At 40.1% G+C, this 540058-nt stretch overlaps 5 protein-coding genes and 4 pseudogenes across 15 annotated transcripts; 5 read left to right on the top strand and 4 right to left on the bottom strand.

Moving 5' to 3' along the window:
* The first annotated feature begins 18277 nt into the window (after positions 1–18277).
* Positions 18278–97110, top strand: TBCE (tubulin folding cofactor E). Of its 5 annotated transcripts, none has more exons than XM_077894433.1 (18): positions 18297–18425; positions 28636–28826; positions 35649–35778; positions 61803–61887; positions 80086–80271; positions 83193–83281; positions 85225–85324; positions 85765–85867; positions 87028–87104; positions 88389–88484; positions 89355–89419; positions 89518–89582; positions 91018–91170; positions 91857–92010; positions 93557–93625; positions 94156–94215; positions 96600–96691; positions 96858–97110. In XM_077894433.1, exons 3-18 carry the CDS (start codon positions 35679–35681, stop codon positions 96948–96950), a joined length of 1587 nt encoding a protein of 528 aa, XP_077750559.1. In that variant the 5' UTR covers positions 18297–18425; positions 28636–28826; positions 35649–35678; the 3' UTR covers positions 96951–97110. The 5 variants fall into 5 exon arrangements, with proteins under 5 accessions (XP_077750558.1, XP_077750560.1, XP_077750559.1 ...); XM_077894430.1 differs by having other exon boundaries at positions 18323–18472; positions 28636–28828; XM_077894432.1 differs by lacking the exon at positions 28636–28826 and having other exon boundaries at positions 18278–18425.
* Positions 45593–46248, top strand: LOC144312091 (non-POU domain-containing octamer-binding protein pseudogene; annotated as a pseudogene).
* LOC144312090 (non-POU domain-containing octamer-binding protein pseudogene) lies at positions 46413–47388 on the top strand (annotated as a pseudogene).
* B3GALNT2 (beta-1,3-N-acetylgalactosaminyltransferase 2) lies at positions 95837–153004 on the bottom strand. Of its 2 annotated transcripts, XM_077894435.1 has the most exons (12): positions 152728–153000; positions 142565–142712; positions 134674–134774; positions 131012–131205; positions 122138–122233; positions 110402–110512; positions 107639–107717; positions 104319–104502; positions 101890–102015; positions 101123–101282; positions 100490–100546; positions 95837–98559 (listed from the first exon to the last, which is right to left on the bottom strand). In XM_077894435.1, the coding sequence occupies exons 1-12, from the start codon at positions 152837–152839 to the stop codon at positions 98413–98415; spliced, it is 1515 nt and encodes a 504-aa protein (XP_077750561.1). In that variant the 5' UTR covers positions 152840–153000; the 3' UTR covers positions 95837–98412. The 2 variants fall into 2 exon arrangements, with proteins under 2 accessions (XP_077750561.1, XP_077750562.1); XM_077894436.1 differs by lacking the exon at positions 110402–110512 and having other exon boundaries at positions 152728–153004.
* Positions 153005–163398: 10394 nt separating this feature from the next.
* On the bottom strand, positions 163399–164134 carry LOC144312089 (cell division control protein 42 homolog pseudogene; annotated as a pseudogene).
* A 35973-nt stretch (positions 164135–200107) lies between these two features.
* Positions 200108–281119, bottom strand: GNG4 (G protein subunit gamma 4). Of its 6 annotated transcripts, none has more exons than XM_077894422.1 (5): positions 281009–281119; positions 238109–238222; positions 236000–236246; positions 233147–233255; positions 200108–203679 (listed from the first exon to the last, which is right to left on the bottom strand). In XM_077894422.1, exons 4-5 carry the CDS (start codon positions 233243–233245, stop codon positions 203551–203553), a joined length of 228 nt encoding a protein of 75 aa, XP_077750548.1. In that variant the 5' UTR covers positions 233246–233255; positions 236000–236246; positions 238109–238222; positions 281009–281119; the 3' UTR covers positions 200108–203550. The 6 variants fall into 6 exon arrangements, with proteins under 6 accessions (XP_077750548.1, XP_077750549.1, XP_077750547.1 ...); XM_077894423.1 differs by having other exon boundaries at positions 236000–236205; XM_077894421.1 differs by having other exon boundaries at positions 236000–236177.
* Positions 281120–293961: 12842 nt separating this feature from the next.
* On the bottom strand, positions 293962–477857 carry LYST (lysosomal trafficking regulator). Its single transcript, XM_077894418.1, has 53 exons — positions 477722–477857; positions 454060–454147; positions 449826–450024; positions 437127–437217; positions 432707–434786; positions 430282–431311; positions 428438–428599; positions 426400–426553; positions 423993–424219; positions 423433–423499; positions 419226–419335; positions 417412–417838; positions 414489–414633; positions 413145–413318; positions 409895–410055; positions 408476–408666; positions 405868–406113; positions 402468–402641; positions 401380–401529; positions 396824–396961; positions 392006–392204; positions 389514–389645; positions 386668–387295; positions 385577–385754; positions 383426–383595; positions 378146–378376; positions 376431–376597; positions 375636–375788; positions 370152–370343; positions 368908–369086; positions 367130–367336; positions 359766–359942; positions 359166–359242; positions 358842–359030; positions 356384–356529; positions 356199–356295; positions 355177–355238; positions 353703–353758; positions 348601–348753; positions 345247–345491; positions 341151–341217; positions 339476–339632; positions 336703–336843; positions 333825–334042; positions 320613–320843; positions 318174–318363; positions 314355–314491; positions 311127–311225; positions 304772–304911; positions 304402–304499; positions 297996–298152; positions 297280–297351; positions 293962–296180 (listed from the first exon to the last, which is right to left on the bottom strand). The coding sequence occupies exons 3-53, from the start codon at positions 450015–450017 to the stop codon at positions 296042–296044; spliced, it is 11403 nt and encodes a 3800-aa protein (XP_077750544.1). The 5' UTR covers positions 450018–450024; positions 454060–454147; positions 477722–477857; the 3' UTR covers positions 293962–296041.
* On the top strand, positions 381220–381706 carry LOC144311771 (ATP synthase F(0) complex subunit f, mitochondrial pseudogene; annotated as a pseudogene).
* Positions 476506–482126, top strand: LOC144312017 (uncharacterized). The gene is made up of 3 exons (XM_077894335.1): positions 476506–476551; positions 477038–477801; positions 478432–482126. Exons 1-3 carry the CDS (start codon positions 476506–476508, stop codon positions 478615–478617), a joined length of 996 nt encoding a protein of 331 aa, XP_077750461.1. The 3' UTR covers positions 478618–482126.
* Positions 482127–540058: the final 57932 nt, after the last annotated feature.

The following is a 540058-nucleotide window of genomic DNA, read 5'->3' as shown; positions in this document are numbered from 1 at the left end:
CAAGCTTTGTTGGGATGCCTGGATGGATCAGTTGGTTAGATGTCTGCCTCCAGCTCAGGTGGTAATCCCAGGGTCCTGGGATTGAGCCCCACATCGACTTCCCTGCTGGGTGGGAGGCCTGCTTCTCTCTCTGCTTCTGCATGCACTCCCCCCTGCTTGTGTGCTCAGTCAAATAAATAGATAAAATCTGGGGATCCGTGGGTGGCTCAGCGGTTTGGTGCGAGTACCACATCAGGCTACCTGCTGATGTGAAGGAGCCTGCTTCTCCATCTGCCTGTGTCTCTGCCTCTCTCTGTCTCTGTGTCTCTCATGAATAAATAAAATCTTTTAAAAAATAAATAAAAATAATAAATAGATTAAATCTTTAAAAAACAAAAAACTGTTGCTGATATTTGGTGGTTACAATACAGAAAATGAATCATCATAATGGACCCCACAATAATGTGAATTCAGATATAATGCAGTTGGCATTCGGCTTCTCGACCATCATCCCCCCCCCCCCCGCCCGTGCACGTGCACACACAGACATACACACACACACCTCCAGCTGGCTATTACAGACTTCTGGTTATTTCATTAATCTTACAGTAAGGCAACTTCACATTTTATGTGATTGAATATATTGGACCTTAACAAGTAGTACAGCTTATTTTTACTATATACTAGCTAGTAAAATATATAGTAGTGTAATAAGCAATAGTGTTAGTAATATAAGTTATGTTAATGTTAGTAAGTATAAGTAATGTAAGTTTCAATATTAACCCATGAGTTCAACTTAATTGTGTAGAATGTTTTATGACCATTGATTAATGAGCATCTTTTCATGGAGATGTCTGGGAAACCTTTGTAGCACTAGTTGCTGTATTATGTGCATTCTTTTTTTTTTTTTTTAAGATTTTATTGTTTTTTTAATTTTAGTTGGGGAGAGAGGATGGAGAGAGAATCTCAGGTGGACTCCATGCTGAGCGCAGAGACCAACAAGGGCCTCGATCCCCTGATCTTGAGATCATGACCTGAGCCTAAACCAAGAGTCAGACGTTCAACTGACTGAGCCACCCAGGTGCCCCTATGTGCATTCTTTATAAAGCACTGTATGCTCTAGGAGAATGACCCATTAATTACCCTTGAATTATATTTATTACTGTACATAGAGAAAGAAAATAGTATCTGAAGATCTGAGAATTGGTTAAATGAATAACGGAAGATTTATTAGTGAGCTGCAAAAGTGATTTGTATATCTTACCAAAACTTTGTAAAGTCACTTAACAGAAATTATAAAATATGATGACTAAACACCAGGAAAGTAAAACCTTTAAAGAGAGTTAATTGTAATAAGTTATTTTTTTAACAGATGTCAATGTTTTACAAGAAAGAAATGATTTATTAAAGCTGACAGATTGACTCTTGATCTTGGGGTCATGAGTTTGAGCCCCATGTTGAATGTAGAGATTACTTTAGAAACAAATTTTAAAAATTATTAAAAAAAAAAAAAAAGCTGACAGATTAAGTCAACCATAAAGAATTGGACATATAAAACTAATAAGGAGGGATCCCTGGGTGGCGCAGCGGTTTGGCGCCTGCCTTTGGCCCAGGGCGCGATCCTGGAGATCCGGGATCGAATCCCACGTCAGGCTCCCGGTGCATGGAGCCTGCTTCTCCCTCTGCTTGTGTCTCTGCCTCTTTCTCTCTCTCACTGTGTGCCTATCATGAATAAATAAAAATTTAAAAAAATAAAAAATAAAAAAAATAAAACTAATAAGGAAACTGAAAATGAAGCAGTTTGTTTAAACCAATAATAATATGTCCCTTGAAACAAATAAGCAATTCCAAGAGACAAACTAAAAGATTTTCTTAAAGACTTTATTTAAGAGAGGGAGCATGAGAGAGAGTACATGCAAGCACCAGCAGAGGGAGAGGGAGAAGCAGACTCCCCGATGATCAGGGAGCCCATTGCAGGGCTCCATCCCAGGACCCTGAGATAGTGATCTGAGTCAAAGGCAGATGCTCAGCAGACTGAGCCACCCAGGTGCCCCAAGACAAACCAAAAGATTTTCTAATAAGTTTTATGAAAATGCATTTGTGGTTTGATAACAGAAGTGAACATATGGGTTTTTTTTTTAAGATTTATTTATTTTAGAGACAGAAAGTAGGAGCTGAGGGAGGGGTAAATGGAGAGGGAGAGAAACAGACTCTCTACTGAGTGGGGAGCTGACACAGGGCTCTAGCTCATAACCCTGAGATCATGACCTGAGCTGAAATCAAGAGTTAGATGCTTAATTGACTGAGCCACCCAGGCTCCCCATGAACACATGATTTTTAAAAGTTTCTTGAGTTTATTGAATCCTAAACTTGGCCAATTAAAGTTTGTAAAGCTCTGGATTGAAAATGAATAAAAAAGGAAAGCATTCACTAAATGACTTAGCACTAAAGATATTAAATATATACCATTTAAGCAGTATTATAAGGCTTAGAAAGAATATAACTGTGGATAGTAAAGAGGAAACCAAGATAGGATTTCAGCACCACAAAGAATGTCATTAATATCAAGAAATCCTCAATTTGTTGGGACCACAGGTCCCATATAGCTATCAATTTAATGAGTAAGTTGTTGGAAGAATTTATTGCAATTCACTGGGCTTTATCATGCCTCCAACTGGAGTATCATTTAGCAAAGTGACTACTACAACAAACAATCAAACCAATAATTTCTTCCCAGCTTAGAATACCATCATAGTATATATGGACAATTCATGTCACCTAACTTGTTTTCTTGGAATCCCGTCTCTTCTTAAAGCCCATGCTGCACACAACTGCCAAATCTAATCATTTGCTTTCATTTTATGTCTGCTCAAAAATTATATCCTTACAGGACACTTTATTTTTTCAAAAAGATTTTTATTTGAGAGAGCACAAGAGAGAGCAGAAAGCACAAGCAGGGAAGTGGGGGAAGAGGGGCAAAGGGAGAGAGAGAGAAGCAGACTCCCCACTGAGCAGGGAGCCTGACCCCCAAGATCATGACCTAAGCCAAAGGCAGATGCTTAACCACCTAAGCCACGCAACGCCCCTTAGGACAAACACTTTAGCTTCACAAAGCTCCCTATAATCAGCTTCCAGGCTTGTCTCCTACCACCATACCTTTTTTTTTTTTTTTTTTTAAGATTTTATTTATTTATTCATGAGAGACACAGAGAGAGAGGCAGAGACACAGGCTGAGGGAGAAGCAGGCTCCATGCAGGGAGCTCGATGAGGGACTCAATCCTGGGATTGCAGGATCATGACCTGAGCCAAAGGCAGACGTTTAACCGCTGAGCCACCTGGGCGTCCCCCACCACCATACCTTTACTTAACCTAAGTCCACCTATTTCATTCTCCTCTACCTATAGACATTATGCACATTTCTACTTTAAAGCCTGTACTCAGGGCTTTAACCAAGGAGAACAACAAACAGGTGTTTGTCAGCTATAACCTTCAGAGCACAGACAGTAACCTCTGTTACTTGTAGGAAACAGGATCACGGAAATGGAGGTTTTTCTGGAAAAGTGCTAGCAGAGGGCACACGGCATGGTGACACTTTCACCCTATTCTGCCTAATCCTGTCTCTGCTCCACAGCTGTATATAGCCTCTGTGTCCTGCCTTCCCAAACAGAAGCCAAAGGGTCCCAGAGGTTGCTGTGTCCTCCTGCTACAGCCAAGGATAATGTGTGCCCTCATTTTGGCCAGTTGGATTCTGCTTGCAGGGAGATTCTTCTTTTTTCTTTTCCTTTCTTTTCTTTTCAAGTAGACTGGACACCCAGCATGGAGCCCACTGCAGGGCTTGAACTCTTGACTGTGAATTCCAGATCTGAACTGAGATCAAAAGTCAGATGCTTAACCGACTAAGGCACCCCAGGTGCCCCTCCAGGGAGATTCTTCAGTGGAAATAAACTTTTGGGAGTCCACTCATCTAGCAGCCGACTCTGACCAAATGACTAAATAGTACTTGCTGTTATTTTCTGGTTCTTGTTATTAGGTATGTGTCCTGAACCTGAACCTGGTGGTCCCTTCAGTGAATTCCCTTTGTTCTTAAGGTAGGCTGATCTCCATGCCGTAAGAAGAGAAAAGCAGGGGATCCCTGGGTGGCGCAGCGGTTTGGCGCCTGCCTTTGGCTCAGGGCGCGATCCTGGAGACCCGGGATCAAATCCCACGTCGGGCTCCCGGTGCATGGAGCCTGCTTCTCTCTCTGCCTGTGTCTCTGCCTCTCTCTCTCTCTCTCTGAGTGTGACTATCGTAAATAAATAAATTAAAAAAAAAAAGAAAAGAAAAGCAAGAAGGCACAAGATGGCTTAAGAGATTGTTATAGTAAATTGCCATTGTGTGAAAAAGAATTAAATAAAATAATTTACATAAATTATTCCTAGTATGGAACCGATGGACAGAAACTGTGAAATAGAAGCAAGAGAGACTTTTCGCATTAAACCATTTATTACTTTTGACTTTTAATGTGTGAATGTATTATCTATTCAAATATTGAAAATCTTACAAATAATGAAAGCACCAATAAACAAGAAATATTATCAATAAGATAATTTTTTTAAGTTGGCTACTTATTGGGGTGTCTAGGTGGCTCAGTCGGTTAATCTGACTCTTGATTTTGGCTCAGATCATGATCTCAGGGTCCTGAGATCAAGCCCCAACCACCCCGCTCCCCCAGTCAGGCTCCTGCTGGGCATGGAGTCTGCTTAAAATTCTCTCTCCCTGGGGCACCTGGGTGGCTTAGTGGTTGAGCAACTGCCTCTGGCTCAGGTCATGATCCCAGGGTCCTGGGATAGAGTCTTGCATCAATCTCCCTGTGGAGAACCTGCTTCTCCCTTTGCCTGTATCTCTGCCTCTCTCTGTGTGTCTCTCATGAATAATAAAATCTTTAAAAAAAAAAATTCTCCCTCTCCTTTTATGCTTCCTCCCCACTTGTACTCTTCCTTGTGTGTGTGCATGCTCTCCAAAGAGAAAAAAAGAAAAAGTTGGCTACTTACATTAGGTATTCAGGTAAGACTTCTCTGAGGAAGTAGCAGTTAAGCTGAACTCTGAATGGCAAGAAATTACACATACATTGATCCTGGTGAAGAGCAATCAAAGCAGAAGATCTTCAGGTGAGAAAGAGCTTTGTTGATACATACAAGATAATGAGTTTAGGGGCCAGATTATGTAGGGCTTTGTAAATCACAAGGATTTTAGCTTTTTTCTTAAGATTTTATGTTTTAAAGGTTTTATTTATTTATTTGAGAGAGAGAGAGCAGGGATACAAATAGGGAGAGAAACAGAGGGAGAGAGGGACAAGTAGACACTGTGCTGAGTGCAGAGCCTGACATGGGCCTCAATCTCACAGCCCATGGCCCTGATCATGACTTGAGCTGAAATCAAGAGTCAGTCACTGAATCGACTGACCCACTCAGGTGCCCCTTTAAGATTTTATTTTTCAGTGATCTTTTACACACAACATGGGACTTGAACTTCCAACCCTGAAGTTAAGAGTCGCATGCTCTACTGATGGAGCCAGCTAGATGCCTCAGGATTTAAGCTTTTAACGAAAATGCAAGTGGGAAGCCAATGGAGTGTTTCAAGAAGAAGGGTAACTACATTTAATTTTTATTTATAGAAGATTATCCTGGCATCTGAGTAGAAGATGAATTTATAGAGGGCTAGGAGAGGATATAAGGAGACCCACGAAGGCAGTGTTAGAGTGTTCCATGAGAGATGATGGTACTTAAAATGAGGGTGGGAGTGGGGGACACAGTATAAAGAGATTGAATTAGGATTATTTTGAAAGTGGAGTTGATAGGAGTTACTGATGCATGGCATGTTGAGTTAATGAAAAGAGGAATCAAGGTTGACCTCTAGATTCTAGATAAATTGAGTAGATAGTGTGGTATCATAAACTGGATTTAGGAAAACGGAAGGAACATTTAGAGATGCCTATGAGCTATCCTAGAAGAGATGTCAAGAAGACATTTGCATGCACAAGGTAAGATAGAGTTTCCAGGAAAGATTAAGCAAGGCTGGAAGTTGAACTTTGAGTTTCTGACGTGTAGATGATGTATAAAACCATTGGATTGAGTGACCTCACCTAGTGATAGTGTGTAAATAAAGAAGGGGTTCAGCACTGATCCCTGGACATTCCACTTTCAGGAATATATATATTTTTTGAAACTGCTTTATTGATTCACATGCCATACAATTCTTTTGAACTATACAATTTAGTGGATTTTATTATATTCATGGAGTTATGTAACCATCACCACAATCTAATGTTGGAACATTTTTGCTTCCTCTAAAAGAAACCCTATTGACATCCCCATACCCCCTACTTCACCTCCCAGCCCTCACCCTAGGCAGCTACTAATCTACCTTCTATCTCTATAGATTCACCTATCCTGGACATTTCATATAAGTGGAATCATACAACATGTGGTGTTTTGTGTCTGGCTTCTTTCACTTAGCATGGTGTTTTGAAGGTTAATCCATGTTGTATCACAACTTCATTTCTTTTCAGGTCTTAGTAATGGTCCATTGCATGGATAGACCACATTTTGTTTATCCATGTGTCAGCTGATGGGCATTTTGGTTGCTCGTACTTTTTAACTATTATGAATAATGTCGCTATGGACATTTGCATATAAGTTTTTGTGTAGACATATTTTTTCATTTCCTTTGGGTAATGTTATGGATTAAGTGGTCATGTTCCACCCAAAACTCATATTTTGAAGCCTCAACCTCCAATATTTCTGTATTTGGAGATAGGGCATCTGTGGAAGTAATTATGTTTAAAAGAGGTCATAAAGGTGGGGACCTGATCCAACAGGATTAGTGTCCTTATAAGAAGCTTAGACAAGAGACAGCTATTTTCTCTCTCTTTCTGTCATGTGAGGACACAATGAGAAGACAGCCATCTGCAAGTCAGGAAAGAAGTGCTCATCAGGAATCAAATTTGCTGGAAACTTAACCTTGGACTTGAGCCTCCAGAACTGAGAAAATAAACTTATTTCCCTAAGCCGCTTGATTTAGGGTATTTTGTTGGCAGCTCAAGCCAACAGTAACAAGTAAATCCTAGAAGTGGAATTGCTGAGTCATATGGTGACCTTGTTTTACATTTTGAGTAGGGAATATATACTTAAGATATAACCCCTTAGGTGTACAAAATCTATATAAAAATATATTTACTACAGCATTACATATAATAGACAAAAGTAACAAATGTCCATCAACATAAATTGATTAAATCACAGTCTATGAATGTGGCAAAACTATCTATATACTATAAGGATATATGAATATAGATGTAGATACTTATAAGTATTAGCAAAATACTTTTTTTCTTTTTTATTTTATTGATTTATTTTTTTTTTTTTTAAGATTTTACTCATTCATGACAGATACAGAGAGAGAAAGAGAGAGAGAGAGAGAGGCAGAGACATAGGCAGAGGGAGAAGCAGGCTCTATGCAGGGAATCCGACGTGGAACTCAATCCCGGGTCTCCAGGATCACACCCCAGGCCGAAGGCAGCGCTAAACCACTGAGCCACTGGGGCTGCCCTGATTTATTTCTTTTACAGATTTTATTTATTTATTCATGAGAGACACAGAGAGAGAGAGAGAGAGGCCGAGACACAGGCAGAGGGAGAAGCAGGCTCCATGCAGGGAGCCCAATGCAGGACTCGATTCCAGGACTCCAGGATCACACCCCAGGCTGAAGGCAGACACTTAACCGCTGAGCCACCCAGGCGTCCCAGCAAAAAACTTTTTTTACCAATAGAGAAATGTTATTGATCCATATCACGTCGTACTATTAATAGCAAATAGAGTTATAATGAAATATTATAAATAATTATGTATTACCATAACAGCAATAAAATTATTGGAATTAGCAAAATGCTGAAATACATAATGAGACTTAATACTATATTTAAGAATTAGGCCATAACTTACAGCTTATATTCAAGAGTTCTAAATTTTTTTAAAGACTTTAATGTCTGTATAACACACAATGAAGAAAAAAGACCAGTTGGTTTCATTAATCAAATGGAGAAATAAATAAGCTGATGAAACGTCAATAGTACCTGCCAACAAATTTCATACTAAATCATTTGCTTTGGGACACCTGAGTGGCTCAGCAGTTGGGCGCCTGCCTTCGGCTCAGGTCATGATCCCGGGATCCAGGATGGAGTCCCGCATTGGGCTCCTGGAATCCCGCATCTGGCTCCCTGTGAGCCTGCTTCTCCCTCTGCCTGTGTCTCTGCCTCTCTCTCTCTCTCTCTCTCTCTCTCTCTCTCTCATGAATAAATAAAATAAAATAAAATTTGCTTTACTTTCTGGTAATTGAATTTGATAATATCCAACTATTTTTACTAAGCAAAATACTTTTTTTGAGATATTTGTGTTGTTCTGTCTCTCTTTTTCCCATCCTTAATTCCAGAAAGGTAGCCAGGCCATTTTGTGCTTTCTTGGCTCAGGGAAGTATTATGATTATCAAACTAAAAGAAACTTCTTGCAAGATACCTCCTTTTCTGAATTAATTTTCCTGAAGCCTGAGTCTGTGGAAGGAGTCAGGCTAGGTATCCTGGAAGAGGGCCACAGAAAAATGGAACAGTGACTTTAAGGACAAAGAGAAAAGAAAGGAGAGGAGAGATTCTGGAAGGGGAACAAAAGCCAGGAGTTCCCATAATTGTTGCTAGTGTTCCGGGGGATGAGCAAGATTTTAGAGGATGGACTGGACATCCCCTCTCCCTTCCATATGAAGTTTTCAAGGATGCAAACATTCAGTCCATAAACCCAAGAGAAATGAAAAACATATCCAGGGATACCTGGATTGCTTAGTCAGTTAAGTGTCTGACTCTTGATTTTGACTTAAGTTATGAACCCAGGGTTGTGAGATTCAGCTCCCTGTCAGGCTATGTGCTCAGCACAGTCTGCTTGTCCCTCTCCCTCTGCTCTCCCCTCCTCATCTCTCTTCTCTAAAATAAATAAATAAAATCTTAAAAAATATATCCATGCAAAACCTTGTGCACAAATAAATGTTCATAGCAGCATCCCCATGACAAGGAAGCAGAAAGGTGCTAGACTTTGAAGCTATTGTTATTAGCTTTAACAATAACTTGTCCATGGTGTTACAAAGCCTAGAAATGAGATGACCTCAGGTACCTCCTAAATCTAAAAGCTGGTAAAGTGGCCCCAAGTCTGACTAAGATCAAACTTTTTGCTAGCCCTGTGAGAATAAGGTAGAGGAAGAATATTCATCCTCTTCATGGGTGGCTCAGTTAAGTATCCGACTCTTGATTTTGGCAGAGGTCATTATCTCAGGGTCCTGGGATTGAGCCCTGCATCAGGCTCCCTGCTCAGTAGGAAATGTGCTTGTCTCCCTCTCTCCCTCTCTCTCTCTCTCTGCCCCTCCCCCACTTGCATTCTCTGTTTCTCTAAAATAAATCTTTTAGAAAAAAAAGAATATTCATCCTTTTCAAAATGCTAGACTGAGTATAAGTGTTGATTCTTTTTCCCCTTTGGGAGAATACTAAAAGGAAAGTGAGAGAATAAAAAGGCTAAAATATCAAAATAACATTGAGAATGGAAGGGCTCTGCTAGTGGATGAGAAATTTCAAAAAAAAAATTCTGGAATACAGAAAGCAGATGACTGATTAATGAAAGCAGTGTGGATAGCCATAGTTAAAAACATGTAGAGAAAAGATTAGGGCTGACATAGGATCCAATAGGCTCAGCAGAATAAGATGTATAGGCAGAATAATGCCCCCACCAAAGATGTCCGTGTCTTCATCCTCAGAACTGTAAACATGATATGTTATATGGCAAAGGGGAGTGGAGGTTGCGGATGAAATTAAGATTGCTAATCAGATGACCTTAAAATAGAAAGATGATCCTGAATTGCCCAGGTGGACAAATGTAATTACAAGGACTTTTTCAAGTGCAAGAGGGAAGCAGATGGAGAGTCAGAGAAGATGTGAAGATGGAAATGAGGTCAGAGTTATGTGATATGGAAAGGACTCAATGCACCATTTCTTTTCTTTTCTTTTTTAAGATTTCATTTATTTATTCGAGAGAGAGAGAGTGAGAGTGAGAGGCAGAGACACAGGCAGAGGGAGAAGCAGGCTCCATGCAGGGAGCCCCACATGGGACGCGATCCTGGGTCTCTAGGATCAGGCCCCAAGTGAAAGGTGGCGCTAAACCGCTGAGCCACCTGGGCTGCCCCTTAATGCACCATTTCTGACCATGAAGATGGAGGAAGGGGACCATGAGCCATGGAATACAGGTGGCCTCTAGAAACAGGAGATGGCAAGGAATGTATTTTTGGCTGGAGCCTCCAGATAGGAACACAGCCTCGCTAACACCTTGATATAGCCCAGGGAGAAGTGTTGGACTTCTTTAGAACTATGAGAATAAATTTGTTGTTTTAAGCCACTAAAATTGTGGTAATCTGTTAGATCAGCGATAGGAAACTAACTGGAACAGTGCTATGCTTGTCAACATAGAGGTTTGAAGGGATAAATATGGATGAAAACAGGAATTAATTGATGGTCTGTAAATAAAAGAACGCATTCCCCTCACTACTTCTTTCTTGTACCCCAGTGGGGAAACTAAATCATCGTTGCCAGGTATATATCCCTAAACAAAAAAGTAAGACATCTTCTTTGGAGAGCTAGAAGTCAGTTTCTTTCTTTTTTCTTTTTTAAAAGATTTTATTTATTTATTCATGAGAGAGACACACAGAGAAAGAGAGAGGCAGAAACACAGGCAGAGGGAGAAGCAGGCTCCACACAGACAGCCTGACGTGGGACTCAATCCAGGGTCTCCAGGATCACGCCCTGGGCTGCAGGCGGCGCCAAACCGCTGCGCCACCAGGGCTGCCCTAGACGTCAGTTTCTTTGAAGAATTTGGGCAACTGGCAAAGATGTTGGTGTCAAAGAGCTACACTCTTCTATTTGGTATTTAGGAGCCTCCCTGGAGCATGACGGTTGTTCCTTTCCTGCTCACATGACAGTGAGACTTACCATCAGGCAGTCTTGCCCACAGAAGCCAAGCTCCTGCTAGCTCCAATTTAGAATTTCTACTGCGTCATTTTGTGGTATAATTGGACTACCAGAAACTTTCACATTTATAGAGCATCTGCAGTATAACACAGAAAGACCAGGGTTAAAAGAAAAAAGGAAACAAAAACAAAAAAATTTCATTTAAAGGAAACAAATAATTAAGGAACTGAGAAAATCTTAAAATAAGACAAATCATAGTCTTAAATAGTATAATTGGAGAAATTTAAAAGATATTGAATTGACTCTATGACAGATGTTATTTACCTACCCAGAAATCATTACTTGCTTTTTCCTATGGAAAGAACTCTAATGTTTTCTCCGTGTTTCATGGTCAGATGCTTTGGGGGGGAGGGGCAGAATTCTTTTTCTGAGGAGGTCAATCTTTTTCTCTTAAGATCTTCAACTAATTGGATGAAGCCCACCTATACTAAGGAGGGCAATCTGCTTTATTGAACACTACTGATTTAACTGTTATTCTCATCTAAAACATGCCTTCATAGCAACATCTATACTAGTGTTTGACCAAATATCTGGGTGTTATGACCTAGTCTAAGTCAATACATATAATTAATCTTCACAACCAGTATGCTAAGGGGAAAAGTTGCCACATCAGAAGGTCCCAAAAGTTCTTAAGAAGAATACCTACCACTGTGGAACATCTCCATGGAAGACTGACTCTTCCTTGCAGTGGGGCTAGGAGGAAGACCAACCCTGAAGAAGATTGTAAAATTACAATGAGACAATTTTCTTTTGCTTTCGTTTTCTACTTAATTTATTTTTAATTTATTTTTAAATTAAAATTCAATTAATTAACATACAGTGTATGTTTCAGAGTAGAGGTCAGTGATTCATGAGTCTTATATAATACCCAGTATTCATTACATCACATGCCCTCCTTAATACCTATCACCCAGTTACCCCATCTCCCCACCCACCTCCCCTCCTGTGATCCTTAGTTTGTTTCCTATAATTAAGAGCTTCTTATGGTTTGTCTCCCTCTTTGATTTCATCTTGTTTTATTTTTTCCTCTCTCTCCATGATCCTCTGTTTTGTTCCTTAATTTCCACATATGAGTGAGATCATATAATCGTCTTCCTCTGATTAACTTAGTTCACTTAGCATAATACCCTCTAGTTCCATCCACATCATTGCAAATGGCAAGATTTTGGTTTTTTTCTGATGGCTGAGTAGTATTGCATTGCATATATAAACAACACCTTCTTTATCCATTCATCTGTCAGTGGTCATCTGGGCTCTTGCCATAGTTTGGCTGTTGTGGACATTGCTGCTCTAAACATTGGGGTGCAGGTGGCCCTTCAGATCACTACATTTGTATCCTAGGGGTAAATACCCACTAGTGCAATTGTTGTGTCATAGGGTAGCTCTATTTTCAACTTTTTGAGGAACATCCATACTATTTTCCAGAGTGGCTGCACCAGCTTGTGTTCCCACCAAAAATGTACAAGGGTTCCCTTTCTTTGCATTCTCACCAACATCTGTCATTTACTGACTTATTAATTTTAGCCATTCTAACTGGTGTGAGGTGGTATCTCATTGTGGTTTTGATTTGTATTTCCCTGATGCCAAATGATGTGGAGCATTTTTTCATGTGTCTGTTGGCCATTTGTATGTCTTCTTTGGAGAAATGTCTGTTCATGTCTTCTGCCCATTTCTTTTTTTTTAAGGTTTTATTTATTTATTCATGAGATATATATATAGAGAGAGAGAGAGGCAGAGACAGAGGGAGAAGCAGACTCCATGCAGGGACTCGATCCTGGAACGGTGGGGCCACGACCTGAGCCAAAGGCAGATGCTCAATTGCTGAGCCACCCAGGCATCCTTTCTTCCCATTTCATGATTGGATTATTTGCTCTTTGGGTGTTGGGTTTGAAAGTTCTTTATAGATTTTGGATACTAGCCCGTTACCTGATATGTCATTTGCAAGTATCTTGAAGATATTTGCAAAAAATATCTATTTTTTTAAAGATTTCATTTTTAAGTAATATCTACACCCAACATGGGGCTCAAACTCATGATCCCAAGATCAAAATTTACACACTTCACTGACTGAGCCAGTCAGGCTGATTTTGTTTTGTTTTGTTTTAGATTTTATTTATTTTTATTTATTTGCGAGAAAGAGAGCATGACTGAGGGGAGGAGCAGAGGGAGAAGGAGAAGTAGACACCCCACTGGCAAGGAGTGGGATGCAGGGTTCATTCCTAGGACTCTGGGATTATGACCTTAGCAGAAGGCAGACACTTAACCAACTGAGACACCCAGGTGCCCCTGATTTTGTTTTCTTTAATAAATATTTCTCAGAATGTGCCTATGAACAATTATTCATAGACTGAACTTTCATAGTGTCTGATTAGACACTAATAAAATCAAATAAATCTCCTGAAATTAAGTGGACTTACCTGACCTTGATCTTCTTTCAAGTTACCCCGCAACTCCAAATGGCTTCTGTACTAACATAGTTGTCATGGTCCCAATAACAAAAACCAAGAAATTGTATGCAGACACTGAGAAAGTATGCAGCAGCAGAAGAACAGGCCAAGACAGATAACCAGGAAGGGAGCAATCAAAGGAGTAAGGAACTCAGGAAGGAAGAAGAGACCAGGTAATTAAAAAGAATGGTGTTCTTAATCTGGGATCCATGGACTCCTTTGGGGCCTATTAATAGGCCTGAAGGGATTGATTAATGCCTGGAAATTATGGGGAAAATTTTTAAATTTTTATTTATTCATGAGAGACACACAGAGAGAGGCAGAGACATAGGCATAGGGAAAAGCAGGCTCCCTGCATGGAGCCTGATGTGGAACTCGACCCTAGGGCCCCGGAATGATGACCTGAGCCAAAGGCAGACACTCAACCACTGAGCCACTCCGGTGCCCCAAAAAAGAGGAATAAGAAGGGGAAGGGGGAGGGGAAGAAGGAAGAGAGGAAGGAGTAGAAGGAGGGGAAGGAAGAGAGGAAGAAGAGGAAGAAAGAACCACTAGAATTGGGATATCTGGTTTCCAGGAGTGAACTGTTATAGTGTAATGCAGGAGAGACATCCAATAAGATAGTGACTAAAAAAAAAAAAAAAAGTTCATAAAATATGGCAGATCTGTTCTTTGAAGAGTCATTTAGCTTTGTTCCTTCAACTTCTTTTCCACTTCAACTCATGCCAGTCTGTCTTCTGATTCCAAGACTATCAAAACTGCTCTTGTCAAGGGGACACTGACGTTTATCTTGCAAAATCTAGTGAGTAGTTCTCTCTCTTCATCTTACTTGACTTCTCAGCAGGCAAACCCCCAGTCTTCAAGTTTTGCACCTACCTTTCTGGCTTAACCACCATTTTCTTTAAAAAAAAAAATTCCATCTTGTGCCTTGAACTCATGATCCTTTTTTTTTTTTTTTTTAAGATCTTATTTATTTATTCACAAGAGACACACAGATAGAGAGGCAGAGACATAGACAGAGGGAGAAGCAGGCTCCATGTAGGGAGCCCGACATGGGACTCGGTCCCGGGACTCCAGGATCATGCCCTGGGCCAAAGACAGGCTCTAAACCGCTGAGCCACCCGGGATCCCCCCTTTTTAAATTTTTTTAATTTTTTTAATTTTAATTTTTATTTATTTTTTTTTAATTTTTTTAATTTTTAATTTTTAATTTTTTTTTGAACTCATGATCCTAAGATTGAGAGTCACATGCTCTACATACTGAGCCATCCAAGCATCCCTAAGCCATTATTTTTGTGTGTGTGCTCTAGATGAAATGACTGTAATAGTTCATAAGTGACCTGTCTGTTCACTGTCTTCCCTCTTAACTCTCCCTCTGCCCTGCGTCCCATCCGTGATAACTTGCAACTAGAAAGATCTTTAAAAACTGTTAAGTCAGTATTTCCTACTTAGGAATCTTCATATTTGCTCTTCCTTCATATTTTCCTTAGGCCTGTAATGCTCTTCTTCTATTTTTTAAAAAGATTTATTTATTTATTTATTTGAGAGAGAGAGAGAGAGGGAACCTGAGTGCACACGCTCCAGTGGGGAGGGGGGCAGAGGGAGAGAATCTTTAAGCAGCATCGCTGTTCAGCGAGAAAGCCAATGCAAGTCTCAGTCCCTGCAAGTCTCAGTCCCACAGCCCATGAGATCATGACCTGAGTGGAAATTGAGTCTGGAGTTCAACTGACTGAGGCACCCAGGGGCCCCTCAGTTGTTGTTTTAACATTGCTGGATCCTTCTTATCTTGCAGCTATCAGTTCAAGTACCATCATGAAAGTTGTCTTCCTCACGTTTTTTGTTTTTGTTTTTTTTTAAGATTTTATTTATTTATTTGAGAGAGATATTATAGAGGGGGTAGGAGAAGCAGACTTCTCACTGAGCAGGGAGCCCAATGCAGGACTCAATCCCAGGACCCTGAGATCATGACCCCAGCCGAAGGCAGACACTCAACCAACTGAGCCACCCAGGCACCCAAGTTATCTTCCCCTTACCTTTCTACTCTAAGTTGGTTACATCTTATTATAGTACCCTCTATTTCCTTTATTGCACTTATCACAATCTGAAATTATTTATTTCATTTATGTATCATCTGTCTCACACCATTAGAATGTAAGTGTCCCAGGACTGGAACACTGCATCTCTTTTTCACTGCTAGATCTCCAATGCCTAAAAAATGGTATTTGGTGCAGAGCTGGCACTCACTAAATATTTAGCAAATGCACCAATGGTGAGATTCAAAAGAGATTCCATTGAAAATATTCAGTACTTTAAGTTTGAGGTTTTTCTATAATATTTTAAATATGGCTTCAATTTTTATTTATTTTTAAAGATTTTATTTGTCTATTTATTAGAGAAAGAGAGAGAGCAGGGGGAGGAGCAGAGGGCAAGAGACAAGCAGACTCTGCACTCAGCACAAAGCCTGACTCAGGGCTTGATCTCATGATCCTGAGACCATGACCCTAGCCAAAATCAAGAATTGGAAGCTCCATTGACTGAGAACCCAGGTGCCCCTTAAATATGACTTTTACAACAAAGGTTGAGAATCAGTCCTATCAACATTTGCTGTAGAGAAATCAAGGGATAAGGGGACTGAGAAATCACCTTGGTGATTTGAAGTCAATGGTGAAGCCAGAAGGCCAGGCTGAAAGGGATAAAAGTGAAAAGGAGGTAAAGAATGAGAAATAGAATGTACATTCCTCTTACAGGGAGAGATTCAGCAGAGAAAGCAGTTCAAGTAGATAACATAGTTGAGGTAGGATAAATGTGACAAGAAAAGGATTGAAGGCAGAGGCATCATTATTTCACTATAGACCAAACTGGGCAAATATTGTCACAATTTGGTGGAGAGAAGAAAGTATTTTACAAAGAAAAAGAAGATTTATGCTTTTTGTATCTGTTGTGGGGTGGTCTGAATTTGGCAGATGCCAAATAATTTTCAAGAACTGTCTTTTCTCAGGCAAAAGACAACTTAAAAACCTTCATGTTGGGGTACTTGGGTGGTTTAGTCAGTTAAGCATCTGCTTTCCTCTCAGTTCAGGATCCCTGGGTCCTGAGATGGAGCTCCCTTTTCCTCTGCCTGTCCCCCTGCTTGTGCTTGCTCACCCGCTTTCTCTCTCTGTGTCAAATCAATCAATCAACCACTCAATCTTAAAAAATTTTTAAAAACCCTTCTGATTAAAAAGTCTATAGCTCTCTTTCGGACATATATGAATGTCAGTAAATAATTTACCTTGCGCGGCCCCCCGGGTGGTTCAGCGGTTTAGCGCCGACTTCCGCCCAGGGCCTGATCTTGGAGACCCGGGATTGGGTCCCACGTCGGGCTCCCTGCATGGAGCCTGCTTCTCCCTCTGCCTGTGTCTCTGCCTCTCTCTCTCTCTCTCTCTCTTGCCTTTTATTAATAAATAAATAAAATCTTTTTAATTAATTTTTTTAATTTTTATTTATTTATTTTTATTTATTTATGATAGTCACAGAGAGAGAGAGGCAGAGACACAGGCAGAGGGAGAAGCAGGCTCCATGCACCGGGAGCCCGACGTGGGATTCGATCCCGGGTCTCCAGGATCACGCCCTGGGCCAAAGGCAGGCGCCAAACCGCTGCGCCACCCAGGGATCCCTAAATAAAATCTTTTTAAAAAATTACCTTTATTCTACTACAGTTTTTATCTAAATTAGGGTTAAAAGTACCCTCCAACGTTCATGAGTGCAAGAAGCTTGGTCAAAATAAAGTGATAAACCCATCAAAGTCAAGCTTATGGTCTAACAAAATCAGGTTTATTAACTTGCTGAAACAAGTAAGACCACACATCAGAATAACTGGGAGAGTCTAACTGAAAAAAAAGGGATGGGGAAGAGACAGGGATAGCATAGGATTGGGTGGAGTATAGGTAAGAATTGAGCAGGCTCTGGTTTGGGCTATGAAGCCAACTTTAAGGTCTAGAATCCTTGAGAACTACAAAGTCAAATTAAATATGGAATGGTATATCTAAAAACCCCTTATCTGAAGTTCTATACCTGGATTGGAAAAGTATCAAAATGACCTACCTGACTCAGCTCAGTCAGGCAGAACAGGGATAGTCCATTCTTACTGATAGAATTTCAAACAACAAAGCTTTTCAGAAGGTTTTTCATCCTACATCCTTTTATTAATCAACAAAAGCAGTTTTTACAGATTCACAATGGGTATCTATCCCTATGTACTGAAATTCTTCTCAACTTTAAGATTTGAGTTATTATTCAATTTCCCTTGGGTGGGTGAAAGGCCTCTTATTTTCAACCAGTGGTAACAACATCACAGGTATTATGTACTTTAATCATGCACCAGACCCCATTAAATGTCTGTGTCATCTCATTTGATCCTCGCAACAAACCATTTGATCCACTGAGCTGGCTACACAGAAAACTGAGGCTTAGAAATTAACATGCCTATGGAATTTGCTCTATTATCGGATGCATTTTCATTTTGCCTTCTTATCATCATCAGTATTATTATTTTTAGTTTTTGAAGCATCAGCACTCTTTCTGAGACCACATGCTTTCTATGTGGTAGACTCTCAATACACAGGGTACTGAACAACAAGTAAACTGGAACATGCACTTTCATTGAGTTGTTCTGCCACCCTGGGTTTGGGGGAATCTTCTGGGCAGCGCAGGGGTAGAGAGCTTGCCTAGGTCTGGGTGGGTGGACCAAACCTCCAGTTCTCCAAACCCTCGCCTATGATCTTCACGCCTGAGCTCCAGCAGCTCAGCTCATCCCGCGGAGGCGGGACTTCCCGTCTTCCTAAAGAAGTACTTCCGGCCAGAGCCGGAAGCCTCGCTACGGGCCGGCGCGTGTGAGGGGCGCGCCTCCGACCACCTGGGCTAGCCGCGGGCAGGTGAGCTTCGGAGGGGCTGCGGGGCTGCCGGAGCTGCAGGAGCCAAGGTTCGTGGCTGGCCTGTGGCCGGTGCGTCACGCTGCGGGGCTTCGGTGCTCCTGTCCTCTCCTGGAAACTCCTCGGGTTGTGGGAGTCGGGCGTTGCCTGCGGCCTGCCGCCCCGCCCCGACCCGGGCCCGCGGGCGGGGAGGGAGGGAGTCCGGCCGGGGGCCGCAGCTGGGCGGCGGGCGTGGGAGCGGAAAGGCCGGTGCCGCCCAGCGGCGCGGAAGAGGTGGAATTGCTCAGGTTAGAGAAGCAGCCCTCAGGTTCCAAATCCTTGATCAGGCGAAGGAGAGGTCACGGGAAGTGGGTGGAGAACTAGTGCTGACCACCAGCCGGGGGCGGGTCCGTCCCCAGAGGAACGGCAGCTCGTCGGGAAGACAGGGTTCACAGATGCCAGACTGTTCAGGGGAAGGCAGAAGAGATCAAGATCAAGAGAGCTGACTTCTTGTGTGTCTGAGGCCTCTGTCATTTGATATTTGTCTCAAGGTTCCCCACCGGTTTGCTTTTCCCCTTTCTCTCTGCTTTTATGAATAGCGTACCACTGGGTGTTTTTTGAAAACCCGAGTTGGCAGTCTCTGCCTTTTGACAGGCGACGTTTTTTACTTATTCTTTGTCATTACAGAGATACTTGTTCAGGCCCAAACTTTTGGAGTCACCCATGACTCATCTCTTTCATGCCACACATGTAATCTATCAGCAGATCCTGTGCGCTTCGCCTTCAAAATCTGTCCAGACTCCCGACCCTTTCTCACCACTTCACTTGTCCAATTTACAAGCTGTCTCTCACCTGGATTACTTCAGTGGCCACCTAACTTGTCTGCTTTTTCTTCCTTCTTTTAGTCTTTTCTCCTCACAGCATCTAGAGTGATCCTCCTACCAAAAAAATCTTCTTAAAAAAACCCTGCAGGAAGCAAAGGTTGGTAGAGTGGCCCCGAGGTCCTTAAGATCCCCTCCTGCTTTACCTCTAATCTCTCTTGCTACTCCTCTTTGCTCTACTGTATGGCCTCAAGCACATCCCAGCCTCAGGATATTTGCGCTTGTGGTTCCTTTGCCCGGAATGCTCTCCCCTCATCTGTCACATGGTTCAATCTTCCTTCATATTTTTTTGGAATATTACCTTCTCAGTGAGGTCCTCTCCAACATATGCTTCCCTTACAGCTCCATTGCACTCATTGTCCTTGTGCTTACCATCATACTTATGGCATGCCACGTGGTTTATTTATTTATCTGGGTTACTGTGTTTCCCCCACTGGGGTAGAAGCTTCATGAGGTCAGATATTTTTATATGTTTAGTTTCCTGCTGTATTCCTTTTTTTTTTTAATGCTTTTTAAAATTTTTATTTATTTATGATAGTCACACAGAGAGAGAGAGAGAGAGAGTCAGAGACACAGGCAGAGGGAGAAGCAGGCTCCAGGCACCGGGAGCCCAACGTGGGATTTGATCCCAGGTCTCCAGGATCGCTCCCTGGGCTAAAGGCAGGTGCTAAACCACTGCGCCACCCAGGGATCCCTCCTGCTGTATTCCTAGTGCTTAAAACAGTATCTGGGTTTTAGTAGACTTTCCATAATAGTTGAGTGAATGGCTTTGGACTTGTTCTGCAATCTACATTATGTACTTTCTGGGTTTTTTTTTTTTTCTCCTTGCCTTTTTTTTTAATTGAAGTTTGATTTTGTTTTGTCTTTTCATTTTTTTTTCTGTTTGTCTTTCAAACATATATTACTCTGCTCTATTTCTGTACTTATAGGGCTAATCTTTTAATTTTAATTTTTAATTTCACTATGCATACTTAAATTGAATCTAATTCAATCTTAAGCAAACCTTAACCCTGTAGAACAATATTGTTTTTACCTTTAAGTTATGGATTTTATTTATCTATTTGAGAGAGAGAAAGTGAGAGAGAGAGAGTGTGTGAGTGAGCATGAGCAGGGTGAGGGGCAGAGGGAAAAGCAAACTCCCCACTGAACAGGGATCCCAATATGGGCCTCATTCTGGGACTCCGGGATCATGACCTGAGCTGAAGGCAGGTGCCTAACCTGCTGAGCCACCCAGGCATCCCTAAGTTATGGATTTTAAACGGGCTTCTTGGATCATCTCAATACTTATTTTGTAAGATGTAAATGTTCAACAATAAAACTAGAGTTGTTACTATTTTCTGGTGGTTTTGATTTTTTTTTTCTTTTCGATTTATTAAATTCAGTTTATCCTACAGTTTATTTTTTCAAAGATTTATTTATTTGGGAGAGAGAGAGACAGAGATAGAGACAGTGCCTGGGGCCAGGAGAAGAGGCAGAGAGAGTCCCAAGCAGATTTCACGCTGAGCCTGGATACCCATGGAGGGCTTGAAGTGGGCTCAATCTCACAATGCTGAGATCCCGACCTGAGCGGAAATCAAGAGTCAGATGCTCAACCAACTGTGCCACCCAGGCCCCGTTCACACACTTTAATAGACTATTTGTTGCACACTTAGCACTTCAGAGTTTATTTTTAAAAAATATATGCTACTTTCCCTACTTTAGCATTTTACTGGGAAATATGCAAGAGAGTCCACTAGAAAACAATATGGTAGTAAGTGTGAAATAAATATGAATCAGAATGAAACTAAAAATACACTATACGTTAACTGACTTGAATTTAAATTAAGAAAAAAAAAAAAAAAGGAGTATGACCCAGAGTAAATAGGGTCTACTGGAAAGGAGAAACTTCATAGTTTGCCAGTTATGAGGAGTGGCTGGGATGGATTTGTGGAGGAGTTATTTGAGGAGATTTGCTGATATTTGAAAGTGTTTAGAGAAGGGGCACAAAGTTATTGATTAATTTTCTCTTTCATATAAGTTTGTCATAAAAATTGTGGGTTTGGTGTAGATTTAAGTCATTGGTGTTGTAGAGAGAAGGCATGCCTATGCCTCTTAGGAAGTGCTTAAAGCTTTTTGGAGGGCCTACTAAAAATTACATGAGATGATTCAGTATGTGGAGGCAAAGAAACTACTGTGAGGATGCAGTAAACTTGGAGACAGGCTTTGACATTAGGCATAAAAGGACAGCAAGACATTATGGTAAGTGAAATAAGCCAGTCACAAAGACAAATGCTGTTTGATTCTACTTATGTGAGATACCTAGTGTCAAGTTCATAGAAAGTAGAGGCAGGGTAGAGAGAGGGATATGGGAGTTATTTTACTGAGTATAGAGTTTCAGTTGGGCCAGATGAGAAAATTTTGGTGATTGGTTGCACAACAATGTGAATATATCTAATGCCACTGAACTATACCCTTAAAAATGGTTAAGATGATATATTTTATGTGTATTTTACTACAAATAAAAAAAACCTTTTTTAAAAAGGACAGCAGACAAGTTTGTTAAAAATTGGGCTGAATAGCAGGTCCCTCACTGGCTCAGTTGGTAGAGCATGCGACTCCATCTTGGGGTTGTGAGTTTGAGCCCTGCATGGAGTGTAGAGCTTACTTAAAAAAAAAAAAAAAAAATTGGGTTAAATATTTGGAAATTGTTACGTTTGGGGTGGTAATTTAAAAGCAGATGACATTTTGCCCTTAAATGTTTAAAGATACCCATGTTCTCTAGTTTCTCCAGTGAGACTGCAATCAATGAAACCTTTGTACATTTCCCTACCTAGAAATTTTTTTTCTTACTCTTTGCTCTCCATTCCTAACAGCTTAATCAGGGCATAGTTTCCACATGGAGGCCTCTCTCACTCTTAACCCACATTGTTTCTTCTCAATCACTGTATTTGGTCCTTGCATTTTTAATTGTAGGTCTTAGTGTTTTGCTGTTGGTTCTCTCTCCCAACTAGACTGTAAGTTCCTTATAAGAACATGTCTTCTACTTCCTTGTATTCTTTGTGACAGAAAGGCTAATAAATGTAAGGATTCATAGCTTGTTAGTGTCTGAGCCAAGATCACTATCTGGAGCTCCTAAATCTCAGTTAAGTGTGGTTCCCACTGATAACTGAGTTTTCTGTTCGATAGGTGTCAGTGTGTGAACGATCTTCGGACTTCACACCAATTATTTTGGTACAATTTTGAATGAACATCAGAGGAAGACTTAGAGGCATATATTTGGAAAGATAATGAAAGTCGTATTAAAAACTTTTTTCTAATTATTAATTCACAAAGTGCTAGTATTTTTATCTTTTCTGTTGTGCATCAGATGTCTTTTTGGATCTCTTGGTGGTTAAAGAAAGTGGGAAATGTGATAACTGATTTTGGAATCCAAACCTGTGAGCAGTAGCTTACTGTGATTAAACTATGTCAGCTACTGCTATTCTGAACTTGTAATATATTTCTTTGAATTTATGAAATATTTCCCCTGTATCTAAATATAGAATCTAATTTATGGTGTTAATGATCTTAATCTTAATCATTAGATCTTAGTGACTAATGTTGATTGTTTACATTGAGCACTTCTACACATAAAATCTCATTTAATTTTCACAACAGCCTTATGAAGTAGTTCCTAATACCATCTACATTTTACAGATGAGGAAACAGAGACAAAGAGAGATTAAATTATCCAGTGTCCCATAGCTAGCATGTAGTGGACAAGATTGAATTTCTCTCCAGCAGACTGGCTGCATATAATGTAAATAGGAACAAATATGATCCCAATCCCTTTGTGGTTTTCAGAATTCTTTCAGTTGTGGGAGAAAGAAACTCTGTTCAAACTGATGTAAACAAAAGAACTTTGCTATTTCATTTACTGGGTTAATGAAAGGCATAGTTGGATCAACTCTACTTTCCTTTTTGGCCTTATATTCAGACAAATTTCTTCCACATAGTGGCAGTGTTACCTCTCAGCAAGGCCAGTTTTAAGTGGTCCTTTTGTTTTAGGGTCTTGGGAAAGAGAAAGATGGATCCTCTCTTTAAAAGCCCATGTCATTTTCTAAAACACTGACTCTTCTTGGGTTAGGATCTTTACATATGGACCGGTGGCTACATGCAAGGAAGCAGAGGTGAGGAGTCATCATATTGGCCAGCCTGGACCATGTGTGGTGAGTGAGTAATGACTCACCAGGCAGAGGGAGTGTACTTCCCACAAGGGGAAGCTGCAGGCCTGAAATGGCAGAAAAGAAGTGAGAACTGCTTCAATAATGTAGATAGAGCTTTTGCTCTTTGTTAGGTGCCCTTGCCAGGTTAAGATTCTTCCACTCTTAAAACAGTAACAGTTATTTTTATTTATGTTTTTAAAATATTTATTTATTCATGAGAGACACACACACACACAGAGAGGCAGAGACGTAGGCAGAGAGAGAAGCAGGCTCCATGCAAAGAGCCTGGTGCTGGACAATCCAGGGTCTCCAGGATCACGCCCTGGCCCAAAGGCAGGCGCCAAACCAGGCATCCCAGTATCAGTTATTTTTAGAAGAATTGAAGAAATTGTTAATATTTTGAATGAATATTTGCAGGCAAGATAAGGAAAATGAAAGCACTGTGTAAAGAGCTATATAATTTAGTTTAAATAATTTACTTTGTTGATGTTGGAGACTTACCACGAAACTCCTCTCATGTCCTCAAATTTTCTTTGATTATTTATGTTGGATAAAGACCCCGTTAGCAGTCTGATAAAGCCTGTGAGCTCTTTAGATTTTTTTGTTGTTGTTGTTGGTTTGGTTTGTTTGTTTTTTTTTTTTTTAAGTTTATTTGAGTGAGTGAGAAGAGCAAGAGAGCTAGAAAGAGCGAGAGAAAGCACAAGTGGGGGCGGGGAGGGGGACAAGCAGACTCATCGCTGAGCAGGGAGCCCAATGTGTAGCTCCATCCCAGGACCCCGGAATCATTACCTGACCTGAAGGCTGACTGAACCACCCAGGCACCCCAGAAATTTTTTTTAAGATATTTATTTTATTCATAGAGACAGACACAGAGAGAGAGAGAGAGAGAGAGAGAGAGAGAGAGAGAGAGGCAGAGACACAGGCAGAGGGAGAAGCAGGCTCCACGCAGGGAGCCTGACATGGGACTCCATCCCTCCTCTCCAGGATCACACCCTGAGCTGCAGGTGGCGCTAAACCGCTGCGCCACCGGGGCTGCCCGAATTTTTGTTTTAAGATTTTATTTTTAAGTAATTTCTTTTTTTTTTTTTAATTTTTTTTTATTTATTTATGATAGTCTCACAGAGAAAGAGAGAGAGAGAGAGGCAGAGACACAGGCAGAGGGAGAAGCAGGCTCCATGCACCGGGAGCCCGACGTGGGATTCCATCCCAGGTCTCCAGGATCGCGCCCTGGGCCAAAGGCAGGCGCCAAACCGCTGCGCCACCCAGGGATCCCTATTTTTAAGTAATTTCTACATCCAATGTGAGACTCGAATCAGAACCCTGAGATCAAGAGTCACACACTCTACTGGCTGAGCCCATTGGGTGCCCCTAAAATGTTTTTTAAATGTTTTTAAATACAGAAAACACATAGGATTTCATTTAAAAAACTTAAAAAAACTCAGCACCCCAAACCCAAATAATCCAGCTAAGAAATGGGCAGATTATACAAATAGATATTTTTCCAAAGAAGACCTACAGATGCCTAACAGACACATGAAAAGATGATCAGCCTCAGTCACCATCAGGGAAATAAAAATCAAAACCGCAATGAAATACCACCTCAGACTTGTCAGAATGGCTAAAATTCACAACACAGGAAACAAGGTGTTGGTAAGGATGCAATCCAGCAATTGCACTACTAGGTATTTATCCAAAGGATGCAAAAATACAGATTTGAAGAGAGTACATGCATCCCGATGTTTATATCAGCATTATCAACAAAAGCCAAATTATGGAAAGAGCCCAAATGTCCATCCACGGATGAATAGATAAAGAAGATGTGGAATGAATATATATATTCATACATACATATACACCATGAATATTACTCAGCCATCAGAAAGAATGAAATCTTGCCATTTGCAACAATGTGGTTGGAGCTAAAGAGTATAATGCTAAGCAAAATAAGTCAGAGAAGAACAAATACCATATGATTATACTCCTGTGTGACTTAAGAAAGAAACATAGAGGGGGGAAACAAGACTCTAATTATACGGAACCAACTGATGGTTCCCAGAGGGCAGGTGGGTGAGGGATGGGTGAAATAGGTGATGGGGATTAAGGAGGGCACTTTGATGAGCACGATGTTGTATGGAAGTTCTGTATCACTAAATTCTACCCCTGAAACTAATACTACACTGTATGTTAACTAACTGAGATTTAAATAAATAAAAACTTAGGGGAGAAAAAAAGAAAATACATAAGACTTCAAGTGAAATTCAGTTATGTGAAATAGTTATCAAAATACTTAAAAACTACTATTGTAATTTTGAAATAGTGATGCGTGCCAAGTATATCTGGAGATATCTGTAATAGCTGTAATGTGATATAAAATATGTATGATCACAGGTGCTGCTAATCCAATTGATTTTTTTTTGACCTATGTGCACAATTTTGGAAAATGCTAAATTTCAGTTAGAAATTAGTGAAAATCTTCAGTTAGAAGATACCTTGAGAACCTATGTACTTACAGTAAAAAAAAAATACCTCACTTAGTCTCTGTCCAGGTAATCAGCCCAGTACTCCAACTACCTGATGAAAATGAAGTTTCACTGTTCTTGTTAGTTGCCCCTGATCCCCAGTTGCATGACTTGTACTATATGTTTCTTTGACCAGGCTTCCTAGATGCAATCTTTGGGTTTCTGAGAAACATCCACTTGGACTGCCCACTGTTTTTGCTATTCCCACTTATTGGGAGAGCCATCTATATTTTCTTGAATCCATTAATGCCAGGTATTAACCATGACGTCCGTTCTTCAGTCTGAATTCCTGGTGGTCATGACTTAACCATGTAGATATATTTCCTCACATCTTTTTTTCCCCCAGTTTTTATTTATTAATTAATTTATTTATTTTAGAGAGAGTGAGGAGTGGTGGAGAGGAGGGGGAGAGAAAGAGGCAGAGAATTCCAAGTAGACTCCATGCTGAGTGCCGAGCCAAACATTGGGCTTGATCTCATGACCCGTGTGATCATGATCTGAGCTGAAACCAAGAATCCAATGCTTAACCAACTGAGCCACCCAGGTGTCCCCCCATCTTTTATTCCTAATAAGTGTAGATAATAACTCAGATCTGAGCCCACCTCCTTTCTTGTCTTCCCAGATAATGATCAGCCCTATCCTAAAGTAGTTTGCTTCTCAGAATGAAGAAAAATAGTTACCAATAGGAATCAAGAAAACATTATTGAAAGGAATGGATACTAAAATGTTATAAAGAGGGAAACATTGCTCATAACACTATTGAAATTGGATGCTGTTGAGAAGAAAGAGTGTTATATAGAACCATAAAGATCCATAAAGGGACTCCTGGGTGACTCAGCAGTTGAGCATCTGCCTTTGGCTCAGGGCATGATCCCAGTCCAGGGATCGAGTCCTACGTCAGGCTCACTGTGAGGAGCCTGCTTCTCTCTCTGTGTATGTCTCTGCCTCTCTCTGTGTGTCTCTCGTGAATAAATAAATAAAATCATTTTTTAAAAAAAGCTATACACACACACACACACACACACACACACACATATGGAAATAGCCAAAAGATTTTAGGAGGAAGTTGTGCAAAAGCACCATGCCTGAATGTATGGTCTCACATTTCCTTTCCAGGAAGATAAATGCGATACTGTGAATATCAATCACTACAATTTGCTGGGATAAATTCATTATTGGAATGGAGATCTTTGTCTTTGTTCACAAAAATCCAGTATATAATTTGAGAGCTAAAGAGTGTGTATCAGGAAGATTATATATATGTGTGTGTATATATATGTACACAGATACATACTTGTTTGGGGCCAAGAGTCATGTCATTAGAGTAAAAAGCATGAGAGACAGTAAAAGGACTAAGGAGTAGAAGAGATCTATAGATTTTGCTATACATCACTTGGTAAGGAGAATAAGGTTGTTGCTTTTATAGAGTATAAAAGAAGCACAAAATTATAAAAGGCACAAAAATAAGATAAATGATGGAAGATTTCAGCTGTCTTAAATTGTGCTAGAAGCTTATCTTTTCTCTGGAAAGGACCTAATTTGTGTGAGTGTGGGGCAAGGTGGAGGTAGGGAGAGGGGACCATGTAAGTTTCTTAGAAGAAACAAAATGAGAGGAAAGATTTCTTTGTTTTGAATTCTCATCAACAAGGAGGAAGAAACAGGTGAAGTGGAAGAGCCTGAAATATTGTGGAAAAAGAAACTGCTATTTTTGAGAGTCTTCCCAAATGACTAAGATGTTGGATATAATCAAACTCCTTCCCAGGGCATTAGGAAGGTATATTTTGAAAAATGGAGAAGAAATACCATAGTCTTAATGATTCAGTGTCCCAATTAAAGATTTTATTTACTTTAGAAAGAGAGAAAGAGTGCATGTGCATGACCAAATATGAGCAAGGGGCGGAGGGAGAGAATCTCAGGCTGATTCCCCACTGAGTGTAGAGCCCAGTGTGGGGCTCGACCTCACAACACTGAGATCTTGACCTGACCCAAAATCAAGAGTTGGATGCTTAACTGGCTGAGCCACCCAGGCACCCTCAGTGTCCCAATTAAAGCTGAAGCAAATCAAAACTCTACAAAACTTAAAATATTGGGAATTAAATTTCCCATTATTTTTTTAATTGAGCTAAAATACAGATAATATTGACCATCTTTTATTTTTTTTTTTTAAGATTTTAAGTAATCTTTACACCCAGCATGGGCTTGAATTCACAACCCTGAGTTCAAGAGCGGCATGCTCCACTGACTGAGCCAGACAGACCCCCCAGACCATTTGAACAATTTTTAAGTGTACTACAGTTTAGTAGTGTTAAGTATATTCGTATTACTGTGCAACCATCCCCACCATCTGTCTCCAGAACTTTCATTTTTCAAAACTGAAACTTAGGCTTAATTAACACTTTCCCTCTCCCCACAGCCCTTGGCAACCACAATTCTACTTTCTCTCTCTATGAATTTGACTACTTTAGATGCTTCTTTTAAGTAGAATCATACAGTATTTGTCTTTACTGGCTTATTTCACTTAGTGTCCTCAGGGTTCATCTATGTTGTAGCATGTAGCAGAAATCCCTTCTTAAGGCTGAATAACATTCCATCATATGCTTATACCACATTGATATTTGGATTGATATTTGTTTTTTTTTTTTTTTTTAAGATTGTATTTATTTATTCATGAAAGACACAGAGAGAGAGGCAGAGGCACCGGCAGAGGGAGAAGCAGGCTCCACACAGGAAGCCTGATGTTGGACTTGATCCTGGGACTCTGGAATCACACCCTGAGCCAAAGGCAGACGCTCAACCACTGAGCCACCTAGGCGTCCCTGGATTGATATTTGGATTAGCTCTTTGTGAGTAATAGCACTGTGGACATGGTTATAAAATAGCTGCTTGTGTCCTTCCTTTCAGTTCTTTTTAAAGTATTTTATTTGAGGGATTATGTAGTCATTTCATGGTGAAGAGCATATACGAAACAGTTTAGATTTTAAAAACAGATTGAGAAAAAGACCAATAAACCAACAGGAAAATAGGTAAAGGATGCGAACCAGGTAGTTTAGAGAAAAGGGAATCAAAGTGAATAGATGCCCAGTTTCCCTCATAAAAGGAATTGTAAATAAAATGCATGTTTCACTTATCAGACTGACAGGTTACCAAAAATTTGTTAATCTGGAAGGGCAATGTGATGATACAGGGGCTCATATAGTGCTAATGGGATGTAAATTGGTATAGCCACTAAAAAGGGACATTTGTTATTACTTATCAACACTAAAAGTGCTCATACCCTTTGACTTAGCAATACCCATTTTGAGAATGTTTTCTGCAGATGTTTTTGCATGGGTATAAAAACATAAATGAGTAGGTTTAATCTTTACAGTATTATTTGTAATAGCAAAAACTTGGGAGTAACCTAAGTCTATCAGTTTGAAGACTGGTTAAATCATGGTGTATTTATACAAATACTATGCAGCCACATAAGATTTTAAAAAAACTTAACTTTTGAGGTTATATTATTGAATGAAAATGTAAGGAACAGGACCACATATATAGTATGGTGTCATTTGTGTAAAGAACAAAATGGCTTGTATAAGCATAAAATGTGTATGTTTATGTCATAAAGCTGTTGCCAGTGGGAAAAGATAATGACAAGCGGGAGTGGAAGGGAAGCTTTCACTATATTCCCTTTTATACTTTTGAGTATCATCTATTTAAAAAATTAAGTGAGAAAGATAGGCCTAGAAAAATATGAGGATGACTAAAATGGAAAAAGAGACCGTCTAACTAGTGGCTTTCAGACACTTGATTAGACTTAAGAAAAATATCAGTAAGGTTGTGCCTTGAAATCAACTTGTGAAAAAATGTGAAGATGGGAAAAGAAGCTTTTAGAATTGATTTAGACTAAAAAGTAGTACAAGAAAGTCTACTCCTTGGGTCTAATAGTATATGTCTTTTAACTTAAATCCTGAATATTTTGGAACATAGGAAACACCCAGATACTCACTGCCTTTGTTTAATGATTGTTAATATCTTGCCACCTTTGCTTCATCTTTTAAAAATATTTTTTTAAATTTGTTATTTAAATTCAGTTTGCCAACATGTAGTATGATGCCCGGTGCTCATCCCATCAAGTGCCCGTCTTAAAAATATATTTAATGTAGCATAAGAGATGACAGAAAAGTGGCAGATTGATTCAGTTTCTTATCTTTTGTCGTTTCTATGGAGAATGATTTCCTGTCTTGTCAAAAAAAAAAAAAAAGTCTGGTTAAAAGCATGTTGAAGATAAAAAGACATAAGATAGTATTTGGCCATTTTGAATTAGTCTATTCTAGGGGCGCCTGTGTGACTCAGTTTGTTAAGCATCTGCCTTCCGTTTGGGTCATGATTTTGGGGTCCTGGGATGGAGCCCTGGATCCATGACAGGCTACCATTTCAGCAAGGAGTCTGGTTGGCCCTCTCTCTGTGTCCCCTCCCCCACTTATGTGTGTGCTTGCACCCTCTCTCAAATACATATGTAAATCTTTAAATTAGTCTGTATTCCAGGAGAAATTACATCTAGAAATTTATGAAACAACTGGCAAATATGATTGTAAAAATTCCTGTTCACAACCTTTACAGAATAATGAACAAGGGGAACTAGAACTTCTAGGAAAGATGTTTTGTGAACATTTAGAAGTGATCCTAAGGAGCTAGGAAGAGTTTAGTGAGTCTTGGCTAAATTTACTTTTTTGTTGGTTTGGATTGTAATTCCCTGGCAGGCCAGGGAAACTTGCAGAGAACAGTGCATTATTTCCTTTCTCTTTTCATCATCTTTCCTTTCTGCCCCTCCTCATTATTATTAGTAGAACAAATAACTATTCCTTTCAAATATATTCCTACAACTCAGGTGTATAAGTAAAAGAGGATATGTCTTCCCTTATCCCATGCCTCTGACTGACAGTATATTCTGGGACTGATGGTGGGGTTGGATTTCAGGAGAGCATTTCACAAAGTTCATGATGTTCTTGCATGTGAACTGGTTAATAGGAGGACTTTTAACTAAAATAATATTTTACCCACAATTTGTATGGGTTCTGTCTTTGGTCAGGGGTTATATATATACATATATACATATATATATATATGTATATTTGTATGTAACACAGACATATATTGTCTTTGATCTTAGAAAAATTGGATAGGACAGAACTGGGAGAAGTAACTAATGTTGGATTGTTCAATGTGTAATATATATAAATGTAGAGTCCTACATTTACACATCATGTTATGATGTGTTAAGTCCTACCTCAATAGTTAGTTATGCAGGGGGCACCTGGCTCAATAGTAGAGTGTACAACTCTTGATCTTGGGGTTGTGAGTTCAAACCCCAACTGGGTATAGAGATTGCTTTAAAAATAAGTTAGCTGTACAAGAATAGGATAGAGAAGACCTGATTTGAAAGTTCTTCATGAGAATTTATGACTATAGAAACAAGTAAACAAGTAGATTTTCTCTTAGTGTCAGTGTCAGTATGTAACCTTTTTTTGATGAATGGATGGTTTGGCCATGGCTTTCTCAAATCTTAAATATATTAATTCACTTGGAATGTCTCAATTTTTCCCAAGGAGATACTTCAAAGGACAAGAATAACTTAAAAATGAAAGGTGTTTTTAACTGTTTTCTTTGGGATAGTAAACAATGGAAACATATAGCAATAGAGAAATCATTAGGTAAGTTGTGGTATCCATAGGTCAACATTGAAGAGATTAATGTGGTGATTCTGTGGCTATACAGAAAATGTTAATAAAAGAAGTAGGGCAGCCTGGGTAGCTCAGCGGTTTAGTGTCACCTTCAGCCCAGGGCGTGATCCTGGAGACCCAGGATAGAGTCCCAGGTCAGGTTCCCTGCATGGAGCCTGCTTCTCCCTCTGCCTGTGTCTCTGCCTCTCTCTCTCTCTCTCTCTCTCTCTCTCTGTGTGTGTGTGTGTCTCTCTCTCGCTGTGTCTCTCATGAATAAATAAATAAAATCTTTTAAAATAAATAAAGTAGAACAGACATTACGTATCTATTTCAATTGTAAGAAAATTCTATTTACATCTTAATGAAAATTGAAAAAGGCATTTAAAACTAGTGAAAACTTTAAGCAAAATTATAATTAAATTTAAACGTTTAAATTTTTTTACATTTGAATCTTTATTATTTTTTAAAATTGTTTTTATTTTTCGGTATATTAGCTTCAGGTATATAACATAGTGATTCAGTTTCTCTATATGTTATGCTGTGCTCACCGCAAGTGAAGCTACTGTCTGTCACCACTAAATGCTATTATGATATCATTGACTATATTCCCTGTGTGCCTTATATCTTATACCCCTGTGACTCTTAATTCCATAACTGGAAGCCTATATCTCACATTTTGCCCATACCCCCAACCCCCTCAGCCCTGGCAAACATCAGTTCTCTGTATTTAAGGTATGCTTCTGCTTTTTGTTTGTTTATTCATTTGTTCTTTTTTTTTTGTAGATTCCACATATGAGTAAAATTGTATGGCATTGGTCTTTTCTAGCCAATGGTTCAAAGCTAATGGCCAAGAATGAATTCTTGAGATGTCTTTGGTGCAAGCATGGTTTTATTAAAGCACGGAGACAGGACCGCTGGGCAGAAAGAGCTGTGCTGGGATCATGGGGGGTGGCTGATTATATACTTCCAGATTGGGAGGAAGTTAGGATGGCATAAGTCTTTAAGGTTTCCAGGACCTTGAGGGGGCTAGCTACTGTTAGAAAAAGCTCATTTATTACTGTTTAGTAAAACCTTAGTCATGAGGCCCTTCAGATGTATATTGGTGTGTCATATTCTTGGGGGATGATAGCCAATATGGGAGGGTAGAGATAAAGAAAGTTTCCAAAGGAATTTTTATATGTTAAAGTAGACTTACCTGGGGGTCAGGCTAAGATTGCCTTTTGCCTTTAAGTGTCAACATTGAGGCAGCTGAGTCCCTAGAGGAATGCCACTCTATTTCAAGGACCTATTTCAAGGACCTGTCAATGGGCTATATAAGTAGTAAGGAAATTTAATTTTTCTGTTGCCTTTGTTTCCCACACACAAACATCCTTTCAAATTATTAGTATTTTCATTTTCTTTGGGTAAATACCCAGTACTGGAATTGCTGAATCATACAGTATTTAGTTTTAATATTTTGAGGAACCTCCATACTGTTTTCTACAGTGGCTGCACCAGTTTACATTACACCAGCAGTGCATGAGAGTTCCTTTTTCTTCACGTCCTTACCGACACTTGTTATTTCTTATCTTTGTGATACTAGTCATTCTAACAGGTATAAGGTGATATCTCATGGTGGTTTTGGTTTATATTTCCTGGATGATGAGTGATGTTGAGCATCCTTTCATGTGTCTATTGATCATTTGTATATCTTCTTTGGAAAAATATTTATTCAGGTCCTTTGCCCATTTTAATTGATTATTTGTATTTTTGGTGTTGGGTTATGTAAATTCTCTATTATTTATCTTATCAGATATGTCATTTGCAAATATCTTCTATTCAGTAGGTTGCCTTTGGTTTGTTGATTGTTTCCTTCACTGTGCAGAAACTTTTTATTTTGATAAAGTCCCAATAGTTTATTTTTGTATTTGTTTCCCTAGGCTCAGGAGACATATCTAGAAAAATGTTGCTAAGGCCAATGTCTAAGAAATGACTGCCCATGTTTTCTTCTAGGAGTTTTTGGTTTCAGGACTCAATTAAGTCTAATCTATTTTGAGTTTATTTTTGTGTATGGTATAAAAAAGTAGCTCAGTTTCATTCATGCATGTAGCTGTCCAGTTTTCCCAACACCATTTGTTGAAGAGACATTATATACTCTTGCATCTTTTGTCATAAATTAATTGACCATAGAAGGGTGGGTTTATTTCTGAGCTCTTGATTCCGCTCTATTGAACTTTTTTTGTGCCAGTACCACATTGTTTTGATTAGTACAGCTTTGTAATATAACTCAAAATCTGGGATTGTGATACCTCCAGGCTTGTCTTTCTCAAGATTGGTTTGGGTATTTGGGGTCTTTTGTGGTTCCATACAAATTTTAGGATTATTTGTTCTAGATCTATGAAAAATATGATTTGTATTTTGAAAAGGATTTCATTGAATCTTTTTAAAATTGATTTTTATTTATTTATTCATGAAAGACACAGAGAGAGAGGCAGAGACATAGGGAGAGAAGCAGGCTCCTCGCAGGGATCGATAAGGGCCTTGATCCCAGAACTCCTGGATCATGCCCTGAGCTGAAGGCAGACACCCAACTACTAAGCTACCCAGGTGCCCCAACAGTTATTCTTTATTTTTTTTAAGATTTTATTTATTTATTCATGAGAGACACAGAGAGAGAGAGGCAGAGACACAGGGAGAGGGAGAAGCAGGCTCCATGCAGGGAGCCTGACGTGGGACTTGATCCCAGGTCTCCAGGATCAGGCCCTGGGCTGAGGGTGGCGCTAAACCGCTGAGCCACCCAGGCTGCCCTCAACAGTTATTCTTTAATATAAAATCTAGTCAGTGTTCAAATTTTAAATATTCTCATAATTTCTTTTACTTTAAAGTCATTTACAGTTTTTTAAAATTGGAATCCACATAAAGTCCATATATTGCAATTAATTGACGTATTTCTTAAGTTTCTTTTAATCTGTTTGTTCTCCCTCGATGTGTTTTGTTTGTTGAAGAAACAGACTTATTTGACAGTAGGGTTCCCCACTGTCTAGATTTGGGGAGCCACACCCTTGGAATGTCATTTGGCATGTTCCTGAGTCTTCTGCTTTCCTATGAATTAGGGGTTGGACGTAGTTATCATCCCTAGATTGGGGATACTTTTCACTCAGTCTCCCTTTAAGACCTCCTCTTTCTCTTTGATTTTAGGATTCTATATTTTTATTAGAGTTTAATTTTTTTTGTAGGCTTTATGCCCAACGTGGAGCTTGAGCTCACAACCCCAAGATCAAGAACTGCATGCTCCACCAACTGAGCTAGCCAGGTGCCTCTAGAGTTTAATTTATTATTTATTGTTCATTATATGTGTTGTTTCCTTATCTATGAGTTTGAGTTTTTCTCCCTTTCTGAAAAAATAACAATGCCAATATGCCTGTTTTCTTTCCCTATTCTCTATCATTTTTATCTCCCTCTTTTCTATTCTCTCCTTCCCAGACCCTTCAGTAAATGGCAGAATAGACAAATTATGTGATGTGAGCTAACTGGAGTTAAGCAATATTTTTAAAATATGTTATCAAAATACAATTAGTGAAGTAAAATCAAATTATGTGAATATTTGATGCCTATAGGCACCTATACCTATAGGCCCTTCTCTTCACCAAAATATGAAGGCTAAGTTGGCCAGGAGTGTTGACCTCAAAGATGTCTCAGTGAAGTGAAAAAAAAAAAAAAAAAACATTTTTTAAAAAAGATTTTATTTATTTATTCATGAGCGACACAGATTGAGAGGGAGAGAGGCAGAGACACAGGCAGAGGGAGAAGAAGGCTCCACGCGGGGAGCCTGACATGGGACTTGATCCCGGCTCTCCAGGATTACACCCTGGGCTGAAGGCGGCGCTAAACCGCTGAGCCACCTGGGCTGCCTGAAAAAAAAATCTTTTTTTTAAAAGGACTTTATTAATCCTTGTCAATTTTTAAATTTTCTTCATAGATCTCATATTTGGATTCTGGCTACGTGATAATGAATGACACTTTGACATCTGATGTCATTGGTCGACGAGTTGAAGTTAATGGAGAACATGCAACAGTGCGATTTTCTGGTATTGTCCCTCCTGTGGCAGGTAATTTATAATTGTGTGTGTGTGTGCGTGTATGTATTTATTTATTTTAGAGTTTCTTTGTAGTGCTTTGTAACAATGATTTTGAAGAAACTAACAACCAATTTATAGATGCTTCCTGTATGCAATTATTGTGTTTGGGTAATAATATCCTGTGGTATTCTATGGTTTTATTGAATTTTACACTTATCTAATTATTTAGTGTTCCTATTTTATATTTAACCTTAAAATATCTTGTGAGTAAACTTTAAACAGTAACTAATAATCTTGAATTCTCATATCCTAACCTCAAAAACTAAGAATTTTTGGAAATTTCTTTTGTCACTAATCCCTGTGTATATGTAAGTAAAGCAGTTTAAATTGATATGCATATGATTTTGTGATATCTTTTTTCATGTATTATTTGGTACACATTTATGGGTTTTTTTATTTATTTTTTTAACATTTTATTTATTTGAGAGAGAGAGAAAGAGAGAGAGCAGGTACATGAATGGGGGGAGGGGCTGAGGGAGAGAGAGAAGCAGGTTCTCCATTGAGCAGGGAGCCTGATGCAGGGCTCTACTCCAGGACCCTAGGATCATGACCTGAGCCAAAGGCAGATGCTTAACTGACTGAGCCACCCAGGCACCCCCCTGTAGCATCATTTTGTTTACATTTTTTAATTGAGATATAATTGACATATGACAGTATATTAGTTTCAGGTGTACAAAATAATAACTTGATATTTGTATATATTGCAAAATGATCCCAAGATAGATCTAATTAACATCCATCACCATACATAGTTACAGAAGGTTTTTTTTTCTTTTAGACGGTATCATTGTGTTGTTTTTTAATTTATTATTTTAATTTCAGTATAGTGTACATACATTGTTATGTTGGTTTCAAGCATATCATATAGTGATTCAACAATCCTATGCATTACTCAGTGCTTGTCAAGATAAGTGTATTCTTAATCTCCTTCATGTAGTTTACCCATCCCCCCCACCCATCTCCCTTCTGGTAACCATCAGATTGTTCTCCTCGGTTAAGAGTCTGTTTCTTGGTTTATCTCTCTTTTTCCTCCCTTTTACTCCTTTGTTTTGTTTCTTAAATTCCACATAGTAGCAAAATCATATGGTATTTGTCTTTCTCTGACTTACTTCACTTAGCAATTTACTCACTAGCCATCCATGTTGTTGTAAATGGCAAGATTTCATTCTTTTTTATGGCTGAGTAATATTCCATTGTGTGTGTGTGTGTGTACTACCACCTCTTTTTTATTCATTTGTCAACTGATGGACACTTGGGCTGCTTCCATAATTTGGCTATTGTAAATAATGCTGCAGTAAACATAAGGATGCTCATATCTTTTTGAATTAATGTTTTCATATTCTTTGGATATATACCCAGTAGTGGAATTACTGGATCATAGGGTAGGTCTATTTTTAACTTTTTGAGGAACCTCCCATACTATTTTCCACAGTGGCTGCACCATTTGGCATTCCCACCAACAGTACATGAGGGTTCCTTTTTCTCCACATCCTCACCAACACTTGTTTCTTATGTTTTGATGTTAGTCATTCCAACAGGTGTGAGGTGATTTTGCAATGTGGTTGTGATTTGTATTTCCCTGATGTCAAGGGGTGTTGAGAATCTTTTCATGGGTCTGTTGGTCATTGGAATGTCTTCTTTGAAGAAATGTCTATTTGTGTCTTCCCATTTTTAAACTTCCCATTTTAAATATATAAGTTCTCTATATATATTGTGGATACTAACCCTTTATCAGATATGTCATTTGCAAATATCTTTTCCAGTTCCATAGATTACCTTTGTTTCCTTCTCTCTGCAGAAACTTTTTATTTTTTATTTTTTTAAGTTTTTACTTTTAAGTAATCTTTACACCCAACATGGAGCTTGAAATTACAACCCTGAGATCAAGAGTTGCATGCTCATATAGAGGTTCCTCAAAAAGTTAAAACTAGAACTACCCTACATCCAGCAATTGCACTACTAGGTATTTATCCAAAGGGAACAAAGATAGTGATTTGAAGGGGTATACATACCCCAGTGTTTATAGCAGCAATGTCCTCAATAGCCTAACTATGGAAAGAGCCCAAATGTCCATTCATGCAGGAATGGATAAAGAAGGGCACACACATACACACACTGGAATATTACTCAGCCATCAAAAAGAATGAAATCTTGCCATTTGCAATAATGTGGATGGAATTAGAGTGTATTAAGCTAAGCAAAATTAGAGAAAGATGAATACCATATGACTTCATTCATGTGAAATTTAATAAAACAGATGAATGTAGCATAAGGGAAGGAAAAACAGATAATAAAGTAAGATAAAAACAGAGAGGGAGGGAAACCATAAAAGACTCTTAACTATAGGGAACAAACTGAGGGTTGCTGGAGGAGAGATGGTTGGTGGGATGGGGTAATTGGGAGATGGGCATTAAAGAGGGCACTTGATGAAATGGTGGTATATGCAACTGATGAATCACTAAATTCTACGCCTGGAACAAGTAATACTATATGTTAACTAACTTGAATTAAAAAGAAAAAAAGAAAAGTTGCATGCTTCATTGACTGAGCCAGCCAGGTGCCCCTGTGATATAGTCTGAACAAAAGTTTCAACTGACCTGTGGGCAATTCTGAAGATAGGGTGGCCCTTCAGAGATTTTCCTGAGAAGAGGGGCTGGGCATTTATACCTGTGATGATCTATCGTGGAAAAGGGATGCCAGGCACTTTTTTTAGTGGAAAGGGGATGCCAGGCACTTTTTTTAGTGGAGACAATTCTTAGAAGTGGGCTCATAGTTGAGGGCTAATTGCCAGAAGCTAGTATTCTCAGCAGATGGTGGGCATAAATCCCACTTTCTAAAGGCAGATTGGAGTAGCACATCACAAATTCAGTAATACAGATGGAAGCTATTTCATGGTAATTTAGGGAATATGAAGTGGTACATATTATTTTCACTTATTAAATTGCCTGTTAGTTTGACATTTCCTACATATATTTATTATCAGGCAAGTTTTCCCCCTCAAATTATAATTCTGCAAAGAAAGAGCTTCTGTGTATTTACTCTATTAATTATCTCATCATATGGGACATTCTCTATTACTTTACCTCAATTGGTGCTACTTTGAATTTCTTTTAGAAGTCAACAGATGAAATTGGTACAAAGATGCAAAGAAATTGAACACAGATTTAGTAATTACTCCTGGGGCTGTTTCACTGGATGTTGTAGGGCTGTTGTGATAAATAAATAAATGAAGGTGTTTGAAGCATTTAGACTAGTTATCGGCACATAGTGTTAGCTATTGTTGTAGATAAACAGTTTTAAAATTTACTTAAAAAAGAAGGAAAGCAATTGTAATGTTTTGCAAATGGCTTGGGTTGGAAATTTAATTTCCTGAGATCATGTTCAGGTTTCTTGATATGCATAGTATCATATCCAGGTTTTTTTCAGTTTTTAATTTTAATTTAAAAAATACTTATTTCAGGGATCCCTGGGTGGTGCACTGGTTTAGCGCCTGACTTTGGCCCAGGGCACGATCCTGGAGACCTGGGATCGAATCCCACGTCGGGCTCCCTGCATGGAGCCTGCTTCTCCCTCTGCCTATGTCTCTGCCTCTCTCTCTCTCTCTCTCTCTCTCTCTCTCTCTCTGTGTGACTATCATAAATAAATAAAATTTAAAAAAATATTTATTTCAGAGAGAGAGCGCAAGTATGTGTGAGCATGTGCTTGGTGGGGAGGGGCAGAGGGAAAGGGAGATAAAATCAAAGTCTCAAGCAGACTGTACTGAATACTGTGCTGACGTGGGGCTCGGTCCCACAACCCTGAGACTATGATCTGAGCTGAAAGCAAGAGTTGGATGCTTAACCAACTGTGCCACCCAGGAGCCGCCATATGCAGATTTTAAAAAGAGTTTAAGTGAAGAGGATATGCTGTAGTGGGCATATGTTTTTATCTTATTTTATTTTTCCTTCCCTGTCCCTATGTTCATCTGTTTTATTTCCTCCCCTTAGAACAAAGATGTCCCAAGACTTGAAAGCATTATGTTCAGGTACATGGCAAAGAAGAATTAGGGTTGCTAATCACCTGACTTTAAGATAGGGAGATTATCCAGGTGGGCTCAGTGTAATCCCGAGGATCCTTGGAAGTAGAAGCAGAAGAGGGCAGTGCTGGAATGGAGTGTTCTAAGAAAGTTTCGACTGGCCAGTGTGGGCTTTGAAGATGAATGAGGGTCGAGAAGCCAAAGAATGTGTGCAGCCTCTAGAAGCTGGAGAAGGCAAGGCAACAAATTCTCCTCTGTAATCTCTGAAAGGGAACACAGCTCTGCAACACCTTGATTTTAGTTCAGTGAGACTGTCCTCAGGCTTCTTTTTCTTTTCTTTTAAAGATTTTATTTATTCATTTGAGAGAGAGAGAAACACCCAGAGAGCATGAACGGGGGTGGGGGGGAATAGTGGAAGAAAGAAAAGCAGACTCCCCACTGAGCAGGGAGCTTGACATGGGGCTAGCTCCCAGGACCCTGAGATCATGACCTGAGCTGAAGGCAGATGCTCAATCAACTGAGCCACCTAGGCACCCTGTCTTCAGTTCTGACCTCCAAAACTGTAAGACAATAAATTTGTGGGGGCGCCTGGGCAGCTCAGTCAGTTAAGCATCTTTTCTTTGGCTCAGGTCATGATTTCAGGGTCCTGGGATTAAGTTCTGTCCAGCTCCCTGCTCAGCAGGGAGCCTACTTCTCCCTCTCCCTCTGCCACTCCCCCTTCCCGCTACTTGAGTTCCCTTGCTCACTCTGCTATCTCTCCTAGATAAATAAAAAATCTTAAAAAAAATTTGTATGGTTGTATAGCAGCAATAGGAAATAGCCTAGATAATTGTGTGAGGTATTCTAAAATCATCCTTAGTGAATATAGTCAGATGCTAACTTCAAACATGTTATAACTGTATTTGAAGAGTCTGATTAGAATTGTTTTATTAATGTAGGAGTGAGGAAGCACTTTTTCTAAATTAATTTGTATCATGTGATGGTTAACTGATTTAATTAATGAAATAGTATCAGTAGATCTTTGATTAATATACATTTATATGCTTAAAATTATATATTCATTACTGGATATTCTTGTATCCATATACTTGGAGTTGCTGCAGATCAATCAATAATACATTATATTTTTATTTCTTCTTGGGTGATTGTCTTCATGGTTCTTTGCCCTTAGTTATTGTTTTGTAATATTTTTATGGTAACAAATCTGGTATTACTGTCTACCTATATACAGTGACTAAAGTAAATGGCCCTACAGTATTTTGGTTTCCATTTATTCTGTAGTAACAATGTTAATTTTAAATATAATAGTTGAAACATATTTCTTCTAAGTTCTTATGGAGATATTATTTATTTATTTATTTTTAAGAATTTATTTATTTATTCATGAGAGACAGAGGGGCAGAGACATAGGCAGAAGGAGAAGCAGGCTCCCTGCAGGGAGACCTATGTGGGACTCAATCCCAGAACCCTGAGATCATGACCTGAGCTGAAGGCAGATGCTTAGCTGACTAAGCCACCCAGGCACCACTTTTCTTGTGTTTTAGAGGACCATTATAATTCCCATGATGAAAGAAAAAAAAAAAAAAAGGGTGTCTGGATGGCTCAGTCGGTTGAGCACTTGCCTTCAACTCAGGTCATGATCCTGGTCCCTGCTCAGTGGGAGTCTGCTTCTCTCTCTACTCTCACCCTACTCATGCTTACACATTCTCTATCTCTCCCTCTGTCTGTGTCTCTCAAATAAATAACATCTTTAGGAAAAAAAACAGATTTTTTTTTTTTAGGTCTTGGATGATGTTTTTAATATACTTATATAACAATATTTTCTTATAGTTTCATTTAGTAACAGCACTCACTAATCTTCTGGGCCAACTTTGAAGCCTTGCTGCTGTTTCCTTTTTTTTGTTTGTTTGTTTAGTATCAAAATAATATATGAGTGTGGTAAAATATAGTGCCTAAGGACTTACGATGGAAAGCAGTAGTGTCCAGCTGGTGGGTGTTCTTTTTACTGATTGGTTGTAGGTGTTTTCTTGGTTAAGCCTATTTAATTGAGGTCACATGTATATTTTCAGTTATGAGATGTTTTCTTCCAAGATTATCTTGGATAATTTTTACCCTTCCATTTTTCCTGCTTTTTCTTTCTGGCACTCCTGTTGGCTGCATATGGGATTTCCTAGATTGATCTTCTACATTCCTTTTTTTCTTCCTTACATTTGGTTTGAAAAAATTGTGTTTGTCTTCTAAAATTTCCCATGTTTTGGATTCTTCTGATTACATCCACATGATGTCATTAACATGTGCTTCTGTCTGTACATTTCCTATAAATTCGTAGTTTTATATATGGTTTATTAGATTTAGGCTTGATATCTCTTTTTTTGTATGAATATTCTTTAGTTGATGTGTACTTCAGTCAGGAGGCACATAATGTTTGGCAGTATCACTTTTTGTGATGTTAGCAGCTCTTGATGAACATTTTTATATGGATTATTAGGGGTTGTCAAGATGGTAGAATTCTAATAATTTTCTTTTATCATTCTTCTGATGGACAGCTTATATCGTGGAAAATTTGTGTTAATTCCGTTCTTTCCAAAATAATTGGGTGCTTGAAAGGCAGGAGATAAATGTTAGATTTTTTTCCCTTTTATTTATTAGTCTTCATTAAGATGAATTGATTGACTTAGAAAACCCAATGAATTTTTAAAAATCTTTATAAAGTCATGGGTTTAAGCATATTTGATCTGTTTGAGTCCATTGCTGTTATCCTTATTGATGCTCAAATTGTCCCTTATTAGGGAGAAAGAGGCAGGAGAGGGAGAAGTGGACTCCCCACTGAGCAGGGAGCCGGATGGTGGACTCGATCCAAGGACCCTGAGATCATGGTCTGAGCTGAAGGAGACGCTTAACCAGTTGAGCCACCCAGGTGCCCACATCTCGCATGGCAATTTCTCCAAAGGCCTGCTTTTTTTTTTTTTTAAAGTGGCCAATAGTATTTGGAGGCCATAACCTGACCTCTAGGGGTGTTAATTCCTGATGGGTTAGTTGTTGTTTCTAGGCTATGTTTGGTCGACACAGCTATATTTGTTTATATATATTAATTCCTAGAATTAGAATAGGCTTAAGGAGGACGTGTATTTTTTTAGTACTTGTTATAAAAGTTTCAAACATAGAGCAGAGAATAGTATAAGGAATACTTGTATATACTTGTATGTCAATTTAACATTGCTAACATTCTGCCTTCTTTGCTTCATCACTTTTAATTTTTTGCCTAAGCATTTTAAACAAAATGATATGCACAGTAGCATTTCATCTCTAAATACTTCACCATGTATCTCGAAAAAGTAACATTTTCTTACAGAATAGTATGCACACTTCAAACTCAAATTTTGATTCATATTATGTTAGCGAATAGAGTTCTTTTATGGTTTATGTAAGCCAATCAATAAACCAGATTATTGAAAAACTTTGTCCTAATTAACTTCGTGGTTTATAGTCTTTGAAGATTACTCCTAAGGTGGCATGCATCTATTCTTTAAAATGGGTAATCATATAGTCCTTCAAAATGATAGGTCTTCCTTTTTTAGTGTGGTTGACATGCACAGGTGTACAACATAGCGATTGGACAACTCTGTAGTTATGCTATGCTCACTGCAAGTGTAGCTACCATTTGTCACTGTACAGTGCTACTACAATACCATTGACTGTATTCCCTACCCTGACCTTTCATTTCCATGACTCGCTCATTCCATAACTGGAAGCCTGTACCTCCCACTCCCCTTCAGCCATCTTTCCCATCCCCCCAAATGCCCCTTCCTTCAAGGAAACCATCAGTTCTCTATGGGTCTGTTTCTGCTTGGTTTATTTCGATTTTTAGATTCCTTGTGAAGTCGTGATATTTTTCTCTGTCTGACTTATTTCAGCAAAATTTTAGGTGTTTTAACCTGTTTATACCATTAAAATTCTGCACTATCCTTTGTCTTGATTAATTTTATGTATTTTATTTTTATATTTAATTTTTTTTTAAGAGAGCACATGCATGTGAGTGAGGGTGATATGGGATGGGGGGTGGCGGGGGAGGGGCGGGGGCAGAGGGAGAGTAGGCTCCATGCCAGTGGCCTTGATCTCATGACCCTGAGAACATAACCTGAGCTGAAACCAAGAGTCAGATGCTTATCCAACTGAGCCACTTAAGTGCCCCTTTTTTATTAATTTTAGTTGTGAGTTTCTTATTCCCTCATATAAAGAAAATCTGAGTCTAATTGTTACTGTTATACTTTTTTTTTTGCCAAAGAAGAAAGTTGTTTATTTAACATTTTAAGGCTTTTGTAGCATTTATTTATCCACTTTAGGTTTTTGACATTATTAATGAGTTGAGTTATATTGCCCAAGGTATTTCTTTTTTTTTAAGTGATCTCTGTGCCCAACGTGGGGCCTGAACTCACTTCCCTGAGATCAAGAGTCACATGCTCTATGGACTGAGCCAGCCAGGTGCCTCTAAAGTATTTCACAGCTTTTATTGAACTAATACATATATTGAGAATCAGAGTCAACACAAATTATTTGGTAGCAAATTTCTACATGAAATATGTATAATAGTGCTGTTCTTTAAGAAATTTTCAGATGAATCATGCTTTTGTCCTCCTACCACAGCAAATAGAAATGTATATGTGTGTTTAAATGTGGTGATGACAGGATATGTTTTCATGTTCTGGGAGTTGATGGAAGAAATGGCTAAATTTACTACTTGTTGTCTAGAAGAACATTTAAACATTGTGTTAAAGCCAAAGTTGTTGGGGTGCCTGGGTGGTTCAGTTGGTTAAGCATCTGCCTTCGGCTTAGATCGTGATCCCAGGGTCCTGGGATGGAGCCCCATGTAGGGCTCTTTGCTCAGTGGGGAGCCTGCTTCTCTCCCTCTGCCTGCTGCTCCCCCTGCTTGTGGTCTCTCTCTCTCTCTCTCTAATAAATGAATAAAATCTTAAAAAAACAAAAACCACCCAAAGTTGTTGTCTTTGACAGACACATGATAGAATTCAGATGAAAAATCATAAATAGTGTAACTTAAATAAGTAATGCATTTAATTATTTCAGGATGCTTTTTATAGCTTATTTATTACTGGTGTGTAGCCCTGCTTAAAATTGGTGGCAGATTTTATTATAGGAGTGATAGGCACTTGGTAATTTGTAACTTCAAGTGTTTTAGGCCCCTGGTCATTCCATATTTATAGATGCAAAAAATTTGGTACTCAAGTGTGTACTTGTTTGAGGCTTTGGACAGATGTGGGATTGCTTCCTGAGAGAGAATGATTGCTCCTGAGTGGTATTTCTGTAGCTCACATTTGCACTAAAGTGGATGGCCCTCTACTTTGAAGGGTCGTTATGAGGATTCAGTGAATTAATATATATATAAAGCATTTAGACCTATGCCTGGTAGGAAGTAAGAGCTTTTTAAATGTTAGATATTATTGGTTTTGCTGTTCTTATTGTTGTGAATCAGAAAAAAAAAAAAAGAAAACCTCTTTTCTCAGCACAACTTCATTTCCATCTATAGGAAAATCATCATAGAATATTGATTTTTGTTAGAGTGTGGTGCTCATTGCCATCTGTCAGGAAATTTATGTATAAATTTAAAAATCTATTAATTTACAACCCTCAGGGCCAGAAAGTGTGGTTGTTAATAAATTAAACTTTATCCTTCTCAATCCTGTGCCTTATATTTGGATTAGCAATATATGATACATTCTCTTAGTTTGAAATTGTTGTCATTTCACTGTAATTAGAAACCTAGCCAAGATAACATCTGTTGAAGAAGGGAAGTCTAATGCAGTGTGCCTGGGGTACTTGTTAAAAATATAAATTCTCGGGGATGGTAGAGGCTGTGTAGCGTCGCTGTTACTCTGAGGAGAGAACAGTCGGTAGCGGGGTGCAAAAATGCAGAGCAATAAAACCTTTAACTTGGAGAAGCAAAACCATACTCCAAGGAAGCATCATCAGCATCACCACCAGCAGCACCATCAGCAGCAACAGCAGCAGCCACCACTGCCACCAATACCTGCAAATGGGCAACAAGCCAGCAGCCAAAATGAAGGCTTGACTATTGACCTGAAGAATTTTAGGAAGCCAGGAGAGAAGACCTTCACCCAACGTAGCTGGCTCTTGGTGGGCAATCTTCCTCCTGATATCATTGAAGAGGAGATGAGGAAACTATTTGAGAAATATGGGAAAGCAGGAGAAGTCTTCATTCATAAGGATAAGGGCTTTGGTTTTATCTGCTTGGAAACACGAACCTTAGCGGAGATTGCCAAAGTAGAATTGGACAACATGTCACTTTGTGGGAAGCAGCTGCGTGTGCGCTTTGCCTGCCGTAGTGCATCCCTTACAGTCTGAAACCTTCCTCAGTATGTTTCCAATGAACTGCTGGAGGAAGCCTTTTCCGTGTTTGGCCAGGTGGAGAGGGCTGTAGTCATCATGGATGATCGAGGAAGGCCCTCAGGAAAAGGCATTGTTCAATTCTCAGGGAAGCCCGCTGCTCGGAAAGCTCTGGACAGATGCAGTGAAGACTCCTTCCTGCTAATCGCATTTCCTCGGCCTGTGACTGTGGAGCCCATGGACCAGTTGGATGATGAAGAGGGACTTCCAGAGAAACTGGTTATAAAGAATCAGCAATTTCACAAGGAGCAAGAGCAGCCACCCAGATTTGCATAGCCTGGCTCCTCTGAGTACGAGGATGCCATGCGCTGGGAGGCACTGATTGAGATGGAGAAGCAGCAGCAGGACCAAGTGGACTGCAACATCAAGGAAGCTCGTGAGAAGCTGGAGATGGAGATGGAGGCTGCTCGCCATGAGCACCAGGTCATGCTAATGAGACAGGATTTGATGAGGCATCAAGAAGAACTTAGGAGGATGGAAGAGCTGCACAACCAAGAAGTGCAAAAACGAAAGCAACTGGAGCTCAGGCAAGAGGAGGAGTGCAGGCGCCGAGAGGAAGAGATGCAGCGGCAACGGGAAGAAATGATGCAGCGACAGCAGGAAGGATTCAAGGGAACATTCCCTGATGTGAGAGAACAGGAGATACGGATGGGGCAGATGGCTATGGGAGGTGCTATGGGCATAAACAATAGAGGTGCCATGCCCCCTGCTCCAGTGCCAGCTGGTACCCCAGCTCCTCCAGGACCTGCCACTATGATGCCAGATGGAACCTTGGGATTGACCCCACCAATAACTGAACGCTTTGGCCAGGCTGCTACAATGGAAGGAATTGGGGCAATTGGTGGAACCCCTCCTGCATTCAACCGTGCAGCTCCTGGAGCTGAATTTGCTCCAAACAAACGTCGCCAATACTAATAAAAATTTCAATGTCTAGTTTCCCAAAAACCCTTAAAAGCAGGACCCTTTTTGGACTAGCCAGAATTCTGCCCTGGAAAAGTGTTAGGGATTCCTCCCAATAGTTAGGTCTTCCTTGCCTGTACTACTTTGAGGGAGTTTACTGGAGGCTGAAGGCAAGGGAGGGGCGATATTTAACAAATCAGTTCTGTGTGGTATATCGTTTAACTAATTGATTCTGTGTGGTGCATTCCTGAAGTCTCATGTGATTGTTGAGGGTCTTGGGGGGGGGTGGGCGGTGTGGAACCATGGCAAAATGGATCCAGTTAGAGCCCCCATTAATCTTGATCATTCCATTCTTGTCCATCCTGTTCTTTTTGCTTTCTCATTCTTATATCCTCCAACCCCATAGACACTGCCACATATACCACAAAAACAAGCATCCCCCTATGACCTTAGCCCCATTTCATTCACTCACAGGTGGGAATTCAGGCAAATGTCCACAGAGGTCACAGACAACATACATATGATTCTGTTATATCCAGTATATTACCCCTTCATGTTCTAAGGAAGACCTTTCTCTTAGAGATTTTCATTTTAGTGTATCTTTAAAAAATCTTGTGTTAAGTTGCCTCCATCTTTTTTCTGGGTAAGGACAACCCAGGAAGGGCCCTTTTATGTCTATGATGCTGTTCACAGCTTTTGATAGTCCTAGTACAATCTTGGGAACAGGGTTGCTGTATGCTGAAGGTCAGACAGTAGCTCTTAGCCTTGCCTATCTTAGGTAGTTATGCTGTGCATTTTTTTTATTGGTGTACCATGTTTGATTTGTCCCTGATACCTTTGGAGTTTTTCTGAGAAATGGAGCAGTAATGCAGCATCAACTTATTAAAATACGTTTTAAGCCTTTAAAAAAAATAAATAAAATAAAAATATAAATTCTCAGACTCTATATCCAGAGATTCTTTTTTTTTTTTTTTAAGATTTTTTCATGAGAGACAGAGACATAGGTAGAGGGAGAAGCAGGCTCCCCTCAGGGAGCCTGATGCGGAACTTGATCCCAGGATCCCGGGATCATGACCTGAGCCAAAGGCAGATATTCAACCACTGAGCCACCCAGGTGCCCTATATCCAGAGATTCTAATTGAGTAGGCTGGAGTTATGGCTTAGGACTCATTTTTTTAGCATGCTCTCTCGAAGATTCTGATTCCACACTTTTGAGAATGGTTGAGTGTTTATTCCTTAGGAATAGCCACTTGTGCAACACCAGTGAATATGTGGTAAAGCTGTTACCAGGTAGGATGTGTTCATCATTAGCTAATTTGATGCTTCTTATCCAAGCACTCTTGGGACAATTGACTATCAGCTTAGGAAACGTTTTCTTCTAATGAACTAAGAAGTTTCTTCTTTTATAAAATCTATTTATTTGAGAGAGAGAGATAGTGAGAGACAGGACAAGTGGGGGGCGGGGCGAGGGGCAGAGAAAGAGCCCTGATATGGGGCTTGACCCCAGGACCCTGGGATCGTGACCTGAGCCGAAGGCCGACGCTTCACCGACTGAGCCACCCAGGCACCCCAAACAAAAGTTTCTACTACTGGTCAAGAGAATTGCATCTTTTTCTTGTTACAAGGAAGGCCAGAGCTAGATTTTGTACGACATTGCTATTTTTTTAGTAATTCTCTGCTTTTTAAGTGCTTCTTATCCCTCCTCCCCATCACCCCCTTTTTGTTAATGGGTTTTAATCTCCCTGCACCTAGTTTTCTTTTCCCTGATTTTTTTTAAATTATAAATTATTGCAAATGTTTTTTTAGACATACAGAATACAAAAGCAAAAGACTGCTTCCAGGTGACAATGACATGTTCCTAGAGCACAACTGCCTTAGGATAGCGCTGAAGACAAACCTACTTCTAATTTCAGAGAACCTGAGGCAGTTTAGACAAATCTTATAATTGTGTGATTTCAGCCACTGAGATATCGAAACTTTGACTTTGTTTCAGCTATGAGCTGTTGTCAGTAGTTGAAGCCTCTAAACATGTGCCCTCTCTGAGGAGAGTAATTTTGTAAAGACCAACACCGAATGAATCAGATTAGTAACATTGCTTAATAGAGATGGAAGATTCTGTATTTCTCATAATCACCCTAAGTCCGTTATTTACATTAGACTTCCACTCTGGGTGGTGTACATTTTATGGGTTATGACAAATGTACAATGACTTCATCCACCATTATAATATTGCATAAGATAGTTTCAGTGGGCTAACAATTCTCTGTGCTTTGCCTGTTCATCTCTTCCTCCTCCCTAAACCCGGTAACCCCTGATAATTGTCTCTATAGTTTTGCCTTTTTTTCCTGCCACTTAGTAATGTGCATTTAAATTTCCTCCTTATCTTTTTATGGCTTGATAGCTCATTTCTTTTTAATGCTAAATAATATTCCATTGTCTGGAGGTATCACAGTTTGTCCATGCTTCCAGTTGTGGCAATTATGAAGAAAGCTGCTATAAATATCTGTGTGGGGACGCCTGGGTGGCTCAGCAGTTGAGTATCTGCCTTTGGCTCGGGGCGTGATCTCGGAGTCTCGGGATTGAGTTCTGCATCAGGCTTCTTGCATGGAGCCTGCTTCTCCCTCTGCTGTATCTCTGCCTCTCTCTCTGTCTTTCATGAATAAATAAATAAAATCTATTTAAAAAAGTCTGTGTGCCGGGTCTTGTGTGGACATAACTCATTGGGTAGATACCAAGAAATATGATTGCTGGTTCATTGAATTCATCATTTTTAATTCTTGTTTTAGTGAAGTACCTGATCACAATTGTTTTTTCATGTGTCTTGATGTCCAGGGACAGAATGAATCACCCTTCCTGGCCAGACTGTTTAGGCTTGGGTTTTATTTATCATTGTAGATAAATAAGCCTATATTCTAGTGTCCGTTTCAGTCTTTTGCATTTTTGAATTGAGTAGATTAGGCTAATCAGGGCCTTACCACCTGTGGTATAGAGAAGGCAGGAGCCTGGATCTTACAGTGTTGGGATCCAACTGATGAGGTTGGTCCCGCCTAGCTGCCACTTCTGTCTACTTTCTCATCTCTACTGGCTCTGTACTTGCTACGCTGTCTTCAGTGGATGGAGTAATAGCTTGCTAAGCAAGAGGTATGCTTCATCAGAGTTACAGCTGATGACAGTTGCATGCTGGCCTTGTTCTTTCTACCTGTATTTGAGAAGTGACTTGTTCCTTGCAGTATGAAAGCATGGCCTTCTTAGTAATGTCCATCAACTCAATTCTTTCTGATGCTTTTATGATGAATAACCTTACTTATATTTATTTCTTATATAAAGGCCTTTGAGAAAAAGTGGATTAAGCACAGAAGGATTGTGCGTATGTGCTAAGAATTTGGTCTTTTTTTTTTTTTTTTTTTTTTTTTTTTTTTGCTATGTTATTTTAGCAAGCATGACATAATAAAATATACTTGGTCTCTGCCTCAGGTTCCTGACACAAAGCTCCTCAAACCCATGTAACTTTGTATGTGATAGGGTGCGAGGATCATATTTTGTTTTTTAATCTTGAAAATAAAAACTGCCAGGGTGCCTGGGTGGCTCAGTTGCTTAAGCATCTGCTTTCGGCTTAGGTTGTGATCCCACAGTCCTGGGATTGAGCCCTGCATTGGGCCCCCTGCTCAGTGGGGAGTCTGCTTCTCCCTTTTCTGCTACCTCTTCCCTTGCTTGTGCTCACTCTCTGTCTCTCAAATGAATAAATAAAATCTTTTTAAAAACCCCACAAAATTGCCAGGGGGTGCCTGGATTGTGCTCAGTCCTTTGAGCCTCTGATTCTTGATTTTGGCTCAGGTCATGATTTCAGGGTCCTGGGATTAAGCCCTAACTCTGACGGGCTTCTGACCAGTCTCTCCCTCTCTCTCTGTCCTTCCCCCTGCTCGCACTCTCTATCTAAAATAGATCTTAAAAAAATAATAATAAAAATAAAAATTTCCAGTTATTTTACCAGCAAAAGATGGGCTTATTTAGGGGTGCCTGGCTGGCTTAGTTGGTAGAGCATGTGACTCTTGATCTTGGGATCATGAGTTTAAGCCCTATGTTGGGTATGGAGATTACCTAAAAACATGACTATTAAAAAAAAAAAAAAAAGGCTTTTTAGGAATAAAAGAATTGCAATCCAGGGCAAATAAACTGGCAAGGGACACCTGGGTGGCTCAGCAGTTGAGTGTCTGCCTTAGGCTTAGGGCGTGATCCCGGGGTCCTGGGATCAAGTCCCACATGGGGCTCCCCCCAGGGAGCCTGCTTCTCCCTCTGCCTGTGTCTCTGCCTTTCTCTCTCTGCGTCTTTCATGAATAAATAAACAAAATCTTTAAAAAATAAAAACCAATAAACTGGCAAAACCCAGGCAAATTAGAGGGAATAAAAGGAGAGGCATGCTTTTTTAAGGAGGAAAGGGGTAAGTTGGGAAGGCTGTTATAAATTACAAGTCCATTAGAATGAACTGGGAGTTTATAGTATGGTGGCTTTTCATTGGCTGAGCTACTGCCCAAAGTATAAAGAAAGCCTCTCTTCTTCTGGAATTGTAGAGTAGTATCTGGGTGCAAGGTCAAGTTCGGCTCTTCCTGTTGAGTCTGCAGCTGACTACCAGTGATGGTGGGGCATGAGAGCTCCCTCTGTGAAATCACCTGGACTACATTTTAGTGAAATTTTCTATTACTGATTTTCATGTTCTAATATTCAGTCTTAAGCCCCCCCCCCCCCCCGCCCCGTTCCTGACGCCAAGAGCTTCTAAAGAAGGCCCTTGGAATCTCCAGAGATGGGTGTCTTTTTGTAGGCTAATGATGACTGGTGGTCAGGGTCCCCTAGAGAGCTTCAGGATGGGGGGCTTATCACCAGAAAGAATACACCTTAATTAGGAGGTTGGAACTTTCTGCCTCACCGCTACCCTCAGGTGGGGCAGCGGGGAGTTGGGTGGTGGTGGGGAAAAGGGGCTGGAGATCAGTAGTCACTCATGCCTACCCAAGGAAGTCTCCATGAAAATCCCTAAACTGTGGGTTTGGGAGGGCTTCTGGGTTGGTGAACACACCCACATGCTGAGAGGGTGGTATACCTCAAACCATAGGGACAGACCCCTGTGCTTAAGACCCTTCTGGACTTCTGCCTGGGTACCTCTTCATGTAGCTGTTCATCTGTTCTTTGTTATGTCTTTTATAATTAACTGGTAAATGTAAGAGTTTTCTTGATTTCTGTGAGCAGTTCTAGCAAATTATCAAACCTGAGTATGGAATGTGGAACCCCCGATTTATAGCCGGTTGCTGGATGTGGAAACTCCTGATTTATAGCTGATTTATGGTACAGGTGACAGCCTGGGGCTTGTGACTGGCATCTGAAATGGGGGCATTCTTCTAGGACTGAGCCCTTAATCTGTGGGGTCTGCACTCATCTGGCCAGTGAGTATCAGTTTAGAGTTAAACTGTAGGACACCCAGTTCATGTCTGCCAAGAATTGAAGAATTACTTGGTGTGGAAAAACCAACACATCTGATAACAGAAGTGCTGTGAGATTGGAGGAAGAAAGTTTTTCCTTTAGGAAGTAACATATTTCCCTGAGCTTCTGTTACTTATCTTTAAAATCCAGATCCTATCTCTCCATGCTGATTAAATAGGGTTCTCAGGAGGAACAGGATAAAGTTCAAGCTCTTTACTGTGTCTGCAAGAGATTTACATTAGGAAGCAGCCTCTATTCACCCCTGCTAGTCTTTTTCTCCTGCCCCCAGCTCCTGCCCCTACCCCTGCGCTACACCTCTAGCTCTAGCTGTGCATGATTTTTTGAGGTTCCCTAAACAGATCCTGAGCTGTATTATGCCTTGGCCTCTGCTCTTCTCCCTTCTGTTACTACTGCATGTCTTTTCTACACTCACACCCCCAACAGTATGAAAGGTCTTATCTGTGCTTCCATAATGCCTGCACTCACTTTTATTCCAAGATTTATTCTTTGTACGATGGTTGCCATGTATCCTTGTTAGAAATCTTTGAGATGTTTTGCAGCAAGAAACGGTCTTATTTATTTTCTATACTATTCATTTTTCTTTATTATTTACTTCCTTTTACTTTCTGTTGGTTTAATTTGCCGTAACATTTTGAGATAGATGATTTTGTTTTAAAGATTTTATTCGTTTATTTGACAGAGCATAAGCAGGGGGAGTGGCTGGCAGAGGGAGAGGGAGAAGCAGGCTTCCTACTCAATGCAGGGATGTGGGCTTCAATCCCAGGACCCTGGGATCATGACCTGAGCCAAAGGCAGATGCTTAACCAACTGAGCCACATAGGCATCCCCCCTAGATGATTATTTTTAATCTGCTATCTAGCCTATACATTTAAATCTATAAGTTTCTCTCAAAGTGTAACTTGTGCCTACATTCCCCAAATTTTGATGTATAGTATTTTTTTCATTCTGTTCAAAGTATTTTCTAATTTACATTGGGCTTTTTTTTTTTTTTTAAAGACTTATTTGAGGGGAAAAAAAAAAAAAGATTTATTTGAGGGATGCCTGGGTGGCTCAGCAGTTGAGTGTCTGCCTTTGGCTCAGGGCACGATCCTGGTCCTGGGATCGAATCCCACGTCTGGCTTCCTGCGAGGAGCCTGCTTCTCTCTGCCTGTGTCTTTGCCTCTCTCTCTGTATCTCTCATGAATAGATAAATAAAATCTTTAAAAAAAAAAAAAAGATTTATTTGAGAGAGAGAAAGCATGCATGTGGCGGGGATGGGGGTGGGGTGGGGAGAAGGAGAGGGAGATAGAATCTCCACCAGACTCTCTGCTGAGCACAGGAGCCTGACGTGGGGCTCCATCCCAGGACCCTGAGAATATAATCTGAGCAGAAATCAAATTTGGATGCTCAACTGACTGCGCCACCCAGGTGTCCCCATGCTTCCGTTTTTTGATGCAAGGTAATTTTGAATGATATGGCTTGATTTCTATACATATGAGGATTTTCTAATAAACCTTTCATTATTGACTTCTAGCTGAATTCCACTGTGTACAGAGAAGCTACTCTGTGATTTCAGTCTTTTATATTATATTTTTATCTGGTAAAATGCTCAGAAATTGTTATCAATTGTAAATTGTTATCAATTTACATTTTTTTTACATTTTTTAAGTGTGTAGTTCAGTGGCATTGGGTGCATTCATATTGTTGTGCAAGCATCACCACCATCCATCTCCAGAACATTATTATCTTTCCAAAGTGAAATTTCATACTCATTAAACAGTAGTTTCTCATTCTCCCCTCTCTTGCCAGTCCCTAGCAACCACCATTCTACTTCTGTCTCTTAGGAATTTGACTGTGGTATTTTTTTTTCATTTTATTTTATTTTATTTTTTTAGTTTTTAATATATTTTAGAGAGCACACACATGCGAGCAGGGAAGTGGAGTGGAGGGGGAGATGGAGGGAAAGAATCTCAGGCAGACTCTGTGCCACCGTAGGGCTTGATCTCATGACCCTGAGATCATGATCCGAGCCGAAATCAAGAGTGGGATGTTTAACCTACAGAGACCCCCAGGCGCCCCTGTGGTATTTATCTTTTATGACTGGCATAGCTCACTGAGATATCTCACTGGCATATCTCAGGGTTCATCTATGCTGCAGCATGTGTCAGAACTTCCTTCCTTTTAAAGGCTGAAAAATACTCTGTTGTATACATGTACCACATCAAAAAGAATAAAATACTTAGGAATTAACCAGGGAGGTGAAATGAAATGAAAACTATAAAACGTTGCTGAAAGAAATTAAGCACAAATTAAAGGAAAGACATCCCGTGCTCCTTGATTGGAAGAGTTACTATTATTAAAGTGTCAGTACTACCCAAAGCAATCTACAGATTCTGTTTGATCCCTATAAAAATCCCAGTGACAGTTTCTGCTGACTCTTAATCAGGACATTTAGTTGTTTCTTGTTTCACTTTTTTGTTGATAATTTGGGTTTATATCTACCATCTTACTATTTGCTTTCTATTTGTCTTGCCTGTGCTCTTTTTTCTCTTTTTTGTTCCTATTCTCACCCCCCCTTTTATTGGGTTATTTTTTAACACTATTTTTCCTCTCTATTAATCATACATTTTTTTGTTATTAAGTAATTATCATGGAGGCCAAAACACGCATCTTTGACCTACAAAGTCTAATTAGTAATTTTACTTCTTCCTGGACTCATGCAAAGACTTTAGAATACTTGAATAGTAATTTTTGCTTACACGCTTCCTAACTCTGGTTGGGCATTTTAATCTTTGTGCATATAAAGCACCAAGGACTGATATTAGTTTGTATAGTTTTTATTCATTTAGATTTATCCATGTATTTACCCTTTTCTGGCCTTTTATTCCCCTTTGTATCCTAGGATTTCATTGGGGATAGTTTTCTTTTTTAAAAAAAGATTGTATTTATTTATTCATGAGAGACACAGAGAGAGAGAGAGAGAAAGACAGAGAGAGAGAGGGGCAGAGACACAGGCAGAGGGAGAAACAGGCTTCATGCAGGGAACCCGACTTGGGACTCGATCCTGGGTCTCCAGGATCATGCTCTGGGCTGAAGATGGCGCTAAACCGCTGAGCCACCCAGGCTGCCCTTATAATTTTCTTTTTACTTGAAGATCACTCCTATTAATTTTTTTTACTGAAATTGTGTTTTTAAAATTTTTAAATTGTGGTTACATGCACATGAAATATAAAATTTGCCATTTCAACCATTTTTTATTAAAAATTCTTAGTTGTAAAAAAAATTCTTGGTTATAAAATATATAACAAAACTTACCATTTTAATCTTTTTTGAATAGACTTTATTTTTTAGACTAGATTTAAGTTCAAAGCAAAATTGAATAGCAGGTAGAGAGATTTCCTCCTGCCCCCACACATACATAGTGTCCCCCATTACCAATGTCCCTCACTGGGGTGCACATTTTTTGCAGTTGATTAACCTGTATCGATAAACCATTATTGCTCAAAGTCCATTGAACTCTTGGTGTTGTATATTCTGTTGGTTTGGAAAAATTTATATTGACCTGTATCATACAGGATTGGTTCACCACCTTAAAAATTCTCTGTGCCCCACCTATTCATCTCTTCCTTCCCCCTAAAGATTTTAACATGTTAAAATATTTAGTTATAAAATATACATAACATAAAATTTATCATCTTAACCTTTTGGTTTTTTTAATCTTAACCATTTTTAAGTGTTTAGGAAAATAGTGACTACTCTAGGTACCACATATAAGTAGAATCATTCAGCATTTGTCCTTTCAGGGTGGCTTATTTCATTTAGCAAAATGTTTTCAAGGTTTATCCATGTAGCATGTGTGAGAACTTCATTCCTTTAATGGCTGAATATTCCATTGTGTGTATATTACATTTTATCTCTACATCTGTTGATGGATATTTGGGTTATTTCTGCTTTTTGGCTATTGTGGGTAATGACACAATGAACATTGGCGTACAAGCATGAGTCTTTTTTAATGCTTTTGGTTATATGCCTATAAGTAGAACTGATAAGTTGTATGGTAATTCTACATTTAGCCTTTTCAGGAACCACCAAAATGTTTTCCACAGTGGCAACATCATTTTATGTTCTCACCAGCAGTGTATGAGCATTCCAGTTTTTCCACATCCTTGCCAGCATTTGTGACTCTCCATTATTTTGATTATAGGTGTATTATTAAGTGTGAAGTGATATCTCATTGTGGTTTTGATTTGGATTTCTGTAATGCTTAATGATGAGCATCTTTTCATGTGTTTATTGGCTATTTGTGTATCTTTGGAGAAATGTCTATCCAAGTCCTTTGTCCATTTTTCAGTAGAGTTGTCTTTTTTTTTTAAGTTTGTAAAACTCCAGTTAACTAACATACAGTGTTGTATTAGTTTCAGGTGTGCAATATAGTGATTCAAATTTCCATACATCACTCTGTGCCTATCATGACAAGTACCCTCCTTAATCCCCATCACCTATTTCACCGATCCCCCACCCATCTCCCCTCTGGTGACCATCAGTTCTCTATAATTAATTAAGCATCTACTTCTTCATTTGTCTCTTTTTTTTCCCCATTTGCTTATTTGTTTTGTTTCTTAAATTCCACGTGAATGAAATCATATAGTATTTGTCTTTCTCTGATTTATTTTTCTTAGCATTATATTCTCTGGCCCAATCCATGTCATTGCAAATGGCAAGATTTCATTCTTTTTTATGGCTGAGTAATATTCCATTGTATATATAGGCTACATCTTCTTTATCCATTCATCAATTGATGGACACTTGGCTGCCTCCATATTTTGGCTATTCAGAATAATGTTGCCATAAACATAATGATACATGTATCCCTTTGGATTAGTGTTTTCATATTTTCGGGGTAAATGCCCAATAGTGTGATTGCTAGATCTTACAGTAGTTCTATTTTTAACATTTTGAGGAACCTCCGTACTGTTTTCCCTAGTAGCTGCACCAGTTTGAATTCCCATCAACAGTGCAAGAGGGTTCCTTTTTTTCCACATCCTTACCAACACCTGTTGTTTCTTGTGTTGCTGATTTTAGCCATTCTGACAAGTGTGAGACATGCAGGTGGCCAACAGACACATGAAAAGATGTTCAGCATCACTTACCACTAGGGAAATGCAAATCAGAACTATAGTTGGGTTGTCTTTTTGTTGTTGAGTTTTAGTTGTTTTTAATATTCTAGATATTAAGCACTTATCATAGTAGTGATTTGTAAGTATTTTCTCCCATTCTATAGGTTGTCTTTTCACATTCTTGATAATGTCCTTTGCACATAAATGTTTCATTTTTATGAAGTCCAGTTTATTTTTTCTTTTGTTGCTTGTGCTTTTGGTATTATAATCCAAGAATCCGTTGCCAAATCCATGGTCCTGAAGATTTATCTCTAGTTTTCTCTAAGTGTTTTATGATTTAGCTCCTATATTTAGGTTAATGATCTATGTTGGGTTGTGAGGTAGGGGTCCTATGATATGAGGTATCCAATTTTTTTTTGCATGAGCATATCTAGTTGTCCTAGCACCATTTTTTGAAGAGTCTGTCCTTTCCCCATTGGGTGTTTTTGTAAAAAATCAATTGACCGCTTTTGGGTTCACTTTTGGTCTCTAAATTCTATTCCATTTGTCTAGATGTCATCTATCCTTTTGCCTGTTTTGATTACAGTAGCTTTTGGTAAGTTTGAAACTGGACACTGTGAGTCCTTTGATTTTTTTTTTTTGGGGGGGGGGACTTTGATTTTGTATATCAAAATTGTTTTGGCTATTCAGGGTCACTTGTTCACTTTCACTTTTTTTTTTTTTTTTAAGATTTTATTCATTTATTCATGACAGACAGAGAGAGACAGAGGCAGAGACACAGGCAGAGGGAGAAGCAGGCTCCATGCTGGAAGCCCGACATGGGACCTGATCCTGGGACGCCAGGATCACGCCCCGGGCCAAAGGCAGGTGCCAAACCACTGAGCTACCCAGGGATCCCCTCACTTTCACTTTTTGAGGGATATTTTCACCAATTACAGTGTTCCAGAACCCCAGTTATTTTCTTTCAGTATTTTGAAGATATCATTCATCTTCTGGCTTTTACTGTTTTAATGGAGAAGTCAGCTGTTGGTCTGGTTGTTCTTCTTTAAAGGTAGTCTGTTTCCTCTTCCCCACCCTCAGCTGAATTAGGGTTTTTCTTGTTGTCTTTCTTTGGTAGATGTCGGTTTTACCCTCATGTGTTTGGACGTAGTTTTCTTTGCATTTTTAGTTTGGTGTTTTTTGAGGTTTTTGAAACTATGGTTTGATGACTTTCTTTAGTTTTATAATATTATCAGGCACTATTTCTTCAAAGGTTGCTTCTTCCACAATCTCTCCTCTCTTTTTGGGCCTCCAGTTATATATAAAGTAGAGCTTTTCGGGGTACCCTCTGTGTCTCTTCACTCTGTTCTGTGTATTTCACCCCTTTGTCACTGTACATCATTTTCAATTTTTTTCTGACCTATTTTTAAATAAGGCACAATATAATATATTTTAAAATTCTTATCATTGGAATATAATTTGAGTTGTGTTTTTGAGTTCCAGAATTTTTATTTAGGGTTCAAAAATACAGTTTTAAAATTTCTTGCTGAGGGCAGCCCGGGTGGCTCAGCGGTTTAGTGCTGCCTTCAGCCCAGGGTGTGATCCTGGAGACCCAGGATCGAGTCCCACGTCAGGCTCCCGCGTGGAGCCTGCTTCTCCCTCTGCTTCTCTCTCTCCTCTCTGTTTCTCATGAATAAATAAATAAAATCTTTAAAAAAATAATAAAATAAAATAAAATTTCTTGCTGAAATTACAAACTCATCTTTTATTTTCCTGAAAATATTAAACTAGTTAAAACTCCATTATGCAGATGCCTGATGAGTGTGTTGGCTGTTGTTTTCCTTGGTTCTCAGTCACAGAGTCTTTGTCTTTTTCCATATTTGGATATTTTTGTTAGAGTGCCAGATGTGATGATGAAAAATTATAATTTGAGCTTTGCAATAGTGTTATTTTTCTCCAGAGCAGACTGAAATTTATTCTGGCAGATAGCTAGGGTGAGTAGCAATCCCAGATCACTTTAAACTTATCTGAGAATGAGATTACTTGAAGTTGGCCTTGAATCCCTACAAGGGCTAGTTTATTTAGTGCTGGTTCCTCCTTACTCTCAGAATGAAGACATTTTGAGCCCCATACAAATCCTAGAGAGTTTCTCAGCAATTTTCACCTTCTCTGGGAGGCTGTGATTTTCTGTATTGATTTCTTAACCCCTGAAATCTGTCCAAAGCTCTCTTCAGCTTTTTAGCTTCTTATATCAAAATTATCAGATGCCTCAAGGGGAAAAGATTGCTCTAAATGCTTATTAGCTCAACTCTTTTGTTTCCCTCTTTTCCCACATGTTGGCCATGTAATTCTTCACTACCTTGGTAGCTCTCTAGGATGTACACATATTTTAAAAATTGTAGTAAATAGACATAACTAAATTGACCATTTTACCATTTTTAAGTTCAATGGTATTAAGCACATTAACATTGTCATGCAGTCCTAAGCACCGTGTATCTGGAACCCTTTATTTTATGTAACTAGAACTCTGTACCCATTAAATAATGATTCCCCATTCTCTTCTCCCCTTAGCCCCCGACAACCTCCATTTTACTTTTGGTCTCTCTAAATTTGACTGCTCTAAGTGTCTCATATATGTAGAATCCTATATTGTCTTTTTGTGTCTGGCCCATGTCATTTTAGCATAGTATCTTCAAAGCTCAACCATGCTGTAGCATATCTGAGAATTTCATTCGTTTTCAAGGCTGAATAATATTCTGTTGTATGGATATAACACATTTTGTGTGTCCATTCATCATTACTGGACACTTGGGTTCCTTCCACCTTTTGGCTATTGTGTATAATGCTGCTGTGAATATAGATATATACATGTCTGAGTCCCTGCTTTCAGTCCTTTTAGGCATATGCCCAGAAGTGGAATTGCTAGATCATACAGTAATTCTTTGTTTAGCTTTTTGAGGAAGTATTCTATTGTTTCCCATAGTGGCTGCAGCATTTTACATTGCCATCAGCAATGCACAAGGGTTCTTATTTTTTCCACACCCTCACCAGCCATCATAATTGATGTCAAATGATTTTCAAAAGTAGTTTATCTAACTATGCTGGTTTTCACCAGGAGTGCTGATCCAGAAGTGAAACTTTCTACCTTTCTTTTGCACCTAGCACGGTGCTGTATACATAGTGGAAGGAAGGAGGGAAGGTAAAAGGAAATGCTCTGGAAGCACCTGGGTGGTACAGTCGGTTAAGCCTCTGCTTTTGGCTCAGGTCATGATCCTAGGGTCCTGGGATGGAGCCCTGTGTCAGGCTTCCTGCTCACTGGGGAGCCTGCTTCTCCCTCAGCTCCTCCCCTGCTGTGTTCTCTCTCGCTTAGTTTCTCCCCGCCCCAAACTCCCTCCCTCCCTTCCTCCTTCCCTCCTTCTCCCCGTCAAATAAATAAATAAATAAAATATTTAAAGAAAAAGAAAGAAAACGCTCTGGAGACTGTGAGGTGGCATACCAAATATGAGGTATGAGTCATAGACAGTGAAGTGTGATGGATAAGCCTTAGCTTCTGGAGTTAGAATGACCTGGGTTTGAAGTTGTGTGACTTTCAGCAAGTTATTTTATCTATGTTGAATAAGGATGCTATTTACATATAGATTTTTATTTTATGTAAAGCAGTTTAGTAGACTAGGAATCTAAAAACTTGTATTTGGGAATTGGTAAAAAGAAGGTAACAATATCTGCTTTGCAAAAATGAAATGTCTCTTGTGAGGATAACATGAGTTAATGTGAAGAAAAGTTTCTGGCATTTAGTAAGTGCTCAGTAAATTTTAGCTATTGTTTCCTACAGTTGTAGTTTTCATTGGTTTTTGAACCAAATGTCTTATCATATTTGCTCATTGCAGTCTTGAGTCCAATGTTAACTTGCCCCTTTTCAAAAGATCTTTTTCTCCCCCAGTGGTGTCTGTGTGATAGAGTTTCCATTGCCTACTGTATTTGCTTGCAGAAAAAAGGAACATTAATTATTTCTGTCATCACTTAATCCTCATTTGGTTTTTCTTTTTTCTGTCTCCCCCCACCCCACCCCCATTTGGTTTTTCTTATTCTGCTAGGACTCTGGTTAGGAGTAGAATGGGATAATCCTGAGAGAGGAAAGCATGACGGAAGCCACGACGGGACTGTGTATTTTAAATGCAGGTAAGTTCTCATTATGAATTTGCATGGTTATTGGGATAATTTTTAATAGTCGAACAAAGGGGGATGGGGATGAAGAAATGTTTGGCTTTGGGCATAGTTATAATGTGCAGAGTTTTTTTCCTTAGTTTTTAAAATTTTGGCTCTTCACAAGTAAAGTTTATTGCTTTTTCCTTCTTTGCATTTTGTTTTTTGACAGATTTTTTTAAATTGGGTAAATGGAAACCTTTCTGATTGATTCATTAACAATATGCAATCCACTAAGTGAATAATAAAAAAGAGAAATAGCCTACATACCCAATAAGAAGCAGATTAAACAAAATACAGAACATTCATATAGTGGAATGCTAGGTCACCATTAAAAAAAACTCTTAACATGGAAAGAGTTACACTTTATATTGCATATCTACTAATATTTTTAACTGCTTGATTTCAGAGAAACCACCTGAAGCTTTGAGAAGGGTGGTTGGGTACTTTCAGACAGAATCTGCCTTTTAAATTTTTGTTGTTTGTTTTCTTATAGGTTTCAGTTTCTCAAAAAGATCTTTTAACATCAAAGTTATTTTTCCTTAAGTGTGGTACAGTGAATGCAGTCCTGGCCTGGAAGTCAAGAGGCTTCTAACACAGCTCTTAACAATCCTTATGACCCTGAATGAGACTAAATTTACTAACCTCTAAAATGAGGGATCAAATTAGATAATAGCAGAATATATTTCCCAGCCTACCATTCTGTAATTTTAGAGAATCAGGATAGAAGAAGAATTAACATGTTGGTAGAGGCCAGTTGTGATGGTAGAAGGCAGACGTTGAATGAGGCCCTCAAAAGTGTCAAGAGTTCATGGAAGATGTATTTAGGGAGGTGTGGAAATAGAAACTTCTAATCGGGACCTGTTGATCCCTCACTCACCTGAACCATGCATGACCTCATAAACCTTCCAGTGAAGAAACTTTTCCTAAAGAGCCTACCCAACACAGTTCCCTTTTCTAGAAGCTTGTCCGCATCATCTCTGATTGCATCAACCTTAATGAGCTCTAGATAGATTTCCCCTGAAGTGCTTGCTGATGAGAGACCTTAGTTCAGGGATCAGGGATTCAGTTGTTTGGATTCTTACCTGTGCAACGAAATAAGGAAATGCTATTCCATCTTCCAGTGTAGTCATGCATGAACATTTACAGACTGAAATATGTATTCTCTTGTTATAAACTACTTTTTCTTCATTTCATCGAATTGAGTCTTTTGTTGATTTTAAGCCCTATATGGGCAGGTAATGTTAAGTATGAATTCCATTTCAGGATATTTATGGGGCAGTACAGAAGGGAGCATTTGGGGTTTGATGTGGTAGAAAACCACTGTAAAAAATGACCTTTATAGTTGTTAGTGCTTATATTGGTATTATTAGAACATGACTAATAGAGATTATATCAGTATCTTGGAATCTCGACATCAGACAAACCAGATTACATTATCTGTATTTGTTATTAATTCAGATCTCTTCTTAATATGTCATACACACTTCTTCCCTGTCAAGAAATTCACTGGAGCCTTTTTTCAAATTTTACTTGAAAAGTCCTAATGAGATAATTTTACCACAGTAAATGTTTTCTTTATGTTTAAGTGTTATTTTCATGAAGCCAAAGCAATTTTAAGTTGCCAGATCATAAATTTTCTCATCATATACTTGTGAAAGAGGTAAATAGTGAAATGATGGTGTACCTGTTTAAGAAAAATGAGTCAAAAGTCATAGTATTAGAGCAGGACTAGGATCCTCTTTTCTTCAGAAGCTTGTATTAGGGGATCCCTGGGTGGCGCAGCGGTTTAGCGCCTGCCTTTGGCCCAGGGCGCGATCCTGGAGACCCGGGATCGAGTCCCACGTCGGGCTCCCGGTGCATGGAGCCTGCTTCTCCCTCTGCCTATGTCTCTGTCTCTCTCTCTCTCTCTCTCTGTGTGACTATCATAAATAAGTAAAAATTAAAAAAAAAAAAAAGCTTGTATTAGTATCAGATGGCTGATGGTGTTACATATATAACAAGGTAGTTAAGTGCTTTGGCATATAAATCTTACAAAAGTTAGTCTGCTGTCCTTTCTATTTTAAGCAAGATGTCAGAATATATTAGGTGGATGTTTGGTGAGCTCACTTGAGTCTCTCCAGTATCCAGTTGGTAGGATGACTGATACTGTGCTTTTCAGGGTTAGGTCCTGTCTCTCCAGGACAGACCTTTAGAAGAGACAATGTAGTTTACAAGGTCTGGCTTATGGCATGTGTTCTTCTCAGAGTATTTTACCTCAACCAGTCCAGCTCACCAGCTCACCTTGATCTCATCAGACTCCAGTTCAGAGTAGACTAACATTTGCAAGGGTCTACCAGAACAGTATGGGGTGTGCTTTAACCCAGGGGATAAACATTTGTACAGTTAGCTTACAGTGTTGCCCTATTTTATCACATTTGTTCCTTATTCTGACTCTTTGAGGTTGTTATAAGGGGTATTATTACTTTTCACTGATGACCAAATATGGTAATGGCTTATGAAGTAGAGCATTTTAATTGAGCTGAAATTCTGGCTAGGGATTCCTCTTTGTTACAGGCCTCTAAAAATAAGGTAAGTTCCCCCTGCCCCCACTGCCCAAGTAGTTGATGTGACCCTATCAGAAGAGGACAACTGATCACCTCCTAAGGCCACCTCTAAACATGGGTTTTGATCATTTCATATCAGCCTTAAGTCTCAATCCCATCTCTTATATAACTTGGGGTAAGTGTGGCAATCTCCTGAGCCATTACCTATAATTAATATTTTTGTCCCTGTCAATTAATAGTAGTTTATATGTTTATCCCGGAATTTATGACTCTGAACCACTCATCAGTGCTCTTCCAGATGCTTCTGTTTTCTATCCTTGGGTTTTTGGGGAGTGGAGAGGTTTAGTTAAGGTGATTAACCTTGAAGTTCTTTGCAGCTTGTCCCTAGATAGCAGAGTGATTTCCAGTTTTTCTTTCTTTTAACCTAAACTGGAGAGTATACTCTAAATAGAAGTGTGTGGGTCAGTATTCCATTGCTCAGGTTTTATTTAAAATGTTCTCTTTCTGGGATGCCTGGGTGGCTCAGCAGTTGGGCGCCTGTCTTCAGTACAGGTTGTGACCCCGGGATCCGGGATCGAGTCCCACATCAGGCTCACTGCATGGAGCCTGCTTCTCCCTCTGCCTGTGTCTCTGCTTCTCTCTCTCACTCTGTGTCTTTCATGAATAAATAAATGAATCTTTAAAAAAAATAAAATGGGGATCCCTGGGTGGCGCAGCGGTTTAGCGCCTGTCTTTGGCCCAGGGCACGATCCTGGAGACCCGGGATCGAATCCCACATCGGGCTCCCGGTGCATGGAGCCTGCTTCTCCCTCTGCCTGTGTCTCTGCCTCTCTCTCTCTCTCTCTCTCTGTGACTATCATAAATAAATTTAAAAAATTAAAAAAAAAATAAATAAAAAATAAAATGTCCTCTTTCCAAGCAGTTATCTTATTTTTCTGGTGAGCAAGAAATCTTTTTTTTTTTTCTTTTTTAAGATTTTATTTTATTTATTTGAAAGAGAGAGTGAGCGGATGTGTGCACACACATGAGCAGGTTAGAGGGTGGGGATTGGGGAGCAGGAGGAGAGTGAAAAGCAGACTCCCGCTGAACAGGGGCCTGACACGGGGCTCAATTCCAGGACCCTCAGATCATGACCTGAACCTCAGGCAGATGCTTAACTGAGCCACCCAGGCATACTACCCCCTTTTTTTAAGCAAATCTTAATATGTGATTCTTTGAGGTGCCTGGCTGGCTCAGTTGGTAGGGGATGTGACTCTTGATCTTGGAGTTGTAAGTTTGAGTCCCATAGGTGTAGAGAGTACTTAAAAATACATATCCTTAAATGGGTGCCTTGGTGGCCCAGTCAACTAAGCATCCAACTGTTGATCTCTGCTCAGGTCTTTTTTTTTTTTTTTTTTTTTTAGATTTTATTTATTTATTCATGGGAGACGCAGAGAGAGGCAGAGACATAGGCAGAGGGAGAAGCAGGGTTCTTGTGGGGAACTTGATGAGGGACTCAATCCCAGGACCCTGGGATCACAACCTGAGCCAAAGACAGACATCAACCACTGAGCCACCCAGGTGCCCCTCTGCTCAGGTCTTGATCCTAGGGTTGTGAGTTCAAGCTGTGTTGGGCTCCATGCTGGGTATGGAGCCTACTTAAAATAAAGGAATGAATGGGGATCCCTGGGTGGCGCAGCGGTTTGGCGCCTGCCTTTGGCCCGGGGCGCGATCCTGGAGACCTGGGATCGAATCCCACGTCGGGCTCCCTGCATGGAGCCTGCTTCTCCCTCTGCCTGTGTCTCTGCCTCTCTGTCTCTCTCTGTGTAACTATCAAATAAAATCTTTAAAAAAATAATAATAATTAAAAAATAAAAAATAAAGGAATGAATGAATACATATATACAAAAAAAATTTTAAATGACTTTTCTTCAGATCAGGCAATGGAATCTAATACTTGACATCGGAGGAAACTCACTCTAGACTGTGTGTATCATACTGGATAACTTACAAAATAGAATCTTGATTTGCTCATTTTGTGTGTGTCATAAGATTGTTGTAAAGTATTTTGAAGTTCCTGAATGAGCATTAATGGATTAATATAAATTTTTTTCCTGTTATGGTGTAAAGTGTTATAAGAATTTTTTTTTTAAGTCACTAAATGTACTGTTAGTTTGCAGACAGGGCACATTTCTGCAAAAGATGAAAAAGAGAGGTATTTTATTCTTGGAAGACTCCCATAAATCAGGGCAAAATAAAAATTGCATCACTCAGGGTCAGTCTGCAAAAAAAAAAAAAAAAAAAAGAGCTGTTTTTCCTTTGGGAAAACAGTTTACCAGGTCATTTCTCACATAAGCAATGTACATCATCGAGTGATATTGAAGTTAGTTATGCAGGCTTGCCTAAAAGTCTTTAAACATGTCTGTGGCAACATAGGGTAAAGATCAACAAGATTTACTGGAATCTCCCCAGAGACCCACCCTTTCCCAGGATGTAGCATCTAAAACCCCAACAAGAAAAATGCTTACTATGTGGAGTTTTGGGTCTGTTGAGGACCCTTTAGCTTTGAGTAATACTGCTAGATTTAGGAAATAAAAATACAAAATGCCCAGCTAAATCTGAATTTTAGACCAACAGCCAATCATTTTTTAGTATAAGTATGGGACATGTATAGGGCATTATCAATTTTATCTGACAATTCTGTTGGGGAGATAATAGTGCAGATTGAATCTCTATGACAGAACTTCATGACAGTCTTCCATTCCTCCAAGGGCCGTGGTCAGGTTGTTGATTTCATTAACTATATCTGTAATTGGTCGGCAGAAGGAGGACAGAACTGGAGCAAGCTGAATGCTTACAAGAGAAAAATGTTTGGACTCTCCTTCCACTCTATCCCTTCCCCCATTTTTGTCTTTCTGGACAGGGTTCAGAATTTCAGTGTTTGGATGCAACATCTCGATATTAATCTAGAATCTCAGTGGAATCTATAGAAATTACTAGTTTATTTTTGGAGATTTATTGTTATTAGTGGGCACTCATTCACTTGCATTTTTCATTATTTGCTGGGCTGTTTTGTTTTCTGAGAAACCCTTCAGGAATGTTCTGAACGAGGCTGATCTTTGATGTTATCCTTTGATCTGTAAAGGGCACAGCATCTACTTTACAGCTACCTGATGCATACCATTCTAACTCCTTTGATCTGCCTACAGTCAAACTAAAAGTAATAAAGGTCTTTTCTTGTATGGTTCATTACCACTGTTTAAAAAGTGTAAATTTCGAACAAAAATTGAAAACCATGGGGATCCCTGGATGGTGCAGCGGTTTGGCGCCTTCCTTTGGCCCAGGGCGCGATCCTGGAGACCCGGGATCGAATCCCACATTGGGCTCCCTGCATGGAGCCTGCTTCTCCCTCTGCCTGTGTCTCTGCCTCTCTCTCTCTGTGTGACTAACATAAATAATTAAAAATTAAAAAAAAAAAAAAAAAGAAAACCATGGCATTGGTTTTGCATTGTTTTCTCATTTCTTAGAACTGTGCTAGTTTTTAAACTTATGTGCTCATACTTTTTATTTCTTGTCAATGTGTAGTTGACAGAATGCTATGTTAGTTTCACGTGTACAACATTGTGATTTGACAATTCTATGCATTGTACAATGCTCACTACAATAAATGTAGTCCCCATCTGTCAGCATACAATGTTATGACAGTAGTGTTGACTATATTCCCTGTACTGTAGTTTTCATCCCCAAAACCCTTTTTTAAAAAAGATTTATTTATTTGATGGGAACAAAGGGAGAAAAAATCCTAAAGCAGACTCCCTGCTGAATGAGGAGCCCAACATGGGGCTCAGTTCCAGGACCCCAAGATCATGACCTGAGCTGAAATCAAGAATTGCCACCTAACTGACTGAGCCACCTAGGTGCCACTGCACACCCATGGCCTATTTTTTTTTTAAAGGTTTTATTTATTTATTCATGAGAGAGAGAGAGAGGCAGAGACACAGGCAGAGGGAGAAGCAGGCTCCATGCAGGGAGCCCGACGTGGGACTCCATCCCAGATCTCCAGGATCAGGCCTGGGCTGAAGGCAGGCGCTAAACCACTGAGCTATCCGGGGTGCCCCTCCATGGCCTATTTCTAACTGGAAGTTTGTATCTCTTAATCCCCTTCACCTGTTATGCTTATACCCACCTACCTCCCCACTCTGCTAACCACCAGTTCTCTGAATTTAGGAGTCTGTTTCTGTTTTTGTTTGCTTGTGTATTCATTTGTTTTTTAGATTCTTCATATAAGTGAAATCATCTGGTATTTTTCTCTGTCTGACATACTTCGTTTAGCATAATACCCTCTAGGATATTGTTTACGTGAACATGTATATTCCTGTTGTTGTGAATGGCAAGATTTCATTCTTTTTTTTTTTTTTAAGATTTTATTTATTTATTCATGAGAGACACAGAGAGAGAAGCAGAGACACAGGCAGAGGGAGAAGCAGGCTCCATACAAGGAGCCTGATGTGGGACTCGATCCCGGGACTCCAGGATTACGCCCTGGGCCGAAGGCAGGCGCTAAACCGCTGAGCCACCCAGGGATCCCTGATTTCATTCTGTTTTAATGACTAAGTAAATATTCCGTTTTATATTTGTATGTCTATACCACGTCTTCATCCATTCATCTGTGGATGCACACTTAGGTTGCATCTGTATCTTGGGTATTTTAAATAATGCTACAATAAAGCATAGGGATGCATATATGTTTTTTAATTAGTGTGTTTGTTTTCTTTGGGTAAATACCCATCAGTGCAGTTGCTGGATTGTATGCTATTTCTATTTTTAATTTTTTAAGAACCCTCCATACTGTTTCCCATAGTAGCTGCACCAATTTACATTCCGGCCAACAGTGCATAACCATTCCCTTTTTCCTCATATCCTTGCCAACACTTATCTATTGTGTTTTGGATGGTAGCTCTTCTGACTGGTATCTCATTGTTTTTATTTTTTATTTTTTAAAGATTTTATTTATTTATTCATGAGAGACACAGAGAGGGGCAGAGACATAGACAGTGGGAGAACAGGCTCCTCGTAGGGAGCCCGATGTGGGACTCAATCCCCGGACTGGGATCACGACCTGAGCCAAAGGCAGGCGCTAAACCACTGAGCCACCAGCTGCCCCTAAGTTTATGTATTTAAGTAATCTCTACACTCGATGTGGGACTCAAACTCCTCTAACTGGGTCAGCGTCTCTCTTCCCATGGCCCTTCACCATAGTCTAGCATGAGGTTCTTTATATAGTGTCTGTTTTCTGAGAGGGTGGAAATGGGGACTATAAGGCCTCTTAAGGCCCAGGCTTCACTCTGTTGGTAAAAGCAGGTCACTAGGTGAGTCTAGGTTCAAGAGGAGAGGAATTAGGTTTTACCTGTTGATGAGACAAGTTGCAAAATCACATTTCCAAAGGGCATGTGGGCTGGGAGTCATCTGTGGAAGTAGTTCAGCAGCTTTCATGATTGTTCACATCTCTTCCCCATGCAAAATTCGCTCCTTTCACCACGAAACATCTTATCCCTTTTGGCACTGGCTCCAAGTCCAGGATGTTGCCATCTAAATTAGTTCTAGGTATCAATGAGGCTTCTTGGATACATTTTCTGGTGCAGGAGGGGCTCAGGAGGGGTCCTGGATCTGAGATCTGTGAAGTAAAAAGTTATTGGCTCTCCTTATAGCCAACATACAGGAATGAGAGAGACGGAATAACCGTAGTAGACATTCTGGTTCAAAACAGAGAAGGTAGGCAGCCCGGGTGGCTCAGTAGTTTACTGCTGCCTTCAGCCCAGGGCGTGATCCTGGAGACCCAGGATCAAGTCCCACGTCGGGCTCCCTGCATGGAGCCTGCTTCTCCCTCTGCCTGTGTCTCTGCCTCTCTCTCTCTCTGTATGTCTCTCATGAATAAATAAATAAAATCTTTTAAAAAAATAAAAATTAAAAAATTAAAAAAAAACAAAACAAAACGAAGGAGAAGTGCACGTGGCAGTCATTCTGTAGGGTTCTGAAATCTGGCCTGGTGCACGTTGTCAGTTCCTGCCTCTGAAGCATGAACTGCCCTTGTTGAGGGCCCGTTTCTGCCTCCGTGGAAGCACAGCTTGCCAGTAAACCCAAGAGTCCTAGATGATCCTATTCTGTAATACGAAAGCACCTTGTATCATTCTTGACACCTACTAGGCTCTCAAAAATGTCAAGTTGTGCAATATTACTTTCTGAGTAGATGCTGCTCTTATGGAACATTCAAAGCATTGGTGTTTAAACTTTTATACACAAGTAAAATATATTAAAGATGAAAAGTTCACTAATGATACCATATTTCTTAAAGTTTTTGCTTTTTTTGTAATAACCTTTAATCTTTTATAATAACTTTCTGTTTTGCCCCTCCCGATTTCTTTTTTTTTTTTTTTAAGATTTTATTTATTCATGAGAGACACAGAGAGAGAGAGAGAGGCAGAGACACAGGCAGAGGGAGAAGCAGGCTCCATGCAGGGAGCCTGACGTGGGACTTGATCCCAGGACTCCAGGATCATGCCCTGGGCTGAAGGCGGCGCTAAACCATTGAGCCACCCAGGCTGCCCCCCATCCCGATTTCTTGATTTGTGATTTGAAGCAGTTAAAATTTGGCTGTCTCTACATACAAATGGCCAAACAGACACATGAAAAAAAGTGCTCAACATCATTCAGCATGAAACAATGAGATACCACTTCATACCAGTCAGAATGGCTAAAATTAACAAGTCAGGAAACAACAGATGTTGGTGAGGATAAGGAGAAAGGGGAACCCTCTTACACTGTTGGTGGGAACACAAGCTGGTACAGCCATTCTGGAAAACAGGAGGTTCCTCAAAAAGTTGAAAATGGAGCTACCCTACCACCCAGCATTGCACTAGATATTTACCCCAAAGATACAAATGTAGTGATCCAAAGGGGCCCCTGCACCCCAGTGTTTATAGCAGCAGTGTCCACAATAGCCAAACTATGGAAAGAGCCCAGATGTCCATCGACAGATAAATGGATAAAGAAGGTGTGGTTTATATATGCAATGAAATACTACTCAGCCATCCAAAAAAAAAGAAATCTTGTGATTTGCAACAATATGGATAGAACTAGAGGGTATTATGCTAAGCGAAATAAGTCAATCAAAGAAAGACAGTTATATGACCTCACTCGTGCAATTTGAGAAACAAAACAGGATCATAGGGGAAGAGAGGAAAAAACAAGACTAAATCAGAGAGGGAGACAAACCATAAGAGTCTCTTACTGTAGGAAACAAACTGAGGGTCGGTGTAGGGGCAGGGGATGGGAGGATTGGGTAACTGGTGATGAGCATTAAGGAGGACACATAATGTAATGAGGACTGGATATTATATAAGATTGATGAATCACTGAATTCTGCTTCCGAAACTAATAATACACTATATGTTAATTTAAAAAGGGGGAAAAAAAGATTTGGCTGTCTTTTCTATGTAGATTTGTTCTACATGAATCCAGATGGCAAATTCCATGGTAGAGTGCTAAGATCTTGTCTTTTTTTAAAATACTGAATATGGTTATTAGGTATTGAATATGATTCGATTGAACACATAATATGTATTATATTGCATATATGCTTATTTAAAAAGTTGACTTTTTAAAAGTTTTTAAATTCCAGTTAACATACAATATTAGTTTCAGATGTATAATATAGTGAGTGATTCAGCACTTTTCATACAGCACCGGGTGCTCATCACAAGTGCCCTCCTTAATCCCCATCACCTGTTTCACCCATCCCCCCAACAGCAATCACACAACAAAAAGAAATAAAAGGCATCCAGATTGTCAAGGAAGAAGTAAAACATTGACCATTTGCAGATGACATGATACTCGATATAAAAAAACTCAAAAGAATCCACCATAAAATTGCTAGAACTGATGCACTAATTTAGAAAAGCCACAGGATACAAAATCGACGTACGGAAATCTGTTGCAATTCTAAGGCACCTGGGTGGCTCAGTTGGTTGAGCATCTAACTCTGGGTTTCAGTTTAGGTTGTGATTGCATGGATCATGGGATTGAGCCCTGTATTGGGCTCTGTGCTCAGTGGGGAGTCTTATGGGGATTCTCTCCCTTCCCCATTTGTGCACATGAATCTCTTTCTTGCTCTCAAAATCTTAAAAAAAAAAAATCTGTTACGTTCTATACACTAATAATGAAGCAGCAGAAGGAGAAATTAAGGAATCGATCCTATTTACTATTGCACCCAAACCAAAATAATCTGGGAATAAACCTGTCCAGAGATGAAAGACCTGTACACTGAAAACTATGAAACACTGATGAAAAAAACTAAAGATGACCAAAAGAAATGCAAGGCATTCTATGCTAATGGATTGGAAGAACAAATATTTTTAAAATGTGTCTACTCCCCAAAGCCATCTACACATTTAATGCAATCCCTATCAAAATGCCAACTACATTTTTTACAGAGCTAGGACAAATAATCCTAAAATTTGTATAGGACCACAAAAGACCTCAAGTAGCCAAAGCAACCTTGAAAAAGACAAGCTGGGGATCCCTGGGTAGTTTAGCGTCTGCCTTCAGCCCAGGGCCTGGTCCTGGAGACCCGGGATCAAGTCCCACATTGGGCTTCTGGCATAGAGCCTGCTTCTCCCTCTGCCTGTGTCTCTGCCTCTCTCTCTCTCTCTCTCTCTCTCTCTCTGTGTGTGTCTCTCATGAATAAATAAATAAAATGTTTAAAAAAAGAAGAAAGAAAAGCTAAGCTAGTGACATCATAGTTCCAAACTTCAAGTTATATTATACAGCTGTAGTGATCAAAACAGTATGATATTGGCACAAAAATAGATACATAGGTCAATGAAGCAAAATAGAGAACCCAGAAATGAACCCACAACTATATGGTCAATCTTCAACAAAGCAGAAAGAATATCCAATGGAAAAAAAAGTCTTTTCCACAAATAGTTTTGGGAAAACGGGAGAGCAACATGCAAAAGAATGAAACTGGACCACTTTCTTATAGCATACACAAAAATAAACTCAAAATGGATGAAAGACCTAAATGTGAGATAGGAAACCATACAAATCCTAGAAGAGAACACAGGCAGCATCCCCTTTGATCTTGGCCATACCAACTTCTTAATAGAGATGTCTCCTGAGGAAAGGGAAACAAACTACTGGGACTTCATCAAAATAAAAAGCTTCTGCACAATGAAGGAAACAATCATAACTAAAAGGCAGCTTACTGAATGGGAGAAGATATTTGAAAATGATGTATCTGATAAAGGGGTACTATCCAAAATATAGAACGTATAAAACACAACAGCTGGGCAGCCCGGGTGGTTCAGCGGTTTAGCGCTGCCTTTGGCCCAGGGCATGATCCTGGAGACCCAGGATTGAGTCCCACATCAGGCTTCCTGCGTGGAGCCTGCTTCTCCCTCTGCCTGTGTCTCTGCCTCTCTCTCTCTCTCTCTTTCTCTCTCTCTGTCTCTCAGTAATCAATCAATCTTAAAAAAAAAAAAAACCCTCAACAGCTAGAAATCAAATAATCCAATTAAATAATGAACAGAAGATGGGGTGCCTTGGGCGGCTCAGTTGGTTAAGCATCCAACTCTTTTTTTTTTTTTAATATTTTATTTATTTATTCACAAGAGACACACAGAGAGAAAGGCAGAGACACAGGCAGAGGGAGAAGCAGGCTCCATGCAGGGAGCCTGATGTGGGACTCGATCCCAAGACTCCAGGATCACACCCTGAGTCTAAGGCAGGCTCTAAACCACTGAGCCACCCAGGGATCCCCTAAGCATCTAACTCTTATTATTTTTTTATTTATTTATGATAGTGAGAGAGAGAGAGAGAGAGAGACATAGGCAGAGGGATAAGCAGGCTCCATGCACTGGGAGCCCGACGTGGGATTCGATCCCGGGTCTCCAGGATCACGCCCTGGGCCAAAGGCAGGCGCCAAACCGCTGTGCCACCCAGGGATCCTGCATCTAACTCTTAATTTTGGTTCAGGTCACGATCTCAGGGCTGTGGGATTGAGCTCAGTGTGGAGTCTCCTTCCCTCTCCCTCTGCCTCTCTCTCCCTGCTCTTTCCTTCTGTCTCAAATAAATCTTTTTAAAAATGGGCAGAAGAATAAACAGTTTTCCAAAGAAGACATCCAGATCGCCAACAGACACATGGAAAGATACTCAACATCACTCATCATGGGGAAAATGCAAATCAAAACTACAATGAGATATCCCCTCACACCTGTCAGAATGACTAAACTCATAAACAGAAGAAACAACAGGTGTTGGTGAGGATGTGGAGAAAAAGGAACCCTTGTACACTGTTGGTGGGAATGTGAACTGGTGCAGCCACTGTGGAAAACAGGGTGGAGTCTCCTCAAACAGTTAAGATCTTGCTCTTTATTTCACCCAGGCTGGGCCACCTTACATTCTTTGAGCTGATAATTAGCCTGTGGGAGCAGGCGTCCTTTGCCTTCCTCCAAACTGACTGCTAATCCAGATGGTTAGATAGACACATCCAGCCTCACTTAACATGACAGCTTTGTTGGGCTGGAGGGATAAGCATATTAGATTCTCATCAAAGATGGCTGCCAATCATTCTTCCCATTCTTATTCGAGCTTGTGACTTCTCCCATCAAGAGGCGGAGGTTATTTCCCCTTTGCTTGAATCTAGACTGGCTTGTACCTAAGCTTTGGTAAGTGGCAGAAGTGGTGTGTCCGTCCTGGGACAGGCTTTAAGAGGTGGTGCAGTTTCTGCTCTTACAGAAGCCATTGGCCCAGTCAGCTCCCAGCCACCCTAGCCCAAGTGCCAATAATTCAAGTGGAGCCATCTCGGATTGTTCGAACCTCAGCCAACTCCCAGCTGACTATAGTCACCTGGATCACTCTACATGACACCATGAGAAACAAGAACAACTCAGTTGAAGCAAAGCTAACCCACAGAATCTTAAGAAAGAGCAGATCATTTTAAGCCACTATACTTTGGAGGATGTTTAGGTGGCAATAGAGAATAACTTTATGTCTGAATTTGCATGCGAATTTTATCTTGCGTACGTTAATAACTGTATTTTTCCCCTTTTAAAAAAAGATTTTATTTAGCAGGGGAAGAGAGAGCACAAGCAGGGGGAGAGGGAGATGCAGGCTCCCCACTGAGCAGGGAGCCAGACGTGGGGCTCGATCCTAGGACCTTGAAATCATGACTTGAGCCAAAGGCAGGTACTTAACCAACTGAGTTACCTAGGAGCCCCATTAACTGTATTTTTTCCTGGCAAAACTGTATATAGTTCTATGGAGAAATTTTTATGTCACGATGTCATTGACATTATATATACCTTAGGAGCCTAACTGAACAAGTTTGGCGGCCACTGCTTGAGTTTAGAGATTGTAGCTTTGGGATATCCCAGTATATCAGAATATGTGGGTTTATGCTTAACAGCATATTAGATATAATGCTGTATAGAATAGAAAGGACTGCTGTATTGATCTGCGTGTCTGTAGAGAAAGGCTATGCTAGGCAATATAGTGATGGCTTATATATTATGGCTTATATAATCCTATAAATAACCTCATTTGGTGGGGCTTTATAGATGAGGAGACTCAGGCTGAGAAGGTAAGATTGGCTGCCTGAGGTCGTATAGCCAGTAAGTTTTGTGGGGCCCAGAAGGATCCCAGATTTGTTCTACTCAGATTCCTGAGCTGCACCGACCTTGTCCTGCTCCTGCCTTCCATCTTAGGAATTTATCTGTCAGGACACCTGGCCGACTCAGCTGGAAGAGTATGTGACTCTTGACCTTGGGTCATAAGTTTGAGCCCCACATTGGGTGTAGAGATTACTTTAAAAAAAAAAAAACTTTAAAAAAAGGTATATGTTGATTAGGAATTAAATTTAGGGAATGTGTTTAATTTACCAAAATAAAGCATTGATTTGTATCTGTAAGGCCAGACAGAAATGTAGGAAAGAACAAGTAGTCAGAAATCCTGAGTTCTTGGTCGTGGCTGTGATACTTCTAACAGTGGACTCCAGGACCCCCAACTGAAACAGGGTTAGATATGAGGCCCAGTGAAGTCAGAATGCCCTGGAGCATTGTTCTAAACAAGCAGATTCCTGGGATCCAATAAGATTTTCAGATGACGTTCTGTTTTTTAGGTTATGAAGTCCTAGCCTAGATAATCTCTGAAGTAGATCCCTTCGAATTCTTAAAAAATGATGCTAGCTATATTTCATTACTTTAGCTGAGTAGCATAACTGTGCTTCTTAGAACTGTGTTGTTTTGTTTTGTTTTGCTTTACAGATTTTATTTATTTGAGAGGGAGTAAAATGTGTGAGCAGGGGAGGCGGGGCAGAGAGGGAGGAGGAGCAAAGGGGAGAGGGAAAGCAAATTCCCCACTGAGCAGGGAGCCCACCCAGCGTGGGGCTCCATTCCATGACCCTGAAATCATGACCTGAGCTGAACTTAGATGCTTAAGGACTGAGCCACCCAGGCATCCCCAGAACTGTGGGTTTTATTAACAACATGAACTTCCCCAGGGGCCAAAATGTAACATTTTCTAGGAAGCTTCTGGTAGTCAGTGATCTTCTGATATTACAACATACTGTACAGACTCAGAACTTGATTTTACTGCAGCAGAGAATTTAATTTCCTGCATCATCAGTTCTCTCCTCATCGCTGGATTATTTTCAGCAGCATATAGATCTGATACACGCCCCCCCCCCATCATAAGAAATTCCTTCTTCTGATCCCCTGTGTCCCTATAGCTGCCACCCTAATGCTCTTCTTCCCTTTGGGGCGAAAGCAGCCAGGGCTCCCTGGCTCCTTACTGTTTGGAACTCCCCCACCCAGCTACTGCCCCACTGCTCCTACCAGGGTTACTTACTGGTCACTAGATTTGGTGGCCAGCCTTAGCCATCACCTTGCATCCTTTTGTAGTGCTGGACATGGTTGTCCACTTTCTTCATTGGCTTCCAGGACCCCACATTCTGGGGTTCTCATGACCTCTGGGCCATTTCTTATCCATGGCATCACTTCTAACTTTTAGGGATCACAGACCCCTTTCACACTCTGGTCATCTCTGTGGACCCATTTTTAAAAAGTGTATGTTTAGGGGCACCTGGGTAGCTCAGGCGGTTAAGCGACTGCCTCAGCTCAGGTCATGATCTCAGGGTCCTGGAATAGAGCCCCATGTCCTGGGATCGATCCCTGCTCAGCGGGGAGTCTGCGTCTCCCTTTGCTGCTCCTCCTGCTTGTGCTCTCTGTCAAATAAGTAAATAAAATCTTTAAAAAGTGTATGTTTATATGGATGAAATTTATCCATACGAGTTTTCATCCTTTTTAATTATGGTGATTTCTAGGAAGCTTTGATTTCTTTAAGAATCAAAGGTTATGAGATCCCTGGGGTGGTGCAGTGGTTTAGCGCCTGCCTTTGGCCCAGGGCGCAATCCTGGAGACCCGGGATCGAATCCCACGTCGGGCTCCCGGTGCATGGAGCCTGCTTCTCCCTCTGCCTGTGTCTCTGCCTCTCTCTCTCTCTGTGTGACTATCATAAATAAATAAAAAATTTTTAAAAAAAAGAATCAAAGGTTATAAGCTGAAATAGTGTTTATAATACAATTTTTGGCAATTTAGGTATATCATCATTCTCTCAAGTGATCAAATGATAGTATTAACATTTACGACTATTGTATAGTGGATATTTAGATCATTCAGAAAATAAGATCTCATTGCCATGATGTCATGCTGAAAGCTGAAATTTAAGAGGTCCTGAGACCCATATTGAATCTCTTGAAAAGCCTGATGGAGTGGTAATTACATCCAGTAATATGATTAGTCTTAATGTTAAATCTAAAAATTGCTCTAAAACCTGGATAGAAATTGTGGTGAAATATCCTATTTCATGTAGCATTCTTCCCACATTCTCTGTTTTTAGCCCCATATTTAATCTTTGACAATATATTTAGTTCAAGTTTGTTATTGGAAAGATTTTGTATGTAAGCCTGTTACCCACAAATGTTTTCATCTGTGTCCTTATTCCATCTCTGTTTGTAGCTGTGATTCATCTATAGTCATTTCATGTACAGTTTGGTTTGGTTTTTAGAAATCTCAACATTATTTTGTGAGTAATTTTATTCAGTGTTACAGCTAGAATTTTTAATGACTACATCTGTCTGGTTTACTTAACAATTCCTATCCAGCTGGGCTTTCTGACGTTTTCCAGAGTTCCGCAGTTATAAATAAATGCTGTTATACAGAATCTTTGGAAATGCAATTTTGTTTGTATTTTTAAGTTATTGCCTGCTCACAGGTTCCCAGGAGTATGATCTTACAATCAGAACTGAACCCAGCCTTGCAGTCTCTGAGGTGTTAGGATTTTTCTTTATTTTTGGCCAGTTTTTTTGAAACTGGTTTTGTGATGTGAATTTGCATTTCTTAATCATAAGCAAGGTAAAACTTTCACCTGTGGAATTAATACCTCTTTTTCCTATTATGTGAATGGTCTGTTTCATATTTCTTGCCTGTTTATCTGTTGGAGCTTACTATGCTTGCATAAGCTCACAACGCTTTTTAATCAGTCATATCGATTATACATTTGCATGTTACTTTTCCCTTTTATGCTGATGTTAATTTTTCAGCATAGAGAATATTTTACAGACCTTCAGAACATTGCATTTATGGCCATTCTGGTGGGTGACATTTTCTTTTTTTTTATTTTTTTAATTGTATAATTCCTGGGTTGCTGGCTGGCTCAGTCAATAGAGTGTGCAACTCCTGAGCTCAGGGTTGTAGGTTCAAGCCCCACATTGGGTGTAGAGATTAATTACAAATAAAATCTTTAAAAATAATTGTGTAAAAAAATAAATAAATAAAAATAAAAATAATTGTATAGGGCACATAGGTGGCTCAGTGGTTGAGTGTCTACCTTTGGCTCAAGGCATGATCCCAGGGTCCTGGGATTGAGTCCCGCATCCAGCTCCCCACAGGGTGCCTGCTTCTCCCTCTGCCTATATCTCTACCTCTCTCTGTGTTTCTCACCAATAAATAAAATCTTTTTAAAAATACTGTGGAATTGGGCAGCCCTGGTGGCCCAGTGGTTTAGCGCCACGTTTGGCCCAGGGTGTGATCCCAGAGACCTGGGATTGAGTCCCATGTCAGGCTCCCTGCATGGAGCCTGCTTCTCCCTCTGCCTGTGTCTCTGCCTCTCTCTCTCTGTGTCTGTCATGAATAAATAAATAAAATCTTTTTTAAAAAACTGTGGAATTGCTTTTATTTGTATTTATATTTATATACTATATTTATGAACACATTTATAAATGTAGATGTTTTACATTTGTGGCAGACTGACAATTTATAAAGGATTTTCAAATGAGTTATTTAAAAAATTTTTTTTAAGACTTATGTATTTTAGAGAGACTATGCGAGCAGAGGGAGGGGCAGAGGAAGAGGGGGAGAGAGAATCCTCAAGCAGGTTCTCTGAAACAGGGCTTGATCTCATGATTCTGAGACCATGACCTGAGCCAAAATTGAACCAGACGCTGAACTAAGCCACCCAGGTGCCCCTCACACATGTCATCTGTAAATGTCCTCATTGATGATATTTTATTTGTTCCATTTCTCTTTTTTCACAGGCACCCAACAGGAGGATCCTTTATTCGTCCAAACAAAGTAAATTTTGGAGTGGACTTTCTCACTGCAGTTAAGAATCGCTATGTGTTAGAAGATGCGCCTGAGGAAGATGGGAAAGGGCAAATTATTATAATTGGAAATAAACCCGTGGAAACAATTGGTTTTGACTCTATTATAAAACAGCAAAGGTATGTAGGATTGATAATGGCAGAGATGACTTTCATCACTGTTCAGAATTGAAGTTCACTGGATTGTATATTGACACCCAGAACTTTGCTTCCAACTTGGTCTGTCCTTCCTGCACAAACCGCAGATTGAAATCAGAGGAACCTGAGGATTGAGTCTTTGGGGAAATAAATGTTCTTAATTTAGCATAGGATTGTTGGGCTTTTCTATATTGGGATTAAAACATTAGTTTGCTCATTATTAATATTTATACCAGCTGTCTTGTGGAATAAGTAACTAAGGTTGACACTTTGGTCCTTTTCTGTTTCATGGTGACATTTCTAGCTGGGTGACAAATCAGAAACAGAAACAGAGCTCTGAGTTGTTACCTGCCATGTGGCATGCTGGTCCCACCTAGAACTGAGTCATTTTCCATCTCTGGGTGCACACCCTTCTCACGTAGGATGCTTGTGAGATTGCAGAATCTTGGGTCCCTTCCTAGCCATTAATCAGAATGTCATGGACTCTTGCTTTTAAGAAGTACCCCAAATTATTATGTAGTAGTTTGAGGGGCACTGCATAATGCATTGTAAAACTGCTGAGGGCAAACATTCTGTTCTCTGAAACTCTGTACACTGTGGTTCTATGAAAAGAGGCCTTCCGCTCTCTCCGATGCACTGTCTGAATCACAGTGAGTAGAAGCTGATGTTCCCACAATAACCCAAGAACCTTCCAGGTTATGCAGATTCATCGGTGGTCAGTGCTGTGGTGTTTGACCCTGACCCAGATGGTGGCTTAGTAGTGCCCTGGGTGGCCACCCTGGAGAGTACATTTGTACTCTTGGTGTAGGACTGCAATCTTTTCCTTTCTCTAAATGTCTCTTAAGTCAAATAATTAACTGTAGTTTTGTTCAAAGTCTATTGATGTGCTCTCTTATTTTGCTGTTCCTGTTAAGATTTAACACAATACAACCATTAAAGTGCCCCTGGGGACAGTGTTGAAGAGTAAATTCATTTCTTGATACCTCTGTTCTTTAGCGGAGGTGACCAGCATCAGCAAGAACATCAAAAATTCAGAGGTACAATCCAAATATCTATAATCATAAAATGGACGAATAAAGTGTGTTGTATTCATTCAGTGGAGAAATGTTCAGCAGTGAACGTGAGCAAACTACTGCTTGATGCAACAGTATGGGCAAGAGCTCATTAACACAGTGTCCTGCAGAAATAGTCCCACAGGGAAGCACAGCTTGTCTGACTCCGTCTGTGTGAAGGTCAGAGTCAGGCACAACTGCTCACTAATGTTAGAAGTCATGATAGACAGTTTCGCGGGGAGGAAGCAACTGTCAGGGACACAGAGAGGACTTCCCAAGTTCCGAGAATGGTGTTCTTGATCTGGGTTGGTTACCTGTGCATATTTATTTAAAATCGCTGAGCTGTGTATTCACGTATAAGGGAGGCTAAAGCATATACTTTATGTGATTTTTTTTCAATAAAAAATATGTGAAGGAGAAAAACTTAGAATAAATCAAGATTTTTTTAAGGTTTTATTTATTTATTAGAGAGAGAGCACAAGCAGGTAGAGCAGCAGGTAAGGGCAGAGAGAGAAGCAGACTGCCTACTGAACAAGGAGGCCGATGTGGGATTCAATCCCAGGACCCCAGGATCATGACCTGAGCTAAAGGCAGATGCTCAACACTGAGCCACCCAGGTGCCCCGGTATTGTCCTTTTATGATTGGCTTCTTTTGCTTGGCCTAATGTCCTCAAGTTTACCCTTATGTCAGAATTTCCTTCCTTTTCAAGGCTGAGTAATATTCCGTTGTATGGGTATATCACACTTTGTTTATCCATTCATGTATTGATGGACATTTGGGTTGTTTTCACCCTTTGGCTACAGTGGTAATGCTGCCATGAACATGTGTGCAAACCATAGCGTTTTATTTATTTTTTAAAAAAATATTTTATTTATTTATGTGAGAGAGAGTGAGAGAGAAAGCACAAACAGGGGCAGAGGGAGAAGCAGACTCCTCACTGGGCAGGGAGCCTGATGTGGGACTGGATCGCAGGACCCTGGGATCATCACCTGAGCCTAAGGCAGATGCTTAACTGGCTAAGCCACCCAGGCGACCCTAAACCATATAGCATTTTAAAGCTGTGGAATCTGATTCACCTAAAGCTCAAAGAAGCGGTGGAATTGGGATTTGAACCCAGGTGATAGGGCTCTTAGATCCCATAGTCTAGATACCACATAGCTTCTTTCAATGAGTAGAAAATGCAGATCCTCCACACTTAAAGTGGTTTCTGAGATTATCTAGTAAAGCTGAAGATATGCACACTGTCCAGGATGTAACCCTAGAGGGACCTTCACATGTAAATATGAGAAGTATATGATATGTTTACTTCAGCCCTGTTGGAATAATCTAAATGTCAACAGTGTAGTAAATAAATTAATTGTGGTCTCTAAGATGTGAAAATGAATGCTCTAATGTATGTGGGTTGATGTAGCTAAGTTTCACTGCTGAGCGATACACTGTTGAGGGGAAAGTAGCTTGGAGGAGGATATATGCAGTAGGATACCCTTTATATCAAGTTTCATTATGGATGAAATGCTATTATTGTTTAGGGATGTGGAAGTGTGTTATAAAACTGTGAAATGCTTAGGTGTAAACAAAAACCCAGTACCTGATACCGGTTATCTACGGGGAGCAGAGGAGAAGCATTCTGTCCTGGATGGGACCTGAAGAGCTTCAGTGCTATTGGTAGTGTGTATAATGCTTACTTTCTCTTTCTTCTTTTTAGTAAAGCTGCATTGCTTAAATTGGCTGCTGGGTACTGGTATTTGTTATTTTTGGTAACTTCTCATATGAAGTGCTTTTTAACGTTTAAAAGGGCCAGTGGATGTTTACATGTTTATGCATATGTGTGAACTCTGTTTTTCATGCAGTCAGCTCAGCAAGTTGCAAGATATTTCTCTGAGGAACTGTGCAGTGAATTGTGCTGGCGACAAAGGAGCAATTGCCAAAGCATGTCCTAGTATCCTTTCACTGCAAATCTGACTTTGCACCTGACACTTGTGCCGGACACGGCCAGGAGCCCACCAGTGTCTGTTCTCCCTGACTTTCTTCCTAAGGGCATCTTGTCTCACCTGGGCCAGTTGCTGCCCAGGTAAATTATTTACTTTCCCAGACCCCTCGGCCTTCAGGGGAGACAGTGGGACTCACCCCAAGCAAAAGAAATGGAAAGCAGAAGTGTCTGGCCAGGGCTCCTTTTTTTTTTTTTTTTTTAAGATTTTATTTATTTACTCATGAGAGCCAGAGAAAGAGAGAGAATGAAGCAGAGACACAGGCAGAGGGAGAAGCAGGTTCCATGCAGGGAGCCCGATGGGTCTCCAGGATCACGCCCTGGGCTGAAGGCGGTGTTAAACTGCTGAGCCACCAGGGCTGCCCTGGACGGGGCTCCTTATGCGAGGACAGGCTTGGCTGGTGTCTGCCTTTTGCCCCCTGCCCAGGGCTTGGCAGCCATCTGGTGTGAAGACCGTCCAGTAGGGGCAGGGAGAGCAGAGGAGGAGCCAGAGGCCCTGACTGAGGCCCAGGGCCCCTGCCCTCCTGGACTGCCTTCTTGTGGGTGCGCAGAATCCTCTCTCATGTCATGCGGCCGCCTGCGGTTTTGTCACCACACCCCAAAGCAGGCTTTCCCAAAGATTATAATCTCTTTTCTCTGCCTTCTCCTAAGAGTGGTTTTTGTTTTTGCCCTATATTGCTTTTATGCCCACAACTAAAAATATTGCAGAGGAGTTTGAAAAAACAAAATCCCACTGGCAAATGAAATGGACTTTCTTGAACTTTAAAAGGTTTTCTCATAATTCTTTAAGTTGGCCTAACCTCTATGTAATAATTTATTATGCCACAGATCGTTTATAACCCATGTTCTCTGGGGGAAGAGATGGCAGATGAGCAGCAATCTTTAGCCAGCTATTTCTCGCTTTCCCTGTAGCGCATCCTTTGTGGTGATAGAAATTAGAGCAGAGCTCCTCAGCAGAGTGTCTGGGGTGTTGACCCCCTCAGTCCTGGACCAAAGGCAGGCGCCAGATCGCTGAGCCACCCAGGGATCCCCATACCCGGGGCTTCTTGATGCTGTGCTCCCTCTTGATGGCACTGCATTCCCCCTGAAGCATTCAGCTCAGGTGCCGTTTTCTTTCTCTCTGGCTGGTTAATCCTTCTCTAAATCCTGGAATCATTCTTAGCACTTTAGAACCTTTGTCCCCGGTCACCCCTTGTTGTCTGTCTTGGGAGATGCCACTGATGACTTGGGGGTTCCCACAATGCAGAGCAGAATATTGCACCACAGAAGGTAGTGCGTAGCCTTGAGGCAGCAGCCAGAAACTGTGCCCAGGACGAGACCCGTGGGTGCACTTTAGGATTTATCAACCAAACTCTGTCATTCCTTTTCTCTCTTTTTGTGGGATATTGTTAGAATGGTTGAGCATTTGTTAGGACATTTGGTTCTTATTTACTATTGTAGATACTTGTCTCAAGTTCGCAGTATAGGACAATGAACGTTTTCTTTTTGCTTTTCTTTCTTTCTTTCTTTCTTTCTTTCTTTCTTTCTTTCTTTCTTTCTTTCTTTCTTTTTTTAAGTATTAGAGAGTGAGCAAGAGAGAACATGAGCAGGGCAGAGGGAGAAGCGATTCCCCGCTGAGCAGGGCTCAATCCCAGGACCCCGAGATCATGACCTGAGCCAAAGGCAGACACTTAACCAACTGAGCCACCCAGGTGCCCTGAAAATGAACATTTTCATTTCTAAATGAAGACTTGGGTGACTTAAAAAGGTAAAAGTAGTGTGTGCTCATGAAAAAAATCTCAAGCAGAGTAGAGGGTGTAAAGTGAGAGGCTAAAGATTGGTGCTCTAGAATTAAGGGGTGCCTACTGTTCTGTGTGAATCTTTCTGTATTACTCTTCCTTAACATGTACTTTGAGATATCAGAAAGGTAGATTTGTCACGAAACCTGTTGTCCTCGTGGGATGAAGTCCTAGATATTGCTGATCAGCTCAAACACCTGGAAGTTCTTAACCTCAGGTATGAACTCTTAGGCATCCATTCTGTCACCTGGTATTAAAACCTCTGACCTCTCCTCATTCCCTCTCAGCATTTCTGTGGCAATGAGGGGGGACACAGCTTAGTGGAATTTAAGCTTCATTTCTTCTTCTTCTTTTTTTTAAGATTTTATTTATTCATGAGAGACAGAGAGGCAGAGACATAGGCAGAGGGAGAAGCAGGCTCATGCAGGGAGCCTGATGTGAGACTCGATCCCTGGGACCATGGGATCATGACCTGAGCCCAAGGCAGATGCTCAACCCAACCGCTGAGTTCCCCAGGTGCCCCTGGACTCCCTTGGTTTTTAATCAATTTCACTTTATGGCTCATATTAAATCCCCAAATTGTTGCTTTTGATGACTTTCACTCGGGCCCCCTGGGGAGCAGGCAGTCTGCACATCGTGACTTTTTTCTCTACACAGTGAGAATAAACTCAGCTTTCCTTTGGCTTCGCTGACTCTGACCCGGGCATTTCCTGCACTGAAGATTTTAGCCCTTAACCGGACAGGAATAACGTGGGCGGAGGTAATCCTGTTTCTTTGCAAAGTTTATTACCTAGAAATAGGAAATTTCAAAATCTTGGCTTAATAGGGAATGAAAACACAATGGTGGCTTCATTTCATCATCCTATTATCGAAATAAGAGGACTCTTTAAACCACCTCACAGAAAGTTACAGAATCTTTCTAGTGAAGTAGAATTTTGTATCTTGGGATCCATATTCTCTCTCTCTCAGGTCCTTCTGGTTTGTTCTGGTGTCTTTCTGGACAGTGGCACTCCATAGTGGTTAACATATGCTGAACTTCAAAAGCCCTCGAGTTAGCTGTTGATGGAGCTCAACCAGTTTCCCCAAGTGCTCCAGGGCAGAGGCAGGGCTGCCACAGGGTTCTCGTCTCCTTTTCTCATTTGAGATTTGGCTCCTGGAATCCACTGTTCATTGTAAACAGCTGGGTTCAGAAAGTGGACCAATGAGTCCTTTGCCCGGCAGCGTTTGGAACTTATGTCTGCCACTACTTTTTTATATCAGAGGTGAACTGACCTCAACTGCCCAGAATATTCTAACTTCGAACCAAGTACACCCCCAGCAAAGTTACTTGTCTGTGAAATGCCACTGTGGCGCCCATTGCCTTTAGCTGGCGCTCCCTCCTTTTGCAGGGGGTTTAGACCTAGCATGTGAACAGGAAGGGCATGTAGAAAATTCAGGTGCTAGAGACGGTGATGAAGTTCAAGTGAGAGAATGTCGAAATATTTGGGAAACACTGTCTATTATTGTCTTCTTTACAAACTCAGGTTGGTATTGAGAACTGAGGAATGGTGTTTGACATTGATTTCTTAACTTTGGTGAAGCAAACTGTGTCAAATAATAAGAGTGGGCGAAGTGCACGTCTGCAAGTCCACTGTGCAGGTGTCTGGTAGAGTTCAAGAGCTCCCGGAGGACGTATTCCCGGCTCCCGGAATGCCGGCTGCATTCGCTCCCGTGTCACTGAAACACAGCTCTTGACATTTTAATTTTGTCACCTGTCCACTGGCACTCCTAGCCTGCACTAGAGTCCGTGCTGAAACGTCCACCGGGCATTTTATTTCTAAAACAGTAACTGCACTGAGTTAATGTAGAGGTTATAGTAATAAACACGCGGGAAGAAACAGCCAAGAGAGGCTGCTTCAGCCTGAATTGTTTCCCTCCTAGGTGCTCCGGTGTGCCTCTGGATGGCCAGTTCTTGAGGAGTTGTACCTTGCCTCTAACGACCTTTTCATTTCAGAAAGGTAACGAGGGTTTACTTACGTGCACGTATCACTGTCTAGGCTGAATAAATAAATGGTCTCAATTATGCCTCACACTAATTTTTTTAAAGGATTTGTAAATAAGAATTAGAAACAGGCTTATTCTTCACAAAGTAGGATGTCAACTGATTATTGCATCTAATTAAGGAAAGGCCCATCACAGTGAAAGCCTTGGCTTAACTATATTTGAAGACAAGAATTTTATTAGTTTGACAGAAATATATTTAATTTGTTTCAAAATGGACGTTATGTGGGAAATCCTTTATAAAGATCAAATAATGCATTTTAGTTAGCATTATTCTTCAGTAGCATTATTCTACTTCAGGTTGATGTACCAAAGTATATATAAAAGCTTGTTCTCTTTAAGTAAATTATATATGTTGTCTTTCTCTTTGGTTGATTGTTACTAAATTATTATGTGAAATTAAACATGGGCAAATTTACACAAATTCTCAATGAACAGATTCATTTTATTATACAGAATGATTTATTATACAGGCAGATGGAGGTGTTTTTATTTTTATTTATTTTTAATGATTTTATTTATTTATTAGAGAAAGGGAGAGAGAGGGAGAACAAGTGAGCAGGGGGAGGAACAGAGGGATGAGAAGACTCTGCACTGAGCATGGAGCTTGACGTAGGGCTTGATCTCATGACCCTAAGATCATGTCCTGAGCCAAAACCAAGGGTTGGACGCTCAATAGACTGAGCCACACCCAGGACACCCTGTAGGTGTTTTTTTTTTTTTTTAATATTTTATTTATTTATTCATGATAGACATAGAGAGAGAGAGAGGCAGAGACACAGGCAGAGGGAGAAGCAGGCTCCATGCAGGGAGCCCGACATGGGACTCGATCCCGGGACTCCAGGATCGCACCCTGGGCCAAAGGCAGGCGCTAAATCACTAAGCCACCCAGGGATCCCCCTCTGTAGGTGTTTTTAAATTATACTTTTTATTTTGAGATAATTTAAGATTCACATGCAATTATTAGAAATAATCCTCTGTACCCATCATCCAGATTTCCCCCTTGGGAACATCTTGCAGAGCTGCAGTGTGATATCACAACCAGGATCCTGATGTTGGTCCAGTCCAGCTGCAGAATATTTCCATCACCACCAGGGCCCCTCATGTTTCCCTCATGTGGTGCTCTCCACCTGCCTCCCGCCCCTAACCTCTCCACTACACTAAATGCAGATATTTTAAGGTTATATCTTTTGAAAACAAGAGATTAAATTCATGGTGAAACGCTTCTATTTTCCATACAGGCCGGCTGATGTTCTGCAGACACTCAAATTATTAGACCTTTCCTCTAATCAGTCAATTGATGAAAATCAGCTGTTTCTAATAGCATATCTGCCCAGGTAATTTGCTCCTAAAATACCAGTTACAATAGTGCTTAGGAAATTTTTAGTGAGTGGATCATATGTTATATACACTGTCTCAGTGGAAACGTGATGCTGGTGATGGAACTCACAAACTGTAATTCCTGTTGGGAGACTTTATTTGAATTTAGGTGGAGAATGTCCTTGTGAAGCACATACACTGTAGTCTACATCTGTACTAGGTAACTGAGCAATGAAGGATTTGGGCCTTGGTGCTAACGTCAAAAAACTTCATTCATTAAACTTTGGGAAATTAGACCATGTCTTTTTCTCTTTGAGACCCATAAGCACACAGCACAGCAGCAGGCCCCAGGAGTGGGTAGGCAACTGTAGCATCCTCAGAACATGAGGCCACTCTGAGTGCTCTAAACTGGACTTCGTGGTTTCTTTCTTTTCTTTTCTTTCTTTCTTTCTTTCTTTCTTTCTTTCTTTCTTTCTTTCTTTCTTTCTTTCTTTCTTTTCTTTCTTTCTTCTTTTCTCTTTCTTTTCTTTCTTTTCTTTCTTTCTTTCTTTCTTTCTTTCTTTCTTTCTTTCTTTCTTTCTCTAAGATTTTATTTATTAGAGAGAGACAGCATGAGCAGGAATAGAGGGAGAGGGAGAAGCAGGCTCCCTGTTGAGCAGGGAGCCCAAAGTGGGACTTAACCCCAAGACCCTGGTATCATGACCTGAGTTGAAAGCAGACGCTCAATCTACTGAGCCACCCAGGTGCCCTGACTGTATGGTTTCTAAGCATTTCACATGGCCTGAAAGCCTAGGGTGTGGGGAAAAAAATTACAAATGTAGTCTGGTTGATAGCCCGTAGCATTTTATAATGTGCTTTGTAATCAAATTTAACGTTTTAAATTTCAGATTAGAACAACTCATCCTTTCTGATGTTGGAATTTCTTCTATACATTTTCCGGATGCTGTAGCTGGTATATGAGATCATTAACTCCACTCTCCTGCCCAGCCCCTCATACTTGAGCTGTCTCTTCCACTTCTGCTGTATAATTTTATTCTCCTTTTTTTTTAGGGCAGAAAACATTAATGTTTCCTTCTTTGCAGTACCTCATAGTAAATGACAATCAGATATCACAAGTAAGAACATCTTCAGAATGTGCATATGGCATGGTCACTATTTTCCACTCTCATGATGAAATTCATAGGTTCCTTCTATTAAAAAATATTTATTTTTAAAATATTCTTAAGTTAATTTTAACTCCTCTATAGTTAATGTGCAGTGTTTTGTTAGTTTCAGGTATATAATATAGTGATTGAGCAATTCCATACGTTACTCAGGGCTCATCAAGATAAATGTACCCTCAATGTCCATCTTCTATTTCCTCCATCCCCTAGCCCATCTCCCTTCTAGTGAGTTGCTGTTTGTTCTCTGGAGTTAAGAGTCTATTTTTTCAGTTTGTTTCTCTTGTTTTCTTTTGTTAGTTTATTTTGCTTTTTAAATTCCACATGAATGAGATCATATAGTATTTGTCCTTCTCTGACTAACTGCTTAGCATAACACTCTCTAGCTCCATCCATGTTGTCACAAGTGGCAAGATTTCATTCTTTTTTATGGCTGATTCATATTCCATTACACACACACACACACACACACACACACACACAAAGCACGTCTTCATTCGTTAATTAGTGGACACTTGGGCTGCTTCCATGGTTTGGCTATTGTAAATAAGCTGCTATAAACATAGGGGTGCATGTATCCCAAAGTTTGTGTTTTCTGTTTCTTCGGTAAATACACAGTAATGCAATTGCTGGATCGTAGAGTAGCTCTATTTTTAACTTTTTGAGGTATCTCCCTACTGTCTTCCACAGTGGCTGCACCAGTTTTGCATCCCCACCAACAGTTGCACAGGGTTCCTTTTTCTCCACATCCTCTGTGGCACCTGTTGTTTCTTGTGTTGTTAATTTTAACCATTCTGACAGGTGTGAGGTGATATGCCATAGTGATTTTGATTTAATTTTCCTGATGATGAATGAAGTTGCACATCTTTTCATGTGTCTGTTGGCAGATGTCTTCTTTGGAAAAACGTCTGTTCGTATCTTCTGCCCATTTTTAATCAAGTTATTTGTTTTTTGGATGTTGAGTTTTATAAGTTCTTTATATATTTTGGATAGTAGCCCTTTCTCTGGTGTGTCATTTTCAAATATTCCCTCCCATTCTGTAGGTTGCCTTCTAGTTTTGCTCGCGGTTTCCTTTGCTATGCAGAAGTGTTTTATTTTGATGTAGTAAAAAATATTTCACATTGAAAGAGAAATGCTTCCTCCAGGTGAAACCCCAAAAATATTAGGAAAGAAATTAGTTCAATTGGCCCATAAGCACACTGTCATTTTACATGGCAGAGCTCTAGAGTGAGAGTACGTGTTCCTCCTGGTGGGTGCTCGGCACAGGAGGACGATCCCGTGCCTTGGACTGAAACTAGGGGCTTTTGCTTTTCTCTTGCCAGTTCAAATAATCTAAGAAATTAGCCTGAAACATGTTTCTTTTCACGTGTCATCTTTTGTTGGGTTTCAGTGGTCATTTATCAATGAGCTGGATAAGCTGCAGAGTCTGCATGCTCTGTCCTGCACACGAAACCCCCTGATGCAAGAGGGCAAAGCAGCACAGACCACGCATCAGTTCATCATTGCCAAAATTGGGCAACTGAAGACTCTGAACAAATGTGAGGTGAGTGCTGGTATCGTGACCAGGTGTTATTCAGATGAGGAAACAGATTGTCCCCCTAAAATGTAAAGAGTCGGAATGTAGGAAATGGGCAAAAAACCGTAAAAACCTGGAATATTGTGAAGGGTATTGGTATAGTTTTCCTCCAAATGGTAAAATATTATCCTGGTGCATTGCTCAGTGATGGTTGGGCCAGGTCCTCGGGAGGCAACATCACTTAGGCCATTATGGAGAAGCCTGACGCTCAGCTGCCCCCTTGAGGAGGGGCCAGGAGTACTGGGTGCTTGCTCCTTCGTCTCCGGGGGGGACCACAGGCAGAAAAAAGACCAAACCACAGAGCATATCCTCTCCTTCTCAGCCACTCTTCTCATCCAGCGGCCCAGGCAGTGCCTTGCTGGCATCCACGCAGCTTGCGTGGAATCATCCGCTTCCCGCTGGGGGCGGGGGCACCTGTCAGATGCCGGCTCATAGACACATAGACTCTCATGAAGAAAATCCAAGACCAAAGTTCCTTTTTTCTTCTCCAGTAAACTCCTGAATTCTGTCAGGGTTAGGAAGGAAAGGGAAAACCCAAGTATTGTCCCTCTCAAGCTGATTCTTCTCCACAGGTGGGCAGCGGAAGGACAGGGTACAAAACACAAACCTGTGTCAGAAGAATAACAGGTCTGTTTTTATTCATGTGACCACAGATCCTCCCGGAGGAAAGGCGCGGAGCTGAGTTGGATTACAGAAAGGCCTTTGGAAATGAATGGAAGGCGGCTGGCGGACACCAGGATCCAGACAGAAACAGACCAAATGAGGAGTTCGTTGCAGCACATCCCAGATACCAGCTGCTCTGCCTCAGTACGTGCATGGCCCGTGACCTTCCCTGCGGTGACTGTCCAGCTGGCATGGTTGGGGATCCGGGGGGACCCCCGGGGCCTCTGCTCTCCTCCTTTGGGGCTTTTTGTTCTCTGGTGGACTGTCGGTGTGATCCTGGGGCTGCATCAGCAGGTTGGGAGCAAGAACCAAACCACTGTCTTTAGAGAAGAGAAGTCAGCAGCCTCCCTCTGTTGAAGGAAACTTGGGAAGTTGTGGGTTCCTGGCATTCAGGGTGGGGGAGCAGCTCTGAAGTGGAAGCTCTCCTCATGGGTGCGTGCCCTCACCAGGCTTCCCACTTGCGGAGGTAGGACAAGGAGGGAAGGAAGCCCTCAAGTTCTCCTGGCGTAACCTAGGGGATTTTAAAAATGAAGAGCGTGTTTAAGTAGAACCAGGGCACCGGTGTTTTTTACAGTCCCCAGGCAATCCTACTGTCCGTGAAAGTCCAGATGAGCGCATCACTTCTCCCGCAAGGGCTGCTCCGAGCACTTGTGCTCGGAGCACTTGTTCTGCAAGGTGCTTCCTTCCCTTCTCCGGCCTGGACCCTCAGGCATTGAAGCTACCATTTCCGATTCTTAGTCCCTGATGTACTTTCCATTTTGTTTTGACTTCATTATTATTCCAAATTTCACTTTTATTTGATTTTTAAAAAAATATATTTCCTACACTGGGTGTTATTCTGTATGTTAGTAAATTGAACACCAATAAAAAAAAAAATATATATATATATATATATATATATATATTTCCTAATGCAAGCAGCTCACTACAGATATGCTTCTTTATCTTTGACGAACATTATCTTTGACGAAGAAAAGCTGCTTGTGGGAATGGCTTTCAGATCTATTAGCTGGTCCCATTTCCTGCCTCTTTAGGTGAATTCTGAATCAGCTGTGGGAGGGGAAGGTTCTTAAGCATCCCTGCAGAAGTGGCTCCATGCTTCCTTGTGAGGAACACCAGGAGACAAAAGCACAGCTACTGGGGGGTATTTATAGAAATGCAGTCACTGGTTGGCCTAGCAAAAGTCAGAGCAGGAGAGGCCTGCTTTCCCGGCAGCCTTCTTTTGAGGCTGCTTTTCCAAGCAGGGGAGGACCCAGCCTGGCCTTACTCCCTCCATTGGACACCTGAGGGTGTCCTGTGAGTCATGTCTCAGATAGCTCCAGGGGTTCTCCCTCAGGACTCCAAAAGCAAGGGAACTGTTAGCAGAGGCAAAACTCTGAATAAATGTCTTAAGCATGTGAAGGCACAGCCTCGTTATTAGCTGGGGTCAGGACACGGTCCTTGAGGAGCAGCCACATGAGACAGTGGATGGAGGAGTCTGGAAGCAGTTGTTGTCCATCCCTCCTAAAAATAGATAAGTAAATGAGTAACTGAATAAAAAGGAACAGATCCCAGATTAGCATAGCAGCTGCTGCTGGGTGGGTCCTGGGGAGGGAGGAGGCTATGCTGACCCTCGCGTGCACGACTTCTTCCTTCTGGTTTCTGGTAGCCCTGGGGTTATCACGCTCCCTGTTTATGTCTTCTTACACAGAATACGGTGCTCCTGAAGATGGGGAACTCAAAACACAACAGCCGTTTGTGCTCAAAAACCAGCTTCTAAGTAAGAACCCCACGCTCAAAGACCACTTATTCGCATTTGTGACCTTAGGTGCTGAAGCAGGTTGTGAAGAGCTCGTAGGGATTGTTGCTTTCTCTTAAGTGAGTACGTGGAGTACTTGGATTTGGAATGAAATGATGAATTATCATTTAATTCTCATACTGAACATTTTAGTGATTCCTATGGTTTCAACTCACTCGAGTGTGTTATGAATGGGGAACATGTGAGAAGTGAGCTGACTTGTGATTTGTAAATTTGTGACTTTTTTTACACCAGGACACCCAGCTGAATTGTCAGGAGAGGAGCAGGAGGGGAGAAGGGAAGGCGGGAAGGCACTAGGATGTTGGTCCAGCCCTTTTGTTGTTGTTAATTCCGTAGAGAATTAATAGAAGGAATCTTCAACATCAGTAAGACCTGTTCCTTTATTGGGATCCGAGCCAGGCACTGACTAGCTGGATCATTTGGTTAACGTGTGTGTGGAACATAAATCCTTATTACAGTAGTTCTCAGGCTTTTTCCTTTCTTCCTTCAAGCACTGAAGATAAAATATCCTAATCAAGTTGATCAGAAAGTCCTAGAGAAACAACTGCCAGGTAAGAGAAGTAGGCCTTTTGCCTCCTGACACTTAGGAATCGCTGGTCTAGAGATGAGATGGCGGGAAGGAAAATAATCTAGAGTGTGAACTTCTAGAGCTTATAGGTTTTCACTAATCATTTATGGTCTAAAATATAATCCATCATCATTCCCCACCAAAAGCTCAAGTCTCCCATAACCATATCAGCTTATCTAGAAAAGTCTAGTTAAAACTGGAAGCCCTTGTATATGATGATATCTTTTAGGCAAGGCATGAGCGCTGGAGTGTCATGGCTTTGCCTGAGCCACTGCTGTTTAGTTCCCAAATTGTGGCTCTGGTACAGAGAGACGGTGTCACTGGGCTTGAGGTCTTACTATCCCTTCATAAGACAAAAAATGTGTCCTGGTGAGTTGAAGGGTGAGTATTATGGACATTTGTGACTTCTCATACACTCTACTCCTTACCAGTCAGGAGTCCCTGCAGAAAGTTTTCGGACATGGTCTTTTAAAGGACACACTGAAACGGTTTTCTTTGGAAAAAGGACTTCAGAACTCTGTCTTACTGGAACTGAATTAGTTTCGTTCCACAAATACTTTAGTGTCAACAAAACTAGATTGATCTAACGTACCTTGCACTTAGCAAAAATTACAGTCTCCCTTTTGAGTGTACTGTGAATTGTTCAGATTAAGCTTGATTCCTGGGTAGAGAGTGATAAGGACAGCTTGCATGTGGAGCAGCTAGGATCTGGAGACGAAACCTGTATCCCCTCAGTGACTCTTGTAAAATGCTTTCCTCTGCTTGTCAGTGCAGTAAATCACATTTTAAAATTTCTACCTTGTAGCACTTGTAATGGCAAATGTAACACAACTGAAACGTTGACTAGAGGGGAAAGAAAGGGTCAAATAAACCCTGGCAGGACCACGCACTGCAGTGTCTGCGGGATCAGGTATCGGAGCGAGAATGGAGGGAGCCTGGGGCCGCGCCCTCCAGTACGGCTGCCACTGGCCACAGATGGTAACTTCTGTTTACCTTCATTAAGTGGAAATCACACTAGTCCCTTCCCGAGTCCCTGCGACTCGCACCACAGGCGGTTCTGTTGGCCTACGCGGCTCTGGAGGAGCCACATGAGCTGTGGCACCATCTGTACGTATGAGAAACAGCAGTACATCAATACATTCTGAAACCTGTGCGTCCTTATGGAAACGGAGAAAAGCCTAGAAGTGGACGCCCCCACTAGACTTCTAGTGCTGGTCACAGGGAGGCACACGGGCGACCAACTGTATGTTTTCTGAGTGTTAAAACAATCGTGTGTTACTTGTACATTAGAAATGGTAATGTCATTTAGAATGTTATGTGCAAACTGCCACTTTTTTTCTGTGGACACAGTGTAAGTCGGCAGATTTCTTACTGTTTGTTACATGAACGAACTTTTGGTTTCTGACATGACTTGGGAAACGCGTCCTTTCCTGTTGCTTTGTAGGCGTTAATCCACCATTAAGCACCCTCTGGACAGTGAAAGGCAGACCACCTAAATCTTTTTAATAGGACAAGATTATCTAAACATAGTCACACATAAAAGAACAAGTTATGTTAATTAAAATGATGTCAATTGTTTATATTTAACACATAAACAAGGCCAGTTTTTATTCTAAAATAAAGATAACATTTATTATCACAAGTTGCATAAAAACACAGACAGCTTTTACAAAAATCATTTTTGATAGAAAAATATTTGAATACATGTGATTTGTAGGAACACCATACTATTGCTGTACCTCCAGCTAAAGCTTCAAAGAAACTCTATTTCTCACCTTCAAAATATCCAGTATTTACCACAACCCATCTTTGGAAAGAAGTTCATAGCATTTTGTGAACAAACCAAAGCATTTGCTCCTGAAGCAGTTGCGTGCACATGTGGAACACAGTTACGGGTTATAATCTTCACAGACTAGGCGTGCTCGCAAGGAGCCTGTGGGCCACACTCAGTGCGCAGAGGGAGGGGGAGAGGTGCCCTCTGGATGCCTGAGCCCCCATTTTCTCAGCCATCGTGAGTGATCACAGAAGTTTAGAAAGTTAATTTTACTCATATTTACCCCTTGGTGCAGAGAATGTGATTTCTGGTTTATTCATATCAAGGAGGGAATATTAAACACCAGTGCAAAGGAATGAAAACCCATTGTCAAAGGGCACTTGGGTCAAACATTGGCTGTTTCCCACAGCTTCCCACATGCCAGGTAGGGGTGTGGAGCCAGCTCTCGGTCCGAAGGGCAGGCAAGCCTCCCCCTAATGGTCTGCCTGGGTAAACTGATACTGTGAAGCACTGCGACTGGGGGCTTGTCAGGTGAGCTAGTTTTATAGGTAACTGTCATTTGAGAGAGCTGAGGGTGTTTTATTCTTTGACAGCCTCCATGACAATTCAAAAGGTGAAGGGATTGCTGGCACGTCTTCTCAGAGTTCCTGTGTCAGAACTCCTGCTGTCCTACGAAAGTCCCAAAGTAAGTGGCCCAGCAGAACACAAAGTCCAGCTCAGGTCCCCCTGGTGTGACCCGCTGTTAGGATAGGGTGCCCTGGGACACGAATTGCTTCTAAATGGGGATGAGGGAGACACAGGTATTAGGATGGACCTGTCTTTATCACTGCAACCCTTTGTTCTGTTTTTAGATGCCCGGCAGAGAGATCGGACTAGAAAATGACCAGCAGTCATTACAGTTTTATTCTGTGGAAAGTGGAGACTGTCTATTGGTGCGATGGTAACTGGGAGTCACTGGACGTAAAAGACTTATTGGAACAATTCTGGCAGAAAAAGAGGTTTTACAGCTTGCCCTAAGTACAGAAGAGGTGATATTTTTCATTGGAAACAGACCATTTCTAGGCTTGTATATAACAGCAGTAATAAAGGCTTTGCACCTACTAATGAGTCTCTGATTTTATTTCATATTTATAGTTCGTGACTACACATTTCAATAAAATATTAAATAGAACCTAGCTAGTCTAATGAAGTCTGAACACAGTTACGTTGGTCATAAGACCAGTTTGAATGGAATTCTATTGATATTACTCGTTTAAAAGGTTACCAAAATGATTTGGACAGATTTTGGGAAATGTCCAGTAAACTTAGGGAGGCACCTCTTTGTGTAACATGTGTGCTGTGATCTTGCCCCTCTGTTACACTGTTTTTAGAGTACTTTCCTACAGTAGTACCTGAACTGAGCATATTTTCTATAGAAGATTTCCAGCTCTGATTGGAATTCGCGTCTATTAGGTAAACATTAGGCAATGACAGAAGGAAAAAAATTCTTTCAGAGTGTCCATTACTTAGCAGGATCCTTCCCTACGTCACTAAAACCCTGAGAGGTATCTGATTTATAGCCACAGAATTTTAACTTTTTTTTTTTAAATAGTACTAGACTGTGACCTTCAAGATTTATGTTAAATGGTAAAAGAAAAGTGGAATTAGCTCACTTAATAAGTGAACTTTAAAACCAAGGTCCATGGGATCCCTGGGTGGCGCAGCGGTTTGGCGCCTGCCTTTGGCCCAGGGCACGATCCTGGAGACCTGGGATTGAATCCCACGTCGGGCTCCCGGTGCATGGAGCCTGCTTCTCCCTCTGCCTGTGTCTCTGCCTCTCTCTCTCTCTCTCTCTCTGTGTGTGACTATCATAAGAAAAACAACAACAACAACAAAAAAACACCAAGGTCCAGAACTGGGAATTATATGGGTTTCCTTTCAGGTTGCCCACTTCATTTGGACATTTCCAGAAACCCCAAACTTTGGTATATGTGACAACACAGCATTCTGGGAGTTGCTTTTATCCTAATTCTGCCTCACAGAGCTCTTCTGTGATCCAGGATGGATTCACATACTTGGTTACTTAAGATTTCTGAATGAGGCCAATTTTAACCAAAAGTGACAGGTAGTGAATTACAAACAGAAATGATACATCCGGTTTTAGAAATGTTTTTTGTTTTATAACAATTTGGTGTTTTTCAAATGGTCTTCCAATATAGAAATAAAATTTTTCCTACACTACAGTATCAGTTGATTTTTAACAAGGAAGTTCTGTGCAAACATTTGGAAAGAGGACATTGGCGACAGGTGAAAAGTGCCAACCTAGAGCCAGCCTGAAAGCCCACATCATCTGTTGCCCCCTGTGCGCTCTGCTCAAAAGTTACACTCACATCCTCCCTCATGTCCCCACATCCTCCAGCAAGCAGACTACACTCCTCCTCCTGGGGCTTCGCACTGACAGGGGTCCCCACACAGTTCCTTCAGTTTCCACAGCTGCTGCAGTTCCTGTGGCGAGTACTGTGGGGAGGACAGCATTCCCGTCTCACACGTCTTCTCGCACAGCCACAAGCCGTCCTGGCGAAAAACAAAGAGTAAACTCAGGAGCCATGGAATTGAGCTCGTGGATCCTGGGGAGGCGGGAAGGCTTCCAGACACAGGTGTGTATGGTGGGGAGATGGCAGGTGGCGGAGGGAGATGCATGGCCAGAAAGCCCAAGAAGCCCCACCAGAAAGTTTCCTGCGGGCTGGACGAGAGAAGGCTGATGGAGCCTTCCGGTATTCTGGGGGCTGTACCAAGTATCAGCTGATCCTCCTACAACCCTGCGAGGTAAGATTCCTTTCCCATTCACAGATGGGAAGCTGAGTGGGAAGTGCCTTGCCCAAGGAAGCCGATGCCGGTGAACACGAGGGACTAACGTGGGCTCAGCCTGAATCCTGAGTGCCAGCCTACTTCTGGCAATACAGCAGAGGACAGAGCCAGGGAAGCTCGTTTAGTCTGAGGACGTTAAGATGCTGGGTACGATGAGAAGCATCTTAAAGCATGGCTGAATTGGTGACAAAGGGGAAGAAACAAGAAAAGGAGCCAGAGTCAGCAGGTGCCCTGAAGGCTCTGCTGGCTTTGAAAAGGCCACACGTGCAGGGATGAGAGACTCACAGAGCCAGGGCCCCTGGGGGACGAGACCTGAGAGAGAGACTGTGTGTGTGTGTAATTGAGAACCTTCATCTCAGCCTTGACCTCTGGGTGGGGTGGAAAGGGGTTGGCCCAGGTGGGTAAATAGCAGGCGTCACGTTCATCAGCAATGTAGAATCGGTGGTAACGCTCTTTGGTGTAGGCGGAAACAATATACATCCTCTTCTAAGGATGCATTTTAAACACAGATCTCCGCTCCCAAGGTCATGAGGTCACACTCACACACACCCCCACTAGACCCATCAGGAAACGAGCTCCATGAGCCACAGTCTGCAGATACAGCAGCCACCGCAGACTGACCATGGCTACGGCCACAGCAGCGAGCTCCAGCGTTCAGTGAGTCAAAGCAGGGACTTCGATACAACGTGGGACTGTCACAGCTGACCCGGTAGAGGCAGATTTATTTCCATCCACCCCGGAGCAGGGGGCCCTGCTCTGGGCCCCAGCAGGCCCCACGCATTCCTTGGCCCCCTGCACCTTCTGTGGCCAAAGCAGAAGCCGCGAGAGTCCAAATCAACAGGAAGCTTTGCAGCAAAGCCCAGGTTCATGCCTACTCTCTTCTCAGGGCTCCTACTTCCCATTTCTGGTCTCTGCAGATTCATTTCTTTCTTTTCCTGGCTCAGCAATCAGTGTATTTTCAAAAACACCTTCCAGTATTTTATCCACTGTTTTATTTGCATCATTCGGAAAGGCTGAAGGGTCCTTGGACCACATGCTCCTGGGAACTTTAGCTAGCTGATTTCTTAAGGTCTTTTTTTTTTTAAGTAGACTCTATGCCCAACATGGGGCTCGAACTCATGACCTCCAGATCAGAGTTGCATGCCCTGATGAAACCAGCCGGCAGGTTTCCTTACATTTTAAAGCTACACAGAATTTGTAATCAAACATATAAAAACCTAATTCTTCTCTGTGGGTAGGAAAACTTCCATCCAAAACATTTCTTTTTGGTTTATTTAAAGATTTTATTTATTTATTCATGAGAGACACAGAGGAGAGAGAGACGCAGAGACACAGGCTGAAGGAGAAGCAGGCTGCCTGCAAGGAGCCCGATGCAGAACTCGGTCCCAGGAATCCGGGATCACGCCCTGGGTCAAAGGCAGACACTCAACCACGGAGCCACCCAGGTGTCCCTCTTTTTGGTTTAAACTCAGAAAAGTATGAGAACTGAGGTGAATTATTGTGAATTACATCAAGAGCATCAAGAGCACAGCTCTGATGCCAGACCTTCAGTTCTGTTTCTGCCAAATATCTGACCCAGAAACCTCACTTCCTCAACTCTTCAGACCCCAGGGCTGCCACCCTCCAGGCTGCTTACCTGGTACCGCGTAGGTCCAATGGCTGCCATCCAGATGCCCATGCTTACGTCTTCACCCTGTATGCACCCCGTAAAGTTTAAATACGGAGGTTTAAATGCTGTATCATCTCTAAACACGATGTCACACATTCCCATGATCAATCATCTTTTCACTTCTTCATTTCGTAATTACTCCACCAGGAAATGCCAAGCATGCATTAACACTTGTGCGCAGAGTAAAAAAGCTAGTGGCCATTAACACCACACCACAGTGAAACGACCTGACACAGCACAGCGACTGGTCAGTCAACCCTTCTCGTGGGCCTTAAACCTCCAGCACTGACCGTACGAACAGTACAGTGGATCCAGCAACTAGGCAGGTTGTTTACTGACATGATCACCAGAATCAACGAAAACAAAGCACTTGCTTTATGGTCTTCCTTCTTGTGAATGTCAAGCTTTACATTCCTCCGGGGACTACACTTGTAAATACAGTCTGAAATCATAATAAGTAGGCTCAAAAGAACATTTAGGAATAGAAATTAGAGCCAGGATTTGGAGGATAGGAGTGTGTCCCTGACCTCTAAGGGTGAATCCTATACAGAAAGAAATAGCCTGCTTTCCCTCGGCACACTGGCAGAAATCCTGAATTACCTGATAGGTCTTTAGCCTGCCCGCATTGCTGGCGAGCCAGTGGACGATATCCCTGGAGATCACATACCCCGAACCACAGGCAAAGGCTGGGTAGGCAGGACTGGGATACTCCAGCTCCTGCCACTTACCGGTCCGGTCAACTGCCCAATTCAGCCTGAAACTGAGATTCAAAACAGGTTGGCTTCTTCGTGTCTGACAACTGTCCTACTACCAATCTTAAGCTGGGCCCCCTTATGTCACTAAAAAGAACTAGGCTGTAAAAGCAAGGGAAGAACAATTTTTTTTAGTCTAAGGAAAGGAATTATTTATCTAGCGGGTGTGTTACATGAAAGACTTGTGTCAAATTCCCTCAAAGTCACATTTGTGGAGCTTCTGAAAGCACCAGAGCATTGTGTGTACACATGCTCAAAAGGATCATTAATCCATATTGTATTCCTGAAGAAACAGCAAAGTTTCAGAAATGTGTCAGAAATTTATTCTATCATAATGTACAGCAGCTTTTCATGTGAGTACCACTTATTTCTGGGTCTTGACCCTAAAAGCTACATCACCTTCTGCTCCTTCATCACCCTAGCCTGATGTTTTCCATTCGACAGATCATCCCTCTAACTATAGATTAATAACATACAGTAACCCAGGAGCCAAGGGGAGAGCTTTCCTATCTCAAGCACATTTTGCTTGTGAAAAACAGCCTATGTGTTTCATTCTAAATGAATTCCATTTGACCAGGTACATGAAGGCCAAAGGGCTAACAAGGTTGAACTTACTTTCCCCACCAAAAATTAGGCCCATCCAGATTCTTGTGGTCAATCCTATTAAACACAGCTTCCAAGTCTATATAACAGTCGTCATCTGTCTTCAGCAATAAATCAAAGCTGGCTGTTTCCACAGTCCTGTTGGCAAAAGGGAATATGAGAGTGTGTCCACACCAGGAAATGAAGTGAGGCCAAGGCCGTGACGCTGCTACTATTTTAATGAACCGTCCCTGTATGACCTGCATACTTCTTCAGTTTCTTCTTCCTTCAATGTTGAGAACATTTGCTCAGAATGCTACTGCTACCACCTGCAGTCCTCACTTGATTTTCATCAAGTGGCCTAACACAGAGAAGTACCAAGCTGATTTTAAAAGGTGCAAAAGAAAAAGGACACAACGAAAAAAAGATTGGGCTTAAGTGGAATATATGACCAAAGGCACGCTTCTCTGACACTGTTCCAGTCAGGCTGCCAAATCTATTAAACATGTGAGTGAACCTTGGAACTTGTGTTAACGGGGGGAGGGGGATGACGACACAATGGGTGTCACACCTGGCTCTTGCACAGAAGACTGTTGTGCCACCAGTAATACTGTACTCAGATATTTTATGGGCTTTCAAACACTGAAAAATATTTCCCCTTAGAAACAATTCCCAGCAATTAAGCTCTCAAAAGTGACCTTTAGGAAGACCCAGGAGGGTGACTTCATTTACCTAGACCTATAAGGGCAAGTTGTTTCCCATTGTCAAGCCCTGTCCATCTCTGATAAAAAAAAAAAAAAAAAAAAGCAAACTCAGAGTCTTGCTAGGAAACCAAATGACAGAAATCTGAATAAAAGAAATCTGGAGAAAGTGTTATCGGGTCAAAGAACAGTGAATTTAACAACAGGTCTACACCAAAGTGCACAGCCCCATGCTTGTAAAGTTTCTAACAGCACAGGTGTACATGACACTTATTTGTTGGAGGAATCTGTGATAAAGGACGCTGTGGTCACTAAGGAATCACCTGAAGAAGGATGAACGCAGCTTTTGTTGCAGAATGGAGGGCAGATGGTAGTGGAGGCCGAGGCTGGGGGGCAGGGGGTGCCAAAGCCTGGGTCTGTTAGCTCGTCACTAGTATTCAGGTGGAGGTGACGGCCTGAGACACAGTAGCAGTGATGACTGAGATCTCAGAGATGTACAAGGAGCACAGGAGATAACCTTCAACTCAAGGTAACAGCTAAACTAAACTAAACTTCCACAACTGGGAATCAACTCCCTATAGAAAGTTCCAGAACTGCACAATCCAGATTTCCCATTTCTTGGACCTCCATTTCCACCCTTCATCTGTTTATATTCTTGCCTTGGCCCCCTTACAACATGCACCACTCCTAGAGGCCCTGAGCTAAAGAAGGTTCTTATCCTCACTACAGCTGTCCAAACACGACCCTGGTATTCCAGACACGCCCCAACTTCCAACTCTTATTTCTCTCTGCCCTCTACCCACAAGGTGACTTATGTTAACCTGTCCTAGCTATGAAACATTCCCCACCCCTCAGGACCAGGGGACTGTATCCATAAAGTGCTTATAATCTCCCACTCTGTCCAGGGCATCAGAGAAGAGAGAAGGACAGGCTCAGTAGGCCCACCAAGAAACAAGCTCACCGATAATATGAGAGTCAGTGAAAGGACACAGATATAAAAACACTATAGGTTTAGGCTAGACTCTCAAAGGTAGTTCGGTTTTAGTTCTAGGGTCAGGGTGGACAGGGCAAGTAAGCAGACCGTGGAGGAACTAATAATGTCAACTACATACATAATAGTATTATTATTGTTGCTGCCAGTGATATTATAAAGGTAGGAATTACAACCCAGATCGAAGAGAAGCAATACTGAAGGGTTGGGGAAGTTATGGGAAACTCCAAGGGCTGTTGGATTTCATCCTACAGAAAAGTTTTGGAATAAGGCCAAGCCATTCTTCAAGGCATGAAGAAGAGGATGGAAACAATGCGGATGTTCAGCTGAACAGAATTCAGATCAGTGACCTGGGTTCGAGGGAACCATATGCAGGGCACTTTGGTCGGTGGGTATGATCACAACTGAAAATGGACCATTTTCAAACTCACTGATTTTCATCTGGCGTTGGTCTGAGGCAACCAAGACACTGACTCATAGAACTGATGCTGTCTCAGAACAGAACAACTCAAAATGAAATCAACTTTTGCCCTGTTTTTGATCAAGATCATTTGCATCATGGATCCGCTCATCTGAATGAGAAAGTAGCAGAATTTTAAAAGGTCAGTCCTCACAAAGAACCAGGATACCACAGATCATATCCCAAGTGGTCAGGGCTCCTGGGGTGGGTTAAAAAAAAAAAAAAAGCAGTGGTCTAATGTCGATAAATTGTTTCCACATCCAAAGAACAGTAAGACAAATGCTACCTACCCAGCATTCTTACCACCTACCATCTATAGAAGTTCAATAATTTCGCAGGAACATTTCGGTAAGTGTCGACGACATCCACAAAAACAATGTCGTCATACAAACGGCTTTCCTCCCGCAGTAAGGCGTCTTCCCTGTGGAGATTACTCATATGGTCAAGAAGTCTTCGAGGGCGAGAATGAAGGTTTTGTAAGAGTGCATCACCTTCTACAAAGGAAAAGTTGAGATGGAGAAAACTGCTGTTGCAAACGCTTAAGACCCAGCATGTGGAACATTCTGCACACTCACCCTCTCCCCGAGGGTCCTAAGGGAAAGCAGCTATGAGGCCCCCCCGGGGGGTTGAGAGGACCCATGGTCCCCTCCCCAAATGCCATATAATATCTGCTCACAAGGACACTCCCTAAAGCACCGTTTGTAATGGAAGAAATGGAAGCAACCTTATTTCCATCCCTGACAGGAGAATGGCCAGACCATGGAGCAGTCACATAATGAATAGAGCAGATTTAAAAAAAAACAAACCTTATCTTGCATGTTCAGAGGAACAGCACCGAAAAATAATGCCAAGGAAAAAGTATCTTTATTGCTGATATATACACTACAATGCTGTAGACCTCAATTACAAAATACATCGAAACTGTATGTTATTGAGATACTACATGTGTAGTGGAAAGCAGGAAAGTAAGAATGGGAAGGGTGCACACAAATTTCAGGACAGTAGGACCCTCTCCGAGGGGAGGGAGGAATAGCTGGAAGGGAAGGGGCTTCACCTGTTTCTGTGATTTTTTTTTTTTAAAGGAAGCAGATGTGACAAAATGTAAGTGCAGATGTGACAATATGTCATTCTGAGTAATAAGGACATGGCTATTTCTTACAGCACTATTTTTGGTGTGTTTGTGATATTTCACAATAAAAATACACGTACAAGGCATGTTTACTACCTCACACATTAATGAATCACTGGTCACATTTATGCAGGGACTGTCTTCAGAGCCTATCGATTTAAGGCAGCAATTTTTTCACCAGGGCAGGATTTTCTCAAATGTCTCACTTCAAATTAGAGAAAACTTCTGAAAAATAAATTGAGTGGCTGAGGGGTGAGGAAACAACAGAGTCGTTTGGCGCCCCACCTTCTGGAACCACAAAGGGAAAGCTGGGGGCGGGGGGTGCAGCGTGGGCAGCTGAAGGCTGAGATTGGACTTCTCTCTCTGCTGCTCTATGAGCACTGCGCAAGCTGCACATTTCCAGGCCTGTCCTCTCATTAGGAGGAGGAGGTAGACTGCATCAGTGGCTTTGGGGACTGCTTACTGACAAAGTCCTGCACCCCAAATCTAAATGTTCAGCAGGTCTGGGATGTGGCCCAAGGCTGTATTTAATATGTGTCTTCCTACAAGTCTGACGCCAGTGGACCACAGACTATTGCCCTTCGAGAAACCCAGGCCTTAATGACCTTGTGTCCCAGCTCTTACATTCTACTGTAATATCCTTTTATTTTAAAGACAGAGATAAGTATATACAATTTAACACTTGAAGGAAAGTAAAAGTTAGAAAATTGGAGTAACAGGAGAATAACTGTAGTAAGATGAGAGCAGAGGGACACTTGGGTGGCTCATGGCTCAGTCAGTTAAGTATCTGCCTTCGGCTCAGATCATGATCCGGGCGTCTAGCAATTGAGCCCCACATGGGGCTCCCTGTTCACTGGGGAGTCTGCTCCTCCCTCTCCCTAGATCCCTCTCCTAGAGCCTATGTTTAAATATTCACATTATGAGGGGAAAGCAGGAGGAGAAGCTGAGTCCACGGCACCGTCTCCAACAGAAGCACAGACACGCCATGATTGTGGGGTCAGGGAAGCAAAGGTTCTTCCCTCCTGACTGATGAGCAGCACTAAGCCCATTACAGCCATCTGGCCATGGTCCAGTGGTTCTGTAGAAGTCCCTACCTGGCTGGAGGATAAACCAAAGACAGCCACCCAGGGTCAATGAAGCCCAAGGTCACTGATTTGTCAAGATCACCCTTATGGTGAAAGACTGGATGCTCTCTCTCTCTCTAAGAGCGGGAACAAGACAAGGGCGTCTGCCTGGCCACTTCTACTCAACAGTGTAGTAGACATTCAAGCCATGACAGACAAGAAAAAGCAATTAAAGGCATCCAGATTGGAGGAAAAGAAGTGCAACCACCTCCATTTGCAGATGACATGATCTTATACATGGAAAACCCTAAGGTACACACAAAACTAGTAACTTAATAAATGAATTCAGCAAAATTACAGTATACAAGATTGATATATAAAAATCAATTGTATTTCTATATATTAGCAATGAACAACCTAGAAATGAAGTGTAGAAAACAATTCCACTTATGATAACATCAAAAAGCAGAAATACCAAAGAATAAATTTAGCAAAAGAAATATAAGACTTATACTCTGAAAATCACAAAACATCGCTAAAAGAAACTAGTAAGACCTAAGTCAATGGAAGGACATCCACATTCATGGATCAGACTTAATGTCTGAACAGCAACGCTCCCTGATGATCTACGTGTTCAATGCAACCCCTTTCAAAATCCCAGCTGGATCACTTGCAGAAACTGAAAAGCTAATCCTAAAATTCATTTGGAAATGCAGGGGACCCAGAATAGCCAAAACAATCTTGAAAGAGAACAGAGTTGAAGGATTCATACTTCCTGATGTCAGATCCTACGACAAAGTCACATAATCAAGAACAGCGTAGTGTTGGTAGATCAAAAGAACAAAACTGATCAAAAGAACAAAACTGAGAACTCAGGGGCGCCTGGGTGGCTCAGTCGGTTAAGCATCCGACTCTTGGTTTCTGCTCAGGTCCTGATCTCAGGGTCTTGAGATTGAGCCACACTTTGGGCTCCACACTCAGCAGGGAGTCTGCTTGAGATTCTCTCCCTCTGCTCCTCGGGCTTGTGCACTCGCTCTCTCAAATAAATAAATCTTAAAAAAAAAAAAAAAAAAAAAGAAGGAAGAAAAGAAAAGAACTGTGAGCCCAGAAATAAATCCTTACATTTAAGGTCGGAAAGTACAGTGAGAAGATTAATGGTTGGTAGGGGATTGGGGAGGGGAGAATGAAGAGTGCTTGCCAGTGGGCAAAGGGTTTCTTTTTGAAGTGATGGAAATGCTCTGAAATTAATAGAGATGCTTGCAGAACTTTCATATACTGCAAACCAGTGACTTAATTACTTTAAAAGGGTTAAGTGTATGTGAATTATATATCAATAATGTTTTTCTTTAATGACAAAAAAAATCACCTTTTATGTCAAAGTATAGAGTTAGATTAGGTGCATGAGATTCAGGGCACTCTTTCAAGCAGCCGACTTACCCTGAATGGTGTAAATAAAACCACCTGCAACTCCCTCCACACCTTCCATGAATTCATGAGGCAAGGCGCCCTCCCCAGCCTGAAAGCAACAAGAACAGAAGTACTCAATGTTTCATTACTAAAAATACATTTCTTCTATTTTAAAACTGATTTGGCAAAATTCATAATGTGACTCTACAGCAGATAAATCCATCTGAGACTTACACAATCAGGATGACATCAGTATTCTCCTATTTTTATCTGATTACAATATTAAAGATGAGGTATACATGGCGGTCCACAGTGTTCAGAATTCCAACTTACACAGAATCATATATTCTTAAACTTGCTACCATAATAGTACAAAAACCAACTATTTTATACCATAATCCTACCACTTAAAATTACCACCTTTGATTTCTTGGAGAGTAAAAACTGCCACTCTCAAATACACCTAGGCACATTTTTAAAGTTTGCTCTACTGCACACAGAATAGCCCTTTGAAATAAACCATACTGTACAGAGCAGTGTTTTAGGGCTGTCGAGAGACACGGTTCTGATGTGATTGTGGGAATTTGTCATTTAGTTGAAAATACAGTTTTCAATATGGAGGAAACTACCAAAACTTTGCTGAGCCAGGAAAGGTTGTATACCGTATTTTTTCATCATGTATTCTACACTGTTTTGGCATGTTTAGAATTTGATGGTACTTTTTATTAACTTCTTTCTAAAAGGTCACCGTTTGGCTTTTAAGTTTTTGACATTATCGCTTGCTGGCAAGCCAGCAAGACTCAGGGAAACTTCCAGCTTTATGCATTTATGATGGAAACCTTTATTTGTACGTGGGGTTTCCTAGAAGAGGCTACCAAGTCACCAGACTTCAAGGTTAGCTGAGTGTGTAAGCTATGTTTAGCCCTCTACAACCATATTTATCCCAAGTAGATCATTTGAGTTTTTCCATTTGAACCTAGTCTTCAACTCAGAAGTCATCTGGTTTCCTTTTGTGCAACCAACTTAATTAACTAAAGGATTCTGGCACATTTTGGATATTTTTAAGTTTCATAAATAGAAAAGGAGGTGACATGTTAAAGGCACTTGCCTTGGAAATAAGAAAAGAATAAAACTATAATTAAATATCCTAAGACATTTGATTGTAAATAAAGGACTATTCGTAATAAAGGCTGAGATCCTAACCACAACCCACAAGGCTAAGTCTGCAATTATATATGAATCTGTGATCTAATGTCTTTCTTCCTCACTGGAGTGTGATTCCACTGTGGGCCAGGAGTGGTTTTCGAAACAAGTAACAGCAGACCACCTAACGTTCATTTCAAATTCAAGAATTAATTCACATGAAGATTAATAGTTAACAAAAATAGACTAAGCTGGGAAGCCTGAGTGGCTCAGCAGTTAAGCACTTGCCTGCCTGCCTTTGGCTCAGGGCATGATCCCAGAGTCCTGAGATCGAGTCCCATGTCGGGCTCCCTGTCCCTCTCATGAATAAATAAAATCTTAAAAAAAAAAAAATTGACTAAGCTTTTGATCTGAGATGCCAAGAACTTTCTGAATGATCACACCAGAGCTTCAAGGAGGACGAGACTGTGTTTGTAACACCACAAATGCCACTTGTTTAAGGCTCATCATTTTAAGTCTGCCTTATCATCCCCACATTTACTTGGAGATATTTACTCATCAAACTGTTTTAAATTTGAAGCAAATATGAATAAATGAAAAATAAGAGGTAGAAATCTCTGCAATAGGGATGCCTGGAGGGCTCAGCAGTTGAATGTCTGCCTTCGGCTCAGGGTGTGATCTGGAGTCCTGAGATTGAGTCCCACATTGGGATCCCTGCATGGAGCCTACTTCCCCTGTGCCTGTGTCTCTGCCTCTTTCTCTCTGTCTCTCATTAACAAATATATAAATAGAATCTTAAAAAAAAAAAAAAAAAAAAAAAACTCAGCAATATAAATGAAAGTAAAAACTCCATCTTATTTTCAAGTACTGTGGTCTATGCTATTTTAACAAATATCCTGCTTTAAGGATGAGTGAATATTTTGAAAACTGTTGAGCAAGTGTCCTTCAAGAATGTTAGCTTAAGGGATCCCTGGGTGGCGCAGCGGTTTAGCGCCTGCCTTTGGCCCAGGGCGCGATCCTGGAGACCTGGGATCGAATCCCACGTCGGGCTCCAGTGCATGGAGCCTGCTTCTCCCTCTGCCTATGTCTCTGCCTCTCTCTCTCTCTCTCTCTGTGACTACCATAAATAAATAAAAATTAAAAAAAAAAACTTTAAAAAGAATGTTAGCTTAAAAATTATTGAGAAATAAAATATCACACTTTTTAAAATGCACCAATCTTTTTTTTTTTTTAAGATTTTATTTATTCATGAGAGAGAGAGAGAGAGAGAGAGAGGCAGAGACACAGGCAGAGGAAGAAGTAGGCTCCATGCAGGGAGCCTGACGTGGGACTCAACCCTGGGTCTCCCGGATCATGCCCTGGGCTGAAGGCAGTGCTAAACTGCTGAGCCACCCCGGCTGCCCTAAAATGCACCAATCTTAAGGCAAAACTGTGTGTTTATTAACACTAGAGTGAGAAAATCATAGAACATTTGAGTTCTTTGTCTTTACTATGATGATTCAACATTTTCTGCTGTACTTGCTCTCAAATACCCAAGATCCATTGCTTCACATTCCCTGGGGTGATGTAAAAGTAAAGTTAAAAACACTTTTTATATATTAAAAAATGCTGAAGTATGCTCAACAGCCTTAGGAAGAGAGGATGACTTACTGTAATGACTCGGAGAACTCCCCCACCATCGTTTACAGTCACTTTGTGGAGATTTCTTGACACAAGGCCTTGGAGGTCTTGGCTCTCCCACACAATGGTACCTTCGAAGCTCTTTTTGTGGAAAGATGAGGTGAGTTGAATTCTTTATTGTTGTCATTTAGGGTTTAAGTTTTTAAAGAAAATTTAATTTTTTTTCTAAGACCTATTGATTAAAAATTTTATCCCCCACTCTAACACACAACACTGTTAAATGTTGGTGTATATTCATGAGTTTTTTTTTCCATGCACATCTTAAAGATACAAGTACAAAGTGCAGAGACAATTGTGCACACTGCTGCTTGCATTTTCCACTACACCTGACGCCACCACAGCTGGTACAACCATTCTTTACCATGCACACCTAACTCACATGCCCTCGAGTACATGCATTCTGAGTCCCACAAACAGTTCCCCACCCGCAGACATTGAGACTCTACAAATATCTAAGGAAGCTGTGTTTTGGTGTAAATGTTTATTTTTCCCTAATAACTTGTTTTGTTTCAAAATACATTCAGAGGTGAAATTATGGGGAAAAGAAAGAAATAGAGATATTTTATACAGATTTTGGGACACAATGCCAAACTGTCTTTTCAAAAGTTAATTATACTAATTTCCCAATTCAAAAAATACTACCTCCATTGTATTCTTCCAAGTATGGGATATTGATGAAAGCAAATAAGTTTCAATTTAGTACATTAAAAAATGATTCCTCATTTAATTGCGTTTCTTTTGATTTCTAATGTTTATAAATTATATAGTCTCTCCTGGGAATTACGGACCCATGCTTCTTCTCCATTTAGCTACTGAGTTTTCTAATTTTATTAGTCTTGTTATCTTGTAATAAATAATCCTGTGTGTATATTATATGCTAAAATGCTTTTTTCAGAATTGTTTGCCACTTAACTTTTTTTTTTAAATTAAAAGGTCCATAAGTTTTATCTTGTCAAATTTGTCAAGCTTTTCGTTTGTGATTATTACTATTAAATTTTGAACTTAGAAAGTTATATTCCTCTGCCCCAAGGTTTGATACACACTTAAATTCTAGTGGCTTCTAATTTCTCCATGGGTGCTCAGCTGCTCCTCTGCATCGCTCAGGCCATACCCAACTGTCAGCTCCTCTGGCTTGCTCCAGGGATCCAACAGAAGGCAGCCAGCTCCCAATTCTTCTCTACCACATCAGCTTGTCTTCTTTTCCTAATAAGACTTATCACTCTGATATTTCCTATTTATGTTCCTATTGTCCAACGAACTGTTCCCACTAGAATGCAAGCACCATGAGAGCAGGGATCTCGTCGGTCTTATTAACTACTATATCCCTGGCACCTAGAATGGCCTGACATACAGAACAGGCACTCGAAAAATAGTTACTTAATAAATAATGTTAAACTCAAAATGAATTGGAATGAATTTTGGTCTAGAGCATGAGACAAAAGATACAGTTTTAATATTCTTTAAATTTTTTCACATATTAAAATTAAGAGATAAAGTGTTTTACAGTAATGTCTCAGTTAGCCAGCATTATAAGGATACCATATAAAACTGAATTTGTCCAATAAGCTAGGCCAGTGGTTTGAAAGCTTTTTGTAAAGTATTACAACTCATCTACAAAACAGATAAAAACACTAAGAGTTGGGATTCCTCAGGCAGTCTGTCACTTTATATTCAGCTACCAGATTCTTCATTTATGTTGCTGGTAAGGCTCCTATGCACCTTGAGAAGCCCCAGGGTTCCTGAGAGCAGGCATCACAGACACGCTGCGGGTGGTCACTGCCTGACCTCCACCATGGGGAAAATGATGCCCACCTCACAGGGCTGTGCCGAGGGTTAACGATGACTTAAGTGCAGGGTCTCTGCTTAGCAAAGCAGAGCTTTATGATCATTGGCTGGAATGCAGAAAGCGGAGGCCCCTTTAAAAGATCTCATTGTCTTATCTTGGTAACAGGAGCAGATTATTTCTATTTTCTCCCTGGGAGGCCTTAACTTACTATTCAACTTGACCTTGAATCTCAATTCCCTAAAAACAGTGTTCTTAGAGGTATATGCACAGAAGAAAAAAAAAAACAAGTCTAGGGAGAAATATACCATATATGCTGGGAAACAGATGGATATCATCATATTCCTCTAAACTTTCTATACTTTGTCAAGTTCTCAACAGTGAATATGTATTCCTCTCATACATTTTTCATCTTTTATGATTGGGAAAAAATTTTTTAAACTAAACATGTGTACAACAAAATAAATTTGGAGTCCATATTCTTCCAGATGCAAGCCATTATTTAAACTTTTAAATGTCTACAACGTAGCAAGCTGTGGGCAACTCAAAGATTTAGAAGAGTGAAATGAAATAGCTCCTATCTTCAAATCCTTGTAATATGCCCTGAAAGGGTCTGCAACAAAGGAAAGTCATTCGGCCTGAGGAGGTCAGCCAGGATTTCAAATGACTGTGAGAACAGAGCAGAATCTTAAAGGCATTGGAATCAGGAAAGGGAGAGGCGGATGAAAGAACTCACCAAAAGGCAGACCCTAAGAGCACTGCATGTTCAGAAAAGTGTGAAGCATTTAGTACTACCCAAGTCCCAGGCTGATGAAAGGAGATGTAAAAAAGAGTAGCCCCAGTCTGCACTGCCTGTGGCATAGAGTCTGTCCTTCATCTTGAAGGCAGGGGGAAAGCATTTAAGTTTACAAGCGCAAGAGTGACACAATCCTAACTGCAATTTTAGAAAGTCCACTCCAGGGGCACCTGAGTGGTTCAGTGGTTCAGTTGGTTAGGTGTCTGCCTGAGGTCATGATCCCAGGGGTTCCCCTACGCCCGCCCCCTACACTGTCGGGGCTCCCTGCTCAGCGGGGACCTGCTTCTCCCTCTCCCTCTCCCCTTCCCCTTGCTTCTGCTCTTTCAAATAAATAAAATCAAAAAAAATTTTTTTTTAAAAAGGTCACTCCAGTAGTAGAACAGCATCAGGGTAGGCTGGTGGGGGAATGGTAAGTGCACTTTTATAGAAGTCTAAGTGAGAAGTAAGCACTTATTTAGAAATTAAAATCACCTTCTGAGAAACTGAAGGAGACACCAATATATGGAAAGATATTCAAGCTCATAGATTGGAAGTATTAATATTATTAAAATGTCCATACTACCCAAAGCAGTCTATAAATTCAATGCAATCTCTATCAAATTCCAATGATGTTTTCACAGAAATACATTAAGGACTACTAAAATCTGGATGAAACCACAAAAGACAGCAAATAGCCTAAGCAATCTTAAGCACAAAAAAACTAGAAGCGTTGTACCTCCTGATTTCAAACTATGTTACAAAACTAATAGGATCAAAAACAGTATGATACTGGCATAAAAACTGACATGTAGATCAATGAACAGAAGAGAGAGCCCAGAAATAAACCCACACATATACGGTCAACTAATTTACAACAGAGGAGGCAAGCATATGCACTCGGGAAAGAACAGTCTTTTCAATAAATGGTGTTGGACAAACTGGACAGCCACATGCAAGGAATAAACCTGGGCCACTACCCTAAACCACACACAAAAATCAACTCAACATAGATCAAAGACCTGAACATATGACCTGACACACAGAACTCCTAGCATAAAACCTAGGCGAACATATGACCTGACACCATAGAACTCCTAGCATAAAACCTAGGTGGGAAGTTCCCTGACACTGGTCTTGGCGATGATTTTTTGAATTCAACACCAAATGCAAAGGCAACAAATGCAAAAATAAACAACTGGGACTACCTCACACCAAAAAGCTGCTGCAAAACAAAGGAAACCATCAACACAACAAAAAGAAAGCCTAAGAATGGGAGAAGATATTTGCAAATCGGGTACTTGACAAAGAGCTACTATCAAAAAGATATAAAGAACTCCCACAACTCAACAGCAAAAGCCCAACCAATCAATTAAAAGGTGGGGAAAGGATCCGAATAGTTCCGAAAGAACATATACAGATGGCCAACAGGTACATGAAAAGATGCTCAACATCGCTCATCATCAAGGAAATGCAAATCAAAACTACCATGAGATATCACCTCACACCTGTCAGAGTGGTGACCACTATCAGAAGGATAAGAAATAACAAGTGTGCTGGAGAGAATGTACTGAAAAGAGGATCCCTGCAGCCACCGTGGAAAACAGGACAGAGGGTCCTCAAAAAAATTAAAAACAACAACTCTATGATCCAGTAATTCCACTTCTGGGTATTTATCTGAAGGAAATGGAAACACTCACTTGAAAAGACATCTGAGCCCCATGTTCACTGCAGGACATTTACAACAGCCACAATATGGACACAACCTGAATGCCCACAGACAGATGAAGGAATAAAGAAAATGTGACACAAACATAGAAACATGCACACACATACACAGAAGAATATTATTCAGCCATAAAAAGAAAGGAAATCTTGCCATTTCCAACATGGAGCTCGAGGGCATTATGCTAAGTGAGGACAGTCCAACAGAGAAAGACAAATACCATTTGATTTCACTTATATGTGGAATCTAAAAGTTTTTCAAAAAGCAAAAAACAAAACAATGAACTCTGATACAGAGAACAGATAGGTGATTGCCAGAGGCGGGGGCTGGGTGAAATGGGTGAAGGGGGTGAAAAGGTACAAATTTCCAGTTGTAAAATAGTAAGTCCTGGGGAAACAGCATGGTGACTACAGTTAATAATACTGTATAGTATATATGAAAGTTGCTAAGAGAGATCTTAAAAGTTCTCATCACAAGAAAAGAAATGTAACTGTGCGGTGATGGATGTTAACCAGACTTAGTGTGATCATTTTGCAATATTGAATCATTATGTTGTATACCTGAAACTAATATATGTCAATTATATCTCAATAAAAGAAAAAAAGACTGTCTTCTGAGTTGAACTAATTTAATGCTTACATGAAAAGGAACAATGTCTCTAATAACTGAGAAGAGCTCTGAGATTGAAGCTTAATTAGTAAAATCACTACCTTAAAACAATGTATCAAGTGGCCACTATAAAAAAGCTGGGTTAAGAGAGAAATTTTGGCAATGTAGCAATGTCCAATGGAAGAAATGCAGGAATTGGAAGATATAAAGCATTCTAGTCACACCCTACCTGAATGAGCCAGATCTCTAAAACAAACACATCCCACTATTCTAGTCAAATTCAATGATCAAACCAAGCACTGTTCTGATTTGGGTTTTTGATGCCTGATCTCTCAGTACAGAGGTTCCCAGATAGGGGTCATTACTTTCAAATCTAATAAGCTATCACTCATTAAAGATGAATGAACAGACATTCTGGTTTACAAACTGATCTTCGGAGAATTTATTCAGTGTCATTCAATGACACTCTGATCTTCTCTAAGTGAACTACTTTAAAGGTCAGTGCTAGAACCCAAAAGCTAATTCCTAGACCTTTGACAACGTGAGCTGCTTTGGGTTAATCATATGTCTTTCTCCTGACAAAACAGCTTCCTGCCCTTGGTATACTTTCCTTTAAAACTTTAATAGTGATAAAATTTTTTAAAAAATTTTAACATACAGTGCAATTTTGGTTTCGGAAGAATTCAATGATTCATCACTTATATACATGCAGTGCTCAGTGCTCATCACAACTAGTGCCCTCCCTTAATACCCATCCCTCATCGAGCCCATCCCCCACCCACCTCCCTCCAGCAACTCTCCATTTGTCTCTATTGTTATGAGTCTGTTATGGTTTCCCTCCACCCTCCCACAGGTTCATTTCTTTTGTTTCTTAAATTTCACATATGAGTGAAATCATATGGTATGTCTTTATCTGACTGACTTATTTCACTTAGCATACTATGCTCTAGCTCCATCTACATTGTCGCAAATGACAAGATTTCATTCTTTTGGATGGCTAATATTCTATTACATACATGTACCACATCTTCTTTATCCATTCATCTGTGGATGGACATTCGGGCTTTTTCCATAGTATGGTTCTTGTTGAGCCCTGCTATATATAAACATTGGGATGCATTTACCCCTTCAAATCTGTATTTTTGTATCCTTTGGGATACCTAGTAGTGCAACTGCTGGATCATAGGGTGGTTCTATTTTTAACTTTTTGAGGAATCTCCATACTATTTTCCAGAGTGGCTGCACCAGTCTGCATTCCCACTAAGAGTGCAGGAGGATTCCTGTTTCTTCACATCTTCACTAAAACCTATTGTTTCTCGTGTTAATTTTAGCCATTCTGACAGGTGTGAGGTAGTATCTCTCTCTCTTTTTTTTTTAAGATTTATTTTTCTGAGAGAGAGTGTTCAAGAGCGTGCGTGAGTTGGGGAGGAGCATAGAGAGTGGGAGAGAAGCAGACTCCCTGCTGAGTGTGGAGCTTGATCCCAGGACTCCAAGATCACATTCTGAGCTGAAATCAGGAGCTGGCCACTTATCTGACTGAGCCACCCAGGCACCCCTAATCCTGGTTTTAATTTGTATTTTCCTGATGATGTGTGATGCTGAGCATCTTTTCACATGTCTGTTAACCATCTGGATGTTTTTTCTAAAAAAGTGTCTATTTGCATCTTCTATTCCATAGACTACCTTTTAGTTTTGTTTCCTTCACTGTGCAGAAGCTTTTTATCTTGATGAAGTCCGAAGAGTTCATTTTGCTTTTGTTTCCTTTGCCTCCAGCAATGTGTCTAGTGCTATGGCCGAAGTCAAAGAGGTTGTTGCCAGAATAGTGATAAAGTTTGGAAGAAATGATACCAGATATGTTTAAGAGAAAGAAATGATAGGATTTAGTAAGTGCCTGGATATGAGAGTTGAGGGTAAATCCCATGATTCTGGTTTGGGTGCCTGAGAAAAGGGAGATACCCAAGACTGAAATACAGGGAGAGAGAACGATAGGATGGAAATGATGTTACCAACAGCATGCCCCTGGGATACTCATGTGGAGAAGCTCCACTGGCAGAAGTACATATGGAGTACCTAAGAGAAATGTGGGCTATAGCTGGATTTAAGAGCCATTAGCAAATAGGAGGTGATGGATAAAACTGCCAGGGAAGAATGAGTAAAACAAACAGAAAGTTGGGTAGCAAATCCTAATGATGAAGAGGAAAGCAAGAGAGGAGATAATGAAGTATAGAGAGAAAGACTGAGCTAGATGTGGCAAAACCGAAAGAATATAGATTATATAAGCTAAAAGAAAAATGCAATCAACTAAGTGAAGGACAAAAAGTGTCCCTTGGAGCTGGCAGCAGGGTCACTGGAATCTTAGTGACTACAGTTTCAGGTGAATGATACCAAAAGTAAAAGCTACCATGACCAAATAAAAATTCTTCACCTTGAAACTACAAATCTAGAAAATATGATGAAACAAGTAATTCTCTGTCCTGTCCATTCACTGACACTTGGCATCTTGCCTCACGTATTTCATGGTGGCTCCTGCTGGCACCCAACCGCAGTTAACTTGTGACTGGGATATGATACAACATCAACAATGTGGACTACACTGAGTAACTCCCAGAAAAACTCATTGGCTCCCCAAATGGTCCTGGTTCATTTATTGCACTTCTAGAAGCCAGCGGTTATTACAGAAGGGAGGAGCTGTAACTACTCCCCCTTTCCTGTACCTATTCCTGTTCCGTGTCACAGCTGATCTCTATTCTGAGATTCTCAGATGCCTGCTTTCTACTCTCTGATGCAAACTAACCCTAAAGCTAGGATCTCTTCGGAGGAGAAACAGCTTGTTTGTGGCAATTTCTTGCTAAGATCATTAAACCAAAACAGAAGCTAGGAAAAACAGCACGGTATGGGCTGGAAAAAGGAGATCTCATCCATAGCATAAGCATGCTCTCTGCAACTCCTTCCACATATTGTCATTTCTTTTGTGTCATATTTCTAACTTCTCATCTAGCTACTCATCCAGAGTAGCTTAAATCTATAGTATTTCTGCACTTAATTTTTGGTGGACTGGGTAAGAGTTTCAACTGTTATAAACACTGAGTATGTAAATACCCAAACAGCTCACAGTGATGGCTCTAGTGACTCAGGTGAACAAAAATAGTCTTTTTACTGAAATCAGTTTCAGGTTTCAACTGCACTAATAAGGAAAATACAAAATTAGAGAAATAAATATTTTAAGACAGGCACAGAGAGATCTGCACTTAAATCTGTGGCTCCCACTGAGATTTATGCTCTCATGAGTCACACGATGAAAACACTACAAGAGCTCTGCTTACTTGACAAGCTTACGGCTGACATGTTACTCCAGTAGGCTGTGAGATGCAGGGGGAATAAGATGATGAAGAAATCATTTACTACTCTCTTGAAAATGCACAAATGATGTCTGTCTTTTGTCATTCTTTGTTGATGATATGCATTCATCACTATCATTTTTTCTGTGTTAATAAACCCAATTAGGCTTGAAGCAGCAAAAATGAATATCTATGTACAATTAAACATGGTTTCAACAAAAGTAGGATTTTGTGTAAAAGGACAATTTTTTAAAGAGTTTTTTGTTTTTATAATGCAAATATGTATTTATCACAGAATATTTAGAAAATGCACAAAGAAGAAAATACAAATCATCTATAATCCTACCTCCTCACCCCGAGGTATAGCCACTGTTAAATAATGCACGTTTTTAAAAGAAAAAATATTACTCAGAAGTAATGAAAGAAAGTCAATTTAGCTTAAAGCTTAAAGTGAAATAAAGCTCACAAGGCTGTAGGCATGAAAAATCTTAACTGAAATGAACACTCACTGTCCCATCATTAGCACCTCCTGTTAGATACACCATCCTTGCCTCAACTCTAGTGTTATTTTGAAAAATTTCCAATCTATAGAAAAGTTGAAATTAACGCCCAAATCACCTAGACTCAGCAACTGTTAACATTTGGTCACATCTGCTTTATCTCTGTCTGTATACACACACACATATTTTCTTTCTTGTTGGTTGTTAAGCACTTGAAAGCAAATGCAGGTATCATGACATGTCACCTCTGAATTACTTCAACATGTACTTCCTAAGAACAAGGATATTCTAAGGGAAAGTAATAATTTTTGTGGGTAAATCAAAATTCATAATTCTATCTAGAAGACTGACCCAGATAGTGGGCCAGACTCTGTAACACTGTGATTAGCCTGAAGTATTAAGCTTATTTTCTTCCTCTTTGCCCCACATTGTGACTCCTACCTCTTAAATAGTTTCTCAAGCTCACCACCATCGACATTTTGAGCCAGATAATTGTTGTGGGGGCTTCTGTGTGTTGTAGGGTGTTCAGTAGCATCACTGGCCTCTAGATGCCAGTACCACTCCACACCCAGCTGTAACAACTGAATGTGTTTCTGGACATTGCTAAACACCCCTTACAGGCACATGGACCCAACTGCAGAAACTCTACTCTCCAAGAACGGATTCCGCAAATCCACATGAGTAGCAGCAGGAATAAGGACAGTATGCATTTATTTACTGAATGCTTACCATGAATGTGGCAGCATGTTCTAAGCATTCTGCATGTACGAAAATCATTTAGTCCCTAAAATAAGCCTCTCAACTGGGTCACACAGCTCCACCACCTTACAGATGAGAGAATGGGCGTGGTGAGACTGAATGGTTCGCACAAGGGCCACCCAGACTCCGAGGGGCAGCACAGGGTTTCCAAATCTCCTGTACTGCAGGCACAGCTGTCCGCTCAGGCACTTGGCCACAGGTGTGCCCTCATATACCTGCTCCCTGGTGCATCATTTTTCTCTTTCCTACTCATGCCAATCCTCCTAAGTCTTTTCAACTCCACGTCAGGCTTCAGACCTCTCTGGATACCACCTCACACAATGCTAGTGTTCCTGGACTCCTCAGAGTAACATGACTCTCCCTTTGGGAAGAGTTCTAGGAACCACAGAGAGCCTGAGGTTCTGCCCATGCTCGTTCTGAGTAGAAAGTCTCATTGATGACTTGCTTCAATCCTCAAGGAGCTTAGTTAACATAGGAAAATCACTTATAACCATGCCTGGCACACAGGAAGTTAGGTCAAGTATCAGTGTTAGCTCCTCTCATCTCTCTAGGATATAAGCTGCTTTAAGGGCAGGGATCCTCATACTGTGTCCTCACACAGCCCCAGTGCTTGACACATACTAATTTCTCAAATATTTCCTGAATAAATGAATAAATAAACCAAAGAATGGCTTCCTTCAAAAGCTGAGATCCAATACTTAGCCAATACTACTACTTAATTAAAAATAAAAGATACTTTTGATGATGCATATTTCATTTAACAAAGAAAAAAGTTCATTTATGAGATTAAAAGGAATACAAGGACACAGGAAAATTGGCATTCCCATATAATGCTGATGATAACTCAAATTATACAAGCTGCTAAACCATCTTCCGGAAAGAAATCACATGCCTTAGAAATGTGTATAAAGTTCAAACTAACAACTCATCCTAAGAAAATAACCAGTTACGTATACCAAGGAGGAGTATAAGGATATTCAGTAGTGTTTTTTTATGGTAACACTGAGAAATTGGAAATTTGTTCCAGAATGTTTTAGTTTTCCTTTTATTTAAAATATTTTTAAGCAAGGGTGCCTGGGTGGCTCAGTGGGTCAAGTGGCTGCCTTCGGGTCAGGTCATGATCTCAGGGTCCTGGGATCAGCCCTACATCAGGCTCCCTCCCCAACGGGCAGTCTGCTTCTCCCTTTCCCTCCACCCCTCCCCCTGCTCCTGTGCTCTCTCTCTCAAATAAATAAAATCTTCAAAAAATGTTTTCAAGCAGAAGTTCGTGTACAGGTGAAATAAAGGAGATCTCTTTCACATCTACAGAATCAACATATATCATTTCAACCACTTGTACTCAACACTAAAGATCCATAGCATATTATAAGATGTGTTATATAATGCAAACAGAACCACAAAACCAATGGTAGGAAAATGTTTCTTGGTTTGTCAGCAGAGCTGGTCAATGATCTAGCTTCCATGTTTTAGCTCAGCTTTGACAGTGCAGAATGAACTCTACAGCTGACCTAAAGTGACTCCCAAAGATGCTTGGGAAACTGACCCCTATTGTGGCTCCAAAGCCCTGACATGAGGAATATACTCAGACTAGACTGAACCAGCCTAGCAAGGCCAAGATAGATGAATGAGTAATCTATTTATGTCCAATTGTGCAATCCTCTGCAACCATGCTGAGGCTTAACTGCAGGCTGATGCGGGCACTTGGCAGGTATATGAGGGGATCTCTAGGACACATGCACTTAAGACTAGACCTAGATGGACCTAGAAGCTGACAGTTGTGTTTTCAGACAGGTTCTACAACCTTGAGAGGTTGTATTCATCTTGGAAATGTGGCCAATCTCTTTGTAATTATCCTGCCTAGCCTCTACCTGCCCCCACCATCTTTCAGTAATTAAACGACTTGATTTATTCAAATGGTATGTGTGTCTCATGTTTCCATCAATCCATACCTATCTATTATCCTTTGTCCCTAAAACAGCCATGCAGTTCTCTTCTCCACTAACTAAACCACACAATGTCTGCAGAGTGTGGTTCATACTGGGCTCTGTGAAGGTACGGTGCAAAGTGGCTACATTTCAGTGCACAGAGAGTTGGTAGCCCCATCCACTGCTCTAAAGAGCTGTCCTGGAACAAAATATCAAGCACCTGCCCCTGCGAGCACATACCCAGGCCTGTGAAGGACCACACTGGTAAGATAGCCTTCCCATTACACCCCATACCTCAGGCAGGATGAACTGTTCCACAGGCTTGTACCACAGCTTGTTCACCTGCACACCACAGCTCGGAGGACTAAAGCGAGCCACAAAGAGGGCCTCCTACAAATGGGAGGGAGGGGACAAGAAATAGGGGGAAAAAAAAAAAGAGAAAGAGAAAGATTTTACGTCAGACACTGAGTATGCAGCAAGTTTTCAAATATTTTCTATCTTGGTCAGCTTAATCCTCAATGGCCCCAACCATGGTTAATATGGGTATACTGATGTTTAGACATCATTTGTGTTTTCCAGTGCAATCATGGTTATTAAATAGATATTTAAGATAACAGAAGCTGTCCTGAAGTTCTAGAACACAAAATAAAATCTGCATAACCTTAAAAAAAGCCCACTTTGAAATGAGGAGCATTAGGGGAGGTGTGAGGTGTTATATCAAGCCGACTTACTAGGTTTAACCCCAAGGGTTAAGAATAAACTGAAAGATCACGTATTTCTATACAGAACAAAGGTACTCCAGGAGCCCCCCCGTTTCCAAAGTAACCTTTAGGAAAAAAAAAGACAGAAACAAAAAAGGGAAACATAAAAGAGGGCTGATTCCTATTATGTCTAGAGGCACACCTCATTAACTGCACTTGGCTTTACTGTGCTTGGCAGAGTATTGTGTTTTTACAAATGGAGGGTTTGTGGCAATCCCGCAATGAACAAGTCCAGAGGCACCATTCTTCCAACAGTATTGTTTCACACTTCATGTTTCTATGTCACATTTTGGTAATCCTTGTAATATTTCACATTTTTTCATCATTTTTTGTTGTGGTGATCTGTGATGCTAATCTAATTGTGGGGGTACCACAAACTGCTCTCAAATAAGATGGCAAACTTAATTGATAAACCCACTGATCCAGGCTTCCTCATCCCTCTCCCTGTCCCCTCCCATTGAATTGAAATTGAAATTCAACCACTTAATACCCCTACAATGGATTCTGTGTGTTCAAGTGAAGGGAAGAGTCGCCTGTCTCTTACTCTAAATCAAAAGCTAGCATGATAAAGCTTAGTGAGGCAAGTAAGGCAAGTTAAAAGCAGAGACAGGCTGAAAGCTGGGCCTCTCATGCCTTTTTGTGAATGCAAAGGAACAGTTCTCGTGAGAAACTCAAAGCGCCTCTCCAGTGAACACATGAATAATAAGAAAGTGGCACTGTTGGTGGGAATGTGAACTGGTGCAGCCACTCTAGAAAACTGTGTGGAGGTTCCTCAAAGAGTTAAAAATAGATCTGCCCTACGACCCAGCAATTGTACTGCTGGGGATTTACCCCAAAGATACAGATGCAGTGAAACACTGGAACACCTGCACCCCTATGTTTATAGCAGCAATGTCCACAATAGCCGAACTGTGGAAGAAGCCTCCATGTCCATTGACAGATTATGGATAAAGAAAATGTGGTCTAGGGATCCCTGAGTGGTGCAGCGGTTTGGCGCCTGCCTTTGGCCCAGGGCGCGATCCTGGAGACCCGGGATCGAATCCCACGTCGGGCTCCCGGTGCATGGAGCCTGCTTCTCCCTCTGCCTGTGTCTCTGTGTCTCTGCCTCTCTCTCTCTCTCTCTCTCTGTGACTATCATAAAAAAAAAAAAAATGTGGTCTATGTATACAATGGAGTATTACTCAGCCATTAGAAACGACGAATACCCACCATTTGCTCCAATGTGGATAGAACTGGAGGGTATTATGCTGAGTGAAGTCAGTCAGTTGGAGAAGGACAAACATTATATGGTCTCATTCATTTGGGGAATATTAAGAATAGGCAAAGGGAATAAAGGGGAAAGGAGAGAAAATGAGTGAAAATATCAGTGAGGGTGACAGAACATGAGACTCCTAACTCTGGGAAATGAACAAGGGGTAGTGGAAAAGGGAGGTGGGCAGGGGGTTGGGGTGACTGGGTGATGGGCAGTGAAGGGGGCACTTGGCGGGATGAGCACTGGGTATTTTGCTATATGTCGGCAAACTGAACACCAATTAAAAAAAAAAAAAAAAAAGAAAGAAAGTGAAACAGCCTTCTTGAATATGGAGGAAGTCTTAGTGGTCTGGATGGAAAATCAAACCAGCCACAACATTCCCCTAAGTCAAAGCCTAATCCACAGCAAGGCTCTCTCACTTCAATTCTGTGGAGGCTGAGAGAAGGGAGGAAGCTGCAGAAGAAAAGTTGGAACCTAGCAGAGGTGGGTTCACAAGGGGTAAGGAAAAAGGCCATCTCCGTAACATCAAAGTGCCAGGTAAAGCAGCAGATGCTTATGCAAAGCAGCAGCAAGTTCTCCAGGGTACCCTCCTAAGCTAATTCAGGAAGGTAGCTACACTGAACAACAGATTTCAGTGTAGATAAAGTAGCCTTATGTCAGAAGAAGATGCCATCTAGGACTTCCCTAGCTAGAGAAAAGTCAATACCTGGCTTCAAAGCTTCAAAGGACCAGACTGGCTCTCTTGTTAGGGGTTAATGCAGCTGATGATTTTAGGTTGAAGCCAATGCTCATTTACCATTCTGCAAATCCTAGGGCCCCCAAGAATTATGATAAATCTACTCTGCCTATGCTCTATACATAGAACTACAAAGTCTGGATGACAGCACATCTGTTTATATATGGTTTACTGAGTAATTTAAACCCAGTGTTGAGACTACTACTCAAAAAAAAAAAATTTCTTTAAAAATATTACTGCTCATTGAAATGCACCCGGTCACACAAGAGCCTGACAGAGATGTACCAGACTAACGTTTTCATGCCTGCTAACATAGCAACCATTCTGTAGCCCACAGATCAAGGAGTAATTTTGACTTTCAAGTCTTATTTAAGAAATACATTTTATAAGACTGTCATAGACTCCTCTGATGGATCTGGGCAAAGTAAAATAAAAACCTTCTGGAAAGGATTCACCATTCTAGGTGCTGTTAAGAACATTTGTGATTCATGGAAAGAGTTAAAATATCAACGTTAATAGGAATTTGAAAGAAGTTGATTCCAACCCTCATGGCAGGTTCTGACAGGTTTAAGTCACTGTAGATGTGGTGGAAATGGCAAAAAAAAAAAAAAAAAAAAAAAAAAAAAAAACTAGAATTAGAATCTGAGGATGAGACTGAATGGCTGCAATCTCATGATCAAACTTTAATGGATGAGGAGTTGCTTCTTATGGATGAGTAAGCAAAATGGTTTCTGGAGATGGAATCTACTCCAGGTGAAGATGCTGTGAAATTGCTGAAATAAAAAAGGATTTAGAATATTACATAAATGTAGTTGATAAAGCAGTGGCAGGGTTTGAGAAGACGGACTCTAATTCTGAAAGAAGTTCTACTTTGGTTAAAATGCAATCAAATAGCATCATATGCTACAGAGAAATTGTTTGTGAAAGGAAGAGTCAGTCAGTGAGGCAAACTTCACTGTTGTCTTATTTTAAGAAATGGCTCCAGCTACCCCAGCTTTCAGCAGCTGCCACCCTGGTCAGTCAGTAGCCATTGACATCTAGGCAAGGCTCTCCACCAGCAAAAAAAAACAAAAACAAAAATGACTCACTGAAAGCTCAGATGATAGTTAGCATTTTTTAGTAATAAAGTATTTTTAAATTAAGGTATGTACATTGTTTTTTCGACAATTGCATGCTTAATACTATTAATACTATGGCATGTATAATAGACGACAGTGTAAGTATAAACGTAACTGTCAGATGCACTGAGAAACCAGAAAGTTCACTTGACTTGCTTTCCTGTGACATTTGCTTTATTGCAGTGGTCTGAAAGTAAACCCACGGTATCTCCAAGGTACACCTACACTGTTTTCTTGGAGTCCTTCCCAGTTTGTTTTGGCAAGAACATTTCCTACTTCTCATGCCTATTCTTATATGCCAACTTACTACAGGAGAAACTTCTGTTAAAGCGATGAAGATAACATAGAGGTTTAGGATCAAGGGGGTTTTAGTGGATTATGTGTATTTCTTTCATTAACAGCAGTTCTTGGCCATATAGTAGTAATACCTTTTGCATTGTGAACCTAATGGCATTGACCTTAGACTGGCCTTCCTTGCAGACAAAGATTAACTTCTCACTAAAAATATGGCAACTAAAAGATAAATTAACATGATCAAAATATTGTCTGTGCCAAACTTCTTCATTGATAACTCAAACATTACGCATAGTTGAAAAAAAAAAAGACTACATATACTATAACAGTTAAATGGATCAAAAAGATTCAAGAGTAATCCTAATTTCTAGATGAGAACGGTGGAACTCAGAGTACTGCTATTTTAGTTACCTATTTGAGCTTCGGTGTCAAAACCTTTAACCATAATACATAAACTCCAATACTTGAGTCTTGATAAACTCTCTCAAATGTAATCATAATAGCTGGAATCACTACTAGAATCTGTCCTTCCTGCTTAATTTATGTCATTAAGCACAGTCACAGACTTTTTTTTTTTTTTTTAAGATATATCCATTTCTTCATGAGAGACACAGAGAGAGAGGCAGAGACACAGGCAGAAGGAAAAGCAGGCTCCCCGAGGGAGCCCAATGCAGGACTCGATCCCAGATTCTGGGATCATGCCCTGAGCTGAAGGCAGATACTCAACCATAGTCTTAAATTGGTTTGCTTATTTACTAGTTACTCTCTAACACTGTTACTAACAGCATTCACAATGATATAAAAATATTTTTCATGATGTCTAAAAAAACTGACTTCTTTTATAGACAACAATTATTCTGTAGGTAGCAATTATGAACTTTGAACAAAACAGAAAAAAATGATTTGAAGACACCGGAATGTGAATAAACAGGCCAAAACTGGAGGAAAAACCAATACCAGGAAGAAGAAAAAGTTGCTGTGCTCCCCCCACCCCCACCCCCCGTTTTTTAAATTGAAAGAACACCCTGAGCGGGCAACTAGAAATTTTAATTAACAACTGTCATCATTCTGGTTGAAAAAAATAAAAATCAAAAGACAGAGTTGGGGCAAACACATCCACTAAACAGTGAAGAAAATCCCCAAAAAAGACAGGGTCAGAGAGAGGAGATCCTACATTCTTTACATCAATTCTGCCCAAATCAGGCTGACAAAATCTACATCCAAAGCAGAATTCGAGTAGCCCATCAAAATTCCAAAGAGCTGAACAGAGATTTCAGCTGCTGCCCACTGTGACAGCGGCGTCTAAAGTCTCTGTCAGCCAGGGGCACTGGGGGGGGGGGGGGGGGCTCAGTCAGTTAAGTGTTAACTCTTGACTTTGGCTTGGGTCATGATCTCAGGGTGGTGAGATTGAGCCCTGAGTCAGGCTCCACACTTAGCGGGGGAGTCTGCCTGCAATTCCTTCTCCCCGCCTTCCCCCACCCCCTGCTCATGGGTATGCTTCCTCGCGCTCTCTCTCTCTCTCTCTGTTAGCCAATTTAACTGCCTGCTAAAACAAAACAAAACAAAAAAATCAAAACTCTTCAAGGAATATAATAGGATCCAGAGATCCTGCAATGAATTATTCACAATATCTAGGATACAATCCAAAATTACTTGATATAAGACAAACCAGGAAAATGTAATCCATACTCAAGAGAAAAGATGATAATCAATTAAGACAGACCATAACGTGATTCAAATATCAGAATAACAGAGAGGATTTTAAAGCCATTATTGTACCTAAGGTTAAAGCTGTAAAGAAAATATGTTCAAAATAAATGAACACAGGAAATTTTAGAGAAATAAAACTACAAAAGAGAATGAAAGGGACATTCTATAATTAGTACGATACCTAAAGTAGGTATTAGTACAATACCTAAAATGCATTCAGGGAGCCTGGGTGGCTCAGATGGTTAACCATCTGCCTTCAGCTTAGGTCATGATCTCTGGATCCTGGGATTGAGCCCCATGTTGGGCTCCCAGCTTACTAGCAAGGTGTCTGCTTCTCCCTCTGCCCCTGCTCATGCTCTCTCTCTTTCTGTCTCAAGTGAGTAAATAAAATCTTTTTTAAAAATAGTAAAAAATAAATAAATAAAATGCATTCACTGGTGAGGTTTAATAGCAGATTTGTAGTAGAAGAGTCAGTGAATGTGCATATAGATTGACAGAAATTATTGAATCTGAAAAACAAAACATTTAAAAAAATAGATACAGTCTCATGATCTGTGGAACAATGGCAAAAGGTCTAACATGCATATAATTGGAATCCCAGAATGAGTGCAGAAAATGGGGCTGAGCAAAATTTTTTGAAGAAATAATAGCTGAAAGTTTCCCAAATTTGGTGAAAGACAAATTTACAGATCGAAAAAAGTTGGCAAATCTGAGTAGCACAGACACAAAGAAAAAAACCACAGCAAGGTACAACACAATTAAACTACTTAAAACCAAATATAAAAAGAAATTCTTAAAAGCAGCCAGGAGAAACAGACAAAAAACCAATTACATATATCATATATGGGAACAATAATACAAAAGATAGTTGGCTTCTCACCACAAACAATGGAGGCCAGAAAATATTGAAATACTGAAAAGAAGTCAACTCAGAATTTCTATATCCAGAAAATATTCCACAAGAAAATGGGGGAGGGGACAAATAAAGGCAAAACATAAATATTTTCAGAAACATGAAATCTAATCAAATGAATTACCAATAAACTTGCACAGTCACAATATTCAGGAAGGAATGAAGAGCACCAAAAATAGTAAATATGTGGGCAAATATAAAGGATGATTTTTTTTCTCTAATTTACTTAAATATACATTTAGCTGTTTTAAAGCAGAAGTTGTAACATTGTACTGTTCTTATATTCTACATGAAAGGGTACAACATTAGTTTTAGGAAAAATGACAAGTTTAGGATGTCTACTGTAATCTTTCTGTCAATCATACACAAAAAGAGTAATGCAAAGAGCTGTGGATGAAAGGACAACAGAAAAATTAAAATGAAATTCTAAAAAATACTCAAACCCAAAGAAGGCAGGAAAAGAGGAACAGAAACAGAAAATGGTAGAATAGAAAACAAATAGCAAAATGAAAAATCCAACCACTTCAATAATTGCATTAAATGTAAATGGATAGGGGATCCCTGGGTGGCTCAGCGGTTTAGCACCTGCCTTTGGGCCAGCGTGTGGTCCTGGAGTCCTGGGATCGAATCCCGCTTCGGGCTCCTGGCATGGAGCCTGCTTCTCCCAACGCCTGTATCTCTGCCTCTCTCTCTCTCTCTCTCCCTTTCTCTATCATGAATATATAAATTAAAAAATCTTTAAAAAAAAATGTAAATGGATAAACCCTCTCTATAAAAGGTAGAAATTCTCAGACTGAATCAAAAGGAAGACCCAACTATATGCTTGTCCTCAGGAAGCACAACTTCCAGATATACATATATATATATATATACACACACACACACACATATATATAATTTTATATATATGTATTATTATATATATTTTTTATATATATATATAAAATAATACACCATGACCAAGAGGAATAGGAGACTGGTTTAACATTTCAAAATCAACAAATGTTATTCATCCCACTAACAGAGTAAGAGCAACCCTGAAAACATTCTATATGCCCAGCAATAGAACAAATAAACATAGTGCTGAATATGACTTAGCAACTAAAAAAAAAAGAAAAGTGATGGGGCACCTGGCTGGCTCCATTGGCAGAATTGTGAGGTCAAGCCCCATATATGGCACAGAATTTACATTAAAAAAAAAAAAAAGAGTTAACAGAAAAGGGAAAATTCATGAATACATACAAGAAGATGGATGCTTTATAAAAACACAGAAATCTTACACAGGAGAGTACTTTATGATTCTATTTACATATGAAATCCCACAACAAGCAAAACTAGTCTACGGTAACAGGAAAAAATGGTTAAAAAAAAAAAAAAGGTGGCTATCTCTAGGAAGTGTGACAGGGGGATAGGAGCTTGGGTTATGCAGATTAAACTGACTAAGAGGCAGCTAGCTGGCTTAGTTGGAAGAACAGGTGAATCATGGAGTTTAAGCCCCATGTTGGGTATAGAGATTACTTAAATAAATAAAAACTTAGAAAATAAATACAAAACTGTACATTTTACTGTGCATGAAATTTTTAAAAACAACAAATATTAAAGTCTAATTAATGAAAAAAAAATCTAGCTAATGATATGAATGCTGAAGTGTTTAGGGTCAAAGTGTACTGATACCTGAAACTGACTCTGAAATACAGCCAGGAAAAATAAAAGATCACTAACAACTACATATATGATAAAGCAAATATAACAAAATGTTAATTAACTACTATAGAAGTTAGGTGGATATATGGGTGTTCACTGTATAATTCCTTTAAGATTTCTACAAAAAGGATTTGAAAGGATCTTTTCAAATACAATTCCTTCCTAATACACTTCTTCAGATGTATCCTGTGAAGAAATCAGATTTCTGTACATACCAGGAACAGAGTAACCCCAGTTGTTTTGAATGTTCATTCCCTCTACATCCTTATTAGAAAAGAGATTTGAAGCAGCTGTTAGCCTTATATTATAGTGATAGACTTTCAGGGTTGGAACAAAGAGACAATAAAACTCACTTACACCTTAGAGTCCCAAAGCTCTTAAATTCATTATCAACTTTTGTAATTCCTTAGGCTTTAGGGGATGTTAGGTTGGAAATTTCTAATCTGGTCCAATTTCTTCTTTTCTAGATACAACACGTTTACCATTCATTGGTATTCTCTTCCCAGACCAGCATATTAATATATTATGTTATAGTGTATCCAATCAGTAAGGGAAGAAAAAGGGAATTCTTCCAACTAGATATAATTATATAGACTTCCAACCTACTATATGCCATGAGGACAAAGCTAGTATTTTTTAAGAAGAAAAATGGGGAAAACCTTATACAAAACAGTGCATACCTCCTGTTCTGCCTGATAAAGTTTGACTGTGATGTTTCTCTGGAAACCCACATCGTTGGCATCATAAAACACCCCAAGACTGGTGATGACAATTGGGTAGAGAACTCGGAAGCTCACGCTGACAACTTGGTCCTCAGAAATCCCTGATGAAGTGTCTTCAGAAAGACTGAATGCCTCAATCTCCTGGTTCAAAACTAAGGAAATAATGAGAAAAGGAGTTTTACATAACAAATATAATCTTCTAATTATTTCACAAATGGCAGGAATTAAAAACAATTCAGGAATGTGGCTGCTTCTAGGAAAAAAAATTATTTTGAAATTTAAGAATGAAGTTTTTAGCCACATATAGGTAAAATATTTAATTATCAGAACTACTTTATAAGTTTTTGTATATATACATGTGTGGATATACATATCTAAATGCCATAGAGGAATATTACCAAAGGCATCTATTAGGAAAGGTTCAATTAACAGGGATATTAAAAAGTAACTAATAAATAAAATCATTTAAAAAAAAAAGCAAACAGTACCTAATGCAGTCAAAAATAATGAGAAAATTTAGTCTTGGCTCTGCAAATTCCAAAATTCTACTTCTTGTTGGGCAATCTAAAATACTTGTGATGAAAAATAAATAAATAAAAAATAAAAATAAAAAAATAAAATAAATAAAATACTTGTGATGTCACATCACAAAAGTCCTTGAAATCATTTCCAATAACACTGAAAAACTATATAATACTGATAAAAGAAGCACATCAAACACAGTAGCATTTCTGACCACATACTGTGTGCCATGCCCCATCACATTTACATCTTCACAACTACACTGTGTGGTCGTGGCATTATCTGGCATTATGGATTATGATACTGAGGCCTGGAGATGTTAAGTAACTCGCCCAAGGTCATAGAAAGTGGCAGAGCCAGGAATCAACCCCAGGTTTATGCACTTCAAACTGCATGCTTTTTCCCCTTCCCCTCAGCCGTTTAAATCAAACCCAAAAATAGTCTTTTGCAAATAATGTTTTCAATTACCAGAAACGAATCAGGACTGATTACATGAAGCAGTGCACATGGCTGAGAGTATCAGAGCCACTTTATGAAATAATATAAAAACCTATTCTAAAAGATTTTAATGTTCTTTATATCTTTTCAAGCTGTGGTTTTCTAATTTTGCTGCTCACACAACCCCATCAAGCACATTTCTACACACTCTAGTATAGAGTATTTACAAAATATACACATACATTATTGTTACCAAGATATTCAGTCTTTATAAAGATAACATTGTTTTATTTTCAGATAAACAGAAATTCTGTTTTCTTCCCTCACCCACTGGATCCTTTGGATCCCTACCTGAAAATTCCTAAAGTGCTATTTTACATTCAGTAGATAGATGCTCAATAAAATGTGCCTAACTGGAACTGATGAGCCTACCCAGTTACCTACATTAGCAGGAGTGGAAAGGAGAATGATAAACATTTTGTGATGGGCTGGGCAAGCACTGCTAGACTCCAAATAAACTGGGTGACATCAAAAGATTTTTTTAATATACTCAGTAAATGTAAAATATTCAAGGTATATACATGGGTTAAAGGCTAACAGGTTAAGCACACTATAGCCTAACTACGTATCTGTTTAAAACAAATGTACCTTGAACATCAATAGGTTCAAAATAAATTTAGTTACACCTATTTTAAAAATGTTATAACCTAGGTGTTACATATATGAAAATTTTCTATTAATTAACAACTCCACTCCTTTAGTATTAATGAACAGTAATGCTTAAAATAATAAAAGTCTGGTTAATTTAAGGTGAGGTTTTTAAAAATTTGATCTGGGTTTCTTTTTTTTTTTTATTTTTTTTTTTATTTTTTTTGTTTTTTAATTTTTTTTTTTTTTTGATCTGGGTTTCAAATGTAATTTGTTTTTTGTTTTTTTTTAAAGATTTATTTATTTATGATAGACAGAGAGAGAGAGAAAGAGGCAGAGACACAGGAGGAGGGAGAAGCAGGCTCCATGCTGGGAGCCCGACGTGGGACTCGATCCCGGGACTCCAGGATCACACCCTGGGCCAAAGGCAGGCGCCAAACCACTGAGCCACCCAGGGATCCCTTCAAATGTAATTTGTTCAAGCTTATTATTCTTATATCATCAGTAATACAACATTTTATTAGGTTCATGGTCCCTCTGGGACTCCAGTGCAAGCTAACGGACGTTCTCCTCAGAGAAACAGTAATACATGAAATTTTACTTATAATGTTAGAAGATCATAAGAAACCTCTGCTTTACACAATACAGACCTGAAAATATTGTGCAATTTATTTAAAAAGCTGATTGAATAGGGATCCCTGCGTGGCTCAGCGGTTTGGCACCTGTCTTCGGACTGGAGTGTGATCCTGGGGTCCCGGGATTGGGTCCCATATTGGGCTCCCCGTGTGGAGCCTGCTTCTCCCTCTGCCTGTGTCTCTGACTCTCTCTCTCTCATGAATAAATAAATAAGATATTTTTAAAAAATAAAAATTTTTTTAAAAAGCTGATTGAAACTGCACTTTATAAGAGGCGGATTCTTTAAAATAACATTAAGTACCTACACCATGTCCCAGGAACTATTCTAAGTTGTTTACATGTATCAACTTTTTTTCATCCTGTCAACCCCTATGGGGTACTTTTTATCCTCAGTTTATAGATGATGAAACAGAAGCATAAAGGAGGTAAATAACCGATCAAAGTTCACACAGCTGGGAAAGTCAGAGCCTAGATTTAAAGCCATGGAAGGCTGACTCCAAGGCCCACACTCTCAATGACAACACTAATGCTGCCTGTAAGAGTGAGGTGTATACAATTAAAAGGGTCTGACAAATCTTAACATACCAGAAGTCATAATCAGCACATTTACGACTTTGAAAAGTTTAGTCTTCCTTAGAACCATAGCCGGAGGGTGGGGGATGGGGGTGAATGGGTGACGGGCACTGAGGGGGGCACTTGATGGGATGAGCACTGGGTGTTATTCTGTATGTTGGCAAATTGAACACCAATAAAAAATAAATTTATTGAAAAAAAAAAAAAAAGAACCATAGCTGAACACAAAAGGAAATGCTGGTAAAGGAAGATATTTGCTTATACAGTCAGCAATGTCCTAAAACTGGTTCCCAGGTAACAGAGGGAACTTGATTAGGACCATCTTTCTTTATCATCAGAACTCCCACAAATCTTTAAGGAATACAAAATATTACCCATATTTAAAATCTTTTACTATTTGTTTCCTTCGCAGAAGCTTACAGGCAATAATTCTAAGAGAAAGATGCCTCACAGTATTCATACCAGGTTTACAATAAATTGACAAGATGGTGAAATCAGTAGTTATCTCAAAGTTCAAAACTCAGTTATTTAGGATTTATCTATATGTAAGGAATCTCCAGATGAATCTGAATCATACTGAAAAGGCAAACTCTCCTAGATCCTGAAATTATATCTATCTATTAAAGACTCCTCACAGATAGCTAGTGATCACTCGATCTGTCAAAAAGGATGAAAGATACATTTTGATAAAAGCTCAATCTGAGTCCGCTAAAAACAGATCACCAGACTAGTCAGTTTAGCAACTTCTCCTCAACATCAAATTTGTATGTAGAGTCACAGGGCTGGTGAAAGAGACGACTCACCTGGATTTGTGATGTTGAGCAATCTGCAGGAATAAGGATCTTCCCTGTCTTCCACAGGCACTTCACAGCCATGAGCACCTATTATGAACTTCACAAGCACACTGAGAGATGTGTTGGCATTAACATCAGATATTGATTTTCACTTTGCACATGAATGCTTCCTCATGCCCATTTCAAAGCTTTGGAGACTCGAGTGTTCATGAGGATTAATTCTAACTTTATTTTTCTAGTCTGGCAAAAGAGGAACAAGCGAACCAAAAGTTGCCAATCACCAAGTGACTTATGTGTAAGCCCTCTACCGTATATACGTTAAAGTGAGTATGGGGGCACCTGGGTGGCTCAGTGGTCAAGCATCCTGCCTTTGGCTCAGGGTGTGATCCCACAGTCCTGGGACTGAGTCCTGCATCAGACTCCCCATGAGGAGCCTGCTTCTTCCTGGGCCTATGTCTCTGCCTCTCTCCCTCTCTCTGTTATGAATAAATAAATAAAATCTTTTTTTTTTAAATAAAATCTTGAAAAAAAATAAAGTGAGTATGAATATGTTTGGCCTGGCTACCAGCAAATGCTTTTTGTTAAAAGCAAATTACAGTAAAGTCAGTTTCTCATGCCCTGACCTAAAAACATATCTGTATCTGCAATCTTCTTTATTTGCTTTCTTCTATTTTATTTCATTTTTTTAAAGATTTTATTTATTTATTCATAGACACAGAGAGAGAGAGGCAGAGACACAGGCAGAGGGAGAAGCAGGCTCCACACAGGGAGCCCAATGTGGGACTCAATCCCGGGTCTCCAGGATCACACCCCACGCTGCAGGGGGTTCCAAACCACTGCACCACCGAGGCTGCCCTGCTTTCTTCTATTTTAGAAGGTATTCCTTTTACTCCAGATTAGTCTTCCCAAGCAAGAGGAGATGGTCTCCTCTCCTATATCTTACCTGCAACCTGTGGCTCCTTTCCTACCCTTTATAAATACGATGAGTCCTGATCCTAATTTTTTTCTTTTTAAAGATTTTATTTATTTATTCATGAGAAACACAGAAAAGAGACAGAGACACACACAGGGAGAAGGAGAAGCAGGCTCCATGCAGGGAGCCCGATGTGGGACTTGATCCCGGGTCTCTAGTATCACAGCCTGGGCTGAAGGCAGCGCTAAACTGCTGAGCCACCCGGGCTACCCCCTGATCCTAATTTCTATTTACCTACCATCCTTTCCTTTACAGTGAAGTCCTACAAAGGAATTAACTAAAATTGCAGGCTGTAGATTCTCATCTCCCACTCATTTTATAAAACAGAGACTTCAGCTTAATACCCACCACTTATACTGAAATGTTTACCACCAATGTAGCTACTGATTTGCTGCTAAATCAATGGACAACTTTTCAAGCCTTCAATCTGTGGTTCGATAGTAGTCTCTTTATGGTGTTCTTTTCCCTCCATTATGTGGGCTGCTCAGTCACCTACCAAGTCTGTCCATTAGGATAGATTTTAAAGCAGGGCTTTGCCCTTGGGCCTCTTCTCAATCTTTTTGCCTGCTCTCCCTGGACAATATTTATTCTCAAGGCTTCACCTAGCTTGGGAAGGATTCCTGAATTAGCATCTCTAGTTTGGACCCATCTTCTAAGTACAAGATCCATATATTCATTGAACATCTTTTCCTAGACAGCCCACAGATGACAGTCATGTGCTGGACCCGGCTCCTACTGGCCTGTGAGAGCCAACTGCTAAATTTTCAAGAATTCTGGAGGCTGGTTATTAAGAATAGCCTTTATTAAATTACATAAACATTAAAAACAAAGAAAATATTCAAATTAATCATTTCTCATTTCTCTATTATCTATGCTCTTGAGGTTATGTTTACCTATTACATCTGTGTGGTGGAAATAAAATGGTGTGCTACTGCATATTTTTCCTGAGTCTGTATTCAGAGATGTGGTATTCATTGGTTGAAGTTGGTCATGGAGGGAATACTTCCACCATGGAAACTGGCAAACAATAAAAATAAGGGTTTTATTTATTGTTTTGTTAACCTTAAGTGATGGAGGGAAAAAAAGCAAATGTTGGAGGAAAACTTAATGCAAATTAAACTTAAAAATGTGATGTGTATGCATAAATCAATGGAACAGAATAGAGAGCCCAGAGATAAACCCACAATTATATAGTCAATTAATCTATGACAATGGAGGCAAGGATATCCAATGGGAAAAAGACAGTCTCTTCAACAAGGAATGTTGGGAAACTGGACAGCTACCTGCAAAACAATGAAATGGGACCATGCTCTTACACCATACACAAAAATAAACTCAAAATAGACTAAAGACCTAAATGTGAGACCTAAATCCATAAAATTCCTAGAAGAGAACATAAGCAATAATTTCTCTGACATCAGCTATAGAAACATTTTTCTAGATATGTCTCCTCAGGCAAGGGAAACAAAAGCAAAGTTAAACTACTGGGACTACATCAAAATAAAGACCTTCCACACAGCAAAAGAAACTATCAATAAAACTAAAAAGCAACCTACAGAATGGGAGAAGATATTTCCAAAGACATCTGATAAGGATATAATACCCAAAATATATAAAGAACTCAACACCAAAAAAATCAAATAATCCAACTAAAAAAATGGGCAGAATACATGAATAGACATTTTTCCAAAGAAGACATCCAGATGGCTGACAGACGAAATAGTGTTCAACATCACTCATCATCAGGAAAAAACAAATCAAAACCATAATGAGATAATATCTGTTAGAATGGCTAATATCAAAAAGACAAGAAATAACAAGCCTTGGTAAGTATGTGTAGAAAAGGGTACTCTTGTCCACTGTTGGTGGGAATCAAACTGTTGTAACCACTGTGGAAAACAGTATGAAGGGTCCTCAAAAAATTAAAAATAGAATTAGCATATGATCCAGTAATTCCACTATTGGGTATTTAGCCCCCAAAAATGAAAACACTAATTTAGATATATAAGATAGATAAATACCTATCTATCTATCTATCTATATATTTATCACAGCATTGTTTATAGTAGCATTCCATACAGTAGATATGGAAGCAACCCAAGTGTCCATCAATAGATGAATGAAGATGTAGTATGTGTATACAATGGAATTTTTTTTTAATTTTTATTTATTTATGATAGTCACACAGAGAGAGAGAGAGAGGCAGAGACACAGGCAGAGGGAGAAGCAGGCTCCATGCACCGGGAGCCCGACGTGGGATTCGATCCCGGGTCTCCAGGATCGCGCCCTGGGCCAAAGGCAGGCGCCAAACAGCTGCGCCACCCAGGGATCCCCAATGGAATATTATTCATCCATAAACAATGAACTCTTGCCATTTGCAACAACATGGATGGATCTAGAAAATATAATGCTAAGGAAAATAAGTCAGAGAAAGACAAATACCACAAGATTTCACTTATATGTGGAATTTAAGAAACAAAACAATAAACAAAGAAAAAAAATGAGATAAACCAAAAAACAGACTCTTAGATGTAAAGAAACGGTGGTTGCCAGAGGTGAGGTTGGGGGGTGGGGGGGGCCAAGTGAAACAGGTGAAGGGGATTAAGAATACACTTATCTTGATGAGCACTGAGTAATATATACAATTGTTGGATCACTATATTGTACACCTGAAACTAACATAACACTGAATGCTAATTATACTTGAATTAAAAATGAATAAATAAAAATTAAAAGAAAAAAGTGATGCGTCTATAGCCATTCCATTGTGAATAGTAGAAAACCTATTACCTAATTCAACAAAGAAGTCACTGACTTTATTGACTAAGAGTAAAGTTCTGGCACATATCTCAGTAGTCACTTTATTTTTTGAAAGGTTTTATTTATTTGACAGAGAGAAAGAGAGAGAGAGAGAGAGAACACTGGGGAGTGGCAGGCAGAGGAAGAGGGAGAGCAGGCTCCCTCCTGAGCAGGGAGCCCAATGGGGACTCAATCCCAGGACCCTGGGATCATGATCTGAGCTTGAAGGCAGCCACTCAACCGGCTGAGCCACCCAGGCACCAGGCATCCTCCAGGCATCCTCACCCAGGCATCCACTTTAGTTTTACTCTTTAACTTAAAGGAAACATTTATGTCCCAACTGTAATCTTTTGTCAATTGTATCTATCTATTTAATAGATACTTGTGAAATTGATATCTCATTTCTTTTACTACAAAGGCTTTTAATTAAAAATGGTCCTAGAAATATATATGGATACAATGGAATATAAGATTTGAAAGTAAATCACAGCCACAGAAATGCAAACACTTTACTAATGGCCAATTAAGGCAGAATACCATTCATAAGCAACTAGCATTTAGAATAAAAGTATAAACAGAAATGAATAAGTCTGCTAATTAAATTATTGCAGATATTTACCAAATTAGTTTTTTTTTAATTCTTCTTAAATACTCTTACTAGATCCATAAAATTACTCTGACCCAGGAAGAAGTTTTTGAGTAATATCTATTGCTATACAAATACACCATCATTTTTACAAAATAAATCACCAAGCTTACTAAATTTAAAGCAGGAATACTATGATGGCAAATAAATTACTGGTGACTATCTGAATGTTAATTTTCCTCATTACATTTAGTTCTGAGTCATTCCCTCAATAGTCACTGAGTGCCTTACCCTGGGTGGCTCAGTCAGTTAAGCATCCAACTCTTGATTTTGGTTCAGGTCATGATCTCAGGGTCATGGGATCAAGCCTGGTGTTGGGCTCCACACTGGGCTTGGAGCCTGCTTAAGATTCTCTTTTCCTCAGCCCCTCTCCCCAGCTCATGCACGCTCTCTCAAAATAAAATCTTTAAAAAAAGTTAAAGTCCCTATGCTCATGAAATTATACTCTAGTGGGAAAAGAAAACAACTTATAAATATGAAGCCAAATATAAAAAACATGCTAATTGGTGGTAAGTAGTATAAAGAAAAATAAAGTCAAACAGGGAAGATAGAGAGGGAAAAGGGGTTATGTGCTATTTAATATGGGGCTGCCTCCTGCTAAGGTGACATCTAAACAGAGACCGGAAAAATGTGAGACTGTGAACCATGAGGATATCCAGTGGAAGAGTGATAAAGACAGGGGAGACAGTAAGTGCAAAGGCCCTGAGGCAGAAGCACATTTAGTGTAGCACAGTGATGGTTGCCCATGAAGGGGAAACAGATGTAGCTAAGGTCTAAGACCATAGTAAAGACTTGGTATTTCACTCTGAGCAAAAGAGAGGTCAATGGAGAGGTATGAGCAGAAAATTGACAAAATTTGAGTAATTTTATTTTCAAAAAATTATTTATTTATTTATTCACGAGAGACACACAGAGAGAGGCAGAGACATAGGCAGAGGGAGAAGCAGGCTTCCCGCAGGGAGCCCGATATGGTACTTGATCCCGGAACTCCGGGATCAAACTCTGAGCTAAAGGCAGACATTCAACCACTGAGCCACCCAGGCGCCCCAAATTAGAGTGATTTTTAAAAGAAGCACTCTGGCTGCTGTATGGAAAATAGAATACAGAGAAACAAAGGTAGAAGCAGGAAATCCAGAGAGAGGCTTCTGCAAGAATCAAGGTGAGAGGTAATGTGGCCTAGAGGGTGGTGGTTTTGATAGTAGTGGTAAAGGTGGTGAGTGGCTAGATTCTGGATATAATACAAAGGTAGCACCAAGAAAATATGCTGATTGGTTGGATGTGGCATGTGGGAGAAAGAAGAAATCAAGATAAAATGTATTATAATTCTTTAAAACTTCCTATTTTACTGATGCCTTAACATCCTCACAAACAGCCTATGAGCGTCCTCTCCAGGTGACCTGATGTGCCAGTGATAAGGCTGGTCCCTGCCACAATTCCCCCTCTTGCCTTCTCCTGACTGACCTAGTGATATTCTAACACAACAATGAAATCTTCACACATCTTTTGCTTATATAGTCCACCATGACCCCCAGTAAAGGCACATGCCAATGGCGCCCCACCTGCTTGGTTGGGCCTGCTTCCTGGCCGCTCCTCCTGTCTGGCTGCTCCCTGTGTGGCATACCATTCCTCCCTTTCTAGGACTTGTGAGTATAATCAATCTAATTTCATAGGCCTCTCCCAGTGTAACTTCTGTGGCCATGCTGGAGTGACCCTTAGGGACCCAAAAGGGGGATTACTCCCTCATAACATAGCCACCAGGGTTTTCTGTTTGAGCAACTGGTAGAAAGGGGTCATTGTTATCTGAGACAGGAAAGACTACCTAGGAAGTGCAGGTTTTGGAGGAGGTTCTAATAGTAGTGATGAGTCTGAGGCCTTTCATTTGCTGGTAATAGGTACTATTATCGAGATCATGAACTAAAGAAATCTTGAAAAGGAAAGAAAGCCGCTATGAATAAGATAGGAAATCTATCACTACTGATGACAAGAAAATTCTGCAACTGTATAGCTACTCACTTCCAAATGTGCCAGTTAATGTAATCCTGAGAAGGCCTTCTAGAATTGCTCATCATCTGAGTATCTATCTTCACATAACTAAAAGTTCAACCTCCCATGCTTTTCTTCCACTAGCCCCTCACTATATAATCTTTAGAGGCTGGTCTCACTGAGAAGACTAAGGCCTTGGGCTCCTAACCAATCAACATGAGATATGCTACCAAGCTCAACCTGGAAGAGCATGGCATATTATATACACTGCAGATTGCACAATTAAAAACTACTACAGAACAGAAAAAAAGGGCAGCCCCGGTGGCACAGCGGTTTAGCGCCACCTGCAGCCTGGGGTGTGATCCTGGAGACCCAGGATAGAGTCCCACATCGGGCTCCCTGCATGGAGCCTGCTTCTCCCTCTGCCTGCGTCTCTGCCTCTCTCTCTGTGTCTCTCATGAATAAATAAATAAAATCTTTAAAAAAAAAAAAAGAACAGAAAAAAATAATTCAGTGTCTCTGTAAAGTCAGTGAAAAGCTTATTTTGACACAAACCTCTCTAAGCAGACAACTATTCTGGAATAGAACCTTTTAAGAATTTGTATTCTAGGGATCCCTGGGTGGCACAGCGGTTTAGCGCCTGCCTTTGGCCCAGGGCGCGATCCTGGAAACCCGGGATCGAATCCCACGTCAGGCTCCCGGTGCATGGAGCCTGCTTCTCCCTCTGCCTATGTCTCTGCCTCTCTCTCTCTCTCTCTGTGACTATCATAAATAAATAAAAATTAAAAAAAAAAAGAATTCGTATTCTAGGGGCGCCTAGGTGGCTCAGTTGGTTAAGCATCCCACTCTTGATTTTGGCTCAGGTCATGATCTCAGGGTCATAGGACTGAGCCTTGTGCCAGGCTCTGTACTAGGCGTAGAGCCTGCTTAAGATTCTCTCTCCTGGGAGGCCTGGGTGGCTTAGTGGTTGAGTGTCTGCCTTCGGCTCAGGGCATAGCCCCAGGATCGAGTCCCACATCAGGCTCCCTGCATGGAAGCCTGCTTCTCCTTCTGCCTATGTCTCTGCCTCTCTCACTCTCTCTCTCTCTCTCTCTCTCTCTCTCTCGATATCTCTCTCTGTGTGTCTCTCATAAATAAATAAAATTTTTAAAACCTTAAAAAAAAAATTCTCCCTCTCCCTTTGCCCCTCCCCCTGCTCACTCTTGCTCTCTATCTCAAAAAAATTACTATTCTAAATCAAAACAAAAACAAAACAAACCAGGTATCTATAAATACTAATATATTAACCAATGAATATATTCACCTCTAACTATCTTTTGGCTAAGAACCTTGGTTAAATTTACTTTTGTGACTCAACTACATGGAAGGGAAGAAAAATGAGATAGCCATTTCTCCCAGTAAGAAAGGCCACTTACCTAAATTAACATCTCTGTCCCCAAAAAGGTTTTTCAGAACTCTTATTCAATAAATCAGGCAAGGTGCCAACTAAGAAAACCTACCGTTGACTTAATGATGGATGTTGTATTAAATGCTTCAGCCAGGTGCTTCTTATCACATTTCGAAGTTCATGGTTATTGCGAGCTGACAACACACCAACTACCACATCATAGTGACTAGATTTCCAATGAGGAAATAAGGCCAATTGATCTAGAAATAAGCAACAACAAATTAGAAATGTCATGTCTCAATTACTGTTCTATATGTAACATAAAAATGTTTATTAGTAAATAATACATGTTCATGTGTGTAGAAAATACAAAGAAATACAAAGGAAAAAATATTTAAAAAATCACCCATAGACGTACCACCTAGATACCTACTACCAACATTTTTGACATAAAGTCTTTTTTTTTTTTTTTTTTTTTTTTTTTTAAAGATTTTATTTATTTATTCATGATAGTCACAGAGAGAGAGAGAGGCTCAGAGACACAGGCAGAGGGAGAAGCAGGCTCCGTGCACCGGGAGCCCGACGTGGGATTCGATCCCGGGTCTCCAGGATCGCGCCCTGGGCCAAAGGCAGGCGCCAAACCGCTGCGCCACCCAGGGATCCCAATTTTGACATAAAGTCTTTTTGTCTTCCCCACATGTGTATATATTTCTGCTCTACATAAGTACGTGAATTCTTCAAAACTAACAAGATGTTTATGAAGCAAATCAGTTTGAAAAGGCAGTGTGGCATAAATCATGCAATAGTAGGCAGTATAAGTCCATTAGGCCATGAGCAGAATCCTGTTTCTTTTTAAGATAAAAGTTATTTAACTCCTTTTTTTTTTATTAAAGATTTTTTTTTTTAATTTAAGTACTCTCTACCCCCAACATGGGGCTTGAACTCACCACACTGAGATCAAGAATCTCAAGCTCAGGGGCCTGGGTGGCTCAGCTGGTTGGGCATCTGACTTTGGCTCAGGTCCTGATTCTGGGGTTCTGGGATTGAGCTCTGCATCAGGCTCCCTGCTCAGCGGGGAGTCTGTTTTTCCCTCTAATCCCTGTTTGAGCATGCTCTATCAAATAAATAAATGAAATCTTAAAAAAAAAAAGTCTCATGGTTCTACTGACTGAGCCAGTCAGCCACTCTGAAAAGTTAGGTAACTTCTTGAGCCTCAGTTTCCTTAACTACAAATGGGTATAGTAACACTTCTCATACAGTTGTTGTAAAAACTAAAAGAGATAATGTTTATAAAGGTCCTGGTTTGGTAACCAAAATAACAGGCACTCACTGGCAACCAAGAGCAACTATAACAACCACAACGAACATGTGCTTTCAAAGGTGAAGGCCTAAGTTAACGATAGTTAAGGGGCACCTGGGTGGCTCAGTGGGTTGAGCATCTGACTCTTGATTTTGACTCAGGTCATGAGATCAAGCCCCATATCGGGCTCTGTGCTAGGCATGGAGCCTGCTTGGGATTCTCTTCCTCCCTCTCCTTCTGCCCTGCCTCACTGTGGCTCTTGCTCTCTCAAAAAAAAAAAAAAAAAAAAAATTAGTAAGTTTGGGAAATAAAGCTGAAAGACTACTATGCTGGAATCTACCAGAACCCTCATTAACACCAATAAATTCTACAGCCAGCAAACCCTGTGTCATTTACTAAATATTCTAAAGAATGAAAGAGGGAGACAACATTTCCAGGGAGGCCAAACAAAAACAAAACAAAAACAAAAACCCACCAAAAATCAAGTGACAAATCACGTGAATGGCTCATTTTTTACTGCCATAAGGGCTAATGGGCAGGACTACATTTAAATAAAAATTGTCCTTAGAAGACAGAAGGGAAAGATACTTTGTTTTTTACCACCAGTTTCAAAGCTGGAGAGCTACAAGCTTATATATAGTTCTGAAGAGGGGCCCATTTCACCTCTTTCTCCAATGATGGGAATGGATCCAAAATGTTTCCAAAAATAACTTAAGGTCAGAGATCTTTACTACATTAAGTGCAATGTTTTTTATATGCCATAGGATCCACATATTCAGCCAAAAGACAACAAAAACATGTTGACATTTTTTCAAAGGGCCAATTAAAATAATAAAATCTGGGAGACAGATTCTTCTAATAGGATACCTGAAGAATATTACACTGTAACAATTCTAGGACTATAGAAATTTTTGTATAGATACCTTATTTTCCAAAACAGACACATTTCTTAAAAAAAAAATATAAACAAGGTAGAGATACTTGTTATTTTAGCCTACCATGAATCCTGTACTAAAATGGATTCTTCTTTAAAGGTAGGAATTTATCTTTTATCTTTCTTTTTTTTTTTTTTAAGATTTATTTTAAAGAGAGAGTGAGCACAAGTAAGACGGGTAGGGAGAGGGAGAGAGAAGGGCAAGCAGACTCTCCACTGAGCACAGGCTTGATCCCAGAACCAAGAGATCATGACCTGAGCCAAAACCAAGAGGCGACTGCACCACACAGGGGCCCTAGGCAGGAATTTATCTTTAATGTAAACCCAAACTTTCCTTGACTAAGCTTGCTTGTAATAGACCATTTATTGCACACCTGTAAAGTACTAAATACTATATACAGAGTATCATTTTAAGGTTTTGCATGTAGAGTATCATTTAATGCTCACAACCCTGAAATGTAGGTGGTGTCAGGCTCCTTGTTAAACAAATAAGGAAAGAGGCACAGAGAATTCAGTAATTTCTGAATTTCTGCCTTTTCCTAAGGCAAACAGCTAGTAAATGGTGCAGCTAAAATTTAATCCTGGGCGATTTAACTCCATTCTTCATCACTGTTCTATTAGGGGCACAGTTTGATATAGCTCATCTGAGACTAAATTCTCTAAATCTTTTATTCGTAACACCAGATCAGGTGGTGAATTAGTGATAAGTAGATCACTAGAAATGCTGGTTAGCATGTTATTTTTTTTTTATAAATTCATGGCGCAGGAACATTTTTTCTCAGATACACAGAACTGTACAATGAAAGTTGTAGCTACTGATGGAACTAACTCTAAATGAGCCTGAATCTGGAGAATAATTTAAATGCTTATGTAAAATTGGCAATGATATATCCCATTTCACCCTCTACTTTTTCACAGAGAAATATTAAGTACTTTTAGCAACAAGAATGAGGCAAATGTAGTAACCAGATATATCTGACATTGATTCCATAGCCAAAGTGCTGCATGATACCAGTAATAAGCTATTTAAATCTCTGTACCTCAGTTTCCTAATGGAAAAAAAAGTGATACCAAAAAGTCTTCAGATGGTCTATTTCATTCATTTCAAAATGTCTTCTGGAATGATTAAAAGCCAGAGAAGGGCAAAATCACATTTAACCTTAATTAATTCCTCATTTACCTGACATCATCAGGAAACAAAGTTGATGCACAAAAGTAAAATCATAAAATAACTAAAATAATCTGTTAAATGCCAAATATCACTGCCTCATTTTTGGTAGATAATCAAAATGAACCTTTGAGAAATGGATTACATGAAATAATTTAACTTGTTCTTGATGACAAAGTCTTCATGAAAAATTTCTCAAATCCCTTTCTCATGATTAATTCTACCCGTTGCTTCAATTTGGACGCTTATCTCTCCCTGGACCATGACAAAGGCATCCTAATGATGAGCACTGAGTAATACATGGAAGTGCTGAATCATTGTATTGTGCACCTGAAACTAATACAACAGTGTATGTTAACTACGCTGGAATAAAAAAAAAAAAAAGAGAGAGAGAGACAATTGGGAAATTTTGAACTAAGTATTGCAAAGAATCATTAATTTTTCTAATCATGATGATGGTTTTTGTGGTTATGGTTTTTTAAAGTCTATCTTTAGAGGTAATGTACTAAGATATTTATGGAAATAATAACTTATCTGTGATTTGCTTCCAAATAATCCAGTGGGAAGAAGTGGGTTGGTGTGTTTGTGAAAAATATGAGCTGAAGGTGTATGATGAATACATAATATTTGTTATAATCTTCTGCTTTTGGGTATGTTTAAAAATTTTCATAATAAAAACTTAAAATACGGAAAAAAAAAAAACCACCCAAGGCTATCCTAACAGTTTATTCCTAGTTTCTTCATATCACTACCAAACAAGATTTTTCTAAAAATTATTAAGTATATAATAAAGATGACCATGTGGCATGTGAAAATCCCATGGCTTATGGTTGCAAACTACTTTTTGATCTCATTCCACTTCTCTCTGCCACTGCCAATCCTCTCTGCTTCTAATCCATGTCTAAGCTGCTTCTATTGAACTGCTTTAGTTTACATGCATTTCTACTTTTCTTGCAGAGGAGAAGTGCATGGCAGATTCTGGCCTTTAAAAAACTTCTCCCTCCAGATATACTGAAAAACAGGTTTCTAAAGACTCAACCAAAAAACTATTAGAAATAATAAATTCAGTAAAGTTGGGGGGAAAATCAGCGGCACTTCAATACACTAAGAATGAACTATCAAAAAAAAAAAAGAAGAAAAAAGAAATTCAGTAATCAATCCTATTTACAATTGAATCAAAATGATTAAGACATCTAGAAATAAATTTAACCAAGGAGGCAAAAGATCTGTACACTGGAAGCTGTAAGACATTGAAGAGAGAAACTGAAGAAGACAAAAATAAATGGAATGATATATTCTGTGCTTGTGGGCTGGAAGAATATTTTTTTAAATGTCCATAGTACCCAAAGCAATCTATAGATTCAATGCAATGCCTATCAAAATTCTAGTGGCATCTTTCACAGAAATACAGCAAACAACCCTAACATTTGTATGAAACTACAGAAGACCTTAAATAGGCACAGCAATCTCGGGAAAGAACAAAAGAGGAGGGCACCACGCAGCATAAGCTCTTCTATCATCATCGAAGAGGGGATGATTACAGCAATACAGGCCTACCTCAAGAAACAAGAAAAATCTCAAATAATCTAACCTTATACCTAAAGAAGCTAGAGGAAGAACAAAACCCAAAGCCACCAAAAGAAAATGATAAATATGAAAGCAGAAATAAATGATAACAATAAATGAAAGACTATGATAACAATAGAATGGATCAATGAAACCAAGAGCTAGTTCTCTCAAAACATCAACAAAATTGATAAATCTTAGCCAGACTCATCAAAAAAATCATTATTCACCATGATCAAGTAAGATTTACTCCAGGGTTGCAAGAGTGGTTCAGTATTTGCAAATCAACATGACTGAAAAGACACATGCATTCCTATGTTTGTTGCAGTTATTATTTACAGTAGCCAAGATATGGAAGTAGCCCATGTGTCCATCAACAGATAAATGGATAAACATGTGATATATACACAATGGAATATCACAACCATAAAAAAGAATGAGATCTTATCATCTGCAACAGCATAGAGGGACCAAGAGAGTATGATGCCAAGTGAAATAAGTCAGTCAGAGAAAGACAAATACAGTATGATCTTACTTTTACATAGAATCTAAACCAAACAGAACACCAAACTCAAAGAACAGACAGGTGGTTTGCAAAGATGAGGGGTGGCATGTGAAGGGAGTCAAAAGATTCTATCTATGTAAAAGTAAGATCATACTGTATTTGTCTTTCAAGGAAATGTGGAGAATTATTTCAAGGAAATGGCTCCTCTCCTCCATTACTGCTGGAGTGGAATTTGGTAGTCTTCTGTGGGACAATTTGCCAATATACATGAAATACCTCAAACTGTGTAACTTCTTTTTTTGAAGTAGGTGCCATGCCCAGCACGGAGCCCAACATGGGGCTTGAACTCATGACCCAGAGATCAAGACCTGAACGGAGATCAAGGGTTGGCTGCTTAACCGACTAAGCCACCGAGACGCACCAGAACTGCAGAACCTTTATCTAGCAATTCCACGTCTAAGAACTTATTCTAGAGAAATAAATAGTGATGTACTAAAACATCTCTATTCATCAGAGTGTCACTTATTAATAGTGGAAAACTGCAAAATCTATAAATGCAGAAATAAGGAATTAAATTATGGTTTATCTATATGCTAGAATATTAAGCAGCCATTAAAATGATGTTGTAGAATTACATTATATTGTAATTCACCATATTAAGACCAGCAGACTATAAGAACTATGTACATACTGCATGGCTCCATTTATATAAAGTACAAACAGGCAAATCTCTACCATTTAAGATCAGGATAGTGGTTACCACTCCTGGCAGTGACAGAAGAGAATATGAAGGAGCTTCTGGGGTGCTGGATTAGTTGAGTTCATTCAGTTTGTGAAAATGTACCAAGCTACACATTTACATGCCCTTTTCTGAATATATATTATACATCAACACAGTTTTTTTAAAACATTTATTTATTCATGAGAGACAGAGAGGCAGAGACATAGGCAAAGGGAGAAACAGATTCCTCACAGGGAGCCCGATGGGGGATTTGATCCCGGAGCCCTGGGATCACACCCTGAGCCAAAGACAGATGCTCAACTGCTGAGCCACCCAGGCGTCCCCATCAATACAGTTTTTAAAAAATACTAAGTAATTTCCCTCAAATAGGCACTTTATGTGCATTCAAAAACCATAATATAGATTTTTCCTGTTTTTAAAAATAATTTCACATTTTTCTACAAAGACTTTATTAGATAAAAATTTAAATTATAAGGTCATCACAGAATGTGAATAGATGATCTGTAGGTGACAAATTCATACTTAGTTTTATTCTTTTGGTTCATTTTTTCAAATTATTAAGCACCTCCTATGTTCACTGTTCTAGATGGTAGATATACAGTAATAAACAAAAAACAAATCTTCATGTCAGGAATAATTAAAACCCCACACAAGCTCCCTGAGAACAATGGCATTCTCTTCTCAAATACGTATTATATCCTGAGGGTCTGGCAACTTGCTAAGCTCTATACTTAGAGTGGACATCCAAAATTTTTTCAAGACCCAGGGAAGCTGACTTCAAAACTGTTCAAAATAGACCCAAGGATTCTTAAAAATCAGGCCAAAAATTCCATGTTCTCACATGCATACTCTCTAATGACATCAATCACAGATAAGAAGAAATCTTGGAAATGAGGGAAATATACAAATTCATCACAGATCTACTGATAAGGACAATCATCACATGTACTACTAGCATGCTCTCACCAATCTCAAAAACTTTCCCAAACACCTCACTAGCCTATGCACCAGCCACCACTATCCTACTCCTCCTCTCGAAAATTCATGGAGTGTTTACTATGAATCAGGCACTTTTCTAGGTGTTGAATTAATTGAATCTTCACAACAACCCTAAGAGAACATCATTTTATAAATAAGGAAACTGAAGCATAGAGACAAGATTAACATATAGGGATAATTTTGCATGAATGGCCCGAGGCAAAATTGCAAAGGAAGCTCCATTTGTCTTTGGCCTTCTCCTTGCTCCATGTTTGTTTCAATTTGACAAGTTTTAAGGACCTCAGAGCAAGGATTCTGCATCTAGTTGGATACCTAGGACTCTAAGCATTTATTGAATATCGGATATGTTTCATCCCTTTCTCTTTGGTTTCTTTTTCTCCAAATATCCTAGAATGACAGGACTTCTTTGGTCTCATCATTTTGCTAAATTTACTGTTACATAATTCCAAAGGCATTACCCAAAATGAGTATAATATACAAACTATATCCTCTATCTATATTCTCCAGTTCAATGTCCGTCTCCACTCTCCTCATCCACCCCTAGGTGTGCTGGATTTCACAAGAGATCTGCTTCCCCTTCACCAGTTGCTCTCCTGGACCATATTTGGCTGTTTCAAGTGAGCCACTAATTAGAGAAGTATCAGGTGCTGATAGGACTCCCACGCGTCATTCAGGTCCCTGCTCATCAGCACTTCTTTAGAGGGGCCTCCTCTGAACCTCTCTATTTAGAACAGCAGCGCACCATTTTCAATCCTCTTACACTACTTTTTGTCATCCCACCTATCACTGTCCCCTTTGATATTTAATAATTATTTTTTCTCTTGACTTCCTTTCTAAATTGTAAACTGCAGGTGCTTGGGTGGCTCAGTTGAGTAAGCATCTGCCTTTGGCTCAGGTCATGATTCCAGGGTCCTGGGATTGAGTCCTGCGTCCAGCTTCTTGCTCAGAAGGGAGCCTGCTTCTCCCTCTGTCCCTCCCCCTGCTCTCTCTCTCTCTCTTAAATGAATAAATAAAATCTTTAAAACAATAAACTGCAAACCGCATGACAGCAGGGACTTGATCTGGATTACTGCTGTAATTCCATGCCTATAGCAGAAGTGGGCAGAGTAGACTCTCAAAGATTTGCTGAATTCATTACAAGTCAGAGGGTCATTCTTAATATTAAGGAAGGTAAATTTCCCTTAAAAAAAAAATACTGCTACCACTTAATGAGCCTGAAGACAAAGAAACAGAGAAGAGAACAAACACAAATCTTAAAACATTAATTCAAGAGAAGAATATTCAACCAAATCTTTGGTTTTCTCTCTCACTTTAGGCTGAAGGTATAAGGGTAGAAATGTAAAAGCGCCCAAATGTTTTAGTTTGGACATTGTGGTGACACAACGGGAAAAGGAGCTGCAGGAAATTTTAGCGATCAATATGCTTCTGCTGTTTTTAGTTTTGAAAAGTGAAAGGAGTCTGTTAGGTTTCATTTAGATTAAAATACCTCATTTATCATCCAACCAGATGCACGATATCCATCTGAAGTCAATTTAAGTAACAGAGTACTGATTTCTCCACCCATAGCTGGATCCTCTCCGTGGCCTACTTCCCAGTCCCCTTAATCTAGCTCAGGCCAACCTGAGGGCAGATACGGGCATTGTCTAAACACTACGAGGACAGGAAAAACTTCACTGAAACTAAGAAATTGCCTATTCAGTTTTAAGCTTCAAGGCAAAGAGGTGTTGCTTGTTTATGGAACCCTAAAAGACTATTAAGGTCATAAATATCCTAAGAATGCTCTGCAAGTAAATTCTAGCAGCACTCTCTCACACAAAAGGCAAGAAAGCTGTAAAACACAAACCTAACAGATGTTACAAAGCATTTTATATCTATGGCACTATTTCCTCCGCTCGGTTTACAAAAACCAAAAAAAAAAAAAAAAAAAAGCCTCAAATCCTAACCTGTTAACAGGTTAAATGCTCTGTAACCACTGTTTTTTTTTTTTTTTTTTCATTAAGTAATTTAAACTTTAAATTCTATTCAGGTAACACAAATAGCCTTTTCAAAGAGCTTGTGGTTTGTCTAATAGGAAAAGATTCTAAGACATTGTTACCAGTATAAAGGATCCCATTGCAACAATGAGATTGCTTTGAGAACTGCCCAATTAGTGTCTATGCTTCCTACTTAAAAAGTAAGGCACAGACTCATCTCAGAATCACAAATATTGCAGTCTAATTTTTAAAACTTTTGGTTAAGAAAACAGCTGTTCTGGGGAGTAGTAGTTGGGAAAAAACTCCCTGAGTAGTTGGAACACAAAATAACTATTACCTCATTTTAAAAATGTCCTAGGGCAACCATTAAAAAAGAAGACAAGAAAAAAGGGGGAACTCCATTAACAAAAACAAACAAACAAACAAACAAACAAAAATGCACCGGGTACCTACTACGGACAAAGCCTTCTATCCATCAGGCCGGGAAAGGAACGAGAAAGAACAAAGGTCTCTTTCCCACGAGAGGGTAAGTTTTCGAACAAGTGGATATGACCGTTCGGAGAATTTCGTGTCTCCACGTCGACTTCACTAACAGGCTTCGCAAGCCAACTCCCAGGAACAGGTCCGCCCGAGGCCAGGCCCTACCTAGTTCGTGTCCCGATTTGTTGGACCGACTGACATCACAGTTTTCAAAGAAAACAAAGTGCAGTAAATTCTCACGGCAAAGTGATCCTCAAAAGCAAAACCCAGCCTTGGCAAGCACGCTCGGGCACGGCCCACGGCGCTAAGGCCCCCGAGTCCGGGCGCCTGGAGCGAGGAAGGCCGACCGCCGGGGGAGCGGCCCGGGGACAGACGACTCGCGGGGCGGGCGGGGCTCGCGTGGCCGCGCAGGAAAGCGGGAGGTGAGCAGCGGCGCCCACGCGAAGCGAGAAGAGCGCCCCGAGGCTGCCCGGTTACCGCCCCGAGGATGAAAAGGGCCGTTTGTCTCGCCTGCGGCGGGTCGCACTCGGCCCGCTGCCCCCTCCGGGGCTCGGCGGCGGCCTCCCTCCCCTCACGGCCTCCTGGCCCGCGCGGCCCCAGGACCTCACCTGCGGGGCCGGCCCCGGAGGCGCGGGCGGGCGGCGGGGAGCGCAGCCGCAGCCAGAGGTGCAGCGCGGCCCCGAGCACACACGGGCACAGCAGCACCAGCCAGTTTCGCATTGGCCGCCCCCGCCGGCTCCACCTCGCGCCCCCGCCACGCGCCGGGCTCTCCCGCGTCCCGGCGGAGAGGGAGGGGACCCGCGAAGAGCGAGGCCGAGGGGCGGCGGCCGACGCACGCGCGACCCCTCTGGGCACGCCTGCCCTCGCTCCCGCCGCCGGCCAGGCTCCTCGCGGTTGCCGGCCCCGCGCCTCAGGCTCCTCCAACCGCGGGCGGCGGCGACTCAGCCGGCCAGGCCCCGCCCCCTCCGCTTGGCCTTCCCCCGGCCCCACCCACCTCCCCCGCCCCGCCCCGCCCCCTCCCCTCGCGGCCCCTCCCGCGCCCGCGGGCCAGCTGGGAGCTGAAGTCCTGCTCTGGGCCTACGCAGGGAGCGCACCCCGGTGGTCCCGAGGCGCGAAAACCACATTTCCCATAATCGCATGCACTTGCTTTGCGTCCCTCGGCGGTCGCGGAGGGGAAGCGCGAAGCGCCACTTGGAGCATGCGCGTCCCCTCCTGACGCCTACATCCTCCCGAGAGCCGAGGGGGGGTGGTGCGCGGCGCCAAGTTGTCGGTGGCCGGCACTACTGCGGGGGGGAACCGCGGAGGCGAAGGTTGCCCGGGGCCTCGGATTTAAAGGAGACCTGAGTGACGCCTGTTTTAAGTCACGCAGAGCTCGGTTGTGCGAACGCCCGCCTTCTCTGGGAGGCGGGACCCTGCTGAGGTCTCCTTGGCCCGAAGAGCGGGCCGAGGCCGTGGGAGGCGTGTGTCTCCGGCGGTGAATCGCCCCGCGAGCCTTAGTGCGGGTGCGCTGCGTGCGCGGCTCCAGCCCGGGGCCCCGCGCCGGCCCCTGGGAGCTCAGGACACGGTCTCACCAGGGGTCTCACCAGAGGTCCAGCTGGGCGGTACGAGCCATGGTCCAGGCGAGGGTAAAATTGCACCTGCCCCGGATCCAGACTGGGGAGAGCAAAACGACACCTCCTCTAGGACGGAGCCGTGACAGCCCAAGACGCGGGCTGCGAGCGGCCCGTGGGAAGGATCTGAGCACCCCAGCTCGGAGACCAGGCCCTGCCTGGTGCAGCCGGGCCCCAGGACCAGAGCCGGGTCGAGGCCGAGGTCAAGGGTGCCCCCGCTAAGGAGGAGGAGGGAGGGATGAAAACAAACGCCTGGCGGATGATGGTTTTTCGTTTTTCTTTTTTCTTTTCTTTTCTTTTTTTTTTTTTTTTTTTTTTTAATTTGCACAAGTTGTGGCAACAGAAAGTAACTATATTGTTGAGTAAAGTCTTGATTGAAGGACACAGAAAATCCATTTAAAAGAAACTTAAGGGAAAAAATTGAATTTATTCAAGTAACTGAACGATGCAGGAGGAGATGTCTCAGGCACTGTCAGTACCATAGTCTCACTGAGTGACAATTTAATCTCACCAAAACAACTATTAAAGTTACTTTTTTTTTTTTTTTTTAAATAAACTCCATGCCCAACTTGGGGCTTGAACTCATATCGTGGAGACTGAGTTGCATACTCTACCAACTGAGCCAGCCAGGCATCCCTGAAGTTCCTTCTTATTTGAATATTTTATAATGCTGCCGGTACTCTAACTTTATTTTTTTTTTAAGATTTTATTTATTTATTCATGAGAGACAGAGAGAGGCAGACATAGGCAGAGGGTGAAGCAGGCTCCATGCAGGGAACCTGATGTGGGACTCGATCCCAGGACTCCAGGATCACGCCCTGGGCCAAAGGCAGGTGCTCAACCGCTGAGCCACCCAGGCGCCCCTCTATTTAACTTTAAAATCTGTTTACTAGTTATAAAAAAGCTGTAAGCCTAAGATGTTCATACTATACATTTGTACTTAAAATAATAAAAACAATTTAATTACCAAGTAGGGTCAGAAAGATTTTTTTTACCTTTAAAGGGATTTGTAGTTACTTATTGCTACTTAACAAGTTATTCCAAAACTTTTAAAAAATATTTTTTTATTCATGAGGAACAGAGACAGAGAGGCAGAGGGAGAGAAGCAGGCTCCCTGCATGGAACCAGATGTGGGATTTGATCCCAGGACTCTGGGATCACGACCTGAGCTGAAGGCAGATATTCAACCACTGAGCCACCCAGGCGTCCCCAAAACATTTTTTTAAGATTGTACTTATTTTTTTGCAAGAGAGAGAGAGTGAGAGCACACAAGTGGGAGGGGAGGGGAACAGAGGGAGAGGGAGAAGCAGAGTCCCTGCTGAGCAAGTAGCCCAAAGTAGAGCTAGATCCCAGAAGATCATGATCTGAGCCAAAGGCAGATGCTCAACTGACTGAGCCACCCAGGTGCCCCTTACTCTAAAACTTTTAAAACAACAATATTTATTATCTTTCACAATTTCTGTGGGTCAGGAATTTGGGAGGTAAGTTCTGGTTCAGGGTCTCCCATAAAGTTGCAGGCAGATGTCAGCTGGGGCTGTGCTCATCTGAAGGCTTGACTGGTGCTGGGGAATCAGCTTCCTAGTGGCTCACTCCTGTGGCTGGCAAGTTGGTTCTGCCTTTTGGCCTAAATTCCTCTTTAAATGGTTTTCTCTCGCAAGATGCTTTGATGTCCCAATACCATAGTGGCTTCCTTCCCCAAGAGCTGTAGATCCAAGAAACCAGTGCAGATGGCTGTGATGCCTTTTATGATGAAGCTTTGCATGACACACATTGTTCCTTCCAATCACCACCACTTCATTCTACCAAAAGAAGTCGGTAAAGAAGTCGACCGCCGAGTGACGCATTACACAGAATGAATAGAACGCTGGCCCCAATTCACTGTAGGAGGGAGGGATCACACAAAGGTGTGAGTACCAGGAACTGAGGATCATTGTGGGTCATGATATAGGCTGGCTACCACAATATGTTTCTAAACAGTTTGGGGAGTCTAGGGTCCCCTACATATTTGCTATGGCCCCTGAATACCCCCAAGACAAGAATGAACAATATTTTCTTGTGGGAAACAGAATTAGTGGGCTGTGATCATTATGATTCTTGGCCAAATGTCACCAAGATCTGTGTGTTCCCTTTCCAGAATGTCATTTAGATATAGCAAAAAGGAAGGAGGCTGTGCAATGTGTACAAATTTCTTGTTTGAAATTCTTTGTTTAGGAACTATGCCTATCTTCTCTCTACATTTTAATGAAGGAAATTGTGAAAGTAATAATTGGTTATTACTAAAGGTATCATATTTTTCATCTTTAAGAAGGATAGTAAAAGGGGCACACTCATTCACATAAGATGTACTGCTGGTGGTAATCCCCAACTTCTGGGATGGTAAGTGCCCAGGCCAGGTGTGGAGCACGTGGGTGAGGCCACTCCAGTGCTGGGCATAGCCCCGTGGATTGCCTTCTTGTGCCTGACCGGCAGATGCTCTGCCTCTGGGCACCCATGGGTGGGCTGCACAGGGCCCCTGGGCAGCAAATTTACAAAAAGAAAGGTAGAAAAAGGCCTCTGTTGATGTCCTAAAACATTCATTTTGTGGTTTACAAATTATACTGAGTTAACTCAAAAAGAGAAATAATTTCTATTTTAGGCAGATCTATTTATTCAACAAATCCTTAATTGAGCATCTATTATATGCCAGGCACTTTGGTCATAGGTACTTGGGATAAATTGATGAACAGAACAGAGATCCCTGTCCTGGAGTGGTGGGGGTGGGGCAGACTGTAGACTATAGCAAGTAGAGAAATTCATTTTAAAAGCATGTAGATGATGGTAAATGTGACAGAAAATACTAAAAGCAGAGCAGGATGGGGGACTTGGGAATACAGGAGTGAAATGGGGCTACTGCAGTATTAAATAGTATTTATATAACTGTTCAAAGTTATAATGAGCACTGAAAGGGGAATAAACAAAACCATCCTAATGTTTGACATTAGCTAATTAAGATGTCGTTCCTTCCAATCACCAAAATGCTTTAACCTACAGGGGGATCTTCAGTGGTGTTCTGACAAGCCTATAACAGACAGAGCTTTGAATAACTTTATAGTTCTGCAGATCTCACCACAGTGGGAGCTGCTGTCACTTGTTGATAGGAGCAGTGACCTTCCATTTACTTGTCATCTATAACCCTCTAATAAACTCAAGACTAAGAGGGGTAAAGATTGTAAGAGAGACAATGTGTGTAATGGAAAGAATAAAATTACAAAAAAAAAAAAAAAAACAAACAAAAACAGAGATGATGTGAACAGCCTGTGTAGTCAAAAGGTACTCATAGTTTAAGATGTGAACAAGTTAACAGAGAATTAGGATGAGGAATAAGCAAACCAGGATGGTTGATCACCATGGTTGCAATTCAGTGTAATATGAAAAAGGAATCACATGTTGTGGCCACATAGAGCAGGAGGTACCTGACCAACCCCAGAAGAGGTTCTCCCTTGAAAACACAGGGCTGGGGCTTAAAATCAAAGAGGCCAGTTAAGAAGACCAGAGGGTAATAGAGGCATTTAAGAGCACCTTAGGTGGGTCACCTGGCTGGCTCAGTCAGTGGTGCATGTGACTCTTGATCTTGGGATTGTGAGTTTGAGCCCCACACTGCTGCTGGATGTAGAGCCTACTTTAAAAAAAAAAAAAAAAAAAAGGCACCTTAGACAAAAATAAATAAATAATAATAAGAATAAAAAGACAACTAACTAACCAGGGTCACCTAGGTGGAGCTGTTGGTTGAGAGATTGACTCTTAGTCTTGGCTTAGGTCATGATCTCAGGGTTGTGGGATCAAGCCCTGATTTGGGCTCCACACTCATTGGGGAGTCTGTTTGGGACTGTCTCTCCCTCTCTCTCTGCCCCATCCCCCTCTCAAATAAATAAATAAATAAATCTTTAAAAGACAAACAAACAAAAACCCAAATAACCCCTAGATAGTGATGACATTGCAATTAGGGAAATGCAAACAATTTGGCATGACCGTAAAGTTAGGACTGGAGAATGGTGAGCAGTGGCCAGAAAACAGAGGCCAGGTCATCCTCACATGCTATGCTAAGGAATTTGAATTTTATCTGGAAGGCTCTGGAGAAGAATTTTTTTTTTTTCTGACTACAAAAGTAATACATGATTATAAAAAGGAATTTGGAAGATACAGAAAAATATAAAAAACATACTGGGTTTTCTTTGGCATTTTGTTTATTTTTTATTTTAATTTTTAAAAAGATTTATTTATTTATTTGAGGAGGGTGGGGGAGGAGCAGAGGCAAAGAATATTAAGCAAACTCCCTGCCAAGCACAGAGTCCCAATGCGAGGCTCAATCTCATGACCCTGAGTTCATGACCTGAGCTGAAACCAAGAGTCATATGCTTTAACCAACTGAGCCACCTAGGCTCATTTTCATTAAAAAAAAAATTGCAAGCATACTGTAAATATGAAGTCATAGCCATTTATTTCACCTAACAAATAAGCATTACACATTTAAATAATAGTCTTAGGAAATATAACTTTGAATCATGTATTCACTTGTAAGGTGAACAAGTGAATTACCTGGTTCCCTATTATTGGACCTATGGGTTGTTTCCATTTTCCCAATATAATCAATAATATTAGCACTTCTGTGCATAAAACTTTATCCATGTTTAGATGACTTCCATTTTATTTATTTTTATTTTTAGTATATTTTTTATTGGAGTTTGATTTGCCAGCATATAGCATAATACTCAATGCTCATCCTGTCAAATGCCCCCCTCAGTGCCCATCACCCAGTCCCCCTGTCCCCACTCCCACCTCCCTTTCCACAACCCCTTGTTCGTTTCCCAGAGTTAGGAGTCTCTCATGTTCTGTCATCCTCACTGATATTTCCCACTCATTTTCTCTCTTTTCCCCCTTATTCCCTTTCCCTATTTTTAATATTCCCCAAATGAATGAGACCATATAATGTTTGTCCTTCTCCGGTTGACTTACTTCACTCAGCATAATACCCTCCAGTTCCATCCACGTCGAAGCAAATGGTGGGTATTTGTCGTTTCTAATGGCTGAGGAATATTCCATTGTATATACCACTTCTTTATCCATTTATCTTTTGATGGACACCGAGGCTCCTTCCACAGTTTGGCCACTGTGGACATTGCTGCTATAAACATTGGGGTGCAGGTGTCCTGCTGCTTCACTGCATCTGTATCTTTGGGGTAAATCCTCAGCAGTGCAATAGCTGGGTCGTAGGGCAGGTCTATTTTTAACTTTTTGAGGAACCTCCACACAGTTTTCCAGAGTGGCTGCACCAGTTCACATTCCCACCAACAGTGCAGGAGGGTTCCCCTTTCTCCACATCCTCCCAACATTTGTGGTTTCCTGTCAGGTTAATTTTCAATATTCTCACTGGTGTGAGGTGGTATCTCATTGTGGTTTTGATTTGTATTTCCCTGATGGCAAATGATGCGGAGCATTTTCTCATGTGCTTGTTGGCCATGTCTATGTCTTCCTCTGTGAGATTTCTGTTCATGTCTTTTGCCCATTTCATGATTGGATTGTTTGTTTCTTTGCTGTTGAGTTTAATAAGTTCTTTATAGATCTTGGATACTAGCCCTTTATTTATTTTTTAAAGACTTTTTTATTTATTCATGACAGACACAGAAAGAGAGAGAGAGGCAGAGACACAGGCAGAGGGAGAAGCAGGCTACATGAAGGGAGCCGGACATGGGACTCGATTCTGGGTTTCCAGGATCACACCCTGGGCCGAAGATGACGCCAAACCGCTGAGCCCCCTGGGCTGCCTGGATACTAGCCCTTTATCTGATATATCATTTGCAAATAGCTTCTCACATTCTGTAGGCTTTTAGTTTTGCTGACTGTTTCTTTTGCTGTGCAGAAGCTTTTTATCTTGATTAAGTCTCAATAGTTCATTTTTGCTTTTGTTTCTTTTGCCTTCATAGATGTATCTTGCAAGAAGTTGCTGTGGCCATGATCAAAAAACATGTTGCCTGTGTTCTCCTCTAGGATTTTGATGGACTCTTGTCTCACATTTAGATCTTTCATCCATTTTGAGTTTATCTGTGTGTCTTGTGTAAAAGATGGTCTAGTTTCATTCTTCTGCACGTGGCTGTCCAATTTACCCAGCACCATTTATTGAAGAGACTGTCTTTTTTTCCAGTGGATAGTCTTTCCTGCTTTGTCGAATATTAGTTGACCATAGAGTTGAGGGCCCATTTCTGGGTTCTCTATTCTGTTCCATTGATCTATGTGTCTGTTTTTGTGCCAGTACCACACTGTCCTGATGATCACAGCTTTGTAATACAACTTAAAATCCGACATTGTGATATGCCCGGCTCTCACTTTCTTTTTCAATATTCCCCTGGCTATTCGGGGTCTTTTCTGATTCCACACAAATCTTAAGATACTTTGTTCCAACTCTGAGGAGAGTCCATGGTATTTTGATAGGGATTGCATTGAATGTGTAAAGTGCCCTGGGCAGCATTGACATTTTCACAATATTAATTCTTCCAATCCATGAGCATGGAATATTTTTCCATCTCTGTGTTTTCCTCAATGTCTTTCAGAAGTGTTCTGTAGTTTTTAGGGTATGGATCCTTTACCTCTTTGGTTAGGTTTATTCCTAGGTATCTTATGCTTTTGGGTGCAATTGTAAATGGGATTAACTCCTTAATTTCTCTTTCTTCAGTCTTACTGTTAGTGTATAGAAATGCCACTGATTTCTGGACATTGATTTTGTATCCTGCCACACTGCCGAATTGCTGTACGAGTTCTAGCAATCTTGGGGTGGAGTCTTTTGGGTTTTCTATGTATAGTATCATGTCATCTGCAAAGAGGGAGAGTTTGACTTCTTCTTTGCCAGTTTGAATGCATTTTATTTCCTTTTGTTGCCTGATTGCTGAGGCTAGGACTTCTGGTACTATGTTGAATAGCAGTGGTGAGAGTGAACATCCCTGACGTGTTCCTGATCTTAGGGGAAAGGCTCCCAGTTTTTCCCCATTGAAAAGGATGTTTTCTGTGGGCTTTTCGTAGACAGCTTTTAAGATGCTGAGGAATGTTCCCTCTATCCCTACACTCTGAAGAGTTTTGATCAGGAATGGATGCTGTATTTTGTCAAATGCTTTCTCGGCATCTAATGAGAGGATCATATGGTTCTTGTTTTTTCTCTTGTTTATATGATCTACCACGTTGATTGCTTTATGACTGTTGAAAGAGCCTTGCATCCCGGGGATAAATCCCACCTGGTCATGGTGAATAATCTTATTAATGTACTGTTGGATCCTATTGGCTAGTATCTTGTTGAGAATTTTTGCATCTGCGTTCATCAGGGATATTGGTCTATAATTCTCCTTTTTGGTGGAGTCTTTGTCTGGTTTTAGAATTAAGGTGATGCTGGCCTCATAGAAGTGAGTTTGGAAGTTTTCCATCCCTTTCTATCTTTCGGAACGGCTTTAGTAGAAAAGGTATTGTTTCTTCTTTAAATGCTTGATAGAATTCCCCTGAGAAACCATCTGGCCCTGGACTTTTGTGTCTTGGGAGGTTTTTGATGACTGCTTCAATTTCCTCCTGGTTATTGGCCTGTTCAGGTTTTCTATTTCTTCCTGTTCCAGTTTTAGTAGTTTGTGGTTTTCCAGAAATGCATCCATTTCTTCTAGATTGCCTAATTTATTAGCGTATAGATGCTCATAATATATTTTTTAAATCGTTTGTATTTCCTTGGTATTTGTTGTGATCTCTCCTTTTTAATTCGTGATTTTATTAATTAGAGTTTTTCTCTTTTGTTTTTAATAAGGCTGGCTAATGGTTTATCTATCTTATTAATTCTTTCAAAGAACCAACTCCTGGTTTTGTTGATCTGTTCCACAGTTCTTCTGGTCTCTATTTCATTGAGTTCTGCTTGGATCTTTATTAACTCTCTTCTTCTGCTGGGTGTAGGTTTTATTTGCTGTTTTTTCTCCAGTTCCTTTAGGTGCAAGGTTAGCTTGTGTATTTGAGTTTTTTCCAATTTTTTGAGGGATGCTTGTATTGCGATGTATTTCCCTCTCAGGACTGCTTTTGCTGTATCCCAAAGATTCTGAACGGTTGTATCTTCATTCTCATTAGTTTCCATGAATCTTTTTAATTCTTCCCTAATTTCCTGGTTGACCCTTTCATCTTTTAGCAGGATGCTCTTTAACCTCCACGTGTTTAGTTTCTTACAAATTTCTTCTTATGATTGAGTTCTAGTTTCAAAGCATTTTGTTCTGAAAATATGCAGGGGACAATCCCAATCTTTTGGTATCAGTTGAGACCTGATTTGTGACCCAGTATGTGGTCTAATCTGGAGAAAGTTCCATGTGCGCTTGAGAAGAATGTGTATTCAGTTGCATTTGGATGTAAAGTTCTGTAGATATCTGTGAAATCCACCTGGTCCAGTGTATCATTTAAAGCTCTTGTTTCTTTGGAGATGTTGTGCTTAGAAGATCTGTCATTTGCAGAAAGCGCCGTGTTGAAGTCTCCGTGTAAGTGTATTATTATCTAAGTATATCTTTACTTTAGTTATTAATTGATTGATATACTTGGCGGCTCCCACATTCGGGGCATAAATATTCATGTTGTTAGGTCCTTTTGTTGGATAGATCCTTTATGTATGATATAGTGTCCCACTTTGTCTCTTACTAGTCTTTGTGATAAACTTTATCTGATATGAGGGTTGCTACCTCTGCTTTCTTTTGAGGACCATTTGAATGGTAAATGGTTCTCCAACCTTTCATTTTCAGGCTGTAGGTGTCCTTAGGTCTAAAATGAGTCTCTTGTAGACAGCAAATAGATGGGTCTTAATATTTTGATGGGGTCATTAAGCCCATTCATGTTCAGAGATACTATTAAAAGATATGAATTTAGTGTCATCTTGATACCTATTCAGTCCCTGTTTTTGTGGATTGTTTCCTTGGACTTCCTCTTTCTTTTACAGAGTCCCCCTTAATATTTCTTGTAGTGCTGATTTGGTGGTCACATATTCTTTCAGTTTCTGCCTATCTTGGATGCTCTTTATCTCTACTTCTATTCTGAATGAGAGCCTTGCTGGATAGAATATTCTTGGCTTCATGTTCTTCTCATTTAGGACCCTGAATATATCCTGCCAGCCCTTTCTGGCCTGCCAGGTCTCCATGGAGAGGTCTGCTGTTAACCTAATACTTCTCCCCATAAAGGTTAGGGATCTCTTGTCTCTTGCTGCTTTAAGGATCTTCTCTTTATCTTTGGAATTTGCAGGTTTCACTATTAAATGTCGAGGTGTTGAGTGGTCTTTATTGATTTTAGGGGGGGACCTCTCTATCTCCTGGATCTGAATGCCTGTTTCCCTCCCCAAGTTAGGGAAGTTCTCGGCTATGATTTGTTCAAATACACTTTCTGGTGCTCTGTCACATTTGGTCCCCTCTGGAACCCCCATTAAATGTAGATTTTTCCTTCTGAGGCTGTCATTTATTTCCCTTAACCTTTCCTCATGGTCTTTTAATTGTTTTTCTCTTTTTTTTCCTCAGCTTCCTTCCTTGCCATCAACTTGTCTTCTATGTCACTCACTCATTCTTCAACCTAATTAACCCTCGTTGTTAGGACCTCCAGTTTGGATTGCATCTCGTATAATTGATTTTTTTTTTTTTATTGCAAAAACGAATTTTAATCTTTAATCTTTAGTTTGATTTAACATTGCTTTTAGTACGATGCTGACACCAGTTGTGCAGAAAGGGCTCTGGAGAGATGTTCATAGCAGCACACACCTGCGGCTCTTCTTCGGTTCTGGAGGCTCCAGGGCAGCCAATATTGCTTCGTCAAATACATTCTTTAGGCCTTTCTGTGTGAGTGCAGAACACTCCACATACTTGACCGCCTTCAGGTCACGGGCCAGCTTTTCAGCAGTCTCTGGAGTGATAGGCTTCTGTTTGTTCTTGGCAAGTTTCTCGATAGTAGAGGGGTCATCTCGGAGATCAATTTGGGTCCCAACAAGCAAGAAAGGAGTCTTTGGACAGTGGTGAGTTATCTCAGGCACCCACTTTTCCTTCACATTTTCAAATGAGGATGGAGAGACCACTGAAAAACAGACTAGAAATACATCTGTTTGTGGATAACTCAGCGGTCGTAATCTGTCATAATCCTCTTGCCCTGCAGTATCAAAAAGTCCAAGGGTATATGGCTCTCCACCGATCATAACCGTGACTGCATAGTTGTCAAAAACAGTCGGTACATACTCAGATGGAAATTTGTTTGTTGTGTAGGATATCAGGAGACATGTTTTACCAACGGCACCATTGCCCACAACAACGCACTTAATTGTCTGCATTGCTGAAACAGTTTTGTATCCACTTTAAATATATCAAATTCGATGATGACCTCAGCTCCTCCGCTGGGGCCGTATAATTGATTTTTAATTTTGGCCTGATTAGATTTAAATTCTGCAGTCACAAAGTCTCTTGAATCCTTTATGCTTTTTTTCCAGAGCCACCAGTAGCTTTATAACTCTTCTTCTGAAGTGGCTTTCTGACATCAAATCGTAATCCAAATTCTCCAACTCTGTAGCAGAGAGTACTGTTTCTGATTCTTTCTTTTGTGGTGAGTTCTTCTTTCTAGTCATTTTGCTCAGTGTAGAGTGGTGAAAAAGGAGTTGTACTGGAAAAAGGAAGGAAAAAAAAAAGAAAAAACAAAAACAAAACCAAGGAGGGATATCCTTTGGTTCTATATACTGTAAATCCCTCAACGTCCCCTGGAGCTTCCCAGCGCTGCTGGGCCAAGAACTTGCTCTTCCCCTGTCCTTGCAGCTGGTCTTCTGGGGGAGGGGCCTGCTGGGCGGATTCTCAGGTGCGCGCATCTGCGGGCGCTGCCCCGCCCCCTGCCAGGTGCACGGCTCAGTGGGAGCTGTTTACCCCGTGAGGCCCCTGTCCCCTGGCGGCCCTGCTCCGTCCCAGGCACAGGGTGACACCAGGAGGGACACCCCCGCTGGCGGCAGCCAGCTCCCCAACCCTGGAGTCAGCTCCCGCAGTAACCCCCGCAGCTCCCAGTCCGCACGGGCCTGGATGCTCCCGGGTTTGGGGGGCGCTGAGCTGCACCGCTCGGGCCGCCCGGCGGCAGGCGCGTCCTCGCTGTCCTGGGCCCTCCCGCCTCGGCCTGTCCCGGGGGGAGCGCAGGGTCCTGGGCTGTGTCCCCCGCGCCCTGGGCTCCGGGGCCTGCGCTGCTGGGATCGCGCTCCCGCCCCGCAGCCCCCTCCGCGGAGCCGCCCCCGAGCTGCTCCCGGGCCGCCGGGCGCTCCAGCCCTTTACCGCTCGGCCCGGCGTGGGCGCTCTCCCCGGGGCGCCCCTCCTCTGCTGGTGACCCCGGGCCTGGGGGCCCCACTGCCCCTCCTGCGGTCCCGCCGGTCTCCCTGCTGAGCGCCTTTCTGTCCGGGAGAATCCGGTGCGGATTTTTCAAGCTCCTGCTTCTCCGGGGCTGGGCTCTCCTGTCGGGGGCTCTCGCCGCCGCCTTAGCCCGGCTCCTGGGGCCCCTCCCCCACCTGATTCTTTTTTCTTTTATTTTTTTTTTTTCCTGTCTTCCTACTTGTTAGAAATGCAAACTCTTCTCTCTGTAGCTTTCCAGGTGTTCTCTCTTTAAATCTCATTTCGAATTAATAGGTTTTCAGGATGGTTTGGAAGTTATCTAGGTAAGTTGGTGGTGACAGGTGACTTGGGGACCCTACTCCTCCACCATCTTGCCCCCCCCCACTTCCTTTTTAAATATTATTTTAAGACTCTTTTTTCATACTGGCATTGTGCCAACGTGTATGTTTGCCTTTAACAGGTAAGTTTCTATCCATCCCACCTAACCTAGCATTGTTAAAATTTTTACACATAGTAGTATTTGGTTTTGAGCCATATTTTTGCATTAATCTGTCTTTATATCAGCACCGTGATATTTTAATGATTGTAGTTTTATAATATAATCCAGAGGGCAATTCTCTCCCCCAATACCCTTATTTTTTCTCACAGATATATAATTTCTGATGAAATTTATAATCATTTTTCATAGTTACTGCCCTTCTCCCTGAACATTATGTTTAATTACAAAACAAATGCATGCTTATCATAATAAATGCAAGTAATACAAATGTAAACAAGAGAATATTAGAATCCTTCTTTGGCCCACCCAATCATTCTGTCCTACAAAAATGTTGTGTGTTGAGTGTTGACTGCTGATGACTACTTGCATTGCTTTCTGGGAATTGCTCTTAGCTGAAGGGTACTACTGCCTTGCCCAATGGTCCCCTAGGGACACCTGCAAGCAATGATTAGTTAAATAGGGGTAAAAAGATTTGGGATAACTCTGAGGAGCCATCCCATGGCCTCTGTCATAGCTGTGTCACAGTTCAACTTCATCTTCTGTCCGATTCTGCTTCCCTGGCTCCCTTATAATTGTCCCCAGGAGCAGTCCTCAATAAAACTCCTGCATACAAGGTGACCTCCAGAGTCTATTTCCCTGGAAACCTAACCTGAGACAGTGATTCTGTTAAGATTTAAACAAGACCATGCCATTTCTCAACCTGAAAGAGCCACCTGTGATGGCTCACCGGTTCATTAACAGGGAAACCAAAGTCCTTGGCCTACAGGCCCTGTGTAATCTAAGGTCCTGTATACCTCTCACCTCATATCCTATCACCCTCCCCCTCATTTGCTTTGTTCTAGAGCCATACTGGTCTCTTTGCCACCCCTCGGATATGACAGGTACACACCTGCCCCAGGATCTTTGACTGGTCCTTCAGCTATTCCTCCAGATAGCTTCATGACTCATTCCTCCTCCTTCAAGTCAGCTAAAATGTTACTTCCTCCATGAAGTCTTCCTTGTTCATTCCATTGAAAACTCAATCTCCATCCCACCAGTCTTCATTACTCTGTTCTATGACACTTCTTACTCTCTAACATACTGTTCAGTTTGCTTATTATTTTGTCTACAGTTTATTGTCTTATTGTCCATATAGAGCAGGAAGATTTCCTCCTCCTTTTTGTTCACTGATATATCCCAGAACCTGAAGCAGTGACTGGCACTACATTTTTTTAAAAGATTGGTTTGATTTATTTATTTATTTATTTATTTATTTATTTATTTATTTATTTCAGGGGAGGGGCGAGAGAGAAGGAGAGAGAGAATCTCAAGCAGATATCTGACTGAGTACAGAGGCTCGCTCTCAGGTCCCTGAGATCATAACCTGAGCTGAAATCAAGAGTTGGATGCTTAACCAACTGAACCACCCAGGCTCCCCATGATCCATACACTATTTGAATGAATGAATGAATGAATGAATGAATGAATGAATGAATGATTTTGGGAATCTTATCAAGGTGATTGTAGTAGAATTCACGGGGTGGGCCTACCCAGGGAGAGTGTGCAGAACAAAGACAAACAGAGACATGAGTATTTAGGTGTGAGCAGAAGAAAAGGAAATTACAAAGGACATTGAGAAGAAGCTGAAACACAAGAGAAAAAGAGATTGTGTCACAGAAGACAAGAAGTGAGATGGGGAGGGAGAACAAGCAACTGTGTTCAGGGTTGTCAAGATATGAAGCCAGGTAAAGTCTTGTGGAATGAATGTCTTCCCCTTAAATTCATCTAATCCCACATGTGATAGATTTTCAGGTAGGGCCTTTGAGTGGGAATTAGGTCCTGAGAGTGGAGCCCTCATGGTAGGATTAGTGTCCTCATAAGAGGAGGCCAGGGAGCTAGTCACTCTCTTTTACTGTCTTCGGCAACAAGAAGTTGGCTGTCTACACCCTGGGAGAGGACTCACTAGAACCCAACTGCGCTGGCACCCTGATCTCAGACTGTGAGAAATACATTTCTGTTGTTTATAGCCACCCAGTCTCTGGTACTTGTTACAGTAGCCCAAACTGACCAAGACAAAGAAAAGCATTTATTCATTTGGTGGTTGGAAGCTAACTAGTAGTTTGAAAGGGTAGTTAGGGCTACTGTGAGGTGAGGAAAAGAAGGGTAGGGTACTGTGGGTACTGTGGAAGGAAGGGTACTGTGAGGTGAGGAAAGAATATGGCACAATGAAATGCAAATGGTGTATGGATCACTTTTTCAAGAAGCGTGGTTGTAAAGATAGGAAAGAGAAAGATTGGAGCTGGAAGGAGGTCAGACAGAAGGAGTGAGTGTGTGCATTCAGGTAGGAGAGATGAGAGTAATTTGGGTATTGTAAATGATGCATGGAAAGAACCAGTAATAACCGTATAATTAATTATCCAAATCAGAGTTTTGAGGAAAAATAGGGGACAGGACAAATGCTATGTTGGATGAATGACACCATGATGACAGGAACTTTCCGTAAATCAGGGCATATGATCAACCTATCCAAAGCTCCAGTTCTTCATGCAAGTCATTCCTGTGCACTTAGAAAGCTATTACATTTTCTAACTGTAGGTGGCAGCAAAAAGCTGGGCTCTTTTTGACTTTATTTTTTTTATTGGAGGTGGGGGATGGCAACCAAATATTGGTAAAAGTTAGTCATGGGTTGTATGTTCAAAATAGATTTTGGGCAGCCTGGGTGCCTCAACGGTTTAGTGCTGCCTGAAGGTGGGCCAGAACACCCAGGGTGTGGTCCTGGAGACCCGCATTGGGCTCTCTGCTTGGAGCCTGCTTATCCTTCTCCTGTCTGTGCCTCTCTCTCTCTCTCTGTCTCTCATGAATAAATAAATAAAATCTTTTTAAAAAACCCAAAAAACAAAATAGGATATTTCAATTTAAATTTTGCTTTAGGAAAATTCATTTTACAAGATGAATTTATGAAAATAACCATCTCTTGGCTCTCAAAGAGGAAACAATATTTGAGCAATTATAAAAAAAATGTTAGCTGTGTTGTGGTGTCATTTTATCTTTTTTTTTTTTTTACCATTTTTAAAATACATTTTTCTGGTTTTATTGGGAAATAACTGGCATCTATCACTGTATAAGTTTAAGGCATACAGCATGATGGCTTCTTTACATATATTATGAAATGATTACTGCAATAAGTTCAGTTAACATCCATCATCTTATGTAGATACAATAAAAAGAAAGGAAAAAAAGAAAAAAATTTTCTCCTTTTGATGAGAACTCTTAGGATTTACTCTCTTAATAACTTTCCTATATACATACAACATACAACAGTGTTAGCTATAGTCTCCACATTGTATATTACATCCCTTGTATTTTTTTTTAATTTTTATTTATTTATGATAGTCACAGAGAGAGAGAGAGGCAGAGACATAGGCAGAGGGAGAAGCAGGCTCCATGCAGGGAGCCCGACGTGGGATTCGATCCCGGGTCTCCAGGATCGCGCCCTGGGCCAAAGGCAGGTGCCAAACCGCTGCGCCACCCAGGGATCCCCATCCCTTGTATTTATAACTAGAAATTCATTCTTTTTTTTTTTTTTTTTTTTTTTTTTTTTTTTTTAATTTTTTTTTTATTTATTTATGATAGAGAGAGAGAGAGGCAGAGACACAGGCAGAGGGAGAAGCAGGCTCCATGCACTGGGAGCCCGATGTGGGATTCGATCCCGGGTCTCCAGGATCGCGCCCTGGGCCAAAGGCAGGCGCCAAACCGCTGCGCCACCCAGGGATCCCAGAAATTCATTCTTTTTAAACGCCTATGTCCAGTGTCTTACTATGCTAAAAAGTAAGACATTTTAATATAATGTCTTCAAGATCCATCCATGTTGTTGCAAACAGATTTCCTCACTTTTTTATGGCTGAATAACATTCCATTGTGTATGTCTACTTATATCCGATTATATATATACAATGTTGTACACATATTACATTATATATTACAATATATGTATATAATACACTATATATATTGTATACTCACACACACACATATATATACACACACATATACACACCTATTGTGTTTGAATGTGTATGTATACAACTTCTTCATCCATTCATCCATTGATTGACACTTGGATTGTTTCCATGCCTTGGCTATTGTAAATAATGCTGCTATGAGTATAGGGGTGTAGATATCTTTTTGACTTTGTGTTTTTGGTTCCTTTAGACATAGTTATGGAAATGGAATTGTTGAATCACAGTAGTTCATGGTAGTTCTATTTTGAATTTTGAATTTTTTTTATGGATTTTATTTATTTATTCATGAGAGACACAGAGAGAGAGAGAGGCCGAGACACAGGCAGAGGGAGAAGCAGGATCCATGCAGCAGGGAGCCCGATATGGGACTCGATCCCGGGACTCTAGGATCACACCCTGAGCTGAAGGCAGATGCTCAACCACTGAGCCACCCAGGCAACCCCTGAATCTTGAATTTGAATGGAAGTTCTATTATGAATCCTCCATACTGTTTTCCATAGTGGCTGTACCAGTTCATAATCCCACCAACAGTGTACAAGGGTCCCTTTTCCCTCCATCCTCACCAGCATTTGTTACCTCTTTTTTGTTTGTGTGTGTGTGTGTGTGTGTGTGTGTGTGTGTGTGAGAGAGAGAGAGAGAGAGAGAGAGAGAGAGAGAATGCGTGTGAGAACAAGCGTGGGGTGTAGAGTGAGAGGGAGAGAGAGAATCTTAAGCAGACTGTGCTGAGCAGAGCCAGACATGGGGCTCAATCTAATAACCCTGAGATCATGACCCAAGCTGAAATTAAGAGTTGGAGGCTTAACTGACTGAGCCACCCAAGTGCCCCTACCTCTTGTCTTTTTGATGACAGGCATTCTAACCAGTGTGAGGTGATAGCTCCCTGTGGTTTTGATTTGCATTTCCTTGATGATGAGTGATGTTGAGCACCTTTTCATGGGCCTCTTGGCCTTTCATATGTCTTCTTTGAAAAAATGTCCTTTGCCCATTTTTAAAAGTAGGGTTATTATTATTATTATTATTATTAGTTATTGAGTTGTATGAGTTCTTTATATATTTTATATATTTATATATTTTATATATATAAAATATATATTTATATATATTATATATTAAAATATATATATTTATATATTTTAGATATTAGCCCCTTATCAGATATATGCTTTGCAAAAAATATTTTCCCATTCCATTGGTTGTCTTTTCACTTTGTTGATGGTTTCTTTTTTGTACAAAAGTTTGATGTGGGCACACTTATTTTTATTTTGTTGCTTGTGCTTTATGTTCATATCTAATAAATAATTACCAAGGCCCATGTGAAGGAGCATTATTCCTATGTTTTTTCTAGGAGTTTAATGGTTTCATGTTTTATATTTAAGTCTTTAATCCATTTTGAGGTAATTTTTGTGAATGGTATAAGATAGGGGCCCAGTTTCATTTTTTACATGTGAAGATTTTTTACATTTTTTACATTTTTTATCCCAGCACCATTTATTGAAGACCATCTTTTCTCCATTGAGTACTCTTGGCTCCCTTGACAAATATTAGTTGACCATATATGCTTGGGTTTTTTTTTTTTCTGGGCTTTTAATTCTGTTCCGTTGGTCTATTTGTCTGTTTAGATGCTAGTATTATACAGTTTTGATTACTACAGTTCTACAGTATAGCTTGAAACCAGGGAGTGTGATGCCTCCTGCCTTGTTCTTCTTTCTCAGGATTTCTTTGGCTACTTAGGGTTTTCTGCAGTTCCATATAAATTTTAGGATTGTTTTTTTCTGCTTCTGCAAAAATGCCACTGGGATCTTGATAGGACTGCATTGAATCTATGAATGACTTTTGGTAATATCAAGGCTTTATTTTTTAAAGTAGGCTTGATGCTGGGCATGGATCCCAACATGGGACTTGAACCCATGGCCCCAAGATCAAGACCTGAGGTGAGGTCAAGAGTCAAATGCTTAACCACCTGAGCCACCCAGGCACCTAGGTAGTATTGACATTTTAACAATATTAATTCTTCCAATTCATGAACACAAAATACCTTTCTACTTATTTGTGTCTTCTTTGATTTCTTTCAACAATTTCTCATGTTTTTTATATGTTTCTCATATTTTTATATGTTTTTATATTTTCTCATGTTTTTTCTCATGTTTTCACCTCCTTGGTTAAATTTATCCCTAAGTATTTTATTATTTTCGATGCTACTATAAAAGAGATCAATTTTTTAATTTCTTTTTCAGAAAATTCATTGTTAGTGTACAAAATGCTACTGACTTTTGTAGATACATGTTGTAGCCTGCAACTTTACCGAATTTAATGAGATCTAAGAATTTTTTAGTTGAGTCTTTAGGATCTCCTGTATATAAAATTATGTCATCTGCAAATAGAGACAATTTTACTGCTTCCTTTCCAGTTCTGATACATTTTATTTCTTTTTATTGTCCGATCTAGAAAGGACTTCAGTACTGGGTGGAATAGGAGTGATGAGAGTGGGCTTCCTTGTCTTGTTCCTGATCTTAGAGGAAAAGCTTTCAACCTTTCTCCACTGAGATGATGTTAGCTGTAAGTGTGTCATATATGGCCCTTTTTTGTTGTTGAGATATGTTCCTTTTATGCCTAATTTGTTTGGAAGTCTTACCATAAATGAATTTTGTCAAGTGCTTTTTCTGCTCTCTTCAGATGATCATATGATTGTTTTCTTTCATTCCATTAATATGGTATATCACACTGATTGATTTGCATATGTTGAACCATCCTTGCATCCCAGGGATAAATTTCACTTGATCATGGTGAATCATCTCTTTAATATACTGCTGAATTCAGTTTGCTAGTATTTTATTGAGAGTGTTTGCATCCTTATTCGTGAGGATTGGCTCTAGTTCTCTAATAATGTCATTTTCTGGTTTTAGTTTCAGTATGATCCTGGCCTTATAAAATGAATCGGGTAATGTTTCCTCCTCTTCAGTTTTTTGGAAGAGTTTGAGAAGGACTGGAGTAAATTTTTCAAGTGTTTGGTAAAATTCACCAGGGAAACCATCTGGGCTTTTCTTTGTTGGCAGATTTCTTATTACTGATCCAATCTCCTTATTAATAATTGATCTATTCAGACTTTCTATTTCTTTCTGAGTCAGTCTTGGTCAGTCATATGTTTCTAAGAATTTTTCCATTTCTTCTGGGCTGTTTAGTTTGTTGGTATACAACTGTTCACAGTAGCCTCTATGATCCTTTGTATTTCTGTGGTATCCATGTAATGTGTCCTTCTTCATTTGTAATTTTGATTTGGGTCTTCTCCCTTTTTTCCTTAGTCCAGCTAATTGGTTAGTTTGTCAACTTTATCTTTCCAGAGAACCAACCCTTAGTTTGGTTAATCTTTTTTATTGTATTTCTGTTCTCTATTTATTTCTGCTCCAATCTTTATTATTTCCTATCTTCTGCTAACTTTGGGTCAAAAGGAACTTCTTTTTCTAGTTCCCTAACGTATAGGGTTAGGTTGTTTATTTGGCTTGCTTTCTTTCTTCTTTCTTTCTTCTTTCTTTCTTTCTTTCTTTCTTTCTTTCTTTCTTTCTTTCTTTCCTTCTTTCTTTCTCTTTCTTTCCTTCTCTTTCTTTCTTCCTTTTTAAGTTTTATTTATTTAAGTAATCTCTACATCCAACATGGGGATCAAACTCATGCCCTCAAGATCAGGAGTTGCCTACTCTTCTGACTGAGCCAGCCAGGCACCCCGGGCTCTTTCTTGCTTCTTAATGTTGGTGTTTATTTGTATCAACTTCCCTCAGAACTGCTTTAACCGAACCCCACAAGTTATGTATGTGTGTTTTTGTTTTCATTTTCTCAAGAAACTTTTTAATTTTCCCGTTCATTTCTCCTTGGATCCATTGGTTGTTCAGGAGAATATTGCTTAATTTCTATGTGTTTGTGATTTTTCCAGTTTTCTTCTTGTTATTGATTTCTAGTTTTATGCTGGTGTAGTTAGATATGATTTCAGTCTTTTTTAATTTACTGAGACTTGTGGCCCAACAAATGGTCTGTCTTAGAACATATTTTATGGGCACATGAGAAGAATATGTATTCTCCTGCTGTTGGATAGAATGTTCTGTATATGTCTGTTAGGTCCATTTGGTTTATAGCGTTCAAACCTGCTGTTTCCCTATTGAATCTCTATCTGGATTATCTATCCATTGTTGAGAGTGGGGTATGGAATTCTCATAATGTGAATATTGCTTCATTTTATTGTGTCCCATTAATCTTGTAGCTTTCTTTACTTTCACTGTTTTTCCTTTTTGTTCCTCTGACTAGATAATTTCTAATGTCCCATTTTCCTGTCTGCTGATTCTTTCTTCTGAATGGTCAAGTCTTCTTTTGAAATTCTATTGAATTCTTCAGTTCACTTACTGTATTTTTCAGCTATAGGATTTGTCCTTTTTTTAAATTTTTTTTTATTTATGATAGTCACAGAGAGAGAGAGAGAGAGAGAGACATAGGCAGAGGGAGAAGCAGGCCCCATGCACCGGGAGCCGGACGTGGGATTCGATCCCGGGTCTCCAGGATCGCGCCCTGGGCCAAAGGCAGGCGCCAAACCGCTGTGCCACCCAGGGATCCCTGTCCTTTTTTTTAATAGTGTCTATTGCTTTTTTGATCTTCTTGTTTTGTTCATACATTGTTTTCCCAATTTTGTTGTCTGTGTAGTTCGCTGAACTTTTTCAAGAGGGTTATTCTGAAATTCCTTGTCTGATGGTTCATAGATCTTCATTTCAAGACCAGTTATTAGAGTTTAATTAGTTTCCTTCGGTGGTGTCCTATTTACTTGGTTTTTCATGATTCTTGATTCCTTACATTGCTGCCTATACATTTGAGTAATCAGGTTCCTCTTCCAGACTTCACAGGTTTGCTCTGGCAGAGACATAGTTCTCCATCAGTCAACTCAGCTTGGGTTTCTGGGTATGTATGCTGGTAATGTCCTTGTGCAACTGGGGCCTGCTATTATGGTCTACTTTCGGGCAAGGCAAGCTCTGAGGTTAGGGATGGGAGGGTGGGCAGTGCCACTGGCTGAGAATCATTGGATAGGACTGCTGTCTTGCTTCCCTAAGTGAGGCTGTAGGCTAGGCTCTGCTGTTGCCTAGAATTGGGTACTCTATTCTGTGGTAGAAGGGATGATGCATTAGCAGGATGAGACCCAGGGCCTTTGTGACCAGCACTACATTGGCATATGCACACATTTCTTATTTGTATGTAAAATTTTGTAGTCAAGTCCAATTTTGATAGATCAAAATTGCTATTGAACATTATACATATTTAAAAATTATTACAACTGATGCCAAATTTCTTGTTATCAAAGATCAGACCAGAGAAATCCAAAGATGAAAAATTTTAGAAGTTCAGGGGTGCCTGGGTAGCTCAGTTGGTTAAGCATCTGTCTTCAGCTCAGGTCATGATCTCAGGGTCCTGGGATTGAGCCCTGCATTGGGCTCCCTGCTCAAAGGGGAGTCTGCTTCTCCCTTTCCCCCTGATCCTGCCCTTGTGCTCTCTCTTTCTCAAATAAATAAATAAATAAATCTGGAAAAAAATTTTTTTAGAGGTTTAGAATGGTAAAGTGAAAGAGCACACAATATTCAGGCAATCTTGGCAGAATCTAATGTCATAAAACTTAAAATTCAGAAAACTTTGTAAGAGAAAAAACAAAATTAGAATATTCTCCTCAGGTCCATTAGACAAATCTGTATTCAAAACCCAGATCTGCCTTGATTAGTTATATGATCTTAAGGAAGGAAAGTAAACATCTTTAGATCTCATATTCCTGATCTATGAAATGAGACTCACAGGACATACTTCAGAGAGTTGTTTTACATATTAAAGAAGAAAACAAATGGACAAAGTCTATACATGTTCATTTCCTGTTCTCTAAACATGAATGTGAAAGTGTCTAAACTAAAATTAGCCATATGTAAACTTAACCCTTGGAAAACACATCACAAAAATTAAGAAAATGGAATAATTCTACCAATAGCTTTCAAATAAACAAACACAAACAAAAGGATTGGATATACCCTGGTTTGGTAGTTTTCGACTTTACATCTCAGATTCCAATTGTCCAAGTACATCTTGATGCAGGGAGACGTTTCACTACAAGGGAATTTGGGGATGAAAGTTTGTACTGTTTGGATTAGGGCCAGAATTCAAACTCCTTTTGCTGAGTCTTCTGCTTTTTTTCATTTAATGAACTCTATTACTGTGTTACTTCCTCCATTTCCTCTTAGCTTAATGGAAATGCTGAAAGCAATGCACGATATCAACCTTATCAAATATCATGGATCATAATCTCAGTCCTGGGGGAGGCTACCTACCCCATATGGGTACCCTGCTACACTACAGAGGTCATGCTTGCTGGGATGCACCCTTTGGTCAGTTAGGAACTGGCAAAACTAGAATCACTAATGGCTTTGACAGCAAATAGGAAGAGTCCATTGCCTCTGTGAGACTCCCTAAAATGCCAGTAATACTAGGAATTTGTGGCTTTCTGCAGATATCATAGACTAATTTGGGAGTTTTTCCCCTGGCTTTTTAAGTTTTTAGTTTAATTCCAGCTAGTTAAGATATGGTGTAGTATTAGTTTTAGGTGCACAATATAGTGATTTAACACTTCCATACAACACCCGGTGCTCATCATGGCAAGTACACTCCTTAATCCCAATCACCCATTTCACCCATCCCCCTCCCACCTTGCCTCTGGTAACCACACGTTTGTTCTCTATAATTAAGAGTCTGTTTCATAGTTTGTCTCTCCCTCTTTTCCCTCATTGTTTTGTTAAATTCCACATATGACTAAAATCATACAGTACTTGTCTTCCTCTGACTGACTTATTTCGCTTAGCGTTATACTCTCTAGCTTCATCCATGTTGTTGCAAATGGCAAGAGTTCATTATTTTTTTCATGGTTGAATAATATCCCATTGTGTATCTATATCACATCTTCTTTATCCATTTTCATTAGTTGATGAACACTTGGGCTGCTTCCATATCTTGGCTGTTGTAAATAATGCTGCTAAAAACATTGGGATGCATGTATCCCTTCAAGTTAGTGTTTTTGTATTATTTGGGTAAAGACCCAGTAGTGTGACAGCTAGATTGTAGGATAGTTCTATTTTTAACTTTTTGAGGGAACTTTCATAATGTTTTTCACAGTGGCTGCACCAGTTTGCATCCCCACCAATTGTGAACGAGTGTTTTTTCTCCACATCCTGGCCAACACCTGTTGTTTCTTGTGTTGTTGACTTAAGCCCTTCGGACAGGTGTGAAGTCATAGCTCATTGTGGTTTTGATTTGTGTTTCCCTAATGGTTAAGTGATAATGAACATCTTTTCATGTGTCTATTGGCCATCTGTATTTCTTCTTTGGAGAAATATCTGTTCATGTCTTCTGTCCATTTTTAATTGGATTGTTTGGGTTTTGGGTGTCAAGTTTTATAATTTTTCAAATATATTTTAGATACTAACCTTTTATTGGATATGTCATTTGCAAATATCTTCTCCCATTCTGTAGATTGCCTTTTAGTTTTGTAGATTATTTCTTTCACTTTGCATAAGTTTTTTTTATTTTGATATAGTCCTAATAGTTTATTTTTGTTTTTGTTTCCCTTGTCTCAGGGGACATCTAGTAAGAAGTTGCTAACCTAGTGTCAAAGATGTTACTGTGTTCTCCTCTAGAATTTTGATGGTTTCCTGTCTCTCATTTAGGTCTTTCATCCATTTTGAGTTTATATTTGTGTATGGTGAAAGAAAGTGGTTCAATTTCTTTCTCTCACATGTTACTTTCCAGTTTTCCCAACATCATTTGTTGAAAAGACTATTATTTCCTATGGATATTCTTTCCTGCTTTGTCAAAGATTAATTGACCGTATAATTGTGGGCTCATTTTTGGGTTTTCTATTCTGTTCCATTGATCTAAGTGTCTATTTTGGTGCTAGTACCATACTGTTTTGATCACTGCAGCCTTGTAAAATAACTCAAAGCCCAGAATTGTGATGTTTCTAGTTTGGTTTTCTTTTTCAAGATTGTTTTGGCTATTCAGGGTCTTTTGTGGTTCCACACAAATTTTAGAATTCTTTATTCTAGTTCTGTGAAAAATGCTGTTGGCATTTTGATAGGAATTGTATTAAATGTGTAGATTGCAAAAAAAAAATGTGTAGATTGCTTCGGGTAGTATGGACATTTTAACAATATTTATCTTCCAATCTATGAGCATGGAATGCCATAGCCTAATTTGTTGATCAGTTGGTTGACTCTTCAGTCCTTGCACATTCAATGGCTAGAGTTTGTATTGAGTTTGATGAATATAATAAAGGGAGGAATATGGTGAGGAAGGGTGGTGGGAGATGGGTACTGGGAAGGATTAAGACAACTGGATGTGTGAAAAACATGGGCTATGGACTGCACCATGGAAGCAAAGCTCATCTTTCATAAACATCTGCCTTTCTTCCTCACTCTCGCTGAATTCCTCTCTCCCTCCTTCCTTTTTTTCCTCTCCTTCAACAAATATTATGTTTATGTATACTGAGCAGCACTAAAGTTATAAATGAGAACAAAACCAACTGGCTCTTGTCTTCATTGGACCTTCAACTCTAGTGAGGGAGACACACACAGAAGAAGCAAACACAATCAACACAGAAAAAGACTGAATTTTCTCCAAACTTAATCACACTCAGGATATACTGTTGCTGCCATGTGAACAGTTACCCTTTCATGACTTCCTGGCTTTTCTGTGGTCTGCACAACTAAGTTTCCCACTGAAATGAATAACTGGCAGCATTGCCACCTAATGTGTCTTAAAACTAAACCTTTATAATTGTAGGAAATAAAATATTAATAATGATCTAGCTTCCCACAGTTGCTCAGGAGACCTCACACCTGTTGCTAAATCAACAATTGCTATCACTGCCTTATCATCAACTTGTCCTGTCTGTGATATCTTTTTTTTTTTTAAGATTTTATTTTTCATTTGAGAAAGAGTGGGAGCGCATAAGAGAGAGAGAGCAAGTGTGCATGTGCATTAGCAGGGGAACGTGGGTGGGCAAACGGAGAGGGAAAAGCAGACTCCCCGCTGAGCAGGGAGCTTGATGTGGGGCTCCATCGCAGGACCCGGAGATCATGACCTGAGCCAAAGGCAGACACTTAACCAACTGAGCCACCCAGATGCCCCCGCCTATGGTGTCTTAATGCATCTGACCAGCAGCCTGGCCTTTCCCGCAGGCTGTGTCAATGGTCGTGTGGCATGAATGCCTACTTCCTTGAGTTGTGCCCCAGAGGCTGATTAAAGTAAAGGCTGTCACATAGAGTCCTGGCACACCTAACAACAGATGTAGACAAATACAAAAACCAAGGATGATCAGTGGCTGGTATAAAATGAAGTATGGTGAAGTTTTCTGAAAGCAAAGTGGGTGATTGGAAGGAACAGCCATAGCCTGGACAGTAAGCAAGGAAGAATGCAGTCACGACTCTGGGAAGTAACAGTGAATGCCTGAAATAGTGTGCTCTGTGATGTAGATGAAAGAAGCCTTCCGTGTTGTAACTGACAGCAGGGTTCCATAAAGTCAATTTTAAAAACACATTTTTTTTTAAAATTTGAGTGAGAGAGAGAGAGAGACAGAGAGCACACATAGGAGAGGGGCGGAGGGAGAGGAAGAAGCAGACTGACTGCTGAGCAGGGAGCCCAATGCAGGGCTCAATCCCAGGACCCTGAGATCATGAACTGAGCCAAATACTTCACAATTGAGCCACCCAGACACCCCTAAAAACACTTTTTAAAAATGAAATAGATTGTCCTAATGAGCAAGTTTAAAACAAATCTAAGTAAAATTTGGTCCCTTTCTCATTAGGGGTCATTTGCCTTCAGTCCACACAATCCGGTGTTAAATACATACTCAACCCCTTTTAATAAAAATTCCAGGCCTTTCCACTTTCGTTGATCTGAAAACTTACATTAACATCTGTTCTTAATATTCCTTTATATATATATTTCTTTTAATATATATATTCCTTTTAATTATATTATATAAAATATGTTGAATTTCTCTTAATCGTTCCTCACAACTACACATTTCCCAAGTTGCAAAATTCCATAAATTAACACTGAGCGATCTGGGTTTATGCACAGAGGAAAGGACTCCTTTGTATCCTTGTCTCCACTGATTTTTCAGCTGGTTTCTCCTTGCTCATTCTGTTAGGAATCTTGCTTTTTGGAGATCAAAGAAAAAGAACCCCCCCCCCCCCAAGTTTCCCCCATACTTTTATCTTTTGTTTAGGTTAAAAATCAACATTGTTTTTATATTTGCCCAAGATACACTCTTAAAATTACTTCAGAGCTTTTTAACCAGAATGTGTACAGAGAAGCCTTGTGGCAAATTGCAGAACCGTTTTATAAGAAATTAATTTGAAATGTTAGCAGAGACTATGGCATTCAGTCTCCAAAGTGACATTACATTAATTCAGCAAAAATATCTTAAAGCCATTCTGAATCAGAGGACAGGATGGTATTTTGATCTTGAAGATAAAAAGGTAATTCCAAATAGCTAATTATGCATAGGGTTCATTATCCATAGTGGTAGAAACATTAGGATGAGTTTCCTTCATGAGATTGGTGTCTGATCCCACCCCACTCTTCCGTACTATTAAATAGTTTTTCCTTCCGGTTTATACACAGCGAAGTGAATATCTCTTTCCCCTGCTGAACCAGTGTTGGAGTATAAATCCTATTACCAAAAAAAATAAAAAATAAAAAAGAAATAAAACCTATTACCTTCCATGGAGATGGCAGTCATATACTCCAGCAACCTCATCTGATCTCTATAAAGTATTTGGCAGTGGAAGTTGTGTTCCTCATAAAGTCAGAGGACCTGGTTTGGAATCCTAACTCTGTCACTTACTAAAATTATGACTTCAGATAAGATACTTAATTTCTATGGGCCTCAGTTTCCCTGTCTTGTAGAGTGTGAAAAATAATGACTACCTCATTGAATAGAATACTGCATGTGAAAGTACTTGATACTAGCAGGTGCTTAGAAAATGTTATCTTTCTTCTACAAGCCAGGGGGACAAAGAGGTAGAGAGCTGTATGGGTCAGCTGTTGCTGTGTAATAAACCACACCAGAACAGGGTTCATTCTTGCTCATGCATCCGCAAGTTGGCTGTAGTCTGTGAGTTGCCAGCGTGGCTCTACCTCGGTTGTCTTGTTTTGAGGCCCATGCTGATGGGACAGTCACTATCTGTTCTTGTTACAGTGAGGCAGAAGTGCAGAAGCGTGGATCAGAAACCCATGAGGCCTCTTCTGGTTGAGGCTCAAAACTGGTGGCCAAGCCCAATGTCCACAGTGCAGTGAAATATATATACCCCTGGCAAGAGGAACTGCAAACCCATGTGCAGAGGGCATGGACTTAAGAATTAGGGAAAACATGGGATCCCTGGGTGGCGCAGCGGTTTGGCGCCTGTCTTTGGCCTAGGGCGCGATCCTGGAGACCCAGGATCGATTCCCACATCGGGCTCCCGGTGCATGGAGCCTGCTTCTCCCTCTGCCTGTGTCTCTGCCTCTCCTTCTCTCTCTGTGACTATCATAAATAAATAAAAATTTAAAAAAAAAAAAAAAAAAAAAAAAAAAAAAAAAAAAAAAAAAAAAAAGAATTAGGGAAAACATGCAATCTCTCGGAAAAGCAAGAACAGCCTCCAGATCTCATAACCTGCCTTTGGACAGTCAAAGCCAGGTGAATAAGCCCTGCAGCCTATGAGCGGAGGAAGCAGGAGGGAGGCTTGTGTGCTCCAAAGGGACAGCATGGTGTCAAAATGCTAGCTCCTTCCCATTTACAGAGTAGAAAACAAAATGAACTGGGACAGTGAGGTTGACACAGTATGGGATCCCCGGCAAAGTCATATGAGCTTCTTGGTGGTCTAAAACCACACACAAATGCGGATGATGAAAATAACTTCTCTGCTATAACACCCATTTATCAAATGACATTTACAAGGAGGACTGGTGGTGAATATCTGTTTCCGGGGAACTACAAATTAACGGACACACACAGATTTGCTTCTGCTCAGTTCATCATCCACAAATGTTGACTGCAACATCTGCTATGCAGCAGGCACTATGTGGAAAAATTAGCGAGGCAAAGACTGGTGGAGAGATGGGCTAATGAACCATCACAAAATAACGTGATCAGCACTATGGGAAAGGGCTGGAACACACAGGAGGGGTTCCTAATCAAGCCTTGGGAAGGGGAGGTGAGACCCCTGAGGTAGGTATGAATGTTCAATAAAAGTCCTAGGTCCTAAGAAAAAAGGTGAACTGCCTTATGGTGGTTTCAGAACCACTCACACATACACAGGAAATGAGAAGGTGATACAGCCAGAAGCTCTGACAGGTGGAAAGAAGAGGGACTCACTCGTACTATTCCCTGTTTATGTGCCTCTTGGGAAGGAAACTCAGCAGTGGTAGACGACAGCAAAGGGACTCTGCTTCTTGGCCACTTCTCATAGATTTAGCTCCTTTTGATCGTTCAACAAATATTGTGTGCCTAGATCCAGTGCTGCAGAGACAGACGTGGCTCCTGCCCTTGTGGAGCATTGTCGCTGCAAGAAAGCACGCTGTGCTATACCACGGAGGAAGAGCAGGGTGCTTGTGAGCCTCTAGCAGGGGGACGTGACCTGTCTACAGCACAAGGGAAGACTGGCAGAGGGAGTAGACACCGGCCAGGGGAAGCAAGGGCAGACATCCCATGCATGTGGGTGAAGCGTCACAGAAGGAAATGCAGTCCTGCCACACAGGCAGGACAGAGATCATAAGATGTTTTAAGTAAATAACCCATGAGACATGTGAAACAATGAGTGAAGCACATGTGTGTTAAACATAGATAAAAAGCATGGAGCAAATGAGAGTGTTTGTTACACATGAACTAAAGGGATGGGAGCACCCGGATCGGCCTTAGATATTACTGAGACACGAGTTGCTGCCTCCAGCTGGATGCAGTGCTGTATCTGGTGTCACCTATTCTGACCCACGTAGGCTCTGTGCCCCAAATCCAGGTAAAAGGCCCGGTGGCTGCACAGGTCATGGGCGAGCTCAGCTGGCTGGGTGCACTGCCCCTCAATCTCTCTGAGTGGGAAGTGTGTTGGATCCAAGCACCTTTCTTCTGCTGACCAACCCAGTCCAACCCTAAGCCTGCTCCTCGTTTCTACATCATCTGTAAGAAGGCTGGTGGGAAAACAAGAGGAAGCAAGACAGACAAACACTGCAGAAGGCAGGGTTCGGGGCTGTGATCCTGCCTGTATCCCATCCAAAGTGTGCTAACCTGCCCGCACGCTCTCCCCCTGCTGCTTCTTGTGTCTTTTAAATTGCTCTGATAGGGATCCCTGGGTGGCGCAGCGGTTTAGTGCTTGCCTTTGGCCCAGGGTGCGATCCTGGAGACCCGGAATCGAATCCCACGTCGGGCTCCCGGTGCGTGGAGCCTGCTTCTCCCTCTGCCTGTGTCTCTGCCTCTCTCTCTCTCTCTCTCTCTCTCTGTGACTATCATAAATAAATAAAAAAAAATTAAATTGCTCTGATAACCCACGTGATTCAAGCTTCTTCAGATGGCCTTCTGTTCTGTGACCTCTGGGATAGTCTGCCCGGTGGGGAGCTGGAGGCTACCACCATCAGAATTTCCATACCAGGTTGTGTTTCCTGTCTTCAGCAAAGCTCAGCAGAGTCAGAATTAAGGGTACCAGAAAGATTGATGGTTGGGTTTATCTGGGGTGGGGGTTTTGCCAGGGGGCGCAAAGAAAGTAGGGTAGGGAATCTAGGGAGTTGGCAAGAGGGAGTCTGAAGTGATGCACATGGATGGACCTCAGCTTGATTAGGGAGTAAATGGGGGAAAAGAAAGGAAATAAGGGATATGTGTGGGGGTGGGGGTTGCAGGAGCAGGAAGATGAGCAAGAGGGGTGAGTTGGGCTGGAGTGAGCCATGAGCTAGAAGAGTGGGAGGCAGATATTTGAATGTGTGACTTCGGGAGGGATCCAGGTCCCCTCTGCATCAACTTTGTCATATGACCTTGAACAGATCATGCCTTTGGGTTCAGAATTGACTTAACTGTACCTACCTTGTCTTTGCACTTGGGGACTTAGCACTCATTCCCCATAACAGCTCAGAATCCATTCTGCTGAGACACCCTTCCATGTCCTCCACTCCGTGGTGACTAACCCATGGCACACAGCTGACTCGTAGTTTTTCTCACCTGTCGGACTGTTGGATGTCAGATCATTCTATTTCATTACAGGACTATCCATGTCTTGACATTCAAACTGTTTAAACACGTTACTACAACAATCCCGATCTTTTTTTTTTTTTTTTTTGCCTCCAAATTGCCTTTTTATTTTATTTTTTATTTTATTTTTTTTATTTTATTGGTGTTCAATTTACTAACATACAGAATAACACCCAGTGCCCGTCACCCATTCACTCCCACCCCCCGCCCTCCTCCCCTTCTACCACCCCTAGTTCGTTTCCCAGAGTTAGCAGTCTTTACGTTCTGTCTCCCTTTCTGATATTTCCCACACATTTCTTCTCCCTTCCCTTATTTTCCCTTTCACTACTATTTATATTCCCCAAATGAATGAGAACATATAATGTTTGTCCTTCTCCGACTGACTTACTTCACTCAGCATAATACCCTCCAGGTCCATCCACGTTGAAGCAAATGGTGGGTATTTGTCATTTCTAATAGCTGAGTAATATTCCATTGTATACATAAACCACATCTTCTTTATCCATTCATCTTTCGTTGGACACCGAGGCTCCTTCCACAGTTTGGCTATAGTGGCCATTGCTGCTAGAAACATCGGGGTGCAGGTGTCCCGGCGTTTCATTGCATTTGTATCTTTGGGGTAAATCCCCAACAGTGCAATTGCTGGGTCGTAGGGCAGGTATATTTTTAACTGTTTGAGGAACCTCCACACAGTTTTCCAGAGTGGCTGCACCAGTTCACATTCCCACCAACAGTGTATGAGGGTTCCCTTTTCTCCGCATCCTCTCCAACATTTGTTGTTTCCTGCCTTGTTAATTTTCCCCATTCTCACTGGTGTGAGGTGGTATCTCATTGTAGTTTTGATTTGTATTTCCCTGATGGCAAGTGATGCAGAGCATTTTCTCATATGCATGTTGGCCATGTCTATGTCTTCCTCTGTGAGATTTCTGTTCATGTCTTTTGCCCATTTCATGATTGGATTGTTTGTTTCTTTGGTGTTGAGTTTAATAAGTTCTTTATAGATCTTGGAAACTAGCCCTTTATCTGATATGTCATTTGCAAATATCTTCTCCCATTCTGTAGGTTGTCTTTGAGTTTTGTTGACTGTATCCTTTGCTGTGCAGAAGCTTCTTATCTTGATGAAGTCCCAATAGTTCATTTTTGCTTTTGTTTCTTTTGCCTTTGTGGATGTATCTTGCAAGAAGTTACTATGGCTGAGTTCAAAAAGGGTGTTGCCTGTGTTCTTCTCTAGGATTTTGATGGAATCTTAAATTTAATTCAACAAAAGATCGTTAAGGCTCTGCTCAAGGCCAGGCCTGGAGGCAGGTCCTGGGTGTAATGGCGAAGGAGACACCGGCCCTCCATACTAGGGCAGCAGTGTGGGGGATGGGGACTTCAAGTGGTGTGCAAACCTGTACAACAGGGAGAGGCAGAGCCATTCCTCCAAGGTGGCTCTGGGATCCCACGGGAGAAGTCTGAAAGTCTCTGCTCCAGGAGATGCTGACTTTGTGCCAGAAAGTCTTCTTCATTCCCATTCCAATTCTCCTCTTCCATCCTCAGAATTCTTCAACACGGTGATGTGGGGCATCTCCTCTGTCCAATGCTTGTGTCATTGAACTATGTCTGTGTGTGTATGTCTGTGTGTTCATCAAAGCATGCACTATTGTCTTGTTTTTTAAATTTACCTAAATAGCATATTTTGCATATTGTTCTACAACCTGTCCCTCCCACTCAACATATATTTTGGTATGAGACCACACCACTGGATGACTGTGCCACACTTTATTTAAAATCCTCCACTGACACAACATGTAGATAATATTGCTTATCAGCCTGACACAGTTCTGCATGCCTTCCACATTCTCATTCATGTATCCTCAAAACAGCAGTGTTATGCCAGCCATTTTATACACGAGGAAACAGACACAGGCTAAGAAACACATTCAAGGTCACAAAGCTACTAAAAGTGGTGGAACAAGGATTCAAACCCATATTATTTGTCACATCAGGTCTTTATCCTGACCCCTGGGCCTCCTTATGGTGTTTATATCTTTCCCTATTACAGTCTTACAACACTTATCCTTACACCTACTGCCAGCTACACATGAGTGGTTTCTTTCTGGTTTTTACTGGGAACTGGGATTGCTGAGTCCAGATGATGTCTCTCATTGTGATGAGTTTTTATAATGTTAAGTAGACTCAGGGCTAAAATGTCATAGGAACAATTCTGAGGCTTTGAAGGAATTCAGAACATGAAATGGTTACTTCAATGTTTCATTCGGCTCTTAATGACAGCCGTTTTTTCTGTCACTGTGATCATCCAAGAGGAGGTTAATAGAACATGAAAATACTTGGAGAGAAGAGAGAAGACAGGATGGGCCTGTGCCAAATAAGCAACTCTTCTGAATTGCTCATCTCATTCATCACAAATGTACTTTTTAATCCAGCCATATGATGCCATGTGATCTTCCCAGGAACTGGACATTTACTCCGTATAATTTCATTCATTAGTCTGCTAAACCACTTAGGAGATTCTGTATGTTGGCCTAGGTCAATAATTTTGAACATATTTTTGCAATATTATTATAGTAAGAACAGAATAACTTTTGGTTTATAAACTTCCAGTGTAACCAGTGTGTGAGCATGTTTGTGTAAGTACTATCTTCCCACTGCCTCATTCTTATTGGGGTCTGAACTACAACACCTTCATTTGAAAAGGACCAGTGTATATGTTGCTGTAATAACCAAGGGTGCTCACTAAATTCAACAAATACAGTTACCTTACAGATGAGATGTCCCTGGTGACTTTATTATTTTTTTAAAGGATTTTATTTATTTATTCATGAAAGACACAGAGAGAGAGAGGCAGAGACACAGGCAGAGGGAGAAGCAGGCTCCCTGCAGGGAGCCCAATGCGGGACTTGATCCCAGGGCTCCAGGATCACGCCCTGGGCCCAAGGCAGGAGCTAAACCGCTGAGCCACCCAGGGATCCCCTCCCTGGTGACTTTAACAGCAAAATGGAAATAGAATCAAGGGGCTCTTTAACTATCTCTGAAGATCTTTTTTGCCCTGGCCGAGTTTGAAATAGGAAACACACAAACCATTATGTGCATCTCAGAAATGGCGAGGTCCATGCTTGCTCTTTCTCCCTCTGGGCCACTTTAGGGGAAATAGTATGTGTAATGCTATGGAGAAAATCCTATTTTTCAGTAGGTCACAAGAGGTACCATTTTACTGGGTGAATACTTGGATATTCCCTTTCTGAAGGGAGGACTCCTGGACTTGTAAGTGATTTGGCACATTGATCAATAGTGCTACCCTGTGTGAAACATGGAAAAGAATGCATCCGCTCCTGGAAGGACAGAAGGGACCCTGCTCTGCACAGGGGAGAAGTGAGGAAGAAGCATCCTTAGTTGGTGGGACAGATCTATCCAAGGGGACTTATAAAATTACGGGTGATGTAAAACCCTCCTCCATCACCCTTACAAAGTCTCTAGCAAAGGGACATTAGCCACTAGTGCTTTCAGTGGGAATGGAATTCTTTCTGGAGAGTTCAAAGTCATCACTATTACACATGACACAAAAGTGGTTTCTGAGCTGCAGGCCAGGGGTTGCTGGTACGTGTGAAAGCAATTTAGTGTTTCATGCCCAGCTTTTAACAAATGAAATAGAATAGAATAGAAAAGATCAGGGCACCTTGCACAGAATAAAGGTAAGGAGGCTTCTGGAAAATTGTGTACATATTTTAGTCCATCTGGACAGCTATGACAAAATACCACAGATTGAGTGGTTTATCATCTATGGAAATTTTCTCAGAGTTCTGGAGACTAGGGAGTCCTAGATCAGGGTGCCAGCACGGCTGGGTGAGGGCCCTCTTCCTGGTTCATAGCTGGTGACTTTTGTTGTGTCTTCATGTGGTGGAAGGGGCAAGGGATCCCTCTGGAGCCCCTTTTCTAAGGGTACTAATCCCATTCATGATGGCTCCACATGATTTAAGCACCTCCCAAAAGCTCCACCTCCTAATAATCACCTTTGGGGGTTATGATGTCAGCATATGAATTATGAATACAAATACAAAAGTTTTAGACCATGGCAATATATGTGTCCCAAGCTATGACATAAAAGGTGATTCTTTTTGTGGATCACGGTAAAAAATCAGTGTGAAACTCTGCGCTACAGTATAATATGCCAATTACAACAGTCATCTGGACAGCTCACTCAGCTCTGACAGGTGCCCAGCGTCCTTATGAAAGCAGTCTTGATGCCTGTTGGTTGCAGCACTACTTACACCTGCCAAGAGGTGGAAGCAACCTAATGTCGTGGAGGGATGAGGGGATAAACAGCCTCTAGTATATGCAGACAATGGAACACTATTCTATCTGAAAACAGAAGAATCCTGTCAAAGGCCACAATATACAGGAGCCTGGAAAATACTATGCTGAGTGAAATCAGCCAGTCACAAAAGGACAAATACCGTATGATTCCACTTACATGAGCCATCTAAAGTCCACAAGGTCCTAGAAACAGAAAGAAAAATGGTGGTTGAGGGGCTGGAGGGTGGGGGAGAGGGGGGTGTAGAATGTTAGTCAGGCAGGATAAGAAAGTTCTAGAGATGTGTTGGACAACAATGTGCATGTAATTAACAATACTGTATTGTACACTTAAAGATTGTTAGGAGCGTATGTTTATGTCATGTGTTCTACCACACACAGACACACACACACTGACACACACACACGACACACACAGACACACACAGACACAGACACATACAAACACACACAGACACACACACACAGGCACACTGACACACACAGACATACACAGACACACATAGACACAAACACACACAGACATACACACAGACACACACACAAGGAATCTCGGCTCAAAGGTTCCTCAGGTTGGGATCAAGCTCCCACCTCCCGTTCCTCTGGCTCCTTTTCTTTCAACGCCTGGAGGATCTTGGTTTGGCAGCTCTGCTGAGCCCCTTGCCACCCATCACACTGCGCCTCCGCCACCTCCCTGCACCTGTCCCAAAGGGGAAACACTGGGAGGAGCCCTTGGGCGCTTTGCTTCTCTCTCTCTCCACTTTTCACTCACCAGCTACTTCTTGGGAAGAGGCTCCACTGGCCACCTGCACTGCCGCGTGTGCCAGCCAGGGTCCTTCTGTGCTCAGAGGTTGCCCAGGTTTTGCACTGACAAAGATGCTCTCAATGATCAAACTCTCTCTGGCTATTTTTCAACTATGCCTGACTTTTGGCTTTCTTGTTGTCTCTCCATTATCCAGTTTTAGCAGAATCCTCCTAAATCAATTTATCCAGGATGCCCCACCCTCGGTATCCGATCACCCTCTGTAACTGATCCTCCTCCCCACCCTGGATGAGGTCTGATCATCCTGGCTGGCCCTCTACAAGAACCCCGCACTCCCCAAGCCCTGTGATTCCTCTCAGTGATTTTCATTCACTGCCCCGACCCTGCTCCTTGGCTGTGAATTCCCACTTGCCCATGCTGTACTGGGAGTAGAGCCCAGTGCAGTGGTCCCTATGAGGCCCCTTCCCTTGAATAAAATCCACCTTACCTATTCAACAAATGTCATGACTGTTTTCTTTCCTTAACAGTACTCACTGGGTTTCAAAGCTCAACAGATGACTGACTCTGCAATCAACCTCCTCAGTGTTTGGTGGGGGAGCTGTCTTTGGTACCGATGGGAGTGAGGAGACAGACAGCAGGGCTGCTGTGGACTGAATGCAAATCAGACCACATCACCTCCTTTCCCCAAACCTTCTATAGCTCCCTATTGCCCTTGGCAAAAAGTTCAAACTCCCTACTTCAGTTTACCAGGACCTACTTGCCCTTTGCCCTTCTGCACTTCCCATGCCTTGTCTAGGCCTCCAGAACAGCCTGCAGCTCCTAGACCTTCTCTCCCAAGCTTTTTCCTGCTTTTGCTAAATCCTGCTCTCTATCTCTATCGTTCTTTGGGCTAGCTGATTCCTCCTTACTTTTCAAGCCTTAGCAGAAATGGAGCATTTACCAGGAAGCTAACAGTTAAGCTTCAGAGTCTGTGCCAAGCCTTTATACCTAATTTTATAACCTGAGATTCCTTATCTCAAATAGGGCCTCAAATTGTATAAGCCTTAGACATCACAAAATCTGAATCTTCTGTGTTTCAGTGTAGACAATCCTGTTTTCCAAACTCCTTAAGATGAGAATCTTTTTTATTTTTCTTTTCTTTTTTCAAAGATTTTATTTATTTATTCATGAGAGACAGAGACATAGGCAGAGGGAGAGGCAGGCTCCCTGCAGGGAGTCTGATGAGGGACTCAATCCGAGGACCCTGGGATCACAACCTGAGCTGAAGGTAGATGTTCAACTGCTGAGCCACCCAGGTGCCCCTAAGGTGGAGGATCCTGATCTCCTCCTATATGTGCTGCCCACCAATGACTCACCCCTGGGACAGCCCTGACTGTGTTCCCCTGTGGACCTATGGACTCAAGAGTGTTTACCCTAAAACTCATAGAGAAAAGGTATTTTCTTTGTCCTTCGAGTGCCAAGATTCAAAGTGCATAGTTGGTAGTAAATAAAAATGTGAACATATGATGCACTGCATAAACTGATTTGGGAAGACTATGTTTTTTCTTTTTTATGTTTCTCAAGATATTCTATAAAACTTCTGACAGGAGTGAAAAAGGGTAAGCACAATCCAAGAAAGATGTTCCAAACCCTGCCCCAACCATGTGTCTGCAGAGTGCCACTGTTCCTGATTCTGTCCATTTCCCAGAGCTTGAAGGAATTTGTGGCAACTTCACCAAATAAATGCAGCTTTATTGTCTGCTGTACCACCTAAGGGTGTCTCTGAAACAGGACATTTTTATTTAAAAACAAACAAACGAAACAGAAACAAAAGACATAGCATCTCTTCAAACTTAAGACCTGTCAAATTTGCCAATTTCTCTTCCTCTGGGAGTTCATTATATTATACAATTTACTTTTTCTTCCCTTCTCTTACTGAAATCTGAAATTAGAGCAGTTGGACACTTGTCTACTCCCGACTGTGACTCTTGCTCAGGTGCAGCCCTGGGAGGGTAGATCTTCTTTCTGTGCCCTTTCTACCCTCTTGGATTCTTGGATGACATAGTGATTGAGAACATAGGCTCTGATGTTGGGCTTCCTGGGTTCAAATTACTGTTCCTCTCTTTACTGATTGTGTTTTATGAACTTGAGCTGGGGACTTAATTGGCTGTTAACAACGATCGTTGAACTTTCAGGAACTTTGCAAACCTGTTGATGAACTTGAAATTGGCCTTGAGAGGACTATCTGCACCATGGAACCTGGTAAATGCTGCAGATGGGTACTCGTTCCCCTCCCTGACCTAGTTGTTTCCATGTACTAGCACATCACTGCTCAGTTTCCTTATCTATAAAATAGGAGTAATAATAGTGTATATCTCATGGAGAATTTAGAGGGAGTTATGTAAAATGTGTTTATTTGTGCATACTAAGTACTTAGTAATTGTGAGCTACTTTTGGTGTTTCTCCCATTTTACATGGTCCAAAGTCTTTCTGCTTCATGTGCCCCTTTCTGCCATAACCTCAAACATTGGATCAGCCAGATCCAGCACATACATTGATAATAACATTTTAAAAAATCACTTTGACTACTTAGGGCTTTAAAACAACTAGCTCATAACTGATAGGAAATGTGTGGTCTGATGTTTATGAGGTAGACAGTGATGTGATGACACATATATTATAAAATTAAAATTCTTCAATTTAGAAGAATTTAGCTCTGATTACTTTTGCTATATACATTTCATTTGGCTAGATGTCAGAAAGAATTTCTTTTCTGCAACATCTATTCTTTTTTCTCCCATTTTTAGGCAAAGACTATAAAGATAATTTATTATGGCATTTGGTAATTCAGTAAACAAACATGTTCTAAAAAATTTAAATAGCTGTGTTGAAGTAAAATGTGCTGAAAATTCACATGAAAGATTTGCAAGTTAATAAAGATTTTGGTGAGGAGCACCTGGTTGGCTCAATCAGTGGAGCAAGTTACTCTTGATCTTGGGGTTGTGAGTTTGAATCCCATGTTGGGTGTTGAGATTACTTAAAAATAAAATCTGAAAAAAAAATAGACTTTGGTGAGCAAGTAGACTCTTGGCAATATATCGCTGTTATCTGAGTGCTAAAAATATAATGTAGAGAGACTTCTGAGGAAGATCCTAAACCCACTTTGTCTCACCGATACAGCTAGATAACACCCACATCAATGTATGTGAGTATGATCCCCATATGCTAAAACATGTGGGGAGAGGAGTAAAGAATGGGTTAAAACTTAAGTGACCATCAACCTAACATAGACCACTATATGCAGATGTTGCATATAAACCTAATGGTAAACACAAATCAAAAGCCAGTAACAGATACGTGAAGAATAAAGAGAAAGGAATCCAAGTACATCACTAAAGAAAGCCAGCAAACCAGGAGAAAGAAAGCTAGAGCAGGAGAGAGCAGAAAAGAACTGCAAAGCAACCATAAAACAACCAAGATGGCAATAAATACATACCTATTAATAATTATTTGGAATGTACATGGACTAAATGCTCCAATCAAAAGACATAGGGTGACAGAATGGATAAAAACTCAAGATCCAACTAACCACAAGAGACTCATTTCAGATCTAAAGTTGCATGCAGATTGAAAGGGAAGGAATGGAAAAGCATTTATTACACAAATGGGGTAGCAATGCTTATATCAAACAAAATGGACTTTAGAACAAAGACCATAACAAGAGACAAAGAAGAACATTATATAATCATAAAGGGAACAATCCAATAGGAAGATATAACAATTGTAAATATTTATGCACCCAATGTGGGAGCACTCAAATACATAAAGCAGCGAATAACAAACATAAAGAAACTAATCAATACTGATACAATAACAATGGGAGAATTTAACATCCCACTTACATCAATGGACAGATGAGTTAAACAGAAAATCAAGGAAACCATGGCTTTGAATGACACATTGGACCAGATGGGTCTGACAGATATATTCAGAACATTCCATCCTAAAACAGCAGAATACACATTCTTTTCAAGTGCACATGAAACATCCTCCAGAATAGATTACATATTAGGCCCCACTACCGGTATTTACCCAAAGAACACAAGGTTTGAAAATATATATGCACCCCTATGTTTACTGCAGCATTATGTACACTAGCCAAACTCTGGAAACAGCACAAGTGTCCACCGATAGATGAATGGATAAAGAAGATGTGGTATTCATATATGAATGTTAGCCATACAGAGAATAAAATCTTGTCATTTGTAACGACATGGATGAAACCAGAGGTATTATGCTAAGTAAAATAAGTCAGAGAAAGACAAATACCATATTATTTCACTCATATGTGGAATTTAATAAATAAAACAAACAAGCAACAATAACAAGAGACAAACCAAAAAACAGTCTGTAAACTACAGAGAACAGATGGTTCCAGAGGGAGGTGGGTGGAGGATGGGTGAAATAGGTGATGAGATTTAAGAGTCCACTTATCATGATGAGCACTGAGTAATGTATAGAATTGTTGAACTGCGATATTGTACACCTGAAACCAATATAACAATGTATGTTAACTATATTGGAATTAGAAAAAAATACTTAAGTAGAAAATTGTACTCAAACACTCACCAGTTAAGATACAAATGTCATATTGAACAATCACTCATACTTTTATATTAATTACTTTTAAAAAACCTACATTGTAGAAAATGGATTTTAACTATACAGTACAATTAAGTGGAATAATGTGACAAACATATTCTAGGCATAAATAATAATATTTAATGGAGAGGTTTTATTTTTCATTTAAAGATATATCAATTATCAAAAAGCTTGCTGCATAATTTAAAAATATCATGTATACATATCTGACTCACTTTGATCATTAATGAATTAACCACTTATGTGTATTTAAATATAAATATTATGCCAGTAAAGCTTAAACTTAATGTTTCCTTAAATGAGTCCCTCATTCATCCCCAGTAGGTTTGGAGGAACTTATTTTCTCCTAGTCTGCATAATTAATGGAATATGTGTATGTACATCTTAATCTAACTTTATCAGCATTTACAACTCTTGGAAGAAAAGTGTTATTAATGCATAGTTGGTCATAACAAAATCAGGACAGATTTCACAGCCAGGATACTTTGTACAGGAGAACTCTTCAAAATGCTTAGAAGTTCATTCCAGGGCACCTGGGTGGCTCAGTTGGTTAAGTGTCAGACTCCTGGTTTTGGCTCAGGTTGTGATCTTAGGGTCGTGAGATGGGGCCCTGTGTCAGACTCCATGCTCAGCACGGAGTCCGCTTGAGATTCTCTCTCTCTCTCTGCCCCTCCCACTCATGCTGCCTCTCCCTCTCTTTCTCTCTCTAAGATAAATAAGTAAATAAAATATTTTTTAAAAATGGCAGATGTCAACGTGTAAGAAGACAATGAGGAACATGGGAACCGTTCCCCTGGATTGAGGTTGAATTCTGTGCCATCGACGCTCCTTCTCCTTCAAGACATTCTGATGTCAATGAATATTTTGCTTCTGGGGATTCCCCCCTTGCAGCAATAAACTTTTTCCAAGCCTTTCTGCATTAGTGGTGTTGAGTCCAGTCTCAGCAACAAATGTCAGGAAATTTAATATCAACAGGTGCCACCCCCTCATCAGGCAGGAAAGGATGTTCCCAGAGGATACTGGGGCTGCCTCAAGGAATTTTCTCCCAGCCTCACCCAAGTCAGTTTCCTGAGTCCCATACCATCAGCTGCAATCTGTGTTCAAATAGTTTTGGCCCTATCTGAGGAGTTCTGTCCCTGTTCTTCCTGATGAGGCTGACTTGGAAAGTGATACCCATATCGGGCTCAAACTCTGTGATGTTCTGACCTCCACCCACTACTTGTTCTGCTCATGGGCTTCTGCCTTGGAGTCTCCAGGCCTGAGTTCTACTGCCCATTGTGTGTCCTAGTTTGCAAGGTTAGGATTCTGTTCTTATTTCCACCCCAAGTGCTTTGCTGACAAATTCTAGTTCTCCAGACATTCCATGAATTCAGATTTTGCTCTAGCCAGGCCCATCAGTCTAGGGCTTGGCTCTATGACCCTTCCCTGTGGCTCTGTTCCAGAGACAAAGGTTTGCAGGTTCTCCATCCCCAGTGCCACCTGTCCCCCACGATGACTGACCACCTGCTGGGATTCTTCAGCACCATCTGCAAAACGTCCCAACATGTCTCTGGTCCCCTGTTCATGTGCCCACTGTTGCTCACTTGAACCCTGAGTACCGATGATTTCCCACCTACTCCAAGGGGCAGCATAGCAAAGTGGTTAAGATCATGCCCTCTGTCCGGGTCCCAGCCTTCCTGTTCCTACTCAGGGGACTTTGGCAAGTCACTTGATATCTTTGTGCCTCTTTCTGCTATCATTTAAATGGGTCTAATCCAATTTACACGTTAAGAGGGTCTGTAAAAGTGATGCTTACAAAGTGCCTAGGAGGTGGATTGCTTAACAGAGCACCACAGACTTTGAGGCTTAACAGACATTTTCTCATTCTTCTGTATGATAGACATCTGAGATCAAGGGGTCTGCAGGGCTGTTTTCTTGCAAGGCTGCTCATTGTTGGCTTGCAGATAGCCACCTTCTCTCTGTGTCTCTCTGAGGTCTTCCCTCTGCGTGTTGGTGTCTATGTCCTAATCTCTTCTATAAAAATACCAATCCTATTGGATTAGGTCCCTTTCTGCAGACCTCATTTTAACTTGATTGTCTCTATAAAGACCCTATCTCCAGATACAGTCACATTCTGAGGTCCTAGGGGTTAGAACTTCAGCATATGATTTTCAGGGGGACACAATTCAGCCTATGCCAGCAATTAAATAAGTTGTGCCTGGACACTGACAAGCTCCGTAACAGCCTAATGGTGGGAACAGCTGGTAGATACTTCGGAGTAACCTAGCCTGAGCTACAACAGCCATTCTTCAGTTCCCTGATGACCTGGAATCATAAAGGATGGGTCCAGCCTTTGGTATCTTGTTCTAGCATGCATTCATTCAAAACTGTCCGACGAAGATAACAGATGGAGAAAAATTAGCCCACCACAAAAAGATAGCACTACTTAGTAGCAGTTGGAAAGTCATGTCCAGTGAGAGAGCCCTTAATGGTTTACTTCCTTGGGTGGATACTGTGATCCCTTCAGAGACTCTGAATGTTTTACCAGACAGATACTTTGACCTCCTTCCAATGAATGTTATCATCACCTCTTCAAAGAGCAATTTGGAAGTAGCAAACTTACAACAACAGACTTGACCGCCTGTCCCATTGCTGATTATTGGGAGGGGCTTCTTCCCTGCATAGAGTGAGGTCCCCTGCTCCATAAGGCAGTTCCTGGAATGTGCAGGTCCTTGGTTGTCTTCATGTATAAAATAGTCTGTAATTTTGATGTTAAGGTTTTGGAATGTAGTGGACACCTAGTTATTGGCTGATTAGTTTAACTTCTCTTTCAGTGCTTTTTCTTTTTTTTGGCAAATGACTGTCTTACTCTAAATTCTGAGTCTCTGGTTTGTCTAAGTGTGGAAACAATTCCACACTAATTGTGAACAGGGTAAATATGGTTTAGTCCCTATTTATCAAGCACGTGTGACACCCCATGCAATGTTAAATAGCTACGCTACTTTATTGAATGTTCTAGAGCACTCTGTGAAACAGGTGCTGTTACCCCCTTTTTATTAGAAGGAATGAGAGCTCAGGGCCGCAGCAGAGCTAGTAAGTGACAGAGCCAGGATTTGAACCTGAGTCACTTTGACTCCAAAGTCAGGTCCTTAGCACTCTGTTTTTGTTTTGTTTTGTTTTGTTTCAAATCTCCTAAGAACTCCTGGTTTGATCCTTATTTGTCTACCAAGTGTGGCCCCTCCTTTTCTCTTGCATTGTCTTGCTTTATGTCATTTTAGCTAAAGCAAGATATGGTGATATAGATCTGTATTTCCAGTGTCAGAGACCAGCAAGGGCTAAACTGAATCAAGTTCCTTGATCAGGAAGCAGGTATTATAAGAGCAGCATTGGCTACAAAGCACTGACTTTATTGGGGATAATGGTTTCCTTTATTCTGCCCTAGGGATTGGCTTATTCCTAAATTGAGTTGGATGAAGTCAATTTAACTTAAAGGTGAAAGATAGAATAAAGTATAGTAAAAAAAATGCACAAGTAAATGATAAGAATTTTGCCAAATAATTTGCAGAGAAAAGTCAGACAATGAGTACTTATGCACACACCTGGGAATGGTAATAATAGGTTGGTTTTCTCACAGAAACAATCGAGAGTACCTCCTACTCCAAACAATGGGCATGGGGAGTGGGCTAAGCTGACTAATGTGACTTTCATGGTTCCTGGGACAGTGTTTCCTTCTTCTTCAAGCTGTTCTTCCCTTGCTTACCCAGCAGCAGCCCTACTCTCCCCTTAATTATCACAATGAAACCAGTGTTCAGATACGCAGAGTGAAGATGCTTTTATAGCGCACAGAGGTTGCATGGTTTTTAAACAGCCACAAAGTGTGACCATGCCATAAAGTCAATAGCACGCTTCATCATTTCCTAGGAGCTTTCATTTTTTAAATGTGGGGTAGAGGAGATGAGTGACTTGTCTCTGAGGCTCTTGGTTGGACTCTGGGCAGTAGTATGATGGCATTGTTAGGAGCACTGATTGGGATCAAATTCAGTCACTTTGAACTTGTCTGACTTTGGGCAAGTTCCTTAACTTGATTTAGCTTCCTCATGGACGTATGAGGAGTACACATCTACAGAATGAGGGTAATACATCTTATAACACCATTGTGAGGATTAAAAGGTGAGGTCCTTTGTTTGGCGCCTGGCAGATGTAAACAATCAACAAATAATCGTTTCCTTCCCTCCTTTTCACAGGGTCATTTGAGGGCTCATTCAGGGATTAAAAGCTTATGGAGAACCCCCAAAAAGAAGTACTTGGTGCTGAGAAATGACCAGGAGGGCTTTTGAGCATTTATTTGGATAATACTTATTGACTGCCTCTCATGTGCCAGCTGATATGTTAGGTGCTGGGGCTACAGGGATGAGTAAATGCCTTGTCTTCATGGTGTTCACAGTGTAGTTGGGGGAACAGATGGGGCACTGAATGATCACATATACAAATGTAAAATTGCAACAATGACAAGTGTTGTAAGGAGAGCCTCACAGTGTGGTAAGAATCTATAAACACATTTGACTTGGTCAGAGAGGTCAGGGAAGGCTTGAACTGTCAGTGATATTTGAGCTGAGATCTAAAAAGTAAGTAGACCTGCAAAGGGAGGAGGGAAGATGTGCTAGGCAGAGGAAGCAGCAAATGCAAAGACCCTGTGGCAGCAGGGAACAGGGCTAGTGAGGTAGGCTTGAATAATAGCCAGTGTGGATAAGCACAGGGTTTTGAGAGGGAGTGAGATATGAAGGCAACTCTGGGAAATAAGTGGGGGCCAGAGCAGGCAGGGCCTGGGAGGCCACCCTGTCACTGGTGAATCTTTGAAGGTAAGAGGTTAGAAGAACACTGGTGAATGGTTAATTACCATACGTGGCCTTCAAAATTTTACAAGTTAGTGAGTGACTTATAGCTAACAGAGTCAAGTGTTAGGGTTTTATCAGAAACCAGATGGGTGGGAAATATCAGAAAGGGAGACAGAACGTAAAGACTGCTAACTCTGGGAAACGAACTAGGGGTGGTAGAAGGGGAGGAGGGTGGGGGATGGGAGTGAATGGGTGACGGGCACTGGGGGTTATTCTGTATGTTAGTAAATTGAACACCAATAAAAAATAAATTAAAAGGGATCCCTGGGTGGCGCAGTGGTTTGGCGCCTGCCTTTGGCCCGGGGCGCGATCCTGGAGACCCGGGATCGAATCCCACGTCGGGCTCCCGGTGCATGGAGCCTGCTTCTCCCTCTGCCTGTGTCTCTGCCTCTCTCTCTCTCTGTAACTATCATAAATAAATAAAAATTTAAAAAAAAAAAATAAATTAAAAAAAATAAAAAAAATAAAAAAAATAAAAAAATAAAATGGAAAAAAAGAAATACATGTAATGATATATACTTACATATCATAAAATAAAATAATTTGTTTGAATTAAAAAAAAAAAAAAAAAGAAACCAGATGGGGAGGGCAGAGCAGTATGCCAATGCCATCCAGGAGATGAAGCTCCCGGGGCAGGGTAGGGAGCATCATTCTGGTCCTCTATAAAGGCCGCTCATGATCTGGTATCTTCTCATCATCCTGAAGAGCTGAAGGAGATGGAAGTGTAAATAAATATTCTAAATTATTTCCACAGTCATATTCTTTCCAGGTCAAAATGTTAAGTGTTGCTGTTATCAATATTATTGTTCTAATTATTATGATGATTATAATTATTTTCATTTCAAATTTGAACAGTCACCAGAACAAAATTCCTTTGACCTTTGGCTTGCTCCCCTTCTCTGGCTCCCTTGGAGGAAGGCTGCTGACAATTCATAGACTCATTGTGCTGTTCCATGGGGGGCTGGAAACCAGAATCAAAGGTAAGACTTTTTGACTCATGTAGTGGGAGTCCCAGCGTGAGGCTACTCTGTGATCACCCGGAATTCAATATTCACTCTCTGCAAGGAGGTGGCCACATGGTAGCTGAGAGCAAAAAGACAGCACTGCAGGTCCCTCAGAATCGATCAGAGGCTTGGAAGGGCGTCTACAGCCTGCAGTGGGTGGGAGCGCAGTTGAAGCCATGTCTGCCTCAGGGTGTCTGTGGCCTGGGCAGCGGAGGCCAGGGCTGCTTTCAGAAAACCACCATCGTGGAGCCAGCTGGTGCCTTTGCTATGGTTTCTTCCTTTAAAGATGGCATGTGATAATAGGGTTTTGTGGCAGGCCAGCCCCTCCTGTTCATTCCTGATGGCCAGGAGGTAGGAGAGGCTGAGAGGGGGTCACCGGCTTATTCACAAACAGATTGATCCAAGTGGGAAATCCCAGCAGGGTTCCTAACTGTTTTCCCAAAAGACAGAGATCCCACAGCACAGCATTTGCATTGTGTATCCTGTTCCCAGGGAACCACCTGCATTCTGCTCAAAGCTGTGGATTATAAGTATTGCAAATTTCAAAATGTTGTCAAATACACTCTGAACTGCTCCACTAATGATGTTCTACCTAAAGAGGAGTAAAAAATTAAGCTAAGTGCAAAAAAAACCCCCACCTAGTAGGATTCTTGATTGCTAACCACACAAACCTTTATTGATGTACAACATACATACAGAAAAGTACATAATCAAAAGTATACAGCTTGAAGAATTTTCACAAACTGGACACACTCAGGTTACTAGCAGCCGGATCCACACACAGAACATTCTAGAAGCTCCCCTTGTCCCCCCTCTGGTTCCTATCCTCTGAAGAGTAACTAATACTCCCTACTTGCAACAGCACAGATTAGCTTTGCTGGGTTTTGCGCTTGACATAAATGGAATCACGTAGTGTGAACTTGCTGTATGTCGTGAGACTCCCACTGTGCTGAGATCATTTGTTCCCACTGCTGCACAGGATTTCACTGTGTGAATATACCAGAATCTGTTTATCCATTCAATGTGTGCATGGGAGTGCTTTCTGGCTTCGGGTTTTTCCGAATAGTGCTTCTATGAACATTCTAGTACTTTTCTTTTGGTGAACACATAGACACGTTTCTGTAGCGTACACACCCAGGGATCGAGTTTTTAGGTCATACGATATGTACATCCAGCCCAGCCTATTTCATGGAAGAATAAGAAATTTACTGGATGGAGCTTACGGGCTCAAAGAATTGACAGAACATTAGAAGGGAGACCTAGGTGGACGTAGGGAGCGGGGGCCACCAAGACAGCCCAGTGGGGCCGGGAACAGAGCAGGAATGGTCTACTCAGGACTGTCATTCCTGGACATTGTTAGCAGTGGGCACAGAACCCCGGCAGCCTGCCAGTCTCAGATGCCTCCCCTGCTGGGCCACTGCTGCCCCAGGGCCACCGCAGCTCCCATAAAACAAACCTCAGCATCTTTTCATTTCTGTGCCTATTGCTTGGGGCTCAAGGTCCAGGCAAAGGAGTCCAGACAGTTCACATGAAGTCATTGGCCCCTCCCTGGCCGGCCTGGGGCTGGGAGGGGGGTACCTGAGAGGCAGGGAAGATCTTCCCCCTTCAGCATCCACAGTGAAAGAGAGCACTATCGCAGCCCACTAAATTTCTACGTAAGGGGTGATATCCCCCTGTAGGGAGGGGGCTCAGATGCTGGAAAGCCAAACTGCCAACAAGATGTGACAACTGTCCACGACAGGCATGCTCCCTTTCGTTCACTTCCCGATGAGCGGCTAGCAGGGCGAGGGCTCATGCACCTGCTTTTGTATCTCATAGCCCAAGTGCATGACCTTGCTTTTGGGAAGAGGGCAGTGAGTTCAGGGACGCTTGGGAAGGGGATAAGCCACAAAGACAGAAAAGCATCTCATGGAGGAATATAAGGTCGAACAAGAGGAAAAGGAGAAAGAGACAGACAAAGGAAAGGGACAGGAAAAGTGAAAACAAAGAAGAGAAAGTCTGAAGGAAACTGAGAAGCACACTTTCTTCCTGACCCGATTTAGCCAGCTTCCGTGCTGTCCTACTTTTTCAGCTTCTCTGATGTGCTTTTATGAATTGTGCTTTGCTTTATCAGGTTAATGATGTTGACATGGACCACGGAATAAAGAGCTCCTGGTCATAAACTGAGATAGAGAAGGGTTTGAAGTCTTATTATCACACACAGCATACAATTCTGCTGTCGTCAGAGCACACAGCTTCCTAACCTCCCTGGTAATATCAGTGAGCTTTAATGAAACAGAGAATCGCTTTCAACAAAAGAAGCAAAGAATAAAAATGTAATAAAACCATTTGCAAAGTGGCAAGTTATTAATTGATCTGAATTATATTTGGCTCTTTGCAGGCAATTTTACATTATTCCTCCAACCGAACCATGTTTGTCTTTGAAGTCATGCACTCCTGCCAATGTTATATGATATTGGAGCATTTAGTAATTTGTTTTAAATGATAATCAGAGCTTTCATCTATGTAGCACCTCTCTGTGGCCTCCCAGATAGAAAGGCAGGAGGAGTAATTATCATTATCCCCAATTAGCAGGTTAGAACATGCCAGGCACACAGTGGCTTGCCCTGTATCGCACAGCGGGCTGCTGTGAGAGCCAGGGAGTGGCAGTTTCTACACCAACAGAAAAGCACTAACTTGGTCAAGGAGCTCTCTGCCCCCCGGTGTTTCTTCTCTTTCATCTTTTTTGTTTTCTAGATGGATTCTGCAAGTTGGTCTCAGAAAAACCAAGAGCTGTCCAGTCGACCGCAGGGCATCCATGTATCTATGTATCATTGTCCGTAAGCTATTTGGGCCCAACATGCAAAGATGAGGAAAGAAGTGTGCTGCACTTATTTATATTAGAGAGAGAGAATGAGCAAGTGGGGGGAGGGACAGAGGGAAGAGAAAGAGAGAGAGAGAGAATCAGAGAGAATCTTAAGCAGACTCCCTGCTGAGCGCAGAGCCTGACACGGGCCTTGATGCCAGGATCCTGAGATCATGATCTGAGCTGAAACCAAGAGTTGGCACTTAGCTAGACCTAGCCATCCACATGCTTCTCAGTTTTCCTCTCTTTAAAATAGACCTACTTTCCTGGCATTTATTAATTGCTGGAGGATTAAGTGAATACAGCCAATGCTCAGATAAGTGGATGACACAGAGGAAGCTGCTGCCCCTATGGTTCACTGCTCTGGGGCAGGAGCCATCCTGGTGACACCCCACAGGGCTGTGCCCAGAACAGGATCTTATTCTTTTAAAGGTTCTTTTCTTTTTATTTTTGCAATATTGAACAGGATCTTATTAATGCAGCCCATGTCAGGACTATGGAGGAGGAGCCAGAACAGGAGGAGCAAGAAGATGTGGCATATGTGGGGTGGGGTGAGACGGTGCCCTTGGCTGGCCCAGCTGGAGCCCACAAACAGATGGCTATCATGGTGTGCATTTACATTGAAGCTTGCTACAATATTCATCCAGCATCGACACTTGTAGAAGGACCACCTCCAAAGTGGTCGATGGTAATCAGACCCTCATTGGGGTCTGGGCCACATGGCTCCAGGTAGACACATATTAGGAAAGCCGTCTGACACTGTGGGTTCCTTCCTTCCTAATAGGATGATGGAAAAGCAGGAGATACAGAACATCCAGATGAAAACTTTATCCATCTATCTCAGTTGGTCAAAATGCTCTAATTTGCTACCAGATTCTTGTGAATGGGGGGAGGGGACTATATTGTTTTTCTTTCCCGCAAATTAGTCCCTGAAATGTATGAACTTGATATTGAAAATGGGAACTGATTTACAAAACGAAACCCTTACACCCATACTTGTTTTGAGTTGGCACACTTGTTACTTGGCTATGAAAATGTCTATTTTCTTTGCTGGTAAAGAATGTAACATGAGAAGGAAAAGCAAAACTGAACTCAGCTAAGAAACCCAGTGAAGAGAGGCAGGCCCCAGCCATCCTGGTGGGGTAGGCCCGGTGCTGGCTGGAGGTCCCTAAGGCTGAGAGCATGCAGTCTCTAACCAGGGAATGGGTTGATGGAAGAGGAGCCCCGGCGGCATAACAAACACAGTCAGAGAATGGTACAAAAGAACTTCTTCTCTCGGAAGGGATTTTCTGACGCAGGTACTGGGATGATGAGAGGGTCTTCACGCACGTGAGCTTCACAGTAGGCCAGGAGATCCGCGGCTGCCTGGGACACCTGTGGGGGACATAGCACAGGTACTGGGTTAAGTGCCAGTTCACAGTAGGTGGAGCACAGAGGCATCCACATGGATGAGGCTGAGGACAGGCCATGTTGTGTGCACCACCAATGACAAGGCCACTTCTAGTCCAGAGAGAGGGGATCTGCTAATCCAGGGAGATGGGGTTCAAAGCCTGCCTTTGAGGAAAGGGGAGGCCTAGGGATGGTAGATGAATCTCCAGAGAGGAACAAGAGGGTCCGGCAGCCTTGTTCTACTCTCAACTGAGTTCATGAGTGGAGGCTCCAGGCCAGTAGCTTCATAATTACTCTGCTACACCATTTCTGGATGAATAAAGCAGAGCATTAGCCCTGGCCAAGCCAGCATGATTGTGTTTATTATTGTTATTAGTCATTGATTGCAATCCACTCTCATGACCAGCACAGAGAGACCTTTCATCCTTTTCAACAGAACACATGCTAATAAGCATATTATATATATCACATACATGAGCTGCATACTCTAAGCACATGTTTTAATTCACAGTGGCCACTCCCCTGTGCAGGGAGCTGCTCCTGACCAGAGATCTCCTTCCCTGCCCTATTCTTTCCAGTCTTACCTGTGGACACATGGTAGTTGTGTACTGAACTATCCCCTGGTTCAAGCCCAGGGGTTCTAGAGGAGGAGCTGGGTGGTGGGTGGCAGAGGGCCAGGACGTGTTCTCTAATAGGAAAATAAAGGAAAATAAAGTTACCAGCTCATTTCAGCCAGGGTCTGGGTCATGTGCTCAACAGACAAATGGCCTGTGCATTAATGCGTCCTTCCAATTAGGTTGTTCTGCCTGCAAATGCTTCTTACAGGCGATAGGCAAGGGTAAGTATACAGCAGGCAAATGAGATCCTTCTGGCATATACAATGTTTAAATCTTCCCTAGAATGTTGAAAACATTCCACAAATGAAGGAAAAAACTATTTTAGAGTCTCCAGTGTATACAAGCCACATACATTCCCTCTAGGTTTTTAAAACTGACCTATCTTCCAAAATTTTCTAGAAATTCTTCTTCTAATTTCCAGCCCAGACCTACCTTATGTAGCAGTGGCTGGAATCCTACAAATAATTCTGGTATAGATATATAAGGAATTTCCCCCTCAAATATAGCTGGAGGTTGAGCAGATGAGTCAACCTCAAACTTGACAAAGTCTGTGTGTTGGGGATGTGGAAGGGAGAAAGGGGTACCAATGAGCACCAGTCTTCCAGTTCCATTTCTGCCCCTAAGTTGGCTGTGTAACCTTCGGCAAGTAGCTCAACCTCTCTGAGCTTCCCTTTTCTCACTTGTAAAATTCAGAAGTGTTTGATATCTCTAAGATTCCTTTTATCCCAATCACTCAATCATTCTACCTCTAAGAGCACCATGGCCAATATTTTAGAACCTCCATAAAGGTATGCTGGTGACCCTGTCACCAGCTTTCTGGGCCGAGAAACATGATTTTCTGGTATGCTAAGAGTGGATCATCTCTCTCTCTCTCTCTCTCTTTCTTTTAAAGATTTTATTTATTTGAGAGAAAGAGAGCATGGGGCTGAGGAGCTGAGGGAGAGGGACAAGCAGATTCTGTGCTGCGTTCAGAGCTGGATGTGGGGCTCAGTCCCAGGACCCTGAGATCATGGCATGAGCCAAAATCAAGAGTCAGACACTTAATTGACTAAGCCACCCATGCACCCTTGGATCACCTATTGTAGCAGGTCCTTATTAAACAAGTTCAAGAGAAAAACAGAAAAACAATAGCTAATGTTTGCCAAATGCTTATTATGGTGTCAGGTACCATGTTAAATGCATCATCATATGCATTATGTCATTTAGTGCCTTTAAGTAATATTCTTTTTTTAAAGATTTTATTTATTCATAAGAGATGCAGAGAGAGGCAGAGACATAGGCAGAGGGAGAAGTAGGCTCCCTGCGAGAAGCCTGATGCAGGATTCAATCCTGTGACCCCAGGATCATGCCCTGAATCAAAGGCAAACACTCAACAACTGAGCCACTTAGGTGTCTCTTAAGTAATATTCTTAAAGCCACTTCACAGATGAGGAAACTGAGGTACAAATGTTAAGAAACTTGCCCAAGGTCACACAGCCAGTAAGAGAGAAAGCCAGAATTTGAAGCTCTGCTGTTCGGCCGCAGAATCTATATGCTGCAGTAGCCACCTGATTAAACTGATAATGAAAATATACCTGTCAGGTGTACTGGAATGTTCCGCAGGGCCAGCACACTCTCCTTATAGACCAGCTATCTGAGAACCCATTTGACCAATCAAGTGATTTATTTGCTTTGCTTCAGCATCTTCTCTACAAAACCTTAGCCCTAGTTTCTGTCGGTTGAATGCTCCTACTCATTTTCATTTGGCGCGCCCAATTTGAAAGGATATATGCTCAAATAAACTCTTGAAAAACTTGAAGAATGTGCTGGGGCACCTGGATGGCCAAGTTGGTTAAGCGTCTATCTTTGGCTCAGGTCATGATCCCAGGATCCTGGGATCTCTGCTCAGAGGGGAGCCTGCTTCTCCCACTTCCTCTGCCCCTCCTCCCTGCTTGTGTTCTCTCTCTTAAACAAATAAAATCTTTTAAAAAAGGAAAAACTTTAATGTACCTCTGTTTGCCTATTAATATGACCCAGCTGGCCCAAAGTTAATTTGCTAAATTGTAATTACAGCTTCCTTCCCCTGGATCATACTTGTTCAGATGCTTATTAACATCCTTTGGGGGTGGATTTAAGTAGTTTAATTTCCTGAGAGCGACCGCAAGGGGGCGCCCCACTAGAGGCTGCTGCACCGGGACCGGTACATCAGACGAGGGCATTGGAAGAAGGGACCCCCCAAAAAGCTCTGGAGGTACCAACTTCCCATCATAAAATAGTCACAATTGGACGCCTGCATGGCTCAGGGGTTAAGCGTCTGCCTTTGCCTCAGGGCAAGATCCTGGAGACCTCAGGCTCCCTGCATGGAGCCTGCTTCTTCCCTCTGCCTGTGTCTCTGCCTCTGTCTCTCTGTCTCTTTCTTTCTCTCTCTCTGTCTCTTATGAATAAATAAATAAAATCTTAAAAAGAAAACACCCAAAAGCTCTTAAAAAATAGTCACAGGGAGGAAAAGTATAGGATAGGGAATATAGTCAAATAATATCTTAATAACATTGTTTAGTGACAGATGGTAAAACACTTCTGTGGTATTTTGTAACGTTCAGAATTGTCAAATCACTGTTTCAGACCTGAAACTAACCTAACATTGTATGTCAGCTATAGTTCAATAAAAAAAAAAACAAAAGGAGGCTTTGTAGGACAGCTGGATGAAGGCGAGATGGGGCTGGGCTGTTCCTGCCTGGGATCAGTGTATCTGCGGCCCACATAGCTCCGTGTCTACAGCACCCTAACTGCTAAGCTGTTCAGGTCTGGCTGTGCTCATTTTAAGCAGATCTAATCTAGGAAATTTCTATCACCTCTAAAGGTGATACTGCACTTGGTTCCACAATTCTTCTTTCATGAAAACAGTCTGTTCTTCAATTGTCTCCTTTTGCTGCTTGTTTTAGGATCATAGATGTGCTTGCTGAGTTCACTCTTCCCATGGCGGAATCCTGCCTGGGCAACAGGAACACATACCTAATGGGACCTGTATTGGCGCCAAGGAATAAGCGCCTGACTTAAGACCAAATGGGCAGATCTGAGTTGGCTCTGTGCAATATTAATATCCTAGATGCCCTCGTTTTGTTGAAACAACACTCTAAGACAATGTAAGTCATCCTAAGACAGTATAAGTCATCTTACAATCAAGGGAGGCTTCCAGCTCAGCCATCAGGCCCCCTTATTTCACAAAGTGTGTGATGTTCCTTTATTCTTGCATAAACAAAGTATTTGATTAACGCCTGAAGTTTATTATTATGTGATCTGTAAAGATAAATGTATGTAAGGAACATCTTATTGAGTTTTACACATGAAAGATGACATCCTGACACACAGCTTAAGATCCAAGCATTAATTAACCCAAACCTGCTTGTTAGGTTGCATGGGAGGGTTTCCTTAATCAGTCCTAGATTGATTTTTACAGTTGAAAGTTTCCTTCAATGCATACAAAATATGGGCTGCAGACATTGCCAAATTGCATGAAACATCTGCCATCTTTGAAACAGAAAACATATTTGCTTTCAAAGAGGAAATTTTATTTGGGTTGGAAATTTAAAACTCCCTGTTTACACTTTCTTGTCAAGCCTAAAGTCTGCTTTACCTAAAGGCCTCTGTTATGGAATGCTCAGAGCATCTCTGCCTCTTCTCCTTAGTATTGAACTGTTACAAGACAACAGATGTTGAAAAGAATTGGCAGCCTGGGAACAACTGTGGAATTTTACCATTGCATTTCAGAGTAAAAGAGGTGATTAAAACAGCCCAAGTTAGCACATAATCCTGTTAGTTGCGCTATAATTACAAGCTTCAATGATGGGAGAAAATGTTGCAATTACTATAGTCAAACTCTTGGACGAGACAGATGACATAATTACTATTCTGGCTGTGACACCCACTGCATTTATCCTTTGCATCTAAAGTAGAGCAACTTACACCTATTTCTCAGCAATCCTGGTCTATTTAATAAGACTACTTGGAATCAATTTCAAGCATCTTTGATAGTTCCGCCTGTACCTCCTTCCACCTATGAAAACAAAGCAGGATCACTGTCAAGAGCATAGCCAGGTCGCAGCCCCCATGGTACAATGACCGTATCTTTTACAAGGTCAAACTCATTGCACACTCCCAAAGAGGAAGTCATAAGCTGGTTTTCCCTACTGAAACCCTCAGTACATGACAGGAATTATACCTCAACTCTAAAGTCTGGGCAAACATTGCAGGGTGAATCCTTGTGAATTTTTTCTTTCTTCGAATGTAGGGAAGCATTGGAGATCAACACATCAGTTCCTAAGCACACACTCAAGATACTTCCATATTATGGTGTCCTCTCTACCCCAATCCAAACAGGAAAGCCTCAATCTCAATGTATTTGGAGGTGGGGCCTTTGGGAAGAAATTAAGACATAAGGGTTGAATGCTTATGAATGAGATTAGTGCTCTTGTAAGAAGAGACATGAGAGATATGTCTCTTCACCTGCGATGTAAGGTAAGAGATCTCTCTCCACCTGCCCTATGAGGTGACAGCGAGGAGGTGATCATCTGTAAACCAGGATGAGAGTTCCCACCAGAACCTGACCACTCAGCAACCCTGATCTCAGACTTCCCAGCTTGCAGAGCTGTGATAAATGAATTTCTGTTATTTCAGCCACCAGGTCTATGGCACTCTGTTATAGCAGCATAAGCTGGCTAAGACATTTGGCTTCTAGTGGATCCCAGCAACTACTTTGTATTGCTCCAGATCAATAGAAACAATTTTCAATTGTTGGGTCCTGGGCCACAGATAGAGCAGCTAGGTGGGAGTGGGTAAGGTTATCGGGAGGATACCAGAGGGGGTGAAAGATATGTGTGAATACAGGAATAATATAACATAGTCCCTCTCTGAATTCTAAAATCAAATGTTCATAATGGTCAATTAGTTACCAGCACAAAGGATTTTTTTTTCCACATGAAAAGTTGATTGCACATTAAGAGGTAAATCCAAGATGCTTGAAAGAGTTTTAATATCTCCAAGGTAACCTAAGTAAGAGCTGATATTACATGGCTTTCACCACCAGAATAGTGAAGCCCTCACAGAGCTTAATTAGAATGGCTGACCTATATCTACCCTGGACCTCAACTTAACCAAATCCTTTCAACAGGTTGGTACATATCCTATATGACTCTAACCACCTCTCAGTGTTGACATATCCCAATTTTCCACCAAGGAACCCCTAATCCAACCATTCTGCAAGCTCATTGAAAGAGTAATTTACTTGGTGAGAGAAACCAGTGAGTCACTCAAGAGGTTTCTGGGACTTAGGTAAAGGTGAAAGATGGATGTAACAAGGAGGTTCTAGGTCCAGGGATTCTAGAAAGCCAGCTGCATCTCTTAGGATGTACTGGATTGTGAGTCAAGAAACAATGTCTCTGACTGAGCTGTAGTCAGCACTAATAAGCTGTGTCATTCTGGGCAAGACAAACACTTGGGTGCTCAGTTTTCACTCCTGTCAACGGGAATAGCAATACCTGCTGGTTTGTGACTCAGTGACATAACGAATACTATTATACATACAGCATGTTATTATTTCATTATCCATCTGGGTACTTTCTGGGAGGTCACTGAGAAACAGACATGAGGAATTTTCTCAGAAATTATGAGGGCAATTGGATGTCCACAGTGCCCCTAACCCAATTCCTCATGAATTGGAAGTGTTCCTTGCTTTTTCCAAATGTATATTTTGTCTTCTTGTTCTCCTCTTTGATTTAATTCAAAGATTTTTCTCCTTTGATCTGATAGCTGTTCTAGAATTGTTCATTCATAGCCCCCCCCTTTGAATTTATTTCTAAATCTGATTGTAGAAAGTTACCATCTAAATCGGTCTGGGTGAGAGCTATGAATGTTTCTGGTAGAGGATGAGAAAATGAGGAGAAGATTTAAAGCTAACTTGCTAAACTAGCAGAAGGTAGAGCAATAAAGGGGAGGGACCCAGAGTTCAGACTAGACAGGTCAGAAAGGCAAAATCTTTATGCACTGTCTTGAATTTGGGCTGGGTCACAGAACATCATTTGTATTTATTTTCTTTTAGAAATGTCATTCTTTCAACCTTCACATCATTTATCATCTTAATTACATCCCTTCCCTGGACTTCTCTGGATGCTTTCAATCGGCTGTCAGTGATCTATCAGAACACGATGGACTCCTGGATTTTGTTCTTTTTCAATTTTCCATGGGAAACACCATGATATTTGAGCCTCTTGTCTTCTGTTTTAACAACGACTGGCTCTTGCTTTAGAATTTTCTTGTTTGGCTTTGGAACACTCAACAGAGTGTGTTTTTTCTTGTGGATAAATGAAACCATAAAGAACACATCTTGTTCTTGTAAAAGAACTCACAAACTGGCAGCACTGTTATGACTCTTAGAGGTGCTAGAAAAAAAATTAGAGTAAAACATATGAAAGACCTATCTGTTAGAAGAATTATGAGGAAGAATCTCTGGTTCAAATATAAATGTGAAGCAGGAGCCAAAAGGCTGATGCCAAAGGGACTGTCCCGGCAAACTCCTGGACACTTACTTTTTAGTTCTACTCTGCAGCTCTGGATTATCCATGCTGATGAGCAAAACCAGTAGAAAAAATAATCCTTACCTCAATTACACTTAAATTTGAAATGTAATTTATGATTTTTATGTAGTGTGCTTACATGAAAGTATGGTCATATTTTGCAATTGGCTCCTGGTCCCTAAGGGTCATACTTTGCAATTGGCTCCTGGTCCCCTGGTCCAGAAGGAAGATATAAATTATATACAAAATGAACAGTGTACATGGAGATAATGTGGGGTGAGGTCCTATGTGGAAAGAATAGAAAAGGTGTGTTTTTCTATTTATTGTACTATGTGGTCACCTTCTAAGGCACCCTCTTCCTCTTTCACATATTGTCACACTATACAAATAATAAATTCAAAGGAGGAGGGGGTAACTGGGTCTTCAGGGGTATGGTGGCATCTCTGTGCAAGAGGTGATTTCTATAAAGAATTTTAATTTTGAAACAGCTTTATTGTCTTTACAATAACAATTCTTATTTGTAAAATAACCAAAAAAAGTTCAGAGCTGGAAGCAAACACCAACTGCCACTTGGAGTGGTTCACTTTGGTGAACATCCTTTCAGATATCTTACTATCTATCTTTCTACGTATAGTTTCATATACTGTTCTGTAACATGCTTTTTTTCACTCAGGACACACAGTTGTACATCATTGTTTATAATGATAATATAGTGTAACATTGTCTCTACCTAATTTACTTAACCAATCTCTATGGATGGGTAATCAAAAATTACAATTCGCTGATATTCTAATAGTGCTCTGCTTCTTACTTCCCTTCATTATTTGTGAGATTGTCTCTGGGTAAATTCCTAGAAGTGAGAATACTGGTGTCAAGAATATGAACAATAAACATTTTGAAAAATATTCTAAACTATCATTCTGAAAGACTGTTTCAGTGTCCATTCCAACCATCAAAAACCTCTGGCCATGGATGATACTGGATTTCATGAAAGATTAAAAACATCAACAGTCTTACAGTAGCCAAGATATGGAAGCAACCTGAGTGTCCATATAATACATATACATATGTGTATATATATATATATATATATTACTCAGCCAAATAAAAGGATGAGATCATGTCATTTGAGACATGTCACTGGATGGACCTAGAAGTTATCATGCTAAATGAAATAAGTCAGACTGAAAAAGACAAACACCACATGATTTCATTCATATGTGGAATCTAAATAAACAAAAAGCAGCAGAATCAAAAAGAACAAACTGATGACTACAAGAGGGGACTAGGCAAAATAGGTGAAGGGACATGGGAGATACAGGCTTCTAGTTGTGGAATGAGTAAGTCAAGGGAATAAAGGCACAGCATAGGGAACATAGTTAATGGTATTGTAATAGTGTTATACGGTGACAGATGGGAGCTACACTTGTGGCAAGCATAACATTACATATAGAGAAGTTGAATCACTGTGTTGTACAGCTGAAACTAATGTCACATTGTATATCGACTATACCAAAACAAACACAAAAACTGAATGGGTCTTGTTTTTTTAAAGCAGACCTCAATGTTGTTTTGAGCATAACTCTTGTATTATTAATGGAGGTAAATGTCTCTTCAAAAAAAAATGTCTCTTCATATATTTGACCATTTATATTTTTCCATTTTAAACTGCCTATTCATTTGCACAATTAAAAAAGGAGGATCTTTTATTTTCTTATTGACTTTTCAGAGAAATTTCAGAAAGGTTTAGAGATTTAACCCTTTGTTACACAAATGCCAATGTTTTTCTTATTTTGTTGATTGGAAATGTTTACCATATCAAATTTTTTAAAATGCAGTCAAAACTTTTACTTTATGAATAGTGGGTTTTGTGGTATATTTGGCCTTTCCAAATATTTATAAAAATATTTTCTCCTAATTTGAGAAATAAGTGATACCATAAAGCAAAACAGTGTTAGAATAATTGGGATCCCAGAAAAAGAGGAGAGGGGCAGAAGGTATATTGGAGCACATTATAGCAGAGAACTTCCCTAATCTGGGGGAGGAAACAGGCATCCAAGTCTAGGAGGCACAGAGAACTCCCCCTTCAAAATCAGTAAAAATAGGCCAACACCCCAACATGTAATAGTGAAACTTGCAAGTCTCAGAGACAAAGAGAAAATACTGAAAGCAGCTTGGGACAAGAGGCTCATAACCTACAAGGATAAAAACATTAGACTGGCAGCAGGCCTGTCCACAGAGACCTGGCAGGCCAGAAAGGATTGCCATGATATATTCAAGAGGCTAAATGAGAAAAATATGCAGCCAAGACTACTTTATCCAGCTAGGATGACATTCAAAATAGAAGAGAGATAAAAAGCTTCCAGGACAAACAGAAACTAAAAGAATTTATGATCATTAAATCATCCCTGAAAGAAATATTAAAAGGGATCCTTTACATGAAGAGAGAGCCAAAAAGTAACATAGACCAGAAAGGAACAGAAACAAAACACAGAAACAGTGACTTTACCCTTATAATGACACTAAATTAGTATCTTTCAATAGTTACTCTAAATGTAAATGGGATAAATGCCCCAATCAAAAGAGACAGGTATCAGACTGGATTAAAAAAAGCAAGACCCATTGATATGCTATCTGCAAGAGACTTATTTTAGAACCAAAGACACCTCCAGATTGAAAGTAAAGGGGTGGAAAACCATATATCATGCTAATGGACATCAAAGGAAAGCTGGGGTGACAATCCTTATATTAGTCAAATTAGATTTTAAACCTAAGACTGTAATAAGAGATGAGGAAGGAGACTATATCATAATTACAGTGTCTATCCAACAAGATCTAACATGTCCCTGACATGGGAGCAGACAATTATAGAAACCAATTAATAATAAAATTAAAGGAACACACTGATAATACTACAATAATCATAGGGGACTTTAACACCCCACTCACTGCAATGGTCTGCTCATCTAAGCAGAGGATCAACGAGGAACCAAGGGCTTTGAATGACATACTGGACCAGATGGACTTCACAGATATATTCAGAGCATTTAATCTTAAAGCAACAGAATACACATTCTTCTCATGTGTACATGGAATACTCTCCAGAATAGGTCACATACTGGGTCACAGATCAGGTCTCAACTAGTACCAAAAGACTGGGATCATTCCCTGAATATTTTCAGACCACAGTGCTGTGAAACTTAAACTCAATCACAAGAGGAAATTTAGAAAGAACTCAAATACATGGAGGCTAAAGAGCATCCTACTAAAGAATGAATGGGTCATCCAGGAAATTAAAGAAGAATTTTAAAAATTCATGGAAACAAACAAAAATGAAAGTACAACTGTTCATAACCTTTGGGATGTAGCAACAGTGGTCCTAAGAGGGAGGCATATAGCAATTCAAGCCTTTCTCAAGAAACAAGAAAGATTTCAAATATACAACCTAACCTTACACCTAAAGGAACTGGAGAAACAACAGGAAATAAAGCCAAAACCCAGCAGGAAAAAAGAATCCATAACGATTAGAGCAGAAATCAATGGAATAGAAACCAAAAGAACAGTAGAACAGATCAATGAAACTAGGAGCTGGTTCCTTGAAAGAATTAATAAGATCGATAAACCCCTGCCCAGATTTATCAAAAAGAAAAGAGAAAGGACCCAAATAAATAAAATCATGAATGAAATAGGAGAAATCACAACCAATACAAAGAAATACAAACAATTATAAGAACATATTATGAGCAACTATATGCCAACAAATTAGGCAATCTGGAAGAATGGATGCATTTCTAGAAATGTATAAACTCCAAAACCAAAAGAGGAAGAAATAGAAAACCTAAACAGATCCATAACCAGCATGGAAATTGAAGTAGTAATCAAAACTCTCCCAATAAACAAGAGTGTAGGGCCAGATTGCTTTCCAGGGAAAGTCTACCAAACACTTAAAGAAGAATTAATACCTGTTCTGAAGCTTTTTTTAAAAATAGAAGTGGAAGGAAAACTTCCAAACCCTTTCAATGAGGCCAGCATTAGTTTTATCCCAAAACCAGACAAAGACCCTACCAAGAAGGAGAATTATAGACAGATATCCCTGATGAGCATGGATGAAAAGATTCTCACCAAAATACCAGCCAATAGGATCCAACAGTACATTAAAAGGATAATTCACCATGATCAAGTGGGATTTATTTCTGGGTTGCAAGTGTGGTTCAACATCTGCAAATCAATCAATGTGATAGACCATATTAATAAAAGAAAGGACAAGAACCATAAGATCCTCTCAATAGATGCAGAAAAATCATTTGACAAAGTCCCCTTTATTGATTAAAACTCTTCACAGTGTAGAGATTGAGGGAACATACCTCAATATCACAAAAGCCATATGCAAAAAGCCCAGAGTGAATATCATTCTCAATGGGGAAAAACTGAGAGCTTTTCCCCTAAGGTCAGGAACACGGCAGGGATGTCCACTTTCATCACTGTTGTTCAACACAGTACTAGAAGTCCCAGTCTTAGCAAGCAGATAACAAAAAGAAACAAAAGGCAAAGAAGAAGCCAAATTCTCACTCTTTGCAGGTTGCAGGACACTCTATACACAAAATCCCAAAGACCCTACTCCCAAATTGCTAGAATTTATACAGGAATTCAGCAAAGTGGCAGAATATAAAATCCATGCACAGAAATCAGTTGCATTTCTATCTACTGAGACAGAAAAAATAGAAGTTAAGGAGTCAATCCCATTTACAATTGCACCCCAAATCATAAGATATCTAGGAATAAACCTAACCAAAGACACAAAGGACCTATACTCAGAAAACTATAGAATACTCATGAAAGGGGATCCCTGGGTGGCTCAGTGGTTTAGCACCTGCCTTGGGCTCAGGGCGTGATCCCAGAGTCCCGGGATCTAGTCCCACATCGGTTTCCCTGCATGGAGCATGCTTCTCCCTCTGCCTGTGTCTCTGTCTCTCTTTCTCTCTCTCTGTGTCTCTCATGAATAAATAAATAAAATCTTAAAAATAAATCAAGAGTTAAAGCTTTAAAAAAAAAGAATACTCATGAAAGAAATTGAGGAAGACACAAAGAAATGGAAAAATGTTCTATGCTCGTGGATTTGTTAACATGTCTATGCTACCTATAGCAATCTATACATTTAAGGCAATCCCTATCAAAATACCATCAACTTTTTTCACAGCTGGAACAAATAATCCTAAAATTGACATGGAATCAGAAAAGACCCCGAATAGCCAAAGAAATGTTGAAAAAAAAAAAAAAAACCCAAAGCTGGTGGCATCACAATTCTAGACTTCAAGCTGTATTACAAAGTTGTCATCATCAAGACAGTCTGGCACTGGCACAACAACAGACACATAGATCAATGGAACAGAATAGCGAACTCAGAAATGGACCCTCAACTCTATGGTCAACTAATCTTTGACAAAACAGGAAAGACTATCCAATAGAAAAAAGACAGTCTCTTCAATAAATAGTGTTCAGAAAATTGGACAGCCACATACAGAAGAATGAAACTGGACAAATTTCCTCACACCATATACAAAAATAGACTCAAAATGGATGAAAGACCTAAAAATGAGACAGGAATCTATCAAAATCCTAGAGGAGAACACAGGCAGCAACCTCTGTGACCTCAGCTGCCGCAACTTCCTGCCAGATACGTCCCCAAAGGCAAGGGAAACAAAGGCAAAAATGAATAATTGGGGCTTCATCAAGATAAAAAGCTTCTGCACAGCAAAGGAAACAGTCAACAAAACCAAAAGACAACCAGAAAAATGGGAGAAGATATTTGCAAATGACATATCAGATAAAGGGCTAGTACTCAAAATCTATACAAAACTTATCAAACTCAACACCCAAGAACAAATAATCCAATCAGGAAATGGGAAGAAGACATGGAACAGACATTTCTCCAAAGAAGACATATAAATGGCCAATAGACACATGAAAAAATGCTCCACATCATTTGGCATCAGGGAAATACAAAAATAAAACCACAATGAGATACCAACTCACACTGCTTAGAATGGCTAAAATTAACAAATCAGGAAATGATAGATGTTGGTGAGGATGTGGAGAAAGAGGAACCCTCTTACGCTGTTGCTAAGAATGCAAGCTGGTGCAGCCACTCGAAAACAGTATGGAGGTTCCTCAAAAAGTTGAAAACAGAGTTACCCTACATCTCAGCAATTGCACTACTAGGTATTTACTCCAAAGATACAAATGTAGTGATCCAAAGGGGTACCTTGCACCTCAACATTTATAGCAGCAATGCCCACAATGGCCTAACTATGGAAGGAGCCCAGCTGTCCATTGACAGATTGAATGGATAAATAAGATGTGTGTGTGGTATATATATGTGTGTATATATATATATATATACATATATATATATATATATATATATCACACACACACACACAGTGGACTATTAGTCATCCAAAAAAAATTAAATCTTGCCATTTGCAATAACGTGGATGAAACTAGAGGGTATTATGCTAAGCGAAGTAAGTCAATCTGAGAAAGACAATTATGTGGAATTAAGGAGTCAATCCTTATGTGGAATTGTGGAATTCTCACTCATATGTGGAATTTAAGAAACAAAACAGAGGATCATAGGGGAAGGAAGGGAAAAATAAAACAAGATGAAATCAGAGAGGGAGACAAAACCATAAGAGACTCTTAATTATAGGAAACAAACTGAGGGTTACTTGGGGGGAGTTAGGTGGGGAATGGGGTAACTGGGTGATGGACATTAAGGAGGGCATGTGATGTAATGAGCACTGGGTGTTCTATGCAACTGACAAATCACTGACCTCTACCACTGAAACTAAGAATACCTATGTTAACCAATTGAATTTTTATTAAAAAAAAAACCACATTTGCTAGTACTTTCATAGGTTTATTTGTTATATTTAAATCTTTTTTTTTTAATTTTTTTTTCAATTTTTATTTATTTATGATAGTCACAGAGAGAGAGAGAGAGGCAGAGACATAGGCCGAGGGAGAAGCAGGCTCCATGCACCGGGAGCCTGATGTGGGATTCGATCCCGGGTCTCCAGGATCGCGCCCTGGGCCAAAGGCAGGCGCCAAACCGCTGCGCCACCCAGGGATCCCTATATTTAAATCTTTGATCAAAGTTAGGGACTGAATTGTGTCCTCCCTCCCACCCCCAACTCATATGCTCAAGCCATAAACCCTAATGTGACTATTTGGAGATAGAGCCTTCGGGTAGGTAATTAAGGTTAAATGAGGTCAAAGGGGGTGATGGGGTTCCCAGTTGGATGGAATTGGGTATGTTTAATTGGGTCTGTTTAAAGAACAGACACCAGAAAGCTTTCTTTTCCCCTGAGCACAGAAGGAAGGCCATGTGAAGACACAGTGAGAAGGCAGCTGTCTGCAAGCCAAGGAGAGAGGCCTCACCAGACATCAACCCTACTGGCACCTTGATCTAGGACTTCCAGCTTCCAGAACTATGAAAAAATAAATTTCTGCTGTCTAAGCCTCCCAGTCTGTGGTTTGCTGTTATGGCACCCCAAACATATACCTACAATTCACCTGAAGTTCATCTGTATAAAATTAGTGATGTATGCAGCTTTATTTATTTTCCAAAGTGCTAGCAATTCCCAGCAACATTTGTTAATAATATATTCTCCACTGATTTGAGATAGCATTTGGATCATATTCCAAATTCCCAGTACATTTGGATCTATTTAGGATCTTCTTATTCTGTTCTATTGATTTCACTAATCATAAATCTTTAAATACTCTGATTTTATAATAAATTTTCATACCTGGCAGGAAAATTCTACCTATCTTCTTCCTTGAACATAGATACTTAAAAAAAAATTCCTGGATACTCTCACATATTTATTCATCAATTTGAACTTTAAAATAGTTTTAAGTTTGCTCTCTCCAAAAACAGAAATAGAATTTTGATTAGACTTGTATTGAATTAATTTACCAAGAATAGACATTTTTACCAATATTGACTCTGCCTATTCAAGAAGGTATCACTTTCCATTATCCAATTGTTTTAACCTTCCTTCTTTTAAGTCGTTTATGCCCTTTTATGTTTGAGTGTTTGTTAAAAATGTCTTATACATTTACATATGGCATTCTCAAAATGTAATTCTCAATTTCATTGTTTAAGAGATAGTTAAAAAGGATACTGAGGGTGACATTTATTTATATTACTGCCACCATTTTGTTGAACTACAGTCAAAGAATGTGGTATGAATCATCTACTTTTTGGAATGTATTTTTTTAAAAGATTTTATTTATTTATTCATGAGAGACACAGAAAGAGAAAGAGGCAGAGACATAGGTAGAGGGAGGGAGAAGCAGGCAAAGAGCACAACGTGGGACTCAATCCCGGAACCCCAGGATCATGACCTGAGCCAAAGGTAGAAACTCAACCACTGAGCCCCCCAGGTACCCCTAGGATGTATTAAAGTGTTCCATGATTGGTACTTATAGAACAGTGTTTTTAATATTTTCTGGAAAAAGATATATGTCCTATAATCTATCAATCAGATCAACCTAATTAATTTTATTATTAATATATATGCTTACCTCTCTTTTGTCTGGTTGATCTACCAAAAAGTAGGAAAGACATGTTATCCTCTTAAACAATTTGTCCATCTTGGGATCCCTGGGTGGCGCAGAGGTTTAGCGCTTGCCTTTGGCCCAGGGCGCGATCCTGGAGACCCGGGATCGAATCCCACGTCGGGCTCCCGGTGCATGGAGTCTGCTTCTCCCTCTGCCTATGTCTCTGCCTCTCTCTCTCTCTCTCTCTCTCTCTGTGACTATCATAAATAAATAAAAACTAAAAAAAAAAAAAAAACCAACAATTTGTCCATCTTGACATTTTGTCAAACTTTGCTTTGTATATTTTTGATATAATTGGATCGTATGGTAAGACCATATTTAGCTTTATAATAATCTGCCTCCCAAAGTGCCTGTACTACTTTTGTATTCCCACCAGCAATAAATGAGAGTTCCCACTATCCCTCCAATCCTTGTCAGCATTTTAGATTTTAATCATTCTAATATTTGTGCAGTGATATTTCATTACTATTTTAATTTGTAATTTTCTAGTGGCATATGATGTGGAGCATCTTTTCATATGCTTCTTTGCCATCTGTATATCTTCTTCGGTGAGATGTCTGTTCAGATTCTTGGTCTATTTTTTAATGGGGTGGTTTGTTTTCTCACTGTTGAGTTTTAAGAGTTCTTTGTATATTTTGGATACTAATCCTTTAACAGATATGTGTTTTGCAAAGGTTTTCTCCCAGCCCATGGCTTGTCTTTTCATCCACTTAATGGTGTCTTTGACGGAGAAGTTCTTCATTTTAATGAAGTCCAGGCAATCAATTTTTCTTTTGTGGATTGTGCTTTTGGTGTTAGAACTAAAAACGAATTGCCAGATCCAAGGCCCCCTAGATTTTCTCTTGTGTTATTCTCTAGATGTTTTCTAGTTTTGCTTTTCACATGATTGATTTAGATCTCATTTTTGTGAAAGGTGTAAGGTCTGTGTCTATATTTATTGTTTTGCGTGTGGTCATCTAGTTGTTCCAGCAGCATTTGTTGAAGAGACTAGCTTGTCTTCACTGTATTGCCTTTGCTTTTTTGTCAAAGGTCAGTCAACTATACTTATGTGGGTCTATTTCTGACCTCTCTATATTCCATTTTTTTCTTTATTCCTCTTCTCCACATAAATGTCAGAATCTGTTTGTCAGTATCAATAAGCTAACTTGCTGGGATTTTTATTAGTATTGTCTTGAATCTATAGATCAAGCTGGGAAAACCTGACAAAATCTAACAATTCTGAGTCCTCCTATCAATGAACATGTAATATCTTTATTTATTTAGATTTTTTATCTCTTTCATAAAGTTTTGTAGTTTTTCTCATTTAGATCCTGACATATTATAACCAGTGGTTACAAATGACTGATCTGAGAAAGTGAAAGTGAGTGAATTAAACCCGAGGCAAATAGTTGGAGACCTGAAATCAATTGCGTCAAAGTTGATTGGTAGAAAAGTTGTGAGCAATGTGGCTCACAATACAGGGAAGAGAGTGGGTCCCATTACCATTAGAGTGGAGCCTGTGACAGTTGCAAGTTAATACACAGCATAGTAGCTCTGGAGAAATTTGGGCCAGGAAAGTGGACTATTCAGTTGAAGCAGCTTAGTCTCAACACCTGTCTCAAGTGATCTTAATATAATACAATCTTACAAACCAAAGCCCATTGGTAATCTGAGCTTGAGAAGATGGTTTTCTTTCCAAGGCAGAATGGTATGATCAAACTAATATTAAGCTTCTGTTAAACACTGGAATGCCCAAAGTACCAATCTAAAAAGAAAATATGCAACAATGACTAGAATAACCCCAAAGGTTGGGAGTAGAGAAAAGAACACCACAGTGGGCTGGGCTAACTTCTTCATCAGATTATGCTGGCTTATATTCAACCCATGTTAGAGTCTACCTTTTGGAATAAAAGGTAGTATTGAAGGAAATAGACTCTCAGGTCATTCCTGTGGAAGAAGCCACCCTCTGCCTCACTGGTGACACTGACTCTTCAAGACACCTAATATTCTTTTGCTCCTATTGTTGATGTTTATACATTCCATGAACTGACATAGATGGGCAGAGATCTCTTTAACTATTTGGCACCTGATGGAGTAAAAATGTCTGATGCTCAAATCTGAAGATTATAAAGAGTAAAAATTGAGAAGACTAACCCTATCACATTAACAGATAAAGAATCCAGCAGAATTCCAAGACTGAATTGATTTAGTAACCTGGTAAAGACTTTGGAATCCAGATGCCTAAGGCAGATGACTTTTGGAGTGATTGCTCAGAGAGACTCTCTGTGGTGAGTAAAATGCTTGGCTCTCACTAGTACTCTAAAAGATGGGAAAGAGAGACTGGGCAAAATGGCACTATTAGTAAGAAAGGGGATCCTCATAGTGTTGAAGATCTAGAGGTGAGTGGGGCTTTGACAATGCTTATGAAGAATGCATCAAGCCTAACCTTATGCAGACATTAGAGGGCACATCAGTATTCATTCTTGATGGAGATGAACTCCTCTGGCACAGCAGACTCAACTGTACTAAAGCTTGTTGGCTCTGATGGTTATATGGTGATTGAAGGTGGATTGGAAACAAACTTTTCATTGAAAAAATTTCTTTAAAAATTTTTAATTATGGTAAAATACCCATAACAAAAAATTTACCACCTTCACCATTTTTAAGTGTATAGTTCAGCATTAAGTATATTCACATTGTTGTACAATCAACCTCCAGAACTTTTTCATCTTGATAAACAGAAACTCTGTACCATTAAACAACTCCCCACTGCCTTTCCCCCCAGCCCCTGACAACCACCACTCCCCTTCCTGTTCCTATGAATTTGACTCTTCTAGGGACCTCATATAAGTGGAATCATACAGTATTTGTTCTTTTGTGACTAGATTAATTCACTTAACATAATGCCCTCAAGGTTCATCCATGTTATGACCTATGTCAGAATGTCCTTCCTTTTTAAGGCTGAGTAATATTCTGTTGTATGGATATACCAGTTTTGTTCTTTTTTTCATCTTTTCAAAATTTTTTATTTAAATTCAATTTTCCAATGTCTAGCATAACACCCAGTGCTCATCCCATCAAGGGCCCTCCTTAGTACCACAGTTTGTTTATCCATTCATCTGCCAATGCACACAGGTAGAAGCAACCTGTTGGCTTCTCCAAATAATGCTATGAGCTGGATGGACAAATCAATTTCAGTTTTTTGGGATATATACTCAGAAGTAGAGTTGCTGGATCATACAGTATTTTTAATTTTTTGAGGAACTGATATACTATAGTTTTCTATAATGACTGTATCACTTTACATTCCCGACACCAGTACACAAAATTTCCAATTTCTTTACATCTTCATTGACACTTGTTATTTTCTGTTTTGTTTTGTTCTGACAGCAGCTATCTTGATGGATGGTAGGGAATGAAAAAGGTTTTTAACACCAAATGCTGATATTCTATTCCCCTCTCTCCTTTGGTAGAGCTTGTTGCTCCTGCCTGGACCCTTAGAATGCAAGAAGGAGCCCTAAAGAAACAGTTGGATGAACTCCACCAAAAGCTTATATGGAGGAGAATATAAAGCTGGTGGAAAAAGGCTTCAGTAAGTTAGAGAAATAAATCAAGAATATCCAGAGGTTTGGGGTACCAGTAGCAGTGACCAGTGCAGCCAAAATGGATACTGAAGCCAAGTGGACCACAGCTACTGCCTCACCAAACATGGGGCCCTGATAATCTGATAAGTACTTCACTAGGCCTGTGCAAGCTGTTTAGAAGGCTCACCCGCAGGTCCAGCTCCACCATGATTCTGAGCTTTTGGCTGAAGGATCCTTACCCAGAATATCTGTGGGGCAGATAACACTGAAGTGGCCCTAGCAACTCAATACAAAGTTAGAGACCTCCCAAGGCAAGACTCTGGACATCCACCGAAAAGCAGGGTCTCTGTTTCATAGCCCTGATTAGAAAAGGTGCTCCTGCAGGTGTTGCTTATTTGTGATGTATGAGCCAGTGTATGCAGCTGCGGGTTCCTGTGCCCCTTCAGTGGGAACAGGGCCATGATGCATGGACTGTCTCACACGACTCTGTTTCTGATATTGATTTGGGCTGTGCAATGAAACAGATGATGACTGGGATGTTCTAAATAGATCAGGTCCATCCATCCTTCAGTGTGACCAGTGGTTGTTATGACCCAAGTAGTGTGTGGGTTGCAAGGGCTAGACACTCACCCCTGGTTGGAAGAAATTGCCAACCCAGTGAGAATTTCCCCTGGAAATGTCTTCAGTCTTCATGTACACTATCATGTGTATAATACAAATTCTGGACATCTGTATCTCCTTTACTGAAATCCAATTGTATACAATGAAATAATTTTGCTAAAGAAGCCCACATTTTGTATTATATTTAATTTTCTGCGTAACTGAGAATATCATTTCTAGCCCATAAATGACCACTTGGCTAATTAGAGAATCCTCTGCAGAATTTTAGAATTTTCATGTAATCTTAGGCTGGCCTCTTCTGAACTGCAGTGCAATGTTGTCCAGACTGATACTTCTGCCCTGTGTAGGTAGGGCACTTTGGTTTAATGATAAGACTTGAGGTTCTGGGTTGGTATCCCTACCTCATCACAGAATTGTAGGCCTAGGTTTTCTTATCTGTGAACTGGGGAATGAACAACACCAATATCTTAGGGCTAAGGTGAGGATTCAAGCACTTAACTCATATTGTTAGATGTACTTATCCTAAATGGTCCTTTCTTCTGCCTGTATACTTCAGAGGCTTTTTGTTTACTTTGGAGATTAAGGAACTTCAGCAGGTGTATTTGTCTCGGGGTTTATTATTTTCTATGATACTCCTTCCTGGAACATGATGAGCTGTTTGGATCTGCAGATTCAAGTCTTCCTTTATTTAATGAAAACTTTTTATATTCTCCCCCTTAAGAGTATTTTCTATTCCATTCGTCCTCCCTGCCTGGAACATCAGCATCCAAATGTTGGAATGTTGCTGCCAGTCTTTATTTCTATCACCCTCTAACTGCTTTGATCTGACTGTTCATCTTTTCTTTTGCATTATGTATGAGTTTCTGAAGCCTGTGCCTCACGTCATTAATTTGGTTTTCTACAGCATGTGTTACATTCTTTGCTTCTTCTAATGCTGTTCCCCATCCCCCCTAAATTTCTTTCCTTAGTTTTCCACCTCCTTTTCCAACTCATTATTTTATCTCCTCTTTGAGCTAGTGTTTCATAGATTCTATGTTTTCCACATTTCTTGAGACTATAAAGCAGTTACCTGAAGTTTTCTTTGGTGTTCTGGAAGAAGACTTTTTCCTAAATGAATACTTTATTGCTCTTCTATATGCTATAGTCTGGTTCTTGATTTTTTTGGCAGGATGTTTACAAAGGTCCATAAAATTTGTACGGAACCACAAAAGACTCCGAATAGCCAAAGCAATCTTGAGAAAGAAGAACAAAACTGGAAGTATCACAATCTTAGATTTCAAGACATACTACAAAGCTGTAGCAGTCAAAACAGTATGGTGTTGGCACAAAAGCAGACACAGAGATCAATGGGACAGAATAGAGAGCCCCAAAATAAACCTACACTTATGTCATTAACTAATCTATGACAAAGGAGGCAAGAATACACAATGGAGAAAAGACAGTCTTTTCAACAAACAGTACTGGGAAAACTGGACAGCTACATGGAAGAGAATGAAACTGGACTTTCTTACACCATATGCAAAATAAACTCAAAATGGATTAAAGGCCTAACTGTAAGAAGACCCAAAACCATTAAATTCCTAGAAGAAAACATAGGCAGTAATTTCCTTGGCATCAGCATAGAAACATTGTCCTAGATGTCTCCTGAGGCAAGGGAAACAAAAAACAAAAATAAACTGTTGGGATGACACTAAAATAAAGCCTTGTAATCAATAAAACTAAAAGGCAACCTATGGAGTAGAAGAAGATATTTGGAAATGATAAGGGGTTAGTATCCAAATATATAAAGAACTTACGCAACTCAACACCAAAAACCCCCAAACACTCCAATTAAAAAAAGGATAGAGAGGGCCAACCCTGGTGGCTCAGCGGTTTAGCGCTGCCTTTAGCCCAGGGTGTGATCCTAGAGTCCTGGGATCGAGTCCCACATCAGGCTCCCTGCATGGAGCCTGCTTCTCCCTCTGCCTGTGTCTCTGCCTCTCTCTCTCTTTCTTTCGATGTGTGTCTCATGAATAAATTTAAAAATCTTTTTTAAAAAAAGGGCAGAGAACCTACATAGACAATTTTCCCAAAGAAGCATCCAGATAGCCAACAGACATGTGAAAAGATGCTCAACATCACTCATCATTTGCATCTAGGGAAATGCAAATCAAAACTACAATGAGACATCACCTCACACCTGTGAGAATGGCTAGAATTAGAAAGACAAGAAACAAGTGTTGGTGAGGATGTGAAGAAAAAGGAACCCTCGTGCACTGTTGGTAGGGATGCAAACTGGTATAGCCACTGTGGAAAACAGTATGGAGGTTCCTCAAAAAATTAAAAGTTCAATTACCATATGATCCAGTAATTCCACTACTGAGTATTTACCCAAAGAAAACAAAAACATTAATTTGGAAAGATGCATGCACATTTTTTTTTTTTTAGATTTATTTATTTATTTGAGAGAGAGAGGGAGAAAGAAAGCAGGGGGAGGGGCTGTGAGAGAGAGAGAGAGGGGAAGAAAGACTCCCAAGCAGACTCATGCTGAGTGCAGAGCCTGACATGGGGCTTGATCTCACGACCCTGAGATCATGAACTGAACCCAAATCAAGAGTCAGATGCTCAACTGATTGAGCCACTCAGATGCCCCTGCTGCAATGCTTTTTAAAAATATTGCAAAATTGGAAATAAGGGAAATGTCCAAGGATAGAAGACTAGTTAAATAAATTGTACATAAGGTGATGGGGTAAAGAAGTAATAAAATGACATTTCAGGAGAGTATTTACTGACCTGGATATGTCATCATAATATACTATTTGGTGGTATAAGCCAGGTTGCAAAATATAATCATTCCAATTTTATAAGAAGAAAAATAAGCAAATAGCTAGATGGAAAAAACATGAAAATGTAGTGGTTATAAATTCTTTAAATTTTCTTCCTCATATTTTTATTTTCCAAAATTCTCTAAAGTAAATGAGTACCATTTTTATGAACAGAGAAATAGCTTTATTTATTTATTTATTTATTTATTTAAGATTTTTAAAACTTATTTATTCATGAAAGACACAAAGAGAAAGAGACATAGGCGGAGGGAGAAGTAGGCTCCATGCAGGAAGCCCGATGTGAGACTCGATTCTGGGACTCCGGGATCATGCCCTGGGCCAAAGGCAGAGGCTCAACTGCTGAGACACTCAGGGATCCCTAAAATAGGAATTAAAGCCCTCAGAATAGGAGACCTATTTTCTCAGTATCACCTGAAGCCTCTGGATGTTCTCTCTCTCTCTCTCTGAGGAGCCTTACACACACTAGATGCTTAGAGATATATCCAACTTACTCTCATATCTTTATGGTTTGAAAAAAATTCTAAATAGAGTAAGCAGAGTGTATGTAAAATATATCTGCTATGCTTGCAAACTCAATTCTTGTGTTTTTGCATTGCCTATACAATATTTTTATCATGTATTAACTTTTTTGTTATTATTAATTTATTAAAAGATTTTATTTATTTGAGGATGGAGGAGGAACAGAGCGAGAGGGACAAGCAGACTCTGTGCTGAGTGCAGAGCCCAACATAGGGCTCGACCCCATGGCCATGAGATCATGACCTGAGACAAAATTAAAATTGGATGCTCAACCGACTGAGCCACCCAGGAGCCCATGATCATGGATTCTCTTTTCTCTTAAACACCAAATTACAAAACCTCAATGTCCAAGAGTAATTGGGAATAATGTCTTTTTTTTTTCCTAAGGCAATTCTATTTCCCTTTTCAAATTGTTTTCTCCCAAATTTTAACTGTTATGGAGAAGACTGTGAACGATTGTCATTACTTGTCATGATATAGTCTTTTTTTTTGTCAATAACTTCCCAGACTAGTCTCTTCTGCGGCTGTCTTTTAGGCTTTAGCTTTTAGAGCTTTCATCAACTAACATTATTCTTTCTGCTCTCATTTTTTAGCAGTCTATGGGACGCAAGTTGATATAAAACATGTTGATCTATCTGTCAGCAATCAGCATATCAAGGCTGTGTTGACAAAATTAGTCTCAGCTGAATGGCAGCCCTATTAGGGATTGTTAGCACATCCACAGCTGTTTAAGTCATCTGCTACAGGCCTTAGAGCAAATAGAAAGAGAATGGGCATTGTCGGCTGGCAACTCTGTCAGCTGTTTCCTGGTCCCAGCTGAGTTAGGTTTGCTTAAGGGTGTGGTCCACCTCCAGAGCCTACCAAGTCACCAGCCCAATGTCAGCAACTTCTTTTCCTGCAGGGCAGGAGAATCAAAGCGCCCTCAGCGGTGCCCAGTGGCAGGAGAATCAAAGCGCCCTCAGCAGCTTCCATGAGCCTTCTGGGAGCCTGGGACCTGGTCTGCTTAGGATCTCTGTACCTTCCCCACGGGACCACAACTTCTCCACAGTAGCTCTCTCTCCTGGGCTGGACAAGCTGGCTCCAGAGACCATTTTCTCCACTTAAACCTCTTATGCTTGGTTCAGCTCATATCTGCCATAACTGTTTGACAAATTTTCCCTGTTTGATGATCAACATCACTTATTATAATTCTCAGTAGAATTTTATATTGCTTAAGCCTCTGAGGGTGAGAAAAAGAATAAGGCTCTGGGTATTCTTCTCCTGCGGACCAAAATTATTTCCATGATAGTCATCTGTATGTGCTATTTTATTTTTTTAGGATCCTGAGTATCATTTTCCAGGCTTTTTGCTTTTAGGGAGGCCATACGGGTTTTTTTTTTTTTTTTTAAGATTTTATTTATTTATTCATGAGAGAGACAGAGAGAGGCAGAGACACAGGCAGAGGGAGAAGTAGGCTCCATACAGGGAGCCCCATGCGGGACTTGATCCCAGGACCCCGCCCGGGATCATGACCTGAGCCAAAGGCAGACTCTCAACCCCTGAGCTACCCAGGCATCCCAGCCATATGGGTTTTATGTTGAATCTTTTTTGTTCTTATGATATGTGGCAAATATTTACTTTTTTCTTTTTTTCTTTTTTTCTTTTTTTTTTTAGCAGCTGATACTGGTTCCCAAAGAGAGAGCCCATCTTTGTTAGGAAATGTCCGGAGGAGCTAGATCAGACAGAGAATAATCCCACGGTTGCTGGGAAGCAGGTGTGAGTTGGAGGAGGTACTCAACAAACAGTAAATGCAGGTAATGAGGGTGCTGAGGCGGTGGGAAGAGGGCTCGGAACCCAAGTGCGTGTGGGCCTGAGGTCTGGCCATGGGCTGTGTATAAAGCCCCAGCCCATGTTCCCCGAGAAGTCTGGGATGAAGCAGACGTTGGCCCTGGTGCTTTTGTGCAGATAATATTTTGGGGGGACAAACAGGACTTTAAGACGACAGTGGATATTTTGGCTACATTTTCCCTCCATAAACTGCCCAGACTTCTCTGAGTTCAGTTCTATGCTTTTTCTTACCTTTGCAACGCAAACAACCACCTAATGCGGTTACTTTTTTCCTCTTCTCTCTCCCTTAACAGACATCCTGTTTACTCTCATGAACTGGAAGCGTCATCCTTCCCTTCCCTCCTTCTACAGTAGATTCACTTCCAAACCTTGCCAGCCATGGTCCTTTCTGGTTGCGTTCCCAACACCTGTCCTAGCCCGTGCTGTCCCCCAGGCCCCCCACGGCTGTGCTTCCACCCGGGAGCAGCTTCCGTGGGACTCGTAATTGCAATTATTTCCTCCACAGAGCCTCCTGATATTCCCCCTGCAGTGTACTCCTCCCTCTGTCCAGGGCCCAGCGAGAGGCATGGGGCACTCATCCCACCCCTCCACCCCTCCCCTACTCCGCAGTAGCCTGTCCTTTCTTCTAACACGTGCACCTGGCATTCCCACCACTTTTTCTATGAATTCAGTGAATTCTATGAACTGCTCCTTGACTCCTTGCATGTGGCTTCCTTCTGTCACTTACCATCCAGGCTCCTCTTTTCCCTCCTCCTCTCCTGCAGTGAACTCCCACCCATTCTAGAAAGACCACTTCTTCTCCCTGGTGACTGTCTTCCTCTTTCCTTCCTCCTCAAGGCCTTATTAAGGTCAATTTGTTTTTTGTTTTTTTTTTATAAATTTATTTTTTTATTGGTGTTCAATTTGCCAACATATAGAATAACACCCAGTGCTCATCCCGTCAAGTGCCCACCTCAGTGCCTGTCACCCAGTCACACCCACCACCCACCCACCTCCCCTTCCACCCCCCCTAGTTTGGAGCATCCTTGATGGCTTCTCTTTCTCTCCAGATCTGTGTTTTAGTGTCTAGCTAATTGATACCGCACTTCATTTTGCCAAGAATTGCATCAAGTAGATTTTTTTCCCCAAAGCCCTGCTGTGCCCTGAAGCAAGAGGTGTCTAGGCTTACAACCACATGGAAGCTTTACCCATTAGGATGGCTATTATAAAAAGTAAGTATTGGCGAGGATGTGGAGAATATTGAAACTTTATGCATTGCTGGGGGATATGTAAAATGGCATGGCCCCTATGGAAACCAGTGTGGTGGTTCCTCAAAAGCTGAGCTAGAATTACTGCATGATCCAGCAATCCCACTTCTGGGTATGTACCCAAGAGAACTGAGATCAGGAACTCTAAGTACTTGCACACCCATATTTCAGAGCAAGACTGTTCACAGTAGCCAAAAGGCGGAGGTATCTCAAGATGATGCACACTGTCAACAGGTGAATCGATAAATAAGATGCGGTACATGCAATGGAATATTCTTCAACCATAAAAAGGCAGGAAGTTCTGACACATGCTACAACATGGACAAACCTTGAGGATGTACGCCATGTGAAATAAGCCACACACACATTCTCTTATATGCATAAGGTTCCCAGAATAGTCAAATCCATAGCAACAGAAAGTAGACTAGAGGTTGTGAGTGGCTGGGGAAGGGGGGAATGAGGGGTAGAGTTTCTGTCAGAGATCATGAAAAGTTCTGGAGAAGGATGGTGGTGACGATTGCATGATACTGTGAATGACCTTCATGCTGCTATATACTTAAAAATGGTTAAAATGGCAAATTGCATGTTATGTGCATCTTATTACTTTTTAAAAAAAATACATGTTCAAGGTTTTGTGAGTGACAGAAAAAAACTCACATGTGATGGTGCAGCTACAGCAGAGATATGTCCCTCGGGGCCACTTCTTTCCATAGGAAGCCCTGGATCATCTTTTCAATAACAAAACTCTGCCCACTCTGAACCAACCTGATGTGGCTGTCAGTAGCCTCCTCCCTGGAATTGTGACAGTCTGAAGATTACTGCAGGAAGCACTCTCCTGGGATTCCATCACCTGGTCACCGTAGGAACAGGATGACCTACCCTTCTGAATACCATCTAACAAACCTGACTTTGAGTTGGCTTATGATTTCTCCTTGTTCTTTTAGAGACTGTGCATGGGTCTTCAGGGACTCTTGAAGAGCCCTTCATTGTGGGGACATCTGGTGACTATCAGGGCTGAGGGGTGGTGGTGACTGTCACAGATGAGAATCTATAATTACAGAATTTAATGTCCTTGCCAAAGTTAGACTCCTGGGCATGGCAGCTGTCCCACTGCCAAAACCGGTGCCCACTTTTTTCCTAGTCTCTGGACATGGAGCTTGATAGTTGGGCTCTAACTTCTTTCTCCCTGGTGTCTCCCACACGGACTTTTTTGAGTTCTGCACCTGTTTTTTTGGTGTGTCTGCCTCTCTGATCCCATCTCTGCACTCTCCTCCTCCCTACACCTGTTTCTGCAGCTTTGGCTGCCTGCTGGCCTCTGACAACTTCATCTCTTGCTAGCAGGTCAGTTCTCTCATGTCCCCGGCTCCACACTTCATCATCTGGATGCTCCGTACCTATGTACCTGGCACCCACAAGCTGTCCAAAGTGGCTTTTGCAGCACAACCTGCAGCTCTTCTGTCAAGTCCAGTTGCTGGAAATGAGCCCTGCTTAGCTTGCACTGGCCCCCTCTTCCCCTCCCATATCACTTCAGAACTAACTACCAGCTCCTACCTCCACAAGGCCTCTGAGCAATATAAGGGGGCAGCCCTGTGTGTTTGTATCCCAGCACCACGGCTAGGGCAGAGCAGGTTTGCAGGCATCTTTATCAAAAGGGCAAGTCTCTAGGGGCACCTGGGTGGCTCAGTCAGTTGAGCAACTAACTCTTGGTTTTGGCTCAGGTCATGATCTCAGGATCTTAGGCCTGAGCCCTGCATTGGGCTCTGCGCTCAGTGTGGATCTGCTGGAGATGATCTCCCCCTCTCTCTCCCTCTGCTCCTTCCCTGCTCACTCTCTCTCTCTCTTTCACTTAAAAAATAAAATAAAATCTTAAAAAAAAAGAGTCTCCCCACCATCCTCATCCTCTCAGCAAATGCTTGTCCTGTGTATCTCATTCTTAGATTCATTTCTGTACTATTGGGGCTCTCCCTCCTTTAGAATTGTTTGGTTCCTTGCTCTTTCCTCTCACCTAGAGATCAAGGAGTGATGTCTAATATATAGCTGGTATCAATACAGGCAAGATGGAGATCCTGAGTATAAGTGGCATACTCATGCCAATGTGTATCACACTGCATCCCCTCCTTGCTTCATATATCATTATGTCACTGTGCATGCTTACTGTCACCTTGGATAGCTAGAAACTCCAAAGCCTCAGGGGAGGGAATGACTGTCCTGACAGAGGCAGGAGCTGGTACTCTCTGGCCATAACTTCTGCATGAAGGCAGGTCTCAGCGATGGGAAGCCTGGGAAGGCCTGTTTGCTCTGCCAGCAGGAGGCTTTAGGAGGCACCCACTGCCCCCATGCAATCTGTCTTTTTTGAATCCCAGATGCTTGGGTGAGACCCCTGGTGTTGTGTGCCCAAGGCCCATTGGCCTTGAGACTCCTGCTGTTAGGCTCCTGATGGGGTTCCAACTCTATCACAGCTGATGAGCCTAAATGGCATTTCAGGGCCACATGTTTTGCCTGGCCCCCTGCCTGCTCGTAAGTGGCATCTGGAGACTAGGTGATTTCATCTTGCCTCAGCCTTCCCAGCATGAAGAGATCTACACTCATCAGTGAAAGAACATGGTGGGAAATGACTGGCACCTTTCTTCACTTTTCCCATAGGAACATTTGACAAACACAGTGCACGGTTCAATGCTCCACTCCCAACAGCATCCCTGTCAAAATACCCAACATTGCCTAACCTCGATGTCACTGGATTGGGCAGAAAAACTATGATTGATCTCGCTGTTAAACCCTCTTGCTTATTGGCATGACAACAGAGCTAAATAGAGCTGGGATGAATATGAGTCTATTTTTGGCAACTCCTTACGGAATTCATGCACACTGTGTATTTTGCATCATTTGAATCCTTGAGCACACTTGGAATTTGGATGCAAACCCTCATTTGTAAATGTTACAGCTGCCAAGGTTGGCTGGCAGCTCTGCTGGGTGACGTGTTAACTCTCAGAAGGAAACAGGAGGAGTGTTGTGAGCTGGGTTTTGGTCAGAGGGTAAGGCTGACTCGTGCATGCTTACCTTCACCCTGTCCATACAGGCTTCCATCTTCAGCTGCTCTACAGCCTTCCTGGCTTGGGAGATGCTAGTGGTGCTGTTGTTGGACATGACTTCTTTCATTCTGCTGCCCCTGAAACAAGCAAAGGTGAAGAACTGGAAGTGCTGCTTCCAAGGTGAGGAGGACTCTGGCTTACCTTGATCCCCTCTCATGCCCCCTACAGCTTCTCTGTCTGAACCAGGGAGCATTTGTATGTGAGCCCTCCTGGGACCAGAGAAAGAAATGTTTCACTAGAGTGAGGGAAGCGTGACCTCAGATTTACATTTAGCAAGACTTTCTCAGCTGTAGGTAGAGGGAGTGGAAGACACCTGATGGCCACAGTGGTACTTTGCTACCCCTGTGACCATAGGTAACACCTTGACTTCTGTGTAGTACTTTTTTTAAAGATTTTATTTATTTATTCATGAGAGACACAGAGAGAGGCAGAGACATAGGCAGAGGGAGAAGCTGGCTCCTTACAGGGAGCCCGATGGGGCACTCAATCCCCAAACCAGGATCATGCCCAGAGCCAAAGGCAGACACTCAACTGCTGAGCCACCCAGGTGTCCCTTCTGTGTAGTACTTTGTTAGGAACAAATACTTTTCCTACACGTTTGTTCATTCACTCTTCTAGGAGCCTCTAGTTGCAAAACATATTAAGTTCTGTTTTGTAAGTAAGGAAAGTACAAAACTCAGAGAAATTAAGACAATAGCTAAAGATCTTACAGCCAAACTGCAGATCTAGAACCCAGACTCAAAGCTTTGAAGCCCAGCGAAGGAGGGTTCTTTCCATAGTTTCAAATGGCCCCCCAACAACCTACTGCTGTAAGTACTGTGTTTCCCCTGAAAAGAATTGCTTTATTATTAATTTTAACTTGCTCTAATTCCAAAAATCTTAGACTCTAGGCTGAGAGTTTGTTTTTAAACAATAACACACACACACACACACACACACACACACACACACACACACCTATCCCAAGCATTGATATATTTTTTCTAGAAGAAGCAAGAAATTCTCCCTGATGTGACATGGAATCATGCCACATGACTAAGAAAAGAACAGTGTAATGCTAACTGTTCCACAAGCAACCATAGATTTCCACATAGATGCCGTAGGTTTCAGTTGCCCCCGTCTAATGACAAACTATTTGGAAGGGGCCCAATCATTCAGTCTGAGAGCCGAAAATGGGTCACACAGGGGGCAGTAGCTTCCAAAGGCACACAGGGAAACATGAGGAGGCTAAGCCGTATGTTGGTGCACAGGCCACGTCTGTGGGGTTTTCACATATGTGCAAACTCTGTGGTCCAGGCGAGACATGGTGGCGGCTTCACATGCCCACATGCAACTTTTTGAAATCTCTTATTATTAGATACAGAAAAGCTGCCTAAATCAGAGTCTAGTAGGTGTGTGTTCCTGTCTTGGTTGGGAACTTCTACTCAATGACAAAAGGAGAATCATGAATAGTTGGCGCTTGGAAACCCTGGGGTCTCCTACACCCCACCATGGAGAGTCGTGCGTGCATTTCTGCATGTGTATTCAGGTATATATATGTCCCTGTGTGTGTCCTCTTGCCTGAGGTGCCTGCCCTGTGCCCAACCATGTGTGCGTGGCTGTGCCTCTATGGATGTGAATGTTTATGTACACCCGTATGCCTGTGTGTCCATGCAAAAGGAAGGAGGAGACATAGTCTAGTTCCCAACCCTCTGCGGCCTGATGGAAGTCAAAGAGGAGCCAAAAATCACTGCCCTCAGATCCTGAGCTTCCCTTCCCATTCCAGAACTCATCCTTCTCTTTCCTCATCATTGGCTTTGGGCTTTTAGGAGTTGGGGAGGTCGCTGAAAGGGGGGCACAGGGATGGCTGAGGAGAAGGCAGCTGAAGGCAGGGTCACCAGGAGTGAAGAAGGAAGACTGGGGGAGGAAGATGGGGGGCGGGCGGCTCTGCACTGTAGGGTGGGGGTGGCTGTGAGGGTGTATAAGTGGGAGGAGGCATGCCTTTCAGGAAATGTTACCAGCAGAGCCAGAGCCTCATCAAACCTGGAGCAGCCCTTTCCCTCCCTCCAGCCCCTGGATTAAGAGCACCCTGATCCCACCCAACTATTTTCTCTTTCTTCCCCTGTTTATAAAGAGGTGCACATTTTCAACATACTCCACTCTTCAACGCAGGGAGAGAACTCTGGCTGATTGCTTAATATTTGGAAAAGATCCCCCTTTGCCAGGTCTGGCTTCTTGTGTCCCAAAGACAGAATAAGCTGGTAGGGTGGGGACTCCTACATCTGAGATGCAGGGACTCTTAGCCCTGCCACATCCTCTCTGGAAGCCCCTCCGCCTCCTTGGTCATATCTCCTGGGTCCCCTCCAGACCATGTCTGTCCACATCTGCAGTAGCACCTCTGATCACAAACTTCCGAGCCTTCCTCGCTCACTCCCTTACTCCCTCTCAGCCTCAAAGTACCATGTCCCCAGTGCCACACAGTGCCATGGTCAGCCTTGTGGACAATCCAACTCATGGCCACTCACTTTCTCTCAAGACTTGTGTCTTTCCTGCCATATCAGTACAACACTGTCCCTGCTCCACTCACATAAAAGGGCTGCAAGGTGATGCTGAAGAAACCACCCATGTACTGGCACTGGTGCCATTACATACAGTCAGCCTTTGCAGGTCCTCAGAGCTGCCTGCTATCCCACCCCTTTCCCCGGTCACCCCTCATTTTCTTTCGTTGTCAAGGTTCAAGAGGAGAAGTCTTGTCTTTGGCTGCCTTGATTGAATAAGTCTTGCCATATTGGCCACTGGGGACTGAGCAGGGCAACCCACCCAAGCCCCAAGCTGGATGTACCTTGGACAGTCCACCTCTGATCCTCGAGCCTGGGAGAACACCTTCTTCACAGTTTAGGCCACATCTGTCAGGTCCTCCGGCACTTTGGCTAGAAGAATCTCCTCATCCAAGGCTGATACTTCACGTTTGGTGGGCCTGTCCTCCTCAGGCTCTGCCCTATCACTCACCCCTCTTCCTCCTGTAATGTTGGTATCTCTGGGTACCATCTCCTCAGCATATAAAAATATATTTATGTCTTTTTCATCACCTTTAAATAGATAACAATAAAACAAAAAACCCTCATTCCTCCTAATCTCTGCTCTTACTCAAGAAAGAAGGGATAACTACAGATGCCCATGAAAGGACCCCTTACATAGCACATCATGGAAATGCCAAAAATAAGGAGAGAGCACTCTTCATGGGACACAGGATGACAAGCCTGCTCCATTCCACTTCCTCTGTCTGTTCTGCTGCTCCTCAGCCCTGTCAGACCTCCTCTTACAGGAGTCATCAGTGACCCCGTAATGGTTTCATATCTGTATGTTCATGTGCTGTCTCCATCCAAGTGGCTGGTAAGGTTTCGCACAGCACAGGTACCCAGGACCTGAATTGTGACCCCCACCCCAGACCTGGACATCTGTAGTTCACAACCTCCTGAGGTGATTCTGGCACAGGCCACAGGTGGAGAACCATGGCTGGCTGTCAATCACTTCTACTCTATTGTTCCTTTGTGTTCACCAAATTACCTTGAGAGCTATTCCTTGCATTTTCAGGACTCTCTAAATCAGCCCTTTAAAAAATTTAATCAGTGTGTGAATCCCTGGGGATCTTGATAAACATAGGTTTTGATGGAATGGGTTAGGGTGTGGTCCAAGAGTGTGCATTTCTACTCAGTTCCCAAGTACTGCTGGTCCATGAGCCACACATTGAGTAGCCAGGCTCCGAATCACTGAATGGTACACTGGAAGGGAACTTAGAGGTCCAGGTCCGATCCTCTTACTTTTTACATGAGGAAACATATTCAGGGAGTAAGTAACTTGATTTTGTTGAGCTCCGTCGTGGAAGTGGAAGGAAGCATTTTCCTAGTGTGGCTCCCAGCCTGTCGCCCCTCTTGGGCCTAGTAAGGTGTTTGGGGCAAGAATAGGGTATCCCCCTTTCACCTGGTCTATCCTGCTCTCCCAAGACAGACTTCATCCCTCAAGTGATCTTGAACTTTACCTAACTTGGGACTGAGATGGCAGGGGAGGAGGCAAGACAATGCAGGAGACTAACTGGCGCTTTTGCCAAATGGAGCTAACAGCAACCGATGACCTGCAGGAAGGTTCATGAGGCCCTCCCCCCAACTTGGCCAGGTAGCTCTTGGGTTCCACCTGAATAACATCTCTGCCCTTTTGAGGTTATCCAGACACTGTACTTGCACATGAACCAATGGATGTCTCTCCACATGCATAAGTGTGGATGTACACTCCAACTTGACCCATTCAGAAAAATGGCAGCAGAGACAAAGTAGAGATGGAATGAATGGAATGAAGCTAACCATGCACACTGACTCACGCCTCTCAGTTTTTTTTTTTTTTTTTTCCCTGCCTCTCCGCTTTTGAGAAGATGAGACAGAGGGAAAATGAGCCAGCTACTCCAAGCAGGGGCTCTGTCACTGCCCAGGTCAGACAGTCCTTTCTTCTTGGGCACATGGGAACCCACTCACCCACAGACAGGTTTCACAGGGAAAGTCTTACAGGCTGTGCCCTGTGCATAACTCATAGTGGGGTGGGGAGCATGGGCAGTGCGAGGTGTACACAGCTTGGTTTCCCAGTGCAGATCCAGCAGCACATGGAGATGGCTCAGTTCTCCTCTCCCATGTCCCCAACAGGGAGCACATCCACTCACATGGGGGATGATGTGAGGTGGCGGGCAACTTGTAATACAGACTTCATAAGGGCTTAGGTCTGCTGTGGAACATGGAGAGGGTGACAGGATGGGAACAGCTGCTAGAAGAAAGAGTGTGAGGACCTGGTCACACATCAAGGACCCTGACAGCCCAGCCTCCCCACAGGCCCACACATGTACCGCTGGCAGACACCTGGTCTCCAGAGAGAACCCACTCTTGGAAAGAACACATCACTTCCTCACCTGCTGAGAGGCGGCACAGTGACAGGCTTGGGCAGGGGACAAGTTGGTGGCAGTAGGAGCAGCTGACGGTCGTCAGACGAGAGACTGATTCGAGGATCCTCCTTTGAGGCTCACCTGAAAGCACAACCATAGTTGGGTTGGCAGGTGTGGCAGAAGCCACCTGTGCCCCAGGCCCACCCAGCTCTCAGTGGCCTCACCACCTCAGCAGCTGTCTCGGCGAGCCCACGGACTCTCGTATCAGGCCACATGGGAGATGGGGAGCCACAGGCAGAAAAAGGAGCCCTGATCTGACACAGGAACATCTGGAGGCCATAGGCTGCCCTTCCTGGCCTGAACATCGCTCCCAGCCGCACACACCATCCCACTTCCTGCCAACCTCTGCCAAACACAAACCTTTTAGATGTCTTTTCTTATTATAAAAAGCTAGACCAATTGTAGAAAAAATGTGAATATAGAGAAAATTACAGTAAAGAAAATAAAAATCAGTGATAATGCCTTTTCCCAGAATTGACCACGGTTAACATTATTCCTATGCATATTAGAAATAAGCTGATTCCAACCAAAGGACATTTAGCACAGAAGAGATGACTTGATCGGGTGGCTTTAAAGCCTTCTTTAAAGTCAGGGACTCTCCACAGAGAGACAAGACAAATAGCTTGTTGCCTCCCTCCTCTGGAGAGACTGATTCTGGGGCAATTGGTGCATCTCCCAGGGGTTTCTTGAACATCTCACCCTATAACATCCATTTTTGGGGAATCCCAGGGACCCTGCAGCAAAAATAAAGGGTGGACTTCAGGGAATGATGTGAGAAGTTGTGCTCAGTGCATTTTCCCTAGCCTACTCCGGAGGGTCCTGCACTTCCCCACTGTGAGTTTCCTTCACCCCCACCATCTCTAGGTAAGTCCTAGAGAGGAGGCCTGCTGGCCTGCAGGGGCAGAGCCTAAAGCCTGCCACCTCAGCAGGTGATTTTAAAGCAGGGCTCCAGGAGTCTTCCCTGCCTGCACTTTGGACAAACATGAAGCCCTGGGGGGAGAGGGTGGGGCTGGTAAACAAGCCGTCAGACCAACCCAAGTCCCCCTCCATGCCCTGACCTCTGCTTCCTTCAGTTATCTAATTTTGTTCTAAAGTCAGATGTGCCCAGGAGAATGCTCTCTACTCTTAGTGTCTTCATCCTTAAAAGAAAGGCAGAAAACGTTCCTCTGAGCGGGTGTCACATCACAGTTTCCCACAAATGTCCTGTAATAAATGCCACAAATGGGGGAGGGCGCCTGGGTGTCTCAGTTAGGCATCTGCCTTGGGTCATGATCTCTGGGTCAGATCATGATCTCCAGGTCCTGGGATCAAACCCCACATTTTGGTCCCTGTTCAGCGGGGAGTCTCCTTCTCCCTCTCCTTCTGCAGCTCACCCTAATTGTGTGTGCGCTCTCTCTCTCTCTCTCTCTCTCTCTCTCTGTCAGATAAGTAAATCTTTAAAAAAATGTCACAAATGGGACGAGAAAAGCTAGGAGAGAACCAGACGATACACAGATGACGCTGATGTTTGCTTTATGAACTAGATATTTTGTCACTGGACACATCCTGACTTAGAGTCTAAGGCTTCGTGTGGCAAATTCTCTTGCTTGGCTCCATGAAAAAGGGATCCCTGATCACAGAAGTTTGAGCCACAGCCATTGTTTTGCTCCTCCCTCTGGAGGGCCATGCGGCACACTAGCACAGTAAAGACTCTGAGGAGTCCTGCAGTAGAAGCAGCCCTTTTACTCAGCCCCACCACTCCCCAAATGGTTGATTCAGGAACACCCCAGGTTTTATTTTTGTTTTTTAATGAAATGATGTATCTCATTCTTTTCCATCACACCCTGGGGTCAACAGACCCATTGACACAAGTGGCTGCACCAGCTCTGGCTGCCCAGAGGGCTGATAGGATGGAGAAGAGCCCTTGTACCGTTCCCCAGGCTCCTGCTGCTCCCCAGCCCATTGTGGGAAGGTCTACCTCTACCTGCGACCCCTAAACCAGCTGCTATCAGAACCCCTGGCGAGGGGGGGGTGCGGGGTAGACCACTAAGGCCTGACTGTCCTCCACTTCCATGACCCTGGGCTGCTGTTTTCTTTCTGGGCCCCCTGGGGATTCTGACACCTCAAGTTCTCCAACCACTGCCCGAGTCCGTTGGTTCTGAGACTTTACTGTGCATCTGCATCATCTGGGGCGTTTAAAGGTGAGATGCACTGGTCACACCCCAGACCACATTGAGTCACACTGTGTGACTTCCCAGGTGATCCTGAGGTGCAAGCCACATGTGGAAAGACCTGGCTCTAGTCTGTGTCTATACTGGTGCTTGTGAAACTCTGCTGTATGTGTGATTCATGCAGATCTCAGACTCTCACTCAACAGATTCAGGTGGGCCTGAGATGGCGACCTGCCGTAGTAGCCTGGGAGCTTGTTACAGATACAGAATCAGGTCCCACCCAAACCCCTGGAACTGAATCTGCATTTTAATCTGAGTGTAAATTAGAGTTGGAGGTGCTCTGTGCTGGAGCAGGGGGGCCCACTGCCACTTTATGCAGGGACTCTGAGCCCAAGGTGAAGAGACTTTATTGAAGACACAGGAGTCAATAGGTGGGGGATGGGAGAGTCGCTATTCTCCTGGCCCTCCTGTTATTCACTCTCCTGCTCAGCTTTTGTGCTGCTCCTTTCAGTGACTTAGTTGATTCTGGTAGTTCTTGGAGAGACCATACATTACAAAAAGACTATTAATTTCTCCGTGTCCACTTGGCATCTGCATAGCATTTTCCATTCAATGCTTGGGGCATATTTCAGAAGTCAACCCACCAACTTGCTCTGGGCCCCAGGAGGAGCTTTAGGAACCTTCCCAGATTCACTGCTGTTTCTTAAGTGAGACAAATTATTAGTGCTAATAGGAACTTAGCTCCTGATTGGCTTCCTTGATCTGTTACTGAAAAACGCTGCCTCTTAACAGCACTAAATATGCTGCCATGATGTTTTCAAAAGCCCTCCTGCCCCCCAAACAGAAAAAAGTATACTCACCTGTAAACAAAATGCTGTAATCTCATTGTGAAACTCTAGAAAGATCCACCACGTGGCCACAGCTGTCTGGGAGGTCCTCAAGGGCAGAAACTGGTTTTACTAATGTCTGTGTTCCCAGGACTAACCCAGGACAGGCCCGCTGTCCATGTTCATATAAACACGATTCACCTATGCATGAAAGAACTAACTAGGGCTTCATAGCAATGGTGTTAATTAATACTCCATGACTGCTGTTGTTTCAATTCTTTTTTTTTAATTAAGATTTTACTTATTTATTTGACAGAGAAAGAGAGAGAGAGAGAGAGAGAGAGAGTGCATACACAAGCAGGGGGAGCAGCAGAGGGAGAGGGAGAAGTAGACTCCCACCTGAGCAGGGAGCCTGATATGGGGCTCCATCCCAGGACCCTGGGATCATGATCTGAGCTGAAGTCAGATGCTCAACCATCTGAGCCATCCAGGTGCCCCTATTGTTTCAATTCTGAAATGGAGCTAATTCAGCATCCAGTTGTGAAATGTAGTGACCTGAAGTCATACATATTTGCTGGTGGTATGGTGCTGGGCCTTGAGGAACCAAGATCATAGTCTCTATTCTCAGAGCTTATAGTCTGCTGGGGGTGTTGCACATTGTTCATACAATCGTGCTGATGAATGTATTCTTATACACAGAGGCACACAATTCATAGTGGGTATATAACCAAAGAACTTGACTTGACCTGGTGGTGGTTGGTTTCTATGAGAAATTCTGAAGCTATAAGGAGGAATGAGACTTGCCTGCCCTCACAGAGCTCAGTGTCTGAGGGGGAGAAGGCGAGTAACTAATGGTCATGGTGTAGTAAGTGTAAGTGGGGCTGAACCCATTCCCTCCTTTTCTTGTAATATGTAATTGTGGCCCATTGTGAGGGGAAGATGGAAGAGCAGGAAGATCCTGAGCTTACCTCCTCCCACGGACACACCATGGCTACAACTACACATAGAGAACTCTCTCTGATGATGACCTGAAGACCGATAGAACAGATCTTCCACAGCTAAAGACATAAAGAAAACGTCACATTGAGACAGGCAGGAGAGGCAAGAGATGTGGTCTGATCAAGAACCACAAAAAAAAAAAAAAAAAAAAAGAACCACACCCCAGGCCTGGTGACCCACAAGCAGGAAGGATATCACAGGCACACAGGTCCTCCCAGAGGAGCGAGGATTTCCAGCCCCACATTGGGCACTCCCTGCCTCAGGAATCTGTACTGCCAAGAAGACAAGTCCTGATACATCTGGCCTTGAAAGTCAGCAGGGCTTAGCTCTGGGAGACCTGAAGTGCTAAAGGCAACCATGACTCTGCCGTTAAATCTCTCACTCTGAGAACCAGCACTTTGAAAAGTGCCTGGGTTATATGTGAAGGAGATTTATTGACTAATTTTTGGGTATGCGCCAGAGGGACAGGGATCTGTAGGAATTTTCTCCAAGAATGAAGTGTTGGCAGGTGGCATTTCTTGCCCTCCTTCAACCTAAATGGCAGCAAGAGAAAAGAAAACAGTGCAAGGGAAAGCTCATAAGACTAGCAGGTGATTCTCCAGCAGAAAGTTTTTAGGCCAGAGAGTGGCATGATATCTTCAAAGTGCTAAAGGGAAAAATCTTGTAACCAAAAATATTCTACTTGGCAAGGTTATCATTCAGAACCGAAAGAGAAAGAAATAATTTTTAGAGAAACAAAAGTTGAAAGAGTTCATTACCACTAAACTGGTCTTTTAAGAAGCATTAAATTATAGGGATCCCTGGGTGGCACAGCGGTTTGGCGCCTGCCTTTGGCCCAGGGCACGATCTTGGAGACCCAAGATCGAATCCCACATCGGGCTCCCGGTGCATGGAGCCTGCTTCTCCCTCTGCCTATGTCTCTGCCTCTCTCTCTCTCTGTGACTATCATAAATAAAAATTAAAAAAAAAAAGAAGCATTAAATTATAAAAGCATTCTTTAAGGAGAAACAAAAAGGCCATAACTAGAAGTAAAAAAAAAATGAAGGAAAAAAATGTCAAATATATAAAACATGGAGTGGGGAGAAAAACGTAGTGCTTTTAGGATGTGTTTGAATTTAAGCAACCATCAACTTAAAACGGTTTGCTGTATCTCTGCAGGGTGTTACATATAAACCACATGTAACCACAAATCAAAAACCTATAATAGATGTACAAAAAATAAGGAGAAAGGAATCTGGGTATAAAACTAAAGAAAGTCATCAAATCATTAGGGAGGAGAGCAAGAGAAGAAGATAGGAAAAGAGAAGATCTACAAAAGCAATCATAAAACAAGAAACAAAATGGCAATAAGAACATAACAATCAACAATTATTTTTTTTCAACAATTACTTTAAATGTAAATGGACTAAATAGTCCAATCAAAAGACAAAGAGTAGGTGAATGGATAAAAAGTCCAAGTCTCATTTATATGTTGCCGACAAGAGACTGACTTTATATCTAAAGATACATGTAGACCCAAAGTGAAGAGATATAGAAAGATACTTCATGAACTGGAAATGAAAAACAGCTGGAGTGGTAATACTTGTATTGCACAAAATGGACTTCAGAACAAAAACTGTAAGAGACAAAGAGGCACACTAGGTAATGTTAGAGGGATCAATTCAACAAGAAAATTTAACAATTGCAGATATCTATGCACCCAACATGAAAGCTCCTAAATACACAAAGCAAATATTAATAGACACAAAGAGAGGAATTGACAGTAATACAATATAATAGTAGGGGACTTTTACATCAATGGATAGATTGTCCCAACAGAAAACACAGAAACCAGTGGCTTTGAATGACACATTAGACCATGTGGACCTAACAGATACATACAGAACATTCCATCCCCAAAAAGCAGAATACACGTTCTTTTCAAGAGCACATGGAACATTTTCCAGAATAGATCATGTTAGGCCACAAAACAAGTCTGAAAAATTTAAGAACATTGAAGTCATTTTAAGTATCTTTTCTGACCACAATGCTAAGAAACTGAAATCACAAGTTTCCTGGGAAACAGGAACACACAGAGGCTGAACAACACACTACTAAACAACCAATGGGTCAATGAGAAAATCAAGGAGAAAATTAAAAAAAAAAAAAAAACCTTGTGATAATTGAAAATGAGATCACAACATTCCAAAAACTTTGGGATGCAGAAAAGCAATCCTAAGAGGAAGTTTATAGAGAAACAAGGAAAATCTGAAATAATCAAATTTACACCTCAAGGAACTAGAAGAAAACTAGAAGAAAAAAAAAACAACCCCCCCCCCAAAAAAAAACCAACAAAGTTCATGTTAGTAGAAGGAAGGAAATCAAGATCAGAGCAGAAATAAAGGAAATAGAGACTAAAACAAACAAACAAAAAACAGTAGAAAAGATCAACAAAACTAAGAGATGTTTCTTTGAAAAGAGAGCCACACTGATAAACTGTAAGCCAGACGCATTAAGAAGAAATGAGAGGACTCAAATAAGTAATTGGACAGAGAAGTTGCAACTGGCATCACAAAAATACAGAGGATTATAAGAGACAACTACAAAAAGTTATACACAAACAAACTGTACAATCTAGAAGAAATAGACAAACTCTTAGAAACATTCAACCTTCCAGGGCTGAATCAGGAAGAAATAGAAATCTGAACAGATTATTATTAGTAATGAAATTGAATTGGTAATCAAAACTCCTAACAGAAATAAGTGCAGGACCTAATGGCTTCACAGGTGAATTCTATCAAATGTTCAAAAAAGAGTTAAGATCTATTCTTCTCAAAGTATTCAAAAAAAAAAAAAAATGGAAGAGGAAGGAAAACTTCCAAATTCATTCTAGGAAGGTAGCATTTATCTCATACCAAAACCAAAGACTTAAAAAAGAAAGAGAACTACAAGCCAATATCCCTGATAACATAGATGCAAAAATCCTCAACAAAATATTAGCAAACTGAATTCAACAATACATTATAAAGATCACTCACCAAGATCAAGTGGGATTTACTGCAGGCATGTAAGGATGGTTCAATATTTATAAATCGACATGATACACCACATTACCAATATGAAGGATAAAAATCATATGATCATTTTAGCAAATGTAGAAAAAGCATTTGACAGAATTCAATATCCATTCATGATAAAAGCTTCAAAATACGTTCAAATCTTGACACAAAGGTATCAAGAAAAATTTAAGAAGTTCTATTTGGAAAACCAAATATGAGGCGAGGATTATTTACAGCGAGGATTCCACCTTATGAAGCCATGTTCACTTCTAGGGGTTTAATTTTTATGGCCACAGACTGGTAGGTGGGCCTGTCAGATCCCACATGTCCCCACAAAACAGCTCACTGAAGAGAGAGCCCAACACACACCCCTGGATCACTAGCCACACTTTGGTCTTGAGTCACTATTTCCAACATTGCACAGTACATATCATGCAGATTTGCTCTTTGGTCCAATCCCCACACGTTAAGGGGGCTACAAGTAGAAATGTAAGGATATCACTGTTTTTACCCTAAAATCTAAAATCCTGTTAGATAGTAAGCCCTTAAGGTGGCACTGCTTTGGGCATAAAAAGCTGAGGAGAGGTTCTCCTGGTGTCCACAGCAATCATTTATTCAACATACATTGGTTTTGAATTGCCAAAAAGATTTTATGCATTCAGTCAAACATGCTGGAGTGCCCCCCAATAATGGAGCTTCAAAACAAGAGACATGATTGGAGGAGAGATCTTTTACCTGAAAAGTCATAACTACTGTAGTAGCAAAGGCCAGGTTTTCTGTACATGTAGAAGCAAAAAATGGTACTTTAGCCTCCCAAGAGAAATCTTGCTTTTTTCTCACAGTCATGCCAGGGTAGAGCTGAATATCCTGACTCCTGAACAGAAAATCAGGTGCTGTCACACCGGGCTGCACTGGGAACATGGTCCCCTCTGTCCCTTTGGTCCCCTCAGCTGGGACAAGGCCATGGCCATGCCCATCCAGCTTGAACCACTCTGCAACTTAAACACTGTGTAGTTCAGCTTGATTCATTTTACTATCTGGGTCTCCATTACTCAGTTTATATCTTGATTGCCTGATAGTATCTTCCTGATATAACAGTTCATCACACCGAGGCTAATCCAGCACAAGAAGAAGAACTTTTAGCATGGCACATGCTGTAACAGACCTGAGGGGCAAGTGGATCCTCAGAAGAGTATTCTGGTCTGAACGAAGCTGGAGCCTGCTGGTCACCAGCCACAGGTGACTGCCCTCCTTATCTGGCCCTGACTAAAGTCAAGAAAATTAGAGAAGGTTGGCAGACCAGCTGTTATATTTAAGGGCATTTGACTAGTTATTTGACAAGGTAGTGCAGAATAAACAGAAAAAGAGAACCCAGGTCCATCTTCCATGTGACCCTTAATACTTCCCACTCTCTCATCTACATGGTTATCCCCAGACATTTGTTTCCTTGACCTTGCAGATAGTCTAAAAATTTTATTTGGCAGGAACAAGCACTAAAAAGTCTAAAAGTGCTCTGTTGCTTTTATATCAGCCATCATAGAGTATGAAATTCTTTTTCTGCCTGCCGGATTAAACATTCATTACTCAAACTAGACCATGCCATTGACCAGTGTGAATACAGTGAAGAACAAAGACTCAAGTCCTGTGTGTGGGATCTTATAGTATATAACGAGACACTTTTCATTTTTTCTCAGGGCGACTCTACTGAAGTGTGTGGGTCACTGCACCAATGAAGAGGCCATTTAGAGGTGATGTGGCTGGGCCAGTTTACTGGCTTCCTAGGATTGCCATAAGAAATTACCACAAACTTGGTGGCTTGAAAACTCATTATTATTTATTCTCATAGTTCTGGAGGCTAGCAGTTTGAAATTAAGACCATGTTAGGACCATTAAGACCATGCAGGGCCATGTCCTTTTTGAGAATATTAGGAAGAGAATCTTTCCTCTTCTTTTCCTGATCTTGGGGCTCCCAGCAATCCTTGGCATTCCTTGCTTATAGAGACATGACTCCAATCCCTGCTCCCATCTACACAACCCCCTCCCCCTCCATGTTTCTGTGTCCTCTCCTTTTCTTCCAAGGGCACCAGCCATATACTGGATATAAGGCCTTCCCTAATCCAGGACGACCTCTAACTAATGACATTTGCAAAGACCCTATTTCCAGATATAACCACATTGTGAAGTTCCAGGTGGGTAGGAATGGGGCGGGGGCACTATTCAACCCAATCTGACCATGACCAAAAGATTGTGGCTATAGGACTGTGATCATTTCTATGAAGCAACATAAATTTTGCTCTTTGTAAGACCTGTTAGAAAACACCTCTCTGAGAATGGCATCGTGTTTTATGGCTATGTAAGAGAAATTCATCCTAGGGTGATAGGAACATGGGCTGAGAAACAGCCTATACAACAGAATTCATAAATTATACCCATCTCGATTTCCCCAATTTACCAATGAAATAGCTGAAGTCTAGCCAGTTATTTCCCCAAAGTCATTAAGTAGCTAATCAGTGGAGAAAAAAATATGATGAAAACCCCAGGTTGATCACCCTTCATTCATTCATTTGACTCTTACTGTGTCAGGCACAGCACTGAAGAAATGAGAGTGATTCATACATGATTGTCGCCCTCTATCTCGTGGGAGACAAATCGCACAGCAGCATATGCAGTCATAGTTTCCAGAAGTCACCACAATAGTCTAGGAAGGGTAGAGGGGCCAAAAACGAGAGGATGGATTCTTCTTGGGGTGGGCAGGATGATAAGAGGAAGAGTGGGAGGGCTTCATAATCAACCTGAGCCTGCAAAGTGACCAGGAGCCCACGAGGCAGAGGGAACAGCATGTGTGAAGGTAGACAAACCACAAACAAGCCTGACATGCTCTAAACACCGCATTGTTCTTTATTTCTGGAGCCCAGGAGTGTAGGGGTCAGATCACAGAGGGTCTCAAATGCCACTCTAAGAGGGTGAGGCTTGTATCAAGCAAACTTATAATCAACTGAAGGGTATTTAAGCACTTTTACATTTTAGAAAGAACACTTCAACATAGTGTGGACATAACCAGAGGTGAATGAGATAAGCAAGAGACCAGTTTGGAAGCTCCATGAGTCTAGATGAGAGACTCCCTGTGTGCAGTTGAAGCTCTGCAAGGAGAGGAGATGGAGGGTGATAGAAAGTTGGTACTAGGATGGAAGTATAAAGAGGATGACATTAGGATTTGAACGTTGGGGAAGGTGGGGAAGGAAGGCGCCTGGCTCACTGTCAAGGAGATGGTGTCAGGCCACTCACCAGGCTCAAGAAGAGAAAGGAGGGCTTGCAGATGTGTGCAGTGAGTTCATGTGGGGTAGTCTGCGTTTAGGGTGACCGTAGGACACCAAAGAGAACATACCCAGCAGACAGGCAGGCTGACAGGGATATAGCTTAGAAGTGACTTTGAGCTGAAGTGGGAGAATTGTAACTCATGACTATTATGGGGCACCAGAAGTCGACTTATGGAAGCCTCAGAGGAGGTGGGAGCATGAGTCACAGGGCAGGGCCAGGTGAAAGCCTTGGCTCAGACCTGCGTGGCAAGGCTGGGCAGAGGAAGGAGACCCCATGCTCATCTCTGTTCTGTTTCTTTGCTCTTCAGTCTGTATATTCAGAATTACAGAAATAAAAGATTCAATACTGATAAAACCAATAAATTACTGGCCGCAGCCAAGATCAAGATGGCTGGGAGATGTGCTGTTCTCCTTGAGAATGCCTAGGCTGGTGCTGACTCCCACCACCCCACTGGGAGCCCTGATATAATTCTGGCCCCCTCAGCCCCTTTGCCAAATTTGCAATCATGATCAACCAGGCCATGCCCTACAACTATCTGGTGCTCCTCTGAGATGATGGGAGTATGCCCTGCATGCCTAGGCAGCCCCTGGGGCCCTCAGGGTCCAAGCTCACAGTGGCTAAAGAAATTGAGTGACCATGTCTGGGTGACAGGGAAAGTCCCCTTCCCCTGTGGCCAATAAAATGAGAAAAGTGAAAAAAAAAAGCCCACTCCCAAACAACAAATTATTCTTTATGGACCAAATGGCACAAAATTGCTAGGACTAAGCCTGAAGCTTCATAAAATGAAATTCTGCAGAACGAGGAAGTGACAGAGGAGCTATTGTGTCACTATAGACACCAAACTATTATGTAGTTCGTATGGAGAACAGTCTTACATGAGGCTGTTGGCCATTGCCAATGGGTAAAGTGTGGAGCTTGCTCTTGGGGAGACATCTGCCTGCAGAGGTGACCATACAGACTCTGAACTTACATATAGCTGCCCCTTGAGCACGTAGGAGTTAGGGTGTCAACCCTCCCTGCAACCAAAAATCTGCATATAACTTCTGACTCCCCACCAAATTTAACTACTAATTGTCTACCGCTGACCAGCAGCCTTATCAGTAACATAGTTAACACTTATTTTGTATCTTTTTTAAAAAAATATTTTATTTATTTATTCATAAGAGAGGCAGAGACACAGGCAGAGGGAGAAGCAAGCTCTGTGCAGAGAACCTGATGTGGGATTCGATCCCAGGACTCCAGGATCACACCCTGGGTCGAAGGCAGACGCCAAACCGCTGAGCCACCCAGGGATCCCCCACTTATTTTGTATCTTATATGTACTTTATACTATATCCTTACAACAAACTAAGCTAGAGAAAAGGAAACGTTATTAAGGAAAACATAAGGAAGAGAAAGTATGTTTACAGTACTGTGCTATACTTAATCAGAAATAAATCCCACCAGTGGACCCTTACAGCTCAAACCTGTGTAGTTCAAGGTTTCAACTGTACACTGCATATCACAAACTATGTAGTCAAAAATGCCAACACACATTCAGTGGGTCATGCCCTTTGGGGAGAAGCAGTTCATGCCAATTTGTCTGCCTCTCCCAGCCAGATCCTCTGCACCCGTTGGCAGTTTTCAGCCATCTTGCTAGGGTTCAGGTGCAGCTTCCAGCGTCAGAGCAGAGTAGAACCAGTGGCCTATCATGAGTCTGGACATACTGCCTCTCTCCAGGAAGGTTCCTCCTGTTTCCTAGGACAGCCCTCTGCCCTCACTCTGGTGGTTCCCCCTAATGTGGGCTTCAAATGCCATGGCCTATCTGTGCCCTTGGGAAATAGTAGTCTTGACAGACAGACTAAGCTAGCTGAAGAAGACGAGGCAGTTCCATCCTCTGAGACCAGTTCCAGGAAATACTATTTCTAAGGACTCCAGCTGCTGGCAACTGCATTTTATCTCTTACCATTTTGTAAGACAACATTTACATTGAAATACTTGACTTTCTAAATAAATTTGCTGAGGTGACATTCACCTGACATAATGAACTATTTTGAAGTGAACTTTTAGTACATTCACGATGTTGTGCAAACACCACCTCTACCTAATTTCAGTACATTTCCATCACTCCAAAATAAAACTTCATATTCATTAAGCAGCTCTCCCCAGAGTCCCTAGCAACAACCAACCTGCTCCTGCTTCTATGTATTTGCCTCTTGCGACATGCTATATAAATGAGATAATTCAATAGGTGCTCTTTTGTGTCTGGCTTATTTCACTAGCATAATGTTTTGGGATTACACTCATTTTGTAGCACGTATCAGCGCTTCATTCCTTTCTATGACTGAATAATACTCCACTGTATGGATATACCACAATTTTCTGCTGATACTTTGTTTGATGAACATTTGAGCTGTTGGGATTACTTTTTTGACTATTTTGATTACTGCTGTTTTGAACATGCACATACATACATTTGCCTGAGTACCTATTTTGAACCATTTTACATTCCCACTAGCAATGTATGAAGGTTCCAATTTCTTGACATCCTCACCAATTTTGTTATTTTCCATTTGGAGGGTATTATCACCATCCCAGTAGGTGTGAAGTGGGACCTCACTGTGGCTTTCATTTGCATTTGCCTAATGACTACTGAGCATCTGATGCCAATGTTGAGCATCTTTTCATGTGCTTATTGGCTTCATTTATTTTTTAAGAATGGTCTTAATGTGGGGTGTCTGGTGGTTCAGTTGGTTACACATCTGACTGTTGATTTTAGCTCCGGTCATAATCTAGGGTGGCCAGATCAGACCCCGCTTTGGGCTCCATGCTCAGCACAGAGTCTGCTTGGGATTCTCTCTCTCCTCTCTCTCTACCCCTCCTCTCACAACTTGTGCTCTCTCAATCTAAGATAAATAATAAAATCTTAAAAAAAGAGGATGTTAAACTTTTAAAATTTTAAAAATCTCAAGTTTATAGAAAGGTTGCAAGTACATCATCAAGAATTTTTTTCTGAACCACTTGAGCATGAGTTACCAACTTGACTCTCTATTACTCCTCAATACTATGGATCTCCAGAAAACAAGGACATTCTCTTTATATAACTACAATACCACCATCAGTCAGGAAGTTTACATTGATACATCACTATCATCTGATCCTCAGACTCCAAGTTTCATAAAAAATACCAGTAACATCCTTTATAGCAAAAGGAAACCAACTCTGAAAACACTTTGGTCTTGGATGTCAGCCTTCAGAACTGTGAGAAAATAAATTTCTTTTGTTTAAGCTGTCTACCCTGTGGTACTTTGTTTTGTTAGCCAAAGCAGACTAATACAGCTCCTCATTGGTTGCAAGATGAAAGCCCACCATATTAGTCCAGTACAACACCAAAGATTGAGCAAACAGACTCACATGATTATAATAGAACATAGACCAATCTATTTAAAAAGATAAGGACAGAAGCCCCAGCTTGCCAGCAGGACAGTGTCAAGACATCTCATAAGGAGCCCTTTAGTAGTTCTTACTGCAGTTTCTATGGCATCCAGGAGTTATTTAATTCCCAAGTGGCAGCATGGTTCAAGGAGGTGAGATCTTTATTGGGAGGGGCAAAAGACCTCTGCCCACAGAAGTAGTATCTCTTCAAAATAGCTTCCAGGTCCCCACAGAGATATGTCACTTTAAAAAGTCATCAAAACTGGAGAAAGCCCAAAGTATAGTGTCTATATTAGGTATTTGAAGTTCATTCATAACTGCTTCCAGTCCCTAAGTAATTTACCAATCAGTGGACAGTTTTACCATAAGCAATGTTGCCTGACAATATAGTTGACATACACTGTCTTATCTGGTTTCCAGGGTATATGAGGTAGGCAGAATAATGGGTTCCTAAAGATGCTCATATCCTAATCCCCAGAACCCATAAATATGTTATGTAATATGACAAGGAGGAATTAGGATAGCAGATGGATTTAAGGCTGCTAATCAGTTGACTTTAAAATAAGGAGGTTAGGGGTGCCTGGATGGCTCAGTCAGATGGCATCTGCCTTTGGCTCAGGTCATGATCCCGAGGTTCCAGGATCAAGCCCCATGTCAGGTTCCCTGCTCAGTGGAGAATCTGCTTCTTTCTCTACCCTTCTCTCCACTTATGCTCTCTCTCTTATTCTCTCTCAAATAAATAAAACCTTTAAAAATAAAATAGGAAGGTTACCATGGATTATCTGAGAGGGCCTAATGTAATCACCAAGGGTCCTTATAAGAGAAAAAGGGAGGCAGGAGAGTCAGTGTCGGAGTCTGAGATTTTAAGATGCTACATTGCTAGCCAGCTTTGAAGATGGAAGAGGGCCATGTCTCAAGGAATGTATGCAGCCTGGAGGTTGGGAAAGGAAAGAAAATAGGTATCCCTTCAGAAAGAAACACAATTCCGCCAACACCTTAATTTTAGCCCAGTGAGACCCTTTTCAGATTTCGGACTTCCAGAACTGTGGTAATTTGTTACAGCTGCAATGCAGGTAACAGATACAGGTGGTTAACAAGGCTGGGTTCTCAGTGGGGGAAGTGGCCTGTGACACTTTCACTCACACCTGATTGATAGCTGGCCCCTCCCTCTCTCCTCCAGCCTCCCTCTGGCCCTCTCCAACTATGTTAGTCTGTTCTGGCTGCCATAACAAAGTACCACAAACTTAGCGGTTTATGCAACAGATACTTATTTTCTTATAGTTTGAGAGGCCACAAGTCCAAGGTCAAAGTGTCGGCAGGTTGGTTTCTTCTGAGGTGTCTCTCCTTGGCTTACAGATGGTCGTCTTCTTGCTTTGTCCTCACATGGTCTTCCCTCTTTGTGTGTCTGTGTCCTAATCTCCAGTCCCACTAGAATAGGGCCCATCCGCATGACCCCATTAATTACCTCTTTAAAGACCCAGTCTCCAAACAGGGTCACATTCTGTGACATTCTGAATTTGGTGGGGGACACAGTTCAGCCCATAACACTCTGCCCTCTGGATGCCTAGAATTCATGTCTTCCTTACATTGAAAAGTAAATTCCCCCTCGTCCCAACAGCCCCAAAGTCTTAATCTTATTCCGGTACTAGATCTAAATCCAAAATCTCTATAAATCAAGTGAGGGTGAGACGTGAGGTATGATTTTATCCTGAGGCAAAAGCTCTACTCTAGCTGTGAACCTGTGAAATTAAACAAGTTATCTGTTTCCAAAACACAATGGTGGCTTAGGACAGACTTTTTCATGCCGAAAGGGAGAAACCAGAAAGAAGTGGTCACAGGTCCCAAGCGAGTACTTTGAAAGACAGGGTAGTGCTATAGACTATGTCAATCCCATTTTGATGTGACATTATTTCAACAGAAAAGCTATTTTTACAAGGTGGGAAGTGTCTGTCAGAGCAAAATGACACATTTGAATTTTCCATGTAACTTTTAACTGAAAAAAGGACAAATGCTGTCATATTTCAGTTCCTAGCATTATTCAAGAATAATGAATTTTCTATAAACATTCTTTAGCAAGCCACTAATTTGCACGATCCTGGAGAATTAATCTTTTAAAGAAATAACATTATTTTGTTCCTAAGTATCAGGATTTGACTTTACATTGTGTGTGTGTGTGTGTGTGTGTGTGTGTGTGTGTGCATGGATGAATTTATTTTCCATCTCATTTGCTTCCTACCAGATTCTTAGTAGTATGATCACATAAGCTTCCTCTGTCATCTTTGGCTCCATCACAATTCTCTTTCACCTCTAGCGACCTGTTATTCGTCTTGGTCAAGATTGCTATTTGCAAACAAGCTCCTAAACATCAAAGGAAGATTGTTAGTAAATTGTAGCTCTTGGAAAATCTGTAACACACTGCTGACTTTCCTGAACCTGGGGAAGAGCTTACTTTGAAAGTAGCTCCCAGGAGGACCCAGAGCCTGTCAATACCCAGGTGTGAGGAGCTGCCAGACTGCTGGGGAAGGAATTACCAGAGGCAGGTGAGAGCCCCACATGGCAAAGGTACCCAGGGAAATTGGTGAAAAGAATAAGGAGTGATACTTTCTGCAGGTTGATGCTGGGACCTCCATAAAGCTGCAGGCCTGCTGTCACTTCTCATCTCTCTCTTGCTCAGGACACTACTTTTCTTTCCCACCATCCCAACCTTCTCCTGCAAACTTCTCAACTTCTTTTTTTAAAAAATACTTTATTTTTCAAAGCAGTTTGGGTTTCACAGCAAAACTGAGCAGAAAATACAGAGATTTCCCAAACCCCTCCCCTCTACACACATGCATGGCATCCCTCTAGCAGAATCCCCCACCAGGGTGGGCCGTTTGTAACAATCAGTGAACCTGCACTGACCTACCATTACCACCCAGAGCCCAGAGTTTACATTGAGGTTCACTCGGGTACTATACAATCTATGGGTTTAGACAAATGTATGACAGATCCAACCATCGTTACGGTGTCCTACAGAATAGGTTCACTGCTCTAAAACTCCTCTGAGGATCAGGCATACTTATACCTGCCACATGGCACAGTTCTGAAGCTTAAATGAGAAAGTGTGAGTGAAGGGTCTAGAAGACTTTCTGGCGGGCCCACGGTAAGTGGCAATTATCAATACGACAGAGGCACACGGGGGCAGGCCGTGCCAGGGGTCTTGTAATACGGACCGTCTGCTCTCCCCAGGACTTTGTCAGGAACGGCAAGCCTTCCGTGTGTGTAATCATGTAAGGGAGAGGGGCACCTGGAGGCTCAGTTGGTTTAGCATCTGCCTTCGGCTTGGGTCAGGATCTCAGGGTCCTGGGAGCAAGCCCTGTTAGGCTTCTCCCTCTCCTTCTCCTTCTGCACGCGCTCTCGGTCTCTCAAAAAAATGATGAAATCTTAAAAAATACATAAATACACATGTAAGGGAAAAAGCTAGACCACCTGGAGTAGAGTGAAACCTGACAAAAAGAACAACCCAAATTCATACCTTTAAACTGGCGTGAGGGGACAGTGCTCAGGACTGTTGAGCTGCACCTCCCTGCTCACGGGAGATGCACCCAAGAGTCTTTGGCTCTCGTTTCCAAAGCCTGAGCCTCAGAGGTGGGAAAGAATTCAGGGTACGGGGGTGTGTGTGCCTTGGCCAGAGCAGGAGGGAGAGTAGAGCTGCCCCAGGACCAGAGGGCGACCTTCTCCAAGGTCCATGTGGCTGGGGGTGGGGTGGGGTGGCTACAGAACCTTCTCAGGTGGGGCCTGGTGTGGGGGTGAGTCTGCCACACCCTGAACCCGCATAAGTCCCAGAGAGGCTGGGGACACTGGGTCAAGATGGAGACTAAAGTCCTGTGCCACCAGAGGGATGCATGCTTCAGTTGAGTTATAGGAAAATGAGAAGAATGCCCTTCCTCTCCCACACTGGAGCAGGTGGACCAGGATTCGCACCAGCCCTTTCGTCCTGACTCCCAGGCTGACGGTGCCCTTGCTAATGACAGCTTCCCTGCCATGAGCCCAGCCTCCCACCCTGTACACTTCATTCAGAGGTTTGCCTCCATTTTTGTGATCCGAGTCCTCAGATGCCTTTGATTCTGGGGCTTCCATGCAAGTCCCAGGTCAAGGGCTCCTGGTCTTAGCATCTCATCTGGCTCTCTGTAGCTCACTAGTCATTTATTGCCAGGCTGCCCCTCTGAAGGCTTGCTTCGTTGGAATCTTTGTGACTGATGATGTGGGCAGCCAGACCACCCTCAAGTTAATTACCGCCCCCCTCCCCACCCCAGAACTGAGCAAGACCAGGAGACAGCCGTGCAATCCCTCTCTGAATAGAACTGGCATTTGCTCTACTTGGAAGTGATGACGTTTAACACCTGCTGGATTTTTCAGACAGGAGTTAATTAGTAAAATTGATGTTTATATAAGGCAAGAAAAAGCAGAGGCTCAGATATAAAGCCATTATTTTATTTCTTAAACTACATTTCATGTCATGGTATATGAATTCCTCTGAAATGTCAAATACATGAGAGGCTTTAAGAAAAATCGGTACCAAACTTCCTCTATATAATATTCAAAGTTAAATAATTCCAATCCCAACCTAGAGTCAGCTGCCTGAGTTTACTCTTAGGTGCCTGAAACTTTCCCACTGTCATCTTTTGCTTTCGCTATTTTATTTATTTGCCACCCCAACTCTTTCTAATAAAAGCTGCTTCTACTCATTTTTGGGGTCTCATTTAAATGTTACCACCCTCTCAAACAAAACTTTCTTGAGCTGGCTTGTCCTCTCAGTGCCTGGAGCGGAGCACCACCATCCATCACCGTGATGCTTCTAGGCTTCTTGTTGTCCTCACCACCATAGACCTTGTACTCTTGTATTCAAGTAGCAGTGAATGTGTTTTCTTCCTTACTAGACTGCCAACTTTTTTGAGGATGAGGAATTTGTTAGGTTCATTTTTGTAACCTCAGGGCAGCTAGGAAAGGGGTTTCCACTCAGTAGATATTTAATGAATTGAAATGCAAAAATGAAAAACAAACCAACAACCCAGCATCCACTGCTTTCTCAGTCAGTATCTTGGAACCCAAATGGTGGTGTCCTTTCTAGAGTCAAATGTCCTCACTTGCAAAGACTCCAGGTCTCAAGAATTCTTTTGAAGGATGTGTTTATTTCCAAATGGAAACAACCTAGTTTTTTTCCTCCCTAATTATGTACTCATTATAAAATATCAAAATTTGGGGTGCCTGGGTTGTGCAGTAAGTTCAATGTCCAGCTCTTGATTTCAGTTCAAGTCATGATCCCAGGGTCCTGGGATGGAGCCCTGCCTTGGGCTCCCCACTCGCTGGGGAGTCTCCTTGTCTCCCTCTCCCTTTGCCCTTCCAATCCTTTCCCGACCCCGCTCAAACTCGTACATGGGCTCACTCTCCAAAATAAATAAGTCTACAAAAAAATACAACAAAATACCCAAAATTCACAGGAAAATATAAAGTTAAAAATCAACTGTAAATTGAGTTATTTCAATAAGATAATTAAGATTTTTGTTTATATTTTTTAAAGTTTTATTCCATGAAAGAAAAAAAAAACCTAGCAGTTCTCATGTTAATAATGTCTTTAAAAAAATCAGTATTTAGTGGAGGTATTTCCAAACTACTTTTTTATTATGGAATGTAATCCAACTGAGAGAATAATATAACACACACTCTCATCTATCACCAGCTTATGAAATAAAACAAAAATATGTGGTTGAAGTGCTCTGGTACCTCTCCCCAGTAATCACTCTTATGAATTTGGTTTTTTATTCCCACAAATCTTCATACCTTTTAAAACACATGTACATATCTCTAAGCAATCCACAGAACTATTTTCTATTTAAAAGTATTTGTAAGTGGCATCCTATGTGTATCCTCCTGAACTGTTTTTCTGAGCAGCTCACTGCTATAGTGTTCTACTGTATATATTCCCCCCTATTTATCTTCTGCCCTATTATTGCAGAGCTGATTATTTCCAATATATACAAATATTTTTTATGATAGTCACAGAGAGAGAGAGAGAGGTAGAGACACAGGCAGAGGAAGAAGCAGGCTCCATGCACCGGGAGCCTGACGTGGGATTCGATCCCGGGTCTCCAGGATCGCGCCCTGGGCCAAAGGCAGGCGCCAAACTGCTGCGCCACCCAGGGATCCCAATATTTTGTTATTGTTGTAACTATGTACCACGATGCTATGAATATATCTCTTGAGCAAGCGTTCCTGAAGGGTGCACACTAGGAACAGAAGTGGTTGGTATCAGATTACACATGCCCTTCACTTTTACCTTCCCTTTCTTTTAAATAGGACAACAACAGGAAGATATTCGAGGCCCTGTTCATTCACCGTACCTTCACCCAAATCAAGCACAAGCCCATGAGAGATGCTGTCACTCTTTATTCAAGAAATATGAGTTCTCTTGTGAGACTGTTTCCAGGTGATCCTCAAGATCATCAGCGCCTTAAAGGTCAGATACACACCTTGAGAGCACAGTAGGGACTTGATTTTGCTGTGGAGGACCGCAGACCGTGGTCAGTCCAGACCAGCAGACAGGTGCCGTGGCTGGCAGCAGAGGAGATGCCCCATCAGTGGCAGGGCAGCCAGAGCCAGGTGTTTTGCTCATCCTGGGAATTCTGGTGAGAGCACAGGCACAGGGTTTGTACGCGGGTCAGCACAGCCTGAGATGCCAGTTCGAGGCCCGGTGGATCTGCCTGTCACAAACGGGGGCCACCGGGTGCCTGGGTGGCTCAGTGGTTGAGCATCTGCCTTTGCTATAGGTCATGATCCCAGGATTCTGGGATCAAGTCCCACATCGGGCTACCCGTGGGAAGCCTGCGTCTCCATCTGCCTATGTCTCGGCCTCTCTCTGTGTCTCTCATGAATCAGTAAATAAAATCTTTAAAAACAAAAACAAACAAACAAAACAAGAGCCACTCTGAGTGGTATGGGTGCAGGAGAGGAGCTGGGAACTGCCGTTACCACCAGTCATCCACTGCTCTGTGGATGGGAAGCCTTTGTCAACCACCACTCAGGAAGCAGCGGTCCTGGGGACTGATGCTCATACCCTCCTCCCTGGGGTAGGCACTGCAGGACTCAAAAGTGGCTTCCAACTTACTACTGTTTATACGTCTAGCATAATTATGGCTTTCTTGTAATTGCTTTCAAAGTGGTGATGCACAAATTAATCCTTGGCTCACCAAAAGATAGCACAAACTGACAGGAAAGCTGCATTCTGGGACTGTGTCCCATGAGAGTTTAGGAGAACCCCTGAGATGACACCTGGTGGACCATAAGCAAAGAAAGGATCAGCAGGCTGTGTTCCTCCAGCTGGAGAACACTTCACAGGGCAGGGGAGGACTTACGTTTCATACTTTTCATCTTTGTGCAAAGACGAAGCACCTCTACTGTAGAACAAGCTGCCAGAACTAAATTCAAGAATCCTCTTTCAAGTCAAGCAGGAGCAGTTAGGATGCTCCAACACTCGTTCTGGAGATGAAAAGAGGTTGTTTTGTTTTGTTTCAGAGAGGAAGGGTGGATGAGAAGCCAGGAGATTTGCTTCTGATCCCATTTCTATTTTTGATTACTTGTCTGATTGTGAGCAAGTTTTGGTTTCTGCATTTCAGGGTGTCCCTTTGTGACATTCTGTCATCCTCTTGCCCCAAAAAGATTAGAGTCCAGTATAATGCATCAGGTGGCAACAAAACCAATGAGATGACTTAGCAAATTCATAAAATATGAGACACTGTCCCGACTTCCTGAGATAACAACCTAATGGCTTGATTGTGATGAAAAAAAAAAAAAATAAACCAGAGAAAAATAGTAATAGAGTTTTCATACTAGTTTAGGAGAATTTATGACCAAATGGCTCCTCTGATAGTTGTCTTCAAAAGAGGAAGGCAGGCTGACCTTGCAGGCCATCACCCACCAACACTGCTAATCATCTGTTACATACATTAACAGATTTCTCCAGGGTGTTTATTCACACTTTGCAGACAGATTGATTTGTGTTGCTCAAGTGAGCTGTGCATGGAGGAGAATTTTTTTTAGCACCAGTGGGGAAAAAAATATGACACATTAAATAAGCCTGAAAGTGATCTGGTCATTTTCCAGGAAAAAAGATGCAGGGTCTCATGTTGAGTTTTTCTTTACCATGTTGGCAGCCTGCTGGTGACCCCCTGCAAAGTAGTTGTTCTGGGTGAACTGTCCCTAAGTGGTACAGGTGGTAGTGGGGAGTGGCAGGGCCGAGGCTGGAGGCAAAGAGAAGTTCTACCTTTCCCAGTAGTCAAGGAGGCCATGGGCCACAGGACCCATTTAACTGGCCCAACCGATGTCAGCTGTGCCCCATCTCGACATGTAGCATCTGAGGTGGTGATACTCCTACTGTGCCACACGGCTGGACCATGGTGGGAAATCTAGGGAAATCTCTGAGCAAAACAGTCTTCGGGAAAGCTGGCTCTGGCCAGAAGTTAGCTAGTTGTTGGGAAGAGGCACCTGAGAAAGAAGTAGTCTTATCAAGATACTAAGGCTTTAAGAAGCAAGAAAAATGTACCCGTAGTCCAGCTCATCTACAAAGTCTCTGTAAGATGCAGAGATAAGTATCCAAATCTGAGATGCAGACAAAATGAAGCTCTGGTCCAAAGAAATGCAGGGAGAGGGCGGCAGAGGTCCTACCAGTCGCTAACCAGTCACCACTTTGCCGGGGAGGCTGAGGGACCAACAGCCAGTCTTAGGCTTGTTCTCTACACCTATGCAGGGAAGACCTGTCCTCTGGAAATTCTCTACCCATGTCCTGTGGAAGGAGCAAGGCTGCTTAGGAATTCTTCCTGCCCTGAAGCCCGCAGCTGATACAGAGAGGCAATGCGGAAAAAGGTAGAGAGCAGCAAAAAAATTTACAGTGTTTTAGAAAATCTACTACATTTGTGAATGAACCACAGAGGACTCAAAATGGAAAGGATTTCACAGACTAGGGCTCCAATGGTTTTAAAGCATAAAGGTCCCTTCTAAAAAAAAAAAAAAGCAGCCTCCCTGTGGCAGTACTTTTGATATCGACTCAGAAGATAAAGAGTGATATAAAGAATTCAGTAATACACTTACATTCATTTTATCTTCCGAGCCCAAAGATGTGTATGCACACTTGAAAACTAGCAGTAGACAAGTACGTGATGTTCCATGTTCAGTCTCTACAGTGTTCCTGGGCTGGACCTGGATTCAGAGGCTTCTGGCAGAGGTTCTGAGTTATCACCCAGAGGCAGCTAAAGACTGGGGGAAGGGACATGACGCAACCCCCTCTAAACAGCCAGTTATTGGGGGAGAATCTGGCATCCCCACACTGCCAGGGGACCTCTCTCTGGGGGACCCTGAATGAGGCTCTTTCCTTTCCGTGAGTAGGTGAGCCCAGGGTACGGTGAGGACAAACTGGCTCTCTCGGCAGCGAGAGAATGTCCTGCTATACTGGTCTGTGCTAGCTTTCTCTCCCTGCTGCCTTGTATCCTATCCTTCCCAGCCAGCCAGAGGCATCCACATTGCCTTGGGGGAACTAGGATTATTAAAGCAGGAATAGAAAGGCAAAGAGGTACTTTGCTTTTTTCTTTCAAAGTAGGTTGTGAAAGCCCTCCTTGGGAACATGTTTTGGATGCCAGAGCTTTTATATGAAGAAGACTTGTAGAAAGGGAGGACCCCAAAGGCACCTAGAAAGAAAATAGAGAAAGTCCTGGATTCACCTGTCCCTAGGACACCTGTGTTGGGAGAGGTGGGGTGAGTGGCACAGAATAACCTGGGAGCCTGGGGGACCCAAATGGAAGAAGAGCAGTTTGCACTGAGAAGCAGGCCTGCCTTCATCACGCTGGGAGCCCATGCTTGCTGGAAACTTGCGGCCACTCAGGGTCACATCATCCATGCTGAGGCCATGTTCTCTGGGGGCCTCCTGCCAGCAGATTTGCATGGCACCGTGGGTCCTCTGCAGGATGCCTACCTGTGCCCTGAGATATGGGTGAGCCTCATCCAAACTACCCCCCAGGACGTTCTCATGTTAAAGGCCCAGGGATCTCAGATACTCCCTCCAGCAGGTGGGCCCCAGCCATGTGGTGGTACGCAGTCACCCCAGCATCTTCTTCCTGTACTTGGGAAGAGTACATATGACCTGGAATCTGGAACCCTATTGCCCTGTAAGGGCATCTGGGGCCATATTCCCCCTAAGAGGCAACAGAATGCAACTGACAATGTGGGGGAGCCCCGAGTTCCTGTCCTGGCTCTGCTGTGCGCCTTAGTCAAATTATACCTGAGACTTAGTTTCTCAGTTAAGAATGGAGATAAAAATTCAGGTCTCCTAGCATTTCCGAAAAGATCAAGTGGACAGGTTACGTGAGTCCTTTTGGTTAAAGTACAAGATGCTAATCAAATGTTAACTACTGCTCCTTTGATATTCTAAGAAGTGCCCGTAAAATACTTGAAATATAAATTCAGCAGACATATCTTGAATAGTGGTGTCGGGTAATGCTTACTGTGCTTAATATTTTAAAAAAATAGAACAATAATCTTGAAACACCATCTTAAAATTCTTCTTACTTATTTTAGTCAAAGATTGAAGGATGAAAATCTTTATATTAAAGAACTCCTAACATAAAGAATTGTTTATATTAAAGAACAAGAATGAATAAACAGAAGTTTGAGATAGATGTCTGGAGACAGGAGAATCTAATATGCATAAGGTTGCTGCGCTTACAGATGACCTGGCCAGACCCTTTAAAACCATGTGATGATGGAGAAAGGTAGCACTGTGCATCAGCACGTAGCTCAGTCCATGCTTGGTGTCAGGTGGAACTGGGTAAGCAGGGATGAGGAGCTGACTTCATCTCCAGTGTTGGGGTTAGGGGGACACTCACAGTCGGCATGGACGTGAGCAGATCCCCCTAGAAAGGGGCTCCAGCAACGAAATGGAGGCCATCCTCCACTCAACCAAGAGGGTCCAAGGATCCAGCTCCTGTCTGCCCGCCTTGTGGGGTTCATCTTCTGATGCTCCTGGTCTCCCAACAATCTCTCAGGCAGGACACAAGCAAGAGCCGACAAGTGTAGGATCTGGAGCCAAAAGGCAGAATTTGGAATGCTCCAGCTGCTCCTTGCTCCCTATGCAGCCTTTGGGCAAACCCTCAGCCTCTTGTTTTCTTCAGTGGTAAAATAGGAAGAGTTTGTATTAGCTTCTTATTGCTGCTGCAATATATTATAACACACTTATGGTTTCAAAGCCACAAATTTGTTATTTGAGAGAGAGGGGCCTGATGGCAGAAGAGTAGGGGTCCTCAACTCACCTGGCCCCAAAAGCTTACCTAGGTAACTTTCAAAGCATCCTGAACACCTACAAATTTGACCAGAGACTTAAAGAGAGAACAGCTGGAATGCTACAGAGAGAAGTTTTCACTTCTAACAAGGTAGGAAGGCAAAAAATAAATAAATAAATAGAAAAGAATAAAGTGGGGGAGGGGCACCACAAGGAGCCAGGCAGTGAAAGCCCCCAGGGCATGAAAGCCCAGCCTTGGAGAAGCGGGAACTTTAAAAATCTGCGCTGGAGTTTTCCTGGACGGAAAAGCGCTTAGCAGGGAAACTGGGCAGAATCGCAGGAGGGGCAGTGAAGCCTCCAGATTCCCAGAGTCACAATAATAGGAGGGGCGCCGGTGGGGGTGGGGGGTGGGGGGGAGGAAAGCTCACCACAAACCGCAGTCTGATATCGGTAAAGGGCTGGAGCACTGCAGCCCTGGGACATTTGGGAAAAGCCAGTCAGTTAGGCAGGCTGGCTCTGGATGGAGGCGGCTGTACCCCGTTCCCTTTGGGGGAGGCGGTCCCCGGGAATATGGGTCTAGAAGCACAGGGCCCCGGATCCCAGGGTACCCGAGCAGACAAAGCCAGCCATCCTGAGTTCCCCCGGGGACAGGTGGAAGCGGGGAGGGCACAGGACACCGAGAACTCTCCCCCAAGCTGTGCAGACCAGTACACCTGCACCTGTCCTGGGAGCATCCAGGCCAGTGCAGACTGGGAGACTGCAGTTAGTTACTTGTGGGGAGCTCGGCTCCAGAGCTGGAAATCTGGCCACTGCCATTGTCGTTTTTCTTCCTTCTTTCACCTCGTGCTGGGAGGGGCGGGGCCGCCAGGGCACAGAGGCCTCACGGGGTAAACAGCCCCCACTGACCCCAGGACCTGGCAGGGGGCGGGGCAGCTCCCCCAGGCACACACACCTGAGAATCAGGGCAGCAGGCCCACCCACAGAAGAACTGCTAGAAGGACAAAGGAAGAGCAAGTTCTTGACCAAGCAGTGCTGGAAAGTTCCAGGACTGAGGGAAAATAGTATATAGAACTAGAGAGTCCTTTGTTTTGTTTTGTTTTTCTTTTTCCATTAGGACTTGTTTTTATATCAGACTAAAAATTTCCATTATCTTTTCTCTTTTCCCACCTTAACTACAATATTTTACCAGCTCTTCATTTTAAAGTTTTTCCTTTTTGACTTTCATATTTCTACAATTACATGTCTTAGATACATTTTTCACTTCTGGATTCTCTTCAATGTATTCAATTTAATTTTGGTAGATATACAAGATGTGCATATTTTTTTTTTCTGCCTTGTTTTGTTTTACAATAGTGGAAGTTAGTACCTTCTAAAACATGACCAACATACACCCAGAACCAAGTGGACTATCATGCTGTTCATTCTCTGAGATTATATTCTTCCTTCCCATTTTGCTTCCCTCTTTTATCTTATTTATGTTTTTGTGGTCAATGTTGGGCCTTTCTAGAAGTATTGCTGGTTTATATAAATTTGGGATTGAGCATCATCTAACATACAGAACAAAATACACTCAGAACCAAGAGGATCATCCTCTAGGACCCCTCAGGTAGACTACAGTCTCTCTCCACTACCACTTCCTCACCATGACCATCCCTTTTTTCTTTTCTTTTTCCTCTTTTCTTTACTTTTTTCCTTTCTTTTTCTTCTTGTTTTTGGCTTTTTATTTTTACTACTTTGTTTTAAAATTTGATTTTCACTTTAGTGTCCTTTTGTTTTATTTTGTTCTGTTCTTTTTCTTTTATTTTCTGGTCTCTGACCTCTTCAGAATCATCTATGGTGTATTTTACTTAGGTTGTGGTTGATATTTTTGACTCAGCCTGCTCATACTCTGCACTGGACAAAATGACTAAAAGGAAGAACTCACCACAAAAGAAAGAACCGGAAACAGTACTCTGTGCCACAGAGTTACAGAATTTGGAATTAAATATGATGTCAGAAATTCAATTCAGAAGTACAATTATAAAGCCAGTGGCTCTGGAAAAAGGTGTAAAGGACTCTAGAGACTTCGTTACTGCAGAATTGAGATCTAATCAGGCTGAAATTAAAAACAGATTAAATGAGATGCAATCCAAACTGGATGTCCTAACTGCTAGGGTTAATGAGGCAGAAGAGAGAGCGAGTGACAGAAGACAAGTTGATAGTAAGGAAGGAAGTTGAAGAAAAAAGAGAAAAAAAATAATTAAGAGCCCACGAGGAAAGGCTTAGGGAAATAAACGATAGCTTGAGAAGAAAGAGTATACACCTAATTTGGATTCCAGAAGAGGCTGAGAGAGAGAGAGGACCACAAAGTATATTTGAACAAATCATAGCTGAGAACTCCCCAAATCTGAGGAAGGAAACAGGCATTCAGATCCAAGAGATAGAGAGGACGCCCCTCCCCAAATCAATAAAAACCATTCAACACCTCGACATTTGATAGTGAAACTTCCACATTTCAAAGACAAAGAGAAAATTCTTAAAGCAGCATGAGACAAGAGATTCTTAACTTATTTGGGGAGAAATGTCAGACTAACAGTAGACCTCTCCACAGAGAGGGCTGGCCAGAAACGGCTGGCATGATATATACAGGGTATTAGATGAGAAGAACATGCAGCCAAGAATACTTTATCCAGCAAGGCTGTCGTTCAGAATAGAAGGAGAGAGAAAGAGCTTCCAGGATAGGCAGAAACTGAAAGAATATGTGACCACCAAACTGGGTCTGCAAGAAATATTAAGGGAAACCCTGTAAAAGAAAGAGGGAGCCCAAAGAAACAATCCAGAAAAACAGGGACTGAATAGGTAATACAATGACACTAAATCCATATCTTTCAATAGTTATTCTGAACGTGAATGGGCTAAATGATCCCATCAAAAGACGCAGGGTATCGGACTAGATAAAAAAAGCAAGACCCATCTATATGCTGTTACAAGAGACTCATTTTGGACCTAAGGATACCTCCAGCCTGAAAATAAAGGGGTGGAGAAACATTTACCATTCAAATGGTCCTCAAAAGAAAGCTGGGGTAGCAATCCTCATATCAGATAAAGTGTGTACCAAAGACTGTAGTAAGAGATGAAGAAGGGCACTATATCATACCTAAAGGGTCTATCCAACAAGAAGACCTAACAAACATGAATATTTATGCCCCTAATGTGGGAGCTGCCAAGTATATCAATCAAAGTAAAGACACACTTAGATAATAATACACTAATAGTAGGAGACTTCAACACAGCACTTTCTGCAAATGACAGATCTTCTAAGCAGAACATCACCAAAGAAACAAGGGCCTTAAATGATACACTGGACCAAAGAGATTTCACGGATATATACAAAACTTTCCATCCAAACATAAATATACATTCTTCTCAAGTACACATGGAACTTTCTCCAGATTAGACCACATACTGGGTCACAAATCAGGTCTCAACCAATACCAAAAGATTGGGATTGTCCCCTGCATATTTTCAGACCACAATGCTTTGCAACTAGAACTCAAGCACAAGAAGAAACTTGGAAGAAACTCAAACACATGGAGAGTAAAGAGCATCCTACTAAAAGATGAATGGGTTAACTAGGAAATTAGAGATTTTATTAAAAAGAGTCATGGAAATGAATGAAAAGGAAGATACAACTATACAAAATCTTTGGGATACAATAAAAGCAGTCCTAAGAGGGAAATACATCACAATACAAGCATCCCTCAAAAAATAAAAAAACGGGATCCCTGGGTGGTGCAGCGGTTTGGCGCCTGCCTTTGGCCCAGGGCGCGATCCTGGAGACCCGGGATCGAATCCCACGTCAGGCTCCCGGTGCATGGAGCCTGCTTCTCCCTCTGCCTGTGTCTCTGCCTCTCTCTGTGACTGTCATAAAAATATATATATATATATATATATTAAAAAATAAAAAAACCCTCAAATACACAAGATAACCTCCTACCTAAAGGAATTGGAGAAAGAACAGCAAGTAAAGCCTACACCAAACAAAAGAAGAGAGATAATAGAGATTCAAGCAGAACTCAATGAAATAGAGACCAAAAGAACTGTAGAACATTTCAACAAAACCAAGAGTTGGTTCTTTGAAAGAATTAATAAGATAGATAACCCCTAGCCAGCCTTATTAAAAAGAGACAAGACGGGATCCCTGGGTGGTGCAGCGGTTTGGCGCCTGCCTTTGGCCCAGGGCGCGATCCTGGAGACCCGGGATCGAATCCCACATCAGGCTCTCGATGCATGGAGCCTGCTTCTCCCTCTGCCTATGTCTCTGCCTCTCCCTCTTTCTCTCTCTGTGACTATCATAAATAAAAAAAAAAAAAAAAAAGAGACAAGACTCAAATTAATAAAATCACGAATGAAGGAGGAGAGATCACAACAATACCAAGAAAGTACAAGCGAGTTTAAAAATGTATTATGAGCAGCTATATGCCAACAAATTAGGCAATCTAGAAGAAATGGATGCATTTCTGGAAAACCACAAACTACCAAAACTGGAACAGGAAGAAATACAAAACCTGAACAGGCCAAGAGCCAGCAAGGAAATTGAAGGAGTCATGAAAAACCTCCCAAGACACAAAAGTCCAGGGCCAGAGGGCTTCCCAGGAGAATTCTATCAAACGTTTAAAGAAGAAATAATACCTAGTCTACTAAAGCTGTTTCGAAGGATAGAAAGGGACGGAATACTTCCAAGCTCATTTTATGAAGCTAGCATTATCTTGATTCCAAAATCAGACAAAAACCCCACCAAAAAAGAGAATTATAGACCAATATCCCTGATTAACTCGGATGCAAAAATTCTCAACAAGATACTAGCCAAAAGGATCCAACAATACATTAAGAAGATTATTCACCATGACCAAGTGGGTTTTATCCCCAGGATGCGAGCGTGGTTCAACACTTGTAAAACAATCAACGTGATAGATTACATCAATAAGAGAAAAAACAAGAACCATATGATCCTCTCAATAGATGCAGAGAAAGCATTTCACAAAATACAGCATCCATTCCTGATTAAAACTCTTCGAAGTGTAGGGATAGAGGAAATATTCCTCAATATCTTAAAAGCCATTTATGAAAAGCCCACAGAGAATATCATTCTCAATGGGGAAAAAACAGAGCTTTTCTCCTAAGATCAGGAACAGGACAGGGGTGTCCACTCTCACCAGTGTCAATCATCATAGTACTAGAAGGCCTAGCCTCAGCAGTCAGACAATGAAAAGAAATAAAAGGCAGTCGAATTGTCAGAGAAGTCAAACTCTCTCTCTTTGCAGATGACATGATACTGTATATAGAAAACCCCAAAGGACTCCACCACAAGATTGCTAGAACTCATACAGCAATTCAGCAATGTGGCAGGATACAAAATCAACACACAGAAATCAGTGGCATTTCTATACACTAACAAGGAGACTGAAGAAAGAGAAATTAAGGAGTCAATCCCATTTACAATGCACCCAAAACCATAAGGTACCTAGGAATAAATTTAACCAAAGAGGTAAAGGATCTATACCCTAAACACTACAGAACGGATCTGAAAGAAATTAAGGAAGACAGGAGATGGAAAAACACTCCACGCTCATGGATTGGAAGAATAAATATGGTGAAAATGTCTATGCTACCCAGGGCAATGTACACGTTCAACACAATCCCTATCAAAATACCATGGCCTTTCTTCACAGAGTTGGAACAGATAATCTTAAGATTTGTATGGAATCAGAAAAGACCCTAAATAGCCAGAGAAATATTGAAAATCAATGCCGTTGGCATCACCATGCCGGATTTCAAGCTGTATTACAAAGCTGTGATCATCAAGACAGTAGCGTACTGGCACAAACACAGACACATAGATCAATGGAACAGAATAGAGAACCCAGAAATGGGCCCTCAACTTTATGGTCAACTAATATTCAACAAAGCAGGAGAGAATATCCACTGGAAAAAGAACAGTCTCTTCAATGAATGGTATTGGGAAAATTGGACAGCCACGTGCAGAATGAAACTGGACCATTCTCTTACACCAGACACAAAGATAAACTCAAAATGGATGAAAGATCTAAATGTGAGACAGGAATCCATCAAAATCTTAGAGGAGAACACAAGCAATAAGTTTTTTGAACTTGGCTACAGTAACTTCCTGCAGGATACATCTAGGAAGGCAAGGGAAACAAAAGCAAAAATGAACTATTGGGACTTAATCAGAATAAAAAGCTTCTGCACAGCAAAAGAAACAGTCAACAAGACTAAAAGACAACTTAAAGAATGGGAGAAGATATTTGCAAATGACATATCAGATTAAGGGCTAGTATCCAAGATCTATAAGGAACTGATTAAACTCAACACCCAAGAAACAAAAAATCGAATCATGACATGGGCAGATGACATGAACAGAAATTTCACCAAAGACGACATACACATGGCCAAGAGGCACATGAGAAAATGCTCTGTGTCACTCATCAGGGAAATACAAATCAAATCCACAATGAGATATCACCTCACACCAGTGAGAATGGTGAAAATTAACAAAGACAGGGGTGCTTGGGTGGCTCAGCGGTTGAGCATCTGCCTTCGGCTCAGGTCTTAATCCTAGGGTCCTGGGATAGAGTCCCACATGGGGCTCCCCACAGGGAGCCTGCTTCTCCCTCTGCTTGTGTCTGCCTTCTCTCTGTGTCTCTCATGAATAAATAAATAAAATATTTAAAGAAAAGGAACAAAACAGGAAACAACACATGTTGGAGAGGATGTGGAGAAGGGGGAACCCTCTTGCATGGCTGGTGGGAATGTGAACTGGTGCAGCCACTCTGGGAAATAGTGTGGAGGTTCGTCAAGAAGTTAAAAATAGAGCTACTCTATGATCCAGCAATTGCACTACTGGGTATTTACCCCACAGATACAGATACAGTGAAATGCCGGGACACCTGCACCCCAATGTTCATAGCAGCAATGTCCACAATAGCCAAACTGTGGAAGGAGCCTCGGTGTCCTTTGACAGATGAAGATGTGGTCTATATATACAATGGAATATTACTCAGCCATCAGAAATACCATTTGCTTCGACTTGAATGGAACTGGAGGTATTATGCTGAGCGAAGTAAGTCTATCGGAGAAGGACAATCATCATATGGTTTCACTCATATGGGGATTATAAAAAATAGTGAAAGGGATTATAAGGGAAAGGAGGGGAACTGAGTGGGAAAAATTAGAGAGGGAGACAAACCACGAGACACTCCTAACTCTGGGAAACGAACAGAGGGTTGTATAAGGGGAGGTGGGCAGGGGTTGGGGTGACTGGGTGACGGGCACTGAGGAGGGCACTTGATGGGATGAGCCATGGGTGTTATACTATATGTTGGCAAACTGAGCTTCAATAAAAACAAATTTTAAAAAATTGTTGAGAGTTCTGGTATCACAAAGTACACAGCATCAGTAGGGCTGCTGGAGTTTCTTGGGAGAGTCTGTTTCTCTGCCTTTTCCAGCTTCTGGTGGTGGCTGACCCTCTTTGCTTACAGCTGCTCCTCCATCTTGGAAGTCAGCAGACAGGCATTGTCCAATCCCTCGGACACTCCTCCTTTTATAAGCACTTTTGTGATTACATTGGGCCCGTCAAATAATCCAGGATACTTTCCCCACCTCAAGAGTCTTAATCACATCTGAAAAATCTCTTTTGCTGTGTAAGATAACACATGCTCAGGTTCCATTGTGGCCATCTTTGGGGCGAGGTGGTGCCCATTATGTTTCCTACAACCATAGCTGTCAAGGAATAAATACTTATGAATATATTTAATTTTTTAAGTAGGCTCAATTTTTAAGAGCCCAATGTGAGACTTGAACTCATGACTCTGAGATCAAAAGATCTGAGCTGCGATGAAGACTTGGCTGTTGCTGTGACTGAGCCACCCTGGCACCCGCCAAGGAATACATACCTAATCTCAATATTAGGCTCTTAGAGCCTAGCTTGTAGCAAACACTCAATAAATGTTAGCTATTATTATTATTTGCTTAAACAAAAGCTTTCAGCCTTGAAAGTCTTCAGCATTCATTAGCTGTGACCATCCCTTTCATCTGGCCAAGCCCCAAGGCCTCCTTCTGGAAGCTTTTCCTGACCTAGACTGGGTTTGGTGTCCTGTGTTTAGGTTCTGAATTCTGTGTTGTGTGATAATCATCCGTCTCCGTCACTAGCGTGGAAGTTCCTCATGATCTGGAACCTCCTTTTCCTCATCTCTGGGTTCCTGCCTGCTGACATAGTAGCATTTGCCATTCTCATCTATGACTAATGGTCCTTCCTGTCTCGCAGCCAACAAGGGTGAATGTTGGTTCATGCGCCTGCGGGGTGCCTGGAGCTGTTATGACCCACCAAAGGTGAGCTGTGGGATGGGGGATGGGGGAACTGTATTTTGGGGTAATTATGCTCTACACAGAGGCAGTTCTTCAGGGAGAATAGCTGGCTTCCCCATCGGTGAAGCTGTCTTGTGAAAAGCAGGGGAAGACAGATCCACGTGTGCTCAGCCTGGAAAGGAGCTCTTGCTCTTACAGGTGTCTCAGCCTTGTGGTGTCTGTGGGGAGTCGCTGTTTCACAGCTTCAAGGGAGAGAGGTGGGAGAGGCTGGCATAGGAAATGGTCTGGGAACTCCTGGGTAGTTTCGGGTTTTTCAGGCGCAAAGACGACCCACAGGAATCATCTGCTTCAGTGGCTTATGAAACTCAAAAAACACAGATTCCCTGGTCCTAGCTCAGAACGGTGGAGTCAGAACATCCAGAGGTGAGGTGGTATTTCTGAAAACTACCCAAAGTCATTCTGCTCTGCAGCCAGGTTTGGGAACCATGGACAGATCTGTTCTGGATTTTACAGAGAGACTGTGCTACCCATAAATGATTCCTAAAGCAGGTGTATAAAAATGGAAGGCACAGCCAGTGGCCACCCATCACTAGGCAAGCTTACTTTTCACCTGCCAGGCCACAGAGTGAGAGTCCATGAAGCAGTTCTTACGGAGCTGTGTCTTCCAGCCTACCCATGCCCACAGTGGAGTGGCCCTGAGGGTGGCTCCCTTTTCTATTAGCCCCAGATCTTTAAGCTTGTGGGTCTCTGATCTGGCCTCTCAGTGGCATCTTTTGGAGGGCTCTAGGTGACTCAAATGCCTTTGGATTAGGCTCACTCCCTATTGCCTCCACTTGGTGTCTCAGGAGCCACTTGGCTCATCGGTCCAGTGGCTGGATTGGTGGGGCATCCACAAAGCAGGAGATGGTGGTGCTGTGTGTTATTTTGCTACGAGTCTTCCTCTGCCTTGAGTTAGAAGACCAAATGCTCCTTTTGGGAAATGTAGCTTCTGCGTATGCTGGGAGGTGGTGGAGGCTGTCAAAGGAGGCAGCTGGGCACAAAACATCTGGGGGCCCAGCACATTTTCATCTTACTCCATTTTCGCTGCCTCTATAAATGTGAGACAAGCCCATTTTATTTATTCATCTTGATCCCTACACTGAGTCCTTCTAGAAGCAGCTTATGTAAAATCTGTAATAGCCTGTCCCTGGAACTCCACATCTTCCTTCCTCGTTTCATTTTTCTCCCAAGCACTCGCCACATGTTAAGGTGGTGTTTTATTAATTTACTTCATGAAATTGCTTTTGTTTTCAGGCTTATTAGTACTGGCCTGCTCTCTCTCCTCGAATGTGAATTCTGTGAGGGCAGAATTTGTTGGCCCTGCCACCGCCTGCTCCTTGTCCCCTCACATGAAGAGAGTACAGGGAGGAGAAGCCCCCAGAGTGGAAAAAGTGAGGAAGAAGACAGAAAACCCCACCACAGGGCACATTTCACAGCTAACAGGGGTCCAAGGATGAGGCAGGGCAGGAAGATCCCAGGGAGTCCAGTGTGGTGGTGGTGGGGGTGTGTCCTGGGCCAATGTGTGGGCCACATCTGGGAGTTGCCATGGTGACTGTGAAGCATGGCCAGGGCTCGGTCCCTCAGCCTCAGGCCACCAGAGCTTGGGGTTAGGTAAAGGGTGACCAGGTTTGGGAAAAAAACAAAAACTCATCCTTGGATAGATGTGCTCTCACCAAAGGCTAATAAATGTAATCCCTGCCATCCATGTGCAGGGAGAGATAGTTGGACGGCTTCAGATCAAATTCATAAATGTTAGGGGGACAGAGAAATCATAAACAACAGCGAGAGCTGCAATTGCTCGAACACAGAAAGAATGAGTCATCCAGCAGAGTGTGGTGGTGGCAGGCTTGCTGTGGCCTCCCAGAGACTGGCGCCCCAGCAGCCTCAGGCGCTGCTGCGCAGACCCGTCCCTTCTAAGGGACTTTGACACAAGAAAACCTGCATCAGAAAGAGGATGCATTTTACAGGAGCAGTTTTGTTTTGCCCTGAACTTCTCATCTGTTCTTTGAAGCCTCAGACCCTCTCCCCATCCCCCCCTGACCAGGCTGACCCACTATAAGGTCCACAGGGTCTCAGGAGGCCCCCTGTTCCACCGGTGTGGGGGGGGGCACCTCCCCACCTGCCAGGTCCTACACCCTCTCCCCGCCTGCTCCTCCACTTCCATTCACTAAACGGGGTTGTGCTGTCTTCATTGTCCAGGCCCAAACTGGCTGCCCGGGCACCAACCTCTCCCTCCCTCCATTCATCCCAGAACAGACTCTTGCACAGGTCACTAGAGAGTCTTCATAATTGGGCTCAGGGCCACCTGTTCCTCCCTCCCCAGTGCACGCCCCTAACTCCGAGCCTTAGCATGGCCTGGTCCCTCTGCCTGGAAAGCCCTCGCTCACTTGTGTGGGTTGGAAAATCTTGCTCAACTTTCTGGGGCTGCAGCTGTCAGGCCCTTCCTGCACCCTACAGCTCTCAGGAAGAACAAATGTTCCTGTTATCACTACTCCCGCAGCATTTAAAACTCAGCTGTCAGGGAGTTAATCCAGGGACAGGCAAGTTGTTTTCCCGCTCATATCCCCCCTAGATTACGAGCACTCTGAAGGCCTTATTCAGCTTTAAACTGTTAGTGCCTGAAACACCTGGTCACGTGTTCATTAAATGAATGTCTTAGAAATAGGTGGCTTACAGGCAATCTCTTAGGAACTTATCTACTGCTTTCAGCAATACCCCCACACATTGGGAAAGTCCTCCCATAGTGTCCAGCAATGAAGATGGCTTGCAGCAGTAACGTGAGGGAAAACCAGAGAAAGGCAGATAACCTGTGAAGGCTGGTCCTTGTGTGGATCAGAACTCTGTGATGACAAGTCCCATGACAAAGAAAATTTCTGTTTAGTAAAAATGTGCCTGGGTTCAAGCCAATGATCGACTTAGTTCTGACACTATTACTATAGCAATTTCTAGCACAAAGAGAGGGTCTGGAGAGAAACTGGGGAGCTGGGAGGAATCAGACCCATCAGGGGCATGGTAAACCTGGGGTATGAGGGCTGGTACCCCTGGTGCAGGATCTGCAGGGCTTGGTCCACCTCTCCATAGCTGTCCTGAGATTGAGGGGACCCAGCACAGCAGTGGCTGTGGGCACGCTCACTGCAGTGCAGAAAGAGCAAGCACAGGGATCCCTGGGTGGCGCAGAGGTTTAGCGCCTGCCTTTGGCCCAGGGCGCGATCCTGGAGACCCTGGATGGAGTCCCACGTCGGGCTCCCGGTGCATGGAGCCTGCTTCTCCCTCTGCCTGTGTCTCTGCCTCTCTCTCTCTCTCTCTCTGTGACTATCATAAATAAATAAAAATTCATAAAAAAAAAAGAGCAAGCACAGAAAGATTGGCGGGAAAGAGCCCCTCTAAACCTTCCAATTCTACAAGATCAACCAAGCAGGGGAACAAGCGCTAAAATACCAAACTCCGACTGGAAGGGTGATGAAGTAAAGCTATTCCAAATAGGGACAGGGTATCAGGGTGGTAGGTCCATTGTGGGGTCCACCCACCCGGGTACTCAGATAATCTGGGTGAGCAGAAGGCTCTGGTGACCTCATCCCTGGCTAGATATAACGTAACTGAAGAAGAGGGTATGTGATGCTGATGAAGGCCAATTTATGTATTGATACCTCACCTTCTTCCAGAAAAAAAATTCGGTGGCTGACATCACTGCCAGTCTTCCTTTGTTGCTTTCCTTAAGGTTCCAATGCTGTCAGAGTCTCCACTCAGGTTCTACCAACAGCCCCTCTCGGCTACACTCCACAGCCACCACTGCCCTTCAGAGTTCGGGAGCTTCACTGTGTCTTTACATCCTTGTGACACCTGCTTCCCCCTTTACCTGCCATCAAACATACACTCCTACACTTATGTAATCTGCCTCCTCAGCCAGGATGCAGCCTTCTCTCATGCACGAGGTCCCACAGGCTTCAGGGGTAAATGAGCATCTACAGGCCACTGGAGCCCCGTGGCTATATGAATGAAGTTAGCAGGGGCACAGGGAAAGCAAAATTTTCCCAAAATTAATGAACAGAAACTAAAACTAAAGAGGGACTACTCATGCTGGTTTAGCATAACATAGGCTTTGGGCTCTGGACTTCACTAAAGAAAGGTCCTGCTGGGAATTTTGTAGGGGAGTCAGAATATACCACCCCCAAATATACTACCTTGGCATAAGGATTATTTTGCGCTGATTTTGCAGGTAAGAAACAGTGGACACAGGAGGAACTCCGGCCTTGCCCTCTCTGCCAAGACACACAGTTCTTTTCCCTCCATCTCCCATTACAGGAAGAAGAAAACCTCCACTAGCACTGGATAGAGAAAGATGGGCCTGTCTGCACAAACAAATCTTAATAACTCTTATCTTCCATAAGTTGTCCCCCTATATCTATCTTCACACAATTTACTGCCCCTAAGAGCTCAAATCCCTTTTTGTTTCTCTTGTCACCTTCCTACAACTTATTTCCCTTTGTTAAGAAGCATTTAATAAGCTCTGGAGCCTAACTGCTTCTTCAGGATTTCTCTTTCCTGTGCAGCTCCTCTGTTCTGTGCATGTCTAATAAACTTTTTCTATTAATTTGGCTCTTTGCTTCTGTTAATCTCTCCTGTTGTCACTTTAATTCACAGGCTCCAGTCACTAAACCAAAGGTGGTAGGGGAAAACTTTCTGCCTTCTCTATAGTTTCTACCAAAGGCATACATAGCAGGTACTCCAAAGCAACAGGACAAGGCCAATGCATCCCCAAACCAGGATAGAAAAATACTTCAGAGGATGATATCAATTTTCAAGTGTGCCTGGGCTCTCAAACAGATAAGGAGAGATGGGACCACTATGATACATCTTAGAGAAAGGAGGTCCTTGGGAGCAAAGACTCAGTCTGAGGTGGAGGGAAGGGGTGTCCTGGACTGCCAGCACTTCCCAACAATCGTGGGTACTGGGAGGAGGAAATGGTTTTCTGAAGGTGTCTCAGTGATTTGATTCTGTACATATTAAAGTGGGCTCTGCTGCTTGACTTGGAAAGCACACCTTGCCCTATGGGGAGTGTGCAGTGGGGTGTAGTCAGCACATGCAGGCCGCGCCAGCCTATACGCTGCCATACCTCTGTCCTCTCTGCCGTCAACACCCCAGTGCACCAGAATGAGGAACCATCACCCGCTGTCCGCCATCCCTCTGCCCCTCCAACAGGGGTCAGAACCTGAGTCACAGAGCCGGCCGGGCCATCAATGAGAATAGCCTGCTCCCAGCGGACTGCCTTCGACCATCTCCGTTGCTCTGCTTTCAAATCCCCTTTCAATATTCCCTTGCTCTTTCCTTTCTGTTTCAAATTCCATTTCTCCTACTTGGACTTTCATACTTGTACAGTGTTTTTGGCAAAGATCTCTCAATTCTACATATTCGTGTGATAAGAAACCAGAAGCAAATACAGAATTTGGGTAGTAGGTCTACAGAGGCATATATATTTTTTTTCATATTAACACTTTTTGCTGTGGTTGTAAAGATGTTCTTTTTTTTTTTTTTTTTTTTAAGATTTTATTTATTTGAGAGAGAGAGAGCGTGCACACAAGTGCATACAAGCCAGGGGAAGGGAGAGGGAGGAGTGGGCTCCCCAGTGAGCAGGAAGCCTGATGTAGGGCTTGATCCCAGGGCTCTAGGATCATGACCTGAGCTGAAGGTAGGTAGACACTTAACGGATCGAGCCACCTAGGTGCCCCTGTAAAGATGTTCTAATAAGAATTTTTAAAGCAACTTAAAAATTTTCCCTTTTACCTACTGCTATCTCCCCGGCCCTCTTCCTTTGGTGGTGACCCTGAGCAAGGGGTGGAACGGGAGCTGCCAGAGTTGCAAATTAGACATGGATGCCAGGTGGAAACGGGCACTGAGAAAATCAGACAGCACAGGTGGTACAGGTTAGTGGACCCAAGGCTGTTGCTCCACGTTATGCAACTGACTGTCAGCTGAGGGCCCGGGAGGGATGCTTAAGGCATTTCTTCTATCTCCTCTTCCTCAGCCTCTCAGCACACCTCCCATTAGAGAGCGCCAACCCACCACCCAGGGCGAAATGGGTTGAGAAATCTGATAGGGGAAGAAATCCGGGCTTTTCTGGATGGAGTGCATGGACAGTCTCAGTTGCTCCCCCTTTGCATTTGTATATGGTTTTCCTTCGTGAGTTAAAAAAGAGTCACCACTACCCACCAAGTATCTTGCCAGAACACTCCTGGACAGTTGTTTTTTGTTTTTGCTAAAGCGAAGTTTTGTGGGTATAGTGCGAGAATTAAATGAGATCATCCATGTGACTCAGGGACTTGAAGCCTGGTCCTCCTCCCTCCACCCCACTGCCTGCTAACCTGGGCTCCCTCCAAGGTCTGGCCCTCTGAGATTGGGCCATTGGTGACTTGCTTGAAGATACCCAGCAATCTTAGCGCTTGAGGTGCCAGTGGCTTCTCCACAGCCACATAGATGTCCTCACTTCTCCTAGGACACTGGAGTCCACACCACAAGCACCATACCTTCAACACAGCCGCACTCCCTCATCTGCACAAGACCTGCCATTTTGTCTGCTGGGTTCCGCTAGGAAAACTGATTGCACACCACCTGCTTTTTGACTTAACAAAAGCTCCTTGACAATTAAAGTGATTTGGAATGCTCCAACTAGCTTACTGAAGTGATCTCCTCCTAAGTACCCATTGTTTCCTGTGGTGATTTTTTCTTTCAGCAGTTATTTCTTGCCTCCACTTCCTTCCATAAATGGAAATTTCATTTGCATTTTTTCACTTCTGCTAATTTATTTAAGATATTTGGTTTATTCTTCACACAGTTGTCAAGAATTGGTTAAAATACTACAGTCATATTATGCTAATTTCTATACCGTAATTGGTCTCCCTGTTTTTCTTTGCTGACACTTGGCGTTTCTGATTTTCAGTTAAAATACCCTTGCTGGCTATTGTTAAAAGGATATTTTTTGTAGTGCTTTTGGTGTATTAAAGAAGTTAACCTATAGTTTCTGGCTTCAGAAAACTGAACCAATAGTCTCTTCTACCTGTATAATAAGACTCTATGCTTGCCCCCGTCTATCATATTTATTTACCAATAAAAGGAGGAAATCTGTGAGATTACAGAATAGTACATGCTCATAAAGGTACTATCTTAAAGACATTGTTTTAATATTCTATGATTAAAAAAAGGCAATCTGGGCAGCCCAGGTGGCTCAGCGGTTTAGCGCCTGCCTTCAGCCCAGGGCCTGATCCTGGGGACCCGGGATGAGTCCCACATCGGGCTCCCTATAGGGAGCCCGTTTCTCCCTCTGCCTGTGTCTCTGTCTCTCTCTCATGAATAAATAAAATCTTAAAAAAAAAAAAAAGGCAATCTAACACACATTGCTTTGTTAGGTATTCTCCCCTTTTCTAGTAGAACAAAATTGAGTCAAGGTAAGAATGTGATGGTGAGATGTGGCTATAAATAAATGAGAATGACTTGTGTTGCAGCCTTCTGTCTTTTCTGAGCCATTTGGCTGTCTTTCTTAGGAAGCAGTCGTTTGTGTGGTGGTAGTGGTGGTGGTGGTGGTGGTAGAGGGGAGAGGCGGCATTATACCCAACCACTCATACAGCCCAAGCTGGACCTCCTGAGACAGTTACAGGGCACTTGCTTCCCTAGGGACCAGAGGGACGACAGTGCCCAAGTTCCCACCTGATGTTCCACCATTTCCAACAATGTGCTGAGATATGGGGGTTCTGGAGACGGTCTCTTTTGCTTTAAAAACCATACAATGAACACGTTAAAAGCTTTTTCTTCGTTTCTCCACTGTCCACCTGCATGAGAAATGTCAAAGGCAACTGCCTAACTAATCATGGGACTCCTGGGAATGACCCTTTTGTTGTGCTATTTCTCAGCTAGCCAGACAACTCCTGCAGTTTCCCTTTGGGCAATTTTATTTTAAGGAGGCTGAGGGTTGGTGGTAGAGGAGCAAACAGGAAGACCATTGTCTTAAATAGTTATCTCGGCTTAATAACCCCATAGTGAGGCTAATCATTCATTAACTAGCAAAGCCTCACAATAAACCCTTGTATTTACGTTAACACCTACTATTTACTAAGCGCTATATCCATCTTTATCAAGACTGATAACTGAGCCAACTCCATGCTTTGAAAATAATTCATTGTTTACATCTTGTGTCTCAAGACTGGAAAAGGGTTTCTGTTGAACTCTCAGTTGTTTCCACAGTAGCTTCTTGCAAGGAACAGGGCCAGATTGGATGGCGGTGTGCCTCCCTTCCCCCAAAGCATGCAAAATTAGGAAAAGGATTCCCTGGGGAATCAAGAAGCCAGCCACAGAGCCCAGGTCTCGCTGCTGCTTTCAGGCATTCACCACTGAATTCTCCCATCCCACGGGGGGAAGGAAGCCTCACAGTGAGGACTCATAAGCAGATACAGGACTGACACGTTTTCATGGGCAACACTGCGCAGCCCAGGAGGCCTTCGGCTCCGACTGAAACGACAGGCCCTGTGCCAGCCTTTCACAGCCCTGCGAGGGAACAGAAGGCGCCGAGGGCCGGCAGCGCAGGGGAGCCGGGCAGAGGGCGGGAGACCCGGCGTCCACGACCCACTTTATCGCTTGATCAAACTTTGACATTTCGGATTTCCCAACACCCCGGCCCAAAATACACGAAAATAAGCAAATGCTCTCCAATTAAGAAGTCTTCTCCAGCCACGCCTCTGCCCCAGCCCCACTTACCCTCCCGTTATCATTTCTAAGGCAATTAAGGGATCAAAGCAGGCAGGGCTCCCCCGTGCCGTGGGGCGCGCGCGGCCAGCGCAGCCCGTTTCAGCACCAGGCTCGGGGACAGACGCCATAAGGCAGGAGGGAACCGAACCCTCGCCGGGGCGTCTCCTGCCGCCACCAGAACTGCTCGGGGGCAGTGTCCCGGGTGCTGCGCGATCCTGCGGGCTTCCTCCGGCACCGGCCCGAAACGTCCTCACAAAACGACCACCCGGCCAGCCCAGCCCTTCCACTGCGGTGCTCGTCAACGCGGCCGTCCCTGCCGGGGGCAGCAGGCGTCCGTGACCTACAGACGCGGGCGGCGTCCCCGGGGGGCCCGGGAGGTCCGCAGACGCCGGCCACCGCGGGGCCCCTCGGCGCTCGGAGCTGCCGGCCCCAGGTCGCGCTCGGGCTGGCCAGGGCTGGGCGGAGCGGAGCGGGCTCGAGGGGCCGCCGGCGCCCGCCTGTGCCGGCCGCAGCACCACGGGCATCGGGGTCGCGGCTCCCGCTGACGGCGGCGGGACGACACGCGCGCCGAACCGCGTCTCCGGGCGCGGACACTCGCCCGCACGAGTTGCCCTTTGGCTTGGGGCTCCGCCCGCGCTCGGGAGCTGGGGCCGTGCCACCCGCTCCCCACGGGCGCCACTTACCGGAGCGGGGCGCGCGGGCTTCGTCTCCGACGTGGGGCTCGCGGGGGGCGGCCAGACCGCGCGGGGCCGGGCGGGGCGGGCGGGGCGGGCGGGGGCTCCGGCTCCGGCTCCGGCTCCGCCGCCTCGGCGCTCACCGGCTCGCGGGGGAAGGCGCGCCCCGCCCCCGGGGTCTCCGGGCCGCGTCAGCAGCTCCGCCCGGGCAGGGGAAAGACGACGAGGGGCTGGGGGCGGGGGAGCCGGGGGAGCCCGGGCCCCGCGCGCCGCGGAAGCCGCCCAGGCCCGAAGTACTTGGGGCGTTCGCAGCCCCCGGTGCGGGGCTCCGAGAGCGGGTGCGGGCCCGGCGCCGAGCGGAGCGCGCAACCCCGCGCCTCCTCGCCCGCGCCGCCCTCCTCCCACGTTGGTCGCGCCCACTCGGCGCCAGGGTCTCGCCCGCCGCTCGGGAGGGGCCGGGAAATCCCGCCCGCCGCCGCCGACGTCACTGCTGCGTCACGGGGGCTCCCGCGCCAGGGCCCCGCGCCCGCCCCCCCCGCCCCGCGCCCCCCGCCCCGCGCCCCGGCAGGGCCCGACCCTCCGCCTGGAGCGGCCCGTCGCCCGGGGGCTGGGGGGGCGGGGTCCCCCGCACAGGAGCCTCCCGCGGCCTCCCCGTGCCTGGGGCTAGTTCCGGGAGCAGCGGTGCGGGGCGCGGCCAGTCTGCGTCCGTCCGCGGAGAGCAGCAGGATCCCTCCTTGTCCCCGCGCAGGAGGCAGCGAGCGGAGAGACGCTCAGTGCCCGGCAAGGTTTACGGGGCTCGCGTGCCTCTCGGGGCGCAGCCGGCTGCCCCCAGGCCGCGGCGGGAAGGCGGGAACGAGCCCCGGCCGCTCGCGGACAGCGGCGGCCCCTCCGCGGGGAAGGCTCGGCTGCCCCTCGGGTCCTCAGGAGCGAGCGCCTGGCGGTGGAAATGCTGAGAACCCCGGGGTGAGCCGAGTCCTCCGCCTTCCGGGAAAACGGCGTCGCTGCCGTCGGGGTTGGGAGTGGGGGGAGGACGCGGAGCCCCGAGAAGAGCGGGCCGCGAAGGCACGCGGAGCGCTGGCGGGAAAGGAGGCGACGCTGGGTCCCACGGAGACCAGGCGCGACCGTGGCCGACGGGCAGGGAGCACACCTCGAGGTCCCCGCCGCGGCCGCCCCCGGCTGCACCGACCCGACGACCACCCGCTGACCCGACCCCCGCCCAGACAGCCGTGCAGCTTGGCTGACCCCGCGTCCGACCGAGCGCAGATGCAGAGTTCAGAGGTGCCCACCTGGGCCAGCAAACATCTCACACAGGTTTTTTTTTTTTCCACAGTTTGCAAGTGCCCATTGAAGGCACAGAATTAAATTATGAAAAAAAAAAAAAAAAAAAAGACCAGGGGCCGTAAGTATACCTACAGCCCTAACTCTTTTTCATAAGTGATGCACTTAAAATTCAACAAATCCAACATTGGACTCATTATCTCTACCCCCGCATTGACTTCTGTATTTCTTGCCTCAGTAGCACCTCCTGCTCCTCCTCCCCACAGGTGGTTGGCAAAATCCTCCTTTCTCGTCATCCAAACTCCCATCTCAAGCAAGCCCAAGTAATGAGTTGTAAGGAAAATCACTACACTTCCAGGTACCCCTCTTCCTTATTTTATCCTTCTAATTTATTACACTCTCTATCAAGGCGGGTTTGTAATTCACTTTAAAGACAAAAAAGAGACTCTGAGCCAGTGGTTCTGGAGTGGATCCCAAGGCCAACAGTATCAGCATTACCTAGGAACTTGTTAGAAATGCAAATTATCAGAACCCATCCCAGCCCTTCTGAATTATGGGGCGCGGCAAACTGTTTTATGCCTTCCGGGGATTTCTGATTCTGTCCATCCCTGTTTTTCACCCGAGACTGCTAGGATTCGGACATTCATCTTCCTTCCTTTGTCCCTGGTAATAATAGTCCTTGTTTTCAACTCTTTATCCAGTTATCAATGTGACCACTGCAGATTTCTTAGACTGGTGTTTGCATTGAGTATCTTTTCCCATCCTTTTATTTTACCCTATGTCTTTATTCTTTTTTTTTTTTTCCTATGTCTTTATTCTTAAAGTGGAATTCTCTATTCTTGAAGAGAACACAGAGTTGGATCTCGTTTTTGTTTTTGGCCTTTTTTTTTTTTTAATTAATTATTTATTTATTTACAGAGAGAGAGAGAGCACGCAAGTAGGGGGAGCTGCAGAGGCAGAGGGAGAAGCAGACTCCCCAGCTGAGTGGGGAACCGGATGTGGGACTCAATCTCAGGACCCTGAGATCATGACCTGAACCAAAGGCAGATGCTTAACCCGACTGAGCCCCCCAGGTACCCCTGGATCTTATTTTTTAATTCAGCCAGGCAAGCGGTACCTTTTACTTGGGAGTTTTTAGGTCATCTACTTCTTATGTAATTATCATACGGTTGGGTTTAAATCTACAATTTTGTTGTTTGTTTTCTGTTTGTCTTCCTTCTTACTCTTCATTTCTTTTTACCTGCCTTCTTTTGAATTAACTAAGTATATTTTAGTATTCCATTTTATCTCAAGTATTGGCATATATCCTCCCTCCTTCTCCCTCTCTCTCTCTCTCATTGTTTAGGGTTTATAAGAAGCATCTTAAACTTATCACAGTCTACCTTCAAATAACATTATACTACTTATTTCCTATAAGATTTTTACAGCAGCATGTTTCCTTTACTCTTCTTCCAGCCTTTGATTTTTGTCATATTTTCCTTTTACGTATATAATAAACCTCACAACACATTATTATTTTTGCCTTAAGTTGTCAATTTTCTTATTTTGAAATGATTTTTTAAAAAGTCTTTTATATTGGGATCCCTGGGTGGCGCAGCGGTTTAGCGCCTGCCTTTGGCCCAGGGCGCGATCCTGGAGACCCGGGATCGAACCCACATCGGGCTCCCGGTGCATGGAGCCTGCTCCTCCCTCTGCCTGTGTCTCTGCCTCTCTCTCTCTCTATGTGACTATCATAAATAAATAAAAATTAAAAAAAAATAATAAAAAGTCTTTTATATTTACCATTTCTGATGCTCTTCATGTGAAGTTTCCAATTTTTATATGATTATCATTTTCTCCTACCTGAAGAACATCTTTTAACCTCTCTTATAGATCTCCTGGTGATGAATTATCTCAGCTTTTGTTTGTCTGAAAGTCTTTATATTGCCTTCACTTTTGAGGGATCTTTTTCTAGTTTGACAATTTGAAGCAGTTTAAAGATGTCAAGCATTTAAAAAAAAAAAATGTCAAGCATTGTGCTTTCATAGTTTCCCATAAGAGATCTGCAGTATTATTACCCTTGTTTCTTGGAATGTAATAAATATTTTTCTATCTGCTTATATGATTTTCCCTTTATTGTTGCTTTTCCCAGTATGAGTATGAGGTGGTTTGGTGTGGTCTTCTTTATGTTTATCCTGCGTGGTATTCATTGCATTTCTTGGATCTGAACATTTATAATTTTTAAAAAAGATTTAATTAATTTATTTGACAAAGAGAGAGGGAGCAGCAGGCAGAGGGAGAGGGAGAAGCCGGCTCCTACTGAGCAGGGAGGGCGAAATGGGGCTAGATCCCAGGACCCTGAGATTGTGACCTCATCCGAAGGCAGATGCCCAGCTGATTGAGCCACACAGGCACTCTCATGTACATTTATAATTTTTAACAAATTTGGGAAATTTCCACCCACTGTTTATTTAAATATTTTTTCTGGCCCCCTTCTTCCTTGTCTCCTTCTAGGACTCCAATCACAGTACTGATAGACCATTTGGTACTGTGCCACAAGTTACTGAAGCTCTGTTTATTTAAAAAAATCTTTATTCTCTATTTTAGTTTGGACAGTTTCTGCTGCTATGTCATCAAGTTCACTGGTTCTTTCTCCTGAAGTGCTGAGCCAAATTTTTGTTTCGTAATTCAGACATAAAGAAAACTGTATGATCTCATTTATATGGGGAATCTAAAAGAACCCTACAAACTTAGACACAAAGAGATGATATTTGTGGCTATAGAGGCAGGGGGCAGAGGTGAAGTGGAGTTGGAAGAGGGAGGATCAAAAGGTATAAACCTGCAATTTTAAGATAAGTACTAGAGATGTAATATATGATGACTATAGTCAACACTGCTGTGTGATAGAGGAAAGCTGTTAGACTAAATCCTAAGAGTTCTCATCAAGGAAAAATAATTTTCTTTTTTTGTCTTTTCTTTTTATTGTATATATGTGAGATGATGGGTGCTAATGAAACATACTGTGCTAATCACTTCACAATACATCAAATGATTATGCTGTACACCTTAAACTGATGCAGTAGTTAGTATATGTCAATTACAGCTCAATAAAACCGGAAAACATAAAATGGTAAAATCTAAAACAGATTTCTTTTTTTAAAAAATATTTTATTTATTTATTCATGACAGACACAGAGAGAGAGGAAGAGACATAGGCAGAGGGAGAAACAGGCTCCCTGTGGAGAGCCCGATGTGGGACTCGATCCTGGCATCCCAGGATCATGCCCTGAGCCAAAGGCAGATGCTCAACCTGTTGAGCTGCCCAGGTGTCCCTAAAACAAATTTCATTTCAGATATTGTCTGTCTCTAGAAGTTCCATATAGTTTTTAATCTTACATTTTCCTCATTTGATTCCTTTTTCTTTAAATCCTTGAGCATTTTGAACATATTTTTGATAGCTATTTTAATATGTTTTTATGGGAGGGGTACCTGGGTAGCTCAGTTGGTTAGATATTGATTCTTGATCTCAGAGTTGTGAGTTCAAGCCCTGCATGGGGTTCCATGCTGGGCATGGGGCCTACCTTAAATAGATAAAAATAAATAAATAAACAAGCAAATAAGCAAGCTTTATGGAAATTGCATCATTTCCTTTATTTTTTGATATATTCCTATCAGGTGAGCTTTCTCCTATTTTGGGTTACATTTTCCTATTTCTTGGCATATTTAGTAGTTTTTAAATTGGATGTTAGACATTGTACATGTATGGTGTTGCATGCCTAGATTTTGTTATCTTTAAAAAGTAGGCTTTTTTTTTTTTTTTTTTTTTTCTGGTAGCCAGCTAGGTTACTTATGGATGAGTTTGATTCTTTACATAGTTATTTTAAAGATTTTGAACCTTTATTCTAGGACTCTTCTGAGGTCTTATTTGTATGGATTTATATTCAGTGAACTCTTCCCCTCTGAGCAGTTGGAACTCAAATGTATCCCAACCCTCTGTGAGCTCTGGAAAGTGTTCAGCTTTGTTGCTTCCTGGACAGTCTTTGCTCAGAGCTTTTATCCTCTTCACATGTGACTTATGACTCAGCCAGAGTCTCCAGGGGTTCACAAATGGGAACCTGGTTCTCTTTGTCTGGGCAGCAACATTCTTTGGGCACTCTGTGCCACAAACTCCAGTTTCTCTGCCTCCTCAAATACTGATTTCTGTGTCCTCATCTTGGCAAGACTTCTTTCTGGGCCCTTCTTAGGATCCTGGGCTGGTACGTGCCCTCAGGCAGGATCCTCAGGAGGCAGTGTCAGGATCCACTTACTTTGCAGCCTCTTTCCCTGAGATCACAGTCCTGTGCTATTTTCCACTCCCTGAAAACTACTGTTTCTTGTATTATTTCCAGTTTCCTGTTGTTTACAAGGACAGGGTGAATCTGATCCCATTTTTCCAAAGTGCATGGAAGCAGAAGGTTCTTAGCCTGTTGTTTGAATTCATTTCCCCATCTCTATCCTTATGTGACTGCCTCCATTTCCTGTTCTCCAACAGCACTAGCTGCCTTCTACCCTGGAGCAAATCTAGTAAGTTTCTCTTTTCTTCAAGTTTGGCTAAATCATTACTATCTTTGGGGAGCCTGACCTGACCGCTCCCCCCACTCCCTATTTTTGTCATTCTGATAAGCAAAAATGACTGTTATAAAATTAACTTCATTATATCACAATCCTTACTTCTTTCCTTCCTTCCTTTCTAAATACCTTTCCACCATTCTATGTGTTCTTTGAGAGCAGATCTTATAGATCTTTGTGTCTGGTATATTTTAGAGGCTCAAACGATGTTAAATGAGATCCCATGTTCAATGGGACATCAAGAAAAAACATGTATTTATTAATTTGCTTGATTTTAAATATTTTTAGGGGTTTGGCAGACAATTTGGTGTAGGCAAAGGCAATTGAGGAGGAAGACTATAAAAGCCTTAGCTTTTGGGATCCCTGGGTGGCGCAGCGGTTTGGTGCCTGCCTTTGGCCCAGGGCGCGATCCTGGAGACCCGGGATCGAATCCCACATCGGGCTCCCAGTGCATGGAGCCTGCTTCTCCCTCTGCCTGTGTCTCTGCCTCTCTCTCTCTTTTTCTCTCTGTGACTATCATAAATAAATTTAAAAAAAAAAAGCCTTAGCTTTTGAACATTATTCCTGAATAAAAAGTTTGTAAGGATCAACTGATAGGTTGATAATTAAAAATGGCAATGTATTGTCTGATATGGAGAAAATATAAGGATTACTGGATTGAAAGACTGCTTGCTTCAGGCACAATTCATCCCTAAGTAATAGTCAAATTTTTGGTCTTAATTAGGTGTCTACATGAGCTTTTTTTTTTTTTTTTTGGTAGATCTATAAGAACCAATTGTAATCCCCAAATGTCTATGTATATACAACTCTGTCATTCTTATCCTATTTTAATCTTTAAAATAAGATAAGAATTATCCTGAAATAAACATAGAATAACTGTGATCTATTAAGACCATGGACAAGAAAGGAGGTAAGGGACTCTTTGGGGGAAGTCAAATAAGTTTACTCCAAGACAAGGAGCTTCCTAGCAAAGAAGAAATTTGAGGAAAGTGTGAAAGTGAAGATAAATCAAGTGTGGGCTTCCTATTCTGTGGCAGACATTATCCAAAGATAAGGAAAGGCAACCCAGGACTTGAGTTGGGAAGTTTTCTTAAAGACAAGCAAAGAAACAAACAAATGGCATACTGTCTGTCCAGCTGTCTACTCACCCATCCCCTTGGTGTCCACATATCCCCCCATCTCCCAATCCCTCCCTCCCTCCATCCATGCATTCATCAATTCTTCCTTCTTTTCCAGTATCCACCTATTCTACCCCATTTCAATAATAAATTGCTCAGATCATTTTCTTCTTATGGAATTATCTGCAGAATCACAATTTTTTCTATCACCTTGTAATTGTACTTTGTTTTCGACTAAAACAGTTATCATATATTTTATTTATCAGATTCAGCTTTGAATGACTTTCGGTTGTTTATAGGAGAAAGATCTCCCAACATTGAGTATCTGCCAAATAATCAACTGTAATAACTGAAAGAAATCTAAAATGCAGGAAAACACGGCAGGAAGTAAAGCAATGGGGAGTGGCTCATGTAGTGAGCACCAATATCAAGCACATGTATCTATGAGGCTGGCTTTGCAAATGATTCCTGCTCTGAGGGCCAAAGAACATGTTTGTATATAAATATGCACATGGTAGAAAGGACTAGGAGCACACATGAGTAGGTTTTACTTTTATTTATAGTAAAATACTATTATATAAAATATTATCTAGAAAACACATAATGGAATTACTTAATTAGCTTTTGGTGTTTAGGTCATATCAACAGGTATGAAAATTATAGCTTGATTTTTCTTAAAAGCTCAGAAAAGATAGCTTTTATTCTTGATGTTTGAACCTGGATTCCAAGGATTTTTATTTTTATTTATTTATTTATTTATTTATTTTAAAGGATTTTATTCACTTATTCATGAGAGACAGAGAGAGAGAGGCAGAGACACAGGCAGAGGGAGAAGCAGGCTCCATGCAGGGAGCTCAATGTGGGACTTGATCCTGGGACTCCAGGATCATGCCCTGAGCCTAAGGCAGATGCTTAACTGCTGAGCCACCCGGGCATCCCTCCAAGGATTTTTAAAGCTCTTTCAACAAAATTAAAATCTGGGAATGAAAGAATGGCTTTTTTTTTTTTTTTTAAGATTTATTTATTTATTTGAGAAACAGCACAAATAGGGGAGGACCAGAGGGAGAGACTCTCAAGCAGACTCCTTGCTGAGTGCAGAGCCCAACACAGGGCTTGATCTCATGACCTATGAGATCATCACCTGAGCCAAACTTATTTGTTGGATGCTTAACCAACGGAACCACCTAGGCACCCTGAGAATGGCTTATTGCTATCAGCCCTCAGAAGTCGTGGTAAGACAAGTTTAAATCACTTTGGAAATGAGCCAAACTTTGTCGCAAAATCTTTTCTATACTCATCTCTCATTAGCTTTGTTCATGAGAGGAGAAACAAGCTCAGCACTAGAGTGAGAATATTATAGCCTGGCCTCAGATAACCATCTAGTCGTTTTGACCTCTAAGGACACATTGCATTGTTTAATTTCTCTCAAATAGCTGAGTTGCAACCCAGTGTCCCCAAAGTGGCAGGATATATTTTTCTGTTCAGGTCATATAACACACAATAAAATTAGTGGCATCTCTTTCCCAACTCATTGGATATTCAAGTGTATACATTTTGTTTTGGCAAATATAGTTGCTTTTTAAACTGTGAAGTTTAAATTGAACATACCTGGGGGAATGTGAACATAAAACGTGTGATGTGATACTCAGTGTGATACTCCAAAATACCAGTTTGTACTGAACCTAAAACCTCTTTTACTTGCCTTTGACCTCAGTTTTGACTTGTTATTTCAAATGGCTATCTACTCTGATCGACCTAACTACTAATGCTTTTCAGTTGTTTTTCTTAAAGATTTTAAGCCAGTAAAATTTTGAGGTGCTTTGGCATTATAGTATATGGAGTGTTATCCTGAGAAGGGGAGCATATTTAAAAATAATAGGGTTGTCTAAGAAATAGGACAGATTGGGAAGAAATGGGTATATGCTGCCCCCAATTTGTGACAAGTAGGGAATAGCTGAAGGTAATCAGTGAAGTAAAGGTAACGTGAATAATCCGAGAAATCCACAATAGTTTCAATCTCCCACTGTTAGGTAATTGAGTTTCTTTCCTCCCTACTCACTTTTCTAAATATTGACCATGTAGCTCTTTAATTTTTGGCACTTTAATTATAGTGTATCTTGGTGTGGATCTCTTTGGATTCTTTTTTTGGAACCCTCTTATGGGCTTTCCAAATCTGGTGTCTGTTCCTTCCCCAGGTCAGGGAAGTTTCAGCCATTATTTCTTCAAATAAGTCTTCTGGCTCCCCCCTCTCTCTCTTCTCTATAATATGAACATTGGTCTGTTTGATGTTGTCCTATATGCCACCGAACTTATCTTTTTTTTTTTCCTGCTCTCATTGCGTGAGTTCCACTGTCCTATCTTCGAATTCACTGATCCTTTCTTGTTCTTCATCTAGTATCTGCTGTTGAACCCCTTTATTGTATTTTTCAGTTCAGTTATTGCATTCTTCAGCACTGTGATTTCTATTTGGTACTTCCTTACATTTTCCTTCTCTTTGTTAAAATTCTCACTTTATTCATGCCTTGTTCTCCCGACCTTGGTGAGCATCTTTATGACCATGATTTTATACTCTTTGTCAGGTAAACCACTCATTTCCTTAAGGTGTTTTTCTGAGATTTTATCTTATTCTTTCATTTGGAACATATTCCTCTGCCTCTTCATTTTTCTTGACTTTCTATGTTGGTTTCTATGCATTAAATAAAACAGCCACCACTCTGTCTTGAAGGAATGGCTTCCTGTAGATGAACCTTATTCTTCAACCCTGCCTTAGCTCTTAGTTGTCTCTTGAACCTTTGTGATTATCCAAGTGACTTACTGGTTCTTAGTGGCCTCCAATAGTTTAGGGTGTGCCAAGACCAGTCAGTATACCTAAGAGACTATCTCAGTCAGCACCTAGATTCAAGCTCATTGGAAGCTATACCTTGGGCAGTAACTTTAACCTACACAAATATACTCCTTTAATGGGGAGACCAGAAGATGATCTGGAAGATTTCTGTTTGCTCCTTCTGCGCTGAGCTCTGATGTGTTAGTGAGTTAAGAAGTGTGTGTTTGTTAATGTCTCATTGAACCCATGAACACCCATTGGCACCCAGGGCCAGCCTGTTAAAGAATATGTCCTTTGGGAAGCAGCCACAAAAACCAGGATGCCAGATATGTACCTAAGCTCCTTTCTTGGAAATGGCACCCTGGGGAAGGGCAGAGGGACAGCATGAAGATGCTCTCCCTGGTCTCTAGAGAGGATTGCAGCTGACCCCTGGAGGTGTTTAATTAGAAACCCCCCATGCCTCCCCAACTACCTCCCTCCAACAGCTATGAAGATAAGCTAATAGACCCTTCTCAGGGAGAAACTGAAGTTCATACCTGCTGCCTCTGTGCTATACCCTGAGTGGGTAGCTGGTTAAGAACTAGTTCTCTATTTGTTTTTTTTTTTTTTTTTTTAAGATTTTATTTATTTATTCATAGAGATGCAGAGAGAGAGAGAGGCAGAGACACAGGCAGAGGGAGAAGCAGGCTCCATGCAGGGAGCCCGACGTGGGACTCGATCCCAAGTTGCCAGGATCATGCCCTGGGCTGCAGGCGGCACTAAACCACTGCGCCACCAGGGCTTCCCTAGTTCTCTATTTGTTACAGTCCTGTGAGAGCCATGAACAGAAGCCCCACTGGCCACCAGAGCCTGGTGATCAGGGGGTGTCCCCTTGGTGGCACTGTAAAAACTGGGGCCCCAGACATGTGCACAACCTCCTTTCTGAGACATACTTGGAGCGAGGCAGAGGGAGAGTACCAAGATGGTACTTACCAGCCTCCACAGTCTTTGAGAAGTATTTCAGTGGCCTCTAGATGTGTGTTGTATTAAACGCCTGCCCTTCAGGCTGAAATTGTTTAAGATAAACAACAGGCCTCTTTCACAGAAAGACTGGTTGGATTTCAGTCAGTTGCCTCTATACCATGCCCCAGCAGTTTAGCCATGATGAGTCCACAAGATCTGTTTCTCAGTTTGCTGTAACCTTGTGTTCTTGTGGATATAAGCCCCATTGTCTTTCAAAGCTAGGTATTTTGGGGTCTCTTCTCTCAGATGCACATCTTAAAAGTTAGGCACCAGGTGTGGCATTCAAATCCTTTGCTTCTCAAGGAGAAGCTCAAAGTTGTGAATTCTCTATTTGTGGGTTGTCACATTAAGAGTGTGGTTTACGGTGACATTGTGTCTCAGCCTCTCCTACCCTTTTTGACATGTTATTTCCCCCCCACCAAGATGTACGAGTTGCTCAGCTAGTTTTTGGATTTCTTCCACAGGGCATTTTCCTTCAGTGTAACTGTGGGAGGAGGGGAGTTCAGGATCCTCCTACCTCACCACCCTGAACAGGAATGCCCTGTAGTTCTTTCTTTGATCCGAAACATTAAGTCATCCAAAACCCTGAGAAGCAGATCATAGTATGAGCTCTGAAAGGCTAGAATTTCCCTACTCTTCTCTTACCTTACCCCATCACCTAGCCTTGGGCTTGTGTATAACTGGCATTCAATGAGTGTAGTTGAAAGAGGTGATTTGAGATTTTCGGGTAAGAGGGGACATTTAGGTTGGCAGGGTTCCACTGCTGGATGCTACTCTTGAGTTTTTTGGGGGGCAGACACCTAGAAACAGCTGTGCTCTACTCTCAAGAACCCTCAAAATACCTCAGATGCAAAACAGAATAAAGGAATAATTCTGGGTTCTTGAGCTGCTATTTGTTGAGGTTCACAACCACTTTGCAACCCCTGCCAGAGAAGCTGAGGAGTGTAGAGGATGCTCGTTCCTTCTTTGGGCCTTTGTTCATTGATATTCCTGCCTTGGGCACTTGTAAATGTATTGTCTGGAACATGTCTGCTCCCATCTTTAGCTGTCAAATTTCTATTCATCCATTTGGTTTGAACAAAAATTTCACTTTCTTAAGAGGTTTTCCCAGATCTTCTTGATCTGAATTGAATTCTTCCTGTTATATTCTCTCAGAGGACCATCTACCTTAACAGCACTTAACTATATTTTATAACTGTACACATTGTATGCTACTGATAGCATGTTCCTCTTTCCAGTCTGTAACCTCCAGGAGTGCAGGAAACAACTGTACCCTCAGCACCTAGTACAGTGTCAGGGGCTTATTATGGATCTGCTGTTGGGGGTGGGAAGGGCAGATGTTTTTTTCTTTAAAAAGTGTGGTTTAGGGGATCCCTGGGTGGTGCCTTTGGCCCAGGGCACGATCCTGGAGACCCGGGATCGAATCCCACGTTGGGTTCCCGGTGCATGGAGCCTGCTTCTCCCTCTGCCTATGTCTCTGCCTCTCTCTCTGTGTGACTATCATAAGTAAATAAAAATTTTGAAAAAAAAAAAAGTGTGGTTTATCACTTGACGGGATGAGCACTGGGTGTTATTCTGTATGTTGGCAAATTGAACACCAATAAAAAATAAATTTATTATTAAAATAATAATAGTAATTTCACCATTTTGGCTTTTGGGAGTATGTTGAAAAAAATCAAATAACACATTTTGTTCAAAAGACAAAAAAAAAGTGTGGTTTGACTTTGGCACTTCTGTCTAAACTCTAAGGTATTAAATAACAGATTGAAATAAAGGGTATTAAAGGGTTGAAGTAAAGTTTTTCATAAAAATTACACCTCATAAAAGGGCACCTGGGTGGTTCAGTTAATTGTCTGCCTTCAGATCAGGTCATGATCCTGGGGTCCTGGGATCAAGCCCTGCATTGGGCTCCCTGCTCAGCGAGGAGACTGTTTATCCCTCTGCCCCTCCCCGACTTGTGCTCTCTCTCTCTTTTAAATAAATACATAAAATCTTTAAAAAATATATAATTAAAAAATGAATGTTATCTTTTCTTAGTGACATCAATGTATAGGGGAGCTAAAGAGAGAACCAGTATAGGTTACAAAGCAATAAAGCCACCAATCTGAGCTCTGGTCATAATATTTAAATTGTATAAAGAATAGGTCTTTAAATCTATTTTTATGAAATTTATTCCCAATATGAAGTGGCAGTGTATACAAAGATAACAGAGCTTGTGATATTTTACAGAAATGTTTACTACGACATGCACATTATGAAGTGTTTCAAACATATACATATTAAGTTTCATGCTGAATAAATAATCCCCCCAAATTAATTTTTATTTTTACATAAAAATATAATATTGCACTCTTAACAAGACCAGTTATTTTGCATATTTTTTTCTTTAAATAAGTGATGGAATTCAGCCTTAAAAAAACAAAGAGGACTGAGTGGCAACCCTAATCTAACAGGGGACTAATTCAAAGTTCTTAGTAGAAAAAAAAGCCAGACAGTAGCTGCAATTTTTTTTTTTTTTTAAAACAAAGCAAATCACTTCAACGTGAATAGGAATAATCTCATCTCTGCACCTATCTGGACCTCAGAGTTTGGACCTGGTCTGTGCAAACCATGATCTAAAAGGCAGCCTGTGAGGTGTTCTTATGGATGCATGCCCCTGCAGGCTACAAGCACATGTGGCCACTCTTCTCTTATACATATCTCGACAGCAGAGACATCGGAATTGAATTTTATACAGTTTTTAAGCAGAATGTTTTAGAAAGTCTGGAAGTTACAAAAGGAGTTCTGTAAACACCATATGAATTGAATTTCCATAACAAACACGCAAGTTATTCTTAGGCAGGAATACATATTTTTATCCCATGGTAACACATTACTGAGCTTATTTTACAGTGTTTTCAAAGCCAATGAAGCAGCACCCCAAGTAAAAATAGAGCTGTAATATCATGGTAGAGATAAGACTATGCCGAGATTTTTAGGAATTTTGTCTTTTTGGTGTGCAAGTTTTCTATTCTTAGGCAGGAATACATATTTTTATCCCATGGTAACACATTACTGAGCTTATTTTACAGTGTTTTCAAAGCCAATGAAGCAGCACCCCAAGTAAAAATAGAGCTGTAATATCATGGTAGAGATAGACTATGCCGAGATTTTTAGGAATTTTGTCTTTTTGGTGTGCAAGTTTTCTGTGGCATATACTTAGATTTTCTGTTGTTCCTAGAATTCTCAGGCAGCATAGATTAGTACAAACAGAGCAGACACTGTTTCCTATAAGAATTATTCTGCATCCTGTTGGAAACAAAGTAAGCTGTAATTCTCTTGTGGGAGAAAACTCTCTCTGCACATTAGATTAAATGCCTTATCTAGAATGTATTCTTAATATCTGCACCATCTTTCTGCATAGTGGAGGCTTTCTATTGCAAACTGCTAAGTATTCAGTGCCCTGTAAATGGCAGATAGTAAAATAATTGTCATTGTGTTTAAATCTTAGTGATTCAACTAAGTAAGGATATTCAATATCTAGTGTTATAGATTTTAAGCAGGATTTTTACGAAGAAACAGAATGTGTCTGAAATCAAATGTGTGTTTGTGGCTATCAAAAAATTCTGGTTCCTCTTTGAGCTAAGAAGGCAACTGGAAAAAAAATGCCTAATGTTGAGATTCATTAGTAATTTTAGTATTCATATATTCCATAAAATGTTTGGTGCAGAGGCACCTACTGAATAATCTACTTCTCAAAGAAAGCACTTTGCAAGTTCTAACTTTTTGTTCTTTTCTTTACTTTTTCTTTTTGTGTGTGTGTGGGGAGGGTAGATTATCTTGGCATAAAACTTTTTAAATATAATTTTTAGAGTATTTTATATAAACAATTAGCTACCCAATTTAAATTCTACTGAGTCTTTTTGGAATAATAGAAAAAGGAGACACCTTAATCCTTTCTTTAGAATACCCTTGTGGGTAAAAACTTTGAGAATACGATTTTAATTTATCATGTAAAACTTATACCTTGTTGGTTAGAACATACTCACACAACCCTCTAGATTATCACTAAATGAGAACAAAATTGTTCTCTCAGGACCTTGTGAGGCTGCAAAATATTGTGCAGATGAAGAGTTGATCGTTATTTGGATGATATTTTGGTCATCCATTTCTTCAAGTTCAACCTTCTAAAACTGGGTGAGGTCAACAAATCTAGTTTGGAGCTAAAGTGCTTTGGAGAAGTGATGTTCTCTCTCATCCAGCTGCATAGCTGCTAAGGAAGGAATAGAACATTGGCTGTTTCAAGCGCTGCTGATCCTTCCGGCACCAGGCAATCACGGTCCCATCACTATTTGCTGTGTACAGATGGTGGCCATCACAGGAAAATGTAAGGCTGTCAAAAGAAATTCCATGCGTACATTATCTCTTAAAATTGCATTAGCATATTGGTGATCATACAGAAATTAATATTAAGGAAGCTAAGATCTCTTTATCGGAGTAGAGAGACCAACAAAATGACTGCTTACAACCCACTGGTTTCCAATGTAATTCTTTTTTTTTTTTAAGATTTTATTTATTTATTCATGAGAGACACAGAGAGAGAAGCAGAGACATAGGCAGAGGGAGAAGCAGGCTCAGTGTGGGACTTGATCCCAGGATGGAAGGATCACGCTCTGAGCCAAAGGCAGACACTCAACCACTGAGCCACCGAGGCATCCCTCCAGTATTAATTCTAATATAGTTTAGTTGCTCTGCTGGCAACTTTGTGAAGCTCATTCTAACTGGGTAATGGAGAATAAAATCAAGATCAAAGAGATCCGCACATTCTGTTCCTTCTTTGCATATTTTCTCTTACTGCCTTGTGTATACTCTATTACTTAAACAACAAATACTTGAGTATAGGAAAGTTAGATAATATAACAGTGCTACATTTTCTCTATATAGAAATAAATGATGATTAGAGGGAGATATTTTATTTCCCTGAAATAGGAAAAGGTAAAAATGTAACATTAATAATTAATTTAAGTTCATTAAAATTTATTTCAGTGCATTGAAAACAATTTAATAAAATATAATTTGAATCACTTACTTCCAATTGATTTTTAAAGTCAAATTTGTTTGTTTAAAGCACCCTCCTGTAGCTATCAATCACCATTATTATATTTTTATTTTTTATTTTATTTTTAATTTTTTTCATTATTGTATTTTTAAAAAGGTAGAAAAGAAAAATATAGTTCCTACAATTTAAAAGCTTCTTTGGGCCCTTTCTCAGGATGCCTTTCTATTAGACTTGGAGCTTCTGACTCAGATATTAAGCTCTACAAAGACATGGACTGTGTTTCCTCTTGCAAAAGGTCCTGGTCAACCTGGTATTTGATAAATGGTCAGCTGTTTAGGACTCTCATCACATTGTTCACAGTCTGTGTACTTTAATATCTCTCTAACAAAAATAGAGTCACAGAGTATATTATAAAGAATCCAGGGGTATTTACCTTACAATTGGCTTATTTGATTTAGGAAATGTGATTTCCCGTACAGGCTTTAGGTCCCATGTACTCCATAACCTAGAGAGGGGAAAAAGTCATCATCTAATTACACAAACTGAAATTTCCTTCACTAAAAAAACCACTATATATGTTTGTTCGTTAAAAATCATCTGGAAGGAAACATAATAAACAATTAACAACAACAACAAAAAAAACAATTAACAGTAGTTACTTCTGGGAAGTCTGCAGCAGGTAGATTTGGGAGTAAGAAAACTTGGTAAATTTTCATATTGTTCATCTTTTATAAAATTAATAGACAATATATAATTTCTTTTTTTTAAAGATTTTATTTATTTATTCATGAGAGACAGAGAGAGAGAGAGCGAGGGAGGCACAGACACAGGCAGAGGGAGAAGCAGGCTCCATGCAGGGAGCCTGATGTGGGACTCGATCCCAGGACTCCAGGATCATGCCCTCAGCCAAAGGCAGACGCCCAACCACTGAGCCACCCAGGCATCCCGACAATACACAATTTCAAAACTACATTAAAGCCAAGTTTATTATTTAAAAATAAAACAGGAATCAGTGAAGAACCTATATCTGCAGGCAATTTTAAATCTCTAAATATTAAATATTAACATGCCTATATTTTAAAAGCTAATTTGTGCAACTGCTGTGTCCTTATGAACAGAGCAAACAAAAAGAATCAAAACTCCTCTTACCTGACAATTCCATTCTCTAATCCCCCAGCAATCACATTGATAGATACTCCCTCAGGCTGGTTAGAGAAGGCAACGGAACAAATGATCTCCCTGCAGTGGACATGTCCAACGAGGTCCCCGTTCACGGTCCAGAGTCTGAGGTCACTGCCTCCACCAGCTAAAGCACCAAAATCACCCCCTAGGTCAGCAGAGTGTGGGTATATCAGAGCTCACCACCCTGGGTCCCAGAGGGGCATCCCTGTGCACCAAACTCATTTGTTTTAGTGGTAAAATTTACAGGCAGCTCATGACTGAAGCTGTATAAGTAAAATTATTACAAGTCACAAAGAGCTCTGCATATTTATCTAGAGACAATGACCTATAGAAAAATAAAAAGATTAATTTAGAAATAAAAAGCAACTAGGTAAATTAATTATGTATCTTTGTGTAATCATATTTTAGCAAATGGGACTATCAAGATTGAGTTGAAAGTATCTAGAAAGTTAAACAATCTCCAAAAACAGAAGAAAATATTCTGTGAAACCATCTGTAAGAAGTGACTTCCATGACTTTTGAAGAAAAAAAGTTACAATAAAACTTAGCTGAGTTAAAAGCAACTTCTTAAAGAAAAAAAAAAAAAGAAAGAAATCGAATTCTTCAGAATGTCTAAGATTGAATCTTGTAAGTCAGCGACTTATTAGACTAACTTTTTCTTTTCAAAGACCTTGGGTAACTAAACTTTCTGGAGTTTTCCAGGAGGGAGTGGAGCTTGCCAACTTCTACAGTTGGGGCCTCATGATGATGTGTCTAGCCTTCTTTGAAGAAATATTCTCAAGCTGATAAAGACCAGTTAAGAAGCATGGTAAAGGTTAGGTGCCATCGTTACTCCACCTAATTTTATCTCTCCATTAGAGCTAACAAAAAATGCAGAATTTAACTCTCTCCTTTATTAAGGCAATGAAAAGACTGTACAGATTTCATATTTTATAGCAAAGAAACAAATTGTGCAAATACTTATGTCAAGATATGCTGAAGACCTTCAAATATCACAAACCCAAATGCCTTCTGTGTTACAGCATTATCCACAATAGCCTAGAAGTGCAAACAACCAAATGTCCGTCAACAGACAAAAGGTAGATGTATACAATGGGATACTACTCAGTCATGGAAAGTGATGAAGTTCTGCTACATGCTACAACACGGTAGCCTTAACATGATGCTAAGTGAAATAAACAGACATAAAAAAGACATAAAAGGATACATAGTGTATGCTTCCACTTAGATAAAATATCTAGAATAGGCAAATTCACAGAGATTGAAAGTAGAATAGTGGCTACCAGAAGCTGTGAGGCAATGAGGAATATTTCTGTTTGGGGTGATGAGAAAGTTTTTGAAATAGTGGTGATGGTTATACCACATTGTAGGTGTGGTGATGCCACTGAATCATATACTTTAAAATGGTTTAAATAACAACTATCACTTTGAACATATTTATCACATATGTAGAGAAAAGAAGGTTAACAAATGCCCAGTGTTTTACTTAAGACTTCTTACTGATTAGGGGAGATTACCTAAAGAAAACATCAAGATGTAGGAGTTCAATAAACTACAGAATTACAATCGTAGATAATAAACTCATCTTTTCCATGAGTAGATATTTTAATCTTTTGAATTTAATATATTTTTTTAAATTTTTATTTATTTATGATAGTCACAGAGAGAGAGAGAGAGAGAGAGGCAGAGACACAGGCAGAGGGAGAAGCAGGCTCCATGCACCGGGAGCCCGATGTGGGATTTGATCCCGGGTCTCCAGGATCGCGCCCTGGGCCAAAGGCAGGCGCCAAACCGTTGCGCCACCCAGGGATCCCTGAATTTAATATTTGATAAAAGACTTAAAAATATATAAAGCAACCACATGTGTACTAGTAAAGTCAGAAGACCTATCAAAGATACTGATGTAGGGATTGATCATTACCCATAATCAATAGCTACTGCAGGCTTAGTCTTTCAAAACCAAAAATCTAAGTGTGGGCCGGGACTCTCTGAAATATGGTATAGAACTAAATAGGCAAAGAATCATCCAACCAGATTACAGCAGCATCTTGGGCTACCACAAAATAAAGTAACTACTCATCTGCCTAAGATTATAAATATCAAAACTGAGGCCTTCACTCAAGACCAGATTGCTTTCATGTATAATTTAGCACATCAACTAAAAGGAAGTTGGGAATTCCTGAAAAAAAAATCTTTATTCTTCCCTATACATCTTCACTGAAATTAAAATAAATTGGGGAGTCACTGCCCACCCCAAATTTCATATTATATTTACTTTATAATGCCATTGGCAACACATGACCAGGCTATAAACCTAGTTTAAAGGCATATATTTTGATCTAGTGGCAGAATGATTTTAAAAAATACAGAAACCAAACTCAACACCCAAAGAACAAATAATCCAGTCAGGAAATGGGCAGAAGACATAAACAAATATTTCTCCAAATAAGACATACAGATGGTCAACAGACATATGAAAAATTGCTCAAATCACTTGGGATCAGGGAAACACAAATCAAAACCACAATGAGATACCACCTCACACCAGTAAGAATGGCTAAAATTAACAAGTCAGGAAACAACAAATGTTGTTTTGGCAACATGTGGCAAAGGATGTGGAGAAAGGGGAACCCTCTTACACTGCTGGTGGGAATGCAAACTGGTGCAGTCACTCTGGAAAACAGTATGGAAGTTCCTCAAAAAGTTGAAAATAGAGCTACCCTACATCCCAGCAATTGCACTACTAGGTATTTACCCCAAATATACAGATGTAGTGACCAGAAGGGGCACCTGCACCTCAATGTTCATAGCAGCAATGTGCACAATAGCCAAACTATGGAAAGAGCCTAGATGTCCATTGACAGATGAATGGATAAAGAAGATGTGGTATTATATATACACATACACAATAGAATACTACTCAGCCATCAAAAAAATCTTGCTATTTGCAATGATGTGGATAGAACTGCTAAGTGAATTAAATCAATAAGAAAAAGACAATTATATGATCTCACTCATACGTGGAATTTAAGAAACAAAACAGAGGATCATAGGGGAAGAGAGACAAAAATAAAATAAGATGAAGTCAGAGAGGGAGACAAACCATAAGAGACTCTTAATCATAGGAAACAAAGTGAGGATCGTTGGAGGGAGGGGGTGGAGGGAGGGGGTGACTGGGTGATAGGCATTAAGGAGGGCACATGATGTGATGAGCACTGGGAATTATATAAGACTGATGAATCAGGGACTTCTACCTCTGAAACTAATACTATGCTATATGTTAATTAATTGAATTTAAATTTAAAAATAGAAAATATTAAAATACTTACATAGTTTAATAAATTTCACATCTTATCATTATAAAAACCACATCCCATAAAGACTGGAGAATGATCAAGAGGAAAGAGCTTGCTAGTGTAATTTCAGCCCTGACACAGAAATTTTATATACACATATGTAATATGTATGTACGTGCATACACACATATATAACATACATACATATATATGTATTTAAATTTTGATTTATTTTTAAATATTTTATTTATTCATATGACAGAGAGAGAAAGCATGAGTGAGCACTAGCAGTGGGGTGGCAGGTAGAGGGTAAGGGAAAAGCAGGCTCCCTGTTGAGCAGGAAGCCAGACATGGGGCTCTGAGGACTCTGGGATCACGACCTGAGCTGAAGACAGATGCTTAACTGACTGAGCCACCCAGGGGCTCCTAAATTTTTATTTTAAAGTTTGGTACTCACTAATGGGTCAAGATGTTTGGTAGGCTAAATCTGATAACTTTTTTTCCTTCTTGGACCATAAGAATAGGAGGATGAACTCTTGTTTAGGTCTCTAAACATAACTTTGGCCTCTCTTTTTTTTTTTTTTTTGGCCTCTCTTTAAAAAAAAAAAATCATTATTTTTATCATATTCTCCATATACCAAATTCTTTTTCTGACTTCTCTTATATGTGTACTAAGAGGGCTTAAAAAAATGGAGAAGGCCTTTTTGTTCAGATTGGAAAAAAGAAGTTCTAGCCATTACTCTATTAAACTATGCACTACCTAGGGACACCTGAATACCCTACTTGCAAGTTAGTAATTGCAGCAAAAGTAATTTTGTTTTTTATTCCCATATGACTAGCTGATATAATATCACAGATATAAATCACTACTGGCAGCAGGAAAGTAATTAACTTTACAAAATTCAGCTCCCTAAGGATCAGTCCTAACTTCCAAATGTTGCTAAAACAAGAAAGTTAGAGAACTCTATATAAATAATCATTATATTATTCCCCCAGATTCCCTCTTGATATGACATACTAAAAGCTGCTAATGTATAAATCAAGGGAGAACAATTAGCAAAGTCATCAATCATTGGCCCACACTTGCATTATCAAAGTCAACTGTTTAAAATCTTTCCCCTTAGTTAGATGATTAAGAAATAGAAACGTTTCCAATGGCATTATTTTATAACTGGATGCTAAGATTGGCAAACGCTTCACATCTGATACCTATAAAGCATGACTGAAGACATTACTTTTCTGGAATACAAGAATTAATGAATGTTTAGTAAAATCAACATTAAACTCCAAGAGGGAACCCTGGGTGGCGCAGCGGTTTAGCGCCTGCTTTTGGCCCAGGGTGCGATCCTGGAGACCCGGGATCGAATCCCACGTCGGGCTCCTGGTGCATGGAGCCTGCTTCTCCCTCTCCTTCTGCCTATGTCTCTGCCTCTCTCTCTCTGTATGACTATCATAAATAAATAAAAATTAAAAAAAAAATAAGCTCCAAGAGATGGCTGTAGTATAATAAATAATAGTGAAAGGGAATATAAGGGAAGGGAGAAGAAATGTGTGGGAAATATCAGAAAGGGAGACAGAACGTAAAGACTGCTAACTCTGGGAAACGAACTAGGGGTGGTAGAAGGGGAGGAGGGTGGGGGGTGGGAGTGAATGGGTGACGGGCACTGGGGGTTATTCTGTATGTTAGTAAATTGAACACCAATAAAAAATAAATTAAAAAAAATAGTTATTTGGTCTTTGTCCCAGGTTCCTGGCAGAGAGCTCCTAAACCCTTGTAATTTACCATCTTTTGTATGCTAATGAACTGACTTCTTGAGTGGTTAGGTCCTAGATAGCTTCAGAATGGGGGCCTGTCACCAGAAAAATCAGCCCAGTGGTTAGGAGGTTAGAATTTACAGTACCTCCCCACCTCTGGGGAGGTGAGGGAGGCTGAAGATTGAGCTCAATGGCCAATGATTTAGTCAACCTACATAAGAAAACCTCAGAAAAATCCCTAAGCAACAGGGTTACGAGGGTTCCTAAGTTGGTTGGGCACATTCCTGTGCCAGAAAAGGCAGTGCACTCTGACTCCACCCAGACAGGCCCTCTGGATCTCCCCCTATATACTTCTTCAGCTGCCAGCCCATTCCTTTCTTTTTAGGGAGAGAGCAGGAGTGAGGTGAGGAGAGAAGGAATCTTAAGCAGGATCCCCCAGCATGAGCCCCAGGTGAGGCTTGATCTCAACAACCCTGAGATCATCACCCAAAATCAAGAGTCAGACTTCAAATTTGCTAACTTCAAGTAGTGTCAACCACATCACATTCTTGACCTAGGTGGTGTTACAGGATTGGAAAATTGTTGGATATCAGAAAAAAACTAACAATATAAAACATGCAAGCAAAGGATAGATGACCACCCAATATAGATACGTTGAAGATACTCTATACTGAGTGGGCAGAAAGAGAATTTTTTAAAGGATTCTTTTGAGATTAAGATCCTTAAAAATGGAAATGCAAACAGAAAATTTATGAATTTTCCAACTGTTCTTTCCTGCTGTATGCGTCAAGTTTTTCAATACTACTTGAAAAAACAAAAACTAAAACAAAACCTCTGATGAGGAGATAGAACTGTCATGTAAATTTTAAGGCAAATTATATCTCCATTTAGGATTCCATAGTATTGTTCTCTCTCAGGAACTGGAAGATATATATATTCAAAGTGGATCACTGGCTGATGCTTTGCACTTAGGAGGAAGGCAGAAAGTTAATAGTTAAAAAGCAGAAGCCAAAAAAAAGACAGTAAAACAAAAGCCAGGAAAATTCAGATAATTATGTAACAATTAACTTACATGTGCTCAAATGCAATCTTACATATATCAGAAAAAGAGTTAAATGATGACAATATTAACTTTTGCATAAGTTGGTCCCTCAATTGATGAACTCGCTCTTGGACCTTTTTGTATTTTAATACACAAATACACTGCTACCAAGATATTAAGATGTCGTTAGGGACCTGAGAGATATAACCAACCCAACAGTTTCACTTATGATGGAACCAGCTTATAATGGCTCTGTGCTTTGGTTTTGGGGCTTGCTCACCTGAATCACACACAGTGGCAATGTCACCTGTAGTTTCACTGGCAGACACTGCTGTGACAGGACTTTTGTGTCCTGCCAGGCTTTGTACATAGCATAGCCTGAAAGACCAAAGACAAATCATTAAATGTAATTATATTCTCTTATATAATTCCTTTCCCTAGGGTATGGATCAATTATCCAATTATCCATAAGGCATTCCCCACTATATTCCTATTTGATCTTTTGATTTCAATTCAATTACAAAGTAAAGTTTATATTTCATGCTTAAAATAATCATAATGCAAAGACATTATTTTAGTGCATCCGTTTCACACAGGAAGAACTGAAACATAGAGACATCTATGTTTGAGTTGGAGACCTTCTTCTGTACCTGTTTAAGTCCCATATGATGCAGGTTCCATCTCTGCTCACACTTATCATTATGCTGTAGGGTTTGCAAACAAATAAGCTGGTTATCTCTTCTGTGTGCCCATACAGATGTATCTGAGACTCCATTTCTATCTCTGAGGGCTGAAATTTTAAAAAGTCAGTGAAGTATAAGATAAAAAAGCATGACAGAAGTTTTCCTAGTACTATGTCTCAAAAATAAAAACAACTCAATTGACTCAAACATTCTTCTCAAGCATAATATGTTTCAATCCACTGTAGTTCAACTCTTTCCTGAAGAGTAAAACTAATTAACCATTAAAATTTTTTAATTCTCCACAATTTCAAGAATTAAAATGTTTTTCATTTTTTTGTCTTCTTGTCCAGTCACACATATATTTTTATAGTTATGATTACTGCCACCCAAATAACTTATAGTTTGTATTTAAATATTCTCCCCCAAAAAAATTCTCTCATAAGTATTTTCTATTTTTGACATTGTCTTCAAAATGATTTTAATGGTGTTATGATATTCTATACAGTTGGCATGCCATAATTTACTTGAGCATTTTTATTGATAGACATTTAAGCATTTTATTGATAGACTAAACTTTTATAGCTCTTCTGAATTATTTCTTTACAATAAATTTCCAAAATCCTATTAGTGAATTAGCGAATACTAATAATTTTATAGTTAGTGTACACTGTACTTAGTGTACTCTCCAAAGGTATTATACCAATTCATGATGCCACCAACAGTAACACTCGAACACCACCATTACTTGTCCATAGTTACAGATTGGTTTTCTAAATGAAAGATTGCAAACTGATGTTCCTAGGTCCATGTTGGCTCACAGATGCCAGGTGTCTATACTAGGTTTGACACTTGTTTTCATTAGACTAAGCTGTTTATTGTCTTAAAGTATTTCAATATGGCCACTTCAAAGGATATAGGAAAGTAGAAAGAATAAGTATAATAAAAAGCTGTATGCTGGCCACTCAGTTAAACTAATCCTAATATTTTATATAATCAGTTCTTTAACCAAAGAAAAAATTAAACATTACACAGTTTGTGTATTGTCCTATTTCTTTTGTCCGAAGTTACTACCTCCTGAATTATTTGTTTCCCTTGTATGTAGAACATATGTTTTACTATATGTTGCCATAACCCAAAACAACATATTATATGGTTTTTCATGTTGACAAATCACTTTATATGTGTGCTATTATTCTTTACGTATCTTTTGTATCTTGCTTTTTTGTTTACCACTGTTTTGGAAACATATCTGTGTTGATATAGTAGCTGCCACTCATCTATTTTAAGTGCTATATAGTCCAGGGTTTTATTCACAGAAAAAGACCTACTTTACGCTAAAAGAATCAAATGACCAGGCAAAATACCAGGCTCACATTCTTAGAACAACTGGCTTCTCAGCTCTGTAGCAGTCTCGGACATGAGACCCTCAACCAAATACAATCACAGAGAGATGTGCTTTCACAAGGGCCAGAGTCCCAGGCCTGAGTCCCTGCTGTCTCTCCTCTGTGACCCTCCCCACAGGGCCAGGAATCTGCAGGGCCCAAGGGTTGTGCCCCAAACCCTTTCAGACCTTGCTTTAGGGTACCTGGAACCAAGGAATTCTCTGATGGAAAACGCCTAAACTCCTTTCTAAGTTTCTGAAAATTTCCCAGCTTTTAAATGTCAATGAAGGTTGCTTTAAATTGCATTTGTATTACAACCAACTTTAACTTTTTCACATATTCGTTTTCTTACATGTAAATTTGTGTGTTTTCTGTATTATTATATTAAAAAAAAATTGGGACGGCTGGGTGGCTCAATGGTTGAGCATCTGCCTTTGGCTCAGGGCATGATCCTGGGGTCCAGGGATGAGTCCCAAATTGGGCTCCCTGCAGGGAGCCTGCTCCTCCCTCTGCCTGTATCTCTGCCTCTCTCTGTGTGTCTCTCATGAATAAATAAAATATTTAAAAACAAATTATTTGGTGGTGCCTAGGTGGCTCAGATGGTTAAGCCTCTGACTACCTGCTCAGTGGGGAGTCCGCTTCTCTGCCTCTCTCTCTGCCCTTCCTCCTGCTCATGTGCTCTCTGTTAAAATTAATTAATTAATTTTTAATTAATTAATTAAAAAGAAAATAAAAACTTATTTGGAGGAATTCCTCTACTTGTGGAATAGAATGCAAATATCTTCCTTGTTTCTGCTGGATGACCTGGACCACCATATCAGTCTACAGACACCTTACCTAAGTCAAGTCTTGAGATCTGGACAATTTAGAGAATTCCAACCCAGGCTGTAATTCCATGCAAGAGGTGGCCCCACTTGGCTCATCCTCACCCTTAGGGTATAGTCCTTCAGGGACCAGCCTTTGGAGGAGGGTGTCCTTGGGACTCCCCAGCTTGCTCAGTCCTTGGGTATTGTTATCTATTCCTTTCACAAGAGCTGTCTCCAGAACTGACAAATGCCCTCAAGCAAGAGCTCCTCCCTGACTACTTACCTCTCTGGCTTGGGAATCATAGAGTTTGTCAACAATTTGATGCTTTAATTACACACACACACACACATATGTGTATGGTTTTTTTAACTGCATGATCATGAATAATATTTATAAGGTACATACAGGACTCCTATCCTGCAGTGATTCTTAATTTTTTTTTAGATTTTACACTTTATTTTTTTATTTTTTAAAGATTTTATCTACTTGAGAGAGAGCGAGCAAGAGAGAGGAGCAGGGGGAGCAGCAGGCAGAGGGAAAAGCAGAGTCCCCACTGAACAGGGAGCCCGACATGGGGCTGGATCCCAGGACTCTGGGATCATGACCTGAGCCAACAGCAGATGCTTGACCAACTGAGCCACCCAGGCGCCCCTAGATTTTATACTTTAAAATTATTTCAAGAGTTGGTGTTACTACATGATTCCCTGACAGATCAGAAAACCATTTCCATGGGCAGAATAGGAACCATGGCCTACTTTGTTTAAAAATGCTCTTGAGGGGCACCCTAGGTGGCTCAGTTGGTTAAGCATCTGACTCCTGGTTTCAGCTTAGGTCATGATTTCATGGGCCATGAGACTGAGCACTATGTCTAGCTCCAAACTCAGCAGGGAGTCTGCTTGAAGAGCAGACTATGCCCCTCCCCCTCCTCTAAAATAAATAAATAAATCTTTTTAAAAATTGCTCTTGAGTGACATAATACTATCTCAGATAAACCTCATATATATATACTCCTGCCACCACTGATTCAGAACAGAAACGTAGGTGTTTACTTATATGAAGATGAGGTGGCCATACTATTTGTTCAGTGAAAAAAATGACTCAAAAGTAAATATTTTAAAATCAGTTATCACTTTTATTTTTTATTTTTTTTAAATATTTTATTTATTTATTCATGAGAGACACAGAGAGACAGAGACATAGACAAGGGAGAAGCGGGACTCGATCCTAGGACCCTGGGTTACGACCTGAGCCAAAGGTAGATGCTCAGCCACTGAGCCACCCAGGTGCCCCCAGTTATCACTTTTAGAAGACATTCTTCTCTAATATATAAATGGCTTATAATAATTCCTTATAACAAATCAACTTATTCATCTTTACCTAGCATACATTGTAGAAGATGATCTTGAGAAATTCAACAGAAACTTAACAATATTCAGAATTAGATATGCTTCACTAGCTAAGGACCATATTTCATAAGATCCTCTTGGAAGTATTTTCTAACAACAATTATTTTGGTCATATCCTATATGGCACTTGGGGAGCCTGTCTTTTGTCCCTGTTAAAGCTATGAGGCAAATGAGAACATAAATACTTTTAGAACCCTGGCGTTCAGTGGGTTGGGAGAACAGAAACTAGAACATGAGGTGCCTTCTGCTAGCCCTATAGGCAGGGTCATGATGCAGCGTTTGGGATGCCAAAATGGCGACGAGGTCCCTGAGCAAAAACCACAACAGCATCCACAAAAACCCACATCACCTTCGCTCAGAGCAAACAATGATAAAACCATAGAGCTAAGATGAGTTTTTCAACATGATTTAAATAGTAACTGTTAATCTCATGACTTGATTATCTAATACTATTATACTTAGGAGAAAAAAGAAAACCCTTATAAATAAAGCTGAAAATCTTACTTTCAGGCAAATATATAACTGTGGGAAGGTAAGCAATGGAAGGCTTCACAAGCTTACAGTGACTTCCAAAGCAAAAGAAGCATAGGTCTTGCCATACTCACACTGTAAGAACTATACCTCTGATCTGCTACGTTTGAAGCTATGCTGTGCACAATTACTCCTATACTGACAACTTCGTCTTTTTTTCTTTAGCCCATACTACATACTGTGTTAGTGTACAATTAAAATGTTAAATTAAAATGAAAAACAGAAGTAAGGAAAACTAAGGACAAGGCTATTCAAAGTGCTGCAGAAAGCAAAAGAAAATAAAAACAAAAGCAGCAGGGGATCCCAGGGTGGTTCAGAGGTTTAGCGCCTGCCTTTGGCCCAGGGCCCGATCCTGGAGTCCCGGGATCGAGTCACATGTTGGGCTCCTGGCATGGCCTGCTTCTCTCTCTGCCTGTGTCTCTACCAATCTCTCTCTCTATGTCTATCATGAACAAATAAAATCTTAAAAAAAAAAAAAAAAAGCAGCAGCCAGTTTTTAAGTAGGAGCCTATGGTATGGTGCAAAATGATCTGAGTACACAAGTAGACAACTGCTCTAGCAGCAGGGATTAGAATATATTTGGAGAAAAAAGAAACAGAAGGGTGAGCTTAGAAGACAAATGTGATGTCAGAAGTAATATTAGAGATGCTATAAAATTAACATCAGCTTTAGGTCTTTAGGAGTAAAAAGAAGACACTTCTCTGCTGATACCTTGGCATTCTTTTTGTGTGGGTATATAAGAACTTACCTTGTCTATCTCTCTCGCCCTGCTTTGACCACACGCCCCAGCATCTCATATCTAAACTACACATAAAAGTATTCACCAGTCCCCAAGTTACCAAGCCTTTGTTTCCGTGGGGTTAGTTTCATGTCCCTGAAATACTCTGTTCTTTTCTCCAGTAATGAAATGATCCTTTAAGATCCAGCTCAAGTGGAACTTTTCAGGCTTTCTGACGCCTGGTCGCTCCTCTGTGCTCTTCCAGCCTGTGTGTGAACCGATCTCAGAGCACACGAGCACGTGCTTCCTTGTTCTGCAATAACCTGGACTTGCCTGTCTCCTGAGAAGGGCCCTGCACCAGAGCCCATCTGGGCCACTGCAGAGGCCAGTGGCACCCTTGCCTCCAGTCTCCTACCCCCAGGTGTTGGTCCTGCCAGGTGCTACAGTGGGCTGCCTAAAATGCTGATGGGATGGTATTACAACTGCTGAAAGCATTTTAATGGCTCCTTAGGCTAATGGATCCTTATGCCCCAGTGATCCAGTGATCATGGGAAAGAACCTTAATAAGAGCTTAAAAGGGAATAAACTTGGACAGAAAAGTAAGAGGAACCTAGCATCACCCCATGCTAGGAAGACTGGATTCACCCAGTAGAAGATATTTAATATAATGGAATGTGATGGGCACTGGGTGTTATACACAACTGCTGAATTATTGAACACTGCATCTGAAACTAATATGTTGGCTAATTGAATTTAAATAAAGTAAATAAAATTAAATTAAAAATATTATAATGGAGAAAGCTATAATGGGGGGTAGAAGCAAAAGAAAGTTCTAAAATAAAATGATAATTATCTTGGTTCTAGAATAAAAGGATAATTATCACCCCAAATTTGCCATTTATCGTCAACAACACCACAGAGAGTTAATTCAAGAAAGGAACAACAGTAAATTAAAACAAGTATTGTATAATATATCTTTTCTTCACTAGACTGTTTGATTAATTTTTAAATTGGAAATTCAGCAAATGGCTAAAATAAATTGAGTGGGCCACTTGGATTTTGCTACAGTCCAGAGACTGCAGGAAGGTTAAATATTAGGTGTTCTAAGCTTCCAAGTTTTACAGAAGCACTCTGGCCGACATTAAGAATACAGGCAAACAGACATCATGATGTCATGAAAAATTCTAAATACCAAACAGATCATGACTCAAAATACCATCTGTCTTTGATACCAAAAATAAGATCATAATAATTATTTTCAAAAGTTTTCATGATCCTAATAAACCTAAAACTAAAGAGTCAGGTATGTGACCTTTTACATTTTAAGAGCTCATGTGAAGAAAGGATTAAAGAACAAAAGACTGAAGCACAGACACTTTCAGTTAATCTTGTACCAATGAATTATATTTCATAAGTAATTTATTCTTCTCACAAACATGACAATCCCAAACTACCCATAAAATGAGTGCAGGACCTACCGTGCTGCTCGTAAACCTGTTTGCGTAAGCTGTGATGACCCCACACTTGCTCCCAGTGAACAGCTGGCAACTGTCAGGTACCCAGGCACAGCTAGTTACCTTCAAAATGATCATACGAAAAAGCATGAGAAATGCTTTAACTTCTCTGACAATTACTTAAATAATACATAAACACAAAATTTCATAAACATTTTACTTGAACTGATTAAAAAGGTGCAAGAGATAATAATATCCTGTAACTTTAAGCCAAGTGTCTTGGTGGTTTCCAAGTTAAAATGTATTATAATACCCCATTGTCTATGATGTTACATTTTTCTGTACACACACACACACACGGCCATTTGTTCCTCTGAAATTTAAACAAAATGATCCAGGATTGACTAGATCCAAGGTTGAGTGTGTGTGTGTGTGTGTGTGTGGTTTCATGTATTTACCTGATTTTTACTTTTTTTTTCTTTTTTCTGCTTTTGGTGGGAATTGGGGAACATACACAGAAAGGTATTGCTTCTCACAGTTCTAGACTGTTAAATAGTTGGAGAAGGAAAGATATGTGGAGACAAAGATCTCACATTATTCCTTGGAGACTGTAAACCCTTTAGTCCTGACCGTGGAGTACTATTCAAGGCCACTCAACTCTCTGGCTCTGGGCACCAGCTGACTACCAGCACTGCTTCCTAGCGGCTCTGCTCCCATGTGTCCCTTCTCCAGTACTGTCCCATGGCCCACAGTCCCCTCATGCTGCGCTAAGACAGAGGTCATCAGCCACTGACCTCATCCTCTTCCCTTCTTTGTGTGTCACATGTCATGCCTTCTGATTTAAAGGAGGAAGCCGGGGCAGCCCAGGTGGCTCAGCGGTTTAGCGCCGCCTTCAGCCCAGGGACTGATCCTGGAAACCCGGGATAGAGTCCCACTTCAGGCTCCCTGCGTGGAGCCTGCTTCTCCCTCTGCCTGTGTCTCTGCCTCTCTTTCTCTCTGTGTCTCTCATGAATAAATAAATAAATAAAATCTTAAAAGAAAAAAAAAAGGATGAAGCCCCTCTACTTTTAAGGGGCTATATACCCCTAGCTCTATACCACACCCAGGGTTCTGAGGAGCCCTGGTCCTTGCTCTCAGAATGTCAAGCTGTCTTTTGCTGGCTTCTTCCCCCAGACCTGCAAATGTGCTCAGGTGTCTGCTACCTTCAGAATGACTCTCTTTCATATTTGTAGGGTCTAATATTTCATTTTATTTTTTATTTTATTCTTTCTTAGAGTTTTTCCAGAGAATGAAGAGAAAAATGTATTTTTTTTATGTACAAAATAAAACTTAGTGTCACCATGTGGGTCTACCAAACCCTTCCTTAAACCTAAGTTCTATTACAGCATTTTAATAATTTCATCTTCCCTCTGTCTTGAAACATTTTGCTGTTTCATTACTGTAGGAATTATTTCATTACTACTCAACAATTATTCCCAACTCTTCTTAAAAAAAAGAAAAAAAAACAAGGAAAGGAAGAATAATGGATCTCTGGGAAGGAGAACATAATCTGTGAAGTAAACTGTCATCTTTTGGTTTTCTTATTGTACTGTCTAAAGAATGGTGTCATCTTTCAAGAAAGTATAAAGGAAGACTGGAGACACTGTTTCTGTACTCTGCTTTTAGCTTTCATTGAACACAGCTGGCAATTCAAAATTTTTCATATTCTACTGATAATAGAAAAAAGAAGAAAACTGAGAAATAAACTAGGTTTCTCGACTATGAGATCAGTCAGAAGGTGAAGGCAAAGAGATGGTAGGACCCTAATGATGAGACAGTGATCGTGGAAGTGAAATCTGAGTGTGGGTCCTCATATGATAACATCTTGGATGAATTTTCTCAAACTAAAGAACTACTGAGTGGATAATATATTTCTAAGGATGGAAATGAAAGGCAGTCATTTGACTGGAATTCTTTATTACAGGGTATTCTGCTTAAAGAATCTGGACAGGGGATCCCTGGGTGGCGCAGCGGTTCGGCGCCTGCCTTTTGCCCAGGGCGCGATCCTGGAGACCCGGGATCGAATCCCACATCAGGCTCCCGGTGCATGGAGCCTGCTTCTCCCTCTGCCTGTGTCTCTGCCTCTCTCTCTCTCTGTGACTATCATAAATAAATAAAAATTAAAAAAAAAAAAGAATCTGGACAATCCTGTTTTGCTAAAAGGACTTAAGACAGTGTTCTTTTGTCTTTAAAGATGCTTGTGTGCCAAACTTTACACGGTGGAAGTAATTTTGCCATGCTTAAATTCTTATTAATATTTCTAATAAGGTTATTTTCCACTGTCTTATGCTTACTTTTGTTAGTTTACAGTATACTAACAAAAGTAAGCATGATCTTTTTTTCAGGTATATTGAAGTTTAAGCAAACTGTTCTCCTTTCATTGCCAGAAATCCCCACAAGTAGCAGCTTACTCCATTTCTAAGGTGCTCAGGGAACGGGGAGATGTTAGGACACATGAATAGGCAGGAGATGTTATGTAGGTAATGGGAGTCATGGCAAAAGAATTTCCCACCGAAAGAAAGACACTCACAGAAAAAAGGGTTTAACATACAGTTTAGTATGGGAAAAAGTTGTGGCAGTATTTTATATATACACACACACACACACACACACACACACACACAGTCTATATACAGTTTACACACAACTAGAAACATTTTTACAACAGCTTTAGGAGAGAGTAGTGGGGAGTACTATTACACCAGTTTCAAAGAAGTGGAAAGAACCTCAAGTTTGGAAGGGTTAAGGTGCATGCCAAAGGCTAGAGAGTAAATAACAAAGCCAGGACACTAACACAGATCAGAGGGCTTTAGTTGGGCCGGATGCTCTTTCTATACATCATGACGTGATGCCTGAATACCCAGTCCATTTAGCAAAACCAAGTACAGAAGATAGCACTCTGGTTACAGAAAATGACAGAGTGACAAAAGGCAAGTAAACAGAGAAGAAAGCAGTGTTGATTTTGTTCCAACACTGTGTCTATTGCTGATGCTGACTAGGTCTCAATAAGATACTGGGGGGAAGACAAATTTTGGGAACACAGGATAGCAATGGTCAGGGAATCTGAGCACTGTAAACACTGCCTAAATCCAGTGTCATCAGCTTCCTGGGAAGATTAAGTGTAGAATATTAAAGACCAACGCTACCAGTCTGGCTCCTTTCTAAAGCATTACATGTAATTATTATGATAAAGTACTTCGTAAAAAACGTTACCTGATACTGTTGTGAACTTTGTATAAAGTTTATTGGAGGCTCACTCTGTTTACTCTTCAGCCTTAAAATATTGTCAGCGTATCCCCAGCTCAGGATGGCTGACCACTGAATGTCAGTACTGTTCATGCTTCTCACACCTCAAGAAGGAGAAAGAAAAGTATCAGATTGCCATAGCTCCACTGTTATTTGGCAGCCCCCTAAAATGGCGGGTTAAAAGCTGAAGTTTACATAGCAGAACACAGTATCTTTCCAGTGCAAATCACCTTTGTATTCATTAGCTGGACCAATTTAAGGTAGTTTTATTCATTTAATACTAATGAAATTCTAAGAGTGGAACTAATTCTTTTTCACTCATGGTGTTTTGGTTAGGATTTATTTGAGTTAGTACTAAAATGTCTGTTAAATTTTTATAGAAGACGATAGTCAAGCTTACTCCATTCATGTTCTGTGACCCTTTTGCCTTTAAAAATAAATATAAACTAGACACTGTTTAAATAACTTTGTATTTAAAAGTTATTTAAAAGCCACCCCAGTGGCTCAGCGGTTTAGCGTTGCCTTCAGCACAGGGCGTAATCCTGGAGACCCAGGATCGAGTCCCACGTCGGGCTCCCTGCATGGAGCCTGCTTCTCCCTCTGCCTGTGTCTCTGAACCTTTCTCTCTCTCTATGTCTCTCGTGCATAAATAAATAAAAAAAATCTTTAAAAAAATAACTTTGTAGCTACTGCCTGGACAACCATCAATACTAGAAAGAACATTGCTACCCTAGAAGCAATACCTATCCTGCAAAGAGATCATTTAATCCTGTCAACTGCAAGGGCTTCGCATAGTAGACTTTGATTTAATGAGGTTCTGCTCTTTTTCTCTTTTTTACAACATAGTTTTATGTCCTTTAGGGATAAAGATTTGGTCTTTTTTTTTAAAGATTTTATTTTTGCATGAGAGACATAGAGAGAGGCAGAGACACAGGCAGAGGGAGAGGGAGAAGCAGGCTCCATGCAGGGAGCCCAACATGGGATTTGATCTTAGGTCTCCAGGATCACACCCTGGGCTGAAGGTGGTGCTAAACCACTGAGCCACTGGGTTTGCCCAGATTTGGTCATTTTGTCATCCTTTTTCAGTACTGTTCATAATCTATGCCTTGTTGGTATGCTTAATATAGCTAATGTAGCATAAATTGCTATAATTGGTACCACTCTTGAAATCTGCATTGCTTAAGTCCCTTAAGGAGAGAGAATGTGCTCTATTTATTCCAGCACCTAGAAAAATAAGCCCACATATAGAGGACTAAAACAAATATATATTTGTTGAAAGAATCAATAGCACAGTGAAGATGTAATTCAGATTTTTGTTTTCTTTTGTTGAGTACAATACCAAATGTTGACATCAGTTTTGCAACAAAGGAGTTGGAATATACCCATTTAATAAAAGCTCCTCTAAATATAAGCTGCTAGGGAAAGCAATCACATTCCATGAATCTCAGGGCTGATCAAATTCTACCATAATGCTTGGCATGTAGTGGGCACTCAATGAATGAAGTACATCTAGTAACTGTCCCCAGTTTCTTGTTCTAGCACTTATAAGATGCGCCATCTCCCTCTCTCTCTCTCTCTCTCTCTCTTTTTTTTAAGAAAAATAAACTTCTCCTTTATTATTTTTTAAGGATTTTATTTATTTATTCATGAGAGACACAGAGAGAGGCAGAGACATAGGCAGAGAGAGAAGCAGGCTCCATGCAGGGAGCCCAACATGGAATTCGATCCCAGGACTCCAGGATCATGCCCTGGGCCAAAGGCAGGTGCTCAACTGCTGAGCCACCCAGGCGTCCCTCCTTTACATATTAAGGCAGTGAATCTTAAACAGGAGTTCTCAAGAAAATGGCGTATCCAGCAAGCCTAGGCTTGGACTTGAGCATCAGAGATTCTGACATTGTGGCTCAAATGAGATCCAGGCAAGAATATTTTGAAATTCTGAAAGCATTGTAGGCAATTTGGAGGCACAATTTTCAAGTAATTGGCCTACACTGGGTTTAAGATATCAAAACCTTATTAGTTACATTGTTTTATGCATGTATAGCACAGCAAAACCAGTTACTCAATGAAATAGCACTCAACACCTTGCAGCTGTAGCATGTGACTAAACTCCCATCTGCTAGCTGAGCTATTACTCCCAAAGCCAATACAGTGCTTTCTTGTGTGCTGGGTGCAGCAATGAGAGCTCGCACAGTCCCTGGGCACAGGGTGCTGTGTAGCCTGATGGAACTTTACTGAGCACTCAGAACGAGTCAGGAATTGTGCTAATCATTCCCTATTTAATTTAATCTTTACACTAAATTACCCTATGAAGTAAATCCTTTTGTTATTCCCAATGTATACATCAAAAGCCAGGATTTAGAAGGTTTAAGTATTTTCTCAAGGTCAAACAGCTACTAAATTGCAGAGGTGGGTGGGATGCAAACTCAAGGCACTGCCCCTCCTGAGGCCAGTGTCTTGCATCTGTTATATTATACTGTTGTATATTATAATGGGTTGTATTATACCACTTCCCCACACAACCTAGATGCTGGCAAACCCCGAATACATTCTACAAGGGAATAAAGTACAATTTGAATGAACACAGCTATTAAGGGCTCTGAATATAGTGGCACAAATAAGATAGGTTGACAATTACATTTGACATATTTAGGTCTCATCGTGCTAACTGGTAACACTGCCCTTTTTCTTCTTCTCAACAGAGACAAACTTCAATCCACTTTAATTTTTTAAAGGTTAATTACTCACAGATTTGGTACTTTAAGTATTAGTAGTAAATTATTTGTAACACACCTCACAGCTAATTGCAACATATTGGTGAAAATAAACCACTGATATCACAATCATTACAATTAAACAGATTTATCTTATCCTACTAATTCACTAAACTTAGATAAAATGGTAAGCAGCCTCTTTTACTACTGAGAAGTATAAAGGCAATCATTGATTCTATGATATAAACAAGAGTAAGTCTAAAAAGAATTGTGGTCCAGCCAGCGCACTTCATTTCTTTGAGTGTCCTTGTTTAGCATGGGTAACATGCATCCTTATAGTGCAGGGCTATCCACGGTGGAAGGCTACACAGGCCCAAGGAGGACAGGGCATCAAAAATAATGTTAAACACAGTGTGACTGTCAGGAGGCATCTAGCCACCACATGCTGGCTTTTAGGTAAATCTGCACACACTTGATAGGAACAGTTGAGCATCCTCTCACAGATTTTAGTGCCCAAAGCCCATGCCTAGGGAGTAGGGAGAGTTTTTTTATGTTGAGCGAAATAGTTAATTACATTAACCATAAAGTAATTACAGCACTTTTCCATGTGTTGCTGTTAGTGAGTTAGTGCACAAAGGGTGAGAAAAGCATCGCTTTCCAGGCACACCTGTTTTTAAAACCTATCTTCAAGGACTTCCTTGTCTTGTTCGTTTTAATCTCATGACTATACCTTCTGAAGTACTAGTTTTGCTGGTCAAATTAGACTGCCTATTCTGGGATTCAAGAGCCTCAAAAGGTACATCGCTGTAAGATTGATATTGTTTTCCTCTTGTGAGCATAACCATTTATTCTGGCCTTTGATTCCTCTCATTTCAAATGGCAATGCATTTAATCCTTTTTTTTTTCATACAGTATGATTAATTCTTACTTTGCACTAAATAGCCACAAATTTGAACGATTTTTCACCATGGACTCAAAACTTACAAGTAAAACAAAACAGCAGCACAGAGAAGCTGGAAACATCAAATCTCATGAAAAATATACCTAGAGAGATTCTCATTATGTTTTCTTTTACCTTGTTCTTTGCTGTATGTCATCAGAAGACAGAAATTTTGGGACAAACCACAGATGGCCCTGGTGGGTAGAGCCTGGAGAGAACCAAATCTTTCTCCATGGGGCTGGCTGAAACAGACCACAGGTACTGGAGCACTTGGAGAACCCACATACTCCCCCCACTTTAAGCCTTTTATCCATGACAAAGGACTCTAAAAGGAAAGTAAAAAGTATGATTAAAAAAAAAATAAAAGTATTAAATATAGAATGACTAATTTAATTTAAATTCTAAACAAAGAGTAAGCAACCTGATTATAAACTCTTTGTAGGCAAGGATTATTTTATATTTTTTTACTTCCCCCATACTTAGCATATAGAAATATATGCTTCTTCTTGCTAGACACAGTGATGAGAATACAAAGCCCAGTCCTCATGGAGTTGTGTTCTAGCTGGGATGAGGGGCAGACAAGAAATAGAGGCATTCACATCAGGTGCTGAAAGCTCTTTGAAGAGGGAAGGGAGAGTGTTGGAGCTGCTAACTTAGATTTGTGATTTGTGATCAGGGAACTGAGGAAGGGACATCTGAGCAGAGAACTGAAAGAAATGAGAGAGCAAAGTGGGGCTTGTTTGGGGACAGGCCATCCTAGGTGGAGGGAACAGTCAACACAAAGATTGTGAGTGGAATGAGGCAGGTCAGTACCAGGCTCCTATTCTGAGAGGACACACAGCTCAGATCTTTACATGTACCAGCTGCAAAGTTAGCTAGCACTAAGTATAGTGTAAATCAAATGGAATCTATTACTTTTCAGGGATGTGCTATTAAATTATTTTGACATGATAAAAGAATAGAATAACTCTTAACTCTGAAACACAACATCGGTGATCTGGTTTTGGCAAATACTACCATACTGATGCTTTAAATTTGAATTTTATTGGTTGTATCACTTTGGTTTAACAGGCAAATTTGACATGTGAGCTATGAGCATAAAAATTTACATATGTTCTGCGTTCTATATTTAGTATATTTAAGTAACATTATTTTAAGAAATGATTGTCAAAACAAGGTCTGTGAAAACCATTTTCTCTTAAAATGGGTCATGGTTTCCTGCAGTTGGGGATGTGTTGCTTCTCTCTCCACTAAGATTCTTCCCAACCATCTAGCACCTTTTCATTTTCTGCCATTCCCCTCTGCAACCCTTACATTTTATAGTAATTCACAGTCTCCCATCGCATGCTGCTTTAATGATGAAGAATTCAGTTGAGGGTTAGAATCCATTTTACTCTTAAGGTTTGCCTGCTTTAGTTTTGTATTTCAAAGTAAAAATTATGGCAATACTTTTTACCATTACAATCTAGGGAGGCCAAAGACATAAGTAAGGTCCTCCCTTAATTGTAAGCCAAAACATCCACAGTTAGTACTTTTGGTGGAAGATAGCCATGGCCCTGCTGTGCATGTGTGTAAAGCCATACACATACACACAAACTATTCTCCAGTCCTGGACAATTCCTCTCCTCTGGCTGGCAGGTTCTTCTTAGGTCACTGCCCAGGGGGGCTTTCCCTGGTAGGAGTCCTCTGGGAGTTGGCCATCAGACCTGAGTTCCCCAAAGCACTCCCTTGTATCACTAACACAGCATTTACTACACACAGAATATTGCTGTGAATGATGTGCCTCTGTGTTCAATGGCTGCAGCACACCTTCTGGCTATAACTATTCTATTAGTTGTGGTGTCCCTAGGGCCTTGGAAGGGGCCTGTGGAATTGAATCAACTTTTTGTTGAATTCTATTGAAATTCAAATGCCAAATGATAATTGTCTTTCTCTGATTGACTTATTTTTTTTTTTTAATTTTTATTTATTTATGATAGTCACACAGAGAGAGAGAGAGAGAGAGAGGCAGACACATAGGCAGAGGGAGAAGCAGGCTCCATGCACCGGGAGCCCGACGTGGGATTCAACCCCGGGTCTCCAGGATCGCGCCCTGGGCCAAAGGCAGGAGCCAAACCGCTGCACCCCCCAGGGATCCCTGATTGACTTATTTTACGCAGCATAATACCCTCTACTTCCAACACATTGATGTAAATGGTAGGTATTCATCCTTTCTGATGGCTGAGTAATATTCCATTGTATATATACCATATCTTCTTTATCCATTCATCTGTCAAAGGATATCTTGGCTCCTTCCACAGTTTATCATTTGGTTTCACTCATAGGTGGAATATAAGAAATAGTAAAAGGGCCATAAGGGAAGAAGGGGAAACTGGGAAAAATGAGTGAGGAAGACAAACCATGAGAGACTCCTGACTCTGGGAAACAAGCTGAGGATCACTGGAGGGAAGGAGGGCCAAGGGATAGGGTTAGTGGGTGACAGGCATTGGGGGGCACGTGATGGGATGAGCACTGGGTGTTATATGTTGGCAAATTAATTTAAATTAAAAGAAAAAAGAAATTCAAATGCCATACCGGATAGGTAATTTCTTTGACCTGTTCTCGGGTTTCCCTGAAAGCAAACTGCACCAACAAGCCCACAGCAGCAGGAAGCTCTCCTTCAAGGTTGAGCTTGGACCCAGGTCTGCTGGCATGGGCTGACTGGAACAACTGACGAGGGGTCTGGCCGTAGGTTTTTATCATGGTTTCTAGTGCGCGCCGCTGAACTGGATCTTCAACTGCAGAGACATCCATTCCAAAATATGTCTAAAGAGTGAAAGAGTACAAGAGAACAAGAGGTATATAAAATACAAGACCACCAAAGGGGAAACAGCAACTTGTTTTATTCTCTAGGTGGTAGTTTACTATCCTCTTTTTTCAAATGGAAATGATTTTAAAATGTTTTTGATTAGTTCCTGGTTCACTGAGGGAAGAATAGAAGTATTCTTGGTCCCACTGAGAGAAGAACATAAGTAAAGTAATTGAAGTTTCTGAAAGGGGAAATGAAAATAATGTGTCTTGGTTGATTGGTGCTAATTATGTATGTTTATAAAACTTTTTTTAAAGATTTTATTTATTTATTCATGAGACACACACACACACACACACACACAGAGAGAGAGAGAGAGAGAGAGGCAGAAACACAGGCAGAGGGAGAAGCAGGCTCCACGCAGGGAGCCTGATGTGGGACTCGATCCCTGGACTCCAGGATCACACTCTGCCTCCAGGGCCGAAGGCAGATGCTCAACCACTGAGCCACCCACGGATGCCCTATAAAACCAACTTTTAATTTAAGACCAAAAGATATCATAGAAGACTTCATTTATATGCACAGCAAAGGAAATCATCAGTAAAATGAAAAGTCAACCTACTGAATAGGAGAAAATATTCCCAAATCATACTTCTAATAAAAAGATTTATAGCCAAAAAATACAAAGAACTCCTACAACTCAACAGCAAAACAACAACAACAAAAAAAAAAACCTGATTAAAAGATGGGCAGAAAATCTGAATAGATATTTTTCAAAGAAGACATACAGATGGCCAAGAGACACATGAAAAAATGCTCAGTATCACTCATCATCAGGGAAATGCAAATCAAAACCACAATGGGATATCACCTGATAACCTGTCAGAATGACTACTACCAAAAAAGACAGGAAATAACAAGTGTTGGGGGCAGCCCTGGTGGCTCAATGGTTTAGTGCCGCCTTCAGCCCAGGGCCTGATCCTGGAGGCCCAGGATGGAGTTCCACATAGGGCTCCCTGCAGGGAGCCTGCTTCTACCTCTTGCCTGTGTCTCTGCCTCTCTCTCTCTATGTCTCTCATGCATAAATAAATAAAATCTTTAAAAAAAATAACAAGTGTTGGTGAGGATGTGGAGAGAGAGGAATGTTTGCTCAGTTGGTGGGAATGTAAAATGGTGTACCCACTGTGGAAAATAGTATGGAGATTCCTCAAAAGTTAAAATGTTAAAAAGTTAACATTTCTATGATCTAGAAATTCCACTTCTGGGTATTTATCTGAAGAAAACAAAAACACTAGTTGGAAAAGATAGGTACTCCTGATGTGTACTGCAACATTATTATATATATTACAATAGCCAAGATACGGAAACTACTTAAGTGTCCACTTGTGGAAAATGGATAAAGAAAATGTGACACACACACACACACACACATACACACACACACACACAGAGGAATATTATTCAGCCATAAAAGAGAATGAAATCTTGTGATAACACGGATAGGCCTTGAGGGCATTATGCTATGTGCAATAAGTGAGAGAAAGACAAATACCATATGATTTCAATTATACTGGAATCTAAACAAACAAATGAACAAACAAAAAACAATAAACCAAGCTCAAGGATACAGAGAACAGATTGGTGGTTGTCAGAAGTGAAGGGTAGGAGGTGGGTGGAGTGGGTTGAGAGTGTCAGAAGGTACAAACTTTCAGTTATGAAATACATCCTGGGATGTACTGTATAGCATGGTGACTATAGCTAATAAGACCACATTGCATATTTGAAAGCTGCTATAAGAATAAATCTTAAAAGTTCTCCTCAAAAGAAAAATAATTCTGTAACTATATATGGTGATGGATATTAACTGGATGTATTGTGGTGGTCATCCCAGAATATCTACAAATATCAAATCATTATGTTGTATATCAGAGACTAATATAATATTTTATGTCAATTATACCTCAATTTAAAAAAACAAATGAGGCTTTTCTTTGGTCTTGTCTTTCAATGAAGACTGATGAAAAAATAAGCAAGATTTTCACTTAAGTTGATCCAAAATAACAAGCAGATTAGCAAGTGTATATATTTTTTCTGTAGCTGCCTGTCAAATAATGGTCAGAAAACTAAAATGAAGGGGTTAGTCAAAACGATTTCAGGTGGTCAACAAAACTGAACAAGACAATGTAATTTTCAGGTTACGGCAACAAAGAGGCAGAAGAAGAGTAGAGGATCCTGCCCCACCCTGATTTTCTCAGTTTGTAGAAATGAGGACTAGAAGTTCAAAGCCATTTGTATCTGCCTGAAATTATGTGCTATCCGAATACTCTTTTGTTCTTTGACATTAATATGCTTAAAGAAAGATTCTGATTCCTCTTCTTTCAAGACACAATGGCTGGTTTCACAGGATGATTTTCTGTTGCTAACTCATGTAGGGGCCAAGGGCAGCCTGCCCAAAGATGGGGCACTTTGGCATATTGGTTAGTTTATTTTAAAGATTTACCACTTATTTGAAAGACAGAGAGAGAGAGAGAGTGCAAGAGGATGCAAGTGCATGCACAGAAAGTGGGGGAGGGGCAGAGAGAGGGAAAAGGAGAATCCTAAGCATGGGGCTCAATCTCACAACCCTGAGATCATGACCTGAGCCAAATTCAAGACTCAGATGCTTAACCAACTGAGCCACCCAGGCATATCAATTTCATTTTAAATAAAAGTTACTTAGGAGATAGCCTGTGTAAGAAGACCCAGACCCTCCCCTGTCCCCCTGCAAGCAAGAAATAAATTTCCCATGTGAAAGGTACCCTCCCCATAGCAGGAACTAAAGAGGCATCTTTATCACCGGAGATGGGAAATTTAGAGTGGAAAAGGCTGTATAAACAATGCTTGTTACTTTTTACTAATTTAATACCCCAGCCCAAATTCTGTTTAGAAATCCTTACAAATTAAAGCTCTCAAAGTTAAGTTTTCTTTGTCCCATCAATTCTTCACAGATTTATTGTCTTTTTGTCTAAAAAGTATAGAAACTGCCTGCCTTGGTCATTTCATTAGGTCTTAATTTCATTATTGAGCCTCTGTGTGAACATAATTAAACTTTGGAGTTTTTTTCCCTATGAATCTGTCTTATGTAAACCTAACTCTTAGTCTAGCTAGAAGATCTTGAAGGGCAGAGAAAGAATTTTTCGTTCCCTTCACTCACATACATCATCTTGGAGAGGTCTATGAATATCAACTATTGAGGCATGTTTTCTCACCAATATATAGAAATTAGTAAGGAGCCTAGATTTTTGAGGTCTCTATCTGTCCCTTTTTCCTGGGCAGAGGAGTCAGGAATTTTAACAGTAGTATCATTGAAACCCAAGCAAAGTCCTTCATGCTAGCATCCTTCTTATGACACGAAGCTGAAGAGAAAGCAGGTGGTGGTGGCTGGGGGGCAGGGCAATAATCAGCCTGGAAGAGGAGTAAAGATTCAGGACTTGCCATGGTCCTTTTCTTTCTCCTTCAGGTTTGGAATAAAAAAAAAAAAAAAAAAAAAAGACTTTATGTATAATACTAAATTATGAAAAAAGTCATTTGTTTAAAGTGATATATAGAAAAGGCAAAAATGACGTTAAGATACGATGTTGGTAGGTAGTTCAAGAGAGTATCATTTAGGTTCTAACGAAAACTGTGGGTGACTGAAAAAGTGTGGTGAAAATTGTAAGCTCTGTTATGTAAAGAGCACTATTACACTTTTCTTCCCCCTGTTGTCATCCCCTGCAGTCAGATGGAGAGTGATGCGCATTTCCTTCTTTACTTCTACAACTAACAGTCAGGAGCTGGTACAGATTTGTCATGTTCTGTGCATATGCACTTGTACAATGAGCCTTTTAGCATTTCATCAGGCGTAGCCAATTTTATTACATATCTAGACATAACCTTTCTATAAATGCCAAAATAAAATTTCAAAGATTCTTTGGAAGTTAAATAATCAGCACTACTCTTCTTGTGTCCACCACCCCCGCTGCCACCACAAGAGATCAAATACTTATTATAAATGCTTATCTAAGCATGGTCTCTTTTTTTTTTTTTAAGATTTTATTTATTTATTCATGAGAGACACAGAGAGGGAGAAGCAGGCTCCATACAGGGAGCCTGATGTGGGACTTGATCCAGGGTCTCCAGGATCATGCCCTGGGCTGAAGACAGTGCTAAACCACTGAGCCACCAGGGCTGCCCTAAGCATGGTCATTCTTAAAGGCTGCTTGACATGGTATACTCAAAAATTCAAATGAAGACTGGAATAATCCTCTAGCCAGGGCTTTAAAAAATTTATTTGAAAATAGTGTTTCTCGGGCAATCCGGGTAGCTCAGCGGTTTAGCACCACCTTCAGTCCAGGGCATGACCCTGGAGACCCAGGATTGAGTCCCACGTCGGGCTCCCTGCATGGAGCCTGCTTCTCCCTCTGCCTGTGTCTCTGCCTCTCTCGTGCGCACTCTGTGTCTCTCATGAATAAATAAATAAAATATTTTAAAAAAAGAAAATAGTGTTTCTCTATTCTATGGTATCAATTTCTAAGTGAATCTTATATATTAGCATTTCTACATTCTTTAACAAGATTAACATTTATTAAAAAAAAAAAGATTAACATTTATTTATACTTAGTTCCTCGGCAGACATTATCCTGTATGAGTTGCCTTCCATATTTATGAGGTTGGTATTATTGTTCACATTTTACAAATTTGTATATTTAGGTACAGGGAGGTTAAGCTATTTGCCCAAGGTCACAAGGCAAGTGGCAGCATCACAGGATGAGGGTTTGAACTCAATTCTGAATTCAGAGACTGTACACTTAATCACTCTACTTTCTCTGGCTCTGTGAATTGAATGTTATCATAGTCCTAGAACAATGGCATAAACTCTACTCTTTTTAAACCTCAAAGTCCCAAAGAAATAGTGACAAAAATTCCAGTAAAATGACAATTATGTGGGATATTTCAGCATGCAGATACTGTTAATGTGAATTTTACATAAGAATAATTGAAAAGATATGTTAGGATTATAGGCAGAGTATAATGAGTTATTTTTTTAAAATTTTTTAAAAGATTTTATTTATTTATTCATGAGAGATAGTGATAGAGACAGAGACACAGGCAGAGGGAGAAGCAGGCTCCACGCAGGGATCCTGATGTGGGACTCCATCCCAGGTCTCCAGGCATGACCCTAGGCTGAAGGCAGCACTAAACTGCTGAGCCACTCGGGCTGCCCTATAATGAGGTTAATGTCAAAATTCCTAATTGCTTTTAAAGTTATATTTTAGATCAAATATAAATGAAGGTAAAAAATTACACCTGAAGCCTTGCCTTTACTTTATACTACTCTTTTTTTTTAATTTATTTTTTATTGGTGTTCAATTTACTAACATACAGAATAAACCCCAGTGCCCGTCACCCATTCACTCCTACCCCCCGCCCTTCTCCCCTTCTACCACCCCTAGTTCGTTTCCCAGAGTTAGCAGTCTTTACGTTCTGTCTCCCTTTCTGATATTTCCCACACATTTCTTCTCCCTTCCCTTATATTCCCTTTCACTATTATTTATATTCCCCAAATGAATGAGAACATATAATGTTTGTCCTTCTCTGACTGACTTACTTCACTCAGCATAATACCCTCCAGTTCCATCCACGTTGAAGCAAATGGTGGGTATTTGTCATTTCTAATAGCTGAGGAATATTCCATTGTATACATAAACCACATCTTCTTTATCCACTCATCTTTCGTTGGACACCGAGGCTCCTTCCACAGTTTGGCTATCGTGGCCATTGCTGCTATAAACATCGGGGTGCAGGTGTCCCGGCGTTTCATTGCATTTGTATCTTTGGGGTAAATCCCCAACAGTGCAATTGCTGGGTCGTAGGGCAGGTATATTTTTAACTGTTTGAAGAACCTCTACACAGTTTTCCAGAGTGGCTGCACCAGTTCACATTCCCACCAACAGTGTAAGAGGGTTCCCTTTTCTCCGCATCCTCTCCAACATTTGTTGTTTCCTGCCTTGTTAATTTGCCCCATTCTCGCTGGTGTGAGGTGGTATCTCATTGTGGTTTTGATTTGTATTTCCCTGATGGCAAGTGATGCAGAGCATTTTCTCATGTGCATGTTGGCCATGTCTATGTCTTCCTCTGAAATTTCTGTTCTTTTGCCCATTTCATGATTGGATTGTTTGTTTCTGTGCTGTTGAGTTTAATAAGTTCTTTATAGATCTTGGATACTAGCCCTTTATCTGATATGTCATTTGCAAATATCTTCTCCCATTCTGTAGGTTGTCTTTGAGTTTTGTTGACTGTATCCTTTGCTGTGCAAAAGCTTCTTATCTTGATGAAGTCCCAATAGTTCATTTTTGCTTTTGTTTCTTTTGCCTTCGTGGGTGTATCTTGTAAGAAGTTACTATGGCCGAGTTCAAAAAGGGTGTTGCCTGTTCTTCTCTAGGATTTTGATGGAATCTTGTCTCACATTTAGATCTTTCATCCATTTTGAGTTTATCTTTGTGTCTGGTGCAAGAGAGTGGTCTAGTTTCATTCTTCTGCATGTGGATGTCCAATTTTCCCAGCACCATTTATTGAAGAGACTGTCTTTCTTCCAATGGATAGTCTTTCCTCCTTTATCGAATATTAGTTGACCATAAAGTTCAGGGTCCACTTCTGGGTTCTCTATTCTGTTCCATTGATCTATGTGTCTGTTTTTGTGCCAGTACCACACTGTCTTGATGACCACAGCTTTGTAGTACAACCTGAAATCTGGCATTGTGATGCCCCCAGATATGGTTTTCTTTTTTAAAATTCCCCTGGCTATTCGGGGTCTTTTCTGATTCCACAAAAATCTTAAAATAATTTGTTCTAACTCTCTGAAGAAAGTCCATGGTATTTTGATAGGGATTGCATTAAACGTGTATATTGCCCTGGGTAACATTGACATTTTCACAATATTAATTCTGCCAATCCATGAGCATGGAATATTTTTCCATCTCTTTGTGTCTTCCTCAATTTCTTTCAGAAGTGTTCTATAGTTTTGAGGGTATAGATCCTTTACATCTTTGGTTAGGTTTATTCCTAGGTATCTTATGCTTTTGGGTGCAATTGTAAATGGGATTGACTCCTTAATTTCTCTTTCTTCAGTCTCATTGTTAGTGTATAGAAATGCCACTGATTTCTGGGCATTGATTTTGTATCCTGCCATGCTACCGAATTGCTGTATGAGTTCTAGCAATCTTGGGGTGGAGACTTTTGGGTTTTCTATGTAGAGTATCATGTCATCGGCGAAGAGGGAGAGTTTGACTTCTTCTTTGCCAATTTGAATGCCTTTAATGTCTTTTTGTTGTCTGATTGTTGAGGCTAGGACCTCCAGTACTATGTTGAACAGCAGTGGTGAGAGTGGACATCCCTGTCTTGTTCCTGATCTTAGGGGAAAGGTTCCCAGTGCTTCCCCATTGAGAATGATATTTGCTGTGGGCTTTTCATAGATGGCTTTTAAGATGTCGAGGAATGTTCCCTCTATCCCTACACTCTGAAGAGTTTTGATCAGAAATGGGTGCTGTATTTTGTCAAATGCTTTCTCTGCATCTATTGATAGGATCATATGGTTCTTGGTTTTTCTCTTGCTGATATGATGAATCACATTGATTGTTTTACGGGTGTTGAACCAGCCTTGTGTCCCAGGGATAAATCCTACTTGGTCATGGTGAATAATTTTCTTAATGTACTCTTGGATCCTATTGGCCAGTATCTTGTTGAGAATTTTTGCATCCATGTTCATCAGGGATATTGGTCTGTAATTCTTTTTGGTGGGGTCTTTGTCTGGTTTTGGAATTAAGGTGATGCTGGCCTCATAGAACGAATTTGGAAGTACTCCACCTCTTTCTATCTTTCCAAACAGCTTTAGGAGAATAGGTATGGTTTCTTCTTTAAACGTTTGATAAAATTCCCCTGGGAAGCCATCTGGCCCTGGACTCTTGCGTCTTGGGAGGTTTTTGATGACTGCTTCAATTTCCTCCCTGGTTATTGGCCTGTTTAGGTTTTCTATTTCTTCCTGTTCCAGTTTTGGTAGTTTGTGGCTTTCCAGGAATGCGTCCATTTCTCTTAGATTGCCTAATTTATTGGCGTATAGCTGTTCATAATATGTTTTTAAAATCGTTTGTATTTCCTTGGTGTTGGTAGTGATCTCTCCCTTCTCATTCATGATTTTATTAATTTGAGTCTTCTCTCTCTTCTTTTTAATAAGGCTGGCTAATGGTTTATCTATCTTATTAATTCTTCCAAAGAACCAACTCCTGGTTCTGTTGATCTGGTTCCACAGTTCTTCTGGTCTCGATTTCGTTGAGTTCTGCTCGAATCTTTATTAACTCCCTTCTTCTCTTGGGTGTAGGATCTATTTGCTGTTTTTTCTCTAGCTCCTTTATGTGTAAGGTTAGCTTTTGTATTTGAGTTCTTTCCAGTTTTTGAATGGATGCTTGTATTGCGATGTATTTCCCCCTTAGGACTGCTTTTGCTGCATCCCAAAGATTTTGGATGGGTGTATCTTCATTCTCATTAGTTTCCATGAATCTTTTTAATTCTTCCTTAATTTCCTGGTTGACCCTTTCATCTTTTAGCAGGATGGTCCTTAACCTCCACGTGTTTGAGGTCCTTCCAAACTTCTTGTTGTGATTTAGTTCTAATTTCAAGGCATTATGGTCTGAGAATATGCAGGGGACGATCCCAATCTTTTGGTATCGGTTCAGACCCGATTTGTGACCCAATATGTGGTCTATTCTGGAGAAAGTTCCATGTGCACTTGAGAAGAATGTGTATTCAGTTGAGTTTGGATGTAAAGTTCTGTAGATATCTGTGAAATCCATCTGGTCCAGTGTATCATTTAAAGCTCTCGTTTCTTTGGAGATGTTGTGCTTAGAAGACCTATCGAGTATAGAAAGAGCTAGATTGAAGTCACCAAGTATAAGTGTATTATTATCTAAGTATTTCTTCACTTTGGTTAATAATTGATTTATATATTTGGCAGCTCCCACATTCGGGGCATATATATTGAGGATTGTTATGTCCTCTTCTTGGATAGATCCTTTAAGTATGATATAGTGGTTCTCTTCATCTCTCACTACAGTCTTCGGCGTAAATTTTAGTTTATCTGATATAAGGATGGCTACCCCTGCTTTCTTTTGAGGACCATTCGAATGGTAAATGGTTCTCCAACCTTTTATTTTCAGGCTGTAAGTGTCCTTCTGTCTAAAATGAGTCTCTTGTAGACAGCAAATAGATGGGTCCTGCTTTTTCATCCAGTCTGAAACCCTGCGCCTTTTGATGGGGTCATTAAGCCCGTTCACATTCAGAGTTACTATTGAGAGATATGAATTTAGTGTCATCATGATAACTATTCAGTCCTTGTTTTTGTGGAATGTTCCACTGAACTTCTTCTTAAAGGGGAATTTTAAGAGTCCCCCTTAAAATTTCTTGCAGAGCTGGTTTGGAGGTCACATATTCTTTCAGTTGCTGCCTGTCTTGGAAGCTCTTTATCTCTCCTTCCATTTTGAATGAGAGCCTTGCTGGATAAAGTATTCTTGGTTGCATGTTCTTCTCATTCAGGACCCTGAATATATCCTGCCAGCCCTTACCGGCCGGCCAGGTCTCTTTGGAGAGGTCTGCTGTTACCCTAATACTCCTCCCCATAAAAGTCAGGGATTTCTTGTCTCTTGCTGCTTTAAGGATCTTCTCTTTATCTTTGGAATTTGCAAGCTTCACTATTAAATGTCGAGGTGTTGAACGGTTTTTATTGATTTTAGGGGGGGATCTTTCTATTTCCTGGATCTGAATGCCTGTTTCCCTTCCCAGATTAGGAAAGTTTTCAGCTAGAATTTGTTCAAATACATATTCTGGCCCTCTGGCCCTTTCGGCACCCTCGGGAACCCCAATTAAACGTAGGTTTTTCTTCCTCAGGCTGTCGTTTATTTCCTTTAATCTATCTTCATGGTCTTTTAATTGTTTGTCTATTTTTTTCCTCAGTTTCCCTCTTTGCTATCAACTTGTCTTCTATGTCACTCACTCGTTCTTCCACCTCCTTAACCCTGGTCGTTAGGACTTCTAGTTTGGATTGCATCTCATTCAACTGATTTTTAATTTCTGCCTGATTAGCTCTAAATTCTGCAGTCATGAAGTCTCTTGAGTCCTTTATCCTTTTTTCTAGAGCCACCAGTAGCTGTATAATAGTGCTTCTGAATTGGCTTTCTGACATTGAATTGTAATCCAGATTTTGTAACTCTGTGGGAGAGAGGACTGTTTCTGATTCTTTCTTTTGAGGTGAGGTTTTCCTTCTAGTCATTTTGCTCAGTGCAGAGTGGCCAAAAGCAAGTTGTATTGGGAAAAGGAGAAAAAGAGAGGAGAGAAAGAAGGAAAGAAAAGAGAAAGAGAAAAAAAAGGAAGAAAAAAAAAAACGAAAAAAAAAAGAAGAAAAAGAGAAAGAAAAAGAAAGAAAGGAGAAAAAAGGGGGGTGGGGGAAGGAAACAAATCAAAAAGCAAAAAGCAAAAAAAAAAAAAAAAAAGAACCACGGGGGAGTATCTTCTGATTCTCTGTACTTTAGGTCCCTTGGCTTCCCCTGGAAGTTGTCCGTCTAGCTGGTCTTCTGGGGGAGGGGCCTGCTGTGCTGATTTTCAGGTGTTAGCAGTTGGGGGAGCTGCTGTGCCCCTGCCTGGTACAGGGCTCAGTGGGGGTTGTTCACCCCGTGAGGGGGCAGGAGGCACAACCCCAGTGGCTGCGGCAGCTCTGGAGTCCTGGATTCAGCTCCCGCAGGAACTACTGTCTGCAGGGCCTGGAGGCTCCGGGGCGGGGCCGCTGATCTGCTCAGCTGGGGCAGGAGCGTCCTCGCTGTCCTGGGCCCTCCCGGCCTCTGCCTGTCCCGGGGCAGGCCGGATCCTGGGCTGTGTCCCCGCGCCCTGTGCTCCGAAGCCCGCGCTGTTGGATTCGCACTCCCGCCCCACAGCCCCCTCCGCGGAGCCGCCCCCGAGGACCCCCGAGCTGCTCCCGCCCCGCAGCCCCCTCCGCGGAGCCGCCCCCGAGCCCCCCCCGAGCTGCTCCGGGTCCCGCGTGCGCGCTGCAGCCCTTAGGGAGCTCGGCGCACTCTCCCGGGGCGCAGGTGTCTGTTACTGTCCCGGGGAGCCCGAGGGCATCCCCGCCCTCCTGGGTCCTGCTCCACCTCCCCGCGAGCCCCTTTCCGCCCGGGAAGGTCGGTGCAGCTCCTGCTCCTCCGGGACGGGGCTCTCCTGTCCTGGGGACACTCGCCCCGGCCTCCGCCCGGCTCCTCACGGGCCCCTCCCCCTCGGAGGCCTTTTGTGTCTTTATTTCTTTTTTCCCCGTCTTCCTACCTTGATAGCAAACTCTTCTCACTGTAGCATTCCAGCTGGTCTCTCTTTAAATCTCAGGCCGAATTAATAGATTTTCAGGGTAATTTGAAGGTTTTCTAGGTAAGTTGGTGGAGACAGGTGATTTGGCGACCCTACTCTTCCGCCGTCTTGCCCCTCCCTCTCCTATACTACTCTTATGTAGAAAATTATTCACCCACTAAGCTGTATTATCCCCTTTTCCAAAACACTGTGCCACAGCATTTCTCTTATCAGAGTCATCAGTAAATCTTACTCTCTTCTAGACCTTTAAGTCTCTGAAGGAATTAAATTTTCTGTTATTGTAAAGATACTTAAAATAATTAGTGAGCAAAATGGACTAAAGAGAATTTTATTTTGAAATTGCTAGTTAGGAATGGGTCTCTGGCATAAATCAGCCCAGGTACAGAGCACATAACCATAGGTTCAGGTGTGCATTTTCCCTGCATTTGTTACAAACACTCCTTAAACCTACGCAGAGAAGTATAGCTGGAGGGGAAGTCCGAGTCAGTCTCACCCTACTTCCTGATTATAACATTAGGAAAGCAGAGAGGCTAAATGCCTTACATAGTGGATTAATGGCTACTCTGCTATACTCACTGTCTCTGAGTGGCCACTAGGCAACACCAGGCAATAGCTTTGTCCATATCATTTGCCTTTTTGCCCCATTCCTTGAGGAATTTTGTTCTAGAGGCCTAATCTGGACCCCCACTACCAAATCCATCCAGGCACCACCACCCAAACATTCCTTCTCACCCTTCTGTCCCCACTTAAATCTTACTCACCTTCATACACCCAGAGTTTAGCAAATTAAATGTTTCCTTAATGGATAAGATTTTTTAAAATAGAAGGCAGCCTATCTAACATCATCAAAAAGTATATGTGAAAGTGTAACAATTCTACTTAGAGGAATTGATATTGTGCTGAAGTTACCATGGCAGGCCCTAACTGCCCTCCCTGGACAGGTCTGCTTACAAGGTTGGCCCTTGGCTGGTACATGGAAACACGGATTTCAGGAGAGTTCCTAATGGGATAAAAGTGGCTTACTGTGCCAAAAATGTTTGCACAAACAATGTGGCTTATACTGAACACCTGATCTCCTTCTGGGAGCCTGGGATTTCAGTACATGTGAGAGAGCGTTTTTGTGACCAGCCCTTAATAAAAATCCTGGGCTCCTACTCTCTAATGGGCTGCCCTGCTAAACAACATTATGCATGTTGCTGGTGGAAATAAGCATGTTCTTTGTTATTTATTGGGAGAAGATTCTTGGAAACTTGAGCCCAGTATCCTCCAGCTTTGCCTTATGCATTTTCCTTTTGCTGATTTTGAATTGTATCCATCACTGTAATAAACCGTCTGTAAGTACAACTATTTGCTGAGTCTTTAAGTCCTCATCCAGCCTGGGGATGGTCCTGAGGAACCCCTGATGGATAGCATCTCAGTCATTTTTCAAGAGGTGAAATACAAAACCTGAAAAGTCTTGGGTAACAGTTTAGGCTGTTGCCAATTCTCTCTGATAATGGGTATTTTAAAGAAACAGCCCAACAGCTGACCTTTTATTCAGGTTTTGCCTTATATAAATGCATATTTTTAAAAGAGTCACTTACAGCAGGATGAAAAACGTTGATGGCTTGAACAGAAGCTTTCCCTTTTTGCTTATACCCGAATACCAAGTCAATCCACTGACAGATGTTCTGGGATACGTAGTCAGACTCTAGAGCCTGTCGATGAATGAGGATAAAAAGACGAGGATCGTTACGTGCCCAAGGAGGGAGGTTGACGTGATTAACCCGTTCACCATTCTGACGCACACCAAAATCAAAACCTAAAAGAGAAGATTAATATTAATGCTTACCTCCCCAAAGCATGCCTCATTTGGCCCCCTGAGCAGGTGTTAAGAGTTCCCAGAAACAGCTAAACAGCTATTAAAAGCAGGAAAAGCAGAGGCAAAGAGAATAGTGACATCATTGTTTATCTACTTACTCACCGAATGATAGAACTACATGGGTTAATGCTATCCTAATTAAATTTGACATCTTTCAACTTTATCCTTCTACCACTTTATACCATATTGAAAAAAAAAAACAGCAGAAAATCACTGTCTGCTAATTTCAATATTCCACTTATCAAAACTTCAAATATAAGTGCTTACATATCTGTTCTATTCGATTATAAACTTGATTAAAATAAAACTAAGGCTTTGTATAAGCATTTCTGAATTATTGGTGTTAAAATCATAATCAAATTAAGACTATATTTAGTAAATATTAGCATTCTGTAGTTTAAAAAAATCCAACTAATACAAAATATATACATTCCTAAATGAACTGTTAACTTTATGGTAAGTATAGAGATCTGTCCTGACACCATTTCTACTAAGCATTCCTATGGACAACAAAATTATCGCAACACATTGAATTAGAGAGTTCTTCTGTGATCTAAATGAGCTGTTCTCTAATTGTTTCATTAGTCTGCTAGTGTAAACAAAAATCTCAGAAGTGTTTGTTTAAAAAAAAAAACTGTCCTAAAAGAAATGTTACAGAGATGTTTTTGTGCTACCTTTTACAGACACCATAATAGAATAGAAACTAAAAAGGATCTCTTAAAAGCTGATTACACTCTACATAAAATTGAGTCGCTACTTCCTTTTAGATCTTGTGAAAACAGAAGGATATTCGTTAATTTTGGAAGTATTTTGAAATGATATGATGTGAAATATAAACCAAGGGCTTATATAAATTAACATGGAGTGAGGGTGGGGGTCATCTCAAAAAGCTCAGCTCCTCCCACAGACAGCTGCAGAGGGATTTAGGACAGACTGGCCAAGAATCTACAGAACTCTATGTGAGCCGCTTTGGGAGAAGTGGCAGGGATTTACTGATTTAACAATAGTGAATGAGACATCTAAGGACTGAGCTAGGGAGGGGCTGAGCAGCAGGGAGTCTGTATAAACTCACATCATTCTCAACTGTTATGTGCTTTAGGGACACATCACAGGCTGGCACACACAAAGCAGATGACTGGAGGTACAACGAAAGGCTTACGGGAATGCTGATAGGAAATGACATGATGTACATGATAGCAAACCATATTTTCCAAAAATATAACAACACTTGCTTTATTGCATGCTTTTCCAGAATCTTGCTGCTCCCCCATCAAGTGGTAAAATCTATATTCTTTCCTTTTGAATGTGGGCATGCACTTGTGACTGCCTCACAAACAGAATGCAGGAGGAGTCTTCCTCTGGACCTCCAGGGCTTGGTTAGAAGAGCCTGTGCAGTTTCTCCTCCTCTCTTGGGACACTCGCCTTTGGAATCCTGAGTTGCCAAGGAGAATGTCCAAGGCCACCATGCTGTGAGGAAGCCCAAACTAGTCCAGGTGGAAAGACCACATGGAAAATCACAGACACCACATAAAGAGAGATGCCTGCCAGCACCCAGCTGCTCTGATCCCCTGGCTGGTCTAGCTCCAGCTAATCTGAATGCAGACCCTAAGCCAAAACCACTAAAAGCACCAGGCTGAGCTGCCCCTGAATTTCTGACCTGCAAAACCTGTAATGATAACTTTATTGTTGTTTTGAGGCACTAAGTGTTGGAGGTATTTGTATGTACCAAGAGATAATGGAAACATACATATAAGGAATCACAGACACAGAAAACAAGCATAGATTTAAATGAGCCCAAGCCCGAAAGCTACAAGGCAGGTACCAAATTGTGGATGCTGACAATTCACTGAGGCATTTCTCATTTGGGAACACTATGAAATGTGCTCCAGGTTATTAGCAGTATGGATTTATTAATGATTTTCTAAACAGCTCCAGAGAGGCCAGTTAGTATAGAATAAAATTCTAAAGTAATTTTCCCAACACTAACTTCTTTAAAAATACAGTTATCAATTTTATATATTCGTAAAGGTCACATAAAAATATAAAATTATGTAGAACAATGAAATTATGTAGAACAAACACCTCTTAAAGGATTATCTGGTCTATTTAAAAGTAGGTAAGGTTGGTCAAGATTGTTGGTGTTTGGCATCACAGAAAACTTGATTTTATCCTCTACCATCTCTTTTTGGTATTAGAAGATTCTGGCTAGGGTATGTTATTTCTATGTTGGTCACTCATAAAAATCATTAAGATTTTGGTTAAGTTACGTTGCACTTTCAGTAAATTCGTAACTTTTAAAATAATGAACATATGATAACCTTTGCAATTAGAAAAAATAAGCAATTTCTGTAACAAAACTAAAATACATGTTTACAAATACCTTTAATAGTTAAAAGTTACCAATTGTCCACACATATTTAGTCCTATAAAATAGTTAAAATCTTCATACTCACTTGGAAATAAAATGATATACTTGATAAATAAAAGGTATTTCTCTTATTGGGGAACTCAAATTATAGGACTTAGGAAAGCTCTTCTTATTTTTAGAAAATTATAAAATAAGTAGAGAAATATAAATTAGAAATGATTTACTGCTATACCTTCACGGTTGACTAAGAACTCTGGAAGATAAAAAAACTCTGGGATAAGTTCTTTGACATCAGTCATAGATTCAAAAGATGAGAGGCGCCAAGTTGTATTTGTGGAATGAAAAGTTCTGTCTGGAATGTCAAAACTTTGATCTACAAGGAAATACAAACAATGCAATTAAGACATAATGACCTTATTCTATTTGAAGCTTATTATAATTAATTTACTTCTGCTACTTTGAAAAGATTAAAATGATGTTCATTTAGTTTTTCAATTTAAAAGACGTTATTCATGTTCTTGAAAATAAATATTTCTACACACAAATTGAGACCATATTATAGTATTTTTAATCTGTATTATGTTTTCCTAGTACATATAACTGGATGAATTTATATCATTTATTTAATTGATTACTGTCTACCCAAGCAGAATTAAAGCCCCATAACAGCAGGGAGCTGGAGTATCACCCACAACAAGCACATATGAGGGACTTGATGATGACTTATTTATTGAATGAGTGAATAATAAAGAAGGAAAATTAAAGTTCAAATATGTAAAACAGGTTTTTCCCCATCATAAAGCAAAATTACTATTACTTCACCTTTAATAATTAAGATAACTTTTTTCTTTTTTTGGGGGGGGGAGTATTACTTTTTAGATGTTGTAATTGAGCTAAAGAATGAAGTACAATTTCCTATAAGTGAAAATAAAACTAAACACAGTCACTCCTCTGCTAAGTTCTTCTGCTGTAGATGAGTAATTAAGAACTGAGTTTTGACCTGTCTCTTTCCTGTCAACAGTTATCATCCGCTAGCCATAGGGTAAGCCAAGAACATTAAATGTCATCCAAAGGCCAGCCCCTGAGAACATCAGCTGTGTAGACGCTTCTTAGGAACCATGCTGTATGATCTAAAACTCCTTTGAAGTTGTTGAAGTTTCGAACTTATCTTTTCATTTAGAGACTGTCACAGACTAATCTCAGCATCAAGCAAGGCATAGTTTTGAAAAGGTGTGCTAAATTTCTTCCCCAGGTCTGGGCTTCCCCGCCCAGTAACATTTTCTATTACTTTCACTACTTTCTCTTCTATTTTGTTGAGTCAGTTAGCTCAAGAGAAAAAGTAACCAATCTAAATGGAACCCAGAAAAACTAAAGGCAATTATAGATAAGGCTATGGTGGAGTCATAGTCTCTAGAATAGAGACTATGAAGCTGTGGCATAAAAGCAGCACAGTAAGGGTTCTATTCAGATTTTCAAATTCTTCATTATTTCTTAGCTTAAAAAAGTAATACTACAAATTCCTATGATCTAGAATGTGCATATACTAAATGAGTGATTCTTAAGTTAGCATTTCTGCCCCTAAGGTGACATTTAGCTATGTCCAGAGGTATTCTTAGGTTCTCACAACTGAACTGGTGAATGCCACTGGCATGAAGTGGGCAGAGGCCAGGGATGTTGTAAAATAGCCTATACAACACAGGACAGTCCTCAAAACACAGAATTATGCACTTCAAAATGACTGCCGGGCCAAGGTGAGAAGCCCTGGACTAAGCCAGAAGTCTAGAAATAAATCCAAAAGCCGACATCAGTCATTTCAGATGGCTAATCAGATGAAATTGATGGAGATTGCAGCAGCCTCTGTTTTTTAAAATCATTCTTAAATACACAATGAAGAAAACTTAGCATAATAGCAATATATATTAAAAATTAAGAAATTTTAGTTGATTGGGAGTTTTATATTAATAGATTCTTGGGCTACATGAGAAAAAGAAGGTAGTAAGAGTTCTGTTACACATTGCAGTGGTCCCAAACCATATCTGAAACATTCCTTTTTATTCTGAGTGCCACTTTTTAATAAGGGCATTGGCAAACCATAACATGTCCAGAAGGATGATCAAAATCGTGACAGGTTTGGAAATCAGAACAAACAAGGATAGCTTACACATTAGTTTTTAAAACTCTTTAGTAAGTATGGAACAGTCTTATTTATCTTTTGTATTCCTTGCAGAAGCTGAATAGAGGAGGCTCTCAACCTGATGTCCAATTAACTAAGGATAATTAGCCTGGGGATAAAGAAGACTGAAAGGGAAAAAGGAGACAGGGCAATAATTTTCAAATATTTGAACAGCTGTCATGTGGAACATTTGTACTTACACAGGGACAAATATAAGAAATATATAGAATATAAGAAGAATATAAGAAATATATAAAAATATATATAAAATATATACAAATATATATATATATAAAATATATACAAATATATGAAAGCCCCTTCTATATAGACCACATAGAGACAATATAAAATTCATTCTGCCAAGAGGTGGCATGTGAGTAAAAATATATAAAGAAGTTCAAGAAGGGTTGAGTAAATGAACGGAAAATGGTCCCACGAAGGATTCTGGGTGCCATGAGGAACAACTACAGAGCTCATACCACAGTCCTCATTAGAAACTGTTAGGACAGTATGTCCCTATTTGCACACAAGTCAGTAAATTCACCTCTAAGTAATCTTCCTGCCTGCAGTAGGTACTTAAACACTGAGATAGAAGATGATGATGATGATGATGATGATGATGATGATGATGATTCTTTTCTTGAGAGAGAGAAACAGGGAGAGAGAGAGAGAGATGCTTTTTTGAAGAGAATTTTTTTGAAAGAATAAATAGAATTCTTTTTCCGGTGGTTTGATTAGTCTCAATATGTTCTCAGAAAGAATGTCAAAAAAATTTTTTTTTCCTAATGACCCAATAGGATATTTTAGGTAGTTACAAAATAATTCTTACCTTGATAGGCTAAAAACATTTTTGTGAAAGGAGGCATTCTGACCAGGAAGTGAAGCACAGTGCCACTGTTAGAATAGTGGGAGCCGTAGTGGTAGGGCTGCACAGGAGGCATGGGGTCATCTTCCCTAGCTCCTTTGCGGTACTCTTCCTCCAAGTACTGAAGGAAACAAGGAATCAGACAGTATTCATGAGAGAGTGCTCCAGACAAAGCTGGAAAAGCCTCACTAATTTTCTTTCCATTTTCTCTACTGTCTGCCCCTTTTCAAAATTTTTATTTTATTTTACTTTTTATTTTGAGAGAGAGAGTAGGAGCAGAAGACTGGGTGGGGTAGGGGCAGAGAGAAAGAGAGAATCCCACATTGCGCAGGCTCCACACTCAGCATAGAGTCTGACACAGGGCTCTATTTCATAACCCTGAGATCATGACCCGAGCTGAAATCAAGAGTCAGACACTCAACCAACTGAGCCAACCAGGCGTTCCTCTACTGCCCCTTTGACACCATTCTCCATGGCTTGCCCTCCCACTTGTGTTTGGACCTCAGCCACCTCGAGCGTCTCCTCCTTGGTGTCCTGCTGAGGTTTGGCCACCTGAGAAGCATGGCAGTCTGCACCTTTAGCAGTCTGGCTCCCAACATGACTTATAATGTTTAAGTTAATCAATCGCTCAGTAAATGAGAGCTACTACTGTCACTAGAGACGTCTGCATTTTAAAAATGAGTCTCAAGATACAATGCTATGTTCTTTAGAGAAACTCTCTAGCAGTGGAAAAGCAACAGCAATGGAAAAACTGTACCACATTACTGAAATTCTTAGGTATTAACATTACACATTATGGCTGTTTTGCAATGTAGTTATACTGAGATAAACATGAATACAGTGATTTTTTTCATGACTCCTATATTCCTATCATGAAGTAGGAAGCTCAACTGAATATTTAATATCTGTCACTCATCTCCCATAGCTCTGTCTGGCTCTGATAACAAAGTCGGGTGATAGTGAATTTCTAGAATCACTTCTCGATTCCATAGCACTACCCCATTTTCAACTGCAGAAGAATCAAGGAGTGACAGTTATAAGATGGCTGGAGAGATCTTTCTGGAACTATGACACAAAACAATGTGAATGCGAGAAAACTGCTTCTCTTACCTTCATACTGCTGTGAAGATGCAGCATGTGGCTAATGAGTTTTTAAAAAAATTTCCAACACAATTCCATTAATGTTAATTTCACAGAAATAGATAATTTATACTTTGATATATTTCTGCTAATAAACTAATGCATAATTTGCTGAATATGAATAAAAGGAATTTATGGTGCATTATAAATAGACTGATATTGTTATATAAATAACACCAGGGGATACAAATAGCAGGTCTCTGAAAATCTCAGTGAGTTTTTTTTTAAAAGGAATATAGTTATTTACATGTGGATTACAGTGGATTATTAGCTTCCAATTTATGCTATAATAAGTGTATTTCTTTGGGCAAAGTGTTTTCAGAGAATTGAGACAGACAATAATATTTAAAATCATATAATGATTTCCAGTTGTCTGTCACTCAAAGCACAAGAAAGTAAAAAACAGAAAAATCAATATTATAAAATTAGGCAAAACACAAGTCTATAGAATATAACTTAAGTTTTCATTGATCAAAATATGAGGAAAAACCAAACCTACCTTGTATGTGTCCACATAACGATCTTCCTTTTCTTTATACTGCACAGCTATAGGCTTAGAGAGATTTCTACAGACAAAGAGAGGATGGAAAAATATGAAGTATTTTGATACTGTCAAGACTAAGCTGCCTACACACCACCTGCATCGTGTAAGTAAATTGGTGATCAGCAAGCACTCAGCCCTTAGTTTAGTGCTTACACATCCTGCTTTGGAACTAACAGCCATCATTCAGTATTATGATTTAATCAATTGACCTAAGGTAGAGTTTTCCTAAACATATCCAAACCAATCTTAGGAATTCCTGACTTATGAGTAACAGATAAGAAGGGCTGTCACCGCCTCTCCTCTCCCTGCTTCCTCTACTTCCTCCAGAATCACCACGGATGCTGCCCCAGGCAGATTCCGGCCAAGTCCTGAAGTTCCTGCCCCATCTTCCAGACCTACACTGGCTAGGCAGTGAAAACCGAAGGGCAATTTGGATGGGAAATATGCTCATGAGGGGATGTTATATAATTATTAGACTAGTTACTGAAAATTAAAGAAATTTAATACTTAAAAAAAATTTTTTTTTTAATTTAAGTAGGCTCCACACCCAGTGTGGGGCTTGAACTCATGCCTCTGAGAGTAAGAGTGACATGCTCTATTGACTGAGCCAGCCAGGTGCCCCAAAATGACATGTTTAAAATGACCAAGTGGAGATTTGGAGTGAGAGTACTGAAATAAATGTTTTGTTGTCTAATTCATAGATCAGGAGTGACATCATTGTTCATAAAGTAGAGAATGTTTGCACACATGTGGATGTGTCTGTGCTGGTGTTCACGCTGTACCAGGGAGGCTAGAGAACTCTAGAATGAATCCTCACTTTTACAAGCTAAGAATCAAGTAGTGTCCCCGTGTGACACTTGAAAGAGCAAGAGGAAAAGATCAAACAAGGCAGAGCAGCTTGCCTAGCTGAGGAACCATCTGGTCTGTCATCAGGGTGTGGCTATCTGGAGTTTCAACATCTGGCTCAGTAACTAGATCAACATCTAAGATTTGCACATATTTCAGTAGGTCAAACCAGATCTGCTGAGCCAGTTATTAATATACCAATTTTGGAGCACCTGGGTGGCTCAGCAGTTGAGCATCTGCCTTATTAGGCTCAGGTCGTGATCCCAGGGTCCTAGGATTGAGTTCTGCATGGGGTTCCCCGCAGGGAGCCTGCTTCTCCCTCTGCCTGTGTCTCTGCCTCTCTCTCTGTGTCTCTCATGAATAAATAAAATCTTAAAAAAAAAACTTATCTCCTAGGGATATTGAAATTAGTGATAGAAAACACTAATTTTGTTTTTGAGAGCTTTCTAATCCTGAAAAAATTGTCAAAAAGTATAACGTTTTATAGAATAGATACAAATTCACCCCTCAAAATCATGTTTAAGATGGGCATGCAGTTTTTCCTAAACAGTGTTAAGTAGGTTTTTTTGAACACAAGTAATACTTATTGTTGTGGCTGAAAAATCAGAAACTACTGATGAGCAGATTGAGTAACTCCCAAATCAGCTATTCCTACTACTAATACCTACTACTATTCATAGGTAAAATATTTTGGTATATACCTTTCCAGAGGTTTTCCTGGTTATCTGTATATGTATACTCATGTTTAAAATAAAAACATCTTCCCCACTTAGACTATATATTTCTAAAATACCATTTTTAATGGCTGCAATGTAAAAGTTCACTCAAACCTCATCATGTTGGGCATTGAGGTTATTTCTAAATTTTAGCTACTTAAAGAAAATGATAGCAGTTTAAGGACTATCTGTATGGCCAGATCTTTGCTTGCAATGCCAGAGTCCTTGCCCTCATGAAACTTTAGTGGGAACCTTTCTGGTAAAGTACATATTCTTAAATATTACTAAAATAGAGTCCCAGAAGTTAATTTGCTAAAGCAGAGTATGCATATTTGGAGAGTTCTTTTGCTATATATTGTCAAACTGCCTTCCAGAAAGATTGGATCTATTTATACCAGTAGTGTAAAAATGTCTAAATGTCTATCAGCAGTGTATAAAAATGTTTGGAAGATAAATAACACGCCACTTGCTGTTTTTTTAAATTGACAAATACATTAAACTGTATCTGATTTCTCAAAAATCATCTTAAACTAGGCCTACTTTTCTGAGGTTAACACATTCTAAAAAATATACATTCTAATATACCAAGTAGGATATTTGCAGTCAATTTTTCTTTAAATTACATAAGGAAAATTTAAAAACTAAATAACCAACCAAACAAACAAACAAAAAAAAAACTAAATAACCAGAATATTTCCTCAATTTGGTTACTCTAAAATGCAACTCATTCAAGAAAGGCAGGATAAGTGCACAATTCTTCTGCTTTAAGCGCCAAATTTCAAAAGTAAGGAATGGTGTCCTAGTTATATCCAATGGCAACCAGTAAATTTTGGGGGAGGGCCTTTAAAGTATCATTATTATTATTTTTTTTAATTTAAATGTGTTTTAATCAATTGTAGTCATTATTCTTCCTGATGCTCAGATTGTCCTGTCTTTGACAGTGAGAGCCATTCAAGTTGGCTCCTGAGTCCTTTATTTATTTATTTTGATTATTGTAAAAAACACACGATACAAAATTTACAATCCTAACAGTCCTCAAATATACATACAGTTCAATAGTGTTTACCATATTTACATTGTTGTCTAACAGATGTCTAGAACGTTTTCAACTGGCAAACCCCCCACTGAACAACTCCCCATCTCTCCCTCCCCTGTCCCCCAGCAATCACCATTCCATGCTCTGCCTCTGAGTCTGACGATCCTAGATAACTCATGAATGTCGTTATATTTGTCTTTTTTTGTGGCTGGCTTATTTCACTTAGCACAATATCCCCAAGTTTCATCCATGTAATAGCATATGACAGGACTTCACTCCTTTTTAAGGCTGAATAACATTCTATTGTATGTATGTACTACATTTTCCCCATCCATCCATCCATCCATCCATCCATAGACAAATACTTGGGCTGCCTCCCCAACTCGGTTGTTGTGAATCATGTTGCAATGAACATAAGCATGTAAATATGTAAATATGGTCCTTAAATCCTTCTGACAAGACTATTAATTTCCTTGCTTTCTGACACAACAAATATCCCAGGTTCATCTTATATGTTTTCTTCTGAAAAATTTAGAATGAGAGAATAGGAAATCACCATTTTGTGACCCCTAGTGAAATAAATAACTGACTTAAGAGATAATCATCAGTGACAGAAACAAGTTTTGTGGAAACCCGATACCGTGGATCAATCTGAGCATCATTAGCATGGAATAGCATATGTCTCCTGATATGGACAATATGAAGTTCACAACACCATCTACAAAGCATTCTTCCCCCAAAAAGTTGAACTTCAATCTAACCAAGCCTTTATTTTTTTTTAATTTTTTTTATTTTTTATTTATTTTTTTATTATTATTATTATTTTTTAACCAAGCCTTTAGAACTAGTTTCCAGTCTCTAGGAAATACAGAAGCTAAAGGAAGAAGCTAAATACTAACATGGGAATGGGGGATATCCTACAAAATAAATGACATGTTCTTTTTTTTTTTTTTTTTTTTAACAAGTCGATGTTAGGAAAAAAGAAAGAGGAAAATGCATACCAAAAAACAAATGCTTATTCTAGAAGTATGACTGTAGAGACATAGCAACCAAAGGTGATAGTGGGCCTGATATAAGCCAATAAACCATAAAAAGACATCTTTCATATAATTGGGGAACAGTGTTAGATGACATCATGAAATTATTGTTAATTTTCTTAGATATGATAATGGCACTGTAATATGACAAGTAAAACAATGTTCTATACTTTCTCAGGAGATGTGTACACAGGAATAACATAACAAAATGTTTGTGATTTGTCTTAAAAATAAAAAAAAAAGATGATGCAAGTTTGGCAAAAACCTTCATATTTGTCAAATTCAGATGATGGACAGATGAGGTTCATTGTATATTCCTTTTGTAGTGGTGCACGGTTGAAAATTCTCATGATAGGTCTCTAATAAAACAAAGACAGCATATGGACAAAGCTAAAAGGTGATAATATTTTAGTTACCTGTAGACTGATGGATCACTGAGGTCAAGGGTCTCACTAACGTAGTCAGCAAGTATGAACGGGAACACTGGATACTGCATGAGATCATTGAAGGATCGGCCGGCATGTTTGTTTAAGTGAGTCAAATATTCAAAGTTAGTAATTTGTCCAGTATACCATAAATTTGTCAAAGCGTTGATGTTGCCATATTCCAGGAGATTAGGGAGGTTATTTGTTAGTATACTATGGTACACGTCATCACGAACCTGCAAAGGAAGGATAAAAAAAGTACCAGGCTACTGACACTTTTCTCCAAAGTATCCATATTTTAGGCATGTTACTAATCTCAAGGCCACTAAGAAAATACTTGTTGCTCAATTAACATCCACTGATGGAGAACTGAGATTCAACTCTGGGTCTTCCTCCAAAGCCTGGGCTTTTAACCATTATGTTTTGCTATTGGAGAAATCAGTTAATAAGAACATGAGAAAAAGTCTGTATATAAAAGTCACTTATATATAGATCCTGAAAAAAAAGTGGTAGATTTTATCTACATAGATATTGTAGAAAGAGCATGGTTTTCTTAATTAGACAGACATGGCCTGATTGTGCTAGTTACATTTGTAATATGGGAATAATAATATTTATTTAATGAGAGTTAAATAAAATATCGATGTAAAATATGATATTTGATTTTCACTACTGATTGAAAACCAATAAACTTTGGTGTTTTGCTTTTCCTTTTTTTCTTTTCTTTGAGATTCACAGAACTTGTCACAAAAAAAGGTAATCTGATTTTTTCTAAAGCCGTTGAATGTCGATTGGTAATAAATTGGAAAAAACAGTCAAGCCAGGCCTTTACTAAAAAATAAATTTGGAATATCTACCTTACATGTGTATGTACTTCAGGCTTAGGAATGAGAGTCACATATGTGGATAACCAGAGATAGGACTAAAAGTAAATGAGAAGAATGGGGAAAGGGAGTTATGGCTATGGAACAGGCAAGGTCACAGTCAGTTTAAGGACCTCCACCTAGAACACGTTTCACAACAATGTAAATATACTAGACACATTAAAATGGCTAAAATGAGGGCACCTTGGTGGCTCAGTTGTTTAAACATCTGCCTTTGGCTCCTTCCAGTCATGATCCTGGGTCCTGGGATGGAGCCCTGCATGGGGCTCCCTGCTCAGAGGGAAGTCTCCTCTCCCACCTACCTTCATGCTCACTCTCTTTCTCAACTAAGTAAACAAAATCTTTTAAAAAATGGTCATTTTATTTTACATATTTTCTTATCACAATTAAAAAAGAATAGGTTCAAGGAAAAACAAAAAGCCCTAAACCTGTAGCTTAAATCTGAAGGCTGCCACCTTCTAAAGCTAAGGATGATAGAAGGGAGTTTATGATAGACTGCATACCAAACTCTGCAAGAAAAAGGAAGCATTCATTCATTTGACAAATATTGATCAAGTACCTATATTCACGCTGTTGATGCTATAGTACCTAGTAAAACAAAATGTCTACATTGTATTGCAGAGACAATATTGGATGTTATTAAGTCCTATATATAAAAACAGAGCAAAGGAAAGGAGACTTGGGGATAGGGGTGACAGAGGTGTTGCTATTTTATTAGAAGTAGTCAGGAAGGTCTCTCTGAAAAGGAGACATTTGATCAAGGAATCTGAAAAGGTGAGTGAGTGAGTCATGTGAATTTCAAAAAGGAAAAACACTCCAGGCAGCATTCCAAGGAGCAGTAAATGAAAAGGTCCTGAGGCATCAGTGTACCTAATCAAGGAAAAGAAAATCACCATGGATGGAGTGAAGAGAGAAGGGGATAGAATGACAGAAAAGAAGGTGAGTGAGATAACAAGATGCCAGATCACTCAGTGCTTCATTCAGCTATTATGAGGACAAGTGACACAGGAAGTGATCGGACAGTTTTGAGCAGAGGAATGGCATGATCCAACATACCTTAGCTATTGTGTTGAGAATAGTCTTGAAAGAAGGGAGAGTATGGGGGGGGGGGGGCAGTTAGGAGGCTTTTGTAATGATTTAGGCCAAGAGATGATACTTGCTTAGACTAGGATGGTAGAAGTTAATGTAAGCAGTCAGATTGTGGATGTATTTTTGAGGGAAGAGTCAGCAGGCCTGAGAGAATAGGTGTGGGGCATGAAAGAATAAAAGGAGTGTAGGATAATCCCCAAATTTTTAGATTGGGCAATCAGAAAGATCAGAGTTGCCAAGTTTTGAAATGGGGGAAAGTGGCAAACAGATTCTGAGGGAGAAGATTAGAAGTTTGGTTTTGTGCATACTTAAATATGAGATGCCAATTCAACTTCCAAGTGGAGATGCCAAGCAGGGAGTTGAGTATTTGAGTGTGGCATTCCTGGGAGAGGTTTGAGTAGTGATATAAACCTGCAAGTTGTTACAATACAGGTAGTATTTAAATTTATAAGAGTGGATGAGAAGACAAGAGGTCTGTGGAATGAGCCCAGAGGAACTCCAAGAAGCATCTGCAAGTAAAACTGAGAAGGAACTCCCTTAAGGCAGGAGGAGAGCTAACAAAAAGTGATGGCCCAGAAATCTAATGGAGAGGGTTATTTTTTTCCTAAAAGATTTATTTATTTATTTATTTATTTATTTATTTATTTAATAGAGTGTGGCTGAGGGAGAGGGGGAGAGAATGGGGAAGAAGGAGAGAAAGAGAGAAGAGGAGGGAGAGGAGGAGGGAGAGGCACAAGCAGACTCCCCACTGAGCGTGGAACCTGACATGGGGCTCTATCTCATGACCCTGAGATCATGAACTGAGCCAAGACCAAGAGCTGGATGCTCAAATATTCAACCAACTGCACCACCCAGGTGTCCTGGGAAGGTTATTTTTTTTTAAGAAAGAGAAAACAATCACTGGTGTCAGATGTTGCTGATAGGTCAAGTAAAATGAGGACCAAGAAATGTGACCATAGGGTTTAGACATGGAGGTCCCAATAACCCTGGCCAGAGGAGCTATAGGTGAATTGAGAAGAAAACCTGACTAGACCATTTCAAAAGAGAACTGGAGATAGCGAGCACAGATAACTTTTTCCAAAAGGTTTTCTATAAAGGACAGCAGACAAACTGTAGCTGGTTATGCATTCACTTGCTTTTTATAGATATGGTCACTTTGAAGAATCTGAATTAATACAGTTTTGAAGGACAAAAACCATTCTCAGCCAAGGGTTCGCTTTAGGACTAAGAAATAAGGCAGTTTTTATTTGATGTCAGAAACAGTGAACCAAAGTTTAAATAAGTTAAACTTTCATAAAATCAGTATGAGTATAGTTACACTGGTCCCATGATAATTTCAAAAATATGTATCTGTTAATAAGGCCAAACTTACCTTGGTGTTATCAAATGCTAACAGAAGTGTTCTGCCATTTGTTAGAAAGATTTCTACAGCATTGTCTCTCAACTGCCACCAACGTTTGTGAACTTCTTTAATTTCTTCATATGTCCAGGAGAAAGATGCTGGTTCCAATTCTCCCTGAAGGCTCTAAGACAAAAGAAATAAATTAAGTGTTTGCTTTATAGGAAATAAAAATAATCATTTTAATTTTAGATTTTTAAGATATCAAAATGAAATAAAAGGTCTTCCTTTTGTGACAATCTGACAGATAAGAGTCCCTGACCTGTCCCACCCTCCACTACAAAACACTTCAAAATGCTGGATAAAATTTAAGGAATTAAAAAAAATACAGACTTTATTTTTATTTTTTAGTAGGCTTTATTTTTGAGAGCAGTTTTAGGTTTGCAGAAAACTGAGCAGATAGTGTAGAGAATTTCCATGTATTCCCTGTGTGCACTCACAATTTCCCTATGTTTAACATCTCCCAATTGTGTGATAGGTGTGGTGCCTTTATAAGAATTGTTGAGCCAATACTGAATATATTATTCTTAACCAAAGGCCATAGTTTACATTAGGGTTCACTCTTCGTGTTATGCAGTTCTGTGGGTTTTGACTAAGGTTTCCTGAAATGTGTCCACCATTATAACCATCTCCTCATCCTCTCTCCAACCACCGACCTTTTCCTGTCTCCATAGTTTCTTCTTCCAAGAATACCATATGGTTAGAACCATACAATACGTAGCCTTTCTAGACATATTTTAAAGCTGAGCTTGCAAGAAATTAAGGGAAAATGAAATCCCCAGGAGCCAAGAATAACAAGAAATGTGAAAAGCAGCAGTGAGGTGGAGGTGACACTTTGGCAGCCTGGTTGTGTGTCTGTCCATATGCATGCAGGTGCACACCTGGTTTCAGAAACTGTGATTTAGGTTAACAATCACTTGAAGAATGAAGATGAGGCATGGGTTTTCTGGATCAGAGTATGGAAGTGAAATTACTTCAGAAATCTGAAACCCATTAAGGGACATTTTCCCAATCACAGACAAACACACATGCCCATCAACAGAGGAATGAGCAGGAGCTTGTCTCTTTTGGCCTGGGGTCTGAGTGAAGAATAAAAAACAAGCCTCTCCCTGAGAACATGGATTTTGGTTAAAATTAACCTATCTGCATGGCCTGGGAGAGCCCCAGCATTGACACATACTTCCCATGCCTCTGGATCTTCAGGAAAGGCAAAATAGCCTCCTACAAATTCAGTCCCACAGACTGTAAGCTTACAGATCATCATGCCCCAGATGGCTATGTTCCTCTCCTGTGTGGTCAGCAAAAGGAAGGAAGAGATAAAGTGACCACCAGAAGGCTGGATCTCCCTGACAGCATAACATTAATCCTGGCCTCCTTCAGCAAATTCCCATATTCTAGAATGAAGGGTTAGGGACCAAGGTCCTTTACTTCTTACCATCACTGGGCGCTTGCCAAAGTACAAAGTCAAGAAAAATTTTAAAAACATGTCTAACTCTTTTGTAAACTGCAATTGAATACATGAATTACATTACTCAATGCTTTTAATAGAAAAACCATGATAAAAGCTTCTACCTAGGTTTAAAATTAGTCAGAATTTATCTCATCAAATTACCCTGCATCCTACTTTGGTTTGTTGTTGTCAGTTTTCCCTTTTGGAAACAGCATTTATTTACCCTTTTGTGTTGGGACAGGAGCTCAGAGCAAAATTTAGAACTCAATTGCAATGACTATCTCATCCCAGGCTCTTCATCCTTCTAAAATCTTTTTTGAAATTTTTAAACTTTGACTTGCCCTCTTCTATGTGTGTTATAGTATTGTACTAGGCTCCAAATGACTTTTAGAAGTAGGGGTAGGAAATACATTACAAATAAAATTAAACATTTTAATGAAAATGTAGTAGTCTCATACATAAAACCAAATTCCTTCTTACTGAGCTTCAACTTTCATTCATTCATTCAGCTCAGCAGATGTTAATGGAGCATCTATGAGCAAGGTGCTCTGCTAAGTGCTCTGCACGAAATACATCTGTATAAGAAGGAAAGTGTATACACACTTAAAATGCAAGACAGCAAATGGCACATAAAAAGTAGGGACAAATGCTAAAGAGCAGAGGAAAGGATTCTTCACTCTATTAAAAAAAGAGGGACAATAAATGGTGCTGGGAAAATTGGACATCCACATGCAGAAGAATGAAACTAGACCACTCTCTTGCACCAGACACAAAGATAAACTCAAAATGGATGAAAGATCTAAATGTGAGACAAGATTCCATCAAAATCCTAGAGGAGAACACAGGCAACACCCTTTTTGAACTCGGCCACAGTAACTTCTTGCAAGATACATTCACGAAGGCAAGAGAAACAAAAGCAAAAATGAACTATTGGGACTTCATCAAGATAAGAAGCTTTTGCACAGCAAAGGATACAGTCAACAAAACTAAAAAACAACCTACAGAATGGGAGAAGATATTTGCAAATGACGTATCAGATAAAGGGCTAGTTTCCAAGATCTATAAAGAGCTTATTAAACTCAACACCAAAGAAACAAACAATCCAATCATGAACTGGGCAAAAGACATGAACAGAAATCTCACAGAGGAAGACATAGACATGGCCAACATGCACATGAGAAAATGCTCCGCATCACTTGCCATCAGGGAAATACAAATCAAAACCACAATGAGATACCACCTCACACCAGTGAGAATGGGGCAAATTAACAAGGCAGGAAACCACAAATGTTGGAGAGGATGCAGAGAAAAGGGAACCCTCTTACACTGTTGGTGGGAATGTGAACTGGTGCAGCCACTCTGGAAAACTGTGTGGAGGTTCCTCAAAGAGTTAAAAATAGACCTGCCCTACGACCCAGCCATTGCACTGTTGGGGATTTACCCCAAAGATACAGATGTAATGAAACGCCGGGACACCTGCACCCCGATGTTTCTAGCAGCAATGTCCACAATAGCCAAACTGTGGAAGGAGCCTCGGTGTCCACTGAAAGATGAATGGATAAAGAAGATGTGGTTTATGTACACAATGGAATATTGCTCAGCCATTAGAAATGACAAATACCCACCATTTGCTTCGATGTGGATAGAACTGGAGGGTATTATGCTGAGTGAAATAAGTCAATCGGAGAAGGACAAACATTATTATGTTCTCATTCATATAGGGAATATAAATAATAGTGAAAGGGAATAGAAGGGAAGGGAGAAGAAATGGGTAGGAAATATCAGAAAGGGAGACAGAACATAAAGACTCCTAACTCTGGGAAATGAACTAGGGGTGGTGGAAAGGGAGGAAGGTGGGGGTGGGGGTGAATGGGTGATGGCCACTGAGGGGGGCACTTGACGGGATGAGCACTGGGTTTTATTCTGTATGTTGGCAAATTGAACACCAATAAAAAATAAATTTATTATTAAAAAAAAAAAAAAAGAGGGACAGCCCGGGTGGCCCAGTGGTTTAGCACTGTCTTCAGCCCAGGGCGTGATCCTGGGGACCCGGGATTGAGTCCTACGTCGGGTTCCCTGCATGGGGCCTGCTTCTCCCTCTGCCTGTGTCTCTGCCTCCCTCCCTCTCTCTCTCTCTCTCTGTGTGTCCCTCATGAATAAATAAATAAAATCTTTAAAATAAAAAAAATTTTAAAAGACAGTATTTTAAGTAGAGTTTTAAAGGGAGGAAATGGCATCTTTTTGGATTCAGAAAAACGTTGGCTCCTATATCAATGATTAAATTCCTTGGTTGCTAAAAAGTGACATCTTGAAAAATAATGTAGCCATACTTTTACTAGCTGGGATCAATGCTGTGGCAGTTGCTAGGTAAATCACACGAAAGAATGCCTCAAATTTTGGGGCTATATTAAATATTTTCATGACTTTTTTCATATTACAACAAAATTTTATGTTTTAGCTCATTAATATTTTAAACTCAAGTATGTATTCACTATTAAAGCACATATAAATTTATTTAGTATATCCTTAGCAATTCCTAGTTTTAGAACTTTTCTGAAACAAAGGCCTTATTTTTATTACAGGAATCTCAAAACAATATTTTAATGGCATACAAGCTAATTCTTTGTCTTATTATACAAAGAGTAATTTTTGTTATTTTCTGATTAATATTAGTACTTCCAATAGAACAAAAATCATGGTACTAAGGTATGTGAATATCATGATTTAAGTTATTCAATTATACAACATCTTCCTTTCTTTGTGAAAGTAAGCGTACTTGATAGTGAACTGGGAGTGGTAAGGAGTATACATTTGTTGCTATGAGAATAGTGATAAAAAGAATAAATTAAATAAAATAACGGGAGCACTTTTTTCATTTTTATTATTTTTATATTTTTAAAGTTTTAATTTTAATTCCAGTTAGCACACAGTGTTATATAGTTTCAGGTGTACAATATAGTGATTCAACACTTCCCCCTGTGCTTATCACAAGACAAGTGCCCTCCTTAATCCCCATTACCTGTTTTCCCTACTGTCCCACCCACTTCCCCTCCGGTGATCATCAGTTTGTTCTCTGTAGCTAAGAGTCTGTTTCTTGCTTTGTCTCTCTCTCTCTCTCTCTTACTTTTTTCCCCTTTGCTTGTTCACTTTAACAAGAGCACTTTGGAATTTGACTCATAATACTAATTGCTATGAGATCAGACTGTAAGCCAGAGGAGATGGTATGGCCTCTTTTTAAAAGTATCTTTAGGGGATCCCTGGGTGGCGCAGCGGTTTGGCGCCTGCCCTTGGCCCAGGGCGCGATCCTGGAGACCCGGGATCGAATCCCACGTCGGGCCCCGGTGCATGGAGCCTGCTTCTCCCTCTGCCTATGTCTTTGCCTCTCTCTCTCTCTCTGTGTGACTATCATAAATTAAAAAAATAAAAAATAAAAAATAAAAAAAAAATAAATAAATAAAAAATAAAAGTATCTTTAAAAGAAAAAGCTTGGAATTAAGACTAATCCTTGTGTAGAGTGACAATATATGAACTCTCATAGTGCTACCTGCTCTCTGGTTATACTAGAGTTATACATTTTGGGCATCTGTCTAGATTTATGTAAATGCAAACTTAAGCCTCTACTCACCGAACTTTCGACTGTATCAGAAGCATTATCTTCCACAAAATACATCCCACATTTACCTATAGAAAGTAATTAGTTGGGAGTTTAAAAATAAATCTGCATATTACCATACGTGATTACAGATTTGACCTCTGGAGTCGGTTGGCCTAAATTTAAATCCCAGCACCCAGCAACAGTCCCTGTCACTCAATATATATTTTTTAACAATATCCATGGGATCTTGGGCAAGTTGCTTCTTTGTGTCTTAATTTCCTTATTAAAAAAAAGGGGTGGAAGACAGGACTTAATTTCACAGAGTTACTGTGGGAATTAAGTTAGAATATATGTAAAATGCTTATTACTAGTGCCTGGCATTCAGTGCTAAAAAAAAAACTTGGCTATTATTATTTTCAGTACTCTTCTTATATTACTAGCATATTAATTTGTTTTATTTTCTCACATGTTCATTGAAGTTAACTTGTAAACAAATTTTCTAGCAAAAGAGGAATCCTTAATTATATGTATTTAAACACTCAATAGAGCAGAATAGACCTTAAAAGATAGCCCCCAATGTTTCCTGCTTTATATGTTGACTGTGTTAATACATGTCCCTGCGCCATGGTAACCAAATGGTAGGAATTTCTCTGGGGCTCTGTATTGTATCCTGGTCACCCTGGAGCACTGAGCACTGATGGCTTAGAGAAGGGCATCATCTCCATCCTCCTGACCATGGGGCACAGTCCTGGCAGCTTGAAGCTCTGCATCTTGAGTCTTGGAGGCTGTAGTCCTTGCTTACAGCAGGGACTTTCAAGTTTGAAGGTACATCAGAAATCCTGGAGGGCTAAAGAATGCAGATTGCTGGGCCCCACCCACAGAGTTTCAGACTCAAGAAGTCTGGGCTGGGGCCCAAGAATGTGCATTTCTAAGAAGCTCCCATGTGATGCTGATGCTCCTGATTTGGGGACCTTGCTTTAAGAATTACTGGCCTAATAGCATATAAGCTGATTCTTTAAGGAATCAGAGACCAAGTGGTGCAACCTATTGCTTTATACCTTGAGGACAAAATTTCTCACTAAACGTAATTACATAGGTATCCATGGATGGACAACCTTGGTCTTTCTCTCAGAAGCACAATAGAGAATATAAATTATGAACTATCTCAAGGTGGACATATTTCTTAATATTCTAATAGTTCTTCACTTTAAAAACAAAAATTGCTGTACAGTAAAAAGAATGATTAAATATAAAAATATATACTTATGAGGAAAGTGAACTTTATAAAAATTAAGATGCTATTCATGTGCTTTTTAGAAAATAAGATTGTCATTTCTTCACATTTGTGAGTCATAAGCACTATATACAATGTTAAGGCAAAATCACCTATGTGATGTTAAGGAAAGTTTATCTGATTTAATGGTATTATGTCAAATACTGCTTCAAATTATCTAAGAATACAATAAGGCAGGGTATGTATAAAACTCTTCAAAATGTGACTTACCTAATAACAATTCACCAGCTGTCTCTCGAGATGGTGCAACACTGATACATCTTCGATTCACTCTGTCAAAACATTGAAAATCACTATGATTAAATGTTTTCACCAATTTTAAAGAGTATGGTATAAGACATTATTTATCTAGTAAAAGAGTTTAGCACAGCAGAGTAGTTTCAAAAACATGTCTTAAAAAAAACATGTCTTGTCTAAACCCACATGATAATATTATCTCATTTTTTAATGTTCTAGTAGAGGAGAAAATGAAATTTTTAGAGAAGGCTCATAATTTCTATGCCATGTCTAGAGAATATAGAGATTCATTGTTTTTAAAAGAAATTTCAGTATTTTATATTTTCTAGTAATCAAGCAAATGCCGGGTCATACCTCTGGTATTTTCAAACACATAAAAGAATCCTTGTATTCTAGGAAAAACAGAATTTAGACTCAGAAAAGATCTTTTGAGAAAAGATCTACTCTTTCAAGTCACTCACCTTCTTCGAGTCTCAGTTTTTCATCTGTTAAATGGGCATGATAATAACTGCTGCAATAATGATAATACTATCAATAGCTAACATGTACTGACTCATTTGATACTCAACAATACGCTGATACTTTGGGTACTGTTATCTTCCTCACTGACACGGAGAGGCTAAGTAACTTGCCCAAGATCAGATAGCTGGTAAGATGAGGAGCTAAAATTTGAACCTTTAATCACTGCACTAGATTGCTTGTCTCGGACGCCACTAGCAGTGCTATCTTTTTCACAGACACATTAGGACAGGTCAACCACAAAGATTTATGTATGCAGATAAGGGCCAGAATACGATGACTGAAGTCCACTGAATCCTATCAAAAATGTCTTTTCCTTTTGGGTTTTGGCCATTCAACCTGTCCTCTCTTGAGCCATGTGTAGGACCTTTCCTAAACCACAGCATTATCTGGAATGAATATAAACACTACAATAAATCACAAAACTCTTTAACTACTTCAACAAAAGTGAGGACATTTTAAAGATTCACACTTACCTTATAGACTCACTTGCAGCTTTGTCTTTTACAGTTGAAGAGAAAGAAGAATGAGTTTTATCTTCAAATAGGAAAGACAGTGGTGGTTTGACCACATCTGTTGAAGAAAAAAGTACATATTGTCTTTACGTAATGACCACAGTTACATACCACATTTGTATGTTGCGTTAAGAAGCCATTATTACCTTCTGATTTTTGTCTATCCCGAAGGAGATATTTATTTGGAATAGTTAAGTAGCATCTCTGTAGACGTCTCCTCTCTCGATTTGGCCCTTCTGTGGGATCCAGTTGCCATGAAGTCGGATAGTAGAGAGGGTCATACCAGGCTGCTCTGCAAGTGACAATAAAAGAATGTTCTAAGTGGCAATCTACAGTACTTATAGCTTATAATAAAATTATTATAGAACTTGAATAAAGAAATCAAAATTGATCTATTAAATTAAAAAACCCCAACTGCTTATCTAATTAGACTAGGGAATACATACATAGAGTACAACAGAATAAGATAAAAAAAATATATGTTCTACTCCTAAACCCCAGTCTTCTGGTTCCCTGCCTGGAGGCATGCTTTGCTACCACTTTCTTATACCTATTAAATTTTTAAAAGGATATATCATGACTACTTTGAATGCTTTAGCAACATGTATGCTTTAGCAGTACACTGATTGGACTTAATACGGCCTGATAAAATACATTTTCCAAAGTAAGTTTCTATATTTCTCATCTTGCCTACTAACGTAACGAATAAACTTAGTTCATTTTTGTAGCACAAGTTACACTTCTTAAAAAAATAAGCTCATATTTTAAATGAAAGCACAGTAGAACTGCATTGAATATATTTTTAGAAATAGGTAAGAGAAAAAAAAATCACCCTCAATCCTACTCCCCTAAACATACCTAATCAGGGCAGCCCAGGGGGCTCAGTGGTTTAGTGCCGCCTTCAGCCCAGAGCCTGATCCCGGAGACCCAGGATCGAGTCCCACATCAGGCTCCCTGCATGGAGCCTGCTTCTCCCTCTGCCTGTGTCTCTGCCTCTCTCTCTCTGTCTCTCATGAATAAATAAATAAGATCTTTAAAAAACAAACAAACAAAAAACAGATCTAATCACTGGTAGAGATTATTTTCTTTCATTTTTTAAAACTGTAGTTATAATTATTATGTATATACATTTCTAAATCCCTTCTTCTTTTACTAGACATATTTTAATCTTTATTGTCATCATTGAAAATAGCTGACTAATGCACTGAGTGTATTATCATGTATTTAACTCTATTACCATTATTATATATTTTCTTCCAGTTCATTCACTAGCAATAAATAATGCAGAGATGAAAACTTTTACAGTTATTGCCTTTCTATATTTTGAATATTTTCCTTAGAAGAGAATTGCTGAAATAGGATAACCGGGGGTAGAAATAACATATTTAAAGGATTCCTGACATATGCTGTCAAGTGTATAAAGCCATTGAGTCTCTACCATGGACTAGATTACATTTCTTTCTTTTTTTTAAAAAAAAAATATTTTATTTATTTATTCATGAGAGACACACACAGAGAAAGAGAGAGGCAGAGACATAGGCAGAGGGAGAAGCAGGCTCCATGCAGGGAGCCCAACATGGGACTCAATCCCAGGTCTCCAGGATCATAACCTGGGCCAAAGGCAGCGCTAAACCACTGAGCCACCAGGCTGCTGTAGATTACATTTCTTTCTGCTGTGGGTATTAGTACCTAAAAAAAATTTATAACATAAAAGGTAAAACATGGTATTTAAAGGTTTTTAAAAAATCAAATTAGCCTCTAGTCACACTGGATATTTTCCTGTTTATTAATTCTATTTGTTTTATGTGGAAGAGTGTATTCACATCTCTTGCTCAAACTTTTTGGGATCTTAACATTTTACTTTTAAATTGGCATTAGTTTTTAAAACCATAAAAATGTTAACTTTGATGCGTTTGTTGAAAATAAACTTTCACATTTTGTTGCTTTTGTTAGAGTTGTTAAGTCCACTGGAAAAAAATTAAAGCTCAAATCCATTTTTTTGTTCTTGGTGGTTTCTTTTATGGTGTTTGAGCTTAGAAAGTTAACCATCTATCACAGAGTTGATAAACACTATTTTCTTCCACTGTATAAACTTTGAGTTTAATTCTTTTGTTCACCTGGTATCTCCTTTAGTGTATAATGTTTAGTGCATTTTAGCACCTTAAGTCATGCTTATACGTTACCTTAACCAAATTTAAAGAATAACACCTTAATTTTCCTCTTTTCATTATCTGTGATACATCTTTTAGATATTATTACTAAAATCTTATCTAGAAAAATATCTATTTCCCAACTATCCTGTTTCAGTGATTTCTCTATTCTTCTACAAAGATTCTATTTTAAAATTAAAACAATGTATAGATTTTATTATCTAGAAGAGCTAATGCCTCTCTTTCTCATTCCTCCTTCCCCCTGACCTTGCCCTCAAAAATTTAAAAAAAGATTCTTGTAGGATTATTCAAGATGAAATATATCACAAGTGATTAAACAAAAAATATTTAAACTAATGAAACAGTGTTATGAATCTTTATTCTGAAATGAAAAAAGTGTTTCACATTAATAAAATATGCTGGACAACTTGAAACGTCCTCCCACTTTGCTTACCTATCATGTGTCAGCTGTTGAATAAGTTCCTGCCAGTGTCTGCTGGCACTCAGATCTACTTTGTACATTCCTCTGATATATTGAATCACCTTTTTTCTCTCAATTCCTTGGGAGAGAGACACGGCCTGGGTGATGTCTGCAGCGATTTTAGATATGTCCTTTGATTTTGAATCCAGACGCTGAAAGAGACTAAATAAACGAGACTGCCCGTAAGTTAAGCCTATCCGTTAGATAGACAGAAAAGCATGATACTTTAACACTAAAGGTATGTGTGAAGTCCAATGGATTAAAAAGGCATGACTTTTAGAACATAGCAAATCCTACCTTTGTTGATTATTATTAACCGTTCTCTGCCAGGTGGCTTTATTTGTACCTTCTTCAGTTTCATATTTCTTTTGTTCCTAAAAGATTGGGATAATAATATGCAGTATAAAACATATTATTTATCATTTGACATTGCCACAGAAGCCAACAAACTCATTTTAAAACCAAGTTAATAAAAAAAAAAGTACTGTTCCCAAGAGACTAGAACATTAAAACACATTAACCGCTTAAATAATAATTCTCCTTTGTTTCTACACAGTTTGGGGGACAGAAATTAGGGTAGAATAGTTAACAGGGTTGCCAAACCTAAGGGGTTTACACAGTTGCTTGCTTCAAGGCTGATTCTTCAACGTGCTTGTTCACTATAACAATCTTTCCTTCACTGAAAGTTACTGATTTACGATAAGGATGACTACAAAGGATAAAGTGCTCCTTATAATAAGCCTATTTATTCTCTCATAGTAAAAAAAGTGGTATAAAAAATCATATCAAATTTATCATCAGTGATATTCTATAATAAAGAGAATCCTTCGATCATTCTTTAATTACATTCAATGGGATCTCCTAAGAAAATTGTGTCTTATGATTTCACTGACTCACCTCTTTGATCATTTTAATAAGGTCTGCTTTTGTTGTTGCTGTGGGAGGGATGCACTTCTGCCCGCACAGTTTTAAAGCATTCATAAGCAGTTCTGCTGTGTCTAGTTCTTCTTCAGTCAATTCATCTTGGTGATTATGTATCAACTCTGACAAATATAAAACCAACTTGGCTCCATGCTTTAAGAAAAAGAAACAATTTTTTAAGTCATAAAGAATTGTTATTTCTTATGTTTAAATTATTTAAGAGTAATTAAGTTAAATTATATTGTTAGATTTATTTGTTGGGATCTGGTTGGAATAAAGCAGCTAAAAGACATCTTGGGGATGATTGAAAAAATTTGATTTTGCATTGGAAATATGGTGACATTAGGGTATAAGCTAATTATGTTAGGTATAATAATGTTGTTATGGTTATGTAAGATAATGTCTTTTGAAAAAGATTTCTGTAATTTACTTTATTTTTTATTTTTTTTGTAATTTACTTTAATAAAAAAAGAAATGATGTCAATATGGTTAAAATATTAACAACTGTTAAATTTAGGTGATGGTTTTTATATGATACTCATTATATAATTTTCTATTTTTCTTACTATATTTGAGAATTTTCATTATAAAAGTAAAGAAAGAAAAGGAAAGTAAGAAAAGGAGGAAAAGAAAAGCAAGCAAGTAAGCTTTTGGGGAAAAATTTTTGGAGAGGATTTGCTGTAGGAACTGAGGAAATAAACTTGGGATAAAGGAAAATAATTCTTAGTTCTTCTCCTAGGAAAAATGAACTGGAAGGTAAACTTTCCTTTAAACCTTCAGGTAAGAGAATTATGCTGATTTATTTTTTTTCCCTTTGATTTTTGCTTGGTAGAATAGAAGTTGGTGAAACTTCCACAATACAACCCTTTCTTTGGATCAGCTTGTAAGCAGTCATTACTCCCCATGGACAACTAAAGGTGATAAAGTCTAAAACCAGCAAGACTTAGGCACCAGTTCTGTGCATATGCCCAGAGAAGGGCTGGTTTGGGTCAGTCTTTTCTTTTTTTAAAGATTTTACTATTTATTTGAGCAAGAGTGTGTGAGAGAGAGAGCATACACAAGTGAGGAGAAGCAGACTCCCCACTGAACACAGAGCCCAATGCTCTATCCCAGGACCCCTGGGATCAGGACCTGAGCTGAAGGCAGAGGCTTAACCAACTGAGCCACCCAGGTTCCCCCAGGCCAGTCTTTTATGAACTGCCCTGTAACCAAAATCAGAATGTTATTTAAGGCGATGTCAACTGTCTTTCATAGAATAGACCTAAACCAAACTTTGATTCATGATTTTTTAAGTGGCCTTTCCATGCTATAGATCTTATGCCTAATTGTTATATGTACACTATGTATTATTGAAACATTAATTATGCCAAAAAATGAAAGATGTGTTTTACTTTTTAAAAACTCGCATTGATACAAATACCACTGCATGGGACGCCTGGATGGCTCAGTGGTTGAGCATCTGCCTTTGGCTCAGGGCATGATCCCAGAGTCCCAGGATCGAATTCCACATTGGGCTCCTTGCATGGAGCTTGCTTCTCCTCCCTGTGTCTCTCTGCCTCTCTCAGTGTCTCTCATGAATAAATAAAATCTTTAAAAAAAATACCACTGCATTTGGCTTTATGACATTTTAAACTGTGAACAGTATTAAATGTCAACAAATGAATTTGGAAACTCTTACATTTTGGGTGATATTTAAATTAACACAGTGAATCACATCATATCATTTCCCAAAAGCATAAGATGAACATATGCAATGATGAAAATAGCAAAGCTCATTTTAATGCAACATTTTAAATTACTCAGGAGACAGCTGCTACCTGACCAAAAGAGAAAAGTGCACAAATACTCTGCGAGTAAAAGGCCTAAAAAGTTGGCAAATAAAGAAAAATAGTAAATGTCTAGACTATTTTCATGTGTGTTTTAAAGGTAATGCTCTTGATATAATCTAAAAATAGTTCAGTTTAGTATTCAGTGACCTTCTAAAATCACCTTGAAGAGCTATCAAAAATGTTTTCATTTATCCTGAATATCTAAAACACACGTGGTTTTCTCAGTGCCTGCAGTTGTTTTTAGAATCTCATCTCAACATCTGACCAATAATTTATTGATCATAGTTCCTGGGACCTGAAAAGGTGTTATAAGGGATGAACACAAAAAAGGGAAAAGTCTTGTTTTTAGCCCTCAAAAAATTGATTTAAGGAACTGAATTTATTAAACACAAATTCTTAGAAGATAATAAAATGCTAATGTGTGTGAAAATAACATTTTCAGGTATTTGTCTAAGAAGGAAGAGCTCTGAATGGACTCTGAAGGTAAGGAAGGTTTTGAAGGTGGGGAAAGGGAGCTGGACGTATGGATACATTGACCGAACAGGTATATAGATGGACACAAAGAGGAAGGAGGCACTTCGTGCAGAGTGGACAGCACAAATGGAGCAGCAGGTCATTAGAATACACAGGATGTAAAGAGGTTGCAAGAGACAAAGATGAGCTGATCTTGTAAAGAAGAGCTACAGACCGAGGGATTAATCAGAATCAAGTTATAACAATAGGAGAGAGGCACTGGGTTTTAAAAATCAAGCAGATTACAAACAGAATATAGCTTGTTGCCAGTTACAAAAATGCACAAAAAGATCTCTATGTACTGTTATGGAATGACCTCTAGAATGTACTGTTAGTTGAAGAAAGTGAAGTGCAGAATAAAGTGAAGAGTACAGTTCTCTTTGTGTTGAGGAGAGGGTGGGGATAATACATATACTCTGTGTGGTGTGTGCACGCACATGCACAGATTTGCTTCTATCTCCAAAAGAAATAGCAATAATAAAAAAGATGGTGACCTATAGAGAAAGAGATGGAATGAAGGGAGGGAAAGAGTTAAAAGCTAGAACCTCTCTGTGCCATGTTTCACAATTTTGATTTTGGAACCACGTAGACATTTTATATAATTAAAAACAAAGTAAAACAAATAAAAACCCAGTGGAATCCCTAAAAATAGAAAGTGAATGGCAAAAAAAAAAAAGAACATGACTAGTTAGTTGACGTTGGTGGCATGACTAAATAAAGAAACTTATTTGAATAGCTTTTACAATAGCTTTTTTTTACAATAGTTTATTTTCATGGCACACTCATTGTGATATCCTAAGAACAAAGAGCCATGAAAAAGTCTTAATTTGCATTCACTGAGCTTGTTATGTGAAAATGTTGGTCATCTTATTTTGAAAAGATATAGATATCTATCTATAGATAGATAGAGAAAGAGAGAGAGAGAGAGAGGGAACAAATAAGTGAGTATACTAATGGTATCAGGAACCAAGATTATCAATATTAATAAAAGGAAATACAGGTATAAAATCCAAGAAAATATGAAAATATAAGTAGGAACTCATGATTCATTTTTCTTTCTAAAAAGATTCATATTTTCCTAGCTTTGTCCACTAGAAATGCTGAGAAGAAATGACAACTGAATAGAAATGAGTGCACCTAGTCCCTAGATTTATAATTTCTAAATACCATTATCTCATGAAAAGGAAACAGGGGGTTCTTGGGGAGTGGGGGGAGTCTGGTTCTAGATCCAGGAAGGAAGGTGCAAGATAAGCCAGGGACATTCTTCTATTCCAGAAAGCAAAGAAGTTAGTCATATTAACTTGCTAAAAATTGAAAAGCTATATTAAAAAAACGCAACAATTTGAATCTACAGAGGTGTTAATTTGAATATCACATGGAATAATAACTGCAAAGGTTTGAAACTACTTTTGTAAAAAATACCTGAATTCATAATGACACCTCAAAAATAAAAACGAATACAAAAATTGGAGGTTGCTAGGGCACCAACTCATATCCTAAAAATTAATAAACAGGGAAAAGAAGCAAGCATTTATCTTGCCTTTCCGATACAGACTATATTTTAGGGTACTCAAATAGTTAATAAGGGAATATTCTTCCTTACACAAGAATCAGAGCTAAAAGATGATGGTGGAATGAGAAACTTTGAGAAATAACTATTTTGCAATTCCTATTGAAAAAAGTGCATCCTGGCAACTATAATCAGCGGCTGCTAAAACTGTTAGGTTAAAGATTGAGGGTGAACTTTATAATGCATGGATCAGGCTGATATAGTCTCAAAACGCCGGACAACAGGCAGCCCAGGTGTCTCAGCGGTTTAGCGCCCCCTTCAGCCCAGGGCGTGATCCTAGAGTCCCAGGATCAAGTCCCACGTCAGGCTCCCTGCATGGAGCCTGCTTCTCCCTCTGCCTGTGTCTCTGCCTCTCTCTCTCTGTGTGTCTCTCACGAATAAATAAATAAAAATCTTAAAAAAAAAAAAAAGCAGGACAACTAGACATTCTCTGTCTCCTGCTATGCTGTAATGGAAAACGCAAAGCACTTTTAATAAAGAAGTCTTTTTTTTTTTTTTTAATAAAGAAGTCTTTAAATAAACAAACACAAAAACAAATATGATTCCAGGAACTAGAATCCAGTCAAGTCTTGAAAACTTGAGCCACAAGCATTTGATCAGCTAAACCCAGAATGTGGGAAATCCTGCAGAACAAATAACCCAGTTTCATCAATAAATAGCTGATATTTTAAACATGGCTGGGGAGGGTACCTGTCAGGGATTAAAAAGACTAAGCATACATCAAACAAATGCAATGTGTGGGCCTTGTTTGGATCCAGAATCAAGCAGTTATAAAAATTATAGAACAATTGGGAAAGTTTATACACTATTAGATGACAATAAGGAACACACTCATTACTGAGCATGACAAATTTTGTAGGAGTCCTTATCATTCAGAGCTGTAGACAGGTAAAGGATTTAAAGATAAAATGAATTGATACCTGACATTTATTTCAAAATACTACAAAGAAAAATTAATGCTGGGTAATGGTCACATGGGTCCTTGTTTGATATTTTAGGTATTTTTGAAAGTCTCCATAATCAACTTAAAAAACAGGTGCACAATAATGTGGTTTTAAGGTAGAGAGGAGGTTTTTGTAGTCATCTGAGCACAGGGGTGAAAGTCTGGACTAGGGTAGAGCATGTAGAAAACAGTTAAAGACAAAATAAATGACTGGCCTTGGTGATGACACCAAATTTTTAAAAATATTTCATTTGTTTATGAGAGAGAGAGAGAGAGAGAGAGAGAGAAAGAGCAGGGGGAGGGGCAGCAGGAGAGGGAAAAGCAGACTCCCTGCTGAACAGAGAGCCCAATGTGGGGCTTATCCAGGGCCCTGAGATCATGACCTGAGTGGAAGGTAGACACTCAACCAAGTGAACCACCCAGGCATCCCAAGACATAGTATATTTTTATCACTTCAGGAAGTTTCCTAATGCTTCTTTCTAACCAATTCACCTTCTTGCTTCCTCCTTCCTCACGGACACAACTACCATCCTGAATTCTATCACCGTATCTTAATTTTGCCGGTTCTTAGACTTCATATGAATAAAATCACAAAATGTTGCTCTTTTGTGTTTGGTTGTTCTTTTTGCTAACATAATGTTTTTGAGGGTTTCATCCATTATGGTAGGAGTATCAGTAGCCTGTTTCCTTTTACTGCTATATAATAGTCTATTATATAAATATATCACAATTTGGTTATATACTCTCTTGTTGATTGACATTTGGGTTATTTCCACTTTTTGGCTATTAGCAAAAAGGCTGACATGGATATTCTTGTATAAGCCTTTTTATGGATATATGTTTTAATTTCTTTTAGGTAAATACCTAAAAATGGAATTTTAGGGTCACAGGTTAAGTGTATGTTTAATTTTTTAAATTTATTTTTTATTGGTGTTCAATTTACTAACATACAGAATAAACCCCAGTGCCCGTCACCCATTCACTCCCACCCCCCGCCCTTCTCCCCTTCCACCACCCCTAGTTCGTTTCCCAGAGTTAGCAGTCTTTACGTTCTGTCTCCCTTTCTGATATTTCCCACACATTTCTTCTCCCTTCCCTTATATTCCCTTTCACTATTCCCCAAATGAATGAGAACATATAATGTTTGTCCTTCTCCGACTGACTTACTTCACTCAGCATAATACCCTCCAGTTCCATCCACGTCGAAGCAAATGGTGGGTATTTGTCATTTCTAATAGCTGAGTAATATTTCATTGTATACATAAACCACATCTTCTTTATCCATTCATCTTTCATTGGACACCGAGGCTCCTTCCACAGTTTGGCTATCGTGGCCATTGCTGCTATAAACATCGGGGTGCAGGTGTCCCGGCGTTTCATTGCATTTGTATCTTTGGGGTAAATCCCCAACAGTGCAATTGCTGGGTCGTAGGGCAGGTATATTTTTAACTGTTTGAGGAACCTCCACACAGTTTTCCAGAGTGGCTGCACCAGTTCACATTCCCACCAACAGTGTAAGAGGGTTCCCTTTTCTCTGCATCCTCTCCAACATTTGTTGTTTCCTGTCTTGTTAATTTTCCCCATTCTCGCTGGTGTGAGGTGGTATCTCATTGTGGTTTTGATTTGTATTTCCCTGATGGCAAGTGATGCGGAGCATTTTCTCATGTGCATGTTGGCCATGTCTATGTCTTCCTCTGTGAGATTTCTGTTCATGTCTTTTGCCCATTTCATGATTGGATTGTTTGTTTCTTTGGTAAGTGTATGTTTAATTTTATAAGAAAATGCTAAACAACTCTTTAAACTGGTTGTACCATTTAAACTCTCCACCTATCACTCTTTAATAGAATTTATAGGCTCTGAAATTCTTTGAAGTATTTAGATTTTGATCATTCCATTTTTAAAAATTTTAACTTCCTGTAAGTTTTTTTTTTAAGATTTTATTTATTTATTCATGAGAGACAGAGAGAGAGAGGCAGAGACACAGGCAGAGGGAGAAGCGGGTTCCATGCAGACAGCCTGACGTGGGACTCGATCCTGGGACTCCAGAATCACGCCCTGGGCCGAAGGCAGGTGCAAAACCATGAGCCACCCCCAGAGATCCCCAACTTCCCATAAGTTTTTTAAAAAAAAATATATCATATTTCAAAATATGTTATTTGAGCTACTCAATTTAGATGTTTTATGGATAACATAATGCTTTTAAAAAAGAAAACACTTGAAGATTTAGTAAAAAACTACAAAGGATCTTGTAGGAGCTTAGATACAGAATTATTAATTTTAGCTGGAAGAAGAAATGGGAAATAAAGAGGTCAATTTGAGTCTGGTATGGAGCATTTGAAGAAAGACCTCAGGAGATATATTCTTGATAAGAAAACTATGTTTAGGATGTTTGGCATGAAAATACAGTTTTATAACTTTAGTTTTTGTCTTGTTAAATTTTATACTTCACCACTACTTTTTACTTATGAAGTGCTAAGATACTTACTTGCAGGGATGGGCTAAGACAGTCTCGTAGTATCTCTTGATGATTCGGTTCATGAACTATTTCAAAAATTTGCTTTCTCTCTTGAGAAGAGTGTGCTGGTGACAAAATGTGCACTAGGAGTCTGCCAAGCTGCATTCGGAAGGTTTCCTTACAAGACCATAAGATTTTAGTCCACTGCTGTTTGGAGCCACTGGTTTTACTTGAACCCTTCAATCAGAACAGGGATGAATTAGGATCAGACTTTCCAAGCAATAATACACTAACCACTCTACACAGCTCTCTTCTTTAGAGAAGATCATGGAGCATGTTTTATTACAGATTGCTTTTTTAGTAGTAGAAATTAGAATGACATATGCATCCCTATGAACAGGTGGTTAAAAAAGATAGACATATACCAACATTTACAGCAGCATTGTTCAAAGAGCCAAGAGATGGAAACAATCCAAATGTCCACTGATGGTTGAATGGATAAACAAAATGTATATACACAGAATGGAACATTATTCAGCCTTTAAAAGGAATGAAGTTCTGATGCATGCTTTAACATGAATGAACTTGAAAATATCATGCTAAATGAAATAAGCCACATAAAAAAGGACAAATATTGTATGAAATATTATATTGTATAACTTATATGAGGTATCTGGAAAGTTAAATTTATAGAGACATAAAGTAGAATAATGGTTATCAGAGGCTGGGGGCCAGGGGGATGAGGACTTATTATTTAATGGGTACAGAGCAGTTTGGGATAATAAAAAAGTTCAGGAGATGGATAGTGGTAATGGTTGCATAACTTGAATACACGAGGCAGCCCAGGTGGCTCAGTGGTTTAGCGCCACCTTCAGCCCAGGGCCTGATCTTGGAGACCTGGGATCGAGTCCCACGTCAGGCTCCCTGCATGGAGCCTGCTTCTCCCTCTGCCTGTGTGTGTGTGTGTGTGTGTGTGTGTGTCTCATGAATAAATAAATAAAAACTTAAAAAAAACCAATGTGAATATACTTAACAACAATGAATTATACCTTTAAGATGGTTAAAATAGGAACTTTTATATTATGTGTATTTTACCACACACAGAAAAGAGAGCGATGGGTCAAGAAGCTAAGGTCACTCAAATTATGGCTTAGAAATTTTAAACTAAAAAAAAAAAAAGGACCATCAAAAAACAATAGTAGATTGATTTTATAATTTATAAGAAAAGGAATCATAATAAAGAAGTAATATTAAAATATTGAATATAATAGTCATGAAATAAGAACTGACCATTCATATTCCTTAATAAGTAACCAAATAAGCTGCTTCAGCTGTGGTCCAACCAAAGCTAACTCAATCTTAATGAAATCTCCTGTATCTGGTTTAAAACTGGAATCAGTACATTTTAGAATTTATTCTGAGTTTTGGGAATGGCTCTCCAAATTACTGCCAGTCCTAAGGGCCCTGTGTAAATGGTTCAGCTCTAAAGTAAAACCTGCAGACACCAAAATCTAGTTTACATTTAGAGATTGCAGAATCATGACTCATGAGTTCTACTAGAATTAGATTGACTTTTGGCATCTATGAAATGTACTGGCTGATTTGATTTGTTCCCTATGGTCAACTGTATGTGACCCACAGAAACCCAAGCACATCAGTGATTAATGGAGCCTGATATCTGTTAGTATTCTCTATATAATTGTGAAGGTGTTAGATATGTTAAAGCTAAAATCTAACCTTCATAATAACTCATAATAACTCAAGAATAAGTAGACACAGAACATGTCCCATGAAATTAATTTACTTACAATAGATGCTTTGAATCCTTCTATCAGATATGTGAGTATCTCCTTCTGAAATGGATGGAAAATGGAAGGCTGTTCATGATGAACATTTTCTTCAGAAATTTCAGTTTGGGAAACTGAGATCTTTCTCTGAGTTGCATTTTCTGGAGTACTCAAGATGTCAATAATATCTGGATTAAATTCTGAATTAAAAGATGAATAAATACGTAGTCAGAACACTGATGCCTAGCCATTACAAATGGTAATGAACTTGGTAAAAATATTCTATATAATTACTAACTCAGTTGTCACAATATAAATGTGTAGCAAGTGTATTAGATGTAGAAGATAACAATATACTGGAGAAAGTGAATTCACCTAAAACAATGTAGAAATTTAAACATATATGCCAGGTAATTGTAAACTAAATATTTATTTTATTAATGAAGATGCGTTAAACTGCAAAATTATTAAAGCCATGAGGTTCTTGTACAAATCAAACATAAAGACCACATGATATTTACATTAGGTGGATATGCAGAGCTGTTTTAGTGCATGTGCTATCCCATTAAATCTACATGTGATAAATGGTTCAATTTCAGTTTAGTCTGGGATCTGGTTGCCCCAAATACAAATGAGAAAAGTTAAAGATAAGAGCCTTGGTTGTATTGTGTATTTCTAGTGATTAACAATTATTGTTTTCTTTTTCCTATTTTCTTGAGGTTACTGGACATTATTTTGGAACTCCATTTTGACTTATCTATAGTGCTTTTAAGTGTATTCCTTTGCATAGCTTTTTAGTGGTTGCTCTAGGTACTAAGTTTTATATATTAATATATAAATTGGTAGCCCCCATAAAAATGCAAATGCAATGTGATATCACTATACATCTATCAGAATAGCTAAAATTAGAAATAGTGACAATGCCAAATAGTGGTTAAGGATGTGAGCTCCATATGAGTGATTATTCAGGCAGCACATATACTAAAAAAAAACTGCATGTGGATCTACGATTATCTCAAAGAAACATTAAAATAATATATAGGGGGTGCTGTACTGTTTTAAACTCAATGGTCACTCCATGCCAGCATATAACTTAAGAAGTGAATTTTTATTCAAGTTCCAAATAAGAAATTCTTTAAACACTGTGATGTTGAGAATGAAAAATTAATGCTGTATAAAATTTTGAAACCTAATCAGTTTCCTCTTAAATCATTTTCCTTTTAATCTCATATCTGAGCAAGCCCATATTTATCCTCTAGTCCTACCTTGATAAATAATCCTGTTAACTGCTAAAATGGTGAGCCTCTGCAGCCTCTGTGCAAGCTCTGTTTCTGTTGCCTGGACGGGGTTCTCCTGGCTCATTCTCCGTTGCATCATCACATGCAGCTCATCACTTGCCACTGAGCGCATTTTCATCAAAAGAGAGTCAGTTTGAGCAAGAGGAAATTTTCGAGGACCTTCAAGTATATAAATTAAAAACATCAAATGCTGTGGTTAACAGATCAAGGAAATTATTTTTCTTTTTTTTATTTATTTTTATTTTTTTATTTTATTTTATTTTATTTTTTATTTTTTATTTTATTTTTATTTATTTATTTTATTTTATTTTATTTTATTTTATTTTTTATTTTTTTTAGGAAATTATTTTTCTTGAAACTTTTTGAGTATTAGACCATGAAGCGAATCTTAATTTATACCAAGGTAATTTACACAAAGGAAAATGCATGATTCAGAGAAAGTGATGTTTCTCCTTCTTTGATGAAGTATAACAGTACTTCTGATTTCAAAGTCCAAATAAGAATGTTGAAACTAGTGACATAGCTTAGTGAGATGGCCATCATTTGGCAAAATTTGAGTCCTCTGAAAAGCTCAGAAGAATTAGAAGGGTATATGTAAGTAGTTCAAAATGTTCTGACAAAATATGTTCAAATACTGTTTCACTTCCTTGTATTCCAAAATAATCAACAGGTTTTTTTTTTTTTTTTAATTTTTTTTTTTAAGTTTTTATTAATTTATGATAGTCACAGAGAGAGAGAGAGAGGCAGAGACACAGGCAGAGGGAGAAGCAGGCTCCATGCACCGGGAGCCTGATGTGGGATTCGATCCCGGGTCTCCAGGATCGTGCCCTGGGCCAAAGGCAGGCGCCAAACCGCTGCGCCACCCAGGGATCCCAATCAACAGGTTTTTAAAGCACATCATATTTCAGTAAGAACGTTACTATTTCTGGATAATTACCATTGTTAAATTTTATAAAGTAGTTTTGAAAAGTACATATAAGTGAGATAGTGGAAATCAGTCCAATGAAAGTAAGGAGATTGGAAAAGTGAATATAATTCCAGTGATTTGCTATTGAAATGATTCGGTGCATTTCCTACAGGAGCATTTCCTGAGAAATGTTTCCTCAGATCGAACAGTTAGGAGTAGCATTCCTGCACCATAACTGCACCTGCTTTGAAAGGTACCACACAAGTAGTGGATCCAGGAGGATACAGGGAGAATGAGTCTTGATTTAACTGGCTGAAGGAGCAGGACATCGGAAGTTGACCATAGGAACCAAAATGATGTTTTCGTAGGTGAGGAATAATGGAACCTTCATTGGAATTGAACCTTTGTTTTAAATTATGAAAACATACCAAATATAAATTTCCAAATATAGTCTCTATACATTACTTACATGACTAAATTATGATAGGTTTTAATGACTCATCCTGTAAGATATTTAAATATTTTAATAGCATTTTAATTTATGCAGTATTTTAGGTAATCAGTATTTCTTAGCTGTTAATACATTTTGGTAGGTGGAGTTGCCTTTGAGACCAAAACAAAGCAAATAAGAAATATTCATTTTGGATAGGGTATATTCAAGAATAATATTGTCAGATTATGTTCTTACTTAATTTAAGCAGATTCTTCCTACTGTCTACATTTCTGGCAGCTTTCATTCTCTATAAGCAGCAGATAATCCTAATTCAGAGGCAGAGCAATATACTGAACAAGGAAATGTTAAGTCTTCTTCACTATTATCTACTTGAAAAAGTGAAGAGGTGGTATTTCAGCACTCATGCTGTGAAGCTATACCAGCTGGGGTGGCCTCAAGTATACTTCTTTCTAAGCCTCTGTTCCCTCCCTATGTTAACTGTAGATTAGAAAGGAAAATAGAGCTCACCTCACAGGTAGATATTTATCACTGTCTGACATGATATTAAATGTACTTGTTTACAGGTTTATTGACCATTTTCTCCAGTAAGAGACAAGCTCCATGAAAGCAGATAAAACAATACCTGGTATGTGGCTGATGCCCAATAGATATTTGATATTTGAATGAATGGATAAAGAGGGTTGTTTGATTGATTAATAAATAAAATAATGGATGGAGTGCCTAGGTGGCTCCGTTGGTTGAGTGTCTGACTCTTGGTTTTGGCTCATCAGGCTCCAACGCATAGTGGGGAGTCTGCTTGAGATTCAATATCCCTTTGCCCCACACCTGCTTGCACTCTAAACAAACAAATCTTTTAAAAAATTAATTAAATAATGGACATAAAACACAATGCTTATTTCATACAAAGCATCAAAAGTTGTTAATAATTGGTATTGTTATTGATGGTTGAAGTATAAAGGAAATTTATTTGTATATGAATCATTAGTAATACAACATATATATTTATGTTAGTTTATATGTATATGTAGCACTTAATGCTTACTTCTATCTTCATCACTAAGGTGAATGTTTAAAGTTTTTCATAGTGATAAGTGGACAAGTGAAAAAACATAAGAGAATGTACATTGCTATCCTATTTATAACAGCAAAAACAAGTTTAAAAAAGCCTTTGTTTATTGATAGAGATTAGGAAACAAGATCATGGCAAATCAATATAATAGATTATCATGTGTTCATTAAACATAAAGAATACTTTTATTATATGGAAAGGTATCTATAAATATATTGATTAGAAATAGAAATCAGTTTACAAACAGAAGGTAGAGCATGATATCATTTAGGCAGAGTGACATCTCTCTCTCTTGTCTAGACCAAAAAAGATACAGAGGCTGAGGAATCCAAGTTTTGTTAACTGGGTAGCTGGAACCATTGAGGATATTGAGCAGGATAATGGCATACATGAGTCAGGCTGTCAGATCAGTCTGGCAATAAAATAGTATCTAACTCCTCCAACAGTGTGAGAACTTAAAATCTAGATATGACAACAGTGCTGCTGAAGTAACTCTGGGCCTAAGCCATGGGTGTCCCGGCATCCACAGTCTGAGCAGATCTGTTAATGACCAAAGCATGTGGTGCATGGTTGGAACAGAAGCTGCAGCTGCCAGGTGACCCACAAGCCCTGCTGGAGGTGTAGGAGGTGGCAGTGGGGTTGGACGTGTCCCTTGTCAACAGTTTTCAATAAATGCTAAATGAGGAAGAAAACATTTCCCCAAAATATTTATCACTAATGAGAACAGCTTACTTTAAATTTTGGAAGTAACGGCTCATTATATCTAAATGATGGAAATATAAATTCTTCTTAGTAACTTTAGCATCATGAACAAAGAGACTTAAATGCGCTTTTATAACCCATACTGCTCAGAAGCAGAGGAGCTCCAGGGACTTGTATCTTTTGTACCTGGATATACACAGCCAATACACTTTGAGAATGAGGAAATGAAACACACTCTTTCCCAAATACATGTGTAAAAACACGCAGAAGGGATTACAAAGCAACATAGAAGGGGGTATTTTGTAAATGGATTCAAAGAGACAGCATTTAAGTAACGGTTGTATGGAAAACAGGAAGAACTGGTGGGAGAGACCTCTAAGAGATGGGTCCTAAAGACGTGGCAGAGTTGGAAAGAGCAGATGTGGTGCTGGACACAGAGGGAGGAGCATCAGCCCTCTTCTTCCAACAGTCTCTAATGCCAGGCCTCTGTGCTTCTGTAAAATGTGGGAGCTGGTCCAGCAGACTTTTAACGTCTTTTCTCAAGCTCAAACTTTGTAGGACTCTATAAGCCTCATGTGGCTTACAGTAATTGCATTTACGTGGATATAGTGAAAAATGGAAGCCAAGGGTGAGAGGCTAGAGCAGTCAGGAAAAAAAAGGAGAATGGTTTAAAGAAAGGACTAAAAGTCTGTCATCCACTTTAAAAGGCCTCAAACAAATAAACAATTAACAAGCTTGGAGCTATGCACGGCTCTGAGGCTCAAGGTAATAAAAAATGCCAGTATCTAAAGAGAGAAATGACTGACTGTGAGGGAAATCACAGACCAAACAGAGGACAGCAAGGGCCCTATTGTGTCAGCCCAGGCATGAATTGATCAAAAAAGAAACCAGGGATCTAGGTATAAAAGCACAGGAGAAATGGACATGAGAATGAGAGATGTTAGCAAGAAAGAAATAGCTCCTGTGATCTGTGACACTGGTAAAGGCATATTTTCCTATATCAAAAGAGGGTGAATTCCACCTAAGCAGTCACTGACTATACAAGGAATCCTGCAATGGAAAAGTGGTTTGAAAGTCATCTCTTGGCATGCAGTTAGCTGAGCATTATTGCCAGATTCAGTAAAAGGCAGAATTCTACCCAAGACCAGAGTTACCACTGGGAGGTCCATTCAAGAGGAGAGGCTGCATTCAGATATTATATTAAGGGAGGATACGCAAGGGCAATAAAGTTATGTGGATGTCTCAGAAATTTTATTTACATAGCTTATATTTAGTATAAGCTAAATTCATAGCAAGCCCTGAGGTGGCATGCATTCTAAACACATGAGAGCCATATCTTCTGCTTTGACTGCTGATAGCTTCCTATCTGAACCCCCACTTCCTTTCTTTCTCTCCTCTAATCCACTCTACACACAAGCCAGAGTGGTCTTTACAAAATGAAAATCTGCTTATGTCATGACTTCCCTCTAGGATAAAATCTCAACTTCCTCACATGGCCTATGTCATTATCTATGCACTGGCCCACACCGTCCTGGACAGCCTCATCCGGCATCACGCTCCTCATTCTCTCCAGAGTATTCCACCCTAGCTAAATGACTTTCCTTCAGTTCTCGGAAGCTTCGCCTTTTCCTGCTGTGAAACCTTCACATAAGCCATTCATTCTCCCTGTAGTACTCTTTCTCTTGACTCTACCTTGCTGGCTCCTTTCTTACTCTTTACATCTACACTGAAATCTCACTTCCTCAGAGATGTCTCTAACTCCTGATGTAAACCAGGTTGCCCTGTATAGTCTCTACTTTGATCCTTTACATTTGTCTACTAATTTGTAATCTCTGTGAGGGCAGAATCTGTATCTGTTTTTTTCATCACTGTATCTTTAATATCTACACTGTGCTGGGCACATGGTAGTTGCTCAAGAGATAACTGAATGAGAAGAGCACTGAAAGAAATTAGTAGAATGGTTTTCACTGGGAGGAAACCTCAAATTTTATAGTTTACCTATTTTTTTCCCAAATATTTATTTATTTATTTTAGAGAGAAAGAATGAGAGCAGGGGAAGGGGAGGGCAGAGGAGAGGAAAGAATCTCAAACAGATTCCCCACTGAACATAGAACCCAAGAAGGGGTTGATCTCACCACCCTGAGATCATGACCTGAGTCAAAATCAAGAGTCCACCACTTATCTGACTGAGTCACTCAGGTGCCCCTCCAGTTTAACTTTGAAACTAAAAAATATTTTAAAAGTGTGAATGGCATCAGAATATAGGAAAGTCAAGCCACCTTCAATTTATAATTATTAAAATATTATTTCAATACTCACCAGCAACGCTCTTCCGCTTTTGAAATACTGCATGATGGGGAGCAGAAGGTAACTGGAATGTATCTGCAAGGTTTTCAGAGTCATGATTTGCAGTGGTCCTTATAAATTCCATAGCAGCTTGGAGAACTCTAAACTGTAGTGCAACAGCCATATCTAAAGACAGAAGACACTAGAATGTTTTCAAGCCATGTGGATGTTAATTTTTTAAATTGAGTTTTTTATTTTCTTGTGACATGAACTATCAATAATGTTTTATTAGATATAAATTTAAAAATTTTGATCAATGTGGGTTCTTGATAGTACTAAACATTTTTAAACTGCCTTTAAAAGAAATTTTAAAGCAAATTTCTAAATGGTCATTATAAAAAATTCAATGGAAAAATACCAGCTCACAAATTTATTTCATTTTATGTCACTGTTTTAAAGAACAGGCTTTTTAATATATAGGGCAAAATTTAACTAGAAATTGTCCTATTTTTCTGTTTCATACTTATTTAATATTTGCCATTGAAGAAAACTAAAGGGTATTTTTATTCAAAAGAAGTCTTTTAATTCAACTTGGTAAGAAAAATCACAGGCTTCTTTTAATGATGTGTTGCCAGCTACCAATTATATTGAGGCATCACTTGTTTAAATTTTGCCATTTAAAAAGACTTCTTTTTAAAGCTGATAGTTTTTATTGCAAAATTAAGGATGAATCTTCAGTAAAACAGTTTCCACAAGAAAGATTAGGTTCAAATAAAAATTTTGGCTACTATATAATTTCCTCCCAAATCCATAAAAACTAAATCTTACTTTGTGTCCTCTTGTTTTTGCTATTTTGAAGATATCCAAGCAGTACAATGAGGTCTTCGATAACTCTAAAATATTGTGAGCCTGAGGAACTGCAAGCATGAATTGTAACTGCTACAAAAATTTGCTGTATATCACAAGCAAGCAATTTGTATTCATTCAAAGGAACGCTAAAGAAAAGGAACAAACAAGGCAAAGAAAATTAGTTTAAATTCCCATTCTTACAGCATTCATTCATTCATTCATTCAGTATTTACTCATGTTTACTCTATGGCAGGTTATTTGAACTGCATGCTAGAAACAGAAATAAGAAAACATGCTTCAACTCCTTCAAAAAGTTAACTGTTCTGCAGAGGACCAAAGAGATAACTATAAACAGTAAGTGGTGGTAAGGGTAACAACAGAGATTAACACAAGATCCCATGAGAACACATAGGTCTCTAGACCACACTGAAGGTGAAGATTTAGGGGATATGAACAGAAATGTTCTAGAAGGCCCCTCAGAGAAGGTGAATTTGAATATATTTATTACTTAACCTCTCTGAATTTCACAGCAATTTATAGTTACTTTAAGGATTAAAAGAGATAATAGATTTGAACACATATTAATCACTTATAAATATCTATTAAATATGAGTTAGTTACTTCTATCCCTCAATTGGGCCAATTAATAGAGTAGCATGTAAGGACATTCAGTAGGTCCAATTTATTAAACAAAAAAAAAAAAAAAAAAAAAAAAGGCAACAAACCAGCAACAAACTACTTTTAGAAGAAGCCTGCAGGCAACTCTTCCCAGTGTGATATATTGTATTATAATCAAGACTAAATGTTTTGAGGAAATAAAATATTTTCTTTGTCTTTCTTTGTATTTCTCATATGCCCAGTACACAAATCCTGAATTTAATAGATACCCAGTAACAATTGAACTGAACTCAGCACAAGGAGTCTCTCTTGCTCAGAGAACCACCCTGGCCTAGAGAATTAACTAATCATACACTTGCCTTCTCTTGAAAATACAGATAATGTTTAATGTTTTAATGTGCAGTAAGATGGTACTTCTGAAGATTTATATTTTAACACTATGCTAATAAAAATGTTGTGCTATACATCATAAATGCAGGCATAAAAGGCACAAAATCCAAGTAAAAATATAATCTCACACATTTTTTAAAGCTGTTAACCAATTTGGTATGCAGCCATTTATTTGCTGATATACATCTAGAAACAGGAAATTCATTTACGGTAGTAGAGAGCAGGAGAGCATCTTAAGTTCAAAACACAGCTGTCTGAAGTGAGACAGGTTCCAGTTTCAAGCCCTGTGCTATTTACTAGTTGGGTGATCTTCAACAAGTCACTGTCTCTTTCCAATCCTCAATTTCCTATTCCTCATGGGGATAATAATTTTTATAAGACCACAGTGGAAACCTGGTAAACGTTTATTTGAGGACAGGTGAATTTATTCAACTTGTCTTGGGTTCTAAATACTTTAAAGTAGGTCATATAAATATCTTTTTTTAAAGTAAGCTGGTTGAAAATGATGGAAAATATTCCTCCTCCAAATTCAATTTAATTTAATTACTCTAATCAGTTTAGTAGGAAGAATATCCTTTGAAAATGTTTTGAAAAATAGGATGCTCTAATGTAACCTATTATTAAAGTTTTCCCTTTCTAAAGTATTTATCAGATGATGTGGTTTTAAATAATGCTTTAAAACTTACTTTTTTTCTAATCCATTCAGAGCGGCTACTGTATTACACAACACATAGAGGAGACCATTATCCAACAACATATCTGCTACCTTAGAACAGGAATTTAATATTTGGAGAAGAAGTAATAGAGAACTATGCAGGAGCATATTGTCATATAGAGAGGTCTCTATGAGTCCCAGAAGAGGAATGACAGACCACTTCTGAAAAAGTCCCATGTTTTTCACATCTTCCAGATCAAATCTATAATAAATAATAAACAGTTAAGAGCATGTTAGAAGCATTTAACCACCAAATAATCAAAAATGATTGCAACATGAGTTGTTTTAATAACTTGATTTTGAAGCTATAAAAAATGAATTTGGGGAGCATGGAATCTCAACCTTTAAGATCATAGGCCCCACCCCCAACAAAATAAACGTATTGTTAGAAGTCTGTCCCAAGGTAAATATACACACATTCAAATGAAACATGTATACAATTTCATGTTTTTAATTGATTTGCTTTAATTTGTCCACAGGCCCTTTAAGGTGTCCAAAGGACTCCTGCTTCAGAGGTTTATATAACAAACGCACAGGAAGATATTATGAACTAATTATTAATAAAATAAAATTATTAACAATAAGTTAATTATAATTATAGTATGATCATTAACATATAAAACAATGTACATAATTTGTATAATTATATGCATTACTATTACATTAACATATAATAATAATAATATTCGACAGGGAACTAGTAAAAAGAGGTCCTAATGAAAGGAATGAATCTTGAGTTCTTGTTCCAATACTATTTGCCTCTGCGATGGAAATAAATTATTTAAGTGTTTTGTACCTTATTTTCTTATGTGTCAAACATGTGGAGACACCTGCCCTACTTTCTTCTCAAGGCTGTTGTGAGCAAGGAGATACTGCAGAATTGCTTCGAGAGAACTAAAAGCTGAATGCAAATGAAAATGCTATTGTCACTACTATGATTAGTAAGTAAATTCCTCAGTTTTTCCCCATTGAGAATGATATTCACTGTGGGCTTTTCATATGACTTTTAAGATATTGAGGAATGTTCCCTCTATCTATCCCTACACTTCGAAGAGTTTTTTTTTTTTTTTGAAGAGTTTTAATCAGGAATGGATGCTGTATTTTGTGAAATGCTATCTCTGCATCTATTGAGAGGATCATATCGTTCTTGTTTTTTCTCTTATTGACGTGATCTATCACGTTGATTGTTTTACGAGTGTTGAACCACCCTTGCATCCCGGGAATAAAACCCATTTGGTCATGGTGAATAATCCTCTTAATGTACTGTTGGATCCTATTAGCTAGTATCTTGTTGAGAATTTTTGTATCCGAGTTCATCAGGGATATTGGTCTATAATTCTCCTTTTTGGTGGGGTCTTTGTCTGGTTTTGGAATCAAGGTAATGCTGGCCTCATAAATGAGTCTGAGGATGCATCTGTCCCTTTCTATCCTTCGAAACAGCTTTAGTAGACTAGGTATTATTTCTTCTTTAAACGTTTGATAGAATTCTCATGGGAAGCCATCTGGCCCTGGGCTTTTGTGTCTTGGGAGGTTTTTCATGACTGCTTCAATTCCCTCCCTGGTTATTGGCCTGTTCAGGTTTTCTATTTCTTCCTGTACCAGTTGTGATAATTTGTGATTTTCCAGAAATGCATCCATTTCTTCTAGATTGCCTAATTTGTTGGCATATAGCTGCTCATAATATGTTTTTAAAATCGTTTGTATTTCCTTGGTATTGGTTGTGATCTCTCCTCTTTCATCCGTGATTTTATTAATTTGAGTCTTTTTTCTTTTAAAAAAAGGCTGGCTATGGGTCTATCTATCTTATTAACCCGAGAGCCTTTCCCCTAAGACCAGGAACACGACAGGGACATCCACTCTCACCATTGTTATCCAACATAGTACTAGAAGTCCTAGCCTCAGCAATCAGACAAAAAGAAATAAAAGGCATTCAAATTGGCAAAGAAGTCAAACTCTCCCTCTTTGCAGATGACATTATGCTGTACATAGAAAACCCAAAAGACTCCACCCCAGAATTGTTAGAACTCATTCATACAGCAATTCAGCAATGTGGCAGGATACAAATCAATGCACAGAAATCAGTGACATTTCTATATACTAACAATGAAACTGAAGAAAGAGAAATTAAGGAATCAATCCCATTTACAATTGTACCCAAAACCATAAGATATGTAGGAATAAACCTAACCAAAGAGGTAAAGGATCTATACCCTAAAAACTACAGAACACTTCTGAAAGAAATTAAGGAAGACACAAAGAGATGGAAAAACACTCCATGCTCATGGATTGGAAGAATAAATATGGTGAAAATGTCTGTGCTACCCAGGGCAATGTACACGTTAAACGCAATCCCTATCAAAATACCATGGACTTTCTTCACAGAGTTGGAACAAATAATCTTAAGATTTGTATGGAATCAGAAAAGACCCCAAATAGCCAGAGAAATATTGAAAAAGAAAACCAATGCTGGAGGCATCACCGTGCCGGATTTCAAGCTGTATTACAAAGCTGTGATTATCAAGACAGTAGGGTACCTACTGACAGTAGGGTATTGACATAGATCAATGGAACAGAATAGAGAACCTACTGGAAAAAGAAAAGTCTCTTCAATAAATGGTGTTGGGAAAATTGGACAGCCATGTGCAGAAGAATGAAACTGGACCATTCTCTTACACCAGACACAAAGATAAACTCAAAATCGATGAAAGATCTAAATGTGAGACAGGAATTCATCAAAATGCTAGAGAACACAGGCAATGACTTTTTTGAATTTGGCTACAGTAACTTCCTGCAGGATACATCTATGAAGGCAAGGGAAACAAAAGCAAAAATGAACTATTGGGACTTAATCAGAATAAAAAGCTTCTACACAGCAAAAGAAACAGTCAACAAGACTAAAAGACAACCTACAGAATGGGAAAAGATATTTGCAAATGACATATCAGATAAAGGGCTAGTATCCAAGATCTATAAGGAACTAATTAAACTCAACACCCAAGAAACAAAAAATCCAATCATGATATGGGCAGAAGACATGAACAGAAATTTCACCAAAGAAGACATACACATGGCCAATAAGCATATGAGAAAATGCTCCGCATCACTTGCCATCAGGCAATACAAATCAAAACCACAATAAGAGAGTAGACACCCTGGATTCCAAGATGGCATCATCTGTACCAGTGAAGGAGAAGAAGCTCATGGAGGTGAAACTAGGAGAGCTGCCAGGCTGGTACTGATGCAGGATTTCACCCCTAAGCGCATGCTGGAGCATTTCAAAGAGGCTACTACTGGTATTACAACAAGTATATCAATGTGAAGAAAGGGGGTGTCGCTGGGATTTCTATGGTACTGGTTGCTTATGTGCTTTTCAACTACTGTCGTTCTTACAAGGAACTCAAACATGAACGGCTACGCAAGTACCACCAAAGAGGGGCCAGTGTGGAAGCATGTTTGGCATTCCTGACCATGACTTTTGCCTGGCACCCTTGAATCCTTCCATTGCCTAATTCACAATTAATATCCAATAAAAGTTGACTTGTAAAAAAAAACAAAACAAAAAAACCACAAAAAAACCAAAAACGCAAAGAGTTACCACCTCATACCAATGAGAATAGCGAAAATTAACAAAACAGGGACACCTGGATGGCTCAGTGGTTGAGTCTGCCTTGGGCCCAGGGTGTGACACCGGAATCCTGGGATGGAGTCCCACATCAGGCTCCCTGCAGGGAGCCTGCTTCTCCCTCTGCCTGTGTCTCTGCCTTCTCTCTGTGTCTTTCATGAATAAAAAAATAAAATCTTAAAAAAAAAAAAAGGGGGGGGGATCCCTGGGTGGCTCAGTGGTTTAGTGCCTGCCTTCGGCCCAGGGCGCGATCCTGGAGATCTGGGATCGAGTTCCACGTTGGGCTCCCTGCATGGAGCCTGCTTCTCCCTCTGCTTCTCCCTCTGCCTGTGTCTCTGCCTCTCTCTCCCTATCTCATAAAAAATAAATAAAATCTTTAAAAAAAAGAAAAGAAAAGAAAATCAACAAGAGAGGAAACAACAAATGTTGGAGAAGATGTGGAGAAGAGGGAACACTCTTGTATGGCTGATGGGAATGAGAACTGGTGCAGCCACTCTGGAAAACAGTGTGGAGGTTCCTCAAAAAAGTTAAAAATAGAGCTACCCTACAACCTAGCAATTGCACTACTGGGTATTTACTCCAAAGATACAGATGTAGTGAAATGCTAGGACACCTGCACCCCAGTGTTCATAGCAGCAATGTCAACAATAGCCAAACTGTGGAAGGAGCCTCAATGTCCTTCAACAGATGAATGGATTAAAAAGATATGGTATATATACAAGGAATATTACCCAGCCATCAGAAAGGACAAATACCCACCATTTGCTTCGATGTGGATAGAACTGGAGGGTTCTGATGCTGATGCTGATGAAGTAAGTCAATTGGAGAAAGACAATCATCTTATGGTTTCACTCATACGGGGAATATAAGAAATAGTGAAAGGGATTATAAAGGAAAGGAGGGGAACTGAGTGGGAAAAATTAGAGGGAGACAAACCGTGAGAGACTCCTAACTCTGGGAAATGAACAAAGGGTTGTGGAAGGGGAGGTGGGCCAGGGATTGGGGTAACTGGGCGATGCGCACCGAGGAGGGCACTTGACAGGATGAGCACTGGGTATTATACTATGTGTTGGCAAATCAAACTTCAATAAAAACAAATGAAAAAAAAGTAAATTCCTCAAGGTCTGAATCGGTGTACTCAATAAGTAGAAGACACTTAATGATGACAATGATAAGACACACATTTCTCACTACTCTAACACAGACAGTGGTATCAGTTTCACTTTTCAGGCAAACCAGGAATTCCAGGTGAGGGATGTAGTGTTTTTTTGTTTTTTGTTTTTTCTTTTTGAGGGATGTACTTTGCTCTCAGAAAACGTGGAGGCTAAGGGGACTAGGAAGCTTCTCTACGGACCACTCACGTGATCTGCTGCTGTGAAAATAAGAGCCTTCTTTCCAGTTACGCTTCTCATGTTAACTAAATCTAACTGATCACCTTCTTTCTTTTGATGAAGCATTTGTTTCTAGTTTCTTACTAATGTTGAAATACACAGGAAGAAACTAATTTATGGAAAATGACATTTAGAAGGTTATTTTTAATGACCAAATAATTTTATTGAGAGTCAGCTTAATAAATTTTATTTTTAAGACAAAAGATCCCAATTATGGTAGAGGAAAGAACCCACTTACTCTTCATCAAGGCCAATACGACGACCAAAGAACATTTCAATGAAGCATTCTAACAATTCCTGTGTTCCCCGGTGAAGATACAACTGGTTGGCTAGCAAGGAAAAGCCACGGTTCTTTAGGAATTTATCTTTTTGTTCCTTAGATGCTCTATTAAAATATGCATCTAACAGCTAAGAAAAGAAATGAAGACAATTTACATAATGCATTAACATTTTATATGATGTACCCAAATCAGACAAATACTTGTTAACTTACCATTTAATTTCATATCTTTAGAACATAGAAAGCTCAAAATTATGCGATCTCCACAGCAAAACAAAAATAATCTTTGTTTCTGACTACTTTAGAATGCTAAAGATGACTTTATCTTGGAGATATGAATACTTTTGTTATGGGGAGACTAGCTTTTTAGCTGAGCATGGACACCTAGTAGATTGGTAGCCTTAGTTGAGCAGAAGTACAATATTTGTGGTTTATTCTGAAGTGAAAAAAAAATTAGTCAACATTGTACTACCCTCTCTGTAAATATGTATGTGTGTGTGTGTGCATCTCCTCTAGGAGAAGTCTACCTCCATTTCTAGACCTCTTGACAAATTATTTATCCTGAGCACAGGCCTAAATTTCTACCCTTCTCTGGCATCTTAAGTACAACACGTGTAAAATCCAATTAATTATTTTCCCTCCAAACGTACATCTTTCATGGTTCCAATCTTACAGCCACAGTAGCACCATCTTCCTAGATTTCACAGCTAATCTTACTTTTGGCTTTTCCAGCCCTGATTGCCCATGTGTAATTATGAAGGTCTCTCCCCTTCATTCCAGTGAATGTCTCTCAAATTTGTGCATCCTTTGACTTCCCACCTACTTCCCCAGATCAGAACTCATCACTTCTCCCACGGACTACTGTGCTATCCTGCTAAACAGAATACTTCCACCTCTCTCTCCCCTGCAATCACTTCCTCACAGTGCTGATAGATGATTCTTCCCCAAACACACATCTATTTACTGCCCTACTTAAAAAGCTTTCTAAGTTTATAGCTTAATACCAAATATACCTTTTGCATGAAGCCTTCCCTGGCTCCCCCATCAGAATTAATTGTTTTTCCTATACTACCATTCTTCTTTATTAATGTTGTCACTGAAGCACCTACCATAAGAGGTCTTTATATTTTACTTAGTTGGGTATATGCCTTTCTCTCTCACTAGATAACCGCCTGGAATGTAGAAATTATTCTAAAGAAAATGAGAATCTTTAAAAGACCATTTCAATATTGGTTTTTTTCTAATGGAAACCATTCATATTAAACATTTATTCATTCAACACTATGCTTAGTACCTAGTGTACACTAGCACGAGATGCCCACCCTCATGGAGCTGATATGTCAGCATGGGAGACCAAAAGAAAAGCTCACAGACAGAATAAAAAGATAATTACAAGACATAACTGGGATGCTAGAATCAAAGAGGAGTCAGACACTAGAGGGAAGCTATTCTGAAAGGTGATCAGGTCCCTGAAAAGGTGACATCTGAGCAAAACCCTGAAGTTAAATGCTTAAGATTTGATACTACACTGCAGGAAAGATTTCCAATGAACTCTGTGTTCCTTGGTATGAATTGATATATGGAGGAGAGCTTAAAATTGTATGATAACATATATAAAAGTATGACTAAGAAGCAATAAAATACAGTTGGCCCTTGACCAATATGAGTGTTAGAGGTGCCAATCCCCTCCCACAGTTGAAAATCTGCATATAACTTCTGACTCCCCTAGGACTTAACTCCTAACAATCTACTGTTGATGGGAAGTCTTACCAATCACGTAAAAACAATCGATTAACACAAATTCTGTATGTTCTATGTATTCCGTGTTGTATTCTTACAATAAAGTAAGCTTGAGAAAAGAAAGCGTTAAGACAATCATGAGGAGAAAATATATTTATAGTACTCTAGTGTATTTAAAAAAAAAAAGTGTATAAGTGAACCCATGCAGTTCAAACCTGTGTTATTCAAGGGCCCACTGTATGTATCAGTTCATTGTTCCTTAGAATAAAATAAAGCTTTAGGTCTACTTTAACATACATATTCAAATTTTAAACTACGCACATGTTTACTTTTCTGAATTAAAACAACACATCTAGAGTCTGTCCTTACTTTAATAACTCCTTGTTGTATAGCAGGTGATGGGTGATTAACAAGGACTAGCAGTGTGTCTGCCTGAATGAGCTTGTCCATCACATCTTGAAGCATAACATCAGGCAAGATGAGAAGAACTCCGCTTAAGAGCTCATATAATCCACAGCATATAGGAACCAAACAGTCTTCTGTTACACTGAAACAGAGACCCCAAAAGTCTTACTAACACAATATCAGGAAGACAAGTACATGATTACCTTAAGAACTGTGAGGAGTAGTAATAATTTTAACATGTGAAACAAAAGTTCATAAAATTATGGGGCACCTGGGTGGCACAGTGGGTTAGGCATCTGCCTTCAGCTTGGGTTGTGGTCCCATGGTCCTGGGATCAAGCCCCACATCAGGTTCCCTACTCAGTGGGGTGTCTGCTTCTACCATCTGCCCTTCTCCTCTGTTCATGGTCTCTCTCTCTCTCTGTCTCTAATAAATAAATAAAATCTTTTTAAAAAGCTCATAAAATTATAAAATGTTTAACTGTGACTAAGAAATTTGCCGTCACTTTTTTCACTTTATTTAACACCAATATAGTTTAGGTACATAGTCTATTAAACACCATTCTATTCCACAGCTATGATGTGCAAGAGGGTGGTGGTCACTAGCCACTTACACTATTTAAACTATTTAAAAGGACTAAAAAATTCAGTTCTTCAGTTGCACTAGCCACTTTCAAGTGGTTAGCAGGTATACATAGCCAGTGTCTACTGTACTTCAGGGCACAGGTAAAACTTTCCCATCACCACAGAAACTCTCACTAGATATTGCTTGTTACTTATAAATATTATAGTTTCCCTGCTAAGTTTTTTTCCCTAAAAACCGTAAGAATTAAATAAACCACAAGGCATTTTTTTTCTTTAGGAGCTACTTATGGTTTAGCCTTTGGTAAAATATGGAATTCAATATTATATAGCATTCAAATAAAGAGAAAGGTAACTTTCTGTTTGTTATATATGTTGTATATGTGAAGTGACATAATGAAGACATTTCTGGAAGGTAGATATTCTTCTAAGAACAGTAAGAAAAAGGGTAGGGGCTGCAAAACACCTGAGTACCTGTGAGTACTTGCAGTTCGGCTGGAGTATGGCTCATAACCAAGAGAAAAGGCAAAGTTTTCCCAGTCATCGGTGTTCCTATCAACGAGACTTGGCCAACGTCCAACTGCTGCAGATCCATTCTGGGAAGGAAAAGCTAGCCCTAGGCTTGCAATAGTGCTGTGGCTTCGCTGGAATGAGGCCAGTCCCTTCAGGTAATCAGGTCGGCGTGGGCAGGACTCGTCCCCAGGACTGTCATCATCTAATCTGAGTTCTGCTGCCAATTCTTTATGATCGACTTTGACCCCCAGAAATCCCAATGTTCCTTTTGGGACACCATTGACAGAGGTGCGGGCTGAAAGGGCAGCTTCCATTTCACACACAGCTTTTGCAGAATCAAAGCTACTGACAAGTACATCTTCTTTTCCTTTTTTCAGAGTCTCAGAACTCGCCAGAGAATTCAGTTTCTCTGCTTGGGAAGCAGCATAATTATCTGCAATATTTTGTAACTTGTCAATACTACAACCCAAACTTCCAGTCAGTTTTTGTGGTTGCACTCGAGGTGAAGCAGTAGGAAATGCTGGTAGGCTTCTAGAACGCAGCATGTTGATGGTCATCCGTTGTGGGATAATATTGGAGGAGTTGTTTCCTGGTAAGGGTAGACAGAAAAATACTCTTTAAATCTATGAAGTGGGAACACTTGTTTTCTGCACTATCAGTCACAACCACAGCAATAACCCACTTATCCAGCAGTGTTAAAAGAATCCACATTAAAAAAAAAAAATCCACATCGGTTAATGTTCCTAGTAACTTGTGCTTAAAATTCTTCAGTGCTCAAAAGACTTTTTCTTTTAACTTTTTATTAAAATCTTCCAAAAATGTAGGTCTTTTCCTGTCTCCTTAACAAAATAATGTTGATTGAATGATTCAAAATCATAGGATTAATGGCTCCATTGTATCGAAATTAAGTGAATTAAGTGAAAATTTACTGTAGGCCAACAGTCATTAGGATGCAATTTGATGTAGTAGAAAAGTGTGGGCTTTACAATGAGATATAACTAGATTCAAGTTCTGTTAGTTAGGTGGTCTTAGGTAAATCATTAAATTATTTGAGTGTTAGTTTCTATAAATGTAAAAGGAAGGTTCAAATATCAAGTTTGCAAGGCTGCTTTAAGGATTAAGTGAGATGCTCTATTTGTGATGCTCTCAGTATAGTGTCTGGCATATAAGAGGTACTCAGTAAATGGTAGTAATATTCATACTTGTTATGATGCCTAGACTAAATGCCCCTGGACTATTCTGTCTCTCATTCTTTTTTTGTAGTCACTTCTTGATGTTGTCAGTGAGAAGCAACGGTTTTTTGACTTCTAGCTGCCCAGTTTGCTACTTTTAATACTCTATGTAAGGCAAGACCAAAAAATCACTGTCATTCTAATTGCAGGATAAAGTGAATGCTGCTCAAGGTGCGGCTTGTGAGCCAGGAGCATGGAGATCCACAAGCACAACCTGTGTGATTGTTAGAAATGCACATTCTCAGGCTCCCCCGGATCTACTGAATCAGAATGTATGAGGGAGGGGCCCAAAGTTCTGTGTTACAAGCTCTCCAGGCAATTTCTTTTGTGTGCTAGAACTTGCGTATAAATATAAATAGAAACTGGATGAACTGTTTCAGAACATAGGCTTTTTGGTAGTAGTAGCTCTGTAGCTCAGAAGTCTTCCCTAGTTATTTCTGCATTTTGGCTGGGCAAGGTCGCCAAAAGATTCTGTTCAAAAGACCTGGAAAAAAGCGGGGGAATGACTGTATTTGAAAATGTTTTAGAGTAATGTACAATGATTTTAAGAATAGATAATTCCTATAAAATTCTAAATAAAACTAGTTAAAACACATCCCTCTTCTCTAGAAGAGTGCAGCTGTCAGGAATGGAAAAGATGCACAGCCAGTTAGCAACTAGGAGATGTGTACCTATTTTTTCTCTATAAAAGTAGAGATGAGGTAGTCTGTTAAGTATGTTAGGAAGATACAAAAGTGCTATAAGCTTAAAGACTTGATACACTTGCTATGGAAATAGAAGAGGGAATTTATTTTGAACACACTAAAGAATGATAGGGCAGCATTAAAAGACCAGCTACAGTTGGAGACTCCTGTAAAGTCAGAAATTCTCTCTGGCAGCTTTCAGTGGTCTGAGGATGGTTAGATTGAGACAGGGCTGGGTTTTTTTAGGTCAGGAATGCCCAAAGGCCAAGGAAGCTGCAGGCAGTGTCAGGAAAATGACTGGTTAATGGGATCTAGGTGAGATAGGGAAAACAGGCAGAAGGGAATGTAGGATGGTGATAAAGAAACCAGAAGACAAGAGGTTGTTATCAGAGAGTAAGATACTGAAGTTTCACAGCTGGGACGTATTCTTGATGATGATGGAGTCCATGCATAGTAGTAGTAGATAAAATAGAAGGAAAGGTCTCCAGAGTTCAGGAATTCGAGCTGGAGTACTGGATGAACATTGTCTAGAACAATGTTTAGAGAGAAAGGAGAGAGTAAGCCAGACAAAGCTTTTGAAGAAAATGGTAAAATAAATCCGAAACTTCATGAAAGACAAATGACTATGATAAAAGGAGACAGTTCCAGAGCGATACAGCACATGCCTCTTCTGTTTCCTAACTCCCTGGAGTATCTCTTGTTATACTGAGTGTGAGCTACTGATCCAGAAAGTAATAAAGTGGATTCCTTAAATATAGTCTATAATTTTTGTTTAATCATCCACTTACTTGATCTATCACATATATCATACTGCTAAAACATGTACAATTTATTTATCTGCTAATATTCAGAACTATATGAGAAAGGGTTACACTGTCATCATTATGTTTACCTTCAGGTGGTGAAGCAGTAAAACCAGATGGGCTTATTACCATAAATCCAGGGCTAGGAACAGACTTTCCTCCACTGCTGGAATGTCTCAGGTACATGATTGACTGTACTTTCTCCTGAAAGATCTTGCCATCTGAAATTTTTTAAAAATTGGGATAGTAAAATTTTTAAAAGGATAAAATGAAAATATAATTTTAAAAGCAAATAATTAAATAGAAATTTTTACAAAAAGATGTTCAAAGTGAAAAAATATAGCATGTTTTATACTAATGCACATTTGCTATGTGAGTACATGCTATTCTTTCTTACATGTAAATTTTTTATACTGTTACTTGCCAAGTTAACTTTTATTTTCTTTGAATTATAACCATATTTACAGTTATTTCTACATTTCAACAGCTAACTGTTCACTCCTTGAGTAAAGGACTATGTCCTATATTTTTATATATCCCCTTAAATGTCCAATATGACTCTAAAATGGATACCTACAGCTTAATCTTCTTTTCTGAGCTTCATACTTGTAAATTCAATGGCTTGATTTCTTTTTATTTTTTAAATTTATTTATTTATTTATTTATTTATTTATTTATTTATTTATTTTCTCAACGGCTTGATTTCTTAAATGCATAACAAATGCTACAAATCTAAATCTGAATCCTCTTTCTGCCCTAAATTCAGTCCTGTTTTGTTTTCTGGTTCATTTGGCAGAAGTACCCATTTCCCAAGTAGAAGCCAGGAGCCACCCTTGGCCACTACCTTTCCATCATCCATGTGAAGTCAGTCTCCAGGTTCTGCTGACTTGATTCTGCATCTTGAGCTCCTCTTATCCCTAGCACAGTGCCATAATGGGGGCGCTTATCATGGCTCACTTGGACGTGTGTCGCAGACTTGTAAACGGTATCTACAATGGGCATCGGTCACCCTCAAATCCAAGCTTTCAGAATTCTATCAAATGTCAACCCCTGCTAAGAACCCTCTAGTGGCTCTCTGCTGCCTCCTTCCCACTCTGGATAAAGCCTAACTTCCCCTTTGTAAGAATCTCCGTGATCTCCCTTCAGATTCCTTCCAGCCTTTCCTCATGACACTTCTGTAGCACCTATTTCTCACAGCTCCCAAGCAAGCTGTTTGCTTTGTTTGGAAGCCCCCTCCCTTCAACTCCTACTCAATGTTTAAGCCTCAGAGCAGGCAGGCATCACCTCCTCCAGGAAACACCTCTTCTCCGTGCTCTATGCTACCAGAAACAAACAAACAAACAAACAAACAAACAAAAAAAAACAAACAAAAAACCATCACTGTCCTTTCCACACGATGTCATTACCTGTTTATGTCTCTTTCCCCTCAAATAGGTTGTAAGCTTAGTATGGGAATGGACACATTTTATTCACCTTTGCAACAACCCTGTTTCCAGAGTCCTGACAGAACTTTATTTACTAAACGTGCTGAATCTAACACAAAGTCATGTTGTCTGTTTGCATTTGGATTTTTACTGCTGTTGAATCATTTTATTCATTTATTACATTCCTAAATGGATGTTTTACAAGTTTTCCTCTCCAAACTTACTATCTAGTTTTCTCAGAAGTATATTCATGCTTGCTTTCTTGCCACATTACATTTTCCTTGTTCTTTTTGAATTCTGATTTTTCCATCTTTCTTTATACTAATTATTCTTTCTTATAGTTCTATCCTTAGCTTCCTTTTTTCTTTACTCTCTCTCTATACCTTTCTTCGGTGGTCTCATCTAGTCTCAGAGCTTCAACTCACTTCTACATGGGAGATTCTCCTTCTTGAATTTTATTGCAGTAATTTACTTACATATTTCTTTGCTCAAAACAAACACAACAAAACCAAATCCTTTAGTGATCTCTAAATAGAATGTAAGTTCAAATTCTCTGGCCTCACCTTCAAGAATCCATTTAATATGACATCAGGGGAAAAAATAAATAAGTGGTGGTCCCAAACTATGTTTATGGTTTTGTTTATGGTATCACTGATCCTTTAAAGAGCCCACATACTTGAGTAAAATTCATTATTCTTTATTTTCTCTATTTTTTTTCTCTCTTTAAGTCATTCTCTTCACCTGGAGTGCTAATTTTCTAATATACATCTCAAATTTACCTAAATTATTCAATGCCCATGTCATATATAGGATCTATTAAATCTTCCCTCTCCATAGTGGCCTGATGAAACCCTCACTCTTCTAAAATCAAGTAGTTCTTCTTTTGTATCTACTATTAGGTACTTGCCAGATATTGCTTTTTACTATAGATATTTGGGTATTTGACTCCTCTCTCCTCTCAGCAATAAAGCTCTCTGAAGGCAGAGACTGTGTCTGGTTCATTCTATATTCCTTTGCCCTGTTCCAACCCCACTGTGTGATTAGGATAGTTCTTAGCATACAGAAGCCAATGAATATCAGACAAATGTGGATTGGGTGGGAAGAAAAATAATTAAAACTGAGATAGCCAAAATCTAACAAAATATGATTATACCTACCTATGTGCAAAGAAAAGTAGAAATTTGTGGGGTTGTGACAAACGTAAGTATTAGTAGGAGGGTGAACTGCTAAAAGGAAATTGAAGATAATTGTCAATAATTCCAAATCTGGAGGAGATCCAAGGACTTCTGCTATAATTTTCACAAATGAGTTACAAACCTCTCGGGGCATGGATGTAAGCTGCCCCTCTTTGTGTTCCTGAAAAAATAAAAAAACTCTTTAGATTTAAAGAGAACTGCCAACTAACATTTTCCATTTAAGCAATAGATTCCTTTTAAGACAGAATTACGTTGGTTTACTACTCTAGTCTGATCATATTTACCACTAAACTGAGTTGCAACTTCCCCATTCAATATATCCTGCCATTAAAAAATTCATTAAAACCAACAGCAACTTACTCTCAGTCCATTTATCTTAATTAACAGGGCAAAGTTATATTACGGTGCTCATGAGCATGGCTCTGAAGCCAAACCACCTAGCTTTGCATTCTGGCCTCTCCAATCATTATCTGTGTGATTTGGGGCATATTTAATACCTCAATGCCTCAGTTCAGTAATATGGGAATGGTCATGTTACTTCCTATGGCCGTCATAAAGATTAAATGACAGAAACTCTTGGAAGAGCACCTCACATTTAGTAAGTCCCATATAAATGTTAGCTAATAGTTGTACTACCACGATGACTATCCCTACTTCTGTCCTACTATGATGGGATCACAAGGAGAAATTCCTGATAGACCAAACTGATTACATTACTACAATGTGTGCCAGTTTACAAACCACTTTCTCATAACCGCTCTGAGAGGTTTTATTCTTCATTTCTAGAATGTGAAGCTCAAAGTGATTATATGACTAACTTAAACCACACAGAAAATATGTAAATAGTTCAGACCTCTGATTCTTCTCTACTGTGTCATCGATTGCCTGGTATAAGAAGACCTGGCAGAGTGCCAAGCAACTACTAAAAATAAAGACAGGTATAAATAAATAATTTATATTCTCCAACTGTAGCAGTCACCCTCTAGATCAAGACCAAGGGGGTACACTTCCTCATCTTCCCTCTCCCTGTACATGTGATACATCCAAAAAATGATACATCTCTGCACCCACTTTTCTTTATTTACTCTTTTGTAATTGCTGAATTAGAAAACTTAAAATCTAGATGTTAACTTTGAAACCTCAGATTTAAGAAGAGATCACTGACTCTACAGAAGAACCAAAACCCCTCCACCAAGATTTTCATTAGTGCCAAGTGGTCAAGCCAAGCCAAGCCAGGCACATAGGTCTTCTGATTTTCAAGTCAGTGCTACTTCTGCCATAGCCATCTGCCCTTTTTCTGAATTAGGCACCTGGTGCCTTCCACTTCCCAGGTCACTACTGCAGTCATTCATTCCTATGTCCATCCCAGGCCATGTTTCCTCAATCTTGTCTTTTCCACTGACCCCTTACAAATAGTCACTAGTATCCTATTTCATTAAAAAAAACAAAAAACAAAAAACAAAAAATCCTTTGGGACACCTGGGTGGCTCAGTCAGTTAAATGTCCGACTCTTGGGCAGCCCGGGTGGCTCAGAGGTTTAGTGCAGCCTTCAGCCCAGGGCGTGATCCTGGAGACCTGGGATCAAGTCCCACATCGGGCTCCCTGCATGGAGCCTGCTTCTCCCTCTGCCTGTGTCCAGTTCTCTCTCTCTCTTTCTCTCTCTCTCTCTGTGTCTCTCATGAATAAATAAATAAAATCTTTAAAAAAAAATAAAAAAAATAAATGTCCGACTCTTGATTTTGGCTCATGATCTCAGGGTTGTGAGATCAAGCTCTGAGTTGGGCTCTGTGCTGGGCATGCAAGCTGCTTAAGAGCCTCTCTCCCTCTCCTTCTACCCTTCCCCCAGTCTATTAAAAAAAATCCCTTAACTTGAACTTTGGGAACCTTTTATTAACTGTTTCTTTTACCCTTCACTCCTAGACTTTCTAATCATTATTTATTCTCACTGCTTCCAATGAGTCCACCACACGTGCTGTCTAAAGTCCTTAAAACCAGGATCCCTGGGTGGCACAGCGGTTTAGCGCCTGCCTTTGGCCCAGGGCGTGATCCTGGAGACCCGGGATCAAATCCCATGTCGGGCTCCCGGTGCATGGAGCCTGCTTCTCCCTCTGTCTATGTCTCTGCCTCTCTCTCTCTCTCTCTCTCTCTGTGTGACTATCATAAATAAATAAAAATTATAAAAAAAAAATAAAGTCCTTAAAACCTAGTTCTTGCCTTCATTCTACTGAAATCTTGAGTCATTAAGAATTTCTATCAGTGACCCTTTCTTTACCTGTCCACATTTTCTTTGAACTTTCCACATTATTTGGTTCCCTCTCTGCCCACCCTTGGTTTCCTGGTTCTTCTCTTAGCTCTTTGACTACTCTTTCTACATCTTTCAATAGCTCCTTTTTCCTGTTTCACACCTGAAAATGGATATTTCCAGAGGTACAAGCCACAGCCCTCTATGATCCTTCCACTACATTGTTTATCCTGTAGTGCTTATCCATCCCCGTGGCTTCACTGTGACATCAATGCAGACAGTTCCCCATCTGTCCCTCCCATCCCTCTCCCCAGTTCTAATCTTGCATATCTAGGTGCCTAGTGGTCACAGCTGCTGAACGTCCCACTGTAATCTCTGATGCACAATGGATAAGCTATACAACTTGCATGTTCAATTCCTTCTTTGATGATGCTATCATTCTTCTAGTCTCCCAGCTGGAAATTCTCTATTATATATTTCATTTCTCCTGCAGCTCCTATTTAGACAGGATCAAGCCCTTTTAATTCTCCTTATAATCTTCTTTATATTTGTTCCCTTTCTTTTACACTCTATTTTCATCACTTGAGTTCAGGTTCTTTATACTGTACTCATGAACTAATGAAACTGCCCCATGTCCAATATACTACCAATTTATCAATCTTTCTTAAATAATCTGAGATACCATAAAAGCAACAATTAGGTTCATTTCTTTATATAATTCCTACAATACCTACCATAAAACTATTCTTAATAGCTGTTTATTTGGTAATGGGCTCTTTCAATGAAGAAGGATGAAGAGATATACTTTTTAGGAAAAGGAACTGGTACCTCAATTTCTCTAGCATTTTTATAAATAAATGAAAATGAGAATATATATAGAAATCTCCAGGTTTACAAGTGTTACTCTGCTGACATGGAAAGACTAAAAGAGAACTTCACACTGTCTTGTGAACTTTTTGAAAATTGGTCAGCAAGTTTCAAAATGGATATACAAAGAAACTGATTTAGAGAAAAAATGCTATATAAATGTTACATAAACCATTCCACAAGCTAAGGGCCTCAGAGCTCACTGTATTGTATTCCTGAAGACAACAGTCTAATTTAATTTACTATAGGGCCCAAAAAAGGCAATACAATGTTTTTTGTTTTTTTAAAGAATTCATTCATCCAACAAATATTTATTAGATACCTGTATGTGCCAGTGTGATCAAGAAAAAACATTATCCCTGCCCTCAGCAGATTTACAGAGGGAAACAAATCATAATTTTATAAATGATGTGATACTAGGAAATGGAGATATGTGGAGCTAGTGGAGGAAGGGGAAGGGTTACTTTAAAATGCATAGAGATAGGAGGGCTTCTCTCAGGAAGTAAATTTAAAGTGGACGTATGAAGGATAAGCAGGAGGTAGCCAGATGGAAAGAACAGGATTAATAACTTCTCAGTCAGAAAAAATATTATGTGTCCTGAGGAGTGAAAAGAACTCACTGTTTAGGAAAAGAAAATAAGCCAGGGGGCCGCAGTGGCATGAAATGAGGCTGGCATGGTCACCAGGGCATATAGGCTTTCTTTAGGTATAGTCACAGATTCTGGATTTTATTCCAAGTACAATGGGAAGGCCTTGGTGTTATTCAAACAAAGGAATTAAAAACATAAATATTAATGCTCCCAGGGAACATCTGAACTTCTCTGACTTGATAAAGTTCTACTAGATGCCTCACTGAAAAAACAGACGACCTTGAAAAATATTCTCATATGCCAACCAAGGTTGTAAAAGAATATTGGTGAAGGCAGAGCTAAAAAATTAACTAGAAGCCAGGCCATAGCACAGACACTACTGGTGAGGTGCCATTTTTTAATATAACATTTAAAAAATTTTTTTTATTTATTTATTCATGAGAGACACAGAGAGAGAGAGAGAGGCGCAGACACAGGCAGAGGGAGAAGCAGGCTCCATTCCATGCAGGGAGCCTGACATGGTGGGACTTGATCCCGGGTCTCCAGGACCACACCCTGGGCTGAAAGTGGCCTTAAACCGCTGAGCCACCAGGGCTGCCCTTAACATAACATTTTGGATATATTTTCTATACGCTAATTCTAGTGCATATAATAGATCTTTGGCAAATATATGCTTATTAAGACAAAATATATTTGCTTGTTATTTAAGGAATGTGGAATGAGTTTCAGTTAGCAATAATCATGTGTCAGTTAAACTTTACTGGCCACCATACTACTACTGTGCAAAGCTTTGCTATTGTTGATATTTAAGAGATTACAAAATTATTATTATAACCCAGCATAAAGAGGCATTGTAGGTATACAATAGTTGTTGTTCTTTTGTAATTGAGCTATGAATGACAGTATGAAGGTCAAGCTGTAGGAGGCAGGAGTTGAGAAGAAAGAATCTGGGAGATTAGGGAAGATGGAGAAGACAAAAACTCCACTGAAAGTCCCACAAAAATCTGAGTTCACGGCACTGAGTTGTTAAACAAATAACTGTGGAAAATATCTCCCAAAGTAAAGTTACATGAAAAGTACCTGCAAAACCTGACATGTGAGTAGAAAGTGATGGACCACTCGGGCTTTCAGTAATTGCTTAATATTAAAGACCTGCTGGTGGTGATCTGCTCTGATGAGGACTTCGAGAGCCGCCAGCAGTGTTTCCCAAGCTCCTTGCTGAGAAAATAAAACACACACAAATCAGCACATGGTTCCTAAAAGACATGTTACCTGCTTTTTAGAAGACATAAAGCAATCTAACATTGTGGGTATATTCATGGCCAAAGATTAAATTCATCTGAAAAAGTAAATCTTAAAATTTACTCCACACTAATGTTTTTTGTCAATAACTCATTTCTAAAAACTTATGTTGAATGCAATATTGTATTAGGTGCTTTGGTACATTAATGTATCAAATATTTTATAATGTATAGTATTTTCAATAGATGAATTATCTTGAGGAATTTATTTGATACAAACACCTGTTATCAACATAATTGCTTACAAATTGTTTTCAGAGCCTTATTAAAAATGCATAAACTTCTATTAAAAATGCATAAACTTCTATATGTATATAGCATTTAATTAAATTATTTTAGAAAAGATTGTACTAAACTGAAAAAAACTCACTGACAATGAGAAAATTCTGCATTTTGGGATTGATTTACTTTTAAGTCCAAATAACAGAATTCTGTGCATAATTACTGTGTATCTTCAGACTTCCTTTTAAGGTGCCTTAAAAATGATTTTCCCATGTGGAATCAATCTTAAATTACCCTTAATAATGGAGAAGGGGGAATCTTCTATAGATAACTAATACTGAAAAATAATCTTTGCCTCATTTTATTATTCCAAATGACCTATCAGCAAAGCTATTCACAAAAGACAAAATTAACTGGCTTGGGCTGCAGGTCTTCCTATTTCTCCTTGGAAGGTAATGAACAATGAAAAGGCCAGGGAACTGACAGACTTAATCATACTATTACACCCAAGGTCTTTCTCTTCATAAGGTAGGGGTCAAGATGCCCTAGAAGAACAAGGCATATGAGAAATGGAGCACAAGGCAGCCCAAGTATGAAAACTTGATTCAGGTATGAAAAAGAGTACCAAACAGAATAGTGGCAAAGTAAAGAAATGACTGAAAACAGAAGACAAACTCAGTTAAAAATTATTAGGAGAGAAAATCTTATTTCGAACTCACAGAAGTACTTGTGTGTAACACTACTGAATTCAACAAAAAATGTTTTGTTTTTAATCAACAACCCCAAAGTAGTATCCTCTTTTGAAATACTAAAACGACTGTTGACCAGTTAGGTTCGATCTTCCAATCTACAACTGAGCTGTTTACTATACACTTATATTTATACTGCCTTTGTTTGTTTACATCTGCTATAACTGTACATTTTCTTTTTCTTCATGCAACATTACTCATATTTTTGTGCATACACATGTATGGTTATTTTTTATTCTAAAAGAGAGAGTTTATTCAGAATGAGAAAAGAAATAACGACAAACTAAAAAGTTTTAGAAATTGATAAGCACCATAAAGTCCAGAAGAAGCAATAGTTCAGTTAGCTGCCTAACACAATACTATAATATCTTCCCCCATGTGTGGCTGCATATTCTTTAATTGCTTTTTTTTTCTTTTGAAGCATAATTGACATATAATATTATATTTATTTCAGGTATACCACACTTAGTGAGATTCAATATTTATACACATTATGGAGTGTAGAAATCACAAGAAATGCAGTTATCATCTGTCACTATATAAAGTTGTTTATACCATATTATCAACTATATTCCCTATGTTGTATCTTATATCCCCATGGCTTATTTATTTTACAACTGGAAGATTATACTTTTTTTTAAAAAAAGATTTTATTTATTTATTCATGAGAGACAGAGAGAGAGACAGAGAGAGAGAGAGAGAGACAGAGAGGCAGAGACATAGGCAGAGGGAGAAGCAGGCTCCTCACAGGGAGCCTAATGTGGGACTTGATCCCTGGACTCCGGGATCACGCCCTCAGCCAAAGACAGACACTCAACCACTGAGCCAACCAGATGTCCCAAGATTAAACTTTCTTTTTAATTATTTTTTTAGAATTTTTTAAAAGATTTTATTTATTTATTCATGATAGACACAGAGAGAGAGAGAAAGAGAGAGGGGCAGAGACACAGGCAGAGGGAGAAGCAGGCTCCATGCCAGGAGCCCGATGCAGGACTCGATCCTGGGTCTCCAGGATCATGCCCTGGGCCAAAGGCAGGTGCTAAACTGCCAAGCCACCCAGGGATCCCCCAAGATTATACTTTCATATAACAATACATTTTACAAATAGAAGAATAGAAAAATAATTCTGTCTTTCCTCTAGCATGCTTGATCAAAATTTATCTTTATTAATAATAGATTACAAAGGTTTCTTTCAGCATATCTCAACTCATTTTAATAATGAGTAAATTTTCAGGGAGTATTGCCAAATTTAGGAATAACTGATTTTTTAAAAAATCTGAAAGGTATATACTTTGGTCTTTATGTTTGATGGTAATGTTGCTATATCTAACTCTAGATAATCTATAGTCTACACTAGAACTAAGAAGTTTATATGAGCCCATACCATGAAGATTGTTTAAAACTAGGGCATGGGGCACCTGGGTGGCTCAGCTGAGTGTCCAACTCTTATCTTGGCTCAGGTCTTGATCTCAGAGTTCAAGCCATGCAACGTGCTCCATCCTAAGCATGGAGCCCACTTAAAAAAAATAAATAAACAACCTCTTGCCCCCCAGAAAAACTAGGGCAGAAAGGAAATAGCCTGTATCCATTCCCTGGCTGAGACCAGTGCATCCACCCAGTTGGGTTGAGATGCTGTGCCTAAGATCAACCATGTTCCTCAACTTATGCCTATAATGAAGCCAAGATTTCATAGCCTTGCCCTAATTCAGCTCTATGACTCGTGGGCAACTTGACTGCCCTACTCAGAAGTGTATACATTTTTCCCTCTCCTTGACTTGACTGTCTAGTAAGTCTCTAGACTAAGACTCTAGTCTAAGAGTCTCTGGACTCTTAGCAGAATCCCTTTTGAGATTTATGGTAAATGCAAATCCTCACTTGATTTGAATGAGCCCCATGTTCTCTAGCCTGCTCTAGCTATTTCTAGTACTACTTTAGCTATATCCAGTTATCCTAAGTTCTGATCCTAATCTTCCAGCTCAGCATTACCATGGATGTTCAAAAACCTGCACAGAAAATAATCTCCACATTGCCATTTATAATTAACATTACACCAAAGTAGTAAGTTTGTTCTCTTCTCCAGAAGAATGATGAGATGAATATTTAAAAGCACATATCTGTCTGTGCAGCAAAGGAAACAACCAACCTATGGAATGGTTGAACATATGGAATGGGAGAAAACATATGCAAACACATATCAGATGAGGGATTAACATCTAGAATATATTGAGGACTTCTACAAATCAATAACAAAAAAAATTAATCCATTTTAAAAATGGGCAAAGAACTTGAACAGACATTTCTCCAAAGAAAATATACAAATGGCCAACAAGTATATGAAAAGATGCTCATCATCACAAAATATTGGGGAGATGCAAATCAAAATCACAATAGAATATCACTTCATACCCAATAGATAGCCACTATCAGAAAACCAGAAAATAACAATTGTTGGCAAGGATGTGGAGAAATTAGAATCCTTATACCTTATACAATGTGGGATTATAAAATGGTGGAGTTCTTATGGAAAATAGTGTAGAGGTTCCTTAAAAAATTAAAAATAGAATTACTATGATTCAACAATCCCACTTCTGGGTATATATATCCAAAAGAATTGAAAATAGGACCTCAAGGAAGCATTTACATATTCATGTCCATTACAGTGCTATTCACAACATCCATATCTAGAAGCAACCTAAATATCTATTGATAGAAGAAAGGATAAAGGAAATGTGGTATATACACACAATGGGTATTATTTAGTGTTACAAAAGAAAGAAATCTTGTCATTTACTACAACACAAACAAACATTGAGGACATATACTAAGTGAAATAAGCCAATCACAAAGACAAATACTGAATGATTACACTTCTATGACATATCTAAAGTAATCAAACTCATAGAAACAGAAAGTAGTATGTGGTTGCCAGGGACTGCGGAGTGACGGGGTAGGAGAAATAGGGGGAATTGTTCAATGGGTATAGTTTCAGGAAAGCAAGATGAAAATGTTCTAGATATCTGCTGTACAACAGAGTGTATATAGTTAGTACTATATTGTACACTTAAAAATTGTTAAGAGGGTAATTTATGTCATATGTTTTTTACCATTAAAAATAAAAAGCACATGGGGGCATCTAGGTGGCTCAGTTGGTTCAGCAACCAACTCTTGATTTTGGCTCAAGTCGTGATCTCAGTCAGGGTCATGAGAGTAAGCCCCATGTCTGGCTATGGACTCAGCAAGAAGTCTGCTTAGATTCTCTCCATCCCCCCTCCCTCTGCCTCTACTACCACTCACACATGCACGCACACTTTCTCTCTTTCTCCGATAAATAAATAAATCTTAAAAAATAAATAAAAGCACATGCCTTGGCTTTATTCCATATCTTCCAGTCAAGCAACAGCTCCTCTAGCAGTTTAACATCTTGGATTATAGCATTAGACTCTACATCCAACTTAAACTCTCCATTCTCATCGACATGAATAATATCTTCATCACAGCAACCTTCAAGAAGTGTCTATGGAAAATTAGCATTAATACAGGATGCGTTAATAATTGATTAATCCAAAAATTCAACAGAAACGTTAAGCTTTCAATCTTAGCAGTCATTACATTAAATTCAAAGGAAAATTAGTGATAATTCAACATTTCACAAAGTATCTTTAATTTGTTTTGCAAAACAATTCAAATTAGAAAAATACAAACTTCCAAATATTTGTAAATGACTATTCAGTAATATAGGTGAAATAAACATTTTATTTTTTATTTTTATTTATTTTTATATTCTTATTTTTTAAGTTCAATGAATATGTTAGACTTTAAACACTTTTTCCAAAAAAGTACTAAAGATTCATGCCATAAATGTAACAGTTTAAGGGAGTTGGGGATTGAAGGGACGGGTGGAGACATAGTCTTTTGCCTTACTACTAGTACCCTCAGAGACAAATAGTTTCACAACATTACCAAATGCTCTTAGTTATAAAAGTATTTTAAATATATGATGATAGCTGGATCAAAATAAAAACTAATACAGCTTTGGAAAACTAACTCTCTTGCAGCATTGCCTACTGGAAGTGGCATAGTAGTAGGTGTCAAGAGAACGGAGTTATCTTCCATAAGGGGGAGCTGAGGCAAAAAAACAGTGTCTCTGTGGGTCTTAATCTCATCAATCTATGGAATGAGGGGCCAGCTCTAAGACACAGCTCCAGTTTATCCAGATCCAAAATTTTTTTCTTACTCTTCTAAAATGCTTTAAACAAGAAAAAATGTAATTATGTAAATGATGAAGAAAACCAGAAGTGTTTAATACACAACAGTGTATCAAATATACACTGTTGAGTTTCCTTCGTTTTCTTCAGGAATAACTGAAACATAAAAGTTTATTGTTGGAAGACTAGTGAAGAAAGAAGTATCATTGCATATGAAACTGTAAGAATAAATATTATGAGGACATACCTTCAAAACATGAAAGCCAACAATGCATTTTTGTTTAATCAACACCTGATGAATCATAGAAAGTCCATTACAATTTTCTAATTCATGTATTCTCTGTTGGTTGTATTTAGTTAATGAGAGTATAACTCTCAGTGCTAATGCTTGGGTTTCTTCACAGCTACTGAGTTCCACAACCTAAAAAAATATTTTTTTTAACTTATTAAAAAAAAATTAACATGTATGATTATTGACTATTATATAACATCTATCAGTTTTATTTGAAAGCTATTTTTTTGCTCACACTTTGCTTGTCATTAAGCATTATAAACAAAAATGAAAGACATAAATCCCATGATCCTTAGTCTCTTAAATATACTATAAATGAACTGAAATAACATTTAAAACTGTATAAGTCAGTAGCATTTCATTAGTGATCTGAAATGCCAGCAAAATGCCTCAGGTTTTTTATTGGTCCATCAACAAATCAACTCTACATTACATGCTATGGAAGATAGCAAAGAAGTAAAAGGCATGATACTTGCCCCCAATGGGGCCTACTATCTAGTCAAAAGATAAGTTTTATGTATGAAAACCATAGATTTGCCCTGTACTTCAATTAAACCAATGCTTTCTGACCACTGCTATATATGAGAAACATACACCTTATTATCATGATTACAGACAAAAAAGAATGAGATATGAATGTCATAAGGGCACAGAAACTATTTCTGACTCTACTTTGCTTAGGTTAGGGAAGCCTAAATGGAGAGAAGATGGTCTGGAAAGACAGTAAAACACTAGAAAGTAGGAATGGCAGGTAGCTGGGAGCAAGAGACTGTAGAAGGTTAAGGGTTTATTTTTATTTTTATTTTTTTTAAAGATTTTATTTATTTATTCATGAGAGACACACACAGAGAGGCAGAGACATAGGCAGAGGGAGAAACAGGCTCCCCATGGGGAGCCCAAAATGGGACTCATCCCAGGACCCCAGGGTCACAACCTGAGCCAAAGGCAAACACTCAATCACTGAGCCACCCAGGTGTCGTAGGGTAAGGGTCTAAAGCTAGAAGTTCCTGGTACAGCTAGGAGGCTGCAGGTTGCCTATTTGACTGATTCAGATCAAAATGCAGGCTATGTATGCAAGGTTTTTAAGGACCAAATTTTATTTTTGTAGGGGAGGAGGAAAAATAGTGAAGAAAGTTTATAAGTTTTTTTTTGTTTTTGTTTTTTGTTTTTTATTTTAGAGTGATCCCCAGACCAACAGCATCAGCATTACCTGGGAACTTTCTCTCTCTCTTTTTTTTTTTTTTTAATTTTTATTTATTTATGAAAGTCACACAAAGAGAGAGAGAGAGGCAGAGACACAGGCAGAGGGAGAAGCAGGCTCCATGCACCGGGAGCCCGACGTGGGATTCGATCCCGGGTCTCCAGGATCGTGCCCTGGGCCAAAGGCAGGTGCCAAACCGCTGCGCCACCCAGGGATCCCGAAAGTTTATAAGTTTTAAGCATGACAACATACTTTAGAAGTCTTATTGGAAAGATCCTAAATGTTGGCAAAATAAAATATTAATCATTGTCTCTAGGATCTAGTCACTGTGTAATAGTAATCATAACAAAATTACATTCAGTAACAAAATGTATATTTTGAAATTATACAAAGCTATAACAGTTGATTACAAAATGTTGATAAGGAGTTAGACAAAGAGCTTTTAATTTTAAAATACTATGGGAAAATTAACTAGATATTGGATGCAAAAAAAATTGAAAAAGGAAGAAGAAAAAAGAAAAACAGCTTAGAGTATGGCAAATCAATGCTGACAAAATATTTATAAGAACAGTAATGGTAGTATCAGACACTGATGCACCCCTTGCTGCAAAATCAATCAAAAGTGGTCGTCCAATTGAAGAAAGCAAGCCAGTTAGGAAGACTGAAAATTTGAGAATGCTGCAGAAATTACACTTAGGAATAAAATTCTGAGGATGAAAGAAGACCAAGGCTGCTTTAATTAAACAAGGATATGGGCCTTGAGGAAGGAGGGATGATTAGTACATTTGTATTCCCTATTTAGGATTTCAGCAATCCCTGTAAATAGTATATACTTATTGATTGTCTATGTCAGGCAAGTTATTGTCCCTGCTCTAAGACGACTAAGTAGAACAGATAATTGAACAGTTATTTCTAATACAGTACTCATAACAGTCAAACAATATTTCTCCTTCTCTTTTAGAAAAACTTCAAATAGGGGTGCCTGGGTAGCTCAGTCAGTTAAGTGTCTGCCTCTGGCTTGGGTCATGGTCCCAGGGTCCTGGGATAGAGCCCCAGGTCCTGCTCCCTGCTCAGCGGGGAGTCTTCTTGGCTTGGTCTCCCTCTGCTCTTCCTCCCATTCATCATCTCTCAAATAAATACAAAATAAACATTAAGGAAAAAACCTTCAAACAGGGGTGCCTGTGTGGCTCAGTCGGTTGAGCATTTGAGCTCAGGTCATGATCTCAGGGTTCTGGGATTGGCCCCAGGTGGAGCTCCTCACTGAGCAGAAAGTCAACTTGTCCCTCTGCCCTCCTCCTGCTCATTCTCTCTCTCTCTCTCAAATAAAATAAAGAAAATATTTTTAAAAAATGACTTCAAACAAACTCAAATTATTTTTTGTACTTATTTGCGGACTCTTGTTTTTTTCCGTGTATCTGTAAGCTTGGGAAAAACAAGTTTCACAACCATTATTTTAAAGACTACATTACTAAGGCTCCTGAGTGACGCAGTCGGTTTAAGTGTCTAACTCTTGGTTTTGGCTCAGGTCATGGTCTCAGGGTTATGAGATGGAGCCCTGTGTCAGACTCTATGCTCAGCAAGGAGTCTAAGATTCTCTCTCCTTCTCCTTCTGCCCCTCCCCCCCACTCTTTCTCTTTCAAATGAATATTAAAAAAAAAAGAAGAATATATTCCTTGTCTATGGCCATACCACCTTGAACATGCTCAATCTTGTTCAAAGAACACCTTTCTTCTTTTCATTACTATAACATGTAATTTTTCTTATTGACAATTTAAATCTTGTACATTGAATGACTGATTTAAATGTAATACCTACCCAGTGTGGCACTTGAACTCATGACCCCAAGATCAAGAGTTGCACACTGTACTCACTGAGTCAGCCAGGCACCCCATTAAATCTTGTGCATTTAATATTTAATTGTTCTAATTACATTTCTGGATAATAGAAAACTTCTAAAATCTCCACAATTAAAAGAATTTTCACCGTTTGTGGCAGAGAACTTAATGACAACCTAATCATGCAATTTTTTTTCTTAAAAGTTTATGATAATTGAGGTATAAATGGTTTTGTAATTTAAAAAAAAAAAACACTGAAATTTATCAGTATTAAAGAAGAAGTTTCTCTTCAGGTAAAACTATAGTCAGTGATTCTTACCCTAGCAAAGAGAAAAACAAATATACCAGTTCCACCAATCTCGTGCAGAATGCCTTGAATAGTTTTACATTCAGTAGGCCGTAGATTCTTTAGATGATGAGGTTCTAACAAGATGCTCTGAACTTCTTTGGAGCTGAAGGGTCTTTGAGAGAGTTGGGTTTTCATCTGACCTTTAAGTCTAATAACTGGTTCATAGATGGTATACTGAGCAGGACAGTTAGTTGTATATACAACTGAAAGACTTTCCTGAAACACAAATATTTTCCTTTAGTCACTAAATAAAATTTAAAAAGTTATCAACCAGCAAATATATATTTCAAACTGAAAAGGTGCCGAACAATTTTTTTTGACAGACACTACACTAAATAAAGATGAACATGAGAGGCAAGGTGGCAAAGATCCATTTCAATTAGCAGTGACCGATAGTATAAACGTTGTCAAGGCTGAGAAAGATTCCGGCTTTAATCATTTTAGAATAAACATGAAATTATACTTACTTTTGCTACTAAGAACAGCTGAGTCTCATACCACATTCATTACATACCAGGCTTTGTTGCTTGCACTTACAAATATTAACCAATCATTACAACCTTATGAGATAGGAACTCTGGGTCAATGCATTCAAAATTTTTGCTTTAAATTTGTTCACAGGCTGGCTACTCATTTAAGAGTGACTGTGAGCCAGATCTTTCTACTAGAATAAAATCCCAGGCTATCATCATTCCTAACTAAAACAAAGGAATTTTCAATATTTCTCCCCACAGAGAGTAGTTTCCATCAGGTTCTAACTTTAGGTGAGTTGCTCAGGCTTAGGAAAATCATGTACTGTGTCAGTGTCTTCTCACAGAAACTGTGGGGGCTCTGATCATTTTCAACCATGATGATATTAAAAGTTTCACCTAGACATCATGTAGTATATTTGCATACCAACTAGCATGACTACACAGTCTATTGTATATGATTATGCTGGGCAAAACAAAAACTTAAACCTGCAATAGTTTTCATCAGAAAGCTGACAAAATGGTCATCTATGTAAGACAATCCCACCTGACACCAGTGCCTTGCCAGACTTTAGCTCATGACCTCATAATCCCCAAGTTACTAAATCAGGCTTTAAAAATTTGCTTTCTAGAGTTTTCACATCAAACCCTTAGAATTTTCATTTGTGATAATTTATGTTAAATTTTGTGACTTATATAACCTATATTCTTTTCAAGCAAAATAAAAGTATTAGGGAAATTTTATGTATGTGTAAAAACAAATGATTAAAACCTAGAGTTAAAATTATTATTTGAACAAACACTAGTTGTGTGAACTCCCTGGTCTCCCTAAAGCATGGATTCTCAGTGTGTGGTCCTGAACCAGCAGCATCAGCATCATCTAGTATTTGTTAAAAATGCAAATTCCAGGGCCACACTTCAGACCCTACTGAATCCAAAACACTGGCCCAGCAATTTGTTTTAATAAGTCCTCTGGGTGATTCTGATGCACGCTCAGGTTTGAGAAACATTTCCCTAAAGTATGTTTTCTCAATGGTGAGACATTTAGGGTGGGATAATTCTTTGCTGCATAATACTGCCCTTGTAGTATGGAACACTTAGCACCTCTGGCCACCACTCAATCATAGTAGATGGCCCAAATGCCTTCAATCCTCATTTTTAAATACTTTCTAGGGAGAAAAAGATCATATATGCAGTGTCAGATCATTAGCTAAATTCCATAGGTATCTATTCTCTATCCACTTTATAGATATATATTTAACACCATTTAAGACTTGTGTTTTACAAAATATCTATGCTAGAATTTCTCCTTTCCCTTAATCAAATGTTACAGCTTTAAAGTATAATTTAAAAAATATGAAATACACATCTCATTAACAACAACAAAATACATTCCAAACCAATAGTTTCCTTCAAGTAAAAACTATCTCTGACATATAACTGTACCTCTTATAAGAAGCAAGAGAAGGAGGAACACAGTTTCATGGCCAGATCTACCAGTTTTTAGTAGATCTTCTAAGATTATGAAGGCTCAGCTTTCTAGTTGCTATAATGAAAAATATCCACCACAAGTTCCTAAATTATATTCTAGAACAAAATATTACAATATTGTATAAAAAACAGTCTGAGAGTCTCATATAAGCAGAGTTAGCAATATTTTGAAAGCCAATTCCTGTTACTGATATTAAACAAATATTCTAAAATCTGAATATATGTAATTAAGACCAATATTATAAGTAAAAGTTAGTATTCACTTATAAATATGGAAATGAAATGCAATGAGCAATATTGTTTAGGCTAACATATGTTATATTTTCACTATATCATAAACATTTTTCTTAAATGATCAGGAGATGTAAACTAAACCAATACTTAGTATAGAAATATAGTTCTAAGGAAAAGGGGATAAAAATTTGAAACCTGAAAAAAATTTCTGAGTATTTAAATTGTTTTAAAGAAAAAACTGAGTTTTAAGGAACAAAAATGTTGAGAAAGAAAGAAGAGAAACTTTAGAAATTTAATTGATAGCTAATTACATATTTAATGAACAGTTACTATATTTAATTATCAGTTACTATAAAGTTAAAAATCATAAAATGAAAACTTACAATTAAGAGACCAATGTCCACTTCTTTCTTGGTCATAAAAAGTTCTCTTATTTGTTCACATTGCAAAATTTCTTTATTAATATATTTGGAGTAGTCATTCACAGGCTTGCCATATCTGCATGGCATTATAGATGTGTGGTTGGGTCCACAAGCATATAGATAAAAGGCCTCTTGTGAATCAATCTTAGCTCCTGAATAGCAGAAAAATAAGCTTACTTATTTAGATCACTCCAGTCAGAATGTTTTAAGACTTTACATTTATTTATTTGAGAGTACGAGCTAGGGAAGAGGCAGCTGGGGGAGAAGCAGACTCCGTGCTAAGCAGTAAGCCCGATGCTGAGATGTTGGGTACTCTATCCCAGGATCATAACCTGAGCTGAAGGCTGATGCTTAACTAACTGAGCCATCCAGACACCCAAGCAGAATTTTTCATAAAAAGCAAGAAATCAAGAATTAATTTATTTTGCTAGATTCTTTTATCTCAATAAAATTGATAAAGCCTCAAATTCCAATCTGGTTTCATTAGCAAATAACCTATGCCAACTACGGATGGAAAATGAATATACAAAGTTAACTGTGAAGCTTGTGATAAAATAAAATCAAAATTTCTATTTGTTCCTTAAATAGAAAACAGCTATTTTGGTTTTGTTCTGCCTTTTTTTTTTTTTAAGTAAATGGAAACTATAATCAGTAAATTTCTTTTTAAAATAAATATGGATTGATGTCTCTATTCCTTCCATCCATCTATATATTCAATAAGCACTGCCTGAATGTTATTATGTGTCAGGTTTAGTGATATATATATATATATATTTTTTTAAACATATTTTCCCTAAAATTTATTATTTTTATAGAATACCCTAAAATTTTAAGAGAGACAACCATTCTAAGTTTACTTGTCATAATACTGCATATTCCAGGATTATAAAATAAAATTGATTTTTTTTAATAAAATTGATTTAATATAAGCTTTCTTTTTGGAGGAGAGGGGTTGGGGTATGACGTACATCCCTACATTAAATATATATATCGGGATCCCTGGGTGGCGCAGCGGTTTGGCGCCTGCCTTTGGCTCAGGGTGCGATCCTGGAGACCCGGGATCGGATCCCACGTCGGGCTCCCGGTGTATGGAGCCTGCTTCTCCCTCTGCCTATGTCTCTGCCTCTCTCGCTCTCTCTGTGTGTGACTATCATAAATAAATAAAAAATAAAAAAAAATAAATGTATATATCAATTGTAAGAAACATCTCCAATATAAAAATGTTAAAATATTTTAAAAGTGCATCCTGGCATCTAAGTAGTATAGTACTTACTTAAGTGAAGGAAGAGGGATTAATATCTTATCCTGGATAATTTATTAGTTTAATAACTTGTTATCTGAGAGAAAAATTTAGAAGTTCTTCAAAGGAGAAAAATATACCATTGAAGAGGAGTAAATTTCCCAGGTCCCATTTTCCAGCCAACTGTAAAAACTCTTCTTGGGATGATAAACAATGGCCAATCATGCAAAATGTTTTATTGCTATCAGATGATAGACTTGTTCTTCTTGGAAGCACAAAATCCAAAGAAACATCAGGCTTCCTGCATCAAAAACAAAGTTAAATCAATTATTTCAGTGACTTAGAGTATTTCAAAAGTATGAATGTTTAATAATGGGAAATTCTTGAACAGTCTTGGTTTAGTATCACAGAGCTGGTGATGGGAATTATTCTATTAGTTCAGAAAGTGATAAAGATAGTATCAAATTTAAATCAAAGGAATAATATATTTGTCCTTGGTCACTTGCTCATTGCTCTATTAACAAAAGAAATCATTACTTTGTACCAAATGACAAAAAAAAAAAAAAAAAAATTCCTTCAAATGTTTTCTCAAAGAGAGACACACATGACAAGAGGACTTCATTATCTAGTTGGAAGTATAGTATGCTAAGTTCTAGCCCTATTTGGTGAATATTTTAAGCTCCATAGTAAGATAATTAAGGTAACTTATAAAGGTAAAGTTTATAAATAAGATAGAATATGCAGACATGGTTAGCTCTTAATGAGAAATTCTACATTGGTATATCTATTTATTTAAAATCTCTTCCCTAAGGCTTTCTGTTTCATATTTAACATATAAATTTATTTTAAAGAAATATTTTCTGATAAAGATATGAGACAACTTTTAAAAATTGAGTTATAACTGATATACAACATTAGAGTAAGATCATTTCTATTACCTGCATCTTTCTTGAACCAAATATATGGCCATGACTGAAGCACTACTGCCACCTATTGGCAGTATGACTTAATATAGTTTTTAAGGGTAAATGCTTTACAAGATGAATTTGATAAATATTAAATAGCTACTATGTGCCATGTATTTCTACCAGATTTGTGTGCTCATCATTAAATAACAACATAAACTATTAATAATTTGTTTTTAAGTGTCATTATGTATTATTAAAAACATTCTCTGGAAATGTGTTATAGAAATTATTCTATTAGTTCAGAAAGTGATAAAGATAGTACCAAATTTTAATCAAAGGAATAATGTATTTGTCCTTGGTCACTTGCTCATTGTTCTATTAACAAATGAAATCATTACTTTGTACCAAATGGTAAAAATAAATTCCTTCAAAGTAATATAGAAATATGTGAATTCAGTGGCTATGCTCACTAACTGTCTACAATGAACAATCTAATCTAAACTCTCACTCTGAACAAGTCTAATAGTTTAGGACTCCTATAGCTGTCAGGTGGTCTGATTCAGAAAAAAAAAAAAAAAAGCTGTGGGGCAATAAATCTTCAGGTTCTAAAACATGGGTTGTATCTGGGTTCAAGTTTCCGGTGTATTCCATTCTTGTGACATGACTTTACCCCCCACTTTGGGTCTCAACTTTCTCATATGTAAAACAGAGAAAACAATATGCCTACTTCCTAGTGTTATCAGGAGGACCAAACGAGGTAATTTGTGTAAGGTGTTGAATACAGTGCCGGGCACATGTTGAGAGCTCAAGAAATGCGAAAAGAGTCCAAGAGAAAGAGGTTCACTATTCCAGCCCTATCCCCAACTCCAACGGATCTCACTCAAGGTTCTGAAAAAAATTTACTAATTGGCTGTCTCAGAAAATATTTTATTTGGAATAGAGAAGCTTCAATGGCATATTTCCATGTATTTTAAAAATGAATACACAAAAACTGAAGTCTTGATTTTTCTTCCAAAGCCTGTTCTTTCCTGTGGCAGATACCAGGGACTGACTACTCCAGGTCATTCACAGACCCCATCTCCTCTGCCTTCCTCTAGCATTGAGGCTGGACAGCTGGAAGCCATTAACTTGATAGCCTCCCTTTCAGCAATGACCCAGCACACAGCCTTCCCTTTGTTTTCACAGGCCTTTCCTCTCCTCTGTTCAGAGCATGCTCCATCTCCCCTTGAGGTCTCAAATAATCCTTGCCCAAAGAGGCCTTTCCTGATCCACCTCTTAAGTAGAAAACCAGTTATTTTCTGTCTAGGGATCTGTTTTATCTCCACAATATTTGTCATAATTTGTATATATTCATTTAACTGTTTGCTTGTTGCTGCTTCCCCATTAGACTGTGAGTTCCAAAAAGGCATGGAACTTGAGTCTTGAGTCTTGTTTACCATTTCCCTCAGGCCCACTACGGCACATGGTGGGTACACAGTAATTCCTCAATATAGATTTAATGGATGAACAAATGAATGACTAAAAATAGATTCATCTACGCTAAGGCATATATTGTTTCTGTGGTCTAATCTACTTCAAGGGATATTTGAGAGAATTAGGAGGTAATGTTTATAATGCACCTAGCAAAAGATCTTTAACATAACAGGTATGCAATATTTTATAGTCCATTCCTTACATTCTAGATGCCTCATCTTGAAATTCAAAACTTGCCCATCAGCTTTACCATATCCATTCGTTTTTCTTTCTCATTATTCAACTTAGGATCTTTCTTCGAGCCAGCTTGATCCCATTCCATGCTATACCAGTTTCCAATTCTGTATCCGCTTTCATGTTATTTCATTCATAAAATACTTCCCAACTCTTACAAATCCAAGATAGCTCTCTTGGGGTTAAGTTTTACATTAAGATATTCCAGAAAATATTTCTTATTAACTTGACCCACAATTCTCCTGGTCGGTAAACATCACACAGTGTTATACCTGAATCTATCACCTGGTACATTTCTAGGACCCTATCTCAATCTATCACCTGACACACTGGCTTATATTTTTCTCTAGTCATTCTAACTTCTTTTGAAATCTGACTTAATTTAGGTATTAGCCTTAAAAAAATTAGGTATTAGCCTGATTAGTCAATTAATTGAAATAATTTCTTGTGGAGTCATCTTATAAATGTATAGACATGAAGGACCAAATTATAGGTTCTGTTCCTTGATCTAACGTATATTCTACATAAATGTCTAAGTGTCCAGATTTCTGCATGTTCCCCCAAACCCAAATGTTAATTTTCAATAGTTACTAGTATGAGAAATTAATTTTGTGTTAAAGTGATAAATAGGAAAAAATATCCAACTCTGACACAGATTCTTGCATTAACATACAGGACATTTTATCTATAGTTTTCTGTAACATATTTCAGAAGCTATGACAGACTAAACTTAAAAATGTAACTGAAGTTAGTGTTTACTAAAAATGTTTCAAACCTCTGCCCAGAAATCCATATGGAGATTTTCCCATGGTTATTCTTTTTCCCTTGGGACTGCTGTAAGTAGGTAAGGACTAAATGCTGCCATTTGCTTGGGACGAAAATATTCTCCTGTGATTCAACCTGTGCCAGTAAAACAGCTTTCATATCATCATTTGAATCCAGGCACATACTATAAAAAAAGAGAAAAAGTATAGGCTGAAAACATGAAATTTCTGATCTCAGCATTTAATAAATGTATAACAACAATAATTCTAGATATTTAAATGAGATTAAAAAGCAGTTCTACTTTTAAACTAACCTGAAAGGTCAGTAGGTCATTGTTTTATACCATAAAATATGCTTAGTTATTTTCTTATAGTATTACCTCAATTCATGAGATGATGCTCATTTGCTGGTGCTAATAATTTAGGCATTAATTTTCAAAATTCAATTTGCAAAAAAACCCTTTATTGTTACTATTTCTACAGTCATTGCTCTTTTAGACATTAAAATGTAATAGTTGGTTCATACAAAAATTAATACATGTTGTACATAAATGTCTAAATGCCAGGATGTACTAGAGGTCTATCCCACTTGGAAGGACTACTGAGAGAATTAAGATAGGATGTATATAAAGTACCAAGTAACATTTACAACAAAAAGCATGTATCATCTAAATAATGTATTTTGGTTTAAAGTTTTATAAAAATAGTATCATACTATTCATACTCAATACAAGTAAAAGATTTATATCTACACTAGTTAACAAAGGAGGTAGGAAAAAAAGACAAGATTGTAAGAACTGAAGTTGATCAGATAATGCCTATTAAATACATAATCTGCACGGAAAACAGCTGTCTGATAATAACATCTTAAGGTAATTGCAATCTAACAGAATAGTTCCATAGATAATACCTCAGCAAGTATTTGGTCTAAAATCTGAGAATTAACATAATCTACTTTAGAGTTCAGTTACAGATTTTTGGAATGAATAATATATTGTTACAAAGGTGGTATTAATAACTATTAGAATGTTTGTTTGTTTATTTATTTATTTATTTATTTATTTATTTATTTATGATAGAGAGAAAGAGAGAGAGGCAGAGACACAGGCAGAGGGACAAGCAGGCTCCATGCTGGGAGCCCGACGCGGGACTTGATCCCGGGTCTCCAGGACCACGCCCTGGGCCAAAGTCAGGAGCTGAACTGATGAGCCACCAAGGGATCCCCTGTATCTTCTTTTTAAATACTATTTTTATGATTTGCTGTAGTGATCTTTATTAGCAGATTTCACATTAATGTCTCACATAGATTATTTAAATACATGATCTATTCATGGGCAGTTGAGGATAATCAATACCGAAAGATAAAAGTGCCATTGTGGGGATCAGCCCACACTTGGATCATCAGCGCTTTGGATCCCAATGAAATCATGTGAATACATCCTTCTTCTATGAGCCTTTCACCAGGATTTGTGTACTCTGCACATTCTGGTCTGTTGTTTTCTATGGTAAAAAGATGTTAGAATAATCAGTAAAGCAGTTGATAAAAACTGAGTAGAAAAGTGAATTTAAAAGAACACAAAGTGTGGTTGTTCATTTGTAGTAAATTATTTACCTGGATGTCAGAACCTGACCTGTTTCAAACAATATTCCCAAAGTTCTGATGTTAACTCCAAAAAAGCCCCAGGAGTGAAAACAGTAATTGAATGCATTAGAAGTTTTATTAAATGTTTCAAAATACATGATAACTGAGGGCTAATTGGGGGAATGAACAGACTGCTGATGTAATAGGTCACTGCAGTGACCTATTACAATCTGTGCCACAATTCTTTTATTGATTGGATTGGGCCACTCTGACATTATGGATCCCAGCCCAGGGAGCACACATTGTCACATGCACTACTCCAATCATCCTATATTATTACAATAGCATGATTTTTAAAAATTGATTTTAGAAAAATTGTGGTGTTTAAATATATTCCTGTGTAGGCTCCCTGATGAGTCATCTTTGAATATAATTGCTAAGTGAGTCTAAAATTCTAAAATGTTTCTCTAAGGTGTGCTAAGGAAATGCTATATGCTTTGGACTGTCTGGTTATTCATCCTGACTTAGTTTCTTATCCAGCTAATTCTAGCACCATCTAAGTATGTATAGTGAGCTGAATCCTCAAGCCACCCACACTTCCTGCTACTATGCTGCATGACTTTACGTAAAGCTATGTTAATGAAGATGCACCAAAATGCACATCTGAGGGCTCAGACTTTCTGAGAAGACGAACACTATCAGTTATTAGGCAGCATATATATTTGTTGCCATTTTTCAACAGTTATAAACCCTATCAATTTTTCAGAATACACCTCTTAAACAATTGTAGTCTTTAAAAGGAAGAGTTAAATTCATTATTTGGAGAACTGTTGCAAAAGATAACGAGATGTATAGAGAACTCATGGCTGATATGACACTAATGTTTCTATGTCAAAACTGACTTTGCATAAATAAAAGACTATAACAAAAAGCATGTGTACGCAGGTGCTGTTAGGTAGGAATACGACAAATATTTCTTAATTTAATGCGCATAACAATCTTATGAGGTAAATTTTATTGTCTCCATTTAGAGGGTGATAGAATTGAGGTGCTGAGAGGTTCAAGAACTTGCTTAATGTCACAAAGTTGGTTTAGTGGCAAAGGATGCATTATCACTATAATATTTTCTTCATCGTTCCCTTCATAATTTTGGGATATATACTATTTTTTAAATGTTCTTTTTAAATATTTATGTAGGGTCCTCTTTCTAAAATACATGTTTTCTAACATATTTTTATAATAAAAATTTTAAAAACTTCCCAATACTGACTTTTCTCAGGTCACTATGTATACTTATTTCATTTTATTAGAGCCTTTTTACATTGTGATCACCCCCACTTAAATACAAGAAAGCAGTCTGTACTGTTTAGAGTGTAGTGGTGGCATTTGAGCTCTGGAATTAAATATAGGTGAATTTAAATCCCTTTCCATCACTTACCAGCTATATAAGTTGGTCATGCTGTATAATTTCATCTACAAATATGGACAGTATGAGCACTTACCTTACTGAGTAGTTGTGAGGGTTAAAAACATATGTAGAAAGAGTAGAGCAAAGTGATGCCCATAGAGAGAGCACTCAATGCACATGAGACAGCATCATCAACAGGATCACATATGTGTTGCTTTGGGGCTATCAATTCTTAGATGGCAAAATTCAATTCATAAAAGAAAATGCTATAACTACCTTATTTCAAAAAAAGTTTGGCTTTCTAGGCTAACCCACAAAAGTACCTAAGTATGCTATGCTGAGAACATGGAAATGTGTCTGGAGGAGTGAATCCAGAGCTCTACCTGTGGATATCAGGTGACATTTCCTACTCTTTGGTCTTGAGAGTGTCATTACAGTCTTTCCTTTCTATCTGTGTGAGTCAGTGGTGGAGAACCTGCCCTGAAGGCATCGTGCTCTGTAGCCGGGTGCCAGTGGGGCATGTAAGCTCTGTGCAATTAGAGCTCCTGAAGCCGGGACCTCCCAATAACCATAAACCCCTAACCGTCTGTCTCCTCTAGTCATTTCATTCACCCCATGGCCTCTATTAATTAGCCCTGTATTACTTCTCACCACGATAACCTGCTTTTTAGCAAACAGGTTCTTCCTGCCCTCATCATATGAGGAATGAGGCACAGCTTAATGGAAGCATAAAAGTGATCATAGAAGGCACTAGAATGGGAAAGATTCTAACTCTGAAGAAAGGCTGACACATCCAGACATGCTGTGACAGGAACCAGGAGGGGGCACTGAGGTAGGATGAGGCACGAGGAGGAGAGGTGAGCTACAAGAAAGAAAGGAGATGAAGTGGGGCTCACGGGGGCTGGGGTGTAGGGAACAGAAAGATGGAAAAGTGGCCTTAGGGTTGCATCTTCTCCTTCTCTAACATCAGGAATCACCCTAATCCAGTAACAGGAACAGGAAAAAGTCAGGAAATGGGGCTGGTGACCCCCAGGAAGTTGTATATGTGGTGGTCCTGCCACCATAGAACCCTCAACCCTCACCCCAAAGCAAAAAATACAGAAGAAAATGAAGTTTTCAAAGCTATCTGACAACCCAGGCTTTGGTAAGTCAGGGCCTGCCATCACTAAGGCACTTAGGGAGAAGAACATGCTCAGAGCACATGAGAATGTCACTGTAGTCTTACAGCTCAACCCAAAATGCTGTCTGAAAAAAGCGTAAGAGGTAACAGATAACAGGAACATCATACCTGTTCTGTCCAAACTACTGTCCCATAAAACTAAGGATTTATTTCTTTTCTTGATCTTCTTTCCTTTCTCCATGATGCTCTCAGCTTCCTGGATGCACTCGATGTTAAACCACAGGGAGACACTGAAGCCTTCTGACAGGTGAGGCCAGCAGTTCTGCCCCAACAAAGGCAAGTGGATTGGAGCAATGTGCCAGGAGGAAAGCAGCTGCTGCGGGAGACTCTCACTGTCCGCCTCCTTCCTGCTCCGAGAACTCCGTGCTCTTCTTAATAATCCCAGGGCCTTACTGTTTAGAATGCCAGGACACTTCTGTGATGAGACGCCATTGCTTAAATTTGGAGTATACAGTAAGGGAAAGGTTAGGTACTGTGAAGGGCTCATTATAATGTCGCTTTCAATAATTTTCAGAATACCCACAAGAAGAACTTCCTAGAGAAAATGAAAAACAAATAAAATGTGACGATCATGTATGTAATATGTACAAAGTACATAATAATTTTGGAATTCAGGTTATAAATGAAGGTACAAGATCACCCACAAACATATCAGCATTCCTAGTTATGTACTTTCATATCCAACATAGCATTAAAATGCTCATAAGATATGAAATGGAGATTTTATTCTTAAAATATATAATCTCTTGTGGTTAATTTTAGATTTAGGTGGGGTTTTTTTTGGTACAAGCCTAAAAGTTATGAGTTGGTTTTAAGTATTAGAAATTAAATACAATAATTATACCTGGTATCATTTCTACTAAAGAAAGAGGTTTATTTTCAAGTAGGCTATAGTTACTTCTCTCAATTATTTTTAAGTGAGGGATAGAACCAGAGATCTTAAAAATTCTCCAGATTTCAAATGATATTTATAGCATGACTGGCTTCATAACATTGAGTGGCTTAACTACTTTCCAACTTATTCTACATGACTCTTCCCTAATCAAATAAATTTTCTTTCATCTGTTTGGTAAACTGAAATAAGAGTTTTTAGGTTTTATTCATTAATTAAAAATTTTGGGTTAAACTGAAATGCAGAACTGTAGAAAAGATAAGAGAGGAAATGAGCATTTAATTAAAGAGAAAAGTAATACCTAAGAGACAAGTAAAGTAGAAAAAAGAAACCTAGTCCAATGCCCTATGCAGTGTATGCCCTACGCATAAAATAACAGCTAATGTTGATGATGATAATGAGAACTGCACTCAAGAAAAGTAAAAGAAACATTCAATATATACAGTCAGTTATCAAGTGTCTACTTTAGTGATTTTTAACCTCGTGTTCCACAGAGCTGGAATAAGGTGGTGATATGGGCAGGGCTCAGGAACATTCGGCCTTGCTTCAAAGAAAGTAGCTCTAAGCTTTTCTGTTTTATTTGCTTATGCTTCTAGTCAAGATTTGGTTATAAAAATGAGTTTCTCAGCAAAGAGTCGAAAAGTCACTAAGCTACACCAATAGAAAGAAGTGATAGAAAATACTTGAAGGGTAGATAGTAATTTTCTTAAAAAAGGATAATCCTTCAAATAGTGTAAACTACTCATAATTAAGTTCTTTAGAAATTAAAATTATTTAGCATTTCTTAAGCACAACAACTAGGGGTGGGATGAGGCAATGAGACTATAAACCCAATGATATCTGGTTAGCCAAAACAGAAGTGAAACAGTTAAGTACGTGCAAATAATAAAATGATTGAAAACTTTACACATAACAATTGACTGCATAATAACTTCCATATTACAAGAGAGATCTTAGTGACTTCCAAATCATTTTTTAAAAATATTCTATTAGGTATTAGTGAAAACATTTTAAATTATAGTATATTTACTGTACAAGGAGATTTCTCCAGAAATATTCTCAAAAGAAGGGTTAGCTCTTCTGAACATGTTCTTGAGCTCATCAAAGATACCAAAAGATCCACCAATACCCTCTGGCATGCTAAATTAAAGAAAGATAGGGGGAAAAAAATTAGAGCCAATACATAATTAAAGGTTCCAAACACACAATTTCACTGAAAGAGATCAAATACTATTATCATATCTTCAATGGATTACAAGCAATTTAATAATCCAAAAATGTGCTGAAAAAATAGCAATATGATTAAGTGCAAACAAACCCATTGACAAAAAAAAAAAAAAACCCTACTTTTCTTAAAGATAGTTAATTCACAGGAGAGGTATTATTTAAAGAAGCATAAATTAATACAGTATTTGTTAAATAAGTTGACACTTATTTAGGTACCATAAAATATTCTACAACCTTCTTATCTTGAAATTGTTTAAGTTATAACTTTTAATTTCTAAATTAGATGACATAAATAAAAGTGTAAATATTAAAGATATTAAAATACTATATCATGAACAATTATTTTGAACACTTTCCTCATTCCATCATGGAGTTTAGAATAAAATATAATGGGTAGTACACAAATTCATAGAACTTTTTAGAATAAAGTAACTAATAGTTGTAGCACACGTTATAGTGTTCAAAGTATATTTACATGCATTATCTCAGCTAATCCTCACCAAAAAAAGTCCTACAAATGAAATATTATCTCCATTTTAGACATGACAGAAATAATCCTGATGTGCAAGCTGGGAAGAGAAGCGATGTCTCAGCACTGTGTTTTGTAGAAGCAGCGAGCTGATGCAGTAGTGTAATAGGTGTATCTGGAAAGAAACTTGCAACCAGACTATAGAACAGCATGGACTTTACCCTGTAAGTAACATGAATCCATGAAAGGTTTTAGAGTAAGAACTATGAAAACTAGTAAATAAAGGAAAATAATTATTTCTCCTGCCTTTCCTTTACAAATTATATCTTAGAGTAACCAAAGAGTTGATGAGAGCAAGTTTTCTTTAAGTATTCCAGCTTATCCAAGAAGATGAAATGATAGTGTGTTACTGTTTTCTAAGTCCCTAGGCTATGACTATCCACGGCTCCTAGGGTCCCCCAAAAAGAGATAGTCAGACATTACGTGCCTCTGATAGAGGCACAGACTCCCGCCCATAAAATATTCTGCTCAAAAAATGGAACTCAAATCTGATTAGGTTTCTAGATCTTACCACCAATTAAAGGAAATAAAAGACAGAGAGGATCATGTTAAACAACCTCTCAGGGACATAATCACCAAAATTGCAGGAGATGCCTCGTGCAAGATGACCTGGCTTCTTCAACAACAAAAACTGCAAGAGGGTGTTGTTGTGGGGCAGGAGGGGAGTAGACATCCACAGATTAAAAGACTTGAGACATATCTGCTAATGTAATATATGAACCGAACTAGGATTCTGATAAAAAAAAAAACCATTATAAAATAAAGTGTTAGATAATCATGGGGGGTGGGTGGGGGAAGAAAGTAATATGATCAAAGTGTGTGTATGTGCTTAGACTTATTTTTTTTTTCAGTTCAAAACTAGAAGGTTCCAGTTCAAAATCAGGGAATGAAGATATATATATTTACATATATTTGCCTTTGTCTACTACTGAAAACCCACTGAACTAAAAGTACAGAATTACAAAAAGAAAGAAACTCATAAAAGTAAAAAAAAAAAAAAAAAAAAGTGGGGGTCAGTGGGCACTGGGGGCACATCAGGTTTAAAAATATTTCTTGAAGCTGGAAGGGTAGATAGATAAAAGAGAAAGCTGTAGCTTACAATCTCTTTGAATTACAAAGTGGCTCAGAGAAGTAGAGAGCCCATCTGTCTGTCTACATTCTGGAGAGGAAGTAAGGATGGGGCTACAGATGCAGGAGTTAATAATACAAGGTCTGTCTGGAAACACCTATATCTCTCCTTGATTCTGAATTAAGAGCACAGAGAGCTCAGCTTTTACTTTTATGCCCCAACCTGATAACTCTTTAAAGAAACCCACTGAATTCCCAGGCAAAAGCTGAGATGGAGAGTGAGACATCAGGAACAGGGGTACCAGGTACACAGGTACAGTCTGCAGACAGGCCAAGTTGCTTAACCAAGGGGAAAAATATGGGCTAAAATAAAATCTGAATTCTACTGACCAAACCATGCATCCTGGCATTGGGCTACGTTGCCCAGATGAAGGGATGACTTTCTCTTGAACAGAAACACTATACACTAAGACAAGCCCTATGTGTGGAGGATATATTTTTCTAATGTACGCAAGATGCCATTATAAGGTAACAGTAGCCCTAATGGCCCTCCCACATAAATCTCTCTTTATTATAGTATTTGGGGAGCCTCTATCATCCACTGGTACATCCACACAGAGCTCTTCAACAGATTGCCCATTCAGGGAAGATGCCAAATAGAAAAGCAAATTTACAGCATTGGCTCCAACAGATTTCTCTCTCCCTCTCCGTCCTTCTCTCTCTCTCTCTCTCTCTTTTTAAGATTTTATTTATTTATTCATGAGAGATACACAGAGAGAGACAGGGACACAGGCAGAGAAAGAAGCAGGCTCTCCACGGGGAGCCTGATGCAGGACTCAATCTCAGGACCCCAGGATCATGACCTGAGCCAAAGGTAGATGCTCAACCACTAAGCCACACAGGTGTCCCTCCAACAGCTTTCTTAAACAGAAATGCGCAAAATAGGTTCACAAAATATTTGAGAATCAGCACATAAATAAGAAAAACCAAGATATGGGATTCCTGGGTGGCGCAGCGGTTTGGTGCCTGCCTTTGGCCCAGGGCGCGATCCTGGAGACCCGGGATCGAATCCCACGTCGGGCTCCCGGTGCATGGAGCCTGCTTCTCCCTCTGCCTATGTCTCTGCCTCTCTCTCTCTGTGTGTGACTATCATAAATAAATAAAAATTAAAAAAAAGAAAAACCAAGATATAAAAGACAAACAAATTGATAAATTGACCTGAGAGAGAAAATAAATAACTTAGAGTAGGGAAGATACTTTTCTAAATAATGTTAGTTACTAGATAGATAAACTTAAGAAGATATTATATCTTTATATGAATATGGAATAACCAAAAAAAAGAAGCTCTTATATATTAAAAGATAACTGCCAAAATTAAAAATTGAACAAAAGGTTAGAATAGAATGGGAGAAATCTCCCAAAACATGACACAAAAAGACAGAAGTAGGTAATGGGACAGAAAGCTAAGACATATGCAAGATCAATCTGAGAAGGCCTAAGATTACAATTAGGATATAAAAAAGAAGACAGCAGCAAATACGGAGAGGAGAAACTTACTTTTTATCTGTAACAGGAAGTTAGACTTTCCTAGATATCAGAAGTACTGGGACAAGAGCAAAACAGATACATTGGACTTCATCAAAATAAAAAATTTGTGCTTCAGTTATACATCATCAAGAAAGTGAAAAGTAAGCCAAAGATTGAGAGAAAATATTTCAAATCATACACATCTGATAAGAGGCTTTTATCTAGAATATATGTGGAACCTCTTAAATTCAATGATTAAAACCACAGTAACTTTACAAGGCAGAAACCCAGCAAGACACCACCTTAACCAAGTGATCAAAGTCAACATCACAGTAATAAAATACAGACATTACAAACCACAAAACAATGCACTGTGAAAGGAACGTCACTTATGAGGTCTGCTTTCCAAAAATGAATCACTTGAATTTAATCATGAGGAAACATCTGACAAATCTGAATTAATGTTTCATGTATGTTAGACTTCTCCAACTAAAATCTAGTAGGTTTCTATTACCTATAGCCATATTATATATTCATTATGAATTCTTCAAATGTCTGTGAAAGGACAGAGTAGAAAGTGGCACTCAATGTCTGATAAAGCAGCAACACAGTGTTTGGACCAGAGAACAGTCCTTGCAAGGCCACTTCTACGTACATGACAATGAACAACTCACTTGATCCCTTGGAATTGTGACTTTCTCCTCTATAAAATCAAGATACTCTATTATCTGGGTGATTCTGAATAACAAAAGAGATGATGCATATAAAGCTACTTTTGAAACCACAGGACACTATGCCAGTTGAAGTCATTATTATTAACTCTTCATTTCACATAACAACAAAATAATTTCAAAGCTATTGTGTAAAACTAACAGTTTCAACGCACCTTGAAAATCAGAATCAGCCTGTGTTAAAATACTCAAGAACCCTCCTAAAAGATTTTTCACAGTTCCCTGAAGATTAAAAAACAAAACATAAGAAATTAAATTTCTTACCTCATGAAAGCATGAAGCAACTGTACTGTCATAATAACTGATTTGATACTCTACTATATATACATATATAAATATTTTCAAATAATGCGGAAGAATGCTATGTACACAATTATGCACTTTTCATTTTCTTTCTATTTTAGGTGGCTTATACATTTATTTTTTTCATACTGTTTTTGTTTTCTGGTTTTTAAAAAACAGTAACTATATATTAAATGTAATTTCTCATAAATAAATGAGGATTAGTTAATGACATTCATTTTTTTAATGCGGCTTTAGAGAACTATAGAATTTTTAGAATCCACTTGTAGGTTAAAGCATACCTAAGGTCTTATAAAAGATAAGCAATCATCTCAAATAATTTTTAGACAAGTTGGGTTCTAAATATGGAGATGAGTGATTGGGGCATGTATGTGATAAATCTTGAACACATTTAACTAAATGCATCTTTTACCTGTTGCATGAGTAGAAAAATATTCTTTTCCTTCTGTCTGATGATTTTCAAAAAACTCTCAAATACGTGGGCAAGCACATCAAGTCTGGCTTTACCAGTAGAAAGTAAGCTTAATTCTAGCATACAAATCTCAGGATATATTATTTCCCCGTCAGGAAGGTTTTCAAGCCAGTCCTTTGGACTGCTTGATGCACTGAAACTTTCTGCTTCAGGCTTTATGTCTACACCTGAAAGAAGAAAACAAAAGATGATATTTATTCCCTAACCACTGAATAAATATTTCAAATCTCACTTAACATTTAGGGAGATCTTGTGGCAAAGCACTCTTTATAAAAAGATTCTCACACAGCCTTTTCCTACAAGGTAACTTTTGATTATAGTAAGTAATCAAGTCTTAGATATCAAGTCTTGTGGATATTTTGAAGATAAATGAGTAGCTTAAAAGTAATTTTGAACTTCAATAGAATTACAAACATCCATAGTAACTTTTATAGACATGTGATACAGATTTAACACATTCCTCCGACATAAGTGGGAAAAAATACTATTCCAAACTTTCTGACTCCCAAAATACCTAAATCCTAGGGTAGTTCATTTGCCTGCTTAGTTATTTTTAAAATAATAGGTTTGGCTATTGGTTGGATGAATTCTTTCTTTTGTCTTCTTCATAAGCGAGAAACAGTTGCTGAATATTACATTTTGGAAAATTTGACTGATGTGCTCTTAAAAGTGACCACTGTGCTCTTTGAAAAAATGTTCATGTAGTTAAGAAATTTATAAATGTCTACATAGACAAGAGTTCTTTAAATTAAGATCTAGTTAGCAAACCTATAAAAGGAACAAGTCGTTATAAAATATCAGTACACCGATAAAATCAACACCATTGAACTAATATTTTTTTAAAAGCACTTGTTCAGAGGTGGGGGTGGGGAGAGATGGAGGAAGGTAGTCAAAAGGCACAAACCTCTAGTTACAAGATAAATAAGCACCAGGGATGTAATAGACATAGTTAATACTGCTGTGTGATGCATAAATAAGTTGTCAGCAGCATAGAACCTAAAAGTTCTCATCACAAGAATTTTTTTTCTTCTTTTCTTTTTACTTTACCTATATAAGATGATGGATGTTAACTAATACTATCGTGATGATCACTTCACAAAATATGTAAATCAAACCATCACGCTGTATAACTTAACCTTATATAGTGATATATGTCACTTATTTCTTAATAAAACTAGAAACAAACAAGAATAGTTTAATAAATCAAGTAAGCTATATACGTAGCTTATATATACCCACACACATATGCAGATTCTTCAATTTGTAGCTGTGCTTTTGTTCTTTTCACTCTATTATACACAAACGAATACTTTTTTTTTTTAAGATTTTGTTTATTTATTAGAGACACAGAGAAAGAGGGAGAGAGAGAGAGAGAGAGAGAGAGAGAGAGAGAGGCAGAGACACAGGCAGAGGCAGAAGCAAGCTCCATGCAGGGAGCCCAACACGGAACTCAATCCTGGGTCTCCAGGATCACGCCCCGGGCTGAAGGTGGCGCCAAACCGCTAAACCACCGGGGCTGCCCAACAAATACTTTCTATGGGCCCATTAAGCCCTTTTCAGGACATCTGTGATTATTTCTTCATTCAATGGGAAAGAGAAACTAGATTGAGGAAGACAAGCTCCTGGAAACAGTGAAGACTAGCAGTACTGGGACGGTATAAAGCCAACATTAAAAAGATGGAGCCCTCCCAGAGAGCTCTTGGCTTCAATCAACTTGTTCTGCTTGCTCTACCCAAGTTTTAAGCCCAGAGAGAAAGAAAGGATCATGTGCAATGTAGTTCCATCCTAGGGAAAAGTCGGGTTGTGGTGAGCTATGAAGAAATCTGTGCTGCAGCATCCCTGGATGTAACAAATCCTTGAATGTCACAAAAAGATGCCTGTATTCCTTATATTATTTAATCTTTATAACAAACTGCCTGAAATGTTCTTCCTGTCAGTCTCTGCCGAGATAGATTTTTAAAATTTAGGCCTCAATATAAACCGAACATCTTCAGTGAGGCTTTCTCTGACCAACCATTCACTACCACATCACCTTGTTTTTTTTCTTTATGTTGCTCACTCTGACACCTATTGTTTATTTTTTCTACTAGAATATCGATGAAAGCAGGGACTCTCTCTTCCCTTGAATTCTCAGGAATTCAGTCAATGTTGACAATAACAAAATATATTTGTTTTAAGTTGCATATACAAATGCCAGGATCTATTCTTAAGATCAAATAAAAATGAAGCAATGCACTTTTTAAATTGCAAGGCAATACAAAATTCCAAAGTGGTATTATTGTAACTATTTTGCTAGTTAATAATCTGACTTGCAAATCTAATCACAAGTACTTCAGTGATATTTTACCATCATCTCGGGTTTCACTATCCTCAGGATTGCTCTCACCGTCTGCTTCATAACCTTCTTCTAGCAAAAGTTTGAGACTGCAACACTGAGAATCCTCAGCTTCTTCTGAAAAATCAACAGGTTGAGGTGACAATTCTTCTTCAGACTGATGACTCTATAGGATCAGTGCAATTAGAAGGCAAAAGCTTTAATATCTGCTCATGTTTAGTACTAGAATATTTATTACTCAGTGTTTATTAGTCATTTTAAGGGAGACTTCAGTGTTTTCTTTGAGAAAACAAATCTCAGGAATCAACATGAAGCACTATAAATTATGAAATTCATGCAGCAAAATTTTCCAGAATCTCTCAACTTTATTAACATCTCAGAAATGGGGGTCTCTAACAGATGAAGCTATAGGTCATTTCAGTTTTACCGAAAAAGAAGTTTATAAAATTTCCATCTAGTTATATAATAGGAAATGACTAGAAACTACAATCAGGTAGAATTATACTTCTTACAATTTAATGTTAGGAAATAAATACTATTTTTACACATTTGTTCATGGAAGAAGACTTCTCCATAGGATTTTTATAAATAAAAATTTTCAGTAGCTAGATAACCAGAGTAGACATAAAAATTATTCAAAGGGATTAATTTCAAGATTTCAGAAACATATTGTCTACAAGCATTTAAAAAATCAAGAGTTTTAGCATTAACTTCTGGTACAATATCTTGCAGCATGAAATCTTTTTCTTATAAAAATGCTACCAATACCTTCATTTTAGAAAACATTTTCACTTAATCTCAGAGTACTGTATTACTGCAACAACATTAATTAAAAGTAGAATAAAGTAGGTATTTTAACATTTTCCAGTAAAACAATGGATTCAGGAATATGAAGGCATCAGCTGCTATTTCAGTAAGTTTTTTAAAGTTATGACAAATAGCAACATAAATATTGTGGCAGGAGATTATAAAATGTCATATATATGGCTAGACAGGGAAATTATTTTTTATTTATTTATTTATTTATTTATTTATTTATTTATTTATGATAGTCACAGAGAGAGAGAGAGAGGCAGAGACACAGGCAGAGGGAGAAGCAGGCTCCATGCACCGGGAGCCTGACATGGGATTCGATCCCGGGTCTCCAGGATCGCGCCCTGGGCCAAAGGCAGGCGCCAAACCGCTGCGCCACCCAGGGATCCCTAGACAGGGAAATTAAAAGAGAAGTTACATAAAGGACAGATGACAATTAGTTAAAGGTAAAAGAAACACGAAAGAAGAGGGTAGTGAACTAAATATGCATCACTGTTTCAGGAAGAAAAAATAGTCCTTTTAGAAAAAAATGTTAATTTAAAAACTATGATTGCTAATTTCTGTGCAAATACTAGTCATTTTTCTGTTGAGTGATTTAAAATTAAAGTGGATAGAAGGTTCTGGAAATACTAACTGTACCAATATAGGATCAGAAAAGATAGCTGAGTCATTACCATCCTTGAATTATCTTTTTTTTTTAATGGTAAGATTTTTAAAAATTTTATTTTTTTAATTTATTTATGATAGTCACAGAGAGAGAGAGAGAGAGAGAGAGAGAGAGGCAGAGACATAGGCAAAGGGAGAAGCAGACTCCATGCACCGGGAGCCCGACGTGGGATTCGATCCCGAGTCTCCAGGATCGCGCCCTGGGCCAAAGGCAGGCGCTAAACCACTGCGCCACCCAGGGATCCCTGAATTATCATTTAATAAACTATCAGTTATATGTAGTTCTTATCAAATCAAATAATACGTTTCTATCTCACTGAGAGTAATTCACAGTAAACTGTCAGCTTAGATGAAAAAAAAAAGCATGTCTCATTGCTCTCCTGTTTTTTATGAGATAGGGCACTGAGTAAACACTGTCCATCTTACATGATGAAGATATGACCTACAGAACTCACCTGACCAAATCCTGTTCCATGCATTCTAACCACATTCATTAGTGCCCTAGTCCCATCCCACACACATCTGCCTCTACTGGTCAGACCCAAACAACACAACGGGATCTTGTCCGTACCTTCTCAGTCATAGCATCATGGTGTTCAAAATCTGCTGAATGATCCCCCAGTGCAACTCGAAGCAGGGCATCAAATAAAGGCTTTGCTAATTCTGTTTCAATCACCTTTGACTGGGAAAGATGGTCCCTCATTTCAAACAATATATTTTCCACAGTAAAGTTCTAAGGTAAAATAAAGGATATTAAGAAAATTAATAACATACTTTTAAAAAATTAAAGTGACAAAATTAATATTTACTTAATAAGTGGAAAGCTAGTCCATTTATTTGTAATAGATATGGAAGTAAAATGCCTATAAATATCTAGCTCTTATACAAATACCTACCATTACAATCAATAATAACATTTTTATTTATCAAATGCTTCACTAATCTTATTTCATTCTGAATTTTAATGTACCATAAATTAACTGTATCACACACAAAAAAGATTAATTGAAACTTCAGAGTTTTGATTAACCATCTCTACATTTTACAAATGACTTATTCTTAGAGCTTCTGTAAGACTCTAAGAAGTACTTACATTCTAATCCCTTCCCCCCTCTCCCTTTACTCCCTCCCTTCTGTCTTTGAAGGAAACTCTTGCTGTTTGCCTATGTCCTGTATTAGGTGATGATGCCATAAAGATGGATATGAAACTGACTTCTCCCTTAAGGAATTTTCTCAGTCCAGCGTAAGAAACAGATACACATAGATATGATGATGACCACACTGGAGCTATAAAAGTTCTCCAAGAAACAAAAGGAGAGAAGGTGCCTAAGAGACCTGTTAAACGTGTCCCAGGGGAGGGTTTGTATGAGATGAATGATGAAGAACAAGTAAAAGAGAGCAGGCATGGGGGCAGACAGGGAGAGTATACGAGGTGGAAAACCATATGGAAGTAATAACAAAGAGTGGCATCTTGAGAAGCTGCCAGCCAGCTCAGTGGTTGATGGCAGCATGGTAAAAGGATGGCAGGAGATGAAGATAGGTAAGGAAGTGAGAACAAGACACTGAAGGGCTCTGTACGCTGTCCAAAAGAGTTTGGATTTTTAACTGTGAGCATGTGAAAACATCAAGATTTTTTAGATAGGAGGAAGTAGGGAGATGGAACGGCAGTTGGGAGAGTCTGTTGGCTGACAGAACAGTTAGGGGTGAGGTATTAACAGGGGATCTGCCATATTTGAAGTTTCCTTAGAAGCAGGGCCTGAAACTGAGGATTTCCTTTTCAGTTGGGAAATGCCCTCAGGAGAAATCTGTAAGATCATTAAGAAAGCAGAATATATTGGGGGTGGGGGGTGGGGTGGGGAGAGAATCCAGATAATAAATGCTTGGCTCCAGCCTAATTCCATGGGAAGCTCTGGAGCCTGAATGGCACCACAAGGACTGTCCCCACTCCACAGAGCTACTTCTATGCATCACTGGCTACGAGCATCCTTCCCACACAACTACAGAAGATGAGTGTAGATGTGAGTCCTTGTAGCAGGTGGCAGACGGGTGCATCAGCTTGGTAAAGGGGACCTGAGCAGGACACCAAACAGTATCACACTGAGACTATAGTCTAAACTTTGAAACACAAAGTCCATTATTACTCATCTGACATTTGATGTGTATTGAATGTCTTTCAGGGTTGGTAACCTTGACATGTGTGCATTTTGCATTTCAAGCTAAACTGTACACTTCTTGAGGGCATGAACTGGGTCACGTACTCCTCTGTCCTTCATAGTACCTGGTACTGTGCTAAGCATACAGGAGCTTCTCAAAACTTAGAATCTTTGGAAAAACAAAACAATAGTACTATGTTAGAACTTTGAAATAAGTAAACATATATATGGCACAACAGCTGAACAAAGGACAAGTTATTACCTGATTAGGTAACTCTAATTCCATCTTTTGCTGACTAGCTCTGGTGCTGTGAAGACAAATGGCCAGAAGGGCTTCCAAAAGTCGTATGCTCTGAAGTGAGGTCTCATTCTCTCGACTCGTAAATACCTTTGTTTCCTCAGGAGCAGCTTCAGTAGCTGAAATATGTCCCACATTTATGGACGAAATATGCTGTGACTCTAATTTACCTAAACTGTCAGGACTCTTGTTTAAACTACCCAGTTTTGATGGTGTGGGGTCTCTCTTTATAGTCAAAGATAATAAATCGTCCTTCATGGTGATCTCAGGTTGAGAAGTTCTCTTTATATCTTGGTTTTCATGTACATTTAGGTCTCCTTCCCTTTTTCCTTGCTCCTCTTCATGACTTCTGAACACTTTCTGGATGATCATAAATATTAATTTGTGGCATGCTTGGAAACCACCAAGCCTATAAAACTGTTTCTGGAAAACTGGATTCAACATGTAGATCCAACGACACATGGACCATATGTCTGCTGCGTGGTGCATATGTTTGGGAGAAGGCAAGACAAGGCTCTCGGGAGATAAACATGGTGGCATATGATGCAAAGGTTCACTCGCTGTACTGTCATAGCCAGAAGTATCTTCTGAATCATTGGCTGACTCTCTATCAGATTCTGCTTCTTTACTTACACATAAGAATGCCACACAGAGGAACAGGTTTATCATGTTGATATGAACATCCTGGTTAACAGACTTCCGTTTCTTTGAATAGGCTTCTTTGAGGCTGGCATAAAATTTGCTAAGACTCTGAGGAGAATCTGAGTAAGCTTGCTGGTTACGAAAAGAAGTACCTACATTTAAAGATGACAATTCCTTCTGTTCGACGTCTATCCCATCAATACCTGGAACTGAAGAATCTTTCTGTTGTTCCCCTAGGCTGATTATCAGAGTTTCAAATGCTTTTAAGGAATGACTTCGAATACCATCTAAGTAATTTAATTCAATTATTTGATTTACTCCATTACAACTTAAAAACAAATCTCTTATTACCCTGTGAAAGAAAAAAAATACACAAGATTTACACACAGAAACATTTATAAACAGGTACATATACTATTTAAATATGTCATTGCTGCATGTGGTATTTACTAAACACTAATCTAATTCATCAATTATCTGGCTGGCTTTCTTCATTAGATCAGGATCTCAAATTACTTTCTAATTACTTTCATGCCCTTCTTCAAATACTGCACATATGACTCTAGCATCATTTAGAAAAAATAGATTACATGCATCCCAAGTTAAATGAAACCAGTTCAGGGAAGAATACTTTTCCCCAAAGGGAAGATTCTGTATAAATCCTAAATGCCACAACCACTTCTACACTTGAGATGCACAAACTCTGAAAACAGGCAGACATCTGTGTGTCCATTCATTTGTCTGCCTTGTGGTTTACTCAGGACTTTTTGTTTGCTTTACATCTGCACCTCACAGAGAGAAGGAACCAAACTACAGATCTGAAGATTTTCAGCTCTGTCTCTGTCACAGATCTGGATCACTGGAATCCTAGTAATAAGTCAGCTCAGCAAAGATCCAGGTTGTTCACAAATATGCCCAAAGAGTTACAAAACTTTTCAAGTCAGTTCTATTTAAACAATGTCAGAAATTAAGAAGATAATGATGATATATAGGTTATATTTTATGTTTTTAAAATGGTGTATGCATTAATTTGAAAGGCCAGACAATCAGAAGCAAGCTTTATTGATAAAATTATTAAGGACCAGTCTTGACAATCACAAAATGTGAAAAACTCATTGGTAGAATTCTAAGTAATTTTAATTTTTTTTGCTTATCTGTATTTTCTATTTTTTCTATATACATTATGTACATAATAAATGTAAATGTGGTATTTAAGAAACAATGATCCCCTTCAATCTACTGCCTTCACAAATAATTATCATTTTGGTTCTGTGTGTATTTCACAAAACTATAAATAAGTAGGTGATATTTTTAATTTTGTATATTTTATTGATAAAATGTTATAAGCAGTTTTTCATGTCATGGTATGCTTTTTGTAAACATTATTTATAATGGCTAATAATATTCTGTCTAAATATAAATTAATTAGTTTAACCTTGCCTATACTGTTGGATATCTGTGTTGTGTCCATTTTTTCCTCAGAAGTATATCTAAAACTTCACTTTATTTCCACTGAGAAATTAAAAATCAATGGCTCGATGCTCTCCTCTATAACCACTCCAATAAAATGAAATAAATAAATACAGAAATAGATCAATCAATCAATAAAAGTAAAACAAATTCTGACATGAGACAGTAACTTTTTTTGTTGTTAAACTAAAATTAAATCTTAGGGCAGAATCATGGGTAAAGACATTCAAAAGCACACAATAAGAAAAAGTATCTGCACACGTGCACACATACAAACCTTGATTTAAGCAGTGTAGGCAGAGTTTTTAAATAAATCTGAAGCACTTCCTGAGGTAAACACTGGTTATGATACCTACATACATGAGTCTGAGCTGAAGTGATGCTAAGGTGTTGACAATGATGTGCTAATTCAACTCCTCGTTGGAGCACAGGATTAAACACATAATTATACAGTTTCCACTGAACAACTACATTGCCTTTCTGGATTAAATTGCAGATGTGATTTGCAATCTGTATACTATGTAACCTATCTTCTTCAAAAACAAAATTCTGATAAGCCTCTAAGGCATCCCACTTCCACAGCAAGTCTTCAGATCCACTGCTGGGCAGGATCCCGTGAAATCTGTAAGAAAGGCTGGATAGATTTGGGGATGATTCAGCATCACATGAGTTTCCCTGCAGTGTCTCTTCTAATTTGGCTAGTTGATCAGGGTCAATGGTACAAATATTGCAAGCTGCTTGTTTGATCTTTTGTGGTTTCTCAGCTCCTCCTAACTGATCCAAAATAAGTTTGTTAAGGATATTCAATATCTGCTGCTGGCAATGTTTCAGTACTGGCAATTTAAAAGCATGGAGCAAAGGAATGATTACAGATTTGGGGTCCATGCAGCAGCATATTCCGACATTATGAACACCTGACAGAATCTGGACGCAGGTGCTGCTCAGGGAAGCCTGCCGGAGTAAGCGTAAGCACTGGTGAGCACACACTGCAATACAGCAGCACCGCTCGGGATAATAAACATCTCCGTCTGCAGTCTCTTCAAATGGGTTTTTGGAAACCTGATTTTTAAACGCGGAAACCAGAAGACCCGAGAGATCTCTGTGGTGGTGCATAAAGTGAGAATATTCACATCGTCTGTGCCTTTTTCTTGTACACATTGAATGATGAAGTTGCTCTGATTTCACTTTTTTGACAGTGCTCATTATTTTCACCACACTACTTATTAGGGCTTTCAAATGTTCTGAGGCCTCAGTAGGAACTCCATCTCTTACAACCAGCCATTCCATTTGAAGAACGGCTGTTTCAAACAAATTGAATCCATGGTGCTGAATGAATTCCTGAACCAGATCCATGGCTTGACTAAAGGAGAAAGGATTCGAAGCTGCACTTTGAAGACAGCAGATCAGGATCTGCAGAACCCCTTCCAGCAGCTCAGGCAAAAGAAGGGCTCTATGACGATACTTTGAAAACACAAAACCTTCTCGAACCTCCTGTAGTGTTCTCTTTTGTCTTGGTGCAAAAGGGTCAGGCTGCTTTTCTAGGCAAGTTCTAATTTTTAAAGCTGCTCTAAGCAATTCTGTTAAATTTTTCCTAAGATTTTCTGGCATCATCTCTTCAGTACTGATATCTACTGACATCAGATGCAACACTGTTCGAAAAAGCATCCGTTGAATCAAAGCCACTGGTTCTTCAGTCCAACCTGTGGAAACCATCTGACTCTCCAAATTGTCGCTTAGATTACAACAGTCCCCAAAGCCTGCTAGAAACTCAGTCAGTGTGGGCACGACAGTGGCTGCTAGAGCAGAATTATGATTCAGGGTAATGTCAAACTTACAAACTTTCTCTAATAAAGACAACAAAACGTGACATAAGTCAAAAGGAGAGTTATTCATGTGACTGATAATGGACAAGGCAGCTGGCTCACTCAGGATGTCAGTGTTTGATTCCAGTCTTGGAACAACCTCCTTGGGATTTTCCAAAGCCATGGTGTCAGGAGGAGTCTCTTCTTTGGTTGGTAAGCGGTCAAGTTTAGCTGTAAGGTGGTCTTCTTTAGGAGATTGTGTTACAAAATGTTGCAGCAGACGGGGTCTTCTGTGCTTACTCATTGCTACACTCTTGTCATCTGAATTGGCTTCTGAGTCTGAGGTGGAGAGCCGTGTCTTTCTTGCATCTCTTATAGAATAGCGGTGGGTAATTTTACGCTGTCGTCTGCTTTTTCGAAAAATGTTTACTTTTGCAGAAACCTGACCAGATGGGGCACTTCCTTCTAAATATAATTTTTCCTGAGTAGATCTTTGTGAACTTGAGTTCTTTTCTTTGGTCAGGATGATATCAGCTGAGAATGGTAGATTAAAATCTAATAAAATAGAGAAAGGAAATTTAGAATAATACCTTAATATGTTTTCAAAATCTATTTGTATAGGTGATTACTCTCTTACTTATCTTCCACTTTAGGAACTTCTCCTCAGTTTATTTTTACTGGGGCTGATTTCTTTTAGCTATTTGTTATTTCTCTGGATCACTTCCCTCTACACTTTTTTTTTTTTTTTAAGATTTTATTTATTTGAGAGAGAGAGAGAAAACACAAGCAGGAAGGAGGAGCAGAGGAGATGGAGAAGCAGACTCCTTGCTGAGCAGGGAGCCCAACACAGGGCTCGATCCCAGGACGCCAAGATCATGACCTGAGCTGAAGACAGACACTTAACTGACTGAGCCACCCAGATGCCTCTATCACACAATTATTCTTCTCATGCTAAGTACCAGGTGGCATTAGTTCAAAGGATACAAACTGATTTTGAAAACAACAAAGGAGAACAAAACAAGGGAAGTAAATCTGATTTAATACCATACACTGCACTCTGACACCAACATGAGACCATAGATTATCTAGGATTTAGTATTACTATTTGCACCATTTTACTAATAATCTCCTCCAATACTTCCACTGATTAAGAAACAGTAGTGTAGGGGATCCCTGGGTGGCTCAGCGGTTTAGCGCCTGCCTTCGGCCCAGGGCGTGATCCTGGAGTCCCCGGCTCAAGTCCCGCATCAGGTTCCCTGCATGGAGCCTGCTTCTCCCTCTGCCTGTGTCTCTGCCTCTCTCTCTCTCTCTCTCTGTGTGTCTCTCATGAATTAATAAATAAAATCTTAAAAAAAAAAAAGAAACAGGAGTGTATTATATTCTCAAAAATAGCAATTAGTTTATATCCCTGACATGACTTAAGAACTTTAAGATTTTCCAAAATTATTTTAAAATCATATAATAGATACCAACTGTTCTCTAAGACTAAGGTTAAAACAGTTCCTCATTCAAAATATTTACTGAATGTACCACACATTGAACTAGATGCAGGCATCTCTGTTTCATCCTCTATTTCAACCTAGGGCCTGGCATGTGGCCTGCATGCAATATCTACTTCTTGGGGAAATTAATAAATCCTCCTTACTAATTCAAAAGTTAATAAAATTGGTCCTTCCCCTTGCAATAGTATATAGTAAGATCTACATGAAAAATATAGTTGCAATTTAGAATGAATAAGTAACAATCTATAAATAAAAGATCTGTGCCTTAATTAAGAGAGGAAGGGAAAAATTAAAAGGAGTCTGACAAATTCTACCTATACAAAAGCATCAGGCAATGAAGATAACTTTCCCAAAAGAACACCAGTCAGATATCTTAACTGATACACAATTTGTGAATTCTACAAATTCAGAAGAAACCGAGAGCAGAGAGTTAAACATTACAAGGCCTTAGATAATCCCCTAAAAAGAGAGCTTTGTATCAGAAATGTATTAAAATGTCACATATGGCATATGGCATTAAAATACAATATAGGAGGATTTTTTTTTTAATTTATTTATGATAGTCACATAGAGAGAGAGAGAGAGAGAGAGGCAGAGACACAGGCAGAGGGAGAAGCAGGCTCCATGCACCGGGAGCCTGACGTGGGATTTGATCCCGGATCTCCAGGATCGCGCCCTGGGCCAAAGGCAGGCGCCAAACCGCTGCGCCACCCAGGGATCCCAATATAGGAGGATTTATGTTTAACCTGAGAGATCATTAAACATCTCACAATTCACATATCCCAGAAATGGTTAAGGGGAAAATTGTTAAACTGTTAATTCTTCCACTGAAACGGTTAAACTAAGTTTCATATACTTATTATGGTGTGTGTGTGTGTGTGTAATTAAAAAAATTGTTTTCAAATCAAAAACTAAAGGTATATATTGACCTTCAGTGTAATAATTCTACCCAGTCTTGAAACAAAATATTACTTCAAATTAATCCCTTCAAAGAACATTAAAAAAACCAAATTGCAAAAGTCACTGGTAGAGTACTAGTAATAGAAAGCAGTCTTTAAAATAAGCAAAGGAGCTTTCATTTCTTTCTTCATACTTTCCACTATCCATTTCTCTGATGGGGTCACACACCTAGATTAACTCCTTCCACTAAGTGTTCTGGTTCTTCATATATTTTCTGATAATCATTACATTTGAGTAATCCCCTATGAAGCACCATGGTTTTCGTATTATTAGCAGAAATAAAAATGCACTTGCCTAAACAATTTCTCATGTCAAGTATCATGCTAATATACACAGTTCTGTATCGACTATTAAGACAGAAGGAACTTTTCCATGGAACTTCTTTTCCTGGTGGAATTTTGATAACACAAGTAATGTGATAAAAGAAACATACCTGTTGCCTTTTCTTCTTGAACAGGTATCTTCCATACCAGTGGAAGAAGTGACAGAAGTAGAGTAAGGAGTTCTTCTCTACATGTCAATGCCTGTATTAGAAACAAAGCAATCCTTCATGTTCTGAGGTTCGGAGACACATAATTCCTAGTACCTTGTCTGAAATTGAACCAAAAATATCCTTTTTCTTGAAAGGTTGCATTTGAGAAACTAAGAACCAAATTAACCTATCTTAAGTCCAATTAAAGCTGTGGTACTTTTCAATTTATAAACCTTTCCAATGACAGAAGAATGTAAGACTATTTGATGGTATTTAGCACAGTCTCGCAGATTTTTTCCCAAAATAGCTGTTATCACCACCATACACATGGCAAGAATTTCTCACCTATGAAAAAAACAAATTCGCTAGGTGAAAATGAAAAGTTAAGCCCTATTAATTAGCAAACTGATAACATGAAGCTACTAGAAAAACAAAGTCTTCATGCAGTTAAATGTAAAACTCAGAGAACACAATTTTAAAAAGAGAAATTGATGTTATAATAAATAATATATATAAAGAAAGACTTATTAGTGAAAGTAATCTAATAAATATGTATTGACTGCACACTATGTCCACAGTGCTTACTGTATTACCCTTTCTGAAGGATATGGTCCTGGAGAAGGTCCCCTCATTTGTTCCATAAAATACATACACACAAACAGTTAAAGAACAATAGAAGGCATGTAGTATAAGTAAGTACTCAGATGTGATACAGATACTCAGTTTAGGAATTCAAAAAAAGGAGCGATCATTACCAGTTAGAAGTGTGGAAGTGGGACTGCAGCTAGAGAGCTAGATTGGGGCACTGGGGACATGAGTGGTCAAGGAATTCATGACAAATCAAGTTTCAGTTCCTCACTTCAGTTAGTGGGGAGGAAGGCAGAATAATATAATCCAATTTGCTTGTTAGAAAGACCACATTGTATAGAGGACAGAATTGGGTGGGGAGGGAAAGGGACTGACCAGTGTTAGAGGCAGGGAAACAATAATCCAGATGAGAGATAATGATAAACGGAAGTGCTCTACAGTAAAATTGAAAAGGAGACATACTTGAGAAATTGCAAGGAAGAACTGAAATGCCTTGCAGTTGATTATCTATGGAGTGGAAGGGGAGGAAAAAAGAAAGATCCAGAAGAACTTAAAGAATTCTGGTTTAGGCAACAAGGTGACTGATACATGTCTTCACAAGATTGGAAATTTAAGACTGGTACTAGGTAGGGACAGAGATGATGATCCACTGTTTGGACATGTTAAGTTTGAGGTGTCTATGGGATATTAAAATGGGGAGAGCTTTTTAGTCAACAGTTGGATATATAGATCTGGACCTTAAGAAAGAGATGTGAAGTACATAAAAAGACTTGGGAGTCACTGGGGCAGAAGTCAAGGACACAGGAGATTTCCTAAGGATGGAATGCAGAATGACATGAGGACGGATAGGAATGGAGCTCTGAAAAAAAAAAAAAAAAGGAATGGAGCTCTGGAGAGCAACACTTCAAGAATGAAGAATGGTAGTGCTGGAGAGAAGCCTGCCAAGGAAGCCGAGAAGTACTTCCCCAGAGAAGAACCAGAGAAATCAAGGGAAAAGAGCAGTTCAGTAAAGAAGAAAGTCAACTAGGTCAAGAGCTGTTGTTCTTTAGCTGGTAAGATGATGGCAGAAAAACACTCGTCAAGTAGAGGGCCACTGGCTACAGTGTTAATGTAGTGATAAGGGTACAGAGTTGAAAGTGGGCAGTGGGCTTCAGAGTTGAAAGGGAATGAGAAAGCAGGGATATGGCTTCAGACTATTCCTTCAGACTATTCCTTCTAGTGCTCTGGTTATGAAAAGGCTGAAAATACTTCAAAAGTAAAAATCTGAACTTCTTTTCAGGCTTTGAAGACCCTTCATGATGTGATTCCTATTGATTTATCCAGTTTCAGCTCCCACCACCAACCCTGACCCATCCCCATGTCCTACAAAACCACAGGCCTGTACCCCCCAATACATCTTCCTTACAGGCATTGCTCTTGCAATTCTCTACCACCACCCTCCCATCTCCCCAATGCCTACTCATTCTTCAGGCAAGTTCCTCTGTGGAGTGACTTCTCTAATCCCCCCTCGGGCAAGTTAGATATCATGTTCCTGATTGATTTCTGGTACAGCAAATAACTTGCTGAATTGTTAATGTCTGAATGCCAGACACTCTGGATGGAGTGGTGAACAAGGAAGACAATTCACCTTCTCATAAAGCTGATACTCTAGCTGATACTCTAGGAGCTAGAAAAGAATGGGTATGAATAAGAAAATTTCAGACAGAATGCTATGCTATGAAGAAAATTAAACAGGACAGGGATTATAAACTGACATTTAGATAGGCTGTTCAGGATGGGCCACTTAAGCAGATACTTAAAGAGAAGAAGGAATCCGTGCAAAGATTTGCAGAAAAGGAGCTCTTAGGGAAGTATATAGAGGGTCAGGAATGGGCTTGGTTATTTCACAGAACAGCACGCAGACCAGTGTGGCTGGAGTAGCAAGGGGGAGAGTGCCAGGAGATGAGACTGGAGGGCATAGGTGGTAAGGTGGACAGTGTCAGATCTCGTGTGGCGTGTGGGCCACGCAAAGGAGTTTGGATTTATCTCTAAATATGATGGGAAACTTTTATAAACACACTTCCCAGTCCTCTCTCAGAGCATGGACTCCCAAGCCCAGGCCCTAGTCCTTAGCGGTCACCTCTCTTTCCTGACACCCAATACCTAGTAAAGAGTTGGATGTTAAATGTTATCTGCACGAATGACTTTAAATTCTGGATGCAAAATCAAAATTATTTCCAAGGAGCCTATTTCCATGTGTTTTACTTCAAAATTAGGAAGACTAAAGAGGTCTGGATAACATTTCCATGTACAGCTCATAGTCAGTATGCACCTTGACATTTTTAAAGATGCCAGCCAAATGTATATGGTCTTTTAAAAAATGTAAACCAATTTTACATTTTTTACTCTACTCCTGTAGAGTCCTCCTGGTCTGAGTCTTTACCTTTGGTTGATGAACTAATAACATTCTAACAGAGCTTGCAGAAACCTTAAGAGTGTGTGAAGTGCCACAGCCCTTGCTCCACAACAGTACACTGGCAAATCATCACTGCTATGCGAATTGGCATTCCTGTCTCCCAGCCTCCGCGTGACGCATGGTCTGCAACTTCTCTCACTCGTTCCCACTTAGCTAAAGGATCCTTTTGAGGCCCACCCCAGCAAAACCTCTTTAGTGAAGCTTTTCCTCCAACATCAACCCAAATTGACTGTCTTCCCCACCCCTACTCAGGACTTCATGCCTTTGCCCCCATTTCACCAAATGGATTATTTTTTGGAAACCATGGGCCTTTCAAAAAGAATGAGATTGAAGTGTAGGATTTTGGTTTTTGCCACCTCTGCTGGAATTGCAGTCCCAAGGAGAACATCACTCGCAGCCCCATGGCCCAATATAACAGTGAGTGAATGACTCTTGACTTTATTCAATCACAATGATTTCTAAACAATTCATCACTGGGGAAGCCCTTGATAATCTTCTGGATCTATTACTTTTTTTAGGTACTACATGTTTCCAGATTATTCTTTCAAGTTTCAAAGAAATCACACATGTAATTCTATCCCTTTGCAAGTCATAAAATCTTTTTCTCTTCTTTGCAGGCATCCTGGCAAACTAGAGCTTGCACTCCTCTATTTCAAACAAAGTTCTGGTTTTCCTCTCCCAAGTTCCTAATCAGTTGCTGTGTCCAGAGGAATGGGATGTTACCTCATGTCAACAAGGAGAAAGTTCTCAATATGCCATATTTGGCAGTATATGCCATAAACAGATGGATTTCCTGGCTATTCCTAGACTGTCCAATCGATAGAAATCACACCACACCTCATTTAATACTTACATTTTTATATCTCCCCTTCTGTAGGGAAAGGACTACATACAACATGCCTTTTTAAATTCCCCACAGCAATAATACACAGCAAAATCACTCATTCAGGTGGTAATTTGTTAGCTCAATTGAAGAAACATATTTTAGGTACCTACCAAGTGTCAGGCACTGTTTCTTCCACAATTCAAGTGTTTAGTTTAGACAGGAATATTCATTGCCTACCCTAGTCATCCAGAAGTAATAGTGTTAGGATGGGAGATAAAGGGCAAATGAATCAGTGGAAAAGGCTGAGACAAGGCAGACAGTGTCCAGGGGGCTGTAAAGGCAGGTTGGTACCAGATCAGTGGGGTTTGAGGACCTCAGGATGACAGGCTAAGTTTAGTGCTTATCACTTCCATCAGAATGTGATAGAAGACTACTGAAGTTAAACTAATTGGTATTAACGTTATTACTTTAAATCAGCATTTTGACATGCTAATTAAATTTAATGTCCCAGATGTAAACAGAAATACAAGTCCTTTACTTCTTAAGTCTTTTATTTCTTCTCTCAGAATTTTATAATTACTTCTAATGTACATGTGTGTATACACATATATATAAGAACATTTCTTCATTAATACCATAAACAGAATTTTTCTTGTATTTTCTAGCTATATAGCTGTGGCTAAATGAAACAATGACCTTTTGGGTTTTCCTGTCTATATTGCTTTAAAAATGGTATTTTCATTTCTTCATCCTTCCCGCATTTTAGCTGTCATTACTTTCATGATCCACTTTACTATTGCATGTTTTTAAAACTAATGATATCACACAGAAATAGTCATAAAGAGCTATTCTTATTGTAGAGCTTCTTCCTAAAAAATATTATTAGTTTTTCTATTCTTTGTATATAACACCCTCTATAAACCCTGTATAAAACTTCTTCAAAGTTTTGTTAAGAATGGATTAATTTTGTCAAACATTTTTGATGTCTCAGTATATTTTTTTTTTAATTTTTTTAATTTATTTATGATAGTCACAGAGAGAGAGAGAGAGAGAGAGAGGCAGAGACACAGGCCGAGGGAGAAGCAGGCTCCATGCACCAGGAGCCTGATGTGGGATTCGATCCCGGGTCTCCAGGATCGCGCCCTGGGCCAAAGGCAGGCGCCAAACCGCTGCGCCACCCAGGGATCCCTGATGTCTCAGTATAGCTAAATGTACTGCTTTTTCCCACTGATGTCAAACACTATATGCATACTTTTTCTTAGATAACAGGGATTGCAATCTTTTTTTGCAAACAGCCAGAGAGTAACATCTTAGGCTTTTTCTTTTTTTTAAGATTTTATTTATTTATTCATGAGAGACACAGAGAAAAAGGTAGAGACATAGGCATAGAGAGAAGCAGGCTCCATGCAAGGAGCTCGATGTGGAACTCAAGCCCAGGACTCTGGGATAACGTTCTGAGCCAAAGGCAGATGCTCAACAACTGAGCCCCCCAGGTGTCCCCAGGTTAGGCTTTTTGAATCACACGTGGTCTCTGCTGTATATTCTTCTTTTAACAACTCCTCAAAAATGCAAAAACTAGGGCAGCCTGGGTGGCTCAGCAGTTTGGCGCCTGCCTTTGGCCCAGGGCATGATCCTGGAGACTGGGGGTCGAGTCCCACGTCGGGCTCCCTGCATGGAGCCTGCTTCTCCCTCTGCCTGTGTCTCTGCCTCTCTCTGTCTCTCATGAATAAATAAATAAAATCTTTCTTTAAAAAAAAAAAAAAAAAAGCAAAAACTAGAGGCTCCTGGGTGGCGCAGCGGTTTGGCGGTTAAGCACCTGTCTTCCATTTAGGTCATAATCTCAGGGTCCTAGAATCGAGCCCCATATCAGGCTTCCTGCTCAGTGGGGAGCCTGCTTCTCTGTCTCTGCTTGCTTCTCTCCCTGCTGGTGCTCTGTCAAATAAATAGATAAAATATTTTTAAAAAATAAAAATTCAAAAATTATTCTCAGCTTGTGGGCTGTCCAAGAACAGATTACTGGCAGCAGAATTTTGGTCTGCAGGCCACAGTTTGCCCAACCAGTCCCTGTTGCCTTTCCTCCTCCCCTCTCAGCAAAGCAGGGTTATAAAATGGCTGTATTACTCTTTCTTAGGACTCCAGAAAGACTTTAGGTGGTACCTAGTAAATCCCATAAGCTAGATAAAAGTATTATTAAGAATCCTGTAGGCATTATTTCACACAAGCTTTACATTCCTAAAGTAGAGAGGTCTGTCTCAAAAACAATTATAGATGTGCTTTTGGGGGATGTGGGGGACCCCATTAAAATTCAGAGGAAACCCTTAACATTTTTAAAGAAAGCTGTATTATTAAAAAATACCAATAGCTTGGACTAAAAGGAACAGAGACAATTCAAAATGAATAGAGACCACTGGGTCCCCACTTTTCTACAGGAGTGAAGCAGGGTGAGAAAGCTGCATATTATAAGCTGTCTCTTAAGGAAAAGAGAAGATGTGTTGGAGGGTGGAGCCAAGAGCCCTGGAGAACCATGGATTAGGGAAGCACTACCACAGAAGAAAAACATTCCCTGCTCCAAGAATAGAGGGGGACCAATAATATGTGCCTGCCAGGAGTTCAGTGGATCAGTGACTGCTACATGCCTCCAGTCACTCTCCTTTTTGAATACGCACATCTAGTGTGGTTAACTTGTCCCTACCCAGGGTGAGTGTGGCTTTTATGTTCATAAGTCTCTCCATTAAGAAGAGTTGTAACTAGAGCACTACACCTGGAAACCTCATCTGCATCCAGAACTGCTGCATAACATGAAATCAGGAAGTTCAAGCCTGAAGCCAGAATGCAATGATACTCTGAGAGTCATGTGGGAGAGGGGATGTGGGAAGAATGCTAAAGGTTGCGGCCAGGGAAGAGACTACGGTAGATAAAATATGGCCACCAATTATCTTCTCCCGAAATGATGGAGTCTATGTTACCATCCCTTTATTCTATGCTGGCCTTGTGACTTGCTTTGACCAACAGAATGTGGCATAAATGATGTTAAGTGACAGACACTTTGCAGCTTCTCTGCTCCCCTCTTGGAATGCTTCTAGAACCATGTAAAGAAGCTGAGCCTCATCTACAAAAACAGGAGAAGCCATGTGGATGAGAACTGAGGCAGCCTGGCTGACAGCCCCATCCAACAGACCGCACATTCAGAGATAAGCCCAGCTGACATCACAAGAAGCGGAGGCGGCGATCCCAGCTAAGCCTACCTGAGCTGCCAACTCACAGAAACATGAGCAAAGAAATTGTTATCGTTTTATGCTACTAAGTTTTTGGAATGTGGTCTGTTATGTGGCAATAAACTGATATACTCATTGCTCCTATTAACCTGGGTATGAAGAGAGATAACTCACCAGATTACCTACTCCCTGAGGATAGCTCCACCGTCTGGTGGCCAAAATGATACTGTCCCTCCTCGAAGTAGGAAAACCAGCATCTCCCTACTCCCTCATTCCTGCCAAACTAATCACAAACAAATAGATCTTGCCACATGTGTAAACAGAATCTGTAGAACTAGAGTAGCAAACTGAAGTTCACTTATTATAATACCTTTACTCAACTTAATACAGTATTCAAGGCTTGCCATCATACGGCCTCTGCCTTCCAGTCCTCTGACTAGCCAAAACCACACATGCAGCCTTTGCTCCAACCCCACTAAACTATTACTTTCAGGTTACTGAAAGTTCTTTCTTCTCTAGCCTCCAAGGTCCGCATTTTGCAGTTCCCCTGGACTAATGCTTCCTCCCTTTTAACATTGCTAATTCCTACTTAGAGATGCCAATTTCTCTAAGAAGCATTTCCTTATGGCCCTCTCCTCTGTGCTCCCCCCCAAATACTTTCACACCATTTTGTCATCATTGCCTTTCTTCAATCTGTCTCTTCAAAAGCTAAGAGCTCCTGGTAAGGACAGTCTCTGTTCTTTCATCTCTGCATCTAGCAGAAGCGCTGGCATTTAGTAGGAACTTAATGGTCCACTGAATAAACCAGTGAATGAACTCTTTAGCACACTTCTAAAGGTCTGCTATTTTTCTACTATACTTATTTTATATATTATAATGATAGGCCATTTATGTAGTACTATATATTAAAGTGATAATACTACAAAAACGAAAGAAGAAAAAAGTAATCTCTTACACAGAAAATAGCTCAGAAAAGAAACCTATTATAATTTTTAAATAATGTTTTGTTCATAAATGTATAACCTCCTCCAATAAAACTGCATATTTTACTCAGCAAAATAAGTAACAACTTTATAGAACATTCATAAAGTGTGAACAGGTATGGAAATTTATATATTGAAGTTTAAACGGTAGTATTTATCACACGTTAGTAATAAATTACTGTGATTTTCTATTTATTATATCAGAATTAAGCTATATATATCTATAACCAGGGTATAGGAAAAAATCTGAAACTATTATTATCAAATGTTATATGAAAACAAATACTTTTTATATATTAAGTCTTCCAACTTAATGTATTTAAATTGTTCCTGATGAGGATACACAGATATGAAGCAGTTAGATCATGAACTGAAGTCACCCATCTCATTGATACTGGTGCCAAGATTAAAATCTAAGATAACTCTTACTTTTGGGCTGGACAAATTTTCTTTCATAAAACCTGTAAAGTTCTGCATATAAACTTCAACCATGACACCTTTAACCGTTGAAAAGAACATATATTTGCTATTCAAGGAGAGTATTTTTTTCTAAAGAATAGACAGATTAATTTGTCTATATAATAAACCATGACCAAATGGGTTTTATCCCAGGAGTACAAATGATGGTTTCAACATTTAGAAACCATCATGTAATTCACCCACATTAATAAGATAAAAAAAATATGATAGTCTCAATAGATTCAGCAAAGGTATTTGACAAAATCCAATATGTATTCAGGATAAACATTTTAATAGGTTGGGAATAGATGAGAACTCCCTCATTCTGATAAAAGAAATCTAAGAAAAACCCAGAGGTATTAACAACATGGTTACTGTGTGGGGAGGAGGAGGAGGAAGGAACCGTAGCTCCTGCCTCATGCCATACACAAACATTATTTTAATGTGTGTCACAGACCTAAAAATAAAAATACTAATTAAAAAGCTTCTAGGAAAAATTCAACACAGGACATATTTGCCACATTGGGATGCAAGATAAGGATTTCCTAGAAAGAATACAAAACACAATATTCACACAAAAAGTCTGCTGTTCTAAAGGCATTGTTAAGAATTGAAAAGGCAAGCCACAAAGAACATACTTGTAATCCAACAAAGACTTGTATCCAGAATACATTTAAAATAAACTGTAACTGGACATTAAGCAAATAACCTGACTTTTAAAATGGGCACAAAACTTAAATAGACGTTCACAATGGAAGATGTACAAATGACCAACGAACACATAAAATAGTGCTCAGCATCATTAGTTTTTAGAGAAATGTAAATTAAAATCAGTGAGATACTACTTCATATTCACTTAGGATGGCTAATAATAAAAAGATTGACAATGTCAAATATCAGAGAAGATGTAGAACACCTAGAATTCTCCTACATTGTTGGTAAGAATGAAAAATGGCACAACCACTTTGAAAAAATAGTTTGGTACTTTCTTATAAACACCTACCCTTTGATACAACAACTGTATGCCTAGATATTTAAACAGGAAAAATGAAAATATATTCACACAAAGATTTTTTAAAGAATGTTCACAGCAGCTTTATTCATAATAGCCAAATGGAAACAAAAGCCAAATGGTTTAACAACAGGTGAACAGTCAAACAAATTGTGATATATCCATACAACAAAATACCGATCAGAAACAAAACATGGTGAGCTACTGATTCACACATAATGGATAGAGCTTTGGGACACAAGAGTACATACCGCATGGTTTCATTTATATGAAATCCTAGAACAAGCAACACTACACTTAGATGTTAGAAATTAGAATTGTGGTTGTGCTGCAGTCGGGAAAGGGGAAGGCTGCCTGAAAAGGGGCGTGAAAACCTTTTTCTAGAGTAGAAATGTTCTAAACTTTGATTGAGGCTGTGGTTACACAGGTGTTTGTAACTGTCAAAACTCATCCAACCATACATTTTACATTTGTGTATTCACTACATGTAAATATATAGCAATAAAAAGTCTGTTTCATTATTTCTACCAAATATCTATTAATAAAGTCCGTGCACAAAAGTGGAAGGGTAGGGGCTTAATTTCCCTCTTGCTCAGAGTACCCAAGAAGTGCTCCTATTCATGAGAAGCACAGATATAGAAGCTGAAGTTCCTCTTGAAATGCACAGCTTTGAATCTACCGTTTTGATTCCACCCTAAGTGATTGAACCTACACAATTAAATTCCCCTTAAAGACCCAAATTATCATCATCCATTTCCTGGTTTATTTTTTTTAAATTTTTATTTATCTATGATAGTCACACAGAGAGAGAGAGAGAGAAAGGCAGAGACATAGGCAGAGGGAGAAGCAGGCTCCATGCACCGGGAGCCCGATGTGGGATTCGATCCCGGGTCTCCAGGATCGCGCCCTGGGCCAAAGGCAGGCGCTAAACCACTGCGCCACCCAGGGATCCCCATTTCCTGGTTTAAATAATTAAATGTTAATAAGCCCTATTTTTTAAATGGTTACTTATTTGCTCTCTACTTCTACTATTCATACTATCATTGCTACAGATATTCCAAAAGTGAATGAGGAAGAGGGAATACAAGATATTACAAGATTTTACCCTAGTAAAAAATATTGTTGCAATTATGACTTGAATGATTTTAGTCATTTAATAATATATTTAAGGTATTTCATGACTTAAAAGAAAGTATATAATCTATAGAAACAGAAAGTAGATTAGTGTCTGCTTAGGGCTGAGGGGGATAGGAGGGCTGGGGAATGACAGCTACAGGTCCCTGTTTAAGGTGATGAAAATGTTCTAAAATTGAATATGGTGACAGTTGCACATATCTGTAATTGTGCTAAAACCACTGAGCTGTACATATGAAATGGGTAAATTCTATGATATATGGGTTATATCTTAACATCTACAGCTTTAATTAAAAAAAAGCCTACTGAGATTTTGATTAGGACTGCACTGGAATCTATACATCAATTTGGAGGAAACAAGTATCCTTACAATACTGATTTTTCCAACACACAAAAAACTATGTATTTATTTGGATTGTCTTTAGTTCCTCTTAACAATGTTTTATAGAATTATGTACAGAAATATGTACATATTTTATTAGATTTATTCCTGGGTATTTGATATTTCTGATGCTACTTATAGGATATCCTAAAAAAAAGAGCACTGAAATGTAGGTGAAGAAAATGAACAGAGCATGATATGCTTACTAAGTCATCAAAATTTTGAAATAAAAATCACTATACATGATCTAACAAATCACTTTTTCTAAATTTAACATTCATTTATGGAAAAGTCATACATAACATAAAAACTAAATTACATGTAGTCACGCATTTAATAAAGAACATTCATGAAAAGGAGTAACAATACATACTATTTTGGAAAATATTCTGGACAATTTCATGACAGGTGGACACCACGATGAATAAATACTACCTGATATTTATTTGTGAGGTTCTTCAGTGTAGAGTAAAAACAGAGACATTGTTTAATTTTAGTTTCTGTTTTTATCCAATATATGTATTCATTAGCAAAATGCCTTGATAGCAAAGAAATTTCAACATAGTTAAGTTTCTATCTAAAGCCAGTAACATTGGTAAGTGTTGATAAATGTCTGTCGTATTGGTGCTACAGAGACCTTATCATCTTTTCAAGTTAATTGAAATATTATCTAACTACATTAATTAGTCCCCTGAAAACAGACAATATAATTTTTCTTTCATAAAATACATATTTGTTTTTTTACTAAAATGAAGTAAAGACATAAATCATGTTTGGGCTACAAGTTAACCCTGTCTGAGTTAGTTAATGTTCTGCTTCTCAGTTTTTTGTTTTTGTTTTTTTTTTTAAAGATTTTATTTATTTATTTATGAGAGACACAGAGAGAGAAGGCAGAGACACAGGCAGAGTGAGAAGCAGGCTCCGTGCAGGGAGCTTCACGTGGGACTGGATCCCGGGTCCCCAGGATCACACCCACCCAGGGCTGAGCCACCCAGGCTGCCCTGCATCTCAGTTTTCATCCAAAAAAGAAGGTTGGATGGCATCTCTATTTCCCAACTAACTTTAGAATTCTGTTAATTCTGTAATAAGGAAACAGCAAAATACTTTCTGTTCAGACCATATTTTAAGCACACACAATGAGGTATAAAAAACTGGATGTATACAAGCTAAAGGACCCAATAATTATTGGTTTAAGGATTCTCTACTTTCACCCCAGAATTAGTAAGCTCTTTAAATATAATTACACTAAACCTTTCAAAAGCATACCCGACACTTCTTGAAAGTGCAAATGTTTTTCTGAATCATAATCTTATATCTCTATTAATAATCATAGTTATCTCATACTGATATTAGGATAAAAAACATAATATATATGAAATAATTTTAGAAGAAAAGCCATTTAAAATCCTAAGACATTCCAGACATTTTGAAAAGTATTCAAATAAACAGAATGTTCATAAATGGGTTTACTTTTCCTTATTGGAGTGATGTGAGAGATAGGACTTTATCTCAAAGAGACTCTCAGAAACTACGCAACCCAGAAATTATGCATCCGTAATCAACTATAATATACTGATAAAAAAATTATTTGATATGAAAATGTTACCTGATCAATGATAGAATTTAGCTTGGTAAGTAATAGAAATCCTCGACCATGGACAAGGTATTGTCCAAGGGTAGCCATGTGTGTCTCCTCCTCTTCTTCCTCCCTGGCCTCCACCCTCTGGACCACTGCATTGCAAAGCCGGTTGACATCCGTCAGAAATTCACGTGCCAATGAGTTACTGTCGATGCTCATGACCGAGCTATAAAATAAATATTGCAAAAAAAGATTAGAGAAATGAAAACTTATGTTTATTTTTTTTATTTTTATTTTTTTGAAAATTTATGTTTAAAACTAAGTGTCTTTTTTTTTTTTTTTTTAATTTTTATTTATTTATGATAGTTACACACAGAGAGAGAGAGAGAGAGGCGCAGAGACACAGGCAGAGGGAGAAGCAGGCTCCATGCACCGGGAGCCTGACGTGGGATTCGATCCCGGGTCTCCAGGATCGCGCCCTGGGCCAAAGGCAGGCGCTAAACCGCTGCGCCACCCAGGGATCCCTAAAACTAAGTGTCTTGAAGGCTGTTTGTTTTTAATCAAAGACTGACTTTAAATTATTGATCACTGGTATTTAACGCTATAATATTTTCAGACATAGTTCTGATCCAGTTAGGTGCTCCTTAAATATTCTTACATGGCAGAAATTACTCCTGAGTGTGGTACTCCCTGAGCATAACCAAGAACAGGGAGTGAAAGTACCTAGATATAAGATACACTAGTGAGTGGTGGCAGTTAAGGTAGATCTTGACCTTCTTAAATAGCCTCATCATAGAATAAAAATAAACCCATTACTTATAAAATATTCTTGGTCTATATGATTTATAAATATGAATGATCTTTTAAAAATATACACTCTTTCTGGAACTGACAATCAGTGAGTGGTACACCATCCCCCACAACAACCAGAGTTCAGTTAATGGAGAGAAAAGGGATTTACCCGTTAGGTAAATAAAAATTGAAGAATTCCAGCAGCTGAAGTTACATCACTTCATTTCTTACTGTACATTTAAATCAAAGGGCAATGTGACGTTTTAGGATCAAGGAAAGTAATGAGATAAAGCAGACAGAAGAGAGGAAAAACGTCAATATAAAGAAAAAAGTGTAACTATTTAGAAAGGAAAAATCATGAACAATAAAATTCCCAAAGAATTTCATCTTAGGGCTAAAAGTAATTTTGAAACACCCAGCATTAAAATTTTTAACTTGGAGAGATTAAATTAAGATATACATTGTGGAGTCAGTCTTTCTTCATCCACTTTGGCGAGGGGGGTGCTACTTCCTCCCCCCTGCTGAGAAGGCAGTGGACCATAGGACTGTGCCTATTGCCAGGGAGCAAGGTCAGCCTCTGAGCCCTAATCAACTGAAGCACACCTGATTTAGGAGCAGACAACAAACATCTGGCTGCCAGATGTGACTTGTATGATGCAGCTTGCAAAGAGGCATCTGGCCAATCAGGCTCTTTGTGCTTCATGGGAATTTGAATTAAGGGACATAGTTGATGAGCCAAAAAGTCACTAGAGAGATGGCCTTCGTACTCATTATGAGGTAGTTAAGACTCAAAAGCCAACTGGGTGAAAATGAACCACTAGGATGCAAAGGGAAGCAGATAAACATGAAAGGGAGAGACGAAAGAAATTTCTAATACTACTTTTGTTCCTATTCATTCTTGCACCTGATGGTTTAGACCTGGATTCCATCAGAATGCTAGGTATTATTACCATAACAATCCCCTCTGTAACATAACAAAGATCATTACTTTTAATACCGTTGGATCACTAGGAAAAAACATAAAAAATAAAAGTTACATTACTCATTATCCCAAAATGTAGCAATATCCTCTCTTATATAAATATTGGCCCTTTGTAAAGTTTTTATAAGGTAAAATTGTTCAATAAATCAAATAATTTAAAATTACAATAAAACTAAGTATATATTATAATATTTACATAATATATAAACTTATTTATATTCAAGCTATTGTTATCCAATTTTATTTACTTATTTCACCTAATTTGTCACTGATTTTAAGGTACATAATTATTTAGTGTACCATTAAAACAAATAACTGCTGGGATCCCTGGGTGGCGCAGCGGTTTGGCGCCTGCCTTTGGCTCAGGGCACGATCCTGGAGACCCGGGATCGAATCCCACATCGGGCTCCTGGTGCATGGAGCCTGCTTCTCCCTCTGCCTGTGTCTCTGCCTCTCTCTCTCTCTCTGTGACTATCATAAATAAATAAAAATTAAAAAAAAAAAACAAATAACTGCCAGTTAAAGTATAACATAATACCTTCTTATCACTTAGAATGTTTCATACAATATCATCTTGTAGGCCATTAAGACCCACCCACCATGCACCATTTTTTAAGAGTGCTACACTATTTCTGTTCCTGGGATTTCTTCCAAAGATACTGCCATCATTCTGTAAGTTTCGATGCTGGAACTTTCCTGATCTTACCAGACAGATCAGCAGGAAGTTTCCCAAACTGGAAATAGTTTAAACTTGGAAACATTTAAAACTCATCAGGTATAGTCCCTATGATGCATATAACTCAACTGAAATGCTGATATGAACAGCCATGACCAAGTCCCCTCATGAGGAACAACAGCTCCCTTACCGAGGGCAGCCTGCTGCCAGTGCTAACTAGACAACATTCATTACAAGGCACACTGCAACTTTAGCAATATTAAAGACGTGAGAAACTTAAAAATTGTGCTTATAATTAGTGCCTATTTTCCAGAAATTAAAATAATGAAAATTAACATGAATATTTAGGCATGACAATTACTGAGGAAATCATTTCAATCCCACTTCCTAAAAGCACCAGATGCCAGGTTGGCATAAAATATTATAAAATATGCAGAAATATATGTTATTCCTGATTTTTAAATGTACATAAGACACAGACACAGTTACACAAATAAATAGGGTATTATATATATAAATGATCTATTACCTGTTTTGATTCATATAGCTATTTTGGAAATCTTTTCACATGAGCTCTCTCTTACTCTTTTTGCTACCTTCCTGGTGTCCTGCTGCATGTATATATAACATGTTTTTCATTATATAGATGTACTATTAACTATGCAGCCAATCTCTCATTGAATATTTAGGCTATTTCTAGTTTTTGTTATCATAAACAGAACTGCAAAGAACATCCTTACACTACTTGCACATTTATCCTCTATGTCCTTGTGGTAGAAACTGTTACTTCATATAATAAGTTTTACACATTTCTTGTTAGGTTTCCCCCAGAGTGTTTTGTAGTTTTTGCTGTTATTTTGAATGGGATTTTGTTTCCATTATATAATCAAATTAGGATAGAAAGCTGGTATGTAGGAGGCAAATAAGTAGTAGGTTTATTTTGATATAGTAAGCATATATCCAAGCTCCTTACTGAAATCTCATTTTTTTGAAATTTCCAGATATAAAACCCTATCATCTACAAATAACGAAAATTTTATTATCCACACACTTCCAATATTCACACACTTTCCACTCTTCTAACTATTAGCACTAACAGAACAACATTGGTAGGGGTGAGGGGGGATACTTTTGCCTTGCACATTAAGAAAATATTCATTTTTTTCCTGCTCATCTAATAGTAATGTTGAATTTCACTGAATGCCTTTCAGCCACTTTGAATGTCAACTGAAAAGATGATTGTATAGTATTTTTTAAAGATTTTTAAAAATATTTCAAATATTCAGAAAAGTACAAAGAATGTTTAACATGAAGTTACAGCCAATACTCAGATTTGGCAAGTCTTAACATTATGCTGTGTTCAGATCTGAGAGAGAGAGAGAGAGAGAGAGAGAGTGTATGTGTGTGTGTGCAAAGAAATCAAACCTTACAGTACAGGAAAGCCACACCCCACCTCACTTCTTTTTCTCTTTAGTTGGTGTTTATCATTTCTATACATGTTTTTATAATTTTTTGTTTATAGTCATAAAAATATTGTGTTGTTTTAACTATTTTAAAAATGTATATAAATAGTATGCTATATGTATCCTTTTATAACTTTATTTTTCATCTCAACATAATGTTTGTTTCTTTAAACCATTATGTAATATGCCATTGTATGAATATGCCACATTTACATATCCATCTCTACTAATGGAAAGTTTAGTTGTTTGTACTTTGGGTTTTAATTATGTTACATAATTATATAGTTTCAAAGGATTAGACTGAAACAAGTATTTTGACAGCTTAAATCTATTACATTAAATACTTACCAATCTCTCAACACTTTTGTAACATTGAGTCTTTATAATTTGAGCTCATGAATCAGATGAAATAAATATTCTTAGAATAAAGCTTCACCTATTTAAAAATAGAAAAATATATTAATGGCAACAGTGAAACAAATAATTTTAATAAAGTTCTGACACAAAAACTTATGGCCAGTCTTCATATTTCATGTAAGAGAAGCCAACTAAGTTTTTGAACCTCAAGGACACACTAAGAAATTTCTATTGCTCCAAGAATGGAATCTTGAGACAGGAAGTGTTGGAACATACTTGATCTGAACGAGGCAGCTTGATCACAGCAAACCTATTCCTCCTCTCCTCCCAACTCCTTACAACCTCCAGGTAAATCACCAGTTAACTATAAAGAAAGGAGAATCAGACCAGTTAACAGTCTCCTTAACACTGAATCCTGGAGGCAGTGGAATACCACCTACACACTTGGGTAGCCAAGTCATTACTCTCCTGTAAAAGTGAAAGGTATTTGAGGATATAGGAAAACTCAGAAAAATACTAAAACCAAACAATGAATAAACTACCACCAAATTTCATATCCTTGTTGAAGTTTTAAAAATGAATTAACCTTTTGTGTACAATACAATGAAGGCTATTTCTTTTTTTTTTTTTTTTTTTTTTTGAAGGCTATTTCTGAATACTAAAGGATAAATTCCTACTTCTGGGCTAGCAACAAATGCTTCTGTTGAGTTACCTGTTTTCCCCTTCTCTGTAGTTGTGACTAAGCAGAGGCATAGAAAATATTTCCTTATTACAAATACAAGGCAGCCATGAATGTTTATTTCAAAACAAGTTTTTAAATCAGCATTATCTTTGATTCCTTCAAAATGCCCAAGTCTAGAGAACTTTCTTGAATTCCCTTCAGCTTGGTAAATAGTACTTGTACCACATTATTCTGGGCACTTCAGGATAAAGGAGGCAGGAAATGGGATTAGCTGCTGTTAAGACCACACAAGGCTTTTCGTGATGCAAGAAAAACATCTCTCCCCAGACTAGCAGCTCCATTGGGCACACAACTATCCAAGCCCAGGCTAGATTTCAGTCCTCTTACCCCACTCCAAGCACCGTCAGCCAGTGCTTCTGCTGCCCAACCAAATGAAAAAAGAATGAAGTCTCAATATACTCTCCAAACCTGCTCCTGCTGCATCCTCAGCTAATAAAAATCAACCATATATTTTCAAGTCTAGAAGGACAGAAGGGGAAACTATCAACCAAATTATGAGCATAAAGATGGTATTTGACTAATTGCTGTGACTCCTACTACCCTCTAATTTGGACTACCAGAGGTACAGCTGTCCACCTTGAAATGCTACAGTGATTCATTCCAGCATGGTCATTACAAGTGGAAGCTGACAGACAACTGGATCCAACTGTTTTTCTCTGTTATCAGGGGACATTTCTAGGGTATGCAGCGGGATTTACCTAATGCTTTTAAACCAGGATGGCTTCTTTATCTGTATTTTGCATAGCCCAGCTTAGATGTCCATGGAGTTTCACTCTATCCAAGATTGTAATTCTATCAGCCAGCACAGTCAGTTCTGACCTCCTTTATACTGCCACCACCCTTGATAAACAGAGCTACATTCCAACTTTTATCAACCTGTATTATGCTGGGTATCCACGAAGTTTGCAAATATAGTTTAAAAAAACAGACTGAAGATGTCCTTGGGGCATTATATGTATTTGTCTCTGTTTCTAAACTACATAAACACCCTATAGTTACTTATGACTGTCTTCTCTAACCCTATGTCATGAATTCCTTAAGAACAGGGACCCTGTCTTATTACTTTTTCTATTTTATAGCTAAAATGCTAAATTTAAAAATCATCATTATCATATTCAACTTCCAGTGCAACTATTATAATGTCATAATAAATAAAACTTACTCGCAATATTACAAGAATTTTTGTGTTCTTAAAATAAATGAAAAGCATAATAATAAATGATCATACAAATAAAATAATCATATAAACAATCTCAGGAAAATAATAAGTTTTTCTAATACAGTGACCAGTAAAGTATAACATAGGAATGGCCAAAACAAAAAGCAAAAAGCTGAGAGTGTGTTAGCTACACCTCTTAGTTTTATTTCATCAGAAATTTCATTAATATGGCATTTAATTCAAAAAACATTTATTGAATATTTATTATCTAGCTACTATCTATTATCTAGCTACCGGCTACTATTTTTGGCACTGGGAATAGAGCAAAAACAAAATCCCTACCCTTATGGATTCCAGTGAGGTAGAGACAGATGAAAAACAAACATATTGTAATGTCAGGCAGTGCTACATGCTATAAAAAATAAAACAGAATAAGGATACAGAGTGACAGGAATGCTACTTCAGATAGGGTGACAGGGATTCTAAAGAGGAGGTATCTGAGCAGAAACCTGAATGAAGTATGAAAATGGGTCACATGAGCATCTGGGAAAAGTGTTCCAAGGCTTTGAGATTAGTTTATAATATTGAGTGCAAAAGAAGTTAAAGAGTATTACAGAGTGAGAAAAGACACTCATTCACACTGGCCAGGGACTGAAGTAAGATGTGGAAAGATTAAATAGAAGTGTCCCCCACCGGAACTGTTTCTCCCTAAGAATGGCCTCCCACCCCAGAGAACCCATAAGGTTTTTTAAGCCTGTGTGAAGAGCAGTGCTGTTTAGTGACAGACAAGACTGACAGAGGGAGCAGGATGAGAGGGAAAATCAAGTTCAATGTTAGCTATGGTAACTTTGACAGGTAGTGTGGAAACCAAGCAAAGGATATGCAGTAAATACCTGGATGAGCCAAACTGGAGTTCAGGCGGGGAGGCTGGAACTGGTGAATCAATTTGAGAGTTATCAGTATCTAGATGTATTTTAACAGGACTAGGTGGATGAAATAACCCAGAGCAGTACTGTCCAACAGAACTTTCTACAATGACAGGGCTGTGGCTAGTGGCTACTGTACTGATCAGTGGAAACCTATAGAATGCATGCAAATGAAGCTGAGAAGAGACTCTAGGACTGAGCCCTGGGGTTAGCCATCCTGAGTAAGAGGGAGGGGGAAGATCCAGTACAGGAGACGGAGAAGGAGCAGCAAGTAGGCAGGAGAAAAATCAGAAAATTGGTGCCTCCCAAAAGCCCGGTAAAAAAATCTTGAAACAGTTAAGACTGACCAACTGTGTCAAATATGGCAGAAAGGTTGAGTAAGATAAAGACTGGGAACCCACCACTGGATTTAGCAACAGGGAAGTTACTGACAACATTGTCAAAGAGTAGTCTCAGTGGAGTGGCAAAGGGGATGAGGAAGCGGAGGCAAGGAGCTTAAGACAACTCTTTTGGGAAGTTGTTCTGCCATAAAGGGTGGCAAGGAGGTGGGGGTAGCTGAAGAGAACATGGGATGGGGGAGGTGGTGCGTTTTTTTTTTTTTCTTTTTCTTTTTATAAGTGATGTTATAGCATATTTGTAAGCTACTATTATAGCATGTTTATATAACATCTTTCTCCAATGGAGAAAGGAAAATAGATGAAAAACTAGAACGAGAGGAGGTAACTGCAGGAGCAGTGAGCAGGCAGTAGGAAGAGGATGTAATGCACGAGTACTAGGAACACTCACAGTTCATGTAATGGAACAGAAAGGATGACAGAACACATAAGCACACACACAGGAAGGTCAGTATATCTGGCTGTAGATGGACCAAGATTTGGACCAAGATTTGGGTGCATCTCTTTTCTTGGTGAAATAAATGCAAGGTTGCCAGGGGGAGAGTAAGGAGTAGGAGGCGGTGTTAACTGATGAGTGGAACAGGGTCAAAAACAGCTACCTGGAAGAGACTTCCCAGGAGGCTGCCATTAGTAATTGAGATTGAGTTTCAGCTGTTCAATCCCTGGACCTGTACTACAGTCCAATTCCCAACATGTCCGTAAGCATGGAATGACAGAATGGATGATGTCAAATAGATGTCTAGATATATTAGAGACACAGCATTCTCCCCATCTGTGCATGCAGTGTCCCCGCCAAAGGTGGAAACTGGGTTATCTGGAATGAATTATTTTTACAAAACTCTTGTAACTGGTGGAAGGGGAGAGGGTGGGGGTGAGTGGGTGACGGGCACTGAGGGGGACACTTGACGGGATGAGCACTGGTGTTATTCTGTATGTTAGTAAATTGAGCACCAATAAAAAATTAATTTATTAAAAAAAATAAAAATGAAAAAATAAAACAAAACAAAACTCTTGTAACTCTTACTGCTCATCTTTCCCTTCTGTAAATATTTGAGAATCTTTTAAATCGATCTCTAGAATCTTTTGTGGAAGTAACATCAAGCTCACTAAAGTCTATGGGATCTATGTTGTTCTTTTATAATTTTTTGGAACTTTAGTTCTCCACGTCTTCCGGTAGCGTTCAAATTCCCCAGAGTTGCTCAAAGATTACCACCTCATCAACGACATTAACACATTTTCACAGAATCTGAACCTGAGGTGTGAACACATTTAGAGCAGCCAGAGGTTCTGGTACAATTTCCTCTCTAATTGTGCGTGGGCTTAAATTTTCTATTATTATTCTTACATGTAGCTTTATTAATTTGTGTGGAGATCATTCTTCATGTCAGAGAAGTTGGAAACAATACAGAAGCTGGGAAGTTTCATTTACTCTGTATCCAATTATAGGGTCAGGTTTTTTTTTTTAATTTTTAAATTTGAGTATAGTTGACACACAATGTTACATTAGTTTCAGATGTAAAACATAGTGATTCAACTTCTCTATACTAAGCCATACTCACCACAAGTGTGGCTACCATCTGGGGTCCAGTTTGTTAAAAACAAAAATCTATTATTTGCTTGCTGTTTTCATCTCTCTATATAAGTTGTAAACGGTCAGCCTTAACCTTTTTCAAAACCTTGGCTCATTATTCTCTTTGGGTGTATTCCTCTTTTATATGAGATATCTGTATGTACATCTATATATTTTTGTTCCATGTCCTTCTTTCCTTCTTCTGCACATATTATTTTAAAATATGAGTTCAACTGGACACATTGCCTCACTCTTTTCTTCACATACTATTTCCAACTGTTCAATAAAACTCTACCTATGGCCATCTTATCTGCACTTTCTCTTCTGGAGACTATATGCATGGCATCCTATCTACCCTTATTTTAAGATTTAGGAACTCTGTCTTTCTAATTCTCTATATTCCAGGTTTCCTCCACATTCCTCTTCCTGTTTCTTATTTATTCATTTAACTACCATTTACTAAAACACTCACTCTGTTTTAGGAACTAAGAATACAAAATGTGAAAATAATTTTAGTCTCTGCCTCAAGAAGGTTCCATTATGGTGGCAAAAGCAAACCAATACACAGGTGTTGTGTACTGATAAGGGACACTGAATCCAACCTGAGTGGTCAGGGAAGCTTCATGAAGGATGTGATATTTCAGTAAAAGCTGAAAATACAAAGGAAGAGAGAAAAGGGGAGAAGAAAAGCATACAGACACAAAGAGAAGCTCAAGTCAAGCCCCTGACAGAATTATGATACATTTGGTATCAAAATGCAAAATGAAAAAAAATAAATAAAAAAAAATTTTAAAAAAATGCAAAATGAGAAGCAGGAAAATGATGGAGAGAGTAGTGACCCAGGATAAATAAAAGGACCCCCTGGTGGCCTGAGAGCTCAGCAGAGGTTGAAAGCCATGAATTTCAGATAGTATAACTCTTCTCAGATGTTTGAGATTCTCCAGCAGGGCTCAGCTGCTTGGATCTAGTAGATAAGGCAGATTGTATCACTGATGTAAAAATGGGAGTTTTGGTGGGAGGAAGAAGTTTAAGTGAAAGAGAATTAAGGTACAAGTGAGAGAACAATCCATATGGTCAAAACTAGGATACAAATTGGCTAGGAAAGAGAAATAGGCTAGGCAGATGTTGATATACAAGTTGAAATACAGGCAGGCAATCAATCTCTCTGAGACTGAAGAATAAAAATGAGGGAATATTAAAAAGAAAAAACCATGAGGAAATGAAGGATATTAGAATTTTTAGATTTCTGAAACAAGCAGTTTCAGATGATGACAACACCCAGTGTGTAACCCTGCAAGCAGGTGTCTAAAATGCAAGTTAGGATCACTGCAGCTGAGTAACCACGAGACTAGTTTTTTGGACAACAAATTATTGTAGCTCTTAAAATGAAGACTCCTTGATGACAGGGATTTTGTCTGTTGCATTTACTGCAAAATCTATAGCATCTAGAAGAGGATGTGGCACAACTATTTTTTGAATTTGTTAAATGAATGATATGGTTTTCTCTCAGGATTCCCATTATGTTCACTTGTCTAATTAAGCCCTCATAGTCAAATTTAGTCTCAGAGTTATCAGCTCCCCTCCTTATTTCCTTAACCTTTGTAAAATGAAATGGTCAATAAAATTAGTCAATAGCAGCACTGCTTTTACTGAGTAAGACTCCCCACAGACATTTGGATAGTTGACTATGTATCTTAGCTCTATTCTGATTCTGTGATTAATTGCCACAACCTATTATCCAAAGGAGCACACAATTAAGCTATCACCCTTAGTCTTGTGGATTTTGACATAGTTATTTTATACACACAGTATAAAACTACTACACTCTCCCCCTATGCCAAGTCATCCCTTCATATATTTTCCAGTTTTAGGCATTTTTAAATACCTTGTCATTTCTGTGTCTTAATCAGTGCTACCAATAACATTACATTGACCATTGAAAATAAAATCTCAAGCTCAACAACACAACAAAGAGGGCTCCCTACGGGGTTGCCTGGGTGGCTCAGTAGGTTAAGCTTCTGCCTTTGGCTCAGGTCATGATCCCAGGGTCCTAAGATAAAGCTTCAGGCATCAGGCTCCCTGCTCAGTAGGAAGCCTGCTTCTCCCTCTCTGTCTTCCCCTCCCCCTGCTTATGCTCTCTCACTCTCTCTCTTAAATAAATAAAATCTTAAAATAAAAAAGGGAGGGACTCCCTATGTCACCAGGTTTCCTCCCCAAGAACTATCAAGTCACTCACTCATTCATTCATAAATTCAACCAAAATTTATTACTTATTCAATAAATATTTCAATAAATATTCACTAATATATTTATTCATTCTCTTTTTCTAAGTTTTGAATCTGTTGTGAATAGTCAAACAGGCAGCATTGTGACAGTGGTGAAAATAAAGGCAGAAGAGTGCGAATGTAGCAATTACTAGCCGCCACACAAAGCTATGTGATGTCTGGCTTCCTTTTCCATGAAACATCTATCCCACAGAGTTACTATGTGGATCTTCAAAGATTATATAACATTAGTAAACATTCTTGGTAAATATAGTTCCTTTGAAGTGCTCAGCACTAGGTGACAGCAGAGAGTGCCATCTGGAGGAAGAAAGAGATCATTACAACCTTCCCCCAGAGCAGTATGGAAATGTCAATGTTTGGCTTTATGACTACATAGTTTCCAAGGAAGCTCTGAAAATAAAAGTAGGGAGTACCTGTATATTTTGTCTTTTCCCTGTCTTGTGACTTCTAAAGAAAAGGAGAAGAGGAAAGACAATGAGAAAGTTAATAATAATGAACTATTTACTCTTATAGCCTAATTAGAAATCATACATTTTCTTCATAAAATGATAGTTATCTGAAGGGCTCATTTCCTAACTTTCACCAAGTGTCCAAAATCCTGATAAATTCATTTAAAAAATAATATTAGGTACTTACATCTAAATTTCTTAATTAAAATAATATTAGAGAAATTACCACTGGAAAAATATGTTTTAGAAATGTATTATGTACCAAAAAAGAGGAGACCACTATCAACTGCAGGATTATTGTGAGGATCAAACACAATACTACACAGAATAATAAATATTCAATGAATTCTTTTGAATCAGAACCTGTGGTGATTTAAAGCAGCCTTCTTGAAAATAAGGGTTGGTCATTATGGACTACTTATTATGCTAAATCCCATCTTCTCCAGAGTTCAGTATATATGGAATATAGACTGATTAATGAACTTTCCCAAAGATCTCATATATTCTTTGCAACACATCACTAAAAATTAAAAACCCTTAGAGAAAAACAATGATAACACTATGCCACTTCATGAGTAACATAAATAAAGATATCAATGTTAGAATCATACATTCTCACAATGGCAGAAACTTTAGACATCATACTCTCCAACCCTACATTCTACAGGTGACAAAAACTGAAGCCCACAGGTCCATGGTCCCATGGTTAGGTCCCACAACAGTTGTCTTAGGAGTTACAGGATATTTTTAGAGCTAATTAACTAGAACTAAAATAGCCAAGTTTAGAAGACACAGCCTTTCTTCTGTTAGGTCAATTAAAAATTAGACAATGGACAAAGAAGTTTCCTTAACACTAAATACTATCTCTAAATGTTACCCAGAACCTTTACTGAAGTCTACTAGATTGCAATGTGTTCACCTGGAAACAAGCTTCAAAAACCTCTATAGGGGGATCCCTGGGTGGCGCAGCGGTTTGGCGCCTGCCTTTGGCCCAGGACGCGATGCGATCCTGGAAACCCGGGATCGAATCCCACGTCGGGCTCCCGGTGCATGGAGCCTGCTTCTCCCTCTGCCTGTGTCTCTGCCTCTCTCTCTCTCTCTCTCTCTCTCTGTGACTATCATAAATAAATAAAAATTAAAAAACAAAAACAAAACAAAAAAAAAACCTCTATAGGGACGCCTGGGTGGTTCAGCAGTTAAGAGTCTGCCTTTGGCTCAGGGTGTGATCCTTGGGTCCTGGGATTGAGTCCCACATTGAGCCTGCTTCTCCCTCTGCCTATGTCTCTGCCTCTCTCTGTGTCTCTCATGAATAAATAAATAAAAATTAAAAAAAAAAAAAAAAAACCTCTCTACAAACTTTCGCTTGTTGCACTAAGTGCAACTTAGTAATCCTGCCTCTCTGTCCTATGCTGTTTCACTCCTCCAGGCAAATATCCCTCCACCCCAAACTTCTCAGGGTATTCTATAGCTTCATGTTATCTTTCTCTATGTGTTTCCACATTTCTCATTTATATCAAGAAGTAAGCAAACAAAGACAAAACAGAAAACAAAAAACTCTGCTCCTCCTAGAAAGAAGTATTTACATTTTAACAAGAAGTAATACCTTCAGTTCTAACTGGAATTACAACAAAAGAGGGGTAGAAGTTGGCTCTGATGTAGATGTTCCATATTAAAAATGTAGGGCTATAATAATCCTTAACCAGTAAACATGGGGGATGGGGAACAATTGAACTGTTCTTACTTTTATTTGGTATTATGCCTTTAGGCTAAGTTAAAGTACAAAAATGTGCTGAATGAAATATTTTCAATTAATGTAGAATTGTATGGGCTATAAAGAAAATAATACAATAAAGAGGGCAGTGGTTTGGGGGCAAAGGGTGGAAATCTAAGAAAGCAGTGGCCCCAGAAAAGTGAACATACTGTTTTTTCCATATTTCGAGGATTGACAAACAATACCACCTGCTTCCCTTCCCTTCCCTAAGCTCACATCTTGGTTACCACTCTCCATCTTGCCTGCCTGGACACCTGTGACTGGCCTACAGAGAAGTCATCATGGCTCCTCATTTGACAAAGCTGGCCCAGCCACGTGTGGCAAGGCAGAATTGGGTCTCCTTTATTAAAACAAAACAAAACAAAACTGTTTTGCCTAACACAGTGCCACAAAAGTAAGAGCTCAAAAAATCAACACCAATCCACTTAATGCTAACTTTGATAGAAAACACTCTAATATTCAAATTCCTGCAGGAAATCTTCCTGCAGCTAAACCTCTGAGAAATAAATAGCCACATTTACAAAAGCCTTTTTCTGTTCCTTAGCAAGCATTTAAGGTGCTAAGGAAAACACTACAGAAATACATAAAAACTTCACCAAAAAATTTTAGATTAAAAACAAAAAACTTAAGCAATAAAATCTTGGATGTTTATTCTTCCTATAAGGACTATAAAAGCATCTGCCTTTGGCTCAGGTCATGATCCCAGAAGCCCCACTTGTGGATGGCTCCCTGCTCAGCGGGGAGTCGGCTTCTCCTCTCCTCCCTACTTGTGCTCTCTATCACTCTGTCTCTCTCTCTCTCTTAAGTAAATAAAATCTTTTTTTAAAAAAGAGATTATAATCAGAATATACAGTTTAGAAGTTCTTTAAAATCAATTCTATAAATAATGGTTTTCTATACCTCATAAAGAGACACTAAAAACACAGCTTGGTGTCTTATCCTCCATGTGAAATGAAAAAAATAAAAATAATTTATATAGCAACACCATAATGATCAGTAGTTTTTAATAAATATTCTGTATAAGGTAAAAGATTCTGCAAAATAAGTTTCAGAAATACTGAACAGATATGTACAAGCTTTAAAGACACCACATAAGTGTATATAGCAAGAGTTTCCTCTTATTCCTTCATAGAATAAGAAGACACAGTGAAAATTAGCTAGAAAATTATAGGCACAGTGAAAATTAGCTTCCCTTCTAAAAATCATTTAGTTGAGGCAGTCAAGTACAGACAAATGTGTTTACTGCTATAAAAAAATTTTTTTTGCTATAAAACATTTTACATCAAGAAAAATTAACAGTGAGATCAAATTCAGATCTAGCTGCTTAATCTACTGCTCTTTAACCATCCATGAAGATGGATAGATAGTAGGAGACAAGGGAATAGGGAATGAGAGCGATAGAGAACAAAAACAGAAAAGTAATATATATTAAGCAAATGCATTTCAGATTCAACCTACACTTTTTTTTTCTACTTCATTGAGTATCATCACAATTTAGTTTCTACCACCAAGGTATAAACTTAGACACATGTAAAGACAAAGGGCTAAAGGTATAAATTAATTACATACTGGAAACCAGCCATCATCACTTTCCATAGTGTATAAGGTTTTGGCTCTGAGATTAGTTTCTTAAAATGTATTAAAATGTTCAATAGGTTAGTGGCATAGTAGAAAGAATACTACACTAAAAGTCGAGACTTTTGGTTTTTTATTTTGCCTCAGACACTTCTTAGGATCTCAGGCAAAATGCTTAACCTTTCTGTGTCCCATTCTTCTTAAACACATTAAAACAAAAACAAAACTAGATCTCTAAATATCTTTTAGGCTGTGAACTTTCATGATAGTGCAGCATTCAGCAAATAGTAATATAGTAACAGTAAACATCAAAGTTCAACTAAGATTAAAATTACACATTCTAGGGGCACCTGGGTTGCTCAGTCAGTTAGGCACCCAACTCTTGGTTTCGGCTCAAGTCATGATACCAGGGTACTGAGATCAAGCCCTGCCAGGCTCCACTCAGTGCAGGGTCTGCTTGAGATTTTCTCCCTCTCCCTCTGCCCCCTCCTCTACTCTCTCTCTCTAAAATAAATAAGTAAAACCTTGTAAAAAATTATACATTCTAAATGTTTCCTTAAATTATGCATAATCAAGTTTTGTCAAAACTACCTTACCGGGATTCTGTATTTTTAGAAGTCAAGTGTAGAGAAAATAAATATGTTTCAGCTGTATGGAATACATGACTCCAGAAATATTCTCCAAAATACTGAAATAAGGCTAACAGAAAAAAATCACAAGAACAGTAACCAGCATTACCATCTTTGGAAACATTACCAAAGAGGAAATCCAGAAAACAGTAAAGGGTTTTAATCTTTAATCAACTCTGAGCTATAATGCATTAAAGATCTAATAAAGTCTAGACAAGCAAATATTAAAAAGTAGCATAAGAGCAAGTTGATAGGTATAAGCAGCTGTTCTACAAGTTACACCAGTAAAACCTCCTTTTGCCATTGGCCAGGATACACTGAACTATGCACTTCAATGAATCAATACCCAGAAGCAGTAACAATGAATGCATTTTATGAACTGATAAATGTTTTGTTGCCTTTTCAAATAAGCCATATTAATATAATAAAAGAGGAAATCATTCTTATCATTGTTTTAATTTCATACTCATCCAAACTCAGTATAATAATTACTCTGTTGGAATAATATATATGCAATTATGATTATTATTCTTCCATCCAAGGAGCTCAGACAAGTGAACTACAGAGCTAACAAGAATTCTATTGTAGCAAATCACATTTTTATCAGAGCAATCTTAAAGACTGATGAGAAAGGAAAAAAATTAATATCCTATTATTGTTCTTTAAAAGTTCATAATACTCAAATGTAAGAAAATACAATTTCATTTTCAAAATTCATTTTTAAACCTCATTATTTTGTGAATATGTGACACATTTGAGCTATATGTATGCATATGTGCATTTGTGTATATAAAATATGGACGAGATTTTAAAACAACAATCTATATTCCTATGCCAAAGCTCTGCTGGCATAATAAATGATGTTGAACCAATAAAAAAATTTAAAAACATTTTTTAACGTTCATAATACTCAAATGAACATATAGAATTGATTTCACTTATGCTAAATAAATTGCTAAAAACACATTTGGCCAAAAAACAAATGCTACAACAAAAAATTTAAATACTTAATAATGAAAATATATTTCCAATAAGCAAAGACACATTTAACTTTGAAACAGTTAAGCACAAGAACAAATTCCTAAAAAAACTAGCAAATCCATCCCAACAACAATCGTGGGGGTGGGACATGGTTAAACATGCCAAAAAACAGGCTTAAAAGTAGAGAAAAAATAACATTTTTCACAAAACTATTGACAAATAATACTAAAATTTATATGGAACCATTAAAGATCCTGAATAGCCAAAGCAATCTTTTTTTTTTTTTTTTAGTATTTAAAAATTTTTTAATTCTATAGTTAACATACAGTCTTATATTAGTTTCAGGTGTACAACATAATGATTCAGTACTTCCATACATCACCCAGTGCTCATTATGACAAGTGCCCTCCTCAATCCCCATCACCTATTTTACTCAACCCCTGCCCACCTTCCCTCTGGTGACCATCAGTTTGTTCTCTATAGTTAAGAATCTGTTTCGTGGTTTGTCTCTTTTCTCTTTTTTTCCCTCTGCTCGTTTGTTTCTTAAATTCTACATATGAGTGAAATCATATGGTATTTGCCTTTTCCTGACTGACTTAATTCACTTGGCATAATGCTTTCTAGCTCCATCCATGTTGTTGCAAATAGCAAGATTTCATTCTTTTTTTTTTTATGGTTGGGTAATACTTCATTTTACACACACACACGCACACACACACAGGGATACATGAATTACTGTTGGGCAAAGCAATCATGAAAAAGAAGAACAAAGCTAGAGCTGTCACAATCTCAGATTTCAATATATACTAAAAACCTGAGGTAATCAAAACAATATGGTACTGGCACAAAAACAGAAACATATCAACAGAACAGAATAGAGAGCCCAGAAATAAACCCACGCTTATATGACCATTTACTCTGTGACAAAAGAGGCAAGAATATACACTGGGAAACAGGCTGTACTGGACCACTTTCTTATACTATACACAGAAATAAACTCAAATGGATTGAAGACCTAAACATGAGACTTGAAACCATAAAAATCTTAGAAGAGAGCTCAGAGAGTAATGTCTCTAATAACAGCCATTGAAACATTTTCCTAGCTATATCTCTTAAGGCAAGAAAAAGCAAAAGCAAAATTAAACTATTGTGATTATGTCAAAATATAAAGCTTCTCCCCAGCAAAGGAAACCATTAACAAAATGAAAAGGCAACTGCCAAATGGCAGAAGATATTTGCAAATGATATATCTGATAAGAGGTTAATATCCAAAATATATAAAGAATTTATATAAGCCAATACCAAAAAACAAATTATGATTAATAAATGGCCAGAGGACTTGAATACACATTTTTCCAAAGAAGATATACAAACAGACATCAGACACATGAAAAGATGCTCAACATTGTTAATCATAGAAAAATGCAAATCAAAACCACAATAAGATATCACCTTATACCTGGTAGAATGGCTAGAATAAAAAAGGTAAGAAATGACAAGTGTTGGTGAGGATGTAGAAAGAAAGGAACAAGAAAGGAACCCTGGTGCATTGTTGGTGGGAATGCAAATTGGTGCAGCAACTAGGGAAAACAATATGGAGGTTCCTCAAAAATTTTAAAATAAAAAAAATAATAAAAAATAAAAATTTAAAAATAAAATTACCATGAGACCCCTTTACCCAAAGAAAGTAAAAACACTAATCAAAAAGATATAAGCACTTCTGTTATTGCAGCATTATGTACAATAGCTAAGATGTGGAAACAACCCTAGAATCCATCGATGGATGAATGCATAAAGAAGATGTGGGGTGTATATACAATGGAATATTACTCAGCCATCAAAAAGAATGAAATCTTGTCACTTGCAACAACAAGGATGGAGCTAGAGAGTATAACACTAAGTGAAATATGTCAGTAAAAGAAAGAGAAATATGTTATGATTTCACTCATATGTGGGATTTAAGAAACAAAATAAATGAACAAAGAAAGAAAGAGAAACAAACAAAAACCCCAGACTCTAAAATACAGAGAACAAACTGGTGGTTGCCAGAGGGGAGGTAGGTAGAGGAATGGATGAAATAGATAAAGGGACTTAAAAATACCCTTGATGAGGGATCCCTGGGTGGCGCAGCGGTTTAGCGCCTGCCTTTGGCCCAGGGCGTGATCCTGGAGACTCAGGATCGAATCCCACGTCGGGCTCCCGGTGCATGGACCCTGCTTTTCCCTCTGCTTGTGTCTCTGCCTCTCTCTCTCTCTCTCTCTCCCCCCCCCTCTCTCTCTCTGTGACTATCATAAATAAAAAAAAAATTTTTTTTAAATTCTATTAAAAAATACCCTTGATGAGCACTGAGTAGCATATTCAATTGTTAATCATAATATCATACACCTGAAACTAATATAACACTATGTTAATTCTGTTTCAGAAATAAATAAATAAATAAGAAATAAGAAATAATATGTCAAAGAAATAAAAACCTCAAAAGAGTTAGGAAAATTAGTATTTCTCACCAAATGTATACTAGGCTTCAAGCATTGTCCAAAAACGTGACATATAATATATATTTAAATAATATATCAAATATAATTATATATAACTTAATATTTACAAGTACCATATAAGAGAAATATTACTGTTATGATTTTAGACAGTTGAAATATCCAGAGATAGTCAAGAATGATTGCTAGTGGGCAGCCCGGGTGGCTCAGCAGTGTAGTGCTGCCTTCAGCCCAGGGTGTGATCCTGGAGACCTGGGATTGAGTCCCACATCGGGCTCCCTACATGGAGCCTGCTTCTCTCTCTCCCTGTGTCTTTGCCTCTCTTTCTCTGTGTCTCTCATGAGTAAATAAATAAAATCTTTAAAAAAAAATGATTGCTAGTAAGTTAGATAAGCTGTTCCTAAAAACCACATTTCTCTGGCCTGGAAGCCTATATTCTTTTCGGTTTTTTAAGAGAGACTTCTTTTTTATTTTTATTTTTATTTTTATTTTTATTATTTTTATTTTTATTTTTATTTTTATTTTTAATTTAAAAAAATTTTTTTTAAATATTTTACCCAAGGGATGCCTAGGTGGCTCAGCAGTTGAGTTTTGGCCTTCAGTTCAGGGTGTGACCCCGGAATCCCGGGATCATGTTACATATCAGACTCCCTGCATGGAGCCTGTTTCTCCCTCTGCCTATGTCTCTACCTCTCTCTCTCTCTCTCTCTCTCTCTGTGTGTGTCTCTCATGAATAAATAAATGAAATCTTTAAAAATAAAAAAATAAAGATTTTACCCATTTAGGAGAGGGAGCGAGAGAGAGCACACAAGCCAGCTCAGGGCCTACAGGGGGTGGGGGCTGGGGAGGGGCAATCCCAGGACTCTGAGATCAAGACCTGAGTAGAAACCAAGAGTCAGATGCTCAAATGACTGAGCTGCCCAGGTGCCAGGGAGAAGAGATTTCTTAAAAGAGACTTTGCAAAAGAGACACCTTAAAAGAAAGTTCAATTTTTCCAAGCCCTTCATTTACACTAATAATAAAAATAATTTATAACATTTTACAATTTTCAAGTAAAATCTTAAGAGTGTTTTGTTCATCTACCACAATAAATCCATACGTTAGGACCTCTATTTTACTTATTTAAAAAGATTGTCTTCTACAACCTGTCAGAGTCAAAGAACAAAAAGAGAAGATGTCTCAGCAACAAGAAAGTAGCTGGAATAAAAATCTAGCGGTTGTAGGAAATACAATTCTAGAATGAGTCTCACTGAGGCTCTGTGCCTCAATCTGTACATCAAGCATCCCTAGATCTTTGATTTTGATTCCCCATGTGAAGAATGAGAAAATGGATTTTATCTCTTGTTAGTTTTCAAGCTTTAAAATGTGCTGGCAGTGTTCCTGAGATGTGTTAATGTTGCATATAGAGAAAGAAACTTTGGTCAAAGCTACTTGATAAAAACTAACACAAGTTATTTAAAAAGCATCAATGTTATGGGATCAGGAATCCTGAACTAATAAACCTTATATGCACATTCCTCCTTCCCTCAAAAAATGTAGAGAAAAAAAAAAGAATCCTAGAGTTATTCTATAACCTAAATGTCACTTTTCAGTATTTCACCAGATTAGGAATTCTCTCTCTTCAATAAACATTTTCTACCTATTTCAGCTTCTGATGAGTTGTAGTTATTACAAAGTTTGTCTTACTTAATTTAAAATGTATCTTCCTCTTACTTTCACTCTTTCCATTACAACAAAATTACTAACTAGACATTACCAGAAGGCATTGGTTAGAAATCCAGCTCCCTCCTAGTTTTTACCCCTTTGTCTCCATTGGCTTCTTCACTGCCTTCCTTAAATGAATGAATGAATGAATGAATGAAATATATATACATATATGTATGTATACACACACACACACATACACACACAAACACACACACACATATACAGGATATATATATATATATATTTATACACAGGATATATAGATCCTGTTAACACCTTCCTCTTTCAAGATTACTCAAACGTAGTCTTCACTTAAAGTAGTCTTCCTGTCTCCACCTTACCTCTCTGTGTACTGCAGACTGACTTTTGCCCACACTTCTCTACCAAAACTAGTCAGGCCAAGATTAACAACCCTCTAATTGCCAATGGACACATTCCAGTCCTTATCTTATTTGACCTCTCAGAGGAACATAAGGCATATGAGAGATTAATTTCTTGAATCTCTCTCTTCTTTCTGGATTTGTGGATACTAAATCTCTTGTGGCTTTCCTTCTAACCATTCCTTCTCAGTCTCCCTAGTTGTATTCTTCTTTGCCAGCTTCTTCATGTTGGTGAGTCTCTGGATTCTGTCCTCCTCCTCCTCATTCTCTTTGTGGGTTTTTTTTTTTTTTTTTTTTTTTTTTTTGTGATCTCATCCACTTTTAAGGTTTCTAGTATCACTTATATGTTAATGGATTCCAAATCTTCATATAGAAATGAATCCAGAACTTCTTTCAAATCTCCAGACTCTTACAGAACAAAATGTACATAGAACATTTCAGGGCAATGCTATAGGGCTAGAGAGAATAATCCTGGGTAAGTTCCATTCATATTCCTCTAGTTTAGGGCTCAATTCATTCATTTTCAACATCCACAGCCCATTTCCAAGGTGACAGCTCCTCTAGTTACCTGTCACTGATATGACTAAACATCTTGATTTGCCTACGACAGTCCTAATTTATGAATGCTGTCCCAGAGTAACTATTAAAGACATTCTTTCCATTTTCATAATAATACCTGTTTGGTCAATAAATTACATGATCACCCTACCTGCCCACCCACCCTTTCTGATTTTCCACACACGACTAGATGAGTCTTCCTTCCTCCCTGGATTCTTTACTCTCTAGCTTTAGGAAACCTAGTTCCATTGCTAAGAAACAGCCCTATCTCCTCTACCTTTACACAAGAGGTTCATTTCATCTCTTCCTCTTAATAAATCACTATATACACCCAGATCCCAGGCCAGGAAGACAGATCAGCATTATTCTGGTTATCACCTGGTTCCTAAGGTGGCCTATGCATCATTATTATCCCATTTTTATCCAATTTTAAGGCTATATTATATTTGTAGTTGTCAACTACTGACTTTGAGTCTTTCATCTCCATTTACTGAGAACTTTGTCATATAATTCTTATCTTCCACTCCATACAAGATCTATTATTTGGGAGCTTCATTATCTATAAGAACAAATAATCCCAACATACTAGGATTCAGAGCTCTTTGATTTCCTTTTCTTCAATGACCTCTACTTTGTAGAGGGTAAGCATAGTTTAGTAGGTGGTTGTGAAAAATATGTATAATAACTATAGAAAAAGCATTTACTATAGTGACTAGTATACAGCATTTGATAAACGGTAGTTTTTATTAATATTACAATTGTAATTAGCACTATTAATTTCGGCTACCAACCATCATTGGTCATACTTTGGCCCTTATCGTCAGCTATGACTGTTTCAACTCCAGAATCTTAAAGTTAGGACCTCACATCTTGTGCCTATTTTTCCATCTCTAGTACTTCTTTACTTCTATTAATCTTACAGCTTACTCACTGAGATTCTTCACCCTCTTTGTTCTGTACTTTTATCAGCTTCATCTTGGCTTAGCTGTCTTCATTAATCAAGCAGGATACCTCTGGTTCAGCCCTTCAATTAGCAACCTCATTATCACCCTCAGTTTCTTGACTTTATACCATCCCCCAACACAAGTTATACATCATATCCTCACTTCCGATCACCATCTAGATTCAGTCTAATTATATGCTTTCTGTACTGCTTAACCATTCTGATTGGCTGCTTTCCTCATTTGTGATTTCAAGGGTGTTTATCATTATTCAGCAATTAGGTCAGTGTTCCCTAGTCAAGCCCCTTTTCCAATCACAACAGTAACCTTTCCCATGAAACATACCCCAACCCACGCCCTTCCTTCTCAATTTCAGCAGATAACCTGGCTCCACGGAGACAAGAGATGTTATCCTGGACATGTACCTATATTATATCAGTATTCACTGTCTATTTCCTTTTCTTTTTTTAAACAGGAAGGTGCATCACTGCTCTTCTCCAAAATAACCCTTTCACCTGTGATCTTGTTCCCAACCCTTCCAGTTCCTCTGAGGTTATGTCTGATCATCTTTCTCTTGTGACTTCAATTTTCTTTCTTCTTCAATGGACCCTTTCCATCAGTCCACTAAAGTTCCTTGACTCTTTCATCCTTAAGGAAAAACAAACCTTCCCCAATCACATTTCCCTGCTCAAGCTTCTACCCACTGTCCTCTCTTCCTTACCAAAAGAATTTGAAAGGATATGTTTACTGAATGAATGAAGACTTTTCATTTGGTTTAGACTTCTCTTCTTCTGAGTTCCAGGCTGACCTACATATTTTGAAAAGTTTAATTACATGTGACTCAGTTCTGACAAAGAAAACAACTATTTTCACCAAACTGATATGAATAGATGAATTTCACATCTCCAAATCTGTTCCTCCACCTATATTTTCAAATTTATGATCAATTACCAGCATTACCATTCACTCAGTCAGACAATCTAGAATCCTTAAAGCCCACTTTGATTCTTCCCTTTCTTTAACTTTGTATCTAAGTAAGTCCTTTCTAAAATCTCCCACATCTGTCCCCTTCATGACTTCCCAGGGCTCCTATTGTTGAGTCCTCTTCCTCTGACACTACTTCACAGGGATGTTCTGAGGGTTAAATAAAATAATGGGAATGCACTCTGTAAGATGCAAGGTGCTTAAAAAGATTATTTAATATTATCATATATTTGGCAAAGTGTGCAAGGGGCTAATATGACGTGTTCTTAAAAAAGCAATTCTGGGTCTTAATAATCAGTGCCTTGTTTTCTAATCACAAATTATAAAGCATCTGCTTGGCAATCTGGCCTATAATTTTTCTAGGAATCACTTAGTATCAAGACATTCAATGTACAGTTTCTAAGCTTTCCCCCTCCCCACTCTGTTTTTAAATTTAAAATATGTGATTCAGGTTTCTGGCAAAAATCTTCTATCCTCTTTACTTTATAAAGATGAGTGGCTCTAGTTATATAAACATTTCTAAGTAGGTGCAATACCCTCTCTTATCATTCATCTATTTCTTCCACTCATTTAAAGTGGCTAGCAGTTCTCTTATTTCCTCATGCATTTTGAGTTTCAATTTCAAGGAATCACATTTGAATGGAACAATGACTAGCCTTCTGGAAAATTGTTTAATTCCTTTCTTCGCTAATTAAGATGGTCACATTTTAAGCATTACTTTTTCTTTTTTTTTTTTTTTTTAAAGATTTTATTTATTTATTCATGAGAGACACAGGGAGAGAGAGAGAGGCAGAGACACAGGCAGAGGGAGAAGCAGGCTCCATGCACATCCTCCTCCCGATGTGGGACTCAATCCCGGAACTCCGGGATCACACCCTGAGCTGAAGGCAGACGCTCAACCACTGAGCCACCCAGGCATCCCTACTTTTTCATATTACTAAATAAGATTTTTATTTTCCCCCAACCATTAGACCTGAGAAGCATTCAGAGTTTCTAAATGTATCAGGTCTCTCTCAATTACTGTAAATCAAGGCCAGGAGTATTAAGAGAGACAAGAACAAATACTGGTGAGAAGCAATAGCAAAAGAAAGTAGGATCTAAGAGAATACAGTGTTCCCAATGACTCCAAGATCAGTTTAAAACTAGTTATTAATCTGACAGTTTTAAGATATACTTTCAGAATATATTTAGGTTGAAAATCCATTAAAAAAATGTTAGTTTATAACCTGGGTTCTTAATGTAAGGGATAGACCTTATATTCTAGGGTCCTGATACATATTTTTGATACAAGTTTTACAGGCCAAATTCTGTTGTTCCGCATACTGCATAATTTGATGAAAAGATCTCCATTTAACATGTGATGGCCCATTTATTTCAAGCCATTTTTTAATGAAACTAAAGAATTAGGATAATCCCTCTATATTACTGAATCATCAATAAAGTATTAAAAATACAGGTCATTTCCATTGTAATTTCACAAATGCCAAGTGAAGTCACATTTGATAACGAGATTTCTGAAGCTTAAAAAAAAATTCTTGAACTTAAGCCAGCCATCCAAACATAACTTGGGAAAAGATAAATCATTGGAGGTGTTCAATACAGGAACAAACTGCAAAGATACTCTGAAATTCTGGGTGATACAGCTTTCTCTACAACTGAAACTAAAAGACAGATGCTCTGAGTGCAAGCAAATAAAAACAAAACTGCACTTGGTGAAATCAATGATTAAGCTGGTCCAAAAGAACTAAAAAGAAAATGAGTATGAAAAAAAAGTTGGCAGTTCATGGGTGAAAATATTAAGCCCCTGATAAAGTCAAAATAATGTAATGTCTTCAATACAAAAATCACTGGAATCTACTACTAATAATCTCTACTTGAATGTCTCATTTTACTGTCCTCTCAGCACCCCCTAACCCTCTCCCCATCAAATTGCTCATCTCATAAACCTCATCTCAGTATATGTCTACTTCATCTTCATTTTTGCTCCGACAAAAATTCTGGTATAAATCTCCTGTTGAGTATACCCCCAATTCATCCAGAAATCAACCACTCCACCAGTTTTACTCTGGTCTCAATTATAATCATCTCTAGCCCCAGCTCTGGCAAGAGTCCCTGAGTTGATAACCCTGCCCCTGCCCCTGCCCCTGCTCCTGCCCAATCCCTCCCTCTGCCCCAGTCAATTCTCCACTCTAGCCACCAGAATGATCCTTTTTAAAAGTCTGGTTATATTTCTTCTCTATTCAAAGGGATGACTCCCCTTCTCACTCAGAGTATTAAACCAAGTCTGTACAAAGGCTTACAAGGCCTCACCCAAGCTGTCTTACCATTCCCACTTACCTCACTTCATTTCTACTACTCTTACTTTGCTCACTCCCCCACAGCCAAATCAGCCTTTGAGCTGTCCTCAAACACACCCAGTACACTCCTGCCTTAAAGCTCTTGTAAGTGCCTTTCCCTCTGCTTGAACACTCTTCCTCTAGAGAGGGATATGGATTACCTTCTCACTTCCTCCTAGTCTTGGGCTCAAATGCCATGTTCTCTGAGAAGTCTTTCCTGGCTCTAACCTCTAGTTAATTCTAAGCTCCAGTTAAAATTGCAACCCTCTCCCCCTATCCTCCCTCCTTCCTGCTTTTTCCTCTATAGTCCTTGACACTAAATGACATAGCACATATTTTATTATCTGAGATCCCCCACAAGAATGCAAGCTCTGTGAAGGAGGGGATATTCATCTGTTCAGAAAACTGTTTGGCACACAGTACATGCTCAATAAATATCTACTAAATTCATACATCATTTTATAATTTACAAACTGCTTTCATGTCAGTTAAATTATATAATAACTCATTTTCTCCTAATCCCTCCTCTTCTCCAACCTTTAAGCAGTAACAACATGGAGGACAGCAAAGAGATATCAGAAAAAAAGTTGCTGACTACTCGTAAAGCTCTTAAAAACAAATACCCCATATTAATAACTATATCTATAAAATGAAAGCTCAGAGTCAACATCTTTATTAGCATAAGGTTTCTGGGTGTGGAAGTTTAAAGCAGCAGCAGACCGGCCAAGAATCATCAGGAAGAAAAGCCCAACTCAGTTCGTCCTATCAATCTGTTAAACAAACCCTAGGAAAAACGCGAGCTGCATTCAACGTGCAAGGAAGCACTGGTCCGTACTCAACAACAACGTATTCAAGGCAAGACGCAACTCCCTTAGTATTTTCTATCTGCTTCAAACAAGCCTCAAGTACCCAGCGCCGTCATAGGGAACGTTTTGTTTAGCCCGATAAGAATTGAGGCTAGGGAGCGGTTCTGAAAGCCTCCTCCCTGACCCCCTCCACCTCCAAACAACCCGTTGACCTCCACTCTGTGGTGTCGGGAGGTCTCCCGGTTATTTTTCAAACACTGTAGTCCCCCCGGAGGCTAAGGGGCATCCCAGCCAAGGAAGGCTCTACTGACGCCCCGGCACAGACGGCCGCTATCTCAGAGGCCCCTCTGGCCCCGCAGAGGGTGTCACAGACGTGAGACGAGCAGCAGACGGAGGCACGCGGGGGAGAGGACAGATGGGCGAGCACCGCGGGACAGGAGCGCGGGAGCCACTGCAAGGGTGGTGGCGCGGAAACTGCCAGCTCCCGCGTCGACTTGCCAGTCTGGGCCCGGCCGGGGTGGAGCGAGTGCCACCGCACAGGACAATGAATACGACCGCGCTAGCAGCACCGCGTCGCCAGCCTCGTCCACCTCCGGCCCCGCGGCCCCCGCGCGCGCGGAAATAAAGTTGGTGGCGGGTGGCCGCCGCAAGGGTCCCCAGGGGCCGCGGGGAGCTCCCGCCTGCCTCGCGGCCGCTGTCACACGCTGCCCGGCGCCGCGGGGAGACATCTCGGAGACCGGGAGCCGGACGAGACGCCCGAGGACCGGCTCGGGGCCGAGCCCCCCCGCGCCCTTAGCCCCGGGGCCGCGACACCCAGCTCCGGCCGGCGGCCGCCACCCCCAATCCGCCCTCTCTCCAGGCCGGGGACGGTGTCCGGGACCCCAAGCCCTCGGCCGGCGTCATCCGCGCCCGGCGGCCGCCTTTTTTACCTGCTGTGTGGCTGCCGCCGCGCGCTTCTACTCACCGGGAGAATCCCGAGTCGTTGTCGCCGCTGCAGCTGCCACCCCCGTCGCCGCCGCGAACTCCCCACCCCCGCCCCCTCAGGTAACCCAGGAAACCGGGAACACCACCCCCGCCCTTCCCCGGTCCTGACCCAGTCCCGCTCGCCTGCGCGTGCGCGCTGGCCCCGCCTCGCGCGTCCCGAGCCCCGTCCCGAGCCCCGCCCCTCGCAGGCAGGGCAGCGTCGGCGTCGCAGGCGTGACGCGGGGAGCCGCCGAGCCAATGGGGAAGAGAGGGGGGCGGGCCGGCCTCAAGGCGAGGGCCCTGACGTTTCTCCCGCGCGACGGAGGCTCGGGGCAGACTTGCCTCCGGTCTTCGCCCCGTCTGTGCCCTGCGAGGCTGGTTATGTCAGACCCAGGGCAGAGCGACCAGCGTTTGGAAAGCATCAGGCGCTCGCGCGGCGTCCGCTTCCTGCATCCAACATGGACCGGCAGGCGTCCTGTCCTCCTTGTGTGGGCCCAGAGGACGGGGGCACAAGAACCATGGGAAGGGGTTGGGAGAGGGAGGACCGGTTACCCCGAGGAAGCCTAGCCAGCCTTCCTCTGCGGGCCGGGAGAAGCAGTTTTGCAAAGGTACCGGTACGCTTCTTTCGGAAACGAAGCCGCCGTAGAAATCATTCAGCGCAAATGTCTATGTTTCAACTTAGCTCTCTTCAAACACATTTGTTGTATACAGTGCGCACCGTCCACAGCACATACCTTCAAAGAGCTGTGCCTCCAGCAGGCAGGCGCCGGAGCTTTAATACGGAGATGTTTTGGCTGCGTCGCTGAGCGCCGGGCCCAGCACGTGGCTGATCCGCTGCGGACGCCAGCAGTTTGGCCTTTTAGAGGACACCCCTGCTCCCCACCCAGTCTCGGGTAGTCCTCGCGAGGCGTGTCAGAGGTGCTGAGGAAGACCTTGAACGGGGCTCAGGTCCTACCTAAACAATACAAACTATAAGGGGATGGGCTACAAATTGACAGCAATTGCTTTAGAATCAACAACTCCTGTTTTGTTTTTGTTTTTGTTTTTGTTTTTGTTTTGGGGGGGGGGGTTGCACAGGAACCAAGAAATAGAAATAAATCAGGATGGTATGTCTTAAAGCTGTATACCAAATGCAATTCTCATCTGACCCAATGACGAGCAAAGTAAATAGTTGACCAGTGATGTGGTTTAAAGCGGCTCTTGGGGAAAATTCTGCACTTTAAAATATCTCCCCACTGACGCCTGACGTTCAACCTTTAGCAGTTCATATCTTTGGGCAGAGGTTGCCGGCATCCTCTGGCAATCTTTTAGAATGCAAACACTCCAAGGATGGACAAACAACTGAAGTCACTAGCAAATTAGTGAGGAGATGTCTTAGGGAAATCACTACTCATTTAACAAATATAATGAGCACCTATTATGTGCTAGGTATCCTTTGTGCTAGCTAGGTGCTGGAGATACTTTGGTGAATTTCCCTGAACTAAAAAGAGGAAGAGAAAGCCAGAGGACCTATTTCACAGTTTTACCTAACAGTGAACCTACTCTTACTTTCACATCAACTTTTACCCACTAATCTTAAAAAAAAAAAAAAAGAAAATCTTTTTTTTTAAATAGACAATTCATAGAAATGATAAGTAACAATCCAGTTTCTTTTTTCTCTTGAATGCAAGATAATTGATGATCATGATTTTGTTAAACCAAACAGAATGAAACAGACTTTGTATTACAAAAGTACACAATTAGTCCTCAAAGTATTACTTATTTGTAGAAGGCACAAAGTAATGTCATTTGTGACTATTCTTTTCTCTATATATCTGTATAGCCGTCACCAAAGTATTTGTTCAAAAGTATCTTAGAACATAGATATTAAGTATACATAATTAGATAAAACTTAGTTCAAAAGATTTCAAAAGAGCACAAGAAATGTGTAACTATGTACATTCAATAGAAGAAAGAAAAAAAGAAAAGGTAAAAGGTGTATAGAAGGAAGGATTACTTATATACGTACCACACTTTGGAAAACTTTGTTAAGTGTGAAGCTCTCCAGATAATTTGACTCTAAAATTAGATTCTAAAATCAAGGTTTTGATAGATGCAGTTAATGTACAGTTGGCCCTTGAACAACACAGGGGTTAGGGATACTGACCCCTGTGCAAAGAACTTTTGACTTCCCCCAAACTCCACTATTAACAGCCTACTTTTGACTGAAAGCCTTACCATGACATAATCAACATGTATTTTGTATCTTATATGTGTTACATACTGTATTCTTAAAGTAAGCTAGAGAAAAGAAAATGTTAGTGAGGAAATTATAAGGAAAATACATTTATACTACTATATTGTACTTGTCGAAAAAAATCCATGTATAAGTGGACCTATGCAGTTCAAACCCATGTTGTTCAAGGGTCAAATGTAAATGTGCATAACTTCACTTTAATTATTCACCAAAATGCCTGAAAATAATTTCGTGGCCATGTGGCTGTATAAATCAGACCATGTCATACCTCTGCTCAAAACCCTGCAATGGTTCTCCCATTTCACCCAGGTAAACACCCAATTCCTTATAGGGGCCTCCAGAGCTCTACATCACCCAGATACCCACACCTCATCTCTTCCTACTCTCCCAACCCTTCAGACCTACTGTTTACCAAACATTCCAGATGCATTCCTGCCTTAAGGCCTCTGCGCTGGCTGCCCCCTCAATCAGAAATGCCTTTTTCTCCAAAAGGCTATATGTATAACCCTCTTACCTCCTGTATCTTTGCTCAGATATCCCCTTCTCCATGAAGTCTATCTCAACATTGTCCTTAAACCTTGGCAAGAGGATAACTCTGCCCTGGGCCCCACACTTGAGTGTCCCTCATATCACAAATGCCATATGTTATGGATGGAATGACTTCTGCCTCCCCTCCCCAAATGCATATGTTAAATTCAAAAGCCACAATGTGACTCTGTTTGGAGACGGAGCCTTTAAAGAGATAGTTAAGGTCATAAAGGGTGGGACCCTCATCTAATAGGACTGGTGTCCTTATAAGAAGGGTAAGAGACATCAGAGCTTTCCACACACGTACAGAGGAAAGGCCACCTGAGGACACAGCCAGAAGTCAGTTATCTGCAAACCAGGAAGAGAGGTCTCACCAGACGTCAACCTGCTGGTGCTTTGATCCTGGACTTCCAGCCTCCAGACTGTGAGAAATTACATTTCTGTTGTTTTAAGTCACCCAGTCTGTAGTATTATGTTAAGACAATCAAAAAAAAAAAAAAAAAAAAGACAATCCTGGAAGACAAATATAACACCCAAAATATTTTTAACAAGAATATAATACATAACTTCCTCATCTATTATGTTCATTTTTATTATCTCCTGGATATAGACTTTGTGAAGTCAGCAACCTTTGTTCTGTTTATGATGTACCCCAAGTGCCAGAAGTGTATCTGGCACAGAATAAGCATTCAGCAAATATTTATGGAATGAACATTTTAATGGAGGCAAGTTTGTTTAAATTCAAATAAATATCCAAATAGTTAATCATAATTTAAGATGAAGTTTGAAACGTTAAAACCCACTGCACAGCACTGGAGCAGAAATGGATTTTTGAAGAAGTAGTAGAGAGGATGCAGGGCTTTCATTTTTGTAACAGTAACACAGTCAAAATTATAGAGATTTCCACATTTGACCACAGACGGAGCAATTGCTACATTAAAAAATTATAGAGCTGCCTGGGTGGCTCAGTCATTGAGTGTTGAACTCTTGGTTTTGGCTTAGGTCATGATCTCAGAGTCAGGGATAGAGCCCATGTGGGGCTCCACGCTCAGGGGAGAGTCTGCTTCTCTCCCCCCCCCCCCCCCCCGCTCTCTCTCTCTCTCTCAAATAAATAAAATCATTTTAAAAGTTGTAGATATATAAATTTAGTTTTGGAGTGCTTTATATTATTAAGATGTATATGAATCTTTTTAAAATGTGCTTTTTACTAGGCCCCTTAAAACTTATTGAAGAAGTCAGTTCTTAATGTCTCCATGAAGTTGTTTGACAAAATTTCCTCCTTCTTTTTGCAAAACTTAGAAAGATTTTTAAATGTAACTTTCTTAACTAAATCACTGGTAACATTTTAAATTTCCCAAAGTACGTATATTTTACTTTAAAAACTCTTATGTCTTTAAATTACAAGGTTTGTAAAAGTGCTCTTTACAGCCAGTTTAAAGTGTTAAGACAACCCAAATCTCTCTTCTTTGTTGTGGAAATTTCATGCTGAGTGTATCTTAGTGTCCCACTTTCATGTGTAGGAAAGACTGTACTTGTGGGCAGCAGTGTCATTAATTCTCATAAAAGTTCTTTTTTCTTTTTCAATTCTGAATTATCTTTCCGCTTAGGATGGAAAACGTTTGCTGTAATATAAATTCAAACATTAAGGCAAATAAACAATTTAGAAAACGAAAGGCTTATGTGATCTCATCTCAGAAATAGTCACTAGTAAGTGATGTACATGTCCACAGACACACACACACAGCTATAAAGTTGTTACCATCATTGAAAAAGGAGGAATTTGTGTCCATTATTGAGCATATTTCTTACCCGAGTGATTTATCTGCCATTTCTTATTTTAACGGTTGATCTTTGTCTGTCTTAACTCCCAACATATTCCTGTGTTCAACAAGTTTATGATGAACTTTGAGCTGTAACCTGCATGAACTATTTATTTTGGAAGAGCAAACTAAGTCTGTCCTGTGCAACAGATAGGCTAACAAGTGGAAAAAAATTAAGAAACATTATAAGAAATGCACATTTGCTATCTATGGCTGTTTATAAGACCAAGAGCCAGGGGATCATAGCAGACTAAAAATTTACAAGAACCCTCTAAAATTTGTGGTATCTCATTTAGAAGATGAGAAAAACAGAGATAGTTCGAGTTATCCACAGGTTCACAGAGGAGAATATCACTTGACCAGTTCAAAGCAAGGATTAGAAAGGGCTGGTCAGATTCAAGGTAAGAAACAGGTGAAGATATGTGTGTGTGTGTGTGTGTTTGTGTGTGTGTGTGTGTGTGTGTGTTTCCCTCCCTACTCAAAAACACCTGCTATGTAAAAAGATTCTTAATATGTAGTCTTTCTCTATAATTTCATATATACCACGATTTTGTACCACTTCAAAAAAAAAATGACTCTAACTCTACTTAATACCAGACACAGAATCTATCAGTAATAGTGTTAGGTTGATCCATTATTTCAGGCCTTGATTCAACTACAGGGTATTTTCCATGTACTTGCAATGCTCGATGCTTCGGGATACAATAGTAAAGATAAGACCAAGGATGACTGGGAACCCCAGACAGGAAGACAAGCAATGACAGTGAAGGGTGATGAGGGTTAGGACAGCACCATGCATAGGGATTCCTAGGGCACTGTGGAGGAACATCCAATCCCACATCTGGGATCAGAAAAGCCTTCACAGAAAAGCTAACTCTAGCCTTGAGACTTAAAAGACTCAGCAGCAGGGATGCCTCAGTGGCTCAGTGGTTGAGTGTCTGCCTTTGGCCCAGGATGTGATCCTGGAGACCTGGGATCAAGTCCCACATCGGGCTCCCTGCATGGAGCCTGCTTCTCCTTCTGCCTGTGTCTCTGCCTCTCTCTCTCTCTCTGTGTCTCTCATGAATAAATAAATAGAATCTTTAAAAAAAAATAAAAGACTCAGCAGGCTTCAGGCAACCATTTTTTCCTACATACACCTTTAGTTCTCCCAGTCTAGGTAGACCAGATTTTAAAAATGAGATGAATGTTGTGAGTTTTTCACAAAGTGAAGTTTATTCAATTCAGAAGACTGTCCTCTTCTGAAACTATGACCTTATTATGTCTTCAGAATTTCCAATAACCTTCCTTTAAGATATGGCAATAATAGCCATGCATAAGTTCCCTGACCTTTCTTGACAAATAGATTGACCCCTGAAAGAGTTCATTGCTTTGTTCTTTTTGTTGTTGTTGTTGTTGTTGTTGTTGTTGTTGTTATTGTAGCTGTCTATAATATCCATGTGTCCAGAAGCCATCAGCAGCTAGGCCAGTACAGGCCTGGCGGGGTGTTCTAGGGCCTTGCTCCTCCTCGGACTGGCAGCTTCAGCATCATCTGGGAACTTGGGAGAAATCCAGAATCTCAGTCCACAACCGTAGACTTACTGAGTCATACTAGGCATTTCAACAAGCTCCTCAGATTATTTATATGCACATTAAAGTTTAAAAAGCACCACTCTAGGAGAGAGAATAGCATGTGTAAAAACTGATGAGGGAATCCATTCCTGATCAAAACTCTTCAGAGTGTAGGGATAGAGGGAACATTCCTCGACATCTTAAAACAATCTATGAAAAGCCCACAGCAAATATCATTCTTAATGGGGAAGCACTGGGAGCCTTTCCCCTAAGATCAGGAACAAGACAGGGATGCCCCCTCTCACCACTGCTGTTCAACATAGTACTGGAAGTCCTAGCCTCAGCAATCAGACAACAAAAAGACATTAAAGGTATTCAAATTGGCAAAGAAGAAGTCAAACTCTCCCTCTTTGCCGATGACATGATACTCTACATAGAAAACCCAAAAGTCTCTCCACCCCAAGATTGCTAGAACTCATACAGCAATTCGGTAGCGTGGCAGGATACAAAATCAATGCCCAGAAGTCAGTGGCATTTCTATACACTAACAATGAGACTGAAGAAAGAGAAATTAAGGAGTCAATCCCATTCACAATTGCACCCAAAAGCATAAGATACCTAGGAATAAACCTAACCAAAGATGTAAAGGATCTATACCCTCAAAACTATAGAACACTTCTGAAAGAAATTGAGGAAGACACAAAGAGATGGAAAAATATTCCATGCTCATGGATTGGCAGAATTAATATTGTGAAAATGTCAATGTTACCCAGGGCAATATACACGTTTAATGCAATCCCTATCAAAATACCATGGACTTTCTTCAGAGAGTTAGAACAAATTATTTTAAGATTTGTGTGGAATCAGAAAAGACCCCGAATAGCCAGGGGAATTTTAAAAAAGAAAACCATATCTGGGGGCATCACAGTGCCAGATTTCAGGTTGTACTACAAAGCTGTGGTCATCAAGACAGTGTGGTACTGGCACAAAAACAGACACATAGATCAATGGAACAGAACAGAGAACCCAGAAGTGGACCCTGAACTTTATGGGCAACTAATATTCGATAAAGGAGGAAAGACTATCCATTGGAAGAAAGACAGTCTCTTCAATAAATGGTGCTGGGAAAATTGGACATCCACATGCAGAAGAATGAAACTAGACGACTCTCTTTCACCATACACAAAGATAAACTCAAAATGGATGAAAGATCTAAATGTGAGACAATAGTCCATCAAAATCCTAGAGAAGAACACAGGCAACACCCTTTTTGAACTCGGCCATAGTAACTTCTTGCAAGATACATCCACGAAGGCAAAAGAAACAAAAGCAAAAATGAACTATTGGGACTTCATCAAGATAAGAAGCTTTTGCACAGCAAAGGATACAGTCAACAAAACTCAAAGACAACCTACAGAATGGGAGAAGATATTTGCAAATGACATATCAGATAAAGGGCTAGTTTCCAAGATCTATAAAGAACTTATTAAACTCAACACCAAAGAAACAAACAATCCAATCATGAAATGGGCAAAAGACATGAACAGAAATCTCACAGAGGAAGACATAGACATGGCCAACATGCATATGAGAAAATGCTCTGCATCACTTGCCATCAGGGAAATACAAATCAAAACCACAATGAGATACCACCTCACACCAGTGAGAATGGGGAAAATTAACAAGGCAGGAAACCACAAATGTTGGAGAGGATGCGGAGAAAAGGGAACCCTCATACACTGTTGGTGGGAATGTGAACTGGTGCAGCCACTCTGGAAAACTGTGTGGAGGTTCTTCAAACAGTTAAAAATATACCTGCCCTACGACCCAGCAATTGCACTGTTGGGGATTTACCCCAAAGATACAAATGCAATGAAACGCCGGGACACCTGCACCCCGATGTTTATAGCAGCAATGGCCACGATAGCCAAACTGTGGAAGGAGCCTCGGTGTCCATCGAAAGATGAGTGGATAAAGAAGATGTGGTTTATGTATACAATGGAATATTACTCAGCTATTAGAAATGACAAATACCCACCATTTGCTTCAACGTGGATGGACCTGGAGGGTATTATGCTGAGTGAAGTAAGTCAGCCGGAGAAGGACAAACATTATATGTTCTCATTCATTTGGGGAATATAAATAATAGTGAAAGGGAATATAAGGGAAGGGAGAAGAAATGTGTGGGAAATATCAGAAAGGGAGACAGAACGTAAAGACTGCTAACTCTGGGAAACGAACTAGGGGTGGTAGAAGGGGAGGAGGGCGGGGGGTGGGAGTGAATGGGTGACGGGCACTGGGGGTTATTCTGTATGTTAGTAAATTGAACACCAATAAAAAATAAAAAAAAAATAAAAAAAAAACTGATGAGGGAAATCATCATGGCTGGAAGATCCTTTCCAAAGTTGAGAGCATAAAGGCCACATTTCAGGGAGGATGAAGGTGATATTGGCAGAGCAGATGGGAGGGTGGGTGATGATTGATATTTTCCCTCTGCACCAACTGTACCTGGATAGATAGCTGCTCCATATTTTTTTTAATTTTTAAAAAGATTTTATTTATTTATTTGAGAGAGAGAGAGAGAGAAAGAGCATGAGTTGGAGGTGGTGTAGAGGGAGAGGGAGAGGAAGAAGCAGACTCTCCACTGAGCAGGGATCCTGACACAGGACTCGACCCCAGGACCACAGGATCAGGACCTGAATAAAAGACAGACGCTTCACTGACTGAGCCATCCAGGCACCCCAACTGTTCCATATTTCATCCTGGTTATTTTATTTTTAATTTTTTTAGGAGAGGATACAAAGAGAGAGGGAGAGAGAGAATCTTAAACAGGCTCCATGCCCAGCACAGAGCCCAGAGGGGGCCTGGATCTTAACAACCCCAAATCAAGACCCTAGCCAAAATCAAGAGTCAGATGCCTGACTGACTGACCTGCCCAGGCACTCGTATCCTGGTCATTTTAAACTAAGCCATGTTCTATATTGCTTACATTGCTCCATCATTTGTTGCAGAACCTCAAAACATGGGTTAAACTCTTGTGGGGCAAATAAAATACCTTGGGCCTATTCTGTGGCAGTTAGTGGGATGCATCATGACTATAACAACTGGTCATTCCAACCCTCCATAGTGACTGGTGAAGAGTCTGTTTTAATGAGGACCAGACACCAAAGGTTAAAGGTAAGTTAAGATATAAATTAAAGTATGCATCTTCTCTCTTTTATCTGCCAAAAGAGAAGGTATATCCCAAGTAAGTGTGACAGGCAAGCCAGAACACAATCTCAGATAGTCATCTTAATTTCCTATTGCCCAGTAAGTACTCTTATTCTTGTTATTTGTTAATCTTCTCAAACACACTTTGAGTTTATTATGTTGTGAGGACCCTATTTTACCTTTTTGTGTTCATTTTGAGCAGATGGAAGCTGCTCAATAAATTTTTTGAGTAAATGAGGAAGCTTATGATACAGAGGAATACAAGTAGCTGGCAGAATATATTATGACCAACAGTCATGGTCAATAGTTATTAGAGGTTATGTGTCTTTTATACTTCAGGAAATTTTAATTAAGTCCTGATTTTCATGCCTGGAATATAGGAATATTTTATGCCTGTGTGCATTCCAATGTGGCATCCTATTTGTTAGTAAAGCACTGTTTTATGCAAAGAGAAGTCAAACTTATAAAAATTATATAATCATTTCCCCAATTCCCCATGTAAACTAAACTGAGAGATATAGAACTGTCATATATTTGGAACCAGAACTGAATACTAATGCAGTGTGGTCTCACCTTGAGCCTAAGCTATGTTTACCCGTGGATTTCAAATAGTGGGAGGTGAAGGGGTCCAGTGGGACCCTCCAGGAGTAGATCTGCATGAGTGAGGAAAGAGTATTCTGGGGAAGTTGGTACCAAAGCTCCTCTAGTAATAAAACTTGGGTTGCAGAGGGAAGGGATGATTGTATGACAGCATAATGTCTGGTATCCAAATTTGTTCCCCATCAGCATCCCAGACAGCTCCAGGTCCTGAGATTCAGAGATATTTTAAAGGTCTCTGAGATTAAAAATGGAAAAGCCTGTTTCTATAGAATCCCTGGGCCCAGGCAGCACTACATTAGTATCCATGCAACCAAGTAGTCATATCAGAGAAACAAAGAATGGCCCCAGGTGGTGAGGCCTGCAGGATGTCAGCCTCAGCACGGGAGGTCATGTCATCAGATGTTTGCCTCGAATCTCGGGTTGCAGCGAAAACCCTTCTCCCTGACCCCCTTGAGCTGACATCAGAGCCATGCAGGAAATGTAGGGCTTCACAGGAACATAGAATTCATTTTGGAAACCCTTGACTTGTGGCCAACTTTTGTGTTTTTAAGGCAGCTATTCCATGAGCAAAGTTCTGAGAAAGCTATATCACTTAGCAGTACAGATGCAGCCCAGGTGTGCCATCTTATTGAAAATAAAATGTACAGTCTGTTTGGAAGTAGAACATCTGACACAGAAGAGTAACCCAAGACACACAATAATATTGGGGAAAATGCAGACATTATATTGGAAAATCAGCCACTGAAATAGAAAATGAAGACTCGGTGTTTCTAGATTCTAGCAACCTAACTGAGAAAATAGTTTATCAGACACAACATATTAAAGCATCGTTGTGAACTGCAAAGGACCTTAAATAAGAAAGTATTTATAAATATCTGGGCCCAGGGCACCTGGGTAGCTCAGTGGTTAAGTGTCTGCCTTTTGTTCAGGGTGTGATCCCAGGGTCCTGGAATCGAGTCCCACATCGGGCTCCCTGCATGGAGCCTGCTTCTCTCTCTGCCTTTGTCTCTGCCTCTCTCTCTCATGAACAAATAAATAAAATATTTAAAAATAAAATATCTCGGCCCATTTATTAACATAATCTTCTGGATGTTTATCCATAATTTAAAAAATATATCATCCTGTCACTTTCTGCGTGTTAGTGTGGCAGAAGAGTTCAGTCAGCAAAAACCCAAGACAACATCCCAGGAGTAGGTAAGCCCAGCCTTCAGTTGCATGGGGACTCCTGGCCAGGACATGGTTTCATCAAAATGCATTGCCTCCCTGGGCAAGGGGAAAGTGACTCTGGCAAGCAACTCTGTCCCTATGGGTGGACTTTGTGGCCAGTGCACAAGCTGCCACTTGACTCAGATTCTCCCGAATTCTGTGATTTCTGAAAGATCCTCCTCTTTCCATCTTGCCCTCCCTCCCTTCCCCCAACATCAGACACACTCTCCCAAAGAATCAGACACCAGCAACTGGAAATAAAAAGAATGATTATAGCCCTGCTTTTGCTGTTACTGTTCACACAAGTTTCTTCTCCAGACATTAAAAGCATCAGCCAAGAATGTGAGGTCACCAAATCAGAATGATAGATGACCAGGAAATGTCGCATAAAGCACCATCTTAGGGTCACTCAACCCTCAGGATGACCTCCCCTGACTTGTTTCCTGCCCAGCCTGTAGTACCATTTCTGGAACTCTGCTGCTGATTGATAATTAGGTCTACTGCAGAGCAAGAGTTTCCTGATGGGATCAGGGACAGACAACATCGTATGTGCTGGCAGGTGTACCTCTGCCTGTGGTTGGAAACCTGGCTTCAAACCCTGTGCTTGCTATCCACTATGCCCAACCTAAGCAATCTAGTGGCCTGGGTTCTTCACCCATTGAAGCAGCTACCAGGTGAGTGGCAATCCAACCCACCATGTCTGATTCTCAACAAAAAGAAATGGAATTAGAACATTCACCACTGGAGAGGATGTACTGGTGAGTATGTGGGGGGTTTCCTGAAATCCGATAAAGTCTGATATAGAAGAGATGTCTTCAAAAATAAGCTGAAACGGTGGCCCCTGGGGACTTTTAGCCAAAGAGGTGGAAAACAGTTGAATGCCAACAATATTCACCTCAAGTGACACTGAATGGCACCCTACGTCACTCCCAACCAGATGCTTGAGAATCAGAGTGAAAGACACCATTTAAAGGGAAAGAGAATACGGGGAGAGAAATTTGCCTCCAAATAGTCCCTTTGTTTTAACTCCATGCATTGCCCTCATCTTTTCCTGTCTAATTAAAAATGCCACCCTTCTTTCACACAAAATTCTATTTTCTTTTCTTTTTTTTTTTTTTTTAAATTCTATTTTCTAGGCTGTTTCTGAACTCTCTAGAATAGAGAAATACTGATCCACAAACTAAAAGCCCTGAAAATGGATCTTAGTTGTCAAAGGTGTTTCAGAAGAACTATTGTCTCATTTTTTTCCCCTTTGATGGAACGGCTGCTACATGTGCAGCACTTCCGTCGGTATGCAAGCCTTCTATCTTGTATACACAAGTGACTGATTCTATCACCTGATTCCCATAATTGTTCCAAAGAAGTATTATTTTTACTGACCACTTCTCTTCAATTTCAGGGAGTCAAGAGGGAGGAACGGAGGAGGGAGAATACACCCCACTCATTGGGAATTTATCAGTCTCTGTGAAAAAAACCCTCTAATCTTGCCTTCTACTCCCTGCCTTTCCGGAGAAGTCCTTCTGAACACACGGAAGAGAAGAATGTAGTTTGTAAGATCTGAAAGTAACTTTGTTGGTCAGTTCTTTGAAGGCAAGGAAGCTATGTGGATTTAGCACACAGTGAAAGCGTCGTAATTTGGCACCAACACCGTTATCAGTGGCTATAAACACATCTTTGGCACACCAGTAGGTTAGGCCAGAAATACCTATGTGAAATAGGTTAGAATATTCTACCTACAGGTTTTCACAGAAAACCATATCAATACTGACCAGATGGAATGCACACATAATGTATAGAACTTACCATCTATTTTTACCAAGAGTATTTAAAAAATTTTTTTATGATTTTGACTCAGGGCTTCCTTTCTATGTGCCTATTTCTTGTTTATAAAAAACACTCTCCTCAACTGTCATGTTTTAAAATCCTGCCAGTCAATTTCCTAAGAGATACTCATCCATGTCCCTGGAATTCTACTTTCTACTCAAGGATTTCTTTTTTTAGTCTGAATAGGAATGATCAAGTATTGCTGTGCTCCATCCTTTAAAAAATTCTATTTAGGGCAGCCCTGGTGGCTTAGCCGTTTAGCACCGCCTTCAGCCCAGGGTCCCATGTCGGGCTCCCTGAATGGAGCCTGCTTCTCCCTCTGCCTGTGTCTCTGCCTCTCCCTATATGTCTCTCTTGAATAAATAAATAAAATCTTTAAAAAATTCCATTTAGCTTCCTTTGAGAGATGAATACAAATCCTATTGACCTGCTAAAAATGCCCCAGTGTTACATGGGGGCCAGTTACTGTGATAATTCGGATGATCTTTGTTTTGAGGTTCCAGCATGCTTTCATTTGGATTGCTCTTTTTCTTAAGAATGTACAGGAAAAAAAAAAAAAAGAATGTACAGGAAAGGGGTGCCTGGGTGGCTGAGTTGGTTAAGTGTCTGCCTTTGGCTCAGGTCATGACCCTGGAATCCTGGGATTGAGCCCCACATCTGGCTTCCTACTCAACCTGGAGTCAGCTTCTCACTCTGCCCCTCCCCTCCCTTGTGCTCTATCTCTCTTTCAAATAAATAAATAAAATATATTTTTTTAAATGTACAGGAATATTTGTTATTTTACTAATGGTAGAATCAGAGCCTAGAGAACTAGTAACTCACTGGAGGGCTGGAACTCGGGGTTCTTGACTCTACACTCCCAAGCAGGTCATAACCAAGTAGTAACTACAAGACTTACTAATTGGATTTCTTGAAAGGATTTTCTTAGAAGCATCTTGCCAGAGTCTAATTTTAGATTTCAAGTGTTGTTAGCACTTTCATGTTTCAAGGAGTTTACAACTTCTGTATGTGGGAATATACTTTACTGCAGGGCAGAGTCAAATATTCTTGGCAGGGTCTTTGCTGTGCTTTAATTTTCTAACATTACTCCATGGGAATTTATATATGGTTACATTTCTATATTGAAGGTGAACACTTACTGTGCACAATTACCTTTGAGGAGAAAAGATCTGAGTTACAATTATCATATGAGGGCAGCCCGGGTGGCTCAGCTGTTTAGCGCCGACTTTAGCCCAGGGTGTGATCCTGGAGACCCAGGATTAAGTCCTATGTCGGGCTCCCTGCATGGATCCTGCTTCTCCCTCTGCCTGTGTCTCTGCCTCTCTCTCTTTCTCTCTCACTCTCTCTCTCTCTCCCTCTCATGAATAGATAAATAAAATCTTTAAAAAAAATTATCATGTGTTCCAGCAATTCCACTTCTAGGTATATATCCCAAGAACTGAAAGCTGGGACTTGAGTAGATATTTGTAACACTGATGTTAATAGCAGCAGTATTCACAGTAACTAATAGATGGAGGCAACCCAAGTATTTGTAGATGAATGAATGGATAAACAAAATGTAGTATGTCCATACAATGGCATATTATTCAGTTTTAAAAAGGAAGTTCTGACAAATGCTATAACATGGATTACCTTGGAGGATGTCATGCTAAATGAAACAAGCCAGTCATATAGGGAACTATATTGTATGATCCCACTTATAGGAGGCTCCTAGGTTAGTCAAATTCGTAGAAATAGAAAGCAGAGTTCTGCTTGCCAGGAGCTAGGGGGAGAGTTAATGTTTAATGAGGACAGTTTTAGTTGGGGGTGACAAGAAAATTCCAAGACGAATGGTGGTGATGTTTGCACAACAATGTGAATGTACTTAATGCCACAGAACTGTACACTTAAAATGGTAAAAATTTGTGTTATATATAGTTTATCATACACCCTCACACACACCAGGAGACAGAACAATTAACATTGATCTGGAAGGAGAGGGATAGAAAAGTCTTCTCAGAGGACATGGCTTTATCTTGAAAGATGAGAACTGTGGCAGGTAGGACAGAAAAAAAAAGGTATGCTAGGCTGAGGGAATGAATAATGTCAGGAAGTAATAAGGCAATTACGAAAAAAAAAATAAGGCAATTACGAGGTCATATGCAAGGAACAGCAAGTAATCCGGGTACTTGGGTCCTTGCAGGTAAGTTAAAGCAGATGAAGCCACAATGGCAGGGTGCAGGGGCAGATCTCAAAGGCTCCTGCATGCCCCACAAGATGTTTGGGCTTTGTGCTACAGGCAATGGGACACCACTGGAACCCTTTCACTTGCAGACTGACCAAGTTTGTGTTTTAGAAAGAGAATGCTTGGCAGTTGTGCGAGGAATGGATTGGAGGTGAAGATTAGAAGCAGGGTCTCCAGTGGTAAGCCTATTGCTATGGCCCAAGGGAGAGATCATAAGAGCCCAGCTGAGAAGGTGTGGGGAGGGGTGGTTCAAGGGGATATGGGAAACACCAAGGGGTGGGGAGAAGGGAGGCTCATGGAGTGGATGACAGCTCCCAGACTTCAGGCTCTGCTCCACCCATGCTGCCTGCCAGACTGACCCACCCACAGGTTCTCCAGGGTCCCTGGCTCAGAACAATTGCTCAAGACCCACACAACTCTGATCCCAACTGGAGTTTGTTCTTAGCTCCCAAACTCTAAAATCCAGACTTCCACACTATCCTCAGGCCCCTCCCAATTGGGTGGGCATTCTGGCTCCTCTTAGCATTCCTTCGAATCCCATCCAGTCTTCCCCTTCCCCTCAACACCAGCTGTGGGATTTCTTACTTATTCCTTCATAATTCCAGACCAATCTCTGGCCTCCAAGATGCAGGTGGAGGTGCAGGGAGGGACTTGAAATCTCCTTAGCACAGATTAGGAACATAACAGAGGCTGAAGATTGGGCAGGACTAGCAGCAAAGGGTGAGAGAGAGAATGAGTACACTTGGGATATGCTGGGTTTGAGGCACCTGAGAGTCCATCTGCACCCATTTCTTAAACTAGCCCTTGTAACTATGCTGTGCCCCCAAATGATCTCGGTTTCTTGGCCTCCAAGAATCAGAGCTGCAGTCTCTAGTGAGGGTCTTTGGCTCAGCCCACTCCAGAGGAGTATCTTAATTTTCCTTCTGTTTCTGCACAGGATCTGGCCACTCTGAACAAGCAGCCTATAGGAACCAGCTCCAGAGAGCACCAGCACTGCCAGGAATCCATCTACTAGTCACCTTCCTCAGTGTCTCAAAAGTTCTCAGCCTGTCCCCAGCTGGCCCACCAAAGCAGCACAGACTCTTAGCTGGCACCAGGGAGTCTCAGAAACACGTTAACCTACCTGCACAGTGATTACCTTCTTCAGGTGAGCAAGGAACTCTTCCCCTTTTGGTAGTCTCACTGCAAGCGAATTAGTGACCATCTACTCCGTTACCTACAGTTAAACCGGTCTCTTCCATGCTGCAAAGCAAGCTTCGTTGATTGTTTGCAGTTAACTTCTGGCTTCCTTTCAGCTGACTTAGGGGAGGATCATCCTCTTGGTATTATAAGAACATGCACAATTGAATCAGTCAGAGAGATGGCAGAGTTTGCCTGATGTCACCAGAGGAAGATACAGGAGCAGACGGTGAAGGCAGTAGCTCTATGTACCACAAGAACCTCAGAACACAGCCTCCCCATGGAAGAATGGATGTGCTGCCGAAAGAGGCAATGCACCAAACGCTGGCACTACAGCTTCTCTCATCCAAGCCAAATTGTCATTGGAAATGGCTTCTTGGATGCCCAATGCTGCTTTTGCATTCGTGATGGAGCTAGGCAATATCTGTGTTGCCAGGAAGGTGAGTGGTCCTCTCTCTCTCTGGCTCTTTGGCAGGTGGCCACACTTGGATCACATGGGGAATCTGGCAAATCAAGTCCAATTCCTTTGCAGTGGAGCTGCAGCAAGGATTTCCAGTTAGTGATTTCGCGGTGGCTCCTATTAGTCATAACGCCCTGATTCTCCTGCAGAGGGGGATGGCCTAAGCTTGTCCCAGTGAGGATCATCATCATGACTCTTGGTTTGAGAATTCTGCAGTCTTTGGAGGACAGAGAATGAAGCCAAACATAAGAATGAGAATCCCAAGCCTAGCCTCTGCCACAATCCACCTGGGTGCAAACTTGCACCCAATGGGTAGTGCAGATTTTTGCCCTTCTTTTGGGCTGACATCTTTCTCCTTTTTAAAGCTGTTATTATTTCTTGTTTAAAATTTTGATTAAAAATAAACAAATCATAAAATGAAATGACAGTCTGATTAAAAACTGCTGTTGCTTTTAAATCCCATGCCAATTATGGATTTCTGAATTAATACTTTTATTACCAAACCCATGGACATGCATATATAAAAATGATCAGTCGCTCCCTTTTATTGAGCATTTAAGCCAGGGCCTGGGCTAGTACTTTACAATATTTTTAATCTTTACAACAATTTTGCCACATAGGTATTTTGTTCCCATTTTATAGGTAAGGAACCTGAGACTTGCCCAATGTCACACTGCTTTTAAATGTGGTACCAGCACTTGAATCCAGTTCTGTTTCACCTCCAATTCCATGCTTTTTTTTTTTTAAGATTTTATTCATTTATTCATGAGAGACATACAGAGAGAGGCAGAGACACAGGCAGAAGAAGAAGCAGGGTCCTCAAAGGGAAACCGATGTGGGATTTGATCCCGGGACCACGGGATCATGTCCTGAGCCAAAGGCAGATGCTAAACCATTGAGCCAACCAGGTGTCCCCAATTCCATGCTCTTAACTACAGACTACACTGCTCTGTGTGTGTGTGATACATATATAGTGCAGTAAATGATGTACATATACATCATAGTAGATGTGCAGTAAATATTTGTTGAGTCACTAGGATGTATTCAGAATTCTTAGGATTATTGCTGTACCTGGAATTTGATGCTAATCATATTATTTTCTGGACACAGAGATGGTAGCTAAAGAAATTCTTATTATAACATCATAGTGGAGTCTAGAACAATGGCTATTAAAGTGGATGCTTAGATATTACCACATTATTTACGATTCTCAATTTCCACACCTGGCTGAGCACTGAAACACCCGGCACAGTCTTTATAATTAGTTCCTAAACAAATAACTGTATGTGAGGTGCCATGTATGTGTTAGGACCTTGATGATGAATAGTGATTACAACTTAAGAGAGTGATGCCTGTTACTGTTGGGCCATGTGACTCCTCTAGCCACACTCAGTGAAATGAGTATAGATGACTGTATTTGCCCTCCTGTATCAGGTCTAGTATAGCTCACTGACACACACCCAACACAGATGTAAGAGTCAAAGGGACTGAAAGAAAGTTCCCTTTCCAACTTGAAAACTGTCTGAATGCTATAGAAAGAGTCTCTAGGGAAATTCTTTACTGTGAAAAGTTTGTTAGCTTGTTTCATATTGTGACACACAAAAAAGCCCCAAAGTATTTTAATACCTTAAAGACATCCCTTGGGGTACCTGGGTGACACTGATGGTTGAATGTCTGCCTTCAGCTCAAGTCATCATCTCAGGGTCCTGGGATGGAGCCCAGTGTCAGGCTCCCTGCTCAGTGGGATGTGTGCTTCTCTCTTTCCCTTTGTGTGTTCGTCCATGCTCTCTCTCTCTCAAATAAATAGATAAAATCTTAAAAAAAAATAAAGACATCCCTCTCCAACTGTGACTTGCAATTATTATGATGCTCCCTGTCTCATTTGATCCTATCACAACTGGATGAACTAAATTAATGTTTTCCTCCTGAAAGCTTTCTGGATGGAAAATATATCTTGGCCCGTTATGAACTTAGAGACACTTGTTAATGAATAGAATGCAAATTATTAATTTGGAAGACAGAGTACCTTTAGGGTTGCTACCATTTAGTGAAACATTCTTCTGAGGCACAGAGTAACATCAATGGCTTGAAAGAGTTGATGCAAAGTCCAAAATGCTTGATTTGCATTATCAAGAGTAGTGATCTTCTCTTAGAGGTTCTGATTTTGCCAGATAAACGAGTCAGTTAAGTCAAAAACAGGAAGTTAGATTTACTCTAAGATGCTTCTACCTTGAAAAGTCTGCGCAGTTCTATTATTATACTGCATGAAGTGGGACTCAGGTACCAGGAAAGAGTTAACTTCCTAAAGATTTGGTATTAATTTCATTTATTTCACATTTTTATTCTGCTAAATTTTTTTTTTTTAGAGAGAGATCTTATTTGTATTTATTTAAGAGAGACATAGAGAGAGAACAAACAAGGGGAGGGAGAGAGAGAAGGAGAAAATCCTCAAAACTCCCCGATGATTGATGATCGCGAAGCTTAACTAGGGGTTTGATGTGGGCCTCAATTCCTGGACTCTAAGATCATGACTTGAGCCGAAGTCCAATGCTTAACTGACTGAGCCACCCAGGTGCCCCTATTCTGCCATGGGATAGACCTGAAACATAAAACAATAAAATATAGGATATTTTAAGATTGAAAATATAACAGAGGCTCTGTAAATGGGAAATATAACCAGTTAACTGAGATAAGCCGATTATTATAACTGGGCTAAGAATTTGGCCCAGATTCCTGGTAACCAATGCAAAAAGGGAAATAGGTTGGATAGAATAGATCAGACCAAAAAAATATGTTTTTATCTTTTATCTGATAACGATAAATGGTACTAAATTGGCATTAAATTACCTGGCATTAGATTCAAGGAGAAATAAGCCATTTATCCCTAAAGAGTTAATGTATTCTTTTAAAAATACCAGCAGTAAAACATAAAACTCATTAAATACCTATCCTATTTATAGGTTGTCTGTTGTTATTATTAGAGATGAGAGAGAATGGTATATTTAGACCATGTCACAAGTTATCCAGAGGAATGTAGAGAAAGCCTCAAGTTGTTATCCTTCACAAGCCTTCAATATATGTTCATGCTGTTTGAAAGGGTTGAGAGATCATTTGGATGGAAAGGCATAAGGATTACTGCCTTCCTGGGGTGGCATGTAGTGCGCTACTTTACAGAGAGGACTGAATGACTCAGGATTTCTGAGGAATCCTGTTTCTTGATTTTCGAAATTACCATCCCTCATTCCCACCATCCCATCTGCCAGAATCCTTTCTTGCTATAAAAATAGGAGGCTCAGGGGCACCTGGGTGGCTCAGTTGTTTGAGCATTCGACTCTTGGTTTTGGCTCAGGTCACGATCTCAGGGTGGTGGGATCAAGCCCCGAAACTTGGCAGTTTCCTAAACCATATGATCCAGCTATTCTACTTCTGAGTATATACTCCAAAGAATTGAAAGAAGGGTCCCAAACAGGTATTTATACACTCATTTCCATAGTAGCATTATTTACAACAGTCAAACGGTGGAAATAGCCCAAATGTCCACAGATGGATACATGGATAAATAAAATGTGGTGTATCTATACAATGGAACATTATTCAGCTTTAAAAAGGAAAAAAACGGGGGCAGCCCAGGTGGCTCAGTGGATTAGTGCTGCCTTCAGCCCAAGGTGTGATCCTGGAGACCCGGGATTGAGCTCCATGTTGGGCTCCCTGCATGGAGCCTGCTTCTTCCTCTGCCTGTATCTCTGCCTCTGTCTCTCTGTCTGTCTGTCTCTATGTGTCTCTCATGAATAAATAAATAAAATCTTTAAAAAAAAAAAAGGAAAAAAGGGGCATTTGGGTGGCTCGGTCATTTAAGCATCTGCCTTCGGCTCAGAGCATGATCTTTGTGTCCTGGGATTGAGCCCCACATCTTGCTCAGTGGGGAGCCTGCTTCTCCCTCTCCCTTTGCCTGCTACTCCCCCTGCTTGTGTTCTCTCTCTCTCTCTATCAAGTAAATATATCTTTAAATAAATAAATAAATAAATAAATAAATAAATAAATAAATAAATCTGATGAATCCTGAAGACATTATGCTAAGTGAAATAAGCCAGGCTCAAAGGGACAAACACTATATGATTCCACTTATATGAGGTACCAAACTAGACAAATTCCTATAGAAAAAAGCAGAATGGGGTTTCTAGGAGGTAGGGTTGGGGAGAATGGGGGGAGTTATTGTTTAATGGGTACAGAGTTCCTCCTGCTTGGGAAGATGAGCAAGTTCTAGAAATGGATGGTCGTGATGGTTGTACAACATTATGAACAGACTTAGTGCCACTAAAATATACACTTAAAATTATTAAGCTAAAAAAGAAAGAGAGGGGGCAGCCCCAGTGGCTCAGCGGTTTAGTGCCGTCTTCAGTCCAGGGCATGATACTGGAGACCCAAGATCGAGTCCCACGTTGGGCTCCCTGCATGATGCCTGCTTCTCCCTATGCCTGTGCCTATCTCTCTCTCTCTCTTATGATTAAATAAATGAAATCTTAAAAAAAGAAAGAAAGAAAGAAAGAAAGAAAGAAAGAAAGAAAGAAAGAAAGAAAGAAAGAAAGAAAGAAAGAGAAAGAAAGAAGAAAGAAAGAAAGGAAACCTCAGTATCCGAGGATGAAAAGTGACCATTGACAAGACCCAAGTCATGTTCCAGCTAGTAGTGTACTGGAATTTCCAGTTCAGCCCTGGGGAAGAAAAGTTCTTCCAGGCTTCTGTGATACACATGTTTTTGGGAAGAACTGTACAGAGAGCTCTTTCTTTGCATCTTGACCCGCACATCCATGCTCCTCTGTCTCGTGCTGGGACCGGTCATGCTGCTACAGTATCATCGCATCCCTACCAAATGCTTGCACTGAAAAATGCAGCTTCCTCAATCTCCACACTTGCTGTGCTCCCCCTTGACCCCAAATTCTCCATTAAAGCTGCCGGGGGGAGCTACCTAACCACTCAGCTTGCTTTCCTGCTCCCTTTATTTCTTCTTTCCCTCAAAATAGAAACACTTGAATCCTGTGTTTGCCATGATGAATTAAGTGGAGTCCATTGTTGAAGACACAACAGAAACAAATATTGATAATGCAGTGTTGTGTTTTATAACATGAGTGATAAATGTACAAACGAGATTGTGATTTTCTGTTAAAATGGGATCCAGAGAAAGTCAAAGGAGCTTTATTTTAGTTATATATTTTTTTCTTTCTTTTTTCTTTTTTCTTTTTTTTTTTTTGAGAGAGAAAGTGAGAGAAGGCGGGAGAACAAGGGGCAGAGGGAGAGGGAGAGAGAGAATCTTAGGCAGGCTCCACTCTCAACACAGAGCCCAACGTGGGGCTTGATCTCATGATCCTGAGATCAGGACCTGAGCCGAAACCAAGAGTCAGACGCTCAACTGACTGAGCCACCCAGGCGCCCTGCAAAGGGGCTTAAAAAAAATTATTGTGAAATATTATAGATGTAGCTAACAAGAATAGCTAACATTTATTGAGTACTATCCCAGTTGCTTCATGATTTAATACGTTTAAGCCTCAGGGTAATCCTAAGTGGTAGGTTCTGTGATTACTCCTATTTTTCCAGATGAGGAACTTTAGTCTCGGAGAGATTAAGAAGCCACCTAGTAACATAAATGGAGGGTGCTTGAGACAGAATTTGAGCCTGGGCAGCCTGTTTCCAGAGCCTCCTTCATAATTGTTACATTATACTTTCTCTCCTATATTAGCCAGAAGATAAGGTAATGAACTTTCTGTTCTTGCCAGAAAGTTTAATTAAACCTTAATATTTCTTCATAGTTTCTGGAGACTTCTAAAAGAAAAGAGTATGGCTGTGCTAAATGCAATGGGGTGTCTGGGATTGGACTCTGAGACAACACAAAAAAGACATTAGTGGAAAAACTGATGAAATCTGAGTAAACTGCAATGTCTGGTTCTACCAACATTCTGTCTTAGGTCTGATAAATGAATCATGATTAGGTACAATACTAATGTTAGGAGAAACTGGGTGAAGCATATATGGGAACTCTCTGGACTATCTTTGTAGTTTTTCTGTAAATCCAAAATTATTCCAAAGTAAAACGTTTACCAAAATAATAGCAACATTATGGATATGAAACCTTGTTGATACTCTTCTTCTTTCTGTGGCCCCTCCACAGTAATCATTATCTGGAATGTGGTGCCTATCATTCTAAAGGCCTAACACAACTACTAGTATAACTAATGTGCCAGCAAAAGAGACACATTTTTTAATGTAACTTTTTAACCTTATTTTATTTTATTCAAGTATAATTAACATACAGTGCTATATTAGTTTCAGGTGTACAATATGATTCAACAATTCTATGCATTTCTCAGTGCTCATCACAATAAATGCACTCTTGATCCCCTTCACCTTTTTCCCCCATCTCCCCACCCACCTCCCACAAACCACCAGTTTGTTTTCTGTAGTTAAGGATCTGGTTTTTTGTTTGTCTTTTTTTTTTTATTTGTACATTTGTTTTTGTTTCTTAAATTCCACATATGAATGAATGAAATCATGTGGCATTTGTATTTTTTGATTGATTTATCTCACTTAGCATTATACCCTCTGGGTCAACCATATTGTTGCAAATGCAAGATTTCATTCTTTTTAATGGCTGAGTAATATTCCATTGTCATAGGTGAATAGATAGATACATATACATATACATATATCTCACAGCTTTACCCACTCATCTATCAATGGACACTTAGGTTGCTTCTGTATCTTGGCTATTGTAAATGATGCTATGATAAACACAGGGCTGCACATATCTTTCCAAATTAATGTTTTCATTTTCTTTGGGTAAATTCCCAATAGTGGAATAACTGGATCATAGAGTAGCTCTATTTTTAACTTCTGAGGAACCTTCACATTGTTTTCCACAGTGGCTGCACCAGTTTGCATTCCCACCAACAGTGCACGAGAGTTCCTTTTTCTCCACATCCTTGCAAACACCTGTTGTTTTTCGCCCTTTTGATTTTAGTCAATCTGACAGGTATAAAGTGGTATTCCCTCTGTGGTTTTAATTTGCATTTCCCTGGTGATTAACAGTGCTGAGCATCTTTTCATGTGTCAGTTGGCCATCCATATGTCTTCTTCTAAAAAATATCTATTCAGATTGTCTATTTTTTAATTGGATTATTTGGGGAGTTTTGGTGTTAAGTTGTATAAGTTCTTTTTATTTATTTTTTTAAAGATTTTATTTATTTATTCATGAGAGAGAGAGAGAGAGAGAGAGGCAGAGACACAGGCAGAGGGAGAAGCAGGCTCCATGCAGGGAGCCTGACGTGGGACTCGATCCCAGGACTCCAGGATCACACCCTGGGCCAAAGGTAGGCACTAAACCGCTGAGCCACCCAGGGATCCCCGTATAAGTTCTTTTTTAAAAAAAGATTTTATTTATTTATTCATGAGATACAAAGACAGAGTCAGAGACATAGGCAGAGGGAGAAGCAGGCTCCCTGCAGGGAGCCCAATGTGGGACTTGATCCCAGGACTCCGGGATCATAACCAGAGCCAAAGGGAAAAGCTCAACCACTGAGCCACCCAGGTGCCCCAGTTGTATAAGTTCTTTATATATTTTGATATGTATAACAGATATATCATTTACAAGTATCTTCTCCCATTCAGTAGGCTGCCTTCTTGTTTTGTTAATGGTTTCCTTCACTGTGCAGAAGCTTTTTATTTTGGTATAGTCCCAATAGTTTATTTTTGCTTTTGTTTCCCTTGCCAGAGGAGACCTAGCTAGAAAAATGTTTCTATGGCCAATGTCAAGAGAGGTTGCTACGTGGGGTCTCTTCTAGGATTTTTATGGTTTCAGGTCTCACATTTAGGTCCCTAATCCATTTTGAGTTTATTTCTGTGTATGGTGTAGGAAAGTGGTCCAGTTTCATTCTTTTGCATGTAGCTAGCTATCTTGTTTTCCCATAGTATTTGTTGAAAAGATTGTCTTTTCCCAATTGCATAGTCTCACTTCATTTGTCATAGATTAATTGACCATAAGAGCATAGGTTTATTTCCATAGACTCTATAAAAAAACACCTTAAAAAAAAAAGACTTTTTAAGGCTCAAGGTCCTAGGGACTTCAGTGAGAGGTGACGGTGAGGTTCTTCCCAGAGATCCTGCCACTGTCTCTCCCCTCTCCAGCAGTACTGCCATGAATCCCTGTCCTTGATCAACCCTTCTTCACCCTGACCAGACACCAGGCCCACAGGCTTGACCTCAGCAAGGAGGCCACCTGTAGGTCCTTGCACCTCCCTCCCTGTAGCCCCTTTCACTCAACTTTTCTCTGAAAAACTATGCACTGAATTTCTCTGAGCTTGAGGTTAAATGAAGAGTTGCCAGTTTCTGTAATGGTCTAGGTCAGCAGATAAGAGTCTTGAGGCTCTGCCATTTTCTGTAGGAGACATAATACTGATACCACATGGCACATAGTAAGAAGCTCTCTATTTGCTCAGCACTCAAGCCATGCACCTAGACCACCACCCCCCACTCCCAACAGTCTCTGCACTGAGACAGGGGCTGGTCCTGATCTCTGAGGGCTCCTGTCTTTTCTCCTGATGCTGAGGTATTTCCTTTACGTCTAAAGGGTCTAAAGGTCATTAGAATGGTGACGGCTCCAGTACCTCATTCATCTGTTGATTTAGAGATGCCCCCACTCTTTCATGTCTATTTATAAAATGGTAACTGTGAAGATTCAGAGATTCAGAGAGGCTCTCAGAGAGGAAATAGAGAAAACCCACGATGGGAGGGGGTGGGGTGGACGCCTGGCTGGCTCAGCGGTTGAGCATAGGCTCAGGTTGTGTTCCCACACCTGGGGATAGAGTCCTGCATCGGGCTCCTACATGGAGGCTGCTTCTCCCTCTGCCTATGTATCTGCCTCTTTCTCTGTGTCTCTCGTGAATAAATAAATAAAATCTTAAAAAAAAAAAAAAAGAAAGAAAACCCACCAGGAAGTATAGGAGGGAGGGCCCACGCCTGTCAAGATTCTAGAAGACTGACTTGGGACTTTTTTTTTTTTTAAAGATTTCATTTATATACTCATGAGAGACACAGAGAGACAGGCAGAGACATAGGGGAGCCTGGTGTGGGACTCAATCCCTGGACCCAGGATCATGACCTGAGCAAAAGGTAGATGCTCAACCACTGAACCACCCAGGGGCCCCTGACTTGGGAAATGTTAAAAGAGAGAAAGTGCCAGCCAAAGTCTCTGGGAAAATAAATTGGCTTATCAAGTGTTCTTTGATCTGCAGTTGCTATTCTTTTGTTGGGAAAAACAGTCCCTCCAGTTTGGGAATTCCTGAAAGGTAACCAGGGGAATGCAGAGTCCACTTCCTGGGGAAAGAGTGTCCTAAAGTCTCCATTGGATACAGGCTCTGTATCCAATATGAGACTCAGCGGTAGAAAGACTGCAAACGTGAATTATTTGTTTGCTTTTTAAAAATAAAATTAACACAAAAGACCTAATATCCATAGGAGAGATGGGAAGCAGAGGACTTCGGCTTTTAGCAGCTGACAGTGCTAACTTGTAAAGCAAGGACACCTGTGTTCGTGCTTAAGTAAATATTTGAGGCGATATGTTCTTGTTTCCTCTGCTAATTTACCTAATTTCTTTTGAAATCTCTATGAAGTGTACTGGATTGTGAAATGTGCTACAGACATTGAAAATCATACCATTTAAAGAAGGATCATCTTAGATCTTATAGTGAAATATGATTTTGTGATACACAAAGCTAATTCATGCGATTCTACTCTCTTGGGGGAAAAAAAAAAACAACACTCACAGTTTTATTCACAATCATGATTATAACTGCTTGCTTCCCAGTAGAAGAAAATGTTTCTTACCTCATACAGTGATGTGTGGTCGAGATTGCTATGAACTGCAAGCCAGAGACCTGAGACCTGCCCCAGTCCTGCCAAATTAGCTGCTTGACAGTGGAACTCATCCTTCTCATTTGTGAATGAAAAGTAAAACTCTTATATGTGATCACTAAAAGGTTGAAATCAGTATCATTCATAAAAGTGTAAAGTGGACATATGCAAATATGAAGTTCACCTGACAAGTTTGTATCTATGTATACCAACTATACAATGTAATAATGAAAGTGCCGTGGTTAATAGTGTTAAATGAGAAATGTTGTCATCAGAAATCTTTAGTGAAGGAAATTCTCACCAGAGATTATTAATAGTAAAACTGATCGAATATTTATGGGACATTCATCTTCTGAATTAGAATTATCTGTATACTCTAGTCTAAATGGTTTTCAGAAAAGGAGTTTAAATAACTTTCCCTAGTATTTGTCTCAATATTTGAAGAGCCTAGTGGTGAACAACTTTTTGCTTTCATTTAATCCACTACTACCTTTGCTCTCAGTCCCATATGGTGGGGCAAAAAGGGGATGGAGTTAGCTCTGAAGCTGTCCCAGTTTAGCTATCTATGAGCTTTGTGGGTCAACTGGAGTAGGGTGAATTACTCTCGACCCCTGGTCCTATGTCAATTAAGTGAGGATGATAATGCTTACAGCTAGTGTCCATGGAAAGTGCTTTATAAGGTAACAAATATGGTGATGATTATTGTTCTAAGGTATCATGTTTATAACAGACAAGGTATTAACATTCTAAGATTTTAAATGATTAATATTAATAATTTATTACAATTCAGTGCAGTCACTTGGAAGAATTGCACAAAATCATGTTGAGTGAAAGAAGTCAAACACAATGCAATAGGTTCAATATGATTTTACAAAGGGGGCTTCTAGGACTCTGGGAATATTCTATTTCTTGATTTATCTGTTGTTTACATGAGTGTGTTCAGTTTGTGATCACTCATCACATTGCCAGTCTAGGATGTGTGCCTTTTTCCATACATATGCTCTACTTTAATAAAGAATTAGGGGTACCTGGGTGGCTCGGTTGGTTAAATATCTGCCTTTGGCTCATGTCCTGATCCCAGTGTCCTGGGATCAAGTTCTGCATCAAGCTCCCTGCTCTGTGGGGAGGCTGCTTCTCCCTCTCCTTCTGCCCTTGTGCTTGCTCACCCTCTGTCAAGTAAATAAATAAAATCTTTAAAACAAAGAATTAAAATTTTTAGGGGCATCTCGGTGGCTCAGTCAGCTCAGGTCATGATCTCAGAGTCCTGGAATTGAGCCCTGCATTTGGCTTCCTGCTCAGCGGGGAGCCTGCTTCTCTCCCTCTGCCCCTCGGCCCCCTTACTTGTCCTTTCTCTCTCTCTCTCTCACTTTCAAATAAATAAATATTTTTTAAAAAGAATTACAAATTAAGACAATGAATAAAATCTAGCCACTAAATGCAAAGTGCAGACAATTTAGTAAGTGAAAGGGCTTCATTCATCACATAGTTATTCAAAATAGCCATAGACATTATGTGAATTTATTTTGGTTTAATACCCTGATAATTCAAAGGAGGGTGCTTGTTGTAATGAGCAGCAGGTGTTGTATGTAAGTGATGAATCACTAAATTCTCCACCTAAAACTAATATTGCACTGTATGTTAACTAGAATTTATTTTTTTAAAGATTTATTTATTTATTATTTATTTATTTATGAGAGAGAGAGAGAGAGAGAGAGAGGCAGAGACACAGGCAGAGGGAGAAGCAGGCTCCATGTCAGGAGCCCGACGTGGGACTCGATTCCGGGACTCCAGGATCGCGCCCTGGGCCAAAGGCAGGCGCTAAACCGCTGAGCCACCCAGGCTGCCCTAGAATTTAAATAAATATTTGGAGAAAGAAAAAAAAGGAATTAAAATTTTTGATTTAGTAAAATTACAGACCTGGGTAAAAAACAACAGTAACCAACAACAAAAATGTCCAATTTTCCATCTTCCAGAGCTAGTGAAGAGGTTCAGAAAAACAGCTTCAAAATGTGCCACTTTGGTATGTAAATGATTTTGAGCTGAAAGCAATCAAGACCCAGTGGATTAAAGAAAAACTTTTACCTCTCCCTTTACTACCCAAAAGAATTTAGAAAGATGGTCTGGTCTACAAAGAGAGCTATTATCAGAGATAACTTTATATCTGAGAAACCTAGCTACATAGGAGGGTAACTATCCGATTACCAAACATCTGTCTTTATTGTCCTATGAGCTACCCACCCCATTTTTGAGGCCCCAGGCCACTATCCCATTCCTCAACTCCTGATGCTATATAAGCCTCAATTGCCTGACTTGCCCAGGATTTTCGTTGTCTTTGTGGGGCTCTTGTACACATATAATTAAATTTGTTTTAAAAAATTGTTTTTCTCTAGTTATCTGCCTTCTATAATTTTTGTTGTTAGACCAGCCACAGAACCTAAAAGAGTAGAAGGAAAAATTTTTCCTCCCTGACAGTGGCCACTTTTAATATTTGGATGTAGATCCTTCCAGAATTTTTTCTCCATATACAAACATATTGTGAAAACAGAATCATATCACATCCTTTGGTGACCCAATTTTCTCACTGGGCAATGTTATAGTCTTTCTGTGTCAATAAATTACCAGTTATTAACTGCATAGTACTGGAGTCTATTTTATTAATGCCCTATTTTGCTGTCACAAATACTTGTTCAGACATCTTTGTTCAGTAATTGGTTTGGTTTTTAAGGATACCTAAGACTGGAATTGGGGAACTCTAGGAGGACACATATCTTTAAGACACAGGCTTTCTTTTAGAAAGACTGTGCCAGTTTATATTCCTATCTGCAGTGGGTGAAGGCTCCCCCTTTCCCGTATTACCTCACTAAAACTGGGTGCTATCATTCTTTTTAATTTTTGCCAATCTGGACTAGGTATAACCAAGCACAGGGGTTTATAGTAGGTGTTGAAGCTCTGACTTTGGTGTAGAATAGACTTGGGTCCATCTTCCAGCTCCAACCTCAGTTTCCCTAAGCTATAAAATGGGGTAAATGATAATATTTCCTAAAGAGGACTATTCAGTAGTTTGACACTAGTCCCAACCACATCTGACTGTTCTCCCTTCTTCCTAACGTCCATTGTGGTCCCGTCTCGACCCAGCAGCCTGTATGTCCTCCTATGAACATAAACCACATCCCATCACTGCATCTTCCTCCACCAGCATACATTGAATCAAATCTAAACTTTTTAGTTCATCTGCCCTGAATCCACCTATTCTGCGTTTGCCTGCCTCCCCAGAAAATGGTGTCAGGCCTCGCTTTCTCTCACCCACATTTGTGAGGCCACGCCAGTCTGTTTCAGTGCCTTGCATGGAGCCAGTCCCCAGGGTCTGTTTGCTCCTGCTCCTTCCTGTCTTTGCCGACTTCAGCTTGAAAACCACATCCTTAGAGAGCCCTTCCCTGTCCTCCCTGCTATTTTCTGTCATAGCATCCTGTTTCTTCCCTCCACGGTTCTTATTACTACTATATGTAATTATACATTTCTTTTCTTACATTGGTATTTTTCTGTCTCCCCACCACCTGCTAAGCTCAAAGCAAACAGAGACAAGACCTTTTTCTTTCATTGCTGTATCCTCAGTGCTTGCCTCATTAGTAGATGCTCAATAAACACTAATTGAATGAGTAAATAGCCTTTTTACTTTTCCTTTGGTTTGGCGGCTCAGAGACCCATAGCACAGTGATATGGTGAGATAGCTGTCACACCTTTGTGACCTGTCCACCTGGGGGCTCGCTTTCTGTTCTGAGCCTCTGCCAGGCCATTTCTGATCCCTCCCATCCTCCACGCATGAGTTCGTTTTCTGAATCACCTTCTGCTGCTCTGAAATGAGTATCTGTGATTTCCCACTGTTCTTTCAGGGCTTGAAGTGCCTCTCCCACCTTAGGGAATCACATAGTATACTAATCTAGTTTCTCCAAATGGCACTCCGTCATGAGTGGGGCTGGAGGGAGGTTCAATAAACAGTCATTCAGTCAGTATTTATTTATTGTCAGCTACTATATGACACACTTAAGGACACAAAGATGTATAAGGTACAGCATTTTCTAACTTCAAGGAGCTCACAGTCTAGGGATGGAAGCGCATAATGGAATATGTAGCAAATACAGTGATTTGTTTCCAGGACAAAGACAGTATCAAAGGGAAAGGATGCCTAATCTAGTTTGAGAGAAAGGCAGAGCCAGGTGAGCTTCCTGGAGGATATGTGATTTGATTTAAGCCAGATAAAGGGGAGGAAAGCATTACAAGCACAGGAACTGCCTGAGCCTAGATATGGGACTAAAAAAGCAACATTTTGTGGGTAGAGAAACAGTCAGCAGTTTAGAAAATAAAGTGCATGTCAGAAAATGCTGAAAAATAAGTCAGATGGGCAGGGGCTGATCATGGAGGGCACTGGAAGAAGCATGGTTGAAAGCTTAGATTTTTAAGGGATTGCTGGGACTTTTAATGGGGGTGAGCAGTGGGGTTGGGAGGTGGTAGATTTGAGAAGGACACACATGGAGGTGGGGAGAGCAGATAAAATATGAGGATCTGACCTGGGACAGGGGTTAACAGTGAGAGAGAGTTGGGGACAGTTTTGAGAACCTTTAAGAGGCAGAACTGGTAGGACTTGGTTACTGATTAAATGTAAGGCAGGTTGGCTGGAAGGCTGATGAGGAAAGAGGAGAGTCCATAGCTTGGCAGAAGCAGTTACAGTGGAATTTCATCAACCAAGAGAATACCTGAGAAGCAGGTTTGGTGAGCTGGACGGGGTGAGGTGACACATAAGGTTTGGGATATGCTGAATCTGAGGGTCTTGGAGGAGTGCAGGAGAAATGGGCCCAGAGATCAGGGCTGCAACTCTTAGGTTTGGGAGTCATCACCCCCACCCCCAAGAGTATGTGAAAAGGGAAGAACACCAGACCCACAGTGGATTCTAGAGGAAACCCCACATTTGTTCTCAACTGGAGTGACAGAAAATTAGATGTAGCTCCTCTACTTGTCTACTTATCTATTCTTTCATGCTTATTAACTTCATACCCATTGCCTTCAGACCTCCTCTAGGCTTGGGTGGCCAATCTCTAATGGCTAATAAGAGCTATGATTTATTGAGCATCTGCTATGTGCTTTGTATACTCTAACTACTTTCCTTGTATTGATTTCTTCACTTTTTACAAAAGGAGCTTGAGGTAGTTCTCATTTTTTGAGATGGCAAGGCTGATGCACAGATAAGTGACTTGCCCAAGATCAGACTGTTGATCGTGGCAGAGCCACCTTAAGTGGAGACAAATCCTCCTGTTTGAAGAAGTCTGCAACAGCTGCTCATCCTTTGTAAACCATATGTAAAGCACTTTCTCTACCTTTCCCTGACTTTCTCTTAGAGACAAAAGGCTGCCACAATATTGCTTGTTAATATTTCTAAGACCTAAAGAATCACTCAAGGAAGAAATAACATTTTAATGAGGTCTAGATTCCAGTTAGCTTTATAAAGAAAATTTGGGTTTTCTGTTAAATACTAGTGTTTGAAACTGAGTAAATGTTGTTGAGTATGGCAGGGTGCCATCTTTTTGATGTGTACACAACCCCATAAATATCTCTTTCTTTAGAATGAGCATATTAGTGAGGAGAGTGCAAATCATATGAATAACAATGGAGCCCTCACATGTGTTATAAATACTTCATGGTTGAACGGGGTCCCTGTGGGACAAGGAAAGCTACGAGGGTCTTCACCACCCTCCCTTTGCAATTCTGAGAATTGAATAGTATATTATAAAACACCTCTCCTGGAGTGCCTGGGTGGCTCAGTCAGTTAAGTGTTGACTCTCGATTTCAGCTCAGAGTGAGCCTATTCTTGGTCTCATGCCAGGCTCCACACTGGGCATGGAACCTGCCTAAGATTCTCTCTCTCCCTCGGCCCCTTACCCCTCCTCCTCTTCCCATGCTCTCTCTCTCTCTCAAAAAAAGGAAAAAAACAACAAAAAACACTTTTCCTATAAAAGAATATTATATAGCTTTATTATGTAGCTTCCTTATGTAACTTTGGAGAATACATCCAAGACTTCCTTTATCAGTTAGTCATCTTAGAGAAAGTTTTTTTCTGTAAATTTTGTGGAATGTTATATTTTCTGAAGATACATCCAAAGCTGGATAATGATGACTTGAATAGGACATTCAAAGAAAAAAAACACAATCCTAGGAACATGAACATCTTATTGACATAGAAATATTCTAGAACTATTTTATATGCTTGCTGATATTAGTGTAATCAAGAATTCTGCTCTAAATTAGAAGTTGAGGGGGGATCCCTGGGTGACTCAGCGGTTTAGCACCTGCCTTAGGCCCAGGGCGTGATCCTGGAGTCCCGGGATCGAGTTCCACATCAGGCTCCCTGCATGGAGCTTGCTTCTCCCTCTGCCTGTGTCTCTGCCTCTCTCTCTCTCTGTGTGTGTCTCTCATAAATAAATAAATAAAATCTTAAAAAAAAAGAGACTTGAATGTAAGACTGGAAACCATAAAACTCATAGAAAAAACATAGGCAGTCAATTCCTTGGCTTCAATTTTGGAGATGATTTTTTTGGATATGACTTCAAAAGCAAAGGCAATGAAAATAAAAGTGAATAAATGAGACCATGTCAAACTTCTGCATGGCAAAGGAAACTATCAAAAAAAAAATGAAAAAAATAGAGCCATAGCATGCCATAGAATGGGAGAAAATATTTACAAAATATATCTTATAAGGGATTAATATCTCATATATATAAAGGACTCATACAATTCAATTAAAAAATCTGATTAAAAATGCATAGAGGAGAGAAACTTAATAAACATTTTTCCAAAGAAGACATAAAGATGGCCAATAGGTTTAGGTGCTTGACATCACTACCCAACAGGAAAATGCAAATCAAAATCACAATGAGAGGGAGGAGGGCGGGGGGTGGGGGTGAATGGGTGACGGGCACTGAGGGGGGCACTTGACAAGATAAGCACTGGGTGTTATTCTGTATGTTGGCAAATTGGATATCAATAAAAAATAAATTTGTTAATAAAAAAATCACAATGAGATATCACCTTACACCTGATAGAACGTCTACTATCTAGAAAACAAGAAATAACAAAGGTTGGCAAGGATGTGGAGAAAGGGAACTCCTGTGCACTCTTGGTGGAAATATAAATTGGTGTAGCCACTATGGCAAACAATATGGAGGCCCCTCAAAAAATTAAAAATAGATTTACCATGTGATCTAGGAATCCCACTTCTAGATATTTATCTGAATAAAATGAAACCACCAAATCAAAACAATATCTGCACTCTTATGTTTATTGCATCCTATTTATAATAGCTAAGACATGTAAGCAACCTAAGTGTCTATCAATGGATGAATAGATAAAGAAAATGAGGGCATTATGCTAAGTGAAACAAGTCAGATGGAAAAGACAAATACCATATGACTATACTTATATGTGCAATCTAAAAAAATAAAACCAACAAAACAAAAAACCAATTCATAGATACAGAGAACAGATGAGGATGGGTGACTCCCAGAGGTTGGGGTAGGAATCATATGAAATGGGTGAAGGTGGTCTGAAGATACAAACTTCCACTTACGAAATAAATAAGCCACGGGGATAAAATGTACAACATAGTGACGATAGTTAATAATATAGTCTACATTTAAAAGTTGCTAAGAGAGTAGAACTTAGAAGTTCTCACCACAAGGTGTAAAATAATTTATAATTGTTTGGTAATAGATGTTAATTACAGTTATTGTAGTGATCATTTTGCAATATATTCAAATATTGCATCATTATGTTGTACACCTGAAACTAATATTATATTACATATCAAATGTATATTCTCAATTAAGAAAAATAAATGCAGGGGTGCTTGAGTGGCTTAGTTGATTAAGTGTCCACTCCTTTTGGTTCAGGTTATGGTCAAGCTCCATGTCAGACTCTGTATTGAGTGGGGAGCCTGCTTGGGATTCTTTCTCTTCCTCTGCTTCTGGCCCTCCCCTGCTTGCTCTCTCTTTCTGTCTCTCTCTCTCTAAAGAGAAAAGTAAAGAAAAGAAAAATACAGAATTTCTAACTTCCGACAGAAATGGAAAGCTATAGAAATTGAGATATTATTTTCAAATAAGTCTCACGATGAGGCAAGGAAAGAGAAATTATTTCACCCACTAATAGAAAGCTAAAATACCAAAAATCCATCTAAAAATGTAGAACATACTGAAAAAATAGAAAAATAGTTATTCAGAGGGATACATGCACCCTGATGTTTATAGCAGCATTATTTACAATAGTCAAGTTATGGAAATGGCCCAAGAGTCCATCAAATGATGACTGGATAGAGAAGATGTGGTATATATATATACAACAGAATATTACTCAGCCATATCAAAGAATGAAATCTTGCCATTTGCAACTACATGCATAGAACCAGAGAGTATTACAACACTAAGTGATATGAATTGGTCAAACACAAATACTATATGATCTCATTCATGTGCGAAATTTAAGAAACCAAACAAATGATCAAAAGGAAAAAGGAGGGGGGGCATAAACCATGAGAGAGAGTCTTAGCTATAGAGAACAATCTGATGGTCAGCAGAGGGGAGGTGAGTGGGGGATGGGTGAAATAGGTGATGGGGATCAAGGATTAAGGGTGAGCACCAGTTGTTAAACAGAAGTGTTGAATCACTATATTGTACACCTGAAACTAATATTACACTCTGTGTTAACTGGAATTTAAATAAAAACTTAAAAAATGTTGTAGGACAGGGGATCTCTGGGTGGCTCAGTGGTTTAACGCCTGCCTTTGGCCTAGGGCATGATCCTGGAGTCCCAGGATTCAGTCCCGCATCGGGCTCCTGGCATGGAGCCTGCTTCTCCCTCTGCCTGTGTCTCTGCCCCTCTCTTTCTCTCTATTATGAATAAGTAAATAAAATCTTTTAAAAAAATATTAAAAAAATGTTGTAGGACAAATGCATGCTTTCACAGAACTAGCATATTCAAGGATATATATATATGATATATATATATATATCATATATATATGATGGATATATATATACATCATTTATTGATGACTGAGTTTTTCAGCCTCCTTTAAATGTTAACACAGGAGGCTAATGCTTTACTATGCTGCTGCAGTCCCAGCCCTGAAAATTAAAACCATCTTGAAAGAACTATTGTATACCATGGGATTTGAAACACAAATGGAGAAAAAAAACCAACACAAAATTTTTTCATAAATAAACACATAAAACACTCATACAAGCACACACACACACACACACACACACACATTCTCCCTTTATAGTCCTTTATTAAAATGTAAACATGTCCACTAGGTAAATTTGGTAATAAAATAGGTAAAATCTGCTAATAAAAGTTGACTTTGTGGAATACCTGCCTACCTTATGCATTATGTCATGTCCTTCTTGGGATGCTCCCTGTGGGGAGCTGTTTGTGGTCCCGAGGCTCAGAGGCTGTCCCGAGGCTCAGAGAAGTTAAGAAGGAAGTGGAGCCCCTGGAGACTGGTTTCAAGCATATCTCTGCCAGATTTCATTTGACTTTACCTCCTGGACCCTCAGGCTCCCTTTGAGTAAAATTCAAATGCTGATGGTCTATACTTCCTAGGTCTCCCTAAGTATTAAATAAGATAGTATACCTGAAGCACTCCCCTCGGTGCCTAGCACATAGCAAGCATTCAAGGAATGTATCATGACTGCTGTTGTTTTCCTTATGATATGATTGGCCAAAGGTCAACAGCTGCTGAGAGGCATGACTTGTTGAGACTGAACTCAGAGTTCCTTCCTCCAGACCTTTCCTACCTGGACCCCAGGTAGGTGGGAGCATAAGGGAAAGGGTATCTATTTCATTCTCTGTGATGGATTTTGAACTACCACAGATACTATTCTCAAAATATGTCATGACCTTGGCCTTTCCCATTGGCTGAGCTTGCCCGGAAAAATGGTGGCCAGGCCAACTGCCTGGGTGATCTAGAAGTCTAGCCCTTGGGGAGCCCCAGCCTCTCCACCTGCTGTCAAAATTTCAGCTCTGCCTTTCAGCCAAGTTTGGCAAACAATGTTATTAACACCTCTCCCTTTACATGGCTCCTTCACAGTTACAGACTACACAGTTTACACATTTGCCCTGTTACTCTTCTGCTACCCTCTCTCCCCCATCAACACGTGCACATTATTTTCCAGTCTGGGCTCGGCACTTAACCACTTAGTCATAAATTTTTGTTTCTTTTTCAACCTCTCCATTGCTTAAATTCTGTTCAGTTCTTAAGAGCACAAGGAACCAAGCTAAATTTACCATCAGTTTCCTTGGTACCCTGAACAAAGGACCCTCTTCCTTCTGAGAGGCCACTGGTTTTCTCTCTATTTCCAAATAAGGTTACATGCTGGGGTACTAGAGGTTAGCACTTCAAAGGGTGAACTTTTTTTCAGGGGGGACACAATTCAACCCATAACACCAGTCTTGGGGATTCCTTCCATCTCAGATGATTTTGCATCATCTCTTGGCTAAAATCTCCATATGCCAATGTCCCTAGTTCTAGGGCCGCCCCAATCTACTCCTAGGACTCTACATCAGTTCTCAAAGTGTAGTCCCCAACCAGAAGAATATGTTAAAAATGCAGATTTTCAGGCCTCACCCCTGACCTACTGAATCAGAAATTCTGAGGGCAGGATCCAGCAATCTGGTGGGTTTTTTGTTTGTTTGTTTGTTTGTTTTCGTTTTTTAAGATTTATTTATTTATTTTAGAGTGGGGAAGGGAGATGAGGAGGCACAGAGAGAGAGAGAGAGAAAGAGAGAATCTTAAGCAGACTCCACACTGACCCCAGAGCCCATCATGGGGCTCGGTTCCATGACCCTGAGGTCACAACCTAAGTGGACACTTAACCAACTGAGTCACCCAGGCACCCATCCAGCAATCTGTTTTAACAGACCCTCCATGAAAATCTGATGCAGGCTGGTTTTTGGAACCACAGCTCCAGAACCATATATTCAAGGAGAACTGCACTCAGCATTCAGCAGTGTTCACTGTGGTAGATGCAGGTGATGCCCCATCCAGATCCCTTTTTCCCACAGGTGCCTGACCTGCTGTGTGTCAGCTGCTGTGAATATTGGCTGATGACAACTCACAGTCTCCCTTCTCCTGGGAATGGTCTCTAGCAAACAGGAGTCATGGTTCCCATCATGCTGTCTAGCCCTGAAATATGAAAGCTCTGCCCCCTTGCATCACAGGGGATTGTTTGTATGGTGCAGTTCAGGCTTCCAAACCTCCTGGAAGGGGTAAGCTTGAGGCTGGGTCTCAGCTGAGATCCATCCCTGATTGGGTTTCCTCTTGTCCTATCTTGCTTCCCTCACTGTCCTTCTCCTAAGAATACTTCCCTAATGAATCACTTCCTCAAGAAGCTCCTGCTTCTTTGGAACCCTATCTGGGTTAGAGGGGACAGTATAGGAGAGCTTGGGAGTTGGTTGGCTATGGTTTCAGGAATCTAAAGAAGAGGACACTGAAAAGGAATTTTAATCCTCTGGGCAGAGGCCAGTGGTGCTACTGAAGACAGCAGGGTTGCCTTTATGTAGAGTAAAAGCTCTCTTTGTTATGATTATTAGTTTTGTTAAACCACAATCCTAAATATCTGAATCTGAACCATTTATCCAACTTCCATCCTAGTGATTTTGGAAGTCCCTGAGGTCTGGGGCAAGTTCTTTTTCCAGAATATAATGCTGCACCTCCCTTCTTTGCTCTTCATACTTGAAAATAAAGGCAGGGGCTCTTTGGTGATTGAGATTTACCCACTCTCACCCCCAGGATCAGTTGGTGTCCTTCTTGGGCTTTGGGGTATCCTTTACTTCCCTACAGCAACACTTACCATGCTAAACGTCTATGTCATTATCCATTTATTACTCAAGGACTCTGAGCATAATTCAGGCTAACATGACCTGCTCCCTTGTCCCATATAAGGAAGATACTTACAAAATGTTTGCTGGATGATAAAAATGAGACAGTAAATGAATGATTCATGTTACCAAATTGCAGAAGTTTCATGTGAATGCAAATTGCTGTCATTGGTACAATGTCCCTCTGCCTTTTTAATTTGTTTGCTCTACTGCCTCTGTGGATGGCAAAGACTATGTCTTCTAGCCCCCTTTTATCCCTGCAACAGTCAATAGAACTAGTGTTTGATTGAATACTTAATTAATCAGTCAACATTTATTGAAGCACAAACTATTTTAGGGATACTTTCAAGATGGGGACTTAAAAATTAATAAAACACAGCAGTCTTCAGGAAGCTTGTGGTGGCCTGATTAATTGTTCTTAAAGAGTGTTTTGTTGAATGCAACACTAAGTTCAGTTTAGTGTTTGTTTCTTTGTCAGACTTTTCACAGAAATACATTCACAAATCATCAAAAAGTTTCTTCTCCAGACCACATGACCCAAATTTTGTCAGCAAAATGGTTGGCATACCAATGACACTCTGGCTGTCAATGCAATCAGTGTATGCTACCACCTGGCTAGAGAAGCAAGGTTTTAGGTTCAAGTCCTACTGTGTATACTTGTCAGGGAATCAGGGTCCCTATGGCAGGATATGTTTGAATCTGAATCCAAGTCCTAGAGGTGGGCAGGCTCACTTTAAACAGCGTCCACCTTTAAAGTTCTGGCACTAGGTTCTCTGCTCCATGCTTTAAAACAAAATCAAAGCTTGCTTTGGTCTTGACTTTGGATTTCATCTAATAATAGTCTGATAGGTATGTCTATGGCACCCTTTTATTTTATTCTTTCTAAGGACTTTATTATTATTATTTTTAAATATTTTACTTATTTATTCATGAAAAACACACAGAGAGAGGCAGAGACATAGGCAGAGGCAGAGGCAGAGGGAGAAGCAGGCTCCACACAGGGAGCCCGATGTGGGACTTGATCCAGGGTCTCCAGGATCATGCCCCGGGCCGAAGGCAGACACTCAACGTCTGAGCCACCCAGACGTCCCCTATGGCACCCTTTTAAATTTTAACTTCCCCCGTCCTAATGACAGGAACACAAAGTCTTGGAATTTCTTGGCATCTGTGAGGTGAGTCATACACTTTATAAATACAGAAATTGACAGAGGAATGACTTGCATAAGGCAGGATGGCAACTCCAAGAATACAGTGAATCCAGTGCCATGAGGTTGCCCAGAATTACTGGGCCTGCTGCCAGTCTTCTTGTCCCTCCACCATACCAGACGTAAACATCAACAGAGAAGAGCAATGATGGTCCATTAAGAGGGGAAGAGTTCATAGCAATTGAAAGGGTAAAGACAGACCCCGGCTGCATTTCTGTCCTCCTCATTTGGGGTGAGGAACTACAGGTAGTGTCTTTCTTCCTTCTTACCTTCTCATGTCCCACTTGGCATATGGAAGTCTGCCAGCAGGTGTATGCTGGGTCTGGGCAAAATAATGTTGTAATAAAAACAGAAAAGATGAACCATGACATTGGCTCTAATTGCCCTAAAGTGTCTTTTTCTCTAAGCTAGGAGATATGCAATCTTGCATTTTCCTGTTAGGAATGGAGACATAGAAATTCTCCCACTTTCTTAGGAATATGGGTATCAGCAAAAACATCCATCATATACTGAACACCAGTTTGAGCCAGATGCCGCTGGGTATTTTGTGTGGTCTCATTTAATCCTCATGATAGCAAATATTTATTGAACAACTCCCATGTACTTACTCATTGTGACATTGACATTGTGTTGGAGACAGAAGATAACAAAAAATAAATTGGGCACCGTCCTAGCTCTCCAGAATTGCATAGACAAGTATGGAAGATATAATCAAGATCAATTTATTACGGGGTGTCTGGCTTGCTCAGTTGATAGAGCTTGCGCTGCTTGATCTCAGGGCTGTGAGTTTGAGCCCTATGTTGGGTATACAGTTTACATAAAAATAAATAAATAAATAATTTTTAAAGAAAAGATCAATTGTGTTATAATATGGTATTATAAAGACAAAGAGGTGAGCCTAGATTGCTTTGGGAACACATAGAAAGAGATCCCAAACCAGTGTTGGGGTGCCATGTACTTGTTGGAGGAATTGATATCTAAGCACTATTTGATAGAAATTATTATCTCCAGAAACATCTTTCAGCCTAATAGAGTTTGGGGAAGGTAGATTACTGGGCTCCACAGACGCCTACATGGTAATCCCCAGAAGCTGTAAATATGTGACCTTGTGCAGCAGAAGAACTTTTGCTGATGTGATTAATCGAAAAATCTTGAGATGGGGAGATTATCTTGAGTTATCTGCATGGGCCCAATGTAATCCCCTATAAAGCGAAGCAAGGTCAGAGTCACTAGTGGCAGATATAGAAGCAAGATGTTGGAGTGGTGGCAGGAAGGGGCCACGGAATGTGGGCAACCTCTAGAAGCTGGAAAATGCAAGAAAATGGATTCTCCTCAGAGCTCCTGAAGGAATCCCTCTGCCAACACTTGGTTTTAATCTGCAGGACTCATTTTGGACTTGTTTTAGAGCTGTAATAGAACAAATATGTGTCATTTTATGCTACTGGGTTTGTGTCAATTTATTATAGCAGCAAATAGGAAACTTACCCAATGTCACAAACTAGACAGGATGAAGCCAGGATTAAGACCAAGAGTGGAATCAATTATATCTCAATAAAACTGGGGAAAACCCACCCCAAATCCAATAGTGAATATTCCAAAGCCTGGACAGTCTTTCCCCAAAGGTTATGTTACTTTTTTGGGACTTCTTGTGTATTTGCTCAACATGTTTTGAAAAGCTAGTCTACCAGTCTCTTCTGTGCTCTCTTGCCTAAGGCACAGTGTCCACTTACAGAGATGGCAGGAGTATCAGATGATACTAGCACGCTAGAATGCTAGATCATCCATGAGCCAATGAATTGTTTCTTGGGTAGTATGATGTAAAGAGAACTGGATTAATGGAAGCTCCAGTCCTAGTAGTGGTAGGCTTAGCTCCAAGGCTTGAACAAACCTTTGACATTTCTTTCTGGGCCTCATTTTACTCATATGCAAAACAGGGGCTTGTGTAGGATTTTTTTAAAAATTTGAATCCAATTAATTAACATACAGTGTATTACTATTTTCAGAGGTAGAGTTTAGTGATTCATCAGTTGCATATAGCACCCAGTGCTATATGTTGGCAAATCAAACTCCAATAAAAAAATAAATAAATAAATAAAAATTAAAAAAAAAAAAAACCACCCAGTGCTCATTACATCAAGTGCCCTCCTTCACGCCCATCCCCCAGTTAACCCATCTCCCCCCAACCTCTCCTCCAGAAATCCTCAGTTTGTTTCCTATGGTTAAGAGCCTCTTTCAGTTTGTCTCTCTCTCTGATTTTGTCTTAGTTTATTTTTCCCTCCCTCCTCCTATGATCCTCTGTTTTGTTTCTTAAATTCCACAGATGAGTATAATATGAGAGAAATTGTCTTCCTCTGACTGACTTATTTTGCTTAGCATAATACCCTCTAGTTCCATTCACATCATTGCAAATGGTAAGATTTTTTTTGATGGCTGAGTAATATTCCATTATATATATAATTCATATATATATGTATACACACACACGCATCTGCTTTATCCATTCATCAGTCAATAGACATCTGGGCTTTTTGTATATTTTGGCTATTATGGACATTGCTGCTATAATCACTGGGGTGAAGGTGCCCCTTTGCATCACTATGTTTGTATCCTTTGGGTAAATACCTAATAGTGTAATTGCTAGGTCATACGGTAGCTCTATTTTTAACTTCCTGAGGAAGCTCCATACTGTTTTCCAGAGTGGCTGCCCTAGTTTGCATTCCCACAAACAGTGTAAGAGGGTTCCCCTTTCTCCACATCCTCTCCAACACCTGGTATTTCCTGAGTTGTTAATCTTAGCCACTTTGACTGGTGTGATGCGATATTTCATCAAAATCCTGGAGGAGCACAAAATCCTGGAAAATATATGAGTAACCTCTTTGACCTCAGTTGCAGCAACTTCTTGCTAGACAAGTCTTCGAAGGCAAGGGAAATAAAAGCATTAATGAACAATTGAGACTTTATCAAGATAAAGAGCTTTTGCACAGCAAAGGAAAAAGTCAACAAAACCAAAAGATAACCTACAGAATGAGAGAAGATATTTGCAAATGCATCATCAGATAAAGGGCTAGTATCCAAAATCTATAAAGAACTTCTCAAATACAACACCCAAAGAACAAATAATCCAGTCAAGACAGGAGCAGAAGACACGAACAGGTCTTTCTTCAAAGAAGATATTCAAATGGCCAACAGACCCATGAAAAAATATTCAACATCACTCAGCATCAGGGAAATGCAAATCAAAACCACAATGAGATAACACAACACAGGATGATTTTTGATGTTCCTTTAATTTTAACATTCTACAATTTCTCAAGACTACCAGTATGTCATTTCCCTTTCCTCTAGCACACACACTCTGAAGCCATTAAGCCCCTGATGGGAGTTCAGTCGTTGTAACTTGGATGTCAGTTCATTTATTATTTAACCAAGGAAAAGGAAAGAAACCTCTCCTCTTCCAAAGGGGCTGGTGTGAGCAGAAATCATTTTAAATTCCCTGAGTTTGAGAAACTCTGCAGCTCAAGTTGAAACACTACTTAGCAGCTAGAAAAGCTGAAGAGGATCATTTTAGTTTGTAAGTTCTGTCAATGTGTACAATGAAGTGTTATTTGAATAGTTCTAGATGAACAATAGCTGTAGCTAATTTTGGAAATGGCCATCTCCATGCTATCTGGTGCTGGAGCATGAAAGGAGAGCTCAAAATAAGATCTGGATCTTTGGCAAATGATCTCAGGGGCCTCAGACACTGGAATCAAGGCTGTCTCAGATTGTACATTCAAACTAAACACCAATTTGTTAACCTATAGTGATCCTGAGGCTTTAGCTAGGTCAGAGTGATACCCTATGGCTTCCAAGCAACCTAATGATAATCCTTGCCATGTCACAGCTTTGAATCTTTGAAGCATAGAAACCACAGCACAAATTCCCCTCTACCTTTCTGAGCTGGTCCTAGGTACAAGTCTATGCATGCTGTTCCTTAACATTTCTCTGCTCTCTGCACTGAGGAGACTTGGGAACACCCAGGAAAACATACTGATTACTAACCTGACCAAGCAACAAATACTAAATAATCTTGTGGCCTTAACATACTTTCTTTTCTTGACCTCTCTTTACAGCACTTGACACATTCCTCGTTCTCTTTTAGAACATGTTTCCACCTTATTCTGTGATGCTTCACTCTATCCACTCCTCTTCTTAGTTCCTCCCACTTGGTCTCCACCTCTGGCTTCTCTTCTTCCTTCTGCCTGCCCACTCTGTCTTCCATTTCCATTCTTGGTTCTCAACTCTTCCCTCTGCACATCCTATCCCTTGATGACCTCCTCCCGTTCCAGTATTTGATTAGCATCCTAATGTGTACAGCCCTGAGGTTGCAGAGAACTCAGGTTCTACTTACTGGATTCACACCAGGGGGGTTCTCACCCCTGCCTCCCAGAACAGCTGCTCAAATGTGGACCAGTGACTTAAGCCTCAGCCTCCTTATCTACAACATGGGGAGAATAATAAAATGTACCTCATGGTGTCATACTACACGCTGAAAAAGTTAATTTTGTTAAGTGATTGGGACATAGTAATCACTTGATATGTAATTTTTATTTGAATAATTGAGCTTTTTAATTTGCATACTCTATTAGTACACCTCTCCTCCCTCAAACAACACTTGACACAATCCCTCTCATGATTCCTATTTCTGGTAGTGTTATCACCTGCCTTCCCATGGTCTAGACTCAAGAGTTTGAAATCAACTTTGAACCTCTTTCTCTTTTGTCTCTGTAACTAACAAATTGCCAAGTCCCACCTCTCAGTTCAAATCTGCCTCTTCCTCTCTGTTCCTATTCCTGATAGCCTGATTTATACTGATCCTGTCATGCTTCCCTAACCAATCTTTCCAACTCTCTTGTTTTTCTTACTGCCAACCCATCCTATACCTTGTGGAAATGTTCATCTTGGCACATGGCCGTAATTACACACTTCACTGGTCCTAAACAAACTTCCACTGACTCACACTTCTTGGTGAATAAAAGTCAGTTCCTCAAAGTAACATTCAGGTTCCTACATGGTAGGGTTGAGGCTTGGCTCAGACTGTATGAGGGGGTGGGGAGAGGGCGGCCTTCTGGATAGCACAATGAGGTGTCAGCTCGGGGTGGGAGAAAACATGAGTCACTTGCTTGTTCTCAGTAAGCGGCAGCAGAAAATATATAAAGACAATGGAAAACTCTGTGCAAAATAGCAAAAAATACCAAAAGTCATATGGGCGTGAGTAACATTCAATCACAATTTATTAAGCATTTTCTAAGGTGCCAGACCCTATGGCTGGGTGTGGGGAATAAGCTGTGAAGGTAAGTAACACGGTCTTTGCTCTCAAGGATTTAAGGTCAGAGAGACAGAAGGGTAAGTTGACAGCCATTACCATGCAGTATGAAAACCACTGAACCCTTTGGTGAGAATATGGAAAAATGTCACCCATGCATGTGGGGTTTGGCGGGGCAAGGGAACCTCTCCTAAGAGGAAATGACATCTTACATGAGACAGAAGCATGAAGACTCATTTAGCCAGGTAAGGGTGAGGGGCCAAGGGGTTGGTATTTCAGGGTGAGGGAATGCCCTTGGCACACCAAGACACAGAGACACCCTGATGCATTGGCGCTACAGGACTGAGGCTTAGCTCGGGGAAGAGGTGAGGGGTATTGAGAGATAAGGCTAAAGGTATAATCAGGGGATGGATTATGAAGAACTCTCTTCACCAAGGTAAAAGTGTTGGATTTTATCCTGGGATAAGGGGGAACCACTAACAAGAGAATGGCCTCATTGCATTTTCTTTATTCTCAGAAGCTGAGAAAAAAACCAGGATTTTAGTTGGGAAGAAGATAATTAGAACTCAAACAATTTCTCAGGCAATTTCCAACAATTTCAGTAATTCTGTTTGAACAACTCAAATCGTTTCAATTTCAAGACACTTAATTGTAATTCTTTACCTCTGACCCCTGGCAGTTTACAAATAACAAGGGACATCATCAACTGATTTATGTGCTGTTGTCTAGATAAATGTTTATTAAGATCATAATTATAGGTTGCCGGAATCAGAAAGGACCTCAGATGGAGTCGGCTTGAAAATAAAAGCATTGGTGCACTGAATGGTAGGTCCTTGCTTTTTCCTGGTTTGCTGCCTTAATTTAGCTGTCTGGCTTCTGTGGCTCCCCCTGAGGTAGAAGCATGATGCCTGGGGGGGCCGTGAGGGGGCGTTGTTTAAGGTCTGGCCCAGCGCAATACCCCCCTGCTCAGGGAGATGAGGTCATGGTGAGCTCACTACAATGGGTCCAAAGCACATGGAAGAGGTGGGATTGAGATGCAGAGGTCAGGCATCCCAGGAAAAGGGAACCCAGGTCCCACCATGTTAATACCACCCCTTTTAGCCCAATTTTGAAAAGCAGAGATACAATAACTCTTTCAGGTCCAGACTCAAAGGCTGGCTTAAATTAATTTGGTCCTATGTAGTATGTGTCATTAGGAAAAAAAATCCTTCTTGATGGCTTAGTCATTACCGGGGCTATGGTAGCATAATGCGACAGCTCTGGAAAAAAAGTATTAGTCACAACTAAAGATGATTTAGGTTTGATTACTTCCCACAGTGAAGGTTGAAGAAGTGGCTCCCTCAAACCCCAAGTAAGGTTACTGGAAATTTTTTTGTAAGGTTACTGGAAATTTCAACGTCAACATTATCCTACAGTAACTGGTGTCACCTGTTATCTGTGTAACAGTGAGATTTTAGAGATATTATAGCTATTATTATCCACACTTTAGATATGGGAGCCAGAAGTTCCCTAACAGAGAGTTTAAGTAACTTGCTTGATGTCACACAGCAGGTGATGGTGCCAGATAAACCCAGGCAAATCTCTGACAAGAGCCTGCACTATCAAATATTGTTTGCCCACAAAATACCACTGTTAGACACATGGAATTGAAAAAAGAAAGTTTATTCACTTATTAGATTGACAAAGACTGAGAAGCTGGATGATATCTAAGGTGTGGAGGGCTTGGGGAAAAGTGTGCCGGTGATGGACATTCATTCCTCCTCTCCCTAGCAAAAGGCAGCCCCCCCATGTCTGCAGCAGAGTGGAATCTGAGTATGTAAAGCCAGTGCTCTTCATACTGCAACGCGAAGTTTGTTTGGCAGGTCACAACCCATGTGCATTTTTCTTTCCAAACAAATGAATTGAGTGCAAATAGAGAATGTTACACCTTTCAGCTGGAGTTCTGGTCTGTGTGAGAAAAATAAATGTCTTTATTATTTAAGCCAGTTTGTATTGGGATTGTTGTGCCTTTGCAGCTGCAAACTTCCTGGATGATTCACTAAAAGTGTGAACTTTTAAAAGTGTGCAATATTTCTGGAGGGCAATCTGACTATGTGTGTCAAAATCTAACTAGACATACTCAGCAATACCACTTCTAGGAATATATCTCAAAGAAGGAAATAAATGGCTGTATGGGCAATGTAAAATTATTCATGGAATCAATATTTTTAACAGCAAAAAAAGAGAAATGACCCAAATAATCATCAAGAAAGATGATATAAACTATGTTGTCTTCCTGATTCTATGCAACAGAATGCCATGCAACCCGCAATATGATGAGATTTAGAAAGTAAATTGTTTATATCCTGTCTGAGCATAAAAGATGTGAACTGGAAATTAGTCAAGCCATTGAGTTAAAATGAAAAGTTAAGATGTGTATGTTTTTGTCACCGCTAATTAGAATTGATAGAGGCGGGATCCCTGGGTGGCGCAGCGGTTTAGCGCCTGCCTTTGGCCCAGGGTGCGATCCTGGAGACCCGGGATCGAATCCCACGTCGGGCTCCCGGTGCATGGAGCCTGCTTCTCCCTCTGCCTATGTCTCTGCTTCTCTGTCTCTGTCTGTCTCTGTGACTATCATAAATAAATAAAATTATTTTAAAAAAAAGAATTGATAGAGGCAAAGATCACTAGATGCTAAAGCCATTGGGTAAAAGATTATAGAAGGAGGATGTCACATGGTCTCAAAAGATCTCCCCTGAGGTTTTTTATTGATTACAAGGGAGGAAAGGCACCTTTATATGGAAGCAAACTGGCATATGCCACTTACCCCAGTGATCAGACTTTGTAATCCCAACAAGACAAATGGATGTGATGCCTTCTGAAGTACCAACTCCAGTTAGGTTGCATTCTTGTCAGAAAGATTTAAGCAGAATCTAGTCAAGAGAAACAGACAAATTCAGATTGAAGGCTATTCTACAAGACAACCCAGCTTGGATTCCTAAAAAACGTCTATGTTGTAAAAGGAAAAAAAAGGCAAGAGAGAGTATTCTGGAACAGCACTGTCCAATAGAAATACAATGAGAGCCATAGATATGATTTAAAAATTTTACATGGCCACATTAAAAAGAGACACATAAAATTAATTTGAATCATTTTAATTAATCATTATTAGTTAATTAATCAAGAATTCTAAGTTTATATTTTTACTCCAATGTAGTCAATGTATTATCACTTCAATATGCAATCAATATACAGGATGGCTAATGAGATAACTTGAATTCTTTTGTGTGTGTGCTGAGTCTTTAGTACAATTGGTTCGGCCCAGCCACGTTCCAAGCGCTTAGTAGCCACATGGCCAGGGGTTTCTGTGTTGGATGGCACTGTTCTAGATTACAGAAGATTCAAGAGTCATAAGAACCAAATGAAATGTGGGTGCCTATTTTGGAAGGAAAAAAATAGCTTCAAGAGAGATTGTGGAGATAACTGGGGAAATTTGTAGATTGCATGAATTTTTCATATTATTGTGTATACATTGAAGTCCTTGGTAGTAACTGTACTCAGTTATGTAGGAGAATGATGTTATTTTTAGGAGGTATATCGTAAATTGCTTGGGTGTGGAGTCTAATGTCCGTAACTTTCTTTAAAAAAAAAAAAAGATTTATTTATTTTAGAGAGAGATAGCATGAGCAGGGACGAGAGGGAGAAGCAGGCTGCCTGCAGGGAGCCCAATGTGGGGCTCGATCCCAGGACCCCAGGATCATGACCTGAGCCAAAGGCAGACGCTTAACTGGCTGAACTACCCAAGTGCCCCCGTAATTTACCTTCAAATGGCTCAACAAATTACAGAGATATAGACATGAATAGACAGAGATCAAGGTAAATATAGATACACACAGAGAGAGAGAGAGAGTGAGCAAACACTAATAATTGGCAAATCCAGGGAAAGGATATTTAGTTGTTTATTGTACTTTTTTTCAACTTGTTGAAGGTTTGAAAGGTCTGAGAGAAAAAATAGATTCTAATCATGATAATGACATACTACATGACTTCCTAGTTAACACCGTATTTCCACATATATTGTGAATGAGATCCTTTAAGAAGTCCTCGCAGGTAGACCTAGATGGGATGTTTTATCTTTATTTTGTAGGCAACAAAACATTTCTTCACATGCCAGGCATGGTACCTACATTTCTCTTCCGCTTTCTGCAAGCGCTCCCAGAGACAGGCCGAGTCTCTCCCCTTCACCAGAGCTGACACCTGAGGCTCTGGGAGGGAAGGACACTGGCAAGGTCGCCAGACGAGCAAGCCCAGAGCTGGGTTTGTAAGCACCTGTCTTCCATCCTGTGGCCTGACTTCGTTTCTTTCTGTGCTTCCTGTTTGTGAGCCATTTGGGATGGACGCACAAATGGAGCCCAGAGACGTTAACTAATTTGTACAAAGTCACATAGCTACCGAGGGCACGGGCAGGATTCAAGCCAGACTTGTCTCCCTTCCAGGTTCTTTTCTTCACAGCACTGGGCCACCTGTGGAGCGGCCCTCCCATCAACGAATCCTCTGAAGTAGGTTCAGGATCTAATGTGGTGACTCACGTGAGGAGTCTTGGCTCGAGGGCCCTCAGCACAGCAAAGGACTCGCGCTATTGAAGTGGAGCCAAGAAAAGGCCCACAAGCTCAGAGCAGGCCTTGCCAGGGAGAGGCTTTGTAAAAATAAAAGCAGGGCCACATCAACTAAATCATCTGATGCTCTGATTAAGAAGCATGAGTTGCCGCACCATGTGATCGAGAGGCTGTGAGCTCCAGCCCTGGAGACAAGATTGGGCATAGATTCTGCCTTCGGGTGGGAGGATGGTGTTCAGGCAGGATGGGGATAGGGGTGGGAGCAGGTCAGGCCTCCAGTCTCACAGCTGTGCTGCATTTTTAAAAGATTTTTTACTTATTTCAGAGAGAGAGAGAGAGAATCTCAAGAAGACACCCCCCACCCCGACCCCGAGTGGGGAGCCCCATGCAGGGCTGGGTCTCACGATGCTAAGATCCTGACCTGAGCCAAAATCAAGAGTCAGACTCTTAGCCTGCTGAGCCACCCAGGCACCCCTAGGTTGCAATTTTTTTTTAAAGGCAGATACAGTTCAGTTTTCATGTAACTTTAAATGAAATTTGAAACTTTCAATGGAAATTAAAATTTTTGTTTAATTTTAATTAGTCGATTAAAAAAAGCCATGTGCTTTACTGAAAGTCTGAGGCTGGAGAACCATGAAGCCATGTGTCAAAGTACTCAAATAAGCAGAAAATAGCAATCATAAATGGAATCTAAGGCAACTGTGAGTTTTGCATCAGAACAGGCTCAGGGCAGCGAGGACATCTGAGGAGGGCTTGATAGATTTCTTTCCTTGGAGGACCACCCCCTTCACTCCCTTTGAGGAGGGGACTCCAAGCAACGACCCACCAAGTGGATGTAAAGTGAAGGAGGTCATCTCCTGAATGTTGATCTCGAACCACAAAGCATGGATTGAAGTGCCATGGCTGTCCTGGATGTAGCAGGATCCTGGGCTTCTGGGGGCAGCCAGTGGCTCAGCTCTGCAGGCACCTGCGCACACAAAACAACCTGGCGCCCACCACAAGACCCTCACTAACTATGGCAAGGCCCGTGCTTTGCAGTCACACTGTCCTCTTTTCAAATAGCTCCTCAGCTGAAGATTCTACAGCCACTGTCAATCTAGACTGTGAATCTAGAAATGTTCAGAGTCAGGGCTGAGCACCTGGGAGCAGGACATAGATTTAGTCAGAGACCCAATGGGGAACAGCCATCAGTTTAGGGTGATACTGGTGGTGGCAGAACAGCTACCAGGAGACACCAGACCCCTAGAAGGGTGGTCCTGGGGGAACAAGCCCAGGCAGGCAGCTGACAACAGTTGTTCAGACTGCTGCATGGGCCTGACTGGTGAGGTCACAGATTTTGCAGAACTCTGTCTTCATTCTGAACTGGTCGGGCCTGCCTGTGACCTTCACCCAGACTCTTCTGGAAGGGACTCAACAGAGGAGTGGCAGAGCCAGTGGTGAGGAATTCATGCAGAAGCTGTCCCATGTGAACCCCTACCAGGCTGCTGGTGTTTGAGTCCTTACCCAGCCAGGCACTGGGAGAAACAGGATTTATGCAGTTAAGAGCTGACAAAGTGGGGTCCCTTACAGGTGGGTTCTGCAACCCAGAAGGGCTCACTCTCCCCCAGGACCCCACATGCCTACTGAGTCCCCAAGGTACTCAACCAGACACCAGGGCCAGAAGAACCCTGTGTGCTCATCTCTGAGCAGAGTACCCTGAGCTAGAGGCACTTGAGCAGGAGAAAGCCAGAGGGGCCTCAGTCAGTGGAGCTGGAGCCATAATGGCGGCCAGCACACCTTGTGACTTCCGGTTTGCAAGGCTGCTCCTGGTGAAAGGAAGGGCTGGAGCTCCCACTGCTCAGAGAGGCTCAGTGGAGTGCTCTGTTCTATTTCAGGGACATAATGGTCCCATTATCCTTAAAATGGAGAAAATGCACTCCGGGCATAATAATCCTGCTTCCCTCGCACTCTGGCCCATTCTTCCTTCCTGCCTTTCACCATACCCTCCCTTATGCTTTGCTCTATTTTTATTGATGTGAAATTCATAGAACAAACCATGAGCCATTTTAAAGCATATGACTCAGTGGCATTTAACGCAGCACAATGTTGTGCAACCATCACCTCTGTCTAGTTTCAAAACTTTTTCATCACCTAGAACATCCCTGAAGGCATGAGACACAGTTGCTCCAGCTTCCTCTCTCCAACCACACCAGGGCAGCAACCACTGATCTGCTCTCTGCCTCTACAGATGTGTCTCCTCTGGACATTTCCTATCAAAGGAATAATGCAATATGAGACTCCTTGTGTCTGATATCTTTCCCTACATGTTATGTTTTGGAGGTTCATTCAAGTTGTAGCATATCAGAGTACCTCATTTTTTTTTCTTTTTTATGATCCAAGAGTATTCCACTGTGTGGATGTTCCACAACTCATCCCATCACCATTGATGGGCATTTGGGTTGTTTCCACCTTGTGGCTATTATGAATAATGCTGCTATAAACACTCAACACACATGTTTCTGTGTAGATATTGGTTTTCAATGCTCTAGGGTTATAGGGTAATGCCACGTTTAACATTTTAATCAACTGCAGAACTGTTTTCCTTTTTTAAAAACATATTATTTAAATTCAATTTGCCAACATATAGCATAACACCCAGTGTTCATCCCATCAAGTGCCCTCCTTAGTGCCTGTCCCTAATTTTTCCCCCACTCAGTTTCCCTCCTTTCCCTTATAGTCCCTTTTACTATTTCTTATGTTCCACATATGAGTGAAACCATAGGATGATTGTCTTTCTCCGATTGACTTATTTCACTCAGCATAATACCCTCCAGTACCATCCACATCCAAGCAAATTCATCCTTTCTGATGGCTGAGTAATATTCCATTGTATTTGTATACCACATCTTCTTTATCCATGCATCTGTCAAAAGACATCGTGGCTCCTTCCACAATCTGGCTATTGAGGACATTTCTGCTATGAACATTGGGGTGTAGGTGTCCCTGTGGCTCAGTGGGCGTCCAGCCAAGCTGACCTACTGATGGAGTGATTCAAATGGGGAATAGAGCAGCTGACCAGGGGAGCTAGCACAGGAGCAAAACAACTTCAGTGCAGTCTGGTGCATCACTGTGCACTGCCCCCAGCATGGAAGGAGGGTCTCTCACCCTCTCATCCAATGAAACAAAACAAAATCAACAAAACAATCTGCTCATCCTAAAGCACGAAGTCTGCCAAGGGCATTTATTTTTTTTTAAGATTTTTATTTATGATGCTCACAGAGAGAGAGAGGGAGAGAGAGAGAGAGAGAGGCAGAGACATAGGCAGAGGGAGAAGCAGGCTCCATGCACCGGGAGCCCAACGTGGGATTCGATCCTGGGTCTCCAGGATCACGCCATGGGCCAAAGGCAGGTGCTAAACCGCTGCGCCACCCAGGGATCCCATGCCAAGGGCATTTAAAGAGCCAAGCATGTTTCCTAACAATAATTTACAAAGTGGCCACAATAAAAGGTGAGCCTAAAACAAACATGCCCAACTGGCCCACAAAGTACCTTGAAAGGCAGAGCCAGCTAGTGTCTCTCTGGCTTCAGGGTGGAAGAGACTGCACTGAAGTTGTTTTGCTCCTGTGCTAGCTCCCCTGGTCAGCTGCTCTATTCCCCATTTGAACCGCTCCATCAGTAGGTCAGCTTGGCTGGATGCCCACTGAGCCCAGAACACTCACATCTCTGGCAGGTAGGAAGACACGTGGAAGTGGGGAAAGGTCAGACATAGTTCAAGAAGCATGCTGTATTGTAGCCAAATCTGAACCAACATGAAAAGGGATGGCATTTTCACGCTGGAAAGGACTTTGAGATCTCAACTCAAAGTCAGGCACAAGGTCAAAGTTGAGGAAACAAAGGTCCCCCAGGTTCAGTGACTTAAACCTGGCTAGTCAGCAGCAGGGGAAGCTAAGGCGAAAAATCAGGTCCCGGTACACCTGAGTTCCCAGACTTGTCCTACAAGGCTCACCTGACGAGCTGGTGAAATGTAGATGCCCTGGCCCTGCCCAAGCCAACCGGGCCTGACTCTCTGGGGAGAGGGTCTGTGCTTTTAATGGGTGTGATCAGAGGACACCTGGGTGGCTCAGTGGTTGAATGTCTGCCTTCGGCTCAGGGTGTGATCCCAGGGTCTCAGGATCAAGTCCTTCATTGGGCTCCCTGCAGGAAGCCTGCTTCTCCCTCTGCCTGTGTCTCTGCCTCTCTCATGAATAAATAAATAAAATCTTTAAAAACACATGGGTCTGGTCAGGAAGTCTGGGGAACATGCCAGTAATGGTGAAGAAAGCTGATTTAGTCGCACCAAAGGTGCCTCCTTCTTGATCTCATTGCTGATATTCCCTTTCATTTGAGTAAATATTTGAAGTCATCGTGTTTGTATGATATGTGGTTTCTATTATTCTGCCGTAGGCTCTGATGGTCTGATGATTTACATAGTCCCAGCCTATGTGACACACACCTGTGCATGTATGCACTTGCACACACGCACAGAATGGATGGTGAGTGATTCATCTCTTTTAACTCAGATTATAGCAGCTAACCCCATTGTTCCATACGTTGCTTTTAAAAAGGAAAAAAAATCTAAGTGCCATATCTTATCTGATAAAAATTAAGAAAAAAAGCCTGTCTAGCAGGCATTTTTAAAATCCTGATTTCAGGGATGCCTGGGTGACTCAGTGGTTGATCATCTGCCTTTGGCTCAGGTTGTGATCCCAAGGGTCCTGGGATTGAGTTCCATGTTGGGCTCCCTGCAGGGAGCCTGCTTCTCCTTCTGCCTATGTCTCTGCCTCTCTCTCTGTGTCTCTCATGAATAAATAAAATCTTTTTTAAGAATCCTGATTTCATGGATAAAGATACTAAGATTCTGTGAGTCTCAGTTACTTGCTCAAAGTCATGAACCCAGTTACTGGCTATTATGGATTGAACTGTGTCTGTCCCAAAAGATTATGTTGGTGTCCTAACCCCCAGTACCACACAGTGTGACCTTATTTGGAGATAGGCTCTTTTCAGAAGCAAGGGAGTTAAAATGAAATCTTTAGGGTAGACCCTAATCAGATATGACCGGTGTCCTTATAAAAAAGGAAAATTTGTACCCAGATATGCACACAGGGAGAACAACCGGTAGAGACTGGGCAGAAATTGGGATGATGCTTCTATAAATCAAGGAATGCCAAAGATTGCTGGCAAATTACGAGACACTAAGGGAGAAGCATAGAACAGATTCTCTCTCCCAGCCCTCAAAAGGAACCAACCCTGCCAACAATTGATGTCAGCCTTCTGACCTTCAGAGCTGTGAGACAATACATCTGTGGTTTGAAGCCACGCAGTCTGTGGTACTTTGTATGGCAGCCCTAGCAAACTAACACACTGGCCAAATTCAGAGGCAAACCTAAGTCTGTCCACATCTAATTCAAATGCCCACATGTCACAGCACTGCAACCACCTCAAAGAGCCCAGAGCATAATGGGGGCAAAGACAGGGCAGCAAATGATCACCTTGATAGTTCTATGCAACTCTGCAAAGATTATGAGAGTACATGGTAGGCAGTGTCCGGAGTGGGGTGGTTAGAGGTGGCTTCAAGGAGGTTGTGCCTGGTTGTGGCCTATGTGCTCTAGGTGGTTCCGAGGTTATGGTCTAGAATGTGGTACCGCAAGCAAGCATGTGTTATGGGCTTATAGAGCTTCACACACACACACACACACACACACACACACACACACACACTCAGAGGACCAATACCATGGACAGTGGAAAAAGAAACCCCTAGAAGGCAAATAGACTGAGTCCTGGCCCCATTCCATCTCTTGGACAAGTCACATAGTTTCCAGATCCTTAGTTATTCCTATAAAATTGGGAAATGGGATGTCTGGGTGGCTCAGTGGTTGAGCGTCTGCCTTCGGCCCAGGATGTGACCCTGGAGTTCAGGGACTGAGTCCTGCACCAGGCTCCCTATATGGAGCCTGCTTCTCCCTCTGCCTGTGTCTTTGCATCTCTCTCTGTTTCTCTCATGAGTGAATGAATAAAATCTTTAAAAATATAAAAATTAAAAAAGATAAAATTGGGACTATTGACTAATACAGGGTAATGGACCAGAGGCCTACTTATGGTCTATTTTTGAGGTTTATGTCTGGGAAAGGGTGGTTTGCCTATGGGGTAGTAGTTTTCAATCTTGGTGCAGCCTGGTGTGTCGTTGACATATACAGATTCCAGGGTGCCTCTGCCAGAGCCTGTGATGTGGTGGTCTGAGGTGCTACCCCAGAGTACGTGGGAAAACATGCTCTCCAAGTGATTCTGATGGGCTGTGAGGGAGAAGGTTCTGGAGAATTGCTGAATATTTGTGCAAGCAGGCTGTGTGTGTTGTGGACTAGGTAGCTTGCATATGCTGGCGCAACCAGATACATAATTTGTCAGGTAAAATGAAAACGCAGAGCCTCCTTGCTCAAAAATTGAGGATTGCAAGATGGCAAAAGCAGTGGAGTATCCAACTAAGCACCGATCCTTCTGAGCACAGTTCCTGCACGACTGTGCAGTTTGCTTGCCTGTGAGGCTGACCGTGTGTGCTGGCCTGGTGGTGGGGGGAAGGAAGGCAGGGAGCGCCCTGCTGCATGCAGTAGAGCAGAGCTGCTGGGCACCTCAGAAGCGATGCCTGTATTGGGGAGAAACAGCTTCAGAATGCCCACTGGAGCCACTCTAATGCTGAGTCTTTGATTTTATCAGCTGAGAACATTTTGGGACTTTGTAGATGACATAGCATGGTCCAGGCAAGTCAGCTTAAAAGACAAAGCAAAGGTCCCTCGAGGCTCATGTCCAATAATTCAATTACAGGGACTTCCTCATATCACATTCTGCAGCCTATCTCAGCCAAAGACTATCACCATCCTGCCCTAATTTAGACAGGAGCGCAGGTACAGTGGCAACCATACAAACAGTCCCCACAGGCAGGGTGCTGCTCCTTGCACCCATTACTTTTCTCATCTTTCCCACACAGTCTTGGCGCCAGAGATCACAGGCCCCTTATCTCTTCTGAAGGGTCTATTTCCTTTCTGTCACGTACAGCAACGCCGACAGGTGAGAAGAGTGGCAACTTGGTAATTGGATTCCTGCTCTGATGTTGTAACACTCCTGCCCAAGCACAGGTCTCGGAGAAAATACATGCTTCCATTAAACTCAAAAATCTAAGCAATTTGTTATCCCTTCTCTGTCTTTTTTTTTTTTTTTAATCCCTTCTCCTTCTGGAGGAAAAAAAAAAGATCTAAATGTTGAGGTAGCCTGCAGATACAAAGCAGAGGTCACACATCAGTCTATCAGCTATCTGAGTATACATATGTATGCATATGTGTGTATGTAAATATATGCATATATGTATACACATCTGTGTATATTGCATCTGTCAAACACTGACAAGGGTTCTGATGACTATGAACTTTCCAGTCAATATTTTTGGGGAAAATAATATATTAGGGAAGCTGTAAACTCTGTTCTGAGAAACGTATTACTCGTATGGGGGAAACTGTGCTTGTGATGGAGTACTTCAATCACCTATGTGAAGGTCTCAAGCTCCTTTCCTCACCTCTGCTTCCTTGCAGATTTGCCAAGTCACAAAATTCCTAAAGCACACTTCTCTTTCTTGCAAAGAAACAGGAACTGGGAGGTTAGCTTGAAGGCCATCAACTGGGTGTGCCAGGAGCATGACCTGTAGGACCTTTTCTCTGACACATTTAAATTGGCAGTTGACAGCCTCTATGAGTGAAAACACACCTAAAAGGATTTTCGAAGCCCAAGGCTGGCAGAGCTATAGCTCAGTTTTACATAGACTCCAGTGGGATTTGACTCCAAAATAAGGACTGGGGAGCCTTCACGGTCCGTTTGCTGCATGAGGCTGATGGTGCCTGGTTGAGAGAAATCAGATATTGAGATAGACAGCTCAAGAGTGTGAAAGTTACCTGCTAGGTCTTTCCTCGTGTTAAACAGAGGATTGTCTTACATAGAGCAGTGTCAAGGCCTCACACGGATATAGAGCCAGCAATATCTCGGGCCATTTCTTATTTTCTTTTAATGACAGTCAAAGCTGCCTATGTGTATTGAAAAAGTATGAGGAAACTGTATGCACATTTCTTTTGCCTCATGCCAAATGGCCATCGTTGGCTTTGGTCCTTGCATAGTCTAAGGATGCCACTTTCTACCAAGCAAGAGGGACTAGTTCTTGCTATTTTAGGAGAAAGAACTTCTAGCTCTTTTAGGAGACAATAACTCATTTTCGGGGCAAGTCTTGAAAACCAAACCTATAAAATCATGATATGTATAATTGCATGTTTAAAATGATGTTAGAATAAGAGAAAACTCAAGACAAAATATTAAGATAAATTAAACTGCTGTTATTTCCTGGAAGTCAGACTAGCTGTTTTAATTTCCCTCTGTGACTCTAACTCAGAGAAAGCAGGGTTGTTTCCATGTTGATGAAATTCTGACTGTTGCTTGCAAGATGGAGCCCTGTCCTCTATGAGGTGGCATTCAACACAGATATCCTTCTGAGGGATGGAAGAAAAATTAACAATGGCATGAAGAAAAAGTTTGGGGACTGGAGAGAGGTGGTGGTTGCATGGTATTATGAGCATACTTTGTGCCACTGAGGTGGACACCTTACAATGGTTACAATGATCGTTTTTATCCTATGTGTATTTTATCATAATAAACAAATGAATTAATAATTGGTACCCACCAGACACTGATTCAGAAATAGAAATGAAGAGAATAAAATTGCACAAAATCCCATCCCATACATAGCTCACAGATACACAAATGTTATGAGTGCAATCACATCTACTCAAGAAGATACCCTGTGTATGTTGGAGTGAGCCTATAATGCTAGAGTTAAGTCTGGCATCACATTAGAAGACAAAAAATAAATAACAGTGATTACAGGTGCCTGGGTGGCTCAGTCAATTGGTTATCCAACTAGATTTTGGTTCAGGTCATGATCAAGATCTTGAGATCATGCCCCACATTGGGCCACACTGGGCATGAAGCTTAAGATTCTCTGTCTCCTTCTGCCCCGCACCCTGCTCTCTCTCTCTCTCTCTCTTAAAAAATTATAAAATAAAAATAATAAATAACAGTGACTAGACATCCAAAGGAAATGCTCTAAACCAGAAAAGGGATTTGCAGAGATTGGCAAACTGCGGCCTGCTTGCCAAATCCAGCCCCACGCCTATTTTTATGTGGCCTGTGAACTAAGAATGGTTTTTATATTTTCAAATGGTTGAGAAAAAAAATCAAGAGAAGACAAACATCTCATGACCCATGGAAATGAAATGAAATTGAGATTTCAGTGCCCCTAAGTAAATGTTTCCTGGAAAGCACCCTTTCATTTAGGTGTTTTCCCTGGTGCTTTAGAACGATAATGGCAGAATCAAGGAAGGGCAACAAAGAACACAGGGCCCACAAAGCAGAAAAGTTTTCTTCTGTGTCTCTTTAAAAAGGAGTTTTCCAACCTTTGCTCTGGAGGATGGACTGTCCTTCCAATGAGGGTAGACCATCCTGGAGCCTCAAGGCCTGTGCTGGGGGCCAGCCCACACAAAGAGAGACTCATCAAAGAGAAAGAGTCCAGTCTAGTGCCTCAGAGGGGTCTGCTCTGCTGAGAAGAGACATATCGATGCCAGGAAGGACAGGAGACTTCATGGGGCCTTGGCTGCTGTGGGTAACAATGCTCCCACCTCCCATGAGCTCTAACACATCCTCACCCACAATGGTATTTGCTTCCTGATTTTTCTCCTTTCAAAGCTTCTGCGTGTGCTCATGATAAGTAAATATTCTAGGTGTACCAGTGTTAGAAGGGGAGGGATGGAAGCACTGCTGAGGAGTGGTGGGTGCCTGATATTTAATTGTTGGCTCTTCCAACTGTCCCTAAAACTCTCCAATAATGCAGGCATTATGAACCCCATCTAGTACATAATGTTAGCTCCTTTTATTCTTTTTCTGAGTGATTGCCATGGCCCCTGGTACTCTTCTATGAGCTTTATGTGAATTAAATCATTTAATCCTCAGGACCGCTCTATCAGTCAGTACAATGATGATTCTCATTTTATAATTGAGATAACTGGGGCCAAGATGTATGAAGTGAGTTGCTCAAAAAGAAAACACAGGGTCAGGATTTGAATCCAGTTGCCTTGGCCTGGAGGCAGGGCCTTCGCTTCTCAGCTAGAGTATCTCCCACCACAGACAGCACCTAGAGGTTCTGGATAATGCCCAAGGAAACCCAGATGGCAACAGCAGAGCAGCATTTCGAACCAAGCTTACCCTAGTTCACACTCCACACTCTTCACCCTGATGCTTACCTGGTCCTGCCCTGGTCCTGTCTGGTTTCCAGACACGCGCAACCAGAAAACATTCATTAATCGAGAAGCTACTACATTCGCCAATTCTAAATCTTCTCTTCTGATACCTGGCAATGAGGACAGCTGTCTTTGTCCACTCATCTAAGAAGGGTTTGATTAATAGTAAAGTGAAAAGCAGTCCTTTGTGTTGAAGCTGACCTCCTGGATCCAAGCTGGAATACTGCCTTTTCTGCTAGTTCTTTGCAGAACTGAGAGGAATATCAACTCAATTACCCTTATGTAAGACAATGACTAAGACAATGAATTTTCTCTGATAGATTTAGTGTATCCAGAGAGAGATTTCTCTTTCGAGAGAGAGAGAGAGAGAGAGAGAGAGAGTGTGTGTGTGTGTGTTTCTTTGGTAAACTGGCCAAGAAGGCTGGAGAATCTCTGAGGAAAATTTTCCCTGTGTAATAATCTATTTGTAGTAATCGGTGACTCAGGTAGCAATGATAGGCACTTATTCTAAAAAAAAAAAAAAAAAGAGGGGCTCGCAGTAAACAGCCTAATAAGGGAGTCAGCATGGAACACAGTTTTGAAAGTGCTCTAGGAACACACGTTCAGCACTCTGGGTTCATGCGACTCCTGTCTGCCTAAAATGGATTGTGGTTTGTCAGCAGCTACTTGGAAGAACAAGATGCCTTGAAATGATGTGGAAGACCAGATGCGATATGCCAGACGGCAAAAGGAATCTCTGTTTCTTATTTCTTTATGCATCAGGGGGTCTGGCTCAGCAGGTTTATGGAAAAGGCTGGACCCCAAGTAGCAGGAGAGAAATGGACCCCTTTCTCTCTTCACCCCTTCACCAACTGCACTTCCTTTCCTCTGCCGGGCTCCCAGCAGGAGCAGCCGTGTAGACTGGAGATGCTCCAGTGACCTTGCTTTGGAGCATGAGGGAAAGGATGGATCAGAGCATTTTCAGGTGCATGATGCTACTACATCGATGCAAACAGGAATGCAGTGTGAAGCTGGCAAGAATGTTCCTCATAATTGTACTCAGGGAGACCCTGCAGTTTGCATTTCTAAAGAGAAAAGAGCTCTTTGAAGCCAATAAGGTGGTAGTTAGGTGCCCTTCTGTACCAAGAGCTGGTATTCATTTTCACTGGCTGCACTGCAAAAAGATGTGACAGCTACTTTCTGTTTTAAGCTTTAATCAAATTCCCTCAGCCCTTGATTCAATTTTGCAAGCACTGGACAGCTGCTTTGAGCCAGGCCCTGTGCCAGCTCCTGGGAGAACAAGATCAATTAGGCACAGTCCCGACCGCAAGGAGTTCACAGTCTAGCGCTTTCTGCAGATCCCAAGTATTGTGCTTGTTGACTTGAGCTTTGGAGGGCAGAAATGCAGCAGCCTGGAGTTCACAGCCAGTGTCCCACTCCTCCCAGGGGCTGCTTCTCTCTGTTCCCCACCACACAGAGCAGTTCTGTAATCTCACCCACAAAAAGCTGCCCCACCCTTTGTCCCAGTGAAACTTTCAGTCCTCCTATACTCATTGCCATGCTGCAACCTGGTGCCTCTGATAAGTACAAATTTCAAAACAGTGGTCATAATTTCTGCCAAAGCCATCCTGCCAACATCAGGCAGAAACATTGGCCTGGGCTGAGGGTTGAGTGTCGGTGCCATAAAATGACAATTGAACCCATAAAATAAAATGATGGGAGTTCAGCAACCACCTAGAACAGGATGACGCACTCCTATTCACATACACATTTGCGCGCGCGCACACACACACACACACACACACCTTCTTCCTGGTGCTTTGACCCCATCACTTAAGTGATCCCATCATGAATTTCTAGAAAAAAGAATCTATCTTGAGCACAGTGCATTGGAAGATAAACATGAGCAGTTCAATAGGTTCTCAGAGAGATCAACAGGGCAGTGTTGGGTTTCCTCCAGTGCTTTCCCAGGAGCACACCCAGGTGGAGTCTGTCCTGGAGTGATCTCCAACCCCTGATCCTGGAAATTGACCAAGAAGGGTCAAGTTTGCTGTGTTTAAGAGAGTGAAAGCCTCAGGCATCATTTGGCAAAAGTAACCAGTACCATGCCATCAGCCATGTTCCAAATATTCTGAGAGATGTTCTGGTGCCCAACTAGCTTGGCAATCCTCTTAGGGCAGCAAAGATAAGAATGGTAATAAAGAATTTCCAAGAACACATTGTGATCCAAGTCAGGTGATGAGGGCTTTAT

This window comes from Canis aureus, chromosome 4 (genome assembly GCF_053574225.1).
Source record: "Canis aureus isolate CA01 chromosome 4, VMU_Caureus_v.1.0, whole genome shotgun sequence".
Classification (NCBI taxonomy): Eukaryota; Metazoa; Chordata; class Mammalia; order Carnivora; family Canidae; genus Canis; species Canis aureus.
The sequence above is the reverse complement of the archived record's forward strand: the minus strand, read 5'-3'. Positions and strand labels throughout refer to the sequence as shown.

Bases quoted from the DNA above. Each gene is read 5' to 3' on its own strand.
- TBCE (XM_077894432.1), top strand. From the start codon at position 35,679: ATGAATGACACTTTGACATCTGATGTCATTGGTCGACGAGTTGAAGTT. The intron at 93,626-94,155 runs GTAAGAACCCCA...TCTTCCTTCAAG, and splicing joins GCTCAAAAACCAGCTTCTAA to CACTGAAGATAAAATATCCT. The intron at 94,216-96,599 runs GTAAGAGAAGTA...ATTCTTTGACAG, and splicing joins CCTAGAGAAACAACTGCCAG to CCTCCATGACAATTCAAAAG.
- B3GALNT2 (XM_077894435.1), bottom strand. From the start codon at position 152,839: ATGCGAAACTGGCTGGTGCTGCTGTGCCCGTGTGTGCTCGGGGCCGCG. The intron at 110,513-122,137 runs GTATGGGGTGTA...TTCCACAAAAAG, and splicing joins AACAGTTCATCCTGCCTGAG to AGCTTCGAAGGTACCATTGT. The intron at 102,016-104,318 runs GTAGGTGGTAAG...TTTTGCCAACAG, and splicing joins TTATTGAACTTCTATAGATG to GACTGTGGAAACAGCCAGCT.
- GNG4 (XM_077894422.1), bottom strand. From the start codon at position 233,245: ATGAAAGAAGTCATGTCCAACAACAGCACCACTAGCATCTCCCAAGCC. The intron at 203,680-233,146 runs GTAAGCATGCAC...TGTCCCCCACAG, and splicing joins CCTGTATGGACAGGGTGAAG to GTGTCCCAGGCAGCCGCGGA.
- LYST (XM_077894418.1), bottom strand. From the start codon at position 450,017: ATGAGCATCGACAGTAACTCATTGGCACGTGAATTTCTGACGGATGTC. The intron at 406,114-408,475 runs GTAAGTTTTCAT...TTTGTGTTTCAG, and splicing joins TGGACATTGGTCTCTTAATT to GAAAGTCTTTCAGTTGTATA. The intron at 367,337-368,907 runs GTAAGTAAATTA...TTCTGATTGAAG, and splicing joins AAGGATTCAAAGCATCTATT to GGTTCAAGTAAAACCAGTGG.
- LOC144312017 (XM_077894335.1), top strand. From the start codon at position 476,506: ATGGAGGACAGCAAAGAGATATCAGAAAAAAAGTTGCTGACTACTC. The intron at 476,552-477,037 runs GTAAAGCTCTTA...CCGGAGGCTAAG, and splicing joins AAAAAAGTTGCTGACTACTC to GGGCATCCCAGCCAAGGAAG. The intron at 477,802-478,431 runs GTAACCCAGGAA...TGTTGTATACAG, and splicing joins CCCCACCCCCGCCCCCTCAG to TGCGCACCGTCCACAGCACA.